General features: G+C 36.0%; 2 protein-coding genes, 2 long non-coding RNA genes and 2 pseudogenes across 6 annotated transcripts; 4 read left to right on the top strand and 2 right to left on the bottom strand.

The window, feature by feature from the left end:
• Nucleotides 1–66,792: 66,792 nt before the first annotated feature.
• On the top strand, nucleotides 66,793–318,519 carry LOC149801965 (alpha-1-macroglobulin-like). Of its 3 annotated transcripts, none has more exons than XR_016420765.1 (41): nucleotides 66,793–66,872; nucleotides 87,023–87,207; nucleotides 88,895–89,074; nucleotides 89,825–89,877; nucleotides 92,921–92,993; nucleotides 96,180–96,290; nucleotides 101,439–101,523; nucleotides 102,851–102,962; nucleotides 113,299–113,413; nucleotides 118,869–118,984; nucleotides 123,849–124,022; nucleotides 130,044–130,268; nucleotides 135,201–135,333; nucleotides 145,839–145,942; nucleotides 153,347–153,479; nucleotides 155,221–155,384; nucleotides 163,563–163,712; nucleotides 180,308–180,401; nucleotides 208,456–208,541; nucleotides 215,167–215,236; nucleotides 229,465–229,657; nucleotides 231,307–231,535; nucleotides 235,316–235,465; nucleotides 236,195–236,293; nucleotides 237,692–237,743; nucleotides 247,410–247,499; nucleotides 253,065–253,241; nucleotides 254,825–255,156; nucleotides 255,804–255,966; nucleotides 263,214–263,434; nucleotides 264,369–264,581; nucleotides 267,437–267,573; nucleotides 271,162–271,249; nucleotides 272,159–272,227; nucleotides 279,099–279,204; nucleotides 281,576–281,710; nucleotides 285,957–285,991; nucleotides 300,600–300,675; nucleotides 308,358–308,498; nucleotides 312,524–318,030; nucleotides 318,111–318,519. XR_016420765.1 is itself a non-coding variant. In XM_089956364.1 (41 exons), exons 3-41 carry the CDS (start codon nucleotides 87,039–87,041, stop codon nucleotides 312,685–312,687), a joined length of 5,217 nt encoding a protein of 1,738 aa, XP_089812490.1. In that variant the 5' UTR covers nucleotides 66,800–66,872; nucleotides 70,173–70,286; nucleotides 87,023–87,038; the 3' UTR covers nucleotides 312,688–318,519. The 3 variants fall into 3 exon arrangements, 2 of the variants coding, with proteins under 2 accessions (XP_089812489.1, XP_089812490.1); XM_089956364.1 differs by adding an exon at nucleotides 70,173–70,286 and having other exon boundaries at nucleotides 66,800–66,872; nucleotides 312,524–318,519; XM_089956363.1 differs by having other exon boundaries at nucleotides 312,524–318,519.
• Nucleotides 103,989–106,519, bottom strand: LOC149801969 (uncharacterized). Its single transcript, XR_016420767.1, has 3 exons — nucleotides 106,383–106,519; nucleotides 105,663–105,759; nucleotides 103,989–104,798 (listed from the first exon to the last, which is right to left on the bottom strand). It is a non-coding gene; the product is annotated as an uncharacterized LOC149801969 (long non-coding RNA).
• LOC149801968 (uncharacterized) lies at nucleotides 106,825–110,408 on the top strand. The gene is made up of 3 exons (XR_016420766.1): nucleotides 106,825–107,147; nucleotides 107,838–107,933; nucleotides 109,853–110,408. It is a non-coding gene; the product is annotated as an uncharacterized LOC149801968 (long non-coding RNA).
• LOC149801967 (uncharacterized) lies at nucleotides 165,744–169,128 on the top strand (annotated as a pseudogene).
• Nucleotides 172,390–174,476, bottom strand: LOC149801966 (uncharacterized; annotated as a pseudogene).
• Nucleotides 318,520–398,635: 80,116 nt separating the features above from the next.
• LOC149801964 (alpha-1-macroglobulin-like) lies at nucleotides 398,636–545,059 on the top strand. The gene is made up of 40 exons (XM_089956362.1): nucleotides 398,636–398,755; nucleotides 407,682–407,866; nucleotides 411,150–411,329; nucleotides 413,786–413,838; nucleotides 415,992–416,064; nucleotides 416,988–417,101; nucleotides 419,000–419,084; nucleotides 421,498–421,612; nucleotides 424,789–424,903; nucleotides 427,269–427,384; nucleotides 430,098–430,271; nucleotides 435,242–435,466; nucleotides 438,083–438,215; nucleotides 444,950–445,053; nucleotides 448,053–448,185; nucleotides 452,295–452,458; nucleotides 459,865–460,014; nucleotides 465,408–465,501; nucleotides 472,353–472,438; nucleotides 477,289–477,358; nucleotides 482,992–483,190; nucleotides 484,433–484,661; nucleotides 487,573–487,722; nucleotides 489,487–489,585; nucleotides 490,886–490,937; nucleotides 499,519–499,608; nucleotides 504,615–504,791; nucleotides 506,553–506,884; nucleotides 507,551–507,713; nucleotides 509,582–509,802; nucleotides 510,746–510,958; nucleotides 511,966–512,102; nucleotides 515,729–515,816; nucleotides 516,777–516,845; nucleotides 523,429–523,534; nucleotides 525,665–525,799; nucleotides 530,960–530,994; nucleotides 532,954–533,029; nucleotides 537,281–537,421; nucleotides 541,326–545,059. Exons 1-40 carry the CDS (start codon nucleotides 398,643–398,645, stop codon nucleotides 541,487–541,489), a joined length of 5,358 nt encoding a protein of 1,785 aa, XP_089812488.1. The 5' UTR covers nucleotides 398,636–398,642; the 3' UTR covers nucleotides 541,490–545,059.
• The last annotated feature ends 5,701 nt before the right edge of the window (nucleotides 545,060–550,760 follow it).

The raw sequence follows: 550,760 nt of genomic DNA, 5'->3' as shown, positions 1-550,760 counted from the left end.
TCATGATCTCAGATATGATTGATTATGAATGGCACAACCAACTGAATATTAATGATGTGATCTTGTATCTGATTGGCTGAGCTTGTTAAGACTCTAGAAGCCATATTTCCAATCAGATTTGGAATGTAAGCTTATATCATCAAAACCTCAGATGAGTTTGATTATGAGCAACCATGCATATTAATGCAGTGATCTTGCATCTGATTGGCAGAGTTTATTAAGACTCTAGAAGCCATATTTCTGACCAGATTTTTTACATCTGATTGACTGAGCATGTGAACTTTAGAGTCCATATTTTGGATCAGATTTTTATCAGAATTGGTATGTAAACTTATACTCTCAAGATCTTCACCGAGTTTGATAATAAGCGACTACTAGTGAAGTGATCTTACATCAGATTGGCTGAGCTTTTAAACACTGCAGCAGCCATGTTTTTGTTTTTTTTATCAGATTTTGATCCAATTTGATTTTGAAGTTTATATCTTTAAAATATCAAATTATTTCAATTCCACACAGATAGTAATTGGTGATTTTATATCTGATAAGATTTAGTATGTAAGTTTATATCAGCAAAAACTCTGATGAGTTCCATTATGAGTGACAGCCTGGATAATAATGAGGTGATATTGCAGCTAATTGGCTGAGTTTGTCTGCACTCTAAAAGCCATGTTACTAAGTGGACTTTGAAGTCCATGGTACTGATTGGACTTTGACGGCCGTGGTACTGATTTGACTTTGAAAGCCATGATACTGATTTGACTTTGAAGGTCGTGGTACTGATTTGACTTTGAAGGCCATGGTACTGATTGGACTTTGAAGGCCGTGGTACTGATTGGACTTTGAAGGCTGCAGTACTGATTGGACTTTGAAGGCTGTGGTACTGATTGGACTTTGAAGGCCATGTTACTGGCTGGATTTTAAAGGCCATGATACTGATTGGATTCTGAAGGCTATGTTACTGGCTGGGTTTCAATAGCCATATTTACTGATTGGACATTGAAAGCAGTGGTACTGATTGGATTTTGAAGGCTATGTTACTAGCTGGATTTCAGAGGCCATATTTACTGATTGTACTTTGAAAACCATGGTACTGATTAGACTTTTGAAGGCTATGGTACTGAATGGACTTTGAAGGCCATGTTACAGGCTGGATTTTAAAGGCCATGGTACTGATTGGTCTGAAGGCCGTGGTACTGATTGGATTTTGAAGGCCATGGTACTGATTGGACTTTGAAGGCTAAGTTACTGGCTGGATTTCAAAGGACATATTTACTGATTGGACTTTGAAAGCTGTGGTACTGATTGGATTTTGAAGGCTATTTTACTGACTGGGTTTCAAAGGCCATATTTACTGATTGGACTTTGAAGGCCATGGTACTGATTGGACTTTGAAGGCTAAGTTACTGGCTGGATTTCAAGGGACATATTTACTGATTGGACTTTGAAAGCTGTGGTACTGATTGGGTTTTGAAGGCCATATCTCTGATTGGATTTTGAAGATTTGGTATTTTAGCTTTTATCAATCACAATCAAAGATGAGTTCAGTTAAGGGCATCATTCATGCATATTACTAAGGTGTTAATGCATCTGAATGGGTGAGCTTGTGAAAACTCATGAGGCCATATTTCTAATAAGATTTTATCAGAGTCATATGTAAGCTTCTATTATTAACATCTTGTTTGTTGTTGTTGTTGTAGGGCTTAATGCCATTTTTCAGCACATGACAGGCTATACATGGCGGCCTGTATAAATGGTGGAGGAAAAGCCCAGAAGGAACCACGACCCATGAGAAATTGTATATGTATTTGATTATGGCTAGCATCCATGCATATTAATGTGGTCATCTTTGATCTAATTAGCTGAGGTTGTAAACACGCTTGAAACCATATTTCTGGTTGTATTTTGATCAGATTTGGTTTGTAGAATTATATCAACAAGTTTTCATGTGGATTAGGTTATGAGTGACATCCATTTGTATTAATAAGTTGGTCTTGCTTTTGATTGCCTGAGCTTGTGAACACTATCAAGGTCATATTTCTGGTCAGATTCGGAATGTGAGCTTGTGTCATCAAGATCTTCATGATTTTTATTATGAGCGACAGTCATGCATGTTAATGAGATGGTCTGATTGGCAAAGCTTGTAAACACTCTAGAGACTATAAACATAGGCTGGTGTTAATAAGGTATCTGATTTTCTGACCTACGTCCATCCATATTTGTGGAGATCTAGGCTGATCAGATGATGGCAATAAAAGCTGAACCATCTGGTCCTAAGTCCAGTACTTTAACAGCTGAACCATCTGGTCCTAAGTCCAGTACTTTAACAGCTAAGATAGTGGGGGTAAGGTCCTGTAAGAAAAGACCCGGTAATCCATGAGCTTACAGCTTATATTTACTCCCATTGTAATGCCAAGTAAATATATTGGTGTGACTGTACAGTTTCTAAGTTACGAATCACATCCAATCCCCAGGGTCAGGAAGGGATCTAGGGCAAAAATGTTGGTTGTATACATGACAATGTAGCAAGTCTGTGCTCCTAGATTTTATTTTGCCTCTACAGCTTCAATACCTCTGTGCATTTTGAAAGGTGTCATTTTTCACCTCGGGTGAGCAATGTTTGACCATCTATTTCAAGAGAAGAATCTCTCTGTCAGGAGCAACTAGAAAATCCATGAAACTTAGTACCCCACAAAATAACTAAATCATAGTATCAATTAAGATTTTTCCTCTTTTTGGACCATACAACCCTAGCCTTCTATGTCAACATGTAACATGGGCAAAATTTGACATAAATACAGTATACATTATGAAATTTACCATACAGCTCTCTGGATCAAAGTACAGTCAGTACTGAGTAGTTTTTAAAAGACTGCTCATATAATTTGATTATACATGATCTTGCTTAGACTTCTAGTTTGACATAATTAGCATATTGTTAAATTAGTGTCATTGAAAGCCTAAGGCTATCATCTAATACCAACTACCAGTAAAGCCTATTTTATGTTGTAGTTTTGATTTTTGTAAAGAACAATATAGACATAATCACTTTCTCAATGCCCCATGTAACCAAGAAAATATAGGCCAACAATGCCTCATGTATAATGGAGGACACTGTGAATTTATTTATGTATACAAGATAATTTATATTTTGATGAGCAGACCCAAATAATCTAATCATGAGTGTAGTGAATATATCAAAATAACTGGATGATGTTTAAATTTTGCAAAAAAATAACGAATTATTTTCATAGGATTGAACCCACACATAAATAAATATAGCAATAAATGTTTAGAAATTCAAATTCCAGTTCTGTTATATTGTGTACTCTAGTACAGCCCTTACTGTCATGACATTTTGAAATTGTAGTGGCCCAGTGAATGGACAAGATAAAATATCACCTGCAAGATTGTTGCAGGTAAGCTCACATTGCATAGCATATAGTTAATAAGCAAATCATTATGGCTTAGAAATAAAGCATAGGAACATAGATCAAAAGGTCTGTGGTTCAATACTTAGCAGTGTGAACTACATCAACGTATTATGACTATATGGTCTTAAAACAAGCAATAGAAAAGAGAGAAGCCACAAGCTTTGTAAAATTCAATAAATAATTTATTTCCCTGGAATACAAAGCAAAAATGTATAAAAACGGAACTTACGATATTACGAATTAAATCCCAAATAACTATAGAAGCCTCTGTTTTTAATATAGATTCCATTATGTGTACCATTTTATTCCAACATATACTGCTATATGGAATAACAATGACGGTTTCAACTAATTTATGTCTATCGTTCATAAAATATTTCATATTTTACTTAAGTGTTACAAAATGATGCGTCACTTCGGGATATTTATCTTAAACACAATCCTACCCATAACTCTCAAACTGTATCAAGACGTGCATATCATGGCTTGTATGCGATGCTTTCCTTTTTGCTGTTTTGTTTTCCATCTTCTCCCCCATCATATTCTTTTTTTCTTCAGCTTAGTCATAGTTTTGTTCTCTTATACAATGAAATACACTGAATTATTTCATTTGGAATGGAAGAATGACGACTATTACTAGAGAAATAAACTGCGATGAGAACGTGGTCAGAACGTTAGATATTTTAAAAACATAGAAAGTAGGATGGCGTAGATATCGGCATACTGTATTAACACTGACACCTATATAACGTCATTCTCAATCTCCTCGTCTTTTTCCGACGTGAGTCGAATAACTTTTTTTTATCGTATGCAGTGGAAAAAAGGATATTACGTTCAAACGGTTGTATCGTGTTGGAACATCAGTGACAATATAATTCTCATTACTCACTATATATTTTTAAGAAGAAAAGTCAGTAATTTGTCATGTTAGCATCTGCTCTGCCCAAATAGTCATTGTCCGAAAGAGTAAATATGTTTTCATCTAATTTTTAATTTTACACCAACGTGAGGAGGATAATTTCTTCCTTCAGCAAATATAGTATTTAGCTGAATTATATGGATCATTATTGAGATGTTGTGGAAAGAATTTATTTTCATTGTGTGAAATTCATGTCCACGTGTGTAGACCAGTACTCCATGGATGTGATTAACGTATCACCATATGTCACTCAGACCCCAACACATGCCAATATCCATAGACCACTCTACACATATTATATCACTTTAGGACCAGTTAATAATTTCGTTTCTGATGTTATTAAACTGAAGAAAACATTTTGCAATGAAGTAACTGAGGAGATATCCACCGTCACCTTTGTACTCAACATTTGCCAAGCAGCTAGTAATCCATTAACGGAGCAATGGGGCTGTAATGTAATTCACACCTCATCTCGATAAAGAACAGAGCACACCTTCAAACAATTGACACCCCAAAATAAGCAGGATACAAACAACATCCCAACCCCACCCCATCCCATCCACGCACATATAACACAACAGATAATTGTCAATTGGGGACACTCAGGTGAAATGAATATAAGAACATTATATTAAAGGAGTCCACTGTCACGGTATCTCTGGAGCATTGATGCATCAAGCTATTATCTTGGACGTTTTCTTCATATTATATCAGTTGGAGGCAATGATGCCGTTAGTGGAACAGATTTAGAGTATTTTCAGTAGAAGCTGGGTCAGCTCATCTCGCAGTTCAGAAATGTAAATTTATAATTTGTTAACTGTCTGCCGTGTATACCCCAGTATGAAATCCAGTTGTTCCTTTTGTAATCATAATGAATTGTAACACCTTTCAAAGAACAAGTCACAAATGAAATCAAGTCTTGAAGTATGTCAACAACTTAGAAGCAGCAAAGTCCACGTGTGCTAACTTATTAGACCAACATTATTAAAGACAGCACCATATATATACAAGTGTGTGTGTGTGTGTGTGTGTGTGTGTGTGTGTGACTATAAAAATACACTTCCTGACAAATTGGAGGAGGCTAAAGAGAAGCCTCTCCATAGACTGGTTCTCCTGAGGAAATAAATATTTTTAGACCCATCTCAATCCTTCCTATCTTATCAAACGTTCTCAAACGACATTCATATGGCTTCTTAATTATTCTTTGTGATAAACACAATCTGTTGCACAGTAGACTGTCAGACTTTCGCCCAGATTATTCATGTGAAACTGCTCTTGCTAGTTTGATTAAAAAATGGCTCCAGGCTTTAGATATATAATCTAATGATCAATACTTAGACAAAACTAATTTGATTCTGATGACTACACATCGAAGAGATAACAGAATAAAAAAAAATAATATTATCCACACAAATTGTAATGATGTTGAACTAGGCGAATCACTGAAATCAGGATTCAGCCAAAAATCAAAACTGTATGAAGGATGTGGCAAAGTGTGGATGTAGTGCTCCCTCAAAAGTCTGTCACGCGGTCGATTTAGGAGCCGGCGTGTTTTTGGAGTAAATGGATACTTCGGGTACCGGTGAGCCGACGGGTGGTTCAGTAGTGTCCCACAACGTTTGACAACACTTAGGAAGCTAAAATGTCAATGACTCAGTCAGAGACAGGCAAAGGTACCTGGACGACCCTTTTTTTTTTTTTTGGCATCGAAAAATAATACATATAAACTTATTTTGAGAGTCCGACTACGTCGAATGATTTATGGTTTCTGCTCGTTTTCTATGGTTTGTACTTCATTATTTTTCACTTGAGTCGGGTTCAAAAAGTAAATCCATGTTTTATCATCTGTGACAATCTGATTCAAACGTCTGTCCACTCTTCTTATACTTGGCAGGTAGCTGTTTGGCGATCTCAATAGTAGTCTGTTTTTTTTTTATCAGCCCTCAACACATGCGAGATACATATTGTGAGTTTCAAATGATTCTTTAATATATCAAGAAGAGTTAACGAATTAATGCTTGTGATAAAAGAATTATCTTCCACTGTGTACCGAGCATCTTCGTAAATTGTCCCTATACTGCACCAGCTTCCCGCTCACCAATCGTAGACAATGGTCTTCAAGAAATTGGGTCGTCTTCCATACATTCTTCACCATCTTTAAACAATGAAACTACCTTACAGTTATTGGATCTGACAGGGAATTACATCCCTAACATATATCCAAGTTGTCCTTGATATCAGTCTAGAAATACTCTATGAGAGATCTGATTTAATCGTATGCTCTTTGCACAGAAGCAGAATCGTTCTCCTCAGTCATTTTTGGTGTGTGTCATTTACGTATGCTGCGTCATCTGCGTAAATCTATAGGTGTCTGGCGTACTGCTGCAGGGACAGTGCATTTCATTTTGTGTATATATATAAATTGTCTATCTATCGACATTAACTTTATTGACATGTTCAACAAATAATTTATTGACAGACTGCAAGAAATAAAAACAAAAATTTAAAGAAAGATAAAATATCCAAAATTTTAAGATGTCCCACGTATGTTCAGTAAAAGGACAAATAATATCAATCCAGACTCTAGTCTACGAATACTGCACTCTCTACGAGCTAATAGCTTTCTTCTCCCTAAGCCCAAAAGCAAATTGTATTAAAAAAATAGTTTGGCTTTTTCTATTAAAATCATTTGGATCTCTCTACTTAACGGTGTTAAAGAAGCAACATCAGTGGCTTCGTTTCATCAAAGACGCTTGCAGTAGATGCAACCCAAATCATGCTTAAAAATGTGCACACACACCCCCCATCTCTCTCTCTCTCTCTCTCTCTCTCTCTCTCTGAAAGAAAATATCTCTCTGAAAAATAATATATTTGTATTGCATTAAACAATAATAAATCCACAGAGCACAACTGATAGTCTTACGATACCTCCAGTAACAAGTACTGAACCAAGAACATATTGGATCAAAATGAACGCCCAAATCAACATACTAGAATGTGTGTACATCATAGAGATCATTAGAGAATCCCTGTATGACGTTACAGTTGAGCATGAACAGAGCCCTGGTCGGCAGAAACATGGAAGAATGAGACGAGGTCTCATATGATGAAAATGTATTACATGTACCAAAATAAAGCGCGTACTCACTTTATGATGATGTAGGAACATAGACGACTCCCAAATCTGATTAAAATCAGATTGACTCGGCTCCAAAAGAAACATTGTCAGTTTCAGAACCATTTTTATCGACTTTAAACCAAATTATGTAGTCTGAGTCATAATAAATAACAGTCACTTGTGACCAGAAGGGGGCAGGTTCGATTCCGATTATTGTATTATAATTATTTCCACACCACAGCAGTTAGTCATCCAATACAGAATATGCTTTATGGTCTTTCCACCAACCTGACCATACAACTCTTCCTTGACCCTGTCCAATAACGTCACGAAGATGATCGTTGTAGGTAACGTAATCAGTAGGGAGCTACTTTGACCGATGCATGTATTTGCATTGGCACACATAACCATGCTAGAAAGAGTCATCTTCGCCAGCCAATGTTCCGATATGTTAACCCTATCTACATAGATGTATGTAGATAGGGTTAACATAACAGGAAGCTAAACTAGAGAAGATGATAAAGAGAGGATGTAATATAGTCAGTAGAGAGACTACTTACTGTGACCACTTACATGTACTTGCATTGGCTCATAAGCACATTATACGGACGAACACCAGGAATAATCCATGTTTCAGGGAAATATCGAATTTCTTGATTGTTGATGTATGGCCATTAGACCTTCAATTCAAACTGCACACGTGGATTTAAGTGTCAATAAGTGTTGTGAAGAATATGCTTGGCAAAATAAAAGATTGGAGGTATACATTTCATTAACTTAAAATGATAGCAAGTACTCATTTTTAAAGAAAATATAGTAATCAGAGATTGCGGGGATTATTTGAACTATTTTACTGTTTCACACTAAAGATTGTCCTTTCGCGAAACAAAGTAATGCTGAGGGCGAAAATTTGATTATTGTGTTCGGTATCCATTTACTGTTTTATACATCGTCGTTCAACAGATGTTCGATAGATGACCTTTCAAAGTTTTTAATGTGGGAAATGGGGTTCTAAAAAATGCATTGCTCCTTATCGGGTCATAATTTTGTATGCACATGACCCAGCTCTCGGATCACATTTTATCTCTCCTTCCGTCCCATAATCATCTAGCGAAAGATAACTTAGGCAGTTACACTTAAGTTGAACATCTTAATCATTTTGCGAAGAAAAACTTTCAGACATTACTGCTTGCATTGTGTTACTCACGAACTACTTTGGGCAAGGAATGTGATGTCTACTGATATTTGTGCGTCTGTGCCACAAAGATAGACTAAAGTCACATCCTGTTTCATAAAACCGAAACAAGAATCGTAAAAAGAAAAATATCAGTCGAATAATATCATTACGGTATATTCCGGGTCGTTACTTTTCCAAGTACTTCAATCATGCAAGCCTTGAAAGTCTCTTACTCGACCTAGACTTTGATAGTAACTTACCCACAAATGGACAAGCCTCCCCGAGCTGTGATTTCCTGTATTTTATCACAATGTACGTCTTTATCTTACAGGGACAGTTAAATAAAACAAATGCCAAGATCCTAAGAAGCTAAAGACAGAACATATTTTAAATACACCAATGCATTTATAATACAATTTATAATGAGATACAGAAACATATCAGTGGGCGAAAAATTAAATCGACACAATGGCGATATCACTTTTGGAACTACTTTCTCTTTTCCATTTAGGAAGTTTATCTGCCCTTGCGTAAATTCGTGGTTGCATATAGTAATAAAATTGTTTAATTAGCGATTCTGACTGTCATCACAATCATAATCATGTCTGGAAAATATGGCGAAATCAGGCATGCAATAGTGTCGATAGCAAAACGAAATTAAGCTACAATGAAAATTTGCGGGTAGCACATACCGAAATATTATGCAAATCATCGTCTGAATGCGGAAATAATAATTTAAAAAAAAAATGAAACCAAAATCATTTTATGTAAATTCGCAATCATTAATATATGTTGTTTAATGATGTCACGCACTGAAGTCTGTTCGACAATTCTCTCATGTTTTTTTTTTTTTATACAGCATCTTCACCCTTGCAATATGTATTATATCAATCAATGAAAGAAATATGTTACCGAAAACAAAAATTATCATACCTTTCTTATGTAAAACAGTCATTAATTTGACAAAATACATAAATTGAAACAGTATATGCACAATCTAAATTTGCAACAAGTCACTATGCTAAAATTGTAAAATTTCGGAACTTATTTAATGCGCTGTAATAATGCAGCCGTGTATTCTGGGCTGATCCTAGCTCAATTAGAATTGGTGCTAGGCTGATCCCAGCTCAAGTAAAATATGTGCTAGGCTGATCTCAGCATTCGAGTAGATTCCGGGCTGATCCCATTTTCAAGTAAATCTATTCTAGGCTGATCCCAGCATTATTGTGTATTCTGGGCTGATCCAAGCTCAAGGATAATTCGTGCTGGGCTGATCACAGCATTCAAGTGTATTCTGGGCTGATCCCATCTTAACTAAATCTCTGCTAGACTGATCCCTGCATAAGAGTGTATTCTGGGTTGATCCCAGATTCGTGGAATAGAGCTAGACTGATCCCAGCATGAAGAAAATATTCTTATATTTTTCCTTTTTAAAACTGTAAAAACAAATGTATTTAACGGGCATAACCTTTACGTTATTAGTATAGCTTATGAGTATCTGATTTGGAAAAAATATCCTATCTCATGGTAGGCCCATGCTCATGAACGACGTAAGGGCAGAACCCACGATGTATTCATTAATGGGTGGTGACGAGGGTGGTGGCGGGCCAGCACAAATCCATAAGACAAGTTTGATGTGGAGACTCTAAATTCATTGTACGTACCTTTGAAAAGCCAGAGAATGATCTTTGCCACCTTATGAACACTCAGTAGCTTGTGCTTTCTCCACCTTGTAGAAAAACCTTTAAAAGATTTGCTATATTTTGCCATCAGAAGCTGATATTATCATACCTATTTAAACATCTGTTTCAACATTTCACCTAATGGTATTTTTAACGCTTACATTGAATTTTGCAAACTATTTTCTCTGAAAAACAAAGACAATATTATATATCCAGCTGACAGCTCTTTTGTGCTTCCAGCTCTTTGCAACAGTACGCATCGCTATTGTTTCTGTGCTGTTGCCATTTTAACCCAGTCAATCTTTTTTATAATGCATTTCCACATCATATTAATGGATTCTATTTTCATATTGATAACATCAAAAGCATTTACTTTACTACCATATTCGCATTTTTCTTATAAAGTGACTAGTCTTCTCACGGCAGGTGGATGATCCTCACTTTTCATTCTTTCGTGGTAATAATGTATCAAAATCTTTGCTTCCCGTGCCCATTCATCAAACGTCTCAATTATGTTTTTATTTGCGTCTATGTTTCCTCTGATACTTGTATTAGTCGTCTTTATACAACAATAAGTTCTAATGGATACGGTTTCCTCAGTAGACAACGCCAGTTTGTCGCCTACTTCTATCCACTCTATTCCAACCAAAAAACCCATTCCAGTCTGACCTGCTATACTATCTTTCCATATGTTTATTTGAATAATAGTGGTGTTCGTTTTGTATTTTAAGCATGTATTTCTCTAAGTTGTATCTTTATTAATTCATTCTAGGGCTGTCCTTTATGTCCTCCTGGTATAGTGCAAGAAACGTGGAAGCCTATAATCTCTGATCGGTGAGGGATCCTCAAAACCTGCTATTATTTGCTCTACAAGGCGACTGCCACTCTTTACAGTATCACCTATGGCAGGCCAGTCTCCAGAGCATAATCATCTTCCTTATCAGCGTAATTTCAATTGAAAAATCGAAATCATCGCCACCATCTGCCCTTTCGGGGGGGGGGGGGGGGGTATTTAGATGTGAACATTTGATCGTTGATAAACGTTAGGAAAAGTTATTGGAGGATCAATAGCTAATGCTCCAGCAATTACAGGAACTAGCTATATGTTAAGGTTATCCCATCTAATGGAGTTTCTAAAGCGACATGATATTTTTTTAAAGATCTACAGAAAGAAAACAGTGGCAGAGTTTAATGACACAAGGCCAATGTACCTGATTACATATACGAAAGATTGAGTATGTTACTCAAAATATAAACAACCTGCATGACACTTACTATACACGTATTTACTCAAGGCACCAAAGGCACAGATGCATCCACGAGCCAAGAATAAAAGGTAAAACTTGAAAAACCAGCACCATCCCAACGTAATGATTTCTTCCAATCTTTTAATATCAAATACAATACGAGGATATAGCGTTTCACTCGTGATGGGTGATACTGTTCAGCAACAGAGGGAGCGAACAGACCTTTTGCTCAAACGTCATTTTCTTAAAATAAAAGCTTCCTACGAAATACAAAAAATAAGGTCACTCACGCTAAGCCAAAGCCTCTAACTATACCGAGAATTTCTCTAACTGGGTTACTTTATTTGTGTCTAAATTTTCTGTTTTTGTTTACCCACCGGACGTCTCATTGAGGTCGCGCCCCCTCTGTTGCTATAATTAGATCATTGTTATATCAACCAAATATTGTATCGAGACTTACACGATATCTTGTTCTAGGATCAATTTATTGTTTTAAATCCGTGTTGAGCAGATTGTGCTTTTGAAAAAGAGTTTTTGAACTTAATCATGTCTATATCACCACTACACCAAGTCTGATGAATATTTCGCAGAGTATGTGTAAAAACTCCATTAAATACAATTAAAATTTTGCAGTTATCTCTGATAACTTTAGGTATTTGTGTATATCGTTGAGTGACATAAATTATATCTGCATTTGTATGTCTGCCTCTGGAAAATATTTTAGCTGGATTTGATTGTTTATCCAGCATCGCATCCTCGTATACTACGAGATTATTAACAAATCCATCTAATTCATCTACTGACGGTGCTTCATCAATTTCAGTTATAAAATTAATAATATCATCGCCATCTTCATTTAACAATTTTGCATTTTCAATAAAATCTTTAAGTACTTCGTAGCATCTCTGATCATCAACTGATGGTGCAACTAAATATAATGTATCCCACATGAGCCATCTCATTGTCAAATTAAGTAATAATTGCGTTTTACAAGATGGGCCTGTTAATATCATTCTGATAGAATTCGGTAGCGCTGGATGATGTTTTACTGGCTCTTGCTTTCGTGTCGCTGAGAAATGAATTACATCCATATTATAAATATACATGAATCTATATTGTTTACGTTGTAGAATTAAAACTCCAACTACTGATTTAGCCGCAGTTACAACAAAATATGGAGAAATAGCATATGGTGGAAAATTTGCAATATGTAACATTATTTTGTTTCCCCTTTCTACCTAAAAATCAATGTAACGATGGTTGTAATATTGCAACATTAATGTCAAAATTTCCAGTAACACCATGGGCTAAATACCCAGGAGAAAAATATCTTCCTGGATATAATTATTGTAACCCTGTAACCAGACTTGATATTCGACTTGAGGAACGAGATCAACCAAGACCTGAAGAGTATCCATTAAATGATATTGATCAAGCATGTCACGTTCATGATGTAGCTTATAAAAATAAAGATTTACAACAACGACATATTGCAGATGTGAAGTTCGATTCATTCGTTAAATTACATAAAAAAATAAAAATATCAGTGAATTATTAGATATTTGGTTGGTATGATCCGCGATGAAAAGTAAACTAGTATTCGGAGCCGGTAATTAATTAACCAATTATTAAAATAACGGAATCAATTTATTATAGTCCAAGGGGATATTGGAGAGGTAGAGCAGCAGTTAGTAAACTTGTTGATACAGCAAACGTTACACGTGCTTCTGCTACTGAAAAATGGTTAGCACGACAAGCAATATGGCAAATTAACTACCACTACCTAAACGAATTCATCATGCACATTCTGATGTCAGCATTCCAAATGAAGTTCATCAGGCTGATATTTTATTTTTAACACATGATACTATCAAAATTGGTAGACATTCAATAACATACAAATACGCATTGACTGTCGTTGACTTTGCAAGTAGATATAAAGAAGCAGAGCCACTATCAACTAAAACAGCAACTGAATTTGTTTCTGCTTTTGAGAGAATTCATCAACGAGGACCCTTACGATGGCCAAAGCTATTACAAGTTGATCCTGGCAAGGAATTTCTTGTCGCAGTGTCATCTCTGATGAAAAAGCAATGTCGAAATCAGACGAGGACATACTGCAATACATCGTGATTAGGCAATTGTGAACAATTTAATCAAACACCTGGTGAGCGGTTATTTGGATATCAGTATGCGAAGGAAATAATTCAAAATACGAGATCTCATGAATGGGTTGCAAGATTACCAAGTGTGATAGCTGCATTAAATAATGAAATTACTCGAACAACCGCCATGAAACCCATGCACTAACAAATAAACATATACCAATACATCGACATGATTTTTCAAAACAACCAGTATTGGGTAATGTTACTGCCAGGTATTTATATGAACCCGGGCAGTTTGAAGGCGGTAAAAAAAGTGCGACTGATCCTATTTGTAGTGTAACGACACATAAAATATCTAGCGTGGTAAGATCCACGGGTAGACCTGCAATCTACAGATTATATTCAACTACTCCTCAACGTAGATTTGTACTTACAAATAATTCCTGAAGACATAAGATTACCACCGCATTCACTTTTGTAAACTAGCGCCTCGACGTGAATTACATTCAAGACAGGTCAGCATTACTTTTTCGCGTGAATGACCAAACCTTTTATTAATTCTATCTACGGTAAAATGTTTTGGATCACTATTTGAATACTGCCACAACATTACTGGATTTCAGCTCGCACAATTATTATTTTGCTGTTGTTTCAGCATCATTATAAATTCAGCATCAAGGTCAAAGTCGCGCTTTTTGTTTATAACTAACTATTTTTTTCTTATTATATCATTATCAATAACATCAACAGTGTTTTTGTAAAGTCTATGATAACCCTGCGCAATTGAGACATTTTTCTAACTCTAGACACTAACAGGTAAACTAAATTTGACCATTCGATACGATCATCGACGATCCAAACTCGCATAACCGAAATAGTTAACCCCTGAGATGAGTGATTTGTCATTGCGTATCCTAACGTCCACGGAGATTCGTCCATTTGTAGCACATACTGAACAACATTGACAAGAACCAAAACAATATCATTTAGTACAAGATTTTGTTTTTCTGACGACCCTGGAATATCAACGTCGATATTCTGCCGTCGCGTATCAACCGGTCAATAACATAAGTGTGCGGGAATATTTGAAAATTTTCTTTATGTAACATCAATAATTGTTGTTGAAGTGTATCATAAACTATCTTTCAACTTGCAACTATCAAATCATTCGGTCTCCACAAATTCCAAAAATTGTTAATAGGGGTTTCTGAAATTATTTCACGCATTATTTCACACTGACTTTTATTTGGCTGTAGTCTGATTAATTTCTTAAACTCTCTTAATTCTAGATCAAGAGCTCAATGCTCATCAGTAATTTCTTCATAATAATCGGCAGCATTCTTTAACCATTTATGTAGAGACAATCCAACAAAAGGTGGTGGTTGACCATGATCTCCAAACATTCTTACAGCAGTATTTTTTGTTAATTACCAATCAAGAAATATGTTTAATATTTCTAACGACCCTGTACATATTTCATCACAAACGATAATCTTTGGAATGGTTTTTCGCCCATTCGCTCAGGATTCCATTTATCTCCCTTCCTTCGAAAGAATTTATAATAAGTGCATCATGTAATATTTCTTTCTCTCATTTTTCATGCGAGTCTGTTTGTAGGGGTTAAAACGACCATATCAAAATTCCGAAATAGTTCAATCACACGATTAGTTTTACCAGAACCTACTGATACATTGAGATAAACTGTTTTATGTCTCTCTACCTGACGGCGCTGATTAATTTTAGTTTCTTTCCTGTGTCAGTTAAATCTTTGACAGACGCTTCGGTATCCTTAACTATTTCTCCCCACTTGTTTATTATTTTACGTCTTTTATCCGTTTGACCGTGTCCACGAGTCGAAACAGTAAAATTTTCCGTTTCTCGTTAAGCTACGCAATTTAGTCTTGAACATTTCATTGCTTTTAAATTATTAATGCTGGGTTTATTATGTATCGGATAAATTCATTAAGTAACCGCGGATACAGGATACGCTCTTCCATAATACGGTTTGTCAATGCTAGCCAGCATTCCTGGTTTGGAATTTTAACTCAGTATGGCATTTTTTTTTTCATTATGAAGGACAGGATCATATTTGTCACGGATAATCCAATTGTTTGTTTCTGCTAATACAAAAAAATTTACTCTGAAAAAACATCTTTGTTTGTCGAGATAATTAATGATGGTCGCCTCTCATTCGTCTTTTATCGTTGCATCGACACCTTCTTCATTGTGCATGATTTTGAATGTTGACCACACATGAGATGCACCGTCTTTGTTAAATTCTTTCTTGGCGTCGTGAATTTATTAATCACAGTTTTATTCTTCGGAGCAACCTGAGCTTTTATCGGTAAGACAAGGGATATTCTGTCAAGATTAAATTGATCTTTAGAAGGTTTGATCTTAGATAATCTCTCAATTAATCCATATTACAATTAAGACAAATATTTCAATATATATATATATATATATATATATATATATATATATATATATATATATATATATATATATATATATATATATATATATATATATACAAGGGATAAATGCAAGTGATTAATGATATGTTCCACGACTCCTTGTAACAAAATCTGCATAAAAGAGGTCTGCGTAAAAGAATTCTGCGGATATCATTTGCAAAGCGTGCGTAATGGAAGTGTAGGACCAAAACCGTGTTTGAAATGCGGTGTTGGAATTAGAAGAGAAACGCTGTTGTGGTGGAATGTGTTGGTAAAAAATACAGAGAACCGAAAAGATATTATGATAAAAAATAATGACAGTGACAAAATTATAAAAAGTGTAGAAGATTTTCTGACGATTTTCAAAGTAATGATTAAGACAAATAATCAATAAGCAAATGATATTACATATAAATGGAGCAAAAACAATTTGACAAACACCCAACTGTCAAGAATTACAAAGCATCTCGTGATGATGTAATCAGGCACTGTTGACTAAACAAACCAGTCTGAAATGTCAGTAATACTGAGTATCTCAAATTCAATACAGGGAAAAATAAAATGTATCTTTGTCAAAGGTTAATATTTGAATATTTCAGTGGATTAATGGAGGACGATCTTGTGATCGATCAAATCAGGGGTATAAAAATTAATAATAATTTGAGCAATTTAAGAATTGTTACACAGAGTCAGAATATCAAATTCGAATATGTCGGTTATAATGATAATTATTGCAAGATCAGTTATATCCGTAAATGTAGAGACAGGTGAATAAATAATATTCCCGTCGATGTATGCAGCTGGCTAATATTTTGATATTTGTAGGAGCTCAATATATTATGTCGCAATTAATATTACTAAAGCCGCATTTGAAGAACAAAAATATAAATAAAAAAATGTTTTCCATTATTGTTAAGACAGATAACTGTCAAGTTAAGATATCTCCGGTAGTGTAATTCCGTAGTTACATCGATTATATTTACTAATTATTTAATTTTTGTTTTGTCAAATTACTACAATATATATATATATATATATATATATATATATATATATATATATATATATATATATATATATATATATATATATATATATATATATATATATATATATATATATATATATATATATATATATATATATATATATATATATTTAGTGCACTTTCTCCAGGCAAAAGAATATCGAGATAGGATAATTATTTTTCCAATACCTAAATCAAATTTTAGTATCATTTAAGGGAAGTAACTCTTGTCTCATTGACAGAGTAATTTACCAGTTACCTTCTTTTCTTGATGTGAATGACCTAAAGAAAAGACAGATTACTTTTTTTATAGTCTATGTTTGTCCGTAGATCGCAATTGATTTTGTCATGCTAATTAATTTGCCATCTATGTCATAATTAATATCAGTGAAGTAACATAATTGTATAATAGTTCAAATTGGTAGAAGGATAATTTATCCAACATAGGTAACTTTAAAATAATTTCTGAAACGTGTATCTGTAAGATTGGAACGTGGCGTAATGCTAAAGCACTAACGAACTCTGATACTCGAGGTCTGGCGATCGAATCCCATGACTGACAACTGTCGATGGTGGCGAATATTTCGCGATTTTTCTGTTTGAAAAAATACACACCCCACCATATCACCACGTGGTTGGTGATCTTTTGCACTCCCCCGGGGTTGATTATTGGGGTGTGTGTGCAAAAATATGTTGAACGTAGAGAATATATGTATTGTGCCGTCCTTAGAATTAAGATTATATGTATATATGTATATTTTGAACTTAGTAGAATGTCATTTGGCAATCTAGGATGTCAAATAAGGTTGTGTTGTGTAATTTCGTGCCTACTGAACCAGCTCAAATTCGTTGGCAATTTAGAGATTCACGTGGGTTGTCAAGTCTATATATGTACTCTCTAAGCCTACTAGAATATCGTTTGGTAATATTGGTGTTCACATGGCTGTTGTGCAGTCTATATATGTATCCATTGAAATTGCTAAAATGTCGTTGACAATTTAGGGGTTCACGTGTGGTTGTACCGTTAAAAATTGTATATACTTTTTGTCAACAATTTAATTTAAATATATAATAGTATATATAATGAAATGCTCTTTGAAAAGATTAACTATATTATTTCTGCAGTTACAAAATTAAAACATGACGGCATAAAAGTTCAACTCGATCCAGAGAAAATAATTTTTAATTTTGAGTCAATTCAACAACAAAAAATTGAGGGTGGTTACACACTACCAGCAGAATATCGACAAATTAAATCATCCAACATGTTATATTACAATATTTATCGACATTTAAAGATAGAGATGTGGATGACTTTCGATCTTGATTGAAGATATTAGATCATAACTATCTCGCGAATACGAAACAAAAATGATTATCAGTACACGCGTGAGACAACTAAAAAAAGATTATATCATATGGTGAAAACGAAAACGCTGTTACTTGTAGTAGTAGTGATGAAAATGAAAGTTGTGACAACTGGGATCCATGTCGTGATTAATGATTATGAAAGTAAAAGTTATTTTTATTCTGATTATAATGTTGGGTTTTTTTTATTTTTAACTAAGTGAAATTTAGTCAAAATTCATCTTTTTTTATACTTATTTTAGTCCATTTTATCACAGAAAATCAGGCAAAATTTATGGGGGGTTTTGTTGCCAAAATGTATCTGATTTTAGTCTATTTGTGAGCAGAAAAAGGTAAATTTATCAATTTGTCGAAAAAATCATTTAGAGAATCGCTGGGGTTTCCACCCTATGAAAGTCAGAAATTTCACCAATTTTCTATAATAAAATCGACTAAAATAGACTTAAAAAACCCCCGATGAATTTCAACAAATTTTCATCAGAATCACAGAATTTTCTGAAATCTGAGTATACAAAAAAATTATGTTATAGTATATTTAGTAAAATTTTTTACTGAAATATATCTGATTTCAATTATTTTAGTATCAATATTTCCGTCAATCTGATGGAAATTATTCAGATTATAATATTTATTCAGAATTATATATTATTTTTTAAATCTGATCAAATTTTATGCAGGTATGTGCATAATTCAGAATCTGATCTCTTTCACACGTGATCATAACAACATGTTTTCGCCGCAGCTCATCAAAATGTTCCTACGTCAATAAACAAATCTTCGTTAACTTAGTTGTCAATAACAATATCAATATTAAAATGTTCTACTCCGATTGGGGGGTAGTGTAAATATTTTTCTGATGGCGATTTCAAGTACTTCTTTGTCACGTATAAAAACCCTCACGTGTTGGTACATTATATAATATATCTCTTTGATTAATTTGTAAATCACTCTACAAAAATTTGTAAATCACTCTACAAAAATATCTCGTTAAGATTTTACAAATAAATTTATATTCAAAAATTCTCCACGCAGGTCAATTAAGTGTCCATTCTGATTAGTAAGTTTGAAATTTATTCTTGATAATAAATTACTATGTCATCATAGATAAACATGATTAATAGGTTCTTGCACAATCAAATATCCAGGAGGTATTTGCGGAGTAAATGTCGTTGCTGAACCTGGTTTAATTTTTCAAGATCTATTTAAAGCTGCCATCAATTACATCACATACAAGATTGATTGCAATCGTTTAGGTTATATTTACAACTCCTGGTGAAATATAACGCCAGCCACCGTATGGATCATTGTTATTTCTGAGAATAGTTGCTGGCGGGGCTATTTTTCTCCATGACTCGAGTATTTTGGATAAAATTTCAATAATAGTATTATATAATTCCTCTTTATTAAATTTTGGTACTTTAAATGTAAAATCACCTGGTCCTTTATATTGTTTTTCTGTTATTTTCTAATGATTGATAAATGGTTTTCCATGGCGGGGGGAAGAAATAGCGTGGTTAAATACGTCCTTAATGACAGTGTTGTTAAAATGATTATAATCTGATTCTAACTGATTTAGATTTTGTATTGTTTCAATGATTTGTTGTTTTATATCATTGTTATAATGTTGTGGTAACGCAAACAAACAGACTTTATATTCTATCGATTGAGTTAATGGGGTCGGAATACATTTTATAAACGTCAAAGTATCTTATTTCGCCACTAAAAGCATAAATATTACATACTAAACAAGTTCCATTCCATGGGAAAAAATTTCGTTATTTTGGAGTTGTTATAAATTTGTTCTCATCTGCGATAAAATCAGCGAGATTTGGTTCTGGTGGTCAATGATACTCTGGTGGAATTTCTTGAAAACCTAAAACAGATCCGATTGATGATTGATAAATATCTACAACATAATCTGTCGAATTTATTTCAATTGCAGATGATAACGTCGGTTCGTGAACTGAAATTTTGCTTCTGTTATATTTATATATTTGACTTTGCACTAAAATTCATCATTGATTTGTTCAATTTTATAACTTTCTGTAGAAACAGACACAACCTTCCAATCAGGTATTCCATCATCTTTATTTTTATTTGCAAATATAAGCGAATTATTTGCCTGTAATCCACCAAATGATTTTGATCTGATATTTGGCCAGCTGTAATATATTCGTAATTTTGTGCTAGTGCGATTTCTTTGACTGGAATTGCAGTTGGAAAAATAACACTAAATTCTGGATTAGTTGAGCTTACCGATATCGTTTTTGTTTTTGACGGAGACGTGTTCGGTGCGATTTGTTGAAGTAGCTCGCCTGACGACGTCAGTGGAGTTGACATTGTTATTTAAATCCTGGTTTTCTAAATCAATCACAGTCATTATTTCTTTGTAGATTTTGATCATCTCCGTGAACTCAAAATCTGATATTTTCCCGTCACTAAGGCTATTTGATAATAGCGAGGATAATTTGGGGTATACTAACGTTGCTGTTTGTAATTTTAATATATAACTATCGATGATATTAAGAATACGGGCAATCGTTTCTGCAATTGAAACACAGAAATTGTTACAACTACTTGTGCCATCATTGTTATTGTTGATAATTATACATCGGTTCCAGCAATAACAGCAGACGCTGAATAAACAATTATATCAAAAATAACTACACGTCTGCGATATTTCTTTATTTTTACTACATTCTCGTCAACAATATTTTTTTAATCTTGTTTGCCATACACGTGCTAGATTATATATATATATACGTTGAAAATTGATCGGAAGGCTCATATATTTTAATTAGGTGAGAATTTAGCTACTAATTCAAGACAACAATAATAACTGAAGCCGAGTTTTATTTTCTTTCTTCATGTTCCACATGAAATGTTACCTCGTGGTTTTGATCTAAAATCACTAACATGGATCCACCTGACGGAGTCAGTGGATAACGCCGTGAAATCGTGGTAGATATTTAAATGTTACATCACCGAGTACTGACAGCCTGTATATAACTGTAACCTCAGCGCGACGTTTAATGGTTTTATTGACTGGTGACCATAAAGTTTGGTCAGATGCTACTGTGTATACTATGTTGGTAATATGCTTGTGGTGGATTTTAATCAGTTCGATTTTTTAAACGATATCAGGAATCCAACTTATAACATCTTCTAGTTTCTTTCGAATCGTTACAATATCTAATATAGCTATATTAATATTACCAAAGTTTGTGTTAATATCAACATGTTTTACATCAGCAGTCAAAGGCGTGCCAAAGAAATCATCGGCAAGTATTTAAAAATATATTTACGTTAACGTCATATTCAGCTCGTAGCATGGATAATTTAGTATATACTGTATCTACATATTTTTTGTTGCAGCATCCTCATCAAATATTGGATCTCTTAAAACAACCATCTTATTGCCATTCATGTTGAGTACAACTGTCACTGTATCGCCAGTATTCCGCAAACGATTATCAACACTTGTTGTAATTTCATTTCTAACAGTTGCTATTATTATACTCGAGTCTCTGATTTTACCATCATTGGTCGATACTGGAAAAGTATCCGTAATAGCACCAGAATTCTACGAACTATGTTACTGGATATTGCTCGTCTTTAAAACACTGTGTTTATCCTGAACAATAACAACTTCATCTTAGAAAACTCCAGAGAGGCTCATAATATAAGCAGGTTCATCTTTAGTCGCGTAATTTGACAGATAAAATTCTTTTTTTTTTTTCTTGCCCTTATTGGTACCACCAAGAGAAGATCCTCCGTAAATATCAACCATTATGCTTTAAGGTCTGTTTAAAACGACGCGGTTACTTCTATAATCATGCACGACCTTATGAGGTGGTAATGCTGATTTTGAGCACATTAATTACTTCACGACCACATGTTGACAATAATGAATACCAAAAGTGGAATGTTTCTGGTATATTTTAAAAATTATATTCGCGGAAGAACCCCGTATGAATCAAAATAAATAGAACCACGTGGATCAAATGCGTATGCAACCCAATGAGTTCCTGGGCCAGAATTATCATCAAGATTTATAATTCCCGTCTCAGTGTCGTGCGGTTGTTTTTGGTAATTGATCGCGCATAAAAATACCTCTGAAATTTTTTATATTTAATTTTTAGAAGCATCAAGTAAATCGAAATTTGACAGATACAGAATTAGCGAAGTGTTCATGGAAGTCTCAGACCTTTTCCATACCGATAAGGGGTTCCCAGTAATATTAGACACATTCCCGTTTTATATCCCTATCCTGTTGCTTTCTTTAATTCCATCTCAGCGGCGGCTCCAAAAGCACAAAGTGCAGCTGCTTTTGCTACAGCTGGGGTTGCAGCGACTATTAACGCTGGTATATCCGCAAGAAGTGGAAATATACCGCCTGTTTTAATTGAGTCTTTTATGGAACTCGGGGAAAGATGAAGTTGAACTCCGGTTTTTGATGCTAAAGCCTTACTGAAATGTTTAAGCTGAGTCTTCGTTAACGATAATTTGTTTGGACCACCACTAGAAATTTGATCTTTTGGTAGTGATAGTTTTGTTCCGCATTTACTTGCAAGTTTTGATTGATGTTGGTGTTGTTGTTGTTTTTGTTGTAGGGTTTAACGTCATTTTTCAGCACACGACAGGCTATACATGGCGGCCAGTATTTATGGTGGAAGAAGAACAAAAAAATAACCGGAAAGAACCATCGACCAACGAGAAGCGACTGGCAAGCTTTCTCACATACCACATTGGCCGAATCCGATACTCGGACCCACGCAGATAGAGATGAGATGGCAGTGATCCGTAGCGGAGAGAGCTTTAGACCACTCATCCACTCGGGGCCCCCTAGTTTAGATTGTAATCTTATCACCTGACCAGGGGTCAGAGTGACATTAACGTGACTATACGACAGTTTTATATGATGAGTGATTTAGTTACATGCTTTCTACTGGAGCGTCAACAACTCTCATCATTTCACCAGCACCTTCAAGTAACATTAATTTATCTGGATTAATAACTGCGATTGCTCTGTAATTAACACTTCCAGCTGAGTTGACACGAGCTCGAAAGCAAATATCAACAACAGATTGTTTAAATAAACCTAAATGTTCCAAAGAAAAGTAATAGATCAGATACAGATTTCTAAAAGCTAACTGCGATATTTGTAAACCAGTATCTATATTTTGATCAGTCCCATAAATGTCATTAAACGATGATATGCACGTGCTATGTAGTTATTTTCAAAATTTAAAATTATATCTTCAGATGGTACTTGATGTCCATTAAATAAACTTCCCTAACTGTAAGTGTGTAAAATGTCATATGACTAAGTTCTTGATTATTTAATCGTTCAGCATTTTGTAAAGCGATAAATATATGCCTTGGCACAGAAACTCCTTATTGTGATGCCATTTGCCATGTAAATAACCTAACAATAATACTCTGAATGTGATCTGTGGTCATTGTTAACCATGAAAACAATGATTTACCACCTGAATCCATAAAAGAAAGTAATTTTTGTTCCTCTGCAATAGATGGAGTCATTAATGACATCCACAATAAAAGTTTAAATAATATTACTTAACCAACAGCAACGAGGGCAAGTCGCCAAATAACATCATTATCGTTACCCTTTCTCACAAGTACACCTGTATGTTTCACTCCAAAGATAGCGTTTCTGACATTTTTACAAAATCTGAAGATGTGTGACAGTGGAATCGCTCATGAAAATATTCTGCGACCATCCTTCAACATTGATTTACGTGTAGCAAAGCATAAGCTGTAGTCTGCATTGATTGATACAATTGCTGGCCCATCAGCTGCTCCTCCAGCGACTCTTGCATTTCCCTCAACCTCCATAACATTTTGAGGATGATCCGTGTTATCTTTGGCAAACATCATAGATGGACCAGCTGATCTTGTATAATCATCTGAATATCTTGCTAAACCTGGTAACGTTGTAGCAACATCGACGTCTTTTGAATTGATTCAATATTTCTTCCATCTGTCATATACGTAGCTCTATCAAATAACGCCATAATACCATTGTTAATAAAACCAACTATGACATCAGTTCCATATGTTGTATTAAGAGGAGCATATGTTACAAGTTCTCCTTCTACTTCAATAAATGCTTCAGCATAGATTCATCTTTAACAATCGGTGCGTTCATGTCGAACACCGGATCGGCTATACGTTAAAACATATTATTCTAACTATCTTCGTCTAACACGAAGACTACTTCCTGAAATTAAACTTTTATTTGTCGGTATAATTTCATTAGTTAACATTGTAGGAACAACTTCATTAACAGCCAATTCTGTTAGTTTTTCATTTGCAGCTTGATTTATTATTTTACTGATTTTTGCAGGCATAACTTCAGTGCTGGGTAATTTTACTGGTTGTGGTTTTCGTCTAATTAACTGTGCTAGTATAGCCTTGATTGTCGAGAACTCTTGACCGGCAAGATTACCAATAGTGCCGATGCCTTTCTCACGAACAGTCTCAATAGCCTTCATCCCTAATTGTTTTGCAATTGGTATTGCTTTTGGGTCTATCCTTTTGAATTGACCTTGAACAACATCACCGTAAATCGCTTTGTAAGTTGGTAATCGTGATTTTACTACTCTGATAATTACAGGCCCACGATGAGCAGTGTGTAGGATGATTTTATTTATTACTTATTTATCTGATCACTGCGATAATCATCGGCAATTTCATCAATGATAGAACGATAAACATTGATATCCATAATACCGCCAGTAAATAATCTTCGACAAATATCAGATAGTTCATTGATGATTTCCGGCGAATTATTTCCAGCACGTTTTCCTCCAATCATAACTTCTAATTTATCTACATCAGAAAGAATGGTGCTAGGACAAGAAATAAGACCACTTCCAAGTTGGTTCTCCTGGATCATAAAATTCCTCTTTCAGCTTTTTCTTTTACTCTTTATACATGCATTTTAAATTTAAGAAATTCACTATTAAATTCGAAAGGTTTATCTTCATATACAGAATATACATCTTTAACCCAATTATCCTCATCTTTCAGTAGTCAATATATTTAGGTTTTACATATTTTTATTTTTCATAGTATCCATGTGCTGCAATGTTCAATGTATCTTTTTTAATGAATTCAATACCTCGAGTCGTACATTTATCCTTGAGATTAATTAGTTCTGGAAGTTCTTGTTCAGGTTTTTGAGGAGATTTTGGTTTAGTAGGTGATTTAAAATGTGAAACTGTCGATGGTTCAATTTCTTTCTTTTTTGTTTTTAGTTTATCTACTTTTGCAGAGAACGTAGCAAAATCTGGATCACCCTTACTAATACCACCCTTATTATGATGGATTCTAAAGATCATCTTATGGTAATCATCCTCATAAAGTCTATCATGTCTGGTAACATATCAGACGAATAATTATAATCGTTGGCAGAATATTCAGCTAATTGATCATCATCCATATCTTTAATTTTTTCATAGGTTCCAGATCTAAATTTATCAATTAATCTTTGAACAGATGGAAGAATTTCTTTCTCTTGTTTCTCCTGCTATTTTTATTCTTTCTTTTGTTGTTTTTGTTCTTTCATTTTGTTTTTGCTGTTTTTGTTTTTCATATTGATCATACATATCGTTTACCGCCATGACGTATTCTATGTACAATGCACTTTTTGTGTCGCTTCGACCTTTTCCAGTTTTAATTTTATAAAACACATCAACCCAGTGTTGTAGACTGGAAATATATTCTCCATATGTTGGTCTCAACATTTATTTCTCATTTCATAGTCTGTAATAACAAGAACTGGACATTCACCTTGATTAGTTTTATCGATTAAGTTTAAAGCATCTTCAGTAAATTTATTACGTAATTCTTCGACTATTTCTTCATCATCTTTTTATTTTTAGTAATAGGTTTTGCTGGTTGAAGCATTCGACCAGGAAGATATTGTAAAAGTCTCGATGTTTCTTCAGTTTTTTCAGCTATTTTTTCAAGTTGAGGAAAAAGGGGTTTAGTTGTTTCAGTAACAGGTTTGAATAATTGCTGAGAACTTTCTGCAAATTCTACCTGGGATTCTTGGCGTCCTTGAAGTTTTCGTCTAACAGAATCACGAACAGGAAGACATTTTTTGATTGCTTATAATCTTTCTCCAGCTAATCTAGCTGTATAAGATTCAGCACCAGGTGCCATTATTGATATAACAATGATCTAATTATAGCAGCAGAGGGGGCACGACCTCAATTAGACGTCCGATGGGTAAACAAAAACACATACGAATTTCGAAATAAAAAAGTAACCCAATTAGAGGCATTCTCTGTAGAGTTAAAGGCTTTGGTGTAGCGTCAGTCCATCATTTTCTGGTAACATAGGAAAATCTAATCAACTCATAACCTCCCGATTAACAACATTCCATGCCCAAGATGACAGCTATATAACACCAATAGGCAAGAATGAAAATACCTGCATAAATAAGACCCCAAAAATTAAAGTTATAAGGTGGTCAAAACGCCAAGACCCCCAGGCTCACCCGCACAAAGTGGCAAATAAATTTACTATACCAGCGAAATAGGACCCAAACATTTTATAAGGTGGTCATAACGCCGATACCACCAGGTCCCGTCGCGCAAGGTGGCAAATTAAATAGATAACACTAGCAAATAAGAACCCAGAATTAATTATTTACAAGGTGGTCATAACACCGAAGACCATCAGGCCCAGCAGCACAAAGCGGCCACTAAAAATCTAGCTCTAAGGCACACATAAGACCCCAAACTTCATAACGTATAAGGTGGTCAAAAGTCCAGGACCATCAGGGCAGTCACATTCAGCTGCTAGCGCTCGAAGGGTACATATGTGTTATCTAAAGCAAAGCGGAAACCCTGCGTTGAACAGGAAGTTCAAGCTATACACCACTCCAAGACTTAACTTGTATAACGAAGGGAATTTGAACTGGGTAAAATCATCTGCTATTTAAACTGCAAGGAAAACATTTGTGAAGGATGATTAAGTTTCAGGAAGACGTGTGTCAAAGTGCATTTGTGGAGCATGATATAAGGGACAGGAAGACATTTATGAAATATCCACATGCAGTTCAGCAGTGTATCTTACAACTTACATACTCTTATGTATAAAGTAATGGACTCAAATTATACATGTGCAGACATTTAGATAGCCTTTCCAACGTTGTGTCATTTTAAAGAAATTGGATGATGCAGGCAAAACACATGGAACAGTAAAGTTAAAACAAATTATATCATAAAGTGGATTTGGCTGTATGTTGATAGTTCAAAAACTGGGTGATAGAAACACTTTTCTACCTTTGTTCAGATAATGTTTGCATAACTCATTTTGTTGGAGAAAGGGAAAGTTAGCCACATGGAAATCAACCCCGCAGCCAACCAGCTGTACTTCTACCAGCCCGCCTAAATGTACTTCTACCAGCCCGCCTAACTGTACTTCTACCAGCCCGCCTAAATGAACTTCTACCAGCCCGCCTAACTTACTTCTACCAGCCCGCCTCGCCGCCATTTAATACCACCTAACAAAGGAAATCAGAGACTGATCAAAAGAGGAATATAAAGTTTTTATTAAACCTTCATATACCATTATTCTGTGTCGTTTTTCACATTTCTATTAACTAGACATTAAATCTACTAAATTACACCATGATTATTATAAACCATCACCTATTTAACCTTTAGACGTTTGACTTAATTTGATATGACGCCATTTACCAAATATTCAATCATTACTACCAGTTAAGAAAATTGATTTGAGCAGTTGAAACAATATTCTTTTAAAAACACAACAGGCGCTTGGAATCATATTAGCACCAGCATGGACGGTATCCTTACAAGTTAACAATTATTGTTAACCACTGAGATTTACCGTCACGCGAAATAAAGACAACAATTCAACCGCAATATAATCAATGTCAATCTATCGTAAAATATCTTTAATCAATATTAATCAAAAATTGAATGACTATTTAAATAAAACACGAATAATAGTATTATTATGGAACTTAAAACTATCATACAAAGTAAGTTCACTGAACAAACAACATACATTTTACTACGCCGGAATAAACTAGACGCACTCACTAGGTTCTCACGATTACATATTTGGCTCCTTTTTCCAAAACCTCCCCAGGCTATGAGATTAGACAAAGAAATTGGTTCGAACTCTCAACTCATTCTTATACTCCTTCTTGAGAAGTACAGTCTGTTGTTTTATCGTCTGAAAATGGCAAGGACAAAGCAAACAGTTTAGAAGTACTGGGACCCCCAACAGGACTATATTTACTGTCCACTACGGACTCCAAATCTTAACAAGGGTAAGAATCAACATAAGTAGTGAAGGGGGATACCCTACGTACAATGGGAATTAGCATTACAGAACCCCTTGGGACACTCTACGTACAATGGAAATTTAACATGGCGAAAAATCGTGGGACACTCTACGTACAAGGGGAATTTAACATGGGAATAAATCGTGGGACTATCTACGTACAAGGGGAATTAACATGGGAATAAATCGTGGGACAATCTACGTACAAGGGGAATTTAACATGGGATTTTTTTTTTTAAATTTTTTAAAAAAGTGGTAGGCAATGGAAAGGCTATCTCTTTTCGAGATATATGGCTGGCCCTGAAAAGGGCCTTTGGTTTATGTTAATATACCCTTAACATAAAGGGCATTTGCGACATCTTCTTTTCCTCAAACTTCGTCTTACAGCAGGGCCATACATCAGAGTCCTCTTGAGGCAACCTTGTCTCTCTATATAGACTCTTCTTATCCACAGGCTGCTGTTGGTCCTGTGGACAACGGTCCACTTGGATCGGACATACATGAGCATGTCCGTCCTGAACATCATTGTTGACACAAGGGTTGAAGATTCAACGTCTGTCAACATGTTGAGACTCCGAGAATAGGTGAATCAATGCAGTGAACGGCGCTTATTTATAGGTACAGGAAGGATTGAAACGGATTGAGTTCATTCACCAATCCGAACACGCGTTACAGAATTCAGTCAGCTCGCATCCAATCCGAAGAGTGCAGTCTGTGACGTCACGTAGTCTATATAGATTCGCTAGCGCTTGTGTGCAGTCAATCTATGCGACAGTGATTCAACATGACGGAAACTCAGAAAACGATCCATTGGGGTGCACCAGCAGGGGAGACTGCCCAAGGGAACTCGGACTTACTTTCAGAAGAGGTGAATTGGGATTTTGTGGATTTTCTCTCCTCGCAAGAATTTGTTCCGGAACCTTCGTTACCTTCTTCATTACCGCAAGTGGAGAATTTTAGACAGAGACAGAAAGAAGAATTGGAGAAATTTATACAACGACAAAAGGAAGCGGAACAGGCTTTTCTCCTACAGCAACAGCAACAAGAAGAAGAGGTAAGAAAAAAACAACAGCAAGAAGAAGTAGCAGCAAAGAAACAAGAGGGTGAAAATCAAACGGTCACGGTACTGTTGGACATTTTAGCGGAGTTAAGAAGTCTGAAACAAATGTATCAGACTTCTTTATCACGACCGAAGAGAATACGACCTTCCCGAGCTAAACACGTCAACCCTGTGACTAAGCCTACCGTACCACCCTTAGTGATTTCAACCCAATCATTATCATCATCATCAACATTACGCAGTCCAGAAGTAGGCCTTGGCCGTGGCAAAGGCATAAGGCAGTTAAAGTTGATTGCTTAAACTCACCCTTTCACCATGAAGAAAAAAGGCCCTTTTCAGGGCCACCCACATTTCTCGAAAAGAAATACAATTTCAATTTGCCAATAACTCAAAAAAAACCCACCCATTTTGCCCTTATAGTACGTGTCTGTGTATGAGTGCGTGAGTGTAGCTTCTTATTTTAAAATCACAACTCAAAGACACTTACCTTTTATCATTCATTTATTCTTTTCTCCATTTTTACAATCCAATTCACAATTCACAACACAACACTTTAATAAAAAGTTCATTGACTTCTTCTTTCTCCTTGTTTACTCTCTCTGTTTTTTAAATTTCTTCACCGTCTTTTCCTCATTTTCTTCCCTTCTTCTTTTCTTCTTCTCCTGTTTCTTTGCCTCTTGTAAATAGAATTGTCTTTTTTCTTCCTCTTCTTTCTCTGAAGAATCCCTCTCTTCTTCCGAAGAATCCCTCTCTTCTTCTGAAGAATCCTTCTTTTCTTCTGACTCCTCTTGTTTCTTTTTTGGGCAATCTGGAGACCAATGTCCTTTTTCTTGACAATAATAACAGGTATCTTGACTTTTGTCTTTTTTAGTCCCTGTTTTTGTTCGTTTTTGACGGTCTGGACACTCTGAAGACCAATGCCCTTTCTTCTGACAGATATAGCAAGTATCTTGACTTTTATCTCGAAAGGAAGGAGAGTAGTCCGTAGGCTGGTCTGAAGAGAATTTTCTAATGACCCCTCGCAAAGCTCTGACGAAACGTTCCATCTGGTTAGTCTCTTCCATCGTTGTGCTCGGCTTGAGAGTGAAATGAATAGTGAAAGGACAAGACACACACCCTTTTATATACGCTGGTCTGCTATGACTATAAAGTAGCTTATGGTGTTTGAACTTGAGTCATTTGACTTTTTGCTTTCAAGATGAAACGATCCCATTCATTCGAGAAGAAAGAAGAAGAAAGTAAGAGGCAGAAACGTGATCTATCGCCTCGTACCAGGGCTGAAATCTTGGCACAAATTCATGCCAGTGATTTTGAAGAGGACATGAGTGAACCAGAATCCGAACCCTCTAAACCAAGTTCACCACCCTTAGTCAACCCTAAAAAGTACTATTCCATTCGAGAGACGGAAAAGCGCTCCTCTAGAAAATTTAGAACCACGGCTTACAAATACACGGTGAAGTTTAAAGATTTCAAGGCTGAAGTGCCGTTAGAGAAAGCAGAAGTGTTCATCACTGAGGTGTGGGATTCTTTGCTCACTGCACTCAAGCGACAATGTCAACCCAAAGAAGACGATCGCTTGAGACTTTCCATACAACATGACGGTTTGAAATCCCCTGTTTGGATCGAGTTTAGCACCCCTGCAGAATTGACTGCTTCCAAAGTCATGGACAAGATTCAACACGTACAACAATCTAATGATCAGTTTGACATCACCGATGGTAAAGCCACACTGGACATGACCCACGTCTCTCCTCCTCAAGGGACTGGACGCAAAAAGATGTTATTGGTGGACAACCTTCGCAACACCAAAACGAGTCTCGTCCGAATTAACAACCCTCATGACAAGATGTGTTTAGCCCGTGCCATCGTGGTGGGACGAACCTATGCCAACAAGAACGACACGGTAGAATGGAAAAGAACCTGGAACACTATTCAACGTTCCGACCGAGCCAAACAACGAAACGAAGCAGAACTCCTGTTACAACAAGCCGGACTGTCCAAAGACACACCCTGTGGCATTCCTGAGATGCAAAAATTGCAAGATGTCCTAGCTCCACGATACACCTTGAAAGTGCACCCTCAAGAAATGCGCGGACCTCTATTGTTTCGAGGCCAAGATTTTAAGGACGGAAAATACATTCATGTTTATCATCACGATGACCATTTCGATACCATTACCAGTATCACCGGATTCCTAGTATACGGTTATTACTGTGAGAAATGTGACCATGGTTATAACAATCGAGAGCAACACAAGCATTGTGGATCGAAATGCACAGGATGTTTGGCCTCTTCACCCTGTCTGAGCGAAGAACCAGTGCCTTGTTCGACTTGTCTGCGCACGTTTGTCAGCCCTACCTGTTACCAACAACATTTGAAGACGCAAGGTTCACAGAAAAAATGCGCTTGTCAACTCCTGAGATTGTGCTCTACGTGTGAACAAGTCATACGTACCAATAATACCAAGGTACACGTATGTTCAGGAAAGAAAAAATGTCACATTTGTCACCACATCGTGGACTTGGAACACGAATGTTACGTGCAAAAATACCAACCCCCAACTGAGAAAGAGGACGGTCACAAGAAGAAAGGCAATTTCATCTTTTTCGATTTCGAATGCATGCAAGAGACTGGCATTCACATTCCTAATTTCTGCGTGGCTCATCGAGCGTGCGAGAAGTGCATTCAAGAACCTATCTTCAGTCATTGCCCTCACTGCAGCAAGATTCCCGGAGGGCGTGAAAAAATCTTTCGGGGACCAAACACGTTAGCCGATTTTGCCCAATGGGTCTTAGACCCCGTCGACAAGACGTGGAGCCAAGAGGACATCGAACGTTACGGAGATTGTCATCGTCATGCCACGGTGATGGCTCACAATTTTTCCGGATACGATGGACAGTTTCTTTTGAGGTACTATACGGAACAAGGCACCGAGCGTCCTAAAGTGACTTTGAACGGAGCCAAAATCATTTTCATGCAAGTGGGACAAGTACAGTTTAAAGATTCGATGAGTTACTTGGCCATGCCTTTGAGTCGAATGCCTAAAACGTTTGGAATGACAGAAATGGCTAAAGGGTACTTTCCACACTTTTTCAATACGGAAGCCAATCAACACGCCGTTCTACCCCATTTACCTGAGGCTCACTATTACGACCCCGACAACATGCGTACCGAACAACGAGAAGCTTTCTACGCTTGGTACCAGGCTCACGCCTCGGACCCTTTCGACTTTCAGGAAGAAATGCTAAAGTATTGTCGTTCCGACGTGGACATTTTACGGCGTTGCTGTGGAAAATTTCGAGAACTGTTCATGGAACACGGAGGGGTTGATCCTTTGAAAGAAGCTTGCACCATTGCCAAAGCGTGTTCCTTAGTGTATCGACAACGATTCATGCCTGAAAACACCGTGGCTGTCATCAGTCCTCAAACGACCCACTTTGTCAAACGTCAATACTCGGTCAAAGCCCTACGTTGGTTACATTACTTGTGCGACAAGGAAGACAAGTGGATTCAACATGCCCGCAACGGAGGGGGCGAAAAGACCATCGGAACGTATTCGGTCGATGGCTGGGACTTAGAAAACCCCAAGATCGTGTACGAGTTTAACGGTTGCTTATTTCACGGATGTCCCGTCTGTTACCCTGACCGTGGCACTAAAACTCAGTTTTTGCAACGAACCATGGAAGACTTGTACCAGGACACTTGTCAGCGGCGCCTAAAGTTAGAACAGGAAGGATACCAAGTGGTGGAAATGTGGGAACACGAGTACGATCACCGTATGAAAACCGATCCCGAGTTTAAATGCCTCGTGGAAAGTTACCAGTTCATGGACCCGCTGAACCCGAGGGATAGTTTGTACGGAGGAAGGACCAATGCCACCTGTTTGCTGTACCAAGCCGACGAAGAGAAAGGAGAAGAAATCAAATACTTGGACGTGTGTTCGCTGTATCCCTACGTGTGCAAATATTGTCGCTTTCCTGTAGGGCACCCGCAATTGTTCACGGAACACATCGACCTGAAAAACATTCGACAATACGAAGGCTTGATCAAGTGTAAAGTTTTGCCTCCCACGAACCTATACCATCCGGTCTTACCTCACCATTGTCAAGGCAAACTGATGTTTCCCTTGTGCCGTACTTGTGCCGAAACGTGCAACCAAGACCAACCTTGTCAGCACAACCAGGAAGAACGGGCCTTGACGGGAACCTGGGTCAGCGTAGAATTGTTCAAAGCTCTGGACATGGGATACCAACTGTTAGAAGTGTACGAAATTTGCCACTTTCCCAAGACACAACAATACCACAAGGGTGACCCTACTCAGAAAGGCATTTTCGCAGACTACGTGGATGCCTTTTTGAAACTGAAGCAAGAAGCCAGCGGCTATCCGTCCTGGTGTCACACTCCCGAAGACCAAATAAAATTCAAAGAGAAATACTACGAACAAGAAGGCATCACTTTAGACCACATCGAGAAAAACGAAGGCAGGCGATCGTTTGCCAAAGTGATGTTAAATTGCTTGTGGGGTAAAATGGCACAACGACCGTGTTTACCCAAGACGGAATATTTGACAGAACCTTCCCGCTACTTCCAGATGATTCACGACAAAACCAAATACATGAAACACGTGGACGTCGTTCGAGAGAATTTGATCTTGGTCAATTACGAAGAAGATCTGGACTTTGTACAAGACGACCCTTTTGGAAATGTCATCATTGCGGCTTACGTGACAGCCCATGCTCGCTTAAAATTGTACGAAGCTTTAGAACTGTTAGAAGAACGCGTCCTGTACTTTGACACGGACAGTTGCATTTACATCCATCACCCGATTCAACATCACCCTAACATCGAAGGAGACCGTTTAGGAGCCTGGACAGACGAGCATCCCGACGACAAGATTCTAAGTTTCGTCAGTGGTGGTCCCAAAAATTACGGCTACGAATACCGGGACAAACAAGGAGAAGTGCACACGACATGCAAAGTGAAAGGACTGACTCTGAATTATCGTACCAGTCGAGTGGTCAACTTTGGGGTATTGAAAGAAGCCTTGCAATCGGGAGAGGATGGAAACTTTAAAGTGACCACTCACCAACCTAACAAGATTGTACGTTTACCCACTCACCACATCGTCAGTCGACCCTTGGAAAAAGTCTATCAAATTGTATACCAGAAGCGAGTGCGACTTCCCAATCACTTTACCTTACCGTACGGTCACGTCGGTATTGGTCTGTATATAAAAAGGAACCCTAGGCAAGATCGATAGTTCATTGGGACTACCAAGACCGAGCGAACAAGATGAATACTTTGAAAGAGACATCGTTCCAGTTTGGGGATTGTAAAAAAGTTGTATCTTCCTCTAGTGTGACTAATACTGGATGGATAAGACCCAGGCATTGCGACGGAAAATGTCCGGAAGGAAACTGCGATTGTCCATGTGGTTACCATTGTAATTGCGTAACGGAGTTTGCAGACGAGTGCGATTGTGAGCCTTGCGATGTGTACGATGCTGTACGTTGTGACCTGAGCGATGCCGTAAAGCATCATGGGAACTTTAGTGTCCCTACCCCTATCATGGAAAGCGATGCTGTGCGTGTCAAACCTGTGGGATGCGAAAGTGATGCCGCTCGTCCTCTTGGACATTTTACTGGGTTTCGTTTTAAAGGGGAATGTTCACCTTCACGTCTACCCCCCTACGGATGTCATCCAGCCCTGAGCAAACTCCTGCCCATGTCACTCAATCCTCATCGAAACGAACCTGTGAAAGACGAATATTCGTTCCCTGTGCGTTTGTCGGAATACTGCGACTTTGAAAATCGTCTTCAATCGTTCAAAGGAAAATGGCCTAAGTATCTGGGAGGATCGACCCCCGAAGAATTAGCCAGAGCCGGATTTTTCTACTTGGGCGAAGGAGATAAAGTCAAGTGCTTCAGTTGCGGTGTGTCACTTCACCACTGGGAACCGCAAGATTCGGCCTACGTTGAACATGCTCGATGGTCACCGAATTGTCATTACTTACCTTTAGTGGGACCGAGACATTGAAGTAACTTCTTACCATAATAATCTGTTCATGAATACTTTACAAGAGAACATTCGTGCTTTGCCTGTGGAGTTGAGAGAACGCATTTACCGAGAGCTGGTCAAAATACAAGTGAAACGTAAAGAACAATTGCATCCGTTACGTCACCGGTGTTTGAACCACTGGTACCTTCAGGCTATACAAGGACTGATTGAGTTGAAAGTGTTCCATTGGACAGACATTGATCAACGACCTCCTGGTTATAAAAAGGAATGGTTTGGTATTGACGATTCTATCTACTACATTGTAAACGTACTGCATCGAATTCCAGAGGAAGAGTTAACGAATTACCAACATCTTTCACGCAATGTCAACTTAGTGAAAGAGGAAACTTCTGAACGAATTGTAATGTGTAGATTAGTGGTGAAACGATTTAGATTCGACAATGAATTAAAACCATGTTTGTGCAAACAGTACATTTCTTGTGTCAGACCAAAGAGGATTTAGTATGACCTATTCATGGATACTTTGCTAGAGAACATTCGTGCCTTGCCTGTGGAATTGAGAGAATGCATTTACCGAGAGCTGGTCAAAATACAAGTCAAACGTAAAGAACAATTGCATCCGATACGTCACCAGATCTTTAACCACTGGTACCTGAATGGTATAAGAGAACTGATTCGTCAGAAATTCTTTCAATGGTCAGACATTGTTCAAAACTTTGAGGTCGCTAATGATCGACATGTTCATGATTATGGTTACTTCGAGATTCACCTAGTGCAACGCATTGAGGAAGACAAGTTAAAGGATTACCAACATATTTTACGTGGAATCTGCTTAGCGGAAGAGGAAACACCTAATCGAACTCTGACGTTTCGGTTACAGTATGCAAGATTTAGATTCCCTACTGGAGAACGAAGATCTCTGGCTAGAAAGTACGTGTATTGCATCCGAAAAAAAGAGAATATAAAAACAGGCTGCCATGCCACGGTTTAAGTCACATGTCATCCAACAGATTCCGTGGAAGGAACTCAATGACCAGATTCAAACCGTGGATCATTACCATCGATTATTACAAGAACTGTATCCATTCAATTTGGGACGACAAGTGGTGTGTGTCTTAGTGACTTGTTTTCTGGGATTTCGTTTACCAGCCGATTCTTTGTGGACTCTTTACGATCAGTACTTACCACCTCCATGGCCTTAAATGGTCACGAAAAACTCCTTTTGCTCAAAGCCTTGCGGTTTCATCTGGATACTTCTCGACCTCAACAGGAAAAAAAGATTCGTCAACTTTTAGCTACCCAAGACGTGTATGACGATGTGTGTGTAGCTTGTGACTTACACCCTCATTGACAGATGTTCGTGACTGGAAAAAGGGGGGTTTTGAGGCTTGGACCCAAGAAGTGGCCCAGTATGCACGAGAGTTGTTCAAGGAAAAAAGTTACTTTTCAACCTGTGTTAGTGACGGTGCCAGAAGAACCCGTCACCGAGAACAACCACTCGCTTCAGGACAGGACTGTCATGGACATTCCTGAAAGGTCATTCCGGGAGGACACTTGTGTGACAATACCTCATGTAGAGACTGTAAGAACATTACACACTGTCCCTAGGACATCTTGGTTACCCAAAACATGTTGTACAGACACTTGTTTATATTCCACTTTGATCGCTTTGCTGTGTTTTATATTCCTGTACATCACTATTTGGGTTGTATGTATTTTTGTCTTTCGTGTTCATATTTGAAACATTCAATAAACGTGTTCTGAAAAAAGTATATAAACTCTTGTCTTGTTTGTTTTTCGTGTCACAAGTGACATTTCTCACACCATGGCTACCTCTGCTGTCTCTGCTCCCTCTTCCTCTACTGTCAAAGTCATCGACGAACACTTAGATCGTGCCAGTTGGGAGGCTTTGTATCTTCGCCATCCCTTTAACATGCTCATTGCTGGACCTAGCGGTTCAGGCAAAACCGAATTCGTCAAACGTTTGATCGAACATAAACATCATTTGATCGATCGGCCACCTCAACGGATCGTGTGGTGTTACAAAGAGTGGCAATCGGCGTACAGCCTTTTGCGAGAAAGTCAAGGCGATTCCATCGTGTTTGTGGAAGGCATTCCTAAAGAAGACGACGGCATCGTCTCTGACTCCCGTCTAACCCATTTGGTCATTTTCGACGACATGTTAGGAGAAGACGAAGAAGAAATTAAATTGTGGTTCACGCGCAAAGGGCATCACCGTAATGCCAGTGTCGTTTACATCACCCAAAATTTGTTTCAACAAAGTAAAGCCCATCGCACCATCAGTCTCAATGCACATTACGTGGTCTTGTTTAAAAGCCCTCGAGATAAATCGCAAGTGCAAGTCTTAGCCAAACAGTTAGGAACGCCTTGGCTGACTCAGGCGTACGACGATGCCACTCAAACGCCACACGCCTATTTACTCGTCGATTTGAAACCTACCACTCCCGAGGATTTGCGATTTCGTACCCACTTGTTTCACCACTGGTGCCAAGACGGAGGGCCTGTCCTGTACTCGTCTCCGTCCTCGACTTCATTTCACTCCCCATCAAAAAATCTATAAAAACCTCAGACCCTTTTTCGTCTGTCTCACACTCAGTGCGAACATGACGTCCCTTCAGTCGCATCTTCCCGTCAAATTGATTCGTGCCTTGTATGGCATCAGTCGAGAAAAAGATCCACAAACACGAGCTCGTGTCTTAGAAGCTAGTCTCAAAGAAGTCTTACGATGGTTTACGGTGACGGCACGTCAATTACTCCAAGGAATCATTCAGATTCCTCATCAAACCAAACGCTTTTTCGATCGAAACAAAGTCGCTTTGGTCCAACTGGCCGATCCCCGCATCGACACTCAAACCAAAAAACAAATCATTTTGAAACCTGGAGGGAGCGGTACTCTAGGAGGGGTCATCATTCGCTCACTCTTAAGATGGGATCCTAATGCCCCCAAAGTTATCCCTAAGACAAAAGTTCAACGAAGCCCCAAGAAGAAAAAGACCAGGTCCCCAAAGAGAAGAACTTCTCCAGTGGCGGGACCCTCCTCTTACCAGACACCACCCCGAAAAAAGAAAAGAAGCCCCCAGAAAAAGAAACAGAGAAAAAGTCCTCAGAAAAAGAAAAGTCCACAGAAGAAAACTAGTCGCAAGAGAGGCACTGCGGCCAGGACGCAGCCTTACACTCGCAAACCACGACCTGCCACAGCGGTGACTGTGTCTCCGACAGCCTCACGTTTATCCACTTCTCCGTTGATGTCACCAGGAACTGAAGAGTACTTGGAGACGTTAATCACACCAAGAACTTCTCCGTTGATGACCCCCAAAAGAACTTCCCCAGTGGCAGGACCTTCCAATTTAGCGGCAGTGGCTGCTGCTCACAAATTACCTTCTCCCAAAATCAAAGTCCATGAAAGATCGGGCATGTTACAAAGTTTACTGGATTTGTCCAAGCAAGAACTGACTCGATTTAGTCCGTTACGTACCCCTGCACGACGTGTCATGCCTGTCATGAAGTTGATACGCCGTAAAGACAATCAGTGGCGACGCGTTCCAGTATAAAAAAGGCCTGTGACCAAGTAGGGTATCAGTGTTCTTTTGGTGCTCCTAAAGACTCAAAGATGTCACCCTCCAGAAAACCCCAAGGAAAGAAAAGGAAAGGACTGCCACCACGTTTAGCCAAACATGGGGACCTGTTATCTGTCCTGTCCAAAGCTTCTCCACCCCTACGAAAAAAACTCATTCAAACGGCCTCCAAAGAGGTCATCGATACCGTGTGCGAATGTTGTTTGAACGTTTTGAAAGGCACGATCCCTTTGTCCAAACACCAGAAACAATGCTTAGGCAAACATCGTCACGTTCTTCGCCAAATGGTTCAAAAGAAAATTCCCATTCGTCAAAAAAAGAAGATGTTGGTCCAACGTGGAGGCATTTTGCCTCTCTTGTTAGGCCCCATACTGAAAGGAGTCTTGGGAACCATGTTGGGAGGACTGGTGGGAGCAAGATAAAAAGGCCTTCGAAAGTCCCAAGATCTCAGAATCGACCCCTGACAACCCCATGGAAGGACGAAAACTAGCTTTAGTGCCTTACAAACGATGGATGGAATACCATCGGTGGCAAGAACAACGCACCCCGCATTTACCTCCCAATCCCAATTTGAGCGAAATGTCCCAGTTACAACACGAATTGCAGTCCTTGATGGATCGCCAAGATTTGTCCGAAACAGAAAAATCGCAAAAGTACGGTCAACTCTTACAACGACTGCAACTCTTTCACCAGAAAGCTTTAGACGAAACCGCTCTACCCACTCTGAAAGATTTTAAGACCTTGATGAAAAGTCCAGCACCATCACCAGTACCAGTACCAGTACCAGTGACCAAGACAGAAAAAGGAAAAGAAGAAGAAGAAGGGTTTCAAACTCCACCAGAAAAAGTACGCAAGTTAACAACACCACCTACCTCCAGAATTGGATGGATTAAAAGATGATGGCCACCCCTTCTTCATCACAAGAGAAAAAGAAAGTGAAGACAGAAGTGAAGACAGAAGTGAAACAAGAACCGATATCCCCCGCTCAGACATCCTTCTCCTCTTCGACACCTATTGCTGGTCGCACACGCAAAGCATTGCAATCCAAGAAAATACCCCAAGAGAAAAAGAGTAGCCTCCTCCAAGAGTGGGTGTCTTATTAACACACCAACCAGGTTACGCAGGAGTTCAAAAATTGTATCGTGCTGCCAAAACGCGACTGAAAAGTCTCCGTTTACCTCAAGTGCAACGATGGTTACAAGAACAAGCTACCTACACTTTACACAAACCCATTCGACGCAAGTTTGCCAGAAGTCGCACCCGAGTGGAAGGCATCGATCATCAATGGCAAGCCGATTTAGCCGATGTCTCTCATTTGGCCAGCTACAATCGTGGCTACAAATATTTGTTTTGTGTCATCGACGTCTTTTCCAAATTTGCCTGGGTCGTGCCCTTGACTTCCAAATCGAGCAGCGAGTTAGTGCGAGCCCTGCAACGGGTGTTGAAACAAAGCGGTCGTCACCCTCTTCGATGGCAAACGGACAAAGGCACCGAATTTCTGAACCAAGCTTTCCAAAAAGAATTAAAGAAACGTGACATTCATTTTTTTACCACCGAGAATCCCGAAACCAAAGCCAGCATCGTGGAACGTTTTCAACGTACTTTGAAAGAACGCATGTGGAAATATTTTACGCATCACCACACTCTGAAGTACATCGACATCTTACCGCACCTGGTGCAAGCGTACAACCAATCTTACCATCGAAGCATCGGACGTGCCCCGCAAGACGTGACTCCCGACAACGAAGTGCTGGTGTTCGAGCGTCTGTTCGGTACGTCCCCGACGAGGGCTGTCCCCGAGAAAAGTGGAGTGTTGACCGTAGGAGATTGGGTGCGCATTGGCAAAACCAAACGCACTTTCGACAAAGGTTACTTACCTAACTGGACGACCGAACTGTTTCGCGTCACTGGACGAGTGCATGGCCGTCATCCTGCCGTCTATAAATTGGAAGACATGAACGGAGAAGTACTCAAAGGAACGTTTTATTTGCCCGAGTTACAACGTGTCACCAAAAAAGAAGACGACGTGTACGACATCGAAAGCATTCTCGAACGCAGAACCCGTAAAGTGGGCAAACGACGTGTCAAAGAAGTCAAAGTACGTTGGAAAGGATATCCACCCAGTTTCGATTCTTGGATCGACGCATCGCAAGTCATCGACTATAAAAAGAAGAAGTGACCATCATGCCCTTTCACACATCAGACGCAGCTACGTCGACCACTCCTTCTTCACCTAGTTCTTCTGTGCAAGATTTACAAAAACAACCCTTGTGGGTGTGGTGTGGAGAACGTGTGCCTAAAACGCAAATCGTCTTTTTCTGCCAAATCTTTGTGGTGTATTGTGTCATCGGGGCAGCCATCGCCAATTTGAGTTTGCAACAAGGAGACAAACAATTGTGGACCATTTTATTGAGCAGTTGCATCGGTTACCTGCTTCCTAATCCCTCCCTGAAATTCTCCTCGAACGGGAACGTTGTGTCCAGTGCCAGTGTCAGTCACCAGTCCAACCACAACCAGAACCCCATTTTGGGCGGAGACACGCCTCTGACATCCACTAACCCCTCGGACAGCCACAGAACTCTGGAATTATGAGTCACGAAAACCAATTTTACTTAACCTTATCCAGTGACAGTTCCATGGAGGTGTTTCCCCACAACACGTTGTGCTGTTACACGGCCAAATTACCTCAAGCCATCCCCTTAGAGCACGAAGCCCATTGGGAAGTGGCTTTGGTAGAAATGATTCACCCTACACAAATCCAAAACATCACCGAAAAGCAAAACTATTTTGAGGTGGAAATCCTGAACGAACAATTACAAGACACCATGAATGAAATCAGTGGGTTTTCAGGGGACACAAGAGCAGCCAGCAAACCACCCTTCATTATCTACACCTTGAAAATTCCTTCAGGTTATTATTTTAGTGGTGAACATTTGGTGGACACTATTGCGGACAGGTTCAACTTAGCCTTTGGCAAAGCCCTGAACAGAGTCACAAAAAGTGTCACCCTGGAGTACCATAAAGTGGCTCGTCGCTTACTGATGAAATTTCAGGATACTCAACTGTTGTCCTTCAGGTTCAATGGTAGTTTGTTTGAAATTTTGGGTGGACATCCAACAATGGTCGCAAACAATTGGAGCCCCAAGATCAACAATAATATGGATTTTTACAGAGCTTTTGGAAAACCGGTAGAACTGAAACAAGGACTGAATTTGATGTTTGTGTACTCCGATGTGGTGGAATACAACGTAGTGGGACACACCTCTGTGCCATTACTGCGTGTCATTCCTTTCAAAGTGGATAGTACCACAACCAGTGACCAGGAAGGTGGAAACACTTACCACGTCCACCGGGAATTTGTACATCCTCACTATTTACCCGTCAGCAAGTCGTATTTGGACACGGTCAACATTGCTATAAAAGGAGATTTGGGACAAAATATTCCATTCACCAAAGGAAAAGTCACGGTGAAACTCCATTTTCGAAAACGGTTTTCTCACGACTCGTAAGTAAGTCATGTATCCAGTGTACCGAGGGGTTGCTCAACAGCGAGGACACGGTTTAGGAGACATGTTAAAATCGGCCTTTCGTTCGGTGGCCCCGGTGTTGAAACCGATGGTGACACGCGGATTGCACGCCTTGAAAGATGCGGCACTGACGCAAGGCAAAGAATTTCTCCAAAATGTCATCATCGACAAACAAAACCCTAAAGAAGCCTTCATGAGGGCAGGCAAAAATGTCTTGCTGCAAACGGGCAAAGACATTTTGGGCCGACGAGACACACCTATAAATGCCCTGCACGCTACCGAATCAGGCATTCAGCAAGGACAAGGCAGAAAGAGACGACGAAGAAAACACCCTTTCACCAGACTTCAAGCGAGAAAGGCCAAGAAAAGAAGAACCGTTCGAGACTTAGACGTTTTCGATTATTGAGACACAGCAACAACAAAAAATGATGCACCGAGAGTCTTGCGCCTGTTCCAAGACGGAACTGGATCTGTTTGCCATGCCCCCCACCATGATGACCATGCAAGAATCCCAATGGGTGGAATTTTACCCCGTCTCCTCACTGATCGATTCCGCTCCCATCGAGTTTGAAATCAAAGGACAACCCGAAGATTACATCGATCTGAATAGCAGTTACTTGTACTTGAAAGTCAGAGTTCTAGATAAGGGAGGAGATACTATAAGCGGCGAAGAGAAAGTAGCTCCCATCAACAATTTCATGCATTCCTTGTTCAGCTCAGTGGACTTGTACTTGAACAACAAACTGGTTAGCAGCAGCATGGATACTTACCCTTACCGTGCCTACCTGGAAAATCTCTTGACGTACGGAATAGATGCCAAGGATACTCATCTCAATGCCTGTGTGCTGTGGCAACCTGACGAAGCGGGCGAATTTGATCAAACAAGTCTTGAAGCTGACCCCAAATCAAAAACAACCACCAATGAGGGATTTGTAGAACGAAGAAACAGAATCAAAGATGGACAGAGTTTAGAACTGATGGATCGTTTGCATTTGGACATGTGGTTGCAAGAGAAATATTTGCTAAACGGAGTGAATGTTCGCCTGAGACTGAATCGTAGCAGTGCCGCTTTCCATTTGTTGGCTGATGGTGATACTACTACTGGTGGCAATCCCAAAAGCAAAATCGAGGAGGCCAAACTCTACGTACGACGCGTAGAAGTGTTACCCAAAGTAGGTAACGACATCAGTCAAACGTTGAGCAGAACGACCGCCAAGTATCCCATCCGACGCGTGGAAGTGAAAACGTTCACCATTCCCCGTAACAATCAATCCATAATCGAAGATCATCTGTTCCAAGGACAGTTACCCAAACGTTTGATCCTTGGTATAGTCGAGAATGAAACCTTCAACGGAGCCTTCGCTAAAAATCCTTTCAACTTTCATCACTTTGGCGTGTCCAAGATCGAAGTCAGTCGCGATGGCAAGACCTTGTGTACCCGACCTTTCGAACCCAACTTTGCCCAGAAGAATTACTTGAGATCGTACTTGTCCCTGTACGAAGCCACGGGACAGTTAGGAACCAACACCAGTCACGGCATTACGTACGACGATTATGACGGAGGCTATGCTTTGTGGGCTTTCGATTTCACTCCAGACCAAGGCAGCGACGAGGGACATTTCCACCCTATAAAATCTGGCCAGATTCGTGTGGAACTTCAGTTTGCAGAACCACTGAAACAGACAGTGAACGTCATCCTGTATGCAGAATTCGATAATACCATAGAAATCAACAGTTTGAGAGAAGTCATTCTAGATTACTAGAAATCATGGAAGACTGTTATCCCTCTTTACAAAGTGGAGAAACTTTGGAGATGGAATGTGAGGAGACCGTGGAAGGAGAAGAATCTCAAGATAAAGACGAAGAAGTTGTCATGATGAAGTCGAGATGGCCAGAACAAGAAGCCCATTTAGTCTCCTGTTTTGCCAAACACTTGGTCGACCAAATGACGGAATTGATCAAGAAAAATTGCTATGGATGTCAAAACGATCATCCCAGTCAAATTCAACACGATAAATGCCTGATGTTAAGTCAAGAAGAAAAATTGGACGAGTATCTGGACGAAGCTTGGAGCCTCATCTCGAACAAAGACGTGTTGTACCAGTGGTATAAAGACTTGCGTGAACATTCTTGTCCACCATTAACCACTCAAGAGATCCATCGTATCGAAGCTCTCCTGAATCAGAGTGAGGAAACAGAACGAATAACCGTTTATTCGTCAGACATTTTCAAGCAAAAAGTCAGGATCGAATTGACGACTTATTATTACCTGTGAAGAAGAAGAAAAAACATGGATACCTGGGAACTTTATTACCTTTTGAACCACAGTTCGTATACGTCTTCTTGGAATCCTGTCGTCTGTGCTAAAGATGAACTCCCTCATCGCAAACCTAAAGACCATCAAGCTTACGTAATCAACACGGACGACAGTCATCTCCCAGGAACCCACTGGGTAGCCGTCTACTTTCCTCAAGAAGGATGTGTGGAATATTTCGATTCGTACGGATTGCCCCCTTTGGAAGACGATATCATCGACTTTATGAGAAGAAATGCTCAAACCACCCGATTCAATAACGTGAAATTACAAGGCACAGATTCCTTGGTGTGTGGACAGTACTGTGTGTATTTTCTGCATCATCGCAGCCTGGGCTATTCCTTAGTGACATTTAGTGACTCATTTCGATCCTCGTTCTTCTGCTAGAAACGATGTGAAAGTAGATCGATGGTTTTGTGACCATTATGCTTATCTTTTGTCTCAAGCTAGGAAACGTAGTGTCCATCAATGGCCTAATGATTTCCAACAGTGGAAATCACAATTTCATTCACAACGTTGTCAGCCCTGTTTAAAGTAGATTGTCTATTGAGAAAAAATGTTTGTGATTTGAAAAAAAAATTGTTTGATGTTATAGTGTTGGATTATTGTTAAAAAATGTTAGAGTTGTTGTTTAGTGTTAAGTGATTTTTGAATAAAAAATGTTGTGTTATGAAAAAAATGCCTTTGTGGTTTGTTTAGCTAGAAGAATGTTTGATTGATGCTCTTTCATTTCTTACTATCCCTCTCATGACACTCACTGAACGTTGCGGCTCGAAAACCGTGTGGGGGATGTTTTCCTTCACGTCCGCGCTTTGACTTTAAGAACCGGGGTTGTTTCAAGTCTAAGCATCCATTGTTGACTCATCCTCCTAAGAAGATGTGCTCCAAACTAGCTAAGCTCAACGAAGCCTACGTGAATTTGCATAGGGTCAGACACAGTCTGATACCGAAGCCAGAAGAAATAGAGAATGTGAGAATGTTAAAAATCACTGAAGACCTGATAGAAGAACTCTTCAGAGAAGAAATGAACAGGGAAAAAGAAGAATGGACAGAGAAGTACAGACTTCAGAGACAGCAACAGCAGCAACAACAGCAACAACAACAACAGCAGCAACCTGAAGCTGACAGAGGTTTTGTCGATTGTCGTATCGACACCAAAGAGTTCTTCTTCTCTTTCCGAAGAAGCAGACCTATCGCCAGAAAGTCTATCCTCAGAGGACATCGCATTCTTAGAAACTAAAAAAGAATGCCATAGCAAACAAAAAAACAGCCCTTTTCAGGGCTACCCAATACTCTAGAAAAGAAATAACTATTAATTTGCCAATGTGTGTAAGTAGAGTAGTGTGAAAATAAACACTAACTCTTGCTATTAAAAATGTGAGGGTATGTGTTGGTGTGTTAATGTTAGTAAGAGCTAAAAGTAAGTTGGTGAGGATAGTAGATTAAAATGATATCTTTTCTTAGTGTTTGAGGTGTATATTTGGGGTTAGATTGGATTGCTTTGAGTATGTGGATAGTCTATTGAAGTGATTTATAAAAAATTTTAAATAGTAATGGGTAGCATAAAAAGTGAGTGAGTGTTTCTTTTAGGTCCGCGCATTGTTGTTTTTTTTTGGTCATGATCTAGGTAAGATGAATTTTATGTTATTAGGGGATGTTTTCCTTCACGTCCGCGCTTTAAGTATAAATTGAAACTCGTTCGGCAGTCCAGCTACCCTTGTTGATTGATCAACACCAAAAAATGAACACGAGACTTGAGAAACTGTTGGAGCTTCATGTGCATCTGGAATATGCCAGGCGCATATTAAATGAACTGGCCGCGGAAGCCATTGTCGAGGAGGGAAGGATAAGAGAGGAGGAAAGAAAAAACAAAGAAGAGGAGGAGAGAAGATATAAAGAAGAAGAAGAAAGAAGATATAAAGAGGAAAGAAGAAACAAAGAAGAGGAGGAGGAAAAGGAGAGAAGAAATTTCAAAATCCCAGAGAGCGAAAATTGGGATTCTGAAGCGACATATCCTGCCTCTGCTCTCTCCCCCCAAAAGGTAAAAAGTAACTGGGGGATAAGATGTGTATGTGGCGCCAGGCCTGGAAGGTGCCACCATTAACCAGGTGTCCATGAAGTTCCAAACAAAACAGCCCTTTTCAGGGCTACCCAATACTCTAGAAAAGAAATAAAGATCCATTTGCCAATGTGTGTAAGTAGAGTAGTGTGAAAATAAACACTAACTCTTTATTAATAGTGGAAGTGTATGTGTTTGTGTGTTTGTGTGTTTGTGTTAGTAAGAGCTGAGGTATGTTTGTGTGAATAGTAGATTATGGGTTTCTTTATTGTTTCTTAGCTAAGTGGAGAGTATAGTTTGGGTTATATTATATGAAATGAGAAAAGTGGGGATGTTTTCCTTCACGTCCGCGCGTTGTTGGGTCATGATCTAGGTAAGATCCATTTTATGTTTTTTAGGGGGATGTTTTCCTTCACGTTCGCGCTTTCACTATAAGAACCCACAGTGTTCGTCGTTCAAACCATTCTGCAAAGAATAAAAAGAAGATGGCGTCAAACCAAATGGACAAAATACAAACCTTGCAAGACGTTTTAGACAACTTAGGAATAATGGAACAGATGCTAATAAGACTGGTTGAAGACCATTATTCCTATAGTCCCCATCGTGTAAAGATGGAAATTAACAACTTAAGAAAAGCAAAGGACAAGATTAGTGGTGTGATGAAGGAAATAAAGGAGGAGAAGGAGGATGAAGAGGAAAAGATAAGAATAAGAACATGGAACGAAAAAATTGAAAAAGAAGAAGAAAATGAGAAGAGGAAGAAAGAAGAAGAGGAGGAAGAGAAGAAAGAAGAGAAGGAGAAAAAAAAGAAGAGAAAGAGTGTTGGAGATAAAATAAGAAGTTGGTGGAGGAAAAGAAGAAATTAGAAGCAGAAGAAAACCCAAAGGCCCTTTTCAGGGCCAGCCATATATCTCGAAAAGAGATAGCCTTTCCATTGCCTACTCCTTTTTTAAAAAATTTAAAAAAAAAAATCCCATGTTAAATTCCCCTTGTACGTAGATTGTCCCACGATTTATTCCCATGTTAATTCCCCTTGTACGTAGATAGTCCCACGATTTATTCCCATGTTAAATTCCCCTTGTACGTAGAGTGTCCCACGATTTTTCGCCATGTTAAATTTCCATTGTACGTAGAGTGTCCCAAGGGGTTCTGTAATGCTAATTCCCATTGTACGTAGGGTATCCCCCTTCACTACTAACATATATCAAATGTCAGATATGCAAATATAAAGGAAATATACCATGGAAAGTCAAAGTCAAGCAAGCGAAACCAGAGCACGTGAAACACGAGGCAATATGGCGACCAGAAGAGAAGTGAAACAACTAGAGAAATTCTTTAAGCTGAAAAGGATAGATACACATGAAAGAAGCTACCTGCAATGCACATATAGAGAAGGTATACAAGAGATAGATATGAGGCACATACAAAGGGATAAAATACCTAGTATTACTTCGGTAATGATAGCAGTGAAGATAGCACATCCAGAATGTATGAACAGAGTGTACTCCATAAACCTAATGGATACGAAGCTACATCGTAAGACCGAAAGGGAAGACACCGATTTTGCCATATGGAGAGATGATTATTGGGAAAGCAAAAGTGACAGTAAAAGAACCAGCACCCCTGCTAAGAGAAATAAAAAACAAATAGGAGAGCTACATGTGACCGACATCCCATTTGAAATTCCACTAGACGAAATAGTAAAAAGGTTTGAGGAAAAATTTCATATTTCAGTAATCTCAGCACGGAATAGAACTATAGAGACAACAACAATACTAGACGGAACACGAATACTAGAAATCGAAAAAAGCGATATGAAGAAGATCAAGAGAGCTTTCTACATGTTCGGTTTCCTAGCCAAGTCCTGGTACAAAGGATGCATATATGACCGTACATGCAATAGATGTGGAAAAATAGGTCACATACCAATTAAATGTCCCCAAAATCAAGAAGAAAGAGTACCAACAACAACAACAACAACAAACACATCCAGCAGACAAATAGCAACAGAAAAGATGCAGCACCAACAACAACAAATATCACAAGATGGGAACGGACAAGAACATTATAAGCAACAACAGCAACAACTACAAGTACAGGTAGAAAACAACCAACAAGAACAGATAGAACCTATACAAGCAGCTAAAACAACAAAGGATAGATCAAATACATCCTCAACAGCAGCAAGGAAATACAGAGCAACAGGAAAGAAAAAAGTCACTACAGAAAGAAACTACAAACACAAAACAAGGGCAGAAAATTCAACAACAACACCAACAGACTCGAGCCCAGATTCAAGTAGAAAATAGACAACAAGAATATAAACAATAGCAACAACAACAACAAATACAGATACAAGCAGGAAATAAAGAATTACAGACGACAATAGATCCAAAAAAGCAGCAACAACAAAAACAACTAGTCGAAATACAAGAAGAAATAAGTCAACAACAAAACAAAACACCAAGCCAACAAGTTATTGAAACCAAAAAACAACATCAACAAAGGACACAACAGCAAATAGGAATTAAGAACCAACATTATATTATAATAACAACAGAGGCAGAAACAACAACAAAAACAACAACTACTACTACTACATCACGCATTCGAAATATATTCTACGGTCGATTTCCGATGACAACGTTTTTGTTTGTAATGGCTTTGAAAATTAATTTACCTTATTCAGGACAACTACCACAAACTCTCACAAAAGTCCCCTCGTTACAGAAAACTGTATATAGCTGACTAATTGTTAAAGTGGAATAACGTGATATTTTCGCGGGAAATAAAATCGGAAACCACGCTAAAACTTATAGTAAAAAGAATTAATTGACAAATTCATTACCTTCAAACCCGCTTGTATATTTAGATTTTGGAACAGTGTTACATTCACAGAAGTAAGATATTTAATTAATAATTATTTCTTACTGTCTTTGTTTCTAGCAGAGAACTTAGAGTGAATCTACGATTTCAGCAATACACTTGACCTTGACCTAAGTCGCCAATAGAAGATACCAGACGGCAGGATTTATGTGCATGGCGTTTAAAAATCCCCCCCCCCCCAAAAAAAAAACAGGAGGAAAAAAAGATAAAACAACAAAGAAACAAAGAAACAGAGGAAAGCCGCTGGTATCTATCTTCGCTAGCCAAAGGTGGTCGTTCCACTTTGTTCCAATTCGACGAAGTGGATTTGCAGTCCTTGGCAAGCGACGGTAGGTGGTGTCACTCTTGTAACAAATGCGTATACTTCCCAATTCTGCATTTTGTTAAAAATAAAAGGGTGTATTTTAGGCGGGAAACGTTGTTGGCTAAATACCAAAAACAAAAAAAAAAGAATGTTGTGTAAATTTATTATATTGCACAAATCCTTTCCGTGATAAACACCTGACATGTTTGTAATTTGGGTAATCTTAGTATCCTCTGGCCCTTGCCATCTCATTTGTTATATTTGGACATTTATGTTGCGGTGTAGGGTTCCTGTACTCTTACTTAAATGTCCAAAAATAAAAAATGGGGTGTAAAGGATAAGGGAAACTGGGATTATAGTTTTAATTTCCTTTAGCTTATTACGTCGAATTACTTGAACGTAATCGAACCTATTGTGGGAAACATATCCACGCACAAAGGGAAAGAAACGAGGGCGAATACGCGATTCTGCCATGTACTCTGGGTTAAATGATGAGATAATTTGAAGTAAAATATTAAGTACTGGCAAACAAACCTACAAGAGTTTTCTCAGTACAAACATGTGGGCATTACAATAGCCAGTGATGAAACGTGTACCCAACAGTAAAACAAATATAACATGATAAATTTGGATCCTGGTACAAGGTTACAAATGAAAAATACACATACATACACAGAACAAAACAAAGAATAAAACCTAAGTAAATATGATTCAGAAAGATTGTGTTGGGGAGAGAGTTCTCTGACAAACTCATGTTTTCTACTGAATCCCCATTTTCATATGTTTGTACTTGCATTAGACAAAGTTTCTCAAAATAAATATGGTTAAAACTAAACAAAAAGTCCTTTAAATATGGGCTATAAAACTTTTAACAGTATTAATACGTTTCAGTTATTTTTATAACGCGTCTAAATATACATTGAGAAAAATGATTAAATGACATATTTTATTTTACGTGTTTTATATTTCTTTATATTGTATATACATTTTACAAAATTGTAACATTTTTACCTTTTCTTTCTTATATTTTATATTTTAATATGTCATATCTTTGTCTGTTTGAGTTTGTGTCAATTCTTGACATCTAAATTTCGAGAACGTTTCTGTTAATCAGCACTGTATAGCCATTTTTGTTCTGACCTGCCTTTAAACATTAATATATATGGCACTCTGCGGTGTGCTTTATTGGACCGTTAAGCTGACTCCTAAATAAAGCCATGTTCATGAAATAACCGAATATGAGTCCTTCTCAGCAAGAAAAAAAATGTGTGACTTCCAATGTTTTTATGGAGCGAAAAAATTTAAGAATATCGGGGTGTTTAGAGTGACACCTTTGTGGAACAATGCTACTCGCACATGGTTTCTCTGATATGTAATCTTATGCACTGACCGGTAATCGTATGCTCTGACACTCTGTCTGTCTCTGTGTGTGTGTGTGTGTGTGTGTGTGTGATTTGGATTTTTAACGTAGCTTTAAAAAAAAATTAAGTCATATCACTATGATGTCTGCAGTGTGGCAGTTTATAGTGATGCCTAGCACTGGGGTATCATGCAGCAGACTTGTAGCATGATGTCCCACCAAGTCACATTATCATGACACCAGGCCGACCAGTCCTAACACTAACCTCTTAATGCTGAGCGCCAAGTGAGGTAGATATTAGTACCATTTTTATAAACCTTTGGTATGACTCGGTCGGAGTTCGAACCCGGCACTGACTGGTAATCCTATGCACTGATAGGTAATCGTGGGCACTAATAGGTACTCGTATGCACTGACCTGTAATTGTATCCACTGACAGATAATCGCATACATTGATATGGAATCATATGCACTGATAAGTAATCATGTGCACTTACAGGTAATCGTATGCACTGACAGGTAATCGTATGCATTGATAAGTAATTGTACGCACTGACAGGTGGTAGTCGTATATGTTGATAAGTAATCGCATGTTCTGCTAACAAACACGGAAAAACCGTTTTCTTTGAAGACTTGGTTGCATCCAACGTATCTACAACACCCAAACAAAAATACTTTAGACATATATAGACATTAACGTTTGGGGTTGGTAACCTAAATATCACAACGCAGCATCCTTACTTATAGTGTAGTGTGTGAAAACCAGGTCAACATATGGGTCTAGCTACAGAAAAGTCTCAAGCTGTGATTGTCATCTTGGTAAACAAATGGAAGGTCAGGTGGTACGACTTTTAAGCCCTTTTGAAAGTAAGCTAGTCATGGTGGTTGCAATTAGTTGGGAAATCTCCACGTCTTGCCAATAGTAAAGGCACGTGAAAAAAGTGCCCCCCCCCAAAAAAAAAATGAACTTAAAATATATTCAATTACACTTGCGTTCTTTTTGTTTTTGTTTTTCCATTATCTGATTAGCTTACAATAATTAAGATTATATAAATAAATATTGCATTTTCTTTGACAGTCAATTAACAAAAAAAGTTAATTGTTAAAGGCGTGAATGATTCCTCTCCTCCGGTCCTCTCCCATTCTCAAATGTTACGCGATTAACACTTAAAACTGTCGTGTGAACTTCAAGTCAAGCACTTTTAGTTCAAGATCGTAAATTACGCCTAACAAATTAATTCATTTGCTCGTATATGTAATCAAATTCTGTAAATTTTAACACGTTGAGATATCCAATGTTGTCCCCCCCCCCCAAAAAAAAAAAAAAAAAAAAAAAAAATCAGAAGTATGAAGAAAATTTTCATTTCTGGACACAAAAACCTGTTTTGTAACCCACAAAGATAAAAAAATAAAACACCCATTTAATTTTTAACATCATTTGTTGCATATGTATTATAAGTACATGTCGGTGAGGAAATGTCGATAACAAAAATTTTCCTATGACATTCTATATAATCAGACTGTCTTCGCTTACGATGGTCCATATGTCTAACTGTAACGTTTATTTGTTGCTTTTTTTGGTGACAACAGCCCAGTAAATCACCAGGGCGAATTTGATTGGGTTACTGTGTCAAGCGCGAACTGTTCTTAAATCTCTTAAATGTTTATTCTTCAATCCAAGGGACCCTCGATATTAGAAAACATTATAAAATAGGTTATTCCTATGTTAAATTATATTATTTACTGTGCTGTATAACGTGAAGGAAATAATTTGTCCCGGCTAGGATGGTACTGATGTGCCGCTAAACCCCATACGTTATGTTGGCCAGCATATTTTACTGGCTTGGAGACGTCATCTCGTTTTGGTCTACTCGTGAAATGTAATTCGTGATATTATTTGCCTCTAACTAACCAAGATTTCCTCTCCAGGAAAAATCATAATTATTGTTTGCCTGTTACTTGTTATTGTTTTGTTTTTCCCCATTTATTTTACTCTTAATTGTTTCGTTACGTCGTTTATAAAAGGTCTGTCGCCCCCTCTGCCGCTATTTACTGAAAAATATTTGAATCATTGTCATATAAATAATGGTATTAGATACTGAATCTTATACAGCTAAATTAGCTCGAGAATGAATAGAAGCAATAAAAAAATATATTACCATGAGAGATTCTGTTAAACAAAAATACAAGATCGTCAACACGCACAGTTTGAATTTACTGAAGATACAGAACAATTATTCAAACCTATTACAAAAACAACTGAAGGTATTCTTCAACGCTAGAACAAACCGCCAAAGATACTAAAAAAAAAAAACAGCAAAAAAACTTTTAGAAGAACTTCCAGCTGCAATAGTTGCTGCACAACCTCCTCCTGTTGATGTAGGTGGTGTCAAGGAAAAAAAATAACAAAAAGAACAAAGAAGAGTTAGTTCTAGGGAAACATTTACTGAAGAAAGTATAAGAGTAATGGAAAATATAAAAGCAATTGAATTAGGAAGTTTTACTGTTGAAACTTACGCTCAAAAAGACAGATTAAGAAGAATATGATAAATATTTCTGCAAGGGGGTATAAAGAACGATCACAATATTTAAAACAAGAATATGTTGGTAAAATAGCGCCTGAAAGGTGGAGCAGTATAGTATATTTTGCTGTTAATGGTGATAAAATTCCCGACGAAAATGACACAGATTTTATAGATTTTTTAGAAGATGTAAAATTGAGGCAACGAACTACACTCTATGATAATTTTGGTCCTGTTGGAAGTATTCTTGTTACACAAGGAAGTGGTCTTGTTACTTGTCCTGATAATACTCTTTCTCATGTATCACGATTCGAAATTTTGATCGGAGGAAAACCTGCTGGAAATAATTCACCAGAAATAATTAATGAAATCTCTGATATTTGTCTAAGATTATTTACCAACGGTATTATGAATATTAATATTTATCGAGAGCTTATTGATGAACTTGTTGATGATTATTACAGTGACTAGTTGTCACTATGATTAGATAGATAAGAAATAAATAAGATGATTATTCACAATACTCAACGCAGACCAACCAGTCAGAATAATAAATTCACGATTACCCGTCTACAAAACATTCTATGGAGATGGACTTGGTGATGTTGCTCAACGTTAATTTACAAGAATAGCCCCAAAATCAATACCAATTGCAAAATAATTATCAATGAATGCTAATGACGTTGTTCGTAATAACGATTTTGGTGCTATTGGTGATGTTACCGGTAAATCAAGCTGCAAATAAACGCTAAATGACGCAGAAGGAAATATAGCAGCAAATTTGATAGCAGGAAGTGGTCTTCGTTTTAGACTGTAATGAATATAATGATAATGTTTAACGTGTATCCAGCATTGTTTTGGATAAACCAATCCTTAAAGATGAGTCTACATGTGATTATCAATTTTATTCTTATGATTAACTGTATTAATAGCTGCTGAAGCTCCAGCTGTGACAAGTGCAGCTGCGTTGGATGCTGTTGAAACTGCTGTTGGAATAGCACTAAAGAAAGCAACAGGCAAATGAATCTCACAAAAAATGGGGGGGAAGGACTCAGACTTCCTGGGACAATACCACGATAACACCGATGTCCAATTTTGATTTACTTGACGCTGTAAAACTTTTGAACATAAAAAATTTCAGGGGTGTTTTTATGCGTGACCAATTACCAAATAAACCAAACAACGTTGAAACAGGAATTATTAATCTTGATTCGAATTCTGTTCCAGGAACTCTTTGGGTTGATTCGTATGACTTCCTCCACCGATTGAATTTCTTAGATACATTAACACACCTCACAAGGTTTGGTATTCAACATTACCAACACAAACAATAACAGATCTATCGTTGTTGTTGATATAATTATATAATCTGTGTCTGCTGCTATTACAGAAACAGGTATATTGTTATCAACGACGGTGATGGCACTGGTGGTTGTAACAATTTGTATTTCAGCCGCAACAACAATCGCTGATATTTTTAATATCATTTCAAAGAAAATATCTACATGCACAAAATTACACGAATACATAATAAAATTACACACGGCAACATTAGCATACTCTAAACTATCCTCATTGATATCACCAAGTCTCGGTGACGGTAAAATATCTGATTGTGAATTTGCAGATATGATCAAGATTTACGAGGAAGCAATGGATGTGGTAAAATCCACATCAAACTTGAAAAAATTCAATTTGTAAATCCCAATTCTGAAAATCATAATTTTGATAACAGTGTCGTCATCATCGCAAGAAATACTGCAACAGATCGTCGCGAATACAAAACCGTTAAAAACAACAATGATATCAGAGAGCGCAAACAATCCTGAATTCAGTGTTAACTTTCCAACTGCAACTCGCGCAAACAAATTGCACTGGCGCAATTATGATTGTATTACAGTTGGCCAAACATCAGATCAAAATCATTTGGTGGATTGCAAGCAAATAATTCGCTTGTATTTGCAAATATGAATAAACCAGATGGAACTCCCAATGGGCAAGTTGTTAGAATACACACGGGCAGTTATCAGATTGAACAAGTAATGAACTTCAATGGAGAATAAAATCAATGACTGGAAAAGAATCATAAATTGCTATAACAGTTCACGAACCAACGTTATCAGCTGCAATTGAAACAAATTTTCCAGATTACATTGTAGATATTTATCAATCATCGATCAGATCAGTATTAGGATGGCCTGAAACTCCGCCAGAGTATCATGGATCGCCAGAATCAGTACTGAGCGAATTTCTTACCAAGGAAAGAGAATACATGACGGAGCCAGAATATTTGGAAAAATATCCGTCGGTTTATTTTCATCATCCGAATTGGGTGGGTTATCTGAAAAAGTGAGGAATTTATCCATATACAACGATAAAGTAGATCCGATTACCTATGATCAACTCATCAAATCGATTTCAGAACCCGTTGACGTTGAGTTTAGACGATCATTTAACCAATTACAAAATTTATTTTCTGGCATTACACAACACTATAACAATAATATAAAACAACAGATTATTACAACAATACAACATTTAAATAAGATTATAATATATTTTGGTTACATGAATCAAAGTATCATTCAGAATATAGATTATTTCGGCAGTGGAATTAATCGTTATGGATCCAGCCATATATTAAACCGTAAACAGTTGTTTCTAGAACAATATGTGATCAAAGAAGAACAATTATCAAATTTTACATTACCAGAGTTTAAAACAGACGAGCTAATATAATCACTCAATGATTTTATTTATGAATACTTTCACAAAATACTCGAAGCATGGAGAAAAATAGTCCACCTCCAGATATTTTCAGATACAATAATGATCCATATGGTGACGGGCATATTTCACCAGGTGTTGTTAATATCACATCAACGATCGCGGTCAATCTTGTATGTGATGTGATTGATGGCAGCTTTCATGAAGATCTTACAAAATCAAGTCAAGCTCAACAAGGATATATTCTTTATACATTCACACCGCAAGTACCTCCTGGATATTTAATTTTGCAAGAACCGATCAATCCCGTCTATTTACGATGTCACAATAATCTATTATCAAGAATACATTTCCAACTTACTGATCAGGTTGGATACTTACTTGATCTAATATATGAAATTCTAAGCATAAATTTACATATTAGAGATGGAAAATTACCACGTACAAGTCTGTCGCGAATATCATCCTTCATCCTGTGTATGTTTTGTGAGTGTGGAAAGTATCCAAATTACTATAGATATTAATTTTAGGCTACTTTCCACATCCACATTTTCATCAGGTCAAAATATTGCACAAAATATATTTGTGATCAGGGGTAAATAACAAAGTTAGGAAATGATCATTTTATGTATTCGGAGCTTCTAACATTAATGTTAAGATCAACCCTGGATGTGACTGTTGAAAGTATCCAAATCACTATAATATTATAATTTTGGGATACCTTCAACAGTCACGATTTGATCAAGTCAAAATAATTCACAAAAAACAATTCTCAAAAAATAATCATGACAAAAATAATCATGACAAAAATAATCAAGACAAAATAACTTCAGTAAGTATATCTCTTGTATAGGTCTCATTTGGGTAAATGATATCTCCATGATTATTTTTTATGATCATTATTTCCATGATTATTTTTTTTCATGATTATTATATGCCTCGGGTCCGAACATATTTGTCTGCGATTGATGAAAAAAGAATAATAAGTTTGCACGGAAACGAATCACCACAAAAATCGCTTAATTATATCATATTGATCTGAACAGGTTATATAAGATCTGGGAAGGATCAAATGCAAGTAAACAATTTCCCGCCGGTGTTGCTGGAACTGTTAAAAGTAAGGACCTCACTTTGAAAATCAATAAGATCAATGAAGATATTAAAAACGAAAACAACAAAACAAATCATAATCAATGAAAAGTTATATGACAAATTACGCACTGAAAATAGAAAGATCGAGAATGAAATAACCACCAGCAAAGCTAATCACACTGAGCTAAATAAAACACTTGATGATCTCAGTGATGATTTTGAAGAAAAAAATTAGATTTACGTAATGACTTACAGGATGAAATTGAAATATTCAACGCTGCATTGAGTAATTTCCAGGTCCAACGTGAGGAATTAATTAAGGCACGCAACGTAAACAAAATATTAGAAATAAAATTATCTGACATTAATGCAAAAAGTAAAAAATTACAGAAAGATATTGAAACGGCATGAGGTGAATTCGAAAACAAAAAAAAATGAGTATAAATAACTCACTAAAGAATCTAACAAGAGTATTGCTGAAATGATTCGTGAGTCATTTATTCCTTGACTGAACATATAGTGTCAGATATGTTGTCACTTTAGATTCATCCTTAGATTTCATCCTTAGATTTACATTGTTTGGATTTATCTTGTTTAGGTTAATCTTGTTCAGATTCATCTTCGGATTCATCTTCAGATTCATCTTGCATTTTGAATTCACACATTTTCTTTAACCTGTACGTGGATAGTTGTTTTTCATTCCGTTCATCATATTGTTGTGATAATATATTTTGACGCGTCTGATTGCATAAATGAGAGATATTAATTCCCCAATACTGCTACTTGATATACGAATGGACAAATATGTTATGGATCCTTCAACTGTTTTAATAAAATGATATTCATTACCTAATGTATCCCTGCCGAGATATTTCCCGATTTCTTTTTTGTCGTATTTGTCCACCATATACTTATCACTGAACACACAAATCTTGTCCACGTCTACATACAATTCAGTGGATCTTAATTTTTTGATCTAATTGATAATCTTTCCGAAGTTTTTCTTGTTCATTATAATACATTTTAATCTTTAATTGCTATAATATTCATGCGTTATAAAATGATACCATGTGTTCTATTTTCTTGAAAATGCTGAAATATTCTTACCACTGGCACAAAATAATACTGAATGTGCCCTGATGTTAAAATATTTAGCAGCCGCGTATATTGAATGAAATTTAAGTTAATTTATATCAACAACAGCAACAACTGGTTTGTTTGATCTTTTAGCTTACCAATTGCACCATTTTTGCCATATTTACAATTTTGACTCTGAGTAACAACTCTCAGGTTGAATAAATTATTATTTATCGGATTTGAATTAATGTGGTCGATCACAAGATTTTTACCAATTAATCGATTAAGACACTCATAGATTAATCTATGAGAAAATTATCCCTTTTTATTAAATCCGAAATATAAATAACCAGAATTATTAACACAACCAGCAATTTGCTTTTTTGTTATACAATTTCTGATAATTCCATCATGAGATGCTTCATAACCTTTAGTTATCGGATGTTCTGCAAACACTTTGTCCATTATCACAGTAATAAAAACCTTAAAATTTGTTTTCGTTGACTAACAGCCCGTGAAGATAATCCTGAACACTGATAAGCTCACCGTTTTTACTTTTGAGATATCGTGTTATTTCACAATATTTTTTGCCTCCACGCGCTGAACATAGTTCAGTTTTTCCTCGTACTCCATGTTGACAACTTACACAACGAATAGGCCTTTACTTCCGCGTTTTATGTATTGTTTGTGAAATGAACAATATTCACTTATACAACTGCGATTACAAAAATCAGTAGAGCCCATTATCAACCATTTACATTTATCTCTTTGCTTGGTCAACATAACAATGAGGAAAATTTTTAATTGAATCAGTCACTTAAATATTATATGTGATATTTTGTTTACACCAAAAAATAATCCCTGTAACAAATATTATCTTGATGAAGTGATTTATAATCCACAGGAGAGATTTTTGTCCGATAAGAATATAGCTTAAGTTATTCGTGATGCCAAGAATTTGTTTTTGATGATGGTACAGTTTATATACGGACAACGTTCAAAATTGTCAGTAAGGATAAAGTGATTGATGCAACAATGAACGATGATATTTCTGCAAAGATTATTAATCATTTTGAGAATCGAACTCATTTTTTTCAGAATAAAATTTATTATATTTGTACATGATGTTTGGATCATTCGAGACAAACGTGATCCCGTATGTGTTTGTGAAAATGTTGTTAAACTAAATAAACATTCTAGGCCGGGAATGTTAACCGGTATTGACAGACCGTATTATGAGCAAGCATATCCTGTAACAACAGTTATTTATGCACTATATCCGTTGAATGATAAACCTAATGTTGGTGATCTTGCACCAATGAAATTTTCAAGGTTTAATTGTGTAGTTGAACGAGTAACAGAACATTTTACCGTTTCAGCTAGTTGAAATGGTCTAACAGATAAGAGACGTAATATAATTAATGAGTGGGGAGAAACAGTTAAAGATACAGGAGCGTCCGTCAGTGATGTCGCTGATCTCGGAAAGAAACTAAAATTTGCAGTAACATTAAAAACGATTACCAGAGATATTTTGTATGAATCAGAATATAAATCAAGAGGAGCTCCGATTGAAATTATTGATCACAATGCACATGCGTGGACTAACGCGGTAACAATATTTCTGCGAAATCGAACTGTTAAATTTTATCACGGAAATATGTTTGACTTTATAAACGAAATGAGCAAGAAAGATTCCTGTATCGGTATGGTTATTTCAGAGTTCCGATGATGTTTATTATGATCAGTTTGTACGACCCAACGGAGAGATTTATCGCACATAATCTCTTCATTAGAAAATTTAAAATCTTGCACTGAAATATACCTCTGTTAATGTCAAGGCTGAACAATTGCGAGGTAATTGTTTTACAATTCCATCAGTTACGCCTCGTTAAGCTGAAAATAAGAATTCATGGAAACCAACTGTTTTGATTTTCTTGATGATATTATATCGAGTTGTGTCCAATACGGACATGGTGGATTATGGAATACTAAATACAATCACAGAGATGTTATTTCTGTTGATATGGTTGCATGTTATCCGGGGAGTTTTCTAAGTATTTTAAGCGATTTGGACATCCAGCAGATGAGATGACAAGGGTATCGATAAACGGACCATTACCTGATTTTGATCTTACTGGATTTGCTTGTATTGAGTCATTTGAGTTTGCTGAAAATCTTCATCCGATTTGCTATGTTTGGTTTGGCAAACATTTTTCAACAAGGATGTGGGGACCAATTGCATTGTTGCGGTATATGCTTGAAATAAAAATATTATTATTATTGGTTGTCAGTGAAACAATTATATCATAAACAGACCAAAGTTTGGTTACCGCAGCCAAATAAGTTTGATATAAACGATATCAGAGAAAATTTTCCTGATCTTGACGAAGGTAAAATTATCAAGATTTTCAACAATATATCCGAGGTTAGAAAAATAATGATGAAAAGGTCGCAAAAGATCTTGGCAGAAAAAAAATTGGTAAATTTACCCAGGGAGGATCACACGATCACAAACGACATTGTATAAGATTAATTATAGATGATGATGAGTTAGATTTAATAATTAAAGATACAATAAGCAGATCTTCGAAATTAGCTGATGCATCGATACATTCATTATCGACGATCAATCGATTTCCTAAATCTGCTGTCAGAGATGCAACGGATTAATTTTATATCGATAAAGAAAATTTAGAATTGTTAAAAGAATTAGGTATTGGCACTGATGCACCGTGGGGTGCATGGAGAATAAAACAAGAAAATATACTTGATTATTCTGAATCTGCAGCTGTTCCGATCAACGATCATTATTACAAAAATAATCAAGTATCAAAATTGTCAAGGGCGCCGTTATTATATGATCCTGTATCTAGACATAAAACAGTTTATCTTAATTGACTGGGAAGATCTGGTAAAACAACTCGTGTGATCGAATTATTTCGTCAGAGTTGTGTTGATATGGTTGTGTTAACTCCGACACACAGACTTGCAAGAGAAATACGAGAACGGGGGGTAAAATCTTGTACTTATCACAGCTTTTTTTCGATGGAAAGGAGATACATTGACTTCTGATCGAATGGGTGAAAAACATATTCCAAAAATTATTGTTTGGGATGAAATATGTACTCTATCGTTAGAAATATTAAAAATGTTTATTGATTGGCTATTGACTCGAAATACAGCTGTGATAATGTGCGGCGATCATGGTCAACCACCACCTATATTTGGGTCGTCTTCACATGAATCGTTAAAGAGGTTTGTTAATTATTATGAAGAAATAATTTATGATCACAGAGCACTTGATACAAAATTAAGAGAATTTTAACAATCAATCAGACTGCAATCGAACAAGATTCAGTGTGAAATAATGCGCATAATGATTCCAGAAACACCCATTAATGATTTTTGGAATCAGTGGAGACCAATTGATTTGATAGTTGCAAGTAGGAAAATAGTTCGAGATATACTTCAACAAAAATTATTTCAGTTACACATGGAAAAGTTTCCAGAGTTACCTGTACCATTATGGTATCGACCTGCGGATACACGACGACATAACATTGAAGTTGATATACCAGTATCATCACAACGACAAAATCTTGTGCTAAATGATGTTATTGCGTTTGATGTTAATGTTGTTGAAAGTGCATTAAGCGCAGATAGATCTCCATGGACACTAGGATATGCAATGCCAATTCATCGCAAGGATTAACTATTTCTGATAGACGAGTTTGGATTGTTGATGATCGTATTGAATGGTCAAATTTAGTTTATCTTGCGGTGTCCAGAGTCAGAAGAATATCTCAGTTGCGAAGGATTATTCCCGTGAAGGAAATAATCACCAGTAATAATTCCATCAAGAATATCTCAGTTGCGAAGAATTATTCCCGTGAAGGAAATAACCACCAGTGATAATTCCATCAACGATAATATTATAAAAAGAAAATTGATCAGTTATAAAGAATATGATTTAAAAACATATATAACTTTGATCTTGATGTTGAATTTATCATGACGCTAAAACAGCATCAGAATAATCATTGTGTAAGTTGTAACACAATAATGTTTTGGAATTATGTTTTCGGTAATCCAAGGCAATTTGCAGTAGATAGGAATGATAATAATCTTGGTCATACACTTGAAAATGTTATGTTGGCCTGTCTTGAATGTAATCGACGTCGCGTTGTTAGTTTACAAGAGTTAAAATGGTGGTAATTCTGTATCTTCGATAATTACTTGTAATTGTTCACGTACAAATCCAAGTTGAGGAGCAGTTGAATCTAATCTGTATATTGCAGGTCTACCCGTAGATGTAACTATACTAGAAATTTTTTGTGTGGTGACACTCCAAATAGGATCAGTTTCTCTCTTTTTATTACCTTTTTCAAGTTTACCAGGTTTGTATAGATACCTTACAGTAACATTACCTAATACTGGTTGTCTTGAAAATTCATGTCGCCCAGGTATATATTTTTTCATGATTGCATTGATGGGTTCCATAGCAATTGTTCGGGTAATTTCATTATTTAATGCAGATATTACATTTGGTAATCTTGCAACCCATTCACGAGATCTTGTATCTTGAATTATTTCTTTTGCATATTGATATCCAAATAACCACTCAGCAAGTGTTCGATTGAATCGTTCAACAATTGCCTGATCACGAGGAATTGCAGTATGTCCTCGTCGTACTTTAACATTAGGTTTCTTCATCAATGATGATACTGCACCTAGAAATTATTTGCCAGGATCAACTTGTAATAGTTGTGGCCATTGTAAAGATCTACGTTGATAAATTCGTTCAAACGCAGAAGCAAATTGAGTTGTTGTTTTCGTTGATAATGGTTCCGCTTCCTTATATCTAATTGCAACATCAACGGCAGTTAACGCGTTTTTGTAAGTGCGCTGGCGTCTACGTATTTTGATAGTATCGTGTTGTAAAAATAAGATATCTGCTTGATGAACTTCATTTGGCACACTAACATCAAAATGTGCATACTTGATCCGACTGGGTGTTGGTAGAAAAATTTGCCATATTGTCTGTCGTGTTAACCACGCTGCAGCAACAGCGCGTGTAACATTTGCTGCTTCAGCAAGTTTATTAATTGCTCCTTTACGTTTCCAATATCTTTTTGGACTGTAATAAATTGATTCCATTATAATAATAATAATCGGTTGATTAATTACCGGCTCCTAATGCGAGTTTACCTCTCATTGCAGATCTTATCAACCAATTAGCGAGGGATTCTATGAAAGATTTTTTTAATGGAATTTAATGCGTAAATTAAATACACATCTGCGAGATGTCGTTGTTCTAAATCTTTAGTTTCATACGCCACATCATGAGTGTGACACGCTTTATCAATAGCGTTTACTGGATACTCCGGGTTTTTCTTGATTTTGGTCATCAAGCCTAATATCAAGTCTGGGGCCAGGACCGCGATAATTATATCCTGGAAGATGTTTTTGCCCTGGGTATTTAGCCCATGGTGTTCCTGGTAACTTTGTTAACTGGGCGGCAATATGATCTCCTTTTTTTACCTTTGTCAGTGGAAATAAACTTAAATTTTGTTGTGCCACATTGTTTACACTTGCCAGTGAGTGCACGTCGTTTGTTTTTCGTAGTTGTAGTTGTTACTTTATCTGTAGGGGTGAATGCCCTACACTTTACACAATATTAATTCATATTTATTTATCTTTTGTATAAAATGGACATTATTGAATTTTCGGCAACTAAAAAACGAGAACCGGTTAATCATCATCCAGCGCTACCAAATTCTATCAGAATGATAATAATAGGTCCATCTGGAAGTGGTAAGACACAACTGTTACTTAATCTGATAATGAGGTGGTTGAAATGGGATAAAATGTAGTTGGCTGCACCATCAGTTGATGATCAGCGATGTTATAAAGTGCTCAAGGATTTCAATGAGAGTGCAAAATCATTAAGTGAGGGTGGGAGTGATATTATTGAATTTATTACTGACATTAGTGATGCACCGTCTGTTGATGATCATGACGGACTTGTTAATAATTTAGTTATGTACGATGATGTGATGTTGGACAAGCAATCAAATCCAGCAAGAATATTCTCGCGCGGTATTCATAAAAATACCGATATAATTTATGTTACTCAGCGGTATTCACAAATACCAAAAGTGATCAGAGATAATTGTATTCTCGTTGTGTTTAACGGAGTTGATACACATACATTGAGAAATATTAATCAGACTTGGTTTTCCGGTGATATGAATATAATCAACTTTAAAAAAAAATTTTCACGAGCGCAATCTACCGCACACTGATTTGTAACAATAAATTTATATGACCCTAAAACAAGATACCGAATTGGACTTGATACAATATTTGGATAATTCAATTATTTTTCAGTAAATAGCAGCAGAGGGGGCGACAAACCTTTTATAAACGACGTAACGAAACAATTAAGAGTTTTAAAAATGGGGAAAAACAATAAGTAACAAGTAATAGGCAAACTCTAAGATTTTTCCTGGAGAGGAAATCTCGGTTAGTTAGAGGCCTCGTTTGACGTTATTGGTTTTCTATTTTTAATCTTTTTAGTGGAACGGTTTATTACTTCGTTTATAAGTGGCATGTTCGCCTCCTTCAATGTATGTTTGCCTGTGTGCTAGTTTCCTTGCCTCTTGGTCCCCTGTTGATGTTCTTATTAGAACTGTGATCTTTGCCTTTCAGTCATCATCATCATCATCATCATCATCATCATCATCATCATCACGAGGATACATTTGGTCATGACTGACCTATCTGCCATGTGGTCCTCAATTTAGTTTGTCGCTTTTATGTTGTTCTTTGTGTATACGTTATGGTCTGTGTCCCATTTATTCATGTTAGGAGACGGTCTAATCTATTCATTTGATAAAAAATGTTAAAATGTTGTAAAGATTTTGTGTCCTAGAAACTAATAAGGTGTTTAATTGTGCGTTCTATTTCTCTCTCTCTGGATGTTTTGTATTGGTTTTGTCTGAGGGCTAAACACCGTACACACGTACATACTTTCCTACGTGTGTCAAAGCTTCAGAAATGACCTCGCGCACGTGTGGTTGAGTTTGACTTCTGACGTATTTTGTATTCATACCCAGGGTTAATTGACACTTTGTTTCATAGTTTATTAACTTGAAGATGCTGACATACTCTCATTTGTAATAACTGCTCTCTTTTAATCAATGAATACGTGTTCATCTGATGGGGTTGATTTAGTCTTCTTTTTTTTAAAGTTTAAAATGGACTTATTGTTGTTGAACTATTTTCTATAGCGGAATCATTAAGACTACGATGGTTACCATTAATATTGTAATGACACCGGAGGTTGGTAGAGAAGTTCTCAAGCTACGAGAAGGATGAAGGTTCGGAGAGTTACAATTTTGACAAGTCTGGTTTTGTTGTTGTGGATGTCATGCGTGAAATCGTAAGTATACTTTAGGTTAAATGGTAGGTCTACAAATATATTTACACGTGTAACTTTTATTTTCGTTTTCATAAATGTTTTGTACCTTATTATTTGTGGATAGAGAGAAGAATACATACGATGACAGTGCGTTTAATATATATATAAAGTAACTAGTAAAAGCATATATATATATATATATATATATATATATATATATATATATATATATATATATATATATATATATATATATATATATATGCTTTTACTCGTTACTTTAAACAGGGACAGCATCCATACTGTATTTTGGCGTTCCTTCAGTCAGTGCAGTAGCCGTACTGTAGAAGGTGTAGTACGTACGCAGCTTTTATTTTTGTTTGCATTGTAGACACCAGTGTATGCAGTAACACTGTTACACAATCCTATTGTAATTTAAAGTGGGATCATCCAAACCGCACCTCCCCCCTCCGTAAAAATCTCTCCAAACAACAATAAACATAGCTAACAACAACCAGACCGTTTTGGGGGATATATTTTCTTTTTTTCTTTAGTTGGGTAGGAAAAGTTGTTGTGGAACAATGACGTGGTGATAGAGCTCCAATGGAAATGACTTCCATAGCAAAATTACTTAAGATAAGTTTCCAACATTTTATAAGCTAGTGAATGTTTTTTCATTTAGCTTCATTTCTAAATGGTGAGTCAAATTGGTATTTATTTTTAAAAAAACCACATGCCTCATAAGCTACATAAGTTGTATTTCATACTTTATAAGTTGTCTTGTACAGTTGATAAGATAGATACGTTACAAATGCTCATAGTAGAATATGACCCACAAAATGTAGATCCTATTGCACTGGTTTTAAAATTAGGGCAGGTAAAAAAAAAAAATTAAAACTGGTGTGTGTGTGTGTGTGTGTGCTAGGGTCGTCAATGGAAAAGTGGATACATATTTTGGGGGCTATATCTTGTTTGTTTTATAAGATATATACTTAATCAATTACATATTTTATATGTTATTTTATAAACTTTGTAAGATATATAAACTCTATAAGATGTCTTACAATTTTAATTAAGATATAAAGTTTGTGAGATATATTTGTGAGATGCATTTTAAAATAAATGTGTGTGATATATCTAAATTAAGTATATATATATATATATATATATATATATATATATATATATATATATATATATATATATATATATATATATATATATATATATATATATATATATATATGATATTTATTTTATAATTTATCTTAATAATATATCATACACATTTATGAGATGTATTTATAAACTATTTTAAGTATCAGATAAACTTTATAAGATGTTTTAATTAAATCGTATACAAGATGTCCGAAACAGTTTATAAGATATATAGTTATGACAAATTTTAATAAACTAAGATATTGAATAAAATCGTGTAAGATGATATTTTGTATATTTTATAAGCTATTTTGTCAACTTAATACGCTGTCAATAAATTTGTAAAAATATTTGATACATTTTGTGCTATTTATCATATAAACTGTTTAAAATCTCGTTTAAAGTTAAGATATCCTATAGTTTTATATGGTACCGCATTAAGACATGTTATAAATTAGATATATACAGAGTTAATTCATATGTTTAGAAATGTATAATATATATCATAAACTTAATACTTTACAAGTAATACAAGATATAATATTTACCTTTATAAGATGTCTTAATTAAAATTGTACATAAAATGTTTTAGGTGCCTTGATTAAAATTGGACATAAAAAGTTTATTAGATGTTTTAATTACAATTGTATATTAAAGTTTGTTAGATGTCTAAATTAAAATTCTATGTAAAAAGTTTATTAGATATCTTAATTAAAATTGTATGTTAAAAATTTATTAGATATCTTAATTAAAATTGTATGTTAAAAGTTTATTAGATATCTTAATTAAAATTGTATGTTAAAAGTTTATTAGATGTTTTAATTAAATTGTATATTAAAGTTTATTAGATGTCTTAATTAAAATTGTACATAAAAAGTTTATTATATGTCTTAATTAAAATTGTACATAAAAAGTTTATTAGATGTCTTAATTAAAATTGTATGTTAAAAGTTTATTAGATGTCTTAATTAAAATTGTACATTAAAAGTTTATTAGATGTCTTAATTAAAATTCTACATAAAAAGTTTATTATATGTCTTAATTAAAATTCTACATAAAAAGTTTATTAGATGTCTAAATTAAAATTGTATATAAAACGTTTATTAGATGTCTTAATTAAAATTGTACATCAAAAGTTTATTAGATGTCTAAATTAAAATTGTATATAACATGTTTATTAGATGTCTTAATTAAAATTGAACATAAAAATTGTATTAGATGTCTTAATTAAGATTGTATATAAAACGTTTATTGGATGTCTTACTTAAAATTGTATATAAAAAGTTTATTATATGTCTTGATTAAAATTGTATATAAAAATTTTATTAGATGTCTTAATTAAAATTGCATATAAAACGTTTATTAGATGTCTTAAATTAAAATTGTGCATAAAAGTTTATTAGATATCTTAATTAAAATTGTACATAAAAAGTTTATTCGATGTCTTAATTAAAATTGTATGTTAAAAGTTTATTAGATGTCTTAATTAAAATTGTACATAAAAAGTTTATTAGATGTCTTAATTAAAATTGTATATAAAACGTTTATTAGATGTCTTAATTAAAATTGTATATAAAACGTTTATTAGATGTCTTACTTAAAATTGTATATAAAACGTTTATTAGATATATTTTAAAGCATAGGAGAGACACGGTTTATAATGTATCTTGTATAGGTTATGCATTTTGTCGATTCAGTCTACATATATTCATAATATAGTCAGTCCAGCCTCGAGAGAATAGCTGGAAAAATAAATTATGTTTTTTCAAGTAGTGATAAGGCTTGTGAATGACTTACAAAGATTTAAGAAAACATAATTGGTGGAACACAATTACATCTAAAAGAATGGTACTGTATGTAGTAGGGATAGCTGATGATTTAATTGCGTATAAAAACCGACCCCCGAACTGAACAGGTATAAACACTAAAAAAGTGCATGACCCGCGTATAAGCCTACTTACAACTCCGAGGCATATCAAGATGCACGAGGTAAGTTCTAAATGCATTCCTTTAGGCAAACTTGTATTTAAAAAAAAGTACATGTATACTTATCTCGAGGTTGGCGTGCATGATTATTTTTTTTTAAAAGCACTGAATGGAATACTGTCCTCTCATTGGTTAAAAGAAAATGACGTCCTGTATTTATTTATAACTTATTTTCAGTTGGCCAATGAGAAGGTGGTGTTCCATTCAGGGCGTTCTTTTTGCACGTTAATCGTCCGCGATCAGGTACATGTCGAGCGGTACCGTGGGAAAATGATTTGGCATTCCTTAAAGGTATGATAGTAAGTCAAACTTTTGATAAGGATACACAGTCGAATGCCTGAGCTAAATATATGTACCAAATTTATTACGCTACGCGAAAGGTGGCTCGAAATAACAGAGTTTAGTCATAAATGGATCGCGCGAGAAAGGAGAGAAGTGTCCTCTTGTCGTTATTATATTGCACATGTATGACAGGTCAATTTTAAACATGATGAGACAACCCACAAGATTTGGCCACGCTTAGCAATCTTACATTCTTAGAACCTGATTAGTCTATGTTGAATCCCCCTGTGTTATGGAATAGCTAGTCCAGTGTTAAGAACTATCTGAAATGTTATCTGGAAGAATGTAATTTGGTCGAAACAATGAATAAAACAAAATCTGCATCTATGTTTGGGAAGAAGTGATGCTATGCACGCTTTGAACTATGTAAAGTACTGTACATTATGGAATAAAGAAAAAAAATTATCTTACATTTTCCAGTTACAAATTAAATTTTACCATTATCTGTGGCTATTTTGGATATTTAAGAAAGGATTAAAACAAATGCATAAGAGATTACCAACAGGATTTAGAAGGATAACTATTTAAAAAGGTAATTAGCTTAGGTACTTCTTGGCTTTTTCAAACCATGAATAAAAGCATAGTTAACTTAACTAGGTACATGTATTGTTAGTTAAAGGTACACGATATTCCATTTTTAGCTGAATATGTAATTTCAGATTTTGTGTAAATCAAAGGCTGCTGCTTTGTTTAACTTTAAATTGTCATCTGCCTGCTTAAATTGAACACAGGATTACAGATAATGCTATTATCATCTTGATTGTTAGTATAGCTCTACCATGTATACTTAATTCATTTGACATAGTGTTAAGATCATTACAAATAAGTAATTCGAGAACATCAAAGGAATTTTGGAGTATATGCCACAGTTTATGAGAAGATGGTAATTTGGGAATTTTAAATAATAATAATAATAATAATAATACATTATATACTAAAGCAGACATGCCAACCCTCCCGTTTTTTGCAGAAGAGTCCCTGATTTTAATTGCACCTCCCGCACTCCCGCATTTTTTTTTTTTCTCCCCGAAAAAAAATCGTTGCGGTAAAAATATCGGGAACAATTCGTTTCGTGTAAAGAAAAACGTTTTGGAAATTCCGTAGTGTGTAAGACCGGAAGTGTTTGGGAAGTTCTTTGAAAAGCGCGCAAACTTGAATCCATACAGTATAGTTGGTGATCTCTTCTACAATGTCTAAAAGAAATAGAGATTCGGTTGAAGTTGGAAAGTCAAACAAATATAAAACTTCTTTCCAAGCTTCTTATAGCCTGCAATTTCCATGCTTGACTCGTGGTAGTATAAACATACAGCGTTTTGCAAGACGTGCAATTCATGTTTTAGTGTTGCCAGTGGCGGGCGCGATGATTATCGTCGACATCTCCAGTCACAAAAGTAAGTTTTTAATCTTAATGTTTATTTTTATGGCCTTAATTGTATGCTGAAAATCGTAATTTTAGTGCTAGCTTTAAAATTATGATTATCTTTAGCTAAATTGGGATACACTTAATTCGGTTAAATCGGGTATAGTTGAATAAACGACAATCGAATCGACACTTCTGCAGATAATACAAATACTAAGACTTCGTTATGATTATTATTGTTATTATTATTATTATTATTATTTAGCCGTAAGGGGCCGTCCACTTAGTACGTACGCATGGAGGGAGAGGGGGGTAAACCAAATTCATACGCTTGCGTATGGGGGTGTCTTCTGATAAATGTACGTACGCATAAACGGGAGGGAGGTGAAACCAGGGGCGTAATAACCATTAAGCAGACTAAGCACGTGCTTAGGGCACCAGGGCCAAAGGGGGCACCACAAAGTTGAGAAAAGGGTGAAAAGAAAACAGAATGAAGATTTGTAAAAAAAAATTGATAAAACTAGTGCAAATTATCATAATGTTCTGTTTCTTGATCATGGTGCACCCTAGGGTTATCTTCCCAGGTGTACGTGGAAAGGAGGGGGGCACCAAGATTTGTCAGTGCTTAGGGCACCAGTGAGCCTTAATCTGCCCTTGGTGAAACCTCTATAATAATTTGTATAATACGTAACCTGTTTGACTGGGTTAGTCGTTTGAATTTTAGCAGACCCTAGATAAACTTCTTCAAGTTGCACAGCTTATTTCTTTGATGCAGTTAGACATTCAGCGTTGGTTTACTGTTTTATTAAACACGTTAATATTATTAAAAAAGTACGCATGTGTACAGGGAGGGTCCAAGGTTCATCAGATTTTTGGATGGCCTATAAACCCCAGAATGTACTGTAACAATTTAGATTTATCAGCTCTTTCCTGAGAACATCTACTTGCCTAAGATATATAGTAAGATCGGGAAGTGAAACAATTACTTAATTATGCCTGAAGTTTTAATAAAAAGTAAGAAACATTAAATGCAGTTCAGTTTTGCAAAATTAATGCAATTTATATTTTGTTGTCTTTTGTTTCTGAGTCAGTATTTTAAATTTCATGTACTTTATTTCACAGGCACTTGACATCTGCACAAAGAGAAACACCCAGGATGTGTCACATTTTTCAAACTTGTGGATTCATCCCTTGAAGAAACTGTGACCACAGCTGAAGCACTTTTTACTGGGTTTCACTGTTAAGTTTTGTTCAGTCTGTTATATATTGTTGTTTATTATCTTAAATTAACCATTTTAGAATTGAATTACTACTTGTTTATTTCAAAATCATTCACTTTTTTGTAAACGTGTTCATCATGTTTTTCCCTTGATGAAATCCTCCCTTAAATAAATTAAATCTTCCTGAAATTTGTTAAAAATCTCCATCAAGGACTTTGTTGGGGTTGGCAGGTCTGTTAAAGCACAAAATGCATATGACACACATCAACAAAGTAAGCTCAAGAGAGCATGTATTTCAGTATTTAAAATGACAACTGTCCTTCAAGAAAATAACTATAAAAATTTGATTTGAATACATGTAGATTCATTCTGATCTAATGGTTTTGTGGAGTTCATTCCATAAAATAGCACCAGATTGAGCAAGTAATTTTTTTAAAGCATTTGCTTTTAGAAATTATATATATCTATATATATATATATATATATATATATATATATATATATATATATATATATATATATATATATAGTAAAACCTGTCTTGAGCGACCTTTGCTATGAGCGACCACCTGTCATTTTCGACCACAATTGTAATGCACGGATCGATTTTACGATATAAACGCTCTGTTATGAACGACCACCTGCTGAATGCGACCGCGATTTCTTGGCAAAATATGCATTTTGACACTGCTATGAACGACCGCATCGCCAAAAAAACAAAACAGATTGACACCACTGACCTTCACTTAATCCTTTGTAAACACTAGAGCTCGGGATAAATGTAGTATGCAAACAAAGTGCACATTAAATAACACTGTAGTTGAACAACCATATATCGAGATAAACACCTCTAACTATCATTTAATCCTTTGTAACAAAGACTGCATAAATAGTAAAGATCGCTCTAATAAAGTATTTAAAAAGAATTTGTCTTGCTACAGTACCAGTTTTGTGAAATTTACAGCTCCAGCGTACGGTGTCATTTGTAAACTGCAGTAAACCAGACTAAAGTACATGTCACTAACCACCATTGTAGTGCCGAAGTCATGTGAATAGCCAGTAAGAGTAATATCAAAGGGAGTAATGATGTATATATGCAGTCAATTTAGAGGTTTGTATTTTTTCTTTATCTTTTTGAAAACTCACAAAACGCCGGTAGTCCTTATGTCCCAGTGTGAAATCGCTTGAAAGGGCTTCAGTGTAGTTTCAAGTACATCATTAACTTTCCAGTTAATCCATAATGCTTGGAGGGTGAATGAGCTCATTGTTTTTAATACTAGTAAGTGAGAATCATTTCCGGATTTTTTAAAAATTATTTTTTATTTCTTTTGTTAGTGTTTCACCAAGCCACCATCTGTTTACCTGGGTGCAGATGGTCGCATCCTTTGTTTATCGAGCTATAATGCTGTTGATTTAAACTTCATCTCAGAATAAATGTATTGTTTCTTGATGAGTATCTTTTGGTTTCATTCATTGGTAGATAATATATATTTATTCCACATTTACCAAAACCTGATCAAAACCGATAGTCTTTATAACGTCAACACTAATAACAATGGCAGAACCTCCGCTGAAAAAAAGAGAAATTTTAACACTGGAAGAAAGGATTAATGTCATTGAAAGAAATGAAAAAGGGGAGAATGCTCGCAAAATAGCAGTCAGCTTAAGCATCGGTAAAACGTAAGTTCAAAATGTAATCAAAGACAAGGAGTCCATTAGAAACGAATGGCAGAAAGGTGCACAAGCACAGAGGAAATATGCCATGGCACAACGGACAGTTTAAGGAGATCAGAACGAGCGAGTATGGGAGTGGTTTTGTGTTGCAAGGAGTAAAAACATACCAGTAAGTGGAAAGCTGATTCAGAAAAGACAATAATTGTCTCAGCAGAACTGAATTATGATGACTTTGCTGCATCAAACGGATGGCTGGAAAGCTTCAAAACTAGATACAATATCACCGCAAGTGTGCTCAGTGGAGAATCAGCTGTTGTGAATTTACAGACAGTTGATGACTGGAGAAAAAAGACTACCAACCATCACAGAAGGGTATAACCTATGTGATATTTTTAATGCTGATGAAACAGGACTCTTTTACAGAGGACTTCCTGACAGGTCCCTAGTGGTGAAAGATGATGTTCACAAAGGAGGGAAGAAAGCAAAGGAGAGGTTGACACTATTGTTAGAATGTAGTGCAACTGGAGAAAAACTGGACCCCGTAATTATAGGCAAATCGCGCAACCCAAGATGTTTTAGGTCATTTAATTTAAGATCTGTGGGTGTTGCTTATGAATCCAACAGAAAGGCTTGGATGATATTAGACATCTTTAGAAATGGCTTGTAACTGTCAACAATAAAATGAAAAGGAAAAATCGGAACATTTTAATTATTTTAGACAACTGCAGTGCATACCCAGATTGTCAGTTTAGCAATGTAAAACTAGTCTTTCTGCCCCCAAATACAACATCTAAACTACAGCCTTGTGATGCAGGGATAATTCAGACTGTCCAAATTCATTATCGGAAGAAACTGCTGCAGCACATTCTTTCCAAAATGGATGAGTGCTGTACAGCAACTGAAATATCTAAAACTGTCACTGTTCTAGATGCCATTTTATGGATCAAGTCTGTGTGGGATGCTCTGTCTTCATACACCATTGAAAGATATTTTGCCAAGTGTGGCTTTTCTGTAAGTTTTGAAGCCATAATGCCAGAGAGCGAAGAGAGTAAACAAGATGTGCATCCATCTGTCGAACCTCTTCTCAATGGCATGACATTGGAAGAATATGCCAATATGGATCACAGTCTAGAAACTTCTAATGTATTCTTAGGGCCAGACTGGGAGAAGGATATTCTTCAGAGAAGTAAATCTGGTACTTCTCCAACTGCAGACAGTGATAGTGACAATGAGTCATCTGTTGGTGAAATTGTGCCTCAGGTTATTTCACATTCTACGTCACAGAACATTTAAAAGAGATTAAAGAATATGCTTTACAACATGGTGATCCCAAAAGTTTGCTTCTTTGCTCAGAAATGGAGATACATGTTCAGACCAAACAGCTGAGTAAAACATGTCAACAAAGAAATATAATGGATTTCTTAAAAAAACAAGTGAATAAGTGTATAGAATAAGACAAATACATCATATCCAACTGTTCATTTTTTGTACATATTAATGTGATGTTGAAATATAAATTTTATTCTCGTTGTTTGATAGATGTATATCTTTATTATGTAAAGATATTTTGAGAGGAACGCATGCAATATTTAACAAGATTTATGAATAAAGGATATGATACATGTTCAGTGAGTATGGGTATTATTTATTTTTCAACAATGCTAACTATTGATCCTGAAAACCAGTCAATTTTCACACACCTCTTATGAGAGACCACCTGTCTTGAGAGACCACTTTTGGTGGGCAGAAGGGGCAAGTCTCTCATAACAGGTTTTACTGTGTATGTATATATATATATATTAAAATTACATGTCATTTAAAGTGTTGTTATAAAGCAATTTGATATACCAGTACTATTGGTTTATCAAATTGTGATCTGCCATGGCGCAGTAATACGCATATATAAATATTCTTGCAACTTTGTAATGCCAGTTCTAGGCCTGTAGTTGAATGATTAATTTCTACTCAATAATCACATGTATCTTATGAAAATAACGATAAAAAGTATCAATAATCCCCATTTTCTAAAAGAATTTAATATAGTATGCAATTTCATTGCAATCCTTTCTGCTTTCTTTTCCAATCCCGCTCATGCGTAAGGGACAAAATAAGCAGAAATCTAAGAGTGAGAGAGATAAAGAATTTGGGCTGGATGAAAACCTTGAAAATATACTTACACCAAGTAACCTACAAGAATATGATTCATCGTAATGGTATGTACACTTTCCTTGGGATTGATCTGCAGTGTTTATATAATCAATGATACAAAGTTGCAATAGCCTGTCAGCACGAAAGTTTTGGTTACAAAGTACACATACTGTAATTTAATGCTTTGTTATTGTTTCTTAAACCTATTATGTTGTTCTAAAAATTGGTTATTATTAAGTAAATAGAAAATGTACAAATGCCATTATCTTCTTTCTTTCTCCCTCTCCCTGTTCACTCTGTTGACCATCTTATCAAGATATGGGTAAAAATCCATGAAAAGGCAAGGTAGAGGATTTTCACTTGTCATACAGTGATCTCAAAGAGCTTTGATTGATGGGAAAAGTCAAGCTAACCAAATGGAGAGTGAGAGAGAAAATTTTATGGTAGGTAATAACGTTAATTAAAGCAGAATAATGACTTAGATCAATTGTAAATATATTAAATGATTTTAATTACCTCATGCTGGTTCATCATTTCTCCCCATTCTGCTCAAAAGGAGTAGTAACTTCTCCCTCAAATTCAAGTCTAGCTTGACCACTGTGATATCCTGCACTGATCATTAATCTCACTTTAGGTCCTTGGTGTTGTTCTTCTGATTTAAAATCAAACAAACCATGCAAATATTGAGGGATTTTTCTTCTTCTTAACTTTCAACATAATAATGACTTGCTCTTCACAAATCTGTTTTCAAATTTCAATTGTGGGAATAGAATTTCAAACGGTGTATCAATGGTAAATTTAGGATAATTCTTGCTGTGCTTTTTTGAAGTTTGTGGATAGTTTCAAATTGCTATTAGTTGTGTTTACTAAATAATGCAGCAGTTGTCCAGAAGAGGAAGAATGAATGCATTGTAAAATAATTTCCAATCTTTGATCGGTAGATAACTTGCTATCTGCTTTACATGTAAAAGATAAAATTCCTGACTTTACAACATTGCCAATGTGTTTCACAGTGGCTTGGATTAGTCTAGATTGGTGGTTCCCATTCTTCTTCGGGCCACAGCCTCCTTGGTTATTCAGAGCATCCCCCTACTTTACCCTGTAACAAGCATTATTCAGCATTAGCACCACCTTGGTAATCCCACCACCCCAAAGGGGGGGGGGGACAGTACCACCCACTTTGGGAACCACTGGTCTTGATTCTTATCAGCTTGTACTCCCAAAGTTTTTCTGTGTAAATTGGATGTCTGTTCAGTGATGATCTTTGCCTCAAGTTCTGATCAACCTTGCCTTGGTTTTTAGGGGATGTTATTCAATGAGCAGTATCCAGTTGGAAGTGCTCAAACAATGTTTTCTATATTTCCAACACTGAACAGGCTGCAGTTGGCTAAAAAATAAGTTTTCAACATTGAATAATTTGAAGCATCTACATCAGAAAATGTTTTGCGTAGCATCATTTATATCCTTACTGTTTACTTGTGATCCAGATTGGACAATACTCACTGATAAAGGAGGAACCTGTACTTTGATGATATTCTCTGATTTATTACTGTAAACATGATCAGTTAGTGGTACATGTATACTTGATGTTTCAGTGACACTTGGTAGGTGAGTTAACAAGATGAGACAACCCACAAGATTTGACCACGCTTAGCCATCTTACATTCTTAGAACCTGAGTAGTCTATGTTGAATCCCCCATCACAATAATTTCTAGATGGCGCATGGTCTAGAGAAGTGGTTACCTGCCTTTTTTGGCTGCTATCCTAAAATTTAGTTCCTCTGAGCCTCACAATCCCATTTCCACATTTTGATAGGTTTTGCCATTCTCCCCAAAATATCCTGGCAACTCTCAGTGACCGTCTAGTATGTCTTCAGGACCCTAATTTTGGTCTTGACCAGAGGATTGGGAGCCATTGGTCTAGAGCTACCCTAGTTCAGTTTCATATAACACATCAGTTACTGTCGGCTGTGAGGAGGCAAGACTGATTTGTTCAATGAAGTCTCAGGCTGTCTGATTTCAAGATCTTTTATATTCATAGGCAATCTGACTATATATATTCAATTATGCCCCACCCTCTTTATCAGTAGTTTGTGTTCTGTCTTTTCTTTCAATTTCATATCCCTCTATACATAGCTCATTATCTTGTACATCCTATGCTTAGAAGGGTTTCACATAGGCCGATCAAATTGACTTTTCTGTTTTGATTTAATATTTAAGTCATACCTCAACAAGTTTGGCAAGTTGTTTCTAATTATATTAAGCACAGAAATCTATGGCTATACTAACCACATGAGGTGCATTGTATTCTCCCATTCATACAATGATGAGTGATGTGACCTTCCCCACAGTTGAAACAGTAACTTTGAGTTGTCTTTTATGTAGGTGTTAATATGCCAATACGTTTGAGAAAAGCTTCAGTACCATTCTCATTTGGATGAATTTGGTCAGTGTGACAGTACTTGCATTGTACTCCATCGAGATTGACATGTCTCAAAATGATTGATGAAGAAAAGCCCAAAATTTTTGTACATGGTCTACAGAGGCAAATTGACTATATCCACATTAGCATCTTTACACACTGGTAGTCCAGACAACCAGATTTGTATCATGGTTGCAGTAAACCTTACTGAATAAAATAAGCCTTTATGATCTTCCTCCATTGTCTCTAAGCAGTGACCATAGACCAACAAGTAGTTCTCTGACATTACTGCCACTGGTAATGTTAGAAAAAGAAAAAATAAGACAGAGAACTACTTGTTTATCTAGTAGTGAACATTGCTGCCCACAATCACTACAATGGTCTTGTATGGGGTTAAATCCATACTTTTCAATGTGTCTGCAATTGTTTCTAATTTTGACTCTTCCCTGAGTGCTGACATGAATGTCACACAAACCATGAGTTTTTATTCCTTTTAGTATTGGTGAGTAAGTAAAGTCTTTCATCCTGATTGACTTTCTGCCTTTTGGTAATCAGGACTTGAGTTTTAACCTATTGCTTTCTCTGTGCTGTCTTGGCTAAATTAATGTTACCATCACCTGCAGTTTGCTCATGGTTGAGGATGTGCTTTCTGATCTCTGCAACCTGTCTATGACTTGATCTGACACTAGATTGTATTTTCTTCTTTCCCCTCCTTGTTGCATGTATTGTTTTTTTTTCTACATCAGTACAGTGTGACCCCGCTATAACACAGTAGTTGGGAGCCATAAAACGCAACCGCATTATATACCGAACCGTGTTATATGCAACCAAGTTAGTTAGCTGAAGAAAATGTTGTACCCACCAAAATATTGTGTGGGGGTGGGGGTAATAAATGCGGGCGGTAAAATACGTGCTTCGTCAGCACAGTTACCATCTTAAATTGATGTATATTAAATGAGAAATACACCTGTAGTGAAAACAGAGAAGGCATATTAAAATAGTTTACTTTATTTAGAGAACCATGAATTGGTACATATACGTGAATCCTGTTTATATATAAATGTCTTATGTATAGTGTGAATAGAGAATCAACACTGTGTACTCACCTGCGAACCTCATCATATACATTGAATCCACAATACAAGTGATTTCATCGAAAATATGCACACACACAGCTTTAAAATATTCATTAATTTTGTAACAGGTCATATTGGTCTGAATTCAGTGGAAAAACATAGCACAATCACGTAATGAATGACGAAGCACATTTACTTTAAAGTATGTTCCAAGTCGGTAAAAGTTTGCGTTTTGAGTTGCCGTTGGTAGCGTTCATAAGCATAAACTTTTTCCCTACAAAAAGGAAATTTTAACAGCACAGTTAACATGTTCCAGTCACTTTGGAAAATGCAAAAAGCCATCAAATTCCATCACTTTTATTTAAGTTTGGTACTGACTTCTTTTGAAGAAAATTTCTTTGCTAGTACTGAAAGACTGTACTCGGCTTTCTTTGATGAAGGGTGCATGCGCTATTGAAGTCACCGCTAAAGGACAGCTTTGGAGAACCAAACGAATGCCCATTTCTTAATGTGACAGCAACATCAAAAGTATTGCATGATTGAGACTGGTATTTTTTCCATTTGCTGAGTATGTTTTCATAACAGTCGGTACTTCAAAGGTGATCTGTTTCCTTTGAAATTTCAGCAAACTATTTTATCCGGGTACAGTTTTAAAAAGAAACTGGCCATCGTTCAGACTATTCTAGTTACTGTCCCTCCTTGCCTACTGAATAAACCAATAAGATGTATTATTTTTTTTTTTACATTTGTGGTAGCAGCGTGATGCTGCCTACCTCGCAAGCGTTTGAAAATTAACAAAGTGTCAACGGATGATAGAGACGCAGGTGTTGTGATGACAGGGATTATTACAGAAAATGTGAGTGTTCTGAAGGATTTAATTCTGAGTGAAAAGAAGAGGGATTTTTCTTACCATCCACATACAAATGTCAGCCTTTGTAAATATATTAATTACTAGTGAGCGGCCGAAAATCCGATGAAAGATAGATTATGAGGAGACAATGCCTCATCTGGTTGATCTCCGTTCCAGAAATATCAACAACAAAACAGCGGATATTTCACAATGTACAGAACTCATGCTAGATGTCAAGATAAGTGGATTATGATATAACAATGCACTGTTTAGATGGTTTGTCAGTATGGATAAAGAATTTGTTCATGTAACAATATATAAATTTCAGTGCATTTTATATCCAATTTGCAGCTTCCTTTCATGGGGCCTCTGAATTTCTGCACTCTAAACCAATGGTTGTATATAAAAGTTTAAACAGCCAACAGTGTCACCAATAAATAAAAAAGCCACATGGTATGTTTTGCAGCTAATAAGGATAAACAATCCAAGTTTGCAACATTGGCGAAGACCTATGCAATCCCAGAATAAACTTTTTATACGTTTTTTCTTCTTACTTTTAAGAAGAAAAAAAACATACTTTTTTGTGGACAAGAAAGATACATATACAATTTCACGAGCCAAGCCACGATCGTCTTGTATTATTCATACTCGATCTCTTCCCCAAAAAGATAAGCAACTTTTTAAGTTTTTTTCGTACTTTTTAAGAATTTTTTTGTGCACAAGAAATATATATGAAATTTCAGGGGCCACGCCACGACCATGTTATATCCGAATTCGCATTATAACAGAGCGCACTATAGCGGAGTCACACTTTATTTCCTTGTATTTCTTCGATGTTGCAAAGCTTGTTTGTGGCTCTCTTGAACATGTCTTGGGTTTTGCATGTACACAGATGCCCTTCATGTGTCTCTTTGATCCCAGCATATTGCTTAATTGATGTCTTGTAGATTATTTATCTGTCTGACTGTATTCAGGAAGTGTTATGCTCATGTGGAAAGGTCCAGTGTGTGGTCATGTTTTGTTATATGAGCTGCTTTTGTTTACATTTTGCAGAGGTAATAAACATGGGGGGCATAATGGCTGAGAGGTGAAAACCTTAGGTTTTGTTACTGAGACTTTTTGTATAAGAACAGGCCACAAGAATATGACCCGCAGGTCATGTTTGGCTTGTGGACCTGTAATATGACCACTCTGAACTTGGGCATCAGTCAATATAAACCTAGAACTCGGTGAGGCAGAACAAACATTAATGGCAGCCATCTTGAGCAATACCCCATAATAACCAGTGTGTGTAAAAGGTATTCTTCTGAGCTGAACAAATGTGATTCTGTGTGAATTTGTCAATGCTGACAAATATAGAACTTTTGTTGAAGGTGATGGATAGCAAGACAATCACCTATTCAGTGTAATAACAATTGCATATTCAGTGCCGGAGTCTATTGATTCCGGGCTGGAACCCAAGTTGCATTAACAGTAAATATTGAACGGAGTTTGTATTGACTTTCACTGGTTTTGAATGGTCATTGACTATTCTTGGTGGTACATATGTATCTCTTAGGACAGATACAAGTCCCTTTTTGGAAACAAACTTTACATCAAAAACTTGTAACTCATAATTTATCCTGGAGCAGTCTGTCATTGTTTGCAAAAATCGATAGGACTTTTGAAATTTCAAAATTGAAACAATATGCCACAGTTTATGAGGCATTGGAAATTTTACGATTTGGACCCATTGGTCAAAAACTGACTAGGTGTGTGTAAAATTTTATCTTACTATTATTCCTAATGAAAAACAAAGGAGCTCTTTAACTCGGATGGTAGAATCCTTGACTAAAAAAATGTGGTGGAAGATTTTCTTCAGATATTTCAACTGTTATAATCATTCATGTAAAAACCTGTTATAGTCTTCAATAGTTTGATTTTCAGCTGCGGTGGTTAGGTCTGCATGGTACAGATAATGGAGACGTGAGGACATTTCATCAGAAAGCATGGGGAACACATCATTAAAATGGTTTAGGTGCATTAGATCAGATAGCTGCATGTAAAATGGTAGAGTTCCACTCTAGGGTTGTTTGAGTTCTGGTCATGCAAACGCTGTAGAGTCTATTATAGGTATTTTGGATCGTTTATAAACAGAACAGTTGAGGCTTGTCAATTATCATTCTGATTTTTAGTATGTATCCACCTGTATTAGCTAGTAATTATTATCAGACTAATTATTGTTAATAAAACACAAATAATAATAATAATAATAATCGTAATGATACTAGTAATTCATTGAAGTTGCATCTTGACTTTTGTAATAGACCAAAAACAGTAACAAAATGAAAAGTGAATGAAAACATGAATTACTGTATAAACATATGTGAACCACTATATTTTCATTCCCGTCTGGACCCACTAAATGTAAAATTATACAAAATACCATATATCCTTGCCGTAAGATGAGTGCAACTGCACACAGCATAGATCTTAATCTGCCATAGCATAATGTGCCTGCAGATCAGGGTCTATATTCTTCTGGTTACTGCTAGCAAACTGTACAGGCTCAGATCTGCTGGTGCATTATGCAACAGCAGATATTAGTCTGTGCAGTTTGTAGATGGATACATAAGCGAGTATATATGGTAATTACTTTCATGTCAGTCATTCTTCCATAATTGCATTTTCTTGGAGATTTTTCCTTCAGTATTAAGTAGAGTCATGTAGATGGAAATACCTGACATTTGTTTACGTACAAGTGTCCCATACTTGATAATTAAGTATAACTTGGACCAATTATGGTCCATAACAGTCTTTCATTCTTCTTAAAGTGGTTGGATTGAAAACTGACTTTTTTTCTAAGTACATGTTTCCGCAAGCCTACACAATAACACCACGAATGTAGGCAGAAGGAGTAGCTTTCCTACAAGCAGAATGGCAGATATGTTTGTCTTTTGTCACTTATTTCTGCAAACGTTTTATTGTCAGATCCTAGTTATAGATACCACCATCCCCTTTTCAGATCATCAGTGCTATGAAATTCTGTGTAAGGATTTACCACTCTATAGTGTACATCTTGTTATACCCATTATCTTAAAGTTTAAATGAATTAAAATTTGTTAAAGTATATACTTAACAGCAAGATTTTTAAAACTGAATAACAATTACTAATATTACCTTTAAATATTATTTTATATTTATGTCACAAAACATTTTGTACTAATGTAACCATGTACATTATGATTGTAATTAATTGGTGGATTAAGAGATCGATCCTCTTATTAGCATTGCAGATTTACATAAGAATAGATGTATTAATTAGGGCAGACATCTGTTGAAGGTAAAGGGACTTTTTAGTATATACTGACCATTTCACAAAGAACTGGATGATAAATTTTGTAGTTGTCAACTACCATATTCATGTATATTTGTAGCTTGGATCCAGCTGCGAACACCATAGACCAGATCTGCCATCCTATAATGCACCAGCAGGTCTTGGTCTAGGCAGTTTGTTAGGGCTAATTAATAGAACCAACAAACTAGACCATGATCTAGAAACATATTATGCTATGACATAACATTATCTTCAGTTTGACTCAACTTAAACTTGAGTATATACAGAACTTGAATTTTTATGTCATGTATAACCAATCTGTACAAAAAGCAAAACTTTGAAACTTGTAGTTTGGCTGTATACTTATCTATACAGATGTATGTATGAATTTTAGTGGTGTTTCATGGCCCAATAGCACAGGAGTGGTCATGTAGTGCCAACTAAATGTCAAGTTTGAAAATGTGGAAATGATTTGCCAAAAAATTTGGAAGACTTTTATTCCAAATAAATGCTAACATCAAGTGCAAATAGATAAATTATAAAACATGTTACAAATATCTGTAAATTATATATAAAAGAACAGCTAAATGTAAGACATTTAAAGTCCTTAAAACATAATTAAAATTAATGTACAAACTGTATTCCCTTAAAGAGATTGTCTTGGGTGGTACATCCTTCTTCAAGCAGTTCAGGCGTTAATGCTTGTCTCATGGGGTGGAAATCGACACACTTGCTCAAGAATGTTCTGTACTGTTAGTGGACACTGGTATGGAGTTCACTGTCATCAAGGATTACCCTTTAGGAGGCTTGCATGAGTTAGATAGGTGTCTAATAATGTGATGAGCGCAGTGCCACCTCATCTATCCAATCTTTGCTCAGTAAAAGGGATGCCACTCTCTAACAGTAGGTTTGATGCTTTTGGGTTTATTTGTGCAGTTTTCATTCATTTTGCCAAATATGGTGAACATGCTAATTATACAGTATTTGAAGTCAGTATATGGTGTTGTGTATTCAATTTGTATTTGTTAACTTTTCATATGATTATGTTATATGCATTTGTATTTTGTACTTGACCTCATCTAAAATCAAGCTCATAGTGTACCTGGCCAGTGACATTTATTTTGTAAACAACATATTACATAGCTAATATTCCTCTATGAGTGTGGGTTAAATATTAAGATCATTATCAATTGAGACAAACATGTTTATTTGGGTCTGGGTCTAGGACATCAGATTTCCACTTTCAAATCCCTAAACTTGTTGGGAATTTTGTTCTAGCCTTAACCCCAGTAGACATCTGGACATGGAGTATGTTTGTTCTACCTTTAATCCTAACAGAGGTGCCTAGTATGTTTGTTCTAGCCTTGATCTAACTATGTCTAAATAGAAGAATCTCTTTTTTTAACTGTTAAAGAAGAGGCAGTAGTGTCAAATGCCTTACTTTGGAATGGTTAGTTATGTACTCAAGGATTTGCTAATGTATAATATAGAACAAGTTGCAAATCCTGTATTCCCAAAACTTTTTTCATAGAAAACTATAGCTCAGTTTTTAGATGTTTGACTATTTATAACTTAAAAAAGAGTTGGAATAAAACAATTTTCAAACTACTTAATTTTAGATGTAACTTGGACTTTAGGCAGACTACTGAATTTTAAGAACTTAGATGTTACAGACAGATGTAACTTTGGCACCTCTGGCAGATCTTTTCTTGCTTTCTCATTCCTTATATTAGTGTTAATTTGGAGGTTTACAGTATTCAAATTCAAGAATTGTATGGAACACCATACCATTTTACAAGTCAAGAATTGTATGGAACACCATACCATTTTACAAGTCAAGAATTGTATGGAACACCATACCATTTTACAAGTCAAGAACTGTATGGAACACCATACCATTTTACAAGTCAAGAACTGTATGGAACACCATACCATTTTACAAGTCAAGAATTCTATGGAAAACCATACCATTTTTAAAGTCATGGGCTTGTGCATGAACTTAACTATGAGTTGATGCTGACGGTAATGGCGACATTATAGATATCTTGCATTCTTCTCAGAAAACGAAAAGACTGTAAAATGAGTCAAAAATGGCTTAAGTTGTATACTTTGAACAAAGGTTTAGCAGAAGGAATGTGGGTTTTGAAACGAGGCATTCTATTGTGAGGTTCTCTTTGAGGCACAAAGTGGATATGCAATACAATTTATTGCAAGGTGATCTTGGAGGCACAAAATGGTTGTTCAAGACAATGTATTGTGAGGTTATCTTTAAGGCGCAAAGTGGATGCGCAATGCAATATATTGTGAGGGGATCTTTGAAGCAGGATTGATGGTATTTCTTGCAAGTTAAGTCCAGTTGTAAACAGCATAGACCTTGACAGCCATTGAATGATGCACCAACAATGCAGGGTCTGTGTTGTTTGTTCTACTGATTAGTGCTTGCAAACTGTAGAGACCCAGATCCGTCTGCAAATTGCATAAGCAAGTATATACAATAGATCATGTTTTTGCTGTTCTAGGTGTTTTTGGCATGCAACATTTGTCCATTTCGTGTTTTCTCGTGGCCATATTGTGCACTTACATTCCATCAAACTGACAGAAAGTTTCTGCTTTTTTAAGGGAGTACCTGTTCATAATGCCTCGCAGCTTGCGTGGTGGGTCCCAGGGAAAGTACTGTTTGACCCTTAGAAACCTTGACCGTGAAAACCCTGCTGGCTACAACTGTCAGGTGTCCCTGCAGTTTCTTACCTCACAGAGAAACATCACCAGGGAACATATTTATGCCTTCAACAGCACAGAGTCAGGTAATCCTTCCTTGATGAACTAAGGCCTATATTTGTTGTTTTCAAATGAGTTTTATAGATACCAACTTCCCTCTATTATTTTAGTATAGTGAATCCACCATCCTATCACAGATGTAATCATTAGTATAGTGAATCCACCATCCTATCACAGATGTCATCTTTAATATAATGTATCCAGCATCTTATCACTGCTGTCATCTTTAGTATAGTGTATCCACCATCTTATCGCAGCTGTCATTTTTTGTATAGTGAATCCACCATCTTATCACAGATGTCATTTATTGTATAGTGAATCCACCATCCTATCACGGATGGCATCTTTTGTATAGTGAATCCACTATCCTATGACAGATGGCATCTTTAGTATAGTGAATCCACCATTCAATCACGTATGTCATCTTAGTGAATCCATCTTCCTATCACAGATGTCATATTTAGTATAGTGAATTTACCATCTTATCACAGATGTCATCTTTAGTATAGTGAATCTGCTATCCTATCACAGATGTCATCTTGCTTGAATACAGGGTGAAGACCAATTTGCTGTTTTTGTATTTTGCAGAGATCATAATATTTCTTGCATTTGACCAAGTCTGTTGCATTCGATCATCAATGTATATTAATTCAGATGAGAGCAATAGCTTTAGCCCAACAGGAAACAATCACTCAGAGGGTAACCTCTTTCTGGATATTCACCATTTTAAAAGGCAATTTACCTTTGTTATATCAAAATCTATGTTAAACAACAAGAAATCAAGTTTACCTTACATCTTATTGCTTAGGGTGACATATGCAAATGTACAACATTATTGGAGCATCTGCCTTTGATGTGGGTGGTCACAGGTTCGAACCCTAGCCAGGTCATACCAAAGACTTATATAAATGGTACTAACAGATGCCTTACTAGGCACTCAGCATTAAGAGGTTTGTGTTTGGACTCGTTGGCCTTGTATCAGGATAATGTGACTTAGTTGGACATCACAACACATCTGTGGCATGATGCCCCAGTGCTAGACATCACTATACGCTGCAGAAATATTAGTGATATGAATGAAAAATTGTTAAATCTACCTTAAAAATCCAAATCAGACACACACACACACACACACACACACCATCAGACATCAGCACATATTGTAATGTAATAATATTTATATTCGGTGTCTGCAGGTGACATTACATGACAGATTTTACTTTACAAGGCAGAGGTATCCAATTTTTTTTCTTGCAGTTTGACTTAAAATGAACCAGTGGATGTTGTTGTTGTTGTGGGGTTAAATGCCAGTTTTCAGCACACAATAGGCTATGCATGGCGGCTAGTATTAATAGTTGAGGAAGAACCTGGGAAGACCCACCGACCCACAAGAAGCTACTGGCAAGCTTTCTCACATACCCACATTGGCTGAATCATGGATTCGAACCTACGCAGATAGAGGTTAAATGGCAGTGATCCATAACGGAACACCCTTTAGACCACTCGGCCACTTCGGGCCTAACCAGTGAAAGACATTCGTACATAGAAGCATGTGAAATTAAAGTGCACACAGGTATAGACAATCTATTGTTTTCTCAGAAAGTACAGAGAATATAAATGATGTAACAATGTGTGTTAATTTTCCTTAAATATCATATAATCCAATTTTTGGATATTGGTGATGAACTTGCATCAAAATAGAATTTATTTCAGATTGGACAGAGTGTGAGAACTTTGATGCCCCTGACAAAGAAGGTCTTTACACAGCATCAATCACAGTACATGTTGATGGAAAAAGACTATTTTTACGTGCGGATATAGTTGATGTGTGGACACTCAAGAACATCACACTCATACAGACGGACAAACCTCTGTATAAACCGGGGCAGACAGGTTAGACATTTCATGATGTAAATCATATTTAGCATTAGCATTTCCTTGAGATGAAAGTATTTTTGTGGCTATTGAAGAGACAAAATATTATCTGTGATCATTTTTGTGGATTGGGAGAATTGCTAAAAGTTTTAAAAACTTTTAGTTACAATAAAAGACTGTATAGAAGAGGAAATACAGTTTCACATTTGAAACATTTGCTGTTGGTGACGAATACTAAAGTTCAGATTAACATTAAATTTTGGTAACAAACTTTAAAGTTCATGATAAACTTTAAATTTTGGTGACAATCTTAGGAGAAAAAAGTGAGCGGGAATGTAGTCAGCAAATTTGGTCAAATGGGATGTTGAAATTTTAGTAAGAATGAATATAGTATATACTCATAAGTCTCATCCAACTGCAAATAGTATAGACCTTGATCTTCCTTGACATATTGTGCTGGCAAATCAGGGTCTATGTTATATTGATTACTCCTAATAAGTTGCATAGACCCAAATCCGCTAGTACATCATGTGATGGCAGATCTGGGTTTACAAAGTTTGCAGTTGTATCTGTCTTATTTATGCAAGTATATACAGTATTTAAAGTTTAAAGTCAAGATCAATGCTTAATATCAATGAAGTGGATTGCTTCAGTAAAAGTGATGAAAGTAAAAGTGATGATATAATTTAAATTGTTCTTAATTTATTTTAAATTTATAGTTATGCAGAAACAGTCCTTTCTTAAATGGCAACTTTTTACTTTTTTCAGTGAAGTTTAGGATTATTCGCATGGACTACAGACTTCTACCACTAACAGATCTGGTAAGTAATATCATGTGCATTGGAATTTACATTTTACATGCAGAGAAAGCATAAATTGGTAAAAACTAAACAAAAACTATTCCTTAACGAAAACTAGTTATTGTTAGATATAGATATATTCATGGCATTTTCTCTCCACCCCACCTACCCCCAGCCATGCCTCCAATTTCTGATTGGGTTGTGGCCTGTGATGTTCAACTTTCTTGTTTAAGTCAGGCCTATCCTTGTTAAAAGCTCAGTGTAGGAATCAGCTTGGCATACTTGTGTATGTCCATACGTTTGTATTTAAAGCAATATTTAATGTTAACTTTGTTCCAATTTTAAAGTATGGAACTTTCTAGTTAAATATAAGGTGGTGTGGACACAAAGGGAGTCTTTTGTCAGTTGTTTCTTGTTAACATCGTAACACACCAATGTGGACAAGGAGTCTTTTATCATTGTGTCATCTGCTTCATGTCAACCTAATAAGACAGCAGTCATGGACATAAAATGAGTCTCTTGTCATTTTGTAAGCTGTTTTTTGTCGACCTTGTAACACATTAGTCATATATACAATTTATTTGTAGACCCCTGCCATGAATGTAGGAGGTACACATTGTTTTATGTTGTTTTATGTTGTGTGATTGTCATACATGAAAGTACACACATGCATGCATGTATGTGTTCATGTTTTTGCAACTTCTCACACATCTTATGATGAACTGTATTGAAACTTGCCAGATATGTTTTATGGGATATGAAAAAAGGCATTTATTTTGTCAGCATGGTCTAATTAGTATTTAGAGTTATGCCCCTTTTGTTGCCAAATGTATGTGCTCTATATGATAATTCTTGAATGCACAACTTGACCTCTTTCTTTTAATTAATTGCTGTTAAAGTGATTGTGGTTTTGTTATTACACTCTGCACCTCTGCATATCTAGAGTTAAGTCGCTTTTTTGGTGTAAAATATCTCCACTGTTGGAATTCTTGTCTGCACCTTTTTGAGTGTCAAATCTGTATTCTATTTTTATAATATTGATGATATTCTGTGGAGGAATTGACTTCAAATGTACATGTTCTGTTTACATTATCAGATCTCTTTGGCCAAAGTAATTACCATTTGTGGTGATTAACATAGGTACTGTATATACTAGTAGCTTATAAGTTGAGTCAAACTGAAACAACAAAGGTCCTGATGTGCCATAGCATAATGCACCAGCAGATCAGGGTCTTTGAATTTTGTTCTACTGATTACTCCTAACAAGCCGCATAGACTCAGATCTGCCAGTGTATCACTTTGCGATGGCAGATTTGGGCCTGTGCAGTTTGCAATTGGACTCTACTTATAAGAAGTACATATGGTACACTGCATAAAATCAAGTGATCATGTGCATGACAAAGAAAAGAGGAAAACCAATAGGTATCAGTTTAATTTATCCTTGTCAAGGTCATTGAAGCTGTGGCCAAGTGCAGATATAGTCTCTTCAAGGCAGTGAAAAAATCAGCACTTTTGCCTATTAAAAAAAAAGAGACCCGGACAAGCTCCACAAGCAAATTCTTCAGCAAGTTAACCAATTGTTAAGATTTACAGCCCATGATATTTATTTTCATTACATTTTTGTCTGCTGAACCCTTCTTCATTATGTCACATTTTCACATGCAGTGTATCTCCATTGCCTGTGTTTGCATGCTATTAGTAGTAAGTCCAGCACTCTGTGACTTTCTGTGAGTTGTGGTCCCTGATTGCTCATCCTCCTGACCCTGGTTTCCACAGCATTATTTTGTTAAGCATGGTTGGTTTTCAACCAAACTTGACATGAATCTGTATACATATGAAACTTATGTTCTTCAAATTTTAAGAACATTACAGTTGGATTCCACAGTATAACTAAGGCCTATTGGATTTCAACCAGCTTTATCATGCACTTTACACTGATAAGATCTATAAGGCATTGTATTTTTAGCATTTCATGTCATCATTGAGGGGAGTTGTTACCACTGAATGTCTAACTTCTCCTAAATTTAGTCTTCAGAAATAAGTTTTTTTCTGTTTAATGCCCAGTTATGATTGGGGGCCTCTGTGATGTACCCATTGATAATATCTCTTGCTAATGTCACCACTGATGATATCTCTTGCTAATGTCTGTCCAGCAAAGAATCACATGAATCTGAATTAATTTTAATTACAAAACACACCTGCAGTAGCATAATTGGTAAATTATCAGACACTTCATCCGAGGGTCACAGGTTTGATACTAGGCCAGGTCATCTAGGGTTGGCTGCCCCAGTCTGTCCTTAGGAAAGGCACCTAGTTCCCATTTTCTCTGCCTGGAAACCACAACTACTTTTATTATATAACACTAGTGGCCAGCTGAGAATGTTCTCTATTTCTACACAACTATAATTACATAACACTAGGGGCCAGCAGAGAATGTTCTTTGTTTCCACACAACTAAAATTACATAACACTTGGGGCCAGTAGAGACTGTTCTGTGTTTCTACACAACTATAATTACATAACTCTAGGGGCCAGCAGAGACTGTTCTGTGTTTCTACACACCTATAATTACATAACACTTGGGGCCAGCAGAGACTGTTCTCTATTTCTATCAAACTATAATTACATAACACTAGGGGCCAGCAGAGACTGTTCTCTATTTCTACACAACTAAAATTACATAACACTAGGGGCCAGCAGAGAATGTTCTGTGTTTCTACACAACTATAATTACATAACACTAGGGGCCAGCGGAGAATGTTGTTTGTTTCTACACAACTATAATTACATAACACTAGGGGCCTGCAGAGAATGCTCTCTATTTCTACAGAACTATAATTACATAACACTCCGGCCAGCAGAGAATGTCCTATTTCTATTGTTTTGTGAAAAACTTTAGAAAATGCAAAGCATTTGTCAAAATGTTGACTTAGATCAGTGCTAGGATATATCTTGGACTTAGCTAAATCAGAATAGGTTATAAATGGATTCATTCATGTTTTTACCTATCTGCTTATAAATCTTCTATGATTGCAGAATTTAACAATGAACATCTTGTTTTCAGTTTGAGCTGATTACCATTGATAATCCGGGAGGTGTGCGGGTTATGCAGTGGAAGAATGTAGATGCATCTAAAGGTGTGTAAATCCCAGTGGTGTAGCATTGAACCCATGACCCTATGAGCTAGTGAAAATGAATCTCATTAAATTTCAAAAGATCAAGTAATTGTTTGTATAAGAAGTAAAGTTCAAAAGGTATCCCCAAAAGGACTGTGTAGAGGTCAAGATTTGGAGGACATAGAGCCATAACATGTTGTTCATTGGTAAGGTTCTCTGACTTGTTTTGATACCTACTACTATGGCTAAGTTTCTAGACTGGTTTTGATGCCTTCTACTGATGTTAGGTTTCTAAACTGGTTTTGATACCTACTGCAGGGTTCCCACGCTATCGGGAAAAAGTCTGGAGAAATTACATTTTTTCCTGACGTGAAAAGTCTTTGAGTTTTGCAAATATTGACCAAAGTTGGGGAAAACCCGGGAATTTTCCTCCACAACTTGATGTCCGAAACAATTACATAATTGAATCATAACTGAACTGATTGTGAATTAAATTATCAAGTTCAAATGAGAATATTAGGAGGTTGTAGCATGGATCATTTGGCTGCTTGCCATAAATAGATTTGTTGAGATAATCCAAACACTCAGTGGATTAGATTCATCTAGGAGACTTTTTGTTTCACAGACAGGTTGATATCCGTATTACTTTTTTCATGGAAGGTATAAAAACCAGTCTAGCATCACAAGAGGCCAACATGGTGGCATTAAAGCTTAGCTGCTTAGCAGATGGGCCAGCAAACTTAAACATTGTTAATCGAGTTCTACCTGCATGAAATCGATATGAAAAGGATTTATTTTTTCAGAGTATTAAAATCGTTGTCTTTAATCTGCTGAAAGACGATAAAACTAATGCATGGATGAAATTTGAGCTGGTACTAGCGATTTCGATTGCTAGTGGCACGAGCACACAGAATCTCACAACTGTCATTTTCAAACATTGTAGACAAAATACTAAATGAAAGTCGCATATTGGTTGTAATAAAAATACAAAAAACGAAAGAGCACAAAGTTCTCTACATTTATTCTTAGACCAACTTCTGGAGTTTTGTTGTATCACGTGACTACCACTGATATGTCCTCTGTCACGCAGGGAGCATATGAAGCAGAGAACCAGACTACTCTGCTTGATTAATCAGACTGGCCAAGTTTCTTGTAGTTGTTCTCGAAATAAATATGTTGAGAATTGTAAGTTCTTTCTGGTTTTTACAAAAGGTATCAGACTTTCATTTAATATAATTGAAATTTTATACAACAGCATTAAAAAGGAGTTTGTTGTTGATATCACGTGACTATTGGACTTTCAATATCATTGTTTGAGATTTATGAAGTCATGTGACTATTAACGCAATTACCTGGTCTGGTTTCATCTAGTCTGTCAGCGGATTAAAGACATAACGATTATAATACTTGCCATTTTTGAGAAAACAAATAATTTTCCTGTCGATTTCATGCAGGTGTAAGTTGATTTAACAGAGTTTAAATTTGCTATCTTAAGATGGCGGCAGATTTCAAATTTTGATATGTAATTGCTCTGAACCCACACTCCATCTTAAATGTTCAAATGTAAATAATGTGGTTGGAGTATTGAGACGAAACCAGGATTAGAATATTTTTGAATCTCTGAGCTGAACTTTGGTGCAAAACTATTACATAGTGACATGTAGCTTGAAGCATTGGTTTCGGATCTTAAATGGAATGCTGGAGAAAAGGGAAATGGTCATTTCTTTTATTATATATTAAGAAACAATAAGAGCCCATGTATCAATTTAGGTTTGGGGACTGGTTTATTGAAATGCAAGAAAACAAGTTGATTTTACAGAAAATTCAGGCCTTGTTGATTCAACAATATATAATTTTTTTGTCAAAATTTAAATCAGCCCTTTTGTAAATGTCTTTAAATGATGGAATTTTTAACAAAATTGTCTTAAGGAGTTTAGGTTGGTTGAAAAATCTTGTTTGAGATTTTATTGACAGCTAAATTCAGGGTTAAACTTTTTTCGTTACAGAATAAGATTCTTATACTTTGCATTTATTGGGGTTTTTTTTCCATACTGTGATGGGAATTGTTTACTTTGTATAACAGGCAAATATATTGCTCTAGAATTTTTTTAATTAAAGGATTGAAAGGAAACAAAACACTTAAGCTCATTATATTGTTTCCACGTACCACGTAGCAACATAATGTAGATCAGCAATGTAAAGTTAGAATTTGTATTCTGTACATTGAAATGGCTTTAAATGCCAGTTTATAGGAATAGAGTCAGACTTGTTTCATGTGATTCATTTTGTGGTTTTGCATATGATCATCTTTTCCGACATCTGTTTTGGAATCTTGAAAGAGAAGCATCTTCAGATTTGGAAAGTGCATGTTTTATAATCCAAAATGTTCTTTAATTCTGTTCAGTAATGGTCATATGTTAACCTTGAAAAAATTAATTTCATCCTGGAAAAGACCTGGAAATTTATATTTAGAAAAGCATGGGAACCATGATACTACCAAGGCTTGGTTTCCAGACTGGTTTTGATTTCTACTACTACTTTTTGGAAGTTTTTTTTTATGACTTTAAAACATTTTAGACTGCAGGTCACTGTACTGTGAGATTTAAAGATTAGAGTTTTGATTTTTGAAAACCTTGTAGAAATATTGTCATATGGTTTGTTCCATGAATCCATAGCACTTTTCTCTCTCATTGTCATCATTAGTCAGTAAAATTACTATTTGCTAGACATTTGGCATAATTTTAAATGGAGGAAATTTGTGTGAAAACTACTGTATATGCTTGCTTACAAGACATTGCAAATACCCAGCACTGATGCCACATAACACACTGGCAGTATGCATCAATCCAGTTTGTTAGGAGCATTGAATATTACAACATAGACAATGTTATGCAGGTACATTTTACATTGGCAGATCAGGGTCTATGATATTTGCAGTTGGACTTGAGTATATATGGTATATTGTATAGTAATTTTAGTGTAAAAATATCAGAATATAGGAATTATTGCTGGAATACATGTATAAGATGTATGTATAATAGTTGCTAAATTTTCAAGGATAATGTCCTGGATATCATATTAATTATGTCTTACAGTTTTATTTACATTCTGATGTTTTTCTAGACTGCTGGCTGGATTTATTAATTAATTTCACACATGCACTGTTTGTGATGTTCTTTATGTTGTACATGTATGATTCCAATACAGGACTGGTGAGTCTTGAGATGAAGTTGTCAGATGATCCGGTACTTGGAACTTGGAACATTAAGGCTCATGGAGCAGACAAAACTGTTCAGTCCTTTAAGGTGGAGGAGTACGGTAAGAGTGTATCTTGTTTTGTTGAATTCATATTTTTTATGGTATGGCTCTTTGTTCATTATTTGTCCATTGTCCACCTAGCATCCATCACAATAGCTAGCTTTAAATGCCAGATGAATTTCAACCCAACTTCACATAGGGCATCCTGGTATAAAGGCCTTTCTAGTTGTTAGGAATTATGCCTATCTGTCACTGATATGGGCACTGTTACTGAAAATAGGCAAACCTTTAGATGACTTCTATCAAAATCAATGAACAGACTTGACGTAAACTCTGACTGAAAGCATCCTAGCATGAACAAGTTTCAGGTTTATACAAATAATGCAGATCTGCCATTAAATATGGCCATCATTACGAAAAATGGAGAAGCTTGTCCATTATCTGTAAACAATTGCTTTTTTCAGCTTCTGCTCAAAACAACTGACATACCAATCTGAACCAAATGTCGGATATAGCCATCAATATTAAAAACAGAAAAACATTTAACTCTTTAACTACTCGTGCCATTGTATAGCTCAATTCTGTGCCTGGCTATACCTAGCAGCCGGGGTAACTACTGCAGCTACTGTATCTGATTTGTTGGCTGACTACCAGAGCCTATTGCTGCAGCCAAATGATAACTTTTTAGCTGATGATGTGGGGATATGGGCTAATTGTTTCAGTTATTTTCTGTATAATAAACTGATTTATAGACTAAAACCATGCGTAAATAAATACCTTATGTCTGTTTGATTCCTGTATCCTTCTAACATCCACAATATTGATATAAAATCCATGAATATACAACACAAAACAGTTTGTAAAAACTAAAATTTATATGTCAGTCTTTTATAGGAACTTATTGGTCAAATATATACATGTAATTACAAAAAAATGTTTAACTAGTCACTGTGTTATACTATTTCTTAAGTAGTTCCTCATGGTATCTAGAGAAACAGTTGTTTTATGCATAGACGGATATCACAATGTTTGCACATGATGGACACCTCATGCCACCTTTTTTCCTTGAAACACATTTTGCATTGCCCTGGTTTCTCAGCTTTTGTGGGCCAATGTGCATTTCCACAGTTATCGATTGTAGATAAACTCTTTCATGATCCTCGAAATGTCCCTATCATCTGCTGGACAAGTGCAGTTTGAAAGTCAAGTTGTTTCCATTGGATTTCTTTGGGGTTTTTTTGGTGAAAAGTTTGTGGTTGTGCGACACCTGCATAGTTATTAATGCATTTATGAGAGAAACATCAAAGCAGAACCAGAACAGATATTTCCACCATTTGGTAGCTTTGCGGCAAGTAGAGTACTGCATTCTTTTCTGGTCTGCCAGGTCAACCCCAAATGTAGGTTCCAATTTTTTGTCTCCTATGCACCATCTTGTTCTTGCTTGGATCGCAACTTATTGAGAGATAATGGACAATTTTTTTGTCCTTCCAAGCTATAGCACATAGACTTTCTTTTGTCATCAGGACACTCTCACCTTTGTTCTTTAATTTGGCAGGTTTTGGTTCCTGTGGCATTCCCTCTCTATTCACTCGTACTGTACCAAGGCAATAAATTTGTTCTTTCCTGAGGGATTCAAAGAGTATTGGTCTGGTGAAAAAATTGTCCATGTAAACTACATGAAACTTCCCACGTAAATTTGCTGTCAGATTGGTAACCACAAGTGCACCAAGGCCCTCTTCTTTTGTGCATCCAGCCTGGATATCTTTTCTGTATACACCTGGAACTCGTGCACATAACTATTGTGTGGGTCTGCCCGTTCCCAAACTTTTATACCAAACGTGGTTGGCTTCACAGGCAAAATATTGCTTGAAGGATAATCTACCTTTATAGGCAATCATCCCTTCATCCACACTCTGCTCTTTATGACCATTATAATTTTGAAGACATGTTTTGGAAATTTCATCAAGAACTGGTCTTATGTGACACAACTTGTCATGTCCAGGCTGGCATCTTGATGGATTCTGCCTGGTGTCATTTACATGAAAATACTTAGACAATTTTTCAAAATGTATTCTGGTCATAATTGTGTTCCTAGAAAGGCCAGCATTTCGTCCATTGTCGTGGGTTGCCATTGTGAATTGGGCTTTTCTTCTATTCATCTTGCCACACAATGCATCTTGTCGCACATCCATTGGTTTGTGCCACAATGCTCTCAATCAATGCCAGGGGAAGAAATTTACAGAAAAAATCAATTTCCTTCTTCCCCTGATCTAAAAAGAAAGTAGGACCGACGTTTTCCGTAAACTCTGTGACTTTCACGGGGCTCACTTGACTATACTTCAGTATCATCATCATCGGAATCGGGTTCTATTTCTGACAGACTTGACAAAGATGATATCTCAATGTCACTTCCAACACTTCTTAACTCAAAGTTGTCAAATTCGTCTTCCGAAAACCCTGAAAATTTGGAACCCAAATCACTCTCATAAGTGGACGTCATTGTTATCACATTAAACTTCAAACACATGTCTTAACAAAATGGCACAGCAACATTGCAAAAAATCCCCAGATTTATTAAGAACAGTATCTTATTAACTCTATTTTGATTGGTTGAATGTTCTTTTCCCTCCAAGTATTGACCAATAAGACGGATTGTAACATGAACATACAGTGCGGACCTATCTGTCATGGGGATACAGAACGCAAAACAATGCTTGCGTTCGTACCTGTCACCAGGACCAGTACTGGATTTCTTAAGCGGCTGATGAATCAGTCACTCTCGAGGTAGCTCATATTTACGTGGCGGATATATCTAGCACCAGTAGTTAAATGAGTTTTCAAATTGTTGAACAAAATTTGATCAAATTTGACTTTCTTGCATGAAGACCTTTAAGATGTTTGCTTAGGATGCAAATCCCCTGTCAAATATGGCAACATTACTAAAAATAGAGAAAAAATATTTTAATGGCTTCTTTTTCAAAACCACTGAATTGAATTTGACCAAACTTGATAGAAATCATTCTGGCATTAAGACATTTCATACTGTTACAAATGATGCTGATCTACCATCAAATATAGCCATTGTTACTAAGAGTAGAAAAATTTTTAAACAGTTGCTCAGCAGAATTTGGCAGGAATCATTCTGGTATTAAGTGTTTTAAAATTTAGACAAATTGCTATGATTGGAAAATACTTTCAAAGAATTCTAAAAAGAAACCACACAGTATTTTGATGAAATTTGACGAATCATTCCTGCATGGAGGGCATTTAAGTTTATACAAACAGTGGCAATCTGACATTAGGTATGGCTGCTGTTACTATTATAGACAAACTTTAATAACTTCTTTATAACTGCTGAGTATAATTTGACCAGATTTGACAGAAAGTGTTCTCAGTTAAACACTTTTCAAATATATAGAAATGATGGTGTTCTGCCAACAATTGTGGCTGTGATTATTAAGAAAATACTTTTTTCTACTCATTATTTTTTAAAAATAATGTTAGTGTGATCAAATGTCAAATTGACATTTTTGGATCAAGATGGATGTTGACATCTTTCTTGTGTAACAGGGTACCAGCCAAGTGAAGGTTTATAAACCAGACAAGTGATCATAGTGTCTACTGTATGTAGTGTTGTTTTATAAGGATTTTGTTGTAAAAGTGTCCCTGTTCACATTTTGATAGAAAAGAAAGTGAAGACTAAATTATTAATTGTGAGGTGGCTTGAGACAACGAAATACAAATCATGGGTTAAATTGTTTGTTTTCTGGAAGTCTCTTGTCAAGCAAAAGATGAATGTTTTAACCCCTCAACTGCAACTTGCATATCTCATTGCCATCCCCTACCTTGATTATTTTTATTGCCCATTTTTTAAAAACTTGCCAAAAAGCAGAGCATATACCGTTAGGGCATTGTCTCTTTGTCCATCCATCTGTCCATCCATCTCTTACATTGTTTTTGTTCCATCATAAATTTCATTTTAACCATTACAAAACTTTGTAAATGGCTTGCACTTGGGGTAACTTGTTTATTTGGGATCGAAAGGAAAAATGTTAAGTTGACTTGGTGAAGCAAAATGGCTTTTGCACAATCATTTTATATCTCCATCACAGACCTGGACCAAACTTTGTAGTTGGCTTGCACTTGTAGAAGGAAGAAACCTATCAAAGGTGAAAGTTAAAAATCACTGTGGCTGAACAATGAAAAATCATATCTGCCCAAAAATGTTACTTTTCAACCATGTTTCTTTACCAGTGTTTGTGAATAGCATGTACTTTAGGTATGCGTGTGTGTGTGATTTGAATTTGTAATATAGCTTTAACAATTTTTCAGCCATATCGCTATGATGACTGCAGTGTGACAATTTATAGTGATGTCTAGCACTGGGGCATCATGCCACAGATGTGTAGCGTGATGTCCCACACAGTCACAGTATCCTGACACCAGGCCAACCAGTCCTAATACTAATCTTAAGCCCAATGTTGAGCGCCTAGTGAGGCAGCTGTTAGTATAATTTTTACAAGTCTTTGTTATGACTCAGCCGGGGTTCAAACCCCCGACCTCCTGCATCTGAGGCAGACTCTCTAACCACAAGGCCACCAAAGCAGTCGCATTTTCAGTAAGGAAGAGGCTTATTCATTTTTAAATGTACAGGTCTTGTACTTGCAGTGAGAAAGAAATTTTAGATTTTCTGGTCTAAACATCTTAGGTCAGGATGATGAAGATAAGTCTTAAGAAGAAATTATTAGTTCCTACACAGAAATTTTACTTCAAGAGACTCATTGATTGGATCTCCATGGTCAACCATATAACATGAGTAAATGTTAAAGGTCAGTTTCAAGTACACCTGCACTTTGAGGCAAGATGATTATATTTGGTACAATGCCTCACAAAGGTGAATAGATGAGAAAATGAATGCCTGAATACAGCCCAGGGAAATTGGATGTGTTGAACTTAATATGTTGTAGAATATTAGTGCATATTTATTGTTTGTAAACTTATATGCTAGGATTACCTTTCTCACCTGCATAATCAGCATCATAAAGCTATTCACAGGTGAGACACTGCATTTTACTGAACACTTGTGTTATTTTTCTACACAGATTATCAATATCTTACGATAGTTTCAGGCTCTGGTTTTTGTGCATTCTTTTATAATTGGAGTTTAGAATTTTATAACCTGTTCATTTTTAACTTTATTTATTTCAGTGCTTCCAAAATTTGAAGTGAAAATAACACCACCCAAGTACCTTTTACCAACAACAACATCCATCAGTGGAAAAGTTTGTGCAGAGTAAGATTCTAGTTCAAAAGATATATTTACAGTCAAGGTCAATTTATTGAACAGACATACATTCTTTTCATTATCCATTTGAATGTTGATGTAAGCAATATTAAACATTCCTGGGTCCAGTATCAGAAATATTGCAACTGTAAGCACATGCACAAATCACATTTTCACAAATCATGTAGGTTATTATATGGAAAATTAATTGAGAATGAATCTAAAATTGACATGCTTAATCAATGTTTTTTGTCTAGTTGTCTAGTTGTATGAAAACATTAAATTTTAAATATTCATGAATATAACCCAATGTTACAAGCCAAAATATATTAGTGGCTCATAGTTGGGAGTGAGTAACATTCTTGACCATCTTATATACATTATAAGTTGAGTCCAGTTGCAAACAACTTTGATCCTGATCTGCTGTTTTTATTACTTTTGGTTTAAAGCCATTTCTCAGCACAAGATAGTCTACACATGGTGGCCAGTATTACAGGTAAAGGAAGAACCCAGGAAAGCCCCAGTAAGAACCAACAACCCTTTGGAAGCTACTGACAAGCTTTGTCACATGCCCACATTGGCCACGCTGAGACTCAAACCTTAACAGTGGTGATCTATGAAGGGGAGCACCTTAGACCACTCTGCCACCCAGAATCCAACAAAATCATGAATATAACCCAATGTTACAAGCCAAAATATATTAGTGGCTCATAGTTGGGAGTGAGTAACATTCTTGACCATCTTATATACATTATAAGTTGAGTCCAGTTGCAAACAACTTTGATCCTGATCTGCTGCTTTTATTACTTTTGGTTTAAAGCCATTTCTTAGCACAAGATAGTCTACACATGGTGGCCAGTATAACTGGTCAAGGAAGAACCTGGGAAAGCCCCAGTAAGAACCAACAACCCAATGGAAGCTAGTGGCAAGCTTTCTCACATACCCACATTGGCAGAGTCTGAGACTTGAATCCACGTGGACAGAGGTAAGATGGCAGTGATCAGTAAAGGTGTGTGGTTTAGACCAGTAAATGTCACCAGGGGCCTCAGTCTGCTGTTTTGCACATGTTGTTTGTTCTACTTATCATGTGATGGCAGATATGGTTCTATTTAATTTGCATTTGTAAGTGTATGTATAAGGTAGTTGTCCATATTTCATCATGTACAGTCCACTCAAAAAATCTTAAGGAAAAATTATTGAAAATATACTAAGTGATGTCTGGTAGAAAGTTGCTGTTGAGAATTTCTAGTTATGATTAATTGCAAGGCAATAAAGTAACACATATTAATGAAATTAATATTAAGAATATACTAATTCATGTTACATTTATATATAGCTATACCTATGGTCAGCCAGTGAAGGGTTCCTTGACCATGAAAGTTTGCTTTGACCCAAAGTACAGATCCAGATATCCTGAGCAACCTTGTGTTGACATTATAGAGACAAATGTAAGTTGAATCCTTACACTAAAACACCCCTATTATAGCATAGTCCTTCATAAAATGGGTATAGATCTGAATCCTTTTTTTGGGAATGAATGCTGTTTCATTATTGAAATTACCTCAATGTAAGGGCAGTCTCTCACATAACATGAGTATGGGGATGAATGCATTTGTAGAAGTGGGGTGGCTGGTAGTGGGAAGAAGAATGTATAGCACAGCAGGTAGAAGGGAGAATTAAACTGTTGGATATGAGAAGTGCCCGGCTGTACTTTTTCCATCGTATACTCTGGAAAAGGATGGAATACGATGGAAAAACATGGAAAACAATGGAAAAATGAAATATTCTGCAGAATTTAGCATGGAAACCCTGGACATTGTGCATGGAAAATGCTGGACATGCCTGGAAAATGCTGGACATTTTGGACTTTGAAATTTTTCAGCATGGAAAACCCTGGAAAACGATGGACATTTTGGACTTTGATTTTTTTCAGCATGGAAAACCCTGGAAAATGATGGACATTTTGGACTCTGAATTTTTTTCAGCATGGAAAATCCTGGAAAAGCATGGACAGTTTAGACTTGGAAGTTTTTGGATAAATTTCAGCATGGAAAACCCTGGAAAAGAACTTAGTCAATTTTCAAGATTGGTACAAAGAATTATTTTGAATTACCTAAAGAAAGAGCAATCATGACTAAACTGCGCTGTAACACAGATTTTTGAACTTGAAACTAAACTATTATTTCAAACCCATGATAAATATATACTGAGAAATAGAGGACACGAGTCAAATAAACAAACTAAACCATACACACGCACACACTTGACCCCTGCTTTAAAAAAACAAACTACAAGTGTTTAAGTAGTACATCATTTATTGTATGTACCACATATGTAATTAAATGTTCATTATCAAAAGAACATCACTATACAAAAATGTTGTTGTAACACAAACTATACATGTATGAAAAGATATCCTGAAAAATTAGTTAAATCCTGACCAGAAAATATCTGGTGCATATATAATCATAAATATGTCCAAATCTGTTCACCACTTGAGCTTGACACTACAGTGTATAAGTATGAAATTCTGCTGTGCAATGGTGAGAGCCATTTTAGTCCTTTTCATGATGATTGGGGAGAACAGTACCATAAATGGCATTTCCAATTTCAACAACAATAATAGGTTCTCGAAGACACTTGATCCTATTTTTGATGATGAAAGGAAGTCTTCTTTCTTGTCAGAGTCAACTTCATTCCAAAGAGATGTTTGCTCATAATTATTAGTTATGTACACCTGTATAGTCCCCAGTTTCACACATTTCTTCTTTATCGGAGTACAGTTTTTTGCAGATCTCACAACAAAAATTGTATTTGAGATACTCCTTACAGAATTCACATTTTTCCTTCAAATCTTTGACAATTGTCAATCCTGTGTTTGCTGAAGGAAGATGCAACTGAATTAAGTCCAAAAAGTCACATATTTAGCATCTGACAAATTATGTCTTGTTGGCAAAGCCCCAAAGACAATAACATGTTCAGACTTTGTGATTTCACTACAATATATATCTTGTTATGGGGCTATGACATAAAGTGGGGGATCTGTGACATGGGATGGGTAAGACTGAGTTGCTTCATTCACCTGATGATACTGTTCATCGTCTGAACTTGATTAAAACTCTATACTTTCTTCTGAGTCAGATGAAAAACTCATGTCACTGTCACCATATCTAGTTGGTTCATCTGTTGATATTCTCATTATATTTGAAGATTAGTATTACGTACTGTCACCAATTTCATAATATCCAAGACCAACAGAACTGGATTCACCTAGATCAACAACACTGTAATGAGAAATACAAATTTTAGTGAACATGTATAATTCATATTAAAATCTTAATATTCAAACATTATTGTTTTGTTGTGGGAATTGAATATGTACAGTTAATATTACACTGTTACAGTAGTTTAGTTTGACAAATCCAATGTTAATGCATGCATCATTTAAACATGGGTAATGCAAACATGATACACAATGAATGCATGTAAATGACAAGTAATTGATACACAATAATATACTCAATCATACAAAGTACATGTGATACAACATACACTTCATAAATGTATGTGATGTTTTCAGAAAAACAACTCAAGTTTCATAACGTTTTAGGGCATTATAAGAAAAATGAAAGTAAAAATTATATTTAACATTTTAAATAATTAAAAACTGAAGTATGACAATGCATATCAATAAATTATTATATCTTGTTCTGCAGGAATCAATACTGATCAGATTCAGATATTTCCTGGAATTTCTGTAATTGGCTGATTTGGTTAAATATGGTGTACATTGTGCGTATATTGTGTATGGTGTGTTGGATAACCCATACAGAGTGAATGTTCTGTTCAAACACATACATTGAATATTCTGTTTGTAAATACTGAATGATTTCACCATATACTCAGAATTTGTTGAACTCTGAAAATTCCACTTAGTGTTGTATAGTGAAATTTGTTTATTCCTTAAATTATTGATATGGTAATGAAACTGTGTTTAAGATATGAGCCATGTTAAGCTGTGAATGTACTAGGTAAGAACAAATGTATAAAGAATAATGCTTATCTTCACACAAATAAACACTGTTGTGGGAGACAGCTGCAGACATTATTTAAAATGTAAAAAAACTCTCTATTACTCCTGGAATTACCATTGTTTTCTCTTCCTCCAGTACATGGTGCTTTTAGGAATGGACTTTGTGGAATTAACTTCAAACTGCTTATATATTTCGTCCTGAACACCAGTACCTGTAATACACAAACAGCATTAAAACGTTTACAGACTGTACAGTCAGACTGATTAAAACATTAACATATCGTTCAAAAATCATCTTCATGGAAAAACTTGTGTACATTTTAATCTTGCTAAGATTAATGTGAAATTTTTCAAAATTTCTTTTTCCAGGACGTAAGTTACTTAAGTTATGATTTTACTTATATATGTAGCAATCTGAAAATTTAGCAGTAACCTAAAGACCTTTTTGGACTAGATCTACAAATACTCAAGAAATTCACAACTTTATCATAATACCAGAGCAGTCCCTGTTTGGGCTTACATGTATCACTGGAGTTAACATTTCCAAGACTGACAATTACAAGGTTATGGCTGTTAAAATAAAATTCCACAAATTAGGTTGCTTTGAAAGTTATATATACATATATATTGAAAAACAAAAATACCTACTCTAATTTTAAAACTGGTGCAAAAGGAAACTTGTTTTTGACCTTGTATATCTTTTCACATTTATTGAAATACTTGCTTACAATTTAATTATCAGTCATACATATATAGTGTTGGGCGGTTAATCATATAGTCAGTTTATACTGGGGCAAACGAGATAAAGTCGAGACTCCGTTTATTTCATACTCACCTATAATATTTGGGTGTCCAATTTGTGTTGTCTTTCCATTTGTGTTCCACACCTCGACACGATATTGCCTCTTGGTCGTAAACTTTGTCTTCTAAAACCACTTTACTGTAAACCAATCATTCCCCAACATATCCAAATCATGGCGTTCGTATGCGATGTATAGATATTAACTCTTTAGATAAATCATAAATCAAAAGAGAACAAAATGTCTGATTTTTCTGTCAAGTATTCGCCTTCACGTATCGGAGTCACGTTTTTGTCACGCAGAAATAGCCGAGGTTGTTCCGTATGATGATGGCTGATGAAGCTGACTATGATGGGATATAAAATTATATACTTATTTTTTTTAACCAATTGCTACATTGAAAAAGCTGGCATATTTCGATTTCATGCGTTAGAACCAAATTTTCTGTAAAAACAAAAAACAAAACAAAACAAAAAAAACCGTTTCTGTAAAGTTTGGTTCCAAATTTGGCACCGTAAAACGCTTTGGATAACCAGTCTAGAATTTGGGCGCAATTTTCGATTGGAGTGTCATTGAAATTATAAAATATAAAATATCCCAGGATTTTAAGATGACCACTGAACCAGAAATATCACTGGTTATATGGGTGAATGATCGTCCCATTCAGGGAGGCATAATCTGTATGGCTGATGTACACTCGCCACGAAAAGAAATGAAGGAATATCGCACGGGAGAGAAAGTGATGGCGGTTTGTCGTGGATTCAAGGGATACCATGAGTGTATTATTGCGAAAATAGCAGGTAAGTCATTACTCAGTCCAGTTGTAGCAAAATTATTTGCACGGCCGCCAAGTACCTTAGCTGCGAAAGACTCCGCGTGACGTAAATTTACGGAAAGCTATTACGAAATATATCCTATGGAACAATTTCTTTTTTTTATGCTGTTTGAAGACTGATAAAGTAAACATCAAACTTGTAAGGATATTGAAAGGTATGTGTTATGTTTTAAGCTTTGTTTACATAATTGGCAACATTTTTTACTTATCCTAATGCACAATGACCAGTCATCTCGTGTCTGTCTTTCAAAAAAGTTGGTACGTGCCGGCCTTGCGAATATATATTTCCAAACTGTAAATTTCACTTTAAATTTTATTCACCCTTGATATTATTAATGATCTGACTGGTATTTGTATTTTTTACATTTTCGTTATTATTTTCCAGACAGTGTGCTATTTGTAGCAATAAGTTATATTTGTTTTAATTAATTTTAGACTGTGACTCGGAAATATACCGGTAGATCTCTTTTCCAATTAATCTTGAATTCAGATTATGGCTTGTTTCTGTCTATCCAATTTATATTCAGCCATGTCAGTAATATTTAATAGTAACTTATTGTATAATTAATAAGAATGTACAGTTGTAAACTGTTGGAAATGATTATCAATTTTCCTCACCAAAAATGCTTGTTTAGTTTGTGTCCTTTAATTTCAGAAAAAAAGTGGCAAGGCACAATTATGTAAACAACTTGATGGCGACAGCTTCATTGAAATTCTTCGATCTTTTAATTTTGAATTAAGCAAGCGAGAGGTAATACCACATTTGTTTCAAATTCAAATGTCTAGAACATTAGCTGTAACCTGGAGTTGTGTATATAGATAAGTAAATATATCAGAAACTTAGTGCATATGAATCATCATGGTGAAAATTTGGATTACATTTTTTTTCACACCCAGCATGAGGCAGAAATATTTCAAATTTTGGATTTTAACAAAGCTGCTAGATAAATATTCAGAATGCTGTACAGCTCTGGTGAATATATTGGCAAGACACTAACTGGGGCAAGAGCCAATAATAAGCACACACAAGGCCACCTCTCCAAGACCAGTCCAGAATTCAAATAATTTATGGTATATTTTAAATTATTAACCATGCGTTTTAAACTTTGTTAACCTATGACAAAATATATGCCAAATTGTAACAAAATTTTTTTATGAACTAAGGCTGGAACATTATTATGAAATTTAAACGTATACACAACTACTACTTGAAACATTATAGTGTAGACAGGCAATATTCAAATGGGCAATGTAAATCTACTTTCAGTTTAAATGGTATAATCACAACTGCATGTATATGGTAGCCAGTTTGTGTGTGCGTGATTCAGATGTTTAGTAACGTAGCTTTAACAAATGTTTAGTCACATCGCTACGATGTCTGCAGTGTGGCAATTTATAGTGATGTCTAGCACTGGGATATCATGCCACAGACGTGTTGCATAATGTCTCCCACCCATTCACATTATCTTGACACCAGGTTGACCAGTCCTAACACTAACCTCTTAACCGTTTACCTTACAGAGCATAATTACAAAGTGCAGCATGCTATAAATAGAGCACATGTTACCTATTCGACTCCATACGCATAGGCCTGCCTGTTAACTGTTAAGCAGTGTAGTGTATTTTATGTTAAACAGCAATTGTAACCATTTTACATTTTTGGTACACATCTATTATGTGTGGAAAAATTTAAGATTAAAAGTCTGATTGTTATAGCTGCGTAATTATTTTTCACTGAAGAATTTTGTACGTGCTTTAAAATCTTGAGAGGACTCATTCACCATCATGTCAGTGAGGCCGCGTGACCAATCGTAGCTGCCATTTTTCATACTTGAAATTTACAATTTGTCGTCTGCATCTACATAACTAAGTCATCTGAATTTGATAATTTATGAAAACTAATTGCTGCCTGCATCAATATCAGAGCCTTTACCTAAGTTATTGAATCTTTCGTAGTTCTGATTCTAATCGCGAAAACTTCGTAAGTACTGAATGAAATCCGCGACCTCCATTTTGGAGAGTGGAGATTATGACCCAGTTCCTTTAAATAGCAGATATCGACCAGGGCATAAACAGTGACCACGTGATCCGATGTAATTGTCATTCACAGAAATGAATGTAGTATCTAAATGGGGGTTTTCCCCGAAGGTGGCGCTATGAAAACCAGCTTAAAATGGCTGATGTTTACAGCAGGCGTCAAAAGGCGCTTCCACGTGAATGGAGTAGAGGCGTCAAAAGACGCTTGCATGAGGTAAAGGGTTAATGCTGAGCACCAGGCAAGGCAGCTGATAGTACCTTTTTTTAATAAGTCTTTGGTATGACTCGGTTAAGGGTTCAAACCTGTGACCTCTCACACCCGTAGCAGGCGCTCTAACCACTTAGACTTAGGCCACAGGAGCAGTTAGGTAGCCAGTTTAATTTGTGATGGAAACCACAGGTTTTTAAGCCTATCAAGTTAGTCATCAAGCCAAGTGCCTCATTACAATTACCAACCTCAGGTATTGTAAAAGTACTGTAATTGCATGAAATGTTTCAGGCATAACTCTCATTCTCTCACTCCCTCTCTCTCTCTCTCTCTCTATATATATATATATATATATATATGGGATTGAAATAAATTTGAAATCTTGCTTGATTCTATTCATTAATATACAATGATTTGTATTTCAGAAATCATGAAGGAGAAGTATAACATTGGGGAGATGATGGTGAGACAGAAGCTTTGCGATTTGGTTAAACCATCAAGAGTACCATCACTTCCACAGACTCCAGTGGTGACAACAGAAAAATAAGAAATGTGGTGAATGAACTATGAAACAACACATGTAAAAAAAAAATTTTAAATTTTTTTGATTAAAATTGAGATAGAAATTAACGTGAATTTCTGTTATTTTGTTGTTAAGATTGCTTCAGAATAAATTCAAACTATAACTAGAGTAAGAGAACATATTTTTAGAAACTCGGATGATGTTAAGGAGCCAGTAATCTGGATTTTATGACACACCAGTAGAAGTGTAGCGATATTTATGACAACTTAAGCCATGTTGTCTACTGAATACTAGTGCACAACCTATTAAGCTACCAGTGACAAGTATAGTTTTTAATTTTTGTTTCCTTGTTTAAAAGTTACTAAACATCACAGTCAATACAAGGAGTTGGTTGGGGTAATTTGGATCATGTTCTTCTTGAAATTATCATCAAATAAAAGTTGCATCACTGTTAAAAATCTCGTTTTCATAAAATATTTCAACAATTTTCAGCTAAATTTTAGTGTTGTCCAGGGTTTTCCAGCCTACCCTGGATAAAGACTGGAATATTAGTCCAAATGCTCCAGCATTTTCCATGCTAGAATTGTCCAGGGTTTTCCAGCCTATCCTGGACATAGCCTGGAATATAGTCCAAATACTCCAGCGTTTTCCATTCTAGAATTTTCCAGCGTTTTCCATGCTAGAATTGTCCAGGGTTTTCCAGCCTACCCTGGACAGAGGCTGGAATATTAGTCCAAATACTCCAGTGTTTTCCATTCTAGAATTGTCCAGGGTTTTCCAGCCTACCCTGGACATAGGCTGGAATATTAGTCCAAATACTCCAGCGTTTTCCATGCTAGAATTTTCCAGCGTTTTCCATGCTAGAATTGTCCAGGGTTTTCCAGCCTGCCCTGGACATAGCCTGGAATAATAGTCCAAATACTCCAGCGTTTTCCATGCTAGAATTGTCCAGCGTTTTCCATGCAAGAATTGTTCAGGGTTTTCCAGCCTACCCTGGACAGAGGCTGGAATATTAGTCCAAATACTCCAGCGTTTTCTATGCTAGAATTTTCCAGCGTTTTCCATCGTTTTTCATGGAATATGATGGACATTCTACAGCTGGGTAGTTATTGAAGTTACACGACTGTTATTCATGTTTGTCACAAAATAAGGCAAGAAATAACTTGGTTTTGCCTTAGAACAATTAGACCATATTTTTTTTTAACTTGGGTTAAAAATTGTTTTTCCAGGTAAACGACTGTACTAGCATGTATCTCATCGAAAATTACTTTCGGCGAGAAACACTAGTAGCATGTTATACACGGGTATTTTACTCTATTACTCACTCTCCTATGGATTTAAGGTAGATTCCATTTCTAACCGACACTGATCGTTTTGGATCTTGTCAAGGAGTGAATGTTCTCCATTGTGTTCTCCAGCCATAGGGCTTTTCAGGGCTGTTTAGAGCTGACTGACGATGTTCAGGGCTGTTTAGTGCTGACTGAAGCTGTTCAGGGCTGTTTGGAGTTGACGGTAGCTGTGTAGGACTGATGGTAGCTATTTAGGGCTGACTGTAGCTGTTTAGTGCTGCTTGCTGTCTATACATATGTGTCTACGTGTGTCTGTACACGTGATGGAGCCACGAATGTAGACGTAGCCAATACAAGGGGTGCTGTATGCTGTCTGTACTTATGTGTATATGTATGTCTGCACATGTGGTGGATCCATGAAGGGTGTGAGTGGCCGATAAAAGTGTGGGCCAGCACATGGACTTGGTGAAACTGGCTCATCAGTTTATGAATCATATGACTGTACAAGTGTCAAGAGGTATATGTTTGTTCCAGTTGATGTTTCAGTTGAGTACATTTTCAATTGCATGAGATTATTTTGAATCTTATTTGTATTATAGGAGATGATGTGAAATCTCACTTACATTGCATAATATAGGAGATTATGTGAATCTCACTTACAGCTCATAATATTATTTGAAACATATCTGAATTCCTTGAGATTATTTGAATCTTAATCATATTCCACACGTGGGATTATGTGAATCTCTCTTACATTGCATACTATTATTTGAAACGTATTTGCAGTCCATGAGGTTATTTGAATCTTACTTTCCATACACAAGATTACATGAATCATATTTTCGTTTTTCAATTTGTGAATGTTTGTGTAGAGTGATTGGATTAATCGTATGTTGAGAGCGTGAGAGAATCATTTTATTTATACACCATAATATTTTTTCTTTATTAATTTATTTTATAAATCTCCATCGTCCATCACATTGTGTTTGCATTATTTATTTAATCCAAAACCCACTTGGTTACAATTCTGTTACAACATTGCAGTGTACACACCTGACTAGTTATTGAAAGAACAGGACTGATTATGCACATTGCATTTTAATTACCTAAAATGTTATTGAAGGGTCAGGACTGTTAATGCACATTGGACTGTACAAACCTAATTAGTTATTGAAGGGACATGACTATTATTAACATTGCAGTGTACATACCTAAGCAGTTATTGAAGGAACAGGACTGGTGTGCACATTGCAGTGTACGTACCTAAGTAATTATTGAAGGGACAGGACTGGTGTGCACATTGCAGTGTACGTACCTAAGTAATTATTGAAGGGACAGGACTGTTGCAGTGTACATACCCAAGTAGTTATCACTGAAGTTCAGCTTAGCATTGCAAATGCTGCATATCTGGCATGCCACAGGTAATAAACATTGTTCATTGACAAATCATAACATAAACAGACATTAAGCAGAATTTTAAAATAAGTTTAAAGAAAACTAGATGATGCTGATAATGTTTGGGTGCCACATGGCTCCCATAAACTGCTCAATCCTGTTTTGATAATGTGCCCTTTCATAACTTCAGGACCTACAAGGCAGATTACATACACACAAACCACTCTTTTCTTATTGTGTTTCAAATGAGTGGTATTGTTGTGCATGTCAATACAAATTGTGTTGAAATCATTTCTGACCGAAATTAGGTAATTTTAGCTTAACTTGAAAGTTCAATGATGTGGATATTTTTTCTGATGCTAAGCTGAACAAACTAAAATTGATATTTTTAATCAGAGTGCTTAGAGGGAATGGTTTAATTTTTTTCCAATGTTAATATATTTTAATCTTATTTAATATAACATTTTCTGTTGCATGTAAGAAAGTGGTTATGTTTGTTGGTGAAAATTAGCTTTTTGACTGCCAAAAAAGTTATTTAAATAACTTGGTTACTTGTTCCCAAATTGTTTAGTGTACTTATACAATCTAGATTTGTCCAAACGTACTTTATTTTTGTGTCAATATTGAGGATGATAGTCACCATGAAGTTGTATTTTGTTTTCAGTTTGATGGTTGCCAATCTTTCTCTATTTTGCCCTCCCAACTGAAACTGGGAGAACGGGGTTATCCCACTCAGGGATCCCTGAAGATCAGTGCTACAGTGCGTGAGACAGCCACAGGTGGGTGAAAGTTAGTGGATATATATATATATATATATATATATATATATATATATATATATATTGCTGGTAGCTCTCATGTTACAGCATTTGTAATGCAGGTGTAAAACAGGAGTAACAACTAAACAGCTTTCCATTATTTTAGCACATTAGTTGGGATCAGTAACCACTGACAAGTTTATTTTCCAAACCACAGTATAGTGATAGCAACATGTCCCTAACCATGGTATAATGAGAACCATGTGTGTACTGAACTGAGGTATAGCAGAAATGATCAAATTTTTTCAAATACTGATGTTTTAAAAGGAAACAAACATTATTCCTTGCTTTATGTTTTTTTTTTTCAAACCCCATTGTAATACATTTGATAAACCAATTAAAATACATTTGTTTACGTTTAGTCATGGGGGTCTGTAGCAGTACTGTGTTATATCCATGATCACATTTTAGTAGCAGTACTGTGTTATATCCATGATCATGTTTTAGTAGCAGTACTGTTATAGCCATGATCATGTTTTAGTAGCAGTACTGTGTTATATTGATGATCATATTGTAATTAGGCACTTGATAACAAGTAAGAGTTTTAGACATGGGGTGGTACAGCTCAACTGCAGGTAGGAAGCATGTAGCAAAAGGTGAGATATAGTTAGGAAACATATTTGGCCTATAATTAATTGCTTCATAATATAGCAGATGCAATGCAGTTAACAGATATGCAAGAAAATGTAAAGCACAAGTTAGGAAGCATGTATAACTGGTGTAATCAAGGTTAACTCTTTCACTTCGACTGACATGTATATCCGCTGCATAAATGTGCCTAGCCTCACCAGTGACTGATAAATCCGCTTGTAAACAGAGCACTATTACTTTCTGTGATTGATATATCCGCTTGCCTTTTATGCTTCCTATACCCTAGTGACGGATAGATCCACTCTGTATGTTCATGTTACAACTGGTCTTATTGGTCAATATATGGAAGTAAAAGGACATTCAACCAATCAAAACAGAGTTAACAAATGATTGTTCTTACTAAATCGGTTGTTTTTCTTCAAATTTGTACCACGTGTTTGTTAATACATGCATTTGTAGTTGACAGTGGAAACAATGGCATTAGCTTACGATAGTGATTCAGATTCCGAATTTTCAGGTTTTTCTGAGGATGAATTTGATCATATTGAATTAAGAAGCATTGGTAGTGATATTGATCTATCTTCTTTGTCAAGTCTGTCAGAAATTGAAACAGAATCCGATGATGAAGACAGCGAAGTGTGGACAAGAGTGCCACATGCATCGAAAGTCACCAAGTTTACGGAAAGCGTCGGTTCAACTTTCGTTTTTGATGAGGGGAAAAAAGAAATTGATTTTTTCTTTACAAATTTTTCCCTGGCAATGAACAAAAGCATTGTTACACAAACGAATGGATATGCGGCAAGATGTATTGAAGAAAAGCCCAATTCACTCTGGCAACCCATGACAATAGAAGAAATGCTGGCCTTTCTAGGAATACATTTGATTATGTCAATCCTGGCACTTCAGAATATAACCTAGCTTGGCGATCAACATGGCCCTTCCAGATAATAAGTATTCCCAACAATCATACGTTTTGAAAAGTTGTTAAAGTGTTTTCATGTAAATGACACCAGGCAGAATCCTCCAAGACACCAGCCCGGACATCACAAGTTGTGTCACTTAAGACCAGTTTTAGACGAAATTTCCAAAACGTGTCTCGAAAATTACACTGGTCATAAAGAGCAGAGTTTGGATGAAGGGATGATAGTATATAAAGGTAGATCATCCTTCAAGCAATATTTGCCTGCGAAGCCAACCAAGTTTGGAATAAAAGTTTGGGAACGGGCAGACCCACACAATGGTTATGTGCACGTGTTTCAGGTGTACACAGGAAGAGAGCCAGGCTGGACGCACAAAAGAAGAGGGCCTTGGTACACGTGTGGTAACTGATCTGATGGTGAAAATATGTGGGAAATCGCATGTAGTTAACATGGACAATTTTTTTCTCCAGTCCAGCGCTCTTTGAATCACTCAGGAAAGAAAAAATTTATTGTCTCAGTACAGTGCGAGCAAATAGAAAGGGAATGCCAGAGGAATTAAAATCTGCCAAATTAAAGAACAGAGGCGATAGTGACCTGATGACAATAGGAAGCCTATGTGCTATTGCTTTGAAGGACAAAAAATTGTCCATTATCTATCAACAAGTTGCAATCCAAGCGAGAGCAAGATGGTGCATAGGAGACAAAAAAAATGGAACCTACCAGGAAGTGCCAGCTCCGATTGTCTCAGAACTCTATAACAAATACATGTTTGGGGTTGACCTGGCAGACCAGGAAAGGATGCAGTACTCTACCTGTCACAAAGCTACCAAATGGTGGAAATGTCTGTTTTGGTTCTGCTTTGATGTTGCGTTAGTAAATGCATTAATAACTATGCGGGAGTCGCCCAACCACAAACTTGTCACCAAAAAGAATAAGGAAATCCGACGGAGACAACTTGATTTTAGAATTGCACTTGCGCAGCAGATGATAGGGACATTTTGAGGATCAAGAAAGAGAAAGGTCGTATCTGCAAGTGATAACTGTGGAAATGCACATTGGCCCATACAAGCAGAGAAACCAGGGCAATGCAAAATGTGTACCAAAGAAAAAAGGCGGCATGAGGTGTCCATCATGTGCAAACATTGTGATATCCATCTATGCATAAAACAACTGTTTCTCTAGATACCATGAGGAACTACTTAAGAAATAATAGAACACAGTGACTAGGCAACATTTTTAGTAATTACATGTATATATTTGATAAATAACTTTGTATAAAAGACTCACAGATAAATTTTAGTGTTTACAAACAGTGTTTTGTGTTATATTCCTGGATTTTATACTATTCATGTGGATGTCAGCAGGATAAAATAATCAAACAGATATAAGGTAGTTATAGCTTTTATATATGCATGGTTTTAGTCTATAAATCAGTTTATTGTACAGAAAACAACTAACACAGTTAGCCCATATCCCCACATCATCAGCTAAAAAGTTATGATTTGGCTGCAGCAGCATTAGGCTCTGGTAGTCAGCCCACAAATCAGCTGCAGTAGTGACCCCAGCAGCTAGGCATAGCAGTGAGCCACTACAGTAGCACTAGAAGTTAAAGATTTAAGCAGGTTTTGTGGATAGACTGTATGTAGTGAGTTCACTTGAGTTAATAAGCAAGTGTGACAAGAAATAATAATAATCATAATAATAACCACCACTGTAAGGTAGTTAAAAGCAGGAAGCCTGCAGAACTGGTATTTAAGTCTGTAACAAGATATGTAAAACCAGATGAGTTGCTGGTGCAGGTGTACGGCAAGCATCCAACTGCAACAAGTGTGATGGAGATGGACATTCAGCAGCATCTACACTTGAAAAAAAGGAACTAGCAATGAATTTATTATTACAGCCTGAAACATCAATAACTAGCAAGGGATTTATTATTACAGCCTGAAACATCAATAACTAGCAACGGATTTATTATTACAGCCTGAAACATCAATAACTAGCAACGGATTTATTATTACAGCCTGAAACATCAATAACTAGCAGTGGATTTATTATTCCAGCCTGAAACATCAATAACTAGCAAGGGTTTTATTATTACAGCCTGAAACATCAATAACTAGCAAGGGATTTATTATTACAGCCTGAAACATCAATAACTAGCAACGGATTTATTATTCCGGCCTGAAACATCAATAACTAGCAGTGGATTTATTATTCCAGCCTGGAACATCAATAACTAGCAGTGGATTTATTATTCCAGCCTGAAACATCAATAACTAGCAAGGGATTTATTATTACAGCCTGAAACATAAATAACTAGCAAGGGATTTATTATTACACCCTGAAACATCAATAACTAGCAAGGGATTTATTATTACAGCCTGAAACATCAATAACTAGCAAGGGTTTTATTATTACAGCCTGAAACATCAATAACTAGCAAGGGATTTATTATTACAGCCTGAAACATCAATAACTAGCAACGGATTTATTATTCCGGCCTGAAACATCAATAACTAGCAGTGGATTTATTATTCCAGCCTGGAACATCAATAACTAGCAGTGGATTTATTATTCCAGCCTGAAACATCAATAACTAGCAAGGGATTTATTATTACAGCCTGAAACATAAATAACTAGCAAGGGATTTATTATTACACCCTGAAACATCAATAACTAGCAAGGGATTTATTATTACAGCCTGAAACATAAATAACTAGCAAGGAATTTATTATTCCAGCCTGAAACGTCAATAACTAGCAATGGATTTATTATTCCAGCCTGAAACATCAGTAACTAGCAACAGATTTATTATTACAGCCTGAAACATCAATGACAACTAATTTATTGCAGCCTGAAATATCAGTAACTAGCAACGGATTTATTATTACAGCCTGAAACATCAATAACTAGCAACGGATTTATTACAGCCTGAAACATCAGTAAAACTAGCAATGAATTTATTACTGCCTGAAACATCAATAAAAAGTGTAATGCAGATGGCCAGTAGGAAAACAACAGGTTTATTATGGTAGGAACCATCAATCACCATTGTAATGCAGATGGATTATAGCTAAATACATAATTTGCTGGATACATTCAACTACATGTCACCTTTTGTTTTAATACTATAGCATCAGATATGAAGGAGAAAGGAATTCAATAGCAACAGGTGTAAAAGGTAAGAGGCCTTTGCTGAATGTGTAATTGGGAGATCTTGCCTTTTGCAGAAGGTGTAATTTGGGGATCTTGCATTTTGCTGGATGTGTAATTGGGAGATCTTGCCTTTTGCTGAATGTGTAATTGGGACATCTTGCTTTTTGTTGAATGTGTAATTGGGAGATCTTACCTTTTGCAGAAAGTGTAATTGGGAGATCATGCCTTTGCTGAATGTGTAACTGGGAGATCTTACCTTTTGCTGGATGTGTAACTGGGAGATCTTGCCTTTTGCTGGATGTGTAACTGGGGATCTGATAATTTTAATCTTCAGTCAAGTTAATCTGATGCTTAAGTTTTAGTTCATTTAACAAGCACTGATTTAATGTTTTGTCAGAAAAAAATGACACTGTTTGAAAATATCACCTTAAGTAACAGAAAGCATTTGAATCACCAGTGTCATTTATTCTGTTGGGTAGCTTACTTGCTAGGTATCATGGCACAATTAACTGTTAGCAAAACCACTGTGGACAAAAAATATAGATCTGCTTGTTATGAACAAATTTCAGTTTAACTCGACAACAAATGTCCACACAACTTTATTTTACCAACTGAGATTATCATTGTAAAGAAAATTGCAAATAGGCAGTCTTTTACAGCTAAATCATTTGTTAACAAGTTTCATTTTATCCAAGTAATGATGATAATTTCACTACAATTTTTTCATCTTTATATTTGTCCATTTACAGGTATAGAACTAAATGGAACATCCACCGGCCCTCCCCTGACCAATGATCTATTGAAAATTGAAATTAGTGATGAATCTGATGGTTATTTCAGGCCAGGATTCCCATACAAAGGCAAAGTAAGTAAATATTTCTCTATTTTGGACTCTAGTTTTTCTGAAATTGTTGTTCAAGGATTCACATTGCAAGGAGAAAGCTCTGTAGTTTCCTTTCTTAGTATTTACTGTTCACAAATTGGTAAAATTGGCAAACATTGCTGTTTTCAGATAAGGACAATGTAAAAAATTGCCCCATTTCAAAGGTAGAAATGGAAATTAAAGCTGAAACTCTTAACTGCTTCATAACAGTCACTTGAACTGACATAAACAATGGCTGATAAAAGAAAATAAACACAAAACTGCTAGCTGAGAACTGATTATTAGAAAACTAAAAATTACTTTATCTTTCTATATGAAGAGAGAGAGATGTATTTATACTTTCTCATGGGCCCAGTACTGGAACTCAAACAGTTTTCAGACAGCTGAATTGATGGAGGGAGGGAGGTAGGGACTCATTTTCTAGTATATGCACTTCCTCATGGGCCATGGGTGGAACTCTAACAACTGATTAGAGATGGAGAGAGTATTTGTACTGCAGTATAGGGTAGTAGGTGGAACTCTACACAGTTCTCAAGCATTTATTTAGAACTCTGACATAGTTTGGCCAGTTACAGATTCTTTGGAGGCTTATGATTTGGTTTTGTAACCTGTTTTCAGACATCATATGCCACTTGAACACAGTTGTTGTATATACATGCATTGGTGGTCATCAAAAACAAGTTGCAGTCAAATCAAGATTAAGATGGACAGGAGGAAAATTAAATCACATGTTCATTACAATGTATACCCTTGTTAGTGCATTAATGGAATTTAACATTTACCATATGTATTTGCTTCTCTAAGACAAGGCCATCTGCAAAAAACATAGACCCTGATTTACCATTGCACAATACTCTGGTAAATCAGTGTGTGTTGTTTGTTCTACTGATTACCCCAAACAAACTGCACAGACCCAGATCTGCCAGTGCAGTATGCAATAGCAGATCTGGGTTTGTGCAGCTTGCAGTTGGACTCAGCTTATAAGTGAACACATATGGTAGAGATTAATGTCATGTCTGGTTTAGTTTTTAAAAATTTGCAAAAATTTTAACTTTCAGGCTCAGTCTTTGAGTTAATGATTTGTCTCTATTTTTCTTCACAATGGTTTTAAATTGATAAACCATGTATCACCCCGTAAGTTATGAAAGACTGTCTTATATATTGCATGTAGAACATTAGAATTCATTGAGTTGGAAATACAACAACACATCTTGTTTTTAAGTTTGTCATACTTGTTTGTATAAGCTGTGTTTGCATGGAAATCTATTTTTAAAATTTTTTCTTTTAATGAAAACTGCAAAATAATGAAAATATATTGTCTAATACAACAAATTATGATTTGTAAACAGCTAAAGTGAATGGTATCAAAGTTAATTGAATTACTAATTTTTCAATGAAAATTAAATGCACTGAAACCAAAAATTTAGAGTTTAGTGATTTTGAGTTACCTGATCACTCTTTGGAACAAAACTATCATGCAAGTTGGGTGTTAGCTGTAATTTTATCAAGGATGTTAATATGTATAATAGTTTTTTCCAGCATTCTGTAATCATGATAAACATGCCATGTAGGTCCTAACCGAGTAGATAATTTTCACCGAGTACCGAATCCGAGTATTTGGATGTACTATTTGCCATATCCAGGCACGAACCGAGTAGTAGGTGTGACTCCGGAGAGTACCGTTTGTTTCTTTATCGTATGCGAAGCTTAAACTTAAATCTTCATCATCTCTCTTTCTTTTGTAACTCTCTGTGGATCTGGTGTATTCGTCATACTCAGAGTGATGGAAGGATCGAAGGTGATTTATTAGAGCATAATTGCAGTGCCAGTAGCTGGTACAGGAAAGTAACATTTCCATTGGTCAGAATGTTACCACGTGATCAAAATGAATTGCGTTCATTTCTGTATGAACAGTAAGGAGAACTACTTTTCAACTTCTATAAAAAGAGTCACGTGTACAGCATAAGATAAACACTGCCAGTGAAGGCAGACACGAAGTAAGCATTCAAGGAAAACAACATTTTTACATTTGCTTAATAAAAAATTTGAATAAATTTGGCTTCCATTGTTTGAAGGACTGGTATTATGATGACCTTATTACGATCAAGCAGGACAATATCAAGTGCTATATATAGCTACATAACAGAAAAAACCCAAACATGTATTACTACGCTCAATTAAGATTTCTATATTTTAATGATGCAAACAAAATAGCATAACGAATAATTGAAATTTCAATTATAAGAGTTTAACGTTGTTTTTTCTGAGTTTATCGTGGTATAAACTGTTAGTTGTTGACTCACACAGCTGACATAACGCCCTTTGGGCGTTATTTGCTGTGTGAATCGGCAACTGACAGTTTATACCATGATAAACTCAAAAAAAAAATAATGTTAAACTCTTACTGAAGTGCCATACGAACGAGCATTTTTGCCGCCTCGTGTTAGCCTTTCATTGCAGACATCACAATTTGCCTTCGATTCGTCCACAGCATCTATAGTGAAAAAGTTCCAAATCTTGCTACTTAATTTCGGAGTAGACATTGTTCGATGAGTACTTTAATATAAATATTTATTTATTAATTTTATTTTGAATAAGTAATAATTAAATTTTGTTACGATTTTTTTTACAAATGGCATCTCTATACTCAAATATTTACCGGAAGCAGAAAAGTTACGCCACCTGGGGAGTGCTAGTGAAATTACTAAAGGAAATTGAGTTAAATAAATTATCATCAATCATGATTCATGCAGTCCAATGGAATGTTAACTGTTTGTGTAATTATAATTTATTTTTAACTAAATTATTATGTATTAAACAACTTTTTTTTTATAAAAGTTCGATATTTGTTGAATTACTTTACTTGTAACCATTTGTGTTCGTATTATTTGCCGAGGCGAATACTTCCGAATAGTACCGAAAAACGGGATATTTGGCCGAGGCAAATGTCCGAGGCGATTTCCGGTTAGGCCCTAATGCCATGATGATACACATGCCATGATGATACACATGCCATTATGATACACATGCCATCATGATACCCATGCCATCATGATACACATGCCATGGTGATATACATACAGTAGAAGGCGAGAAAGTTTAAGAGCTGCAGGATCAACTTTTTGTTGATGTTTTTAGTAGTTGGTGCTTTTCTGAGTTTGTAGATATAAAATTGTAATATAGCGATTCAGTGAGTTATTTGAGTTATACTGAGGATATTGACTTGAAACTTGGTTACATTGGGACTGATTGAGCCATGCAAGTTATACCTAAGCTCATAGACTTGGGACTGAGCTTAAGAGTTGCACACCCTAATTTTGTTTCAGGTTTTCAGTAGTTTTGAGTTTTCTGAGGTCATGGACATGAAACTTCTTACATTAGGAGTCTTTAGAGTTAGACATATGCTTGCGTTACATTGGGCAGGAACGAGTCATTTAAGTCGTACTGAGGTTCTAGACATGAACACTGTTACAGAAGGGAAGGACTTAACAAATTATTTGAGTTATACCAGAGTGATAGACATCAGACTATTACATGAAGACTGAGTGATCTTTATGATTACCTGAAGTCATAGGCATCAAAGTGTATTAAACTGACTGAGTGAATCATTCCGGTTTTCCAAGTTTGTAGATGTTACACTGAGCTACTTCAGGACTTGGTGAGTCATTCATGTTGTCTAGTGTCATAAACATGAATCTGTGTTAAGATAAAATAAGATATGAGAGAAAAGATAAGATATACGATAAGATCAAATGAGCTTTTACTGACATTACATAAAGCAAATAAGGCATTGGCTCAAGCATGATTGCAAGACATCCAACATTGTGTTACATTATAACTGAGTGAGTCATTCAGTTTGCAGATGTAGTATATATGGGACTGTGTTATATCAGGACCAAGTAAATCCTTCAGGTTTCCTGACATCATTGATTAGAGACTATATTACATTTGGACTTGGCGGTCATTTGAGTTTTTTGAGGTTGTGTTGACACAAGAATGTTACATTGGGAATTAAGATAATAATAATAATGATAACTATTATTATTATTATTATTATTATGGTTATTATTATCATTATTATTTAAAGAGCTTGACGGTTAGTTGCATGGAAGTAATCGTTCTTGTGGCCTGCTATTATATACACATTACAAAGATAGTACATAGTTTTGCATGGAAGTAACTGTAATCCTTCTTGTGGCCCACTATTCTATACAGATTACAAACATAGTTTTTCATAGAAGTAATCATCCTTCTTGTGGCCTGCTATTATATACACATTAGAAACAGTTTTTCATGGAAGCAATCCTTCTTGTGGCCTGCTATTATATACACATTACAAAGATTGTACATAGTTTTGCATGGAAGTAATCCTTCTTGTGGCCCACTATTATATACACATTACAAAGAAAGTTTTGCATGGAAGTAATCCTTCTTGTGGCCCACTATTATATACACATTACAAAGAAAGTTTTGCATGGAAGTAATCCTTCTTGTGGCCCACTATTATATACACATTACAAAGAAAGTTTTGCATGGAAGTAATCCTTCTTATGGCCCGCTATTATATACACATTACAAACATAGTACATAGTTGTACACAAAGTAAAGTATAAAAAAATGATAATAAGCTATGTTTAGGGACAAAATAAAAGAAAGTTTTATCTGAACATACTCCAGCTAGGTATATTTTTTATATACAATGCAAAAATAGTGAGACATCAGTATGGAAGGTTTGGGAATTTATACTTTTTGTGTTGACATATTAATCAAATGAAATTGGTACTGAACAAGTCATTTTAATTGTATTGTATATTGGCATCATTGGTGTTGTAATGTATTATTACAGGTTACTGTGACACTTCCCGATGGGAATCCAGCATCTAATGAGGTCATAAAGATCGAGTCCAAAAACTACGGATTACAGTACTACTGGAGTCGAAAATTCAGAACAGACTCCTCAGGAATCATTAACTTCTCCCTGTCAAATGTGGGGCGGGATGTCTATTCTCTCAGGGTTGAGGTTTGTAAACTATCTTTTCTATAATTTGCAGTATATTCACTTGCTTATGAGTAGAGTCCAATTGCAAACTGCATAGAACCCAATCTGCCATTGCATAATGTGTCAGCAGATCTGGGTCTCTGCAGTTTTTTTTTTATCTTAGTAATCAGTAGGAAAAATATGCATTCTGATCTGCTAGCACATGTGACTGCAGATCAGGGTATACACTGCTGGCAGTACGAATTGATCTGTGCACAAATAAAGGCAGTAAATAATATTCATTTATTGAGAATTTACTAATTTACTACTTTTGAAGGGTGCTAATTTTTGTGGATTTTGTGGTTGTTACAAACCACAAATTTGAAGAATTATAACCAGTAGGACCCCTTACACAATCCATGATTTTAAATACCTTCACAAATGTTCTGTTTTTCAAAATTATGAAAATTGATAACCATGAAAAGAAATTGACAGTTATGAATGATGACATCCATCAGGTCCACAAATGTCAGCACATTTGATTGTTTGTTATGTAGATTATTTTCAGTTTTTTAAAATCTGTTGTACTCAATGTGTCATTTATGTTTTATTTGGTTTGTTTTTTAAAAAATAACAGTTTGTCAAATCAAGTTTGTATTATCCATTTTGCCAGTGATCTCAATAAAGCTATACTTAGGTAGTTTTAGTGTTTGAATACAGGCATGTGTATGATTGAGATTTTCTGCAGTTTTTGCAGAAACTCTCAGGGTTTTCGATTTAATTGTCTCTTTGAGGGGTATAACAAATTGATCCACTGATCAGCAATAACAGAATTGTATATAGTGTAACAAGCAGCAAAATTTTTGAAAGTTAAAGTGGAAGATAACCGATTTCATTATGGTCATATCATCTGCCACAGTAGATACGATGCAGCAAGATGAAAGTTATTAGGTTTTGACACAAAAACTGAGAACATTGCATAAACTGATGACTTGGAAATAGTCAGTGCTTGTCCATAGCATGTGGAACCAGAGGCTAAGAAAAGAAGAAAGGAACAGAAATTCTAAGACGTGTGGTTGATTACCTTCAACTTGTTGAGAAAGAGCCAAAAAGCAGGGATGTTATTCACTCTGTCAAGAATATAAGAAAGATAATCAATTTACTTGAATCAAAGGTGATCAGTATGAATCATAAAGTTTTGAGAGCAAGAATGTCAACAAGTGAATATGATAAAGTTGTTGTACAAATTTAGGCAACCTACTTGGTACAAGTCCATTTCCCAACCTGGACATGAATCCAGGCATATGTGTTTTTTATTTTGCCAACTGATCCGGCCAACATCATTCTTATGATGAATTATTTACTGCTGTTGGCCAACCCATCAAGCCATCTTGCCTATCAAGCTGACCACAGTAATATATTTGCTGTCAACAGAACCGTCCAGCTATTCAGATACAGTGGATATGGTACGGGTCCAGTTTTCAAACATCATTGATCCATACCATCAGTGACACTGTCTTGTGCCGACTTCACTGCCCAGACCAGCCAGCCAGTTAGGCAACTTTAAGCCATACAACTGACCTGAAAGCACCCATATTGCTGGTTTAGTGCACACACACACACACACACAGAGATGCTACCAGGTGTTATGTATATTCGATTAAGTTTAATTGTTTGTTTGTTAGTTTGAATTTTTTATTTTATTTGATTACATGCTATTGTAATGTAATATTGTTTATTGGACTTTATTTATTTTTTAGAATTTAGTTCAGTTCTGTTTGACCTGACTTTTTTTAATTTTCATTGATAAACACCTGATAATAGAAACACTGTATCTAGTTTCTGACCTTGATTCAGAACCAGTGGCAGTTTTAGTAAATAACTTTTTTAAATTTGTTTTTTATTTCTTCTCAGAGTAATAATTATTTAGTTAAGTGAAGGCCATACTTGGATTATATGATATTTATCATGTAACAAACGTCCATTTCTAGAAAGTTAACCCCCATCCGGGAATCTGTTTGGCATCTTAGGTAGACATATTACTGATGTATTGAGAAAGAAGTGTCATTCGTACCTTAACACTTGAGACGTCAGGTTGTTTATGTTGTGTCCAGTTTGGGCCAATTATTTTATTTTCTTCAAATTATTTTGAATTCATGTGATTCTTTTCCCTGGAAATACTAGTGCTCTAAATTAATTCGTGGACAATGACATTTATTGAAATTTATACAGAATTCAAAAACTGGAATAATATTTTGTGTGATTCAGCAAGAGACTGTTGACACTGCAGCACTTTGCAGGTTACAAAAGACATCATCCTTTTCCATTTTGGATTTCATCAGGATTTGAACTCAGTTTCATTCAGGACTTTTTATTACTAGGACTTCTATTTTTATTCTTGGATTATTTTTGGATTTGATTTGTAAAGCCATAAGTTCTTTTTTCTCATTTTTCACTTGATATTCTGGGGAAATAAATTATTTGTTAAATTTTACAAAGCTTGTTGTCTTAACTTTTTTCCTGTTACTTTTTGTAATAGTCTAGGCCCGTTACACAGGGCATGCGATCGCATGATTCATGCTAAATTTTTACAAATTTGCACCCTTTGGAAAGCAGTGACGTGTGAGAAATCCTACTAATTAGTTTCAGGTTGCAGATCTGAAAATGTGCAGTGTACAATTTTATTCAGCCTTTCACTCGCAAAGTACTTGTCTTGACATAAGCAGGTGGAAATATTGTAGCGCTTGTCACGCTGTTTTTTTTTCTTCATAACTTGCATAGAAGTCTAACTAGCCAAGACAGCTGGTCTTACTGAACCAGCAAAATGTTCTGTCCCTCCCAGCCATGCCAGACCTTCACGTTCGTGTATAAGTAGTCCTGAATGTCAGAAGACCTCTGTTTGTAGACTTCCAGTGCCAGAGATTTTTGGCAATGCATGTTGATAAGATGGTCTCATCTTTGCTATATGGTATCATTTATCTTCGGCCACAGCTAATTGCATAACCAAAGAAAATAATAGGGTAGCCCATCATGTTATGGCCAAAACCCTAACAGCCTCCTCAAACCCAAATCTAATATGATGGGATACTCTATTGCACTCTGCATGGTTCGAACCACACCATGTAGCAACTTTGCATTCCCCAGCCTTTCAGGTCCCCTGTTGTATTTGGGTATGTCTAGAGGAAATCAGATAACAGACAGCATAGGAGTTGGCTCTGCAGTTATCAGTACAAAAGCTGTTCTTGCCTTGCCCTTGTCATGAGCAGCCTCTGTGATGGGATGACAGGAATCAGAGATGATGTTAGAGGTTACACTCAGATGTGACAACCTTACAGAGCGAGCATTTGCAGATCATCTTACCCTACTTCTTGCAGACAGCAGGGAGGGAAGAGAACTTCTCCTAGGCCTTATAGAGAGGTAGTCAGGGCACATAATTTTGTGAATCATGCAAAAAAATTATGAATTTTTGCAGTTGGAGACCAGTGATGCACAAGAACTCTCACAAATTAGTTTAAATTCATTCATTCATATACAATTTTATTCAACCATTTACCTGTATCTGATTTTATTCAGCCATTCAACCATAGAGTGTCACGACGTAAGTCACGTCAGTAGAGGTAATACAGCACTTGTTGTGACCTGTCTGTTTTGGTTACTGTTTACACATCTGAGTTTTTCAGCTTGATGAAGGAAAAATACCTATTACAGACCTGTCAGCTCTTACGATTTGACCATATCTTTTCAAAATGACCCTAAAATTATGGGTTTTTCATACCTTGCTAAAAATTAGACCAACTTGTATAAGAAATATGACCACCTTAAAAGAAGGTGTTGTTAGGGTTAACAGATCTGCTATAATTTATATATACATATATTTAGTTCTTTAATCATTCTTTTTATATTAAAAAAATTATATTGCACAAAAATATGTCAAACATAAACATTAAAGTTCATATGTATGTTATTTCTATGACATACGCATTGCAAGGATTCATGCAAGGGATATACACTTTGTGAGGTTAAGTGTAATGTAACACTTGCCTATAATCTAGAAAATCAGCTGTAATAACAGTAACATCGATAATGCTAGGAGAATTCAGATCTTTACAATAACATTAGATATTAATTTTTATTGAAAGAAACAAAACTTATAAAGACAGACTTCCTTCGCTCCATTCAGTATGTATTGCAACTCAACAAAGTGAGAAGAGCTCTCATTATCATATCAGCATTGCAAGGGTTTTCACAACAGATAAATGTTAAACATGGAATTGACTATATAGGGTATTTACAAATTTTATAAAAGTCAGCTTGCATTGGGCAAGCTGACTGGAAAATTATACTTGTTTTGGGGAATTCTGAGCTTGCCCCAACACAATATCCCAATATGAGTTCAACCATAAGACAAGGGTAAAGTCTTCTTTTTTGTTTCCTGTCAAGATAGCAAACTCGCATCATCGACTACATCTGCAATAATGAAAGCTGGGCTTTTTTGTAATGACTTATTGGTACTCGCTGAAGTCACCTTAAAATTGGCCTTGCACATCAAAATATTTGACAAACTTACTTTTGAAATTGGTAATACTTACTTTTATCCTTTGAGTTGTTTGCCAAGCAGTAAAAGCATTGGTCTCCTGTAATTACCACATAGACAACAGAACGTAAACACGGGGTGCTACAGTTTTGGTACATCAATCATGCTTCGAACAAATCCTCCTGGTACAAGTTCCTTTTATTTCCAGACATACATGGTAAAGAAATCTCATGAGTTATATTAATAACAATTAAAAACTACTTGTCGTATAATAGTCAACATGCATCAGAACATTCTTTGACCAGCTGATTGTTTGGAGTCAGCAAGCTTACAAACTGCTTTCAGGTCAGGTTAGGATCTGGAAGTTGGTGAATCCTGGATACATACAGATGTTGTAATTAAAATGTAACTGATAAATTAAAATATAAATTTCTATTCCTTATATTTCAAAACTTGCTTTAAATACAAAATATTCACACTATCACATATGTGCAAAAAAAATGCAAGACTGACCCTGACATTGACTATAACATGGAACTGGTAGATGAAAGAAACTGGCCATTAAGTTAATGGAAGATTGCAGTACATATATGGGCTGTTCTATTTAAACATATATAGTACTCAGGGAAGACAGTTTTTTAAAAAAGATATGCCAGGGTAGTTTGATTTCACAGAGTTCATATTAAAATGATAAGAACATTTTAAATTGCATCTATGGGTGAGTATTCCACTTGAAAAGTGCCTTCCCTGGGTACCATGTATGTTTTAATGAAACAAACTTAAGTAATAAATAAAGGTGCTGATATATGTACTGATGTAATGAGGTGAGATCACAGGGTATAAAACTTGCAAAACAAAACATTATGAACAGAACATGGCCCCTTTCTCCCTCTATCACTGTTTTTGACTTAGCCTTGGTCAAATATCTTGGAAACTTTAAATTGCCCAAGCCAAATTAGAGCTTGGCTTTGAAGTAAGGCAAGTGGATATGTAAAGCCCTGTGTAAATTTCAATGACTGCTCTCTTTGAAGAGGGAATGGTTAATTGTAGATGGAAATTTACATGACTTTGGTGCTACAGTGGTGGTTAGTGACATGATCTGTAGCATAAGAAATTACCTGTAACTTATTTTTTTTAGTTAAGAGCAGTCATGGTTTCAAAGGAACAAAGAAAGGTCGATGGCAATTATGTATGATTTGCAATGCAATTTATAGCAGTGCCAGGATGCATATTGCCTAAATGCCATGGTTGTTGGTGCGTTTGAAAGGTGGTTAATTAAGACATTGATTTATAAAATCAATCCCTGCATGATGATTATGGTTGTAAATGATAGGTGGTCACTCATAGCAGATGTCACTCTAGATAGGTTTTACTGTTCCAATGTAATTAGTAAATCAATTGGTGTAGACTAAGTTCAGATTACAGGGTAAACTGACTATAAGATGGACAGATGGACATATGCATGGACACAGGACATACCATAGAATAACCAAATATAAGGCAAACTTGAATCAATTTTCTCATTTCAGGCCACAGCAGTTGAGTACAAGAAACTAGCTGAAAGAAGTTATGGACACCATTCTCTACATGTCGTTTTACCAAATCAAGACAGAGTTATCACCCAGTGGTTCTCACCTTCTTTCAGCTCTATCTACATTCCCACTATCAAGGACAATGTTCCATGCAACTCCACTGTAGATCTAGATGTTTTCTACTCCACAGATGGAAGTAGCACGAATGTCTTCAACTTTGTGGTATGTCTTGTCTCAATGTGAATGGGATAGAATGTTGTAAATTTTACTTGTATTTATCATGTACCAGTTTTCATGAATTGTATGATTATTAGAAATCACATGCTTAAATACCCATCATAAAATAGTCTGCCATAATGCCATTTCTTACTGTGGCATATCCACAGATTTAAGTGCCAGCAAAATGTTCAAAATTAACCAATAAAAGAATGAATTAAAAGTGGTCTCAAACCGGAATGGAGAAAATAATGGTGAGAAATAGAGCATATGCTGTAGAGAGAAACAGCATATGCTTTAGAGAAAAACAGCATATGCTGTAGAGAGAAACAGCATATGCTGTAGAGAAAAACAGGCTATGCTGTAGAGAGAAACAGAGCATATGCTGTAGAGAGAAATAGAGAAACATTGGAGAGAAATTATTTACAAACAATTAGAACAATATACAAAATTACTGTGGATGTTCATATTGGAATTGTGACCTGAGCTGACAGCAGCATCCAACAGGACAATGGAAATGTTGCAGATCTTTGGTGGAATATTACATCACTTGTTTGAAATTGTGTTATGCATTAATCCATTTTATCCAGTTTACCAATTTCTACTGCTGCAGTGCCTGATTCCTGAGAAGCAATTCTAAATACATTGTCATAAAATGGAGCATCATACAGCAGCAGGGGGAATTTTTCTACTCTCCTGTTCAGCATAACGGTTTGTTTCATCAACAAGTTTTTCCAGATTAAATCATCCCAAAGTAACTCAAAGTAATGTTGTGCATTGGCTTTTTCTAGGTGCTGAAAAGTTGCCCCTTCTATAAATTTAAATTGTGGCTGTAATGGAGGTGAAAAATCATCTTGGACCCATTCCTCTTCAAAGCCTTCAAAGTCTGCTTCATTCTCTGAATCACTGTCGAAAAGTGCATGAATCTATCATCATCTCTTTCATCAACGTGATTCAATTCTAACCCATCATTTAAGTCAATATTATCATCAGAATCATCCAAATTGTTAACTTAAGTGTCACTACCCTCGCTATCAGCATCCATGTTTACATCTGAGTTGTTGTCCATAATTTTATTGATCGATTTTCAGCTAAAAAATTTGTTTTAAAAACACTTTTTAAAAAAAAATTGCACTGCGCATATGTGCTTTAACCATTTCTTGTGTTGGTGAAGAAGTACACAAATATTTGTGATGTATAACACATGTTTCTAGAGACCCAACACACATACATAGTCTAGTATGACCATTGTAGTATTCAAGATAAAATGGGATACTACAACTAAAGGGTATTCAGGATAGAATGAGGTATTACCACTGTAGTCAAATTCAGGATAAAATGGGTTAACAACAATGAAACCAGTCTATAAAAGAAACTGAAGGAACTGCAGCAAAAGTTTGTTCTTTATTGACAAATGTGCTTTATATAAAGGTTACATGACAGTAGAACTTTGAAAGTCTCCAAATTTTATGTTGGGGATTTTGATAGTTTCAAGTTTCGTGAGGTCACAGAGATGAGGATGCATTAAACTCAAACTGAACTAGTCATCCGGGCAATCCTAAGTACATGGTTGTTTTATGTTTAAGCTGACAGTTTCTTTTACTTTATATAAAGGAAATTAAGCAAAGGAATTCAGGATTATTGTCTCTTGTGATAGGTCTGTGTGTGAGTGTTTGTGTGATTTGAATTTATAATGCAGACATGTGGGATCATCCCACCTAATCACATTATTCTGACACCAGGCCAACCAGTCCTATCACTAATCCCTTAATGCTGAGCATCTAGCAAGGCAGCTGTATTCATCTTTGCATTTATTAGAGACTGGATGGTACTTTTGTTTATGCATTTATTAGAGACTGGATGGTACTGTTGTTTAAACTTTCCTGAAGATCTTGATGAATTTATCTTTTGTGTAGAAAATAATCTTTCTAGATTTGCATTGTGGTGAGGTGTCAAACACAAAACATGTCAATATGACAAACATGATCTTCCACAGAACATGGCAGATTGTGCTGTGTAACAAAATCACAGAAAAGTATTTCAGCTCGTGTGACATGGTTTGTTGTTGATTATTTAAACAGGTTGGTTACTTTTGGGATTGAGCTGTGCGTTCATGTGTTGTCCCAATGCAGGGTGGTGGTGTCTATTGATGTCATACACCCCAGAATGATTTATGTCAAGGTGGAGCAAATAAAATGTTCTCCATTGCTGCTGTGCTTCACAAAGTCCATCAACCAATTGCACTGTCAACCAATAGTTCTGAAATTTGTTTTGACAGTTTGACTTTGAAGATGAATTATACTTGTACACTTGTCCAACTACTGAAATACTTGTGTTTTGCAGAGTAAATAAAATCTGACTTCAAAGAAAACATTGCTGCTAATCATGACCTTGCTAATAATTTTTTTATAAAGATGGTCTTAACACTCTCATTAAAGGCAGTGATGTGTAATAACTCTGGTTCTGCAACACATATCTGTTTGATTTACATTCCTCTAAATGAATTAGGTCATTCACTTAGTGTACTTGACCTATACAAATTGCCTAATGGGCCCTCACACAGCAGTACTCAAGGACTTGTCAATATTGTCAGTCAGTTAATAATTTGTGAATGGCTTGTTCTTTATCTCTGATCACCGTTACTGCACTCAGCTGTATAAACTGCCCAGTTTTAAGTGAGCACTAAGCAGGACTGTTGTCTTTTGTACACTTCAGGTTACAAATATATTTTTTGGAAGTAAAGAAAGGGTGGGCTAAACATTACTGTTTTTTTGTGTGACATGTCACTTATGGCAGGTATGAACTTGGTGAGTGTATTTATTCTGGATCATTCAAAATCTACTTTTTATGCACCAGTATTTATATTTTAGCAGCTTTTTTATACTGTTGTATGTAGTCACTGGTGAGTGTATTCATCTTGAAGGGTGCTATTCACCATATGCCATTAAGTGACAAACATTTTTTTGTTATATTTTTCAATAGCTGAGATTCTCTGCACTATTGAAACTTGAGAGCACTACTCACCAAGGGCAAAAGTAGATCACATTGACCTACTGTTTTGGCTCTAGTCACTTTGCAAGGTTAATAGATTATACCATGGTGGTGGAGCAAGCAAGATGTAGTATTCTGTAACATTTTTGTTTCAGTAATATATTAAACTTTCAGGTGTTTATCTTCATTATCAGCACATTAACAACATTGGTGGTGTGTCATAAAAATGACAGTCATAGCAGCAGTGATTGTGTATTATAACAATAACACATGCTACAGTGATCATGTGTTATGATTGACACTCTGCTTTGTACACAAGAATTGCATGTAAGAGCACAGACATTATCCATTGCCATCAAGATGTTACTTATTACCATCAAGACATTACCCATTACCATCAAGACATCCATTACCATCAAGACTTTACCCATTACCATCAAGACTTTACTTGTTACCATCAAGACTTTACTTGTTACCATCAAGACATTACCGATTACCATCAAGACTTTACCCATTACCATCAAGACTTTACCCATTACCATCAAGACTTTACCCATTACCATCAAGACTTTACTTATTACCATCAAGACATTATCCATTACCATCAAGACATTGCCCATTAACATCAAGACATTACCCATTACCATCAAGACACTGCCCGTTACCATCATGACATTACCCATTACCATCAAGACTTTACTTATTACCATCAAGACATTACCCATTACCATCAAGACTTATTACCATCAAGACTTTACTTATTACCATCAAGACATTACCCATTACCATCAAGACTTTACCCATTACCATCAAGACATTATCCATTACCGTCAAGACATTGCCTATTAACATCAAGACATTACCCATTACCATCAAGACTTTACTTATTACCATCAAGACATTACCCATTACCATCAAGACTTTACTTATTACCATCAAGACTTTACTTATTACCATCAAGACATTACCCATTACCATCAAGACATTACCCATTGCCATCAAGACTTTACTTGTTACCATCAAGACATTACCCATTACCATCAAGACATTATCCATTACCATCAAGACTTTACTTATTACTATCAAGACATTATCCATTACCATCAAGACATTGCCCTTTACCATCAAGACATCCATTACCATCAAGACATTACCCATTACCATCAAGATTTTACCCATTACCATCAAGACTTTACTTATTACCATCAAGACATTACCCATTACCATCAAGACTACTTATTACCATCAAGACATTATCCATTACCATCAAAACTTTACTGATTACCATCAAGACATTATCCATTACCATCAAGACATTACCCATTACCATCAAGGCATCACCCATTACCATCAAGACATTGCCCGTTACCATCATGACATTACCCATTACCATCAAGACATTGCCCATTACCATCAAGACATCCATTACCATCAAGACATTCCCATTACCGTCAAGACATTGCCCATTACCGTCAAGACATTGCCCATTACCATCAAACATAACCCATTGCCATCAAACAATTAAAATCACATGTCTGCCATTGTACAACCTTGCTAAATGCTGTTGGTAAAATGCTTTCAGTAACTAGATAATCAAAGAAAGACTGTCATAGCTTGATTGCAAAAAGTCACTTGGTAAGTGCCTGGTCATTATAGTTGATCTAGAAGTCAAGTTTTAATTGTTCATTTGTAGAGTTACTTGGTAAGTCTTCCTAAAATCCAGAAAGCCACTTGGTAAATACTTGATGATCTTAGTTGATCTAGAAGTCAAGTTCTCATTCCTCAATTCAAAAGGTCCTTTGGTAAGTGCTTGATCATTTTGGTTGGTTGAGAAGTACTTACATGAGAAGATTGATCTTTGTTAATATTAGTTAAAGTCACAGACTTCCTTATACTCTCAGCAAATTGACTGTGTACATTTTGACTGAAGTTGGTTTCCTTTTACAGGTGAAAAGTGGAGATAACATAATTCACATGGTGAGAAAAAAGGTGGTATTTCACAGAGCTGACACAAATATGGATGTCCTACAGATCAACCCAGCAGAGGAGCTGGAATACCATGAAAAGGAGGTGACAAAAGGTTGGCATCTGTTTTTGTTGCTTTCATCATGAATTCACAAGTCAAACTAAGGTCAGCTGTATTGATCTTTAGGACCCTGTATCTAATTACAATAGGTTTGCGGTTTTGCTAACAATGTATTCTCATTACTTTTTTGACTTGCAAAGCATTGGTGAGACATAGGGTCCCTTTTCTGAGGGTGTCATTTGTGCAGACATCAACATTATCGCCTCATCAGAGAAGCACAGGCATGGGGATCACTTTTCTGTTGGTGTTGTTGCTGTGGTCATCAGTGTTTTAAGTTATGGCATTTAGCTCAGTTTTTCTGAAACTGTTGTAAGAACCGCTCTGGTGGCCTAGTGGTTAGAGCGTCCGCCTCGGATGCGAAAGGTCGTGGGTTCGATCCCTGGCTGAGTCATACCAAAGACTTAGAAGATTGGTACTAACAGCTGCCTCGCTTGGCGCTCAGCATTAAGAGGTTAGTGTTAGGACTGGTTGGCCCGGTGTCAGGATAATGTGACTGGGTGGGACATCATGCTACATGTCTGTGGCATGATGCCCCAGTGCTAGACATCACTGTAAACTGCCATATTGCAGACATCATAGCGATATGACTGAAAAATTGTTAAAACTACATCAAAAATCACATCACATCACCTCACTGAAACTGTTGTATGTAGTTGCGAAACTTGATGTGTATATTGATCTTGTAGAGGACTAGTCACGGCATGCAAAAGTACTGTTACCTACTGTTCATGCTGCGGCAGTTAAGTTTCTTTTTTTATCTTTTTGATATCTAATACATTACCAGATGACATTACATAAGGATAACTTTCTCTACTACCTCCAAATCAGTCTCTGTTAAAAGAGAAAAAAGGTCTGTTGATATATGATATTGATAAAGGGAAGAAACTCTTATAGGTTAACTTCCCTGTCAACCCATTAGGTGTTTACCATCATACCAGGATGATGCCAGTTTTCACTTTTGCTGTCATGCTATAATGATGTCCTCCGTAGAATCCATTTAATCTTGTACTTAAATTTCATCAACCTTTTATTTTCAGTGGTAAAGTAAGTCAAAATGTTGTTATGAATTTGGTGAATTTATTCATATTTTTGCAGTTATGGTTCCATTCATTATTGTAACATGAGATTTCAATAGGTAACATTAATTTTCACTGGAGAAATTTTTAATTCTGATAATGAGCTTTACATTTATTTCAGTTAATTTGTTGTATGCACTTCTTTGATCCTTTTCTTCATTACAGAGATGACAACGAAGAACAAGAAGTGTAAATAGTTTAAGGTCATGGAGGATGGACATTAGACATGTTTACACATACAATTACTCATTGGTTGGAAATACTTGGTCCAGTGTTTTTAAAATGCAGTTCCAGGATTACAAACATGAGCATGATCCAGTATATCATGACTTTAAAAATACACTTCAAACCTGTATCAATGATTAGTCTCATGGGGATGCAAAGATGCCTTCTGCACCCCCAGTGCAGAAGCAGAAACAGTGCTAGAAAATACTTTATGCATGAATACAGTATTATTATTGTTCAGTCTCATAGATGTTGAGAGGCTGTATTCACCTCCCACACCCCATGAAAATGCAGAACAACACCAGAATATACTGTATTTGTGAATACATTCAAATCATTGATTAGTCTCATGGGTGATGTCAAGATGTCCTCTCCACTGCCCATGCAGGTGCAAACACAATGCCAGAATATAATGTATCTGTGAATACAGTAGAAAACAAGACTTTTGTTGTAAATATGTTGGTATAAATAATGTTTATATATTGCAATCCCACTGGGGATAAACCTGAGACCCCACCAAGGACATGTGAGGGCTCCCAGACAAATAGGATCATGCACACGAGGCAAGAGATAGGACCATGCACATGAGGCAAGAGGGCTTACAAATCAATATCTCTCCACCTTTGAGGTATGAGGGATTTCAGTCAAACTTGTCCTCTGGTCCTGAGGCATTAGCATATACATTTATCCTGTCCATGCATGAAAATATCAAGAAAACAAGCTGGACCCGAAGGTTTGGAATTTAATATGGCCTACTGTCAATACTGCAACAGCCGACTGGACCACAGGCCATATATGATCTTTGGTATGCCATTACAATTGAACCACAAGCCATATACATTCATGCCAACCATTGCGCTTTTGGCATAATCATTACACTTTTTTCATTAAATTACTCCCTATGCATAAATGTATTTGGATTACACATTTTCGATATATCCCCCTCCCATAATAATTTGTTTTCTCACTTTTATTAACATCCCATTAATTCCACAGACAGAAAAGACGGCTTCTATCTAACTACGACATAAGAGTATGCTTGTCCGTAGACTTACATGCACTTTCATAACAGTATTGTTCTATTTATAGCAGCTGCCCTATTTCCAAGAAACAGGCTGGTTCTACTTTCAAACTTTTGACCTTGGTTTCTATTTATAGCAGCCATATGGTGTAGTTAGGAGACAACAGACTGGTTTTCTAACTTGTAATCTTTGCTCAGATTCTTTGTTCAAAGTCATATCTGGTACAGAACAAGTTTGTAGGTATTTGGCACTAAAAGACAGGTCGGATTTATTCTAGTCAAAGCGTGTGTTAGAGCAAAACTGTTTTTCAAATATTTTCACAGATGGATTAGAAAGATGAAAAAATCTATTTAGAGATGAATACCTGAATTACATATTACATTGTTCCATTCTAGGGCAGCTTCATGCCCCTTGCAAGCTGTGTGGAAAGGATTTTAATATTGGTCATGGTGGTAAAACAAAGAAACATTGAATTAGCTCGTTTTACTAACTCCAATACTAAGGTAACTTCTTTTTTCACAACAGAACTAAATTGTGGACATGAATTTTATAAATGCAGAGGTGTTATGTACCGAGTTTTTAATAGAACACTGACTACCCCTAGCAGTAGAAGACTACATCGGTCCTTTGTTCAAAAGGATGTTTCCTGAAAATCTGTATGTGCAAGAACAAAATCATCTAATATTGTTAGGTGTTTAGCAGAAGACACTTCACTTAAAATTGCAGAAGCCATGAAAATTGGGCTGTTCAGTATTGCAACAGATTTGGGTTTTCAGCTGATGCTGCATCAGTGATGACTGGAATTCATATAGGAGTTGATGCTGTATTTTGAAAAATGTCTCCATCATTGTTCATATCAGGTTGTCTCTGTCATGTGATGCACCATGCTGCAGGAAAGGCTGGAATATTGGTTCTTTACCATTCTAATGCTGACTGCAAGAGATTGTTCAGCATTGTTAACATAAGTAAAACTGAATTCAGATCCAGGCTCTGTAGCCCAGCACTTAGTCCTTTACAGGTGTGCAAAACATTTATAGTCTCAGCTGGTACAAAGTGTTCTGAAATGCAGTATGAGAGTGTTGCATTTTAAAGCTCAAAATGTTTAATATGAAAACTTGAAGCATTAGTTGATTTTGAAAGTCCAGAGGGATAAATAAATCATTTTTTACATATGCTCATTGAATTTTTATCATGTTATATGTGGATTACTCTTTCTGCCTGGATTATTCACTTTGTCCACTTGGATTACACTTTTTCCTCGCCAGGGGTTGGCATGTATGCATATATAATCTTTGGTATGCCATTCCAACTGGACCACAAGCAATATATCATCTTTGGCATGCCATTCGGACTGGACCACAAGTCATATATCATCTTTGGTATGCCACCAACTGCTGACAAGCTGATCAAGCAGTATGAATATATTTACTCTTAACAGAAATCAGTTATTGGCTTCTGACTAGATGTCCAGTCAGCCATATATCCAGAATGACATCATAACCATCTGGCTGTACTGACCATTCTGCATAGACTGGCTGAACTGCAAGACATGTATCATCTTCGGTATGCCATTCTAACTGCTGACCATCCGGTCCATATCTATGAACAAGATGTTTTGTTTATAGAGGGCAGTAGTATGTTATCTCCTACTGGCAGGCTGGTTGTTGTTGTTGTTGTATGGTTTAAAGCCGTTTTTCAGCACAAGATAGGCCATACATGGTGGCCAGTATAATTGGTAGAGGAAGAACCCTGGAAAACCCTGGGAAGAATCACTGACCCACAAGAAGCTACTGACAGGCTTTCTCATGTACCTACATTAGCTGAGGCTGAGACTCGAACTCGTGCAGACAGAGGTGAGATGGCAGTGATCCGTAACGGTGAGCGCTTTAGACCACTCGGCCACTCGGGGCCCCTTACTGGCTAGCTGGCTGGCCAACCAATCAACCAGACTAACAATTCTTATGAAATTGTCAGCCCAGAAACTAGGAAACTAGGTTTACTTTTGGAGCCATTACAAAATTGTCTGTGCCAGACTGGCATTGCATTCTAATATGGGGGAAAATTATGTTGTAAACATTGAATCGTTAGTCTGGTTGATTGGTTGGCCAGCCAGCTAGCCAGTAAGGGGCCCCAAGTGGTCTAAAGTGCTCACTGTTACGGATCGCTGCCATCTCACCTCTGTCTGCATGAGTTCGAGTCTCAGCCTCAGCTAATGTTGGTACATGAGAAAACCTGACAGTAGCTTCTCGTGGGTCAGTGGTTCTTCCCAGGGTTCTTTCTCCACCAATTATACTGGCCACCATGTATGGCCTATCTTGTGCTGAAAAATGGCGTTAAACCATACAACAACAACCAGCCTGCCAGTAGGAGATAACATACTACCTTAAATATTCTCAGCATGTTTTTTAATGTTTTCTAATTTCATGGTGTTTGTTTTTGTAATCATATCATTATATGTTTTTTATCTTATAGGTGTTGTCTAATGATGTAAAGCGCTTAGAGCTTCTAAAGATTAGGCGCTATACAAAGTCCTCATTATTATTATTATTATTATTATATCCAGTGGGTGAAAATGATGATGCATGCTGATAATACTTCATCATTATATCAATATTTAAGGCTGTATTCCTGGACTCAGTGTGTACAGGAGGACAGTGCCAATGTTCGTGAATGAATAAACTGAAGTTCATCATCAGAATCTTTCCACAGTTGTTAAAGATTGCACAAATTACAGGTCATCTCTTGGTGTATTTGTGATCCCAATAATGAAAGAGATTTCTTTGTGTTGAGTCAGTAACCTACAAGTTCTCACCCCACTGATTAAAGTCACATACAGAGATATTTATCTACACATACCTTGTCTAGATGCTGATAAAGTGTCTTTAACAATGCATCAGAGTTGGTCAGAAACATTGTGTTGACTTCTTTCTTACTTGACTTTGTACTTTTGCCAAGTTTTTCATCTAACTGGAAGACCACTCTGGTGGCCAAGTAGTTAGAGCGTCTGCCTCAGAAGCTGGAGGTCATCGGTTCAAACCCCGGCCAAGTCATACCAAAGACTTGCAAATGGTACTAACAGCTTCTTTGCAAGGTGCTCAGCATTAAAGGCTTAGTGTTAGGACTGGTCATCCTGGTGTCAGGATAATGTGATGGGGGGGACATCATGCTGCATGTCTGCAGCTTGATGCCCCAGTGCTAGACATCACTATAAACTACCACACTGCATACATTTTAGTGATATGACTGAAAAATTGTTAAAGCTATGTTAAAAATCCTAATTACACATACACACACTCATCTAACTAAAAGACTGCTAATAATCTATATGCTCCCTCCGTTTCAGGATAAAGGAGGTGAGAATGCAAATAGCACAGAAGTTGCCCTAAAACTTTAAGCAGAATCTCCTGTCTCTGCATGGCCTTGTTAAGGAACATAAGGTAGAATGGATGATTGTTACCAAAGAAATTGTAAAAGTGATTTTGAACAACTACAAGTTATTTCGTTTTTTTCCCCCCTTTGCAAAGTTAATTTAATATGGTCTTGATATGGTTCTATTCCCTTGTTTATGGTTCAGGTTTGATAATCAATTTATAGAAGTAAGACCTTGTACCTTGGTTTTGTCTGTCTAGAAATGTAATTTTTTAGGCATTAACGTGGCATCTTTCTCCTTAACACATCGAAAGTACAGTTCATGTCAGAGAAAGCATCAAATAAGATGTTTAGGTGAGGAAGTTCCTTACAGCTTCTTGGCCTACTCAGTGCATGGATGGACCTGTTCCAGTACTAGTTTCCTGAGTTGGCAGCACATTTACAGCTGGACATGGATGGTCTGTGGCATGTAGATGCTTCAAGAGAAGGCAGAGATTTTTCTACAGTGCTTAACTATTGGTACTTTGTACCAGAAAGGATGAAGAATGTCAGTTCAAGACCAAATTTTGCTAATTAGCCAGTCTTGTCAGTGCATGGTTCATCATTTGCATAATATGGGGAAAATTATGTTGTAAACAATGCTTTAGGGAAAGAAAATAAACGAGTTTCTGACCTTTATAGGAACTGCATTGATAATATACAACATCAAAAATCGACACAAGACAGTAGTGTAGTCCCATTCCAATATCATCACTGTCAATCACTACCTTGATCCACACACAGTTAACAACTTTGTCTACACACATTTGACAACTTTGGTTAAGAGTTATAAAGTAAATAGTGAAGGTGTTTACATGTGCCGCATAAAATGTTTAATGTTAGTGGCTGTTCAAGTGAAGGCCTTCAACATTGTGTGGCTTGTAAGATCACAAGACTTACGGTCATACATAATTGGAATGATGTAAAATCCAAACGGCACTAGCACTTTGGCCAACAAATGTGTGGTTATTAATTTGTTTTGAACAAAATTAAATAAAAATCTTGCATTAACATCTTTGAAGCAGATAGAGGGGTGTTTTGCACACCAGCAATTATTGATAACAGCACCAGAAGGATAGTTGGCTTATCTTTTTGATGGCTTCAGTCATTGTTTTGGCAGCAACTACACAAAATGAACTTGACCTCTAAGCACCCTCACTTGTTAAGAAGCATCATCAATCTTGTACTGTGTTTGAGTAATTTTATAATTTTGGGAACTTCAGCCCTAACTGTAAGTTGTCTGTTTTAATAGACAAAGGAGACACACCACCAGAACCCATCAAAGATATAAACCTGTTGTTTCTGTCAATCACTAATCAAAGTCAGTAGGGATATGGGACTATAACGCATGACAAGAATATGTCACCTTTTGACATACTTTAATATTGAGAGAGTAACCTTTCAAGACTTAAAACACATTTCTCCTTTGAATATATTCTCCAGTCACATTACATTAGGAATCTTAGCCTGATACCTCGTGAATCCATCCCGCCTAAAAGATGAAAAACGTCTATCCTATTTTAGACAAAAGGGCAGTAACTCTTGCCCATTGTCTCCCCTTGATACCCCCCCAGGTATCGCCAGTTTTTAGCTTCGTTGTTGTACAGACTACACATCATACAGTTTATCCTCCAACATTCCAGCCAGTCTTGATTTTCTCTGATACAGAGACAAATTTTACTGGTAAAATCTGGCATATTCCATCGTTGTGATTCCCTGGAAGGTTTTTCAGATCATCCTTTTCTGAATGCCTTCCACACATGGATGGAACATATCCATGAAAACTTGGTTTTTATAATGCTGGACAATTTGGTTATCGTGGCATACCTCTGTAATGGGGAACATTCACCAGACTTTTGCTTCACAATAGGCTAATGCCTTTCATGGGTAATATTTCATGTAATATTCCAGTCCAATACATTCCTGACCAGAGAAATGTACTGGCTGACTCTAGTATCTACAATTGCCCCACATCCTGGATCAATGATCTGCTCTATTTAGCAACAGACATACCCAGAGGAGTCATAGCGACCTCTGCTTTTCTCAAGCAGTCGAAGATCCTCCACTTTGAGGACATAAGGAGAAAATTATATGTCATCAGTGACTGGTGTCACATCAGTGATGTCTTGAAGGGTACAACTTGTCACACAAAAATAGGTCATGGTGATTTTTTGTGCTCTTTTGACTTTGCATGGTTTTTATGTGCCCAACTACATTAAGATGTTGTCTCTCCATATACCTGTTACCAATTTGTTTTCTGCACCATAACTTGTTTTGTCTGCCATGGGCAGTTACAAATTGGTGATGAATTGCACTTGAAGTAAGAAAGAAGCCTATTGATACTTGGAGTTGTAAGGTCAAAGGTCAAGGTTACTATAATTGAAAGAAGAAAAGTCATTCCTTTGTAATTAAATTATTTCAGCATCATATATCTTGACCAAATTTTGTGGATGGCTTTAAGTTGAGGTCAAGATAAAGTCTGTTGATTTTGGGATCAAAAAGTAAATGGCCATAATTACTGGGAAAGAAAGAAAAACGGTTTATGCACAAAATTTCAGTTTTCTACATGGAGGACTATCATAAATGGCACGAGTGTATAATGTGCCATTCAGAGTACTTATTTTATTGTGTCACTGCATGATAGGCAAGACAGAAATCTAATGAAATTATTGTCTGATGAAATTATCTTTTGTTCATTTAGCTGTCAATATTAAGTTAGGTTTTTTCCCCTCATTTACATCTCCATTTTTGTCACACTGTTGCATTTACAGTCATCAAACTATTTAAGTGCATCCATTTCAAGTATTCTGTCGAATTCTTATTTCTGTGTGCTTAAAATATATCATGTCTTCAAGGTAGAATGTACATTTTTGTCATTGTGCCTTAAAGAAGTATTGCAGATGAATAAAATATGATTTTCTTAGTTCTAATGAAAAGTTAATTAAAAACAATATCTACATGAGTTATTCAACAGCATTTATTTAAAATATCTATAAGAAGATACACATGATTTTAGATATAAGCACTGTCTAGAGGATATTTGCTTTAAACTAGTGAATAACATATTTTCTAGAGTGGGTGAAAATACTTGTTTTTCACCCACAAGATGAAATATATCCATTGTTCACTTGTAGCCAGCAAAGTTTCTTGTTATTTTGTGCTCAGACGTATTGGCTACCAAGATTTCCTTTATAACAGATTGAAGTTGCAGATTTTGTACTGAATCCTGCTATGTCCATGGTTTACTGTTTATGTTCTGCTGTGTTTTGTGATTATTCACACAGAAATATGAGGAGTTACATAATCCTTCTTTTCAATCCAAAGTAAAATAGCAAGTAAGAAAATAATAATTTTCTTCTTGCTGGATTTCAACTTGAGTTGTCTTTAACAAGAGCAGTCATATTTACTACTTGGCCACATAAGCTTCTAAGAATAACTTGGAATTTTACTGCTGTCTACACTGCAGTTAAATTATTTATTGCAATTCACTCCATTAAATTATCACAATTAATTTACTTAGAAAATCCAGTCATTCATGGCCTAGCATCAAATGTGCATATATATGTCAGAGACCAGATTGTATGAAATCATACTGCCATTGATTTTCAGGAGGAATCTTTACTCATTACTTTCATAATTCTTCATTTTCCTTTTGTCAGCTTCATTTGTTTAAGGCTTTTTAATGTCTACATTCTTAATTCTTCATTTTCCTTTTGATGGTTTCATTTGTTCAAGGCTTTTAAATGTATACATTATGTATATTTGATTTAATTTGTATTTGATTTAATTTAATTGCTTGTTTGTTAGTTTTAATTTTTTTAAAATTCCATTGTGTGCTATTGTAATGCAACTTTATTTACTGGATTTCATATTGTTCAGTTCCAACTGTTTTTGACATAAACAACCAATAATAGAAACTTTGTATCTAATTCTGACCTAGTTCCTGACCTTGATTCAGAACCATTAAGAGTTGTGGTAAAGAATTTTTTTAATTTTGTATTTATTTATACTTTCTCAAAGTGAGATTCATAAGTGGAATTGAAGCCATACTTGGAGTATGTGACAAATAAGATGTATCAATTAGGTTTTTCCAGAAGACTGACCCATATCTGGGCATCTGTTTTGCATTGTAGCTAGATTTATTGTTGATGTTTTGAGAAATAGTAGTTTTTCTTGTCTTAACATTGGAGAAGTCTAAGTGTTTTATGTTGTGACCAGTTTTGGGGCTAATTATTTTATTTTTGTTCAAATTATTTGTATTCCAAGAGATTATTTTTCCCTGGAAATACTTGTGCTCTAAATTATTTCTTGGGCAAGGACAGTTATCAAAATTTACACAGAATTCAGAAACTGGAATATAATTTTTTGTCATTCAGCAAAGAACTGTTGACACATCAGTACAATGCTGACCATAGCATATAGCATCACCTTCCATTTTGGAATTCATCAGAATTCAAACTCAGTTTCATTATGATTTTTTATTAGTAAGACTTATATTTTTTAATTCTTGGATTATTTTTGGATTTGATTTGTAAAACCGTAAGTTCTTTTTCTCATTTTTACCTTGTTTTTCTTGGGAAATAAATTATTTGTTAAGTTAAATTTTATAAAGCTTGTTATTTTCACTCTTTTCTTGTTACTTTTTGAAAGAGCCTAAACAAGTAACAAAATTCATAATTCTTCATTATCCTTTTGTCTGCTTCATTTGTTGAAGGGTTTTAATTACCAGTACAGTTAATGGCATTTATATTTGTCTTTATATTTGTAGGCCGAAGGTCTCTTCACTCTCCATTTGTAACCAAAGGGTCCCCTTTACCCAAAATGCCAGAGCCAGAGCCTTTTCCTGTAGTGGAGGAGGAAGTTGTCCCTAAGGTAGGATCACACAAAGAACCAGTTTGACAATCGCCAGTTTACCCCTATCTGCCATCAGCTCTCAGTCATTGTATTTAATTGAAATTTCAAAGGACTGCTAGCCCTAGTTATTCATGGAAGTGTGAGCCATTATGTTATGACATACATTTTTGAACTTGGCTTTTCTAAGAGTAGGCATGTGACTAATGGTTAATCACCTGCCAGTTTTTGCTGTACAGCCATGCTAAATTCATATTATTGTAACATTTTTTTTTCCATGTAATTTGTATCATATTTTCACCATCCACTGCCAGTTCTTTTCATAAAGGGTTGTAAAATCTTCAGTAAAACACTCTGGCCTTAAAGAAAATGTAGTTGCATAGTTTGTGCAATTATATTGCTTATGGTTACTGGTCAATGGACATTTGATATTAAAGTATGTGTAATTATGTTGGTTATGGTGATTGGTCATTGGACACATGACATTAAAGTATGTACAGTTATATTGGTTATAGTGATTGGTCAATGGACATTTGACATTAAAGTATGTGCAATTACCATATATACTCGCATATAAACCGTTCGCGTATAAGCCGACCCCCCCAAACTGAATTGGTAAAACTTTTATAAAGTGCATGACCCACGTATAAGCCGACCCATAATTTCTAGACTACCGGTACATCACAAGATGCACAAAGTGAGTTCTGAATACGTTTATTTAGGCAAATCACATTATTAAATAAAACAAAAGTAAGAAAGCTAATTTATATGTTGAAATAAAAAACAATTCTAAAGTGTTAAGTCTTAATGGAAATTTAATTAATCCTCATTCTAAAATTATGAATTATAAAAGTTTTATCACTTTTAGAATCCTTCAAAATCTGGCTCTGTATCAGACTCACCAAACAGTTCACGAAACTTGGCTTCTGTTACCGGCATGCTTTAATCATATACGTCATTTTCATCATGGTCATCCGATAGTGTGTCGTTCTCCTTCTCGCTCTCCTCGTCATTGTCGGATTGAAATATAGCATCATCCTCTGTTCGATCCATGGCATTGCTGATACAGCACTTCCTGAATGATTTTGCAATCATTTCCGATGGAATTGAGTCCCACGCTTCTTTTACCCACTTGGCAACCAAATCGATGTCCGGCCTCATTAAATTCCCGCCTTTTGTCATTTTCACAGCCCCTGAACAAACCCATTCTGCCCACATCTTTCATAACTTGTCCTTAAAAGGTTTGTTAAGGCAGACATCAAGAGGTTGTAACACTGACATTAAACCTCCTAGTATCACAGCCAGTGTTGTTTTCATTTTCTTTGCGGCCTTTTTTACTTCATCAGTCTTGTGTGCACGAAACATATTCCATACAAGCATTGAAGGTTTCCAAAGAATTGCACCTGGTCTCTTGTTCCATACTTTCTCCAACCATTCAATTGTTCCACTTTCGTTCATCCATCCCTTTTGCTGTGCACAAACGATGACACCAGCAGGAAATTTCATGCTTTTCGGCAGCATCTTCCTTTTAAAAATGATGACAGGAGGCAGCTTTGATCCATCAGCTAAAGAGGCCAATACAACCATAAAATGCGTTTTTTCATGGCCGGTCATTTTTATCAGAATAGTTTTCTCACCAACAGTATTGACTGTTTTATTGCTTGGTAAGTCAAAGGTCATAGGCATCTCATCCATATTTCCAATTTGTGATAGTTCAGATGAGCACTCCTTTCTGTGTTTAATGATGAACTGCTGAAATGATTCAATTATTTTCTTCCAAGTCTTTTGGTAGCTTTTGTGCTATCTTCATTCGCTGCCTGAGGCAGAAACCATTCCAGTTCATAAAACGAGAACACCAGCCGGCTCATGCAACTTATTTTGAATCTGCCAACTTATATTTATCATTTTTTGCCATCTGCATAGCACGTAGACGAATTGCAGTTCGTGTGACAATGTATCCATTTTGTCAACGTTCACTTACAAAATCACTGAGTTCTTTCTCCAATTCAGGGAAAGAGGCAATCCCAGTCCGACAAGCCTTCTTGGATTTTGGCATTTCTTCTAATGCTGCTTTGCTTTTCCGCCATTCCTGTACTTTGTTCTCATTCACAAAAAATTTACGTGCTGCAGTACAGTTATTATTTGCTTCTGCATATTCAATAACTTTAAGTTTGAATGCTGCATCATAAGCAGAACGCTTTCTTTTACTTCCAACACTATTCATTTTATCTGATTGAATTGAATATAAACTTCTAGAGAGATTAAACTGAAATAATTTCTTATAGTGGCAGTATACTATTTATATACCTTTTCCTGTAATTATTTCCATGTGTGGTTGGTTATCAATTTGTAATTATGTATCATTGTTATTTATTTGTATGTTTTCTTTAAAATACTGGTAGTTTGATTCAGTTGATCAGAATATGATTGGTTTCAGCATTAACATTTTTCAAATATTGTGACAGTTTATAACTTTGAGCAGAAACCATGTCCACTACCATATCTCATTAAACAATACATCCGAGAGTTGGCATGTATTAGTAAAGTCAGTGGCATTGTGCAACAAAACAAACCTATTATCCCAGAGGCATTTACCACAGATTAAGCATATGGTAGCTATTGTACAACACTCTACCGTGAACAAACCAATTTGCTTTACAAACAACTAAACAACAATAGTATATAAAATGTGGCTGCCGATTACTTCTAAAACACCTGTCAAAGAAATCCCACAAATTATATTGTTTTACAACTATTCACGCTGACTTGTATATTGCCCTGTTATTTACCCTTCCTAAGTGTGCGTGCAACAAACCCCTACAGAGCCTCTCGCTCTTGTTCCTTTAAGACTATCATTCATGTATTTCTACTTTCGATCAAAATGTTTGTCGTATATACCTTCAGTATCGTAATTCTTACGTAGATTCTTTTCATATTTACACTGAAATAAGCTAGCGTGCATTTGTACGATACCGTAGAGTTTAATGATTACTAATTAGCTGAGGGTTAAATACTTGACTGGAAATTACTAATATGGCGGTTCTTTTGGAAAATAAACGTACCACCGTGGCTCAAATAACACATATGGCTGCGTTTTCTGGTGGATGGACATCTGTCAAATAGACATCAAGTACGTTATAACATGTTTTTCATTCATTATCCTACCACTTAAGTTAGAAAAAAAATATTTGTTTCACTTCACGACAGCACAAATCTTATGAGCCATGTGGCATCATTAGACATGTGATGTCATCTTCGGTGATCGACAGAAACAATAAATACTGGAAATCAAGACATTTAACATTAAAGTATGTGCAGTTATATTGGTTATGGTGATTGGTCAGTGGACATATGACATTAAAGTATGTGCAGTTATAATGGTTACAGTGATTAGTCAATGGACATTTGACATTAAAGTATGTGCAATTATATTTGTTATGGTGATTAGTCAGTGGACATTTGACATTAAAGTATGTGTAATTATATTGATTATGGTGATTGGTCAATGGACATTTGACATTAAAGTATGTGTAATTATATTGATTATGCCGATTGGTCAATGGACATTTGACATTAAAGTATGTGCAGTTATATTGGTTCTGATGATGATTGGTCAATGGACATTTGACATTAAAGTATGTGCAGTTATAATGGTTATAGTGATTGGTCAATGGACATTTGACATTAAAGTATGCGCAATTATATTTGTTATGGTGATTGGTCAATGGACATTTGACATTAACGTATGTGTAATTATATTGATTATGCTGATTGGTCAATGGACATTTGACATTAAAGTATGTGTAATTATATTTGTTATGGTGATTGGTCAATGGACATTTGACTTTAAAGTATGTGTAATTATATTGATTATGCTGATTGGTCAATGGACATTTGACATTAAAGTATGTGCAATTATATTGGTTCTGATGATTGGTCAATGGACATTTGACATTAAAGTATGTGTAATTATATTTGTTATGGTGATTGGTCAATGGACATTTGACTTTAAAGTATGTGTAATTATATTGATTATGCTGATTGGTCAATGGACATTTGACATTAAAGTATGTGCAATTATATTGGTTCTGGTGATTGCCAATGGACATTTAACATTAAAGTATGTGCAATTATATTGGTTCTGGTGATTGGTCAATGGACATTTGACATTAAAGTATGTGCATTTATATTGGTTATGGTGATTGGTTAGTGGACATATGACATTAAAGTATGTGCAGTTACAATGGTTATAGTGATTAGTCAATGGACATTTGACATTAAAGTATGTGTAATTATATTTGTTATGGTGATTGGTCAATGGACATTTGACATTAAAGTATGTGTAATTATATTGATTATGCTGATTGGTCAATGGACATTTGAAATTAAAGTATGTGCAATTATATTTGTTTTGATGATTGGTCAGTGGACATTTGATATTAAAGTATGTGTAATTAAATTGGTTATGGTGATTGGCCAATGGACATTTGACATTACAGTATGTGCATTTATATTGGTTATGCTGATTGGTCAGTGGACATTTGACATTAAAGTATGTGCAATTGTATTGATTATGCTGATTGGTCAATGGACATTTGACATTAAAGTATGTACAATTATATTGGTTCTGGTGATTGGTCAGTGGACATTTGACATTAAAGTATGTGCAATTATATTGGTTATGATGATTGGTCGGTGGACATTTGACATTAAAGTATGTGCAATTATATTGGTTATGGTGAATGGTCAATGGACATTTGACATTAAAGTATGTGCAGTTATATTGGTTACGCTCATTTGTCAATGGATATTTGACAGTAGAGTCTATTCCATTTATGGCAGAGAATGCCACTGAGCTAGTGTGAAACTGAAAATGAGTGTTACTATAGCAGTAGATAACAGACAAAAGGAAGACCAAAATTGATCCTCAAGATCTGCTAAATAGTAAACAGAGACACTTGACCACAGAAAGAACCATGTGAAATAATCTTTCATAATTACTTCCCTTTAAATGACAGCTTGCCATTTTATTAGGTAATTCTTGGGTATCAGTTATATGAGAGACTGCTTCCAGAATGTACAGTTATGATTGTAATGATATAAACCAAGATATAGAAAAGATACAAGTTAAACTGTGGCACAGTCTTTTTATATGGGTATCATATATACTAGAGTATAAGTTGTGTCCAACTGCAGATGGCATAGACCCTGATATGCCATCACATAATACGTCAGGGTCTTTGTTGTTTGTGCTTTTAATTACTCCTAAGAAACTCATAGACCCATATCTGCCAGCACATTATTCAATGGTATTTTTACCTCATTAAAGAAAGAGCATTTTATTTATATAATATTTGGTTCTTCATCAGTGTGAATTTTCTTCCTGTCTGTCATAGTAGTATATGTTCTGATTGATAGACTGACAAACTTGAAGCTCACGAATGTCAGATGATGACAAATGAGAAGTTTCTCTCAGATCTTGTTACAAATTTTGCATTACCTGTTTCTGCTTATACATGTTTCCTGTTTGCATCATAATAGTGCCTCATATTCAGCTTATTCAGACTACAGTTTGTCCCCAACTGTAAATATTATTCTTATCATATGCTTCATATGTGTAGCATGAGATTTTTATCAGAAGAATATGGTTTGTTCTGTTTATTCTTTTCACATTAGTTTCTTCTGCTCTATTCTTTTCACATTAGTTTGTTCTGTTCTATTCTGTGCACATTAGTTCTGTTCCCAGTTATGGTAGAGGAGACTGTCCTTGATGAGGCATGATCAAGCTAAGGATCAATTTATCAATAACAATAGATAAATTATAGACAATAAATACAGATCAAGACTTTGTCCCAGAGTTAGTATTATATGGACAGTCAGCAATAGCAATTAACAATGAGTTAGTATCAAAATATTAGATCAGTCAAAAAGTCAGCAGTAGCATTTGACATTGGGTTAGTATCAAAACAGTAGACCAGTCAGAAAGTCAACAATAGCAGTTGACCATGGGTTAGCATCAAAACAGTAGACCAGTCAGAAAGTCAACAATTATCAGTTGACTATGGGTTAGCATCAAAGCGGTAGACCAGTCAGAAAGTCAGCAATAGCAGTTGACCATGGGTTAACATGAAAACAATAGACCAGTCAGAAAGTCAACAATAACATTTGACATTGGGTTAGTATCAAAACAGTAGACCAGTCAGAAAGTCAAAAATAGCATTTGACCATGGGTTAGGATTGAACAATAAACAATGCTATTGACAATATATAATTGGCTGACTTCGCGGTGTATAGTGCAGACTCACATTCTATAGGCAGACAAGGAGTGTATATTTAGGCTGGTTTATGGTGCAGACTCATGGTTTATAGGCAGACTCGGGGTGTATAGTTAGACTGCTGTATAGCACATTCTTGCAGTTTATAGTCAGACTTGGGGTGTATAGTTAGACTGGTGTATAGTGCAGACTCACGGTTTATAGACAGACTAGGGGTGTAAAGGCAGACTCAGGTGTATAGTTAGACTGGTATATAGTACAGACTCAGGGTGTATAGGCATACTCTGGGTTTATAGGCAGATTCTGGGTGCATAGGTAGACTCGGGGTGTATAGGCAGACATAGAACATATAGGCAGACTGGGTGTATAGGGAGACAGAGTGTATAGGCAGACTCAAGGTGAATAGGAAAAACGGTCAACTGTATCACTGATATTAAGAATAATGACTGCATCAATCCAATTATACAGAATTTCCAATTTTAATATACATAAATATGGAGAACAAAAAGCTAAATTGTAGACAAGGAGAATAAAGAGATGATATATTATGCAATTACATGTAAAACTTACTAAAGTTGGAATTTATTGTCCTTTTCTTGTTATGGCACTAAAATTCCTACTGTGAAGAATGAGAGTATACTGCATGTGTTTATTGATTGTATTGTAAACTTAATATTTCTGGAAAAATCAAATTAAATACTTCTTTTTATATAGATGCATTATCTGGAAAAATATGTATTCTTAAAACTACAATGTCTCTAAATTCATTGCCAATTTTAAAGAGACATTGCTAGACTTGACAGGCAAAGTTTGGGATCAGCATTTCCACCAGCAAATTTGATGACTGGACAGGCAAGCTTTCAGAGCAGTATGAACACCAGAAAATTTAATGACAGGCAAGCTTTGGGAGCAGTATTTCCACCAGCAAATTTGATGACCAGACAGGCAAGCTATTGGAGCAGTATTTTATTGTTTAGACATACATGCATTATTCTGCTGATGTGAAAAGACTCTAAATATAGTTTAAAGTTTCAAAGCATAATAGAGCTTGAGTTTAAATTTTGATTTCAGACAGTGGGGTGATTTGTGTGATTATGGGGAGTGAGAAGTTCAGCTTGACATTTTCTGGATGAGCTTCGTTTATTTTTAGGTGTCCTCTCCACTCAGAGGTGGAAGTAATCAGGATGCTGAGGTTCAGGAGGAACAAGTTGTACCAGAAGTTGTCAAACCCCTTGGGATAGAAAAGGCCACTGACGGTGGCAAGAATCCAAAGAGAAGATCAAGTAAGACACATTTTTTCTTACCTGAACCGCTTAGAATCTGTCAAAATGATGATATCAGTATTGACTGTTGCACGAGAATCGTCATCAACCTTAAACATTTTTGTTAATGACATTACAGGTAGTGTATAGATCTGCTTTATTATATGGCTACTAAGAGTCACCTTACAGGTAGAGTAAAGATCTGGTGTATTGTCTGGCCGAATGACAGTCATATTACATGTTGGGTATAGATCTGTATGTTATCTGGCCTACTGACAGTCACATTACAGGTATTGTATAGACTGGTGTGTTATCTGGCCTACTGACAGTCACATTACAGGTATCGTATAGATTGTTGTGTTATCTGGCCTACTGACAGTCACATTACAGGTATTGTATAGATTGGTGTGTTATTATAGCCTACTGACAGTCACATTACAGGTATCATATAGATTGGTGTGTTGTCTCACCTACTGACAGTCACATTACAGGTGGGGTATAGATCTGTATGTTATCTGGCCTACTGACAGTCACATTACAGGTATTGTATAGATGTTGTGTGTGATCTGGCCTTCTGAGAGTCAGGGTATAGATTTGGTGTGTTATCTGGCGTTCATAAAGTCATATTACAGGTAGGGTTTAGATCTGATATGTTTCTGAGCCTACTGTGAGTAACATTACAGGTTGGTTATTAATCTAGTGTGTTATTTTGCCTTCTGAAAGTCACAGGTACTGGTATGTTATATATATGGTGTGTTGCTGGCCATCTTAAAGTCACATTACATGTGGGCTATAGATCTGGTGTGTTATCTTGACTAGTGAGTCACATTACAGGTAGGGTTTAGATCTGGTTCATTATCTGGCCATCTTAAAGTCACATTATATGTAGGGTATAGATCTTGTGTGTTATCTTGCCTACTGAGAGTCTCATTACAGGTTTGTGTATAGATCTGGTGTAGTGTTTGGCCTTCAGAAAGTCATATTACAGGTAGGGTATAGTTTTTGTGTGTTATCTGGACTTCTGACAGTCACACTACTGGTAGGATATAGATCTGGTATGTTATATGGTCTTCAAACAGTAACATTATGCGTAGGGTATAGATCTGATGTGTTATCTGGCATTAAAGTCAAATTACAGGTAGGGTATAGATTTAGTGTGTTATGTGGCCTACTGAGGGTCACATTACATTTAAAGTATAGATCTGGTATGTTGTCTGGTCTACTGAGAGTCACATTATAGGTAGGGTATCAGTCTGGTGTGTTATTTAACCTACTGACAGATCTTGTTTTTGAGGGTAATAAAAAGTTGTAATGACTCATTGGTTGATGATATTTTTTAATACTTATGCATGGAGTCCCAAAGACTGCCAGTGACAGTAATGGCTTTTGGAAATACTAAAATCCTTTTAATATTTAAAAGAACTATTGCTGTGGCGTTGAGATATTCACTATTATTTGTTTTGTAATCATGCTAAGATTTTTTTAATTCAATATTTATTCTTATTTTTTTAGGTATTTTATGTATGAATGAGGTGGAGAAGCTTATTAAATAAGTTGGTTGACAAACTGTATAGTTGATAGGTCAGCCTTACCATCATCATGTTTCTGGGGATAATTTGTAACAAGCCTGCAGGATATGATCCCTTTCATCCAGTTTGCAAAAATGGTAAGTTAGGGAGGTGTTTATTAACAGAAAGAGCAAAAATGTAATTGAAACTGAAGTATTATGTTATATAATAATTCTAGGATATGACATTTTCAGGTGATGAGCCCGGCATGTCAGATAGGATTGGCTACTTCAAGATGCCAGTTCCCATCAAGACATCAGAGTCAGAGGTCACGGTATTAGTATATTACATTAGACACGACAAAGAAGTTGTTGCCGCCTATACAAAAATACGAGTGGAAAGCTGTTTTAAGAACAAGGTACACTGTCTTGCTACTTTTTTTTGTTTTTGTAAATAAATAAAATAAAGAATTGTTGAACTTATTGAAAATCTTTTGAGGCCTTCTATATGTAGAAACATATACTGTAAGTGACTGACTGTTTCTCCCCCCCCCCCTCTTCAAAATAATCCTTCGGGTGCCCACGTATATAAGCTCTCTTATTGTCATTACAATATCTACTGGCATTTATTAACAAATGAACAAAGGACTTCACAGACCATACCTTTAATTATTATTGTTAATTAGTTCTCCTTATTAAGTTCCGTCACTGTAACAAAACACCACATGCATCTTAAAGTTAGTTCAGAAGACCTTTGATGTTTTCTTGTCCAACTAAAATTACACCTCAGTACATGCTAAAGTGAAGACCAAGACCATTGGTCAACTATTCTTATTGTTTCATTATAGTCATACAAACATAAAATATACAATTCTAGTCATTTACTATCGTAACTATGAAAATCACGGACTACGTTAAATTGATTCATATATATACATATTTTATCTTTTAAGTACTTGTTCTGTTTTGACTTTGATATAATTAACATTTTATTGCAAATCTATTCTACGATATACCCCACTATTATCTTTATTGGCGAGTTCGAATAACAAGTAATGCCTATGATCGCTTGTCCTTATAACATCTGCTGTATGGACAACGGCTTCAATAGCACAGTGACAGATTTTCATTTCCCTACAGAGAACCTCATTTCCCTACTGGCAGCCTTGCTGATTTGACCTCTTCTGTCGATTCTTGCACTCAATCTGGTTTCAGCTGGAATAACCCAATGGCTAAGCATGTTTAATTACCATGTAAATAACACTGTAAATAACACTACATAACCATGTGGTTGTTGTGACAATGCACATCGTAATGAAAACAAGTATGAATTGTTGATTTAGCGGTGTTTATTGACATTGAAATATAGTAGGATAATAATGCATAAGGATTATCTCAATCGTCAGTTAAGTCTTTTGTTTCTACTCTTTGCAAACGTTTCAAATAAACACCACCCTGAATAAATATGGTCTTGTACAATGACAAAATTTTGTCTCTCTCACACACACACACACACACGTGCGCAGTTGCACGCATTAACTAAAACGTGATTTAAAGTTCGTTATTTTTTATTGCAATTTGATAATGAGTTTATTGTTAATGTAAAAATACAAGTTGCACTTAATTTCTTGACAGTGTGGTCTCATATCATTGCGTATAATTTGCCAATAAATAATACCCATAACTAATACATGTACAAACCATCTTAATCATTTTGCCAACATTACACAACATAACAGCTACATATGCTCCAAAATCAGACGAACTTGCACACTGAGACATAATCGTCTCTTTCTCTCTCTCTCTCATTCACCAATAACAGCAGAAATCTTGGAGTACTTTTTTTTTTATTGTAAATAGAGTCTTGAGCTGAGAGCAGAATGAGACAGAAAAGATACGTTTACTTTGTACGTTTGTACCGTTATGTTGTCGAGTAGCGTTTGCTCTGTAGAACTTGTTCAGGTACGATCCCTTTATTTTTCGTACATGGTCACCTCAGTTTACAGAAGAATATGGACATAAACTGGATTCCCGACTGACAGAAGTTTATCCAACTACAGCATATTTACATGGTAAATATGTGATGCAATTCAGATTTAAAGTCAAATTTGTTTACATATTCTGTAGTCTGCTGTTCCGAATCAAATACTGCAGATATCTGGTCACAAATACATTACAGTAAATATGGGAATTTCTGCATCCAGTCACAAATACATTACAGTAAATATGGGAATTTCTACATCCAATCACAAATACATTACAGTAAGTATGGAAATTTCTGCATCCAGTCGCAAATACAGTAAGTATATATATTTCTGCATCCAGTCACAAATACATTACAGTAAATATGGGAATTTCTGCATCCAGTAACCCTTCTTTCACATGAATGTGAGTACTACTTCAGAATTGTTTGACATCACATGCATTGGACATTCTGTGTTGCATCAAACAGTGTGACATCACATACATTGGGCATTCTGTGTTGCATCAAACAGTGTGACATCACATGCACTGGGCTTGCTGTGTTGCATCAGTGTGATATCATATGCATTGGACATTATCTGTTGCATCAGACAGTGTGACATCACATGCATTGGGCATTCTGTGTTGAATCAAACAGTGTGACATCACACATTAAGCATTCTGAATTGCATCAAACAATGTGGCATCACACACATTGGGCATTCTGTGTTGCATCGAACAGTGTGACATCACATGCATTGGGCATTCTGTGTTGCATCAAACAATGTGACATCACATGCATTGGACATTCTGTGTTGCATCAAACAATGTGACATCACGCATTGGGCATTCTGTGTTGCATCAGACAGTATCACATCACATGCATTGGACATTCTGTGTTGCATCAAACAATGTGACATCACACGCATTGGGCATTCTGTGTTGCATCATTGTGACATCACATGCATTGGACATTCTGTGTTGCATCAGACAGTGTGACATCACATGCATTGGACATTCTGTGTTGCATCAGACAGTTTGACATATGCATTGATCATTCTGTGTTGCATCAAACAATGTGACATCACACGCATTGGACATTATGTTGCATCAAACAAGGTGACATCACACGCATTGGACATTCTGTGTTGCATCAAACAATGTGACATCACACGCATTGGACATTTTCTGTTAAAAAAATGAATTTGTGTAAAATGTTTTGATTTATCATTTGTAAGAAAAGTATAACCTACTTTTCAATGTTAATACTAGTTCAGCTTTGTTTGAAACTATATTTCACTCACAACAAATGAAAGGTTCAACGTCTGTCAGGATGTACAAAAGTATTTGTTCATCTATCTATCTAAATAATTTTCACTGGATCATTGTCCATCCATTCCATTTTCCCAGTGCTGTTGAATATACAAGTGACAATGTTTATTTTAATTTTTCGGACATTAAATTTATCAGTAGTGATCAAAGAACTCAGACACTCTGTTTGTTTACATGAATCACTTTCACTCTGTCTTCCAATCAGAGGATGTCAGGTATTTTGCACTTTTTCCAAAATCTTATTTCATGAAATGCTCAGTATAACAAAGGAAGTGATCTTGTTGCGGTTGTCTGGTTTTAGTCTGGTACCCTTTTAAGTACATTTCATAACCTATGATAGTACATTTCATAACCTATGATAGAGAAAAACCACAAGGGCTAGCATACCATTTTTACTTTCTGGTGACCAGATGTCATGCTGGTTTCAGCTGGACAGTACTTTGCCTTGTAGTAATTAGCTTTTGACATTTGGATAATTATCAACTGTGATAAAAACTAATAATTTACAAAGAGGAAAAACTGGACATCTAAAAAAATGCACAGGTGTAAGGATAATAAAATTACTTACCTTTGTATGAAAGTTACTTTATTTTTATGTTGGAACAAACATCAAGGTGTTGAATTTAGAAATTGACAAATATTCATGAGATTTCTGTCTGTAGAATGCATTATGTGGCTGCTTGCGATTGGTAAAATTTAGTTATTGCATTAATATGCCCCTGCTGTCAACATTGGAGGAGTGGCTATACTAGAGGGATACTTTAGAAAAAGACCTCAAAGGTACTAAGGGATTCTATAAAGCAGGTGGTTGCAGGTCAGAGGGGTTGTTAAAGAGGGGGGACTACTGGACATAGCCTGAGCTGTTTACAGCAAGTAGAATATTTTGTTATTTAATTTTTATAAATTCCATTTCAATTATTATTCAACACGTTTTAAATTCCATGTCAAATATTATTTAACACTTTTATAAATTCCGTGTCAAATATTATTCAACAGTCTTTGAAATTCCATATCAAATAAATAATAATAATAATGAGGACTTTGTATAGTGCCTAATCTTTAGAAGCTCTAAGCGCTTTACAACATTAGACAACACCTATAAGATAAAAAACATATAATGATATGATTACAAAAACAAACACCATGAAATTAGAAAACATTAAAAAAACATGCTGAGAATATTTAAGGTAGGAAACATTATTAGGTCTTTAAGTTTGTTCTTGCAGTCGAAATAAGTGAGTTTTGAGAGCCCTCTTGAATGTGATCACTGTGTCTTTGTGTCTAAGTTCAGTGGGCAATTCCTTCCGCGTTGCTGGGCCCTGGTATGCAAAACAATGATGTTCCACATGACTTTGTTTTCGTAGTGGGAATAATGAGTATACGATTGTCAGAAGAGGAGCATAAGTATCTTGCTGGTGTGTACTCTTGGGTGAGGTCGGATAGGTATGTTGGAATAGTGTCCGACATTGAAACGTAGCACAGAGAACAAATTTTGTGTTTGATTCTGGATTGAATGGATAGCCAGTGTAGGGTACAGAGCAGCGGGCAGGTGTGCTCTGATCATGGTACTCTAAGTATGATCTGAGCAGCTGTGTTTTGAACTTTTTAAAGTTTCTGGAGCAGATATTGAGATGAACCAGACAGAATTGAGTTAAAATAGTTTCGTCTTGAAAGTACTAATGAACATACAAGAGTTTTAATGGCATCAGCTGAAAGATATTTGTGAATGGATCTGATGCATCTCAGCTCAAGATATGCAGCCTTGCATATGTCCATGACATGTTGGTGCAATGTGAGAGTACTGTCCAGAGTAACACCTAGGTTTTGTACTGATTGTGTGAATTTAATGTTGGTGTTGCCTATATTTATTGTTTGAGGTAAAGGATGTGAATGAGAAAGTCTTTGTGTTGTGATCAGAATGGCCTCAGTTTTATCATCATTCATCTGCAGCTTGTTACATGTCATCCATGATTTCACATCAGAAATGCACCTCTCTACACCTTGGATGGCAGCATCAACTTCAGTTGAGTTGCTAGATTTATATATTTGGGTGTCATCAGCGTACAATTGGTGAGACACTGGATGATGATCTATGACACTTGAGAGCGACTGAGTGTACAGAATGAAGAGAACTGGTCCAAGAACAGATCCCTGTGGAACACGACAACATAGATCAACTGGGCTGGAGTGTATTCCATTTGCAGATACAATTTGTGTCCTGTTGACCAAGTAGGACTTGAACCACAGTAAGGCTGTATCATGACTGCCAAATACATGCTAGAGACGGTGAAGTAATATATCATGGTCTGTTTTGTCAGATGCTGCAGACAAATCAAGGAGGACGTGGACTGTAATCTTTCTGCTATCCAACGCAAAGAGAATGTCATTAACTACTTTTAGAAGAGTAGTTTCAGTACTGTGGCAAGGGCGATATGCAGATTGTACATTGCTAAAAAGACTGTTTGAATTTAGGTGAGATACAAGCTGGGATAGAACAACCTTTTCTAAGATTTTTTATATGAATGGGAGATTAGAAACTGGGTGGTAGTTCTTTAGATTGTTATGGTCTAGTGCTGGTTTCTTCAGCAGAGGCTTTACAATGGCAGTTTTGAAAAATGATGGGAATTCCCCAGATGAGAGAGAGGTATTAATAACACCAGTTAGTGAAGGCAATACTGGATCTAAGCACTCAAGCAGCAGTGATGATGGAATTGGATCAAGTTCACATGACTTTGGTACACTCTTCGTCAGGATTGTACGTACAAAATCCATAGAGACAGGTTCAAATGCTGCTAATGGTTGCCGCTTAAATTCTGTATCCCAAGTGTATGGTGACGACGAGTCAATTGAAATTGTGGTGTTAAGCTTATTTCTAATGGTTTGTACTTTGTCACGAAGAAATTTGCAAACATGTCTGGAAGGTTGACTGGAGAGAAGGTAGTTGGAAGTGGTGTAGATTTGTTCCTTGACATTAGCTTGTTAGTAATCTCGAAGAGCTCTTTGCAGCTGGAACTTTCCATCATCTTAGTAGTGTAGTGGGCTGATTTCACTGCATGGACTATATTTGTGACATTCTTCTTAGCGGCTTCATAGATTTGCTTATGAATAGTGAGTGGTGGAAAGCCAAAGCCTCTCAGCTTTACGGCGGTCTCTTTTAGCAGTGCGAAGCTGGTCCCTTACACTGCTATACTATGGAGAACACTTTTGAATTGATACTCTGCACTTGGTAGCTGGTGCATGTTTGTCAAGCAATGAACGCAGGCAGTTATCGAGTTGTTGTGCGGTATCATACGGAGGTTTCTCTTAGTAGCAGATAAATTGGAGGGTTAGGGACTGATACGTCAAGATGGCATATAATGCAGAGGTGATCTGATGCAAGGTCATGGGATACCACGGAGGACCGTAGAACGTTATCATCATGTCTATGAAGAATCCAGTCTAAAATGTGACCATGTTTATGGGTGGGTTGGTTAATTGACTGTTTCAGGTTGAAAACATTAATGGAATCTATGAGTTTTGATGTATTTGGGTTTCCGGGACAGTCAAAGTGAAAGTTGAAATCTCCAAGAATAACCAGGTTGCCACCTATCGAATTTCCATAGTCCAGTTTGACACAATGGTAATGATTTCACGTTTCTCATTGACATTCATATGGGGTGTGCTATATGTTATACCTCTGTGTCATACGATTTTAAATGATATTGTTGGCCAGGTAAGTAATATCTGGTGCACTTGAGCATCTTGTTTTTGATATGGTATCATGACTTATAAAAGTGAATATTGTGTGACAAATTCACATGTATCAGTTTTAATCATGGCATTTTATTATTATTTAAATTTGAACTGCATTTAGTAAGTTCATTTTATTTTAAATTTGAACTGAATATAGTAGATCATAATATAAATTTGAACTGAATTTAACCAGTTCGTCGTAATTATAAAATTTTACATAAAATTTAATGATCAGTAGTATCATGTCATTGCTGGGATTAAGCATATACTGTGTATACTGATTTATATGTTCAATTAAAAAAGACCACAGACCCTGATCTACTGTCACATATGTGCCTGCAGATCAAGGTTGATATTGTTTGTTCTATTGATTACTCTTTACAAATTGCATAGACCCAGATCTGCTGGTAAATTATGCAATGGCAGATCATAGTATATGCAGTTTTGCAGGTATACCTGACTTGTATGCAAGATCGTATGTATTAGAATGTAAATAATTGAGTTTCTCCTCTAATACTGCAATTAAAATTATAATTTAAGGCTTTGTTTATATAATAATAGTAATAATAATGACGACTTTGTATAGCGCCTAATCTTTAGAAGCTCTAAGCGCTTTACAACATTAGACAACACCAATAACATAAAAAAAACATATAATGATATTATTACATAAAACAAACACCACGAAATTAAAAAACAAAAACAACATGCTGAAAATATTTAAGGTAGGGAACATTATTAGGTCTTTAAATTTGTTCTTGCAGTCAAAATAAGTGAGTTTTGAGAGCCCTCTTGAATGTGATCTCTGTGTTTTTGTGTCTAAGTTCAGTGGGCAATTCATTCCACGTTGCTGAGCCCTAGTATGCAAAAGAACACTGTCCATATGACTTTGTTTTCATACTTGGAATAATGAGTATACGATTGTCAGAAGATGAGCGTAACTATCTTGCTGGTGTGTACACATGGGTGAGGTAGGATAGGTATGTTGGACTAGTGTCAGACAGTGAAACGTAGCACAGAGAACAAATTTGGTGTTTGATTCTGGATCAAATGGATAGCCTTGCATATGTTCATGACATGTTGGTGCAATGTGAGAGTACTGACCAGAGTAACACCTATGTTTCGTACTGATTGTGTGAATTTAATGTTGGTGCTGCTGATATTTATTGTTTGAGGTAAAGGATGTGAATGAGAAAGTCTTTGTGTTGTGATCAGAATGGCCTCAGTTTTATCATCATTCATCTGCAGCTTGTTACATGTCATTCATGATTTCACATCAAAAATGCACCTCTCTACACCTTGGATGGTAGCATCAACTTCAGTTGGGTGGCTAGATTTGTATATTTGGGTGTCATCAGCGTACAATTGGTGAGACACTGGATGATGATCTATGACACTTGAGAGTCTTTGTGTTTTGTCTTATGTCTGTCAATCAATCAACCTGTCTCCCGGCTGTAGCTATCTTCTAATTCAGCCCATCTGCTAATTGCATGTGTGATATATAAAAAATGTATCCATCTATTAACTTATTTCTTTCTTTCTTTCATGTCTGGACTCTTTGCATCTTTCAGGTGAAGATGGAGTTTGCATCGGATAAAGTGAGGCCAGGAGAAGAGACCATGTTCAGACTGCAGGCGTCACCCAATTCGCTCTGCTCTGTTGGGATGGTGGACAAAAGTGTCAGTTTGATGGGAGGGTATCATCAGTTGACTCCAGAAAGGGTAGGTGTTTCAGTTGACCTTTGTAAATTATCATAATGTTAAAGAAGAGTGAAGATCTTTCTGAGGCTTATCTTGTCCCAGTTATCATGATGAGATCACAGGTGCTCGACGCGAGCTTGATGTTAAGAAAAAAAACAATCATCTAAAGGGAAAAATCATACAGAGTGACAAAAATACCTTAGATTACCCACATGACCCGTTTTGACATAGGACCCTCTCATAATATATAAGAGAGAAGGTACGGAACTTCCAAATACTTCACTCCACCCATGACCCACGATTTCCTTCTGCTATTTCAGTCTTTAAAGGCACATGACCATACTATATGGCTTATTTTACTCCTGAGATATTTTTCTATGCATCAAGCCATCATTGACTTTTCTGCGTTGTACCAAACTGAAGTTACGGGCTCTGAAACATGCGATTTTCGTGAATTTTTTCATTGTGGACATGTCCTTGCACATGTGAAAACTGGCGACAGGAGTTATATGGACAATGTTTTAAACTCTATGGTGCATCCCTTCTTGAATTACAGAACAGTGGTAGATGCAAAAGTAAGTTTTTTACTTACCATTAACTCGATTCAACTTTAGGAATCCTGTTTCATGCAAGAATTAGACATCGTCTTCTTCACTGCACATACATTGTATACATGAGACTCTATTTTCAAAATAGGTAAACTATGCGGCACACACGTCAACACCGAAATATGATTGGCTCAAAAGAGTATACTTAAATAACATCCATGCATCACAGAAATAAATATTTTCAGTTATTATCTAATTCTAACATATTTCTGGAAATTTTAATTTACTGTTGTGCAATCGTTATTAATTTATTTGTTGCATAATAGATAGTATGCACAGCTTAATTAACTCCCCTGGAATGACCCAATTTCTCTGCCAATTAACTGCACGAAATTCAAATTTTGAATGGGTTAGTTGCAGATGCTGGAATAGAAACGGCTGAAAAGAAATTTCTTAAATTGGTTATTGGTCTAAATGATTATTTATCATGGCTGTTGTGACTTGGCAAGTTAGACTTTGTATAAGTTACATATATAACAAGAACTGAAAATAATTTGAACTTGTAACACTCTTTGCCAAATATTGGAACAAATGGGAAATTAATGACTATAGAATAATAATAATAATAATAATAAAAAATTATTATTATTATTATTACACCTAAATTATTATAATAAAGGATTAAAAGTTACTGTTATAAAAATTTTTTTACAATTGGTATATATTAGTTTAAAATTTAATATAGAAAAGTCACTCTGAAATTTGCATTTTTTTATACAAGATAGTGATACGTGTGACACTTTTTGTAGAATTCAGATACGAATTCTGGTTTGACAGCATTTATAGCATCTTTATTCATCTGCAGGTTTTCAGTTAACTTCATAATAACTTGAAACTGTTGACCGATGAATATCTGGACTCTCTTAAATTTTTCATCCTTTAATAGATGCATTGCAAGGTCATTAGTTTCTTTCTGCATGGGAGTTTGAACATTGTCCTTCATTAATTCACGAATACATTGCCTTATGTCAAAATCAACAGGAATCATTGTCACATCTGTATCATCTTCTTCAAGTGGTAAGTTAGCAATTATCTGATTGAAATCATCATCCAAGGCTCTTCCTCTTGGAAGGCATCATTTTTCAGTAATTGTTTTATACTGAAATAAGTCATCCTGGGTACCTGGATCTTCAGCCTCAACATTTGCAAGGTATTCATATGGTGGAGTCCTGTAATGAAAACAGAATGAAACAAGATGACTTGAAAACATGTGTACATGAAATATGCAGTATTGTTTTTCAACCAGCTAGTCCTCTGCTTATTAATTAAATCAAATCCATCATTTACCTATAAAATACACACATACACATGTTGTCACTTTACTCATGGTAATTGACAAACATATTATGGTAAGTACATTATCATAACAGTGCCTTCGTATTTCAGGTTACTATTATGACTGAAAGTGCAAGATGGAGCAGAAACAGAGTTGGATGATCTATACAGTACTTACAAACTCGAATTACTGTGCAAAGGCCTGGAACCATTACAAGATATTCATTTATTTGGAAAGTATGTCAAGCAGTTATTTTCTGACACAAAGAAACACATGAGTAGCATAAACAGAAATGGAATTTCCTTAAAACCAATTGATGCTTTCAAAGATGGATCGGACCAAAGATGGATGTCAGAATGTCTCGGCAGGAACTTATAGACTTGATTAGAGGTGATCTTCCAGAGACATACAAAGTTAATGAAGTTAAACAGGGTTTATTAGAATGCTTGGTAGCAACTAGATTATCATGCAATGGAGTTCCAATTTTCAAACATTTGAAATTTCGGGAGAATGACTGGATCCTGAAAATTGCTGGCAAGGAAAAATATTTAAGGAGCTTATTCATCAATAATGAATATGAATGCAGTAGGGATGGAATACAGGCAGTGTGTCAACAAGTCGAAAGTGTTAACATGTGTGAAGACACAGGAGTAACCAACTCAATTATATGTGAAAGAAATCACTTTGTTGAGACCCTCGCCTCTGAAAAGACAGGTGCAATAAAAAAGACAATGAGATCTGTAAATTGCTTGTGTGTCATCAAATATCTTAAGGGTCTAAGGCATGTAGGGCTTGTCAAAAATTGATAGTCACAGAAAGCAGGAACATGGAAGATATAGGGGAAGAAAATGAAGATATCGAAGCACTCCAAGGATGTCATAAAACAGTAACATTGGAAGATTATAAGAAACATATTCTAAATGCCTCCCCTGAAATGTTAGACTTTTTGTTATGTCAGGCCAAAAATAGTGTTGCCAAGGATTCAAGAGGTCGTCAGTGGAGTAAGAAGTTAATTTCAGTTTGTTTAGACCTATACACAAGAAGTCCTCAAGCATATAAAAGCCTAGGAGACAGTAATGTTCTTGTATTACCCTCTCCAAGTACTATAGTTCTTTACAAGAACAACATATAGCATTATGTAGGCTTTCAAGATGATATTTTAAATTGGTATTCAGAAGCAAAGAGATTAGATGTTCCTGCTGAGGGCTTAACAGGTGGTATCATTTTTTATGAGAAGTCAATTCAAGAAGATTTACAGATTGCTAAAAACGGTGATGTAATTGAACTTGTGGGTTTTTCAGATTATTGAGATGAAGGCAATGTCATCAAAACCCTAAAGGATGGAAAACAAATAAAGTCATTAGGTAATGATACATTGCAGATGGTGTTCCTGGACCTCACAGGTTTTCGATTTCCATTTGCACACTTCATCACTAGACAGGCCCAGGCATCAGAATTATATACATTGTTCTGGGGAGCAGTAGACAAACTATCTATGGATTTACTATAACTTATGTGAACATGGGTGGTGCCCAATCCAATCGTTCATTTGTGCAGATGCTTGGAATTAATATGAGTTCAACAAACCTTAATGTGACAAGCCCAGTCAAACCTGATCAAACAGTTGTATTCAGTATGGATTACTCACATCAAGAAAATACGAAATAATATTATGAAAAGTGGGGTCAAACAAGGCTGCACTAGAAACCTTGAACTGCCTGACAAGAACAACATTCAATGGTAGATGTGGGTTGATGCCTTTAACTGGGATAAAACATGCCCTTTGCAAATCCACAGAGCCTTAGCACAAATACACATATATCCAAATGCCATGGAAAAGATGAGAAACCATCTGGCTGAAGAAGTGCTAAATGATGACATGTTGAACCTTATGACTCAGTACCAAGCTTCATTGGGACTAAATGGAGCCTCACACTCAGGAGCAATAGACCTCTTGAAGCACACATCCAGATTGATAAGAAGTTTTCATGATCGAAGACCCATATCTCAGGCAAATGACATGAGGCTGCATGATAACCTGCAAATCCTTCATTGGTTCAAGAGATGGGAGGAAACCATAGCCAAAAGAGATGTCTTATCAACAGCAAAGGCAAAGAAGCTTCTGTCACGTCAGTGCATTGAAGACCTATATGCATGCATCTTAGGATTTGACCAGCTATGTAGAAAAGTTGTAAACATGTCATGGCATGTTACCCCAGCCCAAATTAATTCTGATGTTGTAGAAAATGAATTCTGTCAAAAAAGAACAACATACATTGGGCCCAACTCCCATCCAAATGCACTCCAATATAGAAGAAACCTCAATAACATAATTCTTGGACAGAGCAGTTTGTCAAAGAAAGGTAATGCTGGTGCAAAACGTGTTAATGCTACATCATATGCCTTTAGTAATCCACAACCACCGAGTAAAAAAACTAGTAAAAGCCTCCATCCACACATTACTGAATTAAGACCCATAAGGCTGTAGACATAGTAATGCAGTCACAATACTGCATTCACACTCGGTTCAAATTCAGTCAGCCGGTTAACCAATCCACCCATAAACATGGTCACATTTTAGACTGGATTCTTCATAGACCTGATGATAGCATTCTACGGTCCTCCCTGGTATCCCATGAACTTGCATCAGATCACCACTGCATTATATGCCATCTTGATGTATCAGTCCCTAACCCTCCACCTTTTTCTGCTACTAAGAGAAACCTCCATATGATAAATAGAACCAAACTAATGCATGACATCCAAGCAAACCTAACAACTTGCTTACCTCCTACAGCAGTACAACTCGATAACTGCCTGCGTTCTTTGCTCAACAAACATGCCCCAGCCACCAAGAGCAGAGTATCAGTTCAAAAGTGTTCTCCATGGTATAGCAGCTGTGCTGTTACCGTTGGAACAGTCACAGTAGTTCTTTAGATTTGTCTCCCCTTTTTAATTCTTCTTCATAAATATCAGTTTCCTATTTTCATTTGTAATATGTCCAGGCAGGAATGTGAACATGCCTTCACAGCTCTTTTCGTTGAATCTGAAGCCCACCACAGTGAGTAAATTTGTGAATTAATGTTAATGACTCGTATATTTAATTTCCGATATGGATGTTAATTGAAAATGACAATCTGTTCCGACATAGGGATGGATAACAATACTCAATGCCACGTGGCTTGCGAATGCATATGATACCCTTTATTTGTGTCAGATTCATCATAAACATTCATTTTGTGTCATCATTTAAACCCTTTTAGTAACAATCTTCGTTAAGCCACAGTAGAGATATTAACTCTTTACCTTCTGCAAGTACTTGCTGCCCTGGCTACTAAGCCTGATAAACAGCCTGCTTTCTAGCAGCTGTTTGTAGGCTGAACCCAAGAGCATCATAATAGCTGCCTGAGTGAGAACTTCTTGAGTTATTTACATGCTGTCTACATTTTCTGTATCAATTTTGTCCCATGCAAACTATGTAATTTAATGAAAAATAAAATTTTAAACACTTACCAGTGTTTTGTGCAACTCATTTCCACCAACAAGTACATATAATCCACAGGAATCAATGTTTATATTCACATATTTATAATAAAAAAAATATATCTGAATATATCTGTGTTTAAAACGTATATTAGATTACTTTTCTCACCACTATTTTGCACACCAACGTGTTCACTATTTTATTGCAGATTTGGTAATATTTTTATGATACTGCCTGAAGCACGTAAAAAGAAATCTATCTCCCTTGCATTTTCTTCTAAAATAAATGCTGGCCCTGAAACTGCTGTAAAGTTGTCCACATTTGCCGGTCTCTCGTGTTCCAACCAGATTTGATTATCTCGTGTTTCATCCTCAGATTCAGATAAATCTGAAATGTCAGGTGTCAAAACAGGACTTATACTAATGTCCAATCCTTCATCTTGAATGTGCTTAAAATCTATATCATCACTTTCAAATCCTTCAAAACTTCCATCAGAATCGTCGTTGGAATACATGAATGTTGACATTTTGTTTTACTGTCACCATTGACCTCGTTTTCAATAGAATTTCCCACTTATATGCTGTAAAACTACTAATAGAATACGTTCATCATTTTATGTAAGGACTATTTTCATTGGCTAAATATTATAAAAGAGAACGGATGTTTGTAATTTCATCCAGTACAAAGCTTTAATATGAAACATTTTTATGCGTATCTGGGGTTTCCCAACCCTTGGCCGGAAACGCATGTATGAGCCAGCCGGGACAGAGAGAGTATTATTAGCAGCTTGTATATGCGTCTCTGGGGTTACAAGGCTATTTTTATGGTCGCATATATGTGTTAGCAGAAGGTAAAGAGTTAACGGAAGCATACCTGATGGTGAATTTCAAAGTATGGAAGCACATAATGAACATTATTTCATTAGTAAATTTAAAAGGATGGAAAGACATAAGGAACCTTTTTTTTTTCGATATATGTTGATTGTTTCAGTACTACAGATATGTTTCTTTAATTTAATGTTGATGTAGTAATTTCATATTTTGTAATGGATGTATTTCCATTTATTACAGCTTTTTACCCTAATTTGAAGAGAGTTCTTGCCTACGAATTAAAACAGTATTTAAACACATTGTGATGTCTAGTGTCTTAGATACTAGAGAGCTCAAGGGTTATGCTAACTGTAATTCCTCCAGAGGAAAGGCAGTATAGCAGCATTAGGTACCAGCTTCGCACTGCTAAAAGAGACCACCGTAAAGCTGAGAGGCTTTGGCTTTCCACTAGACTCACTATTCATAAGCAAATATGTAAAGCCGCTAAGAAGAATGTCACAAATATAGTCTATGCAGCAAAATCAGTCCACCACACTACTAAGATCATGGAAAGTTCCAGATGCAAAGAGCTCTTCGAGATTACTAACAAGCTAATGTCAAGGAACAAATCTACACCACTTCCAACTACCTTTTCTCCAATTGACCTTCCAGACATGTTTGCAGATTTCTTCCATGACAAAGTACAAACCATTAGAGATAAGCTTGACACCACAATTTCAATTGACTTATCGTCACCATACAGTTGGGATACAGAATTTGAGTGGCAACCATTAGCAGCATTTGAACCTGTCTCTATGGATTTTGCACATACAATCCTGACGAAGAGTACACCAAAGTCATGTGAACCTGATCCAGTAATTAACTCTTATGTGATGACCTCGTGAATTCCTGGCAACACTATTTTCTGCTATTTTCCACATTTGTATGAGATTTGTCATGATTCCTTTACAAATGAACAAATGTACATATCCCCAACTAAAAGTCTGAGCTTTTGGTGTATTTCCCTCTAGGCAATATATACACTGGATCAAATCTTGTTCCGTATATGCCTTCTACACTCAGTCAAAAATTATTAACTGTCAATGCTCATTAAATGATATGTACAAGGTTTCACGTGTCAATCAACTGGGCATGACCCATCTGTGCATTAAGTCCCTAGGTCATAGTTATTAACATATGTGTCAATCATTACAAACCGCAAGTACATTTTATATATGAACTTCTAGGACTTGTAGTGTTTGTATTTTAATACCATTCTAACACCTTACCCAGGTAACAGCAAATGTGTAACATTTCACAAAATTACCAACCTGTCTTTACGACAACATGACAAGTTCTCTTCCTCAGGAACTGATGACTGATTGCAAAAACTGTGGATCTTTTCTGGTTGTGGGATGAAAGCATCTTTGTTAAAATTAATCACTCGAAGACCACTTGGTGTACGCACCCGTCCAAGAGCGACAGCCAGTTGACCAGGGTGAGAGATCTGTCTGCAGTCAATTTCAACCCTAAGCGGAGAGAGAAAAAAGCATTTATTTATTTATTTATTTATTTATTTATTTGTTTGCTTTGGTTTGTAATTTACACACTCTTATGTTCATTTAATTTTTTTAAGGGAATGTTATATACAAACAAGAGAAATAAAAATTAATTTAGGGTTGTGTATGCAGAGAGGGATGTGAAACATGAAAACAAATATATCCCACAAAAACTGTTCCTTAAAGCAAGTATGAATAACAAATTCCTGTTACATATTCCTTATACCTAATGCTGAATTAACAGAGCAAACCTGCAGTTTCAATGGAAAAAAGTTAAACACAGAAATAAAAATAGTTTAATTTACAATTTATTAAATCAATTAACAAACCTGTCAAGTGTCATTCCTTGAGACTTGTGAATGGTCAATGTAAAATCCCAGCTTCAATGGTAACTGAATTCTCTCTGCTAGATTTACTTTTGTTCTGGGACTGTATACTGTGAAGAGAAAATATTGAAACTAATAAAAAAAAAGAATGAACAAATCCCCATATATATATATATATATATATATATATATATACATACACACACACACACACACACCGAAAAATTGTTATAAAACTATTGGCTATCTTTGTGTTACTTTTAATTTTAAGTTTGCATTTTTTAAAACTAACATTGTATGCTTAAAAAATGCAAACATTATCCACATTTACACTTATACTGAAAAGAAAAGTTGCTAACATTATGTCATATATATATAGAGAGAGAGAGAGTGTGTGTTATTAAATGTGTATTTTTACTGTGCTATGCTGTTAATTTGTATGTAATTGTATTATTAACATGGTGTATGGAAGCATAGTAAAATATGAATGATAGTTAACATGTTCAAAGTTTAAATTTACATGTTCACATTTTCGGTTTAATTTCAGATGTCTTATGCAAACAAAAATCATTCATGCGTGAGCATGAACTTATTTTTATGAAATTTCTGAATCTACACCTTTGATCAATACTGTTATTAATTAAAGCTGTTACCTGTGAATGACTTTTTGGGAATTCTAGCTGTCAATTTCATCTTATGAAAGAACACTGTCACACCATCTTCACAGTTCACTACTGTACCCTGTGAACCATTCACTAGGGTGTCAGATATGTTTCGTATCAAATGTATAGGGCAGTTATTTTTCAACCAAAGCCTCTGTGGAGCCAATATGGTGGTGATATATTTTTTCTCACCAGCATCCTGAACAACATATTCAAATAAATCTCCTTCCATTTTCAATATCTGCTCTCTGTTTAGCATCTGCCATCTAATTAGTTGCAAAAAGTTTAAGACTGGACATCCCATCATCTGCCAGAGATCTAGATAACTGATTCATTAATGAAATGGTGTCATCACTAATTTGTTTTCTGGCTCCAGAAAATTCAGTTATAGCATTGATTAACTCGTGTTGAGATTGCCTCACAATATTCTTTAAAAATACTCTGTGTGAAAATACCATGTGAAACAAATCTGATTCAAAACAATAACTACCATCATCATCATACAAGATGTTCCTCACAGGTGGCAATTGGAATAAATCTCCACCAAAAATAACCTGCATACCACCAAATAATTTTGATGGGTCATTTAAGGAACAAATAGATTCCAAGTTTTCAAAAAGTCGCTTACTAAACATCGAGACTTCATCTACTATCAAAATATCAGCAGATTTAGTTTTCTCATAATTGATTTTCATGTTGCTATTTTTTGTAATGAAATTACATATTTCTTTACATGTTAGCCTCCCATCTCCAATTCCAGACCACCTATGTATTGTCTCTGCACCAATGCTGGAAGGATGGTGCATGCAATGCCAGTTGTACATGTTAAATATACAATTTTGCCTTCCCCTCTTCACACATTCTTGTTACAAGTATGTTTTCCCAGTACCTAACTGCCCTCCAATGTACACTTTATGGCCCTATTTAATGAGACAAAATGCCTCATTTTGCTTTAAACTGAACATGATTGTGGACTTATTACAGGTATTTTTTTTTTTAAATTTAATGATGAATTGTAAAACATGTCACATAATTATGTTAATTTTAAATATGCAACAGTCAAGCTGATTAATTTTCTTTTAAATAATTCAACAACACCCATTGCAGTTGAATAAATTGACAATACACATTTATAATAAAGAATTCAAAGGAGAAGCATTTGGAAAGGTCGTTTCAGACTTATAAAATGCCAAAAACCACATTCAGTTAAAAAGATTGCTTTTCATTTAAAAAGTATAAAAGTACAATACAGTGTTTCAAACAAAATGCTCAGCTATATGCAATTGAGTAGTTAGATAATTATGCTAAACTACCTATTATGTTCATAGCAATTCCTCTGTCACTTCTAGTTATTTTAGCTTAATCTCATAATATTGCTATCACTTTTCAGGATTAAAGCTAGATCCAAAATGATTTAGTCTGCAGCCATATTAATGGTATTTGGACAGATTTACTGTTGATTTTATATAGTGTTGGGAAAATAAGTATGATTCTTGTATCTCAAGAAAATGTTAAAAAACCTACACACATATACATAACATCAATCGTGCTGTCTGTTAATATCAATCTTTGAAGTTTACTTTGCCTCGCTCTGCCTTGTTCAAAATTACCAATTTTGGTGGTAACATATAGAAGCTGACAGAAGATCGTCTGCTAGTGACTTGGTCAGAAAGCATCTATAATCATATGTCATGACAAAAAACTTCTTATCTAAAGAAAACACAATATACAATTTTGAGAACCAAAACGAAAATATAGTACACACAAAAAATGTATGCAGCTATTCATGGAGAAACGTTCTTCAAGTTTTGTTGGTCTGTTTCATTCCCACGATATGTCAAAACAGTACAAGTCGAATAGTGCAGAAAACTGTGATTGAGATGCCAATAATAAAACACGATCCTCATCACGAACACCACACACACACACACACACACAATAAAATTATGAAGATGAGTAGAGTACAGTATCTGCAATACTTTAATCTATACTCTCATTAATTAACACATTCAAATGATTTTTAACAATACCTTTTTTTGCTGGGGTACAAATATTCTGCATCGTTGAACGGTGACAGTGCATGGATGTTATTTAAGTATAGTCTTTTGAGCCAATCATATTTCGGCATTGACGTGTGTGCCGCATAGTTTACCTATTTTGAAAATAGAGTCATGTATACAATGTATGTGCAGTGAAGAAGACGATGTCTAATTCTTGCATGGAACAAGATTCCAAAAGTTGAATCGAGTTGATGGTAAGTAAAAAACTTAATTTTGCATCTACCACTGTTCTGTAATTCAAGAAGGGATGCACAATAGAGTTTAAAACATTGTCCATATAACTCTTGTCACCGGTTTTTTCATGTACACGGAAATAGCAGAAGGAAATCGTGGGTCATGGGTGGAGCGAAGTATTTGGAAGTTCCGTATCTTCTCTCATATATTATGATAGAGAGGGTCCTATGTCAGAACAGGTCATGGGGGTAATCTAAGGTATTTTTGTCACTCTGTATGATTTTTTCCTTTAGAAGATTGTTTTTTTTCTTAACATCAAGCTCGCGTCGAGCACCTGTGGATGAGATCTCATCCCATTTATCATGATGAGAAGCAGCTAAGTGTTTAATGTCTTCTGAATTAGACCACAGTCCTTTGTAGGTTAACTCTCAATAGATGTTTGTACCTATTTACAGCTGGGCAGATCAGAACAGGTGAGATTAAAACCTTGCTGGAGCACATAGGAGTTGAGGCTGGACTCAATTCTACAATCTTATGATTTTGAATGCTCTATACCTACCACTAGGCCTGTCATTGACATATCTTGCCACTGATGAACTGGGCAAATTCTCAAGCTTTACATAAGTGACAGCAATGCAAAAAAGTTTATCTTATTTCCTTACATCTGCATGTTTGCGGTTCACCTAACTTATCCTTTACTGTCAGCGAATGAATTTACACCTGTTGCTTTTCTTAAATATTTTGACCAAATGGTAAATGTTCAGATCTCTGCAATTATCAAACAAACATTATACCAAATAGGTATGGAATCTGTTAACCAAGTTAATGATTATAATGGGAGGTTAACTTGTTGCACATCTTACCATTGAAGTTTGTCATGTGTCAGGTGGCCGCTTCAAGTTCATGAAAGTTCATTAAAACAATGATTTATTGTTGAAAGGTTTCTGAATTTTGAGGGAATTCACTTTTATCTTTATCATGTTTTATTTTCATTCCATGAACTAACTCTTGATTTAAAATATTGGAGTTTGTCATTCGGCTTGATGGTACCTACCAATTGTCTTCTCAGTAAGGGAACAAAGGGTAGTAACTTTTAAACCCGACGTTTGTAGAATGGTGCAGATTTTGTCAGTTTTAAAGTTGTTGGAATGTTATTAGACTTCCTGAGTTGATCCATAAATATGTAATTCAACACTTTCTTGAATCAATTGGACTTCTATCACTCAAGCTATGTCTACCCTTTTAAAGCCCAATTTGCAAGGTCTGATAAAACATGGTGAAACAAAGTTCTCAGAGGAAATGAACACAAAGCATTTTGCTCTATATGTAAGAAAAGCTTTGAAGTAGCTATGATGGGAGAGCAAGCCATTTCCATTTATGATACTAATCCTGAGAAGAATGGCCCACCGCATGAACTCAGTGTATGATCATCACTCTTCCTAAGAAAGGGAATCTGCCAAAACTACCAAACAGTCAGCCTCATCAGCCATTCAAGCAAGGTTGAGCTTAAGATCATCATCAATAGACTGAAACCGCAAGCAGAGCAAATAATTGCTGAAGAACAGGCTGCTTCCATAGCAAGACATATCACTATTGAAGACATCTTCAGCCTTAGAATCCTATGTGAAAAGTATCTGCAGCATCAACAGGACCTCTATCCTGTCTTCATTGACTTTAAGAAGGCTTTTGACAAGGTATGGCTTGCAGCTTTGTGGGCCACTGTGCAGATAAATGCAAAGCAACTAGCTTAGCTCTCAAGTTTCTACAAATCAGAGCAAAAATATATTTGGGTGCTGGAAATTTTGTACCCCCAAAAGCCAAGCCTCACCCAAAATTAATCTGTCTGTCCCTTAGCATTATCAAATATCACAATAGAAACATGTATATGTATACACGCTCATAATCACAACCATACAGACATTAAATTCAACTACACAAAATTTTCTTGGCATCTAAAGTTACCTTAATGTATCCATCTATATTGCCATGAGGGAATTGCAGACATGCAATGGACACACTAGTCATTTACTTTCGGGACTGAGCTCTGCATTCATGTTTTGTCCTGATGCTGGGTGGTGTTACTATGCTGACAGAATGTCTAATCTTAATATGGTGTTTTCAGTATGTACAAATAATAAAATCTTCTCTCTTGCTGCTTTGCCACCTGAATTCAAACTCCATCAGTGAGTTCAAAAATTTAAATTTGGCTCTGCTCGCTTTGACTATGGTTCAAATATCCTTCCCTGAATCACAGCTGCATTTCAGAAGTGGATCACACTTCCATTCTATTCCGAATTGCCTTAAAATCCAACTAAGGGGGAGTGATGTTCGCAAAATACCAACTAATGTTTATTAAAGAAGGCGTAAGCATCATAATTTATGGCAACAAAGAGTAATTATACCGTTTGTTGCTTTAACATACTGAAATTCAGATGGATTGTTTAACTTTGTGAACTTTATGCATTCAAGTTAGACTAATGAGTTCTTCCACAAAGAATTTAAAATAATATCACCATTGCTATTGTCAGCCAATTGAGTTTTAATATCAGTAATACTTACCTGGTAATGTTGTATAGCCTACTCTTTCCTGGAAGAAAATGCCAGTGACCTTGTGATGAGAATTCATCCCCCACCTTTGGTGATCTTGAGAAAGATTTTGAAGTGAAACAATGAATCTAGCGCATATACACTAGCTCTCATTCTTTTTCAGTAGCTGCCATCATTACAACACCATAAATTGCACTTTGAAGAAAATTGCCTTTGCTTCAAGTCATGCATAGCAAATGGAGCATTTTTATTATGTGCATTGTCATTACAGTGTGAAAGTACCCTCAGTTCAAATATTATTCCTGTTTGGAATTCTCTCTCTCTCTCTCTTGATCTCTCATTAATGACCTTTTTTATAACCTTGCATTTAGGTTACATGCACACACAGACCGAATGGTGCCCAGGTACCATTTATTGTGAGAATTATTTTATTCCTTTTTCTGGCTCTAGCAGGTGTTTTGTTATCCCTGTCTTTTCCAGTTTTGTCTTTGGTATCATCTCAATTCCGTCTGAGTTTATATTCCATTAAATCAGACATTTGGTATTTTTATTCTGTGGAAGAATGTTGCACACCAGTTCTTACTTTATATTTGTTTGTATAGTGACTGAATATCTTTCATTCATAAAAATCAGTACTGGATAGTATTCCTTTTTATTATTATTTTATTATTAGCATTGTGCCTATCTATGTGTGTTCCCATTTAGTCTTCTCCAAAAACTTCGTATACAGCAATGCTGATATCATTGCAATTAAAAACATCATGTTTGTGGTTGTTGTATTATTTTTTTGCTGACTTTATTTTGATGAAAACCACTTTTTTGGTGGTTTCAATTCAGTTAATTGAGAATACATCTCCTAAGGTAAGGCTTTGTTGTTTAAATTGCATGGACTTTGTTCCATTCAAATACTCTTGCATGGTACTTAATAAAAGTTTTTTTCATGTTTTCAGAGTTTTCTGTTGCAGCAATGCCTAAGCAAAGTTTGAGGAGTTGTGGGCACAAAAGGTTCACTGGCATACCCTCCCTACCTGCCTTGCTTGTTGGAATTGTACAAGGACATTTTGATGGTTGTCCTTGTTGCAGGCTGTGGTGAGATTAGGCTTAGGACTTTGCTGAAAATACAGATAAAAAGGAGGAAGTAAATTTTCCGTTGCTGAGTCCCGCAATTCTAAGAGTAGAAGTGTTAAAGACTTTTCAGAATACACAAGGCCCACGAGGTCCCTTCATAGTGAGGGAATAAGTGGTTAGAGAATGAGCTGCACCCTCATGTGAGGGAGGAGCAGTGCCATCTCCAATCACGCAGTGCAGAGAGTGAGTTGTGCCCCTTGCAGAAGGGAAGAGCAGCACCATCTTCAGTCTTTTAGGGCAGTGGGACCCTTCACCTCACCCGTGAGGGAGAAGCAGCACCTATTCAGTATCTGAAACCTTTAGGATTTATAAGTGCATACAGATGCTATACTAAAGAAGGAGATCACTTGGCCATCCCTTTTCCTAAAATCCCACTAAATATCTAAGGAATATGGAGCCTTCCACCATGAGGAAGTGATTGGTCCTTCTCCAGTATGCTGCCATGGACATCAGAGCCTTGGCACCACGGTAGAGAGATCGATGCTACAGTCCATGTGATGTCATTGCAAACTTAGGAAGTAGAGTCGAAAAGAAGGAAGGGGGCAGAACTTCCCCAAACATCCCAGGAGAGTCTGCCATTAGGAACAGTCCTGTTGCTTAGTGTGAGGAGTCATGGGTTTTGTTCCCTTTCCCAAAATGTCTCCCAACAACATTGGGTCACAAAGTCCTGCCTCACAAGAGTGAGAGAAGAATGGAGACATCCTGCCAGTCCTCATTGATTCTCATATGCCTCATTCCATTGGTTGATTAGTTAATGTAGTTTTCCATCTTTACTTCAGGATATGTGCCCAAAGTCTTCAGGTTCTGAGGACACTAAAATTATTCAGCTTGGAGAGCTGTTGTTGCTTCCTTATTCAGCTTTTCTAAGTACATTCCCAAAGGTTTAGTAAGTACAAGAAGTTTGCTAAACAGCATAAGGGGTTGTCTGTCCCCTTCTACATTGAGACCTTTAGTGTAGGTTCACACCACTTCCTGGTCCCTTAAACATTCCACTTTGGATGCCTGAGTAAAACAAGTGGGTATCTTCTTAGGGACATATGCTTACCTTCCAGTTAAAACACTGGAGACCTTGAAATAAAAGGTTAGGTCTATGGTTACCATAGCCTCACATGCCAACCTTTCTAATGGCAGCCTCTTTCAGCTTGCGGAAGGAGGATTCTCTTGTTGTCATATGACCCTATTTGTCATTTGACCTTGTTGGAGGCACAAAGAGTCAAGACTACATTGTTTGCTCGTCCCTTTCTATTTCTTTTCTAGGGACTTCAAAAATGGATCACACTTTCACACTACTCCAACTACCATAAAATCACACTTTATAGGATCATTTCCGTAGAGCCTGATCTATGAAGTAATTTTTAATGAAGATGGCTGAAGCGTCATCACCCTGGCTATTGTGAGTAAGTTAAGTGATCTGAGTAAGGGGATTTGATTATTCTTGAGCAGAATATGTTGACTGTGTAAACTGCCTTGAGGTAATAGTTTTTCATGACCATTAAGCAAGACTGTTTACTGTTTATACAGGTTAGAGGCATATATTGTAGTGTTTATATAGGTTAGAGGCATATATTGTAGTGTCAAGAAAGGTATCTCTTTTTTTGTTGTTGTAGCTCAGCAGACTGAAATCGGTTGTGTTGGAAGTTGTGGGTGAAAATATGTTTTTTATGTGACACATAATGTTATGGCAGATACGACTTGGCAGTGGTGCACAACTTGAATGTTTACATTGGCCATAATCGATAATGATTTTAACTAACCAGGTCACACTGCGATGGTTTTATGTCTATAATAATAGCATTAATGTATGTGTGTTGAGTACTGACATCGGTTATGAGCTGCACAATATGTGTTAATGAACTGCATGTGGCCTATGGGCCGTATGGTGTGTACTTCTGCTGTATGCATAGATTTATTGATTTTTTTATCTGAGTGAAATGTATTTTCTTGTAAATCAGTTTACTAAACTCATTTTTCTCCCTAAATTAGGTCCTTGATGAAGTAAAGAAAGTGCAGACTGGTGGTCATAAATATATCTACTGTTTTGATGATGACAAATACTGTAAGAAGAAGAATACTAATGGTAAGATAGTCATGTGCCAGGCAAGTTTGCCATGTTATAAACGAGGCCACATTATATTTCGGTACTATGCAGTTGGCAAATTTCATTAAAACGTGGTGTACAGAACAAGATTGTGTTATAATGAGATATAATATACAGATTGTGTTATAATGGGATATTATGAACACGATTGTGTTATAATGGGGGCATAATGTACAGATTATGTTATAATCGGATATTATGAACACGATTGTGTTATAATGGGGGTATAATGTACAGATTGTGTTATAATGGGATATAATGTACCGCTTGTGTTATAATGGGATATTATGAACAAGATTGTGTTATAATGTGATATAATGAACATGATTGTGTTATAATGGGATATTATGAACATGATTGTGTTATAATGGGATATAATGAACGTGACTGTTATAATGGGATATAATGAATATGATTGTGTTATAATGGGATATTATGAACATGATAGTGTTATAATGGGGGTATAATGTACAGATTGTGTTACAATGGGATATAATGTACAGCTTGTGTTATAATGTGATATTATAAACATTATTGTGTTATAATGGGATATTATGAACAAGATTGTGTTATAATGGGATATTATGAACAAGATTGTGTTGTAATGGGATATACTAAACAAGATTGCATTAGAATCAGATATACTAAAGAAGATTATTTTATAAAGGGATATGCTAATAAAACAAGATTATATTATAATCAGACATACTGTTCAAGATTGTGTTATAAAGGGATATACTAAACAATATTGTGTTATAATGGGATATACTAAGCAAGACTGTTATAATGGGATATGCTAAACAAGATTGTGTTAGAATGAGATATACTAAACAAGATTGTATTATAATGGGATATATTAAACAGGATTGTGTTATAATGGGATATGATTATCACGATTGTGTTATAATGGGATATTCTAAATAAGAGTTTTATGATGGATATACAGTAGTCCCCCTCTTATAAGGCCACCCCTAATGCAGCAGGGAAGTGGTCTTATAATGCGGGTGGCCTTTCTAGAGGGGGATGACAAATGCGAATAGTAAATACATATGAAAAAAGTCACAAGTATATTTAATTTTAAATATTTTATATTTTAATTAAAAAATCACATGCATGATGTGAAATAAATGTAAAACAAACTTTGTCATCATTTGCAAAAGAATGCTATGAATAACCATTGATACAGTTTTAAAACTGTCTTTTTAATTATGTTACAGTTCACATCACGTCACTTTGTTGGTAACAGTCTAAAAAACAAACCAGTCTCATCACATTAAAAATATCCTTGCTGTCATATCCCCTGCATATATCGTTTAGTCTTTTGTTCCAATCTTCGACAACTTCATTATTAACATCAGCTGATTTGCCGCTAATGACAGAACACTTGATATTGTGTCGCACTTGAAATCTGTGCAACCATCAGTTACTTGTGGTAAAGTTGTCATATCCCAGTTCAACTGACAAAATTTTTGCTTTTTCTTGTCTTTCAAATCAGGATACAAACGTCTCCTGGCTCAAACAATCTTCCTTTCTCCGTCCATTTCACCTTTCCACTTCTGCAGAATTGTTTCATTGTCTTTCACTATATTGTTTATCCGAGTCTTCCTGACGTTAGTTTTCTGCAAGGATCCTCGACGAACCCCCCCCCCCATCAGTTGAATTACTTTCACGTTCTCCTCTAAACTGAGAATTTTTATTTTCCTCGATGACAAGTTGATCCTTTTGCATTAAGTTATTCATGTTGCCAACTACAATACTGACAAAACAACTTTGTATGCATCTAAACAAATTGCTGTGTGTTTTTAAAGGAAGTGATCTTGTCACGGGATTTGTTAGTCGCAGTCTGGTACCCTATTGTTTTTATACATTTCTTGAAACTAGGTGAGAGAAGCCAAAACGGCTTCGATATGTACCATTAACATCACACAGATTTGACCTCGCGGCCGCTAGGATTCGTAATTTTGACAATTATTGTCAGTAGTAATAGCCACTGATTACCAAAGTGAACAAGCTCAACATCTTACTAAGGGAAGCCATAAAGGCTATTAAACCATTTTCCTGCTGACTTGGGTATTGTACATCGATACTGCCACTTCTCATCTGTTACTACTGTTCGATAATTGTATTCTTAACAATTATCAGAGTGACTAAACCGGACATCATATGATAACACAGCAGTAAGGCTAATTGGATTACATGTACATACCCTTTTGTATGGATTAAAATTTGAGTCTTTCTCGGTTTTTATGGAATAAATTTGGTTTCTCGTGAGGCTTAAATGATATAATATTAACCTTAGTGGTAAATGTACTTTACTCAACACTTCTTTCAGTAACGAAAACCTGACATCGGGAAACAGAAATCGGATTACTTAACACACGTTATGAATACAATACTGGTTCTGGATACATATTCAAATAAAATGCGGCCGCTTGTGAGGGGTAAATTTTATAATTTTGCACTAATATGCTGGCCGCTGGTCACGTTAGCCGGGTGGCCTTTCGCGAGGGGTACTTTTGAACACAAACTCGTCGGTGCCAACGGATTCTGGCCGTAAGGAGCGGGTGGCCACTGGTCAGGGGGGCCGTTCAAGAGGGGGACTACTGTAGTAAACAAGATTGTATTATAATGTGATATGCTAAAGAAGATTGTATTATAATCAGATGTAGTAAACAAGATTGTATTATAAAGGGATATACTAAACAAGATGATATTATAATCAGATATATTACACAAAATTATGTTATGAAGGGATATACTAAACAGGATTGTGTTATAATGGGGTATACAGAATAAAGTTTTATTGTAATGGAACATGCTGAAGAAGATTGTTATAGTGATATATATTGAATAATATAATAGGGTATACAGAACAAGATTATATTATAATGGGATATAATGAACAAGCCCATTTTAATTGAGGTGTACTGAATAAGATTGTGTTATAATGGGGAGTACATTACAAGATTGTGTTATAATAGGGTGTACATAACAAGATAGTGTTATAATAGGGTGTACAGAACAAGATTTTGTTATAATTGGGTGTACAGAACAAGATTGTTATAATAGGGAGTATGGAATAAGACTTATAATGGGGTGTACAGAACAAAATTGTGATATCATAGGGTGTACAGAACACAATTTTGTTATCATAGGGTGTACAGAACAAGATTGTGTTATAATAGGGTTGATAGAACAAAATTGCACTACCCAAACCAAAATTGCAAGCTTGTTTTAAAGCTTGCAGCAAGCTTGCCACAAGTTTATTTATAAAGCTTGCGGCAAGCTTGTATCTGGAACATTGCAGCAAGCTTATTTAATAAAAGTGTCATAAGCATGCACAAGCTTGCGAAAGCTTAAGCTTGCACAAGCATGTGCAAGCTTGTACAAGCATGCACAAGCTTGTTATTTATTTACCAAGTACAATAAGTATACACAAGCTTGCGCAAGCTTGTTACTAGCTTGTTGCAAGCTTGCAGAGATTTCTTGCTACAAGCATCTGGGCTTTCAAAAATCAGACATTATTGTGTTTTCCCCCCTTCCGAAAAAACCCCTGAAAATGTGAAAGGGGGGTCTGGGAGTCCGAAGGCCCCTGTCCAAAAATGCATTTTAGACTCAACTGCTCCTGGTGGACCATATTATCATAATATATTGCAAAGTTTTACTTCATTCCAATGAAGTAATCTGCATATTTAATGATTAAATAATGTAATCTTTTAGTTGCAATGCAGTGGAAAACAAATCTGTTCCGCCAAAACATTAAGTTTAATTCCATTGTTCAAGTTTATTCATTCACTGCAAGCTTACCCAAGGCTGCAGAAGCTTTATGTGTTCCCCTAGCTGCAAGTGTCATGCCTCTATGAAATGATCATGAATAATGAATGAACTGTTCATGAACTTGGTTCAAGAACCATTCATGAAAGTTCATCAAAAGGTTTATGAATTATTCTAGAATGTGCATGAGCTGAAAAGAGTCCACAAATTGGATCATCATCATTCATGAACAAGTGCATGAACATATTCATGAACTATGATGAACAAAGTTTCTCAATGATTCATGACTTCATGAACAGTGCCTATAAAACAAAATATGATTACCTGACAAGTCACAAATACCTATTTCATCCTGAATCATACAATAACCTTAGATGGGGGATGGGGTTAATACAGTATAAAATGCAACATACTATCTTAAAAACTGTATTTGATTTCAGATAAATTTAAACTGACAAGTGATATTCTTTTTTTTTTAACCCTTAGCAACACTTTTTGTATGTTCTGTAATTTTTCTTTGAAAAATGTTCAAGAGATATTGGGGCAGTTGCCTGCAATCAACTGTTGAAGCATATTTCATCGTCATGGGGCTGTCTTTCAGCTGGGGTTTCTCCTGACCAATCTTCTTCCAGAGACTGGCCTGTCTGATAACTCTTTTGTGAAGACGTTCAGGGTCTATAATTTAATCAAATCCTGTCCACTGTCACTACTGAATGTCTCCTTCTGCAACTTAAGCTGTTCCATCCGATTACTGTTTGGATCTTTAACATTGTTGCAGCAGTCACAATTTAATGTCTCTTCCATCTTGGATCCTCCAGTTTTCAAATTTTCCTCCTTAACCTATAAACTTCATCCTCTGACAATTTTACTTTTCTGCTGTCTGGTCTGAAAAAAAGGTAAAGTTAGTTAAAGATAATCTCTAATCAACATTGTTTTTAGCTTTTAGCACATTATCATTGTACCCCACTTTACTTACTGGAATAATATGATCCAACTCAAAAATGATTTAATCCCTTACACATAATACTGAGCATTTATATTATTGCAGAATTTTGTCACTGTTTTATATTAATTGAATCTGTCTAGCCATAGGTATAGTCACAGGAGACGGATGTTTTATTCAGTAAAATATGACAATTTTTTTGACAACATCGTTACACTAAATAAGCGTATATATTACAGATAATGGTTATTTCATGCTTTCAAATATTTTCGCCATTTTTTATTGATAAAACGCCAGACTTGTGTGGTATAGGTCCTTAGTATGTCACTAATGCATCCACTCCGACTCGGCATGTTGCGTATAGCTGCTTCCGGTTTCATCACGTTGTTATTTGCACTTTTATTGTGAACAGTTTCACGCATTAACTATTTTCTTAAGGTTTTTTTTTTTTTTAAATTACCAAATTACATCAGATTATAGAAATAGTGATGTCTTGTAAAAGAAAACAATCTCGAACATCTCAACTCCTATTGATATCGTACCACGTCTGATATCGAGAACTGGGGGGTGGGGGTGATGTTTAGTGATTTTCAAAACTTCGATGAGCAAGTTTAAATTAGGTCTGAACAAAATCGTGTCATTAGCTTGGTTATAAATAATATGATGACATATAAACCAATAAAATATCCATATAACTTCTACTGAAATAATCACGAATGACCAAGAAAAAGATACTAACCGTAATTTTGGTCATCCAGGCTTGGTACGCTTTTCCGCCTAATTTTGCTCTCACCAAATCATTTCCTTCATATTCTTCAAAATCGCTTCTCTGCACTTCTACTTACTTTAAAAAAATGATATTGAAAATATTCTCATCTGTCCATTCCATGGAGTCCACGGTTTTTGTTCGAGGTTTTTGCCTAACCATCTGCATGATCTTTGGTTTCTGAGGAAGCTTAACTGTTGAAATCGCGCACGTATATTAACCAATCATGTCACGTCTTTTTTCATAGTCATCCAATCAGGATAATCGTTGTTAATATATTTCGGTTTTTACTGCAAATTGGCAACCAGTGACTAAGTCAATAGAATATGCAGTTTATAACAGTAATGGAGAGAAGAAAAAAAAACGTTAGGACAAAGTCATTGAAAGCTTTTTAAAGCAAATACATTTTGTTGATGCTGGTCAGAAAATATTTTCCCATATTAATCCAGAAATACTCAGGTTAAGTACACTAGTATTGAATTAAAGATCTGTATGAACATTTATACAGTATATAATTTTAAAAAAGAAGAAAAAATTCACCTTTATTTAAATTTCACTAATATTGTGAGAAGTTTGTATGATAAATTTTCATGAACATTTTATGAATATAATGATATAGATATTTAATATACATTTTTTTAAGAAATACCATGGTATTGCATCAAAGTACTTGAATTGTTCATGAACCATTAGTTCATGACATTTCAGGAACTTCAAAGATATTATAATAGTTCATGAAAATTCATCAGTGTGTTCATGAACTTCAAGTACATGATTCATCAAAATTCTTGAAGTTCATGAACTTAGTTGAGGAACTTTCATGAACACTTCATGATTGTTCATCAAGTCATGAATTTGTTTTCGTAGGGGCGTGACAATGATGGTGCCTGCTACTTGGATACATGGTCTCAAACTTTCACAAGCAGTGGATATATATATATATATATATATATATATATATATATATATATATAACTTGTTGCAAGCTAGTTTAAATTTACTTTCTGAAACATACAAGAAAGCTTGCGCAAGCTAGTTTTACTTTCTGAAGAAAACAAGCTTGTGCAAGCTAATTTTACTTTCTGAAGAAAACAAGTAAGCTTGCACAAGCTAGTTTTACTTTATGAAACAAACAAGAAAGCTTGTGCAAGCTAGTTTTAATTTCTGAAGCAAACAAGAAAGCTTGTACAAGCTTGCGCAAGCATCCATGTTAGCTTATAAACATCAAACTAGCTTATCGCAAGCTTACCGCAAGCTTGCCACAAGCTTTCAGCAAGGATGCATTTTGGTTTGGGTATAATGGTTGTACAGAGCAAAATTGGGCTATATTGCAGTGGTTAGAACAAGATTGTTCTGTATGGGGTATACAGAACAAGAATGTTATAATAGGGTAATAGGGTGTACAGAACAAGATTGTGTTATAATGTGGAGTACAGATAAAGATTGTGTTATAATAGAGTGTACATAACAAAACTGCTATAATAGGATGTACAGAACAAGATTGTGTTATAATAGTGTGTACAGAACATGATTGTGTTATAATAGGGTGTACAGAATAAGATTGTGCTATAATAGGGTGTACATAATAGGATTGTGTTATAATAGGGTGTACAGGACAAAATTGTGCTATAATGGGATGTACAGAGGAAGACTGGATTTTATTGGGGTGGTTAGAACAAGATTGTGTTGTAATGGGGTATACAGAACAAGATTGTGTTCATTGTCCCAAGACTGCCAGTCCAATTTCCATTATATATGGCATGGGCTCATCAGTATTTCATAGTGCCACATTCTTGTATGCTTCTCATGGCCAAAAAAAATGGCCTGTGCCATGGGCTCGCCAGGGCCCTGCACCAGTCAGCAAATATTTAGAGATTATATTTTTTATTATTCTTTCTGATGAGAGGTCATTGTTTAGCTATGCAAGAGCTCAGTGTGCTTTTTTCAGTTTTTTTGTTCTCAAATGTATAGGATGAGATAGGTAATATAAAAGGCTTGTTATTGAGATTTTGTATATACAGCCACTTGATAATCTTTCTGGTCTGGTTTAAGGTATATTCTAACTTTCTTTTGGAGATGATGCTGTAAAGTAGTGCATTGAAACAGTACATAACATAAAGCCCTCAAAGTTTGACTTTTTCATTGAGGGGCCTAAGTTATCTCATGCTCCAGCTTAGTATCTTATATCTTTGCCTTCGCTTGAGTACCTGCCTGCCTTGATCACATGATCACATGGATATTCTACTCTGCATCGCAGGCAAGGTCCTCACCAGGCTACTGCTAAACAGACTCACAGAACACCTTGATCATGGCCTACTGCCAGAAAGTCATTGTGGCTTCAGAAAGGAGAGCGGAACCATTTACATGATCTTTGCTGCCAGGCAGATGCAACAAAAGTGACCATGTTGTCCGCATGCCAGTAGAACGCCTACCTAAGAAGGTCTTCTATGGAGAGCTACTCCAAGGCAAGAGATCTAATGGTGGTATAAAAAACAGGTACAGAGACACTCTCAAGGCTTCGCGGAAATACCTAGGCATTGATCCTAACAGCTGGGATAGTGTCACTGCTAACCGATCTGCTTGGCCCAGTCACGTCAATGATGGTGCAGCAGCCTTTGAGCAGAAAAGACTGGTGAACACAGCTGAGAAACATGATCTGTGCAAATCCAGGAACAGCGGTTCTGCAACTCACAGTCAGCAACCTGTTCATCCATGTCCCCACTGCAACAGACTCTTCCGGGCCCAGATCGTACTGATCAGCCAAATCCGGCCCACCCCCCATGAATCAATGATGTCAAATGGTCCTCATCAACATCGATGGACAAGCATCATTCAACCAATACTTTGGGAGATTTCAGGAGCAGTGCCACGATTGTGTTATATCCGAATTCATTTTATAATGGAGAATGCTATATTGGGGTCACACTGTATGTGGCACTGGTAGTGTATTTAACTATGCTGATGAGAAAGCACAAAGACAGCAATTGTGAATCAACCTAATACTGTTTGTGAAGGAGAGTGCTTAACTTCAAACATTAACACTGAGAGAATCAAGGTTATTATGATGCCCTGATCATATAAGGGGATCACAGCTCCATGGCATGTTTTGTATCTTCATGGAGAATTTTAATAGAATAGCATTAAATTGGTTGTCCAAGTATGATCTGCAATATGGTATCATATATTAAAACATGCTGTTTCATCTTCAACTTCATTTGGCTTTTTTCTCTGTGTGTCTATGTTTTTATTGAGCTTGGCAATTTTAGCAAGAGTAATTGAAAGCGTACCATGGTACGTTTAAAGAACGTTGTTTAGGAGCAGCAGGGAGGGCAAACAGACTCTAATTGACTCACCCTCGAATTGCAAAAATAAGCCTTCCTGAAAATCACAAAAAAAAATGCAAAAAAAGGGATCCCATTGACTGGGTGCTGAGTATGAGACTTCACCCTCTCTGCTGCTATTAATTAAATAAAGTTATAACAAATAATGCCACCAGCGCAGATATCTTACACAGCTATATTAGCTTGAGAGCGACTAGAAGCAATTAAGAAATATACTCTGTTGAGAGATGCTGTTAAACAAAAACTACCAGCACGTCAAAAAGCCCAAGTTGAATTCGCTACAGGTACAGAACAATTGTTTAAACCCCTTGCAAAAGTTACTGAAAGAGTCGCAACGGCTACTGAAGGTATACTTGTACCAGTACGACAAACCGCTGAGCAAACTGGCAAAATAGTGGTGAGAACTAAACAAACAAAAAAGATTTTTTGAGAACTTCCAACTGAAATAGCTGCATCTCAACCTCCACCCATCGGTGAAGAAATACAATTGATAGTATTGATAAAGTCTGCAAGGAGGTCAGTGATGTAAAGAAACTTGTTACGGCAGAATCAAAACCACCTTCAAAACCACTAGCTCAGTTTACCAAAGAGGGTTATAGACAACTTCAGGAGAATCCTGATTGCCACTTACGGATATAAAGTTCATGATTAGATCCAAACACTGCCGATGTTTCAGAAGAAAACTGGATTCCTTTTGTATTTCGAGCAGTTGAAAATATACATAGAATCACTGATAAAAAAATATCCGTTACCAGGTGATATTTTATCGTTAAAAAAAACTTCATTCTTTCTCCCTCGTATTGAGGCGGAAGAGTTTTATGATGCACCTGGCACCGGTGCTACTTGTTGCTTGTCCTAACAATATCCTCGATGACGTGCAATGGTTAGAAGTTCTCATAGGAGGAAAGTGAGGTGGAAATAATTCTCTGGAAATAATCAATGAAGCAGCTGATATTTGTCACCGGTTATTTTGCGGCGGCATCATGGATATTAATGTTTACCATGGTCTCATTGATGAAATCATGGATGGATACCACAGCGATTAAACAAATAACTGAAAAGTAAGATGATCATACATGACTCTCACCACTGACCCAGGATGATCAGAGTAGTAAACTCACGACTACCCGTTTACAGCGCGTATTACGGGGATGGACTTGGCGATGTTGTTCAGGGATTATTTACAAGAATAGCTCCCAAAGTAACGCCAATTGCAAAACAATTATCAATGAAAGTCATGGATGTCATTCGTGAAAAAGCTAATGGAGCAATCAGCGACGTTGCTGGTAAGGCATTCACGGCTGTCAAAGACAGTATAGCACGATTAATACGCAGACGAAAGGTGGTTCAGCAACAACCAGCAAAATTACCAAGCACTGAAGATATGCCCGCGAATGTCAGTAAAATAATAAAAAAGGCTGCAAATCAAAAACTAGCAGAGTTGGCTGGTGTACCTTCCGCCAAAGAAATCGAAGACAATATGACTGCAAGTCTGATAGCAGGAAGTGGTCTTCGTGTTAGACGATAACAACCATAATAAAAAATGTTCAAGCGTATATCTGACACTGCGTTTGACATGGTTGCACCAGTTCCCAAGGATGAATCTGTGTGTGATTACCAGTATTATTCTTATGATGCGCGTGTACCAAACGCATATGGAAAAATTGAATTACAAGTTCAGAATAATACAGGTAGATACTTCCTACCCTCTGAGAGGTTTATCGAAGTTGAAAGTTTACTTGTAAATGAAAACAATAACCGGTATGATGCTAACAATCAAATTAGTTTTGTTAACAATGGCATAATGGCATTATTTAGCAGAGCCACATACTCGATTGACAGAATGGATATTGAATCCTGCCTGAACACGTTGACGTCGCCACAACAATACTTGGCCTTGTAAGGTACTCCAATGATTACACAAGATCGTCAGGTCCAACAATGATGTTTGAGAAAGATTCATTTGACTTTCCTAATGGTAATCAATATATTACAAGACGACCAAACAAGCATACTAATGCCGCCGAAGTTTCAGATGCAGAATCTGTGGTCATATGTGCTAATCCATCGATCACTGAAGAACAGCAACTACTTTCATGAACACAGGCGGGAAGTCACTGTTATCATGGTTTACAACAACTACAGATAGTGCTCTTGTTAATGCCAATGGGTTGTTTACGTGGCAAATAGCATCACAGCAGGGAGTGACAGCACCTAGACATATATTTGTCTTACCATCACGTTAGTGTTAGTCTGACTCCTGTCAGATTAATAAACTACATTCCGCATCAGTAAAAAGACAGGAACCACAATAATGCTAAAGCACAATCAAATCACAGGCAGTGAAAATAAACTGTCGTTGACAGAGCGTCAAATTAAACATTTTAATAAAGCCAGACAAACCAAGACTGGAATATGACTTAAACTTTCCACTGGTGCCATCAGCGATGCCGCTAAAACAGGCGGGATATTTCCACTTCTCGCAACAATACCAGCGCTGATAGCCGCAGCCGTACTAGCCATTGCAAAAGCAGCTGCGTTAGGTACTGTTTGTACCGCAGCTAGAATGGCATTAAAAAAAGCAACGGGAATGGGCTTAAGACTTCCCAAATCTTATCGAGGAAAGGGTCTAAGACTTCCAGGAACACTGCGTTAATTTCGCTGGTGTCAAATTTTGATTTACTTTATGCTGCCAAACAACTAAAAAATAATACTTCAGAGGTGTTTTTATGCAAGATCAGTTACCGCAATGACCAAGCAGTCTGAAACAGGTATTATCAATCTTGATAAACACACCGGGGTTGGAACTCGCTGGGTAGCATACGCAATTGATATCCGTGGAATTATTTATTTCGATTCGTATGGGTGAGTTCTCGACGCTACCAACACAAACACTAACCAATCCACCAATATGCAGCCGTGAAGCAGTTGCTGTATTTGATGCTGTATCAGTGACGCCATCGTTACCACCTCACAAAGTTGTGCACAATTATACAAGTCAACAGTTCGAGAAATCATTGATTTAGATTAGAAAGAAAAGAATAATGGTAGATATTTACGGTCAATCTGGAGGTGATACTACTAAAAGTTAAAAAAAGTTCAACGAAATAGAGTTGTCAAATTACGTGACTAAAGACAAACTCGCTGATATTATGAACCTCTCTGGAATTGACCGAGATGAAGTTGTTTTTCAGGACAGATATGGCGTTTTGAAAACAAACAGTATCAAATGGAATGAAATAATTCGTAGAGTTCTTGGTGCTCTTACGGATAACATCCCTGTGTTTACTGATGGTGGTAGAATCTGAGACTCAAATATATCGTTTATAACATTCAGATAAGAAATTGCCAGAAGTGTTGCTAATCATTTGAAGAATACCGGCAACACATTGAGAGGTGAACTCAGCATGAACAAAAATAAAATAGTCGTGCTAAGAGATCCAACAGCCAACAAAGACAAAAAAATATGTAGACGTTAAATACAGCACCGTAGATGGTAAATTATCCATGTTGCAGGCCGAGTATGATGTTCAAGTAAGTACATTTACAAATCTCCGTAAAAACTTTAGAAAACTTAATGAAATCGCAGATGATTTCTTTGGCACCCCGTTGACCGCTGAAGTGAAACTCTCTTATGTCAAGATGAGCATGGAAACAATTAAAAAAACACTAGAATATGTCATTAGTGGAATTCCTGATATCGTTAACAAAATTAATCTCATTAAAATTCCCCACAAACAGATTACCAATAATTCATACACAGTGTCATCGGGATTCTCGACATGGTCACAGCAGAATAATACTATCAAACATACCGCAGAAGTCACTGGTGTGTACAGGCTGTCTTTGTTCAGCGCTGCAGCATTTAGTATATACCCTACATATCCCTGGCGGCATTCAACTGATAAGTTTTCCGGGGTTGTGTCTGTTGTCTTAAATAGTGGGAACGAAGAAACATTTATACTGGAAGCAGCTGATAAGAAATTAACCGCAACATCTTACTGATGGTGTCTGGAATTTGTTGCTGAAACGTGTCAATTGGTTATTGTGTAAGGTATAATGGACATTTAGAAATTTAGATATAATCAAGTATGTGAATGGCAAACAGCACTAAAAACCATTGTTGACAACAATACAACAAAAGTATAAAAAAATACCGAAGACGTGTAGTTGCCATCAATGTCATTGTATACTCGGTATCTACACTTGTTGCATCCACCAGCATAGTGTTATCGTCGCTTACACCATTAACGGTAGCAGTAGCCACGATATGTGTTTCATCATCGGTGACCATTGCTGGTGTTGTCAATATTATCGCGAAAAAGATATCCACATGCACGAGTACAAAATTGCATGATTATACTGTGCGATTACATTAAAACAAATGAGTACTCTAAATTATCATCGCTGATATCATCAAGCCTTCACAATATCAGATTCTGAATTTGATATAATGGTTAAGACATACAATGAAGTAATTGATTTAGAAAACCGCCATTTGGAAAATGGAAATTTAAATAATGACAGAACTACTTCGGCAGATAGCCGCAAATACAACCCTGTTGAGAACCACGATGATGTCAGCGAGTTCAACAAATCCTGAATTCAGTATTAATTTTCCAACCGCGATTCCAGTGAGTAAGATTGACCTTGCGCAGTTGCAAGTATACTACAGTTGGCCAAATATCAGATCAAAATCAATTGTTGGTTTAGAATCAAATAATTTGCTGGTATTTGCAAATGAAAATAAAACAGATGGAACACCTGACTGGGTATTTGTTGGAAAATCCACGCGGAGTTATCAAATCGAACAGATCAGTGATGAATTTCAATGTAGAATAAAAAATATCACGGGGAAAGAATCCAAGATGACCATAACAGTCCACGAATCAATGCTATCAGCTGTGATAGAGATAAATTCTCCGGATCACACCGTTGATATATATCAGTCATCGATCAGATCAGTGTTAGGATGGCCTGATGTTGCCCTGTAGGCAACACCGCCAATACCTTAACCAAACCGAGCTGATATTACTATAGTGAATCGTTCATATCATGGGGGCCCCCTAATAGAACACTTATTCGCAACCGACGATATATATGACAGTAAACTTTTATTCAAAGGCAATGATGAAGTGTATTCATTTAAAACTAGAAATAGACTAGGTACGGCTGGTATTAGTGGCGGTTTCACTCATTATTTTGATCAATATAATAGAATACACAAACAACAACTGCATATTTTGAGTCTGTCTTTTACCAAGTATCTTTTTGATTTGTCATCGCCACGAAATGAGATTATCAGGCAGATAGAATTGTATTTGATGTTGAACTTATTCATTGAAGGCACATACAAATGGTAATAAATTCAGACAACATAAATAAACAAAAATTCCTTTGCAAGTACTCGGTAACAGAAACTGATCTACCAAATTTTAAGTATGCTGGGTATAACCTAGACGAACTAAAAAAATCAGTCAACGATATCATTAATGAGTGTTTTACTAATATATTGGAATAATGGAGAAAAACACTGCCGCCAGCAAGTATTCTCAGATACAACAATGGACAACACGGAAAAGGCTGTCATATTTCTCCAGGAATTGTAAATATAACCTCAACGATCACGGTCAATCTTTTGTGTGACACAGTTGATGGAAGCTATCAGACAAACACAGAAATATCAAATGAAGCACAGCAAGGATATATTCTGTATACTTTTACCCCGCAAGTCCCACCTAGATATCTGATTGTGCAAGAACCAGTTAACTTGGTCTATCTAAGATGTCATAATACGCTATTATTAAGAATAAATTTCAGACTGACTGACCAGTCCGGCAACTTGCTTGACCTTCTTGGAGAGACTCTGAGTCTGAATTTATATGTAAAATCGCAAAAATCTACGATTTTCGAGGATTTTCAATTGTAGTGTTGTCTCCCTTGATTTTAGCAAGGGAACAAATATATACTTTAAAAATGCCAGTGACGCGTGATAAACAGTAAAACAAAATAATCACCGTCCTTGATTTTTACTGACAAATGGACTAAAATCACAAAAAAAGATTAAAATCTGATACACTTTCACTTTAATTTCCACGAATGAGTCTAACTTTCATTTTCATAACCACTAACAGTTTCCAACAATTTTTCTTAATTGTCTTATGCGAGTATTGATTGTCTTTTTTTGCTTCATAACGAGATAGTTCTGATCTAATTTTTTCTAATATGAGTGAGAGAGAGACGAAATTCCCTCACTTAATTTTCTTTTACTTTGGCCAGCGATTCAAACATTCCCGTTTGAACTTTTTTTACGAACCAATATTCTCCTTACGTTCTTGTAATGTTTCAAAATCAGAAATAATTATTTCAGGATTTAGTTCATCAAATACATTTATGCCATCTTTTTCTAATTTTTTAATAGCAGAAATAATATTGATATTTTCATAATTCATTATACAGTATATAATATATCTTTAAATTATATTTCTTATTAATACAATTGTGTAAAACACAACTTCTAGATTACTGAACAAAATATTTCACTTACCTCTGCCCCCTAGTCCAGAATGACTAGAAAGTCGCTCTGTCCGTCTTTTTATAGTTATACACATAATATTTCTGGTTGAGTTATTTTGGGAACTTACACATGGATGATTCAATATGAAGTTGCAGATTCTCCGTCTTTTTATAGTTATTCACATAATATTCCTGATGAGTTATTTTGGGAACTTACACACGGATGATTCACTAGAAAACGTGTAAAACTATTTAAGACGGAGAATTTCGACTTTCTAGTCAGTCAGACTAAGGGCAGGAATCAGAGGTAAGTGAAATATTTTCTGTCAATTATCACGTAGATATTTAAATTGTATGATTGTAACCAAAAAAAAATATTTACAAATATTCTGAAATTTATTTCCATTGATAAAATCAGGGACAGTGTAAAAGGAAGAATGATAACTCTATCAACCGCACTACATATTTGTGGCAGAGTTGTCTCCGTTGTTTTAATCAAGGATGTTGTCTGTATCTAATACAAACGGGAGGTATTCAAATGAAATCCAGTTTTTTCATACTTGTATGAAACCACTGATTTATATATTTTATTTGCGATTTGTATGGAAGGTGCACAAATACCAAAATACTTACCAGCTGCATACATCGACTGAAATATTATTTCTTCACCAGTCTCAATATTTATAGATTTAGCAACCCTAGGAATTTTTTTTATACTTTCCAGTATTGCCAAACTTGCAATTCTCACTCTGTGTAATAGCCTGAAGGTTGTGTAAAGAGTTATTTTTGTGATCTGAGTCAATATGATCGATCACAAGACCGTCTTTGAGAATAATAATAATAATGAGAACTTTGTATAGCACCTAATCTTTAGAAGCTCTAAGCGCTTTACAACATTAGACAACACCTATAAGATAAAAAACATAATAATATGATTACAAAAACAAACACCATGAAATGAGAAAACATTAAAAAAAAACAAAAACCATGCTAAGAATATTTAAGGTAGGAAACATTATTATGTCTTCAAGTTTATTCTTGCAGTAGAAATAAGTGAGTTTTAAGAGCTCTCTTGAATGTGATCACTGTGTCTTTGTGTCTAAGTTCAGTGGGCAATTCATTCCGTGTTGCTGGGTCCTGGTATGCAAAAGAACGTTGTCCATATGACTTTGTTTTCATAGTGGGAATAATGAGTATACGATTGTCAGAAGAGGAGCGTAAGTATCTTTCTGGTGTGTACACATGGGTGAGGTTGGATAGGTATGTTGGACTAGAGTCCGACAGTGAAACGTAGCACAGAGAACAAATTTTGTGTTTGATCCTGGATCGATTGGATAGCCAGTGTAGGATACAGAGCAGCGGGGAGGTGTGCTCTGATGGTGGTACTCTAAGTATGATCCGAGCAGCTGTGTTTTGAACTTTTTGAAGTTTCTGGAGCAGATATTGAGATGAACCAGACAGAATTGAGTTAGAATAGTCCAGTCTTGAAAGTACTAATGAACACAAGTGTTTTAGTGGCATCAACTGAAAGATATTTGCGAATGGAGCTGTTGCGTCTCAGCTCAAGATATGCAGCCTTACATATGTTCATGACATGTTGGTGCTATGTGAGAGTACTGTCCAGAGTAACACCTAGGTTTCGTACTGATTGTGTGAATTTAATGTTGGTGTTGCTGTTATTTATTGTTTGAGGTAAAGGATGTGAATGAGAAAGTCTTTGTGTTGTGATCAGAATGTCCTCAGTTTTATCATCATTCATCTGCAGCTTGTTACATGTCATCCATGATTTCACATCAGAAATGCATCTCTCTACACCTTGGATGGTAGCATCAACTTCAGTTGGGTGGCTAGATTTATATATTTGGGTGTCATCAGCGTACAATTGGTGAGACACTGGATGATGATCTATGACACTTGAGAGCGACTGAGTGTACAGAATGAAGAGAACTGGTCCAAGAACAGACCCCTGTAGAACACGACAACATAGATCAACTGGGCTGGAGTGTATTCCATTTGCAGATACAATTTGTGTCCTGTTGACCAAGTAGGACTTGAACCACAGTAAGGCTGTATCATGACTGCCAAATACATGCTAGAGACGGTGAAGTAATATATCATGGTCTGTTTTGTCAGATGCTGCAGACAAATCAAGGAGGGCGAGGACTGTAATCTTTCTGCTATCCAACGCAAAGAGAATGTCATTAACTACTTTTAGAAGAGTAGTTTCAGTACTGTGGCAAGGGCGATATGCAGATTGTACATTGCTAAAAAGACTTTGAATTTAGATTAGATACAAGCTGGGATAGAACAACCTTTTCTAAGATTTTTTATATGAATGGGAGATTAGAAACTGGGCAGTAGTTCTTTAAATCATTATGGTCTAGTGTTGGTTTCTTCAGCAGAGGCTTTACAATGGCAGTTTTGAAAAATGATGGGAATTCACCGCATGAGAGAGAGGTATTAATAACATTAGTTAGTGAAGGCAATATTGGATCTGAGCACTCAGTCAGCAGTGATGTTGGAATTGGATCAAGTTCACATGACTTTGGTGCACTCTTCATCAGGATTGAACGTACGAAATCCATAGAGACAGGTTCAAATGCTGCTAACGGTTGACGCTGAAATTCTGTATCCCAACTGTATGGTGACGATGAGTCAATTGAAATTGTGGTGTCAAGCTTATCTCTAATGGTTTGTACTTTGTCACAGAAGAAATTTGCAAACATGTCCGGAAGGTCGACTGGAGAGAAGGTAGTTGGAAGTGGTGTAGATTTATTCATTGACATTAGCTTGTTAGTAATCTCAAAGAGCTCTTTGCAACTGGAACTTTCCATGATCATAGTAGTGTAGTGGGCTGATTTCGCTGCATGGACTATATTTGTGACATTCTTCTTAGCGGCTTCATAGATTTGCTTATGAATAGTGAGTCTGGTGGAAAGCCAGAGCCTCTCAGCTTTACAGCGGTCTTTTTTAGCAGTGCGAAGCTGGTCCCTAACACTGCTATACCATGTAGAACACTTTTGAATTGATACTCTGCACTTGGTAACTGGTGCATGTTTGTCAAGCAATGAACGCAGGCAGTTATCAAGTTGTTCTGCGGTAGGAGGTAAGCAAGTTGTTAGGTTAGCATGGATGTCATGCATTAGTTTGATTCTATTTATCAAACAGAGGTTTCTCTTAGTAGCACATAAAGGTGGAGGGTTAGGGACTGATACATCAAGATGGCATATAATGCAGAGGTGATCTGATGCAAGGTCATGGGATACCAGGGAGGACCGTAGAATGTTATCATCAGGTCTATGAAGAATACAGTCTAAAATGTGACCATGTTTATGGGTGGGTTGGTTAACTGACTGTTTGAGGTTGAAAACATTAATGGAATGGAGTTTTGATGTGTTTGGGTTTCCGGGACAGTCAAAGTGAAAGTTGAAATCTCCAAGAATAATCAGGTTGCCACCTATTGAATTTGCATAGTCCAGGAGATTCGGAACCTGCTCCAAAAAGAGAGTGTCAGCCAGCTTGTTTTTTCTACTAGGAGAGGGCGGTATAGGCAGAAAAAAATGGACTGACCTTTGCTCCAGTGTGAGTGTGGTTTGGACTAGTTCAAACGATGTGTGGTTGAAATTGTATGTTGTGGTATGGTTAAGATGTTTTATCGTGGAGTTCTTTGTGATGACAGCAGTTCCACCTCCACGAGAATTATGGGGGAACGACTTGATGGAGTAACCAGTAGGTATTAGATCCGCACACTTGGGCTCATCTCCTGATGTTTTTAGCCATGTTTCTGTCAGGGAAAATATGTCCATGTTCTGGTCGTTGATAAAATTAAGTATTTCTGTGCGCTTTTCCGGTGGTCCTACTGACTGGGCATTGAATAATGCAATGCGCAGAGGTATTTCTTCGATAGCTGACACAAAGGTTGACGAATTAATAGGGTTTTGAATTTGGTTATCTAAATTAACGGTCGAATTGTTTTTAAATTGTTGAGCCGAAATAAGGGAGATAACTGGAATTCTTCCTCTTCTACGCCGGCCAGCTTTGAAACAACGTTTCTTTTTTCGCTTCTGTTTACATTTAGGTAATGATGAATGTAGTCCCAGTTCGTTTAGCCTTGAGCACAATGTAGTTTGGAGAGCCAAGGAGTGATCATTTAAAGCAATTAATGAGGGTCCATCGTAGCATAAACGGGAAGACTGGCGAGTATCACGTGATGGCAGTTTGTTCAAAAACAGTGGAGCAAGATGGCTGTGAAAAAGTCTAATTGCTCTCATTTCCAAAACAAGTTATGAAGAAACAAATACATATTTAACAGCCAATACATAATGAACACAATAACGAAGATGAAAACAGGCAACACGCACAAATATCATGAAAATAGCACTAAAAAAACGGAACAGCTGCTTCAAGCTGGTTAAGCGATAGCGGCCATCTTGCACCGCAAAGAAACAATGATAAACAAACCTGTGACAGAAATACCTTTTCTTCCCCCCAACAGTAAATTTAGATAACCATAACTATTAACAGTACCAACTGGTTTTTTCAGTCAACAGTGTCTGATTACACCATCATGAGATGCTTTATAATTCTTGATGATAGGATATCTGACAAATTCTTTTTGCTCCATATATATAATAGTATTTGTCTAAATTATAATTTGTCTTCAAATCAAGCTTTATAATCTTCAGGGTTTCTTATAACTTTATCAAGAGCAGAGTCCTTGACAGAGTCAGGGTTGTTATTTTTATTTATCATAAGTTCGTTTTAGTTCTTGATATCTTTTACCACCACATTGCACACACAACTGTTTTCCCTCTAACTCCAAGACCACACCGTAAACACGGTTTTGGACCAAGACTTCCTCGATGCACGCTTTGTAAATGCTGTCCGCAGAATTCATTTACACAGGATTTGTTACAAGGGGTTGAAGACCCTGCCATCAACCACTTGCACTGATTGCTTATTTGAGTCATCATATATACAATATCTGAATTTAAATACTTGTTTTAAATATAATATGGAAGAGTTTAGGAGATTATCTACAATCAGGTCTTGGAAAGTTTGTTTCCTGAATCCAGATTTGATCTTGACAGAATAACTCCTGACTTGCGGAGGCAAACTCTGGCTGATCTGACGAATAATCTGAATAATAATATTCGGAATGCTGAAAGAGAAATTTCATGATGATGGGGCATCTCACATGTGGTCGACATTCAAGCTTATACTTGATGATAAAGTCATTGATGTTACAATGAACGATGAGCAAGCGAAAGCGATTATCTCAATGATCAGATATATTTTTTCAGAATAAAATTTGTTGTATTATCTGAAACAGATTCTGCTGAGTGGATTATCCATGACAAATGTGACCCTGTCCTTGCTAATGGAAAAAGCGCTGTGCTAAGTAAAAATTCTAAGCCAGGTATGCTGACTGGTATTGACAGACCATATTATGCTCGAGCATATCGTATGATCGCGGTTATTTATGGAATTTATCAGCTAAACCCCAACGTTAATGATCTTGCACCAATGAGATTTTCAAAGCTGAACTGTGTAGCCGAATGAGTAACTGAACATTTTACAAACACGATGCGTGGAGATGGGTTAATGGCTCTACGACGTGAAAAAATAAACAAATGGGCTGAACCGGTGAAGGATACCGGAGCTACAATAATTGATGTTGCCTAGTTCGGAAATAAATTAAAATTTCCAGTAATCGTAGCAACGATAACCAGAGAGATTTGATATGAATCAAAGAATAAATCGAGAGGAACCCCAATTGAAATTATTGATCATTATGTGCATGCGTGGACCAGCGCAGTCACAATATTTCCACAAGATCGGACTAAGATTTTACACACACCCCACCCCCTCCCAGAGAACTCTGGGAGAAACATGTTTGATTTTATTCACGAAATAAGTAAAAACGATCCTGTATCAATATGGCTATTTAAGAGTTCAGATGATGAAAAATATGATCAATTTGTATTACCTAACAGCAAAATATATCATAAAGAATCTCTCCATGAAGAAATGAAAAATCTTGCACAGAAATTTTAAACAGAGAATACTGAGCAATTGTTGAATAATTGTTTCAAGGTTCCGTCAGTTGCAGCTCACTTTGCAAGAGAGAAAACTTCGTGGAAGCCAGCACGATTTGAATTTCTCGAAGAAGTACAACTAAGCTGCTTTGAATACGGACACGGTGGATTGTGGAATACCGAGTATGACCGCAATGATGTTATCTCGGTTGATATGGTCGCTCGTTATCTGGGACATTTTCTTGGTTACGGAGACTGTGCTGGATATTTTAAAAGATTGGACACCCCACACACGAGATGAAAAGAGTATCAATAAATCAACCCCTTCCTGATTTTGATCTAACTGGATTTGCTCGTATTGTATCATTTGAGTTTGCTCAGGGTCTTCATCCGATCTGTTATGTTTGGTTTGGTAGTCTCTTTTCAGAAATGTGCTGGGTACCAATAGTTTTATTACGATATTTGCTTGATTGTAAAATAAAATACTAATATCTTTGATTGTAAATGAGGCAGTTATAACATACCGTCCTCAGACTGAGGTTTGGCTACCACCACCTGATGATGATAAAACCCCAAAAGATCTTGGTAGAAGACTAATCGGTAAATTTACTCAAGGCGGGGCATATGATCATAAACAACATTATACACGATTAATTCTAGATGATGCTGAATATGATTTTGTAATCACCAATGCAACAAAGAGAGATATAGTTGAGAAAATGCCTACTTGTCTAATGGAACACAATTAGGTACAATTGTTGATTATATTGATGGCAAGTCACCTCAGTTTACTCATTTAATATCCTCAATGCTCGCTTATGTTTCTATAAATTTATTATCAATGATAAATAGATTCCCTTGTACTGTAGTCAGAGTTGCAACAGATTCATTTTATATCGAAAAAAAATATTCAGAATTACAGACTCAATTTACAACCACTGATGCATCATGGGGCGAGTGGAGAATACAACAAGAAATGTTATATAATTATTCTGAGTCCGTAGATGTTACGATTAAAGATATTTGTTACAAAAATAATCAGATATCAGAATTATCGTCTGCAGCATATGTGTATGATCCAGTATCCAGAAACAAGACTGTTTATCTAAATGGACCAGGGGGTTCTGGTAAGACGACTCAACTGATCAAATTATTTTGGCAGAGTTCAGATGATATGGTTGTTTTAACACCTATACACAGTCACAAGAGAAATGAAACAATGAGGAGTGCAATCATGTACTTATTATAGCATTATTCAATACAAGGGTGACACACGGACTCCTGATTGAATGGGAGAGAAACATATTCCAAAGATCATCATTTGGGATGAAGTATGTACAATGTCGCTAGATGCATTAAAAATGTTTCTCGATTGGCTGTTATTGAAAAATAAAGTGGTGGTCATGTGCGGCGATCATGGTCAACCACTGCCTTTTGTTGGGCCATCTCCGCACAGGCTTCTAAAGAATTTTGTAGATTATTACGATGAGATAACTGATGATCATAGATCTCTTGATGTAGAAGTAAGGGAATTTAAGAAATTAATCAGACTACAACTGAATAAAATTCAATGTGAAATAATGTGTAAAATAATTTCAGAAACTTCTATGAACAACTTTCTGCAAGTGTGGAGACAAAAAAATCATTTGATAGTGGCAAGTAGAAAGATAGTTCGTGATACACTTCAACAGCAGTTATTTCAGCTGCATAAAGAAATGTTTGCAGACCAATTTGTACCATTGTGTTATGGACCAGCTGATACACGACGACAGAATATCAATGTTGAAATACCAGGACAGACTGAGAAACAGAATCTCGTATTAAATGATGTTGTCGTAGTTGATGTCGGTGTTATTGAGGATGCATTACGTGCTGATAAATCCCCGTGGACACTGGGATACATGATGACAATTCACTCATCTCAGGGGCTAACCATCTCTGATACTCGAGTTTGGATTGTCGATCATGTCAAGCGGTCAAACTTAGTTTATCTCGCAGTGTCTCAAGTCAGAAGAATATCTCAGCTGATGAGAATTGTCATAGATGCTACAGAAACCTTCGATAAATGTCAAAGTGATAATGATATAGTAAGAGAAAAAAAATTGGTTATAAACAAAGTGAAAACAAAAAAAAAGAGACTTTGATCTCAGTGTTGGATTTGTCATAGCGCTGAAGCAGCAGCAGAATAATCATTGTGCAAGCTGCAATTGTATAATGTTGTGGCATTACTCAAGTAATAATCCAAGACAATTTACCATGGATAGAAAATATATTAGCCTTTTTCATACATGCGAAAATGTGACCTGTCTTGAATGTAATTTACGTAGGGGTGCTAGTTAAGTGATCGTGGTGGTACTTATGTATCCATAGGAATTACTTGTAATCGTTCGCGTGTAAATCCACGTTGAGGAGCAGTTGAATGTAATCTGTAGATTCTGGGTCTACCCGTGGATGTAATCACGCTGGAAATTTTGTGTGTGGTAATACTCCAGATAGGATCAGTCGCTCTTTTTTTACCACCTTCAAGTTCACTGGGTTCATATAAATATCTTACAGTCACATTACCTAATACTGGCTGCCTGAAAAATCACATCATTGTACGAGTATATGATTTTTTGTGATCGTGCTAATAGGTTTTATGGCAGTTGTTCGAGTAATTTCATTATTTAATGCAGCTATCACACTTGGTAATCTTGCAACCCATTTGTGAGATCTCGTATCTTGAATTGTTTCCTTTGCATATTGATATCCAAATAACTGCTCAGCGAGTGTTCGATTAAATCATTCAACAATTGCCTGATCACGATGAATTGCAGTATGTCCTCGTTTGATTTTGACATTATGTTTTTTCATCAGCAATGATACTACACCTTGAAATTCTCTTCCAGAATCAACTTGTAACAGCTGTGGCCATTGCAAGGGCCCACGCCGGTAAATTCGTTCAAACGCAGAAGCTACTTCAGTTGATGTCTTTGTTGATAATGGCTCTGCTTCCTTGTATCTACTTGCAACATCAACGACAGTTAGCGCGTATTTGTGCGTTAATCAGCATCTTCCAATTTTGATAGTATTATGTGGTAAAAACAAAATATCTACCTGATGAACTTCATTAGGAACACTGACATCAAAATGCGCATACTCAATTTGTTTAGCCAGTGGTAGATAAATTTGCCATATTGCCTGTTGTGCTAACCATTTTTCAGCAGCAACATGTCCAACACCTGCTGCCTCAGCGAGTTTACTAATCGCTGCTCTACCCCTCCAGTATCCTCTTGGGCTATAATAAATCGACCTCATTCTGATAATAATCGGTTGATTAATTACCAGCTCCTAATGCAAGCTTACCCTTCATCACAGATCTCACCAACCAATTAGCTAATGATTCTTTGAAAGATTTAATTTTTATAGAATTTAGCGCACGAATTAATTTCACATCTGCAATTTGTCTACCTTGTAGGTTTTTACTTTTATAAGCTACATCATGAGCATGACACACTTTATCAATAGCGTTTACTGGATACTCACCGGGTTTTGGTTGATCTTGGTTATCAAGCCTGATATCAAGTCAAGTACCAGGACCACAGTAATTATATCCTGGAAGATGTTTTTCTCCTGGATATTTCACCCATGGTGTTCCTGGTAACTTTGTTAACTGAGTGGCAACATCACTTACTCTTTTTATAATATATTGTTTGGATTAGAAATAAATTAAAAATTTTTTGTACCACATTGTTCACACTTACCTGTAACTGCTGATCTGTTATTTTTTATTGTAATAGCTGTTAGTTCACCTGTCTGAGGGCATGTCCTGCATTTCACACAATATAAATCCATATTATTTTTTATATTTCTATAACATGGAGGTCACTGATTTCTCGGGAACAAAAAAGCACGAACCAGTCAAGCATCATCCAGCATTACCAAATTCTTTCCAAATGATTATAATTGGGCTGTCCGGGTCTGGTAAGACACAACTGTTACTTAATTTGATAATGAAATGTATGTAATGGGATAAGTTGTATTTGATAGTTCCATCAGCTGATGTTATAAAGTGTTAAAAGACTTTAACAAACATGCAGCAATGATGAGAGATGAAAACATCATTGAATTTATCACTGATATCAATGATGCACCGTCCATGGATGACCTTGATAGGTCTATTAACAATTTAGTTGTATATGATGATGTGATGCTGGACAAAAAGTTAAATCCAGCTCAGATATTCTCACGGGAAGACATAAAAACACAGCTGTGATTTATGTTACTCAACGGTACGCACAAATACCTAAAGTGATCACGGATAGCTGTAATATTCTTGCTGTGTTTAATGGTGTTGATACACATAGGTTGCGAAATATTTATCAGACTTGGTGCATCGGAGATATGGATTATAATCATTGTAAAAATTTATTTAGTAGCACACAGACAACCTGCATGGTTTCATAACAATAAATTTGTATGATCCTCGATCACGTTACCGAGTTGGGTTTGATAAAAAAAATGTAATTGACAGCAGCAACGAGGTCAAAGTCTCATACTCGGCACCCAGTCAACGCAATCCCTTTTTTTGCGTTTCTTTTTGTGATTTTCAGGAAGGCTTATTTTTGCAATTCGAGGGTGAGTGAATTAGAGTCTGTTTGCCCTTCCTGCTGCTTGTTTAGACCATGAGTTTATTGCACTGGGAGACTATCAGGTTCCTGCTTCTTTAAACATTGTATCATGGTATCTTGATGCAGCAAGTAGCTTGACATTGGTGACTCCACTTGTAATGGATGGAAGCTAATCTTGTGCTGACACAGTTTTGCTTATCCTCTCTGGCAGCCTTTGTATCTGTGCCTCTGTTGTGTCTACTTCTAGTGTTGAAAATCTGTATGGCTTAGCAAGCCTTGCTTTATATGTCATGCCTCCAAAAGTTTTAATACACCTTTTTCAGTCGCATTGTCATCATAGACAGGCCTGTCTTTTATACCATTTGCCTAAAACAAAATGGTAGTTTCTTAAAATATTTTATTTATACATTTGCTGGCATCAAACACAAAAAAATAAAACAAACAACAAAAGTCATCATCACTATAATCCAGTTGTTGACAGAAGGTAATGTACACACTTGTCAAATATTTCATCATGTGCTAATTTTGGTGTTTAATATCCTGAACTGAGAACTACAAAAGAAGCCAACTGCATAGTTGACTAGCAGAAGCTCTTCTGATACTATTTTATCGGTTCAACAAAGATCAACACTACTTTTACTCAAAAAGCTTACAACAACATATTCCATTTTAAAGAACTTCAAAGTACAATTTTGTTTTGAGTACTTACTTTCCTCTGCAGTGTTGTCTAATTAATACAGGCACTGATGTACATAAATATTCAAGTTACTGTTAAGCATAGAATGGACAACTTATAAATCATTTCATGAAAAGAAAATACAATTTATACAGGCTAAATGAAACTGTCATTCAAATGAATTGAATTTTTATTAAAATGTTTTGGTAAATATTCACCATTTAGCTACAGGTACCACTTCAGAAAAAATTGTACACGCTTGAAAGACACCATGGTCAGTTTCACATGAAGGGTCAATGAACTATGTACACAGTGTGTTGTATATTTCATCTGCTAGTTGATTAAAACATCTAGCCAGTATAAGTTCACACCACAAGATAATATACTTATGACAACACATTTGAAATACAATTTATTCATGGTTCATTCCCCATTTTGTTCCCTGTGCCTGTGCAGTGTCCTGGTGAACCCATGGCACATACCAATTAGTATGTGCCTTGAGAAACATGGTGCCACAATGTATTTCTGGCCCTACTTGTAAAAAATGTAATGGTGTTCTAGGGACAGTGTGTGTTATAATGGGATGTACAGTAGAAGAGTGGTTTAATTAGTTATACTGAACAAGATTGTATTATAATGGGTATACTGACAAAGATTATGTTATAATGGGGTATATGGAACAAGATTGTATTATAATAGGTCATATAGAACAACATTGTAATTTAATGGTGTATATTGATGTTATAATGGGGTATATGGAACATGACTGTGTTATAATGGGGGTCTGCTAAACATAAAACCACAAAAATAGGGTATTTAATGATGCTCACAATGGTCAGTTTGGTTCTCAAAGACTAAAATCTTGTCTGTAAAAACATTAAGAATGGATAGAACTGAATTAGTCCAATATATTAGAAACCTGGATAATGCCTGGATTATGAGCCATTTGGGGCAGGTGTCCTTTATACGCAGATGAAATCCAAGTAAATCTAAGAAAATGAGTTATAAATTACATTCTCAATGAGTTGGTACAGTGAAATTCTTCTATAGCATGATGGTTGGGTTCCACAGTGCCATAGTATTATGTAACATTTTGTGCAGCAGCCAACAAGTAGCTTAACTGAAGAAAATGATGCATGCTTAGCCATTAGGGTCTACAAAAGGGGTGAGAGTGGGAGGTTTTGCAGTACATCAGGAATTTTTTGTGAATTTTTTTTTTTAAATTTCAGGCACCATGGCACAATCATATGATATCCAAATTTGTGTTGTAATGAAGTGTTATTACAGGGTTTCACTGGATCTGTTAATATATCTGTTATGGCAGTTTTGGCAGCACAGTAGTCATGATGATTTTTCTACCTGCTTTTAGAAACTGTGCCAGAACGTGACTACCACCACCAGCACCACTTCACATCTGGATACGCAGAGACTAAAGATTCAATCGAGGCCTTCAGGGTGAGATTTAGAACCACTTGAGGACCATATTATTATTATAATTATAATTATTATTATTATTATTATTATTATTGTTGTTATTGTTGTTGTTGTTGCCTAACCCACAGCATGATGAGGCAAAGTAATCACTTTTGTGGTGACAGCAGCAGTGTGATAAGTTTTTTGTGAAAATATTGGCAAATTAGTGGGGTGGGTGGAAATGGATACACCTGGTCTTTCAGCACACTTGTCAAAATGAAGGTAATAAATTTATTATTTCATCTATAGCAGGTGCATTGTGGTATATCTGTCCAATTTGCATTTTGTGATGTACCAGGACCATGCAGTCCAGAACTGGGTAAAAATCATAGGTTTCTGGGGTTTATTCATCATTATTAATAAACTGTTAGTAATATAGCTGCATCTATATCCACCACTACGAATGCAGGTGTGAATATGTTGTTTTGCTGCCATTCTTTCATACTTCTGAATCCATTTTGGTGCAATTACATAGACTCAGGCCCCTTGATGTTGAAATTTGATTTTTTTAAGGCTTGTTTATATTTTCATATATACAATATATATTTGCCAAAAATTCAGATGCAAATGCAGGTCTAAGCAGTTTGTTATGAGTAATGAAAAGGATAAAGAATGTAGACACTGATCTCCCTTTGCATTATGTGATAGCAAATCAGGATCTGTGTTGTTTGCAGTTGGACTTGACTTATAAGTATGTTTGGTAGATAACCTAACTAAAACTTTGAGAAATTTAGTTGATTATTTCTCTTTTAAGTAGATTTCTTTGGTCACACATTTTGAGCTTTTTAATTATACAATTCTAATTATGCATAAGCCGTGCAACCTAAATTTGATAAACATATTTACATGTCTAATCAGATGACCTAATTAGATTTTTATTCTAAGTGATTTATATTTCTTTAAAATTTGTTTGTCCGTTTTAATTACTGAGACTTTTTGCAGTCAGTCTGTTTAGCATCATACCTCAGGAACAATTTTATGATCTAGCCAATTCAAATTTAATAGGACTGTTGATGTACACCTAATTTAATTTTTATACCCTTTGGCAATTTTTAAAAAAAGTTTTATCAGCCATTCACACTATTTGGGCTTAGACTGTGTGAGTTATTACTTCACTGTCTCCAGCACATATTTTTTTAATTCTTGATACAGCCATACTGTGGTTCAGGTCCTACTTAGTCAACAGGACACAAATTGTGTCCATAAATGGAAAACATTCCAGCCCAATTGATCTTTGTTTGGGTGTTCTCAGCCCCTTTCTCCTCATTCTGTAAATTCAGCAACTCCCAAGGAGGGATTTGTTGTACTACCCATATTATGTGCATCAGCCTTGGTACATATAAAAGGATATATACAGCTAACCCCAACTTAGGCGATAGTAGCATTCCCAGGAGTGGTCGCATTACTCAATATTGTGTAACTCAAAACCTTTGGTTTCACTGCCTCTAATCTAAATTGATAAATATATAATTCAATTAACTTTAATACCATTCATTTTAGCCAGTTATGAATTCAACTTTTTTAGTTTTAGACAAATAATGTCATTATTTTTAGTCTTTACTAAAAATAATTAAAAGAAAAAATAATTCATATCAAATCGCATTAATGGAAAATTTGCACAAGTCAAAATTGTTTAAGTTGGTGGATACCTGTATAGAGTCACACTGCATGTCAACCGTTCTCTCATCCTAGGTCCATGGCAACAGATTGGAGATGGTATCATAGGTTCCACTCCTGGGGAGGGAACTAAACGGTGAACTTTGTACATTTATGTAATTATCTGTACATTCTTGGTTAGGTTTTGTTGTTTTTTTGCAACTTGTATACATACTTTTATGCATAGAATCATGAAACTGGGTAAAGGAAATCATCTGCATCACAGAAGTTGACCACTGTGACCCATAGTTCATTCTTTACTGACTTGGTTTCAGTTTTGTGTTTTAAGCTTATTTCTCAAGCACTGTTCATACTAGGATCATCCAACGAAATGATTTTATGCATCTCTGTGAGCACCACACCTTTAGAATAAAATAAGGTTACCTTGACCTACATTTCTCCTCTTAAATGTTTAATTACCCATGTAGGTTCATTTTTTTGCATCCTGTTATACTTGGAATTATAAAACTTAGCCAGGGATGCATCTTGATCAGTAATACACCATCACAAGACTAGGTTGCTTTGACCCATACTTCATGCTTCAGTGAAGGTTAAATTTTCTTTTAGCTGTTCATGCAAGAATCATTAAACTAGATGATTGTATACATCTGTATTAGTACCACACCTGTACAGAAAAGAGGGTTACTTTCACCTACATTTTTCATTTAACTGTTTATGACCATATGTGGGGTTCTTTTGCATGCTACAGGTACACTATCCTATCTAGACTCAAGAAACTTTGTGAAGGGATGTGAGCACTACATCCTTATTGCAGCTCACATTTTATGCTTTTCTGAATATAATTTTGTGTTTTATGTCCCTGTTCTCAAGTATGGTGTTTGCTAGAATTGTGATACTAATGATGGTATACATTTATATTAGTACCACATCCTTACAACCAAAAAAATCTCACCATATCCATTTCCATTGGCTTTGGTCTAGTTTCTGCATTTGGCTGATGGGCATATGGGTTTTATTGAATACTATATGCACATTGACCTTCTTAGAATGATGAATCCAATGGTTTGGAAATGCATGTTGAGAAGCACAAAACCATAAAGCAAAAAAGGTCTCTGTGAACTTTATTTCATGTTTCAGTGACCTTGTTGAATTTTGTGTGTGTGAACTGCATGAATCTCATTTGAGGCCTCATGTTATAGAGGTTGATCAAGATATTAACCATGTCACTGGTAATTGTATGCCAGCCATAAGGGGTTGCATATTGTGTTACACTCTGTCCATCTGTATATTACTAATCTCTAGTTACCAAATTGTATGGATGGCTTGCACTTGGGATAAGGAAGAATGGTATTGATTTAATGGTGAAGGTTGCTGTGACTGAAAGAAGAAAAATAGCTTTTGCACAACAAATTTTAGCTATCTACATGGAGGATTATTTACCATGGGGCAGGCAGTTCACAGTATTGCCAGTATTCCTGTTACAATCTGTTACAGTACCACTGCTTTGATATAATGTGCCATTTTGCATTATTCCTGTTTTGATCTGTTACAGTACCATCTCTTTGATATAATGTGCCATTCACATTATTCCTGTTACAATATGCAGTGGCTCACCTGTCAGGATTCCAGATTTGTGACTTAAATGGTACGGGTTCAAATCCTACCATTGTACCAGCCTGGGTCAACTACCTTGGTGTGTCCTTGGGCAATTCACATTCCAATTCCATGACACTAAATAACCCTATTTGTGCTGATGTGCCTTTATCCTTCAGATCTGTTACAAACAGATACAGTATCGTTACTTTGATATAATGTGCCATTCACAGTATTCCTTTTATAATCTATTACAGTACCACTACTTTGATATAATGAAAATTATTGTTCTTTTTTATTGCTTTATGTCTTGTATGCACTGTCACAGAGGCAAACATTTTGTTTTCACTGTTACTTGATTGTGAATTTATGTTTTGCATGTTGATGTTGACAGTGACTGCTTGAGACTACTAAAAGTTATATAGAGGTGAGCCATGGTATTGTTAATTATATTCTGATTTTCTTACCTGTGGAACTTGTGACTTTATGAAGAAAAAAATCAAGAATTAGGAAATACTAAATGATGTCCATATACGTAATCATTGTGCATTTTATATGGGATTATTGTGATAGACTGACTTAGATGGAGATGTACAGTGTATATGAGTTTAAATTACAAGTATTATGTTTATTCTATCAGAAAAACTTGTCAGGTTTTGATCCTGACCCCCCAAACCACAATACCCTAACCCTCCAAATCACAATACCCTAACCCCCAAAACCACAATACTCCTCTGTTTCTTTGCATGGAGCTTGCATGCTTTTATGATTAGTTCTCAGGTCTGATAAAGAAACTTGTTAAAAAAAACAATCAAAAGCACACACACACTAATGACCCTTGGTCCAGTCAAGAATTTTGCAGCTGTTTTTGTAAAAATATTTGCAGTGTCAACATGAGTGTAGACTGGTTCCATGCTTTATTGTAGATTTGTGAAGGGACAGATAAAAAAGACAATGAACTGATGATGCCAGAAGCTTGATGTTGTCCATTCTTACATGAATACAGTGCGACCCCGCTATAATGCGCCCTGTGATAGTGCGAATTCGGATATAACACAGTCATGGCATGACTCCCGAAATTTTGTATATTTATTCACACATTAAAAAAATATTTTTGGGCCAAAGTTCGTGAAATAGTGTATAAAAAATTTATTATCATTTTGGGGAAGAGATCACGTATGAATTCGAATATCATACGATTGTGGCATGGTTCCTAAAGTTTTAAATATATGTACGTGTATTTTTCTCATACGGGGATTTTTTTTTTTAAGTACGAGAAATAGTGTGTAAACATTTGTTATCATTTTGGGGAAGAGGTCACTTTGAATTCGTATACAATATGATCATGGCATGGTTCCTGAAATTTTAAATACATGTACATGTATTTTTCTCATACTGGGAAAAATATTATATGAATTTTAATATAATACGATCGTGGCATAGCTTCTGAAATTTAACATTTTTGCCAGGTTCTTGAAGTGTTATGCAAAAATAAACATTATCGGAAATGTCACTTATTAAAAACCATGAGTAAAGCCAGTAAGTCGTCTTTGTGATTGTCTTCAATTAATTCTGTATGCAATCGTTGCGCAAACATTAGCCAACATGTGTTTCTTCTTTAACTGCATACACAACCAAGCAGCAGACAATGCGGTGGTTGATAAAAGATTCTCAAAATTTTATAAACATAAAAAAATGAAAGCCACCGACATGCTTGCTGGGCTTGGCGATGTTATTAGATGCAATCAGTTGACCAGTAAATAATGTCTGCTTTATTAGCTGGAAATTGAAAGGGTATGAAATTGTTCATGCATTCAGTTTAAGAAAAATTGTTAAAGTGAATTGTGGCCATTGCAGGCCTACTGTACTTAGTTCTCAGGTTTTACATGGGTATAGTGTTTGTTTATGAACTTGTTATTAATTTCCTAATTTTCATAAAAATATTTTACCGTTATGAAAAAGCAAGTTCACAAATGCAAGTTGTTCTCTGCACTTTGCACAATGATTAGTCTGGTAGTTTTCACACATTTCTTTTGATATTTACAAAATCTGAAGTGAAAGTTATATGCACGCTGAAAGCATGTGTTGATTGTTAATTATTCTTGCTGTAGTCATTAAAACGAAAAGGCGTACAAGTGTTAATTATTGGAAATTTGCAATGAATAAATGTACACATAAATGCGTATGAGAAAATTTTAGCAGTATGAAACTTTTACAGACATCGTTCATATACCCTGGAACGTAATGAACTGTACACGTGCTTCATCTTTCTTAACCTAATTTTGCTGTTAATTTTTCCCTTGAATTCAGACACATAATGATGTGTGACAAATTATTGAATAGTTTAAATATATTTATGCAATTTTTGCAATGGAATTACATGTATTTTGGATTAATTGCAAGCCCCGATGGTACGATATCAGATGGCAAGTAAACGGTGTTAATATTCTGTTCATGCTGTATATTAGACATTGAATTCAGACAGAATGATCTGGGACAAAATTATTGAATATAGTAAATCTGTGTGCAATTTTTCAATGGAATTACATGCATTATGGATGAACTGCATGCCAAGACAGCATGATAGTAAACGGTGTTGATGCTCTATTCTCATATACATCAGACATGAATACACATATATGTGCCCATGAGGTGTTGTTTGAATAAAGTAAAATACTGTAAAACCCTGCATTAACACAACCCTGATATTAACGCAATCCAATTTTTTGGACCCCAATTATCATGTTATAGCAGGGTTCCACTGTACTTACTAACTGTAATCAGGGGAACAGTGCTGTGTGTTTTTGATTGTTGTCAGTCAAATGATTACTAATTGTAGTCAGGGGAACAGTGCTCTTTTTTTAAATGTTATCAGTCAAATGATTATTAATTATAGTCAAGAGAACAGTGTTCTGTGTTTTTGATTGTTGTCAGTCAAATGATTATTAATTATAGTCAGGGGAACACTGCGTTTTTGTGTTTTTGATTGTCGCTAGTCAGATGATTGCTAATTTTTGTAGACAGGGAAACAGTGCTGTGTGTTTTTGATTGTTGTCAGTGTTTTTGATTTTATGAGAAATTATTTACATCTTATTATGCATCATTGTGACTCATTTGGGTTAGCTTTTGTTGGATTGCAAAGAAACTTCATACATATTATGGCTATCGTAGAAAATGCATACACTGAACAATCCTTTTGTTATGTAATGTTTGCTAGAGTTGTTTCCCTTTGTCATAGTTTTATATGATGGCATTATTGTAGGTTAATTTAAACAGCATTAATGTATAATGTGGAGACAAGGGGGTAAATAATTTGCTTTCTATTCCTCTAGTTTGAAAATCAAACTCAGAAGCTTGCAGTAATGATTTTGATACAAGTTTTAATTGTTCCTTTCAGAGTTCCAAGATGCTAGTGTTTACTGATGCAGTTCTTGAGACCAGGCCATGCACAGAACCTCCACCATTTGGTAAGTGTTTGTTTTTAACCATTTTGTAGTAAATAAAATACTTGCTTACCACCTCTGCAGTTGCAGGTTTGATCCTTGATATTGAATTATGCACAAGCCAGGGCTTACCACCCACTGTTTGAATCTTCAAGTTTCCTTCACCCCCTCTCCCCCCCCACCAAAGCACCTTTTAATCCACCTATGTTATTGAGGGTGATTGGTTAATGTTTAAGCCAGTTTGGAGCCCATTATTTGATATAACTTTCTGAGGAAATGGGAACTTCATGGTAAAATGTCATGGCTTCAATGCCCAGACTCCCTCTAAATCTCTGTAAGTCTCAGCCAATATTGTAAGTGAGTTGTTTGGTAGGCTTGTCCTCATCCCCCACTCACTCAAGTTATCTAATTTGCCTGACAGAACCTCAAGTGCATAAAAAATGTAGTGGTTTCCTTTTGATTACACTAAAAGGTGCATGACCCACATATAAGCCAGCTTACAACTCCGAGGCATCTCAAGATGCACAAGGTAAGTTCTAAATGCATTTATTTAGGCAAACTTGTATTTTAAAAAATTACATGTATACTTATCTTGAGGTTGGCGTGCAGGATTATTAAAAAGAAAGGTATAAACTTGTTTGATGTGATGTGATTTGGATTTTTAACGTAGCTTTAAGAATTTTTCAGTCATATTGCTATTATGTCTGCAGTGTGGCAGCTTATAGTGATGTCTAGCACTGGGGCATCATGCCGCAGACATGTAGCATGATGTCCCACCCAGCAGACATGTAGCATGATGTCCCACCCAGTCACATTATCCTGACACCAAGCCGACCAGTCCTAACACTAACCTCTTGATACTAAGCGCTAAGCGAGGCAGCTGTTAGTACCATTTTTGTAAGTCTTTGGTATGTCTCAGCTGGGGATTGAACCCATGACCTCCCGCATCCAAGGTGGATGCTCTAGCCACTAGGCCACCGGAGTGGTATATAAACTTGTTTCAAAAGTAATTTAATTTTCTGTTTTCTTATTGTTTCTGCCTAATTTAGATTTGTGTATAATTTGAGTGAATGATGATGAGAATTTAGCAATCGCGAGTTCATGTAACACTAACTCTCCCTTTTGACTCAATTATTGTTTGTTTATGCATTATTGCATTGGACATTTGATATCAATGCACCGGTAATCATGTTTTTACTTTGCTTTGAAATTGTAAATACCTAAACTCATTAAAATGTAATCCCAGTATGACAACACAACAAACAAACAATACGGTTTGATTCAACACTTGCAATTAGGCTACTTAACATACTTACATAATGGCACCACCGCATGTACATTGTAGGTTTGATTACGCTCTGAATTAAGTACATCCTTTGGAGTTGAATCATGGGCACCAATGGGCTCAACTGTTATGATGTCTCCAAAATACAATAATAAAGTTTCGGAAATAATGCTCAAAAATTATGCTAATACCATAAAAGCTGATTTGTAGTTTGCTTTGATGTAAGCGACCTTACACCGCACCTGTCAACTTTCATGCTGGGAGGGTAAAACAACTCCCGATTTTTGGGGTCGCTTCACACCTACTTCTCGATTTCATAATATCTTCCGATTTTTGCAGACAACTCCTGATTATTACATTATGTCTTTGATTTTCATTTCTTCTAAACGAGAAAAGTCCTACATGTTCTGTTGTATCACCTGTGAATTATTGTTGTGACGAAATAAGTATTTTACTATAAAGAATTCGCTTCTTCCCAAGAATGACCACTACGAATGCTGTAACTCCATATGCTATAGCTCCATTCCCACGAAAGAAACTTACATCACCAGCCAGCTTCAGGGTTTTAATGATTAACTGGCATGTACTGCTGTCGCAAAAACAAGAGACAAATTCGCTGGCTCTAAACATAGGAGATGCTGAAACATCAAGCTTTCCATTGTGTGGAAAGTTATGTTTGTTCAGCTAAATCACAAAACTAACATTGGTTGAGGTTGATCTTAGTTGATCTCTCTGAGAATTTTAGCCATTATTATTACCACTCTTCGTGAACTTGTAAATTACATTGGTTATGTGCTTTGTACAAATAAACGTGTGTACCTTTTTAAAAATATTACCTCAATTTGTAGGATCACTTACATCATTGAAAATGAGTAACTCGTGAGCGCGTGATTCATTGTAAATAAAATGGCTATTAAGGACTAGCTCGTGGTTCCCACGCTTTTCTAAAGATACATTTCCAGGGTTTTTCCAGGATGAAATTAATTTGTTTAAGGTTCACATCTGATCATTATTGAATGGAATTAAAGAACATTTTAGATTGTAATACATGCATTTTCTAAATCTAAAGATGTTTCTCTTTCAAGGCTCTCCAAAACATATAAGTCAGAAAAGATGATCGTGTACAAAACCACAAAATGTATTACACAAAACAAATTTGATTCCTATGAATTGGCACGTAAAGTAATTTCATTTTACAGAATAAAAGTTCTAACATCATTTTGCTGTCAGACCTGCATTATGTTGCCAAGTGGGAACAACATAAGGAACATAAATTAGTTTTGTTTTCTTTCAAAGCTTTAATTCTAAAGAATACTACATCTTATAGAAAGTAAACATTTCCTATTACAGTAGAAAAAAAAATAAATACAAATAATTAAAATCTTGTCTTCTAACAAAAAGAGTTTAACCCTAAATTTATCTGTGCCAATAAAATCCCAAACAAGATTTTTCAAACAAACTGATCTCCTTAAGACGATCTGGTTAAATTTCCATCATTTCAAAAACATTTGAAATGGGTTAATTTAAATTTTATGAAAAAACCTTCAAAATTATATACTGTTGTATGCAAGGACTGAATTTTCTGTAAAATCAACTTGTTTTCTTGTAATTCGTTAAACCAGTCCCCAGGTCTGTATTGATACAGAGGCTCGTATTGTTTTTTTTAATATATAATACAAGGGATGACAATTTCTCATTTCAGCTGAGATTCAACAATTTGGACTACAAATTTGGCTTAAAACAAATTGTAGTCCGTTTTCTGAACAGAGTTTCCTCTGAATATTCCCACCCCATTTTTCACATTTGGACATTCGGGTTGGAGTGTGGGGTCATTGCAGTTACGTATAAAAAATTTGGACATTGGCACTGCCATTCATAGCGACATATGGTAGTCGCTTACCAGTGGGCCTAGAAAATTTAAACTTACGTTATATCGACTCACACCTGCACTAAATCGATAGGAAAATGAATTATTTTCTCAGAAATGGCACTTATTATAAACATTATGTCTTTAATCTGCTGACAGAATAGACAAATCTACGGCATAGATGAAACCTGACCATGGACTCGACATTTGCATTACTAGTCACATGACTTCACAAATCTCAAACGACGAAAATCCAATAGTCATGTGATAACACCAACCTCATTTTATTATTATTGTACAGAAATTCAATTATATTAAATGAAAGTCAGATACTTTTTGCAAAAACCAGCAATCTGGCCAGTCTGATTTATCAAGCAAAGAGCACATGTCAACGTGGTAGTCTTTTGGTACAACAAAACTCCAGAAGTTGTTCTTGGAATATATAAATATGGAGAATTTTGTGTTCTCTTATTTTTGTATTTTTATTAAAACCAGATACGACTTTCATTTAATATTTTTTCTCTACAACATTTGAAAATGTGGGTTGTTAGATTTGTGTTCTATGTGATTAGCAGTGCAAATCGCGAGTACCAGGTAACATTTCATCGACGCCGTAGTTTTATTTTCTTTCAACAGATTAAAGACATATCGATTTTAATACTCAACAATTTCTGAGAAAATAAGTAATTTTCATATCGATATCATGCATGTATCACTTGATCTAACAACATTTAAGTTAATAATAATAATAATAATAATAATAATAATAATGACCTTATTTAAAGAGGGTAACACAATTAGCTAAAAACTAATCTACCTTGAGGCCTTCATACAAAGGAATTCATTTATTTAAGCTGCATCTCTGAAGCCACTGGATATATTGGGTTTGGAAGAAGGATATAGAGTGGGCATTTCAAATCTCAACTGGAATACTATTCCAGAGCAGAGTTCCAGAGTATTGGAAACTTTTTTAAAATAACTCCTTATTTGGTTTGAGAATTTTATACTGTTTGGTAGACATGGATCGCAGGTGGGGAGTATAACCAGGTAGCCTATACTGGAATAGTGATTGTAAATATTCAGGAGCACTATTATGAGATATCCTGTACAGTTTGCTTGTCCATTCTGTAAGTGGCCACACTTTGCCACGATCATGTAGGCCTCATTTGTTGCAAGAGTGGTTTTCATACCTTCTATGTAACGAAAGATACGGATATTGACCAGAGTTTGAAAATAAAAGTCTATTAGCTGAATCTAATCCACTGAGCATTTGGATTGACTCAACATATATGTTTATTTCAAGCACCCATATGATACATACTGCACCCTCCGAATATTCTGGTTAGAACTCGATAAATTTAACTCACGATAAGTTTACTTCAAAATATTTGTGAAATTCAAGGGCTTTTCATGGTAGGGAAAAGAATTATCATTTCTCCTGACTTTTTCCCCCATTTCCCGGTAGCATGGGGACCCTGCTAGCTGAAATGTTATCTGGAAGAATGCAGTTTGGTCGAAACAATGAATAAAGCAAAATCTGCATCTATGTTTGGGAATAAGTAAAGATTTAAGTGACACTATGCATGCTTTGCACTGTGTAAGTACTATACATTATAGTTCAGCATGGTCTCCCTGGTCAACTCAATCGCCTCGCGAATTATGAAGTCTGTATTTACCTTTATTTAACTTCGTGTTGGAGAAATCAGAAAATATGCGCATGCAAACTAATAACAAATTCAATCATTGTACTTTATAACAGTTTAATAATTTTCTGGTCACCGAAAGTTAATTTTGTTTACATGCCTATGTCTTAGGACACGGAAAAAATTATTGTTTCGTGTCCCAAGATTTACAGCCATTACAGTAGTCAACAAAAAGACCTAAAAACTGTCAAGTTTACACATTGGCCCACGGATAAGTCAACCCCCTTCTTCCAGGCTTATACGCGAGTATATACGGTAATAAACTGCCCCTTGCATCCCTTCTAAAGTATCAATGACTGTTTACACTTTACAGAAATAGAAATAACTGTATTGTATTTTAATTCATTTAGTTCAAAGAGTTGGTAGGTACTGATTTAAAGAATGGATATTTTCTGCAATTGAAACTAGTCCAGTTTACTGTGACTTGAACGGATTACAAAACTTGAAGTTAATGCTTTTTCTGATGGAAATTTTAAAACTGGTGCTCAACAACTTCAGCAGCATTTTGGAAGACTTTGTAGCATTCATAAAACAAAAATACCCCCAAATACTTTTCCTACTTTACTACTGACAAAATACAGATAAGTGCATGGAAATACAGCTATAGTACATGGAAAGACAGATATAGTACATGGAAAGACATATATAGTACATGGAAATACAGATATAGTGCATGGAAAGACAGATATAGTACAGGGAAAGACAGATATAGTACAGGGAAATACAGATATAGTACATGGAAAGACAGATATAGTACATGGAAAGACATATAGTACATGGAAATACAGATTTATTGCATGGAAAGACAGATGTGCATGGAAATACAGATATAGTACATGGAAAGACAGATATAGTGCATGGAAAGACAGATATAGTACAGGGAAAGACAGATATAGTGCATGGAAATACAGATATAGTACATGAAAATACAGATATAGTACATGGAAAGACATATAGTACATGGAAAGACATATAGTACATGGAAATACAGATATAGTAAATGGAAAGACAGATATAGTTATGGAAAGACAAATATAGTACATGGAAAGACAGATATAGTGCATGGAAAGACAGATATAGTACATGGAAAGACAGATATAGTGCATGGAAAGACAGATATAGTACATGGAAAGACAGAGATAGTACATGGAAAGACATAGTACATGGAAATACAGATATAGTACATGGAAAGACAGATATAGGACATGGAAAGACAGATATTGTACATGGAAATACAGATATAGTACATGGAAAGATAGATATAGTGCACAGAAATACAGATATAATGCATGGAAAGACAGATATAGTACATGGAAAGACAGATATAGTACATGGAAAGACAGAGATAGTACATGGAAAGACAGATATAGTACATGGAAATACAGATATAGTGCATAGAAAGACAGATATAGTGCATGGAAATACAGATATAGTACATGGAAAGAAAGAGATAGTACATGGAAAGACAGATATAGTGCATGGAAATACAGATATAGTGCATGGAAAGACATATAGTACATGGAAAGACATATATAGTACATGAAAAGACAAATATCGTACATGGAAATGCAGATATAGTACATGGAAATACAGATGTGCATGGAAATACAGATATAGTACATGGAAAAGACATAGTACAGGGAAATAGAGATATAGTGCATGGAAATACAGATATAGTGCATGGAAATACAGATAAAGTGCATGGAAAGACAGATATAGTACATGGAAATACAGATACATTGCATGGAAATACAGATATAGTACATGGAAATACAGATATAGTGCATGGAAATACAGATATAGTGCATGGAAATACAGATATAGTACATGGAAATACAGATTTAGTGCATGGAAAGACATATAGTACATGGAAAGACAGATAGAGTACATGGAAATACAGATATAGTGCATGGAAAGACAGATATAGTGCATGGAAATACAGATATAATACATGGAAATACAGATACAGTACATGGAAATACAGATATAGTACATGGAAAGACAGATACAGTACATGGAAATACAGATATAGTACATGGAAATACAGATATAGTGCATGGAACGACAGATATAATGCATGGAAATACAGATACAGTACATGGAAATACAGCTATAGTACATGGAAATACAGATACAGTACATGGAAATACAGATATAGTACATGGAAATACAGATATAGTACATGGAAAGACAGATATAGTACATGGAAAGACAGATATAATGTATGGAAAGACAGATATAATGCATGGAAATACAGATACAGTACAGGGAAAGACAGATATAGTACATGGGCCTGAAGGCAAAGCTGAAGCAAGATATCCCAAGAACAGAGGTTTATGCTACAGTTAGTAAGAATTCCACAGCTGAACAAAATTTATGAAATTTTTTACAAATCTTGTTGTGGGGCCCTCTACAGCAAATGTGAACTTCAGTCTTGTAACTATATCAGACACACAATGTGAACTTAAGTCTTGTAACTATATCAGACACAAAATATGAACTTAAGTCTTGTGAACTATATCAAAAGTATAAAGAAAAACTGCTTAACCTTAAAAAAAAACGTGGTTGGAAAAGAAATTGTTGGCTTGAATATCAATCAAGAAAATTATGGATGACAACTCAGATGTAAACATGGATGTTGACAGCGAGGTTAACACCATTGAAGTTGATGATTTGGATGATTATGATGATAATATTGACTTAAATGATGGGTTAGAATTGAATCAAGTTGATGAAAGAGATGATGCATGGATTCATGCACTTTTCGACATTGATTCAGAGAATGAAGCTGACTTTGAAGGCTTTCAAGAGGAATGGGTCCAGATCACCCATTCTGTTCTTAATACATAAATTGCTATTTACATACTATTGTTTAAGTTTCAAAACACAAATTTGTATGTTTGTATGATCAAATGATAATTTGCAGAAATTGCTATAACCAGAGCTATATGTAACACATCTGTTATGACTTACTCAGGGAAAGTGTTAATGGTCACTTAGCTATCAAAACACATGCCTGTGAATGTGCAAGAGTTTGTTGGTTGGCACAATTGAAATCAACATCAGCTATTTGATGGCTTGAGGCCTACATTTTGCCTCGAGCTAAAACATGACACCAGAAATAATTGGCTATGGTGAGGGAGCATCTCAGAAGCTTATACTATCACTGAGTGTATGTCGAAAATATCACATGGCAAAGTTGGTTTTGCTTTACTGACAGAAGAGGGGAAGTTTTCATTTTTTAGGCAACTTAGTTGCCCACTTTGCCCGGTAGTGTGACCCCTGAGGACCTGGAGAAAAAATCATTTCTTTTAATGAAATCAAATAGAATCAGAATTTTAGTAGACAAAGTCACATTTCTGTTAGGAGTACACTATTTTAAGATGCAAATGAACACAGAAAATAAAGTGGGGTTCACACAGTCAGTGAAAAGTATTTGAATTTTGACTCATCCTTGAAAAGTACTTGAAAATCATTTTACCGTGAAAAGTACTTGAAATAAGCCTTGGTCCTTGAAAACTATAAAGTTAATCGCCAAACGAATGAACAAAATTTCTTTTCATACTATTACGTCACATAATTGAAATGAAACTGTTTGCTGCTATGTAGTTTACAACACGTGACCACTCAGATATTTATAATTGTGCGCAGACCTGATTATATAGAGCATTAAAAATTGTGTGAATCTTTTCCAATGATCATTCTTCGTCTATTTATTTTCTGTGGCAGTGGTACATGTTTGTACTTTAAATCATGCTGAATCAGCTTTTCAAACTCTCTAACAAAAGATCATGAAAAATATACACAAAAATAGTAGCAATTTGTTCTTATTTCATGTCTAAGCTTCTGATTTTCAGCATATGATCTTAAATTCTGAAGTTTGCTGGGAGTCTGTTACTGATTTTTTGGCATTGTGACTGGGCGTAAATTCTGACTATGCCTTTTAACAAAAAGGCTGCTTTCTTCATAGTGTACTTACATCTACATGTAAATGTACCTGTGAAATTTCAATGAGCAATCATACGACAGCAGATAAGAAAAAGTTAGACGCGGCAACACACAGCATACTTTTGCGGTGGATGATTTTAAGATTCATCATGTCATGCGTCAAGGTTTCGTGAAGTGTGTCCGAGAGAGAAGGCAGGCTTCGTCAATCTGCATAAACTCCAGTCTCTACCAAATATTCAGGACGCTATATTCACACCCACCAAAGGACAAACAGATGTACATGGCATTGAGAATATGGAAGATGTATTTGGGTATTTTTCTGCGAGAGCTTACCCATTTCACCTGGAGCAAATTGTCTGGGAAGCGTGTGTTCAACCCAATTGGTGTCAAAAACAAGAATACCAGACCTGATAGTTAATTTCCCACATACATGAAAGTGAAATAATGGTGGATTATACTTCCATAATGAAACATTCTACAAATTTGCTTTACCAAATAACAGGTCTATCAACTTCGAATCTCAGTTAAAATTTCTATTCTGTCAATTTTTGTTTGTTAGTGTTATGCATTTATTCATCTCATCTGATTTATTGGATATTATCAGTCACATATCAGTGTCTTAGATTGACAGTAGGCCAGGTCATATTTACATAAAACTGAAACATTTCCCATTGATTTTAAGTAAGCAGCCACTGCTGATTTCAATTTTGTCAATTATTGGCCCATAATTTTTTGTACTGACCCATCATTATTAGTGCTTGTTACACATGCCGGTGCATTGAAGAAAGAGAAACTCCACAAGCAGTCAGAAATGGAAACTATCAAAAAGGAAATTGCTGACCATGTTAAAGAACTTAGTACTTAAAAAGTCAGTGGTTGTAGTGTGGTCATGTGTGTAAATTATATTTGAGTGTAGAATTTAAAGAAAAGATTGTGACTATTCTAATTTGTCTACTTTTTATCCTTCCATTGTATTTTGTTCTTTATATGATGATTTGTGACTATCATACAAGCAGACTCTTATCTCCAGTAGTTGTAGTGAAGTTGGAGTTCAGAATTTAAAGAACTGATTAACCTAGTGTACCTTCTTTGCTATGTAATTGATAGGTTTATTTTTGTTCTTCATATAAAGATCTGAAATCATTTGTTTTAAAGTGTTGTTATTCTCCTAAGATTTTTTAAAATATTCTCTATTATAAAGTCTCAAGCTTATTGCACAAATATTAGGAAGCCCCTTATCAGGAAATTACAATATTCTCAATAATCCTTTAATTGGCTATTGATAAATATACCTAAAATACATTGGGCATCAGGGTCTTTAAAAAAATTGGATAAATTCCTTGAAAAGTCCTTGAATTTTATCACACCAAAGGTGTTTGAACCCTGTAAATCTATTCAGAGAATTTTTATGTTTCTTATTTATTTAAAATAAAGCAGTTTCAGTGTTGTATTAAAGTAATAGTAAAATGAATGTAACCATTTTTGGCAAGTGGAATTTTAGTTGCGGCAAGATTTTTTTATTGGTATATATTCTGTATGTTCTTCAAGGAAATGAAATCGAAACAAGTGCATATTTTGCTATAATATGTATTCTCTTCATGGCATTATAAAACAGCAAATTTTGAACATAAATCGGATTCTGATTCTGATGGTGGTGTTACATTGGGCTTAGCATAGATAATACCTAGGTGCTGTATTTATAGTTTTTTATCTAAAAGACTTTTTCAACTAAATCTGCAAAATTAATTGCCTCCATCACAAGAAATAGATATTTTTGAGAGAATACAATACAATATATATACATGTAACTGCTCGAAATAGAAGACTATACATGTGATAGAACCTGGATTTCAAACCAATGGATTTACCAGTTTTGATCTGTATATTGACTTCTAAACCTGTAGATTTTTTTATTGGCATAAATTTTTTATGTTCTTCAAGGAAATGAAATCAAAACAAGTGCATATTTTGCCATAATATGTATTCTCTTAATAGTATTATAAAACAGCAAATTTTGAACATAAATCAGATTATCATTCTCACGGCAGTGTTGCAGAAATAACTAATAATGAATCAGTACATTGTCATTAAATGAAAAAGCAAGAGTTGGTTATCTGCAAAGATTTTTTGATAACATCCAATAACATTTTTAGTTTCCGTCACAAGATCACAGTCTGGTAACTGCTGATAACATCCACTGTGATTAATGTGTGATCCCACTATAATGCAATGGTTGGAGTCCATAGAACCTGATGGTGTTATGTACCGAACCTTGTTATCACCAACCAAGATAGTTAGCTGAAGAAAATCATGCATGTACCTAACAAAAATGGCCAGGGGAGTAATAAGAACCGGTGCAAAAATATATGCTTTTGATTAAATGTTGACAAAACTAGTCAGAAATACACTTGTATATTCACCACTTTGTATAGTATAATCCATAATGCATTAAGTACTGTACATATATAATTGAAAACTCCATGAATTATAGTATAGATGACATGTTATTAAATGTACATATCAGTCTCATCCTCTTGTTTTTATTATTGTAGTTGGCTTGCTTTGATGAGGGGTTCATGTGTTACTGAAGTCACCACTAAAGTCCAACTTTGGAGGACCAAACAAAGACACATTGATTTACACTGGCCACTGGCAGCATCAGATAATTGTAGAACATCAATTGAAACTGATTTTTTTTCTTCATTTGCCTAGCATTTATACAGAACAACAGGTGCTTCAAAAGTAATCAGTTTTCTGTGAAGTTTCAGTAAAACTATTTATTTGTACATTGTAAAACTAAGAAATAGCCATTGTTTGGTCAGTTGATGTGGTTCCTGTTCCTGCCTTCAAAGGTTGGTCAAATGTACCTTAGGTCTAGCATGACTATTTGAGAGTGTATCATAGCATACATTACTCAGGCCAGATATCAGCATAAACAGATTATGATATAACAATGCACTGTTAAGATGGCTTTTCAATATGAACAAAGGATTTTTGTGACAATATGTAGATTCCAGTGCATTTTATATCCAAGTTTGCAGCTTCCTTTCATGGTGCATTTGGATTTCAACCCTCCACCCTACAATTGTATGTACAAGTTTAAACATCCAACAATGTTGTCACAAAAAACCCAACCCGGATGGTATATTTTGTTGCCAGTAAGAAAATATAATTGCAATTTGTGACATTGGTGAAGCCCAGCATGATTCCTGAATAAACTTTTTACACATTTTTGATGCTTTTAAGAAGAAAATTTTGATGTGCACAAAAAATACAGTCATGTATATGAAATTTCAGGAGCCACGCCATGATTGTCTTGTATTAGAATTCATACACAATCTCTTCCCCAAAATGATAATAAACTTTTTGCACGTTATTTTTGTCATACTTTTTAAAGAAAAAAAATGTGACCGAGAAAAATACATGTATTTGAAATTTGGGGAGTCATGCTATGATCATGTCATATCCAGCTTCATGTTATAATGGAGCATGCTATAGCGGGGTCACATTGGATAAAGTTTCACACTTAACAGACTTTCAATAGTTTTTTGGTCCAGATTTTTCCCTGAATCACTTTTTATTTGACAAAGAATGGAGAATGTCCTCATTGTATCATCATTTTTGTTGTAATGACAGGACAACTAAGCAAAAGAGTTCTAACTTAAGTTTTATTGTTGCTGGGTTTGTAAGGTTGCTTACTCTTCTCCAACACTCCTCCTCACTTTACGGAATAAGTTACTGACTAGGACTTAAGATGTATTCCTGAGTCTCTTCATCAAGCATGGGCTTCTTTCTCTTAATGGTTCAGATCCAAAACTCTGCTGGCAGGCTTCACCACTATAAATAAAAATAACGTTTGAATTCGAATAGAAATAAACCAAAAAAATACATTGTGTATTTATGCTTATATGAATTTATCTCTAAATTAATTATCTTGTATTGTAAACTGATACATTTTATCAAGGGATTGAACACTTCAAAAAGATTAGGAAATGCAAAAGATGCTTACCTTTTGAAACACAAAATGCAAACTCTTCTTGGACAGTGGTTTCTTAGTATTGGGAGAAAATAACACATTTTGGCATTTTGAATAAAATATGTACAATTTGTCCATATATATTCCTCTTAAAACATGTTTAATAATAACAATAACAATTAAACATGACCAAAAAAAAATCAAAATACTTTAGTGTCTCTGCTGAAATCATTTATTATTGTTGGTCTCCATCTTATCTCCATCTCCCTCCACCAACGGTCTGCCGATTTTCATCAAAGCATCAGGAGACATCATGACCATTTTTTATTCTTTTATTACTTCTGACATCCAGAATCCCACATTTGACCTTAAACTCCCCAAATTACAGCAATAATGTAATCAGTTGACAGCTTGTTTTGTACACGTCAACTGTTATTTAACAATTCTAATCTGTTTGCTCTGCTCTGCAGCATCACATGTGTCAATGTACTGATGGAAAATGTATGGTCCCGAGCACCATAATAGACTGATTCTGGCTGTTTTCTCCAATGTGTTGATAAAACACATAAAAATGCTGTGTTCAGGAGGGGTATAGAAAAATTCCATTAATTTTTAAAAGTGGTAGATTTCAACTTTAAAATGGTATGTGTGGTAGATGGCCTTTTCACTGTATTAATATAGCAGCCATTTGAGTTGAAGGGCGGAAGCTTGGTATAACTTTATGTCATCACTAAAAGGTGTCACATTGGCAGTCCTATCTTCAGGGATAAAGACACAAGCCAATATTTTTATTTACATCACTATTGCTCTTCTGCTTTTAACTTGACACCTGTTGATTATGTTGGGTATATTGTATATTGTGAATAGAAAATGTGTTGCATTGTACATTTGAAATCTTATCCTCAAGGTTAAGGTCACAGGTCAACATTTTAAGGTTTCTTTTGTTTGTGAATTATGTCATAGAGGCTGTTGGAGGTAGAGGGATGAACCAGAGTACACTAATGCTTCTCAGTTTGATGGCATCTCACATATCACAGTCAAGATTTTGTCCTCAGGGTCAAGGTCACTCATGAATTATTTACCCCTGTTCTGCACTTTTTCTCTGATACTTTTGGAGCAACTTGAACTATGCCACTGGTACTTTGGGGGAAGACTAGAACCACTCATCTGATAGGCATGGAGAAATTTTAAACTGTCACTGATAGGCATGGAAAAGTCATGAACCATGCCAAGAACCATGGTTCAAGTCTTCAGCCTAGGGAAAACTTGAACCATACCACTGGTAGGCCAGAGGAGACTCAATCCATCTAAATCGGTAATGCTTATTTAACTACTAGTAGACCAACAGAAGACATTAACTGTGATCATGGTTTTTGTTGTTGCAGTTAATCTTCCCTGGTTCAATTGAGGTATTGATCATACTCTACATTATAAGTTACAGATTAGTGAATTGTAGTAAATATTTATTTGCAGCTCAGTATCCCATCTTCCCAGTTTGGGATGGAACAAGGGATTTCCCAGGTGTGCCAGGTTTACCTGGGGAGATAAACATATCCAAAGGAAGTCCACGTCAGAAAGGAAATAAAATGGAGAAAGAGACACAAGTACAGACTTTTGTTCGAAGTTACTTCCCAGAAACATGGCTTTGGGACCTACATACTATAGGGTATGCTGTCTTTGGAACAAATCCTTTACTCAGTAATATGAATTTAAATTTCATACACATATGCATCACTGCAGGTCATGCATTTAAACTTGGTACACATATGCATCACTGTAGGGCATGCATTTAAACTTGGTACACATATAAATCACTTCAGGGCATGCATTTAAACTTGGTACACATATGCATCACTGTAGGGCATGCATTTAAACTTGGTACACATATAAATCACTTCAGGGCATGCATTTAAACTTGGTACACATATGCATCACTGTAGGGCATGCATTTAAACTTGGTACACATTATGCATGACTGTAGGACATGCATTTAAATGTGGTATGCATAATCATCCCTGCAGGGCTTGAATTTAAACTTGGTACACATCTGCATCACTGTAGGACATGCATTTAAATGTGGTACACATATGCACCACTGCAGGGTATGCTTTTAAACTTGGTACACATATGCATGACTGTAGGACATGCATTTAAATGTGGTATGCATAATCATCACTGCAGGGCTTGAATTTTAACTTGGTACACATGTATCACTGCAGGGCATGCATTTAAACTTGGTATACATGTATCACTGTAGGACATGCATTTAAATGTGGTACACATATGTATCACTGTAGGACATGCATTTAAATGTGGTATGCATAATCATCACTGCAGGGCTTGAATTTTAACTTGGTACACATGTATCACTGCAGGGCATGCATTTTAACTTGGTACACATGTATCACTGTAGGGTATGCATTTAAACTTGGTACACATGTATCACTGTAGGGTATGCATTTAAACTTGGTACACATATGCGTCAGTGCAGGGCATGCATTTGAACTTGGTACACATATGCGTCAGTGCAAGGCATGCATTTGAACTTGGTACACAGGCATCACTGTAGGGCATGCATTTAAACTTGGTACACATATACATGACTTCAGGGCATGCATTTAAACTTGGTACACATATTTATCTCTGCAGGGTATGCATTTAAACTTGGTACACATATGAATCACTGTAGGGTATGCATTTAAACTTGGTACATGTATTCATAACCTGCAGAGCATGCATTTAAACTTGGTACACATGCATCACTGCAGGTCATGCATTTAGACTTTGTACACATATGCATCACTGCAGGGCATGCATTTGAACTTGGTACACATATGCATTACAGTAGGGCATGCATTTAAACTTGGTACACATGTATCACTGCAGGGCATGCATTTAAACTTGGTACACATATGCATCACTGCAGGTCATGCATTTAGACTTTGTACACATGCATCACTGCAGGGCATGCATTTGAACTTGGTACACTTATGCATCACTGCAGGGCATGCATTTAAACTTGGCACACATATTCATCACTGCAGGGCTTGAATTTAGCACTATATTTATGGTGAGAATTTAAAGGTATAATTTTGTTTTTCATGCTGTTGTCTCACCTGCAGTAGCAGATGAGAGAAAGAGCTATCACTTTTCCATTTGTAACTATATGTGCTTGGGACTGTTTGATGTTAAACTAGAGTAGTCCAGTTGATTTAGTGAGGGACTATTATATAGTATGTATGGATTTTCATTTCCTGACACTATACTAAGTAATATCCATAGCATGCTTCAAGCTTCAGTTTTTTTTCATTGCAGGGATGATGGTGTTGTCAATGTTACTACAGAAATTCCACATACAATTACAGAGTGGGTTGGCAACACCCTGTGCTCAAACTCCAAGGACGGTGTTGGAATATCACCCATGATTGGCATCACGGTTTTCCAACCATTCTTCCTCTCCTTCACCCTGCCATACTCAGCCATTCGGGGAGAGAATCTTCCAGTGTTAGTGACTGTCTTCAATTACATGAAAGAATGTTTAACTGTAAGCCAACTTAGCGTCATTTTCCATTTGTATGCTCCTACCCCCCCCCCCTTCCCATGATATGGCATTTGCATTTTCGGTTTGTTGCTTTGTGGGTGTGCCTGTGAACAGCTTGGTTAATATTTTTCCCACACTTGTAGCTTCATAAGTGTTTGTCCATTTCACCTCATCTTTAGAATATAATACCATCACAAACTCCCCTTTTTGCAGTAACAGTTTCTGTGCCATAGTGGGGCCATGAAGTTAAGAATTGCAACAGGCACACAGTTTGATTCAAGGTTTTCTTTAAAGATTTTTGATCATTTTTGACCTATCCATGACCCCTGTACCAATTCACTTAATGTTTATCACATACTTCCCTTCCCAATACCAGTCCTGCCCCATGTTCTGCCCCAAGGTGAGGTCATGAGGTCAATAATTAAATTGGGAGACACCTAAAGTTTATTGCAGCACTTGTAGATTTTTTTAGTCCCCTTAACTGTTTCAATTCATATTTGAAATAAATAGCATCACATACAGCCCTTCTCTCAGTACCAATCCTGCCTTTGGCTGGGACCATGGGAAGAAAGAATTGAAATAGGGACACATTTTGGTTAAAGTTTGTTTTTTTTCTTCCAGCATTTCTTATCCTGTAATACCTTACTTAATTAAATTTTCTCAGCACCCCTTTTGCCTTTTGGTTCTGTTCCTGGCTGAGGGCAGTGGGATCAATAACTATGCTGGGGACACATTTGGGTTCAAGGGTCAAGATATTTATATTAAATTCCAATTTTTTGGCAATATCACACTGCCTTCATCAGCAACTATTATTGATCACATGACAATAATGGTCACATCTTACAAGGAGACGTGTAGATGAGTGGTAATTCAAGCCCTTGTTCCTGTTTAGTGTTGGCATCCACAGTAGTATTTCATTTGCCTCCTTCACCCTTATGGGATTAAAATATATCACAAACTTTGCAATTATTTAAGAGAACGGCATACACATGTGGAGGACAAAACGGAAAATTTTAAAAACGTGTGGTTTATCACATCAAATGTAGTGATCATGAGAATTTCTATGTTGGTGAAACAGGCAGTGTGTTAGAAACAAGGATTAAGGAACACATCAGTAGAGAGTCGTCTCTGATACATAAGCAAAAAGGGACATACCATCATTCCCAATCTGACCGAGGTCATCACATTTGAGAACAATACATGGATAAAGAATGTCATTGTGACGAAGAAAAAATTGGTCAGTGAGTTTTGTTCTCTAGTAGAATCCCTTCACCAAGTTGTAGAGGGCATGCAGAGAAGTTTTGTTCAAGGCCACGTGCTTGGATCTTAAGGTCAAGGTCACTGAGAATCTTTGTCAGTAATCTCTAGTCAAGCATACCTATAAAGAGTACTATGAAACGTGTTGGGTGTGTGATGTACCATTCACACTACTTATGTATTGAAATGTTAATGTTTAAGATTTGTTAAAATATTTTGAAAAAATATACAGAGGGAGTGTGGTTAACTGGCAATTTTTTTATATATAAATGGCTTGGTTTTAGAAGAATTATCTTTTTATCTCCTAAACTTAAGATGGTGGGTAAGATAGCTAAAATAATGTCTGTGTCGATCAGTAGATGAGATGGTTTCTGCAACATAACTTTAGTTTGCTTTTTTCTTTCTCAGATGTCTTATGTGGCTTACCCATTGGTAGAGGCAGATACCACTCTGTTTTTGATACTGCTTGATCCAGGGTCAAACATTAGAGGACCTGAAACTGCAATTTTCCTTACTGTATATTAAATCAAGTATTCATTACCTAATGTTTATCAAACTTCATAGGTAGACCGCATTGGCAGGGGCAGCTTTCTTTTGATTCTGAAGCCAAGAGGTAGGAAGGTCAGGGTCACAGTAGCTGACATTGTAATTTATTTGGTTTTTGCTATGCGAGTCAATGTTCCTGGATTAAATTTTCACCATACAATATGACTTGCTGTAACACAATGGTCGGGGTCCATGGAACCTGACCATGCTATGAACTGAACCATGTTATAACCAAGCCAGTTATAATCTGAATATACCTCCCCATTAATTTGAACCATTGTAAAAAATGAAAAGCATAATGAGATAATGGATGCACTAAACTTGTTCATTCATTGATTTATAATTTCAAACATGATTATGGCCAGGTGGGACCTGATACCATTATCTTCTGCGTGTCTCATACCAAACAGAAGTTTTCAGTGTAAAAGATGACCCAGTCCACCAGTCATTTCCAGTTCCTGAACAGGTCCATTGTCAGTGATTGTGCAGATGGACAACTACAGTTGTTTGCATTTCTACATATTCATGTACTTTGTTTATATATGCATGTCAGATGTAAAGATTGAATAAAGTATCAACAATGCGTACTCACCTGCTGATCTTGTAACATGCACTGAATCTACAATAGATGTAATTCTGTCAAAAATATATTCAATAATTTTGTCACAGGTCATTATTAGTCTGAATTCAGTGGAAAAAATAACAGAATTATGATACGAAAGATGAAGTACATTTACGATTCAGTACATCCCAAGGGCAGTAATTGGTGTCTGTATAAATCACATACTGATAAAATGTTCTTATCTGCAAAATCATGGTACTTTATTGTTTTTTGAAAAACTGATTGATTTTTGGCTGCTTTCTGTTACAGTCATGTTTGTTGTTGGCAAAGTTAATCCTTTTCTTCAACTGAAGAATTTAAAGATAGCTAATTGTGGCTTGTCACTCTTCTCTTTCAGGGTAATAGCATTACATTTCTGTGTACCATTGTCCATTGTAAATGTCTACTATTTAACACATTTACACCTATTCGTTTGAACAACAAGATTAATTGTGAATCAACAATTGTGTCATTTTTATAGGAAATGGAGAACATTATTCATTGGTCAACTGATTGCATCTAACAATATCACTCAGCGATGCACATGTGTTGGTGGCTTTCATTTATTTTTTTTGTTTTATAAATTGTTTCTCCATAATTTGAACAAGTTTTGGCTCTGCAATTGACCTTGATTAACAATGTACTTAAATATCTCCAGTGTTTGTTTTGGCACAAAACTTCACAAAGTTGGTGAAATTTTAAATTTCAAGAGCCACACCTGTATCATTTTACAGTCTAATTCATGTATGATTCTTCCCAAAATATTATAATAAACTTTTTATACATTATTTTTGGTACTTTTAAAAGAAAAAAAGTATTTTTTCATGTGTAAGAAAAATGCATGTATTTAAAATTTCAGGAGCCATGCCATAATCATCATATTTGAATTCATAGTGATATCTTCCCCAAAATGATACTAAACATTTTGCCGGTTATTTTTCTTTTAAGGAGAATTTTTTCCCACGTATGACAAAAATACATGTATATGAAATTTCAGTAGTCACACCATGATCATGTAATATCCGAGTTTGTGATATAATGGAGTGTGCTACTTTGGAGTCACACTGTATTTATAGGTGGTATACACTTTTGCATTGTCAACTCCCTAGGATTCTTTAACCCTGAGGTCACACGAACTAAAATAGTCATTTGGGGTTCCATGTGATAAACTAAGTTTACTTTCTTCAAGTTTCTCAAACCAATTATCAACATCTTATTTGAATTACATTTGAGGAAGGACAGCTCCCTATTGAGTATGTAGTCAATCAAAAGTCAGGGTCATGGGATGTGAAATTTAAAAAATTAAGTTAAGTGGACATTTTTTATAGCTACAGTCACTGAGTGGATCACATTTTTCCGATGGCTTTTTTTACCTTCAGATGGAGGTGAGAATGAAGGAAACAAAAGATTTCCAAATTCAGTCAGTGTCAGGTGCAATCCTGAAGATGTGTGTCTGTGGTGGTGATTCAAAGTCGGCTAAATTCCATGTTGTACCATTGAAAGTTGGGGAGATTGATCTTGAGGCTATGGTAGGTTGTTCATTCAAGTGTTCTATGAGAAATCATGTCCCACAAATAATTGGAAATGATGAAAATCAGAAATTGTGTCCCATAAATGTTTGGAATTGATATAAATGAGATATTATGTCCCACAAATAATTGAAAATAATGAAAATCAGAAATTATATGCCACAAATAATTGGAAATGATGAAAATCAGAAATTGTCCCACAGATAATTGGAAATGATGAAAATCAGAAATTTTATGTTACACCAGTAATTGGAAATGATTAAAATTAGGTATTATATCTCACAAACTTGTTAACTATCAGACAACAAATTATCAGCAATGATATGCAACAGTTGGTCTTCTGCTTGTGCCAGTTTATGTTTATATTGCCTTACTACTTTTAGACCCATGTTTGGCATGTGAGCAATATTAGACCCAATTTTAAAAAAATTAAAATTCATTACTGTTGATCCCACCATTGAAAAGCCCACATATTGATGACCTTGGCGTCCATGTGAATCTTCTGCATATCCTTAGATTAACTTAAGTGTTCAGAATTTTTCTTTCCTTTTCTTTTAATATTTTATTACCATTTTGTTCAGCCCATTTCTGATTCATTCAGGGGTTTGCTCATCATGCAGCAGTCCTCAGCTTCTTATCAGTATGTCTGTGGTACATTAATATCAAGGAGGATGCATTCATATCTTATTCAATAAGGACATTACTAATTGTATGTTTGACATTTAACAGGCTGTTTCCATTGAGGATGATGCTACATGTGTGAACCAAATCATCAGTAAAGAAGGAGTTGGTGTCCAGGATGGAGTCCAAAGAAAACTCCTGGTTGAGGTAATAGGCAATTGAGTGAGTGTGGACACATACTTGGCATGAGGTCATGTGGCTTAGATTGCCCAAACTGTAACATCTGATTAACCCTTAAGTGCTTATTGATGCACAAGATGTGCTGTCAGTAGAGGTCCTTTAGCGCTTGTTGCAGCATATGCTGTTTTTCAGGTAAACGATTGTCTACACATCTCAGTACTTTAGCTTGACATGAATGGTTTTGTTGTGAAACTAAATTTATTGGATATATTGGATCCTTCATTGTACAATGCATTTAGCAAGAAAGATTTATAAATTCTGGTTAAACCACATGTTACCTGGAAAATTCAAAATGGCTAACTTCCAACACTAGTCATCATCAGATGATTAAATTTGGCAAATACTGCCCCCCCCCCTTCCAATTTCACCTTTAAACATGTTTAGACCTACATACATAAAATTTAATGGCTGACCAATACATATCCCCACCGCCCACCTGGGAAAGTTTCTGTGGGCAACCATGGGATGTCCTTTGAGCATTTCACGCTTATTAGACTTGGAAGATAGGTCAATATTTATTGAAACTGGTGATTAAAAAATGACAGATAAATACCTCCCAATTTTAGGTCCCAATCTCCCTAATTTTTTCTTCAATCTCCCTTCTTGGCTTTGAAAAGTTGACAGGTATGGAAGTGTACATTATTCATCAATAATGAGGATTGAGTATTAGACAGAAATATAGTTCAAGCTACTTCCCTGGTATGAGAAATCTCTTTTGATTTCCTCGACTAATGAAAAGACACAAATGAATCGGCTATTTGCAAACCCTTGATAAGGTGTATGCTTTCTATCATGAGTGGAAAACATTGAAATTTGATGGGATTTGGTGCTAGTCCCTTGTTCCAAGGGGAGATCACTCTTGTCTGGCCTCACTTTGTCAAGCTGACAACCTTATAGCCCTTGATATTGCTAAAACAGAGCCATGAGGGCTGCATTAGTGATGTAGGGAATGTCCTCCTGATGTATTATGATTGGCTAGCTTATTTAAGAAGGGTTTACATTTTTTATACTTGCATTCATTGAGCACAGAATCGTTATTTGATAGTGGGTCAACAATTTTTCATTTGGCTTTTAAATTCCTGGTTTGTAGTAACCACAAAAATCCACAGAATAAGTACCCTTTTAATCAAAGAGTTAAGTCACTGTATCTTTTCTCATTTTGAGGCAGGAATCTCGTGTTAAATTCTGACTATGAGGATACTGATTTTGCTAGTTTCTTAATATACTCTTAAATTTTACATTAAAGAATATAGTATGACCGATTACTTGTAAGTGGGTAAAGTGAAGTTTCTGTGGTAAGTTTTACTGTTGAAGGAGGAAATTGTGTCATACTTTCAATCATGACAGTTGATATAATTTTTTCAGCCTGAAGGAATTCCACAAGAATACACCACGAGTTTCTACTTGTGTCCTGAAGGTGAGTACACTTCACTTCATCTAGGCATTTAATACATGCCCATTTACTCTTACATCGCTGAATCTAGCATTTAATATATGCCCATTTAATCTTTCATGGCTGAATCTAGGCATTTAATACATGCCCATTTAATCTTTCATGGCTGAATCTAGGCATTTAATACATGCCCATTTAATCTTACATGGCTGAATCTAGGCATTTAATATATGCCCATTTAATCTTACATTGCTGAACATAGGCATTTAATATATGCCCATTTAATCTTACATTGCTGAACATAGGCATTTAATATATGCCCATTTAATCTTACATCATTGAATCTAGGCATTTAATACATGCCCATTTAATCTTACATTGCTCAATCTAGGCATTTAATATATGCCCATTTAATCTTACATGGCTGAATCTAGGCATCTAATATATGCCCATTTAATCTTACATTGCTGAATCTAGCATTTAATACATGCCCATTTACCACTCCGGTGGCCTAATGGTTAGAGCGTCCACCTCGGATGCGGGAGGTCGTGGGATTGATCCCCGGTTGAGTCATACAAAGACTTGCAAATATTGTACTAACAGCTGCCTCGCTTGGCGCTCAGCATTAAGAGGTTAGTGTTAGGACTGATCGACCTGGTGTCAGGATAATGTGACTGGGTGGGACATCATGCTCCATGTCTGTGGCATGATGCCTCAGTGCTAGACATCACTATAAACTGTCACACTGCAGATATCTTAATGATCTGACTGAAAAATTCTTAAAGCTACGTTAAAAATCCAAATCACACACACACACATGCCCATTTAATCTTACATTGCTGAATCTAGGCATTTAATATATGCCCATTTAATCTTACATGGCTGAATCTAGGCATTTTAATACATGCCCATTTAATCTTACATTGCTTCATCTAGGCATTTAATACTTGCCCATTTAATCTTACATTGCTCAATCTAGGCATTTAATATTTGCCCATTTAATCTTACATCGTTGAATTTAGGCATTTAATATATGCCCATTTAATCTTACATTGCTGAATCTAGCATTTAATATATGCCCATTTAATCTTACATTGCTGAATCTAGGCATTTAATATATGCCCATTTAATGTTACATTGCTGAATCTAGCATTTAATATATGCCCATTTAATCTTACATCGTTGAATCTAGGCATTTAATACTTGCCCATTTAATCTTACATTGCTTCATCTAAGCATTTAATACTTGCCCATTTAATCTTACATTGCTCAATCTAGGCATTTAATATATGCCCATTTAATCTTACATTAATTCATCTAGGCATTTAATACTTGCCCATTTAATCTTTCACTGCTCAATCTAGGCATTTAATACTTGCCCATTTAATCTTACATTGCTCAGTCTAGCATTTAATATATGCCCATTTAATCTTACATTGCTTCGTCTAGGCATTTAATACTTGCCCATTTAATCTTACACTGCTCAATCTAGGCATTTAATACTTGCCCATTTAATCTTACATTGCTGAATCTAGCATTTAATATTTGCCCATTTAATCTTACATTTTTGAATCTAGCATTTAATACATGCCCATTTAATCTTACATTGCTGAATCTAGCATTTAATATATGCCCATTTAATCTTACATTGCTGAATCTAGGCATTTAATATATGCCCATTTAATCTTACATTAATTCATCTAGGCATTTAATACTTGCCCATTTAATCTTACACTGCTCAATCTAGGCATTTAATACTTGCCCATTTAATCTTACATCGTTGAATCTAGCATTTAATACATGCCCATTTAATGTTACATTGCTGAATCTAGCATTTAATATTTGCCCATTTAATCTTACATTGCTCAATCTAGGCATTTAATACATGCCCATTTAATCTTACATTGCTCAGTCTAGGCATTTAATACATGCCCATTTAATCTTACATCATTGAATCTAGCCTTTAATATATGCCCATTTAATGTTACATTGCTGAATTTAGCATTTAATATATGCCCATTTAATCTTACATCGTTGAATCTAGGCATTTAATATATGCCCATTTAATCTTACATTGCTCAGTCTAGGCATTTAATACATGCCCATGTAATCTTACATCATTGAATCTAGCCTTTAATATATGCCCATTTAATTTTACATTGCTTCATCTACGCATTTAATACTTGCCCATTTAATCTTACATTGCTGAATCTAGCATTTAATATATGCCCATTTAATCTTACATTGCTTCATCTAGGCATTTAGTACTTGCCCATTTGATCTTACATTGCTGAATCTAGCATTTAATATATGCCCATTTAATCTTACATGGCTGAATCTAGCAATTAATATATGCCCATTTAATCTTACATCGTTGAATCTAGGCATTTAATATATGCCCATTTAATTTTACATTGCTTCATCTATGCATTTAATACTTGCCCATTTAATCTTACATTGCTCAATCTAGGCATTTAATACTTACCCATTTAATCTTACATTGCTGAATCTAGGCATTTAATATATGCCCATTTAATCTTACATTAATTCATCTAGGCATTTAATACTTGCCCATTTAATCTTTCACTGCTCAATCTAGGCATTTAATACTTGCCCATTTAATCTTACATTGCTCAATCTAGCATTTAATATATGCTCATTTAATCTTACATTGTTTCATCTAGGCATTTAATACTTGCCCATTTAATCTTACACTGCTCAATCTGGGCATTTAATACTTGCTCATTTAATCTTACATTGTTGAATCTAGCATTTAATACATGCCCATTTAATCTTACATTGCTGAATCTAGCATTTAATATTTGCCCATTTAATCTTACATTTTTGAATCTAGGCATTTAATACATGCCCATTTAATCTTACATTGCTGAATCTAGCATTATATTCATGTGTTCTGTATTACAAACAGACTGGAGCTATTTCTGTGTTTGCACTGAGTTCGTCCCAGTGTTGATGCACTTAGATGCTTTAAATCAAATTCTTCTAATTCCCAGTTAGTTTGAATTATGTTTGTTATGTAGAGATTAAATTTATTTGAAAAGGATCAAAGATGTTGAATGTATTAAATGCAAAACTACATTCATGGTTAATTATGAGTGATGGAAAAACTTGTTTGATGTGGTGTTTAAAAAAATCTCCCCCATATGGTCTAGCCATATTTCTTACATAATTCTCTCTGCCAACAATGCGTAGGTATTGTTTGTTTATTTATAATGAGAGAATCACTAATATTAGGAAACTTCCCTTTCCTAGGTCAGATTGTTATTTCATCAGGCATTATGAGCAAGTTTGTATTTTTTGTGGCTCCCTAAAATGCTTTTTTTAAATAATCTTTGATACTTTATTACTGAAAGTTGTGAAAACATGGCATTCTTTTTGTCTCCCTGAAATTGAGAATGTAATGATTCATGATGTCAAGAATAATGTGTTCCTGTCTCAAATGACCCCATGCTGGCTCTGGGATGTATAATGGGCTTGATGCACCCTTCTGCAAGTTGTAGAATCAACTGATGAAGGCAGCATTTTTAACCTGGTATATGTCCTGTAGTGATGTTTATGCTGAGGTCTTGGACTTTTTAAATGAGAAAAAAATTTGATCTTGTATTTCTCCTTCAAATACATTCCCCAATCACATTACATTAGGAATATTAACCTGCTACATTGCAAAACCTGCCCTACTAAAAGAAAAAAATTCATCTTACCCTATCTATATCAATATACAAATGGCAATAACTCTTGTCTTACCTCCCCTTGATACCACCAGGTGTTGTCAAGTTTTATCTTTGCTGTTATGGAGACTACACATCATACAATTTATCCTCCAACAATCCAGCCATTTTTGTGTTCTAATTGGCTGAAGCCAACGTCATTTTAGATTTATTGAAGATTTAATAATCTATTGCAGGTTGTATGCATTATTTTACAATTTTGCCAATTTGTTTAGTGATTTTGTTATTTTTTGGGACTTCCTTGTTGACCATGGTCCCACCACACTATCATCAAGGTCATTACGAGTTAGCATACCTTTGACTTATTTCGCTTACTCCATCCATTACAGAGCTGTTCTTAGCAAAATTCTGAAGTGCTGTTTGACACTTGTGCTTAGTTTATTCATATTTCATGCTGTTTTGATAGAAATATGGCTTAATTCTTAACTAACCATTGTGCATAAGTTCATAACAGGGCCAAAGGCTTCTGATAACGACACTTTCTCTGTTCGTTACAACAGTGTTGTAGCGATTTAGTATTTTCAGTACATTACTTTTCTGCTTTAATTTGTGTTTTTGTTTCATTTCAGTAGAATGTCACTTTAAATGATGTTTATGCAACTTCAGAGCATGGAAGTCTAACATGACTCTTGTTTCTACTTAGTATTCACTGTTTATGATATGCAGCCTCTTACCATATGTAGTCGTTGGAAGTCTGAGTTTCCATTTTAGTTAATTAGTCATATACTGATTTACCTATTTATGCAAGTAGCTGGTTAGTCACATACTAAGGTGCTAATCTGTACTTTATTTTTCTTTTTATGCCACTTCAGGAGGAATGTTTACCATACACAGAAAATGCATGTTTAAAGTGATCATCCATTTTGGCATTAATGGGAAGGAAGGATAGAATAAATCAATGAAAACATCCTACAGTTTATTGCTGGCAATACCGATTCATTGGGGAGTATTCCCCCATTTTAGACAGCCCATGAGGCATAAGTGCCAACACATGTCCAGGCATGGACTTCTGGTCTGTAAGTGCATGGGGTTCATGCTGGATCCATTTGATCCAGCTCTTAATACTGCCATACTGTTACTGGCTGTCCAGCAGTAACTAGCCATCCCATCATCGCCAACCATCGAGCCAACACTCGCAGTCTTGCCAACACCAGCAGTCCAGCTGACACTGGCAGTCCAACCATCCCAGCATGGTGACCGTTTCATTGAAATGTTCCAACCAAATAGTTCATACCGGGATGTTAGTGATAGGTCCATCCATCAAGCCACTCCATTGGTATCTTATCATTACTATACTGGTGATTTCAGTGAGAAATCTGTTCCACACCATCAGTTTCTTATCATTACTATACTGAAGATTTCAATGAGAAATCTGTCCATTCAACCAGCCAATTGATTGCCATATTGGCTGACCTTACGCCGTTCACACCCAATCCATTGGATCTAATTTATATTAAAACTGCACGTCATCAGACCTCCAGCCATTCCAACATGGGGTCAATCAAACTATGATTTATGGGGATCTTAGTGACAGATCCATCCGTCCTCTGTACTGTTGGTGACATGCCTTTTCTATGATATAGATTTCAGCTAGAAATCTGTGACCAGCCAGGCTTTTGGAGTGGCCAGTACTGGGTGATATCCAGACCGTCTTCTTTACTGCCAGCTTTTAGGCTGACCGTTCGCTGGCCAAACCAGCCAGCATTGCTGGAAGTGCCAGACTTCCATATGTTCACTGCTTGTTCACAAGTCCACAGCCCAGAACTATTGAAGTTTTACTGAGGATGGACATGAGTCTTCATACCACCTGGTATGTCTCAGTTTGACCTCAGCGCATAATGCGTGCAACGAACTCCTTCATATCCACCATGAAATGGACAGTTTTTAGCTTCAAGCCACTGTCAGGGACAATTTCTATTTTAGGGGGTGGGGTACTTCAGAATGCCTCCACCTTGACCGTTGCTCAAAAGAATTGGTAGTCTAATCTTATTGAGGAGGAAGAAATGGACATACATGACAGACTCTTTCAGAACTGATCTCAAACTTGACAGGAAAGTAGTATCGGTTCATATGTGTGCTCGTCTTTTTTTAGGGCAGACAGATCTGTTCCATGCCCCTCAGCTGGTTAGGGATATCATTGCAGACACCTGGCAACAGCCACACTTGGGAGGTAATGACCAGGATTGCAAGGGTTATTGACCAGAGCTGCTCACAATACCATGGCCAACTCTTTGACAAGTTTAGCCAGTCTAATCTCAATCCATGTCACTCCTGCTTTTATCATACCATTCCTTTCCAGATGACCCTGTTTGTTTCACCCTTGCTAGGAGGAAGAAGAGAGGAAGTTTGGAGGCAGGCAGCTCAAGATCTGCCCCTCTATCTTGCTGCTGAACCCATATGGGTGTTTGGAACCACTCAGTCATAGTCAGTGTAAAGTCATGTTCAGTTGCCTCAAGACAGGGGATCTCCTTAGTAACATGCACCAACATCAATCCCTAGGATGCAATCACATTAGCAGAATGAAACCAATTTCTGAGCTCACTGGACCTCCCTAATCTCTCAGAAAGGGGTCAGGTTGATCCAGGTCATTTGGAGGGGCTTTGGTCTTCGTTCATCAATAATCCCCTTCCCTGCCTTTCTACAACAGGAGATACGTTCACCTCATAATCAAAAAAGGCATCCAGGAGCTTGTCTAAAGTCCACAATCACCACGTTAACAGAATCATTGAACTCATTCAATCTGTTTCCAGTGGACTTGTTCCCTCTTGGCCTCTCATTTTGCAGGTCTTGCCAGCACATTAGCACCCCATTTTATGTCATCTTAATCAAATGGTCAAGATCACACCTGAGATTTGATTATTGCAGCGGCAATGAGGCAATCTTGGTCTGCTGATCATTGGACTCCACTGAAGAAGCCCCAGGTGGAAATAATGGTAGGTATCACCACCAGTGTGCACATTGGGTGTGCCTACTTGTTGACCATTACTATCATCAGTTAATGGCCTCTACATGTCAACATTCTAGAAATGAAGGCTGTCATCAGTACCTTTCATTTCTGAAAAGATTGCCTCTGAGGTGATAATATTCCTCATTCAGTCCAACAACTATGTGGCGTTGACATCTCTCCTCAGACAGGGAGACACCAAATCACTTGACCTGTGTATTCTGATTTAGCATTTTCTACGTGGGTGCAACAATCTCCATATCAACATACAAATCAGACACATTCCTGGCACCATCAGTGTCCTAGTCTAGAATCAATCCAGAGGTGGTCACGTCCTTCACATGGAATGGTCCCTCCATCAATCAGTCTTCACTCAATGATTGACCTCTTGGTGATAAGGTGGAATAACGAGCTACCCATCTTTGTCTCTCCAGTTCCAGGCCCAAAAACTTGGGCCATGGATACACTGTCAATCACTTGGGAGGGGTTGTGGGCCTTTGCCTCCCCTCACAGGGTGCTGATACTGAAAATGACCCAGAAGTTACAGGATCAATATGACAAGATGAATCTGATAGCCCCTTTCCTTTTGTACTCACATGAAGATTGCGGCCAACCTGAATCTTCTCCAGCATATACTATTACGGGTGGTCCTTCCCTGCCTGGAACACCCTCTTCTTCTACACACTCAGCTCTTACCTGCTCCGGTGGCCTAGTGGTTAGAGCGTCTGCCTCAGATGCAGGAGGTCATGGGTTCGATCCCCAACTGAATCATACCAGAGACTTACAAAAATGGTACTAACAGCTGCCTCGCTTGGCATTCAGCATTAAGAGGTTAGTGTTAGGACTGGTCAGCCTGGTGTCAGGATAAAGTGACTGGGTGGGACATCACGCTACATGTCTGCGGCATGATGCCTCATTGTTAGACATCACTATAAACTGTCACACAGCAGACATCGTAGCGATATGACTGAAATTTTTTTAAAACTATGTTAAAACTTTAAATCACACACACACACCTTCCCTGCCTGGAACACTCTCTTCTTCTACACACTCAGCTCTTACTAGGAAAGCCTTGCAAGTCAAACAATTCAGACCTTCCACTGTGGAGAGAATCTCAAGAGTAACCAAGTACATCGTCCCTCTGCATGCCTCTATCGCTCAACTAGCCAACTTTTCTCTGCCACTTTGAGGAGAAATAGTCGGGGCCCCAATCACTACCGGATGCTACTGCCCCATGATATTGGACACATTCTGGCATCATTGCAAACATGCATTTGGGCAGGATAGAGACTTATCAGGTCTTTTAGACAATATTGGTCTCCAGCATTTTGTCTCTAGAGGGATCCAATCCTGGGTTTTCACATGGTTTGTTTTAAATCCCTCCAAACATCTAGCCTGCGTCTTGCTGAAGTCCGAAGTTTCAAGTAATCTCTGTGAATCAGAACACAGGATATCATGCTTCATGCCCTTTATCCATGGTTAAAGTGGATTGTACATTTGTACTGTCATCTCACCAAATCAGAGTAGCCTCACATAGATTATTGCTCAGAAGTTTCTGTCAATCTCTGTGAGCCTCGCATTTGAATGCAACGTTCCAACCTAAGATATAATAGAAGTTGTTTGCTGGCAGACAAAACCAACCTTATTTAGCCTCCATTTCAAAGATTTGGTGTTACAGAGACAACTGGAATCTGGTGGTTCAATTAGTGGCAGCACAGATGGCCCCCATACCCAACTGGATAAGAAGATCTCAACTTCATCTTCTCAACCATATATATGAGCCAAGATCAAGGGATCCTGGGCTGTATTGCTTGTGTCATCATGAGAATGTATGGTTTATCTTTCATGTGGGGAATCCAGCCACTCATCCCCAGAAGGATATCTGAGGTAGAGGTTGGATGCTCAGCATCCCCTCCCCATATTACCTATTCTCCTCACGTAATGTGATTGGGGAATGTTTTTGAAGGAGAAAGCAAATTTAAGTAAATTATGTTTTTATGAGAATACTTACCCAATGACATTGCTTAAAAACTCTCCCAACAACCTCACCATGCTGGGCATCCGCATTAGTGTCTCGTTCAGATAAAAACTGGCATCACCTGTTGATATGAAGGGGAGGTAATGGGCAAGAGTTATTGCCCATTGTTGATATAGCTAGGGAAAGATGAATTTTCGTCTTTTAGTAGGGCTGGATTTGTGAGGTAGAAGGCTAATATTCCTAATGTAATGGGATTAGGTAAGTATTATAAGAGAAACATGCATTACTAAAAAGTTTGCTTTTATGGATTTTATTCCTTATCATTGTTTTGTATCCATAACTTTCTTGTTGCTATATAGCCAGAAGTGTTCTGATGTGCCATTAAACTATATACACATGCATACATACATACATACAGACAGACAGACATACATGTATACATGTGGTTTCGAGTCTTGGGCTTGGCCAATGTGTTTATGTGAAAAAGCTTGCCAGTTTGTTAGGATTACTGGGTAGTATAGACAACACAGATCCTGAGCTGTCAATGTAATATGCAATGGCAGGTCAGGGTTAGTGTCCTTGGACTGTACTTAAAAGTGAGTATATATAATAATAGTATGAATACAAATACATTTATGAAAAGAATTGAATACTTGATGAAGGGGTATGTATGCACTTGTTATAAGGATTGAATGAGTTGCATATACAATGAAGTGATTTGGCAGAGAGTGGGGTGTATGGGGGGAGTCCATTAAGTTCATGAAAATTCAAACATGGACATGTGGCCTGTCAACTGCTGTCATAAAATCATAAGGAGGAGAACAAATGTTTAATATCAAATTACTTGACTAGCAGTATCTGGATAATTGAATTCAATGTAATTTCATTGTTTCTGTGGAAGCATATCGGTATACTTTGCATTTTAAAATGAAAAAATTTGTTTCTGGTTATGAAGCCCTTTTATTTTGAAAACTGAGTTTAACATTTTCTGTAAAGAAATATTTTTTATAAATCCACAGGTCGCCTGTTAAGTCAGGACATAGATCTTCCTGTTGCTAGTGATGATAAACTAGTTCCTGACTCGCAAAGGGCAAAGGTCAATGTCATAGGTAAGCCTTGCCAATGTAATGTTGAACATTCTTTTAATCATCTCAAACATTTTTCTGGATCAGAAGATTGATGTGTACAACACAGCAGTAAAGTCTGAATTATTGAAGATTATGTGTACAGCATTACAGTAAAGTCTGAATTATTGTTGATGATGTGTACAGTACTACAGTAAAGTCTGAATTATTGATGATGATGTGTACAGCACTCCAGTAAGGTCTGAATTATATGCATATCACTTTTCTGGACTTCTCAATCTCACATTCCAATGGGCTATCCCAAGGATACACAGTTTATTCTGTGTAAATACATGTTTTCCACACAGCCAGTTGCCTGGATAAAATCTGTCTCCCAATGTATCCAAATTGTTATCATTTAACTGTACTACCTTTAGGTGAAAAACCAAAAACAAAATTTGTGGGTGAGGATATCTACTGCAAAAGATCTTCCACTTTTGCTACAATCTATATTATATATCCTTTTGAGGAATTATAATAAATGAAGTTTCATCTAGAAACTTGTTTTTATTTTGAGTGACTTTTTGCTTAATTGACAAGACTATAAAAAAATTATTTGACTTTAGTGTTTCTATGTTGACACCGCTGGATGTCTTTTTGGACTAGTCAGTATTTGATATAGAAAATACCAATTGGCTTTAAATAATGTCATGTAATCTTTGTTATTATATATTACCCACCTCAATATTTAGTATGTAAATGCATTGAGTGAAATTTTGTCGCTGTATAACATGATGTAACAGCAGATTCATGATGCAACAAAACATGGCAACATCACAAATTATGTATTTAGATGTTAATTCAGACATAAAAATAATTAGAACAAGTTCTGTTTTTATTTGTTTGTGTATTCACTTTAATTTTGTGAAAAATCATTTAAATATAATTTTACATCTAATTAATAATTTATATAACTGATAAATTGTAGTGCTTGTATTGTTAGATATTATTGTCTAGCCTGAAAATACATGGAGTTTGCAGGCTTGTTTTGTTGTACTCATTTCATACTTACAATGTCCAGTATTGCAAGCACTATAATCTTTAAATAGACATTACATATACATGTCTACATATCATGGGACTGTGCTAGTTGCCTCACAGCAAATGTTTTTCTTGTTAACTAAACATTGTGAAAATTATGTGCAATTATCAAACTTGAAATCCATGTGTGTGAAGCTATAGGGTTCAATAGAGACAAAACCACGTGTGTGAAGCAGTAAGGGTTTAATAAGGAGATCACATGTGTGAAGCAATAAGGTTTAAAAAGGCACCACATGTGTGAAGCATTAAGGTTTAATAAGGACACCACATGTGTGTAGCAGTGAGGTTTAATAAGGACACTGCATGTGTGTATCAATAAGGTTTAAAAAGGACACTACATGTGTGTATCATTAAGGTTTAAAAAGGAGGCCACATGTGTGAAGCAGTAAGTTTTAATAAGGAGACCATGTGTAAAGCAATACGCTTTAATAAGGAGACCATGTATGAAGCAGTATAACTCACTAGGGAGAACATCATATATGAAGCAATAGAACAAAGCAGGGAGAAGACCATGTATGAAGCAATAGAATGCAATAGGGAGAAGACAATGTATGAAAGCAGTAGAAATCAGTAGGGAGAAGACTATGTAGAAAGCATTATTACTAAGGAAAAGACCATGTGTAAAGCAATAGAATTCAGTAGAGAGAAGACTGTAGAATGCAATAGAACTCTGTAGGTAGAAGACTGTAGAAAGCTATATAACTCAGTAGGGAGAAGACTTTGTAGAAAGCATTATTACTAAGGAAAAGACCATGTGTAAAGCAATAGAATTCAGTAGAGAGAAGACTGTAGAATGCAATAGAACTCGGTAGGTAGAAGACTAGAAAGCTATATAACTCAGTAGGGAGAAGACTATGTAGAAAGCAATATAAATCAGTAGGGAGAAGACTGTAGAAAGCAGTAGAACTCAGTAGGGAGAAGACTATGTAGAAAGCAACATTACTCACTAAGGAAAAGACCATGTATGAAGCAATAGAACACAGCAGGGAGAAGACTTTTGATGAAGCAATAGAACTTGGTAGGGAGAAGACTGTAGAAAGCAACAGAACTCAGTAGGGAGAGGACTATGTAGAAAGCAATATTACTAAGGAAAAGACCATGTGTAAAGCCATAGAACTCAGTAGGGAGAAGACTGTATGAAGCAACAGAACTCAGAAAGGAGAAGACTTTGTATGAAGCAATAGAACACTAGGGAGAAGACTGTAGAAAGCAACAGAACTCAGAAGGGAGAAGACTTTGTATGAAGCAATAGAACACTGTAGGGAGAAGACTGTAGAAAGCAACAGAACTCAGAAGGGAGAAGACTTTGTATGAAGCAATAGAACACTGTAGGGAGAAGACAGTGTAGAAAGCAGTAGAACTCAGTAAGGAGAGGACTATGTAGAAAGCAATAGAACACTGTAAGGAGAATGTGTAGAAAGCAATAGAACTCTCTAGGGAGAAGACAGTGTAGAAAGCAATAGAACTCACTAGGGAGAAGACTGTGTAGAAAGCAATATAACTCAGTAGGGAGAAGACTATGTAGAAAGCAATATTGCGAAGGAAAAGACCATGTGTAAAGCCATAGAACTCATAGGGAGAAGACTGTATGAAGCAATAGAACTCAGAAGGGAAAAGACTTTGTATGAAGCAGTAGGACACTGTAGGGAGAAGACTGTAGAAAGCAGTAGAACTCAGTAGGTAGAAGACTGTGTAGAAAGCAATATAACTCAGTAGGGAGAACACTATGTAAAAAGCAATATTACTTACTAAGGAAAAGACCATGTATGAAGCAGTAGAACACAGCAGGGAGAAGACTATGTATGAAGCAATAGAACTCACTTGGGAGAAGACCATATATGAAGCAATATTACTTACTAAGGAAAAGACCATGTATGAAGCAGTAGAACTCAGTAGGGAGAAGACTTTGTATGAAGCAATGGAACTCACTTGGGAGAAGACATTGTGTGAATCAATAGAACTCACCAGGGAGAAGACCATATGTGAAGCAATAGAAGTATCTAGGGAGAAGACCATGTATGAAGCAATAGAACTCAACAGGGAGAAGACCATGTATGAAGCAATTGAACTCAACAGGGAGAAGACCATGTATGAAGCAATAGAACTCAACAGGGAGAACATCAGATATAAAGCAATGTAACAAAGCAGGGAGAAGACCATGTATGAAGTAATAGAACACAATAGGGAGAAGACCATGTATGAAGCAATAGAATTCACTAGGGAGAAGACTGTGTAGAAAGCAATAGAACTAACTAGGGAGAAGACTATGTATGAAACAATAGAACTCATCAGGGAGAAGACCATGTATGAAGCAATAGAAGTAACTAGGAAGAACATCATATATGAAGCAATGGAACAGAGCAGGGAGGAGATCATTTGTGAAACAAAAGACTCCATAGAGAGATGATCATGTTTTTTGGGACATCAGCTAAAAAAAGCAGCCAGTCATACATTTTATTGATATCAAAAACCTGTTTGCCATTGTTAGTTGCCAAAACCAAAACAGATCACATACAATAATTATATATTTTATTATATAATTAGCATCAGTTTCCAGGAAAAAATTTCAAGCATTCAAATGAATATGCTTATTTAATTCTTTGCTCAACTTCATTCATACCTTTCATTGTGAAGTACGTGAATATATGTGGTTGGATGACACCAGTATGTACTGACTGGATGATTGGGGTTATCTGCCATCATATTATGCGCTGACTGGCAGATTGGGGTTATCTACCATCACATCATGTGCTGACTAGCAGATTGGGGTTATCTACCATCACATTATTACTGACTGGCAGATGGGGGTCATCTACCATCACATTATGTGCTGACTGGCAGATTGGGGTTATCTACCATCACATTATGTTCTGACAGACAGATAGGGGTTATCTACCATCACATTATGTGCTGACTGGCAGATTGGGGTTATCTACCATCACATTATGTGCTGACTAGCAGATTGGGGTTATCTACCATCATGTTAAGTGCTGATTGGCAGATTGGGGTATCACATTATGTGCTGACTGGCAGATTGGGTTTATCTACCATCACATCATGTGCTGACTGGTGGATTGAGGTATCACATTATGTGCTGACTGGCAGACTGGGGTTATCTACCATCACATTATTGCTGACTGGCAGATTGGGGTTATCTACCATCACATTATGTGCTGACAGGTAGATTGGGGTTATCTACCATCACATTATGTTCTGACTAGCAGATTGGGGTTATCTACCATCACATTATGTGCTGCCTGGCAGATTGAGGTTATCTACCATCACATTATGTACTGACTGTTAGATTGGGGTTATCTACCATCACATTATGTGTTGACAGGTAGATTGGGGTTATCTACCATCACATTATGTACTGACTGGTGGATTGGGGTTATCTACCATCACATTATGTACTGACTAGCAGATTGGGGTTATCTACCATCACATTATGTGCTGACTGGCAGATTGGGGTAATCTACCATCACATTATGTACTGACAGGCAGATTGGGGATCATGTTGATTGCTTGAAATTGTGGATCATGGATGTATTCATGATGTCACAGGACTTTAAAAAATAGGTTGCAGTGCCCTTAACACATTAACCCCTGGAGCTTGTCATTTTTGCCTAAAAATCGAGTAGGAAACACATTTTGAAAGCTATTTCTGAATAGACTCGAAAACACCAAATCCCTGGTCATCTTTCAATAACATACTGCCTAGTGGTGTTAGAAACTTCGATTTTTGTTGGCTATTTGACTCGCGCATGAGCAGAAGCGTAAAAGTTGGACTTCTTTATATATATATATATATATATATATATATATATATATATATATATTATTTTTTTTGCTAAACGGAGCCATTATTTTTGTATGGAGACCACTCTTTACTCCAAATGCCCATCTTGTCCTACTTTTTGCAAAGGCTCATCTGTCTGTTTGCAGTTCATACCAGTTTGCCTTAGATCTGAGACCAAAAAGTCTAAAGTCCAGACACAAAATTAGATTCCAACCACGAGCAAATTTTGGGTTTAAAAAAAGTCGGGTCCAAAAAATGAGGTTTTTCTATCTGTATTTTGTAGTGCAACTAGATATTCCAGATTATTTGGTATCATTGTAGAGCTACATCTGTCTACCTTTCTATAATACCACCCACTTTAGTGTATCATGCATGACCATGACGCTACAGAGCTCAGCAGTAGGCTACTACCTCCTGCCCCGTAAAGTCGTCACTAGGGGTTAATGTGTTAACACAGATGTTTACCTGCTTTTTGAGTATGATTTGTTTTCCATGCTTAAAAACTCCCATCTTTTTGTAAATAACTGGCTATTAATTAATTACATTTTAATTGATAATCTAAAAATAATGATCATTCACATTTTGCCAAATGCAGATGTTTGCTGGGGTACTTGGGAAAGATTTTGACCCGTCAGGTGCAAACCTTTTCCTTGTGCTCTAGCAAACCATGTGTCATCCAGCTTAACAAATGTGTACATTAACTTTTTCAGGTGACATAATGGGCCCGACTCTTTCAAACCTGAAGGACCTATTAAAGATGCCATATGGATGTGGTGAGCAGAATATGGCATCCTGGTCCCCAAATATCTATGTCCTGCAGTATCTTACCAATACCAACCAGCTCACAGATGCAATCCAGGATGAGGCTAAGGGATACATGAGAGTTGGTCAGTTACGTCATTACCTTATTGTATTTTAACTTCTTTTATACATTGAATACAATACATAATTAGATTTATATTAGGCAATAAACTCCACTACCTTCTTGATCCAGCTGTCTCCAAAGAAAAAGAAAAGAAACATGCATCTTTCTGTTTACTATACACACTAAGGGAAGTAACTCTTTCAGATTATCTCCCCTTGCCCCCTCATAGCAGACACCCATATAGACTCTGATCGCAATTATTTTTCCATATAGTCCCAACAGTTGTTTGCCAATACTGAACTTTCCAGTGGGTCCAAATCCTGATAATTCCTGTTTATCTAAATTATCTTCAAAGATGAACTTGGTGAAGTTCTTGTCATAGGTTAACTGGCAATTTTTTGAGAGGCTGGACTGTAGACAAAACATGAGGTGGGTCAGTGATTTTATTTCCATACCAGTAACAGTGCCTCATTACTCACTGTGCACTGTCACCAAAACATACTTAGACAACCACACCATAATGCTCATATTCTAAAGAATAATCAATTTCCTTTAAATCAATAGCAAGAATGCTTAAATTTGGATTACATTTGTGGGTTCATACCCAGATATAATAATTGTGACCTTAGTCCATATACCATTAAAGCATTAGCTGGAGACTGGCAAAAACAGTTTAATGCTTCCTAAATCAATCTTTATAAGTCATCCATCCAGAAAGTATTGTGGTTTAGATAGTTTAAGTGTACTAGTAGTTAGACTAGATTAACATTATTAACACAAATCTTGCATCCTCTATGTCTGTGTAATCATGTGATATCAAGAATAATGCTGTTATGCGAAATTTCAATAATATTTAATGAAAGTCGAACATATTTTTGTAACAGAACAGAAGGATACATAATACTCAACATAATTTATTCCAAGAACAATGAACATAAAATTCTCACAGTTGCAGCAACTTGGAGAAAGATTAACCATGAATGGAGCACATATCAATGATGGTTTTCTTGTAACTTGTGACTGGTGTTGACATGTTCTCTACCTGATGAATCTGGCTTTTCAGTGGCAAATTCAAACCTTTTGTTTGGGAGTTGACTCTGATCCTACACCCCAATATAATTGTCCAAATATCAATAATAGGGTGAGTAGGGTCAAAGGAAACTCAGATTAACATTTCAGGTGATGCTAACTTTTGCCCCTGGAAGCTTCTTTTCATTCTCTAATCATCAAAGGTCACAAGCAGAAGTCTACTGTTTTTTAATCTGAGTTTGAATAACAGCTTAATCTATCAATTGTTTAAAGTGTGAACACTTGTTTTCGTGCCTGACAGGCTATTTTAAGGACATGTGAGGTAGGATTAATGAAATCCATCATATGTATTGGTGTGGAATAGGGAAATTCTACCTTAGAGTCAGAATTTATGGGCTTCTCTTGGTATCACACACCAACATGTATGATGGATTATCATTCTTAAATTTCTTATGCACAGTTAGCTGTTGGAAGTATCTCTGTACAGAAGTGAGTGTGGTACAGTATTCTTGTTTCATGATTACATTTTAAGTTTTTAACCAGAATCATATAATTTAATTTCTGCACATTAAACAGGATACCAGCGGCAGCTGAAGTACAGACACCATGATGGTTCCTACAGTGCTTGGGGGGACAACGAGTATCAGAACAGTACAGGAAGTACTTGGTTGACAGCTTTTGTTGTCAAGTCCATGGCACAATCACAGTCATTCATCGATATTGACAGCAAAGACCTCCACTTAAGCATGCAGTGGCTCCTTAAGCACCAGAATGGAGATGGCTGTATTCAAAGTGTGGGTAAAGTGTTCAGCAGTTACCTGAAAGGAGGTCTGGCAGATGGGGAGAATGTTGGGGGATTGACAGCTTTTGCATTGATTGCACTGCTAGAGGCTGGAATTGACAAAAATGTAAGTGAGAGATATGCTAACCCTTTGCCACAATGAAGATAGCTTTGCCTATTTGTTCCTAAGTGCTGGATCTAAGGCAGCTGGGGAGGTCAGAGCCACATCAAATTTGATATACCTAATAAAGTGGAGTATACCATGCAGTGATGTCTCTCAATCTGCCCATCTCTCTATCCATCCATTCATCAGTCAATTTTGGTTTCTGCATAATAACATTTGTAGGTTGTGGACCGTGTTCAGACTTTGTGGATATCTTGCACTTGATATAAGGAAGATGCCTATCAGTTTAGTGGTCTTTGTGGTGGGGTCATTGTCACTGTGACTGAAAGAAACAAAATGGCTTCTACATGATAACTTGTATTCTGTATCACAGACCTGGACATGCATTATGGGTAAGTAACTCCACAAAGTCCCTGACATCTGTAAAAATTTATCTTTTGAATATGATACCCAATGAAAAGAATAGAAGAATAGTTTTATAAAAACCAAAGAAAAGGGACTGTTAAAATATAAAGTTGATAGAAATTAGTAAAAACTACAAGTATAATGATTAAGATTTGAAATGTTACTGAATCCAGACATTATCTAAATTCAGTTTCATCTTTCATGGATACCTGTAGATTTTTTTTCAGCTTAGTTCTTTTTTCCAGGATCCTGCTATTATTAATGGCTTCACATGTTTGAGTAAGCAGCAGACAAATGCAGACACATACACATTAACCGTCATGGCCTATGCCTACACCCTGTACAATGTTGACAGCCCCAAGCGGGGACAAATTATGGCTGAGTTGGAAGCCAGGACAAGGGTGCCAAGTGAGTATCTGCAGTGAAAACATTATTCATGAGATTATATTGGCTTGTGCACATTTGTTTGAAAGCACTGATATGAAAGCTTAATCACAATAATACACAACTTGCAGATTTAGATCTCTTGGGTGTAGGAGGTAAACAATTGTTGTCTGCTACAAGTTTTCCTTAAGAACAAATTCAGATTCCTTTACCTGGTTTAAGTAATTGAATGTTGACTTTCATTTCATCAACACTGAATTCACTATTTTTATGGGGTACCAATAGTCAGTGCCACAAATGCAAAGACTTAGATATTCTTCTATGGAAACAACAGGACTCTTTCCTCATTCCAATCAGTTACTTTAGGAAACATGGAAAATATTATTTTTACATTAACCTGGCTACAAGAACAGGTGAGCTTGTAGTATTGCCCTGTGTCAATCATGTCTCCTCTATATGTCAGCACATGACTGCTTGCACATATATTTCTGACCTGATTTTGATCAAACTTGAAAGATTGGATTTTACCATTATAGGCTTAGAAAAATTGGATTAGCTAGATTCTTGCATATTATTGAGGTGATTATGTAACTGATAGAGCTTGTTATCTCTCAGAAAGCCATATTTTTATCTAATTTTGCAGACACTTGGAATAAAGACATTCTATGAAGAAGATTTCAGTGAGTTCAGTAATTAGCAAGACCCACTTACATTACGGAGGTGATCTTGCATCTGATTGGCTGAGTTTCTTCCTACTCTGGAAGCCATATTTCTGATTTAGTTTTGATCAAGCATGAATTGTGGGATTATATTATCAGGATATCAGATGAACGTGATTTTGGGCAAGATTCATGAAGTGATCTTGCATCTGATTGACTGCGATTGTTAACAGTGTAAGTTGATCTGATTTTCATCAAACTTAGAATATATCATGATCAGTAATCAGCACTTGCAACCTCCAATCACTGGGGCTTGTATCATTGCTTACAATTTACCTACAAATCATACATGTACTATATAAATAATACTCTATATATATATATATATATATACATACAAACACACACACACATACATACACATACAGTGGTCCCCCTCATGAACACCCCCCTGACAGAGGCCCCCCCCCCACTCCCCTTTACAGCCAGAATCCCTTGGCACCAACAAGTTTGTGTTTAAAAGTGCCCCTCAAGAAAGGCCACCCTGCAAACGCAACCAGCAGCCACCATATTAGTGCACAAATGTAAAATTTACCCCTCACAAGCAGCTACATTTTATTATTAATTTGTACAGAACTCTATGTAATTACAGTGAGGTAAATAATCTGATTATCTTTCCAAATGTCTGTTTCTGGATGACAGGTTTTCGTTACTGAGAGAAGTTTTGGCTAAAGTACATGTACCATTAAGATTATTATTATATAAAGAATACTGACATTTGCAAGAAATGGGGTCAGCAGTGTTGTGACAGAGCTTTGGGCTTCACACAGTGGATTTTTTATTTAATTGACGATTATGACCGGATATTATTAATTGTCAAGATCATAGCATGGTCAGATAGAAATAGGGCCTGCAGTGCTTTGATAGAGCTTTGGGCTTCACACATCTGATATTTTTTGTTGAAATTGACAAGTACAACTGACATAATTGTCAAGATCATAACATGGTCAGATGGGCTAAAAACAGATTTTGTGGATTTAACACATGCACAGAGAAACAATTAACATTAAACATAACAGGGTACCAGACAAAGACAAAAAAATCACATGACAGTTCATGTACCACTTCCTGTATAATAAGGCATTTCGTTTACAAATGTTTCGTCTGCAAAATTATTTTGCAGTATTGTACGATTAGCCAAATAGGAAAAAATCATTACAAAACATTAACCTGTCATCATGTAAACAAAGAAATATTACTTGAGAAGAGAAATAAAAGTTACTGACGATGATGGGGAGAGTTCACATGCCGAAAAATTTAGGTTGGGAAAGTTTAAATAAACAAGAATGTAAAATAAGGAGAACATTCTGCAGCTGTGGGAAAATGTAGTAAATGGAAAGAGAATTATTTTAAATACCAAACAGCGTATGTACCAAGACTCAAATAACATTTTTGAATGGTTTTGTAATGTGCATGCCAACAATACCCCACTCACATTTCACGCCTTAGAATATGAACTATTATTTAACATTACCTTGAAATAAATCTGTTTTTAAGACAAGAACATTTTAATAATTAATGCTACTTTTAAATGAAGATATTAATTGCTTTAAGTTATATGTAGCTTTCCTACTATATACAAATATACATACACATCTCACAAATATAGTCCCCCTCTGGAAAGGCCACCAGTCTTATAAGACCACATTCTCAGTGCAGAAGGAGTGTCCGTATATGAGGGGGACCACTGTGTCAAGATAATGTAACTGGGTGGGACATCATGCTACATGTCTGTGACATGATGTCCCAGTGCTAGACATCACTATAAACTTCCACACTGCAGACATCATAGCAATATGACTGAAAAATTGTTAAAGCTACATCTAAAAAAAAAAAAAAATCACTCTTAGAAAGCCATATTTTTTTTCTAATTTTGCAGACACTTGGAATAAAGGCATTACCGTATTTACCGTATGTTTTCGGACACCTTTTTTTGTGGAAAATATAGTATTTAAATGCCTTGTAAGTTTTCGGACATTGCTCTGCTATAACGTTTTCTACAATTTATGTTTTCGGACACAATCTAGGAAGATCTGCGGCCTCGTTTTGTTGTAAAATTCACAGCGTGTTTACCGTTAATTTAACTGATACAAAATTCGCTTCATTTGGTAGATAATTATTTATTGTGATCATGAACTAATATAATTTAAATTTTTTAATCGTATGTATATATTTATGTATGTATGTATGCAGATAGATAGATAAACATTGTTATATTAAGCCATACACAATAAGTAGCAATATCAAAGAATGAAAAGAAATATGATTTAATGCTGTAATATATTTAAATATATTATTCAGTATCAAGTAGCTTGTTCATAGCCTTTTGTAGGTCCTCGGGCGAAAAGCCCTCAAATTCTTTATCACTATCATCATCCATATTGTTTAATTGTTTGTCATTTCTGATCAGCGCGTTTTCACTTCCGCTCAGATTGACACTGATGCCGCACACCTTGAAAGATTTAATTATCATTGTGCGCTTTTCCTTCAATGTGTCCATGGCATTTACAACCCAGTCCAATACAGTCCGTTTGCTGGCTGTCTTGATCCGTCTGTTGCTGCTTTCATTAGATGATATTAATGCATTCGTATCGTCCCTGATGTATTCCGTCCAGCTGCGGCGGAGGTAGCACTTAACAGGTTTATTGATGCTCACATCAAGAGGTCGCAGTTTGGATGTGCAGCCTCCAGATATTATTGCTGGCACAACGTTTCTGCGCCGCAACTGTTTCTTCACGTCGTCAGTGATGTGAGCCCGGAACGAGTCCATAACTAATAGTGATCGCTCTCTTCTGGTGAAAGGCAAATAAATTTCTTCAATCCATTGCAGCATTAGCGTTTCGTCCATCCATGCTTTCTCTTGAACTGCGATAATCCACCCTTTTGGAGCCTTCAGATCTAGCTGTCTCTTTCCCTTGAAAATAATCATTGGAGGTAATACATCGCCAGAACCTGCAACAGCTAGAACGACAGTAATGTGTCTCATCTCCACGCCAGTTGTACGAATCAGAATGCTTTTCGTTCCTTCTTTGTCCATCATTTTCCCTGGCACAAGATCAAAGTACATCGGTGTCTCGTCCATGTTAATAATAAACTTATTGTCAAACTCGTCCTCCTCACGTATATCCATCACAAACTTGTGGAACGAAGCAATCATTTCTTCCAAATCTTTTGGTAAACGTTGGGCAAGAGAGGTCCTGCTTCTGAGCACAAAGTCATGTCTTTTCATGAAACTCCCCATGAACGACTGGCATGGAATTTGCTCTCTGGAAATTCTGTTGAGACAAGCTCCTTGGCATATATACATGTTCCCTCAACACTGACTGGAATTTGTAAGTCATGTTGAGTGAGCACCCATTGAGCTATCTTATCATCCATAGCTTGTCCATATGAAATGGGTCATCCACACTTAGGCAAATGTCCGTTCAAGTTCAGATCGGCAGAAAAGTCCATTTTCATCCAGGTACTCACCGTGGATTTCGGAATCTTGAATTTTTCTGCTGTAGGTCTAATTCCCAGACATTTTGCATTGTTAACGATATCCTGCTTTTGCTTTAATGTATAATGTTTATAGTGACCATGTACAGAACCAGGTGGAGCACTCTCGGGTTCAAGATAATCAGACTCGTCATCTAGAGCAGCTTTCTTCGTAGGCGGTTCTTTTTGTGATGCATCCTCAGAATCATTAATTCGAAGTTGCTTCTGTGGACGGCCTACTGGCCTCTTTGGAGACGATTTCGGCAAAGGAGAGTCTCTCCACGAACTAGGCAGTGCCTCCTCGTTTGTTGCATAATGTATGATAAACTTATCCATCAAAATTATTACAGTACTAACAATATTATGTTTCACAACGACAGCTATCCAGTATATAAACTTTTGATAGTGGTGGGTATTTTATTTATACTTTATATTTTAATAGCTTGATTCGGCTAAAAGAATATAATTGGTTGTGGGTGTAGACATTGTTACACATGAAACCACATCAGACAGGTGTGACAGTTATGGCTTTGATTAGAAACCATGACCCCAGCTTTATATCATTAAACAATACATTGAAGAGTCGGTATGGATTAGTAAAATTCATTGGCATTGTGCAACAAAACAAACCCCTTATCCCTGAGGCATTATATACCAAGGTTTCAACATAGTTATTGTTCTGTTGGTAGTAAACCTCTTTGTAGATGATAAATATTGATTGTGGGTGCTAAATGTTCGTACATCGTGTGCTCTTTTAATGAAATCCAGATGGCTGCATTTTATTTCCGAACACACATGTCAAAGAAATCCCACAAGTTTTATTATTAACAATTATCACCTAGACACCTTGAAATCTCTGACATACCGGTACATCAAAACAATCTTTGAGCAGTTGATTGTTTCGAGTCAGCAAGCTCTACTCATTTTGAAGCTACCCTCGGCTAGGTGGGGAGAAAAAAAAAGAGAGAACCACAACAAATAGACCACCTTTATTTAAAAAAAAAATACCAACATATTAAACACGCCAACTCGTATATTGCAACTTGCTTGTTATTTTTACCCTTCCTATGCATGCATACAGCACTCACCCCATATGGAGCCTCTCACCTTTGGTGCTCTAAGATTAGCCATCATACATGTACCGGTATTTCTACTCTCGATACTAATGTTTCTGTCATAAATATCTTAAAAATTATAATTCCAAAATCTTTTTATTTAGTTTGCATTAATATCTTAATTACACAGAAATTAAGCTTGCGCGCGTTGGTAATGTAGATTTTAATGATCACCGATTAGCAGAGGGTTAAACTGTGGATTGCAAGATTATATAGTAATATGGCGGTTCTTTTGGAAAATATGCACACAATCACAATCGTGGCTCTAATACGTGTATGGCTGTGTTTTCTGGTGGATGGACATGTATCCCATAGACAAAATAGGCAAGTAATGCCTGATTTTCTTTTATTATCCTTTGCGTGGTGCTTGACAAAATACTTGTTTTACTTCATGGCAGCACGTCGTCATGTGAGCTAATGGTAACTTCGTTACAGACATGGGGGGGGGATAAATCTATCTTCAAATGTATGTTTTCGGACACCTAATTAAAGAATTTGATATGTATTTGGACGACAAAAAAAGTAATTATTTGTTGCAGTCCGAAAACATATGGTAAATACGGTATATGAAGAAGATTTCAGTGAGTTCAGTAGTTAGCAAGACCCACTTATATTAGTGAGGTGATCTTGCATCTGATTGGCTGAGTTTCTTCTTACTCTGGAAGCCATATTTCTGATTCAGTTTTTGATCAAACATGAATTGTGGGATTATCTTATCAGGATATCAGATGAATGTGATTTTGGGCAAGATTCATGAAGTGATCTTGCATCTGACTGAGATTGTTAACACTCTGTAAGTTGTATTTCTGATCTGATTTTCATCAGACTTAGAATATGATTTAATACTGGCATGATCTTAGATGAAACAACAGGAATCCTTCCTCACTTCAATCAGTTACTTTAGGAAGCACGGAAAATATTATTTTTAGATTAACCTGGTCACAAGGACAGGTGAGCTTGTAGTATTGCCCTGTGTCAATCATGTCTCCTCTGTATGTCAGCAGATGACTGCTTTCACTTATATTTCTGACCTGATTTTAATCAAACTTGAAAGATTGGATTTTACCATTATGGGCTTAGAAAAATTGGATTAGCTGGGTTCATGCACATTATTGAGGTGATCTTGTAACTGACAGAGCTTGTTATCTCTCAGAAAGACAACCGCTCCGGTGGCCTAGTGGTTAGAGAGTCTGCCTCGGATGCGGGAGGTTGTGTGTTCGATCCCCAGTCGAGTCATAACAATAACTTACAAAAATGATACTAACACTCTGAATATATTATTTTATTGGAATTTTCTCTGGTTTGGTCATAGACAGGATCTGTTAAGTGAGTCCTGCACATATTGAGATGATATTGAATATGTTTGGCTTTAGTTTGTTTTGTCTCCAAAACTAGACTTGTCATCCAGTTTCAACAAAACATGGTACATAGGTTTATATCTTCATGATATACATGAATTTGATTAAAAATAGGAGGCTATACAAATTAGTTATGCCTTTATCTTTGGAAAGAATAGTTTTCAAAGTATAGTCAGATAGGTAAAAGTCAGCACAATATAAAATTTATAAAAATTACATACGGTGTTATTTTTGCAATACTGCATTAACCTGCTTAGTATAATGGTCAACTGGTACATATTACTACTCAGGTGAGTGATATTAGGCCTTATTGGTCCTCTTCAACACAATAGAATTGATGCTAAAACAATAAGTGAGCTCATTCTGTGATACATACTGTAGCATTTGTGCACTGATGGTATGCAATTTAGATTACATTGATGGTATACAATTTAAATTACTTTGCATTGATAGTATGCAATATAAATTACTTTGCATTGGCTGTATGCAATTTAAATTACTTTTCATTGAAATTATGCAGTTTAAATTACTTTGCATTGATGGTATACAACTTAAATTACTTTGCATTGGCTGTATGCAGTTTAAATTACTTTGTTGGCCAGATCCAGGTCAGAAACACTGGATCCGAGAAGAGGAGGAGAAGAAGAGAAAGGATAGCAATTACTTTTACTGGAGAGCACCCTCTGCTGAGGTCGAGATGACTGCCTATGTGTTGATGGCATACATTGCAGGTGGACAAGAGGGTGCTGTGAGTACGGCACAGCCTGTTGTACAGTGGCTGACCAAACAGAGAAATGCTCAAGGAGGATTCTCTTCTACACAGGTTTGGAGACTGTTTGGTATTTCATAAAAAAAAAAATTTATCCTGTCACATCTATGAATGCAGTGCATTTTCTGGTTGGTTAAACATCAAATCTTATTCAGCAAAACCTCCAGTATCCTGTCTGAAACTTTGACATCATTTGGATTTATAAGCAAGTATATACAGTATATTTAGAAGGTCTTTGGGCTTTTGTTGGGAGTTGTCAGGAGAACAAACAACATAGACCCTAATTTCCAGTACATTATGCAGTGACAGTCAGGGTTATTGTTTGCAGTTGGACTTGACTTATATAAGCAAGTATATACACTAGTATGAATATTAATGGATTTTTATCCTCAAATACAAAACTTTATTTGATAATGTAACTGGACACTGAATTTACAACAAGCAAGTGATGTAAGACCTGGAATTAATTTTGGACCTGGTTTCAGATGGATGACCATTTACCCATCAGTATGCAGGAACTTGGATTAGACCTTCCAGATATACGGTATATATTCACTCGTAAGTCGAATCCAACTGTGAACAGTACAGAACCAGATCTGCTGTCACATAATGTGCTGGCAGATCAGGGTCTATGCTGGATTAGGAGTTATCAGCAAAACAAACAAGCTTAGAATAGCAAGTGTGTGCTGGAAGGCTTGTATCATTTAAGATTACAATGGCAAGCAGGAGATAGAAAGGCTTGTACCAGTTTGATTCTGGGCATATTGCATACAGTTTGACAGCTAAAGAAAAACAAATCAGTAAGAAGTTGTATCTTCCATCCAAACCTCTGCATTATTTAGTATCTTTTGATGAAATTCATTTGACTTTGTTTCTTTCATAAAGATTTTGGCAACAAAAGAAAATCTCTCACCATAGCAGAATAATAATGTAGTAATGGTGCGTAATTAGATATGCATGAAATAAACAGTTTTTTTTTTTATTTCAGGACACTGTGGTTGCTTTGCAAGCCCTGTCTATGTATGCCACTCTGGTCTACCAAGGAGGTCTGGACATATCAGTCAGGGTGGACACTCCAAGTAAGTCATACCAAACTGGTATTAATGACTCAAACAGCCTTGTGTTGACCACCTGGGACTTGTCACCACAGACTACCAAGCTTAATGTACAAGTGCATGGAAAGGGCTGTACCATGGTACAGGTGAGAACAAATCCTGTATTGTACTTCCTTAAGTTGGTTGATATATCCAGATGTTTTATTACCTCTGTTGTCTTTAATGCAGTTTTTATTCCTTCAGTTGGTGTATGTCCTCTTTTTTTGTACAAACTACCTGTGGATTGTCTAGATTTTAGTGTCTTTTTTCATTTGGAATGGACAAGTTGTTCATTCCTCATATTGCTTGTTAAAACCAGTCTATATAGGACCTGTGGGCAGCATAGGAAAGTGTTCTTTATGGACTGGTGTTCTTATATACATATTGTAGTTAATAATGAATCATAAATGCAAAAGAATTTGGATCCCAACAGTCTTGTTATTTATTGTCATACACCTTTGGTATTGTGGCTAAAAATAATAAATATATGACAATTAGGAACCCATCAGTCTTGTAATTTATGGACAGATACCCTTGATATTTCGATTGGAAATTGTCTTAAATGTTTGTGAAATAGAAACCCATCAGTATTGTCCTTTATGGATAGGTACCCATGATAATTTGGTAAAAAATTGTTATAAATGTTAGAGAATTATTAACCCGTCAGTGCTCACCTTTATGATTGTCAGTCCTTTCTATGGAGGTTTTATTGTATAGCTAAGGAAGAAGAATGACAAAAATCACGAGTTCAGACTTTTTCAGTTGTTTATATCTTATATAAAATGTTTGGAATTATGTCTCTATATTTTTTATTTGTCTATACACTGTGACCTCACTATAACACAGTAGTTGGAAGCCATAGAACCTGACTGCATTAAAGAATGAACAGTGTTATAAGCAGCCAGGTCAGTTAGCTGAAGAAAATGTACCCGAAAAAAGTGAGGGGTGTAGGTAATAAGTGTGGGCGTTAAAATAAGTGCTTCATCAGGACTGTTGCCATCTTAAATTGATGCATATTAAATGAGAAATACACATGTAGTGAAAACAGAGAAGACATATGTAATAGTTTACATTATTTAGAGAACCACGAATTGGTATATATATGTAAATCCTGTTTATATATAAATGTCTAATGTATAGCATGAATAGAGAGTATCAACACCATGTACTCACCCGCGAACCTCATCATATACATTGAATCCACAATACAAGTGATTCCATTGAAAATATGCACACACACTGCTTTAAAATATTCACTAATTTTGTAACAGGTCATATTGGTCAGAATTCAGTGGAAAAACATAGCACAATCCAAGTCGGTGAAAGTTAGTTTGCGTTTTAAGCCGCCGTTGGTAGCGTTCGTAAGCATAAACATTCTCCCTACAAAAAGGAAACTTTCACAGCACTTTTAATGTGTTCTAGTCACATTGGAAAATGCAAAAATCCATCACTTTTATTTAAGTTTGGTACTGACTTCCTTTGAAGAAAAGTTCTTTGCTGTTATTGAAAGATTGTAGTCAGCTTTGTTTGATGAAGGGTGCATGCGCTATTGAGGTCACTGCTAAAGGACAGCTTTGAGAACCAAACAAATGCCCATTTCTTATTGTGGCAGCAACATCAAATAATTGTATCCATGATTGGTATTTTTTCCATTTGCTGAGTACGCTTTCATGAGTCGGTGCTTCAAAGGTAATCTGTTTCCTTTGAAATTTCAGCAATCTATTTTATCTGGGTACATTTATAAAAGGGAATTGGCCGTAGTTTGGACTATTCTAGTTACTGTCCCTCCATGCCTATTGAATAAACCAATAAGAAAGATGTATTTATTCTTTTTACATTTGTGGTAGCAGCGTGATGCTGTTTTCCACGCATGCGTCTGAAAATTAACAAAGGGTGGACGGACGTTAGAGACGCAGGTGTTCTGATGACAGGGAATTATTACAGAATATATGAGTGTTCTGAAGGATTTAATTCTGAGTGAAAAGAAGAGGAATTTATTACCATCCACTTACAAATGTCAGTCTTTTTGTAAAGATATTAATTACTTGTGAGCAGACGAAAATCCGATGAAAGATAGATTCTGAGACAATGCCTCATCCAGTTGATGTCCGTTACCAGAAATGTCAACAACATAAAAGCGGGTATTTCACAGGATACAAAACTCATGCTAGATGTCAAGATAAGCGGATTATGATCTAACAATGCACTGTTTAGATGGTTTGTCAATATGGACAAAGAATTTGTTTTTGTAACAATAGATAAATTTCAGTGCATTTTATATCCAGTTTGCGGCTTACTTTCATGGGGCCTCTGAATTTCTGCACTCCAAACCAATGGTTGTATATAAAAGTATAAACAGCCAACAATGTCGCCAATAAAATAAAAAAGCCACATGGTATGTTTTGCAGCCAATAAGGAAAAACAATCCAGGTTTGCGACATTTGCAAAGACCTACACAATCCCAGAATAAACTTTTTGTGCGTTTTTTTTCCTACTTTTAAGAAGAAGAAAATACTTTTTCGTGTACGAGAAAAATACATATAAAATTTCAGGAGCCAAGCCACAATCATCTTGTATTGTTTTTTTTTTTGTACTTCTTAAGAAAGAATTTTTTTCTGCACAAGAAAAATACATGTATATGAAATTTCTGGAGCCACACCATGACCGTGTTATGTCTGAATTCGTGTTAAAATAAAGCGCACTATAGCGGGGTCACTGTATTTTTGTACTTATATCATGTTTTCAGATCTGAATGCCAAACATTTCTTTGTATGTTGTTTTTCATTGTTAACTCACTGATATTCCTCAGTATTGTACATACCCACACAGATAAAGCTTATTTTCACTGAAATTACTCATACAAATTTTATTACAGATTAGTTTGTAACTTGGTCATTGCACCTATAATTTTTTTTCATCATTTGATGCTGAAAACATTTACAGAAGAATTTAAATTTTTCAGGCCAATATGAAATACAACATATACAAGGATGATGAGAAGGAGACAGGTCAAGTCTCATTTGAGGTCAGGGTCGATGTGTATACATCAGGGACTAATATTGACAACTGCAAGAGAAGAACCCTTAGAATCTGTGCAAGGTAAGCAACTTGGATGAGAAGCACATGCTGGAGAGATGGTAGATTTCCTTCTAACAGATACTAACAGCTTTTAAACATGTGCTGATTTACAGCAGTTTAACAGATGGTAAATTTGCCTCCAACTGTTTCTAACTTACACCTGCTATATACATACAGCTGCCAAACACATTCTAATTTGCAGCTGTTTAACAGATGGTAAATTTGCTTCCAACAGATACAAACTTACAGCTGCCAGACACATACAGCTGCCAAATACATAGATCTGCCAAACACATGCTAATTTACAGCTGTTTAACAGATGGTAAATTTGCCTACAAAGGATGCAAATTTGTTGGCACTAAACAAATGCTAATTTACAGCTAAGCAGAGGGTAAATGGTAAATTTCATTCCAGCAAATGCTTACTTATGGCTGGTAAACAAATGCTAACTCGTTGCTCCTAAATTGAGGGTGAAAAAGTAAAGTTGCTAACCTACAGCTGGTAAACAGATCTGAGTAAAGCTAGAGACCTTGAACAGGTAATTTTTCCTTTGAAATAAAACAGAGTGCAGAGTGAATACAAATGTAATGCAGAATGAATGAAAATGGAATGCAGAATGAATGAAAATGAAATGATCAATGCATTTTGAAGAAAATGGCAAGTGCAAATGTGAAACAAAAATCCCATTCATGAATGGATATAAAAATTTTTTGTTTTCAAGATTTTGCTAGATTTCCATGGTTGAAAGTCCTTTCACATAATAATCCAGGATCGGGTTCTTTACGTTAACTCATTTTCTTCACTTCATTCTGAGACATTTTTCCTGTTGAGCAGACATAACAAATGGCTTTAATTGATGTGATAACATCATCACCTCTGGTTGCATCTGTACAGCTTTTATTTGAAAGAATGAAATAAAAAGTAAAATTTTCAGCTGCAGTTATATTTCAATTGCTTTTGTTGGCGTTTGAATTATCTAATTTAAACACACTTTTAATTAGTCAAAATAAAATAATTTTTTTTCTCTCCCTTTAATACTCTAAAAAATGGAACACATGACAACAGGAAATGCATTTCCATTTAAATCCAAATGAGTGAAAATGAAAGAAAATAATGAATGATACCTGCAATATCTGAATGAATTTCTGAGATCATAAACAAGCAATGGCAGAATGATAGATGCAATGAAGTGTAAGTGGAATACAGATGGAATGCGAATAAAATGTAAACAAAATGCAGATGTGGTAAAATTACTCATTTCAGTGTCTACAACTAAACAGATGTTAAAATATTACATTCAACAAATAATAATTTATAGCCACTAAATATACTAAGTTACAGTTGTTCAACATATACTAACCTATATCTGCTTAAATGATGCTAAATTGTATCTTCTTAACAGATACTTATCATAAGCCAACTCAAGCTGTTTAACAGATACATATCATATGCCAACTCAAGCTGTTTAACAGATACTTATCATATGCCAACTCAAGCTGTTTAACAGATACTTATCATACGCCAACTCAAGCTGTTTAACAGATACTTAACACATGCCAATTCAATCTGCTTAACAGATACTTATCATACGCCAACTCAAGCTGTTTAACAGATACTTATCATACGCCAACTCAAGCTGTTTAACAGATACTTATCATACGCCAACTCAAGCTGCTTAACAGATACTTAACATACGCCAACTCAAGCTGCTTAACCATGGTGCCACATTTATGTAGCAGGAGGTAGTAGCCTACTTCTGCGCTCTGTAGCGTCAAGGGCATGTATGATACACTAAAGTGGGTGGTATTATAGAAAGGTAGACAGATGTAGCGCATCAATAATACCAGATAATCTGGATGTTTTAGTTCTACTACGAAATACAAAGGGAAAAACCTAATTTTTGGGACCCTTTTTATTTTTCACGCAAATTTCGCCTGTGGTCGGAATCCGATTTTGTGTCTGGATTTTAGACTTTTTGGCCTCAGATCTAAGGCAGACCAAACTGAACTGCACACAGACAGGTGAATCTTTGCAAAAAGTAGGATAAGATGGGCATTTGGAATAAAGAGTGGTCTCGATATGAAAATGATTGGATGGTTAAGCAACAAACAAACAAAACTCAAACTTTTACCCTTCTGTTCATGCATGAGCAAAATAACCAATGGAAAATAAAGTTTCTAACACAACTAGGCATTAGGCTAATGGTAAATATCTGTTGATAGTGAATGTATTCCGATATATTCAGAAATAGCCCCCAAAATGTGTTACCTACTTCAGGCGAAAACAACATGAACCTCCAGGGATTAATGGGTGAATTTTGATGATGTCACCAAATTTGAATATCCCTTGCGTATTTAATCACTTGTGCAGCAACATTGCACATAAATTACAAATTTAGCCATTCCTTGACAATTTGTTAAAAAAACATTCCAAAATCCTTGTTAACTCATTAACCCTTGGCACCGCATTTACATGTCAGGAGGTAGTAGCCTACTGCTGAGCTCTGTATGATCAAGATCATGTATGATATGGTAAAGTGGGTGGTATTATAGAAATTTAGATGTAGCTCTACAATGATCCAAAATAATCTGGTTCTTTTAGTTGCACTACAAAATACAGAGGGGAAAAATCTAATTTTTTTTACCCATTTTTTTTTTTTTTTTCAACCCAAAATTTGCCATTGGTTGGAATCTGATTTTGTTTCTGGATTTTAGACATTTTGGCGTCAGATCTAAGGCAGACCAGTCTGAACTGCACACAGACAGGTGAACCTTTCCAAAAAGTAGGATAAGATGGGCATTTGGAATAACCATGGAAAACGATGTTTCTAGCTCAACTAGGCATTAGGCTAATGGAAAATCTCTTGGTAGTCTATGTTTTTAGAAATAGCCCCCAAAATGTGTTTCGTACTCGCATTTCAGGTGAAAATGACAAGAACCTCCAGGGGTTAATGAGTTAACAGATACTTAACATAAGCCAACTCAAAGCTGCATAACATTACTTAACATAAACAAACTCAAGCTGCTTAGCAGATACTTAACCTATGCCAACTCAAGCTGCTTTGCAGACACTTAACATATGCCAACTCAAGCTGCTTTGCAGACACTTAACATATGCCAACTCATGCTGCTTAACATATGCCAGCTCAAGCTGCTTAACAGATGCTTAACATACACCAACTCAAGCTGCTTAACAGATGCTAAGATATAGTTGCTTTCAGAAAGTGAGATCCTAAACGATGGTGAGCTTCCCAAAGTAAGTCTTTTCAAAGATACATATATAATGAAAGGATTTTCAAAGAAAGAACTTTCAAAGATACCTGTATATTGTTAAGGGCTTTCAAAGGAAGGACTTTCAAAGATACATATATTATGTTATACAACACCATATAAGATGGACTTGAAATATTTACATATGATTAAGGATGGCCTGTAGATATGTACAACAGTTTTAAAAGTTATATCTATCCCCTTGCAGAGGAGGCCTTGTGACAATGTCATGGCAATATCTGATGTTATAAAAGTTAATAATTATGAAAAATGAGGGTACGGTAATGATTTGAAGTGATTTCTGGTTGGGGTTTTATTTTTTCACTAATTCTCATTGCAGATATGCACTGCCCAACTTTTCAAATATGGCCATTGTGGAAGTAAAGATGATCACTGGATGGATTCCTGTTAAAAGCAGTCTCAAGGAGGTATGAAATACTTTGCTCTTATACTTGTGATCATTCCTTGATCATTCTTTTTATTTCTTAGAGTTTGCTTCCATTGAATGCATTTTCCTGAGTGATTTCTCTCTCGCGCTTAATGAGGACATAAAGATGCGTTCTTGAGTTTTGACATACTGATTAATAACACTTGTAAATTTAGGTCAAAAGTTAGCATGTATTATCGATATTTGTTTTCTGCTAGTACCTGGTTCAGTTCCAGAATATTCATGTTTGCAAATAAATTCTTTTTTAAATTTGATCTTTTATTTTTTTTCTTCACCAAAAACAGTTCTCATCAGCAAAATGAAGTTACATGTATTTCCTTAATATTTTGTTGAACAAACGTTCTTTTGATTAGCAGGTCTTTCTGTGACTGAATAATTTTGTCACTGTGGTTCTTAATAAATCAGTTTCAGCTGATTTGTCATAAAGCATTATATCTATCTCTTCTTGCTCCCCATTTGTAATGTTAACTGTAAGTACATACACTACTTAAATTTTCCACTTTATTCATCAAAAAGTACTTAAGAAGCATTCTATTTGACCAATTTTATGAATACTAGTGTTTATAGCATACAAGGCACTTGGATTCGTAATATGGAGAATGTCATCGTAAGTTTGACCTGGGCAAAACATACCATGGCAGACCTGAATTTTATTTGTGTATGCAGGTGGGATTTTATAAGGTTAATTATTTTCTCATCTTTACAAGTTTTATGCAAAAGGGTCTTAGTTGAGTTGTCAGACTGTTTTAATAGTTCTACTTGGAGGTGGGATCTGGGTTGTCACTATTTATAAACAGTAGTGGTATTTTAAAATATTACTTTTATAGTATATGACTTAAATTTGACTAAATTTTCTGGGGTTTTTTAATTATTTTTTTTCTTTGCTTAGCTTTTGGCAGCAAAGCAGATCCAGAAGTATGAGATTAATCCAGATAATGTCGACTTCTACTTTGATGAGGTGAGTAATTGAAAAAATATCTATCATACTGTACCATGTACACTCACTTATGTCAGGTCCAACTGCAGACTGCATAGACCCAGATCTGCCATCCCATAATGCACTGGGATTAGAAACAATTATTAGAACAGATAACATAGACCCTGATCTGCTGATGCATTACACATCATTCAGAAATTTCTGTCATTTGCACTTGAACCTGATTTGTACATGAATATATATTGTATGTTATTCCCATTGTGACACTTTTGATCTGATGATGTTTATAGTGTTTTGGTTTCACGCCTCTGTTTACTACTCTTTGTCAGACATTTATGTTTGTACTTAAATAGCTTTTAAAGAAATTTTTGAGGATATTTTATTTTTGTGGAAAACTGATACAAGAAAGACAAAACTATTACAGATATTACCTGTGTTTTTAGTAAGAAAAGTTGATTTCTTGCTGCTGGACCCTGATGGGTTTGATTGAAACATAATCAGAGAGGTACCTGTCTAGAAGTCTTTTCGACTGAACTGTCATCTACATAGTTTTCAGTTCATGTTAAAAGCTATAACACATGATAGGCAGACTACCTGGTTGAAAGATGAACAGAAATAAAAGATTATTTAACAGTGTCTGAAGGAAAGGCTGTGATAATATGTTACTTTTCATTGTTCCAAACAGGATACTGATGAAACTATTGTGATGTACATTTTCTTGCTCTGTTGTTAGTAGACAGTGAGACATAGAATCACTTTTATTCTGCCAGCAACAGTTTGTTAGGTATTTGTGTTTTTCTTTTGCATTTTTGTCCTAAACTCTTTAATGGATTCTCATGTACTAGGCATAAGTCACTATGAAGCTAAGACAATTCATTCTGTGACACACTTGCTAACCCCATTGACCTTGGGGTCAAGGTCACAGTTATTGAAAATTTGCATTTAAGTTTTGGTTAAAGTTTTTAATTTTCTTAAACCCTTTGATGGATATTGTTCATACTTGGCATGAATAATTATGAAGTGAACACCATTCTTGCTTGTCTGCCTTTTTGATTTTGGGGTCAACATCGTTGTCAGAGAAAATGTTCAAAGTTTGGTTTGGTTGAAGTTTTTTCATTTACCTATATGTTCTAAATTCCTTGATGAATACTTTCATAAATATGATAAATCATTATGCAGTCAGGTCAATTCATTTTGTTGTTTCCATCTACAGTGATAGATAAGGGATGGACAGTCCTGTACAGCCTTGGGAGTGGGCTCAGGAAGATGTCACACTTTCCATTATGGTGGACTCAAATGAGTTCTTAGAGAAACGGGTGGTGATGGTCCCTTACCCTCTGCTAGGGTCCCTAGCTCATTCGCACTGGTTGGGCCAAGTGTTGGAAGAGGAGGAAGTTTGGATGTTGAGTGAGGTTGTGAACAAATTTTACTGCCTCCATTCCCAGTCATGTGTCCAAAATCTTCTGGCAAAAAGATTCTTTCCAGTCTGGAGAGGCTGTCAGGGGCATCATTTTCTTGATGGTCTAGGAGCTTACACAGAAGTTTTTCCAGAGATAAGCATTCACTATGCAGCAAAAGTAGTGGTCTGTCCCTTCTTCTATGCTGTGGCTGCTGGCCTCGACCTAGATGATCTCCAGGTTAAAACCTTGAAGGCATTGAAGAATAAAGCCTAGACTCTATTGCATGCTCGTCTCAATTTGGCAGTCTCCTTTTGTCTCTTCAAGAAAGATTCACTTTCTCCAGCAGTACTTAAGCATTTGCTGAGTCTGTAGTGAAGATGTGTCATGTATTCTCCACGTCGATGGTGTTCTCTGCGAAGCTTCTTCTTTTCCTCCACAAGGATGCCATCTTGGAGATGTCAAAGGTTTTGTTGGATCACGACAGCAATCTTTCAAGGTTTGTACTTCATAAGGTGGAGATGCTCTTTGGAGGTTTCATCCCCTCCATAGCATCACAGGATTCACAGCAGTTCAGGGTCCTAAGAAGCATGCCAAGAAGATTGTCTACCATGACTGCCCTATTGGACCTTATCACAAGTCTTTACTGGCATCTTTGTAATCTCATTTTGAGCCTCATTATCTTGCTCACTAATACCTAGATAGGAACTCTTATGTATGTTTTGTGTATTATCAAAAAAACCTTAACCCATGTATGATACTGTCTTTGAGATCCTCATAAGACTGTTTTCCTGCTCTCCTTAGCATCAGTGAGAAGAATCAAGTGTTATGCTTTGTCAATGGATAAGGGTTATTGACAGTTCTGAGGTAATTACTATTTGGTTTCTCTACCTTGCCATGAATCAGCTACCTTCATTCAGTAGCTTCTCCTAGTCTTATCTGTGCTGGGAATGATCACAATAGGCTCTTTGCTCAGTTAGAGCTTTATGGTGTTATTTGGTTTCTGAAGAGAGATGGAATGGTCGAAAAATTGCCTATTCCTGCCTAATGGTCCAAATTGCCTATTCCTGCCTAATGGTCCAAATGGCGTATTCCTGCCTAATGGTCTGAATTGCCTATTCCTGCCTAATGGTCTGAATTGCCTATTCCTGCCTAATGGTCCAAATTGCCTATTCCTGCCTGTTAAGTGTTCCTCTGCTATTTTGACAGTCACTATTTCAAGGTGAATTGGCCTCACTGTCAAGAGAACCTGTCAGTCCCTTATTGAGAGGGACTGTTCTTTCATGAGAATTGAAGCCCATGATGTTAGGGCTATTACTAAATAATGGGCCTGTTTGAATCACACTTCCTCAAATTAAGTTATACCTTCTGCCTTTCTCTTCCTCTTACCTTCATTTTTTGGTACATCAGAATGAAGGCATTTTTTGTTTGGCCCTATAGGGATGGCACAACACATGGCCCATCCTTCTACCAGCTGACAGTAATGGAAACTCCTACTGTAATGGCAAGTATTATGGTTTGATATTTCAGATTTCTTGAGGCCATCAGCCTCCCTTGTAACAGGTAAATTCCCTTCCTTGTAATGGGTAAATTTCCTCCCTTGTGACAGGTAAATTCAGGTAAATTTCCACCCTTGCAGTGGGTAAATTTAGGTAAATGCCTTCCCTTGTAACAGGTAAATTCAGGTAAATTCCCTTCCTTGTAATGGGTAATTCCCTTCCTTGTAACGGGTAAATTCAGGCAAATGTCCTCCCTTGTAATGGGTAAATTCAGGTAAATTCCCTCCCTTGTAATGTGTAAATTCAGGGAAATTTCCTCCCTTGTAACGGGTAAATTCAGGTAAATTCCCTCCCTTGTAACAGGTAAATTCTCTCCCTTGTAACGGGTAAATTCAGATAAATTCCCTCCCTTGTAATGGGTAAATTAAGGTAAATTCCCTCCCTTGTAACAAGTAAATTCAGCAAAGCAGTCGTAATAGGTAATGTACTATTACTTGTAAAATGTAGTTTGTTGTGGATGAAACTAACTTTAACTATGAAAAACATAACTTGCTACTATTGATAAGGTTTTCCCCCTACCACCCAGCTCTGATGCCGCATAATATAGATCGAAGTCAGAAGAGGATGGTATTCCATATACACCGCTCCCTCGATAACTCGCGCCCGGATAACTCGCGATCCCGCTTATAACGCGGTGTCCGTCTTGGCTCCCGATTTTTTCCAGAGAAAATGTATTTAAAATATCTTTAAAATATGCTGAACATGAAAAAAATTACGATAAGAATTGATAAATTAAACCTTGATACATTGCTCGTTTTATTATCGAAAATGGTGATTAATGCCCGTAAAAATATAATCCATATTTTGAAATTTGCAAGTTCTAGAGAAGAATTAATTTCAGAGATCTCGAAAACGCTTAATTACGCGTATTTGGACGCCAATTTTTGATCTGGGACGCAGAAAAGGCGGGAGTCCTCCGTACGCATGTAATAGGTGCGCGGGAAAATTCAAAGATTTGCCGGTCCTGTTTCAGCCACCTGCTTTGTGGGAAAATGTGTTGATCAGTTTACCGTGCTGATATTTACAATGACAGAATTCAGTGACTGAAAGACTCTTTGATGTACTGTTGCTATTTCATAAGAGTACATTAAAAAAAAAAAAAAGAACATGATGCAACAGCTAGGCGGCTAGTTCAAAGGCTTTGACTTGGCGGCCGAGTGAAAAAATATACTGATATTTAGTGATTTAATTCAGAGGCAGAAAGACCCAGTTTTAAAATCCTAGCGAGACCTCTGTTTAAAGATATCATATATTATGTAAGTTTTTAGGATAAATAGTTGTCATTATACTGTAAATAAACAGTCTGGTGAAATAGCGATCAATGAAAACTTCTGGTAAATGTTAACAGGTGGCAACAGAGAATGAAATAAACACCAATTAAACGACTTCCTGTGTGAAAGTCACGTTCTAATCCTTTAATTCCGTTTCAGTGTAAACATTATAATTACAACATAGTCTGTTCATTGAAAACATGAAAAGAGTCAATCGACCGTCACATCGAAACCCGTGAGTACTTCTGTGAGAACCTAATTACATGTACATGCCGGCTTTGTTTTGATCAACAACTTGGGGAAGTGTTTGTTGCATTAAAAAAAAAATCGATTACAAGAGACCTCGAGTGCTGGATTAAGCGTCTTGGAGCTGCCTTTGACGTAAAGCTAAACAGTAACAGAGACAACGACGACGATAGTGACTTCGAATGTTTCAGTGAACTGATGTCATTAATGCCGAGGCTGTTTGGGAGAAATTAGTACAGACTCATGGTCCTGAGATGGGCGTTTCTCTTGATGGAGGAGTGGATTTGTTCTGACAATGATTGCCCTACAGCCGCATACATGTCAGATGAAACTATAATTATTTCTATAGCGAACAAATTTGCAGCAGAAGACGATTCTAACTGGAATAACACAAGTGTTGAAAGTGATGCAGACACAGATGTTGCACCCCCACCCCTCTGCACAGGAAGCAAATATTTTGATATTGCCATAAGGTGGCTGGAGACCCAAAATGTTGACTACGTAAAGCTCATGCAGTTGAGAAATCTGGGGGATTTTGCTCGGCGGCAGAGAAACCAAGGAGTAACACACACAAAAAAAATTAACTGATTTTTTCAAAAAGTGAATTGATATTTGTCAAGCGCGGCACAAACGGCAAGTATTAACTTGTTCTAATTTACGTTGTTTTAAATTTGAGACCAATTAAATATGTTAGTACTGATTAACTCTTGTTTTTTTTTCCCCATTTTACTTCTATCGCATTCAAATCTATCTATCTATCTATCGTTCGATCGACACTGTTTCTCGAAAAGAGTCGATCTTTTGTGTAAAAAAAATTATAATTTGGCTCAAACAATAAAACTAGAATGTATACAATTCAACATAAAAATTAGTGACGTAGTACACAATGTGTGAAGTGGTACACATGTTCAGCGAACGGAAACCACGTGGAATAATGTTTTCGATGATCGCCTCAATATACTGTAATTTATCCTGAAATTTTTAATGTTGTCCTATGAGAAAATAATAAAGTACACCGTTATGAAGAGATATTTATTAACAGCTAATCTCAGAACGATTATAAAGTGAATATTCAACAGTATAATCTGCCTACCCCCCCCCCCATTTTTACGTTATGTCGTCAATCACTTTATTGGTTTTGGGCTTATTTTATAGGTCCCTCGATAACTCGCCCCTCGCTTATAGTGCGGTCGATGTTTCTGGACCCCGATGTGCGCGAGTTATCGAGGGAGTGGTGTATTGACTGTGACTACAGAGTCAGTCTACGATCATGTTCTTTTCAATTCTGGCCCTCCAATACTAATACTAAGAGTATCAGAGATGATTTCAATATTCAGAAATTAATTAAAATAAATGTAGTGAAAAAACAGCCTTCTCATAATTTCTAAAAAATTCCTTTTGGCCAGTAAACCATCAGTATCTTAATATTGCTCTTACTGTGTCCATTTGCGTCCCATGTCAGTATTTGTTATTTCCTGAAATTTGTGAAGGCAATTCTCATTTTGAGCAAGTAAAATACTTTTAATGCCACATTTTTTAATATGGAAAGGGTGTATTGTTATCCTTCACTGCCTATTCACCCATCCAGCCCTCTGTCGATTAATCCATCAGGTTAAGTGTTGCATTTAGGGGTGGGGCATGTAGGTGCCATAAGTATACTTCTAATTAGACATAGAATTAAGCAGAATTTTTGGGAGGTTTAAGTTCATGGTTTTCTATCATTTTGCTTGGTTTGAATAATATTTTAAGCTTGCTTTGGTTTTCTAATTGTTAAATATGTTTCCAGTGGTGGATTGTCTTGATGCATTTGTAGATAAAAGAACACTTCAACTTCCTGGGATGGGTTGGATTAATTTAAACTCATAACACTTGCTAACAAAGGTCATATAAGATGCCAGTGAATTGCTTGTCTTTTGAGTTGCCAATGAGATGCATAAAAGAATGCTTGTCATATGATCTGATAATACATTGTTTGTCATGTGAGCTGCAAGTAAAATGTTTTGTTTGTCATGTGAGCTGACAGTGAAATGTTTGTCTTGTGAGCTGCCAGTAAAATGTTTGTCGTGTGAAATGCCCAAAATATGTTTGTCATGTGATCTGATAATACAATGCTTGTCATGTGAGCTGGCAATAACATGTTTATCATGTGAGTTGCCAATAAAATGTATAGAACATTGCCACCTAACATAATTGTATATTCTTTAGACATGGGTTGTATGCATTTAGATTGCGTGTTGTTGATATTTTGTAGGCATGATACAAGCCATTATAGTGTAAGGAATATAGACCTATCATATCCATCCTTGGTGTTAGCTTGGCTAGAAAGCATATTGGGCAGCATTTTTTACTTGGAAAAACAATTTTGGTTTTCTTTTGTTTTCTTTTTTTTATATTTTTATCATAAATTCTTTCATTACAGTTTGACAGTCGAGAGAGGTGCTTTGCATTTGAGGTAGAACAGACTGATATTGTGGTGTCAGATCCCAAACCTGCCCTCATCAAGGTGTATGACTACTATGAAACCAGTAAGTTTGTATTTCAAATTAAGGATATCTGCTGGTTGTAAATTGACACTTAATGCACAGTTCAAGAAAACATAATTAACGTGACCTTACAATGCGGGTATCCTTTTTGGAGGGTTATCACACAGATGTGAGAAATAACATGTAAATTATGAAAGGTGTAACTCAGTTTTTAATATTTAATATTTTCATTTAAAATTACAGACATGTTATGGAATCAGTGTGATAAAAACGTGTATCAGTGTTATTTAAAATAATTATGAAGGATCAGCAGTTGTGGTACAAAACCACCTTGTCAGTAAAATCAGGGTACAAACATCTGGCTGGAATGATCATTGTCCATCCATTCTGTTTTTCTGTAGAATATATAACTGATTGTGTTTATTTTAATCTTTCTGTAGAATGTATAACTAGTTTGTTTATTTTTATCTTTTTGTTTAGACTGATTGCTTTCATTTTTCATTATAAACTGAAAGTGTCTCAACATTTTGCACTTTTTGTTACAATCGATGCTTTCATATGCAGTTTGTAGTTATTACACAAAATGCCCAATTTTTATAAAGGATGTGAACTTGTCATTTAATTGACTGGTTAGTCAGGTATCCTTTCAGATACATTTTGTAATCTGTGAGAGAGAAATCCTAGCTAAGAGACTCTTCATTCTTGGTTTCCAGATATCACACTGTGCCTCTTATCATTTATCTTTGATCATCGTGATAATTATTGGTGGTAACAATAGCCAGTAATGATCAAAGTGATGAAACCTAACATCAAAGAAATCACAGCACTAAGGATAGTTATATTATTTACCTCTTAGTGTGGGTTAGTTACTTTAGCTCTAAGTTGAATTCAATTTTTAAATAAGGATATGAATTATGTTATAATAAAGTAGCCTTAATGCGACCAAGTTGTTTGGCCAGTTAGCAGATGGTACTAATTATAGGTAAGTTTCATGGTATTAGAATTTGATGTGTAAATTGAAATTTATGTTTATTTTTTTTAAGAAAACCCATTATTAGGGCTGCACATTGAGATATGATGATGCAGAAATCCTATAGTGATCACTAGTAACCAGTAAAGCTCTGCAGCCCTTACACATATGTAATCAGATAGTATTTGTTAGGTGAATTACATATTACAGATACACAAGTCTTTTTGAAGGTATCGTCTTTTCAGTCCAATTTTTTTATGGAGTTACTACCCTTCTCCATCAGTATTACATTTCTGTTATAGTTCCGGAATCATTTAATGTATTTTGATGCAGTTTTGAGTGTGCACTGTCCGACTGACCCCAAATGTGCCTTTTATGGGTTTTGTCTTGTCAACTCCATTTTGGATGCATTTGTGGCCTGTGACCTTCATATCATCACATGGGTCATTACTTGTATCCAGTATTACTTAGTAACCCTTACACATAATTCGATGCCGTATGTGAAATGCTTATTACATACAGATGTGCCTTTTAAAGGTTTTATATTTTATGGTCCAATTTTCATGGAGCTAATACGCAATTTCCATCAATATAACATCTCCACTACAGTAGATCTTTATAAACAGCATAGCTCAGAAACTGTTGAACTGTTCCATTACAATTTTGTGTGTACAGTAGTTTCCAGAACTATGGGCTCCATTTTGAACAGAGTTATGGCCCTTTACAATTAAAATCATATATTCACATGAAATGTTATTTGTAACCAGCATAGCTCGGGAACCATTCAACATGTTCAGTTACAATTTGGTATGTACATTGTCTCAAAGACCTAGATGTGCCTTTTATGTGATATATCATGTCATTGCCATTTTGAATAGAGTTATTAACCTTGACAAATAACTTGATATCTTCACATGTGATATTGCTTGTTACAAGCAAAGATCTGCACCTCTTAAACATCTTACACATAATAGGATGCCATTTGCCAAAGGTTTCATCTTTCAGCTCCAATTTTGCTAGAGTTATTGCCCAATACATGTCTCATATTCACTAGAGCAGCTGCAACACAAGGGAATGTTTTTAAACCTTCACATTAGCCTTCAAGTCTTCCTGTATCCTCCACAAGCATTTGATTGTAGGAAAATATTTGCAGTAAATATACAAATTGTTGGTGCATTTTGCTTTACAGGTGATGCTCAATTTATGCCATATACACATTCCTGAGGTTATATCACCAATTGAAAGTAAGGTAAATGTATATACATGAACTGTACACAAGTCATACCACATGGCAACAATGATGGCATAATAACAAGCACAGTGATGCAAATTGAATGTTATTTCTGGATTAAAAATGGCATTCAGATGAAAGCATATAAATGTGATTGGCATAAAAGTCAGTGTTTAAACCATGTGGCTTCAGTTAAACTTTTTACTTTGCAGAAGATTCTGTCATGATCCTGTACGACATAAAGACTACCTGTGGAACAAAGGAGGAACTCCCATTCCCCAAGCCATCGGAACCATACAACCCATTGATTGATGACTTTGTGCAAAGGAGACTGCCTATGGGAAGATGTATGTCAAATTTGAGTTTTATCATTTTTTTATGTCAGAATTTGACTTAGTTATTGTCTCTGTAAAATTTCTACTCCCATCTTTATTTGTTTCATTATAATTTTTTGCCTTTTTACATCAGTTACAACTCCCACTCTACTGAAAGATTTCTGTTTAGATTTATTTACTGAGAAAATGGATGGATAGTGTGTTATACCTTGCCTGTTGTTTAGCAACAAACACAGAACAACAAAAGTGAGGCCTTAAGTCTAATGTTTAAGCTGATGTAAAAAGGCAAAATCATAATTTGGCAGCAATTTTGGGTGAAATTCTCCAAGAAAGATAGAAATTATTGATAACCTTGACATTGTGAGGAATGCAGTATGGAGGTGAAGTTTGCAGGTGTGACAATGAACATGACTGCCCTTGTTTGTTGCTGACATCATCCTTCCAAATTGGGCAGAGTTGAGAAGATGCAAATTAGTTTATCTTGTGTAGATCCGACTTGCCCACAGGTAAGGATCTTTTCTAATCATTCTTCTCTTCAAGAGACTAGAATGAGATTAAATATTAAATCTGGTTTTAAATGAAATTAAATATGAAATTTTGATGAGGAATAAATTAATTGAAATATTGATTTCTTCCTGACTCTTTAATATTGTTTTCTACTTTCTGTGTATATTCCAGTATAATCCAATATGTATCACAATACTCTGACCTCTGTTGCAATGTGATGCAGTAAGAAATTCACGCAATGCTCATCCCTAATGGTCATGCCATAAAAATAAGTATTTATTATATATTTCATAAGATATTGAAATATATTGATGGGAGAAAAATTATATCTCCACAGTGTTGATACCAGCTTCATTGCTAGTTTCAATATTACTTTTGGAACTGCTTTTCTTCATTAAAAAATTAAAATAAAGCAATATAAAGTTGTTTTTGCCACTTATACTATCATCTCTTTAATTCCCATCATTATAAAATTTTTAGAATATTCTAACAAGACAGACTGCTTAATAAGAATAGCACAAGAGCTAACGTGTCCATCATAGATCTACATGTACTTTCCTAATCTTCTATTTATAGCAGCTGTATATGACCCATTTCCTAATGTTCTATTTATAGAAACTGTATATGACCCATTTCCAAGAAAGGAGACAGGTTTCTTTCATTTGAAATTTCGCCTCGCAATTTCATTATATTAATAATCAAGTTAGCTAGTTGACCAGTCTGTACTTTTCAAGAAAATGGTGCAAGATATTATGCAAAACAGACTTGTACAGTTTGACTTGGGCCTGAAAATTCTTAGAGCAGATGAATCTTTTGTAATTTCAAAACATTTCTGATCAGAAACAACTCTACACTGCTTTACAAAGTTGTGAAGAAGAATATGAGAGTGATACAATACAGTGTTCAGATTGGGCACTTCATCATGCTCATTGCAGAATTTGTTGACTTCATTCTGCAAAAGTTAGACATGTAGACTAATTAAAGCTAGTGTAGAACATAAATAATTTTTCAGTATCTTTTGTGTTTGTATTCTATTTCTAATCCACATGGATTTTGCCCATTTTGGCCAAGTATTTTGACCAGGTTATTAGTAAAAATAAATGTACATTTTTCATCCCATGTACTGTAATTATGGCATGTAGTATATAAGTTAGCCTAAACGAAGTAAGGGTGTTAAGTGTTTGTACTAGTAATGTATAGATACACTTTTATGCTCAGATTATGATTTTTTTCCCACTTGTATTAACAAAAATTACACTTATAACTCTTTTGGGATGGGCATGTTTGCATTTAGGAAATATATCTCATCTTGTGTATGTTATTTAAACCTGTATTTAGGCCCATATAGGTTTTCTTTTTCTCTCTTCATCCCATACTCTCTCTCTCTCTCTCTCACTCTTTTCCCTCTCCTATTAGGATGAGCAAATCCTAAAATCTGTCAGTACTGTAGATCTTCGAGTATACATTTATGTAATCAAACAATACCAAAAACAAATGCCAAGCAACAGAATGTAGGCTTCAGCTATTAACCTTTCTATAGTTTTTCACATGAATAATGCAAAATTGTCAGTAATTGAATGTACATGACATGTTGCTATGTGTTATTCTGTGTCACCCATACAGTATCATACCTCTTTCACTTTATGACATATGGTACACACTTGTAGGAAAATGTCTGGATTAAATATAGCAATAAAATTGTCTAAGTGGCAGTTTTAACTCTTGTCACAGTCATAATCATGTTTGAAAATGATGGAAAAATTGGGCATTGATGAGTGTTGATTGCAAATGAAATTGACTGGCAGTCAGAATTTGGCTGCAGCATTTGAATATTTCTACAGATGTGTCAGGAATACAGAAATAAACAAGATAAAGTACCAAACACTTGCGGGTAACTCGGTCATTATAATATTTTGTTAACAAATGTTACACTGTGAAATCGTTGGATATGACTGCTCTGTGATGTTTCAGCACTACAACAATATTTGCTGTATCAACCTGCAACAAACTCCCCTACGCTTAGTCAGATACTTAAAATAGGGAAGGGTGAATGTTAATTTGATAATCTCTCAAAGAACAAGGATGAATACACAAATAATATTACATTTAATGACATATAACACTAATAATGCACACATACCCACTCATTCCCACTAACACTGCCTCTCATGATGGGGGGGGCTTCTAGTGGAGTCACACACTCCTATCAATTCTGACTTTATTATATTCCCAAAATGCATAAATATGTGCATGATAACTCTTGCTTTCCATGCAGCATGGGTATCTTGCAGGAACACATGCTTTTCCTTAAAATCACAACATTTCTATTAATTAGTGAGTATATCCTGTAATCACTTTTGGTAACATGTTATGCTCACATTTTTAATTTGATGGGCTTTTGTGACACAATCCATATAAAAATTGTGTTAATAAAAGTAAAAATTTCTTTCATTTTGATATGAAAACATTCATTAATTTGACAAATATTCAGTTTTTAAAAAGTAGCTTCCTAAAATTAATCTAAAATTTCAGAACTTCATTTTATCTGTTTAGCATTGCATCCATTATTGTATTGGTAGCACATGCTTAGGGCACCAACCCAAAATGGGCACTAGAACTTATTAAAATTAATTGTTGATGACAAAATTGAATTAATTATATATGACAGTTTTGATCTGCATGTACGAGTACTTTGATTTTGAATGATAGCAACACTGGTATTTTCCCACCTTTTTAACTATAGTTTTTTTTTGTTGTTGTTGTTGAGTTTCACAATTTGTAGAAAGGAGCAGGGGAGCACTTTAATATTTTCAGAGCTTAGGGCCCACATGGCCTTAATCCAGCACTGAAAGTACTGAATCAAAAACATACTACTGTTTTTAATAAAGTCTATCTGTTTGATTAAGATTGTTGTGTTTAGGTCATTTATTTCCAGCTTTCATGTTCAATGAAAACATTCCAAGTTAAAATTTTCTTTGAAGTATTCTCCACCTGACCTGTTGATCTTTTATTGAGGGTGATGGTGCAGTATGGTGTTTAGTGCATGCAGGATTTTGATGATTTTTGCGCAAAAGAGATTAATGGTGTTGAGGGGAACATTATTTGATGATAAGCCCACGATGAATGTAAACCCAATGTCATTATGTGGAAAAAAAATTAAATTATGTAATGTGGAAATCTTTGATAATAAACCTACCACATTTTCACAAATGTATAAAAATTGACACTTCTTATTATGGAAAAAATTCTGTAGTCAGAATGAAACAGAAAACTGTTAAACATTCAGTATGTAACCAAAACTGAGTCCTAGTTCCAAATATTCCACTGACTTGTATCCTTTTATTGCTTGTTTTTAAAGTGTATTTGTAATTGATAATTTTGACATGTTTTTCAAGTGTATTGTAATTTATACTTTTTGACATGTCCTTAATGTATATGTAGGTGACATTACTACACATCTATTCCTTTTTGTAGTAAAATGAAATTATTTGAGACAAATGACTATTTTATGAATTTTAAACAGGCACTAAAGAAGGTGCTCAGAAATGTACCGTAATATAGGCCTCCATGATCAAAAAAAAAGATTGTATGTAATTAGTCCTAATGCTCAAATGTATCTTCATATTGCTTGTTTTAATTGCTGGATGTTTAAATATATGCCAAGCAAAATATTTATAATGAATCATAAAACAACATAGTTTATCATTTACATGGTCGATAACACTGAAGGTTCCATTTTTAATTTTTTCAGCTGAAGAGTCTGGAGTAGCACCAGGATCAATTATGGTATGTAAAGGAATGGTGATGATAAGAGCTGACATTAATAGCATTTGAAAAAATATTAAATTTGACATAAATCATACAAGAGAATGACTCACAAACAAACATACATACATTTGACATAAATCATACAAGAGAATGACTCACAAGAGAATATACATACATTTTTACATAAATAATTCAAGAGAATGACTCAAAAAAGAATATACATAAATTAGACATAAATCATACTAGAAAATGACTCACAAAAGAATATACATACATTTAATATAAATCATACAAGAGAATGACTCACAAAAGAATATACATACATTTGACATAAATCATATGAGAATGACTCACGAAAGAATTATACATACATTTGACATAAATCATACAAGAGAATGACTCTCTAAAGAATATATATAGTTGTTGTTGTTGTAGGGTTTAATGCCATTTTTCAGCACAAGATAGGTTATACATGGTGGCGAGTATAAATGGTGGAGGAGGAACCCTGGAAAGAACCACCAACCCACAAGAAGCTACTGGTAAGCTTTCTCACATAGCCACATTGTCCAAATCCAAGACTCACACCCATGCAACAGAGGAGAGATGGCTGTGATCCTAAACAGTGAACGCTTTTGACCACTCGGCCACTCTGGGCCCCAACAATATATATATACATTTGATATCAATCATACAAGAGAATGACTCTCAAAAGAATATACATACATTAGGGTCAAAGTGTCAGTATTAATTCACCTGCAGAGTTTGGAATCGGAAAGTAACTTGCATTAAAATGTGTTGATATTATTATAAAATAAAATGTTTTAAATATAGATTAAATGTAGCAACCATGAAAAATACTTGAATTTGATTGTCTGCCTTCAAAACTCTGAATTTAAAAAAATAAGGTTGGCTTAATTGTTGAAACTTCCTGGAATTTATTAACAAAGTCCTTGAATTTTTCCCAAAATTCCTTGAGTTTATATTAGAGAATACAAAACAATAACAAAACTGAATAAAATAAATCACTTTGAAAATTCATAATTGTTCTTATTTACATACTTCCCCCTTTCTAAAATAAATATTTAAAATTGGTTAAAATTGTGTAAATCAAATGACACATGGCATAGGTAGTTACCAGATGGTGTAGTGTCTGTTTGCACTATTGTTGTACTAATTTTATACCATTCTTCAGTATTCATGCCTATATATGCAGTGGTAAATAAAGTAACATACTGAGAACGTTCAGTTTCAATTAAAAAAAATGATCCTTTAAAAGTCATTGTGAAGGCCTTGAAAAACAACTTTCTTGAGATGTATGGACCATGATGGCCATAAAGTTTATCTCATCAGCACTGCAGTCACACACACACCCAAACTTGAATACTTCATGATAATTAAAAGAATAATGGTAATACTTATCAGTGTTCTGGTTTATAAAAGTAGGCAGCTGATAGAATTTGCTATTTATTGTTATGCTTTTGCTTTTTTTTTGTTTAAAAAATTTAATTTTCAGATATATCATGTGTGAAACTTGTCTCTTGTTTCTCCTAATTCCATACATTTTACAACCTATTAAAACCTGATAAAAACACTGATTGGTACAGAGTATTAGATTGTTAAACTTAAAATACTTGTGACTGTGAAGCATGCCTGATATTTACCTGACTAGTGGGTATTTGTACATACATGTATATGAGTAGTTAAGTGGGATACCCTAGGGACAATGGGACTTAGCATTAAAAAGACCCCTGGGACACTCTAGGGACAATGGAAATTTAACATGGAGAAAAATCGTGGGTCACTCTAGGGACAATGGGAATTTAACATAGAGTTTGGGACTGTCTAGGGACAATGGGAATTTAACATGGGACTAGAGTTTGGACTTGTCTAGGGACAAGGGGAATTGAACATGGGGGAATAAAGTGTAGGTCTATCTAGGGACTAGGGGAATTTAACATATGGAAATTGAACATGGTGGGTCTGTATAGCGTCAAGGGGAATTGAACATGGTGGGATTGTCTAGGGACAATGATGGTAGAGGGTCAAACACAACAGAGACAGAAACATACATACACTAGTACAAGCGTGAGATTTATATATAAAGCATTACCAAGACCTGAAATCTTGCTGGGGTGTTCAAAAATTTGCATAATTGTAATGATGCTATAAATAGCTATAATCAAGGAAATGCTCAACGACAAAATGGATGTGACTAAAAGTAACGCTAAAATGACGAAATTGTCCCAGAATTTAAAGGAAAATAAACATATCCCCGAAAATTAAGTTACAATGGTTTAGACTAAAATGGATAAAATTAGTAACTACTTACAATATCAACTTCTGTGACGATCGTGGATAAATACCTATGTATCGATAATCAGCTGAAATTCCTATGACATCCCACTATCTATTTATAGCTCCAACTTGTGGGTTTTTCCTTTGGAAAATCCCACTATCGTTTTATAGCCTCAGCTTGAGTGACGTTCCTGTTTATGAATTCTAGTATATATGTATAGCTACAAAATGTGGAAATCCCCAAGTCGATATTTATAGTCTCAAAATTTCCAGCGTCAGTGACGTCACTGTACTGAACACTAGGGGATAAATGGCAACAGTGTTGCAAGTGGCTGACCTGAATACGCGCTACTGTAGGTAGGTAGGTAGAGTGTATCTGATAGGGATAAAGTGAGTTTTATAGGGACAAACAGAGACCAATACACACACACACACACACAACATACACGCGCAGACTAACACACACAAACACACACACACACACACAGGGAAGAGGAAAAAACAAACCCCAAAATATACTAACCACACTCGGGAGGAAGAAAAAAAAACCAACCAAATATACGATCTACACAACGTACGCGAACAAACACACACACACACACACAACATACGCGCGCAGACTCACACACACACACACACAGAGGGAAGAGGGAAAAACAAACCCCAAATATACTATCCACACTCGGGAGGAAGAAAAATAAAACAACCAAATATACGATCTACACAACGTACGCGAACACACACACACACACACACACACACAACATACGTGCGCAGACTCACACACACACACACACAAACAGAGGGAAGAGGAAAAAACAAACCCCAAATATACTATCCACACTCGGGAGGAAGAAAAAAAAACAACCAAATATACGATCTACACAACGTACGCGAACACACACACACACACACACACACAGAGGGAAGAGGAAAAAACAAACCCCAAATATACTATCAACACAGAAGGGAGATAATACAAACCCCAAATAAACTATCCACACAAACGTACGCGAACGCATACAAACCCCAAATATACTATCAACACAGAAGGGAGATAATACAAACCCCAAATAAACTATCCGCACAAACGTACGCGAACGCATACAAACCCCAAATATACTATCAACACAGAAGGGAGATAATACAAACCCCAAATAAACTATCCACACAAACGTACGCGAACGCATACAAACCCCAAATATACTATCAACACAGAAGGAGATAATACAAACCCCAAATAAACTATCCACACAAATGTACGCGAACGCATACAAACCCAAAATATACTATCCACACAACGTCGCTCACGCATACAAACTCCAAATATGCTATCCACACTCGGGAGGAAGAAGAAAAAAACAACCAAATATACGATCTACACAACGTACACGAACAAACACACACACACACACAGAGGGAAGAGTCAAAAACAAACCCCAAATATACTATCAACACAGAAGGGAGATAATACAAACCCCAAATAAACTATCCACACAAACGTACGCGAACGCATACAAACCCCAAATATACTATTCACACAACGTCGCTAACGCATACAAACCCCAAATATGCTATCCACACTCGGGAGGAAGAAGAAAAAAACAACCAAATATACGATCTACACAACGTAAGCGAACAAACACACACACACACACGCACACACAGAGGGAAGAGGAAAAAACAAATCCCAAATATACTATCAACACAGAAGGGAGATAATACAAACCCCAAATAAACTATCCACGCAAACGTACGCGAAGGCATACAAACCCCAAATATACTATCAACACAGAAGGGAGATAATACAAACCCCAAATAAACTATCCACACAAACGTACGCGAACACATACAAACCCCAAATATACTATCAACACAGAAGGGAGATAAAACAAACCCCAAATAAACTATCCACACAAACGTACGCGAACGCATACAAACCCCAAATATACTATTCACACAACGTCGCTAACGCATACAAACCCCAAATATGCTATCCACACTCGGAAGGAAGAAGAAAAAAACAACCAAATATACGATCTACACGATGTACGCGAACAAACACACACACACGCACACACAGAGGGAAGAGGAAAAAACAAATCCCAAATATACTATCAACACAGAAGGGAGATAGTACAAACCCCAAATAAACTATCCACGCAAACGTACGCGAACGCATACAAACCCCAAATATACTATCAACACAGAAGGGAGATAATACAAACCCCAAATAAACTATCCACACAAACGTACGCGAACGCATACAAACCCCAAATATACTATCAACACAGAAGAGAGATAATACAAACCCCAAATAAACTATCCACACAAACGTACGCGAACACATACAAACCCCAAATATACTATCAACACAGAAGGGAGATAAAACAAACCCCAAATAAACTATCCACACAAACGTACGCGAACGCATACAAACCCCAAATATACTATTCACACAACGTCGCTAACGCATACAAACCCCAAATATGCTATCCACACTCGTGAGGAAGAAGAAAAAACAACCAAATATACGATCTACACAACGTACGCGAACAAACACACACACACACATACACACAGAAGGAAGAGGAAAAAACAAACCCCAAATATACTATCAACACAGAAGGGAGATAATACAAACCCCAAATAAACTATCCACACAAACGTACGCGAACGTATACAAACCCCAAATATACTATTCACACAACGTCGCTAACGCATACAAACCCCAAATATGCTATCCACACTCGGGAGGAAGAAGAAAAAAACAACCAAATATACGATCTACACAACGTATGCGAACAAACACACACACACACATAGAGGGAAGAGGCAAAAACAAACCCCAAATATACTATCAACACAGAAGGGAGATAATACAAACCCCAAATAAACTATCCACACAAACGTACGCGAACGCATACAAACCCGAAATATACTATCAACACAGAGTGAAGAAGAAAAAGTTTTTTGAAAGCACCTAAGCCCTCACCTGCAGTGACCAACTCTGCCAAACACCTACACCCCACTCCCCACTCCCAACACTACAAAACCCATTTAACCCGTTATTTTATGGCATCAGTGTGTGATTTAGGAAACATCAAGACACAAAATGATGGATGAATAGACTGACTATTGTTTACCGACTTGCATGCCTAAAGAGCGTGCGTGAAGGAAAACATCCTTCCATTTCAATTCTAACTAAAACATGATCCAGAGGGATAGAGAGAGGTGAAAGAGCACAATTTCATAAAGTGTGAGTAAAAACAAAACACGCCATCCTTATTATACAATGTCAAGACCAAGAGACACCTACGTTTTCTTTCTGGTCTATTCTCTTTTAGAAGGTAGTATGAAATTTCACATCAGGGCCAACGCATCGGCTCACATTGTCAATTTTTCCATTTCCATGTCTTTACTGGCACAAGTTCTTCATCATCTTCAATTTCTTCTTCTTCTGAATCCCTCTTCTCTGTTTCGTCTTGTTTTTGTTTCTTCTCTTTTCTCGTAGGGCACTCTGAATTCCAGTGTCCTTTCTCCTGACAACGATATTAGGTATCTTGACTTTTGTCTCTCTTTCTTAGACGAAGCAGGTATTCTGGAGACAAATACCCATTTACCTTTGCAGATATAGCAAACTTCATTAGCACTTACACACTTTCGTATGACTCTCATCAAATCAACGATCAAAAGAGTAAGTTTTGTTGCCACTTTCGCATGTGAATTATGCTTTCGTATGACTTTTAGCAAATATTTGACCAGCAGGTCGATCTGTGCTGACTCTTCCATCTTCTTGATCGTTTGAGAGTGGAATGAATACTCTGACGCTAAGACACTCTCCTTATATACAGGGACCTGCTGCGTATGAAACCTAGTCAAATGTAATTTTGCAATAAGATGAAACGATTTCATTGAGGAAGTAAAAAGCAATGATGTACCGTATCGCCTCATACAAAACCTGAAGTGTTAGTTCAAATCCGTGTCAGCGATTTCGAAGACGACATAACTGAGCTTTAATCAATGCTCGCCAATTATGCCACAAAACCACGAGTCCTGATTCACGCCAAAAGAAATTTCGTTCGGTCCATAAAAAATAGTATCATATCTGAGAAACGCAAAAAGGAACTTCCAGAAAACTGAGAAAGACGGCTTACACCTACAACGTAAATGTATGAGTTCAAGTAGTGCGTAAAACTTAGTCAAATTAAATTTTTATAGTCAAGACGAAACGATCTCTTTTCAAACAAGAAAGCAGACACCAAGCGACAATGGCGATCCGTGTCACACAACACTTTTCAAAATGTATATTATCAGAGGTTTGTTCTAGCGATCTGCACGGTTAAATTAAATGTTGATGTATTTTGCAATAAGACGGACACAATTTCCATGGGATCGCCCATGGTACGAATGTTCGTGCATTAGTTTAATTTTTAAAAATATTTTTTTTATATAAATCGCCTATAGGATAGACCCAGTAAAGCATGGCCATTCTCGTCACTGTCTGAAGTCAATTCGAAGCGAACGCGGTAAGAAAATAAGTATAGCCAATGAAATGGCTTACAACGGGTGATGCATTGTTTTGTTCTAGGACTGTGTGGCATAATAATCCCTATGTTCTTGCGTTGTTACCATTACAGTGCAGACAGACTGAAATGTGAACTTACAAGCCCTCTTTGTGTGTGTTGTACCATTTCCTCTTACCACATCAAAATACTGAGCGTCACAGTATTGGTTCGCGTTTTCAAACTGACCATTTTTTTTATATCTCACTTAAACATTTCGACATAAACACTCACACTCACATCGGTAGAGTCAGAACAGACGTGTTACAGTATTGAGGGGCATGTTATCTTTTCGTTTTCAAACTAATAAATTTGGGGCTTGTATGAAGTAAAGAACCGAAAGTACAGTGAAACTCAAGGATGATGACCCAATCTATCTGTCTATTGATGCGTGTATTTACTTAAGAAGAAATATGACCTCTAAAACACAAAGAGATACGGCAAGCATGATTAGATCAAACACAACGATGTTTTCCTTCACGCCCGTGTAATTTAAAGCTTCAATCCTCTTTGAAGACAAACTTGGTCTCCTTTTGTAGGGCTTGAAATAATAAAAGAAACTGAAAAATCTTAAGCACTTTGCTATAGATAATTTCATCAACAGACTAAACAACATAAATACCGTTACAACAATAGAAAGCCTTAAATCTTCTATCAAAAAGAAATGCATGAAAAAAATTAAAGATTAACGATAACTAACCAATGAAACCGAATTTAACAAAAGGCAATGACATGTGAAGAAATGCCTCTCACTTTGGAAAGGTAGGCGAATGTACTCTGTCATGCACCATCAACTTGAAAAAAATTATAAACAGAGAGAAACCTGAATTCAAAATTCAGTTGTTTCTTTTTCTTCAAAATTGTTTCGTTTCTTTTTTCTTTTTTTTGGAACAAATCTAAGCACTAATATAGAGTGGAAAAGGGAAAATGCACATACAAGCTTTGATATTTCTGAAAAAAGGAGGGGATATTCCTAACGTTCATAACCACCTATATATGCTTGGACTTGTCTGTGACTTATCCACAAAACAAGATGTACATATTTCTGGTCAAGCTGCAAGTGTGTGCGTGTTTTTGAAAATGGTAAAAATGGGATATACAATTTTATCGTGACACTTATAAAGTGAAGAGTCTGTGCAAGTGTCAAAAGCCAAAGTCATATAAGTTTTGTATTTTGTACGGCTTGTAAAGATTTCCACTTTAGAAAATGTGAAGTATCACAAGTTATTATCACAAACAGAAGTGGAACATAGGGGCTTGTAAGAAAGAAAATAACCCAGACAGTTGGTGTCATCAAGAGTGCTAGAGTGCTTCAAGTTCCCAAAAAAAATTTCAGGGCTACCCCATACTCTCGAAAAGAAATAACATTCCATTGCCTATGATAAGTTAGTCAGTTAGAAGAAAAAATACAGAAGTGAGTCTATCAGCACATGATTTCTTTATCTTGGTTAGAAAGTGTGACTCTAAGTTGTTCGTTTCCGTCGCTTATCAAAATTTTAAAAATAGTAATGTTCTGTAAAAAGTGAGTGAGACTTTCTTTCATGTCTGTGCGTTTTTTGTTTTTTTTTTGTTGGTGATAATATGGATAATGTAAGTTCGGGTACAACGAAATTTAAAGAATTAGGCCCAGAACTCGGTGTGGAGGGAAGAAATATACGCAACAGCAGCGGGAGCAAGAAATGCAGACCTAGCCAGTTAGCACTGAGGCATTCTGCGTTTGACAATGCCTTTGATGTCGTACACGTCGTCTTTTTTGGTGACACGACTTGATTTGAAATAAGTACGGGCTAGCGTTTTGGTGAGTACTTAACATCCATGGCTGTCTTGCTGAGCACCTTTTTCCTCCTTTACCACGCTCGGACAGAAAAATGAGTGTGTGGTGAGACAATTCCCACTCATGTTTAAAGCCTTTCAGTCAGGTTGTTAAGGACTAGTTAGTCCTACACCTGAGTGGCTAAATTTAAAAGTAGTCTGTGAGTACATAAAAGCCTGGGGGGATGAGGCTCTCTTTCCTTCCCCAGGAGTAATTAAAAATCACGCGGTGCGTTATTAAACCATTGATACATGCTCCATTAGAGCGAAAATCACTTTAATTCAAGTAAGCAAGCAAGCAAGTTCGGGTACCGTCTCTAGCACTCTTGATGACACCAACTGTCTGGGTTATTTTCTTTCTTACAAGCCCCTATGTTCCACTTCTGTTTGTGATAATAACTTGTGATACTTCACATTTTCTAAAGTGGAAATCTTTACAAGCTGTACAAAATACAAAACTTATATGACTTTGGCTTTTGACACTTGCACAGACTCTTCACTTTATAAGTGTCACGATAAAATTGTATATCCCATTTTTACCATTTTCAAAAACACGCACACACTTGCAGCTTGACCAGAAATATGTACATCTTGTTTTGTGGATAAGTCACAGACAAGTCCAAGCATATATAGGTGGTTATGAACGTTAGGAATATCCCCTCCTTTTTTCAGAAATATCAAAGCTTGTATGTGCATTTTCCCTTTTCCACTCTATATTAGTGCTTAGATTTGTTCCAAAAAAAAGAAAAAAGAAACGAAACAATTTTGAAGAAAAAGAAACAACTGAATTTTGAATTCAGGTTTCTCTCTGTTTATAATTTTTTTCAAGTTGATGGTGCATGACAGAGTACATTCGCCTACCTTTCCAAAGTGAGAGGCATTTCTTCACATGTCATTGCCTTTCGTTAAATTCGGTTTCATTGGTTAGTTATCGTTAATCTTTAATTTTTTTCATGCATTTCTTTTTGATAGAAGATTTAAGGCTTTCTATTGTTGTAACGGTATTTATGTTGTTTAGTCTGTTGATGAAATTATCTATAGCAAAGTGCTTAAGATTTTTCAGTTTCTTTTATTATTTCAAGCCCTACAAAAGGAGACCAAGTTTGTCTTCAAAGAGGATTGAAGCTTTAAATTACACGGGCGTGAAGGAAAACATCGTTGTGTTTGATCTAATCATGCTTGCCGTATCTCTTTGTGTTTTAGAGGTCATATTTCTTCTTAAGTAAATACACGCATCAATAGACAGATAGATTGGGTCATCATCCTTGAGTTTCACTGTACTTTCGGTTCTTTACTTCATACAAGCCCCAAATTTATTAGTTTGAAAACGAAAAGATAACATGCCCCTCAATACTGTAACACGTCTGTTCTGACTCTACCGATGTGAGTGTGAGTGTTTATGTCGAAATGTTTAAGTGAGATATAAAAAAAATGGTCAGTTTGAAAACGCGAACCAATACTGTGACGCTCAGTATTTTGATGTGGTAAGAGGAAATGGTACAACACACACAAAGAGGGCTTGTAAGTTCACATTTCAGTCTGTCTGCACTGTAATGGTAACAACGCAAGAACATAGGGATTATTATGCCACACAGTCCTAGAACAAAACAATGCATCACCCGTTGTAAGCCATTTCATTGGCTATACTTATTTTCTTACCGCGTTCGCTTCGAATTGACTTCAGACAGTGACGAGAATGGCCATGCTTTACTGGGTCTATCCTATAGGCGATTTATATAAAAAAAATATTTTTAAAAATTAAACTAATGCACGAACATTCGTACCATGGGCGATCCCATGGAAATTGTGTCCGTCTTATTGCAAAATACATCAACATTTAATTTAACCGTGCAGATCGCTAGAACAAACCTCTGATAATATACATTTTGAAAAGTGTTGTGTGACACGGATCGCCATTGTCGCTTGGTGTCTGCTTTCTTGTTTGAAAAGAGATCGTTTCGTCTTGACTATAAAAATTTAATTTGACTAAGTTTTACGCACTACTTGAACTCATACATTTACGTTGTAGGTGTAAGCCGTCTTTCTCAGTTTTCTGGAAGTTCCTTTTTGCGTTTCTCAGATATGATACTATTTTTTATGGACCGAACGAAATTTCTTTTGGCGTGAATCAGGACTCGTGGTTTTGTGGCATAATTGGCGAGCATTGATTAAAGCTCAGTTATGTCGTCTTCGAAATCGCTGACACGGATTTGAACTAACACTTCAGGTTTTGTGTGAGGCGATACGGTACATCATTGCTTTTTACTTCCTCAATGAAATCGTTTCATCTTATTGCAAAATTACATTTGACTAGGTTTCATACGCAGCAGGTCCCTGTATATAAGGAGAGTGTCTTAGCGTCAGAGTATTCATTCCACTCTCAAACGATCAAGAAGATGGAAGAGTCAGCACAGATCGACCTGCTGGTCAAATATTTGCTAAAAGTCATACGAAAGCATAATTCACATGCGAAAGTGGCAACAAAACTTACTCTTTTGATCGTTGATTTGATGAGAGTCATACGAAAGTGTGTAAGTGCTAATGAAGTTTGCTATATCTGCAAAGGTAAATGGGTATTTGTCTCCAGAATACCTGCTTCGTCTAAGAAAGAGAGACAAAAGTCAAGATACCTAATATCGTTGTCAGGAGAAAGGACACTGGAATTCAGAGTGCCCTACGAGAAAAGAGAAGAAACAAAAACAAGACGAAACAGAGAAGAGGGATTCAGAAGAAGAAGAAATTGAAGATGATGAAGAACTTGTGCCAGTAAAGACATGGAAATGGAAAAATTGACAATGTGAGCCGATGCGTTGGCCCTGATGTGAAATTTCATACTACCTTCTAAAAGAGAATAGACCAGAAAGAAAACGTAGGTGTCTCTTGGTCTTGACATTGTATAATAAGGATGGCGTGTTTTGTTTTTACTCACACTTTATGAAATTGTGCTCTTTCACCTCTCTCTATCCCTCTGGATCATGTTTTAGTTAGAATTGAAATGGAAGGATGTTTTCCTTCACGCACGCTCTTTAGGCATGCAAGTCGGTAAACAATAGTCAGTCTATTCATCCATCATTTTGTGTCTTGATGTTTCCTAAATCACACACTGATGCCATAAAATAACGGGTTAAATGGGTTTTGTAGTGTTGGGAGTGGGGAGTGGGGTGTAGGTGTTTGGCAGAGTTGGTCATTGCAGGTGAGGGCTTAGGTGCTTTCAAAAAACTTTTTCTTCTTCACTCTGTGTTGATAGTATATTTCGGGTTTGTATGCGTTCGCGTACGTTTGTGTGGATAGTTTATTTGGGGTTTGTATTATCTCCCTTCTGTGTTGATAGTATATTTCGGGTTTGTTTTTGCCTTTTCCCTCTATGTGTGTGTGTGTGTTTGTTCGCGTACGTTGTGTAGATCGTATATTTGGTTGTTTTTTTCTTCTTCCTCCCGAGTGTGGATAGCATATTTGGGGTTTGTATGCGTTAGCGACGTTGTGTGAATAGTATATTTGGGGTTTGTATGCGTTCGCGTACGTTTGTGTGGATAGTTTATTTGGGGTTTGTATTATCTCCCTTCTGTGTTGATAGTATATTTGGGGTTTGTTTTTGACTCTTCCCTCTGTGTGTGTGTGTGTGTTTGTTCGCGTACGTTGTGTAGATCGTATATTTGGTTGTTTTTTTCTTCTTCCTCCCGAGTGTGGATAGCATATTTGGAGTTTGTATGCGTGAGCGACGTTGTGTGGATAGTATATTTTGGGTTTGTATGCGTTCGCGTACATTTGTGTGGATAGTTTATTTGGGGTTTGTATTATCTCCTTCTGTGTTGATAGTATATTTGGGGTTTGTATGCGTTCGCGTACGTTTGTGTGGATAGTTTATTTGGGGTTTGTATTATCTCCCTTCTGTGTTGATAGTATATTTCGGGTTTGTATGCGTTCGCGTACGTTTGTGTGGATAGTTTATTTGGGGTTTGTATTATCTCCCTTCTGTCTTGATAGTATATTTGGGGTTTGTATGCGTTCGCGTACGTTTGTGTGGATAGTTTATTTGGGGTTTGTATTATCTCCCTTCTGTGTTGATAGTATATTTGGGGTTTGTTTTTTCCTCTTCCCTCTGTGTGTGTGTGTGTGTGTGTGTGTTCGCGTACGTTGTGTAGATCGTATATTTGGTTGTTTTTTTTTTCTTCCTCCCGAGTGTGGATAGTATATTTGGGGTTTGTTTTTTCCTCTTCCCTCTGTTTGTGTGTGTGTGTGTGTGAGTCTGCGCACGTATGTTGTGTGTGTGTGTGTGTGTTCGCGTACGTTGTGTAGATCGTATATTTGGTTGTTTTATTTTTCTTCCTCCCGAGTGTGGATAGTATATTTGGGGTTTGTTTTTCCCTCTTCCCTCTGTGTGTGTGTGTGTGTGTGTGTGTGTGAGTCTGCGCGCGTATGTTGTGTGTGTGTGTGTGTGTTTGTTTGCATACGTTGTGTAGATCGTATATTTGGTTGGTTTTTTTTTCTTCCTCCCGAGTGTGGTTAGTATATTTTGGGGTTTGTTTTTTCCTCTTCCCTGTGTGTGTGTGTGTGTTTGTGTGTGTGAGTCTGCGCGCGTATGTTGTGTGTGTGTGTGTGTGTGTATTGGTCTCTGTTTGTCCCTATAAAACTCACTTTATCCCTATCAGATACACTCTACCTACCTACCTACAGTAGCGCGTATTCAGGTCAGCCACTTGCAACACTGTTGCCATTTATCCCCTAGTGTTCAGTACAGTGACGTCACTGACGCTGGAAATTTTGAGACTATAAATATCGACTTGGGGATTTCCACATTTTGTAGCTATACATATATACTAGAATTCATAAACAGGATCGTCACTCAAGCTGAGGCTATAAAACGATAGTGGGATTTTCCAAAGGAAAAACCCACAAGTTGGAGCTATAAATAGATAGTGGGATGTCATAGGAATTTCAGCTGATTATCGATACATAGGTATTTATCCACGATCGTCACAGAAGTTGATATTGTAAGTAGTTACTAATTTTATCCATTTTAGTCTAAACCATTGTAACTTAATTTTCGGGGATATGTTTATTTTCCTTTAAATTCTGGGACAATTTCGTCATTTTAGCGTTACTTTTAGTCACATCCATTTTGTCGTTGAGCATTTCCTTGATTATAGCTATTTATAGCATCATTACAATTATGCAAATTTTTGAACACCCCAGCAAGATTTCAGGTCTTGGTAATGCTTTATATATAAATCTCACGCTTGTACTAGTGTATGTATGTTTCTGTCTCTGTTGTGTTTGACCCTCTACCATCATTGTCCCTAGACAATCCCACCATGTTCAATTTCCATATGTTAAATTCCCCTAGTCCCTAGATAGACCCACACTTTATTCCCCCATGTTCAATTCCCCTTGTCCCTAGACAAGTCCAAACTCTAGTCCCATGTTAAATTCCCATTGTCCCTAGACAGTCCCAAACTCTATGTTAAATTCCCATTGTCCCTAGAGTGACCCAGGGGTCTTTTTAATGCTAAGTCCCATTGTCCCTAGGGTATCCCACTTAACTACTTATATGTGCATATATTTGTGTGTGTTGAGGTAGTTTCTGTAATTTTGTGTGTATTTATGTGTCTTTCTATTGTTTGTGAGTGTAGGTGTGCAAGTTCCTGTCACTTTATGTGTTCCTATGTGTTTTTCTTTTGCTTGTTTGTGTATGTTTGTACAAGTTCGTGTAATTTTGTATGCATTTGTATGTATCTTTTGCAGTGCTTGTAATTTTATGTCTATTTATGTATGTATCATTTTCTTGCTTGCATTTTTATGTGTGACTAATTTTGTTGAAAACGAAAACATACATGCTCAGAAATTTCATGAAAAGCTGACATTAACAGTTTTTAGTGAAAAACTTTATTAATTTTTATATGATAAAAAAATTTCTTAATAATTTAAGAGTTTGTATCTTGTATTTTTTTCTTCAGATTTGTCCTAACTGTACCAGTGGGATTGAAGTAAACAGCAACGAGTTCAAGAAGATGGTGTGCCAGGCAGAAGCAGGTGAAATACAGATATTCATTATACTAGTAACATAGGTCATTTAGGGACATGGTATCATCTTTTTCAGTCATAGGTGTCATTTTTCTGAATTTTATTGCACATACCTTTAAATTGTGATTATTCAGTTTATTTTTCTGCTCATTGATGTCCATATTTCCTACAAGATCATTATAAATCCACCCCACAAAATAATGGAACAAAATCAGTGTTAAAGTAAGTGGACAATTTTAGACAAAGCCAGCTAAAAAGGTGTGATCCATTATAAACCAGATTGACTGTCATGCACAGTGATGTCACAATTTCATTCGTACCCACTTGCAAAGTCCTGCATACAAATTTGTTTATGTCAACATCAAGATAAAAATAAATGTATATGTTGATAGAGGCCCTTGGTCCCAGCTTGAACAAATCCTTTTTTTCTCGTAATTTATGTCAATAAGTTGCAAGTTCCAACCCATACTTTGTACTACCATTATTTGATGGTGCTGCCAGGCTTTAATGTTGCTGTTGCATTAACAATGGGCATTTGTTTGGTCCTCCAAAGTTTGCCTTTCATGGTGAATTCAGTAATGCATGTACCCATCATCATTGCAGGCCAGGTACAATCTTCAGTATAAATAATGCACCCTTCATCAAAGGAAGTCATTATCACAGAACAAAAATAAAAACGATGTGTGTTTACATGTTTTCCAATTGGATGTGACTGATACATCAATTTTCTAATGTGACCTACACTCGAATTCATGATTCTTTCATATGTATGTACAGTATTAAATGCTATATGGATTGTATTACAATGAGGTAGGACAGATGTAAGTTGTCTGTATACAAGTGTATTTCAGACTGGTTGATTTTCATTTAATCCATGTTTTCAAAGTGTAAATCCTACTGACTAATGATAGGTCACCCCTTACAGATGAATTTAACTTGGATGTGAAATTTTTAAAAAAAATATGTATTCCCCCTTCAAAAACACTTATCTCAACATCTGCTTATGCTGATAATATTACCTAAGGTTCAAGGATTTTGAGATAAATGGGTAGTACTGTACTACCTGGATCTGATAATGGTCAGAACTCTCATGCTCTTTTTTTGGTAAAACTCTTTTTGTATCAGATTTGAGAGAACAATTGATATTTAAGACCAGTAAAGATGCCTACATGCTGGCATACACTTTAGTACAGTAAAATGCTAACTTAGTAAATATACATCTGTCCCTGCCTACATGTTGACATATACTAAAGTCATTATTACAATAGTACAGTATACTGCTTACTATATACATATGTTCCTGCCTACATCTTGATATACTCTCTAGTACAGTATACTGCTTACTGTATACTTCTGTCCCGGGGCCCTGAGTGGTCTAAAGCGCTCTTCGTTACGGATCACTGCCATCTCACCTCTGTCTGCGGCGGTTCGAGTCTAAGATTCAGCCAATGTGGGCATGTGAGAAAGCTTGCCAGTAGCTTCTCGTGGGTCGGTGGTTCTTTCCGGGGTTTTCCAGGTTCTTCCTCCACCATTAATACTGGCCGCCATGTATAGCCTATCGTGCTGAAAAATGGCGTTAAACCCCACAACAACAACAACTTCTGTCCCTGCCCACATCTTGATATACACTATATTACAGTATACTGCTTTCTGTATACTTCTGTCCCTGCCCACATCTTGATATACACTATAATACAGCATGCAGCTTACTGTATACTTCTGTCCCTGCCCACATCTTGATATACACTATAGTACAGTATACTGCTTACTGTATACTTCTGTCCCTGCCCACATCTTGATATACACTGTAGTACAGTATACTGCTTACTGTATACTTATGTCCCTCCCCACATCTTGACATACACTGTAGTACAGTATACTGCTTACTGTATACTTATGTCCCTGTGTACATCTTGACATACATTATTGTACAGTCTGCAGGTATCCACCAACTTATGTAATTTTGACTCGTGCGAATTTTGTGTTAGCACGATTTCATACAAATTATTTTTCAAATTTTATTCATAAATGGCTAAAATGAATGGTGTTAAAGTTAATTTAATTTTGTATTTGACAATGAAAATTAAAGGCAGTGAAACCAAAAATTTAAATTATGCTACCACTCATGGGAATGCAACTTTTGCACACATTGTGGGTTTGCTATACTAACCTCCATATAATTGTCCCAGCCTATATGGTGATGTACACTGTTGTACAGTATACTGCTAACCTCCATATAATTCTGTCCCAGCCTACATGGTAATGTACAGTATACAGCTAATCTCCATATAATTCTGTCTCAGCCTACATGATGTACACTATTGTACAGTATACAGCTAACCTCCATATAGTTCTACCCCATTCTGCATTTTGACATACACTGTTGTACAGTATACAGCTAACCTCCATATAATTATGTCGCCAGCCTACATGTTGACATACACTATTGTACAGTATGAAGCTAACCTCCATATTATTCTGTCCCAGCCTACATGGTAATGTACAGTATACAGCTAACCTCCATATTATTCCACCCCAGCCTACATGGTGATGTACACTGTTGTACAGTATACAGCTAACATCCATATAATTCTGTCTCAGCCTACATGATGTACACTATTGTACAGTATACAGCTAACCTCCATATAGTTCTACCCCATTCTGCATTTTGACATACACTGTTTTACAGCATACAGCTACCCTCCATATAATTATGTCGCCAGCCTACATGTTGACGTACATTGTTGTACAGTATGAAGCTAACCTCCATATAATTCTGTCCCAGCCTACATGGTAATGTACAGTATACAGCTAACCTCCATATTATTCCACCCCAGCCTACGTGGTGATGTACACTATTGTACAGTTTTCAGCTAACCTCCATATAATTCTGTCCCTCTTAAAACATGGACACTGTCTCGGATCTCAGTAAATTGTTGACTTGTTTCCACATGACTTATTTAACTTGTTCGTAGTTCTTGTTTGTTGAGAACCAAATTTAATGTGGTTTTGTATTGTATAATATCTTATGTTTGTGTTTTTGTGTCCAGTTTTAACAGCGTTGTCAGCCAGTTATAGCAAATACTTGTTAGGGACTTCACACCTGATGAGCATGCTCCATAGGAACACCATCTATACATGAGTAGTTAAAGCAAATACTTGTTAGGGACTTCACACCTGCTGAGCATGCTCCATAGGAACACCATCTATGCATGAGCAGTTATAGCAAATACTTGTTAGGGACTTCACACCTCCTGAGCATGCTCCATAGGAACACCATCTGTACATGAGCAGTTGTAGCAGATAATTGTTAGGGACTTCACACCTGCTGAGCATACTCCATAGGAACACCATCTATACATGAGTAGTTATAGCAAATACTTGTTAGGGACTTCAAACTTGCTGAGCATGCTCCATAGGAACACCATTTATACATGAGTAGTTATAGCAAATACTTGTAAGGGACTTCAAACCTGCTGAGCATGCGCCATAGGAACACCATCTATACATGAGTAGCTATAGCAAATACATGTTAGGGACTTCAAACCTGCTGAGCATGCTACAGAGGAACAGCATCTGTACATGAGTAGTTACTGCAAATACTTGTAAGGGCCTTCACTCCTGCTGAGCATGCTCCTTAGGAACAGCATCTATTCATGAGTAGTTATAGCAAATACTTGTAAGGGACTTCACACCTGATGAGCATGCTCCATGCTAACAGTATCTGTACATCAACAGTTATAACAAGTTGTAGTGAAAGGATTTAGTATTTTTCTCACTTCAGCAACCATACTTGAAATTGCTCCAGGTTTAGCCCTTAACCTCTTGACCACCTAATTTTAAATTCGAAATTCACTTCAGAAATCTCCTGGCAACTGTATCAAATAATTTTTCATCTATAAAAATAAAACTTCCAAGCAAAAATTATTTCCATTATTCAGATTGACTCTTGAGGTATGCTTTAACATCAGAGTCTTATCTGAATCTGCCCTCTATTTAACCTTGACAGTAGACTTTTTTCCCCTCCAAGACTGGAATTTTCACTTAAAAAACGCTGACAATTATGCCCGACATTTGCATAAGGGTTTCTTTGATTGGATCATATCATTTTGACCATTGTTTCCTTTTTCGTGATGATTTGTAAAATAATTTCATCCCAACAATTTATCAACATAAGTACCGTATTTACTGCATATGTTGGGACAAGATAAAATAATTATTTTTTTTCCTGTCCCAGAACTTATGGTGAAACATTTTTCACTTTGGTCATATGTCCCAAGACTTAAGAAACGAAATAAAATTGTATTGCATTTGTGCTTGCCCCCCATCCCACTGCATGCTGCAATAAAATAGATAAATAAAACATTGAATTGATAATAAAAAGAAAGAAACTAACCTTGTGTTATCATTTATTCCTTTTTTCAACATGAACATTTAAGAATAAAATATTTCCACGAAATCCGTAAGCGTAGGATTCCATACTGTAACGTGTGTCAATTATGTCTGATACCACACACCACGTTGTTCACATGAACATTGAGAAGCAATTGTGTGTGGTTGTGCTTCAAGGTTTGAACATGTTATCCGACTGAAAACTGGAGCCAACACAATCTCAAACAAGAGGGAAATAGTCAACCGATATCTTGAAGATGCCATTCACGCATGACATGGTGTTGGGTGCAAAATAATCAAGATTGAATTATATCCAAGTCTACTGTATGACAGTATGTTGCAAATAAAAATGATCATTTGAAAACACATTCATTTAAGTGTAATTGAAAATCTTTTCACCAGTTCGGGTTACAAAATTATCCCTACTATTTACCCGCAGACGTCAGTGATCCTTTGTATTAATTGTAACCACAGATGCCAAACATATAGAACATAGAAGCCCTGGTGGTGAATAAACACGACTGGCAGCAAGCAGTTAACTCCTTCTTTGAACCTACTGACAGGACATCAAAGACAAAAGGTGATTTTTATTACAAAGCAAGCCGATCTCAGAAGCTGACTTTGGTTACTTTTTTTTTTTTTTTTGGTAAAGGATATCAATACAAAGGTTTTTTACTGCAAAGCAAGCCGACATTGGAAGCTGACTGGATTCTGTGAAGTGAGCCTATTTTTTTATTTTTTTATTTTTTTTTTTTGAACATACAAAGACTGCCAAGATATGGAAGCAAACTTGGGTTCCTTTTCAACTGTATTCACGGGAATTTTGAAAATAAATTGAAACAATGGAACAAATTTTGAAGTGACACAATATAGTGCTTTGTCCACAGTTGTTGATGACCCAGTGTCACCCAGAATATTTGGAGAAAATAAAGTCATGTGATGAATTCGTGAAGGCCAGAAGAGAAGCAAACGAGAGGGAAATAATCAACTGATATATTAAAGACAACTGCCATTCACGCATGGCACGGTGTTAGGTTCAAAATAGCCAAGAATAATTTATATCCAGGTCTACTGTATGATAGTATCTCGCAAATAAAAATCATTATTTAAAAACGCATTAACTTGAGTGTAAGTAACAATCTTTTCCCTGGCGCAGGTTACAAAAGTATCATTACTGTCTATCCGCAGACATCAGTGCACCTTTGTAATAATTATTACAAAAAATGCCAAGTACATAGAAGCCCTGATGGTAAATAAACACAGCTGGTAGCCAACAGTAAACGTCTTTGAACTTACTGACAGGACATCAAAGACAAAGGTTATTTTTATTACAAAGCAAGCCAACTTTGGACTCGGAAGCCGAATGTTTGTAAAGGATATCAATACAAAGGTTATTTTATTGCAAAGCAAGCTGACCTCAGAAGCCGACTATGGATAATTTTAAGTGTGCCAATTTTTTATATTTTAGCTTCAAATAAACAAAGACGGCCGAGATATGGAAGCTAACTTTGGTTTCTTTTCACCAGTATTCACGACATTTTTTAAAGTAAAGTAAAACAATGGAAGTTTTTAAAGTTTACAATATAGTGCTTTGTGCGCGAACATTGATGACCCAGCATCATCCAGATTTGGAGAAAATAAAATCATGTGATGAATTCGTGAAGGCCAGAAGAGAAACAGATCATTTCGCCGACAATATGATCATTAACATGGATGAAACTCTAGTGTACTCTGATCGCCTTCCTGGATGGACTGACGATAAGATGGGCATCAAAAGTGTGAGAATTAGCAAGACTAGTGCAGATTTGAAAACATCTGACTTTTGTCCTTGCAGTTTCTTCTTCAGGTGGTGTGCTGTCTCTAACATTTTTTCACGGTATGAGAAAGCTAAAAATATATTCATGTACCAAAAGAATAGATTGTACGTGTGCAGGTGAATGGTTGTGTTGATGAGATGCTGCTGCAGTGGATTAAAGAGTTTTATCTCAAGTACAGAGTTTTATATTTTTTAAAATAAAATTTCAGTTGGAGTGCAATTGCCGACATGTAATTTTCGAATGATTTAAAAGGTGTCCCACAACTTATGACTCGAAAAAAACGATGTGTCCCAGAACATACAGTGCACAAAAAAAAGTTAGTTTTAAAATTAATTTATGGTGTCCCAACAAATACAGTGTCCCAACATATACGGTAAATATGGTATGGAGAGATAATATATGTCAGATATGAACATTATTATGTTCATGCCTGTAAGGAATCATACACTCCTTTTATTTTAAAGATATAACAATGTCTATTCTGCTTGATTAAAAACTATTTAAAAAGTCATAATTAAATATTTTCTGCAGATATTTGCTTCAGCTATAAATTTTAATAAGTTTGTAGAAGAAAATATCTTGTTTTTATCTTATCTTTTATAGGTATGTATATGATAATAATTATAATATATAATTTAGGGGACAGTTTTAGTGTCTGAGGATGTTAATGGTCATTCTACCATTAATGATTAGCTTTATTGCCAATAGAGGTGGTAAAACAGACCTTTGCAGCAATAGGACCAATATTAAAATCACCTAATTGTTACCCCTATTGTAAGACAGTTTTTATTATTAAATTTTTAGCATCTTTCAGGCTATTGACAGCTTGTATTTCTTCAGAATATATCACTGCCTGAATACTGATTCGACCCCAGGGTAATTGAAACAAAGTTGATACATTGTCTTTGCGCATTAATACAATAGTACATTAACTGGATCCTATTGTATCCATTATCACAGATTGAAATCTAATGTAATGTATAAACAACAAGACTGTGTAAAGCAGTTCAGATGCATTTCATTGTGATATTATTAATACATTGTGACATCTCTTGCATGCTACTTTTTAACCTCATCATTCCACTGTGCTTTGTCTCTCCAAGTAAAGAATTCCTGACATTTTCCTACCACATATTAGGTAAAATCTTTGCATTCTGCACTAAAGCCATTTTGAAAAAGGACCACAGAAAAAAAATGCAGTTTGAATTGAGTGTGATGCAGCAATGAAAGCATATGGTTTTCTCCTTGTGTCATTTTATCACCCAATTTACATCATTGTATTATCGTTTGTAAGGGAGATAAGCAACAGTAAGAAGCATGGAGGTCATTATGTCACAAAGAGAGGCATGATGTCACAACTGAATTAAAGTTTCAGACTAAATCTCATGCATTTTACTGATGCAGATTGAGACAGTTGACAAATACCACATTACTTTATGATATATGTGGGAATACTCTTTCATACTCTTGTTTTGTTTGCAGTATACATAGCCTCAGTGGGACGAAAGGGAAAATATTCTATCAAGATCCATTCCAACATAAAGAAGGGAAAAAAAGTTCTGAATTCACTTGTGAACCCAGTTATGAAGACTGATTGTCAATGCTCGCTACTGGGTGGGAAAGGTATGCCTGCATAAATATTCTGATTTTGTTATTATTTCTGAATTCTGTCATGAATTGTGGGGGTGCTGTACAGATATTATGAACTTCTGAGAGAGTTACTGGTGTAAGGTGGAGTTGTTAACTTTTGCAACATGCAAAATGGAGAGAACAATAGCATACCTATGTTACTTTCATGTACTGTGGCTGAAATATTTTTGGATATTGTATTTGTGGACATTGTACATGATCTAAGGGCACAGCTAACCAAAATGACTGCTCCTTTGTGCTCAAAAACTCAGCCTTAATTAGTCTAAAGTACAGAGTCTTTAGCAGTTATTAAAATAGAAGAAAAAAAAAGAAATCTTCAGTGATTGACAACAGACATTATGTTTCTCCAGTTTAAAGTGGAATTCCACTTTTATCCGGACACGAATCAGATTTTTCTTGATACAGTCTGTTTTTCATATCATCTCTGATCCGGATTTTCAAAAACAGTTTGTCCACTCCCATTCCGCAACAACCCTTGTAAATTATTCATTCCATATATTGGTTAGCACACAACTCTTGTAAAGAGTATTCTGATTGGTCAAAGGTTTAAATTCATCCAATGAATCTTTGGTATAATGGAAACTGATGGCAATGGAAAGAAGAAGAATGCTTGCAAAACATGCATCCCGAGTTGTAGAGAGAGACCATGACACGAAAAGTTTAGATAAAGGTTTAAAAAGCATCTGGAAATGGGAATGGCTGGAGTGAAAAGTTGACGGAAATTTCATTGGTCAGTTTATAAAAAAAAACTGAACACTAAAGGACGCATTTTGTGACCTCTTCAATAAAGATCTGAATTATGGTAATTGTGGTTGGAAGAGTTTGGAACAGCACCTGCAAAAGAAGCTGCATATGGGAAAAATGAAGCTCAGAAGGTATCTGGAAAAAGTGCAGTTGTTTACTATAAGAAGAAAGATTTCTTGAATGAGAGAACAGATGTAGCCCTCCGTCAGAACATGTGGTGTGCATGTCGCCATGCACCAGCTTGAAAGGATAAAGGCTCTCATTGAGAAGGAAAAGAAACAACTACACATTGAGCCAAAAAAGTAAGTATTGACAAAAAGGAAAGGTAAAGAAATCTTTGCCAAAGCCACAAAAAGAGCTCAACTGGTATATCAGCAGGTTGTGTCCATTGGCGAAAACAACAAGTAAATCTATGGGATTATTTTTATATAGTTGATGTACTTGGGTGTTTATTTTACAGATTTGTTATCAAAAGAGAGAAGTATAATATACTTGCTGCAAACATTGAGAAATTATTGTGACCTAATTACGATGTGAATACTGACATGCATATGAAATAACTTCAGTATCAATAGTATTGGAGAATAAATTCATGTGACTGTAAATATTGTGAAATTATTGAACTCAAGTTGAACATTTTTGGTAAGTTTATTAGTTTTTCAAATGATTATTTTGGTTAATTTTATGATCATAAGTTGCACCAGGAGCAGTTTTTTATGAGTGTAAAATGCGTTTTTGGACAGGGGCCTTTGGTCCCCTGGACCCTCGGAACGGGGGTGCTGCCTCTTGAGACCCCCAAACCCCCCTTACAAATATTTCAGCTTTTGTTATGGAAGACCAAAATCATGTCTGTTGACAACCGGATGTTAATTGGCTCCATAGGTTTTTTATTGTGGAAAGCACATGTGGTCTGAATGAGTGTCATACTGAAAACATTAAATTGCTGGTATATCTTTTTCTTTGTGTATTTTAGAAGAAAATGATCGTCAGCCTGTTCAGATTTGATAAATTTGTAAATACTCCTCAGCCTAGAAAAATTAAAATTTTTCTTGCCCACCAGACAAGTAAAAGCAGAATTACTTCTCCAGCATGCAAATCAGTATACCCAGCAAAACATCTTTCTGTATATAATGGCTTTTAAGTGATTCAAAATTTCACTTTGTATTTTAAAGATTTAACCATATTTTCACTTTTTCTTTCTTTTTATCCTTTGAATACCTAAACTTAATTTTTTTGCTGAATTGCTTTTGTGCCTAAAATACAACAAAGTACCAAGAACAAGTTTATGTACATGAACTTGAGAATACTTAATTCATTTACTGCAAATAAAATCAAAGGATTCTCTCACTTTTAATTACACAATCAAATAAAAATTCTTACACCTTTAATTATGTGATCAAATAAACATTTTCTCACCTTAGTCTGATAATTACAGATGATGATTCTCTCACCTTTAATTACATAATCATTCAGAATATTCTTATTTTCATTAATTGATTAAGCTGTAAAGCATTGATTATCAGAATTGCTTGAGGGTACTTATTTTCTTTGGTAAGAATATACTTTGTAAGAAAGCATGTTTCCTTTCAAGCTAAATATTTTCTGACTAGTGAACAGATTCCATTTTAGGACATCCAGTTCATGCAGATTTCTATATAAATTATTTTTTTGGCAAGTAGTCATTCATTGGGTATCAAAACATTCCATTTTTAGGGCCATAATCATATTTGTTCCATCCATCCATTAACAGTATGGTTTCTGCAGGATTACCTGGAATTGATAGATTTTGATCACTTTGGTGTGTAGATTTAATAATGTATTGATAAGAGTTCAAAGGAGTTTGAATTTCCAGCCTTCTCTTGGATCATGGATTTGTTATGGGCTTTGATTGCCTATCCCCCAAACTTTCATTTCTGCAACTCAAATTTCCCTAGGTTTGTAGGACTTAAAACAAATTTAGGATGCAGCTCTAAGAATTTGATTTCTAACATTGCTATCGCACAAACTTTCAGTTCCATAACTTAACTTTTCTTGGTTTGATGGACTTAAACAAAATTTTCTTAAAGATGCAGCTAAGCATTGAATGAATTTAATTTTGTGCCTTACATTACATCAGTTGCAGGAGTTCTGTGCCCTGCTTGCCTATCCTACTGATTTGGGCTTCAACAACATAACATTAACAAGGTTGGTTTGATTTCAACCACATTTTTTAATCAGCTGTATATTGATACAACCTTGATTGTGTCTTGCATGATATTATTAGGAGGAGTTATGACCCCTAAAAACCAATCTTCCTGAATTTAGTTTTTGCAATATAACTTTACCAAGGTTTGTTAATTTGTACCAGATTTATATTGATGATAGTTTGAATGTAATTAAAAGCATTCCAGCATTTACAGGAGTTATGCTGACAGATTGTTTGTCCTCATCACTTGGGTTTCAACAGCATAAAATTTTACCAAGTTGTTTTTCAGCCAAATCTGGTAGGGACATTTATATTGATGAAATCTTGTATGAGTTTCATTTCCATCATTCCAGAACATCATTTACAGAGGTTATGCCCCCTTACGGCCTGTTTTCTTTACATGAGTTTCTGCAACATTATGTTACCAATATTTGTTTGATTTTAACCAGACTGAGCATGTAGCTTTATACTGTTCAGACCTCGAATGAATTTACTTGTGAGCATTCCGCATAACCATTTAGAAGTGTTTTGGTCTCTGACTGCTCTTCTTTTTTTAAACTGTACACAGCATAATTTTTTATTTCAGCTAGACATATCTTGCAATTTATATTGATGAGTCATTGAATGAGCTCAATTTCAGCATTACATGTTTTCATATAAAGGAGTCGTGTCCCCTTATTTGCCAGTTTGACTAACTATTGCTTCCCAAAACAAGTTCTTATAATTAAGGCCTCACTAAGCAAAACTGTAGTGATTAAGGCCCTTTTTGTTGCACCCAGTAGCTCTAGGTGACTATCATATTTTATTTTGCAGATTTTTCAACAGGGTACTGTAGTGTAAGTGGTTTATAAAATGTTCATGACATAGTTGTCTGCATTTGAAAATGCTAATTGATAAGGAAGGTGACTGTACCAGTTATGATGATGATGATAAGAATGATTTTGAGGAGGAGGAAGATAGTGAGAGATGAGTAGAAGACAAAGGAGAGTAAAGATTGTGATTATGATGCTGATAATGTGATAGTGGTGATAACATGTTCATATTTATGATGATGAAGATTTATTTTCAGATCAAAAGGCATTTATTCTGACATCTCCATCATTGCTGGATACTGAGGCAAAGGAATTAACCCTGGATGCTCGCAGTACTCTCATTCCATGGTCGAATTCGATAGAGAAATCTATCCATATGCAGATGAAACAATCCAGTACCTGTGAAAAACTGCTGTCTTAAGAATTTACCCCATACATACTTCCTGTATTGACTTGTAAGTTGTATCTATCTACCAACTGCATTGATCCTGATCTGCCATCACATAATGTACCAGTACATTTTGTCCATGCATTTTGTTAGGAATATTCAGTTGACCAAACAACATATACTCTGATCTGCCAGCAAATTATGTAACAGCAGGTCAGGGTCTGTGTCGTTTGTAGTTGGACCTGATTTATAAGTGAGTACATAGATTAGTACCCTGAAACATGTTTAAAACAAACTAGTTACGTAAATTGTCATTTATATCACTAAGCAAATAACACTTTGAATATTTGCTTAATATTTGTTCAGTGCAACTTCCCATATTGATAATGACTTTTTAGCAGCCACCTGTCCTTTTAAGTGATCTTTCATTTCTTTTTAATTGTACCTTCCAGTATGGCCATAACATTTCCATGCTTTTGGTGGTTATCTAAAATAAATGGACCAGATACCCCACCTGATCATGATGTCATACTGCCAGTGAAAGACATGTTGCTTTAAAAAAATAACAGATTTCAAAAAAATTATTTATTAACGTTATGGTGTGTGGGGAGAGAAAAGGACCTGACAATTATTTTGAAGCAGGATGCTTGTTTTCTGCATCTTAAGATAATTTGTTAAAACTATTAATATATATATATGAGAAAGAATATTTGTAAAGGTATCTAGGGGCAGAAAATTATTTTCAAAACATCCCAGTCCTTTCTCCCCTCTTTGAAACTTAACTGGTCAGTTCCTAGTTATGACTGCATGTGCATATACAATCATATAAAAACATGTATATACTTGTGTACAAGTTGGCTCCAGTTGAAAACAGATTAGATCCAGATCAGTGCAGTTTGTTAGGACTAATCATTAGAACAAATAATGTAGACTCAGATCTGCTGTTGTACTGTGTGATGGCAGATCACATTTTGTGTTTTTGGTGAGTATATATATAGTATGTTTCATATAACGTTCCATTGAGTAAATATTGTGGTTTATATTTCTTTTCACTGGATTCTTTTTTCTAAATAGTTTCTTTGTTGTAGAAATCTTGTTGATACTTTGAAAAATTATCTCATAAATCGTACTATTCTTTGAAGTAATAAAATAATGTGTAAATAATTGGAATAACACCACCCAGAAGAAATCTACCATATGTACTTGTGTGTAAGTTGGATGTGATTGCAAACAACATAGACTCTGATCTGTCATTGTGTTATATGCCAGCAGATCAGGAGCTGTGTTTGTTCCACTGATTAGTCCAAATAAACTGCATGAATCGATATATGTTTGTGCAATATGTGCAACAACAGCACTGGGTCTATGAGTTTGCTGTTTGGTCTGACTTGTACATGACTATATATGGTATTTGGAATGTAGAACCTGTAATCATTTTGTTTAATAAGAACAAGTAATTGCTTTTCATCAAGAATTTGAAATATTTTTCTCACCAAACAAAGATTGATTGATATTTCAGGCAAAAATGAGATCTTCATTGTGCATGTGTTTTTGTCAATTTTCTTGAAAAACCTATGAGCCGATTTTCTAGAATTAGAAATCTTGGTATGAATTGATAGACATGCTCATTATATTTGTAGATTCTTTCAAAGTTGAGTCACATGCAAGCTTGTTTGTTAGATATGGGTGCATTGTAAATGAATAGTTTTAAACTCGCTTGGCCACAAAGCCAGAAGAGATGGTATGGCCCAGTGTCAGTCGTGCATTATCATGTTGTGCATCAGTTAGCATTTGCTATTTGTTTTCTTCTCAAAAACATTGGGACCACTTTCAGAGAGGATTCTGGAATGAAGGGCTTCATGGTTGTACATATGATGCAGACTTGCCATTGAATATGACTGTCATTACCAAAAGAATGGAATTTTCTTTTAAAGAACTTCTCACAAAACTGGTCAAAAAAATTTGACAGCATTCTGGCATGAAGGACTTGTAATTTGTACAAAGTATGCTTTAGCCATGATTACTAAAAGAATAGTGCATATTTTTAAAAATTATGCATGAAAATAAACCACTTGACAGAGTTTGACCATGTGTGACAGAATACATCCTAGCATAAGGCCTATCTATATTTGGCAGATGACTCTGATGTGCTAGTAAATATGGTTGAAGATACAAAAAAGCAGTGGGATGAAATGTACATAAAAAGCAACCTACTACCCCAGATTTCCTTGCCAACTGCTCATGAAATTAGCTTTAAGGCAGATGTCAGCCAGTTGAGTGACATCAGGCCCCTTTGGGCTTCTTGCATGTCTTAATAAAACATGCTTTCATAATTACCTCCCTTGATTGCACCTGGGTCAATTTGCTAGCATTAATGCATGAAATATGTGTATATTTGAGATAAACTACATTTTAGCATTTGAAAATGGCAGTGGGGAATTTTTCCATCACCAGTCAAGTTTATTAATAATATGTAATACTAAGAAATAAAGATGATTTTTTGGCTTTACAGTCATAGAACAGATTATGTGATGGCCTGTTGTCCTTAATGTGTTGTCTCTCTGTTAGTCATCTGTGTTCTCTGGTTCCCATCTTGTTGTTGCTACCACCTCTGAACAATCAAATCATTAACAGGTTTCCTGGAAAAGATTGGATAATTGCAATGTCAGTTAGACCACCAGCATGCACACGAAGACCTCCATCTTGAAAATCTTGTTATCACTACATCTGGATTGGTGGACAGATAATCATATTTGTATTGGTTTTCACTAAAAGGCTTATGATTTGTAGTTGGTCCTAAATGATCATGATTAAAGTTCCAGTGTGTCCATCATGGTTATTTGTAACAACATGGGGTTTTCACTGAAAGACTTATTCTTGGATGTAGTTGGTCCTAAATGAAAATGGTGTCAGGCAGATAGTCAAATGGTGTCAGGCACATGGTCAAAATAGTCACCACAATCTGGCTGTTGCTACGTCTCTTGCAGGTGTTGTTGTATTGACATGTTTTCACTTGAACACTTCTCCCTAGATGGTTGTAATTGAGAATGATGCCAATGTGATTTTCCAAAACGTGAAAAAAATTTAAGAGCCACTTCAGATAAATAGTTGGCTAAATTGCCATGTTTTTTCTTTTAAATAAATCTATTTTATCTTGCAATATGTAGTTGAAAAGATGCTGATTCAGCAAAATGACTCCCTTGATGGTCACCTGCAAAATTACTCCCTTGATGGTCATCTAGAAACTTTTATGTGACAGTTTCTCCTGAATGGATGCTTGTATCAGCATGCAGGTTTCACAAAACACTATAAGAGTATGTAACGTGTTTTGGATGAAAATAGTGCTTATTAGATTTCCAACATGGCACATTGTGGCCATCTTAAAAATCATATCAAGGTGTAATTGGTTCTGTAAAAAAATGATGGAGATCTAACCATTAGTGTAACAATCTTTTGTGAAGGAGTTGAAAAGAAAACCTAATTGAAATTGGGGTCAGGTCAGAGATCATTACTTGCATTTGGTACTTCACTGTGACTGATTCATACACAAATCAATTGATCAGATAACATTGATTTATACAAATGAATTGACCAGATAACAGTGACTTTTACAAATGAACTGACCAGATAACAGTGACTTATACAAATGAATTGACCAGATAACAGTGGCTTACACAAATGAATTGACCAGATAAAAGTGACTTGTATAAATGAATCGACCAGATAACATGGAGGCATTAATGGATTGTTTTAATCCTACCCAGTTTGTTGATGTCTTTTAAGATTACCTTGAAAGATGATAGTGCAGTAACTTTGTTTTTGTTAAAAAAATAATGATAGATTTCACCAAATTTAGTATGTGGATTTATTGTTACATTGTTTGAAATAATTGAGTTCAATGATCTGTCCATATCAGGTTGAAGGTCACAGGCAATTACAAAATCTTTTGAACTACTATGTGAGTCAGCAAACTCAGCAAATAAAAGTAATAAAAGAACAGAAGAAACAGACTTGTGATGGAACCTTTAAATTAATTTCAGCCATTAGAGTTTTCATTATCTTCTAAATTTTCTATAATACTACCAGTTTACCACATCAAAATCAAAATAAAATGCGTCATGTAAGCATAATGTTAGAAAATATTTGTATAGCTATCATGGAAGCACTGCCATGTTACTTAATCTCACAAGAACCAAGATGTTACATTTGTATAGCCGCCATGGAAAGCACTGCCATGTTACTTAAAATTACAGGAACCATGATGTCACAATCTCCACATATGTATAGCCACCATGGAACCAAGATGTTACAATCTCAACATTTTATAGCCACCATGGAAAGCACTGCCATGTTACTTAATATCACAAGAACCATATTAGTTTCAACAGTTGTATAGCCATTATGGAAAACATTGCCATGTTTCCTTGTATCACAGGAATTGATATGTTAGTTTCAGCATTTGTATAGCCACTGTGGAAAGCACTGCCATGTTGCCTAGTATCAAATCAGCCGTGATGTTAGATTCTTGTCACTTTTGTTTGCAAACTGGATTTAAAATGGGCCATTATCATGTAATTAGAGTTAGAATTTTATTTCTAAGATCAGCTGTATATCTTGCATGTATGATTCATTGCAACATTTATTAACTGTTCAGTCCAGTATAAAGTGTTCAATCATATTCCGTGCAGACGTTCATAATTACATACTATAGGGCCATCCATTTAGTACGTGTGCAGAAATCTAGCAAAGCTTGACCCCTCCCTGTACACATGCATACTTTTTTACCCCCACCCCCACATGCATATGTATGCTCGATGCATCCCCACCCCCATAATTTATAGAATGGCCTATATTTAATCCACACAGAAATGAACAGTGATTAATAATATTAATGTGATTAATAAAACAGATAGTCCACCAACGTTGACTGTATGGCTGCATCAAAGAAATTAGCTGCGTAACTTTAAAAAGTTTGTCTAGTGTCGGCTAAAATTCAAATGGTGACTGAACCTAGTCAAACAGGTTATGTATTAGACAAATTATTATCAAAAGGTTTCACCCCACCCCTGTTTCCTATGTGTACATACATTATCAGTAGATCCCCACACACACACACACACACACACACGCAAGCATTTGGGTTTTAAAAAAATAAAAAAATCCATGTGTATGTACTAACTGGATGGCCCCGATGTAGTGTTCTGTTGTTCATTATGTTGGTGATTATACATCAATCCATGCATTCAGTTTCGTCTTCATTCATGTTCTGTGTAAGGAAAATGTTTTATACATATAGGTTATTAAGTCTACAGTGTTCTATATGATAATATACATAGGTCATTAAGTCTACAGTGTTCCATGTGATAATACACATAGGTTATTAAGTTGACATTATGCTATGTGATAATACACATAGGTTATTAAGTTGACATTGTGCTATGTGATAATACACATAGTTTATTAAGTTGACAATGTGCACAGTGTTCAGATATTCTTTTTGTACTCTAATTTAGAAGCTGATTAATTTTTTAATATCATTCAATAGTGAAAACAAATTGTTAGGTTACATTTAAGTTTCTTAGGTTAATTTCTGTAAATTCCATGCTTTTGCAGTGCAGCAGTATATACTGTACTTGTAATGATGACATGTTTTTATAGACTTTATCATTTTCCAGCAGTATGTACTGTACTTGTAATGATGACATGTTTTTATAGACTTTATCATTTTCCAGCAGTATGTACTGTACTTGTAAATGATGACATGTTTTTATAGACTTTACCATTTTCCAACAGTATGTACTGTACTTGTAATGATGACATGTTTTTATAGACTTTATCATTTTGAATAAAAATGTTAAACTTTAACTCTGTGGATTTTTTTTACTATCATTGATTCAGATTCTCAGTTTTCATGGGACCTGAATTTGTAAATTCCCATAAATAAAGTCATATTTACATTTACATTTATACTCCAGCCTCAAGAATCTTACTTTGTCTATCCTCCTTGTATGGGCAATAACTTCTGTACTATTTTACATGTTCACATTAAACTTACTGTATGTGTAGGTTTGATGAACATGTGACATGTACCAAAAGTGGCTTGCTAAAACATGTACTTTATGATGTATTAAAACTATGTTTTGAAAGAAAATTTCTGGGCCCCAACTCTAGTTCATTCCACATAGCATCACAAATGCTGTCCATATCTGTTTCTTTTTTAATTTTCACATCATTCTCTCAAAATGTAGCTAAAATTACCAAATTCATTTCGTGCACAAATGACTTACATATGATTCATATTGACTTGACTGAACAACACCGTTCATTTGATACATGCTGTAAAAAGAACTAGTCTGTGTACATGTAATTGGCCCTTTTCATCCTGAGATTTAGAAAAATCAATTTTTGATACAGCAAAGAAATTAAAGGGAGGCAACTACATTATGGCTGAATAGGAAAGCTAACCACTCCTTAATAAACAAATCCACTCTTCCACAGGTTATGGTGACATAAAAGAATTTGATGTAAACACATCATCCCGTTTAAGCATGTAATGAGCGGCAAGTGTTATGCTGTTTGTCGATACAAATGGAGTTGGAATAGTGTGCAAAACAAGTTACGGAATTTTACATATATGTACATGTAAAGATGCTGATATAAAAATTCACTGAGCTACAGACATGGATATCATTCATAATACTTTGTGGAATGAACTTTAATACTTTTCATCTTTTGTAAAATTTGCACTTGAGATGCATCGTAGGATGGATATGTGTCGTACACTATAACTGGATCACAATGACCTACTTCCAGGATTTAGTCAGAATTGCTTTTATAAAACCCAATCAGTCCTTCCTGCTGATGTCAAAACCTACATTTTGTGTACACCTTGGAATTTTATGTTCCAGACCAAAACTGTCTGAGTTGCTTTTATTATGGATTTACTAGAAATTTGTTCAAAGTTATGTCTGGGCCATGACTCGTGTACCTCAAAAGTTACACTGATGATGCATCTGAGAATGGCATTGTCTTGCACTAAAACTGGTTGTCTGTGACCTACATTCCAGGATTGATTCAAAGCTGCTTTAAAAATATATTCATCCATCCTGTATTATGTGTTCATTTCCCCAGTATCAGCCCAAACTTGCATCTTAGGATGAAAGCATGGCATTCACAAAAACTGGGTTAATTTGACATACTTTCTAGAGTTCAGTAAAACGATTGTTACATATGTGTACCTACTCTTTACTACATATTGCCACAAATCTTAAACTGAGGAAGCAACTAGGAGTGACTGAAGTTCACATCAAAGCTGGGTTAAGGTGACCTCCATCAGTTTGAACATTACTTAAAGATTATGTCTGTACTCTGATTTCCATACATTTTAACCTTCTATTATGTAGCATACATAATTCTGGGATTAAGCTGAGTCATACACCAAAGCTAGGTTGACCTATTTTCTATGGATTATTGAAAACTTTAAAAGCCACTTCTATCATAGAAGCAGGGGCATATTGTAAGCTCCTGCTCACTAACAATTTTAGTTTGTAAATATTACATCAAATCCAAATTTATCAGCTTTAAATTTGCAGGTAAAATCTTGACTCTAAGCTGATTATATAAGATTTGTAAGATTGCTCAAACCATGCGATACCGAATGACCATTAATGAGAAGCATATGATCAATTATTTTCTGTTGAGGTCTTTTTTTTCAAAATGTCTTCACAACTCATGCAGGATATGAGTTTTGTCCCAAAAACAGATTATAATAGGCTAAGAAGAAACAACCTCTCCAGCTGTTTTCAAAACCTAGCATATCATGCTTCGAATAATTCTAGCTGATGCTGCTAAAGCATTTTTGAATAGTTCAAACAAGCATTTGGCAGTATTTTTCATGTCATGCAACAATGTTTGACTTTGTCAACTACTGACTCTATATTACGTTTTCTACTTCCATCACCGTCAGCATGTATTCCTCCACCACCATCCTGCTAACTATTTACAAAGTTTTCTATGGACACAACAACACTTGATGTTGTCAGGGTTCCTATGGTCATGGAAAATCCTAGGGAAAAATTTTATTATGGAAAGCAATGAAAAAGTCATAGAAAATGGCCAAAAATTAAAATGTTATGGAATTTCAGTGCAGGCAGCCATTTTAAATTGATGAATTTTGAGAATGATTGCTATAGTAGTGTTCTAGTTTGCTGATTTCTCTCAATCTGGATTTAAGTGCACTGTAATCTCCCTTTACTTGTCAGTCTGTAGCGTTAACGTTCATGGATCGGATGACTATGGGGAGAATTATGCCATTTCAACAAAAATGGTCATCTTACCTCTGTTGATCAATCATTATTTCCTATGTACAGATCCAACTTTCAAGCCATGTCCTTGTCAATATTGAAGAATTTAGTCATTGAAAATCAGAAATGTGTTATGGAAAAATCATGGGGAGAAAAAATGTGTGGGAACCCCTAATTTTTATGATAGTATTTCTAACAATTGTAGCAATTGTCAAACTTTTCTAACAATGTTTTCAGCCTTTCATCAAATTTTCTGATTCTTTTGTTTATTCCTCGCTGAAGTAGAGGAGAGCTATTGCGCTGCCCCCAGTGTTGGCCTCAACATTAGTGTCAGTGTCTGCACAGATAAAAGCATATAAATAAATACCTCCTCAGCACATGCAAAACATTCTTATCAGATTCCAATCCACAATTTGGAATGGTTATCCAGTGGGGGAAGGGGGCTGACTTTGTACATGTACATTAATTGCAAACTGTTTTACCTGGAATCATGCAACTTCAAGAAGGGATGCATCTTGAGGAGTAACTATACCCTCATCACTAAAGTAGGCCAATGTGTCCCATATTTCACAATTCACTGAATGGTCAAAATTAACATTAAAACTTAATTTCCCAAGCTCTGCTCATGATTTAATCATGGAACTAGATGATTGTAAGATCCCTATTAATAGATGACTCTGACCTATATTTCATGCTTTGCTGACTGGTTAAATGTGTTTTAAGTTATTAGTCAAGCCATGTTTATGCTAAAATCACCAAACTAGATGATTGTATGCATTTCTATTAGTACCAATGCTTGAAAAACAAAGGTAAATGTGGCCTGTGTTTCTCATTTAACTTAAGTTTTTGTCTTTTGATTGATTAGTAAATAGGTTTTGTGTACTCTGTATTCATACTGTTAATGTACACCTTGAATGGTGAGGGGATATATCTTGACGAGTACTACACCCTCTTCACATAGTTGGCCAATGTAACCCATATTTTATGCTATATTGACTTGGGTTCAGTCTCAAACACTGTTCATTCCAGAATCATCAATGACTATGTATCTCTGTTAGTACCACACCCTTACAATTAAAGAAACTAACTTTAGTTTTATTGGCTATGGTTAAGTTTTTAAAATGTTTTTAGCATTCTGTCTGTATATTATCATATCATATCTATATAGTCATGAAAATTGGTTAGGGGATGCATCAGAGGAGGTATATATGACATGTATTTCATACTTGTTGGTAAGTAACTGAAAACTCTCTGTTCAAAGTTCATTTATTGGGTACTGTTTATGTTCCAGTCAAGAAACTTGATAATTAGATGCATCTCTGATACTACTACACCCTCAGAACCAAAGAACATTTTGTGTGTTAGAAACATGGGTTTCGTATTTATGTTAGTTTATGAAGACAGAATTTTCCATGCCCTTTCTAACCAGTGCACTTGAAATAGGATCGATTGGCTCCAAACAATTTGTGAACATTTACCAGACAGTTTTTTTTAGTTAGTATTAGTAATAGACAATTCCACATAGCAGTAACCCCCACCCATTATCTTCATCCTACCTTGGAAAGTTAACTCCAGACCTGGTTGAGGCAAGGACTCTTAAGGCAGGGATAGTTCCCTGGTTAGAAGTTACTTTATTCTGTTTACAGAAACCAACAGGCAGCTTCACACCTGTTGCAATGCACATCATCTCACATGTAATATTAGGTCAAATACTTTTACACTAGTTAAAAACTTATTTTATCAAGTCTGAGTATTTATTTTTAGCAGAAATTCCGAATATCTGATTTGGGCATTTTAATTTCAGTCAAGACATCTGTCATGTAGGACATGTCCAGCATATATGACAATGTGGTTAGAACAAGGGGCAAATATTTTTCTGTCAAAATTACCTTGTTCCAGATTTATTTTCTGTATAATTATTAATGTTTACAATGGCTACTGGAGTCAACTACAAGCTTCATATATGTAACCTGTGTGATTGTTGGTTATTCTAGCATCATCTAAATCACATGCTAATGCAGCTTTAATACTTGGTTCTATTTCTTGATGGAGATTATTTTTTTAATTTTCCCACAATTTTAGTATATTGTGTTATTTTTGGTATTGTAGATTTTATTTTTAATTCAAGTTATGATCTGGTATTGTTTCCATCTTTCGTTTCTCTTGTGTCATAAGCAGATAAAAACTGATTACTGCTAGTTTGGACAGTTACTGTCTCAGCCTCACTTACTTTTTCATTTACCAGTTCATTTGTATTTATTGCTTGCAACTCTATATTCTTACAAAGTCTTTGTTATACTTTAGTTTGTGTTCTAGATTTTTCTAAGTCTATTTAATATATCCTTAAATTCATCAATTATTATAGAAGTAGGAACATGTTATTGCCTACATATGCAGGGTTAACCAAAAGATGGCCATCTTATTGTTTTGAAACAGATGATTTGCCTTTTTCGAACTTGTTATCTTGTATCTGTTTAACTGCAGCTCCATTGTGGTTTCAGTACAAAATTTGCCTGGTTTATTCCTCAGTGATATTTTATATTTTGCAACAGTGTCATAAAATTAATGTGTTTCCTTCAATTTCAAAAAATCATTCTTCATTAATTCATATTGTTGTTATATTTTTAGACCACTTTTTCATTTTTTTATTTTATTGATTATCTGTACTTGAAATGAATTTACACCCCTCATCAGACAAATCATTACTGGTAAAGAGATTTTTAATTATTCCATCATAATTTTTTACTTGTAATCAAATTCATCTTTAACTTTGGTTTGAGGAACTTTAAATTCTTCTACACTTCATACTACTTAAATGTATCAGAAAAATTAGGTTTCACAGCAGATAAAAAATAGCTTAACTTTATTTTTCATGAGATTGAGAAGAATACAAAGAACAGTTGAAAATTAGTATTGTAAACGGGAGTTACAGAGGGGTTCAACTTTATCTGACAATGATTTGCAAAATAGGAACCAAAAGCAAGTTAAAAAAAAAAAAACTTTTGTTAGTTTGGAACAGCTTAAATAACCCAAGTCATTACCAGATGTCATTATCCTGGCAGTGACATCTTTCCTGAGAAAATTTCTACCCACTGAGGAGTTTACAATTGACATCAAATGGAATAAGATAGTTCACTGGGATTGTATCATTCAAGTTAGGATTACCTCTATCAGCACTCGGTGCTAGTTTGATAAGTTCAATCAATTTTTTAAAAAGATCAAAATAAGAAAAACACAACAGTTAAAAATAATGTAAAGTAAATATGGATTGGCTGATCAGCTTTTGACAACAAGTGTAACTCTTCATCAGAGGGATTATTAAATGGCTGTGTTTAAATTAAACAAAATAAGAGACAAAACAGACTGAAACGTGTCAAAAACTCCACAAAGTTGATTATGATTATTTCGAGAACTAGACACCTCATAAACTATATATATTAAGTATATAACTTAATCTGCAACATATAAATTTGAGACATGTCAATTTTATAATCTAGCATATATACTTGTAAGATATCCAAGAAATGTTGTAAGATATAAACATTATGTTCATATATAATAATATAATATCTGATTAAGTTTATGTTATCTTGTAAACAAATAAAATCCATATATCTTATAAAGCTAAGATATCTTTTAAACTTTGTATAAGATATCTTTGTAAGTTAGGCATCTGATTAGTGTTAATTCAGGTATCTCATGAACTTTATTAAATAACTTGTCAAACAAATTTAAATTAAACAGTTTTGAACATATAGAAATAAAGTGTTTATAATAAAATTAAAATAAAACTAAATTATTTATTTACCACTCACTGACCTTGGAAGAAGCAAATCTCTAATTACTTGTACACATAGATGGCATAAAAAAAGAAATTCAAGCTGCTCACTTTAAAAGTTTAAAATTTATATTGTCATGGCATGAAATGGTAATTTTCTTGGCTTGGATGGATTTATGTTTGCAGGCCTGTAGTATACTGCATGCTCTCATCCACGTAGAATGGCTTGTGTTTCTTATAATAGCCACTTTTCTATATTTAGCTCTATTGGTCTTTTGGGTTTTGAAGAAAAAAGATGAGTCTAGCTATAAAAAATGTAGAAAAATCAAAATTTAATCTGAAAAGGAAAATATTAAACTTACAGTGGTTACCTCCCTTGATATTTGCCAGTTTCTGTGCTAGAATCATTTCAATAAAAAGTGTTCATAAATGGCAACCACTTATAAAATTTGCCATAAAAATGTTTCATCTGTTGAGATAGAGAGACAGAGAAGAAATGTACTTTTTTAATCTAGCCAAACAGATGATCTCCCATAGAAGAAAAGAAAAACATAAATTTAAGATTACATGTTTATTGAAAGATATTGGTACTTGCTTTTGATCATAAAAAGAAACACGATTATCAATATTTCACAATGTATGTCCCTCCCTTGGATCATGGTTAATGTACCTCATTATCATGATCCTCCAGGCCACCAGTATTCTCAATACTTTGAGTTCTTGAAAGTCAAGTTTGCAATGTCAGTCTGAAAACAAGCTTGTTATAGACATGATGAGTTCATCATCAAAAAGTACTCATATGAGTTTATGGCATTCCACGTTAGACATACGATGATACTTTCTTAATTTGACCCTCTCTGTAAATTGGCCTCCTCTGCAACCTGGCTCCCTCTTTCACCCGGCATCCTCCGTAACCTGGTATTCATGCTGACTGGCAAAATATGTTGGTCCCAATAGGGTCATGTATATACTCGCTTTGAAGTCGGATCCAATTGCAGACTGCACAGACCCAGATCTACCGTCGAATAATGAGCCTGTAAATCTGGGTCTATGCAGTTTGTTATGAGTAATCAGTAGAACAGACAACATAGACTCATCTGTGCATGACAATACTTTTCATTGATCACCAATAACTGACAGATTATTTTCTGTCCAGACATCATTTGAAAGCAGGTAGTGCTAGATTTAGGAAAGAACGTTATAAATATTGCGGAAGAAAATATGCCTACAATACTTGAACGAGTCTAAACAAAGCAAAACAAACAGAATCATTGCGGTGATGTTAAAACTCTAAATATATATATGGCACAATTATTTTAGACAGCAACAAGAACATCATATTCATATGTGAAAATTAAAGTAATAATCAAATGACTATTCTCAGATGTTATTTATTCAACAAGCAAAAACGAATCGGTAAATACCAACGATTTAAATATCGTGTTATTTGATGAAATCAAACTGGTCTCGTAATGGAGGGAAAAAGAAAGGTGTGTGAAAACAATCGGAAATGAGTCACTTCCAAGTATGGAAAAACAATAACAAAGTGATAGGTGTACAATCACAAGAAACAGAAATTTGATTCTAATTTTTTCCCCACAATGACAAAAGCCTTCCATCTGTCTTGCAACCAGAAGGGAAATTAATACGATGGACAAATACAAATATAAAGAGAATCATCCTTAGAAGGTCTGTAAAGAAGTAACGATATTTTCATGGTAAACGAGTAATGTATTTTCAAAGATTTCATATTATATATAGATTAGAAAAACTAAAGGTTTGGGTTTTGTAAACGTTTAAAAAGAATTAGCGATTACACTCGTAATGATAACAGAAGACATTAATTTCTAGAGATTGGTATAACAGAGCAAAGGATGTCAACAGTATAAGCAAAGCATAAATGGAAAACAAAGGTAAATGATAAGCTAATTCAAATACTATACACAAACTTCGGTTAGGGAATAAGACTAGAGACGAACTGGGTTTTCGCTAGAATGGGCAATTCAGCATTACATGTAAATATATAACAGCCAATTAGATGAATATAATACATGGAATTATTAAAATGGACGAAGAATGTCAGTATTTAAGATAATAAAGATAGACGCTTCTTATACTCCTTAGAAACTATGTTACACCCACCAAGAAATCATCCATACATACTCTCTAAATACTTTAAAAGGTATAAATATTAGTTTCATATATAAACAATTAACGCAGACGAAAATGATAATTCGGACAAATTCAACGTATCTGTGAATGTTTATGAAGTCGTAGGCAGACTCATAAAACAAGTTAGATAGACAGAAAAAAAGTAAGAGAAAAGTATGTGGGCAGTATAATGTTTGTAGAATAAAGGATCTGTGAAGACTAACGTCATCTCAAATAAGCTAAAATACCAACAAAATTAATTCTGCAAGAAGTGTTGAAATCATTTTAAACCTATCTATGCACTGTAAGAACACCAACGATTATGTAATGTACTATATAATTCAACTGACATGATTGCTAAAGGAGGTTTTGCTTTGAAACTCAAAACGACAGTCATCAGTTTAAAGTTCCGTATTGCATTTGAGAAATTATCACAAAACAAACTATCAATGATTTTGTCTCCATTTCATATCCGTGCATAACTACAAGGGAACCTATTGTACGCAGTAAAACAGATTGCATCAAATGTTCTACGATGATTTGAATTTTTGTTCTAGAATCTGTGTATTAAAAAAATTTGATTTACAGACATCTAAAATTTAAACCGCTCTTAATCCGTAAATGGTTTTGCTTAAAATTCTCACCTATTTATGAATATATGGTGACAAACGACCCAGATCATGCAGTGACAATAATAGCAAATAATGATGAAATATACATTTCGTTCAATGACGATTTTGTAGTCAAAATGGGGTAATTGTAAAGAGGACAATCAGATTCCTAGATAGTTTCAAGCTCACAGGACAATTGCAAGAAGAACATGTCTACAGTTTTACTGTCAGAACAAATATAGCAGTCATGATTTGCTTGAGCGAAATTACCCGGTGTCATGCTGTCCCCTCCTCAAATTCCCCTTTCTATTATCAGTAACATATCGAAATCAGTTGTCAACTCTACCTCTAGAGCGAGAGACAGATAGACCGACAGACATAAACTGTTGTATTGAATTCCTTCGAACAAACATGCTTACGGTCTTTATAAACTCCAACACTAGCATTTGTTTCAAATAATTTTTCCCAAAACCGTTTCTATGATCGGAGCGTTCACTGTTTTAATGGGTGAGTTGGTTAAAGTTCTAATAATATAAATTAGAAATCACCAACAAATTATTTATTTAGACTGGAATTAAAGCTGTAAATATTGTTAACTTCTTTGAATTTTTCATTTGGGCTAATATTTTATTCCAAGCATGAAATACTACGAAAGGTCTAGATACAATGCTTGTCCAGGTATTAGGCGAAATAAACTTGAGAGAGTCAAGTCAGGATCACAGATTCTGACCTTACCGATTGTTAAAAAACAGTTATAATGTACATGTAAATATGTAACTTGTAACAGAATTTGAAATGTTAAGGCCGCGACACTCCCTCCTTCTCTCTCTCTCTCTCTCTCTCTCTCTCTCTCTCTCTCTCTCTCGTGGTTGTTGACGCAATGATGTAAACCAACCTTAAATTAATGTATTTTGCAAATATTTTACGCATAATTCTCAGCAAATGTCTGATACAGTGAGCGGGAATAAATCAGTGTACTATATTTAATATATACAAAAGAATTAAAATCTGAGCGGCCAATCAGACTGCTGGGAATTTATTTTATTTCATTTATGTAAAGAACTAAAAATAGCCTCATTATTCTCTATGTGTATGAGCTTATTAACCAAATTATTATTCAGGTAAACAAGAAGTGGTAAATATGTTGATCAAAGTCAGGGTTTAGGATGTGTTGTGATGTGATTTGGATTTTTAACGTAGCTTTAACAATTTTCCAGTCATATCGCTACGATGTCTGCAATGTGGCAGTTTATAGTGATGTCTAGCACTGGGGCATCATGCCGCAGACATGCAGCCTGATGTCCCACCCAGTCACATTATCCTGACACCGGGCCGACCAGTCCTAATACTAACCTCTTAATGCTGAGAGCCAAGCGAAGCAGCTGTTAGTACCATTTTTGTAAGTCTTTGGTATGACTCGGCCGGGGATCGAACCCACGACCTCCCGCATCCGAGGCGGATGCTCTAATCACTAGGCCACCGGAACAGTTCAGGGTTTAGGAGATTCCAAAGCAAATTTTATAGGCTATTGTGGTTTATGCAAACAACAACCATTCAAGAAGGTTATTTTCCATTAGTTAATGGTTGTTTTTAGAAAATGCTAATGCGACCTGAGGTCAAGCAGAGAACTATATTATCTTGTGACTGTAAAGATTTTATCAGTTGTTTTAACATCTAACACTTTAAGTTACATTATATTGTATCTAGTTTGGGCTGAATTTTATTTTCTTCAAATTATTGAATTCAAGTGATTATTTTTTCTGAAATACAAAAGTGCTCTGACAAAATTCTTGGATAAAGACATTCATTGTAATTTGTACTGAATTTAAAGCTGGAATAATATTTCTGTGATTCAACAAGAGACTGTTGACATATCAGCACTTCGTTGACCATAACAGACACGTCATCGCCTTCAATTTCGGATCTCATCAGGACATGAACTCAGTTTAATTCAGGACTTTTCATTACTAGGACTTGAGTCTTTAATTCTTGGATTATAATTTAGATTTAATTCGCAATACCGTAAGTTCTTTTTTCTCATTTTTCACTTTGTATTCTAGGGAAATAAATTATTGTCTTGTTGTCTTCATTCTTTTCTTTTACTTATTTTAAGAGCATAGACTCGTAACTATATATATATATATATATATATATATATATATATATATATATATATATATATATATATATATATATATATATATATATATATTATGAGAGAGAGTGAGAAAAAAAAGATTGTTTATTAAATTCTAGATACAACGTTTTCTGGGTTAAATAATTTTGATCTAATTTCCCCTGCCGAATTTCTAACAATTACGTATTCCAAAGCTTTATTTTAACGTTCCTTTGATACAACGTTTAATAAGTTATAGTATTTGATTAGTATGTTCCTCCTCAGTTTTATTACATCACAAGCCAAAACCAAATAAACAAATTTCAGTCGCTTAACTAACAAAGGCGTAACAAGAAACCCGCGAAATGCATCCGTCATTTTATTCAGCGAATAACAAATGTTATCAACATTACATATTAGTTATGGTAGTAATCTCACCAGTATAAATGATTTATTATATGTATGTCCTAACTCATTGATACGAACAAGCACATATACTTGACAAGTAACCGTTTCTTCGCTTCGTCTACCCACTCTGAGCCAAGAGAGATTCGATGTAATGGATCTCAAGAGCAATCAGTGGAGGAGAGGAATGATCATGCAGGTCTTTATACCGCCGATGCAACACTGCTTCTTCCGAGATGAAACCCCAAGCGTCCTCCAGATACTCGTCCAATTTTCCTTCTTGACTCATCATCATACATTGATCGTGTTGAATTTGACTGGGATGATCGTTCTGACATCCATATCAATCTTTCTTGATCAATTCTGTAATTTCTTCTACCAGGCGTTTGGCAACAGAGGCACAACAGGAGACTAAATGTTGTTCTTGTTCTGGCCATCTCGACCACATCACTTAACCATCGTCGTTTTCCACGGCTTCCTAGATATCCTCCCATTTCATTTCTATTTTCAAAAAGTCTCCACCATTTAAAGAGGGATCATGTTCTTCCATAGCTTTTAATAGTCTAGAATGACTTCTCTCAAAATGTTGATTCTATCGTATTATCAAATTCGGCACACAAGAGGACGTTCATCGTGTGGTCTAGTTGTTTTGCAAACTGAAGTTCCACATGAATCTGACAGGATTTTATTGGGTGGAAATGTCCATCGTCGCTGCCTTGGTCTTGAGTGAAATCAAAGGCCCACAAAGTGTAGCCTCCTGCATAATTGTAGCACGTAATGCCATGACTGGTGTTGGTTACTAGATGGCCGGTAGCTTCGTACAGTGACATGTACGACCTCAAATACTTCTTCTCAAAGTCAGGTTCAAAAGATCTGGTACACAAAGTTTTTCCATCGCGATTGACTTCGATCTTGGATACGTCGTAGTGATGAAAGTTGGAAGGATTTTCATTGCGGTATCCGTTGAAGGCTGCATTGCTCACGATACCATTGATTAAACATTTGGGTAACTGTCCTTGGAACAGATCATCTCCGATCATGAATTGATGACCTGAGGGAATGGTGAAGGTTTTCACTTCCACTCTTCGTATTGGATACTTGGCGGTCTTTCTGCTCAAAGTGTGACTGGTGTCATTTTCCACTTTAGGTAACACAATGCACGTAATGTTTGGCTTCTTCTGTTTTGGTTTTATAATTGGCACCAGTTGCATCCATCAAATGGAAAGCGATACTGCTGAAATTCAGTCTCAGGCGGACATTCAAGCCGTTCGGCAGATGCTTTTCTTGCAACCACTTGTCCAAATGAAAACGATCCATCAGTTCTAAACTATGTCCATCCTTGATTTTGTTTCGGCGGTTGTTGAATCTCACATTGTGGTTTGGTTCTTTGCCCGTAATCAAATCGGTGTCATTGAATTTGCTTGCCGTGTCAGGTTTCCATACCACGCAAGCATCCAGATGGGTGTTCTTGGCTTCTTTTCCTTACGTCAAGTGATTTTCCAGGTATTTTCGGTAAGGGTAAGTATCCATACTGATACTGAGCAGTTTGTTATTCAAGTATAAATCAACTGAGAGGAACAAGAAATGCATGAAATTGCTGACGGGAGCAAATAGATCAGTGTCTATAGGATCTCCATTTGGATCTTTAACTTTGTATTTCTGTTACAAGTAACTGCTATTCAGATCGTTGTAACCTTCGTGCTGTCCTTTGATTTCAAACTCAATGGGGGTTATTCTGAGTCCTTGACAGAGGAAACGGGATGAAATTCTGCTCATTGGGATTCTTGCATCGTCATCATGGTGGGTGGCAATGCAAACAGATCTAGTTCCACTTGGAACATGGGCAAGATTCTCGGTGCATCATGTATTCTCTCTCTGTGATTTCTTTTAATAATCAAAAACGTCTAAGTCTTGGACGGTTCTTCTTCTCCTAGTCTTTCTAGCTCTGCGGGTATGAAGTCCTCTGGAGGGTGTCTTCGTGGTCGTCTCTTTCTGCCTTGTCCTTGTTCTGGTGCCAGGGTAGCAGGAATGCCTCACTCGGCAGCGTCCAGAGCATTTATAGGAGTTTCTCATTGGCGAAAAATGTCTTTACCAGTTTGCAGCAAGACTTTTTGCCTGCTCTCAAGAAAGCTTCTTTGGGGTTTTGTTTGTCCATGATGACATTTTGGAGAAATTATTTGCCGTTCCTCAACTCGGCTTCTTTCAAGGCGTACAATCATCGTGTCACCATCGCTTTCAAAACAGGGGCCACCGAACGAAAGGCTGATTTCAGCATATCTCCTAAATCATGTCCTCGCTGACGAAGGACTCCTCGGTATAATGGATACATGACTTACGAGTCATTATATAATCGTATTCTAAAATGGAGTTTCACTGTGACTTTCCCTTTGGAGGATGGAATATTTTGACCCATATCTCCTTTTATACCATTGTTGACACTGTCGAATTACGACTTACTGACGAATAAATAATGAGGCTTACAAATTCGCGGTGAACGTGATATGTGTTGCCACCTTCCTCGTCAGTAGAATCCACACGCAGTAACGGTACGGAGGTGTGTGCCACCACGATGTACTCCGCCACATCGGAGTACACAAACATCAAATGTAGTCCTTCGTTCAGTTCTACTGGGGATCCAAAAGCTGTGTAAAAATAAATATCACTGTTGATCGTCGGGCTCAAATTCTGTGCTACCATCTGCGGTTGTCTACCCAAAATTTCAAAGAAAGTACCATTAAATCTGATGGCCAATATTTCCGTATGGTACCGAATCTTAACAGTTCCTTTGGCTCTGATCGGGGCTTTGCCAAACGGTTCCTCGAACCCGTCAGCAACTGTGTCCACCAAATCTTCACCGCTAAAATAATAGCCTGCCGAAATTTTCACAGTATAGATGGTGAATATTGGACTGATTGCTATCTTTGTGTCACCAGAAAACTTGATTTTACTCATCTCTTGTTGCAATTGTTCGTTCACGATTTCAACGTGGAAAGTGTTTTGCTTTTCAGTGATGTTTTGGATTTGTATCGGGTGAATCATTTCACCAAAGCCACTTTCCATCGATCTTCCTGATCCAATTGGGTGGCCTAAGGTAATTTAGCCGCGAAACAGCACAAAGTATTGTTGGGAAACACCTCCATGGAACTGTCGCTGGGTAACGTTAAGTAAAATTGGTTATTCATAATTCCAGAGTTCAGGTATCGTTTCTTCAATTCGTTTTGGAAAGCTTGGTTCAGAAATTTGGTGCCTTTGTCGGTTTGCCATCGAAGAGGGTGACGATCACTTTGTTTAAATACCAGTTTGAGGGCTCGCTCTAACTTAGTGCTCGATTTGGAAGTAAATGGCACGACCCAGGAAAATTTGGAAAAGACGTCGAAGTCACAAAACAAATATTTGTAGCCACGATTGTAGGTGGTCAAATGAGAGACATCTGCTAAATCGGCTTTCCATTGATGATCGATGCCCTCCACTCGGGTGCGACTCGTGTAAAATTTTCGTCGAATGGGTTTGTGTAAAGTGTACGTGTCTTGTTCTTGTAAACATCGTTGTACTTGAGGTAAACGAACACTTTTCAGTCGGGTTTTGGCAGCACGATACAATTTCTGAACTCCGTAGTAACCCACCGGATGGGCTGCATCATAATAAATGCACACTAACACTTTCTCCATTTTTTTAATAAGTCACCCACTCTTCTCGGATGCTACTTTGGATGGGTCGAGATTGTGGTATGGAAACTGCTTTATGTGTCCGACGTGCCACGAGAATAGAAGTGGAGGGTAGTGGTGGTGGCGGTGGCGGTAATGGGATAGCTTTGGTCTTGCTTTCTTTTTTCACTTCTGGTTTGTTTCCCTTCTTTCTTTTTCACTTCTGTCGAAGGAGGAGTTGACATCATTTTTTTTAACCCAATCTTTAAGTTCTTCTCGTTGGGGTGTGGGGGAAGGGGTCAACAAGAACGCTTCAGTCTTAATAGGAATGGGAGCTGCTGACGGTGTTTGAAAGACTTTTCGTGCCTCTTCTTCCTCAGGCATCCATGGCACTGCATCTGTCTTGGTCACTGGGGGGGTTGGGTGGTCTTGGCAGAGATGACTATTCATCAGACCATAAAATATTTCATAGTCGGTGTAGCTGTTTCGTCTAAAGCACTCTGGTGAAAGAGTTGAAGTCGTTGAAACACTTGACAGTACCGTTGCGATTTTTCCGTTTCTGACAAACCGCTGAGATCCATCAACGATTGCAATTCTTGTTGTAACTGGAACATCTCGGTCAAATTAGGATTGGGAGGTAACTGCGGGGTCCGTTGTTCTTGCCAACGATGGAATTCCATCCGTCGTTTGTAAGGCACTAATGTCAGCTTTCGTCCTTCCATCAGATTCCAAAGGTCACGTTTGAGATTTTTTGACCCTAGAGGTCCCTTTTATCTTCTGGATCCAACATATTTTACCTATCCCTTGTGAAGCAGCATCTCCCACGAGTCCTGTAATCATAGGTACCAATGTGGCTTTTAGCAAGAGTGCTAACAACAGGTGCACAATCCTCCGGTTTGCATTAACATCTGTTTCTTTTGTCGGATGGATATTTTCTTCTGGACCATTTGACGAAGAAAGTGTCGATTCTTGGCTAAGCATTCTTTTTGATGTGAAGACAAAGGTATCGTTAATTTGAAGACATTCAGACAAGATTCGCACACGGTATCGACGATGTCTTTAGAGGCGGTGTGAATGATTTGTTTTCGTATAGGTGGAGGGGCTTTGGACAGGACGGACTATATGTGCCACTCTTTGGATAAAAGATTTGGCAGTACTTTCCTTTTCTTTCCTTTGGGGGTAGAAGAGGGATGACTTCTGGGGGGTGACATATTTGTTTGTTTGTTTGTTTGTACCGGGGCATACACAAAAAATACACTGACGTCGATGACTTGACACACGCCCTTTTATCTTTTTTGGGACTATCGCTTTGTCACAAATGTGACAACTTTTTTCCCATATCACCACACAATCCTCTCGTTTGGTTGCTCCTCTTTGTCTTTAGACGAGTGCGTCTTTTCTGGTGTTGGCGTGGATGCTTGGCTAAGCGCTTTGTCGACTGACGATACTGTCCTTTAGTGTTGTGCACTTCTTTGAAGGGACATCTTTTGGCGTTCAGGAGCACAAAATACACTGAAGGCCATTGCTCGACATGCGTCCTTTTATCTTATTTTGTTTGGTACATTGTTGGATTATTTTAAAATCTAAACTGTTTGAACACATCTTCTACCATTCCAACGCGAAAAAATCATCCCCTTTGCTTGCTCCTCATTTTGTTTGGACGATGGGATCTTTTCTGGGGTAGACGTCGATGCTTGGCTAAGCGTTTTTACGGATGATGAGACTGTCCTTTTCTTTTTCATTTTCCTTTTCGGACAGGAGAACGGCGATGGTAGTGGTGTGCACTTCTTTGATGGGACATCTTTGGGTGTTCAGGAGCACAAAAATACTGATACCCAACGTTTGCACCATGTCTTTTTTATACTGGAATGCGTCGCCATTGATTGTCTTTACGTCGTATTAACTTGATGACAGGCATCACGCGTCGTGGTGGGTTCATAACGAACTAAATCGGGACAGTTCTTGCGTGGATAAATCTAGTAAACTCTGTAACATGCCCGAGCTCTCTTGGACTTTTATTTTGGGGGCAGGTACTTTGTGAGCAGCTGCTACTGCAGCAAAAGAGGAGGTGGGTGTCACCGCTGGAGGAAACGTTCTTGTAGACGAGGGTTTCCATTGTTTCATCAAAGTAGGAAGAACGGGTGTCAAAGTGGACTTTGCTGGCATCACCAGCAACGGAGAAATGGAAGAACCCTAGGCTACTGGAGGCGCGGTCACCGTTGCTGCAGGTCTTGGTTTGCGAATATAAGGTTGCACCCTGGCCGAAGTGGCTCTCTTGCGGGTAGAAGGTGTGTTCTGGGAGCTTTTCTTTTTCTGGGGACTTTTCTTTTTCTGAGGCTTTGACCTGGTCTTGATACCACTGCTCTTTTTCTTCTTCTTCTTCTGGGTAACTTTGGGTCAGGCATGGCTATTTTCTTGGGTAGGACTTTGGGGGCATTAGAATCCATTTTAAGAGGGAGTGAATGATGACACTTCCTAGAGAACAGCTACATCCAGGTTTTTAAATGATTTGCTTTTTGGTTTGAGTGTCGATGCGGGGTTCTGCCAGTTGCGTCAAGATTATTTGTTTCTCTCAAAAAGCGTTTGGTTTGCTGTGCAGTGTGAATGATGCCTTGCAATAATTGACGTGCTGTCACCGTAAACCATCGTAAGACTTCTTTGAGACTGGCTTCTAAGACACGAGCACGTATTTGTGGATTTTTATCGCAAATGATGCCGTACAAGGCACGAATCAATTTGACGGGAAGATGAGACTGAAGGGACGTCATGTTGACGAGGTGTGAGACAGACCCAAGATGATCGAGTTTTTAAAGGATTTTTGTTGTTGTTGTTAATTCGACGACTGGGACGTGTAAACGACATGCCCTCCGTCTTGGCACCAGTCGTGAAACAGATGGGTACGAAAACGCAAATAATCGGACGGGTGGTGTGAGATTTGAGTGGCATCGTCGTATGCATGAGTCAGCCAAGGCGTTCCTAAATGTTTGGCTAAGACTTGTACTTGCGATTTATCTCTATGGCTTTTAAACAAGACCACGTAATAAGCATTGAGACTGATGGTGCGATGGGCTATGCTTTGTTGAAACAAATTTTAGGTGATGTAAATGACACTGCATTACGATGATGCCATTTGCGCGTAAACCACGGTTTAATTTCTTCTTCATCTTCTTCATTAACATATTAAAGGGATGGCGATGATACAAGGCCTCTCAACTGGCATGATCTAAGTTGTCGTCGATGACTTTGAAAGTGGAGAAAAAGAGAACAGAGACAGTAGTGGTAGCCATATTGCAGGAAATGACAGTTTTGACACGAAGACAGACAAGACAAGAGTTTTTATACTAATGTTCAGGGCACGTTTATTGATGTTTTAAAATGGAACAACACTAAAGACAAAAATACATAAAAACCAATTGGTTAAGTACATCATTAAAATAAACATCACATTGATTAAAGGGGAATATAAAAAAAGTCTCCGTACAACATTTTTAGTGACGAACGTATAGTATCCTAGGGACAGTGTGAAATTTTCTTACAGTCTCTATATTTGGTACAGTCACACAGGTGTCCTCGCGGAATGGTCTTTCTGAAATGTCCATGTCCAGGACAGCCCTGTCCTGAAGGGGGTGGTTTTCCTCGGTGACGGGTTCTTCTTCTGCCACTGCAATTAACACAGGTTTAAATGTTACTTTTTTCACTGGACGTTGAAGTCAGGATCACAACTATTGGGCATAGTCAGCAACTTCTTTTGTCAAAGCCTCGAAGCCCAAACCGTTCAAGTCACGTACATCATTCCAGTGAGGGTGTAAGTCACAAGCTACACAAACATCGTCGTAAACATCTTCAGTGCCTAAAAGTTGACGAATCTTTTGTTAACGTACAGGTCGAGAAGGCTATTAACTTAAATAGTCTCTCGTGGACATTTAAAGTTACCACTTTCATGTTTTTTGGCGGTATCTCACTGTACAGATCATGCAGAGCCCACAAGGAATCGGCCTCAGGTAAATGGGGCAGAATGGCGGTACTGCAAAAGTACGGCAAATATCCTTATGCCTTTTTTGTTATTCCAAACATTTTAAGCATTCGACTCAAAGGCTTGGCCAAGTAGAATCTTTAAACTGTGCTTGTTCCACTTGCATGGAAATGAGTTTGGCTCAAAGTTACTTTCGGACGTTCGGTTCTTTGTTCATTATAGTATCTGGGGAAAAAATTGCCCATCGTATCCCAAGAAATTGTGAGTCAAACGTCAATACTCGGTAGAAGATACATTAGTTGTGTGACAAGGAAGACAAATGGATCCAACACGCCTGCAACGGAAGAGGCCCAAAGATTATCGGAACGTATTCCGTGGATGGCTGCGACTTAGAAAACCCTCAGATCGTGTACGAGTTTAACGGATGCTTATTTCACGGATGTCCCCATTAAAACCCTCAAGGCGTTCCAAAAACCAGTTTTTGCAACGGACCATGAAAGGTTGATACCAGGCCACTTGTCAGCGGTGCTTCAAGTTAGAACCGCAAGGATACCAAGTGGTGGAAATGTGAGAACTCGAGTACGATCACCGTTTGAAAAACGATCCGGAGTTTAAACGTATGCTGGAAAATTACAAGTTGGTGGACCCTTTGAACCCACGGGACAGTTTATACGGAGGACGGACGAATTCTACCTGTTTGCTGTACCATGCTTTCGAGGAGAAAGGAGAACAAATCAAATACTTGGACGTGTGTTCGCTGTATCCATACGTGTGCAAATATTGTCGCATTCAAGTAGGGCAATGTCATCATAGCCGCTTACGTGACAGCCCATGCTCGCTTAAAATTGTTCGAAGTTTTAGAACTGTTAGTAGATCGCGTTCTGTATTTTGACAAGGACAGTTGCATCTACATCGATCGCAGGGGTCACTGTTAACCTACAATCGAAGGAGACCGTTTAGGAGCCTGGATGAACGTGCACCTCGGCGACAAGATTCTAAGTTTTGCTAGTGACGGTCAAAAAAATTACGGCTACGAATACCGGGACAAACAAGGAGAAGTGCATACGGAGTGTAAAGTGAAAGGATTGACTCTCAATTATCGCACCAGTCGAGTGGTGAACTTTGGTGTGTTGAAAGAAGCTTTGCAGCCTGGACAGGTTGGAAACTTTAAAGTGACCACCTACGAGCCGCACAGGATTGTACGTTTAGCCACTCACCAAATCGTCAGTCGACCTTTGGAAAAAGTGTATCAAATCGTGTACCAGAAGCGAGTGCGACTTGACAACCACTTCACTTTACCGTACGGACACTTCAATATTGGTCATCATATGAAAATGGACAACGTCCAAGACCGAGAGTTCATTGTAACTACCCAGACCAAGCGAGAAAGATGAATTTTTTCGAGAAGTACACAAGAACTTAAGATAGACACAATTCAAGTTCGAAGATTGTCAAGTGGAGTGTGATGCTGTGCCTTGCGATGACAGCGATGCCGTACGCTGTGACCTCAGCGATGCAGTACCACATCATGGGAACTTTGCTATGACTGCTACTACTACTGCACCTGCCATGGAAAGTGATGTTGTACGTGTCGAACCTTGAGGATGCGAAAGTGATGTCACTCGTTATCGTGGACTCTTCTGGTTCTCATGATCAATGTCATCCTCCACGTGAAGCCATGCAGATACCACCCTAAGAATGTCATCCAAAACTACGCAAACGCAAAGAACAATTGTATACGTTACGTCACCGATGTTTAAACCACTGGTACTTAAATGCTATAAGAGGACTGATTCATTTGAAAGTGTTCCAATGGTCAGACAGTGTTCAACTACCCGAGGGCAAGAAGACTTTGGATGCTACTCATTCTGCTTACAAAGTGTCGATACTGCACCGAATTCCAGAGGAAGACTTAGAGGGTTACCAAAAACATGTATAACAACAAATATTGATTGTAGAGGAGTGCAAGTTAGTGAATAAACCATTTGGATACGCCATTGGAATACGATCAGTTCTGTGCAAAAAGAACATATATTACCTTCAACAAAAGAGGGTATAAAAACAGGCTACCATGCCACGACCTTTGTCGGTGGTGATACGACATACTCCGTGGAAGGAAATCAATGAGAGTATTCAAACTGTAGGGGGTTACCATTGCTTATTCCAAGAAATGAGTACATTGAATTGGGGTCGCCGTGTGGTGAGTGTCTTAGTGACTTCCTTTCTGGGATTTTGGTTACAAGCCGATTCCTTGTAGACTCTTTAAGAACAGCACTTGCCACCAGATAAAACATGAAAGTGGTCCCTTTAAATGATCACGAGAGACGATGTGTATGACGATGTGTGTGTATCTTGTGACTTACACCCTCACTGAACAGATGTACGTGAATTGAAAAATTAGGGTTTCAAGGCTTGGACCAAAGAAGTGGCCAATTATGCCCAAGAGTTGTGATCCTCAATTCAAACGTCCAGTGAAAAAGTAACTTTTAAACCTGTGTTAGTGACAGAGCTAGAAGAATACGTCACCGAGGACAACCACTCTCTTCAGGACAGGACTGTCATGGACATTCCCGAAAGACCATTCCGGAAATACGCCTGTGTGACTTTACCCAATGTAGAGATTGTAAGAATATTACACACTCTCCCTAGGACACCTTGGTTGCAGAAAACATGTTGTACATTGACTTGTTTATACTCTAAAGTGATCGTTTTGTTGTGGGTTTTTTTTGAGAGAGGGGTTTGTCGCTGTAATTAACCATTTGGCTTTTATGTTTTTATGTCTTTCTTGTTGTTCCATTTAAAAAATAAAAATAAACGTGTCCTGAAATAAGTATAAAAACTCTTGTCTTGTCTGTCTTTATGTCAAAAGTGACAATCCCTGCACTACTATTGCTACCTCTACTGCCTCTGCTCCCTCTTCCTCCACTTTCAAAGTCATGGACGAAACTTAGATCGTGCCAGCTGGGAAGCCTTGTATCTTCGCCATCCCTTTACCATGTTAATTACCGCACCTAGCGGTTCAGGCAAAACCGAATTTGTCAAACGTTTGATCGAACATAAACATCATTTGATCAGTCCTCCAAATCAACGGATCGTGTGGTGTTATAAAGAGTGGCACAGCCTCTTGCGAGAAAGTCAAGGCGATTCCATCTAGTCTGTGAAAGGCATTCCTGGCGAAGACGACGGGATCGTGTATGACCCCAGTCAAACCAATTTGGTCATTTTCGACGACATGTTAGGAGAAGACGAAGAAGAAATTAAACTGGTGTACGCGCTAAGGGCATCATCGTAATGCCAGTGTCATTTACATCACTCAAAATTTGTTTCCAAAAAGTAAAGCCCATCGTACCATCAGTCTCAATGCTCATTACGTGGTCTTGTTTAAAAGCTCTGGAGATAAATCACAAGTGCAAGTCTTAGCCAAACAGTTAGGGACGCCTTGGCTGACTCAGGCGTACGACGATGCCACTCAAACCCCACATGTCTATTTACTCACACCTCGTCAATATGACGTCGCTTCAGTCTCATCTCCCCGTCAAATTGATTCGTGCTTTGTGCAGCATCAGTCGCGAAAAGAATCCTCAGATACATGCTCGTGTCTTAGAAGACAGTCTCATTGAAGTCTTACGATGGTTTACTGTGTCAGAACGTCAATTATTGCAAGGCATAATTCACATTCATCATCAAACCAAACGCTTTTTTTGACAGAAACAAAGTAACTTTGACGCAAATGGCCGATGCCCGCATCGACACTCAAACCAAAAAGCAAATCATTTTGAACTCTCGAGGTAACGGTTCTCTAGGAGGCGTCATCATTTGCTCACTCTTAAAATGGGATCCTAATACCCCCAAAGTTCTCCCCAAGACAAACTCCACTCCCAAAAAACCAAGGGAACCCAAAAGAAGAAAAAAGAGCAACGGTATCAAGACCAGGTCACAACCCCAGAAAAAGAAAAGCCGACCGAAAAAGAAAAAGAAAAGTCTGCGTTGTCCGTTTTTTTGGGGGGAATATAAACGTGGGTCAACAGTGTCGTTTTTCCGTCGGTGATGTGAAACTTGACGTTGAATTGTTGCACGTGTTGAATCTTGTCGATGACTTTGGAAGGTGTCAATTCTGCTAAACTCGATTCAAACGAATGACTTCAAACTGTCATTATGAATGGAAAGTCTCAAGCGTTCGTCTTCTTTGGTTTCACATTGCCGTTTCAGTGTGAATAAAAAATCTCACACATCGGTGATGAACTCTTCTGCATTCTCCTACGGTACGTTGGACATGAAATCTTTAAACTCCACCGTGTACGTGTAGGCTGTGGTTCTAAATTTTCTAGAGGAGCGTTTGTCCTTCTCTCGAATGTGGTACTAGTTTTTAGGGGTTAATGGTGGTGGACTTTGGTTTGATGTAGACTCTCTGGGCTTGTATTCTGGCTCAGTTATGTCATCATGTCATCTTCAAAATCGGTGGCATTAATTTGATCCAAGATTTCATCTACTGTGCGAGACGATAGGTCACGTTACAGCCTCTTACTTTCTTCTCCTTTCTCTACGAAATGATGCGATCGTTTCATCTTGACTGCAAAAAGTCAAATGACTACATTTTAAACGCCATGGGTCCCTATATCAGTCTCAGGCCAGTGTCTTCCCTCACAGTATTCATTTCACTCTCAAATTACCGGAAAGATGGAAGAGCCAATACAGATCGAACTACTGATCAGAGCTTTGCGAGGTGTCATACGAAAGTTTTCTTTGAGAAGCCTACGGACTACTCCTCCTCCTTTCGAGATAAAAGTCAAGATACTTGCTATATCTGTCAGAAGAAAGGGCATTGGGCTACAGAGTGTCCAAAAAGTCAAAGCAAAACAGGTATCAAAAGAGACAAGAATCAAAATACCTGTTATCATTGTCAAGAGAAAGGACATTGGTCTTCAGACTGCCATAAGAAAAGACAGGAGCAAGAGGAAGAGAGGGGATCCGAACAGGAAGAAGATATGCCTCCAAAAAAGAAGAACCCCGACACGTCCAGAAAGGGAAGAAAAGAAGACGAGACTAAAATGAGGAAGAAGAGAAGAATCCTGTGCAAGTGAAGAAACTGAAAAAAAGAGAGAGTGAACAAAGACACAGAAGAAGTCTATGAACTTTTTAAAGTGTTGTGCTGTGAATTGGATTGTAAAATGTGTTCCAGAATAAAACAGAAAGAAAAGGTAAGTTTTGGTTTATTAGAATAAGGACCTACACTCACTCACGCACTCACACACGTTCATCATTAGGCAAAAAGGGATTTTGAGTTTTAATTGACTGTCGCAAATTGAATGCTATCTCTTTTCGAGAAAAGTAGATGGATCTGAAAAGGACCGTTGGGTGTTTTTTTTTTTTTTTTTTTTTTTTTTTTTTTTTTTTTTTTTTTTTTAAAAGACAAACTGAAGAACGGGAAGCAAGCAGGTTTTACTGCCTTAAGCCATTGCCACGGCTAAGGCCAATTTCTTGACTTGCTCCTGTCGATGATTTGGTATCAATCACTAGCGATGATATCTCAGGCGTAGTCACAGGGTTGGGCTTCATCCCTTGGGTCGTATTAAAGAAGTCTGATACATTTGTTTTAGACTCCTTAACTCTGATAAATGTCTAAAAGCACTGTCACCGTTTGATTTTCACTGTTCTCCTTCTCTCCTTGACCTTATTACTTCTCTGCTGATTTTTCTTCCTGTCGTTTTCTTCTTGCCTCTTCTTCTTCTCACTGTTGCTGTTGAAGGAGAAAAGATTGTTTTGCTTATTTCTGCTGTTGCAACAATTTCTCCAGTTCTTCTTTCTGTCTCTGTTTAAAAATCCTCGACGTGTGATAAGGAAGGAGAAGGTGGTGAAGGTGCTGATACCGGAACAAATTCTTGGGAAGAAGAGAGAAAATCCACTAAATCCCAAATTAAAATCGGTCTTTTCTGGATGTAGGACTGTGTTGACTTTGGTAGCCGATGCCATCGCTTCTCGTCTCCACGGACGGTACACCCCAATTCATCGTCTTCTTAGTTTCCGTCATGTTTCAAAACAATGTCGCATTGATTCACTGCGCACAGACGCTAGCTTACCTATATAGGGAATGTGACGTCACATGTAGCTCTCTTCGGATTGGAAGACAGACTCCGCACTGAGACTGAATTTTGTAACGAGGATTTGGACTGGTGAAGAAATTCAATCCGTTTCGATCCGCTCTTCCACTATAAATAACAGTGTTTCACTTCATTCCCTTCACCTGTTCTCGCGACAAGATGTGGACTAACGTTAAATCATCAACCCTCGTATCGTCAATGCTAAGGAGATCATCACCGTCACCTTTGTACTCAACATTTACGAAGCAGCTAGTAATCCATTAACGGAGCAATGGGGCTGTAATGTAATTCACACCTCATCTCGATAAAGAACAAAGCCTACCTTCAAAAACTGACACCCCAAAATAATCAGGATACAAACAACATCCCTATCCCCCACCCTATCCCACCCCACCCCATCCACATGCATATAATACAACAGATATTTGTTAATTGGGGACACTCAGGTGAAATGAATATAAGAACATTATATTAAAGGAGTCCACTGTCACGGTATCTCTGGAGCATGGATGCATTGAGACATTTTTTTCATATTATATCAGTTGGAGGCAATGATGCCTTAAGTGGAACAGATTTAGAGTATTTACACTGGAAGCTGGATCAGCTCATCTTGCAGTTCAGAAATGTGAATTTATAATTTGTTAACTGTCTGCCGTGTATACCCCAGCATGAAATCCAGCTGCTCTTTTTGTAATCATAATGAATTGTAACACCTTTCAAAGAAAAAAGTCATAAATGAAATCAAGTCTTGAAGTATGTCAACAACTTAGAAGCAACAAAATCCACGTGTGCTAACTTACTGGACCAACATTATTAAAGACAGCGCCATTTATGTGTGTGTGTGTGTGTGTGTGTGTGTGTGTGTGTGTGTGACTATAAAAATACACTTCTTGACAAATGGGAGGAGGCTAAAGAGAAGCCTCTTCATAAATTGGTTCTCCTGAAGAAATAAATATTTTTAGACCCATCTCAATCCTTCCTATCCTATAAAATGTCCTCAGACGTCATTCATATGGCTTCTTAATTATTCTTTGTGATAAACACAATCTGTTGCATGGTAGATTGTCAGACTTTCGCCCAGATCATTCATGTGAAATTGCTCTTGCTAATTTGATTACAAAATGGCCACATGCTTTAGATGTGGAGATCAAGTGCGAGTTTTGTTGATTGATTTCAGGTAAACATTTGGTTTAATCAATCATAATATTTTACTTGAAAACTGAAAGCTTTACAAGCACATATTGTTGTAAGTCATATTTTAAAGGGTCTCAACACATAATGGCACTTCTGATGAATAATATGTGACGTCTGGAGAACCTCAACGATCCCTTATAGGATCCCTACTACTTCTTTTGTTTATAAATGATCTACATTTACACAAAGGAAATACTGATACAGATCTCTATGCTAATGACTCAACCTTTTATGGTATTAATATTTTATCCAAAAAAAATGCCGCTGAAGGAAATTTGCATAATGCTCTCTTTGAAATATCCAATTGGTTTAAACATAATGAAACTCGTTTCATACTTGGCAGGTAGCTTTTTGGCATCGAAATATAATACATATAAAACTCTCTTGACAGTCCGACTACGTCGAATGATTTATGGTTTCTGTTCGTTTTCTAAGGTTTGTACTTTATTATTTTTCACTTGAGTTGGGTTCAAAGAGTAAATCCATGTTTTATGATCTGTGACAATCTGATTCAAACGTCGGGACACTCTTTTCATCCTTGGCAGGTGGCTGTTTGGCGATCTCAATAGTAGTCTGTTTTTTGATCAGCCCTCAACAAATACGAGATATATATTGCACACATCTTTGTGAGTTTCAAATGATTCTTTATCAAAAACAGTTAACGAATTAATGCTTGTGATAATAGAATTATCTTCCACTGTGTACCGAGCATCTTAGTTAATTGTGCATAAACTGCACCCACTTCCCGCTCACCACTCGTAGACAACAGTCTTCAAGAACTTGGGTCGTCTTCCATACATTCGCCACCATCTTTAAAACAATGAAACTACCTTACAATTATTGGATCTGACAGGGAATTACATCCCTAACATATATTCAAGTTTTCCTTGATATCAGTCTAGAAATACCCTAAGAGAGATCTGATAATCGTATGCTCTTTGCAAAGAAGCAGACTCGTTCTCGTCAGACATTTTTGGTGTCATTTACGTATGCTGCGTCATCTGCGTAAATCTATAGGTGTCTGGCGTGCTGCTGCAGAGACAGTGCATTTAATTTTGTGCATATATATATACATATATATATATATATATATATATATATATATATATATATATATATATATATATATATATATATATATATATATATAATTTGTCTATCTATCGGCATTAACTTTATTGACATGTTCAACAAATATTTTATTGACAGACTGCAAGAAACAATAACAAAAAAAAAAGAAAGATAAAATATCCACAATTTCTAGATGTTCCTCGTATGTTCAGTAAAAGGACAAATACTATCAATGCAGACTCTAGTCTACGAATACTGCACTCTCTGCGAGCTAATAGCTTTCTTCTTCCTAAGCCCAAAAGTGAATTGTATTAAAAAGATAGTTTGGCTTTTTCTATTAAAATCATTTGGAACTGTCAACTTAACGATGTTAAAGAAGCAACATCAATGGCTTCGTTTCATCAAAGATGTTTGCACTAGATGCAATCCAGATAATATTTAAAAATGTACTTACCCCTTCTCCCCTCTCTGAAAGAAAATATCTCTCTGAAAAATAATATATTTTTATTGTATTAAACAATAATAAATCCGGAGCACAACTGATAGTCTTACGATGCCTCCAGTGACAAGTACTGAACCAAGAACATATTGCATCAAAATGAGAGCCCAAATCAACATACTAGAGTGTGTATACAGCATAGAGATCATTAGAGAATCCCTGTATGACGTTACAATTAAGCATGAACAGAGCCCTGGTTGGCAGATAGACGAAAGAATTAGACGAGGTCTCATATGATGCAAATGTATTACATGTACCAAAATAAAGCGCGTGCTTGCTTTATGCTGATGTAGGAACATAGACGAATCCCAATCTGATTAAAATCAGACTTAGACGACTCCAAAAGAAACATTGTCAGTTTCAGACCCAGTTTTATCGACTTTAAACCAAAGTATGTAGCCTGAGAAAGAATGAATAATAGTTACTTGTGACCAGAAGGGGGCAGGTTCGATTCCGATTATTGTATTATAATTCTTTCAACAACATAGCAGTTAGTCATCCAATACAGAGTATGATTTATGGTCTTTCTACCAACCTGACAATGCAACCTTTCATTGACCCTGCCCAATGACGTCACAAAGATGATCATTATAGGTAACGTAATCAGTAGGAAGCTACTTTGACCGATGCATGTGTTTGCATTGGCACAAATAAACATGCTGCAAAGAGTCATCTTCGCTAGCCAATGTTCTGATATGTTAACCCTATCTACATAGATCTATGTAGATAGTGTTAACATATCGGAACCTAGACTAGCGAAGATGATAAAGAGTGGGTGTAATGTAATCAGTAGATAGCTTTCATACTTTGACCGCTTACATATGCTGGCATTGGCTCATAAGCACATTATACGGACGAACACCATGAATAATCCTTATTTCTAGGAAATATCGAGTTTCTTGATTGTTGATGTACGGCCATTAGGCCATCAATTCAATTTGCGCACGTGGCCTTGAGTGTCAATAAGTGTTGTGAAGAATATGCTTGGCAAAATAAAAGGTTGGACGTACACTTCATTAACTTAAAGTGATAGCAAGCGCCCATTTTAAAAGAATATATATTAATCAGGGATTGCGGGAATCGTTTGAGCTGTTTTACTGTTTCACACTAAAGACTATTGAAAATTTGATTATTGTGTTCGGTATCCGTTTATCGTTTTATACATCGTCGTTCAACAGGTCATCGATAAATGACCTTTCAAAGTTTTTAATGTGGGAAATGGAGTTCTAAAAAATTCATTGTTCATTATCGGGTCATAATTTTTTACGCACATGTCCCAGCTCTCAGATCACATTTTGTCTCTCCTTCCGTCTATAATCATCTAGCGAAATATTACTAAGGCAGTTACATTTAAGTTGAACATCTTAATCATTTTGCGAAGAAAAACTTTCAGATATTGTTTATTGCACTGTATTATTCACGAGCTACTTTGGGCACGGACTGTGATATTTACTGATCTCTTTACGTCTGTGCCACAAAGATAGACTAAAGTCACATCCTGTTTCATAAAACCGAAACAAGAATCGTAGAAAGAAAAATATCGATAGAATAATGTCATATAGATATATTTCCGGGGGGGGGGAGTACTTTTCCAAGTACTTCAATCATGCAAACCTTGAAAGTCCCTTACTCGACTTAGACTTTGATAGTAACTTACCCACTAATGGACCAGCCTCTCCGAGCAGTGATATTCCTAAATTTTATCACAATGCACGTATTTATTTTACAGGGACAGTTAAATAAAACAAATGCTAAGGTCCAAAGAAGCTAAAGGCAGAATATATTTTAAATAAACAAATGCATTTATTATACAATTTATAATGAGATATATAGAAACATATCAGTAGGCGAAAAATTTATATCGACACAATGGCGATATCACTTTTGGAACTACTTTCTCTTTTCCATTTAGGAAGTTTATCTGCCCTTGCGTAAATTCGTGATTGCATATAGTAATAAAATTGTTTAATTAGCGATTCTGCCTGTCATCACAATCAAAATCATGTCTGAAAAATATGGAGAAATCAAACATGCAATAGTGTCGATAGCAAAACGAAATTAAGCTACAATCGAAATTTGCGGGTAGCACATGCTATCTAAATAAAATGCAAGTTTCCCAAAACAAAACAAATCAGCGTCTGAATGCGGAAATAAATTTTTAAAAATGAAACTAAAATCATTTTATGTACATTCGCAATCATTAATATATGTTGTTTAATGATGTCACGCACTGAAGTCTGTTCGACTCTTCTCATGTTATTACAGAATCTTCACCCCTGCAATATTTATAATATCAATCAACGCAGGAAATATGTGAACGAAAACAAAATTTCTCATAATTTTCGTATGTCAAAGTCATTAATTTGACAAAATACATAAATTGAAACAGTATATGCACAATCTAAATTTGCAACAAGTCACTATGCTAAAATTGTACAATTTCGGACCCTTTTTAATACGCTGTAATAATGCAGCCGTTTAATAGCATTGACATATAATAGAGAAACACATCCATGCAAATCAAAGAAAATCTACGTTGTTGCAGTTGATATAAGGAAATATTTCCTTCGTGAAGTCTAAACTGTTTGTAAGGTCACTTATGACAATACAATTTTTCCATTTCACTCGTGAAATATATCTTATACCTATTCAAAAACACAGATATCCTCTGTGTAGATCGAGAGAAAAAAAATCAAATTTCTTTGCTGTTATTTTTCAACTACTGTACCAGAGCTACACCTTTCATGCTACTTCTAACCTTGCTGAAATAAATGGAAATAATAATATCGTCAAACCTGACGAAGATACAGTTATTGGCGTGACTCATGCGCATTGAGCAGAGCGAAAACAGCAGAGCGAAGATTAAATTTAAAATATCTAACACATTATAAATAATATTATAAAGCTACACCGTATGGACTCAACACTTTTTAGAGAGGAGTTATACAAATTGTATGAGTTTCACCGAAGGCAACAATACTGGTATCTGTGAATAATATATTTTGTTTACAAATGTTATTTTCTGAAAAGGCTTTTGTGCTGAGAAGTGAAAAGGGACAAGATAAATACAATGTAATGTGATCGTTTCTCCACTGACAACAGTTGACTATAAGAACACATTACCATTGTCCTACGATTCAATTTTGATTAAATAAATTGGCTAACTCAATTTTAACTAAGTTAACATAGCTAATGCGTTTAGCGAGACAATGTTTTGTCATATGATAGACCGATTGGGTTTTGGATTAGTGACGAGATAAACTTCCAAACATGAAATGATAAATGTAGTTCCAAAGCATATGAATATAGTCATGAATTATGTCCTGCTCTCATACATGCAATTCGGACACATATATAAACAAACAGATATCGATCTTTTACTTAATTTAGATTAAACAAACGTGAACTACAGTTAGTCTACATCTGTATCAATTTATGCACAACAAAACAATACTGAATTGTACGAGAAATAATTTAACACAAGCATTGTAAGAAATATAGGATACATGAGTATATGCATTCGTCTCTCACCCACTCTCTCCCATTCTCTAAAACATGCCACTTCATTATTGCCAATGTTGTACAACATCAAACTCATAACTAAAATAACATCAATAGTTAATTTAAGTATTTGGCTCTCTCTGTGGTGGCTACTCATGGGCTAGAATCTGAATGTAAAGGACTGATTCCCAATCAGTGCAAGGCTGATCCCACCATTGCAGTGTATTCTGGGCTGATCGAGGCTCAAGTAGAATTGGTGCTAGGCTGACCCCGGCTCAAGTAAAATATGTGCTAGGCTAATCCCAGCATTCGAGTATATTCTGGGATGATCCCATCTTCAAGTAAATTTATGCTAGGCTGATCCCAGCATTATAGTCCAATCTGGGCTGATCCCAGCATCCGTAGACTGTGCTAGGCTGATCACAGCTCAGGGAAAGTCTGTGCTAGGCTGATCCAAGCATTCACGTGTATTCTGGGCTGATCCCAGCCTAAGTAGACTACGTGCTAGGCTGATCCAAGCATGCTAATGTATTCTGGTCCGATCACATCTTAACTAAATCTCTGCTAGGCTGATCCCCGAATAATAGTGTATTCTGGGTTGATCCCAGATTCGTGGAATAGAGCTAGGCTGATCCCAGCATGAAGAAAATATTATATTTTTCCTATTTAAAACTATAAAAAAAAAGTATTTAACGGGCATGTCCTTTACGTTATTAGTATAGCTTATGAGTATCTGACTGGGAAAAATTATCCTATCCCATGGTAGCCACACGCGCATGAACGACGTAAGGGCACAACCCACGATGTATTACTTAATTGGTGGTGGCGGGCCAGCAAAAATCCATAATAAAAGTTTGATGTGGAGACTGTAAATCCATTGTATGTACCTTTGAAAAATCAGAGAAGTGACTGACCACCTGCTACTCTATACGTTCATGCAATGTTACGTAAGATTATCTAATTTGGTTGGCTCTTTGAATTCTGCTGCAAATGTCAATAGTTCTGCTCGTGTGATCATCCAACAAGCCCCGTGAAGACAGTAAGTAAAAGGCTAATAACACTCTCTTGCATAATTCCCTGTCTGCCTCTCATTTTCAAGGTACATGTAGAACACCCTTATCCAAGTGTTAGCCACTGACTAAGCTTTATAATTTGACATTACATCATCTTACCACACCACCAATTCCTCCCTCAATGGTCATTATCATACAAACCCCACTACAACACTGGCAATGTTTACCTACAATAACGCAAGATCATCAAGTTATGCATAAACTAAATGTAACAAATTATCCTAATACTATTTCAATTGCATGATGAATTTAAAAAAAAAAATACTTTAAAGCCTATTCCACAAGTACCAAACAAAAAAGCTTGTGCGTGTAATAAATATTCTGTGAACAAAACGAATTATAATTTATTCTGTTTCTTCGATGATATTTTAATTGTATGTTAACGTATAAAACAAGGAACCTTTTAAAGTCACTTATGGCATATGAATCGATGACGTTGTTGCAGGTGTTTTTTTTTTTTTTTTTTTGGTTTGACGCCATTTTTCTGCACACGACAGGCTATACATTGCATCAGATATATGTGGTGGAGAAAGAACCATGGAAAATCCGGGTAAGAACTACCGACACACGGGAAGCTATTGATAAGCTTTCTCACATATCCACAGCTGGCCGAACCCGAGACTTGAACATATTGAAGATGGTCGTGATCGGTGAAGGCGAGCGCTTCAGACCACTCGGCTACACGGGGCTCCCGATGAAATTGTGATGTTCACAAAACATATGAATATATAATTACATGAGAATATACCGTTCAGCAACGGGTAAGGAGATAAAATCTCGTGTCGGTCGTATAATAAATATAAAACTACGACGATGCCATCGAAAAGTAACGCATGTTAGGTAGTCCTTTTTAGCACATATACATCTTACACAAGAAATGATTCTATCTGCATTCACCAGTAGGCAACCTTCTGCGCAGACTCGCATTGGCGAGGAAACCTTAAAGCACTCATTGATGAGACAAGCCACTACAACGAATCCACCAATACAACCGGAATCAGTTCTACTGCAGAAAGATAAATTTATATTGAAGATGAAAACTTCCTGATAAGCCCATATGCATCATAACTATACAAAACAATTAGTCCGCTATGAAGTCTTGCATAGTGGGAAAAAAAACCGATATGAATTCTTAGTGCGGACACTTTGTAGGTACCGCAGTCAGTCAACTGTCTAGCTCATTAACCTCACTATGTCGCAATCGCTCTCCCGGATAAAATCATGCACTATGACCACCATTATATTCACGATGAAATATGAACATGGTACCTTGACAAGATAATACAAAATATACATTTTTCGCATACCGTCATTTATATATGTGTTATAACTTCACCCTAAATTTTGAAAATGGTGACTATGAATAAATACAGAGCAGAGAGTGACATGAGATTTGGGTAGGTATCATTTGGTCAGGGCCGGCCTTAGGCCGATTGGACCGATTTGTCCCAATCGGGCCCCTCGCAAACAGGGGCTCTACCCTAGTAATTTTTATAAATATATCTATAAAGAGAAAGTAATTTTAAAGCGGTGTAAGAAAATGTTAAATTCAATATCATATAAAACATGTTTAAAAGTATATTTCCAAATGCGGTGCTCACAGGGCGCCTAAATCTAAGGGCCCCCGCCAAAATGTTCTAAGTCGGGCCCCGCGTTAGCTAAGGCCGTTACTGCATTTGATTATGCAATTTCCTACTGTTATTCAGCAGACACAAATGTAACAGAATTAATCAAATCGATACATACATTTCATGATTATTTCCAGATACCGAATTAATGAAATCAATGCACGTATTTCATGATTATTTGGGGAAATACTGTTATTCAACAAGACCTTGAAGAGGACAAAACAAAAGAAGTGAGCAAACATTATGTTAAGAAGGATTACGATGATGTTTTCCTGGCATAGTCCCCTCCGGCAAGATTCGCTATATGGAGATACAAATGACACATGACAACGTATCAACATGGAAAAGTACTCAGTATCTGTCACGAAATAAAAACCAGAACAACAACAACAAAAATACACCAACACAATAACCACTCATTTATATTGATGCTAATTGTTGTATGAACTTCTATAACTTTCTTTCCGAAACAGATTATTAACTTTTTATATTCTTTGATGTATTGTCTACACTTGTGATCAACAAAAGACAAATAATACGGTATGCAATGCATAAATAAGTAATATGACATGTTCAGATAGGAAACGACAAATTCGTTGAGCTATTTTCAAAAGCCAGCTTGTTCTGCGGCCAATAATTCCAGGCAATGTTATCGCTGAATATTTTGGCTAACTCGAACAAAAATTAACCAAGATTTATTTAAATACTTTTTAATTTTCTTAACCAACGAATTATCTTTGCCTCCTTATGAGCACTCGGTAGCTTGTTCCATCTCCACCTCGTAGAAAAACCTTTAAAAGATTTGCTATATTTTGCCAATAGAAGCTGATATTATCATACCTATTTAAACATCTGTTTCAACATTTCACCTAATGGTATTTTATAACGCTTACATTGATTTTTGCAAAATATTTTCTCTGAAAAACTCAGACAATATTAGATGTCCCGCTGACTGCGCTTTTTTTTTTGCCTTCAGATCTTTGCAACAGTACGCATCGCTGTTGTTTCTGTGCTGTTGTCATTTTAACCCAGTCAATCTTTTTTATAATGCATTTCCACATCATATTAATGGATTCTATTTTCATATTGATAACATCAAAAGCATTTACATTACTACCATATTCGCATTTTTCTTATAAAGTGACTAGTCTTCTCACGGCAGGTGGATGATCCTCACTTTTCATTCTTTCGTGGTAATAATGTATCAAAATCTTTGCTTCCCGTGCCCATTTATCAAACGTCTCAATTATGTTTTTATTTGCGTCTATGTTTCCTCTGATACTTGTATTAGTTGTCTTTATACAACAATAAGTTCTAATGGATACGGTTTCCTCAGTAGATAACGCCAATTTGTCGCCTTCTTCTATCCACTCTATTGCAACCCAAAACTCCATTCCCGTCTGACCTGCTATACTATCTTTCCATATTTTTTTAAAAATAATAGTGGAGTTCTTTTTGTATTTTAAGCATGCATTTCTCTAAGTTGTATCTTTATTCATTCCTTCCAGGGCTGTCCTTTATGTCCTCCTGGTATAAGACAAGAACATGAAGTGGAAGTCTATAATCTCTAATCGGTGAGGGATCGTCGAAACCTAATATTATTTTATCTGCAAGGCGATTACCACTCTATACAGTATCACCTATGGCAGGTTAGTCTCCAGAGCATTATCGTCTTCCTTATCAGCATAATTTCAATTGAAAAATCAAAATCATCGCCACCATCTACCCATTTTTGTTTATTTAAATGTGAACATTTCATCGTTGATAAACATTAGGACAAGTTATTGTGGGATCAATAGCTAATGCTCCAGCAATTATAGGAAACAGCTATCTGTTAAGGGTGTTCCATTCTAATGGAGTTTCTAGAGCGACATGATATGTTTTGAAGATTTACAGAAAGGAAAAAATGGCAGTGTTTAATGAAAACAGAGCCAAGATACCTGTCTATATATATAAAAGATTGAGAAAACAAAAGTTTGTTACTCAAACTATAAACAACCTGCATGACACTTACTATACACACCTCTACTCAAGGCGCCACAGGCACAGATGCATCCACGAGCCCAGAATAAAAGGTAAAACTTGAAAAACCAGCACAGTCCCAACGTAATGATTTCTTCCAATCTTTTAATATCAAATAAAATACGAGGATATATCACTTCACTCGTGATGGGCGATAGTGTTCATTGAGTACAAGTTTCTTTTAAGCTAGACATCGCCTTGAGCAACGATAGTGAACAACGTTGATGTTGCTAATTGTGCTTTATCAACATAAATCAAATGACAAAGTACGGTAAATGTATAGCTGCTCAGAAGGAGCAACAAAGAGAAGAGTTTTATGGCTCATTCCAACACATCACTGCATCATGTGAATCCCAAGAAACCCAACAGCTGAACAAACTGTACAGATAGCAATGCAAAAGCGAAGTCCAAATATATTGATGTGCAAGGTAGCTTATTTGCGTTGTGCAATATGAATACGAAATGAGATGCTAACAGTGCTGGTGAAAGACACCAATTTCTTATGGAAACGATTATCGTACATGATTCGCTTGAACAGAATTCAGCAAGGCATTGATAATGATACATTAACTAAATTCAAATATGGAGCAGATAGGTAAAATACTGTTAATGAAGCTATCAAATTCGCAGACTGTGGTAAAAATGATGAGAATACCATTGGGCTTACTGATGCTCACATATCATTGTCCATCGTGCTCTAACCCATGGTTTCATATTCACCATAACTCGTCAAGAAACCTCTGAAATGATAAAGGAAAGAAATCAAAACGATGAATGAAAAATATTTGCTTCCAGTACATTAGACTATTTCGAAATCAATTGTGTAATAAATTAGTGACCAATACAGAAATTTAGTAGTTTTCTGATACGACTACATCATTAGAGAAATGTTTTGAGAAGGGAAATAGATGATTTCATCAGTAACTAATTTTCTCTGTAGCTTATGGACAGACCTTGAAATAGTCATGGAAATGTAATGGAATCGAAAAATATGCTTTTAATATGTAACCAGTGTAGATATTCTCGTCGTGCGAAAGTGACAAGCCAAATATCGTAGTCGTCTGATATTTCGAACAGATTCTCTAGTATCCATCTATTTTGTTCAGCAATTACTCATTCGGGACCTTTTCCTGTATCTGTTAGTATATGATCCATGCAAAGAGTTTATCACTTACTTAGACTGTGAATGGTTTTAACCTTGACCTTTCGTACTCGCCATCTTTTGTTTATCTTAGATTTTAACGCTGGTGTTATTCACTATTTTCTTTAGCATATCTATGTGATATCATGCTATTTCCACCTCTTAACCTCCAAGAACATTCCATAGTCAGTTAACAGTTCGAATTCAACACATGATATACTTAAACTTGATAATGTGATAATCCTTTAGCACTACAATATTGTACAATATCTATATTTAAGTTACATATACATTACTGTATTACTGTCATATTATATGCTCATTTTTCCCCCGTTAACTTTACATAGTCAGAATCGTTCAATATTCCCCGATACTGAACGCGCGCGACAATACACATATAGCATTCAAGTGAATAAAGGAACTACTTTCTTTTGTAAACAAACAATGGACTCAGTCGCCAGCACTTTTGATTTGTAAACAAATCATGTACACTTGCGTAAGAGGCTCTTTACGTTGTGGTTGTTTAAATTTGTTTCTGAATGAACTAAAACATGTTTCGTGGACTGCAAAAAAAACCCCAGCTGTTTTGGCACATTCCGCGTTGATACAATGTTTCGGATTTAGGCTAGCTTCATTATATAAATGACGGAAGATTAGGTCCTTACAAATAACATACAAGTGACAAGGCATATACTGTTTTCTTTAGCTGGTGATAAGCATGGCAAAATAAAATATACTTAAAGTTTTACATCCTGAATTTCCTCAAAATGTATTTTCTTAATTCTGCAAATCCTAATTACATGAGCCATGTCATCGGTTTTCAATCTGGATTACACATTTCGAAATTGTGCTGTAATTTCGATGATAAGTGCAATTGCATCCTCCTTATTGCACTCAAAATGAAATAAGTATGAAATTCCATAACGTCTTTTTGATAATTGCAATTGAAAGACTTCCTATTTTTCCCACATTATGATTTCAAACATTCAATGACAGAAACAGACACATTTGCAGACGTAAACACGCTTCTCCCGCGCCACTTCAATCCGATGTATTTCATGTATAATTTACACAGATGAATCCAGTCCAAAATCACAAACATTCGTCGAATCGAAACAAAATACCAAAATATATTCATTCCAGATAAAATGGAACAGTTGTTGCAATGCGCATTCATTCATAGAATTTAAATATTAACTAGACATGCCATTTTCTTTTGAAGGTTATGTCGAGCGCGCGATTAAGTTCAAATTTATCTGGGCGGAGTTATGTGTCCATTAATAATGATGTCATTGTGTATTGACAAATCTGCGCTTGTGTATTTAGTTTAGAATACGGCATTCATTCATTTACGTTGTTTCTTGTAGTGTATTTTGTTTATACAATTAAACCTTAGGTAGAATTAAAATAATGAGCATATAATAAAAAGGTTACTGCCTTTGTATGGGAAAAGATGAACTCTTTTTGTCGGAAGGATATACTGCACTCACAAGTTCGTGCAGTATTCCATCCAAAAACTCGTTCATATTTTCCCATACAAATGCAGTTACCTATAAATATGTCATCAATTTATCTTTCTTGATGTAATAGTGATATAGCCCTCCAAGTGTTATATGATATCATATGTATATTTGAGGTCGTTATGGTATGTGTTTGAATCGTTTAGTGATGAATAAAAGTATTATATTTATGACATGGCTGTTTCATTAACGTTTCAAAGTCATCCATATATTAATAAAGGAACACACTGTGACGAACTATATGGTTGTTGTGGGGTGCTCCCAAAATTTTATTTAAACTTTTATCGAAGTCCCATCCAGGCTCGATTATTCTGGAAGTTAAGGATAGATGTAATGCTCCGAGCCTGCAGTAAGCAATACCGACGGTTATATGGTTAAATATACGAAAAGTTAGAAACTCAATGTATAAGAAATTTAAAACAATTCGATAATCAAATGACTCAGATTTCCAAATACACTCCTTCCGCTCGACCCTTTAATAAACCCACTGCATCATTTGCTTAGCAGTGTGAGATAGATTTCCACCTGTCCTTGTATTTCTACTCATCTGTTGTATCCTTTCTCTCTCCTATTTCTCCCAATACCTTCTCCTCTTCCTCCCCGACCTTCCTCCAAATTCCTTCTCATCCTCCTCCTCGACTTTCTATAGACTCCTTCTCCTCCTCCATTTTTCTCCCCCACGACTACACTTCTGTTGACTTCGCCTGTCTGGGGCTACAGTTTCAATTCCGTCTCCAACTCTTGATGACTTGGGACCCAATGGAACCGGAAGTTCTCTGTCCCATAAAAAGCTTCCTGTGAAAACACAAGGAAGTGCATTCTTTTTCCTTAGTCCTCTCATCTTACATTACACACAGCCTATTCATCAGACAGTGACTATTAAATTTCTTCGGTCATGCATTCATTCACATCGAGTTACCCATACGTTCTTGTATGGTAAACAAACGTCATAATACAGCACGGTATCAATTACCTCCTATACATACATCAATGAATTCCGTCACATCAGTACATATTCGTAATCCTGTTATACTAAACAATATCACAATAATCAGATGCATTTCTTTATCTTTCAACTCATACAAAGTATATTCAAATATACACGCTCTGATATATGCATACGTCCATAGTAACTAATACATACTTCAACCATGTTTCCAAATTCACATTTAAGCATGTGCAAATTCTAACATAGCACATTAATAAATTCTCTGGTTTACTACAAGTAACCTAATAGCGAATAACACAATTATTTATGACCACAAGCTAACAATCTACATAATTCCGCCTAACATCTAATAGTTCTGATAGTAAGGCTCAAACCCATTTCTCAAATACGCATGTAAATGAAACACTACAAGGGTAAGTCTACATGCTAAACGATACTAGTAACTAAGTGTATATACTACAAATAATTACAATTATGATGCCGCAATATTCTACAAAAATCGAGCAAATATCTTACTGAACTTTTCGAAGCTGTGTATTTCCTTAGAGTCTACCTTTAAGTTCTGCCGCCAGATTACGAGTGACTTCTTTCTCGCAGTAAACCCTATTGTTCACCTCGTGGACTTTCCTTTTGATCCACATCGTGGGAAAAGGCTTAAACTGGCTTGCTGGAGCATAAGAATAATGTTAGGCTCAACCGACAGCAACAGACCAGAACGACGCTCTGCCTTAATCGCACACGGACTCTTTCGCCTTGGTGTTGACATTGCTGAACTTAGCGAAGTCCGCCTTTCATAAGAAAGAAGTCTGAGAGAACTCGACGCTGGATACACCCTGTACTGGTCAAGAAAAGCAAAGACTGAAAAACAACTTTCAGGAGTCGGTTTCATGGTCAAGGACTCAATCGCCACCAAGTTAACAAACCTTCTCACTGGTCATACAGATCGCATCATGTCCATGCGTCTCCCGTTAAGGAACCAACAACACTCTTCAGTGTATATGCTCCAACACTCCAGGCAGATCCTTCTGAAAAGGATAAATTCTACTCTGACATGCACAGACTTCACAAGAGCGTCCCAGAGAGCAACAATATAATCATCCTCTGAGATTTCAATGTCAGAGTGGGCCTAGACTCAGAAGCCTGGAAAGCCGTTCTTGGGAAACATGACGCGGGTGGCTGCAATAACAATGGGCGCCTGTTTTTTTAATTTTACGCAGAATTACAGCTCACCATTACAAACAGCGTATTCAAACGGCACCAAATCGATTACATCATAGTACGCCAGAGGGACTTAAAAGATGTCCTTCATATCATAGTGATGCCCAGTGCAGAGTGCCACACAGATCATCGTCTTGTCCGATGCAAGCTCGACTTCCACTTCAAGCCCAGGCCCATACAAGAAGGAGGCACCCCGAGAAGGAAGCTCCAGATCATAAACCTGTTGTCTGCAGATTTTCAATAGAGGGCCTGAAATCTAGACTTGAAGAACCTAATTTTCCGCCGGATCTACCTCCAGAAGAGATGTGGAATCACGTCAAGGCTGACATTCTGCAAGCCTCAGAAGAAATCTTTTTATTCACCACTAAGAAAAACAATGACTGGTTTGATGAAAACAACCAAGAAATCCAAGAACTGCTTACCAAAAAGATATCAGCATACCAAGCCCACATCGCTCAACCATCCTGCCCACAGAAGAAATCAACCTTCTGCTTTATCTGCAGCTCCCGTCAGTGCAGGCTCCAGGACATATAAAATGAATGGTGGACAAGGCTTGCAGAACGAACCCAGCTGTACGCTGAGACTGGTGACTACAAGGGGTTCTATGAAGCCTGGAAAGGCTGCAGGAAAAGATGGTATCCACCCAGAGATATGGAAGAGAGGAGGCCCAGCATTGCATACCAAACTCCACGAGTTCTTCGTTTGCTGCTGAGAGCAAGGGAAACGTCTACAATACCTCCGAGATGCAGTCATAATCACCTTGTACAAAAACATGGGGGGGAAAGTCCGACTGCTCATACTACCGTGGGATAACTCTGCTCTCTATTGCAGGCAAAATCCTTGCTAAAGTATTGCTGAACAGACTTGTGCCCACCAGAAGAACATAGTCGATGCGGCTTTAGATCCAATAATGGCACAACTGACATGGTGTTCGTCCTGAGACAGATCCAGGAGAAATGCTGAGAACAAAACAAAAGACTTTACATCACATTTGTGGACCTGAGGAAAGCATTTAACACGGTGAGTAGAACTGGACTGTGGAAAATCCTTGAAAAGCTCGGCTGTCCTTCAAAGTTCCTTACCATGGTCATCCAGCTACATGAAGACCAGCTTGGTCAGGTTAGAAACAATAAGTACCTCTCACAGACCTTCCCCCATCATAAATGACGTGAAACAGGGTTGCGTTTTAGCCCCCACATTGTTCTCAATCGTCTTTATCGCCATAAAGCAACAGGAGACCTAAGTGATGAAAATGTCAGCTATATCCGATCTCGTACTGACTGAAACCTCTTCAACATAAGGCGACTTCAGGCCCACACCAAGACCTTGGAAAAACTTGTTAGAGAACTTCTCTTTGCAGACGACACCGTCCTTGATGCCCACAGGGAAGCCGCCTTACAGCGCGTAACATCCTGCTTCGCAGACGCTTGCCAGCTCTTTGATCTTGAGGTCAGCCTTAAGAAAACAGAGTTACTTTACCAGCCTGCTCCCAAGGAAGAGTACCGGTCACCAAGTAGCTTCATTGACCAGACAGAGCTGAATGTAGTCCACCAGTTCACCTACCTGGGCTGTGTGAAATCCTCTGATGCCAAGATCGACAAAGAAATAGACAAAAGACTGGCCAAGGCAAACAGCGCCTTAGGCAGACTATATAAACGAGTGTGGTACAACGCCAGTCCCAAGAGAGATACAAAGATCAGCGTCTACAGAGCTGTCGCACTGACCACCCTTCTATATTACGCCGAATCACGTGTCACCTACAGCCGCCACCTCCGCCTCCTTGAAAGCTTCCATCAGCGCTGCCTCATCACAATCCTCAACATCCACTGGAGTGACTTCGTCACCAAACCTGAAGTCCTCAAACAAGCAGCCATCACCAGCGTTGAGCGTGTGTGTGTGTGTGTGTGTGTGTGTGTGTGTGTGTGATTTGGATTTGTAACGTAGCTTTAACAGTTTTTCAGTCATATCGCTACGATGTCTGCACTGTGGCAGTTTATAGTGATGTCTAGCACTGGGGCATCATGCCGCAGACATGTAGCATGATGTCCCACCCAGTCACATTATCCTGACACCAGGCTGACCAGTCCTAACACTAACCTCTTAATGCTGAGCGCCAAGCGAGGCAGCTGTTAGTACCATTTTTTAAGTCTTTGGTATGAGCCAGCGTTGAAGCCACACTCATGAATATACAGCTACGCTGGGCAGGGCACCTGTCCAGGATGGAGGATCATCGGCTGCTAAAGGTCGCACTGTATGGTGAGCTGTCCACTTACCACAGTGTCAGTGATAGAGGGGCACCTCGAAAGAGATATAAAGACTCCTTGAAAAAGACCCCCACCACCTGTGGCATCGATCACCGCCAATGGGCATCACAAGCTGCTGACCGTGAAAGCTGGCGACGTACATTTCACCAGGCCACTGCCATTTTTGAACAAAACAGACGGACCAGCTTAGAGGAAAAAAGAAGGCGAAGAAAAAACCGGGAACCATCAGCAGCACCCAACAAACCCAGATATTCCCCTGCAGCCTCTGTGATCGGAAGTGCCTGTCACGTATTGGGCTCGTCAGCCACCAGCGCGCGTGCAATAGACGTGGATATCCCCAATCCAAAAACTGAAGATACCGTGCGTTTGTGTACTAATTACATTTTTACTGAGAATGCCGTTGGTGTGTATTAATTACATTTTTACTGAGGATGCCGTTGGTGCGTATTAATTACATTTTTACTGATGATGCCGTTTGTGTGCATTAACTACATTTTTACTGAGGATGATGTTTGTGTGTATTAATTACATTTTTACTGAGGATGGCGTTTGTGTGTATTAATTACATTTTTACTGAGAATGCCGTTTGTGTATAGTAATTAAATTTTACTGAACATGCCGGTTTGTGTGTATTAGTTGCATCTTTTTTTACTGTGGATGTCGTTTGTGTTTAATAATTAAATTTTACTGACGATGCCATTTGTGTGTATTGGTTGCATTTTGTGTGTATTAATTACATTTTTACTGAGGACGCCGTTTGTGTGTATTAACTACATTTTTACTGAGGATGCCGTTTGTGTGTGTTAACTATATTTTTATTGAGGACGCCGTTTGTGTGTATTAACTACATTTTTACTGAGGATGACGTTTGTGTGTATTAACTACATTGTTATTGAGGATGCCGTTTGTGTGTATTAACTACATTTTTACTGAGGATACCGTTTTTGTCTATCAATTACATTTTACTGAGGATACCGCTTGTGTGTGTGTGTGTGTGTGTGTGTGTGTGTTAATTACATTTTTACTGAGGATGCCGTTTGTGTTTATTAATTACATTTTTGCAGAGGATACCGTTTGTGTGTGTATTAATTACATTTTTACCGAGGATGCCGTTTGTGAGTATAAAACAATCAGATGCAGCAGTCCACTGTTATTTTTGTGCATTATTGTATAGCCCCAGTAATAATTTGACTAACACAGAGATAGAGAGCATTGCGTTAGTGTGTGATTGGGATTTTTAACGTAGCTTTAAAAATTTTACAATCATGCCGCTACGAAGTCTGCACTGTGGCAGTTTATATAATAATGTCTAGCACTGGGACATCATGCCGAAAACATTTAGCATCACGTCCTACCCAGTCACATTATCCTGTCATCAGACCGACCAGTCCTAACACTAAACTCTTAATGTTGAGCGCCAAGCAAGGCAGCTGCGAGTACCGTTTTTAAAAGTATTTGACATGACTCGGCTGGGGTTCGAACCAACGACCTCCCGCATCTGATGCGGACGCTCTAACCACTTCGGTATCGGAACAGTGAGAGCATTGCGAACAAAATTTACATCATTACTAAATACATGCCTCGTGGTACGGATTGATGCGTTGCATCAAGCTGTTATTGTTTCAGTATTGTTATATTCCAATATGGGTGTGAGTGGTCCAAAACGCTCACCGTTACGGATCACTGCCATCTCACCTCTGTCTGCGTGGGTTCAAGTCGCGGGTTTGGCTAATGTGGGTATGTGAGAAAGCTTGCCAGTAGCTTCTCGTGGGTCGGTGGTTCTTTCTGTGGTTTTCCCTGGTTCTTCTTCCACCATTTATACTGGCCGCCATGTATAGCCTATCTTGTGCTGAAAAATGGAGTTAAACCCTACAACAACTACTAATTGCACTATGGGTACTATAATTCGCTTTGATCAGGTTGGTCCATTTATTGTTATAAAAATATCAAATAGAATATATGTAAAATTTATGTCTGTCAGGATCATGGATAAAATATCAGTACTTACATGTGAATTTCTCGACAACTACTAATATTGGAGTTTTGTTGATCCTTAAAATACATTGTTTTAATGGTCTTGTATGTACTGGGAGAGATGATACACAGGATGTCATAAATTCCCGTCCACGCAACCATTCTCTTATGGAGGGGGATTACTGCCATAATTATATGCGTGTGTTTCCTAATCTTCCTTGATGCATTATTGTAAATAACTGCTTGCAAGTGCTACTGTCATAATTCTATCAATGTATATTGTATTTTCATTGATGCAAATTGTACGTGGCAGTTTGCAAGTGCTACTTTCCTTCTGCATTATTGTAAATGACTGCTTGCAAGTGCTACATTCATAATTCTAGTCATGAATTTTCTATTTTTCTTTGATCCAAACTGTAAATGGATACTTGCAAGTTTTTCGATCCACTTTCCTTCTGCGTCATTGTATCTTGCGATTTGCAAACTACTGAATTGATTCTGTAGTTTGTCGTATGACAAACGCTATGTCAGTTATTACAAGGTTTGTATATTCTGTTTATAAACTATACAGTTACATCATTCCAACTGCTGTTTTCATACAGATTTGGCCCTGCAACAATGTAAATACTAAGTTTTTATCAGTATCGTCTTTGTTATCGTGTCGCCATCCGTTGTCATAATGGCATATAAATCGGCATGGCATTATGACAACAGACGGCGCTCTAAATTTCTGAAATTTCCCACGGAGCTTTACGGCATTCATTTTGTGTCGATAACTCTTTCGGTCCCTTTTAAGGTGTACGTTAGCAACAAAGTTTTAGTCGTCTCTTTCTCAAAGATTTAAGTGCTTTAGTGCACCTTACGAAAACAAAAACGCATACACTACAGCAGGGTGGTCCATCTTTTTCAACCCCAGTTTTGACGCACTTAAGTATTTACATTCACCGTTTAAGAAATCTACTTCTTAGTGATATCTCTCATTACTTTGGAAACATTAGTTATTTTAGCAAAGTAAGGATCAGAAATGACAATGATATATTCCCTCATACTCTTCTTAACTAGCTTTCGTCAGACGAACCCTGGTTGTAAGGATTGTATTGTACGTCACCCATTTTGAAGCACCTCACACACGTCTATCTTTTCCTGTGATACTCTTGTACATAAGCTCCCGCGAAAATAAAATATTTCAGAGCAACATCAATAGCACAGACAAAAAAAGTTTATAGGCAAAATGATATTATAAAAATTAAGCATTCCTTAAAGGTGTTCTTATTCTTATGACGATCTTCATTATGGAACATATTTTGTCGCAAAAACTGAAATAATCAAACTGGAAAATCATGATCGTATTGTGATAAAAATGTTTACTTGCAATTAGAAAGATTAGATTTAGTGTACCATTGTTTTCCAATACTTAATTTGCATTATTAATGTACAGAACCTCAACCTTTGAATGTATTTATAACAAAAACAACCAAAAAACCAGCTTTAAAACTGGTTTGCATCCTGTAAAACTTTTGTCTCTAAAAGTGGAAATAATCAGACACAAAAGATGTGACAGGAGATTTTACTTTTATTTATTGTAATTCTTACCATTAAAAAAAACAATTAAAATTAATATTTTGGTTCAAGAATTTTAAAAATAAAAATATAGCACCCTTAGGTTCTAATTATTCAGTTGCTTTTTGTCACATTAAAGAGTTTTAAATAATCTTTCAAGAATTTTTGAAATATGAATGTAGTGGCGCATGATTCTGATTTGTTAATTGTAATTGTGCTGCTCTTTGCAATATGAAAGTAGTTTAGTGAATTATCTATGATCAAAGAAAGAGAGAGAAAGAAAGAGAGAGAATACACCGAAACTGCACATTTCATTAAGTTATTGTAATTGCATACATGTATCCTGGGTTGATGAGTGTGTTTTTGAGACAGTCTTCAGCAAGTATCAACAAAATAATAAACTCTACTGATCTTACTCGACAATTATACAGGGTAGAATTTAACGGATCACTGTCTTTTTATTTGGTTTTATTCTATTTAATTGCCTACATGTATTCTGGGTAGTTGAGGGTGTTTTGGGACAGTCTTTTGTTGTTTTAGGGTAGTCATGGGGTCTTTCTTTTGGTGATAAATACCAGTATGGGAAAAAAAAACCTCTCCTGATCTTACTCGATAATTATACAATGCATGATTTTACTGATCACTGTCTTTTTTAAGGTTTGAGTCAATATAATGGTATACATGTATCCTGGGTAGATGAGAATATTTTAGGACAGTCTTGTGCAAGCCCCATGACCTTCAGGGTGATAGGCATAAATATTAAACTGTTCGATGTCTAATTCATGCATACGTTGTTGGAAATAATCAAACATGAAATTGCTGGACAGATTTCGATAGGCAAACAAGTGTTAAAAACATTGTCTAAACTTTTAGAACAGGTTTTGCTTTAATATTCTTCAAAAGAATAGACAATGTAAATCTTGAGGACGCACACATTATGGTCAACAAGTATTGGTTGCTTAACTTGGTATTAGGTAAAGAACCGACAGTCGACCATTTTTCTGTTAAATGGCTTGTCAAATGGTCAAATGCAGGAATAGGTTGCAGATGTGCCTTAAATATCTTCTGATTGGGATTTCCTACCATTTGACAAGTGTGACAAGATCTATGGTACTTGTAAACATCACGTTTAATTTTCAGCAAATAAAAATGATTCAGGATCTTGTGATAAGTCTTATTGACACCAAAATGATCAGCTTAAGGAGCTGTATGGGCTAGGCTATGCATTTTCTGTCTATATGACTTAGAAACAACAATTTGATAGCTCACTGACCACTCATCACCATCAGGTACGTCAGATGTCTCCATTTTCTCATAATGACCCCATTTTTCACAAAGTAACAAACTGGTACTTGTGTGGCTTTAATATCTAAAACACAGTCTTGTGTCTTCTGTGAAGAATAGTACTTGGGGGCCTATAACTCACATTAAAATGACTTGCATGCTCATAAAGTACCTGTTACTTTCTGCTCAGATATCTTACAAAACAGACAGAAATTGACTAGTGGTTTCTATTATTCTGTGAAGAAACTTACTTATGAATCTCTCTCTCTCTCTCTCTCTCTCTCTCTGCCGAGTGATTAAGACATTTAAATTATGGAATTTACCTTATCCATTGTTCCAAGGCACATACATTAGGGATAAGAGGCCAAATTTAAAATTTCATCTCAGGTTCATAAATATAATAGTTTTGTGAAGGTCAAAGTATCAGAAATAACAAGTTAGCAAATAAAATATAATCCTTTCCATGGTTTTTTGCTCATAGCAAGTGCAAAGAACTTTTTGTATTGCCCGCAAAATAAATTCTCCAAAAAGTGAGCATTTTTGTACAATGTATATATTGAATACAGATCCAGTAATGGAATATTTTTGGGGATTCATTCTTGACACAGACACTAGGGAATATAACCTGACTGTTGTTGAGTAATAATTTACAAATGTATGTGGTACATAAAAGGCAATGTGTCTTGGCCAATCCAGAATTTACAGTTTTAATTCCTCAGAATTTGCAATAAAATTTAAGTACATAGGGTTGAGAGAATAAATAGAATCCTCATCTCTATAATGTACTCTCTCTCTCTCTCTCTCTCTCTCTCTCTCTCTCGTGAATAAAGAAGAAGTGAAAGTATGGCCTCGAGGTGCAATTATCTGCACTTTTCTCAAACCTTATGAGGTCTTTACTGCTACAAAAAGCAGAATTTGCACTGCACTGTAAAATAATAAATATGCTCTAAACTGATAACATTGTGAATTAGAATATATAAACAAATTAGGACCTTAAATCGGGCGTGTAAGCGGCTACCCTATTCTGCCACCATGCGGCAGCGGTAAATTAAAGAGACAAAATGTTCAAATAAAATGGGGTGGGAAGGGTCAGCGGAAATATAACTTTGTGTAAATACATCTAATTGTATACAATTTAATACATTTAATTTGTTTTGTGCAACTTGCCGGCCACCTCTCTTCCGAATGTTAATACTCTGAGACATCAGCTGCTGTAATTTAATTCGAATGATATTTTAAATAAGACACTCAAGCATGCCGTAAAGTGGTATAACCTCTTGTTGCTAGGGTCAGGGGAGTAGACGTATTGTAAGAAATTGACGTGTCACAGCGCAATCTGTTGTCATAATGAGGCATTATTTTATGCTAACTTAATTGATTCTAATTTGCAACGTGCTTGATGGTACATTATAGTCATGATTTTAGAAGCTGAAATTTGTGTAACTTGTGATATAGCAAGTTTATGAAAAGAATGTTAAAACTTGTAATAACTGACATAGCATTTGCCATACGACAAATTACAGAATCAATTCAGTAATTGGCAAATTGCAGGATACAAGGAAACAGAAGGAAATTAGATCTATCATCTAGGCACTTTCAAGCAGCCATTTACAACTTGCATCAATGAAGAATAGAAAATTCATGACTATAATTATTAATGTAGCACTTGCAAGCAGCCATTGACAATAATGCAGAAGGAAAGTAGCACTTGCAAACTGCCACGTACAATCTGCATCAATGAAGAATACAATCTACATTGATAGAATTATGAAAGTAGCACTTGCAAGCAGTCATTTACAATAATGCATCAAGGAAGATAATAAAATACATGCATAAAATAATGGCGGTAATCCCCTTCCGTATTCTCTACCCATGCAGCAGCACCCTTTCAACAGTGTTTGTGATATGCACATCCTGCCCGTACTTTCGTGAATGTAGAAATACATAAATGACATGCACTTAAGAAAGTGGATGTGATTTCACAGATAAGTACACATATACATTCTCAATTGGAGTGCACATGCACTTCAGTTCGATTGTTTATTACGAACAAACTAGCTGAAATAATAAACGTTTGCAAGTTGCGCTTCATCAAGATAAATAATAATATAAAGAATAGATGAAATTTTGAGAAATTTGTATTGCATAAAAAAAATCAAACAACGAATAGTTTTCTGATTGTATCAAAGTTTTTGAGTAATGCTTATTCCACAATAACGTTGAACAACTAGGATCTTGTCATGTTTTCGTACATCATATATATATATATATATATATATATATATATATATATATATATATATATATATATATATATATATATATATATATGTGTGTGTGTGTGTGTGTGTGTGTGTGTGTGTGTGTGTGTGTGAATGACACTAATATAACCAAACAGATTTGAGATCTATTATTCACTCCGCGCCAGGAGTAATCGTATCCGATTGCCTAGCTATCATACACTTGTGCCCTCACAAATGCGCTCTTCCCGTCAAAATGGGATGGCACAAGGTTGAAGGTAAGGGGTCGAGGTGTACGAGAACTCTTTGGTTAGCAAGCGGAATCGAACACTCATTTATATCGATAAATTCACTAGATTGCTATTTAGAAATGCAAGTAGACCAACATGTAGATCTCACCTTTTTTCTGACATTCTTAGCACAAACAGTGTCAGAAAAAATGCGACATATGCACGAAATTATAGTTACAAAGTGAAAACTTTATACCAAAACAGAGAGGAAAGCGCTTTTCAATGGATTCCACATTGCGTGTTAGAATGCATGATTATATAACAGAAGAAATGTGTATAGAATGACATCGACATAATCAGACAGATTCGATATTTATATTACGTTCCAAGCAGGAATTGAATACATGCCGCGAGTAATCAAAAAAATACATATAGATTTCTCTTACTATGGCTTCTGCTATCATTTATCAAACTAATCTTATAGAAAAATCAAATAAACTAATAACTTCACGACTAGCAACAGTCCATGCCCGAGATGGCACCTATATAACATCAATAGGCATGAACGAAAATACTAGCATAAATAAGACCCCCCAAAAAACAATTTAAGTTATAAGGTGGTTAAAACGCCCAAAACCACCAGGCCCACGATCACAAGGTGGCAAATAAATTTACTATACGAGCGAAATCGGATCCAAACTTAACAATTTATTAGGTGGTAATAACACCCAGACCATCAGGTCACGCCGCGCAAGGTGGCAAACTAAATAGATAGCACTAGCATATAAGACCCAAAATTATTTATGTATAAGGTGGTCATAACAACCAAGACCATCAGGCCCAGCAGCATAAAGCGGCAAATAAAAATCTAGTTTTTAAGGTACATGTAAGACCCCAAACTTCATAGCATATAAGGTGATATAAAACCCAAAACCATCAGGGCAATGTGGCAACAATGTGGCAAACCTAGATTAAGACTCTATCATAGCTGTCATCAAAGGTAACCTAGCCTTTTCTAACTAATCAAAACAGCATAGAGGTTTCTTTCAAAATCGTGCATGACGACAAAAATGTTAGTACATTAATCTGGAGTCTCTGAGTGCCTTGCTGTAGACCGGCGCCAAATAACCCACCCTCCTCCCTTGCCTGGGACGGACACAATTAAACAGCAAGCAATGCACGCATAAATGCGGGGAGAATGTGGCTCCAATTACGCTCTCCTCAAGAAATTAAACGTGGAGAGTGTGGCTCTAATCCCGCTCCCCACAAACAATTAATTTTAACGCAGCTGATGAGGACTGAATTAAATGATTGGCATGCGTGTTTCTATTCCCGCCCTTCATAGGTCCCGTGGAGCATATATAATGCTCTGGAAACGGACAAATTAAATAGCACACCTTGTGTACATAAACGCGTGGGTGGTGGTGGCTCTGATTCCTTCCCCCACGAATAATTAAACAGCCTGATGTGCAGGCATTAACCAGTCGCACATGCCCTTGCGGGAGAACGCGACTTTAATTCAACTATAGATAGATAGACTGCAGTACCTTGTGTGAATATTCTGTGAGAACTCCTTCTGTTATCGTATCGTGCAATTTCCGCCCTTATGGTTATGCTATTGACCCTATACTGTAAACAGACCATCTGTGTCAAGTGGAGATTTCAATATAACATTGTTTGTTTTTATCAAAATGTTAGCGTACACTTTTATTCCCACAGTCGCTGCTGATATTGTAACAACAACAGCAGCAGAAAGAGCAACAACAACAACAACAACAACTGCTACTACTTCATTCATTCGAAATATATTCTACATTCGATTTCCAACGACAACGATTTTGTTTGTAATGTCTTTGAAAATTAATTTACCCTGTTCAAAAAGACTACCACAAACTCTCACAATAGTCCCATCGTTACAAAAAAAAAAATGTATATAGCTGACCAATTGTTAAACTGGAGTAACGTGAGACTTTCGCTGGAACAAAAATCGGAAACCACGCTAAAACTTATAGTAAAAAGAAATTATTGACAAATTCATTGCCTTCAAACCCACGCGCATATTTAGATTCTGGGACAGTTTTACATTCACAGAAGTTGAGATATTTAATTAATGATTATTTCTTACTTTGTTTCTTTGTTTCTAGCTGAGAAATTCGTGTGAATCTACGACTTCAGCAGCACACTTGACCTTGACCTAAGTCGCCAAGTGAAGATACCAGAAGGCAGGATTTATGTGCATGGCGTTTAAAAATCGCAAAAGAAACCAAAGAAGAAAAAAATGAAAGAAAAAATAAATAAGCAAAACAACAAAAAAAAACAAAGAAACAGAGGAAAGCCGTTGGCAAAATACAAAAAAAAAAAAGAATTTTGTGTAAACTTATTTTATTGCACAAATCCTTTCCGTGATAAACACCTCACATGTTTGTAATTTGGGTAATCTTAATATCCTCTTACCCTTGCCACCTCATTTGTTATATTTGGACATTTGTGTTGGGGTGTAGGGTCCCTGCGCCCCTACCTAAATGTCCAAAACTAAAAAATGGGGTGTGAAGGGTCAGGGAAACTCGGATTATAATTTAAGTTTCCTTTAGCGGATCACGTCGAATTACTTGAACGTAATCGAACCTATTGTGGGAAACATTTCCACGCACAAAGGGAAAGAAACAATGTCGAATACGCAATTCTACCATGTACTCTGGGCTAAAAAATGAGGTAATTTAATGTAAAATGTTAAGTACTGGCAAACAGACCTACAAGAGGTTACTCAGTACAAACGTGTGGTCATTATATTAGCCAGTGATGCAATGTGTACCCAACAGTAAAATAAATATAACATGATAAATCTGGATCCTGGTACAAGGTTACAAATCAAAAATACATATACAGACACAGAACAAAACAAATTAAATGACATAATATTTTAAAAGTTTTATATTTCTCTATATTTTATATACATTTTACAAAATTGTAACATTTTTACCTTTTATTTCTTATATTTTATAGTTTTATATTTCATATCTTTGTCTCTTTAGAAGGTTTTCTTTTTCTAAAGAGTCTATGTCAATTCTTGACGTCTACATTTCGACAACGTTTCTGTTAATCAGCACTGTGTAGCCATTTTTGTTCTCACCTGCCATTAAACTCTAATACATATGGCACTCTGCGGTGTTCTTTATTGGACCGTGAAGCTGACTCCTAAATATAGACATGTTCGTGAAATAACCGAAGAAGAAAAAAAAAGTGTGACTTTTAGTGTTTTCATGGAGCGAAAAAAAATTCAAGATTATCGGGTGTTTAGAGTGACACCTTTTGGGAAGAAAGCTACTCGCACAGTTTGTTTGATTCAATCAGCACTTAATTTCTTGAACATGGTTTCTCTGATAAGTAATCGTATCGTATGCACTGATAAGTAATCATATGTACTGACAGGTAATCGCATGCATTGATAAGTAATCTTATATACTGACAGGTAATCGTATGCACTGATAAGTAATCGTGTGCACTGACAAGTAATCGTATGCTCTGACTGATGTGTGTGTGTACGTGTGTGTGTGATTTGGATTTTTAACGTAGCTTTAAAAAAATTAAGTCATATCTCAATGATGTCTACAGTGTGGCAGTTTATAGTGATGTTTAGCAATGGGGCATCATGCAACAGACATGTAGCATGATGTCACACCCATTCACATTATCCTGACACCAGGCAGACCTGTCCTAACACTAACCTCTTAATGCGGAGCGCCTAGCGAGGAAGCTGTTATTAATGTTGGCGTTTCTGATATTTATTGTTTGAGGTAAAGGATGTGAATGAGAAAGTCTTTGTGTTGTGATCAGAATGGCCTCAGTTTCATCATCATTCATCTGCAGATTGTTACATGTCATCCATGATTTCACATCAGAAATGCGCCACTCTACACCTTTGATGGTAGCATCAACTTCAGTTGGGTGGCTAGATTTGTATATTTGGATGTCATCAGCGCACAACTGGTGAGACACTGGATGATGATCTATGACACTTGAGAGCGACTCAGTGTACATAATGAACAGAACAGGTCCAAGAACAGACCCCTGTGGAACGCCACAACATAGATCAACTGGGCTGGATTGTATTCATTTGCAGATACAATTTGTGTCCTGTTGACCAAGTAGGACTTGAACGACAGTAAGGCTGTATCATGAATGCCAAATATCTGCTGGAGACGGTGAAGTAATATATCATGGTATATTGTGTCGAGTGCTGCAGACAAATCAAGGAGGGTGAGGACTATACTTTTTCCGCTGCCCAACGCAGAGAGAATGTCATTAACTACTTTTAGAAGAGTAGTTTCAGTACTGTGGCAAGGGCGATATGCAGATTGTACATTGCTAAAAAAGACTGTTTGAATTTAGATGAGATACAAGCTGGGATAGAACAACCTTTTCTAAGATTTGTTATATGAATGGGAGATTAGCAACTGGGCGGTAGTTCTTTAAATTGTTATGGTCTAGTGTTGATTTTTTCAGCAGAGGCTTTACAATGGCAGTTTTGAAAAATGATGGGAATTCCCCAGATGAGAGAGAGGTATTAAAAACATCAGTTAATGAAGGCAATACTGGATCTAAGCACTCAAGCAGCAGTGATGTTGGAACTGGATCAATTTCACATTACTTTAGTGCACTCTTCATCACGATTGTACGTACAAATTCCATAGAGACAGGTTCAAATGCTGCCAATGGTTGCCGCTCAAATTCTGTATCCCAACTGTATGGTGACGACGAGTCAATTGAAATTGTGGTGTCAAGCTGATCTCTGATGGTTTTTACTTTGTCACGGAAGAAATCTGCAAACATGTCCGGAAGGTCGACTGGAGAGAAGGTAGTTGGAAGTGGTGTAGATTTGTTCCTTGACATTAGCTTGTTAGTAATCTCGAAGAGCTCTTTGCAGCTGGAACTTTCCATGATCTTAGTAGTATAGTGTGCTGATTTCGCTGCATGGACTAAATTTGTGACATTCTTCTTAGCAGCTTCATAGATTTGCTTATGAATAATGAGTCTGGTCTAAAGCTAAAGCCTCTCAGCTTTATGGCGGTCTCTTTTAGCAGTGTGAAGCTGGTCCCTAACACTGCCATACCATGGAGAACACTTTTGAAATGATTCTCTGCACTTGGTAGCTTGGACATGTTTGTCAAGCAATGAACGCTGGCAGTTATCAAGTTGTTCTGCTGTAGGAGGTAAGCAAGTTGTTAGGTTAGCTTGGATGTCGTGCATTAGTTTGGTTCTATTTATCATACGGAGATTTATCTTAGTAGCAGATAAAGGTGGTGGGTTCGGGACTGATACATCAAGATCTGATGCCAGGTCATGGGATACCAGGGAGGACCATAGAATGTTATCATCAGGTCTATGAAGAATCCAGTCTAAAATGTGACTATGTTTGGGGGGGGGGGTTGGGTTTGGTTAACTGATTGTTTGAGGTTGAAAACATTAATGGAATCTATGAGTTTTGATGTATTTGGGTTTCCGGGACAGTCAAAGTGAAAGCTGAAATCTCCAAGAATAATCAGGTTGCCACCTATCGAATTTGCATAGTCCAGGAGATTCGGAAACTGCTCCAAAAAGAAAGAGTCCGCCAGCTTGTTTTGTTGTTTTTTGTTTTCTATTAGGAGGAGGGAGGTACAGGCACAAAAAAAGGACTGCCCTCTGCTCCAATGTGAGTGTGGTTTGGACTAGTTCAAACGATGTGTGGTACAGTTCACCGGGCAACTGCCACTTTTGAACAAAACAGACAGGCCAGCTTGGAGGAAAAAGATGGCGAAGAAAAGACGGGGAACCTTCGGCAGCACCAAAAACAATCCAAACATTCCCCTGCAACCTCTGTGGACGGACGTGCCTGTCACGTATTGGGCTCGTCAGCCACCAGCGCGCGTCCAACAGACGTGGATATCCCCATTCCAACAACTGAAGATACCGTGTGTGTGTTAATTACATTTTTACTGAGGATGCCCTTTGTGTGTATTAACTACATTTTTACCGAGGATGCCGTTTGTGTGTATTAACTATATTTTTTTTACTGAGGATGCCGTTTGTGTGAATATTAATTACATTTTTAGTCATACTGCCGTTTGTGTGTATTAGTTGCAGTTTTACTGAGGATGCCGTTTGTGTGTATTAATTACATTTGTACTGATGACGTTTGTGTGTATTAACTACATTTTTACTGAGGACGCCGTTTGTGCGTATTACCTACATTTTAACTGAGGATGCCGTTTGTGAGTATTAATTACATTTTTACTATGGATATCGTTTGTGTCTGTATTAATTACATTTTTACCGATGATGCCGTTTGTGTGTATTAACTACATTTTCACTGAGGATACCGTTTGTGTCTGTATTGATTGCATTTTTACTGAGGATATCGTTTGTATATGTATTAATTATTTTTACTGAGGATGCTGTGTGTGTATTAATTACATTTTCACTGAGGATACCGTTTGTGTGTGTATTAATTATATTTTTACTAAGGATACCGTTTGTGTGTGCATAAATTACATTGTTACTAAGGATACCCTTTGTGAGAATAAAACAATCTGATGCAGCAGTCCACTGCTATTTTTGTGCATTGTTGTATAGCCCCAGTAATAATTTGACTAACACAGAGATAGAGAGCATTGCGTTAGTGTGTGGTTGGGATTTTTAACGTACCTTTAACGCCCAATATCCTTATTAAACCTTGATTACAAAAGTTTAAGTAAAATAAGAGAAAGCATTTGACAGGATAGAAATCAATTTCATAATACACATACTTCAAAAATATGGATTTGGACCTGTTTTATACAGTGGGTTGAAACACTATACAGCAACATTGAATATAGTGTACAAACAAATGGGGCTAGAACAAAGTCCTTCCCAATCAGCAGATCAGTAAGACAGGTATGTCATAAGTCTATGTTGAGAAGACATTAGGAGAGGAATGCCAAGGAACATAACTAAGTTAAAAGAAAATTATCAGTAAATAGAAGAAAAAGAAGCACTTTTAGAGTAGATAGGAGACTTTTATGCTAAACTTTATATGTCACAAAATATTCCTGAAGAAACAAAAACAAATTATACAAAACATTGACGATTCCCAAAATTAAGTGAAATTAATAAAAATGAATGTGATGACATAATTTCAGAGAACGAAATAAAAAAAGCAATTGATGAACTCAACAAAGATAAATCTCCAGGTTTTGATGGCATAACAGCTGAATTTTATAAGAAATTCAAAGATTCAATAACACCACTACTAAAATCATTATGAAATAACATAATTAAGAAAAAAGAAATGACAAAAAGTATGAAAACTGGGATAATAATTTTAAGATATAAAAGCAAGGGTGAAATAACAGACTTAAAAAACTGGCGCCCAATATCCTTGATTACAAAAATTTAAGTAAAATATTAGCAAATAGTTTAAAAGCACCTCTAGAAGAACTTGTTAATATAAATCAAACATGCAGAGGAAAAGATAGGTTTTCAAAATAATATTTTGTATATTAAAACCATAATAGAATACATGGAGTCAAATGATCTGTCTGGTGCATTAATTCTCTTTGATCAAGAGAAAGCAGGATAGAAATCAATTTTATAATACACATACTTCAAAAATATGGATTTGGACCAGTTTTTATACAGTGGGTTCAAACATTATACAACAACATTGAATCTATTGTACAAACAAAAGGGGCTAGAACAAAACCCTTCCCAATAAGCAGATCAGTAAGACAAGGCTGTCCTCTGTCTCTGTTGTTATATGTACTTGGTATTGAAGTACTTCAATTAGCAATACAAAAAGATGAAAATATAAAAGGAATAAACATACCTAATATAAAAAAGAATGCAAAACATTTCAGCATGCAGATGACTGCACTAACTTTATTACAGCACATCAGTCCTATCAATATCTAATAAAACAATATGACCTTTTTGGACTTGCTTCAGGATCTAAAATAAATCATGCAAAAACAGAAATTGTACTCATAGGAAAATGGAAAAATAGTCATCTAGGAATTCCAACAGAAAAAATTAGACAACATGCAAAAGTTCTAGGAGTATATTTAAAGCAAAACAATAAAAGCCTAAATTTAGTACAAATTAAAAATAGGATTATAAAGCACACAGACACCTGGAAAAACAGATACTTCAATATAGTAGAAAAAACACATATTGCTAAAACATACCTATAGAAGTATATGGTATGAGTTCGATGTAATTGACTTTGAATTATAATACATTAAAAAAATATAGAAAAGTTAATATACAACTTTAGATGGAATAATGAAATACAAAAATTATCTAAAAATACACCCCAGGAAGGAAAACACCAAGGGGGACTAAATGTCCCTAACCTTAAAATAAAACAAACAACAAACTATATAGAGAGATTTAAAAATTTAACTAATGAACCAAAATATTACTGACAAGCCATCTATTTATATTGGTTTGGTTTCTTAATGTCCCACAGACAAGATATATACAAAAATAATATACTTACCAAAATCATCAACCCACCAATTAATGCATATAAACAAGCAAATGCGTTAAAAGAATATAGAAATAATAAGGAAATATGGGTCAAAAAAGAATAAGGAGGAAATTTACAATCTTATAAGAGATAAAGAATTACTACCAAACAAAATAGAAATACAGAAACCCCACATAATATGGAAAGATGTTTGGAAATATTTCGAAAACATTAAAGGACCAAAGAATAAAGCCAAAATATTTGAATATATTCATGATGCATGGTGGACTGGAGAAAAGGCCTTTTTAAGAAAAATAATCAGAAATAATTCACCATGTCCAATATGCAAAACACAGTTTGATAATAAAAGACATATTCTGTAAAAAAATTTTTAGAAATACAGACAGAAAATATAAAACAAAAAATAATAAATAAAATAGGTTATTTTAAAGATTCCATCTTACTATACACAAATTTAGTTAATGATAAAGATTTATATAAAGAAGTAACCAATTTCATAATTTTATCAATCGAAACCAGGAAAAGTAAAATATGGCTTACTGAAAATAAATAAATGTATACAAAATAACAGAATATGGGAAAGCTGTCGAAAGATGAGCTATCTAAAAAGAACCCATAACTGTATATTCACAACTAGAATATGAGAAAGCCGTTGAATAACGAGCTATCTAAAAAGAACCCATAACTGAAATTTCATAGCCATACTCATGGGAAAGCTTAGGCTATCTATATTTATTTTATATATAAAAAAACACATTAGTAAACACCTCTCTATTCCAAATTTAATTTATCCAAAATGGAATTTATCACAAAGAAGAAATATAAGCAGGGTTCTTTAGGTGATCAAGCCATTGATAAGATGTGCACTTTAAAAAGAGATCAAAGGAAGAGCCTTGTAACTGTATTTTAGAACTTATCTGAAGGATCCAACAAGTACAACACAAAATCCAAAAACACCAAAAAAGAAAAAACTTCTCAAATTTTTTTAAATAATAAGAACAAGTAAAAGGCGTGTGACTAAATATACACGTTTTCCATAATGTTTGAAATCACAGACATATGGGTGCTAAGGTACCTCAATATTGAAACTTATAATATTAGGATGTTTTCAATCACGTCCGCGCCTATACAAATTTCAATCCGTTTTTCTTATCAAGCTCGGGACTTTATAAGCATTATGATGATATAACACTACAATACTTAAACCAAAAACAATATAGTATAAATTGTGGTGTAGCTTTCAATTTGCCGAAACTATATCAACGAATTCTTTTCTTTCATCTAAAGAATACAAGATTTTGAAATTATTAGATCCAACAAATATAACACAAAATCCAAAACACAATAAAAGAAAACTTTTCTAAAAAAATTCTCAGTAATAAGAACAAGAAAAAGGTGAGTGAGTGACAAGATACGGTTTCCTTCATGTTTGAAATCACAAACATATGGGACTTATTCCAAACAATCCAGGCAAACGGCACCCAAATCTCCAAAACGTATAGAATTAAAGGACAAGAAACAACCAAAGCTGTTATTGAATCAACGGAGCCACTGCCCACTTTAATCAAACTTGGCCGATCAGGAGCTAGACACCGTTTAGAACCCTTCAGAAACAAACCTCGTTTCTGCACGAAATGCCAACACTGGGGATACTTCGCCCTCAGATGTAGATTTGACTATAGATGCCACCGATGTGGTGGTAAACATCAGGGCAAGTGCCACGCACATAAACAAAAATGCCCAAATTGCAGGGAATAACACCACCCAAGATCACCAGAATGCCGATATACCATCAAAGAAAAACTAGACATTGAGATCATGGACACAAAACACCTACCTTACCGAGACGCAAAACAATTGCAAATAAAACAAATCAACCACCCTAACAACCTAATGTAAATTTATCAACAACAAAAAAACGACAAAATGAACCAACCGAAACCCACTAACCCTATTAAAATAAACACCTCTGTTAAGAAATCAATAGCCATACAAACAGAAGTCACACAAAGAAATATCATAAACCCTAAACCACCCGAAGGGGAAGAAAAATCAAAGCATACAACTCAAGTAAATACCCAATTATTAAATAACCCTTTAGAAGGGAACAACAGCTACATGACATACACTAAACGCCATCATTAGGTCACTCAAGGACAGTCTAACCCACTTAGAACAATGGGCAACTACTTTCCTTGAAATGTTTAACAACAACCATGGATAATACAACTAAAGACAAACTAACCACCTGGCAATGAACAGTAGAGGATTATTCAAAAACCTCCCCGAATTACAACAAAAAATCAACTAGGAACCAATAAACCAGATATAATATGTATCCAGGAAACACACCTTACCAACAAACAAAACAAATTACCCAAAATAACTGGATACTCACCTGGAAGTTTTAAACACCGACACAATGGACAAAAGGGAGGAGGTCTAGCAATCTTTACTATCGACACAATAACATATGTCGAAACATTAACAACTCTAATAACCACAATCAAAACAGCAAAAAATAACACATGCAAGCCTTCTGCTCTAAACTCAATCTAAATACTAATTCAAAGCAAGTCTGGGACAAAATTAAAGGAATTAGAGGAAAAACAACATATACAACCCCCAAACTTAAAGGCTCTAATAGCAATAAAGACAAGGCAAACATCCTAGCAAAATATTTCTCAGATATTAGTAGCAATATCAGCTATTCCAAACAGTTCCAAGACCATAGGCAAGAGATAGAGCTAACACATACTCATATTTTCCTAGACCTATGAAATCCCGATTCGGACTTAAACTGTGAGATTACACTGAGTAAATGGAACAAGGCACTTGCTTCCAAAAAAGAAACATCCCCAGGCAAGGATCAATCAGGTTATATAATATACAAAAATTTACCCAATAATATTACCAAAGCAATCCTCAAATTACCAAATAGAATTTGGGACACAGGACAACTACCACAAAGTTGGAAGCAAGCCATAGTAATACCCATCATCAAACCAGGCAAAGACCCCATGGATAAAAACTCATACAGACCAATTTCCCTCACAAGCAATGTATGTAAACTAATGGAAACCATAATATCAAACAGACTGAAATACCACCTCGAAAGCAACTCCTTACTATCTGAAAACCAATGTGGCTTTCGAAACAAACGCTCCACCATTGACCAATTGTTCCGATTAGAAGTGGATATAAAAATAGCATTCAACTCAACAAGGAAAACAGATAGAAACCTTATAGCAGTTTTTCTCGACTTTGAAAAAGCCTTTGACATGATCTGGGCCAAAGGTCTGATTGCTAAACCTAAGCAATTCGGAATAACGGGGCGACTTTTTACCTGGATAAATAACTTCCTAACAGGTCGCAAAATTATAGCAAAAATTGGAAACACCCTCTCAGATGAATTTGCCTTAGAAAACGGCACACCTCAAGGGAGTGTACTCAGCCCAATACTCTTCAACTTAATGATACACGAACTAGACCATAACCTGGCCTCCAACAAAGTCAATATATCTCAATTTGCCGACGATAGCGGCATCTGGAGAGCCGGAAACCCCGCTAGTAAACCAGTTATAAAAGAATTACAACTTAGTCTAGACAACATAGGAAAATGGGCTGACAATTGGGGGTTCAAAATCATGCATGAAAAAACAGTAGCAATAATATTCTCCCCAAAACGCAACTAGAAACTAGTATACCCAAACTCATATATCCAGGGAAAATTAATTAAATATGTTAAAGTGGCCAAATTCCTAGGCATGTATTTTGATAATTACCTAACTTGGAAACAACACATCATTAAAATCTGTAATAATGATCTAAATGTATTACGAAACCTAAAAGGAACATCTTGGGGAACAAACCATGACACTCTACTCAAGATATATAAGTCATTAATTAGATCAAATCTGGACTATGGCTGCCAAGTCTATAACTCTGCTAAACTAACAACGTAATGCACTACTTGTGTGCACCGGAGCACTCCCGTCAACTTCCCTTGACAAGCTCCAGATCCTAACCTGGGAATTACCATTATAACTGAGAAGGCAAGAAATGATACTCAGGTACACCATTAGGCTAAATAACCACTCCAACACTCATTCTACCAAAATCGCAATTAATAAATGTAACATCACATTTAGAAACAAACTAGTACCAAATATCCCAGGCGGAAAACTCACCCTGGAGCTCGGGGAGAAATTACCTATCCTTAAGCAACAATAAAAATACGTAAAACCACCCAACCTAACCACCTGGATGCAAACTACCACGAGGGTTAACACCAAGGCTGCTGAATACGGAAATAAACACGAACAAGAAAACAAACTTAAAACAGTAATAGCAAATGACATCCGACAGTCATATGAAGGATTCACTAAAGTCTATACAGACGGATCCAAAACAGCTGAACCACCAAGAACGGCGGCTGCAATAGTTATCCCAGAATACAACATTCAAATGGGATCCCGATTGCCAGATTATTGCTCAATCTTCACCACTGAATTATGGGCAATCACTGAAGCGCTCAAATGGATATAAGATAATAACATACCAAATACGGTCATAATAAGCGATTCTCTTAGTGTAGTCACATCAATCAAAAATCGCCATACTAGGACCAGAGAGCATTTCCTTGACAGGGCCTTCTGTATGCTCAAAGAACTAGCCACAAGAAATGAGATAGTTGACTTCATGTGGATACCATCACGTATAAGAATCCCGACAAATCCGCAAAAACTAAATTAGGAGATCCCAACCCTATCCCATTAAAATATAGCACAACCGAAGCACAGAGCTTCGCTGTAAACTATATAAACCAAAAATGGCAGGAGCATTGGAATACCTCCACCAAAGGTAGGAAACTATACACTCTCCTACCAGAAGTTGACCGATCCATCAGACCACATAAGGGCTCTAGTGTAGACCAAAAACTCATTAACAGAAGTATGACAGGAAAAACGAGGTTAGTAGGAAGCTTTGGCAGATTTATTGGACCCAAACCAGTTAACATAAGCTGTTATATCTGTCACACTGTAGAAAACCTAAACCATATATGCAATGATTGCACGAAATACAGGAAAGCAAGGAACAACTTCCAGAAAGCACAAAAGCAAATCAGATCACCCTAGAAATACCCAGACATCCTATATACATCTAATCCAAATAAGCACTTAACTACTCAAAATATATTAAGATTTCTAGGAATTACAGGACTAACAAAATAAGATATAATCAATAATCAACAGCTTAATTAAATAATCATTGAAACCCCATATCAAACTCAAGTAAATAACTATGACGGCCGACTAGGTCTTGTGGGTTCACAAACCAACACAGCCGTTCACATCACCCAGACACTGCTCTTCATGTGGATTCACTGAAGAGCACTCCACTTCACATGGGTTCATTGAAATCGCCCACTCAAAACAATCTATTTTTAAAAAAAATTAGGAAGAAGAAAATAAATAGATAAAAATAAATAATAATAAATATTAAAAAACAAAATAAAAAATTAATAATAAAAAAAATCTCTAATTCACACTCTCTTAACCCGATTATATATCTCTCCTAATTATTAATAATAAAAAAAGCACAGGATATTATCCTTTCCATCTCTGGCAACAATAATTATCTAAATTCAAAATTCGACACAATCATCAACCTGGATCCAGTGGACACCGCCAAGGACAGTAGATGATAGCCTCCCTGCGCTTTTCCTCCCTTGCCACGTCCGGACACCAAAAATTAATTTCCGATATATTAACATAAAACTGAGTGAGTGCAGGTAAATTCCCACTCAACCAAACAGGTAAGCCGAAATATTTTAGTAGTATTATGAATGCGTGGGTCCATTCCCTTTCATGAATCAGCCCTCCAGTCAGACCGCAATGGGTCCAAAAAAAGGTCTCGCGGCTGAAGGCTAAAATTATCAGTGCACGGTGTGCACATAAACGCCTGGGTGATGAGAATCTCATTCCTTCTCCCAGGAACAACTCTCAGGTCGCCGTGGAAGAACGCAGCAGCAGAGGGAGCGTAATACATATATGCAGACCCAGCCACCTAGCACCCAACCCACTAAACTAACTAAAGTGAATAAACTACAGCAGCCGGATAGACCACCATTACCAGCTTCTACCAGCAACAAGGGATAGGACTAAATCTAAGGCTGCCCAGGAGAAGACGGACCACGTTCCAGCTCCGCAACAAATAAATAAAACTAAAATAAAATGAAAAGAGACATTTGCCAGCATCGTCTCTAAACCTCCACAACCACAATCACCTCCGCCAGTGAAGAGCAGGACCAATCCTAGAACAATCACTCCAATTGCAGTTTCTAGAATGCAAAATGTGCGACAAGAACAAATTCAAGCTATCAGAGACATCCTGCTATCACCACAGGTCACATTAGACCCACCATCATACAAAACCTTCAAAGTCATCGTACAGGAAGCAGAGGTAGCAATAACACGGGATGAAAGCGACCAAAACATAAAGCGACTAAATGCAATGGAGGTCAATTAAGGACAGAAAACCCACGTCGCGGAAATGGCACACAGAACGTCACATCCTCAAGAAAAGGTTCAACCTTGCCTACACTCAACATCCCATGAATACACTGATACAAGCAGCCGAAGTTTTAAGCGGGTTCCATAGATTCGAAGGTTTTCCAGCCAGAAAGCGAAGTGAAACACGGACAGCGGAAGCAATATGCGAGAAAGAAGTTAGCCAAGGCACCTTCCCGCTTGGGGAGAAATAACAGCCCTTCTTAGGGCTACAAATTGCCATTTATCTAAGGGGACCAGTTTGTCTTGGTTTCCCAGTTCGATAAAACCACACAAAACTGACGTGATCGTTTGGGTTGCTTACATCAAAATTTAAACCCAATTACCTAACAGTAACTAAACTTTTATTTTGTCGCTTAGACAATTAGAAAAGCAAAATTGTTAGGGCTTCTCACTATGTACACGTACTATTTCGATTGTTAGAATTTAGGAAAATTATCAGACTGATTTGAATTTGACTCAGTTGCACAGGTGTCTCACACAATATTGCTTGTTAGGGTCCATTTATAAACAACTGGATATAATTTGGCTAAGTACGGGCGGGTTTTCTGATGCCGGAACTCCCCTACACTTTCCACGTCCAGACATTCGTACAAAGTGCGGAGATGTGGAACGATTTCCACCCGCCTAAAATTGGTGTCCCAGTGTGACGTCATTGTCACCAACCAATCGCGACTGACGTTACAACTGCATTGGTCGACACCACAGTGATTGGTAAACAGAGAATTTATTTTAGTATCATGAGTGCGTGGGTCCATTCCCACTCATGAAACAGCCATCCCATCAGACCGCAATGGGAACCAAAAGGACCCGCAGCTGAAGGCTATAATTACCAGTGTACTTTGTACACACAAACGCCTGGGGGATGAGGCTCTTTTTCCTTCCCCCAGGATCAATTATCAGATCGATATGCGACCATTAACAGTGGTACATGCACAACATGCGCAAACCACTATAATCCAACTAATCAATCAGTCAATATGATGTTTAATCCCGTTCGCGTGATGTTGATTTTCAATCCCTACAGAAGTGCTTATGTACTTCCACAACAGAACTAAAGACTTAAACACACTACCTACATGTTTTCTATCACGTCCGTATGATAGAGATTTTCGATCCGATTTGGGATGCTAAGGTATTTCAAAAGTAACTATGAAATGACTTGAAACATACACCAGAAAATTATACAACTTTGCTAAATCATAATTGAAACTAACAAAATAATAACTCTCTCTTGATAATTATGCCATCATAAATGTGCACTCTAAAGAGAAATTACTAGAGGGAGATGTAGGACTAACACAGAAAACTTCAGTCTCTATATCAGGTGCTAAGGCATTTTCAAGTAAAAGCTTAAAGCAGAAAACAATGTTTTCCATCACGTCCGCGTGATGGAAGATTTCAATCCTCTTTCAGGCACTAAGGTGCAACAATACAAAAATAATTGGACAACAATATGCCACGGCATATAGAAAAACTAGATACAAATAACAAAATGCAACTCATACACTCATAGTACAAAGATGCTATGCATAGAGACACTTTATTATTTTTAACACATATTTTTGGATACTATTCAAAATTATACACAGACAGGATTAGATAAGAAAACAAACCATAGAAGATTTGACCTAGACAGAGCCGTCCATACACAAAAAAGGGGACACAATACAACAGAACACACATCACATTGGACTAAAATGACTCTGGCAGAGTCATTACTCAATATTAAAACAACAGGGGAAATGGAAGGAAAACTACCCTGGGACTTAAATAGTCCCCAGGGTGGATAGTAATTCCCTAGGTTCAAAGTAAGGAAGGATAGAAACCAGGCCCAATACCAGCCCAGGTATAGGGAAGGGAGTACAACCGACCAAACGTTAATGGGATAATTTAAACTCTATCATATGATGAACAAAACTTAGACTAACCCTGACCAAATTTTGATCTTTATTCTTCTTGGAGACAAACAAACTTATAACACCTTACGGGTGGACAGAGATACACAAAGCATAAAACATCATTAGAAAACCAGGGTGTCACTTCTAAGTCTTAACCAACTAAATGTGTTGGGATGAGACTAAGACGTGTCAACATAGTAGCTTTAACAATTTTACAATCGTGTCGCTACGATGTCTCCAGTGTGGCAGTTTATAGTAATGTCTAGCACTGGAACATCATGCCGCAGACATGTAGCATCACGTCCCACCCAGACACATTATCCTGACACCAGACCGACCAGTCCTAACACTAACCTCATAATGCTGAGCGCCAAGCGAGGCAGCTGCGAGTACCATTTTTAAAAGTCTCTGATATGTACTCGGCTGGGGTTCTAACCCATGACCTTCCGCATCCGATGCGGACGCTCCAACCACTTATGTACCGGAACAGTGAGAGCATTGCGAACTAAATTTACATCGTTGCTGAATACGTGCGTCGTGGTGCGGATTGATGCATTGCATCAAGTTGTTCTTGTTTCAGTATTGTTATATTCCAATACGAGTGTGAGTGGTCTAAAGCGCTCACCATTACGGAAAACTGCCATCTCACCTCTGTCTGCGTGGCTTCGAGTCTCGGGTTCAACTAATGTGGGTATGTGAGAAAGCTTGCAGTAGCTTCTCGTGGGTCGGTGGTTCTTTCTGTGGTTTTCCAGGGTTTTTCTCCCACCATTTACACCGGCCGACATGTATAGCCTATCTTGTGCTAAAAAATGGCGTTAAACCCTATAATGACAAATAATTGCACTATGGGTACGATAATTCGCTTTGATCAGGTTGGTCCATTTATTGTTGTAAAAATATCAAATATTAGTAAAATATATCTCTGTCAGGATCGTGGATAAAATATCAGTACTTGCATATGAATTTCTCGACATTTTTCGCTATATCTTTTAATTCTCTCTCTCTCTCTCTCTCTCTCTCTCTATATATATATATATATATATTGGAGTTTCGTAGATCCTTATATTACATTGTTTTAATGATCTTGTATGTACTGGGATAGATGATGCACGAGATGTCATAAATTCCCATCTACGCATCCATTCTCTGCCCACGCACCAGCACCCTTTCAACCATGTTTTTGTTATGCACATCCTGCCCGTGCTTTCGTAAATCTAGAAATACATAGCAAATATAATAAATGACATGCACTTAAGAAACTGCACTTAGTTTCACGGATATGTACGCACATACATGGCACATACATTCTCAAGTGGAGTGCACATGCACTTCAGTTCGATTGTTTATTAGGAACAAACTGGTTGACATAACAAATTTTGCAAGTTTCCCTTCATCAAGATAAATAATAATATAAAGAATATATGAAACTTTGAGAAATTTGTTTTGCATAAAAAAATCAAACAACGAATAGTTGTATCAAAGTTTTTGAGTAATGCTTAGTCCAGAATAAAGTAGAACAACTAGGATCTTGTCATGTTTTCGTACATTATATATATATGTGTGTGTGTGTGTGTGTGTGTGTGTGTGTGTGAATGACACTAATATAACCAAATAGATTTGAGAGCTATAATTCATTCGAAGCAAGAATCGAACCCATGCCAGGAATAACCGTATCCGATTGCCTAGCTATCATACGCTTGCGCAGTCACATATGCGCTCTTCCCGTCAAAATAGGATGGCACAAGGTCGAAGCTAGGTAAGGGGTCGAGGCGTACGAGAACTATTTCGCTAGCAAGCGGAAACGAACACTCTTTGATATCGATAAATTCACTAGATTGCTATTCAGAAATGCAAGTAGACCAACAAGTACATCTCAGCTTTTTCTGACATTTCTGGCACAAGTAGTGTCAGAAAAAATGCGACAATCTATTTATTGTATGCAAATGTATGTATGTATGTATGTATGTATGTATACATACATATGCACGAGACATACATATGCACGAGATTATAGTTAGAATGTGACAACTATATACCAAAGAAAGAGGAAAGCGCTTATCAATGGATATCACATTGTGTGTTAGAATACATGATTGTATAACAGTGTGTGTGTGTGTGTGTGTGTGTGTGTGTGTGTGTGATTTGGATTTTTAACGTAGCTTTAACAATTTTTCAATCATATCGCTACAATGTCTGCAGTGTGGCAATGTATAGTGATGCCCAGTCACATTATTCTGACACCAGGTCGACCTGTCCTAACACTAGCCTTTTAACGCTGAGCGCCAGGCAAGGCAGCTGTTAGTACCATTTTTGGAAGTCTTTGGTATGACTCGGCCGGGGATCGAACCCACGACCTCCCGCATCCGAGGTGGACGCTCTAACCACTAGGCCACCGGAGCGGTCGATTGTATAACAGAAGGATTGTGTATAGAATGACTTCGACATAATCAAACAGGTTCGATATTTATATTTCGTTCCAAACAAGAATTGAACACATGCCGCGAGTAATGAAAACAAAATACAAATAGATTTCTCTTACTATCGCTTCCCTATCATTTATCAAACTAATCCTATAGAAAAATCTAATCAACTCATAACCTCCCGATTAACAACATTCCATGCCCAAGATGACAGTTATATAAAACCAACAGGCAAGAACGAAAATACTAGCATAAATAAGACCCCCCAAAAATTAAAGTTATAAGGTGGTCAAAACGCCCAAGACCACCAGGCCCACCCGCACAAGGTGGCAAATAAATTTACTATACGAGCGAAATAAGATCCAAACAATTTATTAGGTGTTCATAACGCCCAGACCATCAGGTCCTGCCGCGCAAGTGGCAAACTAAATAGATAACACTAGCAAATAAGACCCAAAATTAATTATTTATTAGGTGGTCATAGCACCCAAGACCATCAGGCCCAGCAGCACGAAGCAGCCACTAAAAATCTAGCTCTAAGGCACACGTAAGACCCCAAACGTCATAACGTATAAGGTGGTCTAAAGCCCAGGGCCAGCTACACAAAGTGACAAACCTAGATTAAGAAGCTAACATAGCTGTTATCAAAGGTAACCCAGCCATTTCTAACTAATCAAAACAGCACAGAGTTTCCTTTCAAAATCGTGCATGACGACACAGATTTTATGCCATTAACCTGGAGACTCTGAGCGCCTTGCTATGGACCGGCGCCAACTTACCCTCCCTCCTCACTTGCCTCGGACGGACACAATTAAACAGCGTGCAATGCACGCATAAATGTGGGGAGAGTGTGGCTCCAATTCCGCTCTCATCAATACATTAAACGTGGAGAGTGTTGCTCTAATCCCGCTCCCCATGAGCAATTAATTTTAACGCAGCAGATGTGTACTGAATTAAATGATTGGCATGCGTGTTTCTATTCCCGCCCTTCATAGGTCCCGTGGATCATATATAATGCGTGGAAACGGACAAATAAAACAGTACACCTTGTGTGCATAAACGCGTGGGGGAAATGGCTCTGATTCCTTCCCCCCACGAATAATTAAACAGCCTGATGTGCAGGCATTAACCAGTCGCACATGACCTTGCGAGCGAACGCGACTTTTAATGCAGCTATCAAGATGGCCGCTATCGCTTAACCGGCTTGAAACAGCTGTTCCGTTTTTTAGTACTGTTTTCATGATATTTGTGTTTGTTGCCTGTCTTCATCTACGTTATTGTGTTCATTATGTATTGGTTGTTCGATTCTTATGTGTTTCTTCATCTCCTTGTTTTGAAAATCAGAACAATTAGACTTTTTCGCAGCTGTCTTGCTCCACTGTTTTTAAACAAACCGCCATCACGTGATACTTGCCAGTCAACCCGTTTATGCTATGATGGACCTTCATTAATTGCTTTAAATGATCACTCCTTGGCTCTCCACACTACATTGTGCTCTAGACTAAACGAACTGGGACTACATTCATCATTACCTAAATGTAAACAGAAGCAAAAAAGAAACGTTGTTTCAAAGCTGGCCGGCGTAGAACAGGAAGAAGAATTCCAGTTATCTCCCTTGTTTCGGCTCGACAATTAAAAAAAAAAATTCGACCTTTAATTTAGATAATCTAATTCAAATCCCTATTAATTCGTCAACCTTTGTGTCAACTATCCAAGAGATACCTCTGCGTATTGCATTATTGGATCCCCAATCAGTACGACCACCGGAAAAGCGCACAGAAATAGTTAATTTTATCAACGACCAGAATATTGACGTCTTATTCCTGACAGAAACATGGCGAAAAACATCAGGCGATGAGCCCAAGGTGCGGATCTAATACCCACTGGTTACTCCATCAAGTCGTTCACCCGTAACTCTCGCGGAGGTGGAATTGCTGTCATCACAAAGAACTCCATGATCAAACGTCTTAACCACACCACAACATTCAATTTCGACCACACATCGTTTGAACTAATCCAAACCACACTCACACTGGAGCAAAGGTCAGTCCATTTTTTCTGCCTATACCGCCCTCCTCCTAGTAGAAAAAACAAGCTGACTGAATCTCTCTTTTTGGAGCAGTTTCCGAATCTCCTGGACTATGCAAATTCGATAGGTGGCAACCTAATTATTCTTGGAGATTTCAACTTTCACTTTGACTGTCCCGGAAACCCAAACACATCAAAACTCATAGATTCCATTAATGTTTTCAATCTCAAACAGTTAGTTAACCAACCCACCCATAAACATGGTCACATTTTAGACTGGATTGTTCATAAACCTGATGATAACATTCTACGGTCCTCCCTGGTATCCCGTGAAATAGCATCAGATCACCTCTGCAATATATGCCATCTTGACGTATCAGTCCCTAACCCTCCACCTTTATCTGCTACTAAGAGAAACCTCTGTATGATAAATAGAACCAAACTAATGCATGACATCCAAGCAAACCTAACAACTTGCTTACCTCCTACAGCAGAACAACTTGATAACTGCCTGCGTTCATTGCTTGACAAACATGCCCAAGCTACCAAGTGCAGAGTATCAATTCAAAAGTGTTCTCCATGGTATAGCAGTGTTAGGGACCAGCTTCGCACTGCTAAAAGAGACCGCCGTAAAGCTAAGAGGCTTTGGCTTTCCACCAGACTCACTATTCATAAGCAAATCTATGAAGCCGCTAAGAAGAATGTCACAAATATAGTCCATGCAGCGAAATCAGCCCACTACACTACTAAGATCAAAGAAAGTTCCAGCTGCAAAGAGCTCTTCGAGATTACTAACAAGCTAATGTCAAGGAACAAATCTACACCACTTCCAACTACCTTCTCTCCAGTCGACCTTCCGGACATGTTTGCAAATTTCTTCCGTGACAAAGTACAAACCATTAGAGATAAGCTTGACACCACAATTTCAATTGACTCGTCGTCACCATACACCTGGGATACAGAATTTGAGCGGCAACCATCAGCATCATTTGAACCTGTCTCTATGGATTTCGTACGTACAATCCTGATGAAGAGTGCACCAAAGTAATGTGAACTTGATCCAATTCCAACATCACTGCTGCTTGAGTGCTTAGATCCAGTATTGCCTTCACTAACTAATGTTATTAATACCTCTCTCTCATCCGGGGAATTCCCATCATTTTTCAAAACTGCCACTGTAAAACCTCTGCTGAAGAAACCAACACTAGACCATAACGATTTAAAGAACTACCACCCAGTTTCTAATCTCCCATTCATATAAAAAAATCTTAGAAAAGGTTGTTCTATCCCAGCTTGTATCTCATCTGAATTCAAACAGTCTTTCTAGCAATGTACAATCTGCATATCGCCCTTGCCACAGTACTGAAACTGCTCTTCTAAAAGTAGTTAATGACATTCTCTCTGCGTTGGATAGCGGAAAGATTACAGTCCTCACCCTCCTTGATTTGTCTGCAGCATTTGACACAATAGACCATGATATATTACTTCACTGTCTCCAGCATGTATTTGGCATTCATACTGTGGTTGAAGTCCTACTTGGTCAACAGGACACAAATTGTATCTGCAAATGGAATACAATCCAGCCCAGTTGATCTATGTTGTGGTGTTCCAGAAGGGTCTGTTCTTGGACCTGTTCTCTTCATTCTATACACTCAGTCGCTCTCAAGTGTCATAGATCATCATCCAGTGTCTCACCAATTGTACGCTGATGACACCCAAATATACAAATCTAGCCACCCAACTGAAGTTGATGCTACCATCCAAAAAGGTGTAGAGAGGTGCATTTCTGACGTGAAATCATGGATGACATGTAACAAGCTGAAGATGAATGATGATAAAACTGAGGACATTCTGATCACAACACAAAGACTTTCTCATTCACATCCTTTACCTCAAACAATAAATATCAGCAACAACAACATTAAATTCACACAATCAGTACGAAACCTAGGTGTTACTCTGGACAGTACTCTCACATTGCACCAACATGTCATGAACATATGCAAGGCTGCATATCTCGAGCTGAGACGCATCAGCTCCATTCGCAAATATCTTTCAGTTGATGCCACTAAAACACTTGTGTGTTCATTAGTACTTTCAAGACTGGACTATTGTAACTCAATTCTGTCTGGTTCATCTCAATATCTGCTCCAGAAACTTCAGAAAGTTCAAAACACAGCTGTTCGGATCATACTTAGAGTACCACGATCAGAGCACACCTCCCCGCTGCTCTGTACCCTACACTGGCTATCCATTCGATCCAGAATCAAACACAAAATTTGTTCTCTGTGCAACATTTCACTGTCGGACTCTAGTCCAACATACCTATCCGACCTCACCCATGTGTACAGACCAGCAAGATACTTACGCTCCTCTTCTGACAATCGTATACTCACTATTCCCACTATGAAAACAACATCATATGGACAGCGTTCTTTTGCATACCAGGGCCCAGCAACGTGGAATGAATTGCCCACTGAACTTAGACACAAAGACACAGTGATCCCGTTCAAGAGTGCTCTCGGGGCCCCGAGTGGCCGAGTGGTCTAAAGCGCTCTTCGTTACGGATCACTGCCATCTCACCTCTGTCTGCGGCGGTTCGAGTCTAAGATTCAGCCAATGTGGGCATGTGAGAAAGCTTGCCAGTAGCTTCTCGTGGGTCGGTGGTTCTTTCCGGGGTTTTCCGGGTTCTTCCTCCACCATTAATACTGGCCGCCATGTATAGCCTATCGTGCTGAAAAATGGCGTTAAACCCCACAACAACAACAACAACAAGAGTGCTCTCAAAACTCACTTATTTCGACTGCAAGAACAAACTTAAAGACCTAATACTGTTTCCTACCTTTAATATTCTCAGCATGTTTTTTTATGTTTTCTAATTTCATGGTGTTTGTTTTTGTAATTATGTCATTATATGTTTGTTTTTTTATCTTATATGTGTTGTCTAATGTTGTAAAGCGCTTAGAGCTTCTAAAGATTAGGCGCTATACAAAGTCCTCATTATTATTATTATTATTATTATTATAGATAGATAACTGCAGTACTTTGTGTGACTATTCTGTGAGAACTTCTGTTATCGTATCGTGCAATTTCCGCCCTTGTGGTGATGCTTTTGACCCGATACTGTAAAGAGACCATCTGTGTCAAGTGGAGATTTCAATATAACATTGTTTGTTTTCATCAAAATGTGAGCGTATACTTTTATTCCCACAGTCGCTGCTGATATTATAACAACAGAGGCAGAAACAACAACAAAAACAACAACTACTACTACTACTTCATCCATTCGAAATATATTCTACTTTCGATTTCCAACGACAACGATTTTGTTTGTAATGTCTTTGAAAATTAATTTACCCTGTTCAGGACGACTACCACAAACTCTCACAAAAGTCCCATCGTTACAGAAAAATGTATATAGCTGACTAATTTTTAAACTAGAGTAACGTGAGACTTTCGCTGGAACAAAAATCGGAAACCACGCTAAAACTTACAGTAAAAGGAATTAATTGACAAATTCATTACCTTCAACCCCGCCTGCATATTTAGATTCTGGAACAGTGTTACATTCACAGAAGTTAAGATATTAAATTAATAATTATTTCTTACTGTCTTTGTTTCTTTGTTTCTAGCAGAGAACTTCGTGTGAATCTACGATTTCAGCAGCAAATTTACCTTGACCTAAGTCGCCAATAGAAGATACCAGAAGGCAGGATTTATGTGTATGGCGTTTAAAAATCACAAAAAAAACCAATTAAAAAAAATTAAAAAAAATAAAAAAAATAAGGAAAGCCGTTGCTGTCCATCTTCGCTACCCAAAGGTGGTCGTTCCACTTTGTTCCAGTTCAACGAAGTGGATTTGCAGTCCTTGGCTAGCGACGGTAGATGGTGTCACTCTTGTAACAAATGCGTATACTTCCCCGTTCTACATTTTACTAAAGAAATAAAAGGGTGTATTTTAGACGGGAAACGTTGTTGGCTAAATGCAAAAAAGAATGATGTGTTAACTTATTTTAATGCACAAATCCTTTCCGTGATAAACACCTGACATGTTTGTAATTTGGGTAATCCTAGTATCCTCTAACCCTTGCCACCTCATTTGTTATATTTGAACATTTATGTTGCGGTGTAGGGTCCCTGTACCCCTACTTAAATGTCCAAAAAAAAAAAATGGGGTGTAAAGGATAAGGGAAACTGGGATTATAGTTTTAGTTTCCTTTAGCGGATTACGTCGAATTACTTGAACGTAATCGAACCTATTGTGGGAAACATATCCACGCACAAAGGGAAAGAAACGAGGGCGAATACTGATTCTGCCATGTACTCTGGGCTAAATGATGAGATAATTTAAAGTAAAATATTAAGTACTGGCAAACAAACCTACAAGAGGCTACTCAGTACAAACGTGTGGGCATTGTACTAGCCACTGAAGCAACGTGTACCCAACAGTAAAATAAATATAACATGATAAATTTGGATCCTGGTACAAGGTTACAAATGAAAAATACACATACATACACAGAATAAAACAAAGAATAAAACCTAAGTTAATGTGATTAAAAAATATTGTGTTGGGGAGAGAGTTCTCTGATAAACTCATGTTTTCTAATGAATCCCCATGTTCATATGTTTGTACATGCATTAGATAAAGTTTCTGAAAATAAATATGGTTAAAACTAAACAAAAAGTCCTTTAAACATGGGCTTTAAAACTTTTAACAGTATTAACATGTTTCAGTTATTTTTATAACGCGTCTGAATATAAATCTAGAAAAATGATTAAATGACATTTTATTTTAAGAGTTTTATATTTCTCTATATTTTATATACATTTTACAAAATTGCAACATTTTTACCTTTTATTTCTTATATTTTATATTTTAATATTTCATATCTTTGTCTGTTTATAATGTTTTCTTTTCCAGAAGAGTCTGTGTCAATTCTTGACGACTACATTTCGAGAACGTTTCTATTAATCAGCACTGTATAGCCATTTTTGTTCTGACCTGCCGTTAAACTCTAATGCATATGGCACTCTGCGGTATACTTTATTGTACTGAGAAGCTGACTTCTAAATACAGCCATATTCGTGAAATAACCGAATACGAGTCTTTCTCAGCAAGAAAAAAAGTGTGACTTTCAGTGTTTTTATGGAGCGAATTTTTTTGTTTAACAATACCTGTGTGTTTAGAGTGACACCTTTGGTGAAGAAAGCTACTCGCACATTTTGTTTGATTCAATCAATACTTAAATCCTTGACCATGGTTTCTCTGATAAGTAATCTTATGCACTGATAAGTAATCGTATGTACTGACAGGTAATCGCATGCACTGATAAGTAATTTTAAGCACTGACAGGTAATCGTATGCTCTGACTTTTAACGTAGCTTTAAAAAAAAAAATCAGTCATATCACTATGATGTCTACAGTGTGGTAGTTTATTGTGATGTCCATCACTGGGATATCATGCAGCAGACATGACATGATGTCCCACCAAATAACATTATCCTGACACAAAGCCGACCGGTCCTAACACTAACCTCTTAATGCTGAGCGCCAAGCGAGGTAGATGTTAATAACATTTTTATAAGCCTTTGGTATGACTCGGCCGGGGTTCGAACCCGGCACTGACAGGTAATCGTATGCACTAATAGGTACTCGTATGCACTGAATTGTAATTGCATGCACTGACAGATAATCGCATACACTGATATGTAAGCATATGCACTGGTATGTAATAATGTGCACTGACAGGTAATCGTATGCACTGACAGGTAATCGTATGCACTGATAAGTAACTGTATGCACTGATAAGTAATCGTATGCACTGACAGGTGGTAGTCGTATACATTGATAAGTAATCGCATGCTCTGCTAACAAACATGGAAAACCCGTTTTCTTTGAAGACTTGATTACATCCAACGTATCTACACCACCCAAACAAAAATACTTTAGACATGTTTTTACATATCTCCTGTCTGATATATAGACATTAACTTTTTGGGTAGGTGACCTACTTGTCACAACGCAGCATCCTTACTTATAGTGTAGTCACTGTAGTGTGTGAAAACCAGATCAACAGATGGGTCTAGCTACAAACAAGTCTCAAGCTGTGATTGCCATCTTGGTAAACAAGTGGAAGGTCAGATGGTACGAACTTTAAGCCCTTTTGAAAGTAAACAAGTTAGTCATGGTGGTTGCAATTAGCTGGGGGAAATCTCCACGTCTTGCCAATAGTAAAGGCACGTAAAAAAAAGTGATTCTCTCTCTCTCACTCCCACAAAAAACGAACTTAAAAAATGTTCACTTACACTTGCGTTTTTTTCTCCATTATCTGAATAGCTTACAATAAGTAAGAATATACAAATAAATATTTCATTTTGTTTGACAGCCAATTAACAAAACAAAAAGATTATTTGTTAAAAGCGTGAATGATTCCTCTCCTCCGGTCCTCTTCCATTCTCAAATGTTGCTTAACTAACACTTAAAACTGTCGTGTGAACTTCAAGTCTTGCACTTTTAGTTCAAGATCGTAAATTACGCGTAACAAATTGATTCATTTGCTCGTATATGTAATTAAATTCTGTAATTTTTAACACGTTGAGATATCCAATTTTGTCCCCTCCCCCCCCCCCGCAAAACTCATAAGTATGAAGAAAATATAAATTTCTGGACACAAAATCCTGTTTTGTAACCCACAAAGATTAAAAAATAAAACAAGCATTTCATTTTTAACATCATTTGTTGTATATGTATTACAAGTATATGTCGGTGAGGAAATGTCGTTTACAAAATTTTTCCTACGACATTCTATATAATCAGACTGTCTTCGCTTACGATGGTCCATGTGTCTAACTGTAACGTTTATTTGTTGCTTTTTTTGGTGACAGAGTCCAGTAAATCACCAGGGCGAACTTGACTGGGTAACTGTCTCAGGCGCGAACTGTTCTTAAATCTCTTAAACGTTTATTCTTCAATCCAAGGGACCCTCGATATTAGAAAACATCATAAAACAGGTTATTTCTAGGTTAAATTATATTATTTACTGTGCTGCATAACGTGAAGGAAATAATTTGTCCTAACTAGGAGGGTGCTGATGTGCCGCTAAACCGCAGCATATTTTACTGGTTAGGGCTTGGGGACGTCATCTCGTTTTGGTCTACTTGTGAAATGTACCTCGTGATATTATTTGTTATATTTTGTTCCCCGTCCTCCCAATGGTTTGTGTATATATGGAAATGAATAAATAAAATAAAGGGAAAATGTATTTTGGATTGACTTTGGTACGTTACTGTGTTTTGTTTTGTTTTTTTTGTTGTTTTTTTTGTTTGTTCGATCTTAATATTTTGGTTTTTGTAATTCCTTTTGTAAAGAACTTGGGTTTTGTACTCGTCTCTTTCAATGTATGTTTGCCCGTGGGCTAGTTTCCTTGCCTCTTGGTCCCATGTTGCTGTTTCTTGTTAGAATTGTGATCTTTGCCTTTCAGTAATAATAATAATAATAATAAGAATGATAAACACCTGTCTTTAACGATGATAAATTTGGTCATGACTGACCTATCTGCCATGTGGTCCTCAATTTAGTTTGTCCCTTTTGTGTAGTTCTTTGTATATACGTTGTTGTCTGTTTCCCATTTGTTCGTGTAAGGAGACGGTCTTATCTATTTATTTGATTAAAATTGTTAAAAGGCTGTAAAGATTTTGTGTCCTAGAAACCAATAAGGTATCTAGTTGTGTTTCTTTTTCTTCTCTCTCTCTCTCTCTCTCAGTTGTTTTGTTTTGGTTTTGTGTGGGGGGTAAGCACCATACATAAGTGCGTACTTTCCTATGTTGTAAAAGCTACAGAAATGACCTCGCGCACGTGTGGATGAGTTTGATCTCTGACCTATTTTGTATTCATACCCAGGGTTAATTGACACTTTGTTTAATTGTATATTAACTTGAAAATGCCGATATGCTCTCATTTGTAATAACTGCTCTCTTTTAATCAATGAATACGTCTTCATTCTATGGAGTTTATTCGGTCTTTTATTTTTAAAAGTTTAAAATAGACTTACTGTTGTTGAACTATTTTCTATAGCGGAATAATTAAGACCACGATGGTTACTATTAATATTGTGATGACACTAGATGTTGGCAGAGAGGTTCTCAAGTTAAGACAAGCGATGGGGGTTCGAACAGTTATGCGTTTTACAAGTCTGGTTTTGTTGTTGTGGATGTCATGCGTGAAATCGTAAGTATACGTTAGGTTAAATTGTAGGCCTGCAAATATATTTACACGTGTAACTTTTATTTTCGTATTCATCAATCTTTGTACCTCGTTATTTGTGGATAGAGAGAAGAACACATACGACGACAATGCGTTGAACAAAAATGCATTCCTCATTGTTCATTGATGTCTCAGTGAAACAAGTGCATATAAAGTGATAGAATTTTGTATGTGCTTAAAATATATATAATAAAATACTTTAATTTGTTACTTTAAACAGAGACGGTATCTATACTGTATTTTGGCGTTCCTTCACTTCAGTCAGTGCAGTAGCCGTACTGTATGTAGAAGGTCTAGTATGTACGCAGCTTTTATTTTTATTTACATTGTAGACACAAGTATATGCAGTAACACGAGCCTACTTTAATTTAAAGTAAGGGAGTGGGGTGGGATCATCCAAACCTCACCTCCCTCTCCGTAAAAATCCTCTCCAAACAACAATACACATTAGCTCGCAACAACAACCAGACCGTTTTCTGGGGTATATTTTATTTATTTCTTTAGTTGGGTAGGAAAAGTTGTGGCACAAAGACATCATGATAGAGCTCTAATGGAAATGACGTCCATATCAAAATTGCAAAGATAAGTTTCCAACATTGTATGAGCTATTTTTTTTTCTTCATATTTTTTCATTTAGCTTCATTTCTAAATGGTGAGTCAAATTGGTATTTATTTTAAAAAACCACATGCCTCATAAGCTTTATAAGATGTATTTCATACTTTATAAGTTATCTTGTACAGTTGATAAGATAGATATGTTACAAATGCTCATAGTAGAATATTGCCCATAAAATGTAGATCCTATTGCACTGGTTTTAAAATTAGGGTAGGTAAAAAAAAAAAATTAAAAGGAGGGTGTGTGTGTGTGTGTGTGCTGGGGTTGTCAATGGAAAAATGGATACATATTTTTGGGGCTATATCTTGTTTGTTTTATAAGATATATACTTAATCAATTATATATTTTATAAGATATTTAATAAACTTTGTAAGATATATAAACTTTATAAAATGTCTTACAATTTTAATTAAGATATAAAGTTTGTGAGATGTATTTTAAAATGTGTGAGATATATCTAAACTAAGTGTATGTAGATATATATTTATTTATAATTTATGCTAAAAATATATCATAAACATTTATGAGATGTATTTTAAAATGTGTGAGATATATCTAAACTAAGTGTATGTATATATATGATATTTATTTTATAATTTATCTTAAACATTTATGAGCTGTATTTATAAACTATTTTAAGTATCAGATAAACTTTATCAAATGTTTTAATTAAAATTGTATAAAAGATGTCAGAAACAGTTCATAAGATATATAGTTATGACAGATTTTAATAAACTAAGAAGATATTTAGTTTTATATACTATGTTGGTAATTATCCCAAACTAGATATCTCTTACAATTTTGAAGAAATTGAATAAAATTGTGTCATAGGATATTTTGTATATTTTATAAGCTATTTTGTCAACTTAATCAGTTGTCATTAAATTTGTAAAAATATTTGATACATTTTGTACAAGTTATCCTATAAACTTTAAAATCTCTTTTAAAATTAAGATATCCTATAATTTTATAAGGTACCCCATTAAGACATGTTATAAATTAGATATGAACAGAGTTATTTCAGATGTTTAGAAATGTATAATATAGACAGTATATAATGCATCTTTTGTAGGTTATGCATTTTGTTCAATCTACACACATAATAATATAGTCAGTCCAACCTCAAGAGAATTGCTGGAAAAATAAATTATATATTTTTCAAGTAGCAATAAGCCTAGTGAATGACTTAAAAAGATTTAAGAAAACATAATTGGTGGAACACAATTAAATCTAAAAGAATGGTACTGTAGTAGGGATAGCTGATGATTTGATTTTGATTTTGAAAATGCTGATGATATTAGAGACAAGATGGCTCTAATTAGAAACAGTAACATCTATAATTTTGTTTTAAAGGAAATATATATTTTATACTTGAACTCTGACAATTTTGCCAGCCATCTACACCCCAGTACATTTATTTAACATTTTATATTTTGTTGCAGAGGTTGAATTTAGTGAGTCTGATCAGATAATGTAGTTATCATTTAGATGTTAACAAATTAACTTCAGGAAAATTCATTATTGGGATATCAAAGGTTTAGTTTAACATTACAGACACAGATTTGTGTATCATTAGCCAGTTAGAGAAATGATATCAGGGTGACTCCTGTGAAGTCCACTAGGCTGATGGGAGGCAGCAATGGATAGAGTTTTTGAATTTGAATTTGGTGTAGTGAAAAGAAACTATTAAACATGTTGACTAGAAGTTTGTTTGTTTGCTCTACCTGCTAATTCCCTGATGTACATTAGTTCTACCATCTCGTTTTCCAATGGAATTTAAGCAGTCATTCACACACACACACACACACACACACACACACACATATATATATATATATATATATATATATATATATATATATATATATATATATATATATACACACGTGTATGTGTGTTTAATTTTAGTTGTTTGATTATTTTATGACCCTGATTGCTGTGACAAGTACATGGTACCATCAGAAATCTGAAGAGATTTTTGTTAGTGCATGATTCCATGAAACTGACATTTTTGATTTCTTTAGGGTGACCCAAGTCAGTTAATCATCCAGACCCATTTAAAAAAAAGAAAATTTTTGGATATTTAAGAAGGGATTAAAACAAGTGCATAAGAGATTACAAACAGGATTTAGAAGGATAACTATTTAAAATGGTAATTAGCTTAGGTACTTCTTGGCTTTTTCAAACCATGAATAAAAGCATAGTACACTTAACTAGATACATGTATTGTAAGTTAAAGGTACATGATATTCCATTTTTAGCTAAATGTATGTAATTTCAGATTTTGTATAACTCAAAGGCTGCTGCTTTGTAAAACTTAAACTAGTCACCTGCCTGCTTAAATTCAACACAGGATTACAGATAATGCTTTTATCATCCTGATTGTTAGTATAGATGTACCGTGTATATTTAATTCATTTGACATAGTGTTAAGAACATTACAAATAAAGAATTAGAGAACATCAAAGGAATTTTGGAGTATATGCCACAGTTTATGAGAAGATGGTAATTTGGGAGTTTATAATAATAATAATAACGATAATAATGCATTAGATGTAAAAGCACAAAATTCATAGAAAACTCAAGAGAGCATGTATTTAAATATTTAAAATGACAACTGTCCCTCAAGAAGATAGTTTTAAAAATCTGATTTGAATACATGTAGATTGATTCTGATCTAATGGTTTTGTGGAGTTCATTCCATAAAATAGCACAAAATTGAGCACGTAAATTTTTTAAAGCATTTGCTTTTATATATATATATATATATATATATATATATATATATATATATATATATATATATATTAAAAATTGCATGTCATTTAAAGTTTTGTTATAAAGCAATTTGATATACCAGTACTATTGGTTTATCAAATTGTGATCTGCCCATGGTGCAGTAATATGCATATATAAACATTCTTGCAACTGTGTGATGCCGATTCTAGGGCTGTAGATGAATGATTAATTTCCACTCATTAATCATATGTGTTGTATGAAAATAATGATAAAGAGTCTCAATAATCCCCAAAGGAATTTAATATAGTACACAATTCCATTGCAATTCTTTATGCTTTCCATTCCCAACTCTCTCATGCATAAGGGACAAAATAAGCAGAAAAAAACGAGTGAGAAAGATAAAGAATTTGGGCTGGATGAAAACCTTGAAACTGAGCTTATACCAAGTAACCTTTAAGAATATGGTTCATCATAATGGTATGTACACACTTTCCTTGGTTACAAGTTACACATACTGTAACTTAATGCTTTGTTGCTGTTGCTGCTTTAACCAATTATACTGTTCTAAAATGGATTATTATTAATTAAATATGAAAATTTACAACTGCCACTCTCTCTCTCCTCTCCCTCTCTCTTTCTCTCTATCTCTGGACCATCGTAGCAAGATATGGGTGAAAATCCATGAAAAGGTGAGGTAGAGGATTTTCGTTTGTCTTACAATGATGTCTCAAGACCTATGATTGGTAGAAGTCAAGCTAACCAAATGGAGAGTGAGAGAGAAAATGTTATGGTAGGTAATAATGTTAATTGAAACAGAATAATCACTTAGATCAATTGTAAATATATTAAAATATTTTTTATTACCTAATCAAGGTTCATTCAGGTTCATCATTTCTTCCTTTGCTCCCACATCCCCTGTTCTGTTCAAAAGGAGTAGTCACTTCCTAAAATTCAAGTCTAGCTTGACCACTGTGATATCATGCACTGATCATTAATCTCACTTTAGGTCCTTGGTGTTGTTCCTCTGATTTAAAATCAAACAGACCATGCAGATATGGAGGGCAAAATTTGTCTTAACTTTCAACGAGTTTAACCTATGGCTCTGTGGTGTCTGAAAGAAAATAAATACTGATGTAGAAAAAAAAAACAATATATGCAACTATGAGGAAAAAAGAAAGAAAATACAGTCTAGTGTCAGACCAAGTCATAGACAGGTTGCAGAGATCAGAAAGCACATCCTCACCATGAGCAAACTGCAGGTGACGGTAACAGTAATTCAACCAACCCAACATAGAGCAAGCAATAGGATAAAACTCCAAAAAGGCAGAAAGTCACTCAGGATGAAAGACTTTACTTACTCACAAATGCTAAAAGGAATAAAAACTCATGGTTTGTGTGACATGTAGTTCTGTCTTATTTTTTCTTTTTCTAACATTACCAGTGGCAGTAATGTCAGAAAAAAAGGCAGAAAACTTGTTGGTCTATGGTCACTGCTTAGAGACAATGGAAGATCATCGTAAAAGCTTATTTTATTCAGTAAGGTTCACTGCAACCATAACACAAATCTGGTTGTCTGGACTACCAGTGTGTAAAGATGCTAATGTGGATATAGTCAATTTGCCTCTGTAGACCATGTACAAAAATTTAGGGCTTTTCTTCATCAATCATTTTGAGAAAAAACCTGTTATAGTCTTCAATACTGTAGTTTGATTTTCATCTGCAGTGGTTAGGTCTGCATGGTACAGATAATGGAGACGTGAGGACATCTCATCAGAAAGCATGGGGAACACATCATTAAAATGGTTTAGGTGCATTAGATCAGATAGCTACATGTAAGGTGGTAGAGTTCCACTCTAGAGTTGTGTTTGAGTTCTGGTCATGCAAAGGCTGTAGAGTCTATTATAGGTTTTTTTGGATCATTTATAAACAGAACAGTTGAGGCTTGTCAATTATCATTCTGATTTTTAGTATGTATCCACCCGTATTAGCTAGTAATTATTATCAGACTAATTATTGTTAATAAAATACAAATAATAATAATAATAATACATCATGATTCATTGAAATTGCATCTTGGCTTTTGTAATCCACCAAAAACAGTTTAAAAATGAAAACATGAATTACTGTATAAACATATGTGAACCATTATATTTTTATTCCCCTGTCTGGACCCCACTTAATGTAAAATTATACAGAATACCACATATCCTTGCCTGTAAGATGAGTCCAACTGCACACAGCATAGATCTTAATCTGCCATATCATAATGTATGCAGATCAGGGTCAGTATTGTTTGTTCTTCTGATTACTGCTACCAGACTGTACAGGCTCAGATCTGCTGGTGCATGATGCAACAGCAGATCTGAGTCTGCAGTTTGCAGTTAGACATGTAAGAGAGTATATATGGTAATAACTTCAATGGCAGTCATTCTTCCATAATCGCATTTTCTTGGAAGATTTTTCCTTTGGTATTAAGCAGTCATGTAGATGGACATACCTGACATTTGTGTAGGTACAAGTGTCCCATACTTGATAATTAAGTATCACTTGGACCAATTACTGCCCATAATAGTCTTTCATTCTTCTTAAAGTGGTTGGATGGAAAAATGACTTTCTTTCTAAGTACATGTTTCCGCAAGCCTACACAATAACACCACGAATGTAGGCAGAAGGAGTAGCTTTCCCACAAGCAGAATGGCAGATATGTTTGTCTTTTGTCACTTATTTATGTAAATGTTTTACTGTCAGATCCTAGTTACAGATACCACCCTCCCTCTTTACAGATGCTCAGTGCTATGAATTTTTTTAAAATGAATAAATAACAAAAAGTGCAAGTAGACTCTATAGTGTACATCTTATATCTTAAAGTTTAAATGAATTAAAATTTGTTAAAGTGTATACTTTATAGCAAGACTTCATAATCATTTGCATCGAAATACTTTATTGTGCATTGCAACCATTTTCATACTACTTTTTATAACTTAACAAAATCATTCTTAAAAATGGATAACAATTAGTAATATTACCTTTAAATATTATTTTATATTTGTCACAAAACATTATGTCCTAATGTAACCATGTACATTATGATTTTAATTAATTGGTGGATTTAGAGATCGATCCTCTTATTAGCATTGCAGATTTACATAAGAATACATGTAGATGTATTAATTAGAGCATACACCTGTTGAAGGTAAACAAGTTTTTAGTATATAATGACCATTTCACAAAGAACTGGATGATAAATTTTGTAGTTGTCAACTACAGCATACATGTATATTTGTAGGTTGGATCCAGCTGCGAACACCATAGACCAGATCTGCCATCTTATAATGCACCAGCAGATCTTGGTCTATGCAGTTTGTTAGGGCTAATCAATAGAACCAACACCATAGACCATGATGTAGAAACATATTATGCTATGACATAACATTGTCTTCAGTTTGACTTGACTTAAACTTAAATCTGTACAAAAAGCAAAACTTTGAAACTTGTAGTGTGGCTATATACTTATCTCTACATATGCATGTATGAATTTTAGTGGTGTTTCATGACCCAACAGCACAGTAGTGGTCATGGAGTGCCAACTAAATGTCAAGTTTGAAAATGTGGAAATGATTTGCGAACAAAAATTGGAAGACTTACTATTCCAAATAAATGCAAACATCAAGTGCAAATAGATAAATTATAAAACAGGTTACAAAAGTCTGTAAATTATATATAAAAGAACAGCTAAAGGTAAGACATTTAAAGTCCTTAAAACATTATTAAAATTTTGTACAAACTGTATTTCCTTAAAAAGATTGGCTTGGGTGGTACATCCTTCTTTCTTCAAGTAGTTAACATGTTAATACATCTGTTTTATGGGGTGGAAATCGACACACTTACTCAAGAATGTGCTCCACTGTTAGTGGACACTGGTATGGATTTCATTTTACTTGAGGATTATCCCTTAGTAGGTATGCATGAGTTAGACATGTATCTAATAATGTGATAGGCACAGTGCCTTCTCATCTCTCCAATATTTGTTCAGTAAAGGGGATGCCACTCTCCAATAGTAGGTTTGATGCTCTTGAGTTTGTGCAGTTTTCATTCATTTTGCCAAATATGGTGAACATGCTCATTAAACAATATTTGAAGTCAGTAAATTTTGTTGTGTATTCAATTTGTATTTGTTAACTTTTCTTTTGATTATGTTATATGCATTTGTATTTGTACTTGACCTTATCTAAAATCAAGCACATAGTGTACCTGGCCAGTGACATTTATTTTGTAAACATCATAATACAAAGCTAATATTTCTCTGAGTGTGGAATAAATATTCTGGTCATTTTAGAAGCAACTTGCACACAGATGTAACTTGGACTTAATGCAGACTACTTAATTTTACATGCAACTTGCACACATATGTAACTTGGACTTCTGGCAGACTACTTAATTTTACATGCAACTTGTACACAGATGTTAACTTGGACTTCTGGCAGACTACTACCATCCTATTTTACAAGTCAAAACACCATACCATTTTATAAGTCAAGAATTGTATGGAACACCATACTATTTTACAAGTCAATAACTGTATGGAACACCATACTGTTTTATTAGTCAATAACTGTACGGAACACCATACCATTTTACAATGTCAAGAATTGTATGGAACACCATACCATTTTTAAAGTTATGAGTTATAGATATCTTGCATTCTTCTCAGAAAATGGAAAGAAGGTAAAATCAGTCAAAAATGGGTTGCGTTGTATACTTTGAACAAAGGTTTGGAAGAAGGAATGTGGGTTTTGAACTAACATTTTCACTTGAGGATTTGCAGATTCACTGATTGCTGATCCCATGAAAATACAATGGTCTCTGACAGCTACTGTACAGTTTGTGCTATTACAGCTACTGTACAGTTTGTGCTATTACAGCTACTGTACAGTTTGTGCTATTACAGTTATTTCACATGATATGTAGGCGAAGTACCCAAAATACAGCAAGACATACTTTCAATGGCCACTTTGGGGTAGTTAAAAAAGTGGCTTTAAAGGTTGGCTACTTAATTAATTTTGCGTAAAGGCATGTCAGAGAGTGGCTTTTGAAGACAATGTATTGCAAGAGGATCTTGGAGGCACAAAATGGTTGTTCAAGAAAATGTATTGTGAGGTTATCTTTAAGGCACAAAGTGGATGTGCAATACAATATATTGTGAGGTGATCTTTGAAGCAGGATTGATGGTATTTCTATCTACCCTATGTACAGCATGCAAAACAAGTCCACTGGTAAAGAACATAGACTCTGACATACATTGCATAATGCACCAACAAATCAATGTCTGTGTTGTTTGTTCTATTGATTAGTACTTGCAAACTGCAGAGACCCAGATCTGTCTGCAAATTGCATAAGCAAGTATATACAATAGATCATGTTTTTGCTGTTCTAGATGTTTTTGGCATGCAACATTTGTCCATTTTGTGTTTTCTGGTGGCCATTTCATGCACTTACATTCCACCAAACTGACAAAAAGTTTCTGTTTTTTTTAAGTGAGTACCTGTTCACAATGCCTCGCAGCTTGCGTGGTGGGTCCCAGGGAAAGTACTGTTTGACCCTTAGAAACCTTGACCATGAAAACCCTGCTGGCTACAACTGTCAGGTGTCCCTGCACTTTCTTACCTCAGAAAGCATCATCGCCAGTGAACATATTTATGCCTTCAACAGCACAGAGTCAGGTAATCCATCCTTGATTAACTAAGGCCTATATTTGTTTTTTTTTTCTTTATAGTATTTTAGTGTAGTGTATCCAGCATCTTATCACTGCTGTCATCTTTATTATAGTGAATCCACCATCCTATCACAGATGAAATCTTTATTATAGTGAATCCACCATTTTATCATAGATGTAATCTTTAGTATAGTGAATCCACCATCCTATCACAGCTGAAATCTTTATTATAGTGAATCCACCATTTTATCATAGATGTCATCTTTAGTATAGTGAATCCACCATCCTATCACAGATGAAATATTTATTATAGTGAATCCATCATCCTATCACAGATGTCATATTTAGTATAGTGAAGCCATCATCCTATCACAGATGTAATCTTTAGTATAGTGAATCCACCATCCTATCACAGATGAAATCTTTATTATAGTGAATCCACCATTTTATCATAGATGTCATCTTTAGTATAGAGAATCCACCATCCTATCACAGATGAAATCTTTATTATAGTGAATCCATCATCCTATCACAGATGTCATATTTAGTATAGTGAAGCCATCATCCTATCACAGATGTAATCTTTAGTATAGTGAATCCACAATCCTATCAGAGATGTCATTTTTAGTATAGTGAATCCATCATCCTATCACAGATGTCATATTTAGTATAGTGAATCCACCATCCTATCACAGATGTCATCTTTCATAAATGAATCCACCATCCTATACTATATTGTAACATGTCAAGGGTCAAGGCAAATAAAATGGAATAGATGGACAGCTCATGCCTTTTTCAGTTACTAGATCTCTACAGTGTATTGTAATGTCAAGAAATGTGTGTTCACTACAGAAGTTCTTATATAGATCATAAAGCACAAAACAAAACAAATATAAATAGTCAACACAGTTTATTATGTCTTCCAGGGTTGAATGTGTTTTCTCATAAAATCTAGTGCTCAGAATAGCGAATTATAATATTTGCCAATTTTCAGAACAGATGTTTCATAAAGCACGTTGAAATGACAACAATAATTTCAGTGTTAAATTGCATGTGAAAATCAGCATAAATTTTCCATTTAACCTAATTCACATGATCTCTAACTCAGATAATCCCAATTCCCAAACTAATCTTATACAGAAAAAGAAGTTCTCAAAATTTGTTCAAATAACGTACCGAAGTGGTAATGATTTTGTGCACCCAATCAAGGTTCGGAACCAGGCCCGGGTTTGTGTTTTAGATTCCAATGGTAAATATCTTTGGGGCACAGTCTGGTACCGGATGTCAATAGTGTGTCGCTTGAGTTGAATGCGATAATGTGTGTCTTTTTGTAGCAACAAAGTGTGTGTTGTGTCGTTTTTTTTTATTTCAACATCTAAATGACACAACCACATCAAAAATGGATGGAAATTTATGATTTCAAAATGATACATGAAATTGAATAGGAAATTCTATAATGTCAGTCGGAATACTAAATTTCCAATGGATAGCAGACGACTGTGTAACAGTAACAGTGTCGTCAGCTAAATCCCTCTATGGGAGTTTTTATCTGATATAGCGAGGACATAAACGTTGAAACAATTTTAGATAAACATTATAGTAGTCATTATGAGTGCTAAATGTAATGTGTCGGTAGTAACTAGTCTACCTTGGTATTGAGGCTTGATGAGAGACTTTACTTGGTCTTGAGACCTTTGCTGGAGTCCGGTAGAACCACAACTCCCAAAACGGCGTATCTCACCCCTATTTATAGGTTTTGGGAACACACTCGGGAAGTTCATGACAAAGTTTTCACGAATATGACTAAATATGGAAGAATTCGGAAAGATTAACCTGAGCGCCTCCTAGTGAAAATCCGAGCGCACAATACACACAGTAGTAGAAATGGCGCCCGATTTCAAACGACAAAAATTGCAATTATTTCACAATAAATTATACAAAGATTCAACATTGATGATGAACAGTTTCATCACATGGTGACGAAAAATTATGAACTTACACGAGTTTTACCTTAATCCTGGAGAAAAATGGATACAATTGCCTATTTCTCTCTCAAAATAGAAGGTAAGTGATAACAGTTTACAATCCTGTCATGTACTCACTGGGCTTCAAAAATCTTTACCCAGATGATAAATATATAAACAAGTCATTTTTATATGATTGATATATTGTATCAAATTACTTTTCCTTTGTGCAAGTGTCATATATCAAAAACTTACTACAGTTGCTGTTATTTGTATTGGAAACAGGTACAACTTTCCAACATGAAGGGAATGTAAACAATAAATGGAGATTATAAATTATCTCCAACATTAATGATATGTGCAAATGCACTTTATAAAAATACAAGTTGACAGTTAGTCACGATTGTTTAACTAGCCCCCTCCTGTTGAAATCGTTCGTCCTAGAACTTCTGCTAGTTAAGAAAAGTTATCATATATTCATTTATCTAACTCATCAAAATTCAATGATGCTGATTCAAAGACATAGAGTAACATCTTGCGATATACATGTAACACAACTTTGATAATATTTTAACTACAAAGGATATGAAAAGAATACCATTTCAACCCTATCCCAATACATAATATTCCACACACACTCACGCACACAGAGTTATCCAATTAACATGGTAAGTAATTTTGTCTGTCACAGGAGAGACCGGTGTTCAATTCCCCGCCAGAGAGCCAATTAATAATGTTGGAAATACAGTGATATTTGATGGTTGTTTAATTCCATTTTTTTATATAAAAAATTTTTAATTGAATTTTGAATGTCCATTTAAAGTCTGATTTGATTGTCCCCCTCAGCCAATGATAATGAATGAAATTACAGGAAAAGAAGAAGAAGAAAATTTTGGGGACAATAATTATTAACACTAATGTAAAAGAAATTGCCTAATTCAAGTTGAAACTGAAAATGGAACAGTGTCCTTTTCTTCAGTGTTATTGATAGTGAAGATTCCTCTGTCTGTGTCTCCATATGTCTGGTGCATTGGCTCTCCCTTCTGATGAAAGTGGGATCAGGAAACCACATTGACATCAATTCATATATTGTCCCATCTGTGAGAACTGCTTTTTCGACTCAACTGGGTCGGAATGGTATATAATGGATGTCATTCATGCATAGCTGTATGTGAAATTACAATACACAGATATAGATGATCTAGTTTTTTTCTCGGAATGTACAGAGAATAAAAATATTATAACTATGTTTGTTAATTTTCCTTAAATATCATATAATCCAGTTTTGGGATATCGATGATGAACTTGGATTTCAATTTATTTCAGATTGGAGTCAGTGTGTGAACTTTGATGCCCCCTTCAAAGAAGATCGATACACAGCATCAGTCACAGTACATATTGATGGGAAAAAACTATTTATGCATGAGGAAAAAGTGGATGTGTGGACAGCTAAGAACATCACGCTCATACAGACGGACAAACCTCAGTATAAGCCAGGGCAGACAGGTTGGACATTTCATGATGTAAATCATATTTAGCATTAACATTTCCTTGAGATGAAAGTATTTGACTGGGTATTGAAAAGATGAAATTTTATTTATCTGTGATCATTTTTGTGGAATGGGAGAACTGTTAAAAGCTTTAAAAACTTTTAGTTACAATAAAAGACTGTATAGAAGAGGAAATACAGTTTGACATTTGAAACATTAAATGTTGGTGACAAATACTAAAGTTTATATTAAACTAGAACCCTTTACCTCATGCAAGCATCTTTGGATGCATCTACACCATTCGCATCGAAACACCTTTTGACGCCTGTACAAAAGTCGCATGGAAGCGCCTTTTGACGTTGGCTGTAAACATCAACCATTTTGATGTGGTTTTTGGAGCGCCACCTTTGGGGAAAACCCCCTATTAGATACTACATTCATTTCTGCGAATGACAATTATGTTAGATCACATGGTCACTGTTTATGCACTGGTCGATATCAGCTATTTAAAGTAACTGGGTCGTAATCTCCACTGTCCAAAATGGGGGTTGCGGATTTCATTCAGTACTTAGGAAATTTTCACGATTAGAATCACAACTATGAAAGATTCATTAACCTAGGTAAAGGCTTTGATATTGATTTAGGCAGCAATTAGTTTTTATTAATTATCAAATTCAGATGACTAAGTGATTTAGACGCAGACAAAAACCTTGTAAATTTTGAGTATGAGAAATGGCAGCTACGGTTGGTCACACGGCCTCACCAACATGATGGTGAAAGAGTTTTCTCAAGACTTTAAAGCACATTTAAAAAAAATTCTTCTGTGATAAATAATTACACAGCTATAACATAACTTTTTCCATACACATTAGATGTGTACCAGAATTGTAAAATGGTTAAAATTGCTGTTAAACGTAACATACACTACATTGCTTAACAGTTCACCGGCAACCGTATGCGTATGGAGTCGACTAGGTAACAGTTGTTCTATTTATAGTGCGCTGCACTTTGTAATTATGCTCTATGAGGTAAAGGGTTAAATGTTGGTTTAAAAAAACTTTAAATTTTGGTGACAATCTTAGGAGAAAAAGGTGAGCGGGAATGTAGTCAGTAAATTTGGTCAAATGGGATATTGAAACTTAAGTAAAAATAAATATAGTATATACTCAAAAGTCTCATACAACTGCAAACAGCATAGACCTTGATCTTCTTTGACATGTGCTGGCAAATCAGGGTCTGTGTTATATTGATTACTCCTAATAAACTGCATAGACCCAAATCCGCTAGTACATCATGTGATGGCAGATCTGGGTTTACAAAGTTTGCAGTTGTATCTGTCTTATTTATGCAAGTATATACAGTATTTAAATTTTAAAGTCAAGATCAATGCTTAATATCAATGACACTCAAATATACAAATCTAGCCACCCAACTGAAGTTGATGCTACCATCCAAGGTGTAGAGAGGTGCATTTCTGTGAAATCATGGATGACATGTAACAAGTTGCAGTTGAATAATGATAAAACTGAGGCCATTCTGATCACAACACAAAGACTTTCTCATTCATATCCTTTACCTCAAACAATAAATATCAGCAACACCAACATTAAGTTCACACAATCAGTATGAAAGCTAGCTGTTACTCTGGAATGTACTCTCACATTGCACCAACATGTCATGAACATATACAAGGCTGCATATCTTGAGCTGAGACGCATCAGCTCAATTCGCAAATATCTTTCAGTTGATGCTACTAAAACACTTGTGTATTCATTAGTACTTTCAAGACTGGACTATTGTAACTCAATTCTGTCCGGTTCATCTCAATATCTACTCCAGAAACTTAAAAAAACAGCTGCTCGGATCATACTTAGTGTACCACGATCAGAGCACACCTCCCCGCTGCTCTGTACCCTACACTGGCTATCCATTTGATCCAGACACAAACACAAAATTTGTTCTCTTTGCTACGTTTCACTGTCGGACTCTAGTCCAGCATACCTATTTGACCTCACCCATGTGTACACACCAGCAAGATACTTCCGCTCCTCTTCTGACAATCGTATTACTCATTATTCCCACTATGAAAACAAAGTCATATGGACAGCGTTCTTTTGCATACCAGGGCCCAGCGATGTGGAATGAATTGCCCACTGAAATTAGACACAAAGACATAGTGATCGCATTGAAAAGGGCTCTCAAAACTCACTTATTTTGACTGCAAGAACAAACTTAAAGACCTAATAATGTTTCCTACCTGAAATATTCTCAGCATATTTTTTATTTTTTAATGTTTTTCTAATTTCATGGTGTTTGTTTTTGTAATATTATTATGTTTTTTATTAATAAACAATGAAGTGGATTGCTTCAGTAATAATGATGAAAGTAAAATTGATGATATAATATAAATTGTTCTCAATTTTTATAATTATGCAGAAGAAATCTTAAATGGCAACTTTTTACTTTTTTCAGTGAAGTTTAGGATTCTTCGCATGGACTACAGACTTTTACCACTAACAGATCTGGTAAGTAATATCAGGTGCATTGGAATTTATATTTTGCATGCAGAGAAAACATAAATTAGTAAAAACTAAACAGAAACTATTCCCTAACGAAAACTAGTTACTATTAGATTTAGATATATTGATAGCATGTTCTCTCCACCCCACGTACCCCCAGCCATGCCTCCAATTTCTGATTGGGTTGTGGCCTGATGTTCAACTTTCTTGTTTAAGTCGGGCCTATCCTTGTTAAAAGCTCAGTTTAGGAATCGGCTTGGCATCCTTGTGTATGTCCATATGTTTGTACTTAAAGCAATATTTAGATTACAATTAATGTTCACTTTGTTCTGATTTTAAAGTGTCTAACTTTCTAGTTAAATATAAGGAAGTGTGGACACAAAGGGAGTCTTTTGTCAGTTGTTTCTTGTTAACATCGTAACACAGCAGACGTGGACAAGGAAACTTTTATTATTGTGTCAGCTGCTTTATGTTAACCTAATAAGACAGCAGTCATGGACATAAGTACATAATGGTACTCTTCATAACATCAAGTGATCATTTGCATGACAAAGAAAATAGGAAAACCAATAGGTATCAGTTTAATTTATCCTTGTCAAGGTCATTGAAGCTGTGGCCAAGTGCAGATATAGTCTCTTCAAGGCAGTGAAAAAATCAACACTTCTGCCTATTAAAAAAAATAAGAGCAGGACAAGTTCCACAAGCAGATTCTTCAATAAGTTAACCAATTGTTAAGACTTACAGCCCTTGATATTTATTTTCATTAAATTTGTCTGTTGAACCCTTCTTCTTTCTGTCACATTTTTACATGCAGTGTATCTCCATTACCTGTGTTTGCATGCTATTAGTAGTAAATCCAGTGGTCTGTGACTTTATGTGAGTCGTGGTCCCTGATTGCCCATCCTCCTGACCCTGGTTTCTACAGCATTACTTTGTTAAGCATGGTTGGATTTCAACCAAACTTGACATAAATCTGTATGCATATGAAACTTAGGTTCTTCAAATTTTAAGAATACCACAAGAGTTATGGACTTTGACATTGGATTCCACAGCATAACTAAGGACTGTTGGATTTCGACCAGCTTTATCATACACTGTTACACTGATAAGATCTGGAAGGCATTGTATTTTTAGCATTTCATGTATCATTGAGGGGAGTTGTTACCATTGAATGTCCAACTTCTAAATTTAGTCTTCAGAAATAAGTTTTTTCTGTTTAAGGCCCAGTTATGAATGGGGGTCTCTGTGTTTAACCCCTTGATAATATCTATTGCTAATGTCACCTCTGATAATATCTCTTGTTAATGTCACCTCTGATAATATCTCTTGTTAATGTCACCACTGATAATGTCTCTTGTTAATGTCACCACTGATAATATCTCTTGCTAATGTCACCACTGATAATAACTCTTGTTAAGGTCACCACTGATAATATCTCTTGTTAATGTCTTTCCAGCAAAGAATCACATGAATCTGAATTAATTTTAGTTACAAAACACACCTGCAGTAGCACAATTGGTAAATTATCAGACACTTCATCCGAGGGTCACAGGTTTGATACTAGGCCAGGTCATCTAGGGTTGGCTGCCCCAGTCTGTCCTTAGGAAAGGCACCTAGTTCCCATTTTCTCTGCCTGGAAACCACCAACTACTTTTATTATATAACACTAGTGGCCATCAGAGAATGTTCTCTTTTTTTACACAACTATAATTACATAACACTAGGGGCCAGCAGAGAACGTTCTTTTTTCTACACAACTATAATTACATAACACTAGGGGCCATTAGAGACTGTTCTGTGTTTCTACACAACTATAATTACATAACACTAGGGGCCAGCAGAGACTTCTGTGTTTCTACACAACTATAATTACATAACACTAGGGGCCTGCAGAGAATGCACTCTATTTCTCCAGAACTATAATTACATTATAATTACATAATACTAGGTCCAGCAGAGAATGCCCTATTTCTATTATTTTGTGAAAAACTTTATTAAATGCAAAGCGTTTGTCAAAATGTTGATTTAGATCAGTACTAGGATATATCTTGGACTTAGCTAAATCTGGATAGGTTATAAATGGATTCATTCATGTTTTTACCTATCTGCTTATAAATCTTCTATGATGCAGAATTTAACAATGAACATCTTGCTTTCAGTTTGAGCTGATTACCATTGATAATCCAGGAGGTGTGCGGGTTATGCAGTGGAAGAATGTTGATGCATCTAAAGGTGTGTAAATCCCAGTGTTGTAGCATTGAACCCATGACCCTATGAGCTAGTGAAAATGTATCTCATTAAATTTCAGAAGGTCAAATAGTTGTTTGTATAAGTACAGTTCAAAAGGTATCCCCAAAAGGAGTGTGTAGAGGTTAAGATTTAGAAGACATAGGGCCATAACCTGTTGCTCATTGGTAAGGTTCTCTGACTTGTTTTGATACCTTCTACTAAGGCTAGGTTTCCAGACTGGTTTTGATTCCTACAACTACTTTTTGGAATCAATAGGTTTTATTTATGACTTTAAAACTTTTTAGACTGCAGGTAACTGTGGTGTGAGTTTTAAAGATTATAGAGTTTTGATTTTTGAAAGCCTTGTAGAAATATTGTCATATGGTTTGTTCCATGATTCCATAGCATTTTCTCATTGTTATCACTAGTCAGTAAAATTACTACTTGCTAGACATTTGATATAATTTTAAATGGAGGAAATTTGTGTGAAAACTACTGTATATGCCTGCTTACAAGACCCTGCAAATACCCAGCTCGGATGTCACAACACACTGGCAGTATGCATCAATCCAGTTTGTTAGGAGCATTGAATATTACAACATAGACAATGTTATGCAGGTACATTTTACATTGGCAGATCAGGGTCTATGATATTTGCAGTTGGACTTGAGTATATATGGTATATTGTATAGTAATTTTAGTGTAAAAATATCAGAATATAGGAATTATTGCTGGAATACATGTATAAGATGTATGTATAATAGTTGCTAAATTTTCAAGGATAATGTCCTGGATATCATATTAATTATGTCTTACAGTTTTATTTACATTCTGATGTTTTTCTAGATTGCTGGCTGGATTTATTAATTTCACACATGCACTGTTTGTGATGTTCTTTATGTTGTACATGTATGATTCCAATACAGGACTGGTGAGTCTTGAGATGAAGTTGTCAGATGATCCGGTACTTGGAACTTGGAACATTAAGGCTTATGGAGCAGATGATGACACTGTTCAGTCCTTTAAGGTGGAGGAGTATGGTAAGAGTGTATCTTGTTTTGTTGAATTCATATTTTCATGGTATAACTCTTTGTTCATTAGTTGTCCATTGTCCACATAGCATCCATTTACAATTGCTAGATGAATTTCAACCCAACTTTACACAGCGCATCCTGGTTTAAATGGCTTTCTAGTTGTTATGCCAATCTGTCACTGACAAGGGCACTGAAAATAGGCAAATCTTTAGATGACTTCCATCAAAACCAATGAACAGACATGACGTAAACTCTGACTGAAAGCATCCTAACATGAACACCTTTTAGGTTTATACAAATAATGCAAATCTGCCATTAAATATGGCCATCATTACCAAATATGGAGAAGCCTGTCCATTATCTGGCAACGATTGCTATTTTCAGCCTCTGCTCAAAACAACTGACATACCAGTCAGAAGCAAATGTCGAATATAGCCATCATTATTAAAAACAGAAAAACATTTAACTCTTTAACTACTGGTGCCAGTGTATATCTCACTACTTTAGGTGATTATGACTTGATGAAATCTTTTTATATCTCCATCACAAACTTTGTGGTTGGCTTGCGCTTGTAGGAAGGAAGAAACCTGTCAAGTTTTGGGGTTAAAGGTGAAAGTTAAAACTCATTGTGGCTGAACAGTGAAAAAATCATTTCTGCCCAAAAATGTTACTTTTCAACCATGTTTCTTTACCAATGTTTGTGGATAGAATGCGCATGTGTATGATTTGAACTTTTAATATAGCATAAACAATTTTTCAGTTGTATCAGGGCCCCGATTGGCTGAGTGGTCTAAAGCGCTCTCTGTTATGGATCACTGCCATCTCACCTCTGCCAGCATGGGTTAGAGTCTCAGATTCAGCCAATGTGGGTATGCGAGAAAGCTTGCCAATAGCTTCTCGTGGGTCAGTGGTTCTTTCCGAAGTTTTCCCGGGTTCTTCCTCCACAATTATTTCTGGCCGCCATGTATAGCCTATCATGTGCTGAAAAATGGCATTAAACCCTACAACAACAGCAACAACAATTTTCAATCATATCGCTATAATGACTGCAGTGTAACAACTTATAGTGATGTCTAGCACTGGGGCATCATGCCACATACATGTTGCATGATGTCCCACCCAGTCACAGTATCCTGACACCAGGGCAACCCGTCCTAACACTATTCTTAAGCTTAACATTGAGTGCTAGTGTGGCAGCTGTTAGTATCATTTTTATAAGTCTTTGGTATGACTCAGGGTGGGTATGTTCAAACCCGTGACCTGCACCCAAGGCAGATGCTCTAACCATTAGGCCACTGAAGAAGTTGCATTCTCAGTAAGAAAGAGGCTTGTTCATTTTTAAATGTTCAGTGTTGTACTTGCAGCGAGAAAGAAATTTTAGATTTTCTGGTCTAAACATCTTAGGTCAGAAGGATGAAGATAAGTCTTAAGAAGAAATTAATAGTTCCTTCATAGAAGTTTTACTTCAAGAGATTCATTGATTGGATCTCCATGGTCAACCATATAACATGAGTACATGTTAAAGGTCAGTTTCAAGTACACCTGCACTTTGAGGCAAGATGATTATATTTGGTACAATGCTACACAAAGGTGAATAGATGAGAAAATGAATGCCTGAATACAGCCCAGGGAAATTGGATGTGTTGAACTTAATATGTTGTAGAATATTAGTGCATATTTATTGTTTGTAAACTTATATGCTAGGATTACCTTTCTCACCTGCATAATCAGCATCATAAAGTTATTCACAGGTGAGACACTGCATTTTACTGAACACTTGTGTTATTTTTCTACACAGATTATCAGTATCTTATGATAGTTTCAGGCTCTGGTTTTTGTGGATTGTTTTATAATTGGAGTTTAGAATTTTATAACCTGTTAATTTTTAACTTTGTTTATTTCAGTGCTTCCAAAATTTGAAGTGAAAATAACGCCACCCAAGTACCTTTTACCAACAACAACATCCATCAGTGGAAAAGTTTGTGCAGAGTAAGATTCTAGTTGAGAAGATATGTTTACAGTCAAGGTCAATAGGTCAACTTAGCTTTATTGAACAGCCATACATTCATCTCATTATCCATTTGAATGTTGATGTAAGCAATATTAAACATTCATGGGATCAGTATCACAAATATTGCAACTGTAAGCATATGCACAAATCACATTTTCACAAATCATGTAGATTATTATGTGAACAATTAATTGAGAATGAATCTAAACTTGACATGCTTAATCATTCTCTTTTGTCAAGTTGTATGAACAAATTAAATTTTAAATATTGCTGTCAAAAACAGTGTTGGAGATGCATTCTAGAGTTGACATGCTAAGAGCTTCTGTTTTGCAGTAGCAAAATATATGTACTGAGTTACTGAAACCTGATTTGTAATTGGGGTATCTGCACTTCATTTAAAATATATATCACAATAAAAATGACTCGGTGTTTTATGTTTTGCAATTCATATCCTACTCTTGGCCATCACATGTCTTCCAAATCAGTTATTTTGAGATAATATAGCATCACTGTCTTGAAATTACAAGAGAAGTTAAAATGTTCTTTGCTTTTTGTGCTGTACTTATTTGCCCAAATTGTTTCCAAAATTAAATGCCACAGACCCAGTTCTGCTGTTTTCTAATGCACCAGTCGATTTGGGTCAATGCTGGTGTTAGAAGCAGTCAGTAGTACAGACAGAATCAACCCCAATCTGCCAATGCATTATTCAACAGCAGATCAGGGTCTATAATGTTTGCAGTTGGACTCCAGTTATAATTATGTATGTATAGTATATGTATATGGACTGGCATGATACATATGCCAGATATCTCAGACATTGGAGGCAGTTTAAAGATCCATGAGCAGTACACATTACAATATACTGTAGTTGAGAGATAATCGAATTTTGCTTATGTAATTCGATGTCTGTTTGTATGCCCTACCAACAGTCTGGAAAGGACATTTATTATTGCCATGTTCATCCATCCATCTATTCATCATACCTTGCTTAAGATTTGACTTTAGGACAGTTTTTCATGTAATTTTGAATGCAATATTTCGAAGCTTTGTTTTTGGATGCATCATGGTGAGTGCAACACCCTTCCCCCAAAAAGGATGCACTGTGATGAACATTTCGTGCCTCACTGACTTGTGAAATTGTTACACTGTTAACTGCAGAGTCGTGTAACTTGATGTGTATCTTTTTGGTGAGGTCAACACTTGTGTAACAGAACTTGGTTGTAGTTACCTATATTTGTGCTAACAGACATTTATGTTTTGCATTTAAGGTAATCTGGAAGAAAATTCTTGTGTTGCAGAAGAAGGGCTGGTGGGTCATTTGTGTTCTATAAAGACATTATACATGTATCTAATGTTTGTTTATGTAGATATAAATGCACATGCACACACAATAAATGAACTGATTATATGGATTTGTCTGTATTTTCCTAATAAGCAAGATTTATTTATTGCATAAATCAATATTCCCTTCATGAAATCATGATTGATTTGTTTTGTAGGCTTAATGCTATGTTCAGTACGTTATAGGCTATGCATGGCAGTAAGTACATTTGGTGGGGGAAGACCTGCAGGAAGATACTGACAAGCTTTGTCACATGCCCACATTGGCCACGCTGAGACTCAAACCTTAACAGTGGTGATCTATGAAGGTGAGCACCTTAGACCACTCTGCCACCCAGAATCCAACAAAATCATGAATATAACCCAATGTTACAAGCCAAAATATATTAGTGGCTCATAGTTGGGAGTGAGTAACATTCTTGACCATCTTATATACATTATAAGTTGAGTCCAGTTGCAAACAACTTTGATCCTGATCTGCTGCTTGTATTACTTTTGGTTTAAAGCCATTTCTCAGCACAAGATAGACTACACATGGTGGCCAGTATTACAGGTAAAGGAAGAACCCAGGAAAGCCCCAGTAAGAACCAACAACCCTTTGGAAGCTACTGGCAAGCTTTCTCACATACCCACATTGGCTGAGTCTGAGACACGAATCCACATTGACAGTGGTGAGATTTGTGTGATCTGTAAAGGTGAGCACCTTAGACCACTCTGCCACCTGGCAGTGATCAGTAAAGGTGTGTGGTTTAGACCAATCAGCCACCTGGGGCCTCAGTCTGCTGTTGCTCATGTTGTTTGTTCCACTTATTATGTGATGGCAGATATGGTTCTATGCAATTTGCATTTGTAAGTGAATGTATAAGGTAGTTGCCCATATTTCATCAAGTACAATCCACTCAAAAAATCTTAAGGAAACATTATTGATGATGTACTCAGCTGCTGTTGAGAATTTCTAGTTATGATTAATTGCAAGGCAATTAAGTAACACATGTTAATGAAATTAATATTAAGAATATACTAATTCATGTTACATTTATATATATATAGCTATACCTATGGTCAGCCAGTGAAGGGTTCCTTGACCATGAAAGTTTGCTTTGGCCCAGAGTATTACCCATCCTACTATCCTGAGCGACCTTGTGTTGACGTTATAGAGACAAATGTAAGTTGAACCCTTACTATAAAACACCCCCATTATAGTGCAGTCCTTCATAAAATGGGTATAGATTTGAATCCTTTTTTTGGAATGAATGCTGTTTCATTATTGAAATTACTTCACTGTAAGGGCAGTCTCTCAAATAATAATAATAATAATAATGAGGACCTTGTATAGCGCCTAATCTTTAGAAGCTCTAAGCGCTTTATAACATTAGACAACACCTATAAGATAAAAAAAACATAATAATATTACAGAAATAAAAAACAAGCTGAGGATATTTCAGGTAGGAAACATTATTAGGTCTTTAAGTTTGTTCTTGCAGTCGAAATAAGTGAGTTTTGAGAGCACTCTTGAATGGTATCACTGTGTCTTTGTGTCTAAATTCAGTGGGCAATTCATTCCACGTTGCTGGGCCCTGGTATGCAAAAGAACGCAGCCCATATGATGTTGTTTTCATAGTGGGAATAATGAGTATACGATAGTCAGAAGAGGAGCGTAAGTATCTTGCTGGTGTGTACACATGGGTGAGGTCGGAGAGTTATGTTGGACTAGAGTCCGACAGTGAAATGTTGCACAGAGAACAAATTTTGTGTTTGATTCTGGATCGAATGGATAGCCAGTGTAGGGTACAGAGCAGCGGGGAGGTGTGCTCTGATCGTGGTACTCTAAGTATGATCCGAACAGCTGTGTTTTGAAGTTTCTGGAGCAGATATTGAGATGATCCAGACAGAATTGAGTTACAATAGTCCAGTCTTGAAAGTACTAATGAACACACAAGTGTTTTAGTGACATCAGCTGAAAGATATTTGCGAATGGAGCTGATGCGTCTCAGCTCGAGATATGCAGCCTTGCATATGTTCATGACATGTTGGTGCAATGTGAGAGTACTGTCCAGAGTAACACCTAGGTTTCGTACTGATTGTGTGAATTTAATGTTGGTGTTGCTGATATTTATTGTTTGAGGTAAAGGATGTGAATGAGAAAGTCTTTGTGTTGTGATCAGAATGTCCTCAGTTTTATCATCATTCATCTTCAGCTTGTTACATGTCATCCATGATTTCACATCATAAATGCACCTCTCTACACCTTGGATGGTAGCATTAACTTCAGTTGGGTGGCTAGATTTGTATATTTGGGTGTCATCAGCGTACAATTGGTGAGACACTGGATGATGATCTATGACACTTGAGAGCGACTGAGTGTATAGAATGAAGAGAACAGGTCCAAGAACAGACCCTTCTGGAACACCACAACATAGATCAATTGGGCTGGAGTGTATTCCATTTGCAGATAAAATTTGTGTCCTGTTGACCAAGTAGGACTTGAACGACAGTAAGGCTGTATCATGAATGCCAAATACATGCTGGAGATGGTGAAGTAATATATCATGGTCTATTGTGCAAAATGCTGCAGACAAATCAAGGAGGGTGCGGACTGTGATCTTTCCGCTATCCAACGCAGAGAGAATGTCATTAACTACTTTTAGAAGGGCAGTTTCAGTACTGTGGCAAGGGCGATATGCAGATTGTACATTGCTAAAAAGACTTTGAATTTAGATGAGATACAAGCTGGGATAGAACAACCTTTTCTAAGATTTTTGATATGAATGGGAGATTAGAAACTGGGTGGTAGTTCTTTAAATTGTTATGGTCTAGTGTTGGTTTCTTCAGCAGAGGTTTTACAGTGGCAGTTCTGAAAAATGATGGTAATTCCCGGATGAGAGAGAGGTATTAAAATCATCCGTTAGTGAAGGCAATACTGGATCTAAGCACTCAAGCAGCAGTGATGTTGGAATTGGATCAAGTTCACATGACTTTGGTGCACTCTTCATCAGGATTGTATGTACGAAATCCATAGAGACAGGTTCAAATGCTGCTAATAGTTGCCGCTCAAATTCTGTATCCCAACTGTATGGTGACGATGAGTCAATTGAAATTGTGGTGTCAAGTTTATCTCTAATGGTTTGTACTTTGTCACAGAAGAAATTTGCAAACATGACTGGAAAGTCGACTGGAGAGAAGGTAGTTGGAAGTGGTGTTGATTTGTTCCTTGACATTAGCTTGTTAGTAATCTTGAAGAGCTCTTTGCAACTGGAACTTTCCATGATCTTAGTAGTATAGTGTGCTGATTTCGCTGCATGGATTATATTTGTGACATTCTTCTTAGCAGGTATGGGGATAAATGCATTTGTCGAAGAGGGGTGGCTGGTAGTGAGAAGAAAAATGAATAGCACAACAGGTAGAAGGGTGAATCAAACTGTTGGATATGAGAAGTAGTTTTTGAAGTTATATGACTGTTATTCATGTTGCAGTATACAAACCTAAGTAATTACTGAAGGGATGGGACTGTTATGCAATTTGCAGTGTACATTCCGAAGTAGTTATTGAAAGAACAGGACTGTTAATGCATGTTGCAGTGTATATACCTAAGTAAATATTGAAGGGTCAAGACTGTTGCAGTGTACATACCTAAGTAGTTATCACTGAAGTTCAGTTTTGCATTGCAAATACTGCATATCTGGCATGCCACAGGTAATAAACATTGTCTGCTCATTAGGCAAATCATAGCATAAACAGACATTAAGCAGAATTTTAAAATAAGTGTAAAGAAAACTAGATGATGCAGATAATGTTTGGGTGCCGCATGGCTCCCATAACTGCTCAATCCTGTTTTGATAATGTGCTTTTCTATCACTCCAGGACCTACAAGGCAGGTTACATGTAAACAGACAACTCTTTTCTTAGTGTGTTTCAAATGAGTGGTATTGTTGTGCATGTCGATACAAATGGTGTTGAAATCATTTCTGACCGAAATTATGTAATTTTAGCTACACTTGAAAATTCATTGATGTGGATATTTTTTCTGATGCTAAGCTGAACAAACTAAAATGTATATTTTCAAGCAGAGTGCTTAGAGGGAATGGTTTGATTTTTTCCCCCATGTTAACATTATTTAATATAAAACATCTTCTGTTGCGTGTAAGAAAGTGGTTATGTTTGTTGGTGAAAATTAGATTTTTGATCTCCAAAATGTTATTTAAATAACTAGGTTACTTGTTCACAAATATTTAGTGCACTTATAAAATCTAGATTTGTCCAAACCTTCATTCTGAGTTATTTATTTTTGTGTCAATCAATATTGAGGATGATAGTCATCATGAAGTTGTATTTTGTTTTCAGTTTGATGGTTGCCATTCTTTCTCTATTTCGCCCTCCGAACTGAAACTGGGAGTACAGGGCTATCCCACTTGGGGATCCTTGAAGATCAGTGCTACAGTGCGTGAGACAGCCACAGGTGGGTGAAAATTAGTGTATGTACATATATAATGCTGGTAGCTCTCATGTTACAACATTTGTAATGCAGGTGTAAAACAGGAGTAACAACTATACAGCTTTCCATTCTTTTAGCACATTAGTTGGGATAAGTAACCATGACAAGTTTATTTTCCAAACCACAGTATAGTGATAATAACATTATGTCCCAAACCATGGTATAATGAAAACCATGTGTGTACTGAACTGTGGTAAAGCAGAAATGATCAAAATATTTCAAATAATAATGTTTTAAAAGGAAACAAACATAATACTTTGCTTCATGTTGTTTTCTTTCAACCCCCCATTGTAATACATTTGATAAACCAATTAAAATACATTTGTTTACATTTAGTCATGGGGTCTGTAGCAGTACTGTGTTATATCCATCATCATGTTGTAGTAGCAGTACTGTTATATCCATCATCATGTTGTAGTAGCAGTACCATGTTACATCCATCGTCATGTTGTAGTAGCAGTACCGTGTTACATCCATCATGTTGTAGTAGCAGTACCGTGTTACATCCATCATGTTGTAGTAGCAGTACCGTGTTACATCCATCATCATGTTGTAGTAGCAGTACCATGTTACATCCATCGTCATGTTGTAGTAGCAGTACCGTGTTACATCCATCATGTTGTAGTAGCAGTACCATGTTACATCCATCATGTTGTAGTAGCAGTACCGTGTTACATCCATCGTCATGTTGTAGTAGCACTACCGTGTTACATCCATCGTCATGTTGTAGTAGCAGTACCGTGTTACATCCATCATGTTGTAGTAGCAGTAACGTGTTACATCCATCATGTTGTAGTAGCAGTACCGTGTTACATCCATCATGTTGTAGTAGCAGTACCATGTTACATCCATCGTCATGTTGTAGTAACAGTACCATGTTACATCCATCGTCATGTTGTAGTAGCAGTACCGTGTTGCATCCATCATCATGTTGTAGTAGCAGTACCGTGCTGCATCCATCGTCATGTTGTAGTAGCAGTACCGTGTTGCATCCATCGTCATGTTGTAGAAGCAGTACCGTGTTGCATCCATCGTCATGTTGTAGTAGCAGTACCGTGTCGCATCCATTGTCATGTTGTAGTAGCCGTACCGTGTCATTAGACACTCGATAACAAGAAAGAGTTTTAGAAATGGGGTGGTACAGCTCAACTGCAGGTAGCAAGCATGTAGAAAAAGGCCAGATATAGCTAGGAAACATATTTGACCTATAAGTAATTGCTTCATATATAGCAGGTGCAATGCAGTTAATAGATGTGCAAGAAAATGACTGTATGTAGTGAGTTCACATGAGGTAGGAAGCAAGTGTGACAAGAAATAATAATAATCATAATAATAACCACCACTGTAAGGTAGTTAAAAGCAGGAAGCCTGCAGAACTGGTATTTAAGTCTGTAACAAGATATGTAAAACCAGATGAGTTGCTGGTGCAGGTGTATATTGTTGGCAAGCATCCAACTCCAACAAGTGTGACAGAGATAGACATACAGCAGCATCTACACTTGAAAAAAAAGGAACTAGCAATGGATTTAATATTACTCCCTGAAACCTCAATAACTAGCAATGGATTTAATATTACACCCTGAAACCCCTATAACAAGCAATGGATTTATTACAGCCTGAAACCTCAGTAACTAGCAATGGCTTTATTACAGCCTGAAATATGAATCACTAGAAATGGATTTATTACAGCCTGAAACATCAATAAACAGTGTAATGTAGATGGGCAGTAGCTACATACATAATTTGCTGGAAGCATTAACTACATGTACCCTTTTGTTTTGATACATTAGTATTAGATATGAAAGGGAAAGGAATTCAATAGCAACAGGTGTAAAAGGTAAAGGTCCTTTTGAAGAATGTGTAATGGGTGATCTGGTCATTTGCTGAAGTGTAATTGGGGATCTGATAATTTTAATCTTCAGTCAAGTTAAGACTTATTTAAGGTTTAGTTTATTTAACAAGCACTGATTTAAATTTTTGTCAGAAAAAAAACCCAATGTTTGAAAATATCACCTTAAGTAACAGAAAGCATTCGAATCACCAGTGTAATTTATTCTGTTGGGTAGCTTACTTGCTAGGTATCATGGCACTGTTAGCAAAACCAGTGTGGACAAAAAATATAGATCTGCTTGTTATGAACAAATTTCAGTTTAACTCTACAACAAATGTCCACACAACTTTATTTTACCAACTGAGATTATCGTTGTAAACAAAATTGGGAATAGGCAGTCTTTTACAACTAAATCATTTGTTAACAACATTCATTTTATCCAAGTAATGATGATAATTTCACTACAATTTTTTCATCTTTATATTTGTCCATTTACAGGTATAGAACTAAATGGAACATCTACTGGCCCTCCCCTGACCAATGATCCATTGAAAATTGAAATTAGTGATGAGTCTGATGGTTATTTCAAGCCAGGATTCCCATACAAAGGCAAAGTAAGTTAATATTTCTCTATTTTGGACTTAAGTTTTTCTGAAATTGTTGTTCAAGGATTCACATTTTGGTTTTGTAATCTGTTTTCAGATATCATATGCCACTTGAACACAGTTGTTGTATATACAGGCATTGGTGGTCATCAAAAACAAGTTGCAGACAAATCAAGATTAAGATGAACAGGAGGAAAATTAGATCACGTGTTCATTACACTGTATAACTTTGTTAGTGCATTTATGGAGTTTAACATTTACCATATGTATTTGCTTCTCTTAGACAAGTCCATCTGCAAAAAACATAGATCCTGATTTACCATTGCACAATACTCTGGCAAATCAGTATGTGTTGTTTGTTCCACTGATTACCCCTAACAAACTGCACAGACCCAGATCTGCCAGTGCAGTATGCAATAGCAGATCTGGGTCTGTGCAGTTTGCAGTTGGACTGAACTTACAAGCGAACACATATGGTAGAGATTAATGTCATGTATGGTTTATTTTTTAAACATTTGCAAAAAATTTAACTTTGAGGCTCAGTCTTTGAGTTAATGATTTGTCTCTATTTTTCTTCACAATGGTTTTAAATTGATAAACCATGTATCACCACATAAGTTATGAAAGCAAGTCTCTTTTATATTTACAATGTAGAACATTAGAATTCATTGAGCTGGAAATAACAACACATCTTGATTTTAATTTTGTTATACATGTTTGTATAAGCAGTGTTTGCATGGAAATGTATTACCAGTACAGGTTTTTGTCAATTTGCATGAACTTTGCATTAATGCAATTTCACATAAACAAAATTTTATAAAATTTGTTTTTAATGAAGACTGCAAAATAATGAAAATATTTTGTCTAATACAACAAATTCTGATTTGTAAACTGCTAATTTAAAGTGAATGGTATTAAAGTTAATTGAATTACTAATTTTGCAATGAAAATTAAATGTACCATATTTACCGTATATGTTGGGACACCATAAATTAATTTTAAAATTTTTTTGTGCACTGTATGTTCTGGGACACTTTGTTTTTTTAGAGTTGTAAGTTGTGGGACACCTTTTAAATCATTACAAAATTACATGTCAGAAATTGTGTAATTGAGATAAAACTCTTTAATCCACTGCAGCAGCATCTCATCAACACAACCCTTCTCTGCACACATACGATCTATTCTTTTGGTACATGAATATATTTTTAGCTTTCTCATACCTTGAAAAAATATTAGAAACAACACACCACCTGAAGTGGAAACTGCAAGGACAAAAGTCAGATTTTTTTAACCCTGCACTAGTCTGGCTAATTCTCACACTTTTGACACCCATCTTTTCGTTAGTCCATCCAGGAATGCGATCAAAGTACACAAGAGTTTCATCCATGTTAATGATCATATTGTCGGTGAAATGATCTGTTTCTCTTCTGGCCTTCACGAATTCATTACATGATTTTATTTTCTCCAAATCTTCTGGATGATGCTGGGTCATCAATGTACACAGCACCATATTGTAAACTTTAGAATCTGTTCCATTGTTTCACAAAATTTGGCTTCCAAGTCCAAAGTTGGCTTGCTTTGTAATAAAAATAACCTTTGTCTTTGATGTCCTGTTGGTAAGTTCAAAGAAGTTACTGTTGGCTGCCAGCTGTGTTTATTTGCCACCAGGGCTTCAATGCGCTTGGCATTTGTAGTAATAATTATTACAAAGGTGCACTGATGTCTGCGGAAAGATTGTCACTTGCACTCAAGTGAATGTGTTTTCAAATAATGATTTTTATTTGCGAGATACTGTCATACAGTAGACCTGGATATAAATTATTCTTGGCTCTTTTGAACCTAACACTGTGCCATGCGTGAATGACAGTTGTCTTTAATATATTGGTTGATTATTTCCCTCTCGTTTGCGAAATCGTTTGCTTCTCTTCTGGCCTTCACGAATTCATTACATGATTTTATTTTCTCCAAATATTCTGCGTGATGCTGGGTTATCAACATATGTGCACAAAGCACTATATTGTGTCACTTCAAATGTTGTTCCATTGTTTCAATTAATTTTTATAATTGCCATGAATACAGTTGAAAAGGAACCCAAGTTTGCTTCCATATCTCTGTCATTTTTGTATAATAAAAAAATTTCAGCTCACTTTGCAGAATCCAGTCAGCTTCCGATGTTGGCTTACTTTGCAATACAATAACCATTGTATTGATATCCGTTACCACAAAAAAGTAACCAATGTCGACTTCTGAGATCGGCTTTTTAATAAAAAAATCATCTTTTGTCTTTGATGTCCTGTTGGTAGGTTCAAAGAAGGAGTTAACTGCTTGCTGCCAGTTGTGTTTATTCCCCACCAGGGCTTCTATGTGTTTGGCATCTGTAGTTACAATTAATACAAAGGATCATTGATGTCTGCGGGTAAATAGTAAGGATAATTTTGTAACCCGAGCTGGTGAAAAGATTGTCAGTTACACTTTAGTGAATGTGTTTTCAAATGATCATTTTTATTTGCAATATACTGTCATACAGAAAGTTTTATATGAACATACTCCAGCTTTGTATATTTTTTATTTACGATGCAAAAAATAGTGAGACATCAGTGCGGAAGGTTTGGGAATTTATACTTTTAGTATTAACATATTCATTAAATGAAATTGGTACTGAATGATTCATGTGAATTGTAGTGTATATTGGCATCATTGATGTTGTACTGTATTATTACAGGTTACTGTGACACTTCCTGATGGGAATCCAGCATCTAATGAGGTCATAAGGATTAAGGCTGAAAAATACAGCTTACAGTACTACTGGAGTAGAGAATTCACAACAGACTCCTCAGGAATCATTAACTTCTCCCTGTCAAATTTGGGGCGGGATGTCTATTCTCTCAGCCTTATGGTTTGTAAACTATCTTTTCTATAATTTACAGTATATTCACTTGCTTATGAGTAGAGTTCAATTGCAAACTGCATAGAACCCAATCTGCCATTGCATAATGTGTCAGCAGATCTGAATCTTTTGTTAGAATTCAGTTCTGTTTGACCTGTCTTTTTAAATTTTCATTGGTAAACACCTAATAATAGAAACAATGTGTCTAGTTTCTAACCTTGATTCAGAACCAGTGCAGTTTTAGTAAACAACTATTGTTTTATTTTTTTAAATTCTTTCTCAGAGTAAGAATTATTAAGTTAAGTCAAGGCCATACGTGGATTACATGATATTTAACAAACTTCCATTTCTAGAAGGTTGACCTCCATCCAGGAATCTGTTTTGCAACTTAGTTAGACTTATTACTGATGTATTGAGAAAAAATGTCATTCGTGCCTTAAAACTTGTGATGTCAAGTTATTTATGTTGTGTCCAGTTTGGGCTAACTATTTTATTTTCTTCAGATTTTTTTAATTCAAGTGATTCTTGTCCCTGGAAATACTAGTGCTCTAAATTAATTTTTGGGCAAGGACATATATCAAAATTTATACAGAATTCAATAACTGGAATAATATTTTCTGTGATTCAACAAGAGACTGTTGAAACTGCAGCACTTTGCAGGTAACAAAAGAAATCATCCTTTTCCATTTTGGATTTCATTAGGACTTTTTATTACTAGGACTTCTGTTTTTTAATTTGTGGATTATTTTTGGAATTGATTCATAGTACTTTAGTTCTTTTCTCTCATTTTTCTCTTGATATTCTTGGGAAATAAATTATGTTAAATTTTACAAAGCTTGTTGTCCTCGCCTTTTTCATGTTACTTTTTGTAATAGCCTAGACTTGTAACACGGGGCATGCTAAATTTTTACAACTTTGCACCCTTCGGAAAACAGTGACTTGTGAGAAATTCTACTAATTAGTTTCAAGTCACACATCTGAAAATGTGCAGTGTACAATTTTATTGAGCCTTTCACTCTTAAAGTGTTTGTCATGACATAAGCTGTTGGTAATATTGTAGCATTTATGTGTATTACTGTAGTGCTCGTCACAATGTTTTTTTTCTTTATAACTTGCACAGCGGTCTAACTAGCCAAGACAGCTGGCCTTACTGAACCAGCTAAATGTTCTGTCCCAGCCAGCTATGCCAGACTTTCATGATAGTGTACAAGCAGTCCTGAATGTCACAAGACCTCTCTTCATAGACTTCCAGTGCCAGAGATTTTTGGCAATGCATACTGATGAGATGGTGTCATCTTTGCCATATGGTATCATTTATCTTCAGATACAGCCACTGGAGAAAGTGAACCATTAAGTCGACATCACTTCCAAATTAGTCTCCTGATAATTCTGATCATACCATGGAAAGAACTGAATTCAGTTTCAAAACTGCCATAGATGAAATTCTTGTATCCAGTCCTTTGTGGAATCTCAGCCACTGCCAATTACAACTACAACTTAAAAGTCATGACTTCAGTTGATAAGGACAAAGATGAAGTACATTCATCTTTCAGAATTTTACCCCAGACTTTGCAGGTTGTGGAAATAGCTGGTTGCTTATCAGAAATATCAGCAGTCCTGGTAAGAAGGCCTTTCTTGGCAAGTCAACCGCTGACCACCTTTTCTCCATACCTATCATACAGATGTGCCTCACCTTGACAAAGATGTCACTGCTGTTCATATGAATTACAAGGTGGACAGAAAAGTTTTCAACACCACTTTAAAACTTACAGGAGATGTGGTTTTTATTTGCTTTCTTTAGGATTTCACGTTTCTCGTGGTGTACCACTTGGCAGAGAAGGCTAATAATGATTAGTCTTGGGATGTCGCCAATTGCATCTCCAAAGAAAATAATATGGCAGCCCATCATGTTATGGCCAAAACCCTAACAGCCTCCTCAAACCCAAATCTAGTATGATGGGATACTCTGTTGCACCCTGCATGGCTCAAACCAGACCATGTAGCAACTTTGCATTCTCCCGCCTTTCAGGTCCCCAGTGGTATTGTGGTATGTCTAGAGGAAATCAGATAACAGGCAGCACAGGAGTTGTCCTTGCACAGACATGATTTTTCTCAGTTTTAAAATGGAATTCTGCTTTTCTCCTGACGTGAATTTGATTTTTCTTGATATAGTCCATTTTTTTCATTATTGTGTCCCATCCGGGTTTTTTCCAGTTTTTTAAATGGTCTGTTTGGTCCAATTCCACAACAACCCTTGTAACCTATTTGCTCCATATATTAGTTAGCCTATGACTCTCGTAAAGAGTGTTCTGATTGGTCAAAACTATAAATTCATCCATTGAATCTTCGTTTAAATGAAACTGATGGCAATGGAAAGAAGAAGCATGTTTACAAAAATTGGCTTCCCGAGTTGTTGAGAGAGACCATGACATGAGAAGTTTCGATAAAGGTTTATAAAATGTATGGAAATGGGAATGGCTGGAGCGAAAAGTCAACGGAAATTTACTTGGACAGATTATAAGAAAACTGAACGCTCTAGGACTGGCATTTTGTGACCTCTGCAGTAAAGATATAAATTACGAAAGTCATGGTTGGAAGAGTCTGGAACAGCACGAGAACAGATGTATCCCTCTGTCAGAATATGTGCACTGCATGTCACGAATACAAGATCGAGCTTGAAAGGAAAAAGGCTCTCGTTGAGAAGGAAAACAAATGATTGCACATTGAGCCAACAAAATCATTGGTGACAAAAAGGAAGGCTAAAGAAATCTCGGATAAAGCCGCAAAAAGAGTTCAACTGCATATCATCAGGTTTTGTGCAGTGGACAAAAAGGCAAGTGAATATATGGGATTATTTGTATATAGGTGATGTACTTGGGTGTTTATTTTACAGATTTGTTATGAAAAGAAAAAAGTGTAAGCTGTTGGCCACAAAAAATACCTAATTATTGACTTAATTATGGAGTGAACACTGACATGTAAATGAAATAACGTAAGTACTAATAGTATTTGAGAACAAATTCATATGACAATAAATATTGTGAAATTATTCACGCTGAAAATGTTTGATAAATTTGTGTTTTTCAAATGATTATTTTGTTATAAATTATGATCATAAGTTGCACCAGGAGCAGTTTTTCATGAGTGTAAAATGCAATTTTGGCCCCCAGGAAACCCTGATTGGGGGCGCTGTCCCTCTAAACCTGTTGGAGGAGGACCCCCAAACCCCCCTTTCTGATTTTCAGATTTTTTTATGGAAGACCAAAATCATGTCTGCAAGTTTGCAGTTATCAGTACAAAACCTGTTCTTGGCTTGCTCTCATCACGAAAAGCCTCTGATGGGATGACAGGCATCAGAAATAATGAGAGGTTACACTCAGATGTGACAGCCGTATAGAGGTAGAGTAAGCAATTGGAGATTATCTTTTCCTACTTCTCGCAGACAGGCTGGGAGGGGAGAGAACTCCTCCTAGGCTTTATAGAGATGCTGTTAGGACACATGATTGCGTGAATCATGCAATAAGTTTATGAATTTGTGCAGTTGGAGACCAGTGATGCACAAGAACTCTCACAAATTAGTTTAAATTGATGCATATGAAAATATTCTTGGTGCAGTATACACTTTTATTCAGCCTTTCACCTTTATAGGATTTTATTCAGCTATTCATCCGTATAGTGTTTGTCATGATGTAAGTCACGTCAATAGAGGTAATGTAGCACTTGTTGTGACATATCAGTTTTGGTTACTTTTCACACATCTGGGTTCTTCAGCTTGATGAAGGAAAAATACTTGTTGTTAACCTGTCAGTTCTTGCAATTTGACCATATCTTTTCAAAATGACCCTAAAATTATGGTTTTGTTACACCTTACTGAAAATTAGTCCAACTTGTGGAAGAAAAGTGACCACCTTAAAAGATGGTCTTGTTAGAGTTAACAGATCTGCTATAATTTATGTACCAATATTTAGTTCTTTATTCATAATTTTTCATATTAAAAAAATTATATAGCACAAAAATGTCAAATCATAAACATTAAAATTTCATTAAAGTTCACATGTAGTCTGTCAGTTCTGTGATATATATACTATGCAAGGATTCATGCAAGGGATATACACTTTGTGAGGTTAAGTGTAATGTAACACTTGCCTATAATCTAGAAAATCAGCTGTAGTAACAGTAACATCGATAATGCTAGGAGAATTCAGATCTTTACAATAACATTAGATATTAATTTTTTTTGAAAGAAACAAAACTTATAAAGACAGACTTCCTTCGCTCCATTCAGTATGTATTGCAACTCAACAAAGTGAGAAGAGCTCTCATTATCATATCAGCATTGCAAGGGTTTTCACAACAGATACATTGAATTGACTATATAAGGAATTTTCAAATTTTATAAAAGTCCAGTTTTTTGAGCTTGTTCTTGGAGTAGGGCATGTGGATTTGTAAAGGCTGTGTAAATTTCAATGACTGCAGTCCTTGAAGAGGTTATGGGTAATTGTAGAGGAAATTTACATGAATTTGGTACTTCAGTGGTGGTTAGTGACATGTGGTTTAGTCTGGTTTGTGATCTGTAGCATAAGATACTACCTGTAACTTTGTGTCTTTTTTAGTTTAAAGCAGTCATGGTTTCAAAGGATTAAAGAAAGGTCGATGGCATTTATGTATGATTTGCGATGCTTATTGCCTAAATACTGCGGTTGGCTGCGTTTGAAATGTGGTTAATTTTGACAGTGATTTATAAAATCAATCCCTGCATGATGATTATGGTTGTGAATGACAGGTGGTCACTCATAACAGATGTCATTCTAGACAGGTTTTACTGTTCCAAATGTAATTACTAAATCAATTAGTGTAGACTAAGTTCAGATTACAGGGTAAACTGACCATTAGATGGACAGATGGACATATGCATGGACACAGGACATACCACAGAATATCCAATATAAAGCAAACATGAATAAGTTTTCTCATTTCAGGCCACAGCAGTTAAGTATGAGAAACAAGCTGAAATAGGTTATAGACCCTATTCTCTACGTGTCTTTACGCCAAATGGCTACAGAACTATCACCCAGTGGTTCTCACCTTCTCTCAGCTCTATCTACATTCCCACTATCAAGGACAGTGTTCCATGTGACTCCACTGTAGATCTAGATGTTATCTACTCCACGGATGGAAGCAGCACAAATGTCTTCAACTTTGTGGTATGTGTTGTCTCAATGTGAGTGAGAGAGAATATTGTAAATTACCTTGTATTTACCATGTACCAGTTTTCATGAATTGTATGATTATTAGAAATCACATATTTAAATACTCATCATAAAATAGTCTGCTGTAATGCCATTTCTTACTGTGGCATATCCACAGATAAATATCCAGCAAAATGTTCATTTATGCAGAACATTCAAAATTAACCAATAAAATGAATTGAGTTAAAAGTGGAGAAAATAATGGAGGGAAATAGGGCACATGTTTTCGAGAGAAACAGAGCATATGCTGTAGAGAGAAACAGAGAAACATTGGAGAGAGAGCATTTACAAACAATTAGAACAATGTACAAAATTACTGTGGATGTTCATATTAGAATTGTGACCTGAGCTGTCAGCAGCATCCAACATGACAATGGAAATGTTGCATATCTCTGGTAGAATATTACATCACTTGTTTAAAATTGTGTTGTGCATTAACAACAGTGAAACCAGTCTATAAAAGAAACTGAACGGACTGCAGCAAAAGTTTGTTCTTTATTGACAAATGTGCTTTATATAAAGGGCCCCAAGAGGCCGAGTGGTCTAAAGCACTCTCTGTTACGGATCACTGCCATCTCACCTCTATCTGCGTAGGTTCGAGTCTCGGATTCGGTCAATGTGGGCATGTGAGAAAGCTTGCCAGTAGCTTCTCGTGGGTCAGTGGTTCTTTCTGGGGTTTTCCCGGGTTCTTCCTCCACCATTAATACTGGCTGCCATGTATAGCCTATCATGTGCTGAAAAATGGTGTTAAACCCTACAACAACAACAAAAAGCTTTATATAAAGGTTACATGACAGTAGAAGTTTCATGAGGTCACAGACATGAGTATGTATTAAACTCGAACTGAATTAGTCATCCAGGCGGCAATCCTAAGTACTTGTTTGATTAATTTTTAAGTTGACAGTTTCTTTTACTGTATAGAAAGGAAATTAAGCAGAGGAATTCGGGAACATTGTCTCTTGCGATATGCCTGTGTGTGAGTGTTTGTGTGATTTGGATTTTTAACATAGCTTTAACAATTTTAGTCATGATGTCTGCAGTGTAGCAGTTTATTTTGATGTCTAGTACTATGGCATGACCATGCCTTTAATTTTTAATAAAGATGGTCTTAACACTCATTAAAGTCGGTGATGTTTATTAACCCTGGTTCTGTAACACATATCTGTTTGATTTACCAACTGTAAATGAATTAGGTTGTTCACTTAGTGTACTTTATCAATACAAATTGCCTAATGGGCTGTCCCACAGCAGTACTCAAGGACTTGTCAATATTGTCAGTCAGTTAATAATTTGTGAAATGCTTGTTCTTTATCTCTGATCACCTTGCATTTTAATTGCCACATTGCAGGCAACTATAAACTGTTCTAGGCTACAAGCATATTTTTTGGAAGTAAAGAAATGGTGGGGTAAACACTTCTGTTATTTTAAGTGACATGTCTACATATGGTGAGTGTATTTATTCTGGAGCATTACAGATCCATTTTTTATGCACTAGTGATTACATTTTAGCAGTTTAGAAGTTTTTATTATACTGTTTTACATACAGCCGCTGGTGAGTGTATTCATCTTGAAGGGTGCTATTCACCATAGGCCATTAAGTGACAAACTATTTTTTACATTATATTTTTGCATTAGTTCTGATTCTGTACACTATTAAAACTAGAGACCACTACTCACCAAGGGCAAAAGTGTATCACAGTGACCTGCTTTTCTTGCTCTAGTGACTTTGCAAGGTTAATAGATTATGCCATGGTAGTGGAGCAAACATGACGTATTCTGTGACATTCTTGTTTTATTAATGTATAGGTTTAATTAGATTACATTGTTTGAATGAAAGTGTGTGATCAGTAACTTGAATGAATAAAGATTAAACTTTCAGGTGTTTATCTTCATCATCAGCACAACAACAGTGGTGGTGTGATAAAAATGAGTCATAGCAGCAGTGATTGTGTTATAACAATAACACTATGTTAAAACAGCAGTGATTGTGTTATAACAGTAACACTTGTGTTACAGTAATTGTGTGTTAAGATTGAACCTGTCAGTGATTGTGAGTTAAGATTGACACTATGTTACAGTGATTGTGTGTTAAGATTGACACTATGTTACAGTGATTGTGTTAAGATTGACACTATGTTACAGTGTGTTAAGATTAACACTATGTTACAGTGATTGTGTGTTAAGATTAACACTATGTCACAGTGATTGACACTATGTTACAGTGATTGTGTGTTAAGATTAACACTATGTTAAAGTGATTGTGTGTTAAGATTGACACTATGTTACAGTGATTATGTGTTAAGATTGACACTATATTGCAGTGATTGTGTGTTAAGCCCCTTGGTTAGTGCTTGATCATCTTGGTTGATCTAGAACTCAAGTTCTCAAGTTGCAAAAAGATCACTTGGTAAGTGCTTGATCATTTTGGTTGGTATAGAAATGAAGTACTTACATGAGCAGATTGATCTTTCTTAATATTAGTTAAAGTCACAGAATTCCTTACACTCAGCAAATTGACTGCACATTGTCATGACTGTGTACATTTCGACTGCAGTTTGTTTCCTTGTGCAGGTGAAAAGTGGAGATGATGTAATTCACATGGTGAGAAAAAAGGTGGTATTTGACGGAGTTGACATACCTATGAATGTCCTACAGTTTAACCCAGCAGAGGAGCTGGAATACCATGAAAAGGAGGTGACAAAAGGTTAGCATCTGTTTTTGTTGCTTTCATCATGAATTCACAAGTCAAACTAAGGTCAGCTGTATTGATCGTTAGGACCCTGTATCTAATTACAATAGGTTTGTGGTTTTGCTAGCAATGTATTGTCATTAATTTTTGGACTTGCAAAGCATAGGTGAGACATAGGGTCAATTTTCTGAAGGTGTCATTGGTGCAGACATCAACATTATTGCCTCATCAGAGAAGCACAGCCATGGGGATCACTTTTCTGTTGGTGAGGACATCAGTGTTTTAAGTTATGGCATTTAGCTCAGTTTTTCTGAAACTGTTGTATGTAGTTGCGAAACTTGATGTGTATATTCATCTTGTAGAGGACTAGTCATGGCATGCAAAAGTACTATTACCTACTTTTCATGCTGTGGCAATTATATTAACCCTTTACCTCATAGAGCAAAGTTACCCAGTGCAGTGCACTATAAATAAAAAACCAGTTACCTATTTGACTCCATACACATAGGCCTGCCTGTTAAATGTTAAGGAATGTAGTGTATGTTAGGTTTAACAGCAATTTTAACAATTTTACATTTTTGGTACACATTTATTATGTATGGAAAAATTTAAGAGTAAAGTCTGATCATTATAGCTGTGTAATTATTTTTCACGGAAGAATTTTTTATGTGCTTTGAAATCTTGAGAGAACTCGTTCACCAATAAGTCAGTGAAGCCGCATGACCAACCGTAGCTGCCATTTCTCATACTAAAAATTTATAAGTTTTTTGTCCGCGTCTACATCACTAAGTCATCTGAATTAGTTAATTATAAAATCTAATTGCTGCCTACATCAGTATCAGAGCCTTTACCTAAGTTATAGAAGCTTTCATAGTTTTCATAGTTGTGATTCTAATCGTGAAAACTTCGAAATACTGAATGAAATCTGTAACCTCTATTTTGGAGTGTGGAGAATACAACCCAGTTACTTTAAATATCAGATTTCGACCGGAGCATAAACAGTGACCACGTGATCTGACATAATGGTCATTCACAGAAATGAATGTAGAATCTAATAGGGTATTTTCCCCAAAAGGTGGCACTACGAAACCCGCTTAAAATGGCTGTTGTTTACAGCAGGCATCAAAAGGCGCTTCCATGTAAATGGAGTAGAGCCATATATCATCTTGGTATACCATTCCGACTGGACCACAAGCCATTAATCATCTTTTGTATGCCATTCTGACTGGACCACAAGCCATATATCATCATTGGTATGCCATTCCAACTGCTGACCAGCTGATCAAGCAGTATTAATGTGCTATTTACACTTAACAGAAATCAGTTATTGGATACTGACTATATGTCCAGTCAGCCATATATCCAGAATGACATCATAACCATCTGGCTGTAATGACCATTCTGCAGAGACTGGCTGAACTGTAAGCCATGTATCATCTTCGATATGCCATTCTAACTGCTGACCATTTGGTCCATATGTATGAACAAGCTGTTTAGGTGTTAGAGGGCAGTAGTATGTTATCTCCTACTGGCAAGCTGGCTTGTCAGCCATCTTTCCAGACAGACAGCATAACCATGTGACTGTACTGACCATACTGTACAATCTGGCTGAACTGCAAGGCATATACCATCCTATATGTGCTCTCCAACTGCTGACCAGCTGGTCCAGGTGTATGAATGAGCCATGTACATTTACGTTTGCAGTGATCAGAAGTCCGTTGACTCTAACTGGCATTCACATACCATCCTATATGTTCTCTCCGACTGCTGACCAGCTGGCCCAGCTGTATGAATGAGCTGTGTACATTTACATTTACAATGGTCAGAAGTCCGTTAACTCTAGCTGGCATTCCATCCTGATGGCCACCCAGACAGACACACTTGGCTAGCTGGCTGGCCAACCAATCAACCAGACTGACCGTTCCTATAAAATTGTCAGCAAACTGGGATTACCTTTGCTCCAAAGGTAATCCCAGTTTGCTGACAGTTTTATAGGAATGGCTGCACTAGACTGGCATTGCATTCTGCAGTCATTACTGAAGGTTTATCCATTGTGTAAAAATGATGATGCATGCTGATGATACTTCATCATTATATCCATATGGAAGGCTGTATCTCTCGGCTCAGTGTGTACAGGACATTCCCAGTGTTCGTGAATGAATAAACTGAAATGCCAGAACATTCCAATCCAACAAGGAAGCAGATAGAATTTGGTTCACAGCAGCAATAAGATTTTGTCTCCATCAGTTTGCCCACCTTCACCTTCATACCTACAAGGTTAATGTCTTGTTGGATGTAGACAATGATGATGACAGTTCATCATCAGAATCTTCTGCAGTTGTTAAAGATTGCACAAATTACAGGGCATCACTTCTATCATTTGTGATCCCAGTAATGCAAGAGATTTCTTTGTGTTGAGTCAGTAACCTACAAATTCTCACCCCACTGATTAAAGTCACATACAAAGATATTTATCTACACGTACCTTGTCTAGATCAAAGTTGGGCAGGAACACTGTGTTGACTTTGTACTTTTGCCAAGTTTTTCATCTGACTGGAAGACTGCTAATAATCTATATGCTCCCTCCCTTTCAGGATGAAGGAGGTGAGAATGCAAGTGGCACAGAAGTTACTCTTCAGCTTTATGCAGAATTTCCTATCTCTGCATGACTCTGCTAGGGAACATGCAAGAGAATGGATGATTGTTACCATAGAATTTTTAATGGTGGTTTTCCCCTGTTTATGCAGGTAGGCATGGAGGGGAGGTAGAAAAACAGTTTATTATTTTGGACCTTCAGTAAGATGTTAGACCATCTTATGTCCCGGTTCAGGATGTCCTCTGTGAAGAAGGCAGGTTTCCTGGATAACACAGTACATAAGCATGGTAGGTATGGTTTTTGGTTCTTGATATGGTTCTCTTCCCTCATTCATGGTACAGGTTGGATAATCAGTTTAGAGAAGTCAGACCTTGTGCCTTGAATTTGTCTGTCTAGAAATGGAATTCTTAACTCATTCGGCCCCTGCACTGTTATTTGTATCTCTGCTGCTATGCCCCAGAAGCATTAAGCTGTGTCTAGCAGCTTGTGCCCCAAAGTTATTACCTGCTTGAAAATTTTTGAAAACATCGTGCACATGCATTCACTCTTACCTTAATTTCTCTTCTTATATCCAATTAAAATCCGTGAAATTTTCACCATTTGTTCCAAATGTATTTTTTTCTCCATTTGTCCAAGTCTTTTACATCTTATTTATACACTGTTTACAAAATTATGAGCAACGTTTATCGACAAGAACTTTATCATCATCGCTATCAACATCCTCATCTTCTGACAATTCAGTCTCAGAAACTTCTATGTCTGAATCTAATTCTCACAAAATATCCAACTGCTGAACATATATTTCCTCAGCTTGCTCAATATTTTCGAGATCAAACCTGAGAAACTCCTCATTATTGCTCTCATTAAAAATCACTCTTACATCAGCCATCATTTATGAATTTTCTGCACAGAACAGTGTAGTGAAACTGCTCTCAAATGGTAACCCTTGGCTTCTGAACAATTCAAATTTCCACAAATGAAAGTAAAATCATTTTTGATTGGTTTAATACTTGTTTAGTTCTTGGAAAAAAACGCATTTCTAACCAATCAGAGATGTTGTATCTAACACACATTCATCATGCCTGGAGACGGGATCCACCATTGAATGCAGTAAACAATCTATGGTTACAGGTGGGATTGGCCAATGAATGCAGAAACTGGATCACGCCTACAGATGGGATCGAGGCCAAATGATTTAAGACACATTAACTTGGCATCTTTCTCCTTAATAGATCAAAAGTACAGCTCGTGTCGGAGAAAGCATCAGATAAGATGTTTAGGTGAGGAAGTTTCTTACAGCTTCTTGGCCTACTCAATGCAGGGATGGATCTGTTCCAATACCAGTTTCTCAGGTTGGGGAGCACATTTACAGCTGGACATGGATGGTCTGTGGCATATTAATGCTTCAAGGGAAGGCAGAGATTTCTCTAGGATGCTTAACTGTTGGTACTTTGTACCAGCAAAGATGGAGAATGTCGGTACAAGACCAAATTTTACTAATTAGCCAGACATGTAAATGCATGGTTCATCATTTGATAATGTAGGGAAACTGTTGTAAACAGTGCTTTAGGGAAAGAAAATAAATAAGTTTCTGACCTTTATAGGAGCTGCATTGATACTAGTCAACATCAAAAATCGACACAAGACAGTAGTGTAGTCCCATTCCAATATCATCACTGTCAATCACTAACTTGAGCCACACACATTTAACAATTTTGTCTACACACATTTGACAACTTTGGTTCAGAGTTCACTTATAAAGTAAATAGTGAAGGTGTTTACATGCACAACATAAAATGTTTAATGCTAGTGGCTTGTTTTACGTTTCAACATTGTGTGGCTTACAAGATCACAAGACTTACGGTTATACATTATTGGAATGTGGTTAAAAGTCAAATCCAAACCAGGCTAGTACTTTGGCCAACAAATGTGTGGTTTTGAACAAAATTTTTAAAAAATCTTGCATTAACATCTGTGAAGCAGAAAGAGGGGTGTTGTTTTGCACACCAGCAATTAGTCGCACATAACAGCACCAGGAGGATAGATGGCTTATCATCTCTTTGATGGCTTCAGGAATTTTGTCAGCAACTACACAAGATGAACCTGGCCTCTAAGCTCCATCTCTTGTTAATCTGCAGTATCAGTCTTGTACTATTTCAGTAATTTGTTAACTACGTGAACTTCAGTGCTAACTGTAAGTTGTCTGTTTTACTAGACTAGGGAGGCACACCACCAGAACCCATCAAAGAAATAAACCAAATCCTCTGGTGCTGTGTTGTTGCTGTCAATCACTAATCAAAGTCAGTAAGGATATGGGACTATAATGCATGACAAGAATATGTCACCTTTTGACTTACTTTAATATTGAGAGAGTAACCTTTCAAGACTTAAAAAACACATTTCTACTTTGAGTATATTCCCCAATCACATTACATTAGGAATATTAGCCTGATACCTCACGAATCCAGCCCTAATAAAAGATGAAAAGCTTAGTTAAGACAAAAGGGCAGTAACTCTTGCTCATTACCTCCCATTATTCTCCAACAATCCAGCCATTTTTGTGTTCCTATGGACCCATCCATAGTTCATTTTGGATTTATTGTGCAGATTTATCAATCTACTGCAGGTTGCATGCTTTAACTTGAGGTCAGGATAAAGCCTGTCATTATGGGGTCAGAAGGTAAATGGCCGTGATCACTGTGAAATAAAGAAAACCTGTTTCTGCACAAAACTTTAGTTTTCTAAATAGACGGCCATTTGAATCGAATCCAGCCCTACTAAAATACGAAAAACATCTTATCCTATTTTAGATAAAAAGGCAGTTAATCTTGCAAATCCAGCCCTATAAGAAAATAAAAAAATCTTATCCTGTGGTATACTTGTTTTATTGTCTCACTGCAGGTTATGCAAGAGAGCAATCCAATGAAATTATTGTCTGACGAAATTAGTTTTTGTTCATTTAGCTGTTGATATTAACTTAGGTTTTTTTCCTCAGTATATTGCCATTTTTTTCAGACTGTTGCATTTACAGTCATCAAATACTTAAGTGCATCCATTTCAAGTATTCTGTCAAATTGTTGTTTCTATATGCTCCTTCAGATATATCATGTTTGCAAGGTAGAATGTACATTTTTGTAATTGTGTCTTAAATAATTATTGCAGATCAATAAAATGTGATTTCACAGTTCTAATGAAAAGTTAATTAAAAACATGTACATGAGTTATTCAGCAGCAGTTATTTAAAATATCTATAAGAAGGCACACATGATTTTGGATATAAGCATTGTCTAGATGATATTTGCTTAAAACTAGTAAATAACATATTTTATTGAGTTGGTGAAAATACTTGTTTTTCACCCACAAGATGAAATATATCCATTGTTCACTTGTAGCAAGCAAATTTTCTTTTTATTTTATGCTCAAACATATTGGCTAGCAAGATTTCCTTTATAACAGATTGAAGTAATAGATTTCGTATTGGATCTCACATGATATCTGTGGTTTACTGTGTATGTTCTGCTTTGATTATTGACACAGAAAGTATGAAAAGTTACCTAATCCTTCTTTTCAATCCAAAGTAAAATAGCAGATAAGAAAATAATAATTTTCTTCTTGCTGGATTTCAACTTGATATGTCTTTGACAAAAGCAGTCATATTTACTACTCGGCCACATAAGCTTCTAAGAATAACTTGGAATTTTACTGCTGTCAACACTGCAGTTAAATTATTTATTGTAATTCACTCCATTAAATTATCACAATTAATTTACTTAGAAAATCCAGTAATTCATGGCCTAGCATCAAATGTGCATATATATGTCAGAGACCAGATTGTTTGAAACCATACTGCCATTGATTTTCAAGAGGAAATTTGTTTACTTGTGTTGAAGCTTGCCTTGGTCTGTATCTTTAGTCAGTACTTTCATAAATATATACATTCATAATTATTTTCCTTTTATCGGCCTCATTTGTTCAAAGGTTCTAAATGCATACATTCATAATTCTTCATTTTCCTTCTGTTTGGCTTCATTTGTTGAAGGGTTTTACATGTATACATTCATAAATCTTCATTATCCTTTTGTCAGCTTCATTTGTTCAAGGTTTTAATTACCAGTACAGTTAATGGCACTTATAATTGTGTTTCTTTGTGTAGCCCCAAGGCCTCCTCGCCCTCCATTTGTAACCAAAGGGTCCCCTTTACCCAAAGTGCCAGAGCCAGAGCCTGTTCCTGTTGTGGAGGAAGAAATCATCCCTAAGGTAGGAACATGCAAAGAACCAGTTTGACAGTAGACAAATCCCCATTCTACCCTATCTGCCATCAGCTATCAATCATTGTGTTGAATTGAAATTTCAAAGGACTGTATGTCATAGTTATTCAGGGAAGTGTGAGCCATTATGTAATGACAGTTGTGAACTTGGCCTATCTAAGAGTAGGCATGTGACTAATGGTTAGTCACCTGCCAGTTTGCACTGATAGCAATTCTAAATTCAGTTTGTATTAACTTTATTTTTTCTTCTAATTTGTATGTGTAATTATATTGGTTATGGTGATTGGTCAATGGACATTTGACATTAAAGTATGTGTAATTATATTTATATTATGTTGATTTGTCAGTGGATATATGACAGTAGAGTCTATTCCATTCATGGCCGAGAATGCCATCGAGCTAGTATGAAACGAGAATCAGTGTTACAGTAGCAGTAGATAACAGACAAAAGGAAGACCAAAATTTATCCTCAAGATCTGCTAAATAGTAAACAGAGACACTTGACCATATTATAAATATTATTTTTTTCATATGCTTCATATGTGTAGCATGAGATATTTATCAGAAGAAAATGGTTTGTTCTGTTCTATTCTGTTCACATTAGTTTCTTCTGTTTTATTCTGTTCACATTTAGTTTGTTTTGTTCTATTCTGTGCACATTAGTTCTATTCCCAATTGTGCTTGAGGAGACTCTCCTTGATGAGGTAGGATCAAGCTAAGGATCAATTTATCAATAACAATAGATAAATTATAGACAATAAATATAGATCAAGACTTTGTCCCAGAGTTAGTGTCATATGGGACAGTCAGCGATAGCAATTAACAATGAGTTAGTATCAGAATACTAGATCAGTCAAAAAGTCAGCAGTAGCATTTGACACAGGGTTAGGATCAGAACAGTAGACCAGTCAGAAAGTCAACAATAGCATTTGACATTGGGTTAGTATCAGAACAGTGGACCAGTCATAAAGTCAACAATAGTGTTTGACATTTGGTTAGCATCAAACAGTAGACCAGTAAGAAAGTCAACAGTAGCAGTTGACCATGGGTTAGGATCAGAACAGTAGACCAGTCAGAATGTCAACAATAGCAGTTGACTATGGGTTAGCATCAAAACAGTAGACCAGTAAGAAAGTCAACAATAGCAGTTGACCATGGGTTAGCATCAAAACAGTAGACCAGTAAGAAAGTCAACAATAGCAGTTGACCATGGGTTAGGATCAGAACAGTAGACAAGTCAGAAAGTCAGCAATAGACCATGGGTTAGCATCAGAACAGTAGACCAGTCATAAAGTCAACAATAGCAGTTGACCATGGGTTAGCATCAAAACAGTAGACCAGTCAGAAAGCCAAAATAGCAATTGACATTGGGTTAGCATCAAAACAGTAGACCAGTCAGAAAGTCAACAAAAGCAGTTGACCATGGGTTAGGATCGAACAATAGATCAGTGACATTACAGCATGTTAATCATTGAATCATCAGTAACTATTGATCACTGAGATTGTCGTTTGTCCATGGAAAAACATTAGGAAATTTATAATACTGGACTGACATTGGACATTTTCTGAACCAATAGTGGGCCAGTTAACTGAGTACAAGTCAAACAATAAACAATGCTGTTGACAATATATAATTGGCTGACTTACAGTGAATAGTGTATAGTGCAGATTCAGTCTGTAGGCAGAATAGGAGTGTATATTTAGACTCTGGTGTATGGTGCAGACTCATGGTGTATAGACAGACTCGGTTTATAGATAGACTGGTGTATACTGCAGACTCATGGCTTATAGGCAGACTAGGGGTGTATAGGCAGGCTCAGGGTTTATAGTTAGACTCTGGTGTATAGTGCAGACTCACGGTTTGTAGGCAGACTAGGGGTGTATATGCATACTCAGGGTGTATAGTTAAATTCTGGTGTATAGTGCAGACTTGGGGGTTTATAGGCAGTCTCTGGGCATATAGTTAGAATCTGGTGTAAACTTGGGATGAATAGTCAGACTCAGAACATACATACAGACTCTGGGTGTATAGGAAGACTGTGTGAATAGGCATACTCTAGGGCAGGGGTGGGCAAACTGTGGGCCGCATGCAGCCCGTCAAGGGTATATAGGCAGACTGTATAGTAGTGTGTATAGGGAGACTGGGTGAATAGGCAGACTATAGGGTGTGTGTATAGGCAGACTTGAGGTGAATAGGAAAAACAGTCATCTGTATCACTGATATAAAGATCTATTACTGTGTAAATCAAACTATAGAGAATTTCCAGTTTAATACACATAAAGATGGAGAACAAAAAGCTATAATTGTAGTCAAAGAAAATGCAGAGATGATATATTATGCAGTTACATGTAAAACTTACTAAAGTTGGAATTTATTGTCCTTTTCTTGTTATGGTACTAAAATTCCTACTCTGAGAATGAGAGTAAAAAGCATGTGTTTATTGATTGTATTCTAGAATGAATATTTCTGGAAAAATCAAATAAAATACATTTTATATAGAGGCAGTGTATGTGGAAAAATATAAATTCTTAAAAATACAATGTCTCTAAATTCATTGCCAATTTTAAAGAGACACTGCTAGACTTACAGGCAAAATTAGTGAGCAGCATTGCCACCAACAGATTTGATGATTGGACAGGCAAGCTTTTGAAGCAGTATTGCCACCAGCAAATTTGATGACTGGACAGGCAAGCTTTGGGAGCAGTATTGCCACCAGCAAATTTGATGACTGGACTGGTAAGCTTTGGGAGCAGTATTGCCACCAGCAGATTCGATGACTGGACAGGCAAGCTTTCAGAACAGTATTGTATTGTTTAGACATACTTGCATTATTCTGTTGATGTGAAAAGACTCTAAATATAGTTTAAAGTTTCAAAGCACTGAGCTTGAGTTTAAATTTTGAATTCAGACAGTGGGGTGATTTGCATGATTATGGCAAGCGGGAAGTTCAGCTGGACATTTTCTGGATGAGCTTCATTTATTTTTAGGTGTCCACTCCACTGGGAGGTGGAAGTAATCAGGGTGCTGAGGTTCAGGAGGAACTAGTTGTACCAGAAGTTGTCAAATCCCTTAGGGTAGAAAAGGCTATTGAAGGTGGAAAGAATCCAAAGAGAAGATCAAGTAAGACACATTTTTTTCTTACCTTCACAACTTGCAAACTATCAAGATGATGAAATCAGTATTGGCTGCAGCAAGAGAATCATCATCATCTTTAAACTTAATGACATTACAGGTAGTGTATAGATCTGCTTTATTATATGGCTACTAAGAGAGTCACCTTACAAGAAGAGTAAAGATCTTGTGTATTATCTGGCCTACTGAGAGTCATATTACATGTAGGGTATAGATCTGGTGTGTGACCTGGCCTTCTGAGAGTCAGGGTATAGATCTGGTGTGTTATCTGGCATCCTTAAAGTCATATTACAGGTAGGGTATAGATCTGTATGTTATCTGGCCTCCTGACAGACACATTACAGGTATCGTATAGATTGGTGTGTTATCTGGCCTACTAAAAGGCACTATAGGTTAGGTAAAAATCTGGTGTGTCATCTGGCCTTCTGAGAGTCAGGGTTTATAGATCTAGTATGTTATCTGGTGTTCTTAAAGTCATTATAGGTAGGGTTTAGATCTGATATGTTTCTGAGCCTACCGTGAGTAACATTACAGGTTTGGTATGGATCTGGTGTGTTATCTGGCCTTCTGAAAGACACAGGTACTGGTAGGTTATAGATCTGGTGTGTTATCTGGCCATCTTAAAACCACATTTCATGTAGGGTATAGATCAGGTGTGTTATCTTGCCTACGGAGAGTCACATTACAAGTAGTGTATAGATCTGGTGTGGTTTTTGGTCTTCAGAAAGTCGTATTACAGGTAGTATATAGTTCTTGTGTGTTATCTGGTCTTCCAACAGTCACATTATGGGTAGGGTATAGATATGATGTGTTATCTGGCATTAAAGTCAAATTACAGGTAGGGTATAGATTTAGTGTGTTATGTGGCCTACTGAGGGTCACATTACAGGTAAAGTATAAATCTGGTATGTTGTCTGGTCTACTGAGAGTCACATTATAGGTAGGATATAGGTCTAGTGTGTTATTTGACCTACTGACAGATCTTGTTTTTAGGGAAATAAAAAGTTGTAATGAATGCTTTGATCATTGGTTGATGATATTTTTTAATACTTTATGGATTCACTCCCAAAGACTGCCAGTGATAGTAATGGCTTTTGGAAATACTCAAATCCTTTTACCATATTTACCATATATGTTGGGACATGAAGTCTTTTGGAAATACTGAACATTTTTTCACTTTGGTCATATGTACCAAGACTTAAGAAACAAAACAAAATTGTAATAGTACTGGCTTTTGGAAATATAAAATCCTTTTAATCATTTAAAGAACTACTGCTGTGATGTTGATATGATGGATTTACATCCAAGGACTGTTGATCAGTGTCGTTGTGACACTGAAATATTAAATCTGATGGATTACATCCAAGGACTATTGATCCATGTCACTGTGATGCTGAGGTATTCATGTGATCAATTTACATTCAGGGACTGTTGGTCATATTGCTGTGATGTTGAGATATTCTTGTGAATGATTTACATCCAAGCACTGTTGTTCAGTGTCTATATGTATAACTGATGTGAATGAATCTGAAATTTTATTAAAAACTCTTGTTTCTTCTTCCATAAGGTTTTCAGAAAGAAATTATTATAAAATTATCTTTAGGTATTATTGTTCATGTTTCTGCTTTCAGAATTAGTCGTCAGTTTGTAAGTTCAATGGTATTCATCCACAATCTATTTGACTAGAATCTTTTCTGAATGATTGTTTTGTAAATATTTGATCTGCGAAAAATTCATTTCAGAAGACACTTTCATACACAAAAGCAAAGTAAAGACAAATCTTCAGGCATTTAAAAAAAATAAGACACCAGAATTGTATTTATTTAAAACTGGTTTTGTGCAAAGTTATGGAACATCAAAGATTTTTATATTTTTATTTGTGGATACAAAGTCATGTATGCAATTGCATACCCGCAAGTACAGTAGTCCCCCTCTTATAAGGCCACCCCTAATGCAGCAGGGAAGAGGCCTTATAATGCGGGTGGCCTTTCTAGAGGGGGATGACAAATGCGAATAGTAAATACATATGAAAAAAGTCACAAGTACATTTAATTTTAAATATTTAATATTTTAATTAAAAAATCACATGCATGATGTGAAATAAATGTAAAACAAACTTTGTCATCATTTGCAAAAGAATGCTATGAATAACCATTGATACAGTTTTAAAAGTATGTTACAGTTCACATCACGTCACTTTGTTGGTAACAGTCTAAAAAACAAACCAGTCTCATCACATTAAAAATATCCTTGCTGTCATATCCCCTGCATGTATCGTTTAGTCTTTTGTTCCAGTCTTCGACAACTTCATTATTAACATCAGCTGATTCGCCGCTAATGACAGAACACTTGATATTGTGTCGTACTTGAAATATGTGCAACCATCCGTTACTTGCGGTTAAGTCATCATATCCCAGTTCAACTGACAAAATTTTTGCTTCTTTTTGTCTTTCAAATCAGGATACAAACGTCTCCTGGCTCAAACAATCTTCCTTTCTCCGTCCATTTCACCTTTCCACTTCTGCAGAATTGTTTCATTATCTTTCACGATATTGTTTATCTGAGTCTTCCCGACGTTAGTTTTCTGCAAGAATCCTCGACGACAACCCCCCCCCCCCCCCCCGCCGTCAGTTGAATTACTTTCACGTTCTCCTCTAAACTGAGAATTTTTATTTTCCTCGATGACACATTGATCTTTTTGCAGTAAGTTATTCATGTTGCCAACTACAATACTGATAAAACAATTTTGTATGCATCTAAACAAATTGCCGTGTTTTTAAAGGAAGTGATCTTGTCACATGATTCGTTAGTCGCAGTCTGGTACCCTATTGTTTTTATACATTTCTTGAAACTAGGTGAGAGAAGCCAAAACGGCTTCGATAGGTACCATTAACATCACGTAGATTTGACCTCGCGGCCACTAGGATTCGTAATTTTGACAATTATTGTCAGTAGTAATAGCCACTGATTACCAAAGCGAACAAGCTCAACATCTTACTAAGGGAAGCCACAAAGGCTATTAAACCATTTTCCTGCTGACTTGGGTATTGTACATCGATACTGCCACTTCTCAGCTGGTACTACTGTTCGATAATTGTATTCTTAACAATTATCAGAGTGACTAAACCGGACATCTTATGATAACACAGCAGTAAGGCTAATTGGATTACATGTACGTACCCTTTTGTATGGATTAAAATTTGAGTCTTTCTCGGTTTTTATGGAATAAATTTGGCTTCTCGTGAGGCGTAAATGATATAATATTAACCTTAGTGGTAAATGTACTTTACTCAACACTTCTTTCAGTAACGAAAACCTGACGTCGGGAAACAGAAATCGGATTACTTAACACACGTTATGAATACAATACTGGTTCTGGATACATATTCAAATAAAATGTGGCCGCATGTGAGGGGTAAATTTTATGATTTTGCACTAATATGCTGGTCGCGTTAGCCGGGTGGCCTTTCGCGAGGGGTACTTTTGAACACAAACTCGTCGGTGCCAACGGATTCTGGCCGTAAGGAGCGGGTGGCCGCTGGTCAGGGGGGCCGTTCAAGAGGGGGACTACTGTAGTGATATAAGTAACCAGGTATATGATAATGTTTACTCTTTAGTTTTCAATGTAGAAGAGACCTGTAGTTGACTTTATATTAATAACTGCTAACATGACATCCCAGTATAACAATAACCAGTCATATTGCTGACCACATATAAATTTTAAGATAATCACCACTAGGTCAGTTGTTTGTAAGTGCCAGGTAAAGAGGCATTTGGCACAGTGATCATTTTCATTACTATTTATGTTGCAATAATGCTAAGATTTTTTATATTCAATTTTTATTTTTTTATAGGAATTTTATGTAGGTGGAGAAGCTTATTAAATAAGTTGGTTGACAAACTGTATAGTAGATAGGTCAGCCTTACCATCATCATGTTTCTGGGGATAATTTGTAACAAGCCTGCAGGATATATTCCATATCATCCAGTTTGCAAAAATGGTATGTCAAGAAGTTGATTATTAACAGAAAGAGCAAAAATGAAATTGAAACGGAAGTATTATGTTATATAATAATTCTAGGATATGATATTTTCAGGTGATGAGCCAGGCATGTCCTATGGGATCGGCTACTTCAAGATGCCAGTTCCCATCAAGACGTCAGGGTCAGAGGTCACGGTATTAGTATATTACATTAGACAAGACAAGGAAGTTGTTGCCACCTCTCTAAAAATACCAGTGGAAAGCTGTTTTAAGAACAAGGTACACTGTCTTGTTATCATTTCCTGTTCATAAATAAATAAAATGATGAATTGTTGAACTAGGTGATAATCTGTAGAGGCCTTCTATATGTAGCATATATTTCTGAAACCTTGATGAATCCACAATAGAAAAGGAAGAATTTTAAAATGTCAGTTAACTTTGTTGATTGTTTATTGCACAAATGCTGAATAAGTGTGTAAAGTTAATGAGGTAATTATATCTACATGTACTTGTGACTACTGCAGAAATTAGCCCATGAAAGTTAACCACAACTGGCATTCATTGGTGGTACTGGATTTATGTGTCTATTTATCTCATAGTCTATACACTTTACATATATCATGTTTTTGTACACTTCACATGTCATGTGCAGTTTAATATATTTTATATTATTACACATTAACATAACACTTTATGTGATTCTGATTGGTCCAAATAAGCCCATGACATTTTATTGTGCAGTATTCTTTTTACTGATTGGCTGTTATCATGGGAAATCTTTTTTAACCCTGCCTTTTGGAATTTTTTGTTTTCAATGAACATTTTGGTGGCCATTTTTTGACTCTACTCAAGAAAGGAATTGAGTACAAAATGGTCTTGTCTGTCTGAATGTGGCCAATTTACCCCCACAGGGGTTTGTAATGCTTGTTATGTCATGTATAACAAATCATAACATGAAAAATGGCTAAAACCATAAGACAAAGACAACAGCAACAAGTAAAGCTCAGTTGATAGCCATTTTTTTTTTGGGGGGGGGGTTTGGTGGAGGGAGGGCTGTATACCTGTAGCTTGGAATCCACCCTATATACAAGCATGGTTTAAATGTTAACTTACAAAAGTAAATAAACTCACCTCTGTTCACAGAAGAATGTGGACATAAACTGGTCTCCCAGCTAACAGAAGTTTATCCAACCACAGCATATTTAGATGGTAATTATAATAATAATAATGAGGACTTTGTATAGCGCCTAATCTGTATAAGCTCTAAGCACTTACAAACTTAGACAACACTTATAAGGTAAAATATATATATAATGATTATGATTACAAACACAAACACCAGGAAATTAGAAAAAGAAAAAAAAACATGCTGAGAATATTTAAGGTAGGAAACATTATTAGGTCTTTATGCAATTTGGATTCAAAATGAAAAATTTGTTTACATCTTCTGTAGTCTGCTGTTCCTAATCAAATACTGCAAATATCTGGTCACAAATACATTACAGTAAATATGGGGATTTCTGCATCCAGTCACAAATACATTACAGTAAGTATGGGAATTTCTGCATCCAGTCACAAATACATTACAGTAAATATGGGAATTTCTGCATCCAGTAACCCTACTTTCACATGAACATCACATCAGTATAATATTTAGTTGTGAAAGTGACACATAAACATTGATGGTCAACTGTATAGTAATTGGTACTGCATCAAACAATGTGACATCACATGCATTGGACATTCTGTGTTGAAAAATGAATTTGTGTAAATTGTTTTGTTTATTCTGAAGGATGCTTGTTCTTTGATTTTTCATTTGTAAGAAAAGTATAACCTACTTTTCAAAGTTAATACTAGTTCAACTTTGTTTGAAACCTTATTTCACGCACAACAAATGAAAGGATCAGGGTCTTTCAGAATGTATGAAATTTTTCGTTCTTCTTTCTATCTAAATAATTTCCACTGAAATAAAAACTGATTATGAGAATCTCAGATGGGTAATGATTTAATATTAAATTTATGTTACTCATTAAATAATGTCTAGCTTTTGCAAGCCATGGCTCGAAAAGCTGGACATTATTATTCAACTCATTTAGAAAATTCAATATTAAATGTATATCAAGATCTAGTACATGTATTCATTTGACGTCACACCTTTGAAAAAAGTCAAATACATGTATTCATTTGATATCATACCTTTTAAACAAGTCAAATGTATTCATTTGACATCACACATTTGAAACAAGTCAAATACATGTATTCATTTAATCATCACACCTTTGAAACAAGTCAAGTACATGTATTCATTTAAACATCACACCTTTGAAAACTAGTCGAATACATGTATTCATTTGACATGACCCATTTGAAACAAGTCAAATACATGTATTCATTTGACATCACACATGAAAGAAGTCAGATAAATTTACAGTAGTCCGCTTCTGATAAGACACCCATTATTTAGCAGGAGAGTAGCCTTATAAGAGGGGTGGCCATTCTAGAATGGGATCACACAGATATGAGTAATAATTACAGATAAAGTATGAAAGATGTGACTAATTTATATTTTAAAATCAAAGGCATATTACGGAATCAATATGATAAAATTTGTATCAGTTTTATTAAAATATGTGATTAATCATGAGTTGTGTTATAAAAGCTACTTGTCAGTAATTCTGGTACAAAATCTGGCTGTAATGATCATTGTCCATCCATTCCAATGCTGTTGAATATACAACTGACAGGCTATTTTAATTTTTCTGACATTAAATTTCACAGTAGTGATCAAAGAACTCACTGTTTGTTTAGATGAATCACTTTCACTTTCTCTTCCAAAGAGGATGTCAGATATTTTGCACTTTTTGCAGAATTTTATTTCATAAAATGCTCAGTTTCTACAAAGGAAGTGAACTTGTGGCAGTTGACCGGTTTTAGTCTGGTACCCTTTTAACTCATTTAGCCCCAGAGGTTTTTGTCGTTTTCGCCTGAAATGCAAGTAGAAAGACATTTTGGGAGCTATTTCTGAATACATCATAATACATCGGCGTTCAACAGATTTTCCATGAGACCAGTGACTAGTTGTGTTAGAAACATTGTTTTCCATTGGTTACTTTGCTTGCACATGAGCAAAAGAGTAAAAGTTTTTTTTTGCTTAAGGGGGCACTCACCAATTAATATGTACTTTAGAGAGAGTGACGTATGTAAGGTGAAGTAGTTTGCATTTAAAACATGCACAATGGAGAGAATGTTGGCATACCTATATGCTACAGTAATGTAATGTGGATGATATTTCTTTGGATATTGTACTTTTGGAAATTTTACATGATTTAAGCACACTGCTAACTAAACTGACTACTCCCTTGTGTTAAAAAATCAGCCTGAATTAGTCTAAAGTACACCATACATAGCAGCTATTAAAATAGGGAAAATGAATTTTGCCAGACCAGACAATACCAGCTTCTGAAAGTACAATGAATGAATTACCAAATATATAAAATGTAAAAAAAGTTATTGGCTCTTTTTTATACAATTTACCTCTGAAGTTCAGGAAGTGAAAATGACCAAGTAGAGCTAGCACTTTTTTTAAAGGTGCACATTTGAAGTAAGGCCAAGCTGTATACTCTATAACCCATAGTACACCCATCAATCATACGCCAAAATAAAGGGAATTAAAGGTTCTTTTAATTATACCTAAGATATACAAGGTCTTTTTTAAATAGCCAGTATAGCCAGTGAGGAAAGCCGGGGAAATTCTTTTTCTTTAAAATCCTAACCCTATGGAAAATGGGAAACTGTATAGCGCCACCTAATGGATCCATCATTTTTGTATGTAGACCGCTCTTTATTCCAAATGCCCACCTTATCCTAGTTTTTGCAAAGGTTCACCTGTCTTTGTGCAGTTCAGACCAGTCTGCCTTAGAACTGAGGCCAAAAGGTCTAAAATCTGGACACAGAATCACATTCCGACCATGAGCAAATTTTGGGTGGAAAAAAAAAGCGGATCCAAAAAATGAGGTTTTTCCCACTGTTATTTGTAGTGCAACTAGTACTTCCAGATTATTTGGTATCATTGTAGAGCTATATATGCCTGCTTTTTTGTAATACCACCCACATTGGTGCACCTTAAAAGACTTGATGCTGCAGAGCTCGGAAATAGGGTACAACCTCATCATGCCTACAGACAGGATTGGGGCTGAATGAGTTAAGTACATTTCATAACCTATGTATAAGAGAAAAGCCACAATGGTTAACATATCATTTTTTCTTTTTGGTGATCAGATGTCATGCTGGTTTCAGCTGGACAGTACTTTGCCTTGTAGGAGTTAGCTTTTAACATCTGGATAATTATCAGCTGTGATAAGAGCTAATAATTAACAAAGGGGCAAAACTGGACATCTAAAAAAATGCACAGGTGTAAGGATAATAAAATTACTTACCTTTGTATGAAAGTTACTTTAATGGCATGTTGGAACAAACATCAAGGTGTTGAATTTAGAAATTGACAAATATTCATGAGATTTCTGTCTGTAAAATGCATTATGTGGCTGCTTGCGATTGGTAAAATTTAGTTATTGCATTAATATGCCCCTGCTGTCAACATTGGAGGAGTGGCTATACTAGAGGGATACTTTAGAAAAAGACCTCAAAGGTACTAAGGGATTCTATAAAGCAGGTGGTTGCAGGTCAGAGGGGCTGTTAAATGGGGGGACTGCTGGACATGTCCTGAGCTGTTTACAGCAAGTAGAATATTCTACTATTCTACAGGTTTGATAAATTCCATGTTAATTATTATTCAGTGCTTTTTTAAATTCCATGTCAAATATTACTCAACAGTTTTTTAAATTCCATATAAAATAAACACAGGTTTGACTCAAAATGGTAATGACATTGCATTTCTCACCGACATTCTTATGGGTCTTGCTATATGTTATATTACAGTGTCTTATGATTTTTAATGATATTGTAGGTCAGATGAGTAATATCTGGTGCACTTCAGCCTCTTGTTTGTGATATGGTATTGTGACTTATGAAAGTGAATATTGCGTGACAAATTCACATGTATCAGTTTGAATTATGGTATTTTATTATTATTTAAATTTGAACTGCATTAGTAAGTTAATTTTAAATTTGAACTGAATATAGTAGATCATAATATAAATTTGAACTGAATTTAACAAGTTTGTCATAATTATAAAATTTTACATAAAATTTAATGATCAGTAGTATCATGTCATTGCTGGGATTAAGCATATACTGTGTATACTGATTTATATGTTCAATTAAAAAATACCACAGACCTTGATCTACTGTCATGTATGTGCCAGCAGATCAAGGTTGATATTATTTGTTCTATTGATTACTCCTTACAAACTGCATAGACCCAGATCTGCTGGTAAATTATGCAATGGCAGATCATAGTATATGCAATTTGCAGGTATACCTGAGTAATATGCAAGATCGTATGTATTAGAATGTAAATAATTGAGTTTCTTCTCTGATACAGTAGTTCCCCTCTTATAAGGCCACCCCTAGTGCAGCAGGGAAGTGGCCTTATAATGCGGGTGGCAAGATCGTATGTATTAGAATGTAAATAATTGAGTTTCTTCTCTGATACAGTAGTCCCCCTCTTATAAGGCCACCCCTAGTGCAGCAGGGAAGTGGCCTTATAATGCGGGTGGCCTTTCTAGAGGGGGATGACAAATGCGAATAGTAAATACATATGAAGAAAGTCACAAGTACATTTAATTTTAAATATTTAATATTTTCATTAAAAAGTCACATGCATGTGAAATAAATGTAAAACAATCTGTGTCATCATTTTCAAAAGAATGCTATGAATAACCATTAATATAGTTTTAAAACTGTCTTTATAATTATGTTACAGATCACATCATCTGTCACTTTGTTGGTAACAGTCTAAAAAACAAACCAGTCTCATCACATTAAAAATATCCTTGCTGTCAAATCCCCTGCATATATCATTTAGTCTTTTGTTCCAATCTTCGACAACTTCATTATTAACATCAGCTGATTCTCTACTAAGGACAGAACACTTAATATTGTGTCGCACTTGAAATCTGTGCAACCATCCATTACTTGCGGTAAAGTCGTCATATCCCAATTCAGCTGACAAAATTGTTGCTTTTTCTTGTCATTCAAATCAGGATACAAACGTCTCCTGGCACAAACAATCTTCCTTTCTCTGTCCATTTCACCTTCCCACTTATGCAGAATTGTTTCATTATCGTTCACGATATTATTTATCTGAATCTTCCCGACACTAGTTTTCTGCAAGATCCTTGATGCCGCCCCCCCCCGGTCAGTTGAATAACTTTCACTTTCTCTTCTAAACTGATAATTTTTCTTTTCCTCGATGACATGTTGATCTTTTTGCAGTAAGTTATTCATGTTGCCAACTACAATACTGATAAAATAATTTTGTATGCATCTAAACAAATTGACGTGTGTTTTAAAAGGAAGTGATCTTGTCACGTGATTCATTAGTCGCAGTCTGGTACCTTATTGTTTTTAAACGTTTCTTTACACAAGTGAGAGAAGCCAAAACGGCTTTCGATATGTACCATTAACAACATGCAGATTTGACCTCGTGGCCATTAGGATTCGTAATTTTGACAATTATTGTCAGTAGTAATAGCCACTGATTATCAAAGTGAACAAGCTCAATGTCTTACTAAGGGAAGCCATAAAGGCTATCAAGCCATTTTCCTGCTGACTTGGGTATTGTACATCGATACTGCCACTTCGCAGCTGTTACTACTGTTCAATAATTGTAATCTTAACAATTATCAGTGACTAAACCAGACATCTTATGATAACACAGCAATAAGGCTAATTGGATTACATGTACGTACCCTTTTGTATGGATTAAAATTTGAGTCTTTCTCGATTTTTATGGAATAAATTTGGCTTCTCGTGAGGTGTAAATGATATATTAACCTTAGTGGTAAATGTACTTTACTCAACACTTCTTTCAGTAACGAAAACCTGACATCGGGAAACAGAAATCAGATTACTTAACACATCATGAATAAAATACTGGTTCTGGATACATATTCAAATAAAATGTGGTCGCTTGTGAGGGGTAAATTTTATATTATTGCACTAATATGCTGGTCGCGTTAGCCGGGTGGCCTTTCGCGAGGGGTACTTTTGAACACAAACTCGTCGGTGCCAACAGATTCTGGCCATAAGGAGTGGGTGGCTGCCTGTCAGGGGGGCCGTTCAAGAGGGGGACTACTGTACTGCAATTAAAATTATAATTTAAGGCTTTGTTTATATAATAATAATAATAATAATAATAATAATGAGTACTTTGTATAGCATCTAATCTTTAGAAGCTCTAAGCGCTGTACAACATTAGACAACACCTAAAACATAAAGAAACATAATTATATTATTATAAAAAAAAACACCATAAAATTAAAAAACACAAACATGCTGAAAATATTTAAGGTAGGGAACATTTATTAGGTCTTTAAGTTTGTTCTTGCGTTCTTTGTGTTTTATCTTATGTCTGTCAATCAATCAACCTGTCTTCTAACTGTATATACCTTCTAATATAGTCCATCTGCTAATTGCATGTATGGTATATAAAAATATGCATCAATCTATCAACTTATTTGTTTCTTTCTTACTTTCATGTCTTGACTCTTTGCATCATTCAGGTGAAGATGGAGTTTGCATCGGCTAAAGTGAGGCCTGGAGAAGAGACCATGTTCAGACTGCAGGCCTCACCCAATTCGCTCTGCTCTGTTGGGATGGTGGACAAAAGTGTAAATTTGATGGGAGGGGACCATCAGCTGACCCCAGCAAGGGTAGGTGTTTCACTTGACCTTTGTAAATTATCATAAATGTTAAAGAAGAGTGAAGGTCTTTCTGAGGCTTATATTGTCCCAGTTATCATGATGAGATCTTGTCCCATTTATCATAATGGGAAGCAGGTAAGTATTTAATGTCTCCTGAATTGGACAGCAGTCCTGTGTAGGTTAACTCTCAGTAGATGTTTGTACCTATTTACAGCTGGGCAGATCAGAACAGGTGAGATTAAAACCTTGCTGGAGCACATAGGAGTTGAGGCTGGACTCAATTCTACAATCTTATGATTTTGAATGCCCTATACCTACCACTAGGCCTGTCATTGACATATCTCACCACTGATGGATTGGTCAAATTCTCAAGCTTTGCATAAGTGACAGCAATGCAAAAAAGTTTATCTTATTTCCTTACATCTGCATGTTTGCGGTTCACCTAACTTATCCTTTACTGTCAGCGAATGAATTTACTCATGTTGGTTTTCTTAAATATTTTGACTGAATGGTAAATGTACAAATGTCATTAGCAAACAAACATTATACCAGATAGGTATGGAATCTAATAACCTAGGCAATGATTACAATGGGATGGTAACCTATTGCACATCTTACCACTGAAGTTTGTGAAATGTCAGGTGGTCACTTCATGTTCATGAAAGTTCATAAAAATGATTGATTGTTACAAGATTTTTGAATTTTGAAGGAATTGGGAGTTAACTTTTATCTTTATCATGTTTTATTCTCATTCCATGAACAAACTCTTTGATTTAAAATATTGGAGTTTGTCAGTTGCCATGATGGCACCTACCGTTTATCTTCTCAGTAAGGGAACAAAGGGAAGTAACTTTTAAACCAGACATTTGTAGAATGGTACGGATTTTGTCAGTTTTAAAGTTGTTGGATTGTTATTAGACTTCCTGAGTTGATCCATAAATATGTAATTCAACCATTTCTTAAATCATGTTGACTTTGTCACTCAAACCATGTTGTCACTCAAACCATGTCTACCCTGTTAAGCCCAATGGATTGCGAGGTCTGATAAAACATGGTGAAACAAAAAGTTCTCAGAGGAAATGAACACAAAGCATTTTGCTCTATTTGTAAGAAAAGCTTTGAAGTAGCTGTAATGGGAGAGCAAGCCATTTCCATTTATGATATAATCCTCAGAAGAATGGCCCACCACATGAACTCAATGTCTGATCATCACTCTTCCGAAGAAAGGGAATCTGCAGCTGTGCCATAACTACCAAACAATCAGCCTCATCAGCCATTCAAGCAAGGTTGAGCTTAAGATCATCCTCAATAGACTGAAACCCCAAGCAGAGCAAATAATTGCTGAAGAACAGGCTGCTTCCATAGCAAGACATATCACTATTGAACAGATCTTCAGCCTTAGAATCCTATGTGAAAGGTATCAGCAGCATCAACAGGACCTCTGTCATATCTTCATTGACTTCAAGAAGGCTTTTGACAAGGCATGGCTTGCAGCTTTGTGGGCCACCATGCAGATAAATGCAAAACTATTTAGCACTTTAGAAAACCTGTATGTCAAGGCAACTAGCATAGTTCTCTCAAGTTTCAACAAATCAGAGCATGAATATCTTTGGGTGCTGGAAATTTTGTACCCCCAAAAGCCCAGCCTAACCCAAAATTAAACTGTCTGTCCCTTTTCATTATCAGATATCACAATGGAAACATGTATGTGTGTACACACTCATAATCACAACCATACACACATTAAATACAGCTTCACAAAAAAATCCACTAGATATAGTCTTTATTGTTCTCACCAGTTTAATAGTGCAGGATATCATCATACTTCGTTGATGCGCTGACAAGAGACTGGATGGTACTGCTGTTCAGGCTTGAACTAAAATCTTGTTTAAACTTTTCTTGGCATCTAAAATTACCTTAACGTATCCATCTATATTGCCATGAGGGAATTGCAGATATGCAATGGACACACTAGTCATTTACTTTCGGGACTGAGCTCTGCATTCATGTTTTGTCCCAATGCTGGGTGGTGTTACTATGTCGACAGAATGTCTAATCTTAATATGGTGTTTTCAGTGTGTACAAATAATAAAATCTTCTCTCTTGCTGATTTGCCACCTAAGTTCAAACTCCATCTGTGAGTTCAAAAATTTAAATTTGGCTCTGCTCGTTTTGACTATGGTTCATCCTTCCCTGAATCACAGCTGCATTTCAAAAATGGATCACACTTCCATACTATTCCAACTACCTTAAAATCCAACTAAAGGGGAATGATGATTGCAAAATACCAAGTAATCTGTAATAAAGAAGGCGTAAGCATCATAATTTATGGCAACAAAGAATAATTATACCGTTTGTTGCTTTAACATACTGAAATTCAGATAAATTGGATTGTTTAACTTTGTGAACTTTATGCATTCAAGTTAGACTAATGAGTTCTTCCACAAAGAATTTAAAATAATATCACCATTGCTATTCTTAGCCAATTGAGTTTTAATATCAGTAATACTTACCTGTTAATGTTGTATAGCCTACTCTTTCCTGGAAGAAAATGCCATTGACCTTGTGATGAGAATTCATCCCCCACCTTTGGTGATCTTGAGAAAGATTTTGAAGTGAAACAATGAATCTAGCGCATATACACTAGCTCTCATTCTTTTTCAGTAGCTGCCATCATTACAATACCATAAATTACACTTTGAAGAAAATTGCCTTTGCTTCAAGTCATGCATAGCAGATGGAGCATTTTTATTATGTGCATTGTCATTACACCGTGAAATTACTCTTGGTTCAGATATTAATCCTATTTGGAATTTTCTTTCTCTCATTAATGGCTGTTTTTGTTTCCATTTTTTATAACCTTGCATTTAGGTTACATGCACACACAGACCGAATGGTGCCCAGGTACCATTTATTGTGAGAACTATTTTATTCCTTTTTCTGGCTCTGGCAGGTGTTTTGTCTTTGTCTGTCTTTTCCAGTTTTGTCTTCAGTATCATCTCAATTCTGTCTGAGTTTATATTTCATTAAATCACTTTTGCTATTTTTATTCTGTGGAAGGATGTTGCACACCAGAATTTACTTCCTATTTCTGTGCCTGGTGACTGAATATCTTTCATTCATAAAAATCAGTATTGGATAGTATTCTTTTTTATTATTATTTTAGTATTTGCATTGTGCCTAGCTGGGTGTGTTCCCATTTATTTTCTCAAAAAACTTTGTATAAAGCAATGCTGATGTCACTGCAATTGAAACATCATATTTGTGGTTGTTTTAGTTTTTTGCTGACTTCATTTTGATGAAAACATTACTTTTTTGGTGGTTTCAATTCAGTTAATTGAGATGACATCTAATAAGGTAAGGCCTTGTTGTTTGAATTGCATTGGCTTTGTTTCATTCAAATATTTTTGCATGGTGCTTCATAAAAGTATTGTTCATGTTTTCAGAGTTTTCTGTTGCAGCAATGTCTAAGCAAAGTGTGAGGAGTTTTGGGCACAAAAGGTCCATTGACATACCCTCCCTACCTGCCTAGCTTGTAGGAATTGTACAAGGACAGATGGTTGTCCTTGTTGCAGTCTCAGGTCAGATTAGACCTGGGACTTTGCTGAAAACACAGATGGACATACAAAGGAGGAAGTAAGTTTTCCATAGCTGAGTCCCACAGTTCTAAGTGTAGGAGTGTTAAAAGTCTTTTCAGAATGCACAAGGCCCACAAGGTCCCTTCATAGTGAGGAAATTAGTTGGCAGAGAATGAGCTGCGCCCTCCTGTGAGGGAGTAGCAGTGCCTTCTCCAATCATGCAGTGCAGAGAGTGAGTTGTGCCCCTTGCACAAGGGAAGAGCAGCACCATCTTCAGTCTTGTAAGGCAGTGGGACCCCACCTCACCCATCAGGGAGAAGCAGCACCCATTCAATATCTGAAACCTTAAAGATTCAGAAGTGGCATATAGATGCTAGACTAAAGAAGGGGATCACATGGGCATCCTTTTTCCTATAATCCCACTAAATCTCTAAGGAATGTGGGGTCTTCCACCACAGGGAAGTGATTGGTCCTTCTCCAGTATGCAACTATGGACATCAGAACCTTGGCTCCATGATAGAGAGATTGATGCTACAGTCCATGTGTTGTCTTTACAAACTTAGGAAGTGGAGTCACAAAGGAGGAAGGGGACAGAACTTCCCCAATCATCCCAGGAGTGTCTGCCGTTAGGGACAGTCCTGTTGCTCTGTGTGAGGAGTCTTGGGTTGAGTTCCCTTTTCCAAAAATGTCTCCCAACAACACTGGGTCACAAAGTCCTGCCTCACAAGAGTGAGAGAAGGATGGAGACATCCTGCCAGTCCTCACTGATTCTCATATGCCTCATTCCATTGGATGATCAAAGCACCAGAGGAAAAGGAAATCTGGTTCTTTTACAAAGTAGTTAATGCTGTTTTCCATCTTTACTCCAGGATATGTGCCCTAAGCCTTCAGGTTTTAAGGACACTAAAATTCTTAAGCTTGGAGAGACTCTTTGGGGCTACCTCAAGCATAGATCTGTAGTTACTTCTTTACTCAGCTTTTTTAAGGACTTTCCCAAAGGTTTAGTAAGGTCCAGAAGTTTGCTAGATAGCATAAGGGCTTGTCTGTCCCCCTGCTACATTGAGACCTTTGGCGTCTGCAACTAGTTATTAGGTTCACACCCCTTCCTGGCCCATTAAACAGTCCACTTTGGATGCCTGAGTAAAACAAGTGGGTATTTTCTTAGGGACCTAGGCTTACCTTCCAGTTAAAACACTGGAGACCTTAGAACAAAAGGTTAGGTCTCTGGTTACCATATCCTCACATGCCAATCTTTCTAATGGCAGCCTCCTTCAGCTTGCTTAAGGAGGATTCCCTAGTTGTCATATGACCCTATTTGTATAAACTGCCTTGAGGTAATAGTTTTTCATGACCATTAAGACTGTTTACTGCTTATACAGGTTACAGGCATATATTATAGTGTTTATATAGTTTACAGGCATATTGTAGTGTCAAGAAAGGTCTCCTTTTTTGTAATACTAAGCAGATTGAAAACGGTTGTATTGGAAGTTGGGGGTGAAAATGTTTCTCATGTGACACATAATATTTTGGCATATATGACTTGGCAGTGGTGCACAACTTGAATGTTTACATTGGCTAGAATTGATATTGATTGCAACTAACCAGGTCACACTGCGATAGTTTTGTCTATAATAAAAGCATAAATGTGTGTTGAGTACTGATATTGATTATGGGCTGCACAATGTGTTGATGGACTGCATGTGGTCCATGGGCCGTAAGTTGTGCACTTTAGCTGTGTGCATAGATTTAGTGATTTTTTTTATCTGAGTGAAATGTATTTTCTTGTAAAACAGTTTACTAGACTCATTTTTCTCCCTCAATTAGGTCCTTGATGAAGTAAAGAAAGTGCAGACTGGTGGTCGTTACCATAGCTACTGGTTTGATGATGAAAAATACTGTATGAAGAAGAATAAAAATGGTAAGATAGTCATGTGCCAGGCAAAAAGAGGCACATAACTACCTGAATGGGGGGCCATACAAGTTTGCCTTGTTATAAGCAAGGCCACATTATATTTAGGTACTATGCAGTTGGCAGATTGCATTAAAACGTGGTGTACATTATATATATAGGATATAATGTACAGATTGTGTTATAATGGGATATAATGAACAAGACTGTTATAATGGGATATATTAAACAAGATTGTACTAAACTTGGCTTTGCTGTACAAGAATGTATTTTAATGGGATATACTAAACAAGATTGCATTATAATCAGATATTCTAAATAAGATTGTTATAATGGGATATACTAAACAAGATTGTGTTATAATGGATAATGGGTTATACTAAGCAAGATTGTATTATAATGGGATATACTAAACAAGATTGTGTTATAATGGGATATTCTAAACAAGATTGTGTTATAATGGGATATTCTAAACAAGATTGTTATAATGGGATATACTAAACAAGATGGTTTTAATGGGATATGCCAAGCAAGATTTTATTAAATTGGGATATACTAAACAAGATTGTTATAATGGGTTATACTAAGCAAGACTGTGTTATAATGGGTTATACTAAGCAAGATTGTGTTATAATGGGATATACGAAACAAGATTGTGTTATAATGGGATATACTAAACAAGACTGTATTGTAATCAGATATACTAAACAAGATTGTGTTATAATGGGATATACTAAACAAGATTGTGTTATAACGGGATAAACTAAACAAGATTGTATTATAAAAGGATATACTAAACAAGATGGTACTATAGTCAGATATATTAAACAAGATTGTGCTATGAAGAGATATACTAAACAGGATTGTGTTATAATGTGGTATACAGAATCAAGTTTTATTGTAATGGAACATACTGAACAAGATTGTTATAGTGAGATATACTGAACAATAGTTGTCTATAATGGGACATATTGAATAATATAATAGGATATACAGAACAAGATTATATTATAATGGGATATAATGAACAAGACCATTATAATGAGGTGTACTGAATAAGATTGTGTCATAATGGGGTGTACAGAACAAGATTGTGTTATAATTGGGTGTACAGAACAAAATTGTATTATAATAGGGTGTACAGAGCAAGATCGGGTTATATTGGAGTGGTTATAACAAGATTGGGCTGTATGGGGTATACAGAACAAGACTGTTATAGTAGGGTGTACAGGACAAGATTGTGTTATAATGGGGAGTACAGAACAAGATTGTGTTATAATGGGGAGTACAGAACAAGATTGTGTTATAATGGGGAGTACAGAGCAAGATTGTTTTATAATGGGGTGTACAGAACAAGAATGTGTTATAATAGGGTGTACAGAACAAAATTGTGTTATAATAGGGTGTACAGAACAAGCTTGTGTTATAATAGGGTGTACAGAACATGATTGTGTTTTAATAGGGTTTACAGAACAAGATTGTGTTATAATAGGGTGTACAGAACAGGACTGTTATAATAGGTTTTACAAAACAAACTTGCGCTATAATGGGATGTACAAAGCAAGCAAGATTGGGTTATATTGTGGTGGTTAGAACAAGATTGTGCTGTAATGCATATACAGAACAAGTTTGTGTTATAATAGGGTGAATTTTAATAGAATAGTATTAAACTGGTTGTCCAAGTACGATATGTAATATGGTATCATATATTAAGGCAGCTGTTTCATCTTCAGCTTCATTTGGCTTTTTTCTCTCTGTGTCTAGGTTTTTATTGAGCTTGGTAATCTTAGCAAGTGTAATTGAAAGCGAATCATAGTACGTTTAAAGAATGTTGTTTAGACCATTAGCTTATTGCATTGAGAGACCTATCAAGTTCCTGCTTCTTTAAACATTGGATCCTTGTATCCTGATGCAGCAAGTAGCTTGACATCTGTGACTCCACTTGTAATGGATGGAAGCTAATCTTGTGCTGACACAGGTTTGCTTATCCTCTCTGGCAGCCTTTGTTTCTGTGCCTCTGTTGTGTCTACTTCTAGTGTTGAAAATCTGTATGGCGTAGCAAGCCTTCCTTTATATGTCATACCTCCAAAAGTTTTAATACACCTTTTTCAATTGCATTGTCAGCATAAACAGGCCTGTCTTTTATACCATTTGCCTATTAAAAACAAATCCATGTTTTATTGCAAATTTAATTTGAGCTATTATTAGGTCATTGTCATGTAGTCACAATTTTCCATTTCAACATCATAGCCACCTTCGTCCATTGTAAATCTTGAGCTTTAACAGTTCAGCTCTGTATTTTAAAAAATGGCACCTGAATTATAATATGCGGAATGTCCTGGCATGGAAACAAATTTGATCCATTCTGCTCCATCTACTATATTTTTGGGGCATAAACAAGAGTCCAGTGCACCATCTTTGTGACTAATAACCCTTGTACCTTAGGCCAAAAACAGCAGCTCATTATGATTTCCAGAAGCCACCATCTTGGTGACTAATAACCCTTGTATCTTAGACCAAAAACAGCAGCTCGTCCAATTTCCAAAACTCAACATATTTGTGACTAATAACCATTGTATCTTAGACCAAAAACAGCAGCTCATTATCAGATTTTCAACGTTGTTATTGTGCTTGCTGGCATTTATAATTGCTTAGAGTGGATGCCAGCCATACAGTTGTCAGTCATGATTTTTCTGTTTTAAAATGGAATTCCACTTTCTTCATGACTCTTATTCCAACATTTCTTGATATGGTCTTGTATCATTTCAAGCTTGAAATGAAGAAAAAAAACTGTTGAGAGAAAAGAAAAGATTGAACATTGAGCCAAGAATATCAGTGGCAATAAAAAGGAAAGGAAAAGAAAATTTTATCAAGGCTGCTAAAAAAGCAGAACTTGCATATCACTATCAACGGGTTATGTCGAGTTGGGGAAAAGACAAGTGAATTTATGTTGTTTCATCTTACAGATTTATTATGAAAAAGAATAAAGTTTAATATAATACAAATTATTGTGGCTGAATTACTATGTGAATACTGATATGCACATGTAATAACATATTATACACAGGTTATACAAATTTGATTTTTGGAGGGAAGGGGGGATTTACAAAGGGTGCAGGGTATGCAAAAAGTTTAAAACACAAATTGTAATTTCTTCAAATATTTTATTTATACATTTGCTGACATCAAACACAAAATAAAACAACAAAAGTCATCAGCTTATAATCCAATTGTTGACAGAAGGTAATGTACACACTTGTCAAATATTTCATGTGCTAATTTAGGTATTTATTCTCCTGAACTGAGAACTACAAAAGAAGCCAACTGCATAGTTGACTAGCAGAAGCTCTTCTGATACCATTTTATCAGTTCAACAATGATCAACACTACTTTTACTCAAAAAGCTTACAACAACGTATTCCATTTTAAAGAACTTCAAGGTACAGTTTTGTTTTGAGTGCCTATTTTCCTCTGCAGTGTTTAATTAATACAGGCACTGATGCATATAAATATTAATGTTAAGCATAGAACTGACAACTTATAAATCATTTCATGAAAAGAAAATATAATTTATACATGCTAAATGAAACTGTCATTCGAATGAATTGACTTTTTATTAAAATGTTTTGGTAAATATTCACCATATAGCTACCTTATATACTTGTCTTAAAGTGTGTTCGCGTATAAGCCGACCCCCAAACTAAACAGGCATAAACACTAAAAAGTGCATGACCCGCGTATAAGCCAACTAAACTCAGAGTCATCTCAAGATGCACGAGGTAAATTCTAAATGCATTTATTTAGGCAACATTTATTTTAAAAATTTACATGTGAACTTATCTCGAGGTTGCGTGCATGATTATTAAAATGAAATGGTAGTAAACATGTTTGAAAAGTAATTTATTTGATTTTCTGTTTTCTTATTGTTTCTGCCTAAGTTAGATTTGTGTATAATTTAATTGAACGATGACAAGAATTTAGCAAGCGCGAGTTCCTGTAACACTCCTCTCCTTTTTGACTCAATTATTGTTTGTGAATGTATTATTGAACTGGACATTTTATATCAGTGCACCAGTAATTACGTTTTTACTTTGTTTTGAAATTGTAAATACCTAAACTCATTAAAATGTAATCATAGTATGACAACACAATAACCAAACAATCCATTTCAATTCAATGCTCGCAGTTAGGCTACTGAATGTATTTTCATAATGGCGCCACCACATGTGATTGTAGGTTTAATTACATGCTGAATTAAGTACATCTCTTAGAGTTGACTCATCTGAAAAATTTTTTTTTGAAAATACAATAATAAAGTTTTGGCTATAATGCTTTGCAAATTATGCTAGTACCATAAAGCTGAGTTGTAGTTTGATTTGATGTAAACGACCTTACCATACCTGTCAACTTTCACGCTGGGAGGAAAAAACTCTCTATTTTTGTGGTTGCTCCATGCCTACCTCCTGATTTCATGATATCTTCCGATTTATGCAGAGAACTCCTGATTATTACATTATTTCTTGAATTTTCATTTCTTCTAAACAAGAAAAGTCCTACATGTTCTGTTGTATTACCTGTGAATTATTATTGTGACCAAATAATTTAGTATAAAGAATGTGCTTCTTAGCTAAATAGAATGTTATGTTTAAACAGTATTCACGTAAAGTAATGATTGTTTACATCTACAATAATAAAAAAATACCAGAACAAAAAAAAAAAAACCACACCAAATAAATCAACAATTAATTTCAATCCCAAGAATGACACTACGAATGCTTTAACTCCATATGTTATAGCTCCATTCCCATGAAAGAAACTTGCACGAGTAAACACCTGGTATTTTTATACCGTATGTACCAGTGTTAAACTGGTATAGTTACCAGTCAAAATTCCATCTTATCACAAGCTAGTTTCAGGGTTTTAATGATTAACTGGCATGTACTGCTCTTGCAAAACGAAAGACAATTTCCCCAACTATCAACATAGGAGGCACCGAAACATCAGGCTTTCCATTGTGTGGAAAGCTATGTTTGTTCAGCTAAAGCACAAAACTAAAATTAATTGATTTTGATCTTTAGTTGATCTCTATGAGAATTTTAGTATTTATTATTACCATGCTTCATGAACATGTAAATTATGATGGTTATGTGCCTTGTATGAATAAACATGCATACCTTTTTAAAAATTTTACCTCACTTTGTAGGATCGTTTATATCATTGAAAATGAGTAACTCCTCAGTGCATGATTCAACATAACTGAAACAGCTATTAAGGACTAGCTGAAATGCATCTATGTTTGGGAATAAATAAGGATTTAAGTGACCCTATGCACGGTTGTCAGACCGTACATTATCGATCAGCATGATCTTCCTGGTAAACTCAATCGGTCAACAAATTATGAAGTCTGTATCTACCTTTAATTAACTTCGTGTTGGAGAAATCAGAAAATATGCACATGCAAAATAATAACAAAATCAAGGTACTTTATAACAGTTTAATAATTTTTGAGTTATCGAAAGTTACTTTTTGTACATGCCTTAGGACATGGACAAAAATTGTTTCATGTCTCAAGATTTACAGCCATTACAGTAGTCAACAAAAAGACCTAAAAACTGTCAAGTTTACACATTGGCCTGCAGATAAGCCAATGTCCTTCCAAGTCTTTATTTTTTCCTAAATTATTCGGTTTATACATGAGTATATACAGTATATGTACCACGTCAAAAACATTTGTACACTCTTGAAAGATACCATGGTCAGCTTCACATGAAGGGTCAGTGAACTATGTACACAGTGTGTTGTATATTTCATCTGCTAGTTGATTAAAACATCTAGCCAGTATCAGTTCACACCACAAAATAATATACTTACAACGACACATTTGAATTACAATTTATTCATGGTTCATTTCCCATTTTGTTCTCTGTGCCTGTGCAGTGTCCTGTTGAGCCCATGACACATGCCAATATCCGCATGCCCTACTTGTAAAAAATGTAATGGTGTTCTAGGCACAGTGTGTGTTATAATGGGGTGTACAAAAAAAGATTGGTTTCATTAGTTATACTCAACAAGATTGATAAAAATTGTTATAATGGGGTATATGGAACAAGGTTGTATTATAATAGGTCATATAGAATAACATTGTTATTTAATAGGGTATATTGAATTTGAGTTACATTGGGCTACATTGAACAAGATTGAGTTTTAATTGTGTATACTGAACATGACTGTGTTATAATGTGGTATATTGAACATAACTATGTAATAATGGGGGTATGCTAAACATAAAACCACTAAAATGGGGTACTTAATGATACAATGGTCAGTTTGGTTTTCATGAGCCCAAGGCATAAATCTTGTGTAAAAAAAACCATTAAGACCGGATAGAATTGAATTAGTCCAATATATTAGAAACCTGGACAATGCCTGGATTATGAGCCATTTGGGGTAGGTGTCCTTTATACATAGATGAAATCCAAGTAAATCTAAGAAAATGAATTATAAATTACATTCTTAATGGGTTGGTACAGTGAAATTTTTCAATAGCATGATTGCTGGGTTCTACAATGCCATAGTAGTATGTAACATTTTGTGCAGCAGCCAACAAGTAGCTTAACTGAAGAAAATGATGCATGCTTAGCCATTAGGGCCTACAAAAGGGGTGGGAGTGGAAGGTTTTGCAGTACATCAGGAATTTTTGTGAATTTATTTTAAAATTTCAGGTGCCATGGCACAATCGTATTACATCCAAATTTTTGTTGTAATGAAGTGTTATTACAGGGTTTCACTGGATCCATTAATATATGTTATGGCAGTTTTGGCAGCACAGTAGTCATGATAATTCTTCTACCTGCTTTTAGAAACTGTGTCAAAAGGCATGTACCACCACCACCACCACTTCACATCTGGACGCCCAGAGACTAAGGATTCAATCGAGGCCTTCAGGGTGAGATTTAGAACCACTTGAGGACCATATTATTATTATTATTATTATTATTGTTGTTGTTGTTGTTGTTGTTGTTGTTGCCTAACCCACAGCATGATGAGGCAAAGTAATCACTTTTGTTATGACAGCAGCAGTGTGATACGTTTTGTATGAAAGTATTGGCAAATTAGTGGGGTGGGTAGAAATGGATACACCTGGCCTTTCAGCACACTTGTCAAAATGAAGATAATTAATTTATTATTTTATCTATTTGCATCTTTTCATCTGTTCACCATTTCTAGGCTACAAGGTACAATGTGGTATATCTGTCCAACTTGCATTTTGTGATGTATCAGGACCATGCAGTCCAGAACTGGGTAAACATCATAGGTTTCTGGGATTTATTCATCATTATTAATAAACTTGTAGTAATATAACTGCATCTATGTCCACCACTATGACTGCAGTTGTGAACATGTTGTTTTGCTGCCATTCTTTCATACATCTGAATCCATTATCATGGTGAAGTTCTAGAGGCCCCTTGAAAATTGATTTTTCTGAGCTTGTTTATATTTTCATATAAACAATATATGTGTGCCTAAAATTCAAATCCAAATGCAAACTGCACAGACCCAGGTCTAAACAGTTTGTTATGAGTAATGAAAAGGATAAGTGATGTAGACACTGATCTCCCTTTGCATTATGTGATAGCAAATCAGGATCTATGTTGTTTGCAGTCGAACTTGACATAAAAGCAAGTATGTATGCTAGATGACCTAACTAAAACTTTGAGAAATTTAGTTGATTATTTCTCTTTTAAGTAGATTTCTTTGGTCACACATTTTGAACTTTTTAATTATAAAATTTTAATTATGCAAAAGCCATGCAACTTAAATTTGATAAACATATTTACATGTCTAATCAGATGACCTAATTAGATTTTTATTCTGTTTTAAGTGATTTATCTTTCTTTAAAATTTGTCCATTTTGATTACTGAGACTCTTTGCAGTCTGTCTGTTTAGCATCAGGACTAAGGAACCATTTTTTGATCTAGCCAATTCAAATTTAATAGGTCTGTTGATGTACACCTAATTAAATTTGTATACTGTTTAGCAATTTTAAAAAGTTTTATCAGCCATTAACACTATTTGGGCTTAGACTGTTGAATTAATACTTCACTGTCTCCAGCACGTATTTTTTTCAAAATTCTTGATACAGCCATACTGTGGTTCAGGTCCTACTTAGTCAACAGGACACAAATTGTGCCCATAAATGGAAAACATTCTGGTCCATTTGATCTATGTTTGGGTGTTCTCAGCCCCTTGTCCTCATTCTGTGAATTCAGCAACTCCCAAGGAGGGATTTGTTGTACTACCCATATTATCTGCATCAGCCTTGGTACATATAAAAGGATATATACAGCTAACCCCAACTTAGGCGATAGTAGCATTCTCAAGTGTGGTCACGTTACTCAATATTGTGTAACTCAAAACCTTTGGTTTCACTGCCTTTAATCTAAATTGATAAATATATAATTCAATTAACTTTAATACCATTCATTTTAGCCGGTTATGAATTCAACTTTTTTAGTTTTAGACAAATAATGTCATTATTTTTAGTCTTTACTAAAAATAATTAAAAGAAAAAATAATTCATATCAAATCGCATTAATGAAAAACTTGCACAAGTCAAAATTTTGTAAGTTGGTGGATACATGTATATTGTCAAACTGCATGTCAACTGTTCTCTTACCCTAGGTCCATGGCAGCAGAATGGAGTTGGTATCATAGGTTCCACTCCTGGGGAGGGAACTAAGCGGTAAACTTTGTACATTTATGTAATTATTTATTCATTCTTGGTTAGGTTTTGTTGCTTTTTGCAACTTGTATACATACTGTTATGCATAGAATCATGAAACTGGGTCAAGGAAAGTATACAACTGCATCACAGAAGTTGATCACTGTGACCCATAGTTCATACTTTACTGACTTGGTTTCAGTTTTGTTTTAAGCTTATTTTTCAAGTACTGTTCATGCTAGGATCATCCAACTAGATGATTTTCTGCACCTCTGTTAGTGCCACACCTTTAGAAATAAAAAAAGGTTACCATGACCTTTATTTCTCCTCTTAAATGTTTAGGTTACCCATGTAGGTTCTTTTTTGTGTGCATCCTATTATACTTGGAATTAGAAAACATAGCCAGAGATGCATTTTGATCAATAATACACCATCACAAGAGTAGGTTGCTTTGACCTCTACTATGCTTCAGTGTCTACGGGTAAAATTTGTTTTAGCTGTTCATGCAGGAATCATTAAACTAGATGATTGTATACATCTGTATTAGTACCACACCTGTACAGAAAAGATGGTTATTGTGACCTACATTTTACTGTTTATGACCATTGTTTTTTTTTGCGTGTTATATGTACACTATCCTATCTAGACTCATGAAACTTTGTGAAGGGATGTGAGCACTACATCCTTATTGCAGCTCACATTGTATGCTTTTCGTACTATAATTTTGTTTTATGTCCCTGTTCTCAAGTTTGGTGTTTGCTAGAATTGTGATACTAATGATGGTATACATTTATATTAGCACCACATCCTTGCAACCAAAACAGTCTCACCATATCCATTTTCATTGGCTTTGGCCTAGTTTCTGCATTTAGCTGATTGGCATATGGGTTTTCTTGAATACTATATGCAAACTGGTCTTCTTAGAATGATGAATCTTGGTTTGGAAATGCATGTTGAGAAGTACAAAACCATATAGCAAAAGAGGTCTGTGTGACCTTTATTTCATGTTTCAGTGACCTTGTTGAATTTTGTGTGTGTAAACTGCATGAATTTCATTTGAGGCCTTATATTATAGAGGTTGATCAAGATTTTAACAAAATCTCTGGTGATTGGGACCACTCTGGTGGCCTAGTGATTAGAGCATCCACATTGCAAGTGAGAGGTCATGGGTTCAAACCCTGTCTGAGTCATACCAAAGACTTACAAAAAAAAGGTACTAACAGCTGCCTTGCCTTGGTGCTCAGCTTTAAGAGGTTAGTGTTAGGACTGGTTGGCCTGGTGTCAGGATAATTTGACTGGGTGGGACATCATGGTACACGTCTGCGGCATGATGTCCCAGTGCTAGACATCACTATAAACTGCCACACTGCAGACATCGTAACGATATGGCTGAAAAATTGTTAAAGCTACATTAAAAATCCTAATCACGCACACGCACTCTGGTGATTATGTGCCTGCCATAAGGGGTTGCATGTTATGTTACAATCTGTCCATCTGCATGTTACCAGTTTCATTTCTGCACAATAACTTGAGCTGTCTGCCATCTCTAGTTACCAAATTGTATGGATGGTTTGTACTTGGAATAAGGAAGAACCCTATTAATTTAATGGTCAAGGTTTCTGTGACTGAAGAAATAAAATAGCCTTTGCACTTTTGCACAACAAGTTTCAGCTATTAATATGGAGGACTATTCACCATGGGGCAGGCAATTCACCGTATTGCCCGTATTCCTGTTACAGTATGCAGTGGCTCACTGGTCAGGATTCTAGACTTGTGACTTAAAGGGTACAGATTCAAATCCTACTATTGTACCAGCCTGGATCAAACACCCTGGTATGTCCTTGGGCAATTCACATTCCAATTCCATGGCACTAAATAACCCTATTTGTGCTGCTGTGTCTTTATCCTTCAAACCTGTTCCAAACTGCTACAGTACCACTACTTTTATATAATGTGCCATTCACATTATTCCTGTTACAATCTGTTACAGTACCACTACTTTAATATAATGAAATTAGTGTTCTTTTTCATTGCTTTGTCTTGTATGCACTGTCACAGAGGCAAGCATTTTGTTTTCACTGTTACTTGATTGTGAATTTATGTTTTGCATGTTAATGACTGCTTGAGACTGCTAAAAGTTATGTAGAGGTGAGCCATGGTATTGTTAATTATATTCTATTTTCTTATCTGTGGAACTTGTGACTTTATGAAGAAAAAAATCAAGAATTAGGAAATACTAAATGATGTCATACACAATCATTGTGCATTTTTAGCTGGATTATTGTGACAAATTGACTTATATTAGTTCTCATTTCTGATAACACACACACAGACACACTAATGACCCTTGGTCCAGTCAGGAATTTTGCAGCAGTTTTTGTCAAAATATTTGCAGTGTCAACATGAATGTAGACTGGTTCCATGCTTACTTGCAGATTTGTGAAGGGACAGATAAGAGACAATGAACTAATCATGCCAGAAGCTGGATGTTGTCCATTATCACATGAATACTTACTAATTGTAATCAGAGGAACAGTACTGTGTGTTTTTGATTGTTGTCAGTCAAATGATTACTGATTGTAGTCAGGGGAACAGTGCTGTTTTTAACTGTTGTCAGTCAAATGATTACTAATTGTAGCCAGGGGAAAAGTGTTCAATATTTTTGATTGTTGTTAGTCAAAAGACTGCAGATTTTTGTAGACAGGGAAACAGTGCTATGTGTTTTTGATTGTTGTCAGTGTTTTTGATTTTATGAGAAATTATTTACATCTTATTATGCATCATTGTGACTCATTTGGGTTGGCTTTTGTTGGATTGCTAAAAAAACTTAATACATATTATGGTTATATACACTGAACAATCCCTTTGTTAAGTAATGTTTGCTTAGAGTTGTTTCCCTTTCTCATACAGTTGTTTTATATGAAGACATTATTATAGGTTAATTTTAAACCGCATTAATGTATAATGTGGAGACAAGGGGGTATATAATTTGCTTTCTATTCCTTTAGTTTGAAAATCAAATTCAGAAGGTTGCAGTAATGATTTTGATACAAATTTTAATTGTTCCTTTCAGAGTTCCAAGATGCTAGTGGTTACTGATGCACTTCTTGAGACCAGACCATGCTCGGAACCATCACCATATTGTAAGTGTTGTTTTTACCATTTTGCAGTAAATATAATACTTGCTTACCACCTCTGCAGTTGCAGGTTTGATAATGAATTCTGCACAGGCCAGTGCTTACCACCCACTGTTTGAATCTTCAAGTTTCCTTCACCTCCCGAAAAAGCACATTTAAACTGCCTATGCTATTGAGTGTGGTTGGTTGATTTTTAAGGCAGTTTTGAGCCCATTATTTGACATAAATTTCTGAGGAAATGGGAAGTTTGTACTAAAATGTCATGGATCCAATGCCCAGGCTCCCTCTAAATCTATATAAGGTCTCACCAGTAGCCCATTTCATACCAAATTTAACTGAGTTGCTCCGTAATTATCCAAATAACCTCCTGAGTTACTTTATACTCCAGCCAATCAAACGCTGGTGGGTACATGTACATAACAAAATGATGTCCTTTGTTGTTTAGAAATATTTCGGAAATGAAATTAATTAAATGATTGAAATTTATATGTAAATTATCCACAGACTTTCAAAAACAAATCTGATAAACTCATATGAAACTCATTTATTATAATGACGTTTCGGATGCACAGAAATAGTTTGAACAACTTGCTCTTTGATTGCCAGGATTAAATTTGTTTACTTCGACACCGTTTACTTACTTACATGTACATGGCCAGATGTAAACAGCTCAAAGCTACTCTCTCATATGGGTTTGAAATCCGCCCTGGTTTCCAGAAAATTAGACAGGATGGTTCCAATATTAAATTTCGTCAACATCTGCGGCTGCATCGCTGTTGAATATTCATTTTTCAACTCGATAAATGATGAAGTAGTTACAGAAGTTGATGCTTATGCTGAAGCATTAGCCATATTTTACCCACCACCTATTACGGTCAGCTGACCACCCACCATGTGATAAAAATTCCGAGCAAATTACGAAGTTCACCGAAGTCTGCATGAAATGGGCTATACTGTAAGTGAGTTGCCTGGTAGACTTGTCCTCAACCCCCACCCATCCAAGTTATCTAATTTGCCTGACAGAACCTCGAGTGCATAAAAATATGCAGCAGTTAGCTTTTGAAGTTCTTGAAAGACACAGATAAATTATTAATATTCAGTAGTTAATATTCAGCTCTCCAATATTGTTAGTGAATTGCCTGTTATTCTTGTTCTCATCCCTGCCAGTTATCTAATTTGCCTGACAGAACCTTGAGTGCATAGATAAAATGTGGCGTTTTCATTTTGAAGTTCTTGATATACATTGCTAAATTAATATTTATCTCTTCATGCTGGAACTCCAGTTGTAGGTCCTGCATAGCTGCCAACCATCACGATTTTAGGATGAATTTCATGACTTTTTTCAGCAATTCATGGATTCATGCCAAAATAAAAAAATTCATGAATTCTCCAATTCTCAATTATTTTAAATCTTTTATAAAATAACCGATTTCCCATTAAACGCTAGTCGTGATATTGGCAGTTGCCAAAACGGTCTGGCACTGCTGGTCACGATATTGGTACAGTTGGCCCGGTAGCAAGCATTTTAGCCTATTTTAATCTATTACATATAGTTTTATAAATGCTTTTGAGAGAAACTATGACCTAACCAGAATTTTGCTCCGTGCATGTGTCATTCTGCCATTAATGAATCATTGATATAAATCATACTTTTTGCACACAGTGTGCCACAAATTTTAGTATTGGTATGGTGGCAGAGATGATGTGAGGAAGCACATTGGTTGCAAAATACACGTATAAGTTGGGAAAATTAAGAATTCGCAGATTTTAGCCCTGGAATATTTTAAGCCATCAACGGAAGACCTGCAAGCTACCAATGTTGAAGCATTATTTGTGAGTTTTCTTGTTGAACACAATCTACTTTTATCAGCTGGAGACCATGCTAAACATTTGTTCCAACAAATGTTACCGGACTCAAAGATTGTTTCCAAATTTTCCTGTGGAAGAACCAAAAGTGCTGCAGCTCCTGTGCAGTTCTCACAGCAACAGAGACAGTGATCAGTGAAAGAGTATTTTCTCTAGTGAGGAAAAATAGGACTTTGAGGCCTACTTAGGTACAGAAAAATTTGTCAGCAATTTTAGTCACCAGGATCAACCAGCAGGCAAGAAGTCAGAACTGGTCTGAAAACAAATTTATGATCAAGCAGTTGAGGAAGTTCAAGTCTGCCGCAGTATCACGTCTTGATAAATAACCACAAGAACAAGTGAAGTTTATGAATACCATAATAAATAGAAATTCAGATATATTTCTGCATATATGTAGTGTTTTAGTTTTATATTGCAATCTTGATATAGTGTAGCATTGACGGTCAGGGTGGATGGAGTTATTTTCATTGTATTTTTCACTAATTCATGTCCAGATTCACTATTTATCTCTATTTTCACTAATTGCAAGCCTGGAAGGATTTGCAGCTATGCATGTACATGTACTTAAATTGGCCTAGATTTTGGTCAGCTGGAGACTGCTATCATCTTGCTGAGGCTACCCAGGAAATGATGCTTTTCATATGGAGAAAAAAAAGTGAATAAATTAGAAAGTTTGACAACCATCTTTGCAATATGCCCCACTTTCAGTTAATTTGATTGCCAAGTGTCAATGGTATCAAATGTTTAGAAATTTCATTTGTGCTGTTGGTAGCGATCGTAGAGATAAACTTTTTCCTGCTAAAAGGAAACTTTCACAGCACTATAAACATGTTCTAGTCACTTTGGAAAGTGTAACAGTTCCTCAGATTCCATTGCTTTTACTTAATTTTATTTAAGTTTGATGCTTACTTCCTGTGAGAGAAGGTGCTTTGTTTTTATTGTAGTTGGCTTCCTTTGATGAAGGGTTCATGTGTTATTGTTACCACTAAAGTCCAGCTTTCTAGGACACAACTGATTTACACTGGCAACATCAGATAATTGTAGAACATCAATTGAGACTGAATTTATTTTTTCATTTCCCGAGTATTTATACAGAGCAACAGGTGCTTCAAAAGTCAAGTAGTTTTCTATGAAGTTTCAGTAAAACTGTTTCTCTGTACATTGTACAACTAAGAAATAGCCATTGTTTGGTAAGTTGATGTGGTTCCTGTTTCTGCCTTCAAAGGTTGGTCAAATGTACCTTAGGTCTAGCATGACTATTTGAGAGTGTATCATAGCATACATTACTCAGGCCAGATATCAGCATAAACAGATTATGATATAACAGTGCACTGTTAAGATGGCTTGTCAGTATGAACAAAGAATTTATTTAACAATATGTAGATTCCAGTGCATTTTATATCCAAGTTTGCAGCTTCCTTTCATGGTGCATTTGGATTTCTCCCCTCCAAACCCACGATTATATATAAAGTTTAAACAGCCAACAATGTTGTCACAAAAAAACCCAACCCAGATGGTATATTTTTTTGCCAGTAAGGAAATAAATTGCAATTTGTGAGATTGGTGAAGCCCAGCATGATTCCTGAATAAACATTTTACACATTTTTAATGCTTTTAAAAAAAAAAAATTTCATGTGCACAAAAAATAGTCATGTATATGAAATTTCAGGAGCCATGCCATGATTCTCTTGTATGAGGATTCATACATAATCTCTTCCCCAAAATGATAAACTTTTTGCCCATTATTTCTGTTGTACTTTTTAAAGAAAAAAATGTACAAGAAAAATACATGTATTTGAATTTTTTTAGTCATGCCATGATCATGTCTTATCCAACTTCATATTGTAATGGAGCATGCTATAGCGGGGCCACATTGTATAATGTTTCACACTTAACAGACTTTCAATAGTTTTTTTGGTCCAGATTTTCCCCAGAATTACTTTGTATTTTGCACAGAATGGAGAATATCCTCATTGTATCATCATTTTTGTTGTAATGACAGGACAACTAAGCAAAAGAGTTCTAACTTAAGTTTTATTGTTGCTGGGTTTGTAAGTTTGCTTACTCTTCTCCAACACTCCTCCTCACTTTACGGAATAAGTTACTGACTAGGACTTAAGATGTATTCCTGAGTCTCTTCATCAAGCATGGGCTTCTTTCTCTTAATGGTTCAGATCCAAAACTCTCCTGGCAGGCTTCACCACTATAAATAAAAATAACGTTTGAATTCGAATAGAAATAAACCAAAAAAATTACATTGTGTATTTATGCTTATATGAATAATTTATCTCTAAATTAATTATCTTGTATTGTAATCTAATAAATTTTATCAAGGGATTGAACTTAAATTTATGTGCATGAGCACTTCAAAAAGATTAGGAAATACAAAAAATGGTTACCTTTTAAAACAAAAAATGCAAACGCGGGATTTATTCTATTCACTGTCACATGCTTAAATTCTGATATTCAGATTTCTGAAACTTGTATTATTTCATGGACAGTGATTTCTTAGTATTGGGAAAAAGGTATTTTGGTATTTTGAACAATATATGTATGAGCTGTCCATAAATATTCCTCTTAAAACATCTTGAATAATTACAACAACAATTAAACACAACCAAAAAATCAAAATACTTTAGTGTGTCTGCTGAAATCATTTATTGTTGTTGGTCTCCATCTTATCTCCATCTCCTTCCACCAATTGTCTGCCGATTTTCATCAAAGCATCAGGAGACATCATGACCACCTTTTATTCTTTTATTACTTCTGACAACCAAAATCCCACATTTGACCTTAAACTCCCCAAATTCCAGCTCTGCTCTGTGAAAAAATTAGGGTCCTGAGAACCATAATAGACTGTATCTGCCTGTTTTCTTCAATGTGTAATGATAAAACACATAAATATACTGTGTTTGGGATGGGGTATAGAAAATTGTCAATTTTAAAAAGTAGTAGATTTCAACTTTAAAATGGTGTGTGTGTTAGACAGCCTTTCCTCACTATAATTAAAGAGCCATTAGAGTTGAAGGGCAGAAGTTGGTATAATTTTGTCACCACTAAAAAGTGTCACATTGGCAGTCCTATCTTCAGGGATAAAGTCACAAGCCAATATTTTCCTTTCCAGTCAAAATTGCTCTTCTGCTTTTAACTTGACACCTGTTGATTATGTTGGGTATATTGTATATTGTGTATAGAAGATGTGTTGCATTGTACATTTGAAATCTTATCCTCAAGGTTAAGGTCACAGGTCAACATTTTAAGGTTTCTTTTGTTTGTGAATTATATCATAGAGGCTGTTGGAGGTAGAAGGATGAACCACAGTACATTAATGCTTCTCAGTTTGATGGCATCTTGCAGATCAGTCAAGATTTTGTCCTCAGGGTCAAGGTTCTGTTCTACACTTTTTCTGATACATTTTGAGCAGCTTGAACTATGCCACTGGTACTTCGGGGGAAGACTAGAACCACTCACCTGATAGGCATGGGGAAAATTTAAACAATGTCACTGGTAGGCATGGAAAAGTCATGAACCATGCCAAGAACCGTGGTTCAATTCTTCAGCCTAGGGAAAACTTGAACTGTACCACTGTTAGGCCGGAAAAGACTTCATCTATCTGAGTCTGTAATGCTTTTTTAACTACTAGTAGACCAACAGAAAACATTAACCATGATCATATTTGTTTTTTGCAGTTAATGTTCCCTGGTTCCATTGAGTTATTGATTATGCTGTATATAGTTACAGATTAGTGAAATGTAGTAAATATTTATTTGCAGATCCCATTGCATACAGCTCAGTTGTTGCTGAAACAATGGGTTTGCCAGGTTTAGCTGGGGAGGGAAGCCTTAATTTCAGAGCAAAATCACATCCGAAGGGCAATGAAATGGAGAGAGAATCTGCTGAAGACACACAAGTACAGACTGTTGTTCGAAGTTACTTCCCAGAAACATGGCTTTGGGACCTACATACTATAGGGTATGCTGTCTTTGGAACAAATCCTTTACTCAGTAATGTCAATTTAAACTTCATGCACTTATGCATGACTGTAGGGCATGCATTTAAACTTGGTATACATATGCATCACTGCAGGGTATGCATTTAAATGTGGTACACACATGCATGACTGCATGGCATGCATTTAAACTTGGTACACTTATGCATGACTGCAGGGCATGCATTTAAATGTGGTACACACATGCATTACTGCAGGACATGCATTTAAACTTTGTACATATGCTTGACTGCAGGACATGCATTTAAACTTTGTACACATATGCATGACTGTAGGACATGCATTTAAATGTGGTACACATATGAATTACTGCAGGGCATGCATTTAAACTTGATACACATATGTATCACTGTAGGGCATGCATTTAAACTTGGTACACATTTGCATGACTGTAGGACATGCATTTAAATGTGGTACACATATGCATGACTAGGGCATGCATTTAAATGTGGTACACATGTATCACTGAAGGGCATGCATTTAAACTTGGTACACATATGCATGACTGTAGGGCATGCATTTAAATGTGGTACACATATGCGTGACTGTAGGACGTGCATTTAAACTTTGTACACATTTGTTGACTGTAGGACATGCATTTAAATGTGGTACACATATGCATCACTGTAGGGCATGCATTTAAACTTGGTACACATATGCATGACTGTAAGATGTGCATTTAAACTTGGTACACATATACATCACTTCAGGGTGTGGATTTAAACTTAGTACACATATGCATGACTGTAGGACATGCATTTAAACTTGGTACACATATACATCACTTCATGGCATGCATTTAAACTTGGTACACATATGCATGACTGTAGGACATGCATTTAAACTTGGTACATATATGCATGACTGTAGGACATGCATTTAAATGTTGTATGCATTTAAACTTGGCACACATATTCATCACTGCAGGGCTTGAATTTAGCACTATATTTATGGTGAGAATTTAAAGGTATAATTTTGTTTTTTTTATACTGTTGTCTCACCTGCATTAGCAGATGAGAGAAAGAGCTATCACTTTTCCATCTGTAACTATATGTGATTGGGCCCGTTAGATGTTAAACTAGACTAGACCAGTTGATGTAGTGAGGGACTATTATATAGTATGTATGGATTTTCATTTCCTGACACTATGCTGAATAATATCCATTACATGCTTGACGTTTCACAGATTTTTTTTTTCATTGCAGGGATGATGGTGTTGTCAATGTTACTACTGAAATTCCACATACAATCACAGAGTGGGTTGGCAACACACTGTGCTCAAACTCCAAGGACGGTGTTGGAATATCACCCATGATTGGCATCACGGTTTTCCAACCATTCTTCCTCTCCTTCACCCTGCCATACTCAGCCATTCGGGAAGAGAATCTTCCTGTGTTAGTGACTGTCTTCAATTACATGACAGAATGTTTAACTGTAAGTCAACTTAGCATCATTTTCCATTTGTATGCCCCCCCCCCCATGATATGGCATTTGGATTTTCGGTTTGTTGGTTTGTGGGTGTGCCTGTGAACAACTTGGTTAATATTTTTCCCACACTTGTAGCTTCATAAGTGCTTGTCCATTTAACCTCATCTTCAGAATATAATACCATCATAAACTCCCTTTTTCTTAGTAACAGTTTATTAGCGATGGTGGGGCCATGGAGTCAAGAATTGCAACAGGCACAGTTTGGTTCAAGGTTTTCATCACTTATCTATCCATGACCCCTGTACTAATTCAGTTAATGTTTAGCACATACTTCCCTTCCCAATACTACTCCTGCCTCATGGTTCTACCCCAAGTTGGGGTCAAGAGGTCAAGAATTATATTGGGAGACATCTAAAGTTTATTGCAGCATCTGTAATTTTTTAAAACTATTTTAATTCATATTTGGAATATAATAGCATCACATATAGCCCTTCTCTCAGTACTAATCCTGCCTTTGGCTGGTTGTTGTTGTAGGGTTTCAAGCCATTTTTCAGCACACAACAGGCTATACATGGCAGTCAGTATTAATGGTGGAGGAAGAACCTGGGAAAACCCTGGAAAGAACCATTGACCCACAGTAAGCTACTGGCAAGCTTTCTCACATACCCACATTAGCCGAATCCGAGACTCAACTTTGGCTGGGGCCATGGGAAGAAAGAATTAAAATGGGAACACATTTTAGTTAAAGTTATTTTTTTCAACATTTTTTATTCTGTAACACCTAACTTAACTTTTCTCAGCACCCCTTTTGCCTTTGGGTTCTGTTCCTGGCTGGGGGCAGTGGGATCAATAATTATGCTGGGGACACATTTGGGTTCAAAGGTCAAGATATTTATATTAAATTCCAATTTTTTGGCAATATCACACTGATTTTATCAGCAACTGTTGATCACATGACTTAATGGTCACATCGTACAAGGAGACTGGTGTAGATGAGTGGTAATTCAAGCCCTTGTTCCTGTTTAGTGTTGGCCTCCTCAGTTGTATTTCATTTTCCTCTTTCACCTTTATGGGATTAATATATATCACAAACCTTGCAATTCTTTAAGAGAACAACTTACACATGTGATGGACAAAACATAAAATTTGACTGGAAGAAATAATTAGCTTTGGTCAATAAGTTTTGTTCTATAGTAGAATCCCTTCACCAAGTTATAGAGGGCTTGCAGAGAAGTTTTGTGCAAGGCCACATGCTTGGACTTTAAGGTCAAGGTCGCTGAGAACCTTTGGTCAGTAATCTCTAGTCAAGCATTCCTATAAAGAGAACTATGAAACCGGTTGGGTGTGTTATGTACCATTCACACTGCTTATGTTTTGAAATGTTAAGGTTAAGATTTGTTTGAAAATATTTTGAAAAGATATGAAGAGGGAGTGTGGTAAACTGGCAAGAAAATAATTTTCATAAATGGCTTGCTTTTATTTTTTTTAATATTTTATCCCCCCAAACTGAAGGTGGTGGGTAAAATAGCTGAAATAATGTCTGTGTCGATCAGTAGATGAGATGGTTTCTACAACATAAATTTAGTTTGCTTTTTTCTAATTCTCAGTTGTCTTCTGTGGCTTACCCATTGGTAGAGGCAAATACCGCTCTGTTATTGATACTACTTGATCCTGGATCAAACATTAGAGGACCTGAAACTGCAATTTTCCTTACTGTATATGAAATCAAGTATTCATTACCTAATGTTTATCAAACTTCATAGGTAGACCACATTGGCAGGGGCAACTCTTTTGATTCTAAAGCCAAGAGGTTGGAAGGTCAGGGTCACAATAGCTGACATGGCAATTTATTTGGTTCTTGTTCTACAAGTATGATCCTGGATTAAATTTTCACTATGCAATGTGACCTTACTATAACACGAATGTCGGGGTCCATGGAACCTGACCATGCTATGTACTGAGCCATATTATAACCAAGCCAGTTATAATCTGAATATACCTCCTCATTTGTTCGTACCATTTTAGAAAATGAAGCATAAATGTGATAATAGTTGCTGCACAGAACTTAGTTCATTCATTGATTTATAATTTCAAACCGGATTATGACCCGATGGGCTCTAATACCATTATTGTCTGCATGTTTCATACCAAACAGAAGTTTTCAGTGTAAAAGATGACCCAGCCTGCCACTCATTTCCAGTTCCTGTTCAATTCCATTGTCAGTGAAGGGGCAGATGAAGTTCGTGAAATTTTAAAATTTCAGGAGCCACACCTGTATCATTTTATATCCTAATTCATGTGTGATTCTTCCTCAAATATAATAATCAACCTTTTATACATTATTTTTGGTACTTTTAAGAAGATTTTTTTTTTTCATGTGTAAGAAAAATACATGCATATAAAATTTCAGGAGCCATGCTATGGTCATATTTGAATTCATATTGGATATCTTCCCCAAAATGATAATAAACTTTTTGCCTGTAATTTTTGTTTTAAGGAGGATTTTTTTCTCCACGTATGAAATAAATACATGTATATAAAATTTCAGTAGTCACGCCATGATCATGTAATATCCAAGTTTGTGATATAATGGAGTGTGCTACTTTGGAGTCACACTGTACCTACAGGTAGTACACACTTTTGTATTTTACCTCCCTATGGATTCTTTAACCCAGAGGTCACAAGAGCTAAAATAGTCATTTGGGGTTCCATGTTCAAGTTTCCCAAACCAATTATCAACATTTATTTGTATTACATTTGAGGAAGGACAGCTACCTATTGAGTATGTAGGCAATTAAAGGTCAGGTCACGGGATGTGAAATTTAAAAAATTATTTAAAAAATTATGTTAAGTGGACATTTTTGATATCTACAGTCACTGAGGGGATCAGTTTTCTGATGGCTTTCTTTACCTTCAGATGGAGGTGAGAATGAAGGAAACAAAAGATTTCCGAATTCAGTCAGTGTCAGGTGCAATCCTGAAGATGTGTGTCTGTGGTGGTGATTCAAAGTCGGCTAAATTCCACATTGTACCATTGACAGTTGGAGAGATTGATCTTGAGGCCACGGTAGGTTGTTTCTTTCAAGGTTTTTTTTAAAAATAAATATATATACATGCGTATATAAGTGGCTATACATATATATACATATATATTTGAGAAAGGGAGCAGGTACTTACAGTCTACTTCTGTTATGGTAAACTTGGAAAGAGTTAATTTTATTAAATAATGAAAGATTTGTCCAATATTTCTCTTTCACTCCAATCTGTATCTTTAAATTTATTTGCTCAAGCAACAAATGCACCACTTTCTTGATAAGTCATGTCCTGATAACTTGAGAAACCACTTATAACGCGGGCTCAGGCATGGATCTCATTTTTTAAACCAGAAAATATCAAAAAATTGATTCTTATTTGTTGAAGTTGAAGAAAATCACGATCAAAATTGATAACAGAAACTGATATATCGCTCGTTTTATCATCAAAAACAGTAGATAGGACTTCTAAATTTTAATCAACATTATGAAATATCAACTTTAAAAAGAAGTAATAAAATTTGTTACATTCTCTTTCCAGACAACATTTTTAGTATACCGTAATTAATTATATTCAAGAAAATTTTGATCAATGAAAATGTCACTTACGCCTAGTGAAGGCAGTACTTTAGTAAATAAATACCAATTAAATAATTTTTTGTATCAATTGAAATTTGTATTCTAATTCTATCTTTCAGTTCCTTTTAAGTGTAATCATCATATTATGCAATGTGTCCTCTTGTAATTAAGCCTTAAATATGTCAGTCTAACGTAACATCTATGTCTGTGAGCATTTCTCTGATAACCTTATTAAGTGCCGACCATGTTTTGATATTGGACTAGCAGAAGCATTTGTTGTATTGTTGCAGTAAATAAAATGCTGGCCAGCTTTTCTATTATCACATTAATTAGGTATTTTGAATCAAATTGGGGAGATGGAATAAACAAAAATCTTAAAAGGCATACAAATCCTGCATTCTTAAGAACTAGCGGCTCCGATTGTATGTCGGGTAACTCATTTCAGTTGATCAATCAAACACTGTTATAAAGGTTATTGTGTAAGTAATCTAATTGAACTACCTTAAATAAACCTACTCAACCACAACTGTGATCAAAGATAGCAAGGCAACCAAGCGAAATGAGTACTTTGTAGAATAAAGAGCTTTGTTTCACAGATACGGACCATTCTGGGGAAGACTAGTTTCAGAGAATTCCTGATTTTGCACATGGAGATATTCTCAAGGATGATAAAAAGAGTCACTGTTTCTTGCAATGAAATCATGGCATCAGTATTTTGCTAATTGAACAATTCAAAAATTGAGTTTCGACGTAGACAATTGTCTCAGAAAATGTAGCCTTTTTTTTAATAAAACAGAATTTTGTTTGGTAAGTTTTGAACAGTTAGTCAGGTTACCTGCTTTGTCGACTCCTTCTTTTGCAAAAATGCTATTATACACCACTTCGGAGCAATATTAGACCTAATTTTTTTAAAAAATTCATTATTTTTCATCCCACCATTGAGAAGCCCACATATCGATGACTTTTGGCATCCATGTGAATCTTGTGCATATCCATCATACCTTAGATTAACTTCAGTGTTCAGAATTTTTCTTTCCTTTTCTTTTAATATTTTATTACCATTTTGTTCAGCCCATTTCTGATTCATTCAGGGGTTAGCTCATCATGCAGCAGTCCTCAGCTTCTTATCAGTATGTCTGTGGTACATTAATATCAAGGAGGATGCATTCATATCTTATTCAATAAGGACATTACTAATTGTATGTTTAACATTTAAACAGGCTGTTTCCATTGAGGATGATGCTACATGTGTGAACCAAATCATCAGTAAAGAAGGAGTTGGTGTCCAGGATGGAGTCCGAAGAAAACTCCTGGTTGAGGTAATAGGCAATTGAGTGGATGTGTACACATACTTGGCATGAGGTCATGTGGCTTAGATTGCCCAAACTGTAACATCTGATTAACCCTTAAGTGCTTATTGATGCACAAGATTTGCTGTCAGTAGAGGTCCTTTAGCGCTTGTTGCAGCATATGCTGTTTTTCAGGTAAACAATTGTCTACACATCTCTACTTTAGCTTGACATGAATGGTTGTGGTGTGAAACTAAATTTATTGGAATGTATTGGATCCTGGAAGAAGCATTCTTTCTTCATTGTACAATGCATTTAGCAACAAAGATTTATAAATTCTGGTTAAACCACATGTTACCTGGAAAATTCAAAATGGCTGACTTCCAACACTAGTCATCATTAGATGATTCAATTCGGCAAATACTGCCCCCCCCCCATTTCATCTTTAAACAGGTTTAGGCCTACATACATAAAATTTAATGGCTGACCATTACATATCCCACACACACACACACAGGAAAGTTTCTATGGGCAACCATAGGATGTCCTTTGAGAATTTCACGCATATTGGACTTGGAAGATAGGTCAATATTTTTTTAAACTGGTGATTAAAAAATGCCAGATAAATACCTCCCAATTTTAGATCCCAATCTTCCTAATCTTTTCTTCAATCTCCCATCTTGGCTTTTGAAAAGTTGACAGGTATGGAAGTGTACAGTATTCATCAATAATGAGGATTGAGTAGTAGACAGAAATGTAGTTGGAGCTACTTCCCTGGTATGAGAAAGCTCCTTTGATTTCCTAGACTCTTGTCTGGCTTCACTTTGGCAAGCTGACAACCTTATAGCCCATAATATTGCTAAAACAAAGCCAGGAGAGGTGCTTTTAGTTTGGAGGGGTGCATTAATGATGTAGGGAATGTCCTCCTGATGTATTATGATTGGCTAGCTTATTTAAGAAGGGTTTACATTTTTTATACTTGCATTCATAGATTGAGCACAGAATTGTTATTTCATAGTGGATCAACAATTTTTCATTTGGCTCTTTAATTCCTGGTTTGTAGTAACCACAAAAATCCACAGAATAAGTACCCTTTTAATCAAAGAGTTAAGTCACTGTATCCTTTCTCATTTTGAGGCAGGAATCTCGTGTTAAATTCTGACTATGAGGATACTGATTTTGCTAGTGTCTTAATATACTCTTAAATTTTACATTAAAGAATATAGTATGACCAATTACATGTAAGTGGGTAAAATGAAGTTTCTGTGGTAAGTTTTACAGTTCAATTTTACCATACCTTCAATCATGACAGTTGATATAATTTTTTCAGCCTGAAGGAATTCCACAAGAATACACCACTAGTTTCTACTTGTGTCCTGAAGGTGAGTACACTTCACTTCATCTAGGCATTTAATACATGCCCATTTAATGTTACATTGCTGAATCTAGCATTTAATACATGCCCATAAAATCTTACATCGTTGAATCTAGGCATTTAATATATGCCCATTTAATCTTACATGGCTGAATCTAGGCATTTAATACATGCCCATAAAATCTTACATGGCTGAATCTAGCATTTAATACACGCCCATTTAATCTTACATTGCTGAATCTAGGCATTTAATACATGCCCATTTAATCTTACATGGCTGAATCTAGCATTTAATACACGCCCATTTAATCTTACATGGCTGAATCTAGGCATTTAACACATGCCCATTTAATCTTACATTGCTGAATCTAGGCATTTAATACACTCCCATTTAATCATACATTGCTGAATCTAGGCAATTGATACATGCCCATTTAATCTTACATTGCTGAATCTAGGCATTTAATACATGCCCATTTAATCTTACATGGCTGAATCTAGGCATTTAATACATGCCCATTTAATCTTACATTGCTCAGTCTAGCATTTAATACATGCCCATTTAATCTTACATTGCTCAGTCTAGCATTTAATACATGCCCATTTAATCTTACATTGCTCAATCTAGCATTTAATACATGCCCATTTAATCTTACATTGCTCAATCTAGCATTATATTCATGTGTTCTGTATTACAAGCAGACTGGAGCTATTTCTGTGTTTTCACTGAATTCATCCAAGTATTGATGCACTTAGATGCTTTAAATCAGATTCTTCTAATTCCCAATTAGTTTGAATTATGTTTGTTCTGTAGAGATAACATTTATTTGAAAAACGTAAAGAATGTTGAATGTAATATATGCATAACTACATTCATGGTTAATTTAGAGTGATGGAAGAATTGTTTGATATGGTGTTTAAGTACATCTCCCCCATATGGCCTAGTCATATCTCTTACATCATTCTCTCTGCAACACATAATAAAATGTAGGTATTGTTTCTTTATTTATCATGAGAGAATCACTAGTACAGTCCTTCCCACTTATATCGACATCACTTACGTCAACAAGCCGCTTATTTCGACAAAAAAGCATAGTCCTGGTCCCTTGGTCTACTATTTCTACCAAAATTGTCATGCTTATGTTGATGTCGAGATAAAAAATAAACGTACAGTTAGACATAAGCCGTTGGTCCCAGCTTGAACAAATCCTTTGCTTTCTAATCATTTATGTCGACAAGCTGCCAGTTCCGACCCATACTTTGTTCAACAATTAGTTGATCTTGCCGACAGGCTTAAATCGTCACGCCTAATAACTTATGTTGGCAAGTGACCATTTCTGACCTGTACTTTATTCAACAATTAGTTGATCTTGCTGCCAGGCTTTAATGTCATGGTCGGAGAGAAAAAACCACGCTTTTGTTTGGTCCTATAAAGTTGACCTCTCACGGTGACTTAAATAAAAGCAATGAAATCTGATCGATTCTTGCATTTTCCAAAGTGATTGGTGATTTAAACAAGTTTATTGTGCTGTGACAGATTCACTTTTTAGCATGTGTCAATTATGCCATCATTAATCATATCAGCCACATATCTCTTGTTCGCGTTTATGTTCTTTTCACAATGACTTCTGTAACTAAATACATGTACTGTTTAAACCAACTTGCTGACTTGGTTTCATTTCCTTGTGAATAGCCCCATCCCCTTGGTAGCCTCAATAAGATGGGTACAGACTGACCAAAATCTAGGACAATTTTAAGTACATGTATTTGAAGCATGTAAATAACAACTATGCAACCATGTGCTGATACCGACATTGAGTAGCGTAGTGAATGTTTTTCATATCAGGAGTTGACCGATGCAATATTTTATTGTGGTATTTATTACTTAAAGGTAACCAAAATGTAATTTGTCAATATACAAGTGTAGTTCACAATGGTTTTGTCTTCATGTACTCAAAATTTCCATTATTTGTTTTCTCAAGGTGTAAATGCTACTCACTGATGACAGGTCACCCCTTACTGACGAACTTATATTATTTCTTTTAGACCCACCCACCCCCAACACTTATCTCGACATCCACCTATGTCGACAATATTTCCTTGGGCTCGAGGATGTCGACATAAATGGGTAGGACTGTATTAGGAAACTTTACTTTCCTAGGTCAGAATGTTGTTTTGTCAGTCATTATGAACAAGTTTATATTTTCTGTGGCTCACAAAAATTCATTTTTTTTAATAATCTTTGGTACTTTGTTACTGAAAGCTGTGAAAACAAGGCATTCTTTTTGTCTCCCTGAAATTGAGAATATATTGATTCATGATGTAAAGAATAATGTTTCCTGTCTCAAATGACCCCATGCTGGCATTGGGATGTATATTGGGCTTGATGTGCCCTTCTGCATGTCGTAGAATCAACTGATGAAGGCAGCGTTTTTAACCTGGTATATGTCCTGTAGGTGAGGTCTTAGACTTTCTAAAAGAGAAAAAAAAAATTGACCTTGTATTTCTCCTTTGAATACATTCCCCAATCACATTACATTAGGAATATTGGCCTTCTACATCGCAAAACCAGCCCTACTAAAATATAAAAATTCATCTTTCCATATCTATATCTATATACAAATGGCAATAACTCTTGCCTTACCTCCCCTTGATACCACCATGTGTTGCCAGTTGTTTAGCTTTGTTGTTGTACAGACTACACATCATACAATTTATCCTGACGATCCAGCCATTTTTGTGTTCCTATGGACCCATCCAATGTTCATTTTGGATTCATTGTGCAGATTTATTGATCTACTGCAGGTTGTATACATTATTTTACAATTTTGCCAATTTGTTAGTGATTTTATTACTTTTTGGGACTTCTTTGTTGACCATGGTCCCACCACACTATCATCAAGGTCATTACGAGTTAGCATACCTTTTACTTTGTTTGCTTACTCCATCCATTACAGAGCTGTTCATAACAAAATTCTGAAGTGCTGCTTGACACTTGTGCTTAGTTTATTCATATTTCATGCTGTTTTGATAGAAATATGGCTTAATTCTTAACTAAGCATTGTACATAAGTTCATAACAGGGTGAAAGGTTTCTGATAACACTTTCACTGCTCTATTTGTTACATCAGTATTTTAGCAATTTAGTATTTTCATTACATTACCTTTCTGCTTTAATTTGTGTTTTTGTGTCATTTCAGCAGAATGTCACTTTAAATGATATTTACACAATTTCATAGCATGGAAGTCTAACATGACTCTTGTTTCTACTATGTATCCACTGTTTATATTAAACCTCATATACATAGTCAGTGGAATTCTGAGCTTCCATTTTAGTTAATTAGTCAGATACTGATTTACCTATTTATGCAAGTAGCTAGTTAGTCACATAATAAGGTGCTAATCTATGCTTTTAAAGTGATCATCCTTTTGGTATTGAAGGAAAGGAAGGACGGACCAAATCAATGAAGACATCCTTCATTTTGTTGCAGGCAATACCAGTTCATTGGGGGGTATTCCCCCGTTTTAGGCAGCCCATGAGGCATAAGTACCAATGCATGTCCAAGCATGGACTATTGGTCTGTAAGTGCAGGCACATGGGGTTCATGCTGGATCCATTTGATCCAGTTCTTAATACTGCTTTACTGTTACTGGCTGTCCAGCAGTCACTGGCCATCCCAACATCGCTAACTGTGAAGCTGACACTGGCAGTCCAGCCATCCCAGCATGGGGACCTTTTCATTGAAATGCTTCAGCCAAATAGTTCATGCAGGGATGTTAGTGATAGATCCATCCATCGCTTTGTCTGTATGTTATCATTACTATACTGGAGATTTCAATGAGAAATCTGTTCCACACCATCAGATTTTTATCATTACTCTACCATAGATTACAATGAGAAATCTGTCCATTCAACCAGCCAATTGATTGCCAGATTGCCTGCATCCAGGCCAACCATATGCCAATCACACCCTATTCATTGGATCTAATTTATATAAAACTGCACCGTCGCCAGACTTCCAGCCATTCCAACATGGGGTCAATCAAACTGTGATTTATGATAATCTTAGTGACAGATCCATCTGTCCAATGTGCTATTGGTGACATACCCTTTTTATGATGGAGATTTCAGCTAGACCATCTTCTTTACTGCCAGCTTCCAGGCTGACCGTTCGCTGGTCAAACCAGCCAGCACTGCTGGCAGTGCCTGACTTGCATATGTTTACTGCTTGTTTACAAGTCCACAGCCCAGAACTATTGAAATTTTACTGAGGATGGATGTGAGTCTTCATATCACCTGGTATGTCTTCACTTGCGCTGCAAGTAGACTCAGTTAGACCTCATCGCACAATGCATGCAACACACTCCTTCATATTCACCATGGAATGGACTGTTATTAGCTTCAAGCCACCGTCAAGGACAATTTCTATCTTAGGTTGTTGGCTACTTCAGAATGCCTGCACCTTGACCATTGCTCAAAAGAATTGGTAGATCTCATTGAGGAGGAAGAAACGGACTTAATGACAGATGCCTTCAGAACTGATCTCCTAGAACTTGACAAGAATATAGTATCAGTTCAGATGTATGCTCATCTCATTTTTTTAGGGCAGACAGATCTGTTCCATGCCCATCAGCTGGTTAGGTATGTAATTGCAGACACCTGCCAACAGCCACGGTTGGGAATTGATGACCAGGATTGCTAGGGTCATTGACCAGGGCTGCTCACAATACCATGGCCAACTCTTTGACAAGTTTGGCAGTGTAATCTCGATCCATGTCACTCCTGCTTTTATCATACCCTTTGTTTCCAGACAATCCTGTTTGTTTCACCCTTGTTAGGAGGAAGAAGAGAGGAAGTTTGGAGGCAGGCAGCTCAGGGTCTGCCCCTCCATCTCGCTGCTGAACCCACATGGGTATTTGGAACCACTCAGTCATAGTCCATGTAAAGGCATGTTCAGTTGCCTCAAGACAGGTGATCTCCTTAGTCACATATGCACCAACATCAATCCCTAGGATGCAATCATACTGTAGCAGAATGAAACCAATTTTTGAGCTGACTGTACCTCCCTAATCTCTCAGAAAGAGGTCAGGCTGATCGAGGTCATTCAGAGGGGCTTTGGATTTCGTTCATCAATAATCCCCACTCCCTGCCTTTCTACAACAGGAGATATGTTCACTCATCAGTCCAAAAAAGCATCCTGGAGCTTGTGTTTTACTCAGGCCTGTTTCTTTTTTGGAATGCAAACAGCATGTTGAGGCCCGGTATCAACTAGAGTTGCCTCACCCAATTCAAGATGAAGATGCTGAGGTCCCTCTGACTCTCCGTCAGATGGGATGAGTATACTGTCAATCTCGATCTAACAGATGCATTCTTTTACGTCCCTACCCACCCTTTCTCTTGCAAGTTTCTTCATTTTGCTCACCATCACACTGTTAACCAATTCACCATTCTTACCTTTGGCCTCAACATCAGCCCCTGGGCTTTCACTCGGACTATGGATCTTCTCCCTGTCCTGGCTGATGTCCTCTATATCAACAGCAGCATACTTGGGCAGCATCCTATAGAAACACATGGTAAGTTCCATCCCAAACTAAGGTGGAAACGATCTTCCATCTCTTCTAGATTATCTAGGTCTTTTAACAAACTGGGAAAGTCCGACCCAAAACTTTCTCCCTCTGGGTAACCAACTGGAATCTGACACAACCCCTTCTGTTCACAGAATCATTGAACTCATTGAATCTGTTTCCAGTGGACTTGATCCCTCTTGGCCTCTCATTATGGAGGTCTTACCAGCACATTAGCACCCCATTTTATGTAGTCTTAATCAAATGGTCAAGATCACACCTGAGATTTGATGATTGCAGTGGAAATGGGGCAATCTTCATCTGCTGATCATTGGAATCCACTGACGAAACCCCAGGTGGAAATAATGGTAGGTAATGCCACCAGTGTGCACAGTGGGTGTGACCACTTGTTGACCTTTACTACCATCAGCGAATGGCCTCTACACATCAACATTCTAGAAATGAAGGCTGTCATCAAACCTTTCATTTCTGAAAAGATCACTTCTGAGGCAATAATGTTCCTCATTCAGACCAACAACTATGTGGTGGTGACATCTCTCCTCAGACAGGGAGACGCCAAATCACCCGACCTGTGTATTCTGATTTAGCATTTTCTACATGGGTGCAACAACCTCCATATCAACATACAAATCAGACACATTCCTGGCACCATCAGTGTCCTAGTCTAGAATCAATCCAGAGGTGGTCATGTACTTCGCATGGAATGGTCCTTCCATCAATCAGTCTTCACTCAATGATTGACCTCTTGGTGATGAGGTGGAATCACAAGCTACCCACCTTCATCTCTCCAGTTCCAGGCCCAAAAAACCTGGGCCATGGATACACTGTCAGTCATTTGGGAGGGGTTGTGGGCCTTTGCCTCCTCTCCCATGGTGCTGATACTGAAAATAACCCAGAAGTTGCAGGGTCAGTATGACAAGATGAATCTGATAGCCCCTTTCGTTTTGTACTCACAGGAAGATTGCGGCCAACCTGAATCTTCTCCAGCATCTACTGTCACAGGTGGTCCATCCCTGCATGGAACACCCTATTCTTCTACACACATGGCTCTTACCAGGACAGCCTTGCAAGTCAAACAATTCAGACCTTCCACTGAGGAGATAATCTTGAGAGTAACCAACTACATCATCCCTTTGCATGCCTCTATCCCTCAACTAGCCGACATTTCTCTGGCACTTTGAAAAGAAACAGTTGGGCCCCAATCACTACTAAATGCTACTGCCCCATGATACTGGACACATTCTGGCATCATTGCAAACATGCATTTGGTTGGGATAGAGACTTATCAGGTCTTTTAGACAATATTGGTCTCTCTCATTTTGTCTGCAGAAGGATCCAAGTTTCAAGTAATCTTGGAATCAGAACACAAGATGTCACACTTCATTCCCTTTATCCATGGTTGAAGTGGATTGTACATTTGTACTCTGTCATCTCACCAGATTAGAGTAGCCTCACATAGATTACTGCTCAGAAGTTTCTAACAATCTCTGTGAGCCTCGCATTTGAATGCACCATTCCAACCAAAGATATAATAGAAGTTGTTTGCTTGCAGACAGAGACAACCTTCTTTAGCCCCAATTTCAAAGATTTGGTGTTACAGAGACAACTGGAGTCTGATGGGTCCAGTGGTAGCAGCACAGATGGCCACCATACCCAACTGGATCAATCAACACAGCCTATTGGCTTTGCTAGATTCACCAGTGAAACATTTTGTGGGTAAGAGGATCTCAACTTCATCTTCTCAACCATATATATGAGCCCAGATCAAGGGATCCCCGGGCTGTATTGCTTGTATCATTATGAGAATGCATGGGTTATCTTTCATGTGGGGAATCCAGCCACTCATCCCCAGAAGGATATCTGAGGTAGAGGTTGGATGCTTAGCATGCCCTCCTCATATTACCTATTCTCCTAACGTAATGTGATTGGGGAATGTTTTTGAAGGAGAAAGCAAATTTAAGTAAATTATGTTTTTATGATAATACTTATCCAATGACATTACTTAGAAACGCTCCCAACCACCTCACCATGCAAGCATCCTCAGTAGTGTCCCTCTCAGATCAAAGCTGGCAACACCTGGTGGTATCAATGGGAGGTAATGGGCAAGAGTTATAGCCCTTTGTCTATTGATGAAGATAGGGAAAGTTGAATTTCTGCTTTTAGTAGGGCTGGATTCGTGAGGTAGAAGGCTAATATTCCTAGTGTAATGTGATTGGGTAAGTATTATAAGAGAAAAATAAATTACTGAAAAGTTTGCTTTTATGGATTTTATTCCATTTTTTCCTTATCTTTGTTTTGTATGCCTAAACTTTTTTGGTGCTATATAGCCAGAAGTGTGCTGATGTGCTATTAAACTATATACACATTCATACATACATACATATGTACATACGTACATACATACCACTGCCTACTCACTTCTGCATGTGGGTTCGAGTCTTAGGCTTGGCCAATGTGTTTATGTGAAAAAGCTTGCCAGTTTGTTAGGATTACTGGGTAGTATAGACAACACAGATCCTGAGCTGTCAATGTAATATGCAATGGCAGGTCAGGGTTAGTGTCCTTGGACTGTACTTAAAAGTGAGTATATATAATAATAGTATGAACACAAATATATTTATGAAAAGAATTGAATACTTGATGAAGGGGTATGTATCCATTTGTTATAAGGATTGAATGAATTGCATATACAGTGAAGTGATTTGGCAGAGAGTGGGGGTGTATGGGGGGAGTCCATTAAGTTCATGAAAATTTAAACATGGACATGTGGCCTGTCAACTGCTGTCATAAAATTATAAGGAGGAGAACAAATGTTTAATATCAAATTACTTGACTAGCAGTATCTGACTAATCAAATTGAATGTAATTTAATTTTTTCTGTGCAAGCATATCGGTATACTTTGCATTTTAAAATGAAAACATTTGTTTCTCGTTATGAAGCCCTTTTGTTTTGAAAATTGAGTTTAACATTTTCTATGAAGAATTTTTTTTTAAAATCCACAGGTCGCCTGTTAAGTCAGGACATAGATCTTCCTGTTGCTAGTGCTGATAAACTAGTTCCTGACTCGCAAAGGGCAAAGGTCAATGTCATAGGTAAGCCTTGCCAATGTAGTTGAACTTTTTTATAATCATCAAAAATATTTTCAGGAACAGAAGATTGATGTGTATAGCACAGCAGCAAAGTCTGAATTATTGATGATGATGTGTACAGCACAGCAGTAAAGTCTGTATCATTGTTGATGCTATGTACAGTACTACAGTAAAGTCTAAATTATTGATGATGATGTGTACAGTACTACAGTAAAGTCTGTATTATTGTTGATGTGTACAGTACTACAGTAAAGTCTGTATTATTGTTGATGATGTGTACAGTACTACAGCAAAGTCTGTATTATTGATGATGTGTAAAGCATTACAGTAAAGTCTGAATTATTGATGATGATGTGTACAGCACTACAGTAAAGTCTGAATTATTGATGATGATGTGTACAGCACTACAGTAAAGTCTGAATTATTGATGATGATGTGTATTGCACTAAAGTCTGAATTATTGATGATTATATCACTAAAGTCTGAATTATTGATGATTATGTGTACAACACTACAGTAAAGTCTGAATTATTGATGATTATGTGTACAACACTAAAGTCTGAATTATTGATGATAATATGTATTGCACTAAAGTCTGAATAATTGATGATGATGTGTATCACACTAAAGTCTGAATTATTGATGATATTGTGTACAACACTACAGTAAAGTCTAAATTACATGCATAACACTTTTTCTTGACTTCTCAATCTTACGTTCCAATGGGCTGTCCCCAGGATGCACAGTTTATTCTGTGTACATACATGTTTTCCACACAGCCAGTTGCCTGGATAAAATCTGTCTTCCAATGTGTCCAAATAGTTATCATTTAACTGTACTACCATTAGGTGAAAAACCAAAATTAAAATTTAGGGGTGGGGTATCTACTGTAAAAGATCTTCCACTTTTGCTACAATCTATATTATATATCCTTTTGAGGAATTACAATAAATGAAGTTTCATATAGAAACTTTTGTTTTTTATTTTGAGTGATCAGCTTGACTTTTTGCTTAATTGACAAGGCTGTAACAAAATTCCTTGACTTCTGTGTTTCCATGTTGACACCGGTGGTGGTCTTTTTGGGCTAGCCAGTATTTGATATAGAAAATACCAACTGACTTTAAATAATGTCATGTAATCTTTGTTATTATATATTACCCACCTCAATACTTAGTATGTAAATGCATTGAGTGAAATTTTGTCACTGTGTAACATGATGTAACAGCAGATTCATGATGCAACAAAACATGGCAACATCATAAATTATGTATTTAGGTGTTAATTCAGACATAAAAATAATTAGAACAATTTCTCTTTTTATTTGTTTGTGTATTCATTTTAATTTTGTGAAAAATCAATTTAAATACAATTTTATATCTAATTAATAATTTATATAACTGATAAATTGTAGTGCTTGTATTGTTAGATATTATTGTCTAGCCTGAAAATACATGGAGTTTGCAGGCTTGTTTTGTTGTACTCATTTCATACTTACAATGTCCAGCATTGCAAGCACTATAATCTTTAAATAGACATTACATATACATGTCTGCATATCATGGGACTGTGCTTGTTGCCTCACAGCAAATGTTTTTCTTGTTAACTAAACATTGTGAGAAATTATGTGCAATTATCAAACTTGAAATCCATGTGTGTGAAGCTATAGGGTTCAGTAGAGACAAAACCACGTGTGTGAAGCAGTAAGGGTTTAATAAGGAGACAATGTGTGAAACAGTATGGTTTAATAGGGAGATCATGAGTAAAGCAGTAAGGTTTAATAAGGAGATCACGTGTGAAGCAGTCAGGTTTAATAAGGAGACCATGTCTGAAGCAGTAAGGTTTAATAAGGAGATCACATGTGTGAATCACTAAGGTTTAATATTGAGAAAATGTGTTAAGCAGTAAGGTTAAAATAAGATCACATGTGAAGCAGTAAGGTTTAATAAGGAGACCATGTGTGAAGCAGTTAGGTTTAATAAGAAGACCATGTGTAAAGCAGTAAGGTTTAATAAGGACACCACATGTGTGAAGCAGTAAGGTTTAATAAGGAGACCATGTATGAAGCAGTAAGGTTTAATAAGGAGATCACTTATGTGAAGCGGTAAGCTTTAATAAGGAGACCATGTGTGAAGCAGTAAGGTCTAATAAGAAGATCACGTGAAGCAGTAAGGTTTAATATGGAGACCATGTGTGAAGCAGTAAGGTTTAATAAGGAGATCACATGTGTGAAGCAGTAAGGTTTGATACAAGGACCATGTGTGAAGCATTAAGGTTTAATAAGGAGACCATGTGTGAAGCAGTGCAGTTTAATAAGGACACCACATGTGTGAAGCAGTAAGGTTTAATAAGGAGGTCCACATGTATGAAGCAGTAAGATTTAATAAGGAGACTGTGTGAAGCAGTAAGTTTTAATAAGGAGACCAGTTGTGAAGCAGTATAACTCGACATGGAGAAGAGCATGTATGAAGCAATATAACTCACTATATAGAACATCTTATATGAAGCAATAGAACACAGTAGGGAGAAGACTTTGTATGAAGCATAGGACTCTGTAGGGAGAGGACTGTGTAGAAAGCAATAGAACTCGGTAGAGAGAAGACTATGTAGAAAACAATAGAACTCAGTAGGGAGAAGACTATGTAGAAAGCAATAGAACTCAGTAGGGAGATGACAATGACAATGTAGAAAGCAATAGAACTCAGTAGGGAGAAGACTATGTAGAAAGCAATAGAACTCAGTAGGGAGATGACAATGTAGAAAGCTAAAGACTCACTAAGGAAAAGGCGATGTATGAAGCAATTGGACATAGTAGGGAGAAGACTATGTATGAAGCAGTTGAACTCACAAGGGAGAAGACTGTATGAAGCAATATAACTCACTAGGGAGAAGACCATGTATAAAGCAATAGAACTCACTAGGGAGAACATCATATATGAAGCAATGGAGGAAAGCAGGGAGAAGACCTTGTATGAAGCAATAGAACACACTAGGGAGAAAAGAATGTATGAAGCTAATAGAACTCACTAGGGAGAAGACTATGTAGAAAGCAATAGAACTCAACAGGAAGAATACTATGTAGAAAGCAATAGAACTCACTAGGGAGAAGACCATGTATAAAGCAATAGAACTCACTAGGAAGAACATCATATATGAAGCAATAGAACAAAGCAGGGAGAAGACCATGTATGAAGTAATAGAACACACTAGGGAGAAGACAGTGTATGAAGCAATAGAACTCACTAGGGAAAAGACTATGTAGAAAGCAATAGAACTCACTAGGGAGAATACTATGTAGAAAGCAATAGAACTCTCTAAGGAGAAGACTATGTAATAAGCAATAGAACTCACTAGGGAGAATATTACGTAGAAAGCAATAGAACTCTCTAGGGAGAAGAAACTGTATGAAGCAATATAACTCAGTAGGGAGGAGATCATATGTGAAACAAAAAGACTCCATAGAGAGATGATCATGTTTTTTGGGACACCAACTAAAGAAAGCAGCCAGTTATACATTTTTTATATATCAAAAACCTGTATGCCATTGTTAGTTGCCAAATTCAAAACAGAACACATGCAATAATTATATATTTTATTATATAATTAGCATCAGTTTCCAGGAAAAAATTTCAAGCATTCAAATAAATATGCTCATTTAATTCTTTACTCAACTTCATTCATATCTTTCCTCATGAAGTACGTGAATATATGTGGTTGGACGACACCAGTATGTACTGACTCGATGATTGGGGTTATCTACCATCGCATTATGTGTTGATTGGCAGATTGGGGTTATCTACCATCGCATTATGTGTTGACTGACAGATTGGGGTTATCTACCATCACATTATGTGCTGACTAGCAGATTGGGGTCATCTACCATCGCATTATGTGTTGACTGGCAAATCATGATTATCTACCATCGCATTATGTAATGATTGGCAGATTGGGGTTATCTACCATCACATTATGTGTTGGCTGGCAAATTGTGATTATCTACCATCGCATTATGTACTGACTGGCAGGTTGGGTTTATCTACCATTACATTGTGTGTTGACTGGCAAATCGTGATTATCTACCATCACATTATGTACTGGCTGGCAGATTGGGGTTATCTACCATCACATTGTGTGCTGACTAGCAGATTGGGGTTATCTACCATCGCATTATGTGTTGACTGGCAGATTGGGGTTATCTACCACCACATTATGGGCTGACAGGTAGATTGGGGTTATCTACCATCACATTACATGCTGATGGGTAGGTTGGGGTTATCTACCATCACATTATGTGCTGTCTGGCGGATTGGGGTTATCTACCATCACATTACATTCTGATGGGTATATTGGCGTTATCTACCATCACATTATGTACTGACTGGCGGATTGGGGTTATCTACCATCACATTACATGCTGATGGGTATATTGGGGTTATCTACCATCACATTACGTGCTGATGGGTTGATTGGGGTTATCTACCATCACATGTGCTGACTAGCAGATTAGGGTTATCTGCGATCATATTATGTACTGACTGGCAGATTGGGGTTATCTACCATCACATTATGGGCTGATGGGCAGATTGGGGTTATCTACCCTCACATTATGTTCTGACAGACAGATTGGGATTATCTACCATCACATTATGTGCTGACTGGCAGACTGAGGTTCCTGTTGATTGCTTGAAATTGTGGAGCATGGATGTATTCATGATATCTCAGGACTTTGAAAAACAAGGTTGCAGTGTCCTTAACACAGACTTTTACTTGCTTTTTGAGTATGATTTGTTTTCCATGCTTAAAAACTCCCATGTTTTTGTAGATAACTGGCTGTTAATTAATTACATTTTAATTGATAATCTAAAAATAATGATCATTCACATTTTGCCAGATGCAGATGTTTGCTGGGGTAATTGGGAAAGATTTTGACCCTTCAGGTGCAAACCTTTTCCTTGTGCTCTAGCAAACCATGTGTCATCCAGCTAAAAAAATGTGTACATTAACATTTTCAGGTGACATAATGGGCCCAACTCTATCAAACCTGAAGGACCTATTAAAGATGCCATATGGATGTGGTGAGCAGAACATGGCATCCTGGTCCCCAAATATCTACGTCCTGCAGTATCTTACTAATACCAACCAGCTCACAGATGCAATCCAGGATGAGGCTAAGGGATACATGAGAGTTGGTCAGTTATGTCATTACCTTATTTGTATTTTAACTTTTATACATTGAACACATTACATGATTAGATTTATGTTAGGCAATAAACTCCACTACCTCCTCAATCCAGCTCTCTCCAAAAAAAAATAAAAAGGAAATGTGCATGTTTCTGTTTACAAGAAATATAAGCTAAGGGAATTAACTCTTTTAGATTATCTCCCCTTACCCCCTCATAGCAGCCACCCATTTAGACTCAGATCACAATTATTTTTCCTTATAGTCCCAACAGTTGTTTGCCAATACTGAACTTTCCAGTGGGTCCAAATCCTGATAATTCCTGTTTGTCTAAATTATCTTCAAAGATGAACTCTGTGAAGTTTTTGTCATAGGTTAAATGGCAATTTTTTGAGAGTCTGGACTGTAGACAAAACATGAGGTGGGTCAGTGATTTTATTTCCATACCAGTAACAGTGCCTCATTACTCACTGTGCACTGTTACCACAACACACCTAGACAACCACACCATAATGCTCATATTCTGAAGAATAATCAATTTCCTTTAAATCAATCGCAAGAATGCTTAAATTTGGATTACATTTGTGGGTTCATACCCAGAAGTAATAATTGTGACCTTAGTCCATATACTGTTTAAGCTTTTGCTGGAGACTGGCAAAAACAGTTTAATACTTCCTAAATCAATCTTTATAAGTCATCCATCCAGAAAGTATTTTGGTTTAGATGGTTTAAGTGTACTAGTAGTTAGACTAGATTAACATTATTAACACAAATCTTGCAACCTCTATGTCCCATGTAGTCATGCGATATCAAGAATAAATCCTTTTCGGTGCTGTTATACGAAATTTCAAAAATATTCAATGAAAGTCCCATATTGTTTGTAACAGAACAAAAGGATGTATAATTCTCAACATAATTTATTCTGAGAAAAATGAACAGAAAATTCTCACAATTACAGCAACTTGGAGAAAGATTAACCATGGACGGAGCACATATTAATGATGGTTTTCTTGTAACTTGTGACTGGTGTTGGCATGTTCTCTACCTGATGAATCTTGCTTTTCAGTGGCAAATTCAAACTTTTTGTTTGGGAGTTGACTCTGTTCCTACACCCAATATAATTGTCCAAATATCAATAATGGGGTGAGTAGGGTCAAAGGAAACTCAGATTAACGTTTCAGGTGATGCTAACTTTCGCCCTAGGAAGATTCTTTTCATTCTCTATTCATCAAAGGTCACAAGCAAAAGTCTGTCTTTTAATCTCTCTGAGTTTGAATAACAGCTTAATCTGCCAATTGTTTAAAGTTTGAAGACCTGTTTTCATGCCTAACAGAATATTTTAAGGACATGAGGTAGGATTAATGAATCCATCATATATATTGGTGTGGAAAAGGGAAATCCTACCTTAGAGTCAGAATTTGTGGGCTGGATCAGGCTTTGTTGAGTTCCTGCCAACAAATTCTGATCAAATAAAGGATGACTTCTCTAGGTATCACACACCAACATGTATGATGGATTATCATTCTTAAATTTCTTATGCACAGTTAGCTGTTGGAAGTATCTCAGTGTCAGTTTCTTATGCACAGTTAGTTGTTGGAATTATCTTGGCACGGTTAGCTGTTGTAAGAATCTCAGTGTCAGTTTCTTATGCACAGTTAGCTGTCAAAAGTATCTCTGTACAGAAGTGAGTGTGGTACAATATTCTTGTTTCATGATCACATTTTAAGTGTTTAACCAGAATCATATAATTTAATTTCTGCACATTAAACAGGATACCAGCGGCAGCTGAAGTACAGACACCATGATGGTTCCTACAGTGCTTGGGGGGACAACGAGTATCAGAACAGTACAGGAAGTACTTGGTTGACAGCTTTTGTTGTCAAGTCCATGGCACAATCACGGCCATTCATCGATATTGACAGCAAAGACCTCCACTTAAGCATGCAGTGGCTCCTTAAGCACCAGAATGGAGATGGCTGTATCCAAAGTGTGGGTAAAGTGTTCAGCAGTTACCTGAAAGGAGGTCTGGCAGATGGGGAGAATGTTGGGGGATTGACAGCTTTTGCATTGATTGCACTGCTGGAGGCTGGAATTGACAAAAATGTAAGTGATAGATATGCTAACCCTTTGCCACAATGAAGATAGCTTTGCCTGTTTGTTCCAAAGTGTTGGATCTAAGGCAGCTGGGGAGGTCAGAGCCAAATTAAATTTGATATACCTAAGAAGGTGGAGTGTACCATGCAATGATGTACATGTGTATCTCTATCTGCCCATCTCTCTATCCATCCATTCATCAGTCAATTTTGGTTTCTGCATAATAACATTTGTAGATTATGGACCTTGTTCAGACTTTTTTTGATATCTTTCACTTGATATAAGGAAGATGCCTATCGATTTAGTGGTATTGGTGGTCTTTGTGGTGGGGTCATTTTCACTGTGACTGAAAGAAACAAAATGGCTTCTACATGATAACTTGGGATCTGTATCACAGACCTGGACATGCATTATGGGTAAGTAACTCCACAAAGTCCCTGACATCTGTAAAAATTTATCTTTTGAATATGATACCCAATGAACAGAATAGTAGAATAGTTTTATAAAAACCAAAGAAAAGGGACTGTTAAAATATAAAGTTGATAGAAATTAGTAAACACTACAAGTATAATGATTAAGATTTGAAATGTTACTGAATCCAGATATTATCTAAATCCAGTTTCATCTTTCATGGATACCTGTAGATTTTTTTCAGCTTAGTTTTTTTTTCTCCAGGATCCTGCTGTTGTTAATGGCTTCACATGTTTGAGTAAGCAGCAGACAAATGCAGACACATACACATTAACTGTCATGGCCTATGCCTACACCCTGTACAATGTTGACAGCCCCAAGCGGGGACAAATTATGGCTGAGTTGGAAGCCAGGACAAGGGTGCCAAGTGAGTATCTGCAATGAAAACTTTATTCATGAGATTATAATTGTTTGGGCACATTTGTTTGAAAGCACTGTTATGAAAGCTTAATTACAATAATTAACTTGCAGATTTAGATCTCTTGGGTGTAGTAGGTAAAATAATTGTTGTCTGCTACAAGTTTTCCTTCAGAACAAATTCACATTCCTTTGCCTGGTTTAAGTAATTGAATGTTGACTTTCATTCCATCGACATTGAATTCACTATTTGTATGGGGTACCAATAGTCATTGCCACAAACTCAAAGACTATGGAAGAAACCGGACTCTTTCCTCACTCCAATCATTTATTTTATGAACCACGGAAAATATTATTTTTAGATGAACCTGGCCACAACGACAGCTGAGCTTATAGTATTGTCATGTGTCAGTCATATCTCCTCTGTATGTCAACAGATGACTGCTTGCAAATATATTTCAGACCTGATTTCGATCAAACTTGAAAGATTGGATTTTGTCATTATGGGCTTAGAAAAATTGGATTAGCTAGATTCATGCATATTACTGAGGTGATCATGTAACTGGTAGAGCTGTTATCTCTCAGAAAGCCATATTTTTATCTAATTTTGCAGACACTTGGAATAAAGACATTCTATGAAGAAGATTTCATTGAGTTCATTAATTAGCAAGACCCACTTATATTAGTGAGGTGATCTTGCATCTGATTGGCTGAGTTTCTTCCTACTCTGGAAGCCATATTTCTGATTCAGTTTTGATTAAACATGAATTGTGGGATTATATTATCAGGATATCAGATGAAAGTGATTTTGGGCAAGATTCATGAAGTGATGTTGCATCTGATTGAGATTGTTAACACTCTGTAAAGATTGTTAACACTCTGTAAGTTGTGTTTCTGATCTGATTTTCATCACACTTAGAATATAATTTAATACTAGCATGGTCTCAGATGAGTTCACCTATGAGTGAGATCTATCCTTAATAGCAAAGATATTTTGCATCTGTTTAGCTGAGTTCATTACCATTATGGAAGTGATGTATCCACACATGTCAGCTTCGTGGATGTTTCAGTGAGCTTGTCACTCTGAAGATATTATTTTATTGGAACTTTCTCGGGTTTGGTCATGGACAGGATCTATTAAGTGAGACCTGAAATGATATTGAGTATGTTTGGCTTTAGTTTGTTTTGTCTCCAAAACTAGAAACTATACTTATCATCCAATTTCAAGAAAACTTTGTACATAGGTTTATATCTTCATGATCTACACGAATTTGATTAAAAACAAGAGGCTATACAAATTAATTATGCCTTTATCTTTGGAAAGAATATTTTTTAAACTATAGTCAGATAGGTAAAAATCAGTACAATATACAATTTATAAAAATTACATTGGGTGTTATTTTTACAATACTGCATTAACCTGCTTAGTATAATGGTCAACTGGTACATATTTCTATCCAGGTGAGTGATATTAGGCCTTCTTGGTCCTCTTCAACACAAAATAATAGAATTGATGATAAAAAAAATAAGTGAACCCATTCTATGATAAATACTGTAACATTTGTGCACTGATGGTATGCAATTTAGATTACTTTGATGGTATACAATTATAAATTACTTTGCATTGATAGTATGCAGTTTTAATTACTTTTAAATTACTTTGCATTGACTGTCTACAATTTAAATTACTTTGCATTGGCTGTATGCAGTTTAAATTACTTTGCATTGATAGTATGCAATTTAAATTACTTTGCATTGTGGTATTCAGTTTAAATTACTTTACATTGACTATGCAGTTTAAATTACTTTGCATTGATGGTAAACAACTTAAATTAGTTTGCATTGGCTGTATGCAATTTAAATTACTTTCTTGGTCAGATCCAGGTCAGAAACACTGGATCCGAGAAGAGGAGGAGAAGAAGGAAAAGGATAGCAATTACTTTTACTGGAGAGCACCCTCTGCTGAGGTCGAGATGACTGCCTATGTGTTGATGGCATACATTGCAGGTGGACAAGAGGGTGCTGTGAGTACGGCACAGCCTGTTGTACAGTGGCTGACCAAACAGAGAAATGCTCAAGGAGGATTCTCTTCTACACAGGTTTGGAGACTGTTTGGTATTTCATAAAAAAAAACTTTATCCTGTCACATCTATGAATGCAGTGCATTTTCTGGTTGGTTAAACATCAAATCTTATTCAGCAAAACCTCCAGTATCCTGTCTGAAACTTTGACATCATTTGGATTTATAAACAAGTATATACAGTTACTTTAGAAGGTCTTTGGGCTTTTGTTAGTAGTTGTCAGCAGAACAAACAACATAGTCCCTGATTTACCAGTACATTATGCAATGACAGTCAGGGTTATTGTTTGCAGTTGGACTTGACTTATATTAGCAAGTATATACAGTAGTATCAATTTTAATGGAAAATACAAAACTTATTTGATAATTTAACTGAACACTGAATTTACAACAAGCAAGTGTGTATTAAGTGCTCTTTGTGGCCCAAAAGTTATGACTGTGATGTAGGACCTGGAATAAAATTTGGACCTGATTTCAGATGGATGACCATTTACCCATCCATATGCAGGAACTTGGATTAGACCTTCCAAATATACGGTATATATTCACTCATAAGTTGAATCCAACTGTGAACAGTACAGAGCCAGATCTGCTGTCACATAATGTGCTGGCAGATCAGGGTCTTTGCTGGATTAGGAGTTATCAGTAGAACAAACAAGCTTAGAATAGCAAGTGTGTGCTGGAAGGCTTGTATCATTTAAGATTACAATGGCAAGCAGGTGATAGAAAGGCTTGTGCATATTGCATACAGTTTGACAGCTAAAAAAAAACAAATCAGAAAGAAGATGGATCTTCCATCCAAACCTCTGCATTATTTAGTATCTTTTGATGAAATTCATTTGACTTTGTTTCTTTCATAAAGATTTTGGCAAAAATAGAAAATCTCTCACCATAGCAGAATAATAATGTAGTAATGGTGCGTAATTAGATATGCATGAAATAAACAGTTTTTTTTATTTCAGGACACTGTGGTTGCTTTGCAAGCCCTGTCTATGTATGCCACTCTGGTCTACCAAGGAGGTCTGGACATATCAGTCAGGGTGGACACTCCAAGTAAGTCATACCAAACTGGTATTAATGACTCAAACAGCCTTGTGTTGACCACCTGGGACTTGTCACCACAGACTACCAAGCTTAATGTACAAGTGCAAGGAAAGGGCTGTACCATGGTACAGGTGAGAACAAATCCTGTATTGTACTTCCTTAAGTTGGTTGATATATCCAGATATTTTTTTTACCTCTTTTGTCTTTAGTGCAGTTTTTATTCCTTCAATTGGTGTATGTCCTCTTTTTTTGTACAAACTAGATGTGGATTGTCTAGATTTTAGTGTCTTCTTTCATTTGGAATGGACAAGTTGTTCATTGTGGACAGCATAGGAAAGTGTTCTTGATGGACTGGTGTCCTTATATACATATTGTAGTTAATAATGAATCATAAATGCAAAAGAATTTGGAACCCAACAGTCTTGTTATTTATTGTCATACACCTTTGGTATTGTGGTTAAAAATAATAAATATATGACAATTAGTAACCCATCAGTCTTGTAATTTATGGATAGATACCCTTGATATTTTGATTGAAAATTGTCTTAAATGTTTGTGAAATAGAAACCCATCAGTATTGTCCTTTATGGAAAGGTACCCATGATAATTTTTTGGGGGTAAATAATTGTCATAAATGTTAGAGAATTATGAACCCATTAGTGCTCACCTTTATGAGCATCAGTCCTTTCTATGGAGGTTTGATTATATAGCTAAGGAAGAAGAATGACAAAAATCATGAGTTAAGAACTTTTCAGTTGTTTATATCTTATATAAAATGTTTGGAATATTGTCTGTCTGTATTTTTTATTTGTGTCTCTGTATATTTTATTTGTCTATTTTTTATTTATATCATGTTTTCAGATCTGAATGCCAAATACTATTCATGCTACTGAAGCAAGTCAAAGCTTTACTTCTGATTTTCATTATGTTTGAAAACATTTCTTTGTATGTTGTTTTTCATTGTTAACTCACTGATATTCCTCAGTATTGTACATACCCACAGAGATTAAGCTTATTTTCACTGATATTTCTCATACAGATTTTATTACAGATTAGTTTGTAACTTGGCCATTGTACCTATCATTTCTTTTCATCATTTGATGCTGAAAACATTTGCAGAGGAATTTAAATTTTTCAGGCCAATATGAAATACAACATATACAAGGATGAGGAAAAGGAGACAGGTCAAGCTTCATTTGAGGTCAAGGTCAGTGTGTATAGATCAAGGACTAACATTGACAACTGCAAGAGGAGAACCCTTAGAATCTGTGCAAGGTAAGCAACTTGGATGAGAAGCAGAAACATGTGCTTATTTACAGCTGTTTAACAGATGGTAAATTTGCCTCCAACTGATTCTAACTTACAGCTGCCATATACATACAGCTGCCAAACACTCTAATTTGCAGCTGTTTAACAATGGTAAATTTGCTTCTGACAGATACAGACTTACAGCTGCCAGATATATAGATCTGCCAAACACATACTAATTTACAGCTGTTTAACAGATGGTAAATTTGCCTACAAAGGATGCAAATTTGTTGGCACTAAGCAAATGCTAATTTACATCTAAGCAGAGGGTAAATGGTAAATTTCATTCCAACAAATGCTTACATATAGCTGGTAAACAAATGCTAACTCGTTGCTCATAAATTGAGAGAGAAAAGGTAAAGATGCTAACCTACAGCTGGTAAACAGATCTGAGTAAAGCTGTGATAACATCATCACCTCTGGTTGCATCTGTACAGCTTTTATTTGAAAGAATGAAATAAAAAGTAAAATTTTCAGCTGCAGTTATATTTCAATTTCTCATATGTGCTACCATTTGCTTTTGTTGGCATTTGAATTATCTAATTCAAGCACACGTTTAATAAGCCAAAATAAAAAATAATTCTTTTTTTCTTTTCCTTTAATACTCTAAAAAATGGAACACATGACAACAGGAAATGCAATTCCATTTCAGTTCAAATGAGTGAAAATGTAAGAAAACAATGAATGATGCATGCAAAATCTGAATGAACTTCTGAGATCATAAACAAGCAATGGCAGAATGATAGATGCAATGAAGTGTAAATGGAATACAGATGGAATGCAAATAAAATGTAAACAAAATGCAGATGTGGTAAAATTACTCATTTCAGTGTCTACAACTAAATAGATGTTAAAATATTACATTTAACAAATAATAATTTATAGCCACTAAATATGCTAAGTTACAGTTGCTCAACAGATGCTAACCTATATCTGCTTAAATGATGCTAACTTTTATCTTCTTAACAGATACTTAACACATGCCAACTCAAGCTGTTTAACAGATACATATCATACGCCAACTCAAGCTGTTTAACAGTTACTTAACATATGCCAACTCAAGCTGTTTAACAGTTACTTAACATATGCCAACTCAAGCTGTTTAACAGATACTTAACATATGCCAACTCAAGCTGTTTAACAGATACTTAACACATGCCAACTCAAGCTGTTTAACAGATACTTAACACATGCCAACTCAAGCTGTTTAACAGATACTTAACACATGCCAACTCAAGCTGTTTAACAGTTACTTAACATATGCCAACTCAAGCTGTTTAACAGATACTTAACACATGCCAACTCACACTGCTTAACAGATACTTAACACATGCCAACTCACGCTGCTTAACAGATATTTAACTTAATGCCAACTCACGCTGCTTAACTCATTAACCCCTGGCGCCGTGTTTATGTGGCAGGATGTAGTAGCCCTGTAGCATCAAGGTCATGTATGATACACAAAAGTGGGTGGTATTATAGAAAGGTAGACAGATGTAGCTCTACAATGATACCAAATAATCTGGACATTTTATTTTGCACTTCGAAATACAGAGGAAAAACCCTAATTTTTTTTACCTTTTTTTTTCGCGCAAAATTCGCCTGTAGTCAGTAAGATGGGCATTTGGAATAAAGAGTGGTCTCGATATGAAAATGATAGGCCCGTTAAGCAAGATAAAACCCAAAGAACTCCAACTTTTACCCTTCTGCTCATGCATGAGCAAAATAACCAATGGAAAATGATGTTGCTAACAAAACTAGGCATTAGGCTAATGGTAAATATCTCTTGGTAGTGGATGTATTCAGATATATTCAGAAATAGCCCCCAAAATGTGTTACCTACTTGCATTTCAGGCGAAAACAACAAGAACCTCCAGGGGTTAGTGAGTTAATGGGTGAATTTTGATGATGTCACTAAATTTGAATATTCTTTGTGTATTCAATCACTTGTGCATCAACCTTGTACATAAATTACAAATTTAGCCATTCCTTGACAATTTGTAAAAAACATTCCAAAATCCTTGTTAACTCATTAACCCTTGGCACCGTATTTACTTGTCAGGAGGTAGTAGCCTACTGCCGAGCTCTGTAGCGTCAAGGTCATGTATGATACAGTAAAGTGGGTGGTATTATAGAAATTTAGACAGATATAGCTCTACAGTGATCCAAAATAATCTGGTCCTTTTAGTTGCACTACAAAATACAGAGGACAAAACCTATAAAATTTTACCAATTTTTTTTTTCCACCCAAAATTTACCAGTGGTCGGAATCTGATTTTGCGTCTGGATTTTAGACATTTTGGCATCAGATCTAAGGCAGACCAGTCTGAACTGCACACAGACAGGTGAACCTTTCCAAAAAGTAGGATAAGATGGGCATTTGGGATAAAGAGTAGTCTCTATATGAAAATGATGGGTCTATTAAACAAAAACAAAAAAAATGAACTCGACTTTTACCCTTCTGCTCATGCACGAACAAAATAACCATGGAAAACGATGTTTCTAGCACAACTAGGCATTAGGCTAATGGAAAATCTCTTGGTAGTCTATGTTTTTAGAAATAGCCCCCAAAATGTGTTTCCTACTCACATTTCAGGCGAAAACGACAAGAAACTCCAGGGGTTAAAAAGTTAACAGATACTTAACATAAGCCAACTCAAGCTGTTTAACATGTGCCAACTCAAGCTGCTTAGCAGACACTTAACATATGCCAACTCAAGGTGCTTAGCAGATGCTAAACATGTGCCAACTCAAGCTGCTTAACATGTGCCAACTCAGGCTGATTAACATATACTTAATATACACCAAATCAAGCTGCTTAGTAGATACTTAATGTACACCAACTCAAGCTGCTTAACAGATGTTTAACATATGCCAACTCAAGGTGTTTAACATATGCCAACTCAAGCTGCTTAACAGACACATAATATATGCCAACTCAAGGTGCTTAGCAGATGCTAAACATGTGCCAACTCAAGCTGCTTAACATGTGCCAACTCAAGCTGATTAACATATACTTAATATACACCAAATCAAGCTGCTTAGTAGATAATTAATGTACACCAACTCAAGCTGCTTAACAGTTACTTAAGATATGCCAACTCAAGCTGCTTAACATGTTTAACATATGCCAAATCAAGCTGCTTAACAGATGCTAAGATATAGTTGCTTTCAGAAAGTGAGATCCTAACAGATGATGAGCTTCCCAAAATAAGGCTTTTCAAAGATACATATGTAAGGATTTTCAAAGTAAGGACTTTCAAAGATAGATATATTGTAAGGATTTTCAAAGTAAGGACTTTCACAGATACATATATAATGTAAGGACTTTCAGAGTAAGGACTTTCAAAGATATATATTATACAACACCATATATAATGGACTTGAAATATTTATATATGATTAAGGATGGCCTGTAGATATGTACAACAGTTTTAAAAGTTATATCTATCCCCTTGCAGAGGAGGCCTTGTGACAATGTCATGGCAATATGTGATGTTATTAAAGTTAATAATTATGAAAAGTGAGGGTACGGTAATGATTTGAAGTGATTTCTGGTTGGGGTTTTATTTTTTCACTAATTCTCATTGCAGATATGCACTGCCCAACTTTTCAAATATGGCCATTGTGGAAGTAAAGATGATCACTGGATGGATTCCTGTTAAAAGCACTGTCAAGGAGGTATGAAATACTTCTTCGCTTTCATACTTGTGATCATTCCTTGATCATTCTTTTTATTTCTCAGAGTTTGCATCAATTGAATGCATTTTCCTGAGTGATTTCTCTCTCGTGCTGAATGAGGACATAAAGATGCATTCTTGATTTTTGACATACTGACTCATAACACCTGTAAATTTAGGTCAAAAGTTAGCATGTATTACCGATGTTTGTTTTCTGCTAGTACCTGCATCAGTTATAGAATATTCATGTTTGCAAATAAATTCTTTTTTAAATTTGATCTTTTATTTTTGTTTCTTCACCAAAAACAGTTCTCATCAGCAAAATGAAGTTACATGTATTTCCTTAATATTTTGTTGAACAAACCTTTTGATTAGCAGATCTTTCTGTGACTGAATAATTTTGTCATTGTGGTTCTTAATAAATCAGTTTCAGCTAATCTGTCATAAAACATTATATCTATCACTTCTTGCTCCCCATTTGTTATGTTAACTGTAAGTACATACACTACTTAAATTTTCCACTTTATCCATCAAAAAGTACTTAAGAAGCATTCTATTTGACTAATTTTATGAATCCTAGTGTTTATAGCATACAAGGCACTTGGATTCGTAATATGGAGAATGTCATCCTAAGCTAGGCCTGGGCAAAACATACCATGGCAGACCTGAATTTTAGTTGCGTATGCAGGTGGGATTTTATAAGTTTAATTATTTACTTATCTTTACAAGTTTTATGCAAAAGGGTCTTAGTTGAGTGATGAGACTGTTTTATTAGTTCTACTTTGAGGTGTAATCTGGGTTATCACTATTTATAAACAGTAGTGGCATTTAAAAATATTACCTTTATAGTATATGACTTAAATTTGACTAAATTTTCTGATTCAAAATATTACCTTTATAGTATATGACTTAAAATTGACTAAATTTTCTGAGTTTTCTAAGTTATTTTTTCTTTGCTTAGCTTTTGGCGGCAAAGCAGATCCAAAAGTACGAGATTAATCCAGATAATGTCGACTTCTACTTTGATGAGGTGAGTAAACAAAAAAATATCCATCATACTGTACCATGTACACTCGCGTATGTCAGGTCCAACTGCAGACTGCATAGACCCAGATCTGCCATCCCATAATGCACTGGGATTAGAAACAATTATTAGAACAAATAACATAGATCCTGATATGCTGATGCATTACACATCATTCAGGGTTTCTGTCATTTGCACTTTGACCTGATTTGTACATGAATATATATTGTATGTTATTCCCATTGTGACACTTTTGATCTGATGATGTTTATAGTGTTTTGGTTTCACGCCTCTGTTTACTACTGTTTGTCAGACATTTATGTTTGTACTTAAATAGCTTTTAAAGAAATTTTTGAGGATATTTTATTTTTGTGGAAAACTGATACAAGAAAGACAAATAGTTGATTTCTTGCTGCTGGACCCTGATGGGTTTGATTGAGACATAATCAGAGAGGTACCTGTCTAGAAGTCTTTTCGACTGAACTGTCATCTGCATAGTTTTCAGTTCATGTTAAAAGCTATAACACATGATAGGCAGACTAACTGGTTGAAAGATGAACAGAAGTAATTTAACAATGTCTGAAGGAAAGGCTGTTCTAATATGTTACCTATCATTGTTCCAAACAGGATACTGATGAAACTGTTGTGATGTACATTTTGTTGCTCTGATGTTAGTAGACAGCTAGACATAGCAGTCAACAGAAGTAAACAGTTATTTAGTCACTTTTATTCTGCCAGCACTATCATCAACAGTTAGGTATTTGTGTTTTTCTTACGCATTTATGTCCTAAACTCTTTAATGGATTCTCATGTACTGGGCATAAATCACTATGAAGCTAAGACAATTCATTCTGTGACACACTTGCTAACCCCTTTGACCTTGGGGTCAAGGTCACAGCTATGGAAAATTTGCAAAGTTTTGGTTAAAGTATTTAATTTGCTTAAACCCTTTGATGGATATTGTTCATACTTGACGTGAATCATTATGAAGTGAAGACGATTCTTGCTTGCTTGCCTCTTTGACTTTGGGGTCAACATCGTTGTCAGAGAAAATGTTCAAAGTTTGTTTTGGTTGAAGTTTTTTCATTTACCTATATGTTCTAAATCCCTTGACAAATACTTTCGTAAATAGGATAAATCATTATGCAGCTTGGACCATTCATTTTGTTGTTTCCCCTCTACAGAGAGAGATAATGGGAGGGACAGTTCTGTGCAACCTTAGGAGTGGGCTCAGGAAGATGTCACTATTTCCATCATGATGGACTCAAACGAGTTCTTAGAGAAATGGGTGGTGATGGTCCCTTACCCTCTGTTAGGGTCCCTAGCTCATTTGCACTGGTTGGGCCAAGTGTTGGAAGAGGAGGAAGTTTGAATGCTAAGTGAGGTTGTGAACAAATTTTACTGCCTCCATTCCCAGTCATGTGTCCTAAATCTTCTGGCCAAAAGATTCTTTCCAGTCTGGAGAGGCTGTCAGGGGCATCATTTTCTTGATGGTCTAGGAGCTTACACAGACGTTTTTCCAGGGACAAGAGTTCACCATGCAGCAAAAGTAGTGGTCTGTACCTCCTTCTCTGCTTTGGCTGCTGGTTTCTGCCTTGACTTAGATGATCTCCACTAATGCCTAGATGGGAACTGTTATGCATGCTTTGAGTATAATCTAAAAAACCTTAACCCGTATATGACACTGTCTTTGAGATCCTTGTAAGACTGTTTTCCTGCTGTCCTTAGCATCAGTGAGAAGAATCAAGTGTCATGCCTTGTCAATGGAAAAGGGTTATTGACAGTTCTGAGGTAATTATGATTTGGTTTCTCTACCTTGCCAAGAATCAACTCCCCTCATTCAGTTGCTTCTCCTAGTCTTATCTGTGTTGGGGATGATTACATTAGGCTCTTTGCCCAGTTAGGGTTTTAAGGTATTACTTGGTTTCTGAAGGGAGATGGAATGGTCTGAAAATTGCCTATTCCTCCCTAATCGTCTGAATTGCCTATTCCTGCCTAATGGTCCAAATTGCCTATTCCTGGCTATTAAGTGTTCCTCTGCTATTTTGACATTCACTATTTCAAGGTGGATTGTCCTCACTGTCAAGAGAGCCTGTTGGTCCCTCATTGAGACAGACTGTTCTTTCATGAGAATTAAAGCCTTTGAAGTTAGGACTATTACTTAATAATGGGTCTGTTTGAATCGTTCTTCCTCAGGTTATGTTATGCGAGCCACCCTCAGGTGGTCTCGTACTGCCTTTCTCCTCCTCTTACCTTCATTTTTGGTACATCAGAATGAAGGCATTTTTCATTGGACCCTTTAGTGATGGTACAACACATAGCCCATCCTTCTACCACTGACAGTAGTGGAAACTCCTACTGTAATGGCAAGTATGATAGTTTGATATTCCAGATTTCTTGAGGCCATCAGCCTTCCTTGTAACAGGTAAATTCAGGTAAATTCCCTCCCTTGTAACAGGTAAATTCCCTTCCTTGTAGTGGGTAAATTCAGGTAAATTCCATTCCTTGTAATGGGTAAATTCAGGTAAATTCCCTCCCTTGTAACAGGTAAATTCCCTCCCTTGTAATGGGTAAATTTAGGTAAATTCCATCCCTTGTAACAGGTAAATTCAGGTAAATTCCCTCCCTTGTAATGGGTAAATTCAGGTAAATTCCCTCCCTTGTAACGGGTAAATTCAGGTAAATTCCCTCCCTTGTAATGGGTAAGTTCAGGTAAATTCAGCAATGCAGTAGTAATAGGTAATGTATTATTACTTGTAAAATGTAGTTTGTTGGGAATAAAACTAACTTTACCTCTGTAAAACTTAAGTTTCTACTATTGCTAAGATTTCACCCTATGATCCAGCTCTGATGTCCTGTAATCTAGGTTCAAGTCAAAAGAGGATGGTATTCCGCATATTGACTCTGACTAGAGAGTCAGTCTTGGATCATGTTCTTTTCAATTCTGGCCCTCCAATACTAAGAATATCAGAGATGATTTCAATATTCAGAAATTAATCAAAATAAATGTAGTGAGAAAACAGACTTCTCATAAATTCTAATAAATTATTTTTGGCCAGTAAACCATCAGTATCCTAATATTGCTCTTAACGTGCCCATTTGGGTCCCATGACAGTATTTGTTATTTCCTGAAATTTGTGATGGCAATTCTCATTTAGAGCAAGTAAAATACTTTCAGTGCCACACTTTTTAATATGGAAGGGGTGTATTGTTATCCTTCACAACCTATTCACCCACCCAGCCCTCTGTCCATTCATCCATTGGGTTAAGTGTTTCATTTAGGGGTGGGGACATGTATGTGCCATAAGATTGCTTCTGATTAGACATAGAAATAAGCAGAATTTTTGGGAGGTTTAAAGGAGACCAGAAACCAATGGAAATATAGAATAATAATAAAAGTACTAAAGCAGAAAACCTTATTCTGAAGTACCATCTGCGACCGTAATGCCAATATTAAAATATTGGCCTATCTTCTAGGAGCTGAATTTCCGTGACGTCGTATGCAAAATTTCCGCGCCTATTCGGTTACTTTCGGGATGTGACGTCATAGTAGCGACTCCAGCAGCCCAAGTGGGAGTTGCCAGAGTAAAAGACAATATGGTTTTGCGTTGCTTACGGGTGTAATAGAACATTAAGAAAAGCCTGTGGACAACATTTTTTTTTCCTTTCCGAAAGATAAAGGCATAATGAAAGAATGGATACATTATTACGAACGAGTCGATTTCAAAGCAACACCATACAGCACTCTGTGCTCGTTACATTTCTCAAAGGACTGTTATGAGAGGGATTCTGAAAAAATGGCAGCTCAAGGATACGCAAATGCTAGGCCTAGACTAAAAGTTGGCGGTGTTCCAGACATAACGTTGAATATTTTAAATCCTGGGAAAAGTGTTAAACATGCGAGTTACAAAAATAGGCAGAAGGCCAAGTAAGTGACCACAAAATGCAACAATCAATTCACAGATCTTTTATCTACACCAGCAGTGCTAAAAATAAATCTGATAGCCAGACACCCTGGGCCCCTCTGGTTTTAGTTCTGGCCCATCCTGTATTCAAAGTGAGGTGCCCGTCAGGCTTGTCAAAACAAAAATTGTTTGCCTGAGGAAACTTTGATCGCGCTGGTGAAATGAGTAGATGTATTTTCAAGATGTTGACATACATGCCTTAACATGGCACAGTATAAATCAAATCACAAGGTGAAATTTAGATTTGAGTTTAATCAAATGGAGGCTTTGCCAAAAATAAGATTCTAAACGTGTCGTGTTTCGAGAAAACACAATTTTCAATGATCTTATTAAAATTACAAATTTATATAAAAAAAATCATTGTATACATGTAGTATGTGTAAACAGTAATCTGTAATGATTGGAACTGATATAAAACTATTCCTTGGGCAGTTTAAATAGCAGCGATTAAAAGAAAAGAGGCCAAAGTTTCACATTAAATGGCTGACAATAGAAACTGGTAGGGGGGAGAGACTATTGACCCAACCCCTAACCCCTTGCCCCAGTGTGTGAGCGCCCATGGGACGTACCTTTTCTCCATGTGATAACGCCTTATTATTCCCCCAGGACAAGCCCATTTTGCATATTCTGGTCAGCTCTGGCTAAATTGCAAAAAAGCTAAAGTTTTGATTTAAGTACGCAAGCAATAAAGCCAGTGTGACTAATGAACATACTCCTTATCCTTGCATTGATCTTGTGAAAAGGACTGCCTTTCAGACATACTTCAAAGAAACCATGTTCGACAGTGTGTGTATGTGTAAGCACCAGCAATTGATTGCCAAATAAATGATGCCTATTTTGTTGTTACTTACGATGCCATAGACTGCAGGTTTAAGTCTTAATGCATGTAACACTGTTTGCTGAACAAAATATTTATTCAGAATTAGTTCTTTAGTGCTACATATACTTCCTTGTATATTTTGTTTTATTCCTTGTAATTTAATCATGGTAATTAAACTTTACATATATGGTAGAGAAATGTCAGGCGTTAACTGACCGAGTTTCTTTGCCAGAAATGGAGATGCGATTTTGTTTGCAGAGAAAATTTCAGTGATCATTCATTTAAGCTAATTGGTGACAATTTTATTCTTTTAATTTTTTTATAATATAGTACTGTTGTAGTTGTTTAAAAACATCTGAAATTTACTTGAATAATGTTTAATTTTCACGTTCTATTTACTGAAGAAGAAAAAAAGAAAAAACTGTTGTGTGATATTAAGTATTTTTTCCAGTGCCGGATTTAGACGTGTGTGCGTGTGATTTGAATTTTTAAAGTAGATTTAACAATTTTTCAGTCATATCACTGCAGTGTGACAGTTTAGACTGTGGATTGCATATGTTATATCTATTTATAAATAGTTTGGGGTTGGGTTTTTTTCTTCTGACAAATAAAAATTGACAGACATAATGTAATAATCGAGACATCGCTGCGAAAAATTTAGAGATATTACAAGATTGGGAGGTAGATGAGGAAATACCCCCAAAATCGGGAGGTTTTTCTCCCGGCTTGAGAGTTGACAGGTATGAACTGTCCGGGCTTGTGGAATTTCAGTCAGGGCTTGAGTTTATTTAAGTCACCAGCCCGGGGCCGGTGCCTAAAAAATTTCTTTTAGCACTGACCAGTACAGTACATAAACTATTATATCAGACTGCAGATTCAAGTTTTGAATGTGCAACCCAAATGTGGTCTCCTTCCATCTGTCTCGCTCGCCAATGTTTGTTTGTATTCGAGGACTGGCTAGTATTGCGTCACAGTACCACGTGATCTGTCGTCTCATCAAAACTCGGAAAAACTCGGCAATTTACGGAATCGTATCGTCCATGCAATAAAATCACTACCCGCTTACGATATTTAATTTATAAACATGACAGTCAAATTAAAATCTGTAGAGAATTACATACGTAAAAGGAAAATTTTGATTTCTAGTCTCCTTTAAGTTCATAGTTTTCTGTCATTTTGCTTGGTTTGAATAATATTTTAAGCTTGGTTTGGTTTTCTAATTGCTAAATATGTTTCCAGTTGTGGATTGTCCTGATGCATTTCTAGATAAAAGAACACTACAACTTCCTGGGACGGGTGGATTAATTTAAACTCATAACACTTGATAACAAAGATCATGTAAGATGCCAATGAATTGCTTGTCTTTTGAGTTTCTGATGAGATGCTTAAAAGAATGCTTGTCATATGATCTGATAATACATTGTTTGTCATGTGAGCTGACAGTGAAATGTTTGTCTTGTGAGCTGCCAGTAAAATGTTTGTCATGTGAAATGCCTAAAATATGTTTGTCATGTGATCTGATAGTACAATGCTTGTCATGTAAGTTGGCAATAAAATGTATAGAACATTGCCACCTAACATAATTGTATATTCTTTTGTCATTGTTATATGTATTTAGATTGTGTGTTGCGTGTTTTTGATATTTTGTAGGCATGATACAAGTCATTAGTGTAAGGAATATAGACCTGTCATGTGATAGATTGGCTAGAAAGCATAGAGGGCAGCATTTTTTACTTGCGAAACAAATTTTGGTTTTCTTTTGTTTTCTTTCTTTATATTTTTATCATAAATTATTTCATTACAGTTTGACAGTCAAGAGAGGTGTTTTGCATTTGAGGTAGAACAGACTGATATTGTGGTAACGGATCCCAAACCTGCCCTCATCAAGGTGTATGACTACTATGAAACCAGTAAGTTTGTATTTCAAATTAAGGATAGCTGATGGTTATATATTGACACTTTATGCACAGTTCAAGAAAACATAATTACAGTGGTCTCCCTTTTTTAGTAAGGCCAGTCCTTCTTCAGGAGGAACGTGGCCTTATAATGGGGGTGTCCTTTTTGGATGGGGATCACACAGGTGTGAGAAATAACATGTAAATTATGAATGGTGTAACTCAAATTTTAATATTTAATATTTTCATTTAAAATTAGACATGTTTTGGAATCAGTGTGATAAAAACTTATTACACAAAATGCCCAATTTTTATAAAGGATGTGAACTTGTCATTTAATCGATTGGTTAGTCAGGTATCCTTTCAGATACATTTTGTAATCTGTGAGAGGGAAATCCTAGCTAAGAGACTCTTCTTTCTTGGTTTCCAGATGTCACACTGTGTGTCTTAGCATTTATCTTTGATCATCGTGATAATTTTGATGGTAATAATAGCCAGTAATGATCAAAGTGACAGAACCTAACATCAAAGAAATTACAGCATTAAGGATAGTTATATTACTTGTCTCTTTTTTTGGGTTAGTTACTTTAGTGACAAGTTGAATTCAACTTATAAATAAGGATATGAATTATGTTATAATAAAGTAGCCTTAATGGGACCAAGTTGTTTGGCCAGTTAGCACAGGGTTCTAATTATAGATAAGTTTTGTGGTATTAGAATTTGATGTGTAAATTGAATTTTACGTTTATTTTTTTAAAGAAAACCCATTATTAGGGCTGCACATTGAGATATTTTGATGCAGGAGTCTATAGCAATCACTAGTAATCAGCAAAGCTCTGCAATCGTTACACATATGTAATCAGATAGTTTTTGTTAGGTGAATAGCATATTACATATACACGAGTCTTTTTGAAGGTATCATCTTTTCAGTCCAATTTTGTATGGAGTTACTGCCCTTTTACATCAGTATTACATTTCTGCTATAGTTCAGGAATCATTTAATATATCTTGATGCAGTTTAGAGTGTGCACTGTCTGACTGACCCATATGTGCCTTTTATGGGTTTTGTCTCGTCAACTCCATTTTGGATGCGTTTGTGGCCTGTGACATTTACCTTCATATCTTCACATGGGTCATTACTTGTATCAAGTATTGCTTAGTAACCCTTACACATAATTCGATGCAGTAGGTGAAATGCTTATTACATGTAGATGTGCCTTTTAAAGGTTTTATATTTTCAGGTCCAATTTTCACGGAGCTAATACCCAATTTCCATCAATATTACATCTCCACTACTGAAACTGCTGAACTGTTCCATTACAATTTGGTGTGTACAGTAGTTTCTAGAACTGGATGCGCATCATATGGGCTGTATTTTGAACAGAGTTATGGCCTTTTACAGTTAAAATCATATGTTCACATGAAATGTTATTTGTAACCTGGCATAGCTCAGGAACCATTTAACATGTTCAGTTACAATTTGGTTTGTACATTGTTTCATAGACCTAGATGTGCTTTTTATGTGATATTTCTTGTCATTGCCATTTTGAAAAGAGTTATCACCCTTGCCAGATAACTTGATATCTTCACATGTGATGTTGCTTGTTACAAGCAAAGGTCTGCAACTCTTAAACATCTTACACATAATTGGATGTCATTTGGAAGGTCTATGTGCATTTTAAAGGTTTCATCTTTCAGCTCCAATTTTGCTAGAGTTATTGCCCGTTTCTGATACATGTCTCATATTCACTAGAGCAGCTGCAACACAAGGGAATGTTTTTAAACCTTCACATTAGCCTTCAAGTCTTCCTGTATCCTCCACAAGCATTTGATTGTAGGAAAATATTTATAGTAAATATAATACAAATTGTCGGCACATTTTGCTTTACAGGTGATGCTCAATTTATGCCATATACACATTCCTGAGGTTATATCACCAATTGAACGTAGGGTAAATGTACATACATGAACTGTACACAAGTCATACCACATGGCACCAATGATGGCATGATAACAAGCACAGTGATGCAAACTGAATGTTATTTCTTGATTAAAAATGGCATTCAAATGAAAGCATGTAAATCAGATTGACATAAAAGTCAGTGTTTAAACCATATGGCCTCAGTTAAACTTTTTACTTTGCAGAAGATTCTGTCATGATCCTGTACGACATAAAGACTACCTGCGGAACAAAGGAGGAACTCCCATTCCCCAAGCCATGGGAACCATACGACCCATTGATTGATGACTTTGTGCAAAGGAGACTGCCTATGGGAATATGTATGTCAAGTTTGAGTTTTATCATTTTTTATGTCAGAATTTGACTTGGTTATTGTCTCTGTAAAATTTCTACTCCCGTCTTTATTTGTTTCATTATAATTTTTTGCCTTTTTACATCAGTTACAACTCCCACTCCACTGAAAGATTTCTGTTTAGATTTATTTACTGTGAAAATGGTTGGATAGTGTGTTATACCCTGCTTGTTGTTTAGCAACAAACAAAGAACAACAAAAGTGAGGCCCTAAGTCTTGTGTGAGCTAATGTAAAAAGGCAAAATCATAATTTGGCAGCAATTTTGGGTGAAATTCTCCAAGAAAGATAGAAATTATTGATAACCTTGACATTGTGAGGAATGCAGTATGGAGGTGAAGTTTGCAGGTGTGACAATGAACATGACTGCCCTTGTTTGTTGCTGACATCATCCTTCCAAATTGGGCAGAGTTGAGAAGATGCAAATTAGTTTATCTTGTGTAGATCAGACTTGCCTACAAGTAAGGATCTTTTCTAATCATTCTTCTCTTAAAGAGATTAGAATGAGATTAAATATTAAATCTCGTTTTAAATGAAATTGAAATTTGATTTAAATGAAATTTGGATGAGAACAAAATTAATTGAAATAATGATTTCTTCCTGACTCTTTAATATTGTTTTCTACTTTCTGTGTATATTCCAGTATAATCCAATATGTATCACAATACTCTGACCTCTGTTGCAATGTGATGCAGTAAGAAATTCATGCAATACTCATCCCTAATGGTCATGCCATAAAAATAAGTATTTATTATATATTTCATAAGATATTGAAATATATTGATGGGAGAAAAATGTTATCTCCACAGTGTTGATACCAGCTTCATTGCTAGTTTCAATATTACTTTTGGAACTGATTTTCTTCTACCACTGACATACATTCCAACCATTTATGCTTTTGGCAAAATCATTACGCAGTTTTTCAAGGAATTACATCTTACACTTGCCTGTATATTGATTATGCTTTTATGGGACATTAAAAAATGAAAATAAAGCAATATAAAGTTGTTTTTGCCATTTATATGATCATCTCTTTAATTCCAATCATTATAAAAATTTGAGAATATTCAAACAAGACAGACTACTTAATAAGAATAGCACAGGAGTTAATTTGTCCATCATAGATCCCAATGTAGATAAGTGAGAAAGCATGCCAGTAGCTTCTCGTGGGTCGGTGGTTCTTTCCGGGGTTTTCCCATGTTCTTCCTCCACCATTAATACTGGCCGCCATATATAGCCTATCGTGTGCTGAAAAATGGCGTTAAACCCCACAACAACAACAACAACAACAACCATCATAGATCTACATGTACGTTCCTAATTTTCTATTTATAGCAACTGTGTATGACCCATTTCCATGAAGACAAATGGGTTTCTTTCATTTGAAATTTTGCCTGGCAAATTCATTATATTAATAATCAAGTTAATTAACAGACCAGTCTGTACTTTTCAAGAAAATGGTGCAAGATATTAAGCAAAACGGACTTGTACAGTTTGACTTTTGGATGAAAATTCTTAGAGCAGATGAATCTTTTATAACTTCAAAACATTTTTGATCAGAAAAAGAATATCTCTACACTGCTTTACAAAGTTGTGAAGAAGACTATGAGAGTGATGCAGTACAGTGCAGGGGCCTCGAGTGGCCGAGTGGTCTAAAGTGCTCACCGTTACGGATCACTGCCATCACCTCTGTCTGTGTGGGTTCGAGTCTAGGATTCGGCTAACGTGGGTATGTGAGAAAGCTTGCCAGTAGCTTCTCGTGGGTAGGTGGTTCTTCCTCGTGTTTTCCCGGGTTCTTCCTCCACCATTAATACTGGCCGCCATGCATAGCCTATCGTGTGCTGAAATATGGCTTTAAACCCCACCACAACAACAACAACAACAAAGCAATACAGTGCTCAGATTAAGCACTTCATCATGCTCATTGCAGAATTTGTTGACTTCATTCTGCAAAAGTTAGACATGTAGACTAATTAAAGTGAGTAACCTAAATAATTCTTCAGAGTGTTTTGTGTTTGTATTCTGGTTGTAATCCACATGGATTTTGCCCATTTTGGCCAAGTATTTTGACTTGCAGATCCAGGTTATTAATAAAAATAAATGTACATTTTTCATTCCATTTACTGTAATTATGGCATGTAGTATATTAGTTGCAATAGCATAGCCTAAATGAAGTAAGGGTACTAAATGTTAGTACTAGTAATGTATAGATACACCTTTATGCTCAGATTATGCTCTTTTGCCGCTTGTATTAGCAAAAATTACACTTATAACTCTTTTGGGTTGGCATGTATGCATTTAGGAAATATATCTTGTCTTGTGTATGTTATTTAAACCTATATTTAAGCCCATTTAAGTTTTTTTCCCTTCATCCCATCCTCTCTCACTCTCTTTTTCCCTTCCCTGTTTGGATGAACAGATCCAAAAATCTGTCAGTACTGTAGATCCTCAAGTATACATTTATGTAATCAAACAATACCAAGAACAAATGCCAAGCAACAGAAAGTAGGCTTCAACTATTAACCTTTCTATAATTAGTTTTTTCACATGAATAATGCAAAATTGTCAGTGATTGAATGTACATGACCTGTTGCTATGCGTTATTCTGTGTCAGCCATACAGTGTCATAGCTCTTTCACTTTATGACACATGGTACACACTTTTAGGAAAAAGTCTGGATTAAATACAGCAATAAAATTGCTTTTAAGTGGCAGTTTTAACTCTTGTCACAGTCATAATCATGTTTGAAAATGATGGAAAAATTGGGCATTGATGAGTGTTGATTGCAAATTGAAATTGACTGGCAGTCAGAATTTGGCTGCATCATTTGAATAGGTCTACAGACATGTCAGGAATGCAGAAATAAACAAGATAAAGTACCAAACACTTGCAGGTAACTCGGTCATTATAATCTTTTGTTAACAAATGTTACACTTTTAAATTCTTGGATATGACTGCTCTTTGATGATTCTGCATTACCCCCACTACAACAATGTCTACTATATCAATCTGCAACACACTCCCCTACACTTAGTCAAATACTTAGATAGGGAAGGGTGAATGTTAACTTGATAATCTCTCAAAGAACATGGACGAATACACAAATAATATTACATTAAATGACATATAACACTAATAATGCACACATACCCACTCATTCCCACTAACACTACCTATCATTATGATAATAAAATGATAAATGAAATAACAATAAGATTCATAGAAACTGATTAAATTGCTATTATTCAGCTCTCTCTTTTAATTGTACAGTTCTATCATGGCACTCTATTAGAAACTCACCAAAGTCAATTTTCCCATTTGTATCCTGCTTCGAATATTGGCTCCATAAATATATACAGTTTATTATATTTATTATTATATATATATGTACTTTTCAAAAATTAATATCTTAACATGGCCAAAGTTCAACACTATTCATTGTTCCAGAATTCAATACTATATCTTGCTTTCCTGCTCACATTTTTTAATCTTGTATTCACTGGCCAGAATGCTTGGCAAGGTGTCCTATATCTTTACTCCTACTCCCATTCTGAACTCGACCCTACACCAGCCAGAATGCTTGGTGGGGCCCTTCTAGTGAAGTCACACACTCCTATCAATTCTGACTGAATTATATTCCCAAAATACATAAATATATGCACGACAACTTGCTTTCTATGCAACATGGGTATCTTGAAAGAACACATGCTTTTCCTTAAAATGACAACATCAGTATTACTTAGTGTGTATATCTTGTAATCATTTTTGGTAACATGTTATGCTCAAGCTTTTAATTTGATGGGTTTTTGTGACACAATCAGTACAAAAAATGTGTTAATAAAAGTAAAAAAAATTTTCATTTTGATATGAAAACATTCATTAATTTAACAAATACACAATTTTTAAAAAGTTTCATCCTAAAATTAATCAAAAATTTCAGAACTTCATTTTATCAGTTTAGCATTGCATCCATTAATTGTGCTGGTAGTACATGCTTAGGGGACCAACCCAAAATGAGTACCAGAAAAAATTAATTGTTGATGATAAAATTGAATGAATTATATATGACAATTTTGATCTGTATGGATGAGTATTTTGATTTTGAATGATAGCAACACTGGTATTTTCCCACCTTTTTAACTATATTGTTTTTTTTTGTTGTTTTTTTTTCGAGTTTCACAATTTGTAGAGGGGGGGGGCAACTTAATATTTTCAGAGCTTAGGGCCCAGGAAGGCCTTAATCCAGTACTGAATCAAAACCATACTTCTGTTTTTAGTAAAGTCCATCTGTTTGATTAAGATTATTGTGTTTAGGTGATTTTTTTCTCCAGCTTTCATGTTCAATGAAAACATTCCAAGTTAAAATTTTCTTTAAAGTATCCTCCACCTGACCTGTTGATCATTTTGGCAGGTGATGGTGCAGTAGGGTGTTTAGCGCGTGCAGGATTTTGATGATTTTTGTGCAAAAGAGATTAATGGTGTTGAGGGGAACATTATTTGATGATAAGCCCACGATGAATGTAAACCCAATGTCATTATCTGAAAGAATTTGAAATTATTTAATGTCGAAATCTTTGATAATAAAAATTGACACATATCTTATTATGGGAAAACTACTTTAGTCAGAATGAAACAGAAAACTGTTAAACAGACAGTATGTAACCATACTGAGTCCTAGTTCCAAATATTCCACTGACTTGTATACTTTTTTGACTTGTTTTTCAATGTATTGTAATTGATAATTTTGACATGTTTTTCAAGTGTATTGTAATTTATACTTTCTGACATGTCCTTAATGTGTATGTAGGTGACATTTCTACACATCTATTCCTTTTTGTAGTAAAATGAAATTATTTGAAACACATGAATATTTTATGAATTTTAAACAGGCACTAAAGAAGGCACTCAGAAATGTACCTTAACATAGGCCTCCGTGATAAAAAGAAAGATTGTGTGCAATTCTTCATATGTAATTAGTCCTAATGCTCAAATGTATCTTCATATTGCTTGTTTGAATTGCTGGATGTTTTAATATACATCAAACAAAATAGTTATAATGAATCATAAAACGATATAGTTTATCATTTACATGGTTGACAACACTGAAGGTTCCATTTTTAATTTTTTCAGTTGAAGAGTCTGGACTAGCACCAGGATCAATTATGGTATGTAAGGGAATGGGGATGATAAGAGCTGACATTAATAGCATTTGAAATTTCATAAATTTGACATACATAGATACATTTGACATAAATCATACAAGAGAATGACTCACAAAAAAATATACATACAATTTTAAATAAATAATTCAAGAGAATGACTCGCAAAAGAATATATATACATTCAGTGTAAATCATATTGGAGAATGACTCACAAGAGAAGATACATTTGACATAAATCATACAAGAGAATGACTCTCTAAAGCATATATATAGTTGTTGTAGGGTTTAATGCCATTTTTCAGCACAAGATAGGTTATACATGGTGGTGAGTATAAATGGTGGAGGAAGAACCCAGGGAAAACTCTGGAAAAAACCACCAGCCCACAAGAAGCTACTGGTATGCTTTCTCACATAGCCACATCAGCCAAATCCGAGACTCAGACCCATGCAACAGAGGTGATATGGCAGTGATTGTAAACAGTGAATGTTTTAGACCACTCAGCCACACTGGGCCCCAAGAATATATATATATATACATTTGATATCAATCATACAAGAGAATGACTCTCAAAAGAATATACATACGTTAGGGTCAAAGTGTCAGTATTAATTCACCTGCAGAGTTTGGAATCAGAAACTAACTTGCATTAAAATGTTGACTTTATATTATTATAAAATAAAATGTTTTAAATATAGATTAAATGTAGCAACCATGAAAAATACTTGAATTTGATTGTCTGCCTTCAAAACTTCCTGGAATTTATTAACAAAGTCCTTGAATTTTTCCCAAAATTCCTTGAGTTTATATTAGAGAATACAAAACAATAACAAAACTGAATAAAATAAATCACTTTGAAAATTCATAATTGTTCTTATTTACATACTTCCCCCTTTCTAAAATAAATATTTAAAATTGGTTAAAATTGTGTAAATCAAATGACACATGGCATAGGTAGTTACCAGATGGTGTAGTGTCTGTTTGTACTATTGTTGTACTAATTTTATACCATTCTTCAGTATTCATGTCTATATATGCAGTGGTAAATAAAGTAACATACTGAGAGCGTTCAGTTTCCATAACAAAAAATGATCCTTTAAAACTCATTGTGAAGCCCTTGAAAAACAACTTTCTTGAGATGTATGTACCATGATGGCCATAAAGTTTATCTCATCGGTATTGCAGTGAAACCCCCCCCCCACTTGAATACTTCATGATAATTAAAAGAATAATGGTAGCACTTATCAGTGTTATGGTTTTTTAAAAGTAGGCAGCTGATAGAATTTGCTTTTTATTGTTATGCTTTTGCAAATTTTTTGTTTAAAAAAATAAATTTTCAGATATATCATGTATGAAACTTGTCTCTCATTTCTCCTAATTCCATAAATTTTACAACCTATTAAAACCTGATAAAAACACTGATTGGTACAGAGTATTAGATTGTTAAACTTAAAATACTTGTGACTGTGAAGCATGCCTGATATTTACCTGACTAGTGGGTATTTGTATGTACATTTATATGTGCATATATTTGTGTGTGTGTTGAACAAGTTTCTGTAATTTTGTGTGTATTTATGTGCCTTTCTATTGTCTGTGAATGTAGGTGTGCAAGTTCCTGTAATTTTGTGTGTTCCTGTATGTATCTTTTGCTTGTGTGTACAGGTTCCTGTAATTCTGTGTTCATATGTGTGTATCTTTTGCTTATGTGTGTATGTGTGTACAAGTGTGTAATTTTGTGTGTATTTATATGTATCTTTTGCAATGTCTTATGTCTATTTATGTATGTATTATTTTTTTTTGCTTGCATTTTTATGTGTGACTAATTTGGTTGAAAATGAAAACAATTATGCTCAGAAATTTCATGAAAAGCTGGCATTAACATTTTTTAATGAAAAACTATTAATTTTTATATGATAAAAAAATTACTTAATAATTTAAGAGTTTGCATCTTGCATTTTTTTCAGACTTGTCCTAACTGTACCAGTGTGATTGAAGTAAACAGCAAAGACTTCAAGAAGATGGTGTGCCAGGCGGAAGCAGGTGAAATAGAGATATTTTTGATACTGGAGTCCAAGTAACATAGGTCATTTAGGGTCATGGTACCATCTTTTTCAGCCATAGCTGTCATTTTTCTGAATTTTATTGCATATACCTTTAAATTGTGATTATTCAGTTTATTTTTCTGCTCATTGATGTCCATATTTCCTACAAGATCATTATAAATCCACCCCACGAAATAATGGAACAAAATCAGTGTTAAAGTAAGTGAACAATTTTAGACAAAGCCAGCTAAAAAGGTGTGATCTGTTGTAAACCAGATTGACTGTCATGCACAGTGATGTCACAGTTTCAGTCATACCCACTTGCAAAGTCCTGCATACAAATTTGTTTATGTCGACATCAAGATAAAAATAAATGTATATATTGATAGAGGCCCTTGGTCCCAACTTGAACAAATCCTTTTTTTCTCGTAATTTATGTCAATAAGTTGCAAGTTCCAACCCATACTTTGTACTACCATTATTTGATGGTGCTGCCAGGCTTTAATGTTGCTGTTGCATTGACAATGGGCATTTGTTTGGTCCTCCAAAGTTTGCCTTTCATGGTGAATTCAGTAATGCATACACCCATCATCATAGCAGGCCAGGTACAATCTTCATTATAAATAATGCACCCTTCATCAAAGGAAGTCATTATCACAGAACAAAAATAAAAACAATGTGTATTTACATGTTTTCCAATTGGACATGACTGATACATCAATTTTTTAATGTGTGAGCTACACTCGAATTCATGATTCTTTCATATGTATGTACAGTATTTAATGCTTTAAGGATTGTATTACAATGAGGTAACACAGATGTAGGTTGTCATTATACAAGTGTATTTCAGACTGGTTATTTTCATTTAATCCATTTTCTCAAAGTGTAAATCCTACTGAGTAATGATAGGTCACCCATTACAGATGAATTTCACTTGGATGTTTTTTAAATTTTAAATTTTTTTTATTCCCCTCCCCCCCCCCTCAAAAACACTTGATATTACCTCAGGTTCAAGGATGTTGAGATAAATGGGTAGTACTGTACTACCTGGATCTGGTAATGGTCAGAACTTGCATGCTCTTTTTTTTGGACCCATTTGTCATTGTAAAAATCCACAGTGGTTGAAAGTGTTCATCTTGGCAGTCATGAATGAATATAGTTTTGTAAAACTATTCATATCAGATTTTAGAGGAACAAATGATATACACTATAGTACAGTATACTGCTTAATGTATACTTCTGTCCCTGCCCACATCTTGATATACACTATAGTACAGTATACTGCTTACTGTATACTTCTGTCCCTCCCCACATCTTGATATACACTATAGTACAGTATACTGCTTACTGTATACTTGTGTCCCTGCCTACATCTTGACATACATTATTGTACAGTATACAGGTATCCACCAACTTATGTGATTTTGACTTGTGCGAATTTTGTGTTAGCACGATTTTATGCAAATTATTTTTCAAATTTTATTCATAAATGGCTAAAATGAATGGTGTTAAAGTTAATTTAATTTTGTATTTGACAATGAAAATTAAAGGCAGTGAAACCAAAAATTTTAATTATGCTACCACTCTTGGGAATGCAACTTTTGCACACATTGTGGGTTAGCTATACTAACCTCCATATAATTGTCCCAGCCTACATGGTGATGTACACTGTTGTACAGTATACTGCTAACCTCCATATAATTCTGTCCAAGCCTACATGGTGATGTACACTATTGTACAGTATACAGCTAACCCCTATTTAATTCTGTCTCAGCCTACTTGGTGACATACACTATTGTACAGTATACAGTTAACCTCCATATAATTCTGTCCCAGCCTTCATGGTGATGTACACTATTGTACAGTATACAACTAATCTCCATATAATTCTGTCCCAACCTGCATGGTGATGTACAGTATACAGCTAACCTCCATATAATTCCATCCCAGCCTACATTGTGATGTACACTATTGCACATTATACAGCTAACCTCTATAATTCTGTAACAGCCTACATGGTGATGTACACTATTGTACAGTATACAGCTAACCTCCATATAATTCTGTCCCTCTTAAAATATAGACACTGCCTTGGATCTCAATAAATTGTTGACTTGTTTCTACATCATTTATTTAACTTGTTCATAGTTCTTGTTTGTTGAGAACCAAATTTAATGTGGTTTTGGGTTGTATAATATCTTATGTTTGTGTTTTTGTGTACAGTTATAACAGCTTTGTCAGCCAGTAATAGCAAATACTTGTGAGGGACTTCACACCTGATTAGCATGCTCCATAGGAATACCATCTATAAATGAGCAGTTATAGCAAATACTTGTAAGGGACTTCACACCTGATGAGCATGCTCCATAGGAACAGCATCTGCACATGAGTAGTTGTAGCAAATACTTGTAAGGGACTTCACACCTGCTGAGCATGATCCATAGGAACAGCATCTGTACATGAGCAATTATAGCAAATACTTGTTAGAGACTTCACACCTAATGAGCATGCTCCATAGGAACACCATCTATAAATGAGCAGTTATTGCAAATACTTGTTAGGGACTTCAAACCTGCTGAGCATGCTCCACAGGAACAGCATCTGTACATGAGCAGTTATAGCAAATATTTGTTAGGGACTTCACACTTGCTGAGCATACTCCATGCCAACAGTATCTGTACATCAGCAGTTATAACAAGTTCTAGTGAAAAGATTTAGTATTTTCCTCACCTCAACAGCCATACTTGAAATTGCTCCAGGTTTAACCCTTAACCTCTTGACCACCTAATCTTAAACCTGAAATTCACATCAGAAATCTCCTGGCAACTGTATAAAATCATTTTTCATCTATAAAAGTAAAACTTCCAAGCAAAAATTATTTCCATTATTCAAATTGACTCTTGAGGTACGCTTTAACATCAGAGTCTTGTCTGATCTTGTCTGAATCTGCTGTCTAATTAACCTTGACAGTAGACTTTTTTCCCCTCCAAGACTGAATTTTTTTCTAAAAAAATGCTGACAATTATTCCCAACATGTGCATAAGGTTTTCTTTGATTGGATCAAATCATTTTGACCATTGTTTCATTTTTTTGTGATGATTTGCAAAAAAATTTCATCCCAACAATTTATCAGCATAAGTATGAAGAGATAATATATGTCAGGTATGAACATTATTGTGTTCGTGCCTGTAAGGAATCATACACTTCTTTTATTTTAAAGATATAACAACGTCTATTCTGCTTTATTAAAAACAATTTGAAAAGTTATAATTAAATATTTTCTGCAGATATTTGCTTCAACTATAAATATTAATAAGTTTTTAGAAGAAAATATCTTGTCTTTATCTTATCTTTTATAGGTATATATATGATAAAAATTATATAATTTAGGGGACAGTTTTAGTGTCTGAGGATGTTAATGGTCATTTTGCCATTAATGATTTAGCTTTATTGCCAGTAGTCTTGGTAAAACATACCTTTGCAGCAAAAAGACCAACATTAAAATCACCTAATTGTTACCCCTATTGTAAGACATTTTTTAATATTTTGTCACAAAATAGGCAAAACATTACATTCTTAAAGTCTTTCAAGCTCCTGACAGCTCGTATTTGTTCAGAATATATCATTGCCTGAATACTGATTAGACCCCAGGGTAATTGAAACAAAGTTGGTACATTATCTTTGCGCATTAATACACTAGTACATTAACTGGATCCTATTTTATCCATTATCACAGATTGAAATCTAATGTAATGTATAAACAACAAGACTGTAAAGCAGTTCAGATGCATTTCATTGTGATATTATTAATACATTGTGACATCTCTTGCATGCTACTTTTTAACCTCATCTGCTCTGTCTCTCCAAGTAAAGAATTCCTGACATTTTCCTACCACATATTAGGTAAAATCTTCGCATTCTGCACTAAAGCCATTTTGAAAAAAGACCTCAGAAAAAAAATGCAGTTTGAATTGAGTGTGATGCGGCAATCAAGCATATGGTTTTCTCCTTGTGTCATTTTATCACCAAATTTACATCATTGTATTATCGTTTGTAAAGGAGATAACCAACAGTAAGAAGCATGGAGGTCATGATGTCACAAAGAGAGGCATGATGTCATAATTGAATTAAAGTTTCAGACTAAATCTCGTGCATTTTACTGCTGCAGATTGAGACAGTTGACCAATCAAAAAGCACATTACTTTGATATATGTGGGAATACACTTTGATACTCTTGTTTTGTTTGCAGTATACAAGGCCTCGGTGGGACGAAAAGGAAAATATTCTATCAAGGTCCATTCCAACATAAAGAAGGGAAAGAAAGTTCTGAATTCATTTGTGAACCCGGTTATGAACACTGATTGTCAGTGCTCACTACTGGGTGAGAAAGGTATGCCTGCATAAATATTCTGACTTTGTAATTATTTCTGAATTCTGTCATGAATTTATGGGGGTGCTATACAGATATTATGAACATCTGAGAGAGTGACAGGTGTTAGGTGGAGTTGTTTACGTTTGCAACATGCACATTGGAGAGAATATTAGCATACCTCTATGTTACTTTCATGTACTGTTGCTGAAATTTCTTTGGATATTGTACTTGTGGAAATTGTACATGATCTAAGGGCACATCTAACCAAAATGACTGCTCCCATGTGCTCAAAAACAGAGTCTGAATTAGTATAAAGTACACAATCTTTAGCAGTTATTAAAATAGGAAAATATAGAAATCTTCAGTGATTGTCAACAGACATGATTCTTCTCCATTTTAAAGCGGAATTCCGCTTTTCTCAAGACTTGAATCAGATTTTTCTTGATACAGTCCATTTTTTTTATGTCATCTCCGATCTGGTTTTTCAAAAACGGTCTGTCTGCTCCCATTCCACAACGACCCTTGTAAATTATTCATTTCATATATTAGTTAGCACATGACTCTTGTAAAGAGTATTCTGATTAGTCAAAGGTTTAAATTCATCCACTGAATCTTCATGTAATTGAAACTGATGGCAATGGAAAGAAGAAGCATGCTTGCTAAACATGGTGTCCCGAGTTGTTGAGAGACCATGACAAGAAAAGTTTAGATAAAGGTTTAAAAAACACACGGAAATGGGAATGGCTGGAGTGAAAATTTGACGGAAATTTAGTTGGTCAGTTTATTAAAAAAACTGTACGCTAAATGACTGGCATTTTGTGACCTCTTCAATAAAGATCTGAATTATGGTAATTGTGGTTGGAAGAATTTGGAACAGCACCTGCAAAAGAAGCTGCATATGGAAAAAATGAAGCTCAGAAGGCATCTGGAAAAAGTACAGTTGTTTACTATAAGAAGAAAGATTTCTTGCATGAGAGAACAGATGTAGCCCTCTGTCAGAATATGTGCACTGCATGTCACCAAGCTCCAGCTTGAAAGGAAAAAGACTCTCATTGAGAAGGTAAAGAAACAATTACACATTGAGCCAAAAAAGTCAGTGGTGATAAAAAGGAAGGCTAAAGAAATCTTTGCCAAAGCAGCAAAAAGAGTTCAACTGGCATATCAACAGGTTGTGTCAATTGGAGAAAAAGACAAGTGAATCTATGGGATTATTTGATGTACTTGGGTGTTTATTTTACAGATTTGTTATGAAATGAGAGAAGTATGATATATTGTCTGCAAAAATTGAGAAATTATTGGACCTAATTACAATGTGAACACTGACATGCACATGAAATAACTTCAACATCAATAGTATTGGAGAACAAATTCATGTGACAATTAATATTGTGAAATTATTGAACTTAAGTTGAACATTTTTGGTTAGTTTATTAGTTTTTCAAATGATTATTTTGGTTTATTTTATTTTTGCACCAGGAGCAGTTTTTTATGAGTGTAAAATGCATATTTGGATATGGGATTTTGGACCCCTGGATCGCCAGATAAGGGGTGATGCCCTTCAAGACCCTGTTGGGGGGAAGACCCCCAAACCCCCCTTACAAAATTTTTCAGCTTTTTTTTTATGGAAGACCAAAATCATGTCTGTTGACATCCAGATGTAAATTGGCTCCATAGGTTTTATATTTTGGAAGGCCCATGTGGTCTGAATGAGTGTCATACTGAAAACATTAAATTGCCAGTATATCTTTTTCTTTGTGTATTTTAGAAGAGAATGATCTTCAGCCTGTTCAGATTTGATAAATTTATAAACAATCCTCAGGCTAGAAAAATTAAACTTTTTACTTGCCCACCAGACAAGTAAAAGCAGATTTACATCTCCAGCATGCAAATCAGTATACCCAGCAATAAATCTTTCTTTATATAATGGCTTTTAAGTGATTTAAAATTTCACTTTGTATTTTAAGGATTTTACCATATTTTCGCATTTATCTTTCTTTTCATGCTTTGGATACCTAAACTCACTTTTAATTACATGATCAAATAAACATTCTCACACCTTTAATTATATGATCAAATAAATATTCTCTCACCTTAGATAATTACAGATGATGATTCTCTCACCTTTAATTACATAATCATTCAGAATATTCTCATTTTCATTAATTGATTAAGCTGTAAAGCATTGATCATCAGAATTGCTTGAGGGTACTTACTTTTCTTAGGTAAGAATGTTTGACAGAAAGCATGTTCTCTTTCAGTCCAAATATTTCCTGACTAGTGAACAGTTTCCATTTCAGGACATCCAGTACACGCAGATTTCTATAAAAAAATTTTTTATGGCAAATAATCATTCATTGGGTATCAAAATGTGTTACATTTTTAGGGCCACAATCATATCTGTTCCATCCATCCATTAACAGTATGGCTTCTGCAGGGTTACCTGGAATTGATGGATTTTGATCACTTTGGTGTTCAGATTAAATAATGTATCGATAAGAGTTCAAAAGAGTTTGAATTTCCAGCCTTCTCTTGGATCAAGGATTTGTTATGGCCCTTGATTGCCTATCCCCCAAAACTTTCATTTCTGCAACTCAAATTTCCCTAGGTTTGTAGGACTTAAAACAAATTTAGGATGCAGCTCTACGAATTTGATTTCTAACATTGCCTATCCCACAGACTTTCAGTTCCATAACTTAACTTTTCTTGATTTGATTAACTTAAACAAAACTTTCTTAAAGATTCAGTTATGTACTGAATGAGTTTGATTTTGCACCTTACATTACATCAGTTGCAGGAGTTCTGTCCCCTGCTTGCCCATCCTACTCATTTGGGTTTTGACAACATAACATTAACAAGGTTGGTTGAATTTCAACCAGATTTTGTAAGCAGCTGTATATTGATACAACCTTGATTGTGTGTTCCATGATATAATTAGGAGGAGTTATGGCCCCTAAAATCCAATCTTTCAGAATTTAGTTTTTGCAATATAACTTTACCAAGGTTTGTTAATTTGTACCAGATTTACATTGATGATAGTTTGAACGTAATTTAAAGCATTCCAGCATTTACAGGAGTTATGCTGACAGATTGTTTGTCCTCATCACTTAGGTTTTCACAGCGTAACATTTTACCAAGTTGGTTTTCAACCAAGTCTGGGATGCAGATTTATATTGATGAGATCTTGTATGAATTTCATTTCCATTATTCCTGAACATGATTTACAGAGGTTATGCCCCCTTATGGCTTGTTTTCTTTACATGAGTTTCTGCACCATTATGTTACCAGTATTTGTTTGATTTTAACCAGGCTGAGCATGTAGCTTTATACTGTTGAGATCTCAAATGAATTTATTTGTGAACATTCCGCATAACCATTTAGAAGTGTTTTGGTCCCTGACTGCACATACTTTTTTAAAATTTCCACAGCATATTTTGGATTTCAGCTAGATTTATCTTGGAATTTATATTGATGAGCCCTTGAATGAGCTCAATTTCAGCATTACATGTTTTCATATAAAGGAGTTGTGTCCCCTTATTTGCCAGTTTGACTTACTATTGCTTCCCAAAACAAGTTCTTATAATTAAGGCCTCACTAAGCAAAACTGTAGTGATTAAGACCCTTTTTGTTGCACCCAGTAGCTCTGGGTGACTATCATATTTTATTTTGCAGATTTTTCAACAGGGTGCTGTAGTGTAAGTGGTTTATAAAATGTTCATGACATATTTGTCTGCATTTGAGAATGTTAATTGATGAGGAAGGTGACTGTACCCATTATGATCATGATGGTAAGAATGATTTTGAGGAGGAGGAAGATTATGAGAGATGAGGAGGAGACAAAGGAGAGTAAAGATTGTGATTATGATGCTGATAATGTGATAATGGTGATAACATGTTCATGTTTATGATGATGATTTAATTTCAGATCAAAAGGCATTTATTCTGACATCTCCATCATTGCTGGATACTGAGGCAAAGGAATTAACCCTGGATGCTCGCAGTACTCTCATTCCATGGTCAAGTTCGATAGAGAAATCTATCCATATGCAGATGAAACAATCCAGTACCTGTGAAAAACTGCTGTCTTAAGAATTGTGATTTACCTCCATACATACTTCCTGTACTGACTTATAAGTTGTATCTATCTACAAACTGCATTGATCCTGATCTGCCATCACATAATGTACCAGTAAATTTTTTCCATGCATTTTGTTAGGAATATTCAGTTGACCAAACAACATATACTCTGATCTGGCAGCAAATTATGTAACAACAGGTCAGGGTCTGTGTTGTTTGTAGCTGGACCTGATTTATAAGTGAGTAGATAGAGTAGTACCCTGAAACATGTTTAAAACAAACTAGTTATGTAAATTGTCATTTATATCAAAAAGCAAATAACACTTCAAATATTTGCTTAATCTTTGTTCAGTGCAACTTCCCATATTGATAATGACTTTTCAGCAGCCACTTGTCCTTTTAAGTGATCTTTCATTTCTTTTTAATTGTACCTCCCATTACGGCCATAACATTTCCATGCTTTTGGTGGTTATCTAAAATAAATGGACCAGATACGCCCCTGATCATGTCATACTGTCAGTGAAAGACATGTTGCTTTTAAAAAAAATATCAGGTTTCAAAAAAATTATTTATTAACTTATGGCGTGTGGGGAGAGAAAAGGACCTGACAATTATTTTGAAGCAGGATGCTTGTTTTCTGCATCTGAAGATAATTTTTTAAAACTATTAAAATGGAATGGATATATATGTATAAGAGAAAGAATATTTGTAAAGTTATCTAGGGGCAGAAAATTATTTTCAAAACATCCCAGGCCTTTCTCCCCTCTTTGAAACTTAACTGGTCAGTTCCTGGTTATGACTGCATGTGCATATACAATCATATAAAAACATGTACATACTTGTGTACAAGTTGGCTCCAGTTGAAAACAGATTAGATCCAGATCAATGCAGTTTGTTAGGACTAATCATTAGAACAAATAATATAGACTGATCTGCTGTTGTACTGTGTGATGGCAGATCACATTTTGTTTTTTGGTGAGTATATATGGTGTATTTCATATATCGTTCCATTGAGTAAATATTGTGGTTTATATTTCTTTTCACTGGATTCTTTTTTCTAAATAGTTTCTTTGCTTAGCTTATCTTGTTGTAGAAATCTTGTTGATACTTTGAAAAATTATCTCATAAATCGTACTATTCTTTGAAGTAATAAAATAATGTGTAAATAAATGGAATATTATCAACCAGAAGAAATAAACCATATGTACTTGTAATTCAGTTCTAATTGCAAACAACATGGACTCTGATCTGTCACTGTATAATATGCCAGCAGATCAGGGGCTGTGTTTGTTCTACTGATTAGTCCAAATAAACTGCATGGATCCTGATCTATCGGAGCAATATGAGATAGCAGCACTGGGTCTGTAAGTTTGCTGTTTGATCTGAATTGTACATGACTGGTATTTGGAATGTAGAACCTGTAATCATTTTGTTTAATAAGAACAAGTAATTGCTTTTCAAAAAGAATTTGAAATATTTTTCTCACCAAACAAAGTTGATTGTAATTTCAGGCTAAAATGTGATCTTCATTGTGCACGTGTTTTTGTCAGTTTTCTTGAAAAATCTATGAGCCGACTTTATAGAATTAGAAATCCTGGTATGAATTGATAGACATGCTCATTATATTTGTAGATTCTTTCAAAGTTGAGTCACATGCAAGCTTGTTTGTTAGATATGGGTGCATTGTAAATGAATAGTTTTAAACTCGCTTGGCCATAAAGCCAGAAGAGATGGTACGGCCCAGTGTCAGTCAGTTGTATAGCCACCATGGAAAGCACTGCCATGTTACTTAAAATTACAGGAACCATGATGTCACAATCTCCACATTTGTATAGCCATCATGGAAGCACTGCCATGTTATTTAACATCACAAGAACCTTGATGTCACAATCTCCACATTTGTATAGCCACCATGGAACCAAGATGTTGCAATCTCAACATTTTATAGCCACCATGGAAAGCACTACCATGTTACTTAATAACACAATAATCATATTAGTTTCAACAGTTGTATAGCCATTATGAAAAACATTGCCATGTTACCTTGTATCACAGGAATTGATATGTTAGTTTCAACATTTGTATTGCCACTGTGGAAAGCACTGCCACGTTACCTTGTATCAAAGCATCCATGATGTTAAATTCTTGTCACTTATGTTTGCAAACTGGATTTAAAATAATTAGTTAGAATTTTATTTCTAAGATTAGCTGTATATCTTGCATGTAGGATTCATTGCAGCATTTATTAAGTGTTCAGTCCAATATAAAGTGTTCAGTCATATTCCATGCAGAGGTTCATAATCACATACTATGGGGTCATCCATTTAGTACGTGTGCAAAAATCTGACAAAGCTTGATCCCCCCCCCCCCCCGTACACTGCATACCTTTTTACACACACCCCACCTGTGTACGTATGCTTGACACACCCCCCCCCCCCCGTTCTATAGAATGGCCTATGGCCTATATTTAATCCACACAGAAACGAACAAGGATTAATAATATTAATGTGATTTATAAAACAGATAGTCCATTGACGTTGAATGTCTGGCTGCATCAAAGAAATAAGCTGTGTAACTTTATCAAATTTGTCTAGTGTCGGCTAAAATTCAAATGCCGACTGAACCCAGTTGAACAGGTTATGTATTACACAAATTATTATCAAGGTTTCACCCCACCCACACCCGTTTCCTATGTGTACATACATTATCAGTAGACCCCCCTCACATACACAAGCGTATGCATTTTGTTAACCCAACCCCCCCCCCGCCCTCCATGCATATGTACTAAATGGACAGCCACTATGTAGTGTTCTGTTGTTCATTATGTTGGTGATTAATCATACATCTATCCATGCATTCAGTTTCATCTTCAGTCATGTTCTGTTTAAGGAAAATGTTTTATTTACTCATTAGATAAGCAATAGATAATGTACAGGAGATACAAAATGTAATAAATGTGTTTACTGGTAAGCTGAATTATTGATAATTTTTGTACCAACCATATAAAGAGAATGTCCTTAATTTTGGGACTAATCCTTAAAAAATGTAGACATGTAGGTTATTAAGTCTGCAGTGTGCTATGTGATAATACACACAGGTTATTAAGTTGACATTGTGCTATGTGATAATACACATAGTTTATTAAGTCTACATTGCTATGTGATAATACATATAGGTTATTAAGTTGACAATGTGCACAGTGTTCAGATATTCTTTTTGTACTCTAATTTAGAAGCTGATTAATTTTGTAATACCATTCAATAATGAAAACAAACTTGTTAGGTTACATTTAAGTTTCTTAAGATAATTTCTGTAAATTCCATGCTTTTGCAGTGCAGCAGTATGTACTGTACTTGTGATGATGACATGTTTTGATAAACCTTATCATTTTGCAGCAGTATGTACTGTACTTGTAATGACGACATGTTTTTAATGACTTTATCAGTTTGCAGCAGTATGTACTGTACTTGTCATGATGACGTTTTTATAGACTTTATCATTTTGCAGCAGTATATACTGTACTTATAATGATGGCATGTTTTTATAGACTTTATCATTTTGAATAAAAATGTTAAACTTTAACTCTGTGGATTTTTTTTTACCATCATTGATTCAGATTCTCACTTCTTATGGGACCTGAATTTGTAAATTCCCATAAATAAAATCATATTTACATTTACATTTACTCCAGCCTCAAGAATCTCACTTTGTCTATCCTCCTTGTATGGGCAATAACTTCTGTACTATTTTACATGTTCACATCAAACTTGCACTGTATGTGTAGGTTAGATGAACATGTGACATGTACCAAAAGTGGCTTGTTGAAACATGTACTTTATGGTGTATTAAAACTTTGTTTTGAAAGAATATTTCTGGGCCCCAACTCTATAATTCATTCCACATAGCATTGCAAATGCTATCCACATCTGTTTCTTTTTGAATTTTCACATCATTGTCTCAAAATGTTGCTAAAATTACCAAATTCACTTAGTGCACAAATGACTTAAACATAATTCATATTGACTTAAGAGCCCAACACCATTCATTTGGTACATGCTGAAAAGAACTAGTCTGTGTACATGTAATTGGCCATGTTCATCCTGAGATCCGGAAGAGTCAATTTTTGATACTGCAAAGAAATTAAAGGGAGGCAACTACGTTATGGCTGAATAGGAAAGCTGATCACTCCTTAATAAACTAATCTACTCTTCCACAGGTTATGGCGACATAGAAGAATTTGATGTAAACACATCATACATCATACTGTTTAAGCATGTAATGAGTGGCAAGTGTTATGCTATTTGTCAATACAAATGGAGTTGGAATAGTGTGCGAAACGAGTTACGGAATTTTACATACATGTATGTGTAAAGATGCTGATGTAAAAATTCACTGAGCTACAGACATGGATATCATTCATAATACTTTGTGGAATGAACTTTAATATTTTTTATCTTCTGTCAAATTTGCACTTAAGATGGATCAAAGGATGGATATGTGTCGTACACTATAACTGGATCACAGTGACCTACTTCCAGGATTTAGTCAGAATTGCTTTTAAAAAACCCAGTCAATCCTACCTGCTGATGTCAAAACCTACACTTTGTGTACACCTTGGAATTATGTTTCATACCAAAACTGACCAAGTTACTGTGAACTGCTTTTATTATGGATTTGCTAGAAATTTGGTCAAAGTATTGTCTGGGCCAGGGGTCGGCAACCTTTTTTACATAGCGTGCCACTTTTTTTCTGGATTAATTACAAAATGAACGAGCGCGTGCCACCAGTAAAAGAGTAACACTGTTAAAATTGAGATTTTTGACTGCCCTTTGTGTGCCACAAAAAACCTCTTGACGTGCCACCTGTGGCACGCGTGCCTTAGGTTGCCAATCCCTGGTCTGGGCCATGACTCCTGTGCCTCAGAACTTACACTGATGATGCATCTGAGAATGGCATTGTCTAGCACTAAAACTGGTTGTCTGTGACCTACATTCCAGGATTGATTCAAAGCTGCTTTAAAAATATATCCATCCACCCTGTATTATGTGTTCATTTTCCCAGTATCAGCCCAAACTTGTATACCACAATACTTATTGACATACATACATGGCATGCATCTTAGGATGAAAGCATAGCATTCACAAAAACTAGGTTAATTTGACATACTTTCTAGAGTTCAATAAAATGATTGTTACATATGTGTACGTACTCTTTACTACATATTGCCACAAATCTTAAACTGAAGAAGCAACTAGGGGTGAATGAAGTTCACATCAAAGCTGGGTTGATGTGACCTCCATCAGTTTGAACATTACTTAAAGATTATGTCTGTGCTCTGATTTCCATACATATTAACCTTCTATTATGCAGCATATATAGTAGATGCATCCTGGGATTAAGCTGAGTCATACACCAAAGCTAGGTTGACCTACTTTCTATGGATTATTGAATGCTCTTTAAAAGACACCAACTTGTACCACAGAAGCAGGGGCATATTGTAAGCTCCTGCTCACAAACAACTTTAGTTAGTAAATATTACATCAAATCCAAATTTATCAGCTTTAAAATTGCAGGTAAAATCTTGACTCTAAGCTGGTTATATAAGATTTGTAAGATTGCTCAACCCATGCGATACCGAATGACCATTAATGAGAAGCATATGGTCAGTTATTTTCCATTGAGGTCCTTTTTTTTCAAAATGTCTTCACAACTCATGCAAAATATGAGTTTTTTCCCAAAAACAGATAATAATTGGCTAAGAAGAAACTACCTCTCAAGATGTTTTCAAAATCTAGCGTATCGTGCTACCAATAATTCTAGTTGATGCTGCTAAAGCATTTTTGAATAGTTAAAACAAGTATTTGGCAATATTTTTCATGTCATGCAACAATGTTTGACTTTGTCAACTACTGACTCTGTATTACGTTTTCTACTATCATCATCATCCTGCTAACTATTTACAATGTTTTCTATGGATACAACAACACTTGATGTTGTCAGGGTTCCCATGGTCATCGAAAATCCTAGGGAAAAATTTTGTTATGGAAAGCAATGAAAAAGTCATAGAAAATGGCCAAAAATTAAAATGTTATGGAATTTCAGTGCAAGCAGCCATTTTAAATTGATGAATTTTGAGAATCATTGCTATAGTGGTGTTCTAGCTTGCTGATTTCTCTAATTCTGGATTTAGGTATGCTTTATTCTCCCTTAATTGCTTGTCAGTCTATAGTGTTAATGTTCATGGATCAGATCACTACAGGATGACTATGGGGAGAATTATGCCATTTAAAAAAAAATGGTTATCTTACCTCTGTTGATCAATCATTATTTCCTATGTACAGATCCAACTTTCAAGCCATGTCCTTGTTAATATTGAAGAATTTAGTCATTGAAAATCAGAAATGTATTATGGAAAAGTCATGGGGAAAAAAACTTGTGGGAACCCTTAATTTTTATGATAGTATCTCTAATAATAGTAGCAGTTGTCAAACTTTTCTCTTCTAACGATTGTTTCAGCCTTTCATCACATTGTAATTTTCTGATTCTTTTGTTTATTCCTCGCTGAAGTAGAGGAGAGCTATTGTGCTGCCCCCAGTGTCGGCATCAACATTGGTGTCAGTGTCTGCACAAATAAAAGCATATAAATAAATACCTCCTCAGCACATGCAAAACATTCTTATCAGGTTCCAGGCCACAATTTGGAATGGTTACTCCAGTGGGGGAAGGGGGCTAAGGGGGCTGATTTTGTACATGTACATTAATTGCAAACTGGAATCATGAAACTTCAAGAAGGGATGCATCTTGAGGAGTAACTATACCCTCATCACTAAAGTAGGTCAATGTGTCCCATATTTCACAATTCATTGAATGGTCAAAATTAACATTAAAACTTAATTTCCAAGCTCTGCTCATGCTTTAATCATGTAACTAGATGATTGTAAGATCTCTGTTAGTAGATGACTCTGACCTATATTTCATGCTTTGCTGTCTGGTTAAATGTGTTTTAAGTTATTAGTCAAGCCATGTTTATGCTAGAATCACCAAACTATATGATTGTATGCATTTCTATTAGGACCAACCCTTGAAAACCAAACGTAAATCCACATTTAACTTGATTAAGTTTTTATCTTTTGCTCGTGAGTAAATAGGTTTTTTTGACTCTGTATTCATACTGTTAATGTACACCTTGAATGGTGAGGGGATGTATCTTGACGAGTACTACACCCTCTTCACATAGTCGGCCAATTTAACCCATATTTCATGCTATATCGACTTGGGTTCAGTCTCAAACACTGTTCATTCCAGAATCATCAATGACTATGCATCTCTGTTAGTACCACACCCTTACAATTAAAGAAACTAACTTTAGTTTTATTGGCTATGGTTAAGTTTATGACAAAGTTTTAGCATTCTGTCTGTATATTATCATATCCTATCTACAGAGTCATGAAAATTGGTTAGGGGATGCATCAGAGGAGGTATATATGACATGTATTTCATACTTATTGGTAAGTAACTGAAAACTTTCTGTTCAAAGTTCATTTATTGGGTACTGTTTATGTTCCAGTCAAGAAACTTGATAATTAGATGCATCTCTGATACTACTATACCCTCAGAACCAAAGAACAATTTGTGCGTTACTAACATGGGTTTAGTATTTATGTTAGGTTTATGAAGACAGATTTTTCCATGCCCTTTCTAACCAGTGCAGTTGAAGTAAGATCAATTGGCTCCAATCAGTTTCTGAACATTTACCAGACAGTTTTTTTTGTTAGGATCAGTAATAGACAATTCCACATAGCATTAATCCCCACCCATTATCTTCATCTTACCTTGGAAAGTTAACTCTAGTATATTTCCACATTTGGTCTTTTATTCAGGTTTTGTAATCATTATGTGAGTTTACCAATATTCTTATAATTTAATGTAGTCTGTTTTGTTTTCTTTTTTTTTTCTTAAAATTTAGTCAATAATTCAGATGTCATCTTCATATCACTTTGATGTACTCAGGCCATTTGATATAAATTTGTATTTTAAAGTAGGCTACATCATTGTAGTTGAACACTTGCTACTCTGTTTTGCAATGTACAAAAAAAGCTATAGTTATTGCCATGTATCTTAATCTGTTTAGGAATTATTTAAAATTTCCTCCCCCCTTTTATTTTGACAATGACTTAAATGTTAGCTGGGAATTCCTCCTTTCCATATCAAATTGAATGGTCTATGACCAAAACTTGTTGAGGCAAGGACTCTTAAGGCAGGGATAGTTCCCTGGTTAGAGGTTACTTTATTCTGTTTACAGAAACCACCAGGTAGTTTCACACCTGTTGTAATGCACATCATCTCACATGTAATATTAGGTCAAGTAATTTCATACTAGTTAAAATCTTATTTGATCAAGCCTGAATATTTATTTTTAGCAGAAATTCCGAATATCTGATTTGGGCATTTTAATTGCAGTCAAGACATCTGTCATGTAGGACATGTTCAGCATATATGACAAATTCTGAATGCGTGGTTTAATTACTGGTAAATTTTCTATATTGATGATTGTTGCAAAGAAAAATGTGGTTAGAAGATGGGGCCAATATTTTTCTGTCAAGATTACCTTGTTCCAAATTTATTTTCTGCATAATAATTAATGTTTACAATGGCTACTTGAGTCTACTGCAAGCTTCATAGATGTAACCTGTGTAATTATTGGTTATTCTAGCATCATCTAAATCATATGCAAATGCAGATTTAATACTTGGTTCTATATATTGATGGAGATTATTTTTTAATTTTCCCCACAGTTTTAGTATATTTTGTTATTTCTGGTAGTGTAGATTTTATTTTTAATTCAAGTGATGATCTGGTATTGTCTCCATCTTTTGTTTCTCTTGTATCATAAGCAGATAAAAACTGATTACTGCTAGCTTGGGCAGTTACAGTCTCAGCCTCACTTACTTTTTCATTTACCAGTTCATTTGTATTTATTGCTTGCAACTCTATATTCTTACAAAGTCTTTGTTATATTTTACTTTGTGTTCTATATTTTTCTAAGTCTGTTTAATATATCCTTAAATTCATCTATTATTATAGAAGTAGGAACATGTTATTGCCTACATATGCAGAGTTAACCAAAAGATGGCCATCATATTGTTTTGAAACAGATGATTTGCCTTTTTCGAACTTGTTATCTTGTATCTGTTTAACTGCAGCTCCATTGTGGTTTCAGTACAAAATTTGCCTGGTTTATTCCTCATTGATATTTTATATTTTGCATCAACGTCATAAAATT

Source organism: Sinohyriopsis cumingii, chromosome 4 (genome assembly GCF_028554795.1).
Source record: "Sinohyriopsis cumingii isolate HCF-2022 chromosome 4, ASM2855479v2, whole genome shotgun sequence".
Lineage (NCBI taxonomy): Eukaryota > Metazoa > Mollusca > Bivalvia > Unionida > Unionidae > Sinohyriopsis > Sinohyriopsis cumingii.
This window is presented reverse-complemented; position numbering and strand designations above follow the sequence as displayed.

Coding starts and splice junctions, on each gene's coding strand:
- LOC149801965 (XM_089956363.1), top strand. CDS start 66,805: ATGAAGGTTCGGAGAGTTACAATTTTGACAAGTCTGGTTTTGTTGTTG. Junction 155,385..163,562: donor AAAGCTGTTTTAAGAACAAG/GTACACTGTCTT, acceptor TGCATCTTTCAG/GTGAAGATGGAGTTTGCATC. Junction 231,536..235,315: donor ACATGAAAGAATGTTTAACT/GTAAGCCAACTT, acceptor TTTTACCTTCAG/ATGGAGGTGAGAATGAAGGA.
- LOC149801964 (XM_089956362.1), top strand. CDS start 398,643: ATGACACTAGATGTTGGCAGAGAGGTTCTCAAGTTAAGACAAGCGATG. Junction 427,385..430,097: donor GATTCCCATACAAAGGCAAA/GTAAGTTAATAT, acceptor GTATTATTACAG/GTTACTGTGACACTTCCTGA. Junction 512,103..515,728: donor ACCCTTAGAATCTGTGCAAG/GTAAGCAACTTG, acceptor TTCTCATTGCAG/ATATGCACTGCCCAACTTTT.